The sequence below is a fragment of the Mauremys mutica genome, chromosome 11 (assembly GCF_020497125.1).
Source record: "Mauremys mutica isolate MM-2020 ecotype Southern chromosome 11, ASM2049712v1, whole genome shotgun sequence".
NCBI lineage: Eukaryota > Metazoa > Chordata > Testudines > Geoemydidae > Mauremys > Mauremys mutica.
Genome location: NC_059082.1, coordinates 20,437,259 through 21,013,974, shown reverse-complemented (window position 1 = coordinate 21,013,974; position 576,716 = coordinate 20,437,259). Strand labels below are relative to the sequence as shown.

The 576,716-nt window shown below is 41.9% G+C and overlaps 3 protein-coding genes and 3 long non-coding RNA genes across 13 annotated transcripts; 3 read left to right on the top strand and 3 right to left on the bottom strand.

The window, feature by feature from the left end:
- Positions 1-124,948: 124,948 nt before the first annotated feature.
- On the bottom strand, positions 124,949-133,136 carry LOC123344203. The gene is made up of 3 exons (XR_006572487.1): positions 133,004-133,136; positions 130,451-130,641; positions 124,949-125,112 (listed from the first exon to the last, which is right to left on the bottom strand). It is a non-coding gene; the product is annotated as an uncharacterized LOC123344203 (long non-coding RNA).
- An 87,495-nt stretch (positions 133,137-220,631) lies between these two features.
- On the top strand, positions 220,632-340,746 carry SEMA6D (semaphorin 6D). Its single transcript, XM_044980111.1, has 21 exons — positions 220,632-220,937; positions 244,959-245,009; positions 246,413-246,445; positions 325,057-325,212; positions 325,561-325,672; positions 326,242-326,302; positions 326,386-326,448; positions 326,536-326,637; positions 326,871-326,961; positions 327,216-327,335; positions 327,834-327,922; positions 328,634-328,851; positions 328,965-329,096; positions 329,315-329,470; positions 329,560-329,733; positions 330,546-330,686; positions 330,784-330,861; positions 331,796-331,887; positions 332,233-332,289; positions 334,452-334,619; positions 337,097-340,746. Exons 4-21 carry the CDS (start codon positions 325,104-325,106, stop codon positions 338,398-338,400), a joined length of 3,267 nt encoding a protein of 1,088 aa, XP_044836046.1. The 5' UTR covers positions 220,632-220,937; positions 244,959-245,009; positions 246,413-246,445; positions 325,057-325,103; the 3' UTR covers positions 338,401-340,746.
- LOC123344201 lies at positions 303,001-524,491 on the bottom strand. 3 transcript variants are annotated; one of them, XR_006572483.1, is made up of 5 exons: positions 524,286-524,491; positions 471,520-471,643; positions 423,940-424,010; positions 306,802-306,916; positions 303,001-304,822 (listed from the first exon to the last, which is right to left on the bottom strand). It is a non-coding gene; the product is annotated as an uncharacterized LOC123344201 (long non-coding RNA). The 3 variants fall into 3 exon arrangements; XR_006572485.1 differs by lacking the exon at positions 471,520-471,643; XR_006572484.1 differs by lacking the exons at positions 306,802-306,916; positions 471,520-471,643.
- On the top strand, positions 377,672-390,837 carry LOC123344202. Its single transcript, XR_006572486.1, has 3 exons — positions 377,672-377,734; positions 390,453-390,535; positions 390,630-390,837. It is a non-coding gene; the product is annotated as an uncharacterized LOC123344202 (long non-coding RNA).
- SLC24A5 (solute carrier family 24 member 5) lies at positions 524,391-536,540 on the top strand. 3 transcript variants are annotated; one of them, XM_044980117.1, is made up of 9 exons: positions 524,391-524,527; positions 526,328-526,507; positions 528,554-528,637; positions 528,742-528,845; positions 529,164-529,264; positions 530,442-530,725; positions 531,481-531,687; positions 535,662-535,763; positions 536,218-536,540. In XM_044980117.1, the coding sequence occupies exons 1-9, from the start codon at positions 524,479-524,481 to the stop codon at positions 536,538-536,540; spliced, it is 1,434 nt and encodes a 477-aa protein (XP_044836052.1). In that variant the 5' UTR covers positions 524,391-524,478. The 3 variants fall into 3 exon arrangements, with proteins under 3 accessions (XP_044836052.1, XP_044836051.1, XP_044836053.1); XM_044980116.1 differs by lacking the exon at positions 524,391-524,527 and adding an exon at positions 525,040-525,394; XM_044980118.1 differs by lacking the exon at positions 524,391-524,527 and adding an exon at positions 525,456-525,895.
- A 41-nt stretch (positions 536,541-536,581) lies between these two features.
- MYEF2 (myelin expression factor 2) lies at positions 536,582-572,122 on the bottom strand. 4 transcript variants are annotated; one of them, XM_044980115.1, is made up of 19 exons: positions 572,015-572,113; positions 571,808-571,878; positions 567,604-567,833; positions 566,361-566,413; positions 565,115-565,122; positions 564,905-564,998; positions 563,820-564,011; positions 562,821-562,974; positions 562,001-562,050; positions 561,848-561,911; positions 561,578-561,679; positions 560,300-560,350; positions 560,151-560,222; positions 559,980-560,075; positions 559,718-559,819; positions 542,992-543,063; positions 540,628-540,833; positions 540,496-540,547; positions 536,582-537,388 (listed from the first exon to the last, which is right to left on the bottom strand). In XM_044980115.1, the coding sequence occupies exons 1-19, from the start codon at positions 572,096-572,098 to the stop codon at positions 537,225-537,227; spliced, it is 1,917 nt and encodes a 638-aa protein (XP_044836050.1). In that variant the 5' UTR covers positions 572,099-572,113; the 3' UTR covers positions 536,582-537,224. The 4 variants fall into 4 exon arrangements, with proteins under 4 accessions (XP_044836050.1, XP_044836047.1, XP_044836048.1 ...); XM_044980112.1 differs by having other exon boundaries at positions 571,808-572,122; XM_044980113.1 differs by having other exon boundaries at positions 559,718-559,816; positions 571,808-572,122.
- Between the last annotated feature and the right edge of the window lie 4,594 nt (positions 572,123-576,716).

The following is a 576,716-nucleotide window of genomic DNA, read 5'->3' as shown; positions in this document are numbered from 1 at the left end:
AGAGGCAAAAGGCAGCCCTTTGATCTTCTGGACTACATGGATCAGAGCTTGGGGGGAGGAGAGCAGACATGTGTAGCAGCTTCATTCTATACTCACCCAACCAACATGGTTCCATCAAAGCTAAACAAGTGCAGAGGGGAAGTACTCAATCTAGGGGAAGTAAGTAGCAGAGTATTTCTTCTTGAGCAAAGGGGGAAACCAGAATGTGACTCTCAAAGTCACAGATTGTGTCCTGCCCTGTTCCTGTGGTCCCCTCATAATGTTATAATCTAGCCCTCCATCATTAGCTGTAGGGAGTATTTGCATTTTTCTTCATATCTGAGAATATGCAAGGATAGCGTCTTTTCTCTCCCCCATCCTCCATAAACCTTTAAGCTTTGTTAGAGTACATACCTTATTTACCATGATTCTAAATATTTGACAAGTAATCATCTCTGGAAGGAAAATGATTTACTGCTGCAGGGGTGTCCATCAATAACAATAATAATAATGCTTGGCACTGTTGTATCCAGATGAAGGAGGATTTAGTTAATTGACATCCAGGACAGAATTCCAAAAATCTAGCTGTGTGAGTATGTGCTGCTTCCATGTGCTGCTGAGAAGGTTTTCCAGGAACCAAGCCTGTTGGGATTCAAAGGACAAGGAAAAACATGAATGGAGACTTTATACAAGCTTGTAATTATGTTTAAGAATGGATTACTGGTCATGACTGGTTTTCTCCTACTTTACTTCACCCAAGTAGGATTCATTATGTGACTTTGAGCCACATAACAGAATTGCGTGGAGGGATTTAATTTTTTAGATAGGAGAAGGAGCAATATGAGCATGATTCTCTCTAGGCCTGGTGGAAAGTTTCCCATTGAATTTTTTTTCCAGTGAAAATTGTGGGTTCAGTGAAACAACTTTCACAGAAGTATCGGCTTTTGTCAAAATAAGTTTTTTGTTTTGTTTTTTAAATGAAAACCCCAAAACTGGAAAAAAATCAGTTTTTGGCTGAAGAATGTGTTTGGGTTTTGGTTGCCCAAAAAAAAATAAAAATCTGTTTGGTTTTCTCAGTTTTTCAATTAAAAACTAAAATGTTGTGGGGAAAAAAACAAAACCATTTTCTAACCAGGTCTAAATTGGTCATTACTTGGTCAAACTTCCTGTTTCTGCACCTGGTATAATGAGAAGCAATGGGGCTTCCTCTGTAACCCAGATACAGCGGTTTCAGACACTTGTATGAACTGTCTATTCATTGGCTGTGCATTGGCACAGTGGATTTTTTTATGGGTGATTGCTTAAATAGTGCAGCTGAGAGTTGTGGGGCCTGGTGGTGGAACATGGTAGGTCTCACAGGCACAGCAAAAGCCATGTGCCATTTGAATTACTTCATTCTGCATGTGATCTCTAGCTGAAGTGTTCAAGTTGAAGCCTAATACCTTCCCAAAACCCTTCTGGAATCTGTGTTGTCAATCACACAGTGGTCTCCAACAATTTATCTCCAACCTTTCATTCAATTACTTACACCTTTTATTGTCTTCTTTCCAGGTATACCTATTTGGAATGGAAATATGAGGGGGTTTTTTAATGCACTTGAGTGGTTTTCATTTAGTGTGTGTATTGTAACTGAGCTTCCTTTTTTCTCTTTTCTATTGTAAACTTTATTGTGTTTGATAGATTTTATTACATACTCTCCCTGGTTTCACACCGTTTACTTCATTAGTCATAAAAGAATCAGGCGCTCCCATCATTCAATCTACTTTGTTTATTACCCTTTTTTCTTTTCTTTTTTTCCCAATGAGTTCTTTAAAAACACACTAGCCTAAAATTAAAGAACCTTTAATCTCAATAATAGCCATCTTGTGTGTAGAAACTCTTTTGCACATGAGAATACAAAGAGATCTTTACTGACCACCTGGGTCCAGAAGCAGAAGCTTTGCCCATGGAAAGCTGCCAGCATTATTACCTTGCCTTTCTTTTAAAAAAAACAACAAAAAAACCCTTTTTATTAAAAAAAAAAATCTCAACGTGCACAGCCACAATGGTTTACTAGCATGATGGTTTATTAGACTGATTGAGGATGCTGATTCAATCAAGCTGCTTCTAATGACACTAGAAATACTGTAATGGATGGAACATTCCTTGCCTGACCTAAATTGGATTAGATGGTTTACTAATGTGATGTAGGCAAGCCAAATCAGTCTCTGATGCCATGAGGATTAATCTATGGGGACTATTTGATCTCTAATGTCCATGTTTGTGCTGAAGCACAGTTGTATCTTTTGATTTAATAAACCATATTTTAGACTTCCCAGCGGTATGCTCATTTGAGAAGAATGAGCTAATTAGTAGAATCATCCTTTTTAAAGGAAGTTTCATAACTTGTTGCTAAATTGAAGAACACTAAGTACTTCAATCTTAGATGATTTGGGTGCTCACAAAAATTCTCTTTGATAGTTTAAATGCTGAGGACAACACAAGAATCTGGTGTTCTCTGTTAGGAGACCAAACTTAATGAGTTACTGTATCCCATTAAAAACTCGTTGTTATTGAACTGAGAAGCCATAAAAGGCATACGTCCTTATAAGTCCTAATATATTAGATTCATCAGAGTTTATTCCATTCATAACAGAACTTCATTAAAAATTAAGCCTTATAACCCTTATAACGTGAGAAATGTGCAGCTAAATAAATGCTTAGGAAGGTGTGGGTATATGTGAGAGAGAGAGAGGGAAAGAGTGTTTGCACAACAGAGTGCTTTTTGTTGTTGTCTAGAAATTTTTTTTATAGAGCCCAGATGTGTGTCAGGCACTTCTCAGAAGACATGGAAAGACATGCTTTCTGTCCCAAAGATCTAAAATTATAGCTGAGACATAGCAAGTGAGGGTGGCAAAGAGATGAGGAAGGATGAGGGTTACAGATATGTGAATCTGAGGTTACATGGTTTAGGCATGTGCACATCTGGGTACATCTGTCATAGTATAAAGGTTTTATTGATATGAATGTAAATGACTGCATTACTCAAAAGTAGCATAGTCACTAAAGGGTGGCCTTGCACCCACTGAAGTCAGTAGCAGTTTTGTCATTGACTTGAATAGCAGCAGCAGAAGTGTCCTTTATCAGGTTAGGATATCCATAGTATAATTTTCCTTTCTTTTTCTACAGCCATGACATGGAATAAACTATGGACTCATGGAGTAAACTATATTTATTCTGTACCCTTCACCCTCCCAACTGCACTCTGCCTTCTACTCTCAGCTGGAACTACTGATAATATTCCAAACTTCTGGACTGGTGAAATGGTTATGAAGCAGAACCTACCAAAATTTTGTTTTCTTCCTTCCACAAATAGGGAATTTCCCCACCCAATTATACTGGCCTCAAATCCAAGACTGACATTTTTTCAATCCTAGAATGGTGACAGTTTTTGGATCTAATATCCTGACTAACACCAGCAAAACATGTGTTTCTAACCTTAGGCATTCACAACATATTAGATCATAAAATCATGCTATTCTGATATATAGAAAAACTATTTTAGATCTTTTTCAGGGTTTTAAAAAATGTATTAGTAATATTAAGTCTGTCACTCCAAGGTCTGTTCATATAACTAAAGTAAATCTACCTTTAGAGAAGAAAGTATATGAAAAATAGTAACAATAAAAAGGTAGAACTCTTAAAAATGTTCCCCATACCTTCTGTAAACTGTAACATAACCAAAAAAAAATTATGGTGTTTGGTGGTCTAATGATGTTAATGACAATCATTTGAGATGACCTGTGGAACCTACTCACGGTTTTGCCCACTTGGTCATCCAAAATTAATGTCAGTAAAACTATTATACCACCAAGCACTGTCATGTATTAGGGCCTAATTTTTCTCCCAATAAATTCAATGAAAGTCTTTCCATTGATTTATTGGTGATTGGAGTGGGCCTTTTGGGTAGTTAGCTCCAAACTGAAACCTGTCATACATATCAATCAAAACATAACTACACGTGTGTTTAGCTTCCTGCCTTCTTTCAGGTGGTAAAATGTGTGATTCATTGGCCACAAGACTGACTTTTCCCCTCCCCACCAAAACCCCAAATATCCCTAGAGTGGAAATTACATGGTGTTTTGTGTTACATACAAAGAGTTCCATTTGCTGTAGTGTTGTTTTACATTTCCATGGAATTCTCATCTTCAGCTGAGATTTTTCAAAGGAGTTGAAGAGCTATGGGATCCAGCTTCCTTACACTTCACCATAGTATCTGACGGTTTGAGTCTATAAGGAGACATTGTTTTAAGAAAATAGACCTAGAAAGTATTTCCTTCAGACAGTTGTTCAACCATGACATTTTTTCCCATTGGGAAAATGTTGATATCTGATAAGCTGTAGCATCTTTCAAGTTAGGCCACTGGCTGTAGATCTTGATAACTGACTTGTGATATCTCAGTCACGTCTGGAGGTCCCTGGAGGTCTTGCACATATTGTTTCTAGTATTTCTGTTTGTTACTGATGCTGAGCGCCAGCTTTACAAATACATGTGCTTGAATTATACATACAAGTACACCGGTGCATGTACATAAGTTGAATATTGCATTTATGCTGAGCAATTGTGTGTGTTTGTGTCTGTGAATATACAAATGCCAATTTGTTTTTGTACCTTGATGCAATTATACACTTGGGTTGCCTACATGTTTGGAAATTTAACTCTGAGGGATATAAATCATATCATGTGGTTCTGCATACGAACTATTGCTAAAATTTACCTATAGTGTCACTAGTGAATTCAGAAGTTGGATGCAGGTGGTAATAAGATTCACAGCTCTGAATCGCAGTAGTCCATTTTTAATGTGAAATTCCTAACACCTGTGCAAAGCTAGTGTAAAAGGCATTTTGGGATGAGGGGGATGGAATTTATCACCCCAATTTTAGGACGGGACACAGAGTAACAACATATGTTGTGTACTGGTTACAGTCTACTGTCCCTATTGTAAATGGGGTTTGAGACCAGTGAACTCGGGCAACTGATGAATCCATTGGCATGTCCCCATCACTCTACCAACCCATCCTGCCATGGAAGTAGTGCTCATTGATTTACAGAGTTTCAGAGCTTGCTGGATGGCTGTCCTGTGGTTAGGGACAGACACTGCTGAAGCTGGAAAGTTTGTGGGAGGAGGGATAATTATTCTCACCCATAGGGAGAACAATTCTGGGTATTAATTCTTCTCTGACAATGAGTTTCTCCAAACGAGGAGGCTCGTATGAGGCAGGGAATGGAGGATGTGCCCTTTTGTAACTTAACTGAATATATCAAATGGTAAGTGTCTGATTATTTCTCTCTATTTAAGAGCTGCTGGATGAATATATTGATATTTATTTATACCATATGAAATGGTAATATCCATGTGGCAAAACCCTTTTTTGCTACCATATAATAATAATTAATAATAAATACCCACATGAGCTTTATTTACTTTGAATTTGTGACTTGCTCCCTGCACTCTGTCCACTAAGACTCCAAACCTCTGAACTGCTTTGAAAGAGTTTTAAAGAGGGTGCCACAAACATGTCCCTTTCTTTCCCCACATGTGGCAGGTCGTAATAAGTCAGACTTTGAAATCATGACTCACTGGTATAAGGAGATGCTATTTTAAATAATCTAGTCTAACTTTCCTCTCTGTCCGAGACTCATACCTGGTTACAAAAGTACCTGGCTTTACAGATGTAGGGCTGCAATATTAAATAGTCCCAACAAAAAGTTTTCTGATAGATTCCATTTATCAGAGCAATTTGAAGACAGTGTCAGTAAAGTATCATTTGTGTTTTGTTAATGCACTGTTATATCACCACCAAACTGTGTGCACCATTCCTCAGACTATTACAATATACAGTACGAAGACCAGGTCTCATGCAGAGCATAGGAATAACTGTAGGGTGATGACCTGGAACAGCACACGAATAATACTCTGATTTTTGTATTTCACCTCTTTGTACTCCTTGACTTTCAGAAGCAACCATTTCATAAAAGTCGTATTTGCTTTCCTTTGATTTACAATTATTGAAATTTTAATAAGGATTGTGCAGCGACTCCAGACATCACATACTGTCAGTGAGGAATTATAACTTTATTGCAGCACACACTGACAGCCAAATCATAAAAATGAATGACATTCTATATCATAACATCTCGTAGGCTGTTCGGCATGTTAATAGCTCACTTCATCTTTCTTTAGCATAATGAGGCAGACAGTGTACCAATATTCAACGTGAAAATGAAGATTAAGAAAATTTGAATTGAAGCAAGAAAGTAACATTTAACAGAGGATCAGACAACATTCGGATAAAAAGTTTCAATTAAAGTACTGTTAGCAAACATTTTATCACTGGAGCAAAGCTTTGTTACCAAAGACCGACAATTATTACAAGAAATGACTGTTTCCAGCTGCACTTGGCTTTTGAAACTGCTTCTAATAGGGTCTATAGTCTTTTCTTGCTGCTTCTGCTAATATTTCCCTTCTAGGTTCAGTTGGATAAAATAGTTAGATCATCCTGTAAAAAGCTTTTTTTTTTCTGATAGATCAAATTAAAAACTGGAGAAACATTGACACGAGAGGATTTTGTGGCTCAGCCACATTTCTAGTGTACTTTTCTGCAGTCTAGAAACAAAATATTTTCATCTGTTCATGGAATAATCTATAAAATGTTGTCGTCTATACCATTGATTGGCGTATTTGAACATATCTGAAGGTATATTCATCAATGTATTTGAACCCCAAAACATGCAGTTAGAACAAGAACTGCATTGTACAGAAGCAATAACTTGTAAATGACTGTTAACTGATCATCTGTACTGCAGAATCCAAGTTTTCTACATCTACCACTGGCAAACCACAAAACGCTGTCCTAGACATAACTGTTCATGGTGCCCAAACTCCTGTAGTCATGTTGTTCAACAAATCTATCATTGTACAGAGCCCTTGTTAATGGAGAGAGATGCTCATGAATTCACTAAAGTAGGGCATGGGCTTTTCCATACTAAGGCCCTGATCCTAAAGTACATTCCATTCAATTAAATGGAATCATTGACATGAGTAAAGTTTGCACCTGCACAGGTCTTTGCAAGATCAGGACTATAAGTTGCAACTGGATTTTTGCTCCCACTACCTTTGCTAAGTGCTATGAGATAAAAAGATGAAAAGCAGTAGCTATGTGCAAAGCATATTATTAGCCATAATTTAGACGAGGTAACTAACCAATCCTGGCTGAGACACACTATGGTGTATGAGAGTGTATCATCTGCTGTGGAACCCAGCAATATGAGTTCTAGTTTTGGGTATGACACTTGGCTAAGAATTTCTAGCACATTTTTTTCCAACATTTGGCTGTGCATGGCTAAAATAACTATGCAGAGAATACGCATATCTTTTCTGGTGCTCTTTGGAGCAGGCAGGCTCTGCAGCAATTATTACCAGGTTAGCCAGCATCCTTCACCTCTTTAATGTGTCTCAACCTTACTCTATACTGGTGCTACCACCCCCGTGTAATAAACTGGTGATATGCCCCATCCCATTTATTATTATTTTTAATATTGTCTTCATTTAGCTATGAAAAAGCAAAAAGGGGGAGAAAGTACCAAAAAAAAATACCCTGGGCAATCCCAGAAACAAAAGATCCATTCTTGCCAATCTCTGCAACAGAGGTTTTTTGGATTTGGAATAACTAATAAAAATAATTTAGAGGATTGCTATTGCAATTAAATAATGTATCTGTCACAGTTCTTGGACCAGATTAGTCTCTGCTGATGCATGGAGGTGCACTGTGCCTGGGTTAGAGGGGTGTTTATCTTCTCTGACTGGGACAGTAGGTGGCCTGTTTCCACTGATCCCCTTCACAGTGGGTTCCTCCAGAATAATGACCGCTAAACCCTCTCTGGGAAAGATTTATTCTGTCCTAGTGACACTTATTGCCCAGACAGTTATTTCCTGTGAATTGAAATTCCAAAAAATTTCACTTCAAAAATATTTTTCCATGGCCCATTTTGGGGTCTGCACTAACTAGTTTGGGTCCTTCAGCATAGGGGAAGTTGCATGTGCTGTGCAGTACTGCAGTCCCTCACCAGATAGACTTTCTGCCACAGAGGGCCCTCTGTTGCTAGACGGGGGCACTAGAGCTGGTTGAAACTTGGAATTTCCATTGCATGGGAAACTTCAATGATTTGAAGTTTGTTTTTGTTACGAATCAAAACAAAACCAGATATTTTTGAAATTTCCTGTGAATTGAAATTCCAAAAAAATTTCACTTCAAAAATATTTTTCCATGGGCCATTTCATTGAAATTGAGACATTTTCATGAAAAAAAAATCAGTTTTCGATGAGGCATTTTCCAACAGAAAATTGTTTTCTGGCCAGCTTTGAAAAGAGGCTTTTTTCTGACCATGTCTGTATTGTTGTCAGCAGAGGGCTAAGAGACACAAGGTAACACTGAGGGTACGTCTACACTACGGGACTATTCCGAATTTGCATAAACCGGTTTTGTAAAACAGATTTTATAAAATCAAGTGCGCGCGGCCACACTAAACACATTAAATCGGTGGTGTGCGTCCATGATCCGAGGCTAGCGTCGATTTCTGGAGCGTTGCACTGTGGGTAGCTATCCCGTAGCTATCCCATAGTTCCCGCAGCCTCCCCCGCCCCTTGGCATTTCCGGGTTGAGATCCCAGTGCCTGATGGGGCAAAAATCATTGTCGCGGGTGGTTCTGGGTACAGCCTCACCCCTCCCTCCCTGAGCAGCAGACAACCGTTTCGCGCCTTTTTTGCTTGGTGAACTGTGCAGACGCCATAGCACAGCAAGCATGGACCCTGCTCAGCTCAATACCGCAATCGTGAATGTTTTAAACACCTCGCGCACTCTCGTGCAGTCTATGGTGAACCAGGACCTTCAAACCGAGGCGAGGAGGAGGCGGATACGGCAGCGCGGCAATGACAGTGATGAGGACGTAGACACAGAATTCTCTCAAACCGTGGGCCCCTGCGCTTTGGAGATCCTGATGGTAATGGGGCAGATTCTATCCATTGAACGCCGATTTTGGGCCCGGGAAATAAGCACTGACTGGTGGGACCGCATTGTGTTGCAGGTGTGGGACGATTCCCAGTGGCTGCGAAACTTTCGCATGCATAAGGGCACTTTCATGGAACTTTGTGACTTGCTTGCCCCTGCCCTGAAACGCCATAATACCAAGATGAGAGCAGCCCTCACAGTAGAGAAGCGAGTGGCGATAGCCCTGTGGAAGCTTGCAACGCCAGACAGCTACCGGTCAGTCGGGAATCAATTTGGAGTTGGAAAATCTACTGTGGGGGCTGCTGTGATGCAAGTAGCCAAAGCAATCACTAAGCTGCTGCTACGAAAGGTTGTGACTCTGGGAAACGTGCAGGTCATAGTGGATGGCTTTGCTGGACTGGGATTCCCTAACTGTGGGGGGGCGATAGATGGAACCCATATCCCTATCTTGGCACCGCAGCGCCAGGGCACCCAGTATGTAAACCGCAAGGGGTACTTTTCAATGGTGCTGCAAGCACTGGTAGATCACAAGGGACGTTTCACAAACATCCACGTGGGATGGCCAGGGAGGGTTCATGACGCTCGCGTCTTCAGAAGCACTACTCTGTTTAAACAGCTGCAGCAAGGGAATTACTTCCCAGACCAGAAAATAACAGTTGGGGATGTTGAAATGCCTGTCGTTATCCTGGGGGACCCAGCCTACCCCTTGATGCAATGGCTCATGAAGCCATACACAGGCAGCCTGGACAGTGGTCAGGATCTGTTCAATTACAGGCTGAGCAAGTGCAGAATGGTGGTGGAATGTGCATGTGGCCATTTAAAGGCGCGCTGGCGGACATTACTGACTCGCTCAGACCTCAGCCAAACCAATGTCCCCTATGTTATTACTGCTTGCTGTATTCTCCACAATCTCTGTGAGAGTAAGGGGGAGACCTTTATGGCGGGGTGGGAGGCTGAGGCAAATCACCTGGCCGCTGATTACGCGCAGCCAGACACCAGGGAGATTAGAAGAGCACACCAGGAAGCGGTGCGCATCAGAGAAGCTTTGAAAACGAGCTTCATCAATGGCCAGGGTACAGTGTGACTGCTGTGTTTGTTGATGAACACCCAACCCCCTTGATTGACTCAGTCCCTGTAAGCAACTCCCCCTCCCCCTTCGAGTACAGCTTACTTATGCAAATAAAGTCACTCTCATTTAAAAAGCATGAATTCTTTATTAATTCATTATAAAAAGAGGGAGAGAAGTAAGGGTGTGGTTTGGGAGGAGGATAGGAGGGATGGAGAAGGCCATTAAAAAAAATTCACAGTAACGACAGCCTTCTGGTTGGGCTGTCCACGGGGGGTGGAGTGGGCGGGTGCACGGAGCCTCCCCCCACGCGTTCTTACACGTCTGGGTGAGGAGGATGTGGAACATGGTGAGGGTTGAGAGTGGTTATACAGGGGCTGCAGCGGCACTCTGTGATCCTGCTGCCGTTCCTGAAGCTCCACCAGACGCCGGAGCATGTCAGTTTGATCACGCAGCAGCCCCAGAGTTGCATCCCGCCACCACTGATCTTCCTGCCGCCACCGCTGATTTTCCTGCCGGTCTTCCTGCCGCCACCTCTCATCTCGGTTGTCCCTCCTATCCTCACGTTCATCCCTCCTGTCCTCACGTTCACTGGCCTCTTTCCTGTAATTTGATACCACGCCCTTCCACTCATTCAGATGAGCTCTTTCATTGCGTGTAACTTCCATAATATCCGAGAACATCTCATCTCGTGTCTTCTTTTTCCTCCGCCTTATCTGTGCTAGCCTTTGGGATGGAGGAGGGATGGTTGAAAAATTTGCAGCTGCATGAGGGAGATAAATATTTAGAAAGATACATTTTACAGAACAATGGTTATACTCTTTCACAGTGAACAGCACTATTCACCTAGCACATGTGATTTCTCTACAAGGTCGCATTTTTCATCTTAATAGTGAGTGCTTGCAGCTCTGGAGTTACAGATCTCACAGACACAGGTCCAGGCATCAGAATTCAGCTTGCATGCGGCCATGGTAAGCCACTGTCTTTTGGCTTCTGTAGTGATTTACCCCTCCCCCCCAACGCATGGCTAATACCACGCTAGCTCCCTGCTAATCAACAACCTTCCCACCCCCACCCACCCACTGCATGGCTGGTAGCTTGGGGAAGATCGCCGGTGACCAAACACAAAAAAGATCATCGGCATTTCACTCCTCCCCTCCCCCCGCTTCGCTACGTGCAGGAAAGGTTTTTTTTTTAAGCTGCTGCAGTCCACGAACCCAGTAGAAAAATGGCCACCCCCCTTACTTAAATTCCTGATTTTTAACCAGGTTATCCTGAACGATATCACTTTGCTGAGGATAACACAACAAGATAAAGAGCAGATGCTTCTTGAATGCCAGCAGTCACCGGGACCATACGCTGCTATGCTTTGCCACGCAATGATACCTGATTACTTGCTACATGCATGGCGTGGTAAAGTGTCCTACCATGGTGGGCGGAACAAGGCTGCCTTGCCCAGAAACCTTCTGCAAAGGCTTCTGGAGTACCTACAGGAGCACTTCATCGAGATGTCCCTGGAGGATTTCCTCTCAATCCCCGGACATGTTAACAAACTTTTCTAAGTAACTATACTGTCTGCGAATGCATCCCAAGTCCTCAGGGCAAATCAATCATTAAAAAAGGCTTGCTTAAAAAACAATGTTTGCTATTTGCAAAGGTACACTCACCAGAGCTCCCTTCCATGGCGTCATTGTCTGGGATAGTGGCTTGTGAGGGTTGGGAGGAGGGTAATTCCGTCAGGGTGATAAAAAGCTCCTGGCTGCTGGGGCTCACGGAGTGCTGTGTGCTCTCTGCTAGGTCTTCCTCCTCTTCTTCATCTTCATCTTCCCCGTCTGCATAATCCTCAGCCATGGCAGAGATTACAACCCCCACCTCGGAATCCACGATCAGGGGTGGGGTACTTGTGGCGCAGCCCCCTAAAATTGCATGCAGCTCAGCATAGAAGCGGCATGTTTTTCGACCTGCCCCGGACCTTCCGTTTGCTTCTTTGGTTTTCTGGTAGGCTTGTCTGAGCTCCTTAACTTTCACTCTGCACTTCACTGAGTCCCTGCTGTGGCCTTTATCCGTCATAGCCTTAGAAATTCTTTCAAATACTTTTTCATTTCGTCTTTTGGAACGCAGTTCTATTAGCACTGAATCCTCTCCCCATATAGCGATCAGATCCAGTACCTCCCGTGCAGTCCATGCTGGGGCTCTTTTTCGATTCTCAGGAGACTGCATTGTTACCTGTGCTGATGAGCTGTGCGTGGTCACTTGTGCTGATGAGCTCTCCACGCTGGGGAAGCAGGAAATGAATTTCAAAAGTTCGCGGGGCTTTTCCTGTCTACCTGGCCAGTGCATCCGAGTTCAGAATGCTGTCCAGAGCGGTCACTGGTGCACTGTGGGATACCGCCCGGAGGCCAATACCGTCGATCAGCGGCCACACTAACCCTAATCCGATATGGTAATACCGATACTAGCGTTACTCCTCTCGTTAGGGAGGAGTACAGAAACCGGTTTAAAGAGCCATTAAAATCGATATAAGGTGCCTCCTAGTGTGGACGGTTGTGGCGTTAAATCGGTTTTACGCTCCTAAAACCGATTTAAACGCCTAGTGTAGACCAGGCTTGACATGCTAAAAGAGCGACTAATGTCCAAACTTCAGCCAGCTCTCCCTTCTCCAAATATTAAGAATGTTGCTAAAGTTTATTTGTGGAAATCTGTGTGTGTCTATGTGTGTGTGTATTTAGTTATTTTTCCTTTACCTGATCTATTTACTTTTAAATGGTCATTAATTCTGCTTATTGTTTACTTGGTACAATTTTGGGTCTCTATCGCCAACCATTCATTTTGATTTGTTAACTAATTGTCTAAGCTTGCTCCTGATTGATTCTTCACTCTTTCCGGCTTTTTATTATGGGTGATTTTGAAATTTATGCTGATGCTTCAGAACATCCACTTCTACAATGGATTAATGATTTGTCGAATCTCCTTAGTTTATCACATTATGTTAATTTTCTTTCTTGTAAAATGGGCCATATATTAGATTTGGGTATGTTACTTAATCTTCATCTCAGCCATTTAACACACTTTATCCTTCTCATTCATTTCCCCATTATTGACTGACTAAAGGTTTCTCTCCCTTTCCTTTCTTATCCTGTGATATTTGCTAGCCATTCTGGGCCCAATCCTGTCCAGGGACCAGACAAGTGGTTCCTTATACCCAGGCACAGTCCTGTTGAAGTCAATGTACCTCCACACAGGCAAAACTCTTTACAGGACCAGAGCCTATAATGCTGTCACCCATTATGGACTTGTGGCTTCGTCCTTTTTCTTCCTTTTTATTTTGCATAACTGATGAGCTATTATAGCTTATCCTGTGCCAGTTTAGCTAATGACATTGCCCTTTGAGGGCCAAAAAGTGATACCTGTCACTGATTGTTGAGTGTGTGTTACTTATCTCAGGTGATTAGGGCTGCCCACAAGGAAAACAAGGGGGAGGACATTGATCTGCTTGTGGGAGCACAGGGCAAGATCAGAGACTTGTATATTAGATTCTCAGCTCTGCTATTGATTCGCTGTTTAGCCTTGGGCAAGTCGCAGATAAAATAAATACAATACTTTGGCTATATCGTATGGCAGGATACGTTTATTGGTGTGGGATTCTCATTTTCAGATCTGAATCAGTGTGTCTAAATTTTTGGGGACCCCACAAGGCCCCACCTCTTCTTAGAGTTGGTTTGTATAACTGGAAACAGCCATGATGAGCACCAGTGAGGGCAGCACAGACTGCCTGAAGAGAGGACACCACATGGACCTGGCTGCCTTTGGCAGGAGCATTTCTCAATTGCGGCCACCGCAGCTGCATGTGGCCACCAGGGGCTTCTCTTGTGGTCACAGCCTCCGGGGCAGTAATGGGGCGGGGGGGCGAGCAGAAACGAGCAGCAGCCCCTCCCCTGGGGCTGCCCCTTTCTGGAGCCACAAATGCTAGAGGAGCAGGCAGCAGTCGTGAGTTCCCCTCCTTCCTGGGGGCAGGGCCTCTGGCTTCAGCCCTAGTGTAGTGAGTGGCAGGGTCCAGCTGCATGGCAGCATGCTCTGTCCCCCGGCTACAGGTTCTGCCCCTCCATTATCCCTGGCCCCAGCTGCCTCCCTACCTACCTCCCCATCTAGGACTTAATTTGTCCCCTGGCTTGCCAGGGCTGAATAAATCTACTGTGAAAAGTGATATTTGTATATTTGCTAATATCACTTTTCGCTGTCTGCCAGATAGCTAGCAAGTCTGCTGTGAAAAGTGATATTAACAAACATACAAATGTCACTTTTCACAGAAGCAGACTTACTAGCTAGCAAGTCTAAAGAAAAAAGCAACCAAAAAACCAAAAGAAACAACAACAAAAGATAATATGCAAAGCACCTTATTTATGTTTCTATTCTATATAGGTCCAGTAAAGAATAGAGACAACTACACAAATAAATTACAATGATTTGGACATGTATCGGTGCATATTTTTGTTTTTCCTAAAGTTAATTATTTTAGGAAAAATTGTCAGAGCAGCCACCAAAAAATTTGTTGTGAGAACCTTCTAGCATGCCCTCTGCAAGGAATTTGACAGCCAGAGAAAAGTCCCCTCCTAGAAATCTGGTAGCCAATGGGGTATAGAGAGAAGGGCCCACTTCTGATATGTAGAAAGTTTTCCTGGGAGGGAAAGGGGAGTATGACTGACCATCCCTGGTCTCTTCTAGTGGGGGGATTTAGCATCACACCCAAGCCCAAAAGACTAGAGGCTGGGGTGGGAAATACTCACAGGTAGATTTGCAGCTGGTGAGAGTTCAAAGACCCAGTGAAAGAAAGGCAGGGGTGGCCGGAGGGATCTCTGCTGTCCACTCACAGCACCCCATTCTGACTGAAAGTCTGTAAGAAAATGCTGTTTTGCCACATTAAAAGTTTCTGCAGGAACGGGTCCCTTGGCGTGAAATTTAATTTAAAAACCCCCAGAAAAAACAGCATTTCAATAAGGTCAAGACCTTCAATTTTGACCTTATTCAAATGAAATATTTTAATTCTTCTTTGTTATTTTATGTTACATCATAATTTGTAATATAAAATAAGAAAAGTCAAAATTATAACCAAAATTTGTATGAAACAGATTGTTTTGATTATCCCAAAATGAATTATTTTTGTTAAGAAAATTTTGTTTCATGGGAAATTTAAGAAGACTACTGGGGGAGAGGGGTTTCAGCAACCTCCAGTGCAAATTTGGTCCTAAGCTCTTTTGAAAATTTGGCCTATAGTTTCCAATCCTGCCAACATGTAAATATGTGCTTAGCTTTTGACTTAGGTGGGAGCACTCATATTAAGCACCTGGAGAGATGTTGGCATGACTGAGGCCATAGAGAATCCCCAAGTCTCAAAAGTGATATAATATTTAAGAAATCCACAGTTTGGTGGTTTTTATTGATTCTTTTTCTGAAAAGTGTTAGTAATTATTTTCAAAGGTATATCTGTTTAGATTTCTTATGCCCTACCCCAATTCTACCACAGCATGTGAGCTTCACATACCTGTACCAAAGAATGTCCCCTGGCAACACCCCATTGAGGCCTGGAAGTGTTGCTGTCCCCACATTTCAGAGTGGGTGACTTGCCAAAAGTCATGCTGAAAGTATGTGGCAGAAGCAAAACCAGGAACTGAACCCAGCTCTCCTGAATTCCAGACCAATATTTTGACCACAAGATCATCCTTCCTCCTTTCAGCAAACAAAAAAGCACATTTTTGCCAAACTTCCTATTTTCAACACAATAAGCTTTAGAAATTCAGGGCAGTGAGCCTCCAAAATTCAGAAAACACCATATCTGACACATCCCTATGCATTAGTTTGCTTCCCATTCCTGCCCTGTGAGTAGAGCTGTGAGAACAGCTGGTTGTTTGTTTTTTATTTGGTGGCCAAACTGAAAAATAGACTTATGTCAAACAAAACAAAACATTTCATTCAATCAGAAATGAAACTTTTTGTTTCATTTTTGGGTTTTTAAGCCTTTATATATAATATAAATTGCAGTGAAATTCAAAACAAAAAGGTGTTTTGAACTGTAAAATCAAAACAGTTTGTCCAGATAAACCTTTCAATTTTTTTGAAACTTTTTTCTGTTTTTTTCCCCTTCCCCTGGCTGAAACAATTGGCAGATTCAAGCTGAAGTCACAAATAGGTTTGATAAACCCAAATCTACATTTTTGCACCCCCCTGCCCAGATCTTGTGTGAAAAATTTCACCCAGCTCTACAGGTGGGAAGCTACCAGTCTCCCGCTACATACCTCTGATTATGTATCTTTACACACCTCTCTACATCTGCATCCGCTTTCTCCCCTGCAACTTCTCCTCCTGCTATCCCTTTTTCCCTTTCACCCACTACCCTTCCTCTATTGCTTTCTCCTCCCATCTTATGTCTCTCTCCCCCACCCTCCTCTCCTTTCAGCCACTTACCTTCTATCTCTGCTATCTCCCCTGCCCTAACTGTCTCCTTCCTAGTTATAATTCACTTCCTCTAATTCACCTGGTTCAATAAGCTTCCTACTCCCTAGCAACAATGTTGATGACCATCCCATTTTCACAAAACTCTGGGGTTTTTGTGAAGAAAGATCAGATAAACTCCCTGTCACGGGGTGGCACTGGCCTTTTAAGGGTACGTCTATCCAGCGCATGGCAGCAAGCTTCCCAGCCCAGGTCAACAGACTTGGGTTCACAGGCTCATGCTATCAGGCTACAAATTGCTGTGTAGAAGTTGAGGTTTGGGCTGGAGCTTGGGCGCTGAAGCCTAGGCGGGAAGCTGGCCTTGCTGCAGCTTAAAAGTGTTGTCTTTGCAGCTATTTTAGTACAGTAGTGTGAGCCTCAATCGGTTGGCCCAGGCTCAGTGGCTCATTGCCGCTGGCCGTGTAGATATACCAGAGGAGGAAAGAGGCTTGTGCACCTGTGACTGGTCATTTGATACCCAATTAGGTTTAAGAGAGGACACCTGGCCCCTAGAATGAAGCAGGCCTGGTGAGAGACAGCCTTGGAGAGTCAGGAAGGGCAGATGAATGCTGCCTGAATCAAAGAGCTGAAGGAGAACAGTAAGTGTGAGCCGCCAGTAAGGAGCTTGGAGGAAGCTGTTGGTGAGCACTGACTAAATCTTTGGACCCCTAATAAATGGGAAGCTTGGACAGTAGCCACTAGGAAAAGGGAAAGATCCAGTTTGGTCAAGGAAGCCAAGTTCAGAAGCAAGATGGTTGTTGCAGGAGGGTAGGTCCCCTATGCAGGGATAGAACTCCAGGTAGGGAAGCTTGGAGGAGTGGAGCACTTGCAGGATGGGGAGCACTTGGGGTGAAGACTTGAGTGAAGTGTTGTAGGAAGACTGGTCACTTTCAAGCGGGGGGACCTGACGAGTGGAGACCTAGATCAGGGGCTATAAAGGAACTGAAAACATAGTGCTGCTATCGACTTTTTTGGGTGGGTGACTTGGAAATGATGTCCCCAGAGAGGGCAATGGAAAACCCCTAATATCTTTATATGTTTACTGTGGAAATTAGAGAGTGGTTTTACTACAAGATTTCTGGGGAACTATGAATAAATTATAACCGGGGTGGACTTTGTATCACACACTGAGTGACTGTTTCTTTCATGGGCAGATAAAGGGAAACTGAGGCAGATACAGCCTGCCACAGGTCACTGCAGGTGTGGGTTGCAATAGGACATTCATCCTCCATTTGTAGTTTTCTCAGTAGTTTTGATGGTTAGTTTTTCTTTGTTGCCATTATCAACTTGTTTCCCTACATGTATCCACTTCATTAATGATGAGACTGCATTTATTATTCAAAAAAATACCTCAAATCAGTGGATTCATTCATCCTTGGTTGCCTTGCTTTAAATAGGCCATATCCCTTCCTAGGGCTCTTCACCAGTCTAGTTAATATTCCTGCTTACTCAAGGTCAGCTTCCAGCTCATTAGAACATGGCTGCAATTACTGTTCTAATTAAAAAGCTCAATTAATCTGACTAGATTCAGTTAGTTTTCATCCAGTCTCTAACCTTCTGTTTATTTCAGTGGCAGGTAAGAAGGTGGTAGTGAAATAGCTTTTGCAGCAGTGGCATATATTTGATTTTATCATTAAGTCTTAGTTCTCAGATCTCATCTCATATTGGTGAAACTCAGGAGTAACTCCAATCAAGTGGTGGGGCCAATTTATCCCTGTGTCATAAGTGAGTTCAGCACAGGGCTTGAAGGCCTGATGCAGAAATCCCATTCTAACTCTTATGTGGCTGCCAGTGGCTCATAGAAACTATTGCAGCAGCCAGGAATAATCAGTATGCAACGGCAATCTGGCCAGACCTCCTGCACCAGGGTCTCCTGTGGAGGAAGTCATAGAGTCTGCTAACCTGGCTCTACAACAGGCAAGGATGTCCCCTGTGTTGGTGGAAAGAGCCAGCTTGATGGTTCCGTCACCATCACCAGAGCCAGCACAAATGAATTGGGGCTCAGTAGATTTATGCTGATGTGAAGCCAGTGTTAGTGGGCAGGTTTAGTTACAACCTCACATACGTAGGTGTAAATTGTGGATAATTCTGTTGAAGTCATAGGTGTTACAATGGTGTAAATCTGCGATGGGAGGTGAATTAGGCCTTTAGTCTGGCTTTGCACCAGCTCGTAGAGTTGAAACTGCTCAGTTGCAAACATGCAGACATGCCCTTCCTGCATCTGGTTACCACAGAGTATAATGCCATTTACCTGGTCATGAATTTTTTGTGGCTTATAATGCTACTAACCACAGTCCTTTCCTTTTCACCTGAGATTTTGGTCTGGTTCATCAAGCTTCGTTTATCTGTTTTCTGTTGTTTGTCTCATGCCATTTATCTGGGGAATTATTATTGCAAACTACCGACTGACATTTGTGGTCCCTTTTTATTTTTCATTTACAGTCTTCCCTTGGGTAAAATTATTCAGTCTCATTGTTTGTGGTGTCATTGGTATGCAGAAAATACTCAAATATACTTTCCAGTCCCTACAGATCTTGTGAAGCAGTTGATGTTTTGCATAATTTTCTGTGTGATATTCAATCATAGATGTCTTCAAATTCCCTTAAACCTAGTAGGTAAAATATATAATCAAGCTCTTATTGAATGCCTGGGTTTCTATTCAAAGATTTCTAGTGTTGCACCTCAGAAGTAGACCATCCAGAAAAGAAATATCAGCTTTTTGCTTTTTTTGTTGTTACAGATTTTGCTTAACTGTTTTGGCACTGTGGTTATCTTAGTTTATTTTGGCTTTTTAGCCTTATGTTTGACCATGCAAGAATTTTTTTTAAATAGTCTGACTTTTTTACAAAAAAAAAAGCTCATGGTTTTAACCTTTATCAACAAGGAAAATGGCCTTCTTATATGATCAGTGCAGTCTCTTCAGTACCACCTAGGTTTAGCTGTGTATAGTTTGAAGGTTATGTGCAAATCATCTCAAAAACTTTTGTTAATGCATGATTCTCATCCCACTTGTACTGCTTTTATACCAGGATTCCACTGACTTATCAGGGTTACTCCAGAGTTACACTTGTGTAAGAGGGGAATCAGGCCCTATATGTCCCTAACTTTTTAAGGATGAAGACAGCCTTGTTCATGTTGTTATAAGCAGCAAACCTTGGGGCGGTGGAAATGGAAAAAGAGATCCCTGGAGATGCAACTACTTTCCCCTGTTCCTGTTGCACCCTATTTCTAGCTCTTCTCAAACATTCCATTCTCCATGGATCACCCAGAGCCAGATGCACAGAATGAGACTGATCTGGTGTCAAGGGTCATTGTCAGTATATTTTAACTGACCTACACACACACACACTAACTGACCTATCTCAGTAGTCAACTCCTTGCTGGACTTTTTGTGGGGACCTTCACAGCTGGTATCTAGTCTCCCAATAGTTTTGGGGTAAACTAATACAGAGCTGGAATATGACTCTTATAATGCAAGTATGAAATATGTGCTCAGTAAAATATGTAACTGACTTTAACACTTTCAGAAGAAAAGATTTCTAGCTGTTAGGAAGAATACTATAATTACATGTAAGGAGGTACCTCTTAATCCAAAATCTATAGATACGCTGCCAGGTATCTTGTAAAATCTGCTTTTGTGTCTGTGTGCTCATATATTGTAAGAGGTTTTTCAGGCTATGCAGAGAGCCATATGGGAGCATCTCAAATTAGCCAAGCCCTTACATTCTAATTATTTTTAGAAAGCTGCAAGATAATTGCATTCATGGTTGAAGTATGTGTAAGGACAGTGAATGATTTACACTAGTCAGAGTAATAGCGCTGAAATATTAGCAAGGATAACGTATGATGCCATAGTTCATTTACTACTTATTTTAAATCTTTTTTTTAAAGAAAATCTTCTACCTAGCTCACCAACACCTTTCCATAATGTCTGTTTCCTCCCTCCTCCACCCAGTTGTTCGATGCTACACCCAGGCTCTTCTTTTATATATTTCATTTAATATTAATATGAGTATTATTAAAAATTATTAGTCTGCAGAAGAGAAGAATGAGGGGGGATTTGATAGCTGCTTTCAACTACCTGAAAGGGGGTTCCAAAGAGGATGGATCTAGACTGTTCTCAGTGGTAGAAGATGACAGAACAAGGAGTAATGGTCTCAAGTTGCAGAGGGGGAGGTTTAGGCTGGATATTAGGAAAAACTTTTTCACTAGTAGGGTGGTGAAGAACTGGAATGGGTTACCTAGGGAGGTAGTGGAATCTCCTTCCTTAGAGGTTTTTAAGGTCAGGCTTGACAAAGCCCTGGCTGGGATGATTTAGTTGGGTTTGGTCCTGCTTTGAGCAGGGGGTTGGACTAGATGACCTTCTGAGGTCCCTTCCAACCCTGAGATTCTATGAAAAATCTTGTGTAACAACCCACCATTGTTAACCTTATCACCATCCTATCTGCTGCTTGCTTCTGTTCTATGAGTTTGCAGTTGTTCACGTACTATCCAAAGGAGCAATCTTTGTTTTGGTCAAGTACTGAACAGTTTCTTCATTTTGCTTTACAAAATGACTTTTTCTATAAATTGTCATCTCAGAGTTGGAACTGGGTAGCTGGGAGATGGAGGGATGGAGTTAAAAATGGCATGGGCTTCACCTTCAATAAAATACATCTAATGAGACCCAGAAGGAAGAACAGAATGTACATAAGAAAGCCGTGATATTGGCCGAAACCAAACTTATCAGTTGGGAAAACACAGGACTTTGTGGGATAAAACTGTAGAGTCTTATGCTTGCATTTATAAGAGAAACAAACATGTTTGTTGAATCTATAAGGACCATGAATTTATTGGTATTAAGTCTGCAGTTTCTAGTGCTGCTATGAATCTATTATGGTAAACTGTGGGGTTCTTTGTATTCATGGCACATATCCAGTCTTTTGGGGGGGGAGGAGTTATACTATTGCCCTAATTTGGTCTAAATTGCTATTATTTGACTGAAATATGTCCTATAAACTAGAACACATTGGATATTAAATATTGACTTTTCCCTTGGAAAGACCAATTCATTATCTAGAAGGAATTACACTATAGTAAATGGCCACAAGAAAACAGACTCTTTAGTATTGTATAATTCCTGTTGAAAACTGAGGTTTACAATAGCAGTTATGCCTTTCATACCTTGCCTTCTGTAAACTCTGATACCTTCAATTACTTGGTGCTAGATGCTCCCTCTCAGGCATTGTTGTTTAAATAATGTCTGTAATCTAATTTAAACTAGCTGAGTGGTAAACCATCTGAACAATCACTGCTACTAGTTTGCTGAAAGTGGCATCACATTTTCTAATTTTCTGATGCCAAGTGCAGCAATCAAACAAGTGGTGGAAATTGACCTTGGAAACTTTGTTGGGGGTGTTAAGAGCTCTAACAAAAATATATAGAACTGACAACTTCAGGAATGAAAATGTTGTAGCCTTTTACTTTATCTATCTATCAAAAATCAAAACTAATGGGATTGGATCCTCATCTGTGCTCTGTTCACAGTTGGTATAATGGAGCAGGACAGGAAAGATGGCTCTAAATCATTGGTATGCCTCCCCAGATCCTGGGCTTTCTGGGGTCTGAATTAGCCCCTGGTATAAGCTAGAGCAACTCTGTGTTCACTCCAATTTATGGTAACAGAAATACTCCAGTAGCCCAGACTGCTAGAGGGCAGGACTCTCTGGCCCTTGCCACAACCCAGTCTTCCGAGAATGCCACTAAGCAAAGAGCAGAGGGATCAGGTGACATAAATCAAGTTAAAAGCCACCAGGTGGTTTCCTTACATCAGAGCAATCTCATGTGGTGCAATGCAAAGGAGATTTAACAAGGGCCAAGTGTGTGTGTGTGTGTGTGTGTGTGTGTGTGTATACACACACATGCAATGTCTAGGTTTGGGCACAAAAATTAAAACAAACAAGACGGCCATAAAATCAACCAAATTATTGGGAGGCAATTTTGGAGACAACCTCTAAAGCTCAGGACCATTCTATCATCAGCTTCCTGAACCACATCCAGGAGAATATAGGAAGGTAATACAGTGATGTTCATATCAGCCTGTTCCACTTTACAGCTGGGCAGCCACCACATTCAACACGGCTTGTAGCCTCAGAAAGATCTTCGAGAAGCCCCAAGTACAGTGCACAGCAGCAGTCCAGCCTAGAAATGACAAAAGCATGGTTAATCATAGAATCTTAGGACTGGAAGGGACCTTGAGAGGCCTTCTAGACTAGTCCCCTGCATTCAAAGCAGGGCTAAGTATTATCTAGACCATCCTCGACAGGTAAAAATCTCCGGTAACAGAGATTCCACAGCCTCCATAGGCAATTTATTCCAGTGCTTAACTACCCTGATACTTAGGATTTTTTTTCCTAAAGTCCATCCTAAACCACCCATGCTACAATTTAAGTCCATTGCTTCTTGTCATATCCTCAGAGGTTAAAGAGAACAATTTTTCTCCTTCCTCCTTGTTAACAACTTTTTATGTACTTGAAAACTGTTGTCATGTTCCCCCTTCCATCTAGCTCTACTTCAGCTCTACTCTAGACCTACCAGCCTTATTAATGCATGAGAAAAGACAGGAAAAGGGTGATTTAAATCATGAATATAGGATCCCATTATTTACATTACTGCAGAAACATATTTGTGGCACTGAACCATATGTCTTCTGCAGTTTAACCACCAAAGAGAAACCAATTTGGTGAACCACAAAAAATACTTATTCCAGTTTTCGTCCAGTTACATTATTATCTCTCCTGTATGACAGAATTTTAAAAAAGATTCTACAACAAACCCAAAATTGTGAATTAGAGTACCAGCCTTTTCTTGAAATCACAATGGTATTAATCACCATTTCAATAGCATTCTTCTTGAGTGTGGGTCTCAATAAACTGACATTATGAGGATGATAAATAGAGGCTTTTCTAACATGCAAAATCCTTATCAAATGTGCCTCTAAAGACAATACAGCATCCAGAGGTTTTAAATTTAAAGAAGCATGAATGCAGATCCAACCAATCTCCCATGTTAACTCTTAGTAATATTGTTTTATTGATTATCTTAAAACTCCATTCAATCCAAGCCTCATGCAAACAGATCAATCATAGCTGTAACAGATCTAAGGTAGAAGGAAGCATGAAATCTTTGTATTATCCATATAAACTTGAAATCCTAAATACATAGGCAGCAGCCTGCACTTTATTGTATATGCTAAAGATCAAGGGCCAAAATTTCAAATGTGATTAGTAATTGTGGGTGCCTTTTTTTGGTTCAACTTGACACAGTAAAGAGAGCTGAATTTTAGAGGCTGGGTCTTCAGCACTTTAAAAAACTCAGACCCTTTTAAGTCTTTCAAGTGGGGCACCAAAGAATCACTACTTACTTTTGGCCAAACATCCTAATATTAGAACTTGTGGTACATCTTAAGGAGAAGCAGAAGTAAAGGCCTCTAATGATGTCACTACTGATCACTAAGGGCTGGTCTACACTTGGGGAGGGGGCGGGGATCGATCTAAGATACGCAACTTCAGCTACGCTATTTGCGTAGCTGAAGTCGAAGTATCTTAGTTCGACTTACCTGTCCGTCCTCACGGCAGCAAGTCAACTGCCGCAGCTCCCCCATGGACTCCGCTTACTCCTTCTGCTGAGGTGGAGTACGGCGGTGATTCGGGGGTTGATTTATCGTGTCTAGATGAGACTTGATAAATCAATTCCTGATAGATCAATTACTACACGCCGATCCGGTGGGTAGTGTAGGTGTGGCCTAAGAGGAAGTGAGCCTGTCCTTATTCCAGACAGTACCATAATAGACAGGAAGTAAACTAAAATAACATTGTAATCAGCAGTATCAAAGGCTACCAAAAGTCTAAAAGGGATATCATGTCTGGTGCAACTCCAAAAGAAATCATTAAACTTAAATACCGTGAAACTTTTAAAGAGATGTTCTCTTTTTCCCTACATATGTTATTTGGACCAAAAATGTTGTTATGAACTGGAAAATCATCCAGATGTGTTTCTAAGTTTATATCCACCTGCTTGTCATCAAGAAATTAAAACAATATTTGACACTCACAAAAATTTGACTTCCTTTTTAGAGACTCACAGCAAGGATCACTTGAAGAGCTGGTTAGAAAATGTTTGGGTTTTTTTAGTGTTTGGTGTTTTTTGTTTTGTTCTCCTGCAGACTTTCAACAAAAATGATCATTTGCATTGACATATTTCTTCAGAAGTTAAGGTTTGTCATAAAATTGAAAAACCCCAGACAGAATGTTTTGGCTATCAGTTACTGAAAATAGTAGTAGTAAAAAAAAATATTTTTAGGGAGCGAGGTTCAGTTTCCTAACAACACTAACAAAAAATTTTTGTTGACATTGGACACTTCCTGCAGAAATTTCCATTCTGACTAAAAGGCCATCATTTTAAAAATAAAACTTTAACCAGTTGCTTTTATAATATGCTCCCTCTGCTGATTCTGCAACATCGCTTACCAGGTTAACAATAGCCTCTGGCTTGGGTCTACATCAGTAATACTGGTGCATAAAGCAAAGATGAAAACAAAAAATAGCCATTTTAATATCACCTCCCTTTTAAACACAGGAACAAAATCAGGGCCAAATCTACAACTAGCCTCCAGTAGACGGCTTGCAACATTTTTATTTGCCCATGTTTCTTCATGCACGCACTCATACTAGTACGTGAACGTCCGATAGTTGTATGCCTCACTACCTAATTTATGCAAGGAAATGTGAGCTCTGCAGAATGCACACAAAGGTCACTTGAAAATGTGACTATCTGGTGGAAATGCATTTCCCTACCAACTATGCTTTCTATTTCAAAACTTCTAAAAGGCAATTAAGCCCTGTATTTTAAAAAAGATAATTTATATATATTCTTCACTTCATCCTAACTTGACTGTTTCTGTTTTTTTATTAGTGAGTATTCCAGCAACTTCCCTTGAATGTTGCTTTTTAAGTACAGAATTCATAAGGTGCTGAAAATAGCTTCCCAGACTAGGTGAGTCTTTCCATTGTATTACCCCTATTTGAAAAGAACCTAATTGGCCTATAGTAATAATACATTAGATTTTAAAGTCCTGATACCAACTTACAAGGCTTTGCATGTCTTGGTTCTGTCTTCTGGAGACTTAATCAAGGGGCTTTGTTCCGCTTCTTAAATAGCTTTTATCTATTCTACTTGTACAGACAATCTAATGGGTCATATCCATTTACTCACTGTACTCCACAGCAATGAAATGCGATTCCTTTATGTTTTACAACTCCAAAATGCTGTCTATTTTTAGGTCAAAATGAAAAATCCATTTGTCTTATTTAGCTTTTTAAATATTTATTTTACTGTATTTTACAATCTTTGTGCATTTGCCCTAGGGCATTTGTACAAAACGTGCTGTTGAAATGTGCATATGATTGATTTGATTTTTAAGGCTGACACAACAGGACTCAGGTTTCACTCTCTGCAAAACTACAGGAAAATGATCTGGACATAGTAGAGAAAAGGGAATATTGCGTTTGCAGTGCAGGAAGAATTAGCATTCCATTAAAAAGGAGAACATGATTAAACATTAAAAAAAAATGGGCCAGATTCTCAGCTGGAGCTATGCCAATTTATGCTAGCTGAGAATCTGTCCCAGTATTTTTTACTGCAGTCTGTAAACCGGGGAGTGAGCAGTATAAAGACAAACCAGCAGCTTTTTATTTCCTTTTCAGCTGAACTCCTACATGGATAAAAATGATGATTATTATAACTGAGATGCAACAATAGACTCCCTAGCTGAAGCCTTCCTAAGACATCCCCTCAATAGGCCAGTAGTAAACTAACATAGTATTAGGGATGGAAAAATTGGTCTCCAGGACCAGGCTAATTGAACACTGTAATCCTGATTCTGCAGTCCTTATTTAGGTGGAATAATACTTACTCATATAAGTAGTCCCATTGATGCCTTTATAACCTTTATATGCCTTTGTAGTGGGTCAGATCTTAAAGTCATGACTCAGTTTTTACTCAGTCAGAATTCTCACTATAACCTACCTTGTCTCTTTCCTAGTCTGGGACCAACACTGCAAAGCTTGCAATCAAGGGAGTTTTGCTTGAATAAGGATTTAGTAAAAACAGAGGGCAGCAGGATTTGAGCCTGTGACAGTAGCTTTGGAGAAGGCTATGCTTCCTGCCCTCTCAGCTAGAAGTTGGGTATTGTGAGGGAGCCAGTTATTCCAAGGAAGTTGGCAAGCAAGCACAACAAAAATAATAGAATTAGAAGGGGGAAGGACTTTTTGTAATTAAAATGGCAAGTACTGGCATTTCTAGTATGTGGCAGAGATCCTGCACATTTTACTCCTGAGTAACAAAGAAAAGAGCTGTGTATGTCACCATGGAAATGTGAATGGAGCTCCTTTTACAAACAGAAATGTATGCCATCCCTTTCTACTCACGCTGTTTTGTAGTGGGGTAGAAGAGAAATGGGGTATGTCTGTAATAGAAAAGATACGAAAATGTTATTGTATTACTTTGATGCCATAATATTTTATTATGTTATACATTAATATTCAGTTTGTGTAATGCAGGACAAAAATTCTAATTGTGTGCACTTTTAAACTCTTCAGTGAAAAAATACAGTATTAGTAATCAACAACATAAAATGGCAGAGATCTAAGTTGGAGCAAACAGCATAGAATGAAATACAAAAAAGGTAAAATGTGTTATATCAATAGGGTGTCCCCCCCCTTACCCCAAAAAACTACATTTCAGATTTCCAAAAGTCTTTTATTTTATATAATCTATTTATTTTGTCACATTTTAAAAGGTTTAACTACAGTAAGTATAGAAATGTATTACTTATACAATGCACCATTAAAGTAGGAAAGTGAATAGATAACAGTTCATAAATGCAGTTTCCCATACATTATTATCAGCTATTTTATAATAGTGATCCTAAGGAAATGGAATAATTATCTTACTTTTCCTCTGTCTTCTCCATTGAAGAAGAGGAAGGGTTATTTACTTGTTTCTGCTGTCTCTGGAGAGGAAGTTGTATGGTGTGCAAAGACGGGACAGAGAGGCTATCCTGTTCTTCTTTATAGCAGTTCTGTGATGTAGTTGCAGGGAGAGACTAGCTAGGAAGCTACCAAGTCAATGGAACTCCTGTGCAGTTGGAATTACAAGGTTATCAAGTGGGGAAATGGGTCCAGAAAGAGAACCGGTATTTTGGGGAGTGGGGAAGAGACTGCTAGAACAGCATATTTTATCCTGTCCTCCCATCCCCACTCTCAAACCTCAGGAAATCACAGTCAACATTTTAAAAAGTACAGCATGGTGCTGAGGTGGAGAACCTGCCAAAAGGAGCAGATTCTGATTTCATTACTTGCTTCAATATCTAAGTTCTAGTGAAATGCCATGGTGTTTTGCCATTGTTAAGGTAACTTAATAAGACTGTTGTCATCAGATTTAGTGGATGTCATGGATTTGTAGGCCAGGCCACCTGCCTTGGACAGACTGTAGGGAAAATGCAAGACTGGTAAGGACACTTCTGTACAGCATGTAAGCAAATCTAACTCTGAAACTTTTCATTGTTTCTCCCTGAACTGGCTTCTCTCTTTACTTAAAAGACAGCAGAATCTTCACTGTGGTTGTACATGTTCTTCCCAGAGAAGGTAATAAACAGCAATATTAATCATCAGCTCAAAAACTCTTGGCTAACTTCACACTTTTAGAAGAGCTATTGTAACAGGTGGGTCCGGGGCTCAACCCTCTGAGGGGAGGAGGGGAGCCACACCGGCCCGCTTGTCTCACAGGGGTTCTGTCCTGTCTCTTTAAGGCTAGGACAGGCCCAGGCCCCCTGGTGCAGGGGCTGGGCGACAAACAGTCTAAATAGGTCTCAGGCCTTTGGTAGCAGGCTGAGCCAGTAACAAACCGTACAGGGGCTCAGGCCTTGGGCAGCAGGCTGAGCCAGTAGCAAACAGTACAGGGGCTCAGGCCTCTTGTGGCAGGCTGAGCCAGTAGCAAGCAGTACAGGGGCTCAGGCCTCTTGTGGCAGGCTGAGCCAGTAGCAAGCAGTACAGGGGCTCAGGCCTCTTGTGGCAGGCTGAGCCAGTAGCAAACAGTACAGGGGCTCAGGCCTTTTGCGGCAGGCTGAGCCAGTAGGTAGAGGGGGACGACTGCCACCCGTGAGTGGGGTGGCAGGGGGGGACACAGGCCCACCCACTCCACTGTGTCCCGGCCCGGGGCCCTAGGCAGCGGTCCTCACCGCTGCCGGTCAGTGGGGATCCTGACCGCAACACACTGACATGGGTTCAGTCTGGTCAGCAGCCTGACTGAGGTCAGCTGCCCCCGGGCCACTTCCACTATCCCCCTCTTGGCCTACCTGGTCCACGGCGTCTCGCCCCGGGAAGTCCCACTGCATGGGCTCGTCCCAACCCGGGCTGGGGGGTAGGTCTGGTAGGTCCTTAGGGAAGTCCAGCCAATCCTGCCCCGGGGGCTCCTCGGGGTAACAGCATGGCAGCTGGGGCGTTCCCCCGGGCTCCTCGTCGTAGGTGGCGCGGGGGAGTTCCGGCTGGTCTTCCCAGGAGCGAGGTAGGGTGCTCTCCGTCCAGTCCAGGCAGTCGCTCGGGGCTCCAGTGGTTCCTCCGGTAGGAGCTCCCTCAGGCAGGTCTGCTCTCCCCGGTGGCTGAGAACTGACTGAGCTGGGAGGCCCGGCTTTTATTCTTCCGGGTCGCCGCCTGACCCTCTGAGGGGCGGGCTCACCCTGCTGTAGCCCCGCCCCTTCCTGTGTCCGGGGCTCAACCCTCTCCGGGGAGGAGGGGAGCCACACCGGCCCGCTACAGCTATGTAGGTTTTATAGTACTCCTTTCTGGACTGCAGAGCCAGATGAATATCATAAGATATTTTCCATAAGCAGTTACTTGAATTTAAAAAAGCATTCACATTGGTTATTCTTACACAAATGATGTGGGAAGTGCACTTCTAGCTCATAAGCTTGACGATTTGAATCAAAAGTAGAATATTTAATTGTAGATGAGCAAAAGGGATGAGGTTTGCAAAACCCCTTGCCAGACTCATAGTAGAGAGGCAATTAAACCAAACAAGGGTCTGACCACAAACTTCACAACTATGACCATATTTACACAGACTTAAATTTTGTGACTGATATGAGAACATTAAGTTTAAATTGTACCTCAAGCAAATAAATGTTACAGTAGCCCATTTTTTTTTCTAGGAATGAGGTTTAGAGAAAGTACTGTGGCTCAGAATGGAAAATTTTAATATTTCTTAATCCTGCTTATTTTCTACCTTTCCCAAACACATAAGAGCCCAGTAGCTTCTTCAAAGCATGCTCCTGATTTATTTTCATACACTCAGAGAACAGAAATAGAACAAGATGATTTACAGATCAATAACACCTCACCCACACCACTCAAATTTTGAAAATGAGGTTTAAAACATTTTCGGGGAACAGTTTTTTTGATCAATGCACAGTGTAATTTATTTTAAAAGTTGCAAAAACAATTGAGTAATTTTGATTAACAAAGAAATTAATAGAAATCGTGAGCTGCTTGAGGAACTTCCATTATCAGAAAAAAATCACTAAATGAGTAATTACCTCTCAAGGATAATTATTAAGATTGCCTAGCACCTATATTGGCTTATTAAAACTCATTCAGGAGTGACCATTACCATATTTATTATGCATGTTCATAAGTCTCACATTTTTGATTTGGGCAAAATTCAGATTAGGAAGGATTACGAAAAAGGCAGAATACTAAAAGACAATAATAACCACTTATATTTTATATAATTATTTTTGCCACAATGGCGACAAGGTAATGTTCTATGTTTTAACCCATTATTGAAATGCAGCCAGCTTTGAAATGAAACAGGGCTGCTCTTCAATACCATGTAACAATACTACACAATAGTAAATAGAAAGCATTTACTTTATCTAGTTGAAAATATAGGATCATTTTAGGTAGGCAGAATGTTGGAAATTGACTAGGACACAACTACTCTTATGAAAAATTCCATGGGAGCTTTAATGATCATGTTAGCAGAGACCTCTATTTTTATGTCTCTGCTAAAAGTTGGCACCTCAAGCATAGTAATAACCCTTTAGCATTATAATAGGGTATTTGTTCAGTCAATATCTACTCAGAGTACAGTACTACCTCCTGCATTTGGAATAGTACACTTTCTACAGAACCTAGATTTTCATTGACTTCTCCTAGTCAAATAAGAAGACTGGTATTGCTTAGTTTATGAAATTGTTATAAGTACATGGACATCACTTACTGTACTGAATTTTCCCTGATACACAGATGGGCCAAATAGTGGACTATTTTGTAGAAACTTTGCAGTGAATAATGTGCCCAACATCTTTGCGTGACACTAAAAATCCCAGGATTTTGCTAGGACAAAAAAATGACTCTTGGATGAAACATTCTTTTGAATTTACAAAATAGGATGTGCCATAAAAACTGGTGGCTGTTATCCATATGTAAAGGTTTGATAGCCAGTTGATACACAAGTAATTTTCCAATGAATCTGTTCTTAGTGGGAGTTACCCACATAAATCTTTTGCTCATCAGTGGGAGGATAGACCACATATGGCACATGGCTCATTTCTTAAACTTATTATTCTTTTGTAGTGTAATAATGGTATGGGTGGAAATGCAGGTGTGGGCACATCTGTGAATGGCAACTGCAGCTACTTTGGCGAGGCTAGAAAACTCTCAATGAACTATACAGCTAGAGAGTTTGTCACCGGAATAATTGCATCAAGAAGTTCCAACTCATTGAATCTGTTCTCTCCATATGCTTGAACATCTGGAATATGAAGCAGTTCTATATATGTGTACATATGTTGATAGGAAAAACAGTTGTACTGACTTCCACCTACTACAAACTAGTATCCCATTAACTTACCATTTTCTTTGTTTAAATGCCCAGGGGATACATCAGAGCCAAAAAACTGACAAATCAGTGGTCTAAAAAGATTTATGGAGGAAACTAAAATGAAGTCTTTGAAAATAATGTAAAAAAGAGCATGAAGTTTTTCTAAGGACTGCTTTTCAACAGTTCAATTGTTCAGATGAAGTGAGTTGAAAGATGTTGAATATTCATATGTGTAACATTTCTTTCAGTCACATAGAGACAATCATTGACACCCGTGTAAGTATGAAGTAGGTCTATTGCAGTCAATGGAATTACTCCAGATTTATGTTGGTGTAATTGAGATCAGAATCTGCCACACTTAAAGTCCTAAACCGTTCTTACCTCCACTATTAAAAAAAAAATCTATAGGATTTTTGTAGTAGTATTCACAAATAAAAGAAGCTAAGCTCTGTATTCATTCACACAGTTTATTTCTGATTTAAATCTACAAAGATTAGCATAGTGATTTATAGTAAATTAATAGAAAACCTAGTGTCATTGTACCACATTGTCAGAAAAAGTCTCATTCATTTTGTCGGCACCAGAAATGCTCACAGCACACTTCACAAGAAGGTATTCTCATCTGAGATATTGCATAACTAAATTCATTCATAAAGTGAACATAAAATAGTCCCTTTACATCTCTTCTTCTTTCTCTAAGGTGGATGGTGACAGCACTAAGAAAGGGTAAGTAGACTGAAGCAGGCTTTGTAGCATAACTGAGATCTCAAATATGTGTTGTTTATAGGAGAAAACATTGTAGCATCTACCACATCATGTGTCATGTCAACTGAGAAAAAAATCAAATCCAGTTCTCAAATGTAATTACTATAAGTACAATTAGGGAAGAAAAAAGAATCCTATTAGGTTTGAAGACTTGGTTTGTAACTATCTTTTTCTCTCCTTCTAGTTTGTTTGTTTTTGGCTTTATTTCCTACACCACTTTTTAAAATAAAATTATATTGATTTCTATATTGAAGTAATTATTGAAATTGAAGCTACAAGTACATGTGGCAGAGGCACAAGATAGTCTTTGGTACTGCATAGAATCATAGAATCTCAGGGTTGGAAGGGACCTCAGGAGGTCATCTAGTCCAACCCCCTGCTCAGAGCAGGACCAATCCCCAACTAAATCATCCCAGCCAGGGCTTTGTCAAGCCTGACCTTAAAAACCTCTAAGGAAGGAGATTCCACCACCTCCCTAGGTAACCCATTCCAGTGCTTCACCACCTTCCTAGTGAAAAAGTTTTTCCTAATATCCAACCTCAACCTTCCCCACTGCAACTTGAGACCATTACTCCTTGTTCTGTAATGGCTATGCATGGGGAGGAGACAGTGCAAGGAGCTTCCCTTTGCTGTGCACAGGATCCAGGTTTAGAGAGGGAGGCCATCCCAAGAGATGGGCAGTAGATGTTCAGGGGAACAAGACTGAGACAGAGGAATTTGTTGAGGGAGTCTGAAAAAGTTAGGCTTGCTTAATTACCATGGGAAGACTTTAGGTAAAATATACATGTAAACCATTGTTTTAAAAACTTTTCTGTCTTATGCTTTACTCCTACTGCTAAATGAACAAACTTTGGCTTAAGAAGCTACCTAATCGTTGTATACCCCGGTCACAGACTCCCAAAGGACAGAACAGCAGGTGCCAGAACTCAGACTCACTGGGTAAGCAGGGTGGATACACAAGGTACTGTAGCCCAGGGACAGATCTCAGAGTGGGACAATTGTGAAATTCCACCCTGAGGTAGGTAAAGTCATGAGATTTGACACCTAAGGAAATGTGCTTAGTGAGCCCAGAAAGGGGACTGAGGAGTAGTTAGCCCTATAACCATGACACAGATGCCTGTAGAGTCTGAGCTATCCCTGGGATGAAGGCCCATCCATCCAGTCCATCCTCAAGCACCTCCCACCCACAATGGGCAGTGGCGTAACTAGTTAAGTTCCACTTCACTCTTAAGATTAAAGACCAGTATTCTTCCTATCTGTTTTCTGCTAAGCAGTAACCCTAGAAGCAGTGAATCCACCCTTGTGAGGTTATGGCTGCTCTCTACCCCCATTCACTAATGGAAACACAGGGTGCTCCCCATCTCATGGGATTAAGTCCATTATACCAAGGATGATATGATATAAAGTGCTCCAGGAAGTGTAGAGATGCCACACTTCCTGTATACTCTAGATATAGTCTTTGGTGTAGCCGGTGATACTTCCTTCTGGAGCCAAAACAAAGAAGCCCAGGACAGGGACATCACCAGCTGCAGCTACACAGAGCAGTGGGAAGTTTAGTTGCCTCTTTTCTGTAAATAGCTCCTGTTCATAATAAAGGGTTTATCTTGACAGTGGTCATCAGTAAGATACTCTGTGGTACTGGGATGGGAGGCACAGTGTTCTGAGAGACCCAGTGGGAGGGTAACATTGAAATGGCTGCTACAGACCCTGTGCCACTGCAAGTAAGTCCTCCCACCAGCCCTGAGACTCATGGGAAATGCTAACTATGCCTGGCATTGGTTCAGACAGCAATTTGAACTCTCTCTAAAAGCCACTATGAATGTTATAGACCCTAAGGAGCTGTGTATGGAACATAAAGCGAATAGTCCCGCTTGTCCACAAGAAGTGAACTATTGCCTGAAATGGCAGGAATGAAATTCTTCCTGCTGATGCATCTAATTTGCTGATTTTTGGCAGTTCCCCTTAGACACTAGGAGCTACAAGATCAGCACCCTCAATGCACCATTTGGCAGATACTGCTTCCTAAGACAGCATTTAGGAATATGTTTGGCTCCAGAAGTATTTCACTGTACAGTAATCCAGATGCTAGCGGGATGAGCAGGCATGACAGTGTACACTGATGACATAATTTGGGGCAGCACTGCCATTGAGGAGCATACTGGAAGTTGAGAGAGCTAATAACCTTAAACTGAATAAGGCCAAATGTCAATTTCAAACAACGGAAATAACACACTTGAGAGAGAGAGAGGGAGAGAGACTGACCTCAAAAGGTATCTTGCCTGATGAATCAAAGATTCAGGCAATACTGAATACTAGGGAGTAGAGCGAACCCACAACTGGGCATCTTTATTTTTGAAAAAAGATGATTGAGAGTGGTGCAACCTGATAAATCTTCTAATATGTTAAGGGGTCTTATAAAGAGGATGGTGATTGACTGTTCTACATGTCCATTGAAGGTAGGACAAGAAGTAATTGGCTTAATCTACAGCAAGGGATATTAGAAAAAGCTTCTGAACTATAAGGATAGTTAAACACTGGAACAGACTTCCAAAGGAGGTTGTAGAATCCCTGTCACTGAAGGTTTTTAAGAACAAGTTAGACAAACATCTGATAAGGCCTACGTGCACTTGGTCCCGCCTCTGTGCAGAGGGATGAACTAGATGCCCTCTGGAGGTATCTTCCAGCCCTACATTTCTATGATTCTATGAACATGCCAAGACCTGAAGATGATAAAGGAATTCAAAGGCTGGTAGGCAGTTGAATTATATCAGCAAATTCATACTTAACTATACCGCTCATGCAACTCACCTAAGACATCTCCTCCACAAGGTCACCAATTGGGCATGGATTCCAGAACATGAAAAGGAGTTCAATGATTTAAAGCACATTCTGACATCCGCTCCAGTGCTGCAATTTTTTGACCTCTTAAACACCAAACTCTCCACAGACATCTCGAAAGGAGGGTTGGGAGCAATACTATTAGTGTCATGGAGCTGATTGGTTGCCGGCCTCACATAAATCTAGGGCTATAATAGATGCAGAGAAATTGTAACTATGAACTGAATAAGAAACATACATTACATACACCAGATGTAAATATTTCATGACTTTCTATATGGTCATAGCTTCAAAATAGATTACAAACTACTGACTGCAGGACACACAAAGGAATGCAGTGACTACTTTTGAAAATACAGAAGTATGTTGTGAACCCGAGAGTTCCAGTTGGGACACCACATAGCAGACACATTCCCAAGAGCATATGTTCCATCTGACAGTATTCAGCCTGGTGGTCTGGAACAAGCAGTAAACATACAGCACATGACACTTTTATGTTCACATGTATCTCCAGATATATGGGATAAATGGAAGCAGAAACAGCTAAAGATGGAATTCTTCAAGCAATGAGTAAAGGAGGAGGAAAAAAATCAACATTTCCAACCTTCTTAGTCCCACTATAAAAATGAGCTCTCAGTGATCTCAAGCATGCTCTTCAAGGAGACAAAGACTGTGATTACCACAGTGATGAGAGGAAATATTGGAATGAATATACAAAGGGCACCTGGGAATGACCAAATCAAAAAGGAGTGCTCAAAGTTGTATTTTGGCCACAGATGAACAGTGACAGCGAAGAAATGGTGAGAACACATCAGAAGTACAGCAACTCCCAGCAGAAAGAACCAATGATACTGTGCAGTTCCATGAGACAGAATTAGAAATGACACATTCAGCCTGGGAAGATGTCATCACCTGGTTACAATGGTCTACTTCACCCCTCTCCCAGAAGCAGTCACACTTGAAGATACTGAAGCAGCAACAGTTGGCAGGTACATTAAATCTGTATTTGCATGTCATGAATTCCAACAGTAATAACTGACAAGGGACCATAGTTCAAGAATAAGGAATTCCTGGACTTTTTCTAAAATGTATAATTTTCACCATGAGACATCCAGTCTCAAATATCCTCAAATGAATGAATTTGTTGCATGTGGAATACCTATGGAGAAGAATTTGCTCAAAAAAGCCCTGGATGCAAGAGAAGATCCATATTTAGCATTACTCAGTTACAGAGCTACACTGCTGCAATGTGGAATATCACCTGTTGAATTCCTCTACAAGAAATACCTATAAATACTTGACAACAACAGGATGACTAAGGAGTCTGTAATAGTGAGGAAAAGTCTAGGAAAGCAGTCAGTCAAAATATTACACTGAAGGAGCAAGACCTCTTCCGCAGTTTTAAAAAAATATGAATAAGGCAAAAATATGAAAAAATGAAGAATATGGCAGGATGGGCACTGCCCAGGGAAAGCTACAGTGATCAGAGAAGTCACCTCACTCATACTCAGCATTCACAGATGAAGGCAAAATCTTACAAAAGAACAGTAAGCATCTGCTCAAGATACCTGACCAATTGGCTGAGACAAATGAAATGAGAGTAGACACACAAGGTGAAACAAGTCACAGTCTGACCCTGTTATTGATCATGAGACTGAACGGTCTGTTGCAGACAAGGATTTGCCTTGAGGGTTTGCAATACAGCAGATCAGGAAGATTGCTGAATAGGCTGATCGAAATATGTTGTGTTTAGGTAACTTGAAGGGATGTTAAGTTAATTGTGTCTGGTATAGTTTGTTTAATAGTGTTTTAGTTCAGTAAAGAGATCTTAAAAAAATGGAAAATGTGCTATAGGCTAAGTCATCCAGGAAGTGCAGAGATACCAAACTTCCTGTACACTCTTTATGTAGTCTTTGGTAGCCCATGACACTTGCTGCTGGGGCAGAAATGAAGAAGCCTGCAGAAGGTCAGTTGCAGACTGCAGCTACACAGAGTATTAGGAAGTTTGGATTCCTCATTTCTGTACACAGTTCCTGTTCATAATGAAGGGTTTATCTGCACACAGTAAGATACTACAGATGACACCCTTTGAAACCAAACTGTGTGTCCTTGCTTGTGATTTTGCATTTGCTAATCAGAGTATTATTTAAAAAGAAAAATCCTAGTATACTCTTGGGAAAACGATGCCATTATTAAAAGTGACCAAATGTGTTCCAAGAGAGTGGGCCAATTTTTCTATTAATTGAAGTACCAATGTATTAGAATGGAATCTTTTGCCAAGGCTTTGAAGTCTCTGGCACACACAGCCACTCAGACAAATCTAATAAAGGCTGCATTATTTGCATAATTACTTTCTATAGAGAACAGGACTATTGTAGAGCAGTAGGTGTTTTCATAGTTTACAGGAGAAAAGCAGAAAAAGGTCAAGAATTTGCTGTATGCTATGAGCTCGTGCTTGCGCACTCGCGCTCTCTCTCTCATATATGTATTGTGAAATGACACTCCTGCTTCCAACACCTAAGGGACCTAGCACCCTGGTGATCTGTTTCAAAGTTCAGTGTTCCTAATATGAATTCTGACCCCTTACACCTCACTTTCTCTTGCACTGATTGAAAACAGTGGAACAGCAGAGCTGTGGTTCTGCTGCATGGGGAAAGAGAAACTACAGAGGCCATGCAGACTGTAAACCCTCTAAGCTGCAAACCACTGCAGTTAAGTGGCTTTCTTCACAGCAGTGCAGCCACTTTGGTGAGGCTGGTTGGGCCAGTGTTGAAGTAGGAGCAAGACTGTAGTCTGCGGGGCTGTGAACTTGTATGTAGAAGCCATGGAGCAGCTACGTGGTTGTTTTCTTCCTGGTCACAGGTTGGAAGGAGAGGACAGGACTTGTAAGTTCTATACAAAACCTGGTGCCTTATGCTTTGCATGAAGGATTTGTGGTCTATACATACTGATGTCCTTAAAGTTCACCTTAATTTTTTATTTACATAAATCTTAGTACACCGTCTTAAACTGTAGGCACATTACACACAAACCCTAAAGATAATTCCTGCGCGTCCTAGATCTTTAAAAACAAAAATATGTTTTCCTTCTGATAACCAACAAAATCTCCCTCATGGACTCCTTTATACTTCTTATTTACCTCTCTTTCCAGGAAAAGGTTGGTAGTACTAGTGAATAGAGCTGGCTGGAGGATGACAATTCCATTCTTACAACAACTTTTGAGGGTTTGAAATTGGTTTTCATTTGGCATTGAAACAAAAGCAGAGCCTTTCAAACATTTTTCTGAAACAAAATTGTATCAAAACATCCATTTTTTGATCCAAAAGGTCATGGGTTTTAATTCAACTCAAATGGCCAGAGAGCCTTGGACCTCAGAAAATATCCCCCCAAACTTTGATGAAATCAGGATAATTCTGTGAAATGTTGTAGCTTCCACAAGACAGCATATTTCAACAGAAGCATATTTTGTCAAAAATGTTCCAATCAGCTCTACTAGTGAGTCCGAGAGTAAAATTTTCAAAAGCATCTAAGTGACATCAGAAATTGTCTCATTTTCAAAACAAATTTAGACATTTTGGAGCCCAAGTCCCCTTGACTTTCAATGGGATATTGGGACCTAAGCATTCTTGAAAATCCTACTAAGCACCTATCTGGATCTTTAGGGCCCTAAATACCTTTTAAAAATCTGGCCCTAAGTGGTTTAAGATTCTTATTCCCATTTTCAAAAGTTCTTTTCATAAAAATTACATCAGTCCTTCTCTTTGGTTGTACTTTTAGTTGCATAAGACCCACCAAAGAAATCTTTCTAAGAAAATTCACGGAGACAGTTCACTGTGTATTAATATTCCTCATATCACTTTGTTTATATAATCAATTATTGTAAGGACAAATCCTGAAGCCCTCACTCAGTCAAAACTCTCACTGAAGTCATTAGACATTTGCCTGTGTATGAAATTAGTAATGCCTTCATTATTTGTCCCATTGTGTGGTTTGAATTCTGAGGGTCATAGGACACTGTGGTGAAGTCCTGCCAAATATAATCACTGTTCAAGTGACATTACTGTTTCATCATTATGTACAAACGGCCTTAAATTCGTCTCTTACCGCTGAAATATCTCCTTGCCATCTCATGTGTTGAGTTGTTTTGATATGTTTTCTAAGTGATGAGTGTGTGTTTGTTCCTATCATCCATGTGTGCTTCATTACTGGGCAGGAATGCTTAGGGTCTTTATGTGCATGTGCTCCACAGAATTCAGAGCTTGACATATGCTGCCCTAGCACCTCTCATGGAATGTCCTCTATTTCTGCCTCTGCAGATGTCAGTGGAATCATTTGTACTGTACTTGAAGGCTTGTGGACCATTTTTCAAACCTTGGAATGTTCGTTCTTCCCATTCCCAGTGGGGCACAAAATGTCAAAGAAGAAACTTGCCTCTCCTTTCCCCCTGACCCCCCATAAATATGTTACAATCACTTTGTGCAGTGTTTCAAGGAATGATTTATGGTTGTGAGAGCAGCCAGCAGATATGTAAGTGACCTGTGCCACAGACACCATTTTTACTGCTCTGATTCTTTCCCATATGAGGTGTCAAGATAAATGCGTTCCTAGTGTTGCTCCATTAAGTTGAATAGACCAACAGGGATGGATTTCATCCCAACTATGTTTTAAAAAAATCCTACAACGAAACATATATAATGATCCAATAGAAACTGATAAGTCATTCTAAAAATGTCAAGGAACATAGGCTGCATTAGTTGGCAAAGAACATGTGCAAGAATTAACTTGTGCGATGGTAGGAACCTTAAGTAAGACATCTGATGGACTTGTGAATGCTGACCAGAGGGAGCTGCAGCAATACATCGCCAGACATTCTAAAGTCAACTTTGAATATAGTTAGACCGATCCTCCAAATGGTGTAAATTATCATAGGACCATTGACGTAAAGGGAGCTATGACAATTTGCACCAGCTGAGGTTCTGCCCCAACATCTTTAGCAATCTTAGACCTATATCCTTCCATCATATGGATAGGATTGTAACAAATCTACTATGCTCAATGCAGAGGAAGATCAGCTAAACTTGTGTAATGCTTCTAGGGCTCAATCCAGCACTTTGCAAGATTGAGCCTTCAGTATATTTATTTTAGTTTATTACAATGACATTTACAAATTTCAGACCTTCTCCTCTGTGTTAGATGATGGGTTTTGCCTTTCGATCTTTCTTTCAGTGCTTCATCAGGTGCATTAGGGTGCCCAGTATCGTGTCATTTATGCTAATAAAATGCATAGTCATGAATCTGCCTTGAGGAGGTTTTAAATAAGCCCTTGCACATTTATGAATTCAGATGAATATATCATTCTTAACGTCCTCTTTAGTTACATGTTAAATAATTGTCATTTAATGCAGTCGTTTCAATTTCAAGAAGAAAAAACTTGTTGCTAAAACAATAGAAAGAATTGTAAAGGCACTGTAGAATAGAGGTGACTTTCTCTTTTTAAAAAAAAATCTTTATTGGCTATGGCATATACTTTTTACATTCTCTATAACAGCAGTTCCTCCTGGAATATTTAAGGCTAGAATAAATGATCATTGTATAGCATATGGAGCACAATTATACCTCCTGCTGAGGGAGTGGGATGCTGGGGATGTGGACTAGGTATACTGACCAAACAGCGTTGACTGAAGAAACATACTGAAAAGCAGGATATTATTGTACAGCTGTAGGCATAATCTCCCAAGAGCGGCCCTGCTTGGGTTCAGAAGGCACAACGCTATGGATTGCCCAGAAAAACCTCAGTAGTTTCTACTACTTCCAGCAGTGCAAGCAAAATTATGGATGAGAGGGGAGAGCCATTATGGATGAGAGGGGAGGGGATTTAGAGATAGTGGGGCCCTGTATGCAGATTCATTTCAGGACCCAGCCAAGAAAAAGAACATTCTTTTATCTCTCCCTCCACCCCCCAACTTTTCATTCTTTTTTTTCTTCATCCTCCTCCTATATTATAAGTAATAGGAAGTAAATGAAAATATAGTGAGGAACTTTGATTGGGGCAGTGGGTTGGGGTGCAGGAGGAGGTGCGGGCTCTGGGCTGGGGCAGGGGGTTGGGGGTATGGGAGGGGTCAGGGAGGCGGGACTAACCTGGGGTGGCGTGGCTCTTAAAGCGACCAGCACACGCCTCTAGCAGTATCTCCTAGGTAGTGGGGAGAGCCAGAGGGGTCTCTGTGCACTGCTGCCTGCCGGTGCCGCCCCCACAGCTCCCACTGGGCGCAGTTCTCGGCCAATGGGAGCTGCAGAGTCAGCACTCAGGGCGGGGGCAATGCATGGGGGCCGCAGGAACACGCTGGCCACTTCCAGGAGTGGCATGGCAGGGAGACAGCGCAGTCAGGGAGCTGCTTAAGCCCTGCTGCTGGCACATCTCTGCATGCCCCTTGGAAGAAAGGGGCAGTGGGTCTTCATGCGCTGCTTGGTGTGGGGGCAGTGCGCAGATCCACCTCCCCCTGCCAGGGGCATGCAGAGACGTGCCAGCAGCCGGATGCTTCTGGGAGTGGCATGGGGCCACTGGCCACAGAGTGCAGGCAGCCTGCCTGCCTGAGCCCTGCTGCACTGCCTACCAGAACTCGGGGGCAGGTTGGCAGATGAGATTTGTCCCGCATTTTGGGGGCCGCACTGTTTGTTTCATGGTAAATCCACCTCTGCTCTCTCATCTAGGGCCTGATACAGCAAGGTACTGAGAATCTCCTGAATAGTGCTGACTGCTTTCAGCTTCTGTTGACTTCCATATAAACTGAGGTGCTCTGCACCTTTCAGAGCTAAACCCTGAGGACCATTTGCACTGGAATGTCCATAATGTGGCCCACAATTAGTATGGTACATAAAAAATGGGAGGAAGGAGATTATTCAAAGTCACTTTTTTTATCTTTAAAGGCTAGACATACATTTAGTCACTATTATTGGCTATGTACTGGCTGTAGGCCTTATCCAAAGCCAGTGGGAGCCTTTCCATTGATTATAATGGACTTTGGATGAGGCCCTGTTTGACTGCTAGAACTGTCTGGGGAAAAAAAATTCTACAGAAAATGTTGACCTTTTTGTTGAAAAGAGAAGACTGAAATGTTTTTTCCCCAAACCTGCCAAACACTTAAATACTCTCAGATTTAAAACTGCAAAAACTGGAAAGTTTCGAGGTGGTTTTTGTTGGGTTTTTTTTTTTTCAAACAAAAAATATAAAAATTCCAAGAGAGCTGATACCTTCTGCAAAAATTCTCATGTGGTCAAACACAATTTTCTGTTGAAAGAGTTCAATTAACAAAATGTAATTAGCCCTAGTGACTGTCTATAATGTAACTATTCTGATGATGATTCTTTTTATTTTGAGTTTTGAGGTGTTAAGTTGTAATTGATGGGTAGATGAAAACTACTGAGTCTAGTGGCTGCTTTGCAAGGGGGAAATAAGGACAGCTTGCTTGCTGTGGCAATTTTCTTCTGTTTTCATTAATCTTTACCTATTCAAATGACTTGTAATTTTACAGTTGAGCTTCAATGGCCCAATTGTGTGAGGATTCAGCTAGCTCCTCTGAGATGCCAAGTGCCTTCAGCATCCAATGGAGTGAATGAATGATTTTATTTTTTTTATGCAATGGTAGCCCTATGGGCCCCAACTAAGAATAGGGCCTTATTTGATACACAGAAAATCTTGCCCCAAATAGCTTTCAGTCTAAATAAACAAGCCAAATGAAGGGTGGGAGGGGAAACTGAGGCACAGGGCAATGAAGTGACTGATCTAAGGTCACACAGCAGGTTAGCAGCAGAGTCACCACAAGAACTGCAGTTTCCTGAGTTTCAGTCCAGTATCCTAACCACTAAACCATACTGTCTCCCTTCTAGAACTGATAAGGACCGTGAAAAATTGATGCCCCAATTTTCCAACAACAGGATGCCAAGTATTGTATCTGAGAGTCATCATGTGGTATGGAACTCCCCTAAAGTAATTCCAATAGGGTAACTGGTTAATTATGTATTTCTAACTAAATACTCATGTAATTTTAAAGGTGTAGTTTTCCCTAGGTGGACATAAATTTGAATGATAGATTGCATTAGGCAATTACCATTTTGAAGAATAGATGTTGTCACCATTCCAAGTGGGTACTTAGGACATATAATAGCAGTGTCACATTTGTCACAGCATCTAAGAGACAGGATGCTTAAATGCAGCGGAAAGGCTATTAATGCAGAAAGGTTTTAAAACTGCCATCAGATCTCTTATAGTCAATACGAGTACTTTACATAAAAATTGCCTGCACTGATGATAAGGTAAGTTGTCTGAGCTCAAATCATTGAAGAACAATCAGATATGATAAATGATTGCCAGGCGCTACCACTTTCAAAGCACAGACACAAATTTATAATAATGGAGGGAAGACAGAAACTTTAAGGGGGAGACCCCTTGAAGTATTGTGTGATTCCTGGCAATTAGGTAATGTAAAAGGGAGCCCCACCTTTAGGGATAATACTGGGAATGTTCTCAGCTGTGGGTCTCAACAATATAGTCAGAAATCTATCTACCTACAGCGGGCACAATTTACACAGAAAAGCAATACAGTTCCCCTACTTTATTTCTGCTGGTTATTTGAATTCACTGCATTGTCTTTACTGAGGTTCACCGAATGTTATCAAACCATGTTAGAAGATTTTCAAAGGTGCTGAGCACCTCCATTTCTCGCTGGTTTCACTTGGAATTGTGGATATATCTAAAAATTAGGCCTAAATGGAGCCCAAATTCAACGTGTCAGCATGTTGAGCGAGTTTTAGGCTGAAATTGTTATAAATACTGTATCCTCATTTTGTGTGTTATGCTTAGCAGAATTCTTTAGAATCTCATACTTTAAGCACAGGCTGAAAATGTATCTAATTTGCGGGGGAGGGAGGAGAGAGAAGAAAAAACACCTGTTTTGGACCAATTATGAACTGCAGAGAATTATTAGTCCTAATTACAAAATAGCTACAGGATTCTCATTTAAGCAAAATCAACTATACTTGAAAACTAAACTTAGAATGTAAATGATGCAATCATTCTTAATTCATTCTGCTACAGTGGAGCCCTAGTCAAGGCTGAACCAGTGGTAGGATTTGCACTTTTTAAATTTCTGAGTGTGCTTTAACACAACTTACACTAGATTTCAAAAGATGTCAAGGAGAAACCTAACTTTTATGGGCATGCTTTCTTATCCATATTTTGAAAACTGATCAACTGATTAAGATCATTCTCATACCTCTGCTGTTCTTCAAAAAGAAAGGGGTATCTCTAAATTCTCCCTCAGAAAGGAAATATAAATAGTCTATCTTTGAGGAAAAAGATCAATTTCTGCTGCTTAACACAAATACGAGCTGCTCATTAAGGAATTTCTGTTTTACTACTATTTGCATGACAGGTGCCTACTTGTAACTGCTAAGTCAGTTCTTATATCCTGCAGCAGATATTATCTACTACCCATATATTAGTAGAATCAATGATCCAAGGATAATTTCTCAGGCAAAATAACTGAGGGCAAGACCTTAAGATCTGATATACAGCTACAGTTCTCTTGGGAAAAGCAAAAGACTCTCAGTATTAATCCTTGATTTGCAGGTTTCAGCCTATTTTCATCCTAGAACTACTGTACCATGCTCATGCTGGGTTGATTGCTATTATCCTTACCAATGGCAACTCATTATAGCAACTGGATATTAATTTGTTAAACTTCATTTTTATGTCTTTTTTTTTTTTTGGTCCAAAAGTAGCACCCTCTACACACACACAAACACAATCCTGTGGATAGTTGATTGCTAGTACAATAAATTCAAAAGCAAGTAACTAACTAGTCCATGGTCTGTAGTGATACTCTTATCAATTGCAAAGATTAGCTTTGAGTTCAACAGCTTTATCTATACGGCATTTCTGTGCACTGTTACAAAAAACTAAGTAGGCCATTGTTAATTATTTCAAATACTTTCCCAGCTTTTTCACAGGAACAATTTGTTCAGAAAATTTAGGCGTTTTTTTTCTATTTGCAAATTGGTTGAACAGATTGTGAGATCCATTTATTTGTTTGCTATTAGCATTTGTTCGCCAAATATTTTGGTGAACAAATTTCAGCCTATTGAATGATCATAAATTGTTTGCTACTGTAACTATTCCTTTAAATATTCTTGATTCTTGATTCAGCATTCAAGCTCTGTGATTGGTCACTGTGAAAGAGTGTACTACTACCTCTTCAAAGGACAGGCTGGAGCCTGCAGATAATCAAGAAGGCCTTGGCCCAGCCTGGAGTTGAGCTATTTAAACAGGGACAGAAAACTGAACATAGAGCTCCAGTATGGATATCATAGAGGGGAATACAGTAATTGAGGTGCTAGAAAATCATTATATAGCTTCTGGAGCTATCCTTTAAAGACTATACAATAGACAAAGGGTATGTCTATACTGCAGCTGGAAGCGTGCTTCCCAGCTCGGGTAGATAGACACAACATGCTTGCTTTGTTTAAGCTAGCATGCTAAAAATAGCAGAATAGTCAGAGGTAGAATGGGTGGCAGTTCAGGCTAGCCACCTGAGGAGAAAGCTACCAGGGGGGTATGTGCTGGGGTAGGTAGCCCGGGCAGCCACCTGTGCTATGCTGTGATTTTTAGCACACGAGCTCAAACAGAGTTTGTGTGTCTGTCTACCTAGGCTGGGAAGCATGCTTCCAGCTGCAATGTAGATATACCCAAAGAAAGAAGGATGGTTGATTTTGTCCAATAGAACTACTGCAAAACTATGTCCTTAAATGGGCTACACATAACTCTATAGTAAGTAAAATTAGTTAAAACCTACTACTTTTAACATATCAAGAATAAAAATAACCTAATAGGATAAATCACTTACTGTCATCCATTAATGTGTTAGTGAACCCTACAGTGATTATCATGTATGTGCAAAAGGTTTTGCAATGTGTTGCTGGTGTTTCTCATAAAAACTCAGTATTCTATGGATGTCAGTTACTTCCATTTGGTATCTGAGTGTAATTCAACTTTTTGTTTTTAACCTGTAAAGTCCTATAGGGTTTGGGTCCTGATTGTTAGGCACTGCCTTATCTTCTTGCTCTGCTCCAGAAGCTGAGATCATTTGGGGTATTCTTGCACACTGTCCCTATATTAGTACCTCTAGGGATGGAGATAGGGAGCTGAGAGTGGAGGAGACGAGGACCTTTGACTCTGAGATTTGCTTCCATAATTGGTCTGACAGACCATGAGTTCCTGACCTTAAGGCCATGTTGCAAGATCTATTTATTCACTCAAGCCTTAGCCTCAATTGGAGTTTGGGATGAGCTGAATTTCTGTGATGGTTTGGCAATTTTTTTGAGTTTGACATTGGGTCATTCTAGGTAAAATTAAAGTATGCATATTTATATTTTATATGCACAGAGAGGTGCAGAAATTGACACTTTAAAAAATTTCATAACTTGAAAATCTGTAAATGATTTGAATTCTGCTATTAATCACTTTACATTTCAATGGGAAAGAAGGGTGAGAAAATAATAGTCATAATATTGTTTCAGAGTTTGAAAACATAGCCTTACATATAAGCCAATATAAATGTCCACAGGTGATGGAGTAGTATTATTACACAATAATTAATGTAACTAAAGTGAAAACCCTACTGTCCACTTAGTGGGGTTAAAGGTGTGAAGTGGGAATATAAAGCAGGCTAAGCAATATAACTCTTGACATAATTGCATTTGCTATTGTGGATCCCATTCTTAAGAGCAAAAGGGACATGAGTGTGTATTTTAAGTGTAGGTTTTACTTTAAATCAATCTTTCTACTCATGTATTAGAAAATGTAAAAAGGAAACCTAAAGTTCCACCGCTCAATATGTTTAACCATTTATGAGTTATTTTATTAATATTTTATTAACTAACACTTAAGAGAACAGGAAAAATGCTCTTCACCAATTTAGAGGAAGCAAATGATCATTAGCTTAATGATCTAACATATAAGTATTATGAAATGTGCCTGTTGCTATGGTTTACACGCATTTTTCTAACAGAACATAGAGAACTAGCACATAGTCAAAGCCCTGCAATTAGGTTACTGCTATCCATGGGGCTGCATGCTTTTTTCCCCAAAAACCTTATTTTCTATCTTATTACACACATTTTTTGTTTGAAATCAGAATGTCACCTTGATTGACTTTGCCTCCTTTTTGAAAGTGCACATGCTCATGATGCACATTTTAAAAGTAGTTGAAGCGCATAGAGTACTCAAACCTAAGTTTTGAAAGATTCCGTCAGTTTGAAGATATATCCTATACTTGAAATGAGGCATATTGTTGTTATAGCTCTTAAAAAAGAAACAACTTTACAAGTCTAAACACTGTACGCAAAAGGAAACAGGGTTCAAATTGGGGTGGTACGTGTTAATAAGACACACTGAACCTTTCCTATGGTGCTATCCTGTGCTCCAGATTCTCTTTTTTTAAGTGTTTCTCACTATTGTGGTTGTGAAGAAAATTCTGTGAAGCAAGTGTAACTGATGTAGTGATGTTGGCCTGAGTTTGCAGAGAGCCTGAAATAGTAACTCAGAGGAATGACCAATGCCATTCATCTCAGAGGTGAAAACTCAGATGCCCAACGATGATTCTTTGTCAGTGTAGTGGGGCAGTTGCCCCACTTTGGCAGACAAAGAGTTAATAGCAGCCCTTGGAGCGGCCATGCAGAACCCAGCCAATCAGATAAGGGCAGAAAGTCAGCCAATCAGGGCCAGCCTAGGACCTATATAAAGGCTGCAAAGCAGAAGAGAAATCAGTCTCTCCCTGACAAGCAAGGGAGGAGGACTGGCTCCCAGGGATAGCACCTTTAGCTAGAGCAGTGCTGGGAAGGCTCAGGGGAGCGGAGGGAAAGCTCCAGCCTGATACCTGCCAGGCTGAGGCCCCTGCAAGAAAGGGCTGCAAAGATGCAAGGGCCAAAGGGGAAGTGGCCCAGGGAGCACAAGCAGTAGAGGGGAGAGGAGGAGGGCAGGACATAGCTGCCGCCAGAGGGTTCCTGGGTCAGGCCCGTAGAGTAGTGGGCGGGCCTGGGTCCCCCCACCCCGCTTGCACTGTACCTGGCTGTGGAGGAAAGTAGCCCAATGCAGACTGTGGCTTGCCCTGAGGGAAGGGACTAGACTTTGGGGCTGCAGTTGACCATGAGAGCAGGTGAAGACTGAGGACTGTGGATACCTCCAGAAGGGGAGAGAACCAAATGGGGAACAGAAGAGGACGCCGCAAGCCAGGGAGCAATGCGGGTCCCAGACAGCAGAGCAGGCAACAGGCGGACACCACCCACAGAGGGTGCTCCATGGCTAGGACAGAGCTAATTCCCAGAGCAACCAGCAGGCGGCGCCACCGTGGTGAGTCTGCAACCCGTTACAGTCAGTATTACTAACTACTCACTGCTGGTCAAAGCATATAAGAAAGAAGAGGGAGGATAATATTAAGAACATCTATATAATCTATTGCGTCTCTCATAAACCAGTCTCTTATAACTGACCAAACCAGGCAAGTACTCAGCTTTGATTTGCTATGGCACTCATGGGCCCTTCTGAAACTAATTCAAACAGGCCAGGATCTGTTTGCCTTCACAACTAGGGCCAATAAGAGGATCCCACATGTGGTTGTGGCCAAAGACAGATTATGTCACACAACTGCCTTCTGACCAGATATGATGGTGGACTGAAGGCTCTGCACTTCACCATTGAGGCTGTTGTAAATTGGCTTGGCAAGTGCCGCATCTGATAAGAAGAATAATCTGTTGTGTGTGGGTCTCATTTTGTTGCTTCAAGTGCATAGAGGTTGGACTGGTATCAATTAGAGCTGGATGGGAATTTTTTTGATGGAAATGCTAATTTGTCAAACCCAAAAGATTGTTTTGGAAACACATCCAGTCCAATGAACTTCTGATGAACCACAGGCAGGGTAACAAGAGAAGACTTCCTGCCAGGTAAGGTTCTGCCCAGTTTCCTGCCAGCTCCTCTGGTGGGCTGCTGTGGACTCTTGGCTTCCAAGGTCCATAGTACCAAGGCAGTTCCCTCTCTTCCCCCCCCCCCCCCAACTAAGGATCCCAGGGCTTGCAAATTCCCAGGCAGCCTAGCTCCCTGAGCTGCCAGATACCTGTAGCATGGTGAGGCAGATACCTTGAAAGTCAGGCAGCAAAGTGAGCCAGCTGGCCTGGGAGTCGGGAAGCCCTGGGGCAGTCCACATGCAGTCCACATGCCCCAGAGCTGTAGATGCTGGAAGACCCATCAGCTGCTGCCTGAAATTGACTATTCTTGTCAGTTTCATGACTGCCAACCACTGAATAGCAATGGTGAAACAGTTTCACCACTGCTAGTCAGCAGGGGAGCTTTGAAACTGACAATCTTGTCAATTTCAGGAATCAGCTGCTAGGTCCTGGGGAGCATATCTTGTTTCAGAAACAACATGTCATTGTTTCTGAAATGAAAACTTTCCAGAGTTTCTGGTTTACAGGTGCCTGTATTAAAAAATGTAGGGTTCACAGACCCATGACAGTTCTCTTGGTACTGGGAGACAAAGGACACAGAGTTGGGATGCATGTCTCCCAGCAACATTAATTTTGTCCTAAGTCTGCATCTCTCATGCTAACCCAAAGACTTTCAGATGCTGTACTCCAGGTGACTAATACATTTTTTTACTGTTATGAAAAGGCTGTCTGGTGTCATTGCAGATACTTAATGAGAGCATTGAGTCCTGAAGTGAGGAGGAGGGGAAAGTCTAGCTTGGCTGGACTCACTGCAGTGAGCCACTGCAAGAAACAGGGATTGCTGGAACCTGAAGGCCCAGTTTTGGAATTGTGGAGGCCTGCCTCTGTGGAACAATGAGGATTCTTGGGGTCCAGCAAAGTAGAGGGGTACTCCCAAGACACTGGTTAAGGGCTGGGGCATAGACCAGACCCTGTGCATCTATGACACAAACATGTTTTTGGTTAACTGTGTCATCACAATTAAAAATGTGATTTTTAAATGACCTAATTAAACGTTTATATATTCAAAGGGCTTACGTTTTATTTTGCCCGCTGCTTTTCCCATGTGTGTAAGACTGCCTACCAATTCCTCCAAAATATTTCTAAAGCTGTCTTTTCTCCAATTACTCTACATTCTCTCTAAGGCTTCACTCTGATTTTTTTTATTTTGTTTTGTTAAATATATAGTTGCAGCATTGTGAATCCCAATCATTCAAAAAGCATGAATCATGCATCCAGAATTATAAGATTGGGTTAATCATGAGATTTTAATTTGTTTTCTGATTTTTAAGCATGGAGTGTTCATGTTCTCAAACTCTCTTTTCAAATGTGGGCTAAATGACAGTTGAGAATCTCCATAATCACATGACTCTAGGAGCTAGGGCTTTAACACCAAATATGAGACTTGTGATAAAGTCATAAGAGTTAGCAACACTGTAGTTGCTCATCTCCTTCTTCATACATGGAAATATAAATATATCATTTCCATCCTCAGAAATCTTCAGTAGCTTTCTGCCCATTTCAGAATTTAGTACAAAATTATCCCTCTAAATATTCTAGGTTCTCTGTGTATTTGCTGTCCCTTTCACTGTGTCCTCATCTTTGTTAAACATATAAATCTTGACTCTAATGGCACTCTGTCCGGGTCCAGGGGCACTGATTAGAGTAACTTGTAGGATTGTGGCCTAAAGCATTTATTATGATTTCTGAACCTTATGTCCCAATCTCTGAAACTCTGGGTAATATTATTCTTTAGTATATATATTGAGAGTATAATAACTAAAGGCATTAATTTAAAGTTTTAACACCTAAATGGTACATTTATTGAGTCACTAATTTTGAGCTTGATTCATCTAACTTTAGTTGTCAGAGTACAGCTCCTGCATTTAATATTGAGAATATCTTTGCTTCTGAGATCATAGCTACCACTTCTTTAATGGTTTTCATCAGAGAATGTTAATGTTTTATGGCATTATTTAAAATCACATGGATCAATGCATATCCATACTTTATTTGCCTTTTCAATTACAACCCTAAAACTAAACCATTCTGTAAGCTGTTCTACCCTTTAAATATATCCCAGGTTTCCATATTATCAAATTCATTTTTTACTTTATCTGTTAAGGAAAATTGAATTTTTCTTAGGCCTTGTCTACACTACAGGACTATTTCGAATCTACTTAATTCGAATTTGTGGATTCGACCTTATGAAGTCGAATTTGTGTATCCATACTAAATACACTAATTCGAACTTCTGAGTCCACATTAACGGGGCCGGCGTCGACTTTCGAAGCGGTGCACTGTGGGAAGCTATCCCACAGTTCCCGCAGTCCCCGCTGCCCATTGGAATGCTGGGTAGAGCCCCCAATGCCTGCTGGGGGAAAAAATGTGTCGAGGGTGGTTTTGGGTAACTGTCGTCATTGAACCGTCAATCACGCCCTCACTCCCTCCCTCCCTGAAAGCGCCTGCGGGCAATCTGTTCGTGCACTTTTCTGGTCAGTGACAGCGTGGACGCCACAGCACTGCAAGCATGGAGCCCGCTGCGATCCTCGCCGTTTTCTCCTCCTCGCACTTTATCGTCCACCTCTTCCACATTCAGCTGCTGAGAAATTGGGCTACTTTTCAATGGTTCTGCAAGCACTGGGGGACCATAGGGGACGTTTTACCAACATGAACGTCGTATGGCCGGGCAAGGTTCCTGATGCGTGTGTTCTCAGGAACTGTGGGCTGCTCAGACGCCTGCTGGAAGGTAGTTTCTTCCCGTACCACGAAATAACTGTTGTGGATGTGCATTTGCCTATAGTGATCCTCGATGACCCAGCCTGCCCGCTAATGCACTTGCTCATGAAGCCCTATACAGGCGCCTGGGACAGCGACAAGGAACTCTTTAAATACCAGCGAGCAGCGTGACCTGTGACTGTTCAGTTTCTTTACAGAGAAGCTGAACCTGCCCCTGTTTCTTTACCCAGTTACTGTTGACTCTCCTCTTCGGTTAAATACCCCGTTCTCCCCGTTTCCTCCACTTCCAAGACACGTGTAAAAATAAAATACATCTCACACTGTTACTGAGGAGAGGTTTCTTTATTCATGACTTTTCGTTAAAGGGTCGAAACTGGAACGCAGACTGCGGTGGGTAGGGTGTGCGCTGATGTAAAGACCGCCTCTAAACTCAAGGAATGACAGGCTCCTGCTCCTACAGCGGTCCGCATTGCCGGACTGCTTGTTTCAACGGAGCCTGCCATCCCTCCTTTTTGGGATTCTGTGTGCGGGGGGCTATGTGGCCTTGTGGCGGAGGAGGACGGATACAGATTCCTCTGCTGCGTGACTCAGCGGTCCACGACAAGGACCGCTGTATAAGATCTGTACCTGCCCTCCCCCGCTAAAAAGTCACATCCCCACCGCCCACACAGAACCTGGAAACCACCTCCCATACCGACCACGGTGCCTGCTGACTGCACTGTGTGTGTTACCCACTGCTGATCCGGCCCCCGTGTCTGTACCCTGCGAAAGGTGCCTGTCCTATGCAATTAGCAACGCACTTCCCCACGCACCCCATTCAAACACAGTCTTCAGTGAAGAAACATGACGGAAACAGTACTTAACAGCAAAGTATTTTTATTACTTAAGTACACAGTTATGGGATGGGACTGGGATTGGGACTTGTTTGAGTCCGGAAGGGAAGGACTTATGCAAATGTAGGGTAGGAGAGCTTTTGGTTACTTGAGCACTCTGCTGGGGTGCAGTGACAGTATTCACGGCCCAGGGCGGGCATCCTCCTGGTTATTTGAGGTGAGGGGGGAATGTGACTTTGTGGCGGGGGAGGGCAGTTGCAGAGATACTGCCGGGGGCTCTGTCCTGCAGCGGTCCTGCAGAACATACACAAGTCGCCGGAGCGTGTCCGTTTGCTCCCTCAGTAGTACAAGCATTGCTTGAGTCGCCTGCTTGTGTTCCTCACGCCACCTCTCCTCCCATTCGCTGTGTGAGCGCTGGTACAGAGAGACTTTCTCCCTCCACTGCCTCTGCTGGTCCGCCTCGGCTAGGTAGCAGCCCACACATTCATCGAAAATCGTGTCCCTTGTCTTTTTCTTTCGCCGCCTAATCTTCGCCAGCCTCTGCGAGGTGGATGCTGTGGCAGGTCTGGAGACAGTGGAAGCTGTGAGATGGGAAACAGTTAGTTAATTCCTTGCAATGATACTTTTTTGCGAACAATTAACTGAGTCTAGGCTGTCTCTGTGAATTTTTTGTTGAGACCCCTGTGCCTGCTGTTGCACAAATCATTTGCGCGGTGGATTCTGGGTACATGTCGCCAGTCATTCCTTCCTCCGGGAAAGCAATGGCAGACAATCATTTCGAGCACGTTTTCCATGAAATGCCCTGGCACACGCCATAGCGTGGCAACAATGGACCCTATTTTGCCTTTTGTATATGTCACCGTATGTGTACTGGATGCCGCTGACAGAGGCGGACCAGCAGCGCTACACAGCAGCATGCTTATGCTTTTGCATGACAGCAGCGATGGTTACCAGGCATACTGCACTGTCTACCATACCATGAACTGGTAAGAAGATGGTAATAAGATGGTCATGGTTACCTGTCCTTTTGCACTGCGCCATTTGGTGCTGTCATAAGTGCCCCTGGTCGATCAGCCAGGGGCGCAAAAGCAAAATTTGGGAATGACTCCCCGAGTCAATCCCTCCTTTTTGGGTATCTAAAAATAGAATCAGTCCTGCCTAGATTATGGGCAAGTGTACTAGAGAACCACTGTATCATACAACCAGAGACCACAGCTGCTCTCTGTCCAATCCTGCATAAATTTTGAGCTGAACGCTATTCACAGGGTGTGCTCCTGAAACAACCCCAGCTGTTCATTCCGTTCTTCCCCCAGCCTTCCTGGGTTCCAATACCATTGTCCCCCCACTTGTGTGATGAAGTAATATAGAATGCATGAATAAGACACAGATAGTCGTTTGTGAGAAATGAGTGGAAGGAAGCCTCCAGCTGCAATGATAGTCCAGAGATGACATTAAGGGGTGTGGAGGAGGGAGCCACTCATCCCTCTGCTAGTCCAGGGGCAATTGAATCTTTTCTTTACAATGAAGGGTGGGGGCTGATGGAGCTCAGCCCCCTGTTGCAATGATGAGGACGGTTACCAGCCATACTGCACCATCTACCATGAAAAATTAGCAACAGGCGGCCTTGACCGACCTGTTCCAAGCAAGTTGGTACGGTCGTTATGGTTACCAGTCCTTTTGCACTGCCCCATGTGCCAATAGGCTGATGATGAGGATGGATTTCCATCTTATTGTACCATCAGCCATCCATAGCGTGGGGGGAGCAAGGATGTTGGTGTTGAGTGCTGCACCATCGCGTCTATCTGCAGCATTCAGTACAGATACGGTGACATGTAAAAGAGTCAACAGAGGATTGTTTTCCCTTTAACTTCTGGGGGTCGGGGGGCTGCGTAAATTGCCGAGCTATGCCCCGACCCACCGCGGACACTGTGTTTGACCCTAGAAGCATTTGGAGATCAGCCAAGAATGCAAATGCTTTTCGGAGACAGCAGGAACTGTGGGATACCTTGCGTCCTCGTTCCCCCCTCCCTCCATGAGCGTCCATTTGATTCTTTGGCTTTCCGTTACGCTCGTCACGCAGCTGCGTGCTGAGTCTGTGCTATGCCGTCTGTCCGTTTATTTATTAAAAATACTTTGGACCAGGCGTAACGTAACATTTCTTCCCCTACTTAGATGCAGGAGTCTCCGAGCGAGATCACCGTGAGGACGGGCACTGAAGGAGATAGAGAGCGCATGCTGCGTGAAATCTAGCACGAACCACGGACCTATGCAGCCGTGCTCTGGGAGGCAGTGCTCCCTGAATACCGCGTGAAAGCCTCGCGCGGAAAAGTGTGCTACCACGGAGCACCCAATAAGGCAGCTCTCCCCAGGAACCTCCTGCTGATGCTTATCGATTAACGGCAGGAGAGCTTCGTGGCATTCTCCCAGGAGGATTTCTGTTCTATCACCATATATACAGAGACCTCCTTTTCACACACTTCAGATTCCTGTTATATTAAGAATAAAAGTTAACATGGTTAAAGCACTTACCGACAGATCCTACCCCTGATTCAGGATCCGGGTTCCTGGCCGGGGAGGGTTGGTAGGGGATCTCCGTGACGGTGATGAATAGATCCTGGCTGTCGGGAAACCAGCGTTGTAAGCGCTATCGCCTGCCTCGTCCTCCACAAACCCTTCCTCATCTTCCCCGTCCGTGAACATCGTCGAGGAACTGTCCGTCGACACTGTCCCATCATCAGAGTCCATGGTCACTGGTGGGGCAGTGGTGGCAGGCTCCGTAGCGTCCGTTGGCCGCTTTGATTTTTTGGTAGGCTTGTCTGGGGTCCTTGATTTTCACGCGGCGCTGCGTTGCATCCCGGCTGTATCCTCTGTCTGGATCATGGCTTTGGAGACCTTCTCGTAGGTCTTTGCATTCCGTTCGTTGGAGCGCAGCTCCGAAAGCACAGACTCCTCGCCCCACACACCGATCAGATCGAAGAGTTCCCGGTCAGTCTATGCCGGGTCCCTCTTTCTATTCAGAGATTACATGAACTCCTCTGCTGGAGAGCTCTGCATTGCTGCCGGTGCTGCGGAGCTCGCCCCGATGTGCAACCAGAACGTCAGATTCAAACCGCCCAGACAGGAAAATGAATTCAAATTTTCGCGGGTCATTTCCTCTGTGGCTGGGCAGAGAATCCAAGCTCGGGCTGCTGTCCAGAGCGTCAACAGAGTGGTGCACTGTGGGATAGCTCCCGGAGCTACTAAGTTCGATTTCCATCCACACCTAGCCTAATTCAAACTAGCCATGTCGAATTTAGCGTTACTCCACCTGCCGGGGTGGAGTACCAAATTCGAACTAAAGAGCCCTCTAGTTCGAATTAAATGGCTTCCTGGTGTGGACGGTTGAGCGGTTAGTTCGAATTAACGCTGCTAAATTCGAATTAAAGTCCTAGTGTAGACCAGGCCTAAGTGTCTTCTTCACTAGCGTTACTGATTTGCCTAACTTATTGTAGTATTCTCTTTTTCAGACATCTTAAGCTTTGGAAAACATCTGAAAATTCTCACATTATGTCTGTTCTTTGTGCTATCTGGTGGCATTTGCAGCAAACATCTATTTTTTTTTAAACTAACTTCATGTCTAGGCAGTGTTTTAAGATTAAAACAAGTGCTACATCAACATTTGCTATGTGGAAAGTTATCAAGTGATATTGAATTTTAAAATAAGATACAGTTTCTTGCCCTTTTACTGCTATTTTCAGTCTTGAATGTGAAACAAGTTCTGCTTTACACCTCTGTCCTTTTTTCTTATCTGAAGACATATATTGGAATAACATTTCATTTTATGCCATTATCCATGTTAAAGGATAGAGTTTTGCTACTGGTGTTTAGCTGTATTTACCAATCTGCAGTCATTGGACCTGATTCTCAAGCTCTAGCAGCTTGTGTAATCATTTACCCCATTTGTATGTGAACACTAACTAAGCATAATAGTAGCATTTTTACATCAACTTTGCACAGGGGTAAATGAAAAAATAAGATGAAAGTCAGTAAAAAAATCAGGCCTATTGAGCCTACAGTTTTCTTTGCAAGGACTTTTTAAAGCTTTTTACAAACTCAGCTGGGCATCATTTTACAATTTCTTCACATGTTAAAGGTTATCTTTGCAACCATAGGAACTAGAAACTTGATTTTTTTTTAAAAAGTGAGATTCTGAAGCATGATTCTGCAATGATGGGTGAATTTGGCAGCAAATTTCAGAACTACAGATTGCACTGGTTTCCTGATGAGATGGTGTTCACTCTGAACTGAGACACTTAGGACACAGATTCTGCAAATGGCAATGTCTCAGGCTGAAGTTAAATCACTTCTCCACAGTGGTCTGTGCCCCTCTTGGTTATTCTGTATTCCACAAAGGAGTCTTGTTTGTTTTTTGTTTTTTGTTTTAAATGCAGTCACATCATTCCCTAAATCATGTTTCAGCTTTAGTCTTTATTTTAGTCACATATTCATCAACTGGTTCATACTGCAAGGATAAAACAAATGTCTCATAAATACCATTTTTATGGGGTTACAGTACCTAACAAATCGATCTATAATCCCTGTAATTGTTTTCTTTCTTCTCCCATGTCAAAACCACAAGTACCTGTAACATAGCCAAACCTGATGTGAAAAAAGTCAGTCTCTCTGCTGCATCAATGGCATTTAGAAAAAAGCCAAACTATTGTTTAAGCAGGTGCAATTTTTCTACTAACTTCCTTTGCAAACCCAATACACTTGAAGGAAGTAACTGGTTCATTATTTCTTTGAGATTCTTTAAGATGTGATGTAAAGAGCTGTACATTAGAAGCCAGTTGCCGTACACAACAAATTTTTATTGTTGTGGCCTAGAGGATAAAGCACTGGAGGTGAACTCATGTTGTATTCCTGGCCCTGCCTGCTCAGTGACTTTAAGCAAGTTACTTACCCTCTCTGTGCTTCAGTTTCTCCATCTGTAAAACAGGGATAAATGATACATGGCCTTGTAAATCGCTTTGAGATCTACTGATAAAAAGTGCTAAGAGCTAGACAATATTATAAAATTCAGGAACTATATTACATATTTTAGAGTGCCATCCTCTGGTGCTATCTATATAGATATAAGACATAGAGCACTATCATAACACTAACTCCAGATACAATATAACATGATTCTTGTCAGTTTGAACCAGCAACCAGCTCAGACTGACATTGCTTATGCTTCTGGAAAACATTTAGTGTATACTGGACATGCTCGATGGCTTAACACATATCAAAATCATTCTAACATTACTGTTATTTCTCCTTGGCAATAACCGCTCCCATCTTTATAATTATAAAAAATAACTGGGCATGTTTAGTTTTGAGAAAAGACTGATGTGGGACCTGATAATGGTCTTCAGATGTTAAGGGCTTTTAAAAAAGAAAATGGTGATCAATTATTCTCCATGTCCGCTGGAGGTAGGACAAGAAATAATGGGTTTAACCTGCAGCAAGAGATGTAGGTTAGATATTAGGGAAAACTTTCTAATTATAAAGTAGTTAAGCACTGGAATAGGCTTCCAACAGAGGTTGTAGAATCCCCATCATTAGAGGTTTTTAAGAACAGGCTGGACAAATACCTGTCACATGGTCTAGACATACTTCATCCTTCCTCAGCATAGGAGGCTGATCTTGATGTCTTCTCAAGGTCCCTACCACCTCTAAATTTCTATTGTTCCTATCCTACAGAAGCATTCTGTAATTTGTTTAAAGAAATTATAAATTATGCTATACCAAATAGATTATCTAGTAATCTACTTCTGCCTCTATTTATTCACAAAAGCAATTGATCTGAACTCAAATACATACCAAACATATAAATATCTTTCTAAAAAAATTCAGAAACAGAATTAAAACAAAGAAATTTACAAAGCAACTGCAGACACATAATTCTTTATAAAAATTATTAAAATATAGTTAAGAGTCCAAGAACAAGCTCACCTTTTTGTTGCTTTAGCCAGTTACCCTCTCTCTGAAATATAACTGAGTTATTTACTGTGCATAACTGCCACTACAAAACTGGTAATGATGCCAAAAATTCAGAACTCAGCCTATGTTTGTGAACCCACAATGATTTATATGCATGAGAAAATACATTTTCAATATGCAACCATATGACATTCACCAGTTTGCTCAAACCCTGACCTCTATTGCATGGATAGAAAAGAAAACATCCACACAAACTGGAATAATTTATTTGGCCTAAATCTAGTATTCTTTACTGTTTAGGGTAAATCAAGAGAAGAACTTTGTGTTTAAATTTAAACAGGAAACTTCACCAGGAAGTAAAGTAAAACAATACATTTTGAAAAGAAAAATCTCTGTTTGATATCTTTCCTCACAGCTAAACCAACTCAGTGCTTTATTGATTACTGAAGAGCATTTGTGTGTCAGCTGGGGATGGGGGTGGGGAGCTGGTTCAGTCAGCCAGGCTGTTGAATTCCCTGAGATGTAGGCAATGCAGGCAGTCAATGCACCCTCATTATGGATAGTGTCCCTAACCCTCGGAAGAATTTTTAAAAAAGCCCAGTGAATTGGATTGCATTACAGGGAGGGCAGTAGAGACACAGGGGACTAAGAAAGACGAGGACAGCAGAAGAAACTGGGGAACTGCAGGGGCTGGGTGGGGGAGAAAAGAAAAGGGCACAGAAAAAAAAACTGGGAGAGGGACAGAGTAAATGGAGAGGCCAAAACCAAGAAAGAATGGCAGACAGGAAGGAGAGGTAGAAGGACAAGGAGGAAGATGGTGGGATGAAGGAAGGACAGGCACTGAGAGGTGGAAGAGAGGAGGCCTCTGAGGTACAGCCTTGCCACTGTGGCGCACCATGAAGAGTGAATAGGTTCCAATAGCCCTAAGAGGGGGCTTGTGGAGGCACTACCTGTGAGACTGCAACTGAGGTGTAGGGGAGGGGTCTGTGTGTCTGAGGCAACACACAGGTGTGGGATCTACATGGGCGGAGGAGACATTGGGTATGAGAAGCTGCAAGACGGGGGGGGTGTCTCTGAGATGGGGGCTGCTTTGGGGACAAGGGAGAGGGTGTAAAAGTGATGCATGGCTGATGGAGACGCGGGGAGGACTGGGCTGTAAGGGGGTCTCCAGGAAATACTGGGATGAGGGGGAGAAGGCCATACTGAGACACCCAGCGAGGAGAGGAGGATGGAAGCAGGCAGAGGCGCTGGGGTGCGGTTGGGTCGGAGGAGGCACAGGCTGGAGGGGGTGGCCCTGGGAGAAGGGGACGCTGGGCGCGGCGTTGGGTGGAAGAAGGAGGCTCTGGGGTTCGCTTCAGGCTGGGGGCTGCGGCCGGAACCCGCGTGGGGTGCTGGGGGTGGGGGGCGCTCAGCGGCAGGGAGGTCGCTACGCGACGCGCGTGGGGCGCTGAGGCAATGGCCGCGGAGGGGCGTTAGGCGCGGGGAGTGGCGGGAGGCGGGGGGTGGGCGTGGGGTTTGAAGTGGAGTCACCCGGGGCTGGGAGGGAGCCGGACCGGGAGTTTGCCGTGCCGGGAGCTGAGCCTGCACCGCCTGCCTGTCGCCGCTGTCAGAGCCCGGAGCAGGTGCTTTCCTGAGCGAGCCGCAGCCCCAAGTAAGTCTGTGCTCCTCGCTAGCAGGCTGCCAGGCCGGGGACAGCGCGGCCCGCTCGGCTGCAGCGCTCCCGCGCTCCCCGGGCGCCCTGACCGAGCCGGGGGGAACCGGAGCTCGCAGCCCAGACGCGGCGTCCCCTGGGTGGCGGTGAGCGTCGCTCCCACGCGGAGCTGCTGCACCTCGGGATTTGGGGGAGAGGGAAGGAAAGCGAGTGAGTTGGCCCGTGTCTTATTTTTTTTTCCTCTTATTTTTCAATCTTTATTTCCAAAGAGTAGCTCTATGCAGACTGTCTGGAGGTGAGACACCCCTACACACACACGCACGCACACAGTCCTCCTGCGGTTACGTAGGTGCTGGATCATAATGTCAGTGAGTAGAAAGATTTGCTACATTTAAAAAAAAAGGGGGGGGGGAATCGGTGCGTGGGAAAAGTCCTGTGTGTGAGAGAGAGAAGGAGTGTGTGTGTGTGGTTTTTGTTGGAGAGGGGTCCTTTCTTTCTCAGGGTTTGGTCGGTTTCGTTGCATTTCTCTGGGTGGGTCTCTTTTTTTCTCTTGGCTCATTGTTTTGCAGTGTTATTTCCATCCGTGCCAGTGGCCGGGAGACAGGGACGCTGCTGATGGTCTCTAAGCGTGAGGAGATGTCAGGGTTCTGTACTTTGCTGAGAAGGATTGGTCTGGGGGTAAAACTGACTTCCTCACCACAATCTCAGGATAGATGAGGGATTATGATAATAGTTGTCTCAATAAAGCAGACAGCTCCTGGCTTTGAGCGTAAAACTTAGAGCCTGTTCCCACCGTAAAGGAAGCACACGCTTGGAGATGAATGAAAGCCTCTCTGTAAAGCCAGTGAACGCATTTTAGGGGGACGCAGTTTAATAATGGATTTTTTAAATTTTAAAATATTGGTATAAGAGATTCAGTGTATATAGGCTCAGTACAAATATGTACAATACGGTATGTGCTTTTCTTTCTATGCGCTGTGTATGTGTTTGCATCTATATACCTTCAATGGTTTTTCTCTTGGTTTAATTCGTTCAGGATGTTTCCACTTTCCAATTATTGTCTCAGCTGGAGTGCTCAGCAGTTTCTATTTGATGGGCTGAGGAATTCTAATTTTTTTAATGATGTTATCCACTTCTCAGATCTTACCGTATATCATAGACATGCTATTAAAGATTCCTCTCCCCCCTCCACAGTGTCCACGTGAACTCCTCCTAACACTAATGCAGGTGCACCCAGAGCAGAATAGATCAATACAGTATTGATGCACATATATCACACACACATGCCTTTCAAATAATGTGTGTAACTGTATACACGCATACAGTTTCCCCTTCCTGTTTATTTAATTCCATCTCCCGGTCACTTTGTTTACTTCTCCCACAAAGGGGGTTTGATTTTAGCTGAACAAGCTGCTAGTGATTTTTTTTTAATTCTTTTGGTAACAACTGGTACAACTCTTAACACTAAATTGTTCATGTGCATCAAGTGGTGCTGGGTGTAAATCCCAATGGACTCTAACATATCTAATGCCCTGAATGTATTTTGGTTTGACAGTTCTTGACGGACTTGCTAAGTGCTCCAGTCTGCTGAAGCTTCGTTTCTAGCCCCCAGGAGAAACATGTTAGTTATATGAAAACCTCTGTCTAACTCAGAGCTTGATTTCAAAGGGAAAATCCATGACATAGAACTGGTGTTATGATTATGGAAAGTGATGTATAATTTATTTGAAGAAATAGGAAATTCAGAAGTGACTTATAAAATTAAATATAAGTATTTTACCAGCGCTAGATGTCTGTTTTATCTATCATCAATGTACCCATTTATTATTTCTCTTCTTTAGTAGCAATCTGTTTTAATTTTTCAATTTATTGTCCTTTTCACATTGATTTTTATTGATTAAATGCTTTTGTTTGCCTGTCATCATAGCTGTCTGTCCCTAATTCAACCTTTAACAGTATTTCTAACTACTGTTCAGTTTGTCTCCACTTTGTCCTCTTCATTTTAGAGCACTGAATTTATATTATTGCGCACAGCATTGATCTTTCTATTGTACATTTGTTGTTGTTCTTTTCAAATGTTAGAATAACATGGACCATTTCAAGCAGATTTTGATTGAGATAAAGTGAAATATAAATTTGACTACCCTTAATGGCCCTTTTAGCCCCTTGCATACTACTTGCATTCTCTGTTCCCCAGACTCCAAATTATAATGCAATGTGAATGGTAAGTCAGTACATCTATCTTTGTTAATGAATTTATTCATTAATAGTCTTGATCATACTTTTGTCAACAAAATGTGTGTCTAGCAATCAGCAGATTCATGTTTTGCAAAATTCATATTTGATTAAATGCAGCATTAAAATATGTACATCTTGTATGAATGATTTAAAAATCATGTAGAAGTTCAGAAGTAAATAAGAAAAGGTTTAATAGATTGTTGGAGACCCAGGATTTTCTTTCTTTTGCAAAAGAGTCTTTACCGATGTTTATTGAATTTGCTTGTCTGCATGAAGAAAAGAACTGTTGTTTTGTTATGTAGCAGCTGTAAGAAGATTGACAGCTATAAACTGAAAATCTATGAAGGATCTGTCCATGATAATTTTGAGTTTATTTAGATGGCCTACATGTCTTATCATTTGCAAAATTATATAAACAGATACATTTGTGGAGAAGATATAATATGTAGATAGTATACTATAAAGATTCTGAAGCTTACTGGGATAATTGGCAGAGCGCGGTCTTGTCTGGGATGTGACAATTAATTTAAATCTTATTAAAATATGAATACACAATTTAAAATTAGAATAAATACAAGAAATACTTATTTTAACCATGCTGGCTTAACTGGAAGTATATTAAGTGTAATAGCCTATTTATTGAGATAAAGAGAACATCATTGATGTCATGGCGTGCTTTGCATGTTTAAACAGAATCTAATGAATTACAAACATTCATTACACTACAAGCAATTGCTGAAACTTCTCAGGACCCCAAAATAGAGAGTTATTTGTATACTGATGCTCACATGTTTTCTGATTTTGGATTCACTGTAAAAAACAGAAATAAATAAAAAAGCCATTGTTTTGAAATGAATTCTCTGCTAGCTCTAAATCTTTTGTTGGTCTACTCCTGTCTCATAAATTTATGTTTAAATACCTCTAACGTCTTCAGGTTATAGAACTTTCTGTTGAGAAGTGTGGGAAAGCTGCATGGACGGAGCAGCCTTTATTAAATCTTGTAAGAGTAGAGGACATATAACACACTAGGGAAGGTCAGGTTTTACTAAATGTCTGAGAATAGAATGAAGATTGTTCCTTTGACCTTTCTAAATTCAAGCTATGTACTAATTTTAAAGGGCATCTTATATAAATATTGGTAATCCACTGCCTAGCTGCACAGATCAAGATGCAAAAGAAAGATTAGGTCAGTACTTCTTGGACTGTTGTACATAAATATTTATTTTACTTTAACAATTGACTTCTACTTAGGCGTGAGTATTATTAAAACAGTTATTGTCATACTGTGATTTTTGTTCTGTATGGGCTTGATTGAAAGCCCACTGTAGTCAATGGAAGCAGGCCATATTTTTAGGCCAAGATTTTTAACAATGACTTGGGATTTTTGGGTGCCTCAATCTGTAGGTACAATGGGGTCTGAAGAAGAATTGTCTACAGAGCAAGTTAGTGCATAGCAAGGTAGGGTGTGAATCTTCAGCACACTAAGTTGCCAAGCAGTAATTTGCTGTAGAGAAATATCCAGAATATGGGTTATCGGTACTTTCTAAAAATTAGGCACCCTTAATAAGTCTCAAATTTGGCACCCAAAAATAGAGCCGCCTCCTCCCTCCCCCCCCCCGCCCGCCAAAGTAACAAGCCACTTTTGAAGATCTTGACCTGCAGAAATTGGAGGAGAGAGTAAGTAGGATAAGAAGAACCTGCTAGAACTGTCCATTATAAGGATTTTTATTTTGATATTGTCAACAGTAAAGATTTTGTAATGTCAGTTCAGATTTTGGCCAGCAACACTATATACCTACTTTTGTGTATATATGTGAGAGACAGCATGATGGTGTTCTGGAGTTACAAGATATTTTATTGGCATCAATTTATAATGGCCACATTAATTATAAGTAATAAGTCATGTGTGACGTATGCAGGTTATCCCTAACAAGTGCCAATAAAAACCTCATACCATCCTATCATCCAGAGTATTCTGCATATGCCTTGTATTTTAAAGAAAATCTATTTTTGAAATGTCTTAGACAGATTTACAAAAATGTCTATTTTTCATATCCCCTTTTGTAAAGCTGGATAGACTTCATTGCCATTAGTTCACTGCACAGAAGGAAAAAAAAAGTTATAACTAATACCTATCCTCTGAATGCCTGTCCTTCCTGCATGATAAAGGGTAATAAGGAAGTATGGGGTCAATTTTTGGTGGGGATTGTCAACATTTCCCTTCAGGCGGTCTCTTAAGGAGGCAACTCTGAAACATTTGCTTCCCAACCAACCCTTGATGCTATCCATCTGATTAATTATTGGCCAGTATGACATCTTCTATTATGGGTTAAGATCATAGAGAAGTTTGTGGTGGTGAGACAACTATTTACGTACTTAGATTCCTCAGACCTCCTTGATGTTTTGGGTACAGATCTGGGTATATGGGTAGAAATTGTGCTGGTGGCATTAGTAAATGATCTGGGAATGAACAAAGACTGGATGTCTATGCTGATATTGTCAGGTGTATCAGCAGCCATTGACATTGATGACCAGAGGGGGTATTGATTTGTTTGCAGACTGTAGTGGGAGTAAATGGAGATGCTCTTGAGTGACTTCATTATTTTCTTAAGTGTTCCCCTAAGGTGTGACAATTGCTCTTCCTCCATAGGGTGCTATGGTGTGGAGTTCCACCAGGTTGCATCTTGTTTCCAATCTTGTTCAATCTGTATATGGTGCTGATCGAAGAATTAGCACCACAGTCTATAGTTACTCGCTTTCAATATGCTGACAACACCTCAACTCAATAGTACTGTCTCACCTGAACTGTACCATAACTGTGGGAACACTGCCCTAGTGTTTGGAAGTGGCTGGATCTTGAATAAGAGTTGGCTGAAGCTCTATCCAGATAAAACCAAAGTGATGTTTCCTGCAGGAAACAGCCAAATGCTGTGATGCAGATGATCTATTGAGTGAGTGCACTGGCCATTTGTTACTCAAGTTTGCAGTCTGTGAGTACCTGCAACCATTTATCTTGGGTGTGGGTCTGACTGCAGTGGTTTATGTGTTTATTATGTTGAGGCTAGATTCTTGCAATGGGGCTACACTTCAGGTTAACTTGGAAACTTGAGTTGATTTGGAATACAGCAGCCCACTTAGTAAATGGCATACTTTAATGAGGGCACAGAACACAAGTATTCCATGATGTGCACTGCCTGCCTGTTGGTTTCTGGGTGGATTTTAAGATGTTGGCTTTAATCTGTGAAGCCCCAACTGGCTTGGGGCCTTCCTACATGAGAGACTGCTGCCATACTTTGCTCAGCAGAGACATATGAGCTGGATTCTTTTTTATCTGACATAGAGGGGATTGAGGATAGAGCTTCCTCCATGAGGAGCCTTCAGTTGTGGTAGAAGTACTATCTTTGGTCTGAAAAGTCTGGGATTCTTCATTGGGAGGCCACTATGCAAGCCCCGTCCTTTCCCCTCATGTCTGAGTAGGGTGAGTTTGATAGTGGAAATTTGGTTTATGGGTGGTTGAGTTTTAGTGAGGAAAGCCCTACCTTTTGAATTGTCATGGATGGGATTTTGCTGGAGTTTTTGCTGCTGATTTGGCTTTGGTTTATTGTTCAAATAATGTAAACTGCCTTTAGAGAAGCAGAAGGGATGAGAAACTTTTTATTACATTTATAAATAAAAGGGAAGAAAGATGTTATAATTTTGAAGTCTGATATCTTGGGAAGTTCCAAGACTTACAAGCTAGTTGCTATCACATTGGAACACTAGGAATCTCCTCTTTCTGATGGTGTAAAGCTCTTGTTTATTACTTTGTGGGGTGGAAAGATACTAGATTTCAAACACAAACTTTGGTTGCTAAGGCCAAGCTTCCCTTGACAGGAAGAGCGTTATTGCTTTCTCAGTATGTTGTATTCCACTTAAGTGCCTGGTCAACATAAAGGATAAATGCCTACTAAAGCTATTAACTAGTACAGTTACTCCTTTAGCTCAAATAGCACAGGAGTCTTTCTTGAAGCTGAAGATTCTAAGTTTTATCCACAAAGACAAATTGGCACAGAGGTTGTTGCATCAGTTTTGTGGTACCAGTTAATAATCTGCTTCAATCTTATTCCCTCTTCTCTAGTTTATTAATTCTGTCTTTACTCTGTCTATTGAGTTTGCCTCCCCTTTCACTCAATCAAATGTTCATTGTCATTCCCAGTCTATTATATTCTCAGTTCCCCTTCCCCAATTCATCAAATCAGTTACAGCCTCACCCAGTCTATCAGTTCCATTCTCAGTTTCCCTCATCCTCTGCAGTTCTCAGACCCATTCCAAATTTATCAGTTCTCAGCCTCACCAGCTAATAAGTCTTTCCCCCAGTACATCCAATATAATTCTAATACCCGTTCCTTTAATTCAACAGTTCACCTACCTGCTGCCCCCAAGTCCCCTCCTACCTACTGTTCCTTCCCCCTACTCACTCACTCACTAACCCCAAAGAGTGTTACTATGAGAAGACTAACATTTTCTTTCCCTAACTTTACAGCATTAAAGTTTTTTAATTTAATATTATATGAAGACAAGGTTTTGCATTTTAAATTCCATGGCCCAGTTTGTGACATCTAGTCCTACATGTGGATGGGTCTCTCCAGGGACATATCTCACTTCTCTTATACAGAATATTTGGGAAGGAGTCAGCACTATTCTCACAACCCAACAAACAGTGCTCCAAGGTGTTAGATTCTGCATAGGGGAGAAGGAGGAGATTGGGCCCACCAGCCACACAGGTTATCTGGGAACTGTAATACAATACCAGGCTTTTAGGCTTGTGAAGTTTACTTACAACCTTTGTTCATGGAGCTTGTTAATTTCTTGAACAGAAATTATGGGCTTTCTCAAGGTGACAGCCTCTACTCCTTTGCTAGCAGATCTTCTGCGGCTAACAATTCTCTCTTGTAGTGATAAATTTTGCAGAAGAAAGTTTCCCTTTTGCAGGGTTTATGAGCTCCACAGGAGCATAAAGATTTCTGTACAGAATCCTCCTGCTTTCTTGATTTTCCTACAGAGAAAGATGTTGAAAACTTACAACCATGGTTGTTAACTACAGTGCTAATTCAGCAGTGCAGATGATGATGTAGTTCCCAACATTAGCAAAAATTGCTACCGTGCATGCACAAAACCAATTTTAAAAAAATGCTTATATCTGTTGTTTGGGTGTTCTTTTTTTGACCCTTTGCAAGTAATGAAAGTGCCCGGTACCGAGTCAGAGCTAGCCAACCTGAAAATGTCAGTTCGTAAAGATCAGCCATTTTCAAATTCTGTATGTTTTTTTTTTAAAAATCACTTAACATTTACTTGAAATGGGAAAAGTATACTTTTTTCACCTTTCCATAATTCAAAAACAGGTGAATGGATTTCTCTCAAACTTGTGTAAAAAAATAAAAATAATCTCTGGGTGAGGGGAAGTCAAGTATGGAACAAAGCAAAAGATTGATATGGAACATCTCATCTCAACTAGAAATGAGAAAAATCCAAAAATGATAAGCTTTAGCTTTTGATATTGTAATATATACTACATACAAAAACTATGAAAAGAACATTAAGGTTGCGAAATCAAGCACTCTAAAGTTAGGAAATGCCGGAATGAAGGTACAACCTTAATTTAATCTCTTGTGCATATGCATCACAACACAGTCTTGTATTACATTATCACATACTATTCCCCCCCGCCCCTTATTCAGTGCACAGGATAGATGGTGCTCACAATAGCTATTCAGTATTTTGTTTTATCACCACTGTTCAGTGTGTTGCCCCATACCTTCCCCTCCCCCCCACACACACGCTGTTCAAAGCTTCTCTGAAGACAGAATTATTTCCTTATGGGCTTTTCTCTGGTGCTCATCACTATAGTATCTGAGTGCTTCACAAATATTAATTATTTTATTTTCAAATATTTTGAAATGCCTATGACCTGATTTTTAGAGCACTTAGCATTATATGTTCAAATCAGGGCTCCCGTTAACTTCACTTGCAGCTATGAGTGCTTAGCAGCTCTGGAGATTCTAGGGTCTCAAGTTGGTCACCCCAAAAATGAACATACAGATAGTGACCAATTGTGAAAAATTTGGTTTAAATGTCTTGCCTGGCATCCCACAGGAACTCTGTGGCAGTGGAAGGGATAATATCCCGTACTTCAGGGCAGCATTCCACTGCTTTAACCAACCTTTCTTTTCCTGCAATCTGCCTTTTTCACTACACACCTTTCAACTGCTGCGACAAATGAAGCACAGATACTATAGACAACAACCTCTTTCATTACACAACTCGGATTCATCCCCAGCTCATTGTCTATCCTTTTGTTCTGAAAGAGGCAAGGATCCTGTTTGGAAAAAACAGTATGTGTTCATGTAATTAAAAACTGTATCATAATTCCACCTTTTGAGTTCTTTTTAGCATTCTTTTAATGTTGATTTTTATGTGTAATTTCCTATGGTTTTAGAAAAGCAAAGTGAAAAAAATAGAAATTTCACCATATTAGGTCATCAGCAAGAACCTTTACATCTGCTTCATAGACCTCTGCCATTTGTTCTAATGCTCTTACCGTTAACAGTAGTAGATTGTTATCTACTATGTGGACCAGCACAAGAGGGGAATGAGACATATGCTTTGTCAATGGGTTTCACAGATATTTGCTTACAGCAGAGGAATGATCAAACTTGGAAATCTTGGGTTCCATTTGGGGTCTGGAAGGGAATGTTCTATAGTGGGCACAGACCCTTCTGCCCCTGTTTCTGCCCACTGCTCTCCCTGGTTTCTCATCCCAGTCTTCCTCTCACATCCTGGCAACTAGTCTCAACCTCCCTCCCCAGGCTCCTCCTCCCAGACCCAGTCTCTTTTTCCCAAACAATCCCAGTCTTTTTCTATTCCCCACCTCCTCCCCCGCTATTTCAAGTTGTCCCCTGCCTCCTTGTATGACTTTCCCCTCCCTGACCATGCTGACTTTCAATACCAGTCTCCTCTTCTTCCAATCCCACTCCACAATGCCATTCCAGTTTCAGCTTCTTTCCCCTTTGTATATGAGTCAGGCTGCCTTCTCCTCCATGTTGCCCGGCCCCAGGAGGAGACGCTAAGGATATGTCTACACTGCATTTAGAGATCTACGGCTTGCCTGTGCCAGCTGACGCTGGCTCACGGGGCTCAAGATAGGGCACTGTTTAATTGCAGGGTAGACATTCGGGTTTGGGCTGTGACCTGGTCTTTAGGACCCTGTGATGTAGGCGGGTCCTAGAGCTCGGGCTAGAGCCTGAGCCCAGACATCTACACCACAATTAAACAGCTCCTTAACCCAATCCCCATGAGCCTGAGTCAACTGGCATGGGCCAACCCCGGGTGTCTAATTGCAGTGTAGGCATACCCTAAGAGTACAGAAGAGACAGTCTCCTTGCTCTTTGTTCTGGTACCTGGTGGCACAGTGGCTCCAGCAACTGGCAGCAGCAACTGAAAATAAAGTCCTGCTCAGCAACTGAAAATAAAGTCCTGGGATGGAACATGGTCCATGCAGGCAAATCTTCGCAGAATGTATCTGCCAAACACTAACAAGTCTCTACTAAGCATGTGCAAATGGAGATTAAAACCTTATAACGTAGCCAAACGTGGGAGGTTTTTCACAGGAATGCAAAAGGCACATCCTCGACACCAGGGCGACACCCTCCCTGTACTAAATTCCAAGGCCATGCTTCTAGCATAGGAGTACTACAGCTTCTCAATGAAACAGTTGTAATCATTTTTAATATAGGTATAAGTGTATTTTCCCTAATCTTGTTCTCCAAAACATCTAAACTGTTTTAGTTGATAATACCTAGGTACAGTGCTGCAAGTTACTCTGTGCCTTCAGACTCCTGAGCCCATTCGGAGTGTCTTGGAGGTTTGGTCTCATACATCGAAAAGCAATTTTTTATGTGTGCATCTGTGTGTGTATATATAGATATAGACAGTATGTGAGAGAGAATATATTAAATAAAATGAGAATACAAGATAGGATGGGTGGCATAAAGATTTCAGCAGCAATCCAACAAGAGTTTGAGTTGACTGCATTACTCAGAATTGGGAGATGTGTTAATAGATAGATATGGGAAGAGAAAGATATTGAATACCTACATACAAACCATCTGCTTGAGAGTGAAACAGCATGAGGATAAAATGCAGTTGAATTCTATAAACCGGTATAGTTTGGAAAATAACATTGTTATGGGGAGTTATAATCAATTTACCTCATCTAACTTCACATACATGGTTCATCACTTTTAACAGACATCAAGGAGTTTCTGAAGATTGCAGTTCATTACTAAATTAGGATTTACCTTGCTGGTGTTTAGAATTTTAAAAATTTCTTTCCAATTAGACTCTTTAGTTTTGTATGTGACAGGAGAAAGTACACATTTCATGTTTTTGTTTTATTTTAATTGAAATGGTGGATTTCTTTTTATCCTGTGCATTAATTTAATGTGCTGCGAGTCTTTTTAACAGATGTGTATTCACTAGGAGATTGCTGAATGTGTTGTCACTGCTTTACTGGCTGGCAGACAGTTCAACTCTCTAAGCCTGTTTTTGTCAAATGAATTTTCTTGATTGTGCATGTGCAAAGCTTCAAAATGTCATAATTACCTTTTTTTAAAGGGGGAAAAAAAAGAAAAGAAAATAAAGCTAAAATTCAGCCTCCCATTCTCATTTAATATACAAAGAAAATGGTATGATTTAAAGGAACCGCAGAAGACAGAGCAGAAATGTTATAACATGAGCAATCAAGATTTTGAAAATGCTGAATAGGTGTTGTCGCTGAAAAATCAGACTGCAATTTAAGACTTTGAATATGTACAAATAAATGTAAGAGAAATCTAACCTTAAACTTTCACACAAACTTGCTATCAATTATCAACATAATCTGAATGTTTGATGGACCAGTCTTGCAAGAGCTTTGGCAATGGCGTTCTCATTAAAGTCAATGGGCATCCCTCTCCTCATGGAACATGTGCAGGATGAGGCCCACAGTAAGTTTTAGTATTAGAAATAGTTAATTTCATTTCAGCACTGTTTTATTTATCTAAATATTATCCCTAATCTATCCATTTAATCTACCTAAAAGTGTTTTAGTTTTGTATATCAGAGCATTAGCACGTTATAGAGAAGTCATTAGTTTTTATAAAGTGATGGGGGGGAGCTTTTGATATATCTTGTGCTTTCTGAGACACATTTCATTTTACAATATTGTTATCTATGAATTCCTATTGTAATTTAATCCCTCCCCAAAATAGTTGCCAGCTCTATTAGTCAAGAATCCATAGAGGGTACAGATGTAAGATCTTGGTAAATAGACAATATTTCATAGAGAATTGTGAAACACACTTTGAAAGATTCATGGCATGAATTAAGGTGCTAGTTGATTAAATTTTGCAGCTATCTTTTCAAATACCCAAAGAAAGCAAATCCTTGGTAAGATAAATCTAGAGACCTTCTTAAAGAATGATACTGGAGTATTTTAAACTCAACTCATGAGATTCTGAAGTGCCAATACTACTTATAAATCAAAACCTTTTTCCTAGTATTCAAGACAATGTGCTTATGATGCCAAGGTTGAGGACTTCATGGTTGCCTTTTTGCCAAAAAATGCATGAATGCCTTGCAAAGTAAGTTCTCTAGCACAAGCTGCAAAAGATCTTCAGTCTCTTACCAGGAGGTGTCACTGCCGTTCAATATGAACTATTGAAGTACATCTGTAGGGACAAAATAGATTCAAGGTCTCTTCAGATATGAATGCTCATGTCATCAGATTCAGCGATGTGCTGCCAGTGTTTTAGAAAAGGAGTGCCATAATTTCCTCCTCCTACCTCTTTTAAACCTTGTGTACCACGTGCCTGCAGAAGGGAGAGTGAGCGACTATGGAATTTTTTTCCATTTAAACAAAAGTGCTTTCTGCTAACCAAGGAAAAAGGCAACATCACTTCGCGAAGAAATGTATATTAAGTGCACTTGCTAGATTGACACTTTGTTCCTCAAAAATATACTTAGTGCAGTGATTGTATAGTGCAACTTTCGAGGTAATATGAAGTGTGTGTGAGAAGACCTTGTAGAGGTAGAATCTTGGTGTATCCTCTCATGGGATACATGGGATCCTGTTATATACCTGACACTTGTTGTAATCTGATCCATTCTCTTGGCCCTGTTCATTCTTTCAGAATAGTGGCAGACTTTAATACAGGGCTGCTATGAATCCCCGAAGCAATTCCCAAAGGTTATGTTAGGAGTTACTTTATAAGAAATTCATTGTAGACCTTGGGTGAAATCCCCATGTGCAAAGGGAGTGGAGCGAGGGCCAAATTCAGGCACTGATTCATCTTGTTTCTCAGAACAGTTCTCACAATCAGTTTTACTCTGAGTTTAATGTATATTTCATATAGCCTGCTAATGAGGTGAAGATTTATTAATTATACCGGTCTGTAGAGTTATGTTTATGGCTCTTATTTTTCTATTCTCTGTTTGTGGCACACAATAGTTCAGTCTCCTTTGCAGTTGTAATATTTTAGTGTAATCTGGTTATTGGGCTTAGTACAGGGCAACTGGGTGGGATGAAGTGGCCTGTGATGTGCAGGAAGTTAGACTACATGATCTAGTGGTCCCTTCTTTCCTTAAACTCTCTGTGTGCAAAAAATAATAATCAGCCTGGCTGGGTTCAAGCAGGTGATCTTCAGGTAAAAGGCAAGATTTTTTCCTCTGTCAGTTGAATATATGTGATTATACAAACAATAATTATGGAAATAGTTTAGAGACATTTTAAAGTCTTACGTTCAAGATAACCAGTTTTGGAGTTTTTTAACCTACTTGTTTCATAAAGGGCTGAATCCTCTCTGGCTGAGTCAGTGCACGGGGCAGACTAAATGGACCAAGTGGACTGCCCCTTGACTGCCTCCACTTGGCTGCCACGTTTGGAAAAGGGAAAGAGGAAAGTGGCCTATTGTGGGAAAAGCGAAGATGAGCAAGTCTCCCATGCTATCTCCCTAAGGCATCTCAGAGAACTCTAATTTTTAACAAAATACATCTGAGGTTCCCTGGATGAAGATTCTCTCCTCTCCCTGTTGCTGCTCCACATGATTTGCTTCTGCCCTGGAGACGCACTAACAATCTGGGAGAGAGGAGCTGCCCAAGATTTCTGGATGACTGGGAGAGGGGGGCTTAATTTTCACAAAATCCTTGTCCAACCACCTCCAAACAGCTCTGTGTCTTGCTGCAGTGGAGGAGGGTTAGCATGTATGTGTGCCTCTTCTTCACAAAGTCTTATTGTCCTTACAGCTAGTCAAGATAATGCAGACACAATGGGAAGTAGGAACTAATTAGCGTTAAACATCTGTGCAACTCAGTTTGACGATTTGGCCCAAAGTAAAGGGAACTGCTGGACCCATGGGAGCTCCACCTGTGAATTGCATGACAGATTTCAGCTTGTTTCTTGGAAACAAATTACTTGTATTCAATGGCCATTTGTAGCACTAAATGTATACGTGAAGGGTCTCAATAGATTCCTGGAGCTATCTATAGAATATTCTCATAGGTGTTAATCTGCAAACTATTATAAAACTAACAAAGAAAATGCAAAGTTAACATTATGTAATTACTCTTAAGAGTCAAGAGGTTTCAATTAACAATTGTTTTGGTGATCAATATTTCATTACACCCCTGAACTAGTCTGCAATGTTTTTGGAAACAATTAGTATTAATTGCTCATAACGAACTTTCATTAATTAACTGATCATACTTATTTACTGACTTAATACAAATTCATGTGACAGAAATTGTCTAGCATATTCAGCAATCATTTTTATTATCATAAGTGTTAAAATACTTTTTTTTACAGTCTTCCTTTGATTGTTTGCGAGTACAAATATAAAATAGGGTGATAGAATCAGTCTCTTCAGCAGGTATCCTTATTAAAATCATATATATGACTAACCAGGAATTTCTTAAAATTAATTTTTTTTTAAACTTAGATCCAGCTTAGAAAGTGACATGCATGTCCCTTGATCAGCAAATTCAGGAGCACAAATAGGCACTGCCTTAATAAATTCTTGCTAGAATTAGCCATATTTGTGTGTTGTGGGGGGAACCCTATAAACCAGGGGTGGCCAAACTTACTGACCTGCTGAGCCACATACTACAATCTTCAGAAGTTCAAGAGCTGCGCCTGATGGGGCTTGGGGCTTCAGCCCCACTCCTGCTGAAGCTCTGAAACCCGGCAGGTGTGCCCCGTTGGGCTGAAGCCCCGAGACCCTCTTCCTTGCTGGGCAGAAGCCCCTACCCCACTGCAAAGCAGAGGTCCTGAGCTCTTCCCCCAGTCTGGCAGGTGGAGAATGGGGGGTGGGAATGGGGGGTCCGCAAGCCACACTTTAACGGTAGAAGAGCCGCATCTGGCTTGCAAGCCACAGTTAGGCCACCCCTGCTATAAACTGATGTGAAATCTGCACTCAAGGTGGCTCCACCTATGTGCAGCTAAAATAATTCCTATCTTGCCCATCTCTTATGTGGAAAAGTTATGTGACTTTGCATTTCATGAATGCTCATTTGTTCTAATTTATGTCCTGACTGTTTGTTTCTACATTATAGCTTTGTTTGTTTAGAAGAATATTTCAAGAACCAGAATTGAAAACAAGTACACTCTATAAAGTAAATTTCAAAGTACAAACCATTAAGGATGTATGACATGGATTGTATAAATCTCCACTATATGCCTGAAGTGTGTATGTTGCAGTGAGGTTATTTATTTTATTCTTATAGACTAATTTGTCTAGTAAAAAGGGTTATAATATTTGCCAGGCTGAGGGGGGAAAAAAACAGAATGAGAATGTACATCCAGGGCCAGTATGTTTGCAGACTTCACTATGACCTTGGTTTCAATGCTTCCTCATGGATTATCCAGACAAAGGTGTCACTCAGGAGTTATATCACAGAGACAGCCAATATTTAAGAAACACAGGAGAAATGTCCTTTGTTTTTCATGCTGTGCCACAAATACACTGCAAGCAGAAAGAACAGGAGAATGATTCCTTTAGACTCATACAGACTAAGGGGGTGAGGGGTCATATCCCCTTGCTACCCCCAGTGGAAGAAATGCTTCTGCAACCAAGTTACTGTTTACCCGTGTAGGGGGCCTGAACAAACTGTTGATGTTGCAGTGGGTTTAACTGATACTAACATTTGCCCAGTGCACCATTATACACTTTGTCAGAGATGGATCTGTTGAAAGTAGAGTGGAGGTGTACATTGGCAAGATGGTGTAGGCCAGTGCTTCTCAAAGCCGGTCCCCCGCTTGTTCAGGGAAAGCCCCTGGTGGTCCAGGCCGGTTTGTTTACCTACCGTGTCCATAGGTTCTGCCGATTGCAGCTCCCACTGGCTGCGGTTTGCCGCTCCAGGCCAAAGGAGACTGCGGGAAGGGTGGCCAGCACAGGGTTCCCACAGCCCCCATTGGCCCCCTTTCCATTGGCTGTCCCAAGCACCTGCTTCTTTCGCTGGTGCCTGGAGCCGTCCCTGCAGGGGCTTTCCCTGAACAAGCGGCAGCCCGACTTTGAGAAGCACTGGTGTAGGCAACATGCACTGCCACTGCTTCTGTAGTGCCTGTGTTGTAGATAAATGCAGATTTCAGGGCCTGTCTCCCCTCTCCCTTGGCCTGATCTGCACACAGACGCACTGATTTAATTAAACACATTTTTTAAAAAGTTAAACTGGTGCAAACCCCTGTGTCGATTCTCTTATATGGGTTTGAAATGTGTCTTATTGGTTTAGCTTATACCATTAAATTTACTAACAGGATTTTGCACCAGTTTAAACACATCAGTTTAAGAATGCACATTTTAGCCTGGCCTATGCACAGAGTTGTGTGTGTGCTTGTTCATTTTTGTTACAGGTGCAAAACCCTGTGCGGTCATATTGGTTTAAACGTGGCTTCTATGGGTTTAGCTTGTACCAGTAAACTTACAGGTGCAAGCAAAACTGATGTAGCCTCTCTCAACCCAATATAAGTGTGTCCACATGGGTTTCTACCAGTTTAGCTAAATTGGTTTGAACTGATTTTGGTTAAACCAGTGCAGTTTTTGTGTTGAGACAAACTCTTAGTTTATATTGATACCATTTTATGTATAGGCAAGCCCTTATGTTGGTTTTACATCAGAGTAATTCCATTGACTGTAATGGGATTACTCCTGCTTTACAGTGGAAGGACTTTCACATATCCATGCTATCGCTCAACTTTCACAATCACTCAGTTTACTTCTGCCACCCCCTCAAAATGCATTTACAATTCCTGAAGGAGAATTATTGCTGCATTTTCTCTTTTTGTGTACGCAGGTTCTTTGCTACTCATCTGCCATCTCAAAGGCTATGCCCTGGACACACCACAAATTTAGTACTGCTGCTAGAGTTTCTTATTTTGAGTGAGTCAGTAGTCAAACAATAAAGATACTTAAAAAGGTTTTAACAAATGCTAAATAAGGGTGTTTCAGAAGTAGTAGTTATCCATTGGGAACCATGATCAGAAAAAAAAAAACTTTGGGCATTTTAATATCATTATGCAGTTTGTGTTTTCTGTAGCCAATGTATATTTAAACAATAAAGCATGACAGGGAGTATATTTCAGAGGCATGAATGTACACCTCAGGCATATTGTGGCTGAAGGGAGAGAGAGTTTAACTACCTGAATAGTGCAATAATCGTTTTAGAAATGCATTACCTGATATCTTATTGCTATTACTAAACAGTAATTTTAAAAAAATCCTAAAAGAGCTATACTCTGGGATTTACTTGAGATTTTGATATGTTTGGTATCAATGGCAGCTCATAAGAAAAGATACATTTACATGCTGAATTCTAAAGCTATTTGCTTATTCATATTTTCACTAGCATGCTAACAGAAGCATCAAACCACAAAATGCATATGCAACCGTAGTCAGTATTCCCAGTGCATTTTTCCTATATACAGCATACATAAATGACTTCTTCGTTTAGCTTTGCTTAGAGTAAATTATATGTTTGAAGTTGAAAGCCGGCAGAAACCATAATGCACTACAAGCCCAATTTGTTTTTAGCATGACTAAAAAAAGCTTCACTAACAATGTACAAAGAATTTTTTTAAATGTACCTGATTTTTTTTCAGTATGAAACATCACATCAAACAATACATTAATGTGATATTTAGTGAAATTTTTGGGTATACAAAAAGTGCAGAATCAGTCTGATTGCATCAGAAAAAAAAGTAATAAACCATGTTTTATAGGAGAGTGTTTTTAACTAAAAAAAAAACAAACCCAAACGATCTATAATCAGAGGTTTTAACATCTGTTCTTCTCCAATTGTTTTCTTACAGGCTACTGTAAAAATTACAGAAGAACTCAAAGGCTTATTAAACTTCTAGTAAGAAGGTGTGGTGGTTTTTTTTCCTTCATTTTTTCTCAGGGAATGCAAAAAGCTGCCTTTAAATAAATGTTAGCAAATTACATTCAAAGGAAAGGTATAATAGCTTATAATTAATCTGTGTCATAAAGGAAACCTTCTTAAGATTATTGAGTCTTCTCAAATTTCTTTGGATGAAGTCTAACCTCCTTCTCAAAAATAGACAAATAGGAAAGAACAGTGAGCATTAGTCATACTGGTTTTTGTGTGAAAGAGAAGTTTGTTTACTTGATATAATGTTTTTGTTGTTCTCTCTTTTTGGTGACAACCATAGGGGGGACAGAAAACCTTGACAGTGTAGAAGGGTTAAAGAATGTACAAAATTGGTGGTTACTGTATGTAAACAATTCTCAATTACACTTAATGCAAACATACTTTAGCTCTTTAACAAACTAATACAGGAGTAATAGAAGCAAATTAGTGTCTGGTACTGGTGCTGTCGTATGTGTGTATATATATGTATAAAAAAAGTAAGTGTGTGTGTAATATATAAACTTTTTTATACCTGTATCTGTGATCATACGAATTACTGTAGATCAGACTAGTATCCAGTCTCTGATTGTGGCCATTACCAGAGGCTTCTGGGTAAGTTTTTTAAGGAAACCCATAGTGGGCAATAATAAAATAACCTGTTCTAAGGGAAAGTTTTATCCTAATCCCCATCACTTAGTGGTTAGTTTAGGTCCTGGAACATGAGGGAATACATACCTTCATATATTAAATATATATATTTTTAAGCCAGATCTGTGTATTTGTAGGTACACTCCTTTATTTATTTAAATGTCTAATGCATTTCTGAATCTGTGATTGTAGGCACCCCGTATTCACACCCTACACACTATTGCAATAATATTCGTACATATTATGCCTTGTGAGTTATTGTATGTAAGCTAATAACATGCTGGTTATTAATATTGCAAAATGTGTGTGTGTGTGTGTGTGTTAATGGTATATGTAAAGTGCTGAATTTCCTCTAGACGTTACTAGAACATGTTTGACTAGACAGCCTAGCCGAGGTAAAGGTGATAAATAGGTCTGTCCTAGACCTAAGGAATGTGGGTTTACATATTAGCAGAAAACAAAGCTATCAAGCTAAACCAGTAGGGGTGATCCTGCTCCTGAACTTGAGAGACCGAGAACTAACATGGCTCCTGCATCTCAAAGAGATGCAGGAGACTGTGTCCCTAGGAGGCCTTCCTGATTTGTAAGACAAAGACATCACTTTGGGAATATGTGGAACAGAGGGAGAGACCTTGTGAGACAAAGATACCAAACGATTTGATCTTTGTGATGGGCCCTGGCCAGGCTGGCCAGTAAAAAACCTGGAAAACAGACTGTGGGTAAAAGAAACTATCTTGAACAAAGACTGTATCTTGCTAGATTAAGTTTTAGACTTTTAGATGCTTCTTTTCAGTTTTATTTGCTTGTAACACTCTCTACCTTTTATCTCTTTCACATGGTATCACTTAATCCATGCTCTCATTAATAAACTTGTTTTATGTTTCCAATTCAGTGCTGTGTTTGAAGGGAAGGGTGGAAAGTGAAATTAATAACCTGTGATGTACTGAATCTTTAACAGAGTGGCAAACTTAATTTCTTCTGAGACTGTGCATTGCAGAGAAACATCTAAGAGGCTGGAGTTGAGTGACTGTTACCTGCTAGGTGAGGTTTGGACAGGGAGAGCTTCAGGAGTTTGCTGGTGAGGAAGACAGATTGATATGGTAGGGAATTGACACACAATCCAATTGTCAGCAAAACTCACACTTGCTGAGGCGCAGAGGTAAGAGAGTCACTCACAGCTCCGGATATCTTGGCCTCAGTTATGTCTTGTGATGATATGTTCCACAAGTTAGTTATGTACCGTGCAAAAAATGCATTTCCTTATATCTGTGTTAACTTTTTTGCCTTCCAATTTAGTTGAATCTCCCCTTTTTTCTTGTATTATAAATAGGAATACCTGATTTGCCTTCTCTATTCAATTCATTATTCTGTATAATTTTATCGTGTCCCCTTTTATTCAGCTCTCCACCTCCTCATATTCCCAGTCTTTTAAATATTTCTTACAGGCCTCTAGGGATAGGTGATAAAAGTGATCGGAACTCATTTCTACTTTTTTATATTGTTGACTTGTGTAATGACATTATAGTATGTTAAATATTGATTTTAATCTCATTCATTTTACATCCTAATATTTTATTTGCTTAATTTTTTTTCCCCCTAAACACTGAGCAAAGGCTTTCATTGAGCTGTCCACAATGATACTCAGGGTCTTTTTCCTGTGTGGCTGCAGTTCAGTTAGAACACCGGAAATATGTATTAGTCATCCATTTTATTCCTTCCAGAGAGAATTACCTTGCATTTATCTACTCTGAAGTATTTTTTTTCATATTATCTTGTGCTCTGATTCCATCATATCTTCTAATCTAAGCAGGGCTAGATCAGCATTTGGATAGGAGACCGCTGAAGAACATCTAAATACTGCAAAAGTGGTACAGATGATTCAAGATATGATTCAGTCTTCACTGTCTCTGTTGAATCAATGCCTTCACATAAAGTTAAGGAGCACTGTGCTGCCAAAGGTGCTCTGTTTTGGATATGTAAAAATAAGGTCCTGACCACCTGTAGCCATTAAAGATCTTGTGGCAACCTTAGCAAGTAGGGGGATATTCAGACCAGTGACCTGGCCAAATATTAGTTTGGGTTCTCTGCCTACATTTCCCTCTAAAGTTTCAATTGGATTCAATATTCTTTATCCTTTTTCCAAACAGCTGTATAATGTGTGTCCTGCTTCCTTTATGTAATTTGGGTCTTTCATCTCTCTGTGCTGCATACGCACAGGGGAGTATATAGGTCTATGTTTGTAAAACATTTCAGGATCTTTGGGGATGAAAGTCAGCATATAAATGGAGGAATATTATTATATACTCTGAGACCCGATTAAAGCCAGCAGAAATCTGTGGCTGCAGAAATTCTCTTTCAAAGAGGGTTAAACAATCAAATCAGCTCCATATGAATCCTATAAACTATATTTTGGTAAAAATATTAAATCAGAATGCTTTTTTGTACTCTATGTGAAGTCTGAGCAGAATTTAATTACTAAAATGAGGCTACTATAGCAAATATACGGATGCATATCAAATTCATTCTTCAAACTGGGTGAGGACTATTAAAATTGTTCTACAATTTCAAAATCAGATCTTCCTTTTGGAAAAAAAATCATAAACAGTTGAAATTTATCAAATGTAATTAGCTGTAGCCTGGAGTGTTGATTATTTGCTTCTCTTTGGCCAGCTGTAATTCATTTACTGAACACCTGATGATATTACAGTTGCTGAAGGAGCTTATGAGGAACTCGCATATTGTTAAGCACTTGAGTGCTAAGAGATTTTTGGAGCATTTAAAATAAAAGGAGTGGAAGAGAAAAATAAGTCCCTGGGAATTATGACAAAATTGTGGGCACAGGCATCCCACATAATCCATCCTAAAATGCTTCTATATTGTACTTTTATCTAGGGAATTAATATTTTGGCATTTCTCCCAAAGGCCATTAGTTTGTCTGTAAGAGGCAATTCTTCTTATGGCATGATGCTGCCCCTGCTAAAATTAGTTGTAATGTTTTCAATACTATACACACACATTAATTATTCTGTACATCTATACATATATACATAATTAATCAAGTCTTTCTCTCTCACACACGCACGCATGCATGCATGCATAATTATATATAAAAGAAAAATACAACCTTAGGTAATAATTCTCAATGTAGATTCATAGATTCCAAAGCCAGAAGAGACCATTATGATCATCTAGTCTACCCATCTAAATAACATAGGCAGTAGAGCTTCCCCAAAATAATTCCTAAAGCAGATCTTTTAGAATAATATACAGTCTTGATTTTAAAATTGTCAGTGATGTAGAATCCACCACCACCCTTGGTAAATTGTTCCAATGGTTAATTACCCTCACTGTTAAACATGTATGACTTATTTCCAGTCTATATATCAAGTGTAGGTTTTCTCAAGTGTAGGTCATTGTAAAGTCTAAGCAGAGGATATACAATTGACAGCTGAAAGCATTTGTGTAACTTTGAATATTTCAAATTTCAGACCTGTCCCCCATGTGGCTAGTTGGGGTTTACTTTGTATATGCATCCTAGGGTGACCAGATGAGAGGGAGAAAATATCGGGAACAGGCGGGGGGGGGGGGGCGGATTGGGGGGGGGGAGGGGTCTGCCAGCGGAGCAAAAAAGCCAAGTGATCGGTCAGGACGCAGGACAAAAACCTGATTTTATCGTGACGTCTGGTCACCCTAATGCATCCTGTATGCATACACATATATTTGAGGTTGAAGGAACCTGGCCCATTTCTTTCACATTGCTGGAGTTGCACCGGTGTAAATCCATCCCACAGGAAGGAGAGGGAGGACTGAGGTACATAGGGGGCTGCTGAGCAGAAAGGGAGTAGGCATCTGTGTTGTAGAGATGAGGCTCCTTTTCTTCCATATCTGCACATTTATTGAAACTTCCTCAAGATTTGTCAGCCCAGTACACAACCAATTTATGTAGTCTTATGGGGCTTACATGACCATACTTTGTGGTAACCTGGGATCAAGATTGGTACCATGGATTGTTTAGCAATACACGAGTCATTTTTATATGTGCGAGTCTTTTGAATTTTTGATAAGGTTGTCACAGTATTTATTGATTTATAAAAGAGCTAATAAGAATTTAGCTCACAGACTATAATATTAAAATTATAGTCATATACTTTACATGTAATAAATAGGTGCCTTTTAACATTTTGTCCACTGCTGAGACCCAGTGAGCAAAACAGAGTTCTAACTTCTCTGTTTAGAGATTGTTTGAAATGAGCTAGCAAGGAAGCACATTTATAGAAGAAGGGAGGTGAATATAAAGAGGTTACAGTTGCTGTTATAAAGCCAATAATTATCAGTGCAAGGTGCTATATCTCAGCTAGTGTATAACGCATTTCATGGCCTACTAGGAAGGAAATTATACAACAAATATTTAAGTAATTCCCAAAGGAAGTAGGTGCAAGTCCATAAGTAGGTGTAAGTCCATTGACAGGAGTTAGTGGAGGTGCACATGCTGACACCAGTGCTTAGTGTTGTCTGTGAAAGGGTTTATTATTATTATTATTATTTATTATTATTATTTAGGGCTTGTGACATTATGATCTACTCAGTATAAAAGGATTGGTGCATTGCTGTGGTAGGGAAATTGTGACTTGGGGGACTACAGTCTCTCCCCCAGCTACTCCAGAGAAGTAAAGTGCTCTGGGTCTATAACAACACAGCATATGCATACACGAGGAGCTGGCATAAGGAGGTGCTAACTGGGCTGCAATTCATCCCCTAATATGTTGCTTTAATTTGGCTTTACAATAATGTGGTTCTGAGTGAAAGAAATATAAATTCAATTGATAATAAATTAAATAAATAAATTGATTGTTGACAAATGCACCCTGGAAGGAACTATTTGAAATTCTCCTACTTATTGCCTATTTATCTGCAGCCACCTGGAGCAAAGTCTTACACCTCAGAACTCTTCCAGAGAGCAGATAATTTTTGGTCCTCACTCAGCTGGAATAGTATCTTGCTCCACAAGAAATCCTTTTGAAAGTCAATGGAGGAAGGTGGTTGTAAAGAGTGTCAAAATCTGTCCTTAGTAAACTAGTCTTATTTAATTCAACCACAAGAAAGAGTGTCTCTCTCTCTCACTGTAAGGAATCATCTCTTCTTTGTCCCAAAAAGATCACCTGCATCCAAGACAACCCTATGAATTCCCAGAAACAATAAACCAAACCCACATTTGGAAATATAGTGCCCCATTGCAAGAATTTGGCCCCTTTACACAAGAAGAAGTGATATATGCTCTCAAGCATACTATTTGTGAATCTGATTCTTGACCTTTCTTGCTGTGAAAATGAGTAGGGAACAATGTCTAGGCCTTTGATTAACTAAGACGGTTAGTACTTCCTTGGATGAATGAAATCTAATTCTAAAGAAGTCATCAGTACATATAGTGAGTTTCCTGCAATTCATAATTGTTGCAAAAACAACATACCATACCGTTCAATAACTTAACCAAGAGCGGCTTGTCTGGCATCATAACAATGCTTCTGACACTATGTAAAATGCTCCAAATATTTGCCCACATTTGATGAGGTTAACAGATCTGATGTTTGCATTATTTAATACTTTCTATAGCTTTAGATACTCTGAAGGACATAATAAGCACAAGGAGTTGCAAATATTCTTTTGTGCTTTGAAGGATACAAAATTTACCATCTCTCTCAATATTCTTGAAGCATTTTTACCTGAAATAATGTGTCATCAGTGACTATACTGTATTGCATGTGGCTTGCTGGTAGCTAGTTGCCATACTGAAATGGTGCAATGGTGCTTCCAGAACTGGCATCAAAATGAGGCCCAGACTGGAAGAAAAGCTCTATGTAGCTCATAATCTTCTATCTATTACCAGCACAAGTTGGTCCAATAAAAGATATTACCTCACCCACTTTGTCTCATCAAAATGAGGGTGAATTCAACAAACTGTGAAAAAGCAAAACAAATGGAAAGTGGTGGTGGCTTAGAATACTTAGTACTTTGCATTGTCAAGGAACAACAACATCCATAATAGTCTATAAAGCAATATTATAGACTTCACTATTTCTTCCTATTTACGGACACTTTATTCGCACAGCTAAATGACAGATTTGTAGCTTTGTTTCCCAGCAAATACAACTACAGTGAACTTGCACAATCCATTCAGTGCTACTTTCCAAATTTACTGAAGTTAAGCATTAGTTGTGAAATCCTGGCTGAAGTGAAGTGAATGGCAAAAGTCTGACATCAGTGGGGCTGGTATTTCACCCCAGGTCTCTGTTGAGTCTGAGGCATAGAGTTCAATACTGGCAAGGAAAGAAGCCTGTACCACACAATATCATCCTGAAACTGACTGAACATGACCTGGTATTCTTTTGCCATTTCTAAAGATATTTGATATTTTTCATGTTACTACATCTACCGGAAGATGTGGGTTTTTCCCCCCACTTCTGTTCACCTTTAGAACTATCGATGGACTGCTGGAATTGTGTAACTTCAATGCTTGTTTATTGAAACCCAAGTCACTAAAAATCTGAGATAAAATACAGTTTACTAATTTACAACGCATCCAGCATCTTCAAGATTATTGCTTGTATAGGGCATTGATGGCATACCTTTTACTTTCTTTCATCAAGATGTCGCCAATACTGGTTTGTTTGTTTTTTAGTGTCATTTATCTGCATGCTAGCTCCACCCACCCTCAGCTGCATAATTCTAAACCGACTTCTCATAAAGCAGAGTATTGTATTTATAAGACAAACCAAACCAGTTATTATTGTCAAAACATTTATCAACCTTTCACCTATTAGTCAAGTGTAAATTAGCAGAAATGTTTTTACTAACCACAGCTACTATCAGGAACTCTATTAATAATAAAAGATAATTTAACAGTACAATTGTGTGAATACAACAGCTCTTTCAAACAGCCTATGCTCATGACTTTAACTGAACCATTCTATTAGTTCCTTACACATTTCCACTCTTATTTAAAACATAATCAAAATAATGAAATAATAAGCCTTTATAATAGAGAAGATCCTATATGTTTGTAACATCATTACATTTATATGCTGGTCTATTAAAACTCAAAGCTCCCTTTCTACATGGGATGTTTTTTGTAGCTCAGAAAAAACCTATAATGGGTTACATTTTCCACATGGGACGTTATGTACAAAGCTCCCATTAGTAATGACGTGTGTTGTGTGAATTACTCCATGTGCATCATGCTGAAAATGTGGTTTAACAAATCAGTGTAAGCAATTAAAAATGGAGCAACAGCAAGGCCCAGGCCGCTTCCTTTTTCATGTTCAATGAAGAAAGAAAATGCAGAAAAAGAAAGTTTAGTGCTCTAGTACAGTTTTTCTTCCCTTTTGGTTGGTAAAACTGTTTTTGCATGCCTTTAAATGAGCAAATATAACATTTGAAGGAGTAACTATAGCAGATATGCACATAGATGCTACTGTGGCATGTTGAGAAATATTTGTTTTAAAACTCCATATAAATAAGTACTGTATTTATCCAGTAGACCAGAAGAGCTCCTAATGGTGCACGTTATTTAAAAATACAGGAACTGCCTAAATCCTTGAGGCTAGATTCTCCAAGAGAAAAGGGGATTACAGGGAGCCAGCTGTACCGCTTCCTGATCTTCACTGCCCATCTGCATGAGAGGCATTGTGGAGCTCTGCTCTGCCATTTCCTCTCACCCCTACCGCACCCCATTACAATGGTGGTTTGGGAAGCATCTGGCACAGAAGGTGACTATGGCATTTCCATTCTCTTTTTAGCAGCTGAGTTCATCTATGCAAGTGAAATTCTCCACTGGCCTTCCTCAGCAAGAATATGACCATTCTATGGTGACTGAATGTTCCAAAGCAGCTATATGCTACCAAAGAATCCAGTTTTCCAATTTTTTTTCAAAGTTGCCTGAGTGCTCAGTGGACATGAATAAATTTGGGCTGACAGACAAATATGAGGCAAGAAAATGTAGGATGAAGGGAAAGGCCTACGTTGAGAGGAGAAGTGAAGATGGAGAATGTAAGGGAAGAAGGAGGAAAAGAAGTGAAAAGGTTAAGGATGGGAAAGAGAAAGTTGTGGAGTGGGGAAGAATGTGAAGATCAGAAAGGAGGAGAGGTAAAGGAAAGACTTTGAAATAAAACCCGTGAAAAAGAGAACAAAGAGCAAAAGAGGAAATTGAAGGGGAATGGTTATTTCAATCTCTTGAGTTAATAATTCCTTATTCGTTATTTTTTCCTTGGAAGCTTCCTTTTTTTTAAATCAAGGAAATTGAACTGAAAATGTATCTAAAAGATTTAGCGCTGTTAAAGTGGCCAATAAAAATCAGGAAATTCAGAGTTAACACTGACACTGTCACCTTTACATATGCTATTGTTGGTGGTGATTTTTGCATTATTTTCCTTATCAGTATAACCGAGTTTGTGTCTCATATCAAAAATAGGACATGGTTCCCAAACTGATACAGCAATTACTTCCTTTATCACTCTCTGTGTTAGACTTTGCTTCAGGTACTTTTAAATGAGAATTCCTGAAATCTTGAAATTAAACCACTGGTTATTAGACATGATATTTCAAATCTCACACCGGGAGCAACTCCTTTTCATATTACATTTATGATAGGCAGTTCCTTGCATGAATAATAGAATGGCCTTGAATGAATTCATAGAGGCTTTTGCCTCGGGGAGAAACACTAGGTAGATGACTTCGAGTATGATCCTTTGTCTGTTGACATTACTTTTAAACTTTTCTTCCACCGTCTGTGGCAATGTGTATTAAATAAATGATAAACACTGATTCTCACAAAGAGCTTGCTAACCATTTGAGCCACAAAGGACACTTTCCAGGTAGTTGAGAGGTTAATATCTATGAATTATTTATTTGTTCTGGGTGGTAATTTTCTCCCCTCTTCCCCCCTCCCTATTTTCTCCAATGACTGGTATTCTGTGGAGGAAATAGATAGAATCCAGCATCTTTGTTAACTCAAACACATCAGAAATATTACACTGACTAACTGGTTTGTGTGTAAACCATTCAGCCATTGGCTCAATCCAAGGGTGGGAGAAATTGCCATTGCAGTGCTATCCTATGAAGTTCAAACATTGGTAATGGAAAAAGTAAAAATACCAGGACAGGTTGTTTCTTTGATATAAATAATATATTTACTAATTGTTCTAACTCCTCACAGTGACTTGCAAACTACTGTAACATTTTACTGACTGTGCAACTTTGATAAGCCTATCAAGGAATTTATAGGAACAAAAACACATGCAACAAATGACCTCTTCCTAAAAAAACATTTCCATACTCAACTTATATTTTAGTATAAGTAAATATATTATATCCTTTTACTGAGGATGTGCCTTTTTACAGGTGAAACATTAATTCAGATGAAACACCAACAGCAGTGTTGTCATCATTTTGAGATTGATCCTTTGCTTGTCTCTTGGAGTTTCAAGTTAATCAGAAAGATCACTTGGAGAATATGTGTATTGACCTTTCTATGCTGATGTCAATGGGAATTTTGCACATGTAGGCAGAGCAGAATATCAGCTGAGATCACCCATCTGGATCTAAGAGAACAATTTTTATCTGTAGATTCCTGCTGCTATTTTTGAAATTTTCCATGTTAAATATTTTTCTTTTAATCTGCTGTTTCTAAAGCTGTTGTTTGCTAAATAAAAAGCGAGTACACATTTTGTGTCCCGTGCAATGTAGTTACCTGTATTTACAGTGAGAGTTAGGTTGACCTATATCAACGGAAGAAGTCTTCCATTGACCTAACTAAAACATCAGAGAGGTGGATTACCTACATCGATGGAGAAACCCCTTCTGTCGATTGTGGGAAGCATCTGCACTACGCCACTACAGTGGCGCTAGCTGTAGCGCAGTGGTAGTAGTAGTTTAGCCACTGTGGTGTAGATGTACCCTGACACACCATCAAAGAGAGGTAGGATAGCATCAAAATGGAAAAGAAAATGAATGGGTGAGGCATTGATTTCCTTAGTAACATTCCTGCAGATCGTAAATAGGCTGAAATGCAAAGTTTAAAGGCCAGGGAACTAACCCAGGACTCTAGAAAAATGCTGTGGTAATTAGTTATATATTTTCTTCTGTGCAGTAATAGAAGCAAATTTCCTAGATATGTAGTTGTGCCAATGCATCTGGGATTGGAAGATTTACACAAATAAAATCAGAGGTTTTGACTTTATAAGATGCGTAGATCTGGCCCCAAAAGGACAGGGAAATAGTGTTTTTGCAGAATAAATGTTTAGATTATTACAGAAATTTTGGAATGAAAGTGAATGCTTGTCTTCTACTTGCATTACTTTTATATAATGAAATTAACTCCAAAGTATTTGTAGAACTTCAAAATTGCAATTCTATCACTGAACCAATAGAATTTTTTAATTGGTTTACTGTTTTTAGTGTTTTGAGAGATGCGAGTAACTGCCAGCCCTCTGTTTATTCACAGAATACATACAGTAGAGAAGCAGTTTTCTGCACAGTGCCCCACTGCTAGGTGATGGTGGTGTGTATGTATGTGTGTGTGTTTGTAAATTAGGAGACTGACCAGAACATGGTAACAAAGAGTGCATCTGCAAACATAGATTTTCATTACTTGCATTATAGTTTTTATGTCCAGCTATTTTACTTACATATATATAAATGTCAAACAACAGCAATGATTTTCAGCCAAATAGAAAAGATTGGTAATCCAAGGGTGTTGCCTACGTGCATTTTGAAGGGACATGGGAATGACATCTGAGATATACTGGGCACTAGCCAATTAACTATTGCAAGTGAGGGATCTGTCTTGCCACTGTACGTGATACTACAGCAGACTTTGGGATCTAGTCCTCTCTTGTTGTGTGTGTAAAATTCCCATTAACATTAATCAGAACTACATGTGCACATCACAAGGTGACTAGATAGCAGCTTTCACCTCTGATAATCAGAGATAATTTCCAGATCTTGCATGCTTCCTAAAATAAAGGCAGCCAAAAATGTCACTAGAAATAGCTCTTGTTTAAAAGAAAAATAAAAAAAAGTGTATATAGTCTTATGGAATTTGTGATCTGAATTTTTCTGGCTTTTCTATTTTTTTTTCTATTCGAGTAGCCCCCATAACAGACCAGGACCACATAGTGCTAGGTGCTGTACAAACACAGATAAAAAAGATGGTCCTTAGATTGTAAACTTTTTGGGGCAAATACAAAGTAGGAGACAACGGATGTATAGCTGGTGGGTTGCGAGACAGTTTGTTTACATTGACCATCCACAGACACGGCTGCCTTCAGCTCCCAGTGGCTGCGGTTCACCATTCCCGGCCAATGGGAGCTGCGGGAAGTGGCACGGGCCACAGGGACATGCTGTCCGCCGCTTCCCGCAGCTCTCATTGGCTGGAAATGGTGAGCCACAGCCACTGGGAGCTGTGGGCGGCCATGTCTATGGATGGTCAATGTAAACAAACTGTCTCATGACCTGCCAGTAAATTACCCTGACAGGCCACAAGTTGCCCACCACTGCTCTAGAGCAGCGGTCCCCAACCTTTTTGGCACCAGGGACCGGTTTCGTAGAAAAAAAAAATTCCGCGGACCTGTGGGATGGTTTTGGGACGATTCAAGCGCATTACATTTATTTTTGTACTTTTATTTCTATTATTATTGTAATATATAATGAAATAATTATACAACTGACCATAATGCAGAATTAGTGGGAGCCCTGAGCTTGTTTTCCTGCAACTAGACGGTCCCATCTGGGGGTGATGGGAGACAGTGACACCCGAAGTGTGTTGCTTATGTCCAGTCTACTCCGTAATCTCGTTTTGGTTGCTGTCACTGCAGAAAACCCTGCTTCACAAAGATAGGATGTTGAAAATGTTTATCAGGGGACAGGTAGGGGGTGGGGTCCTGGGGGAAAGCTGGGGGGGGTCTCAGGAGGGGGCAGTTGAGGACAAGGAGAAGGGAGGCTTAGATAGGGGCTGGGGTCCCAAGGGACAGTTGGAGCAGGGGTCTTGGGACGGAGCAATTGGGGGACAAGGAGCAGCGGCATTTAGATAGGGGGTGGGATCCTGGGGGGCAGTTAGGGGCAGGAGTCCCAGGAGAGGGGTATCAGGGGACAAGGACCAGCGGTGTTAGATAGGGGGTGGGAGTCCTGGGGGGAAGTTGGGGCAGAGGTCTGGGGAGGGGGCAAACAGCGGCTGCGGGCCAGGATTCAAACGGCTCTGGGCTACCCGCAGCCGTGGGGAGCTCTGAGCCTTTTAAATCCCAGCCGCGGCTGGGAATCTCTGTGGGCAACCCAGAGCCCTCTGACTCCCGGCTGCAGCTGAGATTTAAAGGGCTGTGGGCTCCCCGCCGCTGCGGGCAACCCAGAGCCTTTTGATTCCCGGCCGCGGCTGGGATTTAAAGGGCTCTGGGCTCCCCGCCGCTGCCGGCAGCCCAGAGCCCTCTGACTCCCGGCGGCAGCTGAGATTCAAAGGGCTCCCCGCGGCTGCGGGTAGCCCAGAGCTCTTTGCTTCCTGGCTGCCGCTGGGATTCAAAGGGCTCTGGGCTGCCCGCAAGAGCTCCGTGTGCTCTCGGTTCGCGGCCCGGACCCCTGCTCTAGAGAGAGTTAAAAATGGTGTCCACGTTACGGGCTTGAGTGACACACAGGGTGGTGGTATTATCCACAGTGATTGAGAGACTCTAGTCCACAGAGACACAAGCAGCTGAAGAAAACACTGTCACACTGGGAGAAGGGGTAAAGTAGGGCCCAGTTGCGACCCTCCCTCCCCGAAGCACCCAGAACTGTACAGGGTAGACTGCCCTACGCTGGGTCATTAGGACTCAGGAGTTGCCTCTTCTCCCTGCTATGTGGCCTTGGAGGAAAGCTGCAGAGAGGAGTAGCCAAAGACTCTAGCCAGTAGGAGCAGAAGCAGCCAGAGGACTGTCCAGGGACCTCTGGACAGTCAGACAATTTTTTAAAGTTTTGACTGGACTCCCTCTGCCCTGTACTGACTGGCTGGTTGCTCCAACCCTCTCCCTCCCTCAACTTCAGTCTCTTCACTTCAGTTTCATTCCACTCCTATCTCCCTTTCCACTCTTGTATCCTGCCGAGTCCCCCTTGCTCCCTTCCCTTCCCTTTTTTTCCATTTAGTTTATCTCCCTCCTAACTAACCCCCATCACCCTCCAAAAAATTGTGGAACTAATATGATGATTGCCACCATCACATTGTTTGCTCTACTTGTGTGTTCTAGCCCTTCCCCCACCCAGTGTCTGTATAGTCCAGTGGTTCTCAAACTTTTGTACTGGTGACTCCTTTCACATAGCAAGCCTCTGAGTGTGACCCCCCCCCACTTATAAATTAAAAACACTTTTTTATATATTTAACACCATTATAAATGCTGGCGGCAAAGCAGGGTTTGGGGTGGAGGCTGACAGCTCGCAACCCCCCATGTAATAACCTCGTGACCCCCTGAGGGGTCCCGACTCCCAGTTTGAGAACCTCGGGTCTAGTCTATTTAAATTGTAAGCTCTTCAGGGCAGCGACCATCTATTCTGTGTTTGTACAGTGCATAGTGCAATGAGGACCAATTCTTGGTTGGCCAGTAGACACCAGTGTAATAATTAGACACTACTATAATAATGGTAACATGATGATTAAGAATAATAATAATAAAGAAGGGATGGGAGAGGGCTTGTCGAGGGGTAAGTAGAGGTTCTGTTTTGTCTGTGTTGAGCTTAAACTGGTAGCTGGACATACGCTCTATGCAATGTTGTAACCATGTTGGTCCTAGAATATTAGAGAGACAAGGTGGATAAGATAATATGTATTATTGGACCAACTTCCATTGGTGAGAGAGACAAGCTTTTGAGCTACACAGAAAGTTTGTCTCTCTCACCAGCAGCAGTTGGTCCAATAAAAGATATTACCTTACACCCCACTCCATCTCTGTCACTTTGTGTCAAAGGCAGGTGACGATTTTAATTTGGACAGGAGGAGATGGGTCTAGAATAGAGAGGTAGACCTGTGAGTCATCAGCATAGGAATGATAGGTAAATTTGTGTTTGCAGGTGAGCTTATCAAGTGACAAGGTGTAGAGGGAGAAGAGAACTATGACTATAGACAGAGCCCTGCAGAACCCCAAAGAATGTTGGAGGGAGAATGAGGAGGAGCCTCTGAAAGACATGCTGAGGATGTGGTTAGAGAGTTAGGAGGAGAGCTGGGAGAGGATAGAGTCATGGAAGCCACGGGGCAGTAGTTGGTAAGTGAGGTAAATGGTGGAGGGAGGATTACATGTGAGAGACTAATGCAAGCTTGTATTGTGAGTGGAAAGCCCAAGAGGAGAATAAGAGATTAATGGTATGACTAAAGGAGGGCATGAGGGAGGTCAAGAGACAGAATGGGGTCACTGGAGCAAGAGGAGGGGTTAGAGGAGAAGAGCAGATGAAAAAAGTCTGTCTCTATAACATGGAGAAGAGGGAGAGAGTTGTAGGAGGGAAGGGAAGGTTATATTTTGGCAATTTTCTCTTTGAAGAAATCGTTGAGATCCTGTACACAGAGAGAAGTGGAAGCAAGAAGAGGTGAGGGTTTGAGGAAGGAGTCAAAGGTAACAAAAAGTTGGTGGGGATTGCAGACATGCGATTCAATTAGAGTGGAAAGTTGCATAGCTTGGAAGATGGCAAAACTGAAGGAGGAAAGAACAAATCTGAAGTGGAAGAAGTCAGCCTGGTCCATGGGATTTCCACCAGGGATGCTTCACAGTGCAGGAGCAGGAGTAGATGAAGCAGATGCTGGAAGTGAACCAGGACTGGTTGGCCTTGAAAAGGGACAGAGGGGCAAAACTATGAAGGGTGAAGAAAAGTGAAGCATGGAGAAAATAAATACGTCAGTAGAAGAAAGGGAAAGGAAAGCAGGGAGGAGAGGGCTAAGAGTGGAAGAAAAATCATCAGTGCAGGTAGGCTGGAAGTCACAAAAGAGCTGGGTGAAGATGAGATGGAGGGGACAGAAAGGTGATCCTGACAGAAACCAGATGATGGTTATACAGGTGGAACTCCACATCAGAGAAACCAGAGACTACCTAGCTAAGGGAAACATTGCACATTACCAGAGAAAATACAGTATATAGTTTCTACCAACAGGAGAAAATTTAAGGTGCGATTATTGGAGTCTACTTCTATGATACCAAAATTGTAAATGTAGATTATTGTGGGGGTATCTTTTATTTAGTACCTATTGGCTATATACAATTTCTTTTTGGACTGTTTTTATGATTCTTCATGAAACAAAGACTTATTAAATTTAGTTGGCAGCTGTAAGGCAAGGTAGGAAAAAAAAAAGCTGTGCTTGTTTTTCTTAAAGCAGCCTTTGGCAGTTCTCCATCTTTTATTTTAAGCTGATGAGACTCAGAAACAATTATTACATTTACTGCCTTTGGAAACTTTTTAACTTCATTTTTAGATACCATTTATTTTAATGAGAAATGTCGTGAAGTCCAGTTTGTGACCTAATTCAATAGAGGTTTAGTGAATTAAGTCTGCTTTCATGAAGTATAGTAATAGTGAACAACCAACCTTCTGCCGATGAGCCTAGCAAACTATAATAAATAAATATTACACTAAATAAAGATTGGCACATTTAGTCTATACCAGATGGGCCCCCTGTACAAATAATTCAGTGGTGGATGACTCCTTTTATAGGGTGAAAATATCATCAGTGTTTTTTATTGGAAGGGGTTTTTTGAGTCTTGGGTGTCCAATCCAAATATTTTTTTTTGTTCATTTCAAGTTACTTTTACTTTTGTAACCTCTGTTTCCTTTACTCAAAGTAGTTAACGACCTTAAACCATAGTTTATGCACAAAAAACTTGCAACGATATATTTTTCTTAATAAAGAAATTGATTTCCTTTCATTTGTTTCAGAGGTTACTAGCCAAAAGAATGTAACAGATTAACTCACTGAAAAATGTCTTTGCTCCATCTCAGCTGGTTTATTGAGGTGAACTTCTACATTATATCCATGTCAGTAGTCACGGTTGATAGTCGCCATCTTGGTGGCAGAGCTAGCAAGAACAGGTGAAGCTACCTCCTTTGCCAGCATATGTGGCACTGCTATCATATGAGTACAGCCAGTCTCCTACACTACCTGTTCACTTTTTTCTCTTTTGTCCTTCCTTTGCTGCTTTCCTTTTCTTCTCTTCTCTTTCCTGCAGGGAACTACAATGCAAGCTAACTCTTCTGTTGCCTTTCCACTCATCATAAGTCCTTATATTAAGAATTTGTTTGACTGCCATATAATTTCTCCCCTTTACACATTATTGTCCAAATCTATCCTCTTTGTAGTAGATTAGATAGAGTATCATCTTCATACCAATACCAGGCATATGTTTTGTCCTGTAATACGTGGCATTAAGGGAAATGCAATGGAGGGTTATTTTGTTGAACTGTCTAGACAAATAGCATCATTTTAATGAAGAAGATATAACGAGATTTGTGTCCATTGTAACTGACTGTTACAGGAATATCTAGTTTTTACTACTGTAATTAAAGTACACTCCAATGTTCAATACATTTATGCCCTAAAGAATGACAAACCAATGCAATGAACTACCACCCATGTTAAGGATGATGCTCAAATATTGCATAAAGCAGACATTGTAAGAAAAAAATCGACTTCCTTCTTGGCATGGGCCAATATATATTCTATGTCATGTCAGTAATGCTAGTAGGCAAAATGGAAAGCTATGAGTACAACATATTTTGTTACCATTTCAGCATTCTTAACAGCTGTTTGTCTTAAAGTACGTACTGTATTAGAGAGATTTGGAGAAATTGAACCAGCAAACACTTTGGTTTGAGAATCACTGGTCTCTCATCACAATGAGAGGTTTGGTTTCATTTTTCTGTTAATGTATAAATCATAATTGACTAAAGTCTCTCTGAATAATATTGAATTTTGTCTTCAGCCTCTGCAATTTAATTGATGATAAATTGTGACACTTTGGGCAGAATGAATGGAGCAGCAGCTGCCTACCGGAGAAGAAAACTGATGATTTGGCACTCAGCAAATATCTTGTGGTCATCATGACTTTTATCTGCAAAATCATCAATTTCCTTCAAGGTCTGTTCCATTTGTTTGGCAGGCAGGCCTATTTCCAAGCAGTCTTGAGGATGAGTTCTTTATTATATTTCTCAATGCTTGAATTTCCCGCTCATCAACTGCTTACCTGTCAAAGCAGAGACAACCTGTAATTCTTGATTGGGGGGGCACAATTTGAAGGTTTGGGGGGCACATGACTGACCCTCGCATTGCCTCTGGTCTCTTTCCCATCCTCCCTGTGCCTTCCATACCCGCTGCAAGCCGGCACCATTCCCCTCATAGCTCCTTTCCCACTTACTTCTCCCATTGCCTCGCTGATGTGAGCACAGCACGTGCCAGAGCAGACAGCTATTGCTGAGCAGGTAATTACGGCTATGGGCAAGGAAGGGATGGGACTCAACTCAGAGGGCTTTACCATGTCCTCTCTGGCAGAGCTGTGCTACCAGCCCCATCTATCTTCCCTGCTCTGGGCATCTCCTAGTGAGAGCACTAGGTGCCAGGGCCTTTCCCAGGCACGTCCCCCTCAGCATGCTCAGCCCGACTCCCACCCTGGTAGAAATCTGGTGGGGGGGGGCAAAAATTGCCTCTGTTTCAATGGTAAACTGGGAGTTGAAAAGCAATTCTTTGTTGCCATAAGCTGAATATGTTTGAGTCTCTGAATATGTGCCAGCATCTAGAGAAGATGCTATAAAGTTCCGGCTTATATGCATTTCTAGTAAAATCCATAGCAAGCATTGTTTGCAGTGGCACAACAGTTGATGGAAATTCCAAGCCATTGGAGACTGCACTTCATTTTTCTCCACGGGTGACTCTATATAATTTTATATTTTCCTTCATATCTATTGTTAAGGGTCTATATATTGACCATAACACTGCTGTATGGTTTATTATTCTACTTTCAATCACTCTTTAATAATTATTTAGTTATTACAATAGAGTTGGGTTTATTCACAGATTTGTTATTCTTACCTTACATAATTATCGGAATTTACTACCTGGGCATGAGAATCTATTCTTCTGCCTTTTTATCATGATAAAGAAAAAACTAACAATATGTTGCTACACTGTCAAAATATACTTGTCCCAGGTAAATAGGCAACTGGAATTTTTAGAATGATTGTCTAAATTTAAAAAGTAACAATAACTTCTTATATACTGCTTTTCATCTTAGAAATACTCTGATACCAGGTGCAGACAACTCAGAAATTGGTTGCAGAGGAAATTCTATAAAGGTTTGACCAGCACAGAATTTTGAAATATTCAAGATGTTATTCTCTCTATATTTTATTTTCATTCTTTACTCCTGGGGAATTCTGTGCCAAAAAAAAAATAAAAATTCTGTGCACAATGTTTTAAAATTATGCAACATTCGGCATATTTTATTTGTCAAAATAACACCATATAATCAAACCAGTTTCAATTATTTTTGGTCATTTATTTCAAAATGCCCGTCAGCAAGTATGCCCTGTAACTCCACTCCCATTCAGCCCCTGCCCTAGTCTGTCCTTCCCCACTAACCCTTATGATCCCCTGTCTGCTGCCCCAGCACCCACACTGTCTATCTCCACATAGCCCCTATCTGCTGACCGGGCCTGACAGGCACTGCGAAGAAGGCAGGCTCTTTCTCTTCCCTAGCTGCCTGGGAGCTGCTGCTGTGTTCTATCACCACAGCATCCTCTGTGGGCAAAAGAGAGAACCACAGAAGTTATTTTCTGCTGGAAGCTGCTGCTGTTCTTGCTCCACAGCGCCCTCTGGTGGGCAAAAGTCAGAACTGCAGCAACATTTCAGCGGAAGCTTTTTTCTGCACAAAAATTTTAAAATATGTGTGGCTCTTTAATTATGCATGCACACAGAAGTGCAGAATTTTCCCCAGAGTAATTCCTTAGGGCATGCTCCTGCGCACACTTATTCCGAGCAATTTTCTTCATTTGAGTAGCCCTACTGAGTTCATGGGAATGATGTTACTCCTGTGCACATGTGTTGGTAGGATCAGGCCTTTAAACATTACAAGAACTTTACAGAAATTATCATGCAGGTACCAGTAGCTCATAGTTCATAAAAATGTTTGTTAATAGAGAACTAAAAGTTATAGATACGTTAAAGCATAACATGTGGGCCATGGCCTGACTTAGCAGAAAACGTGCTAATTCAATGTCTTTTATTTTTGATAGTTCATCTCTTCCATTTATGACAGAGTGCCACTCATAGTGAAAACAATGTCAACAGGCAACAATGTGCCCAAAGTTTAGTAAGCTGAATTCTCTCTCTCTTCAATTTGTCTGTATCATTCCTGTCATAATGGACATAAGGCCCAAATATACAGGCTGCCTCACTGAATGATGATCTCCAGATCCTGGAGGAAATAATTTTGCAGGTTAACTAACTTAAAACAAAAATTGGGCTTTAGGACAAGATGGAGTGAAAGAACTCTCATACTAACAGTACTGAATCCAGAATAGATACCTTTGGTGATCTATAGATGGGGAAAGAATAGCTGTCACAAAATAGATACAGAAAGAAGGGTGACAAAGTACTAAATTACAACTGAAATGTTCAGGAATAAAGCCATATCTGTAGTTTATGATGATAACATCTCTATATGTATGCAGTATTCATACCATATATTATGGATCACCCATTAGAAATGAAAGAGCATATAGAGTGCCCGGCAGAAATCCATCTAGAAATTCAGGCGGTGTAGAAACTATCTTCTGTAAATTGCCTGTTAGAGAGAAATATTTTCTCAAAGAAGTGAGTTTTTTCTGAGCATGGACCTATTATGCAGGCAAAAAGGCAAGAATTAATCCCAATAAAGAACAATTTCCAAGGGTGTGTGCATGCACACTCATAGACACAGAGAGACAGACAGAGATACACAATCCACCTAATTAAAACCAATAAATTTATGGAATGACAGACAACAAATACCATATTGTGCTAGGACTGTGAACAGGGCTGGCTCCAGGGTTTTTGCCGCCCCAAGAGGGACCCACCGCCAAATTGCTGCCCCTTCCCCTTGGCTGCCCCAAGCACCTGGAGCCGGCCCTGACTGTGAACATGCAGAACAATTATTAGACACCGTTATTAAAGATGTGGAAAAGAAAATGTAAAAATTCCATTTGACTTTACTAGTATCTCAATCATTTCTGATCCTTACTATTAAAAGAATGAATTGTAAATAGTTAGGTAGCACCATATTAGAAGCGTGAAGGTCTGAAGTTTTGTAAAGCAAGACTGTTAGCTGTGTGACTGAATACATCTTTCTGTTATGTTATAATTAAACAGAAAGAGCTATGTTAATGTGGCATTAAAATGCAGTTCTGTTCTGAAAGGTGACTGTGAAAACAACACCTCTTTACTCAGCAGATCTGCTCCCTGCCTCTATTCAGAGAGACACATGTTTACTTTGGAGGACAGGGAGTTGGGATGATTTTCACTGTTTTCAGGCCATACAGCTCTGGGTGAGAAAACTGGAATAACTTCTGTCTCGTATAACTGGGTAGCATTTTTTAGGACTACCTGTACAGTCCTTTCTCTTCAACTAATGCCTTCAATGACCATGAAATCACCAAGTTGGTAGTTATGTCATTGAGAACAGATTTTGAGGCTGGTGTGGTTGTCCAGGTATAAATGAGGGCAGCTGTAGGTGATGCACGAGCAAGAAAGAACCTAGTTTGACTTTCAGATCCCAGACTTAGTCTGCAGGCCTGGCAGTTAGAAAAACATTGTTTCCTTGTAAGCTAATTAGATCTGGACATTTAATGGGGGGGAGAGTAATCATGGAATCACACAAGGCTGTGTTTACAAAGGCATTCTTAAAATAGAACCTGCATGTTAAAGTTGCATGGTTAAAATTAGTTCAGAAATGCAAAATCTGAAATTCCAACAGGAATAGGTAATACAGTGTATGGCAATGTGGCCAAGTTGGTATTGATGCTGGAACTTGCATCTTGTGACTTTTTGTTGCTTTAAATGTTCAGCCTTATCATTACATTAACATAGGTTCTCTACGTTTAATCTCCCTGTTTGAAAAAGAATAGGAAAAATACATTTTCTTTGCATAATATTAACATTTAAATTGTCCCAATATAATGAAAACGATTTGCAAATTTAAATATAGCAGGTGTTACCAAACTCTGACTATACTTTTCCATGGGTCGGAAAGTATTATTGGTTGATATCAAAGGGGATTTCTGGTTAAGAAATAATGGTATTATTTGGTTGTGTATAATTATAAAGTTAACTAATGTGTGTTTTGTATGCTTATCCTCCTACAACATCTCTGGAAACAAATAGTAACAATTTTATTTTTCCCCCTTCTCCAAGAAAGCTATTCATCCAGGGCCAAACCTACACTCTTTGCTCACCCCAAACTCCCACTCATGTCTGTGAACATTTGGAGTTCATGTAGTATGGGGAGAGTCAGGCTCCGTTTTTTGTAATTCTCAAAACAAAAAGTAGTAGTAATGGCCTTACAATAAATTGTTACAGAAAATGTGGTTGAATGTATAATATATTAGGAGTTTTTGAATATTTTTATTTAATTAAATAAAGTAATCATACTGACACATCCTTTGACATTGTTGCTGAATTTTGAAAAATATACAGAAGCAGCCCAGATTCTGATCTCACTTGCACCACTGTAAATCAAGTGTGACTCCTAGACCTGGTGTCAGATCAGAATGGGTCCCCCACTTTTAAAAAGGAGCATTTTCTGGCCAATATTCTAAAAGCAGGGGGGAGTGGGGCAGGAGAGGAGGGGTTAGGCAGGCTTGTCAACAATTAAACTTGGGCCTGAGAAAACATTGCCCTTCGTACCACAGAAGGACCACTAGTCATATAACCAGCTGGTATTTATGCAAATTCTTATTCATTGAAGCTTGAGTAGATGAAACAGAAAATAAACTGGGAGAAAATGTTAACTGAAAAACAATTTATGTGCTCTTACATAGTTTACAGCAATGTAAAAACTACGGAACTGCATATATTAGTTTAATGAGTATGTTCTTTAAAAAAGGCACAATAGATGACTATGATAGTATTTTATCAAAATACAGGACTTGAAACAAGAAATACTCCTGTTTTTCTTTAACAAATGAGTAAATAGTCCAATAAATATCCACACAAATGATCACCAGGTGTAGTTAATAAACATGTTGCAGAACAGTTTCTGTATGATTTTTTTTTAACACCTGCATTTTTCTTTCCAGTTAACGCAACACAGTAGGGTATAGTAGATTTTAAAAAAGTGGTTGTTGAGCTGAGAGCTAGGAAAGAGTGGGAAAATATTAATAATGCCTAATAACTCTATATTTTTGTAGTATGCTTCTTGGAAAATCTAATAAATAGTAATATATGATATTATGGAGAGACACTACGCTCTCCATAGTTTAGTTTCTCAACTAGTGAGTAATGTGATCACCCTAAACTCAGACTAATTAAGACCTTTATTCTACAACATACTGTACTCCAAAAGTGGCATAGCACAATCACTCTAAAATTGTCTTAATATGTTAGGTCTAGATTGTATTTTGGACTACATGCCTGTGCAGGGTGTTTAGAAAGGGGGAGTTAGACACCCCTTTCCCCCAATCCTCACATGTGGGTTACTCAGATCTTGGGTCTGATCAGACAGATTTGGGTGAGTGAAGATAGATACAAAAGGGTGAGGAACCCTGCATTGGGGGAATTTCCCTGGGGGGCTATTCCATCCTCTCTACTGCTCCTATATGTCACAGGTCAGAATCTGGCTCATGGTGTAATGGGTGCCCAGGGTTGACGATAAGTTTGGGACAGGAGCTGACTTATGATCTTTCAGATGATCATAACTAAAATTTCCATACCTTATTTTTAGGTGCAGACTTAAGTTTGAATTTAGTTTTGCCTGAAAACTTGTACTGGTAATAACAATTCACATTCTTACCCTTGTACGAGGGGGCAAAGTGGGTATATCCATGCCAAATTAAGGTGCCCATTCAAAATAACTGTTGCAAACACAGTGGGAATTATTTCAGCAACCACTTTGATTGAGCTATGGATAGTGAAACTAGAGCCAATACCTTGAACCATGAGAGGTGAAACTGTGTGGAAGTGGTCCCTTTGGCCCTTAGCTCTTGAGCTGAATTTAAGCACTTCCCGCAAGGTATCTTTGATTTTTCAACGTAATTATTTTATTTACTTCCAGGGCACACATTTCTAAACACAGCTGAATTTAGACAAAATTATTTTTCCTAGCTGTGGAAGCAGAGCTATATTTTAATCTCCAAGAAAGGAAAAGAAATATACTGGTATTGTGGAAACTTAAACGATACTTTTATAAAGCTGACTACCACTAACAGATGAGTATGTGACCTTTGAAGGCTACATTTACCCAAATTAAAGAGCAAATGATGCACATCCAGATTTTCGTGCAGTGTAATTTTGGATTGCTCTGGGATATTTAACTTTGGCAATAAGACTAAAGTTGATCAGCACAGCCAAGAAACAACAGTTCTTTCAGTTTTATCAGCAGGAGTGCTTTGTTGTGGGCAAATAATTTAAAAAAATATCTGTGGAGATGGGATTAATTTGGGGAGATGAAACCAGGTAAGGTGATGTCTAGTAAATCAAAGAGAGAGAAGTATTTCAGTCTTGTAGATAAAGTAATGTTTTTTTCCTGTTGAAATACACAAACTAGATATGAATGTATTGCCCTAGGTTTGAAGAACCTGTATTCTCTAAAAAGATCTATTTTCATATTATGAGGTATTATTTAACATAAGCAATCATGAAAAAATAGAATATGTTAATGCTAGCCATATAACTCTCCATTGTGTGCAGCTGCACTGGAAGCTAATATGTTAATGTTTAGATTTATCAGAGATATTTTCCATTAGCTCGGTATTTAACAAATGATCAGTAATTGTGTATAATAGCCAATCTCCTCCAGTCTTAATGATCATGGATATACACAGTAAGAGATTAACATAAAATTAACACTGATGCAGCTATTTAAGAATCTCAAAAGAGTTTGAGACTCTAAATCAAGTAGGTTCCAACATGTATTGGAGCCTTGTCAGAACCTTCAGGCTGCTTGTGCTCAGACATGTTCCCCACACTGCACATCAATCTTTGTCCCTCCCCTTCCCCTTTGTCTACTGCTTTGTACTAATATTCTAACTCCACAGAATAATTTATAAAGCTGTAGGGGGCACGTTCGCTGCTGAAATCTCTTGCACCCTCTTTGAGGCTTGTATCCTGAAAGGTGCTGAGTCCTTCCTGAGAAGTGCTGAGCATTTTCTTATCCCATTGACATTCATAGATAGTGCTTGGTCTTTATTTCTTTTAAAACCTGAGTGTCATAAAAGACACACAAAATTTGCTATTATAATTTGTTAGGCCTTTCATCCTGTAGGTCTGATACTGCTTTACATTACCTGGTGCTTATTGTGTCTGGGTATCTTTCAATTAAAAAATAAATTAAACATTTTCTGACTGGTTCATGATTCTAGTGCTTCACCTTGCCATTCTCTTGTCACAGCAGTATGCTAAATCATAACACTATCCTAAAGCCTTCACTCTGGCTTTATTGTTGACAATCCATCCAACTCTACTATAGTTCCAACTTTTTTGGGACCCTTAACAGGACTTACCCATGAGCTCAGTAAAGAAAAGGAGGAAATCATCAGCAACTCTGTGAGCAAACGTATTCGCAAAACAAAACATTACCAAGCTAATGCAAATCCTTCAAATGGTTCTGAATGAATTCTGAATGTTTTCAGAACCAGAGTTTGTGCTGTTATGTTTTCTCTCAACCTGCCCTTCCCTGCTTTAAACTGGCTTATCTATCCCTACTGGGTAAAATTTACTGCGACTTGCAAAGCAGCAATTATCCTAATTACACTTCACCATTTAAAGCCATCTTCTGGAAGATGATTTACAAGAATTGCATAAAAGAGATCTATATACAATGACACACTTGCTTGTTTGGCCTGAAGCATTTTGTTTTCCAGCTTAATCGGAATGCTTATGATGAGTAGAGAAGTTCTAATGAGTTTCTGCACGACTCTTGCGCCTGAAGATGTATTCAGAAATATACTTGGCTATTTTTTTCTCTCCAGTACAGCTGAAGGGGGTCAAACAATCCTTATTACTCTGACATACTATGAGGCATTTGTTATGGTATTCCTGAGATCACAATTGATACCAGTGTGTTTGTTCATTTCCAGAAGCTGAGAAAGTTAAAATGGACAAATACTTAATAGTCTAAAATATCATCAAGAGGAGCAGACACTTTTGCCAGTGTGTACCAATGTTTGAATGTTCTTAGAATCATAGACTTTAAGGCCAGAAGGGACCATTATGATCGTCTAGTCCAGTGGTTCTCAAACTTTTGTATTGGTGACCCCTTTCACATAGCAAGCCTCTGAGTGCAATCCTTCTTATAAATTAAAAACACTTTTTAATATATTTAACACCATTATAAATGCTGGAGGCAAAGCGGGGTTAAGTTGGAGGCTGACAACTCACAACCCCCTATGTAATAACCTCGTGACCCCCTGAGGGGTCCCAACCCCCAGTTTGAGAACCCCGGGTCTAGTCTGACCTGCACAACGCAGGCCACAGAATCTCACCCACCCACTCCTGTATCAAACCCCTAACCTATGTCTGAGCTATTGAAGGTGAAGGAATCCATCAGCTATCGCATCCAGGAAACTCTGAGCCCTATTATTATTACTAGCACTTGTCCTCCAGTCTATATCTAGGAAGTTAAAGTCTCCCTGATCACACAATTCCCATTAGTATTTACTTCATTAAAAACGTTAAAGAGGTCTCTATCCATATCCAAATCAGATCCCGGTGGTCTATAGCACACCCCAAGCACTATCCCAGGGGAGGCTCTAATAGCTTTCTTCCCCATGTGATTTTTGTCCAGACAGACTCTGTCTTATCCATTTCATCACTTCTTATTTCTTTACAGGTTTCAGAGTGGTAGTTGTGTTAGTCTGTATCGGCAAAAAGAACGAGAAGTACTTGTGGCACCTTAAAGACTAACAAATTCATTTGGGTTTTTGAATGTTATAATTCTTGACGTCTGTGCAGTTTCTCATTGGAGTCTGTTTTTGAAGTTTTTTTTGGTTGGAGAATTGCAACTTTTAGGTCTGTAATTGAATTATAACATTAAAAAACCAGTCGGAGAACAGTTCAGCCTCCCTGGTCACTCAATTACAGACCTAAAAGTGCAATTCTCCAACAAAAAAACTTTAAAAACAGACTCCAATGAGAAACTGCAGAACTGGAATTAATTTGCAAACTGGACACCATTAAATTAGGCTTGACTAAAGAATGGGAATGGATTGGTCATTACACAAGGTAAAAACTATTTCCTCATGCTAATTTCCCCTCTACTGTTACTCACACCTTCTTGTCAACTGTTTGAAAAGGGCCATCCTGATTATCACTACAAAAGTTTTTTTCTCCTGCTGATAATAGCCCACCTTAATTGATTAGTCTCGTTAGAGTTGGTATGGCAACACCCATTTTTTCATGTTCTCTGTGTGTATATAGCTTCCTACTGTATTTTCCACTGCATGCATCAGATGAAGTGGGTTTTAGCCCACGAAAGCTTATGCCCAAATAAATTTGTTAGTCTCTAAGGTGCCATAAGTACTCCTTGTTCTTTTTATTTCTTTACAGTCTACCTCATCATTGAATACAATGCTACTCCACCACCTTTGCCTTTATTTCTCAGTACCTGTACTTCCCATAGCAGAATTGGCAAAATTATGGAAATGAAAGTGCTGGAGGTTCCCCTACTCCTTCATAAACACAATCAAATTTTATTTTGTTTATGAAGGGTTGAAATTTGGGGACTAAATAAAAACAGCTGTTCAACTCTGGTGTTGAAGCCACCAAAACTGAATTTGGGCCACAGCTGTATCTGTTCATCAGAACAGTTGCTAATGCATGATGGGCAAGATATGGCAGTAATTTGATGTATGCTTCTTTGAAGTTTTGTAATAATTTATTAGGTCTCAATTTTGCCCTTCGTGAATATTTTGGAAAGATGCCTGCTGATGCTTTTGTACATGCATGCTCAGTAAACCGATATTCAAAAATAGCACAGTAATGAGAGCCATGAATCAGAGGGCTGAATCAAACCCCAAAAGTCCATATGATTGTGACAATATACCAGAAGATTTAGGTTAGAAACCCATTTTGAAAGACACTAATCATAGCTAGACTGGTTTTACTGTGAAATAAACTTGGCTGTGAGTTTCAGCTTCTTTCCTGAAGCAATTTACTACAAAGTTCCCAAGGTGCAGTTGTTACTAATATATTTCTGGAGTACTGCACTTGCTATAGTGAGACACTGAAATAAAAGAGCTAACCTTAAATGATTAATACCGACTCCAGAAATCTGATATCAAATAATTTAATATGGAATTCTCCCTATTGCATCATTTTTGTTTCCTATTTTATTATTACCATAAGCCATTAGTGTGGCATGTTAATATTGTTAGTATATTTGCTGATTGTACAGTGTACTTAACACTGATTATAGAACCATTCAGGAGCTATGCTTTTGAACATTTTAAGGAGGTGCTGCTACAAGAATGATTGTAATGGGGTTCAATATACTTGGGAATGTAGAAACTACTGCAGCTTATATTGGTTAGACCATTATAATAGAAAGCTTTGTAATGAAGGAGAAGAATAATTGAATCATCTACCATAATATTTTCTGCTTTCAAAATGTTCAGGGTATGATGATATGCAATTTAGTTTTACAAAACAGTTGAACACTCTTCTTATTTTAGATGTAACTGGATATACCAAGCTGTTCTGTTAGGCAAAACACCTTCCTCAAAGGCCTTAATGTATGTTACTGCTAGCACTGGGGAATAACAGAAAATAAAAGAATGGCTGATGTTTTCTTAAAATACAGTTTTCTTTCAAGCACATAGTAATCCCAGTTTTCCCTTTTTCCCTTCAATAGTAAAAAGGTATTACATCATCACATAGTGCTTATCAGGTTGTAAACATTTCATACTGGGCAGATTTCTGAACAGACATTTAAATAAATGTATGTACTGTATTAGAATCTATCTGCTGACATTGATCTATAGGTGAAAGGCTCCATATACACTGAGTCAAATCCAGTTCAGGCTGATAGTGACCTGAAGTTATTGTATAATGGCTCTTCAGTGGCCTACGTGAAATGTAGTTGTAGTCTCGCTCCAATTCCTGGTGGGGAGGTGTCCTCATCACCAAAGTTACCATCACAGTTCAGACTACTTGGTGTCTATGATAGCAATTGCTATAGAGATGAGAAGGTTTGAATGGGCCTGCAGAATACAAATGGTCTCTTCAGGTTATGTTTGGGAAACTGTTGGCAGGGCAAAGTATAGACAAGATTGTTATTTAGATAAACAGAGGACATCAGTTTCCAGGGCTATCAGTGCTGTAGCTATCATGAACGCTAAACTGATCCAGAAAAGCTGTATGAAAAGTATGGGGTCAATCCTGCAAAGCCTTATTCACAAGTAGTCTCATTGTTCTTACTGGGACTATTTGCTTAAGGACTGTTCATGTAACAGAGTGCAGGATTGGGACCTAAATTATTAATATTCAGTGTTGTTCAAGTCAAAGCTTGCTCTCAGAGACATAACAATCAACTTGTTTTCCAATTTCATGCTCTGTAGTCCAGTTTTGATGGTCAGACATAACCTCTGATTAGCAGCTGATGGGAATTATCTGTGCTCAACAGGTCAAACACTTCCCTGTTTTGGAAAAATGGATGAACAGTGAGGTGATGAAATTTGCAGAGAACTCAGAATTATTTAGTGAAGTCAAAACGAAAGAAGACTGTGGGGAACTTCAGCTAGGTGAATGGACAGCACAATGGCAGGTGAAATGCAATTTTGGCTAATGCAAAATAATGCACATTTGGAAGGAATCGGTTAAACCACACATTACAATCTTCTAAACTATAATGACCAAGAAAAATGGCCTGAATGTATTTACAGAAAGTTCATTTTAAGGATCTTTACAATGGGCAGTGGTGGTCATAAAAGTTAACAAAATGAGTAAGTATAAAAAACAATTTTAAAAATAGTCTGAAAAAATGTGTCAGTATTTGAAAAAGCGATAAACTGGATGACCCTGGTAACTATAGTCCTTTCAGCTTGACATTGATCCCAGGCAAAATAATGCAATGGCTGATACAGACTTGATTAATCAAGAATTAAAGGAGGCTAATATAATTAATGCCTATTAACATGTGTTATGGAAAATAGGTCCTGTCACAATAATTTGATATTTTTGACTAGATTACAAGTTTGGTTAATAGAGGTAATAATGTTGAGGTAATATACTTCGACTTGGCACCACACAACATTTGATTCAGAAAATAGAACAATACAGAATCAACATGTCTGTCACAGTAAATGGATTAAGAATGGCCCTAAACTCTGCCCCTCAAAGGGACTGAGGTGTCTTAATCTGGTTGGAGGAAGGCATCTTCCTCTGCTAAGGATTCACAGCCATGATGTCTCTCCTGGAATTAAGTGCCTAAAATCTTTCTGGCAAAGAACAAAGAGGAGTGATTGTGGTGATTCCCCCATTGTAACTTTTAGTCTAGTGGTTAGTGCATTTACCCAGGAACCTGGGTTTCTCCTTCTGTCTGATGTGGAGCAGGGATTTGAACTTTGGGGGTACCTTTCCCAGGAGAGTGCACTCACCACTTGGCAATGAGGTATTCTGATGTAGTTTTCTGTCTCTCCTTTTGTTTCTGCTCCACTGTGTATAAACAGTAAAATATCGAGTAGGAGTAGAGAGGTTATATTACTTCTGTATTTAGCTATTGGGATATGGTGTCTAGTCTTTGTGTCCTCACATCAAGAAGGATGCTGAAAAAATGGAGTGGGTTCAGATGACAGCCATGAGAAAGATTAAAGGATTGGAAAACATGCCTGCTAGAGGAAGACTCAGAAAGATCAATCCTTTAGCTCATCAAAGAGAAGGTAAAGGGGTTACTTAATCGCTGTCTGTAAGTACTGTACCTACATAGGGAACAGATATTTGATAATAGAAGGCTCTTCAGTTTTGCAGACGAGGTATAACAGGAACCAATGGCTGGAAGTTGAAGCTAGACAAATTCAAACTAAAAATAAGGCACAATTTTTTAACAGTGAGGGTAATTAATCATTGAAATAACTTATCAAGGGTTGTGGTGGAGTCTCCATCACTGGAAAATTTGTACTTTGAGATTTTTTTTTCTCTTAAAAGAAGTGCTTTAGTTCAGGCACAGTTTTTGAACTTAAAGCAGGAATTAATACAGGAGTGTTATAAGGCTTGTGGTATGCTGAAGGTCAAACTAGATCAGGGGTCGGCAACCTTTGGCACGTGGCTCACCAGGGTAAGCACCCTGGTGGGCCAGGCTGGTTTGTTTACCTGCCGCGTCCACAGGTTTGGCCGATCACAGTTCCCACTGTCTGCGGTTTGCTGCTCCAGGCCAATGGGGGCTGCGAGAAGCCCTGGCTAGCACATCCCTCGGCCTGCGCTGCTTCCCGCAGCCCCCATTGGCCTCGAGCGGTGAACCGCGTCCAGTGGGAGCTGCGATTGGCCAAACCTGCGGACACGGCAGGTAAACAAACCGGCCCGCCAGGGTGCTTATCCTGGTGAGCCGCGTGCCAAAGGTAGCCGACCCCTGGACTAGATGATCATAATGGTTCCTTCTGGCCTTAAAATCTATTTATTACAATGCTATTATTCAAAATTGATGGTATGCCCTCACTGGAATGCTGTGTTCAGCTCTGATCACCCTTTCTAAAAAAGTATAGCAGAATAACAAGAATTTCTGGGAGAGAGTTCATGGCCACAAGTTGCCATTGTAGCAAAAAGCTTAGTAGGATTCAAAAATGGATTAGATATTTCTTTGTAAAATGAAAACACCCGTGTTTACAATAAACAGGATAAAACATTTTTATACTAAATATAAACTCTATAGCTTTAGGGCATAAGCCAACCACTAACTGAAGGTGGTTAGAAAGAAACTTCTGTATAGGCCAGTTATTCCATTATGGGTTTCTCTCTCCTTCTCTGAGATGTCTGGAATTGGCCTCTGAAGTAAGTAGTGTAACAGAGAGATGAAACACTGCTCTCAGTTGCTGTTTGTAAAACTCTCCTTCTACTCTATAGGAGACATTGGTGCAATCGTGTTTACTCTGATGAAAAACACATTCTGTTTGGTGCAAATATTAATTATAAGTTTATGCTTTTAGAAATAAAAATTCTGGAGAAAAAAAAGTCAACTATAAGCCTGTATTATTCAGTATAGGAATTATCAACACAACCAAAGATACACCTAAGGCAACTCACATTTCCACTGGATTGTAAGCTCTCTTGCTGTGGGGTTTAGTGTTTCTGTTACTGATCATTGTAGAGACGCCGTAGCAAAAAAAAAACTTCATTTGCAAATAAAATACTTTCACTGTGAAGTTGAGGGAGCCAGCTAGTCTGGATCTTATGAAGAAGAAAATCCCCTCCCCCCACAATTGTTCTGAAAAATTCCACAATAAAACATTCTCCTTGTTCCTGGACTTTGCCATCCAGTTTTATATATTAAATATTTTTTGAAAAAACAACAAAATCTCTCAGGAGACAAATGTGCACAGTAGAAACCTTGTTTAAACTTCTAACTTTAGAAATATTATTTATCAGCTAGGATGGGGAAAAGGTTTAAAGCTTTGCTGTATTCCCCCTCGTTCCAAACTATCCCCAGTTTTCAGAACAGTCAGTCACACTGAATAAGTTTGGTTAGTGTTTAAAATATATATATATTCTCTGGTGATCTGGCTTCTTTGCCTGGCCTGAACAGTAGAAAGGGACTAGAATCTAACTGCAGCTGTGAAGCTGCAAATTCCACGGGCCAAGAGGAACTCTCAGCTGGCACCTATGCCCACCACTTCCCCATATTCCCCCACCCTGGCATATGAGGCATGTCTGGTGAGAAGAGATGGGGCATAACTCCTTACTGCCAGTTCACTGCTGACATTGGGTCCCTTGTGGGCCATAGCCTGATGTCTTATATCAGACTAGCCATGTGGCCAGAGCCTCCTGAGAATCAAACAGCAGCAAGTGACTCCCTGACAGACCCCCCCCCCTTCCTGCACCTTTTCAGTCTTGGTGCAGGAAGAATTCTAATCTGATAGCTGTAACATAGTGGGTTTCCATCTCCTCAGCGAGCTTTTCTTCCCTCTTGAAGACTAGGTAATTTTGTACTTCATCAAGTAGTGGGCAATTGCAGCAGCAAACAGGCTGGACTGCCAACAGCCATGGGCTGTGGGGACAAGTTAATAAATGTCCATGCCTTCAAGAAGCCAAACTTTAAGTTCTGTCACCCCACCTCCATCCTTTCTGAAGTCTCTCCATTTTCATACCTATAGTTTGTCACAGATTTCATCTCATAGAATATCAGGGTTGGAAGGGACCTCAGGAGGTCATCTAGTCCAACCCCCTGCTCAAAGCAGGGCCAATCACTAGACTGATTTTTGCCCTAGATCCCTAAATGGTCCCCTCACGAACTGAAATCAAAACCCTGGGTTTAGTAGGCCAATGCTCAAACACTGAGCTATCCCTCCCCCCAAAAAGCCTGACAACTGGCTGTCAGGAGCGGGATCTCTTAGTACTGCATGTTCGTAGAAGCACAGTACCTAACTTCTTTAAAACAATCATTTATAGCATTTATATTTATCATAGTCACTGCTCGTCTGCCAGATCCCACTCTGCTGAATTAGCACTTCTGGAAGCAATACCTCCTGTCAATCAATTGACAGGAGGTATTGCTTCCAGGAGTGCTGATTAAGCAACATAAGGCACCCACAGCCTATAGGCTCAGCTGAATAAAATTGCAGTACAAGAATATTTCTTTTAAAAGAACAGGGTTTTTATTCTTTAAATGAGGGACAGAAGAGAGGGAGAGAAGGGCACCAAAAGGAATGGAAAAGTACAAGACACAATGAGAGTAAGATAGAAAAGGTGGAGGAGAGTTGATCCATTTTTTCTCTCCCTTTTTTCCCTATTCTGGCACTGCCCCTTTGTTTAAGAGGCAGCATCTTCTCCTTTTCCTCAGAACTGTCTCATTAATTAGTATTGCCTCTTCTTCCACACCAGTGTCACTCCTCAGTCGTGTATGTGGTAGCAGAGTTCTGAGACCTTGTAGCTTGGCTTCCCAGAGAAATGGAAATCAGTGATGTGGAATCTAGGTATATTCTAAGTGTAACTTGCTTTATTTACACATCACTCCTGGCAGAGAGGGAGTCACAATAATCCCCCAAGCACTCCCCTCGTCCAGAAATCTCCGCCCACACACCAATGCCTGGTTCCCAGGAAGCTACTTTGTCTCTAGAATTGCCTGAAAAATATCGAGAATAAGGCAGAGAACAAACTGTTATATGCCTCAGCTTCTCTCAGAAGACCACTGCATAACACAGCTAACAATAACACAGCATTTCTTCAAAGACTAAAAACTTGCTTGTGCTATAAGAGCATTTGTAAGTCTGTGTGTTACAGCACCATATGGCGACTCTTGCCATAACTGTATTATTCATTTTTATTTCTTGAATGCTCACAGGGTGCTTAGTGCTATGCAAAACACAGACAAAATTATGGCCTCTGCTAAGGAAATTGTAATTGAAATCACTCAATATTAGGGTGGAACCGCCACTCCCAATCTATGTAGCTTCACACAGGCAGCTATGTAATTTGTGCATTAATGGCCTGATCCCATGAAGAGCACTCTGCTTCGTGCAAGGTGTTGAGCACCATAAATGTATACCTGACAACTAATCCACATTGTTTAATGCCATCCACAAATTATGCTCCTCATACCCATGTTTATAGAAAGCATTTTATCACCCACATTTTGGCTGCAAGCCATAGGTGCTCAAAGACTTTGAAGTGCTGTTCAGTATTAGCACTGGCCTGCAACCAGGAAAGCCCTCAGAGAGGAGAGCAGGACAGGAATTCCCAGTAAGGAAGGGAAGTGGGGCTGTGCAAGCAAAAGAGACAGGGCCTGCACCCTGAGAGGGTGTTGCTGTTGAGCTCCAAGTGTGAATCAGATAAACATACCAGAGTTCTCATCAGGTAAAGACTGGGGGATGCAACAACCAGGAGAACATGCCTGTTCTCAGCCCCGTATATTTTCAGTATTTATATAGGTTTAGCCCCTTATGAGCCAGACAGTGAGAAGTGGTGGGGGCACTTTTTCTGAAGTACAGTGGGGTGGGTAGATTAGAGGTGACCATAATCTGGCCCCTGGTTGTCTCTGTGGAATGCATGGGGTATAAGGGACTTTTGCAGTCCATTTCATTTCAAGATATGGGGTACATGGTTTGTCTTTGGGACAGTGTTGAGGTGGAAGGAGGGCTATTGTGCAGAAAAAGAGGGAGATGACCAGGTCTGTCCTGATTGATTTTTGAAGGTCTAGTGAGGACATCCAACACTTCTATTAAATTGAGAGTTTAAAAGCCAAGAGCTTCAGTTCTTTGGAGATTCTAAACTCTGTGGAACTCAAGCCTGAAAGTAAACTGCAGAGCTGCAGCAAAGCTGCATACCTGTTGAATTTAGAAGATCCTGTCCTGCAGAGTTCAGTAGCTCTACAAGACTGAAGTGGTGAAGCTCCTGTCTTGCAGAGCTTTAGTCAATGTGAACACAAAGGCCGTAACGACCACCTTTAGTTGAGTTAATGTGAGTTTGGAAAACCAGAGTTGTATTGTGCTTCAAGATGCAGCATGAGCAAGTGAGGAATGCCTCCTCCCTGAATGAAGGCTGAAAATATTTCAAATGGTCTTATTTCCATTTTTATTAAGGTAGCACCATTTCCATTTATATTTGCAATACCAGTAATCTGGACCCAGAGTGGAAAAAAAGTATATACCTCCCTCCTCTAACAATTACAAGTGACCCCTTTTTTCATAACACTCTGTATTATTACTACAGTATTTTTCCATGGCATAGAGTTTACTTATTCTTGTAAATTTAAAATCTCTCTTCAGATATAGGTCCCTGAACAGTATTTCTGCCTAAAAATATCAGAGATGTTTCTCAGCCTTTGGATAAGAAAGAAGTGATACCAACTTCCTGATTCCCACCCATTAAGGACAATATGTTTCACCCTTACTTTCCAGCCAGGAGCGCTCAGGATCAAGCCCCCAAACCAGGCGGTGATATTGAATGGATCAAAGTGAAAAGCCTGAGGCCGCCTCATTCTTTCCCTGCGCCATGTCAGCTAGAGGGGAAACATTAATTTTCATTGTGTACTGCTGCAAATCTGACTAATACTATTCTTAAATGTTCCAATAAAACCCTTTGTCTTTCAGGTGTCTCCCATAATCCCATATCACTGATGAGTTTAGACAGTGACAAACAGCAAACTGTATCTGACTGCCATTTTCTCTCTCTTTCTCTATCTCCTCCTCCTCTCTTTACCTCACCGATATGCATAATGCAGCAGTTCCTGGTTAAGCATCCTGTACAAATGGTGTTTCCTTTTCAAATAAAAAGGGGAGCTGGTGGTTGGTCAGATTTGGTTTATATCGCCCAGCCTATGCGTCTTGGCCACTGATGTTCCAAAACTGGAATCTGTCATTCAAGAGCCCTAACCCAAGGCACTGAATTTTGGTGATCATGATCAAGTGGAACGTGGGTCTGAGGGTCTGAACTCCCCCTCCCCCCGTTATTTTTTTTTTTTTGCTTTACAACATGAAAAAACAACCAGTATCATTTTGCAAAACTAAACTTTTATTTCTTCACACAACCTAAGCTGGGCTAGTTGATTTGTCTTCTTTCTGTTCTGCCTACTCGTGTTGAATATCTTTAATAAATGTGCCATTTCCCCCAACAAGCATTACTTCTAGGAAAACTAACCTAACACCTGCTTCTCCATCTTTTGTTCCCCGTCCACATACTGTTCCAATATCTTGGTGGTGTCTTTCTGCTTCTCAGTCCGCTCATTAGAGTTTATTTCCCTTATGGCCCCGGTCCTGAAATGTTAGTAATAACCCAGGTGCATTACATGGCCTCCTGTAGTTCCAAGCTTTCCGTGTTGCTGCAAAGTTGACACCTTCTTCCTTCCCTTGTGTAGATGTTCTCTTCCCTATTTTGCCTCCCTTTTGTTCAACCTTTGCAGTTGGCAGTATATGAATGGCAAAGGAGCAGGATTTCATTAAGACATTTCAGTATACAGTTGTTCTTGTATTTTTCTGCTTCCCTGCTGGAGAAAAATGCTTGAAAGTGACATGGATTTGTTGCTTTAAGCAGTGTCCCAGGTACCAAGAAAACACTTGTGTAGTCACTGATTAGTTCCTACTAGGGTAATTGAATTTGGATTTGTAGAAAATTTAGAAGGCTTTCAAGAATGGTAGTTGGTATTAAATTACTTTGAACATTAGGAATCCAAACTAGTGCAGCTGTCCATTCTTCATTATGAAAAACCTCCATAAGCAGTACAGCATCTGAGAGGAGCTATTTTGTGAAAAACCATTAGAGGAAACTGATTTTCTAATGCAATCTCCACTAATTTCTTAGCTGCTGGGCAGAAGAATAACTGGAACTAAATTTGTGTACAATCATACTTAGAATCTGAAGTCTGCAGCTACTGCAAGCAAGTAACTTAAGAACATTTATTAAAAAATGCTATTTTGTTTTATGCCCAACAAAATAAATGCTTTACAAATGCTCTTAACAAAGAGAGGGGTTCAGTTCAGATTGTGTGTGCATGCGTGTGTGAGAGAGAGATACTGTTTAGTTTGAAACAAAGAATTATTGGCTTGTGAAGGCTCACTGGCTTCCTTTAATTATTAAAATGGTTCTTCTGCTGTTCTGTAATATTCCCAGGATCTTTGTATGTACAGGACACGCTGTCTACAGCTTCATTCTTTCCCCCAATCTTTTAGGCTTTCAGCCATAAGGGGGAGGATTAAGTGAATATGCAAAAGTACACAAGAAATAAAGAGATTATGATAATTCCCCTCTTTCTTCACAGTAAAGTGCATGTGTACACATTCTGTCCACCTCTTCAGTTTGTGCTCTACCTTATTTACATGAAGGGAGAGGTGAGGACATGGAAAGTATATCAAAAAATGGGCCAAGTCCTTTATTGTGTTTCACAGTACAGAGGAGATAAATGTGTGTGACTCGTGAAATTTGTCTAGGGAGTTATAGCTACATTGTCCTTCCTCTTTCTGAGCCCAAACCTCCCCTGTGATAATGTGCATTTGGGGCTCTGTGAGAGTTTGGGCACGTGACCAACAGTATTAAGGGGCCTGGCAGACAGAGGGAACAAATGCCAGTAGGCAAAACATTCTCCTGAGAATACAGCACATTTCCCTGCCTAAGTTAATACTAGGCTTTGCAGCACAAATTTCCCTTATACTTTCTCTCTAATGAACAAGTGTATAGGCAAGACACAAGGGACCAAGAGCAGCCAGGCCACCAAAGCAGCTGTGCTGCCAGAAAAGAGTACATGTACCTTGGCCAAACCGGACAATCTCTACACAAAAGAATAAATGGACACAAATCAGACGTCAAGAATTATAACATTCAAAAACCAGTCCGAGAACACTTCAACCTCTCTGGTCACTCAATTACAGACCTAAAAGTTGAAATTCTTCAACAAAATAATTTCAGAAACAGATTCCAACGAGAAACTGCAAAACTGGAATTAATTTGCAAACTCGACACCATTAAATTAGGCTTGACTAAAGACCGGGAGTGGATGGGTCATTACACAAAGTAAAAACTATTTTCCCATGCCAATTTTCCCCCTACTGTTACTCACACCTTCTTGTCAACTGTTTGAAATGGGCCATCCTGATTATCACTACAACAGTTTTTTTTCTCCTGCTGCTAATAGCCCACCTTAATTGACTAGTCTCGTTAGTTAGTACGGCAGTACCCATTTTTTCATGTTCTCTGTGTATTTATATCTTCCTACTGTATTTTCCACTGCATGCATCCGATGAAGTGGGTTTTAGCCCACGAAAGCTTATGCCCAAATAAATATGTTAGTCTCTAAGGTGCCACAAGTACTCCTCGCTCTTTTTGCTGATACAGACTAACACAGCTACCACTCTGAAACCTGTCAGAAAAGAGGAGGGAGCCCAAGGCAGTACACTGAGGGCCAGGCTAAGCTCTGTAGGGCCAAGATTGGGATTCATGACAGTAAAAAGTCACATCATGCCTTCTGTGAAGGGCAATATTTTTCTATTAATTTTTCCTCTTCCACACACTTCTTGGGCAGAATGTCATTCACCCCTCCAATATTGCTAAGATAGTGGATTTGAAAGGGAATGTGGGAGCTGTCAAGCATAGGTCGAGGAGCATGATCAGCACAGAGAGATGTCACATGCTGCTTTGCAGTATAAAATGGTTCATCACTAGATGTTCAGTGAAGAATCATGTCCATAGATTAAACAAAGCTAACTGATGACAGCATGTTAGAACTTAATTGTCTTGATATTGTCCTGTAGGTTAGTATCCTAAGGTAACTTTCCCAAGCATTGCAAAGGACTTAACTGCACATACCATTTAAATCAATGGGAGCCACAGAGCTAAAACCCCATGCAATGCTTTGAAAATGTTTCTCTTGGGTGTTAATTCCATCATCTAAAATATATAGGATAATGGAAAGTTACTGTATGAATACAAAGTTTTAAGTCCCTCTAGGGACTCTGCCAACAGCATAAACTCTGGGAGTATATATCAAGTTGTTTATGAACAGAAGCAGAGTCCCAAGAGTGATATACAGCTATAAATTCACTCCAGTCTATGGCTATTTATTGTTGTTTGTAATAAAGAGAGAGTGAGAGCAAGAGCAGTTTTCACTTAATATTACCTCCTTGAAGAGTTTTAACTGAGGAGCTCCACCTGAAAATCAGTGCTGATAGATTAGCGGCTTTGACAGAGGAAGGATTCCATTTTCTGTTATGTGTTATATGTATGTATCTATTTTTCCGTGAGTTCAATAAACAAGTGAGCCATGTGAATGTATCAGGTGTTTGTGTGTAATTTTTAAAATAATATGCATTTTATTTACTTACTAGACCTATTATCAGATAAGTTATTCTGGTCATAAACATTATTGTTTTCATTATATTATATGTGCTTGTGAATATGTACAGATAGATACTGAATATATTCACTGGATGATAATACACGCTTGTGCACACACAAATATGTGTGCTAAAGCTCATAACAGTTGCTTGTCAGCTAATATATCTGTTGCTGGTTTGTGTACAGAAAGCTACAATCTGAGTGGGAGTGTAATATGGAAAAATAGCCTAGAAGTGTTAGTGGACTAAGCAGTCAGCTGTACAAGACATCTGGTTAATAAAACAAGGAGTCTAAGCAAGGCAAGCTTATAGTGCTCACCGGTATCTTGAGTCTCTTAGAGATACAAATAAAACATGTTATGTGTTGTTTCTGTATTTATTTAGGAAGAGGTTCCTGATCTTTGTTCTCATGATGCCGTGGTTTTGGCTGCTCCCTGAATGAATTTACCACTACATCTTGTATTTTATAATGTCTCGGAGGGTGTTAGCTTTCCAAATGTCAGGGTAAATTTTGCTTAAGTTGCACATATGTGTCAGAGAACACACTGTGGCTGAGGGCATTAATTTTGGAAGTTAACACACTCCAGGTGTTAGTATGTAAGAGTTCTCTCAATACTTTAACAATAGGAGGGAGAATGCAGTACAAATAAATCTGATCATTACGTGAGATTTTTTTTTACTTGCTCTTTTTTAGGAGCCATTGTTCCCACTTCATTTTTTGTGCTGTTCTACTGTAAACATGTTCACTTAAAGGGAATGCTTGAGTGTGTCTGTGCATGTATGCACTGTGACCTCCCATTTCAGAGAACAAACACAGAATATCACTAGTGGTGACTCTTCCATTTGTTAATGGTTAAGCCCAAAAGTATGTTATTTTAGTGTGATTTATATTTAATATAAGGTTAAAATTCTAGGTTATATCATGGCTTTTATAGCCCAGCTTAGGGAGCAATATGACAAAGCACTGTTCCAAGGAGAGGAGCACCAGGGTAATCAGCCCTTAGGCAAGCAGAATTTCTCCTTGGACTTCTCCATGTGCATGGGGATAAAGAGGGTAAGTGAGGGGTGTGCAATCTGCTCCAGCCATTTAAGTCCGTTTTGCACATCTCTAGTCTTGGAACCATTGTGTACTGGTCAAAGACTGACATAGGTTAGAACCCAGGTCATCTGACTTCCAGTCCGTTGCTTTATTCGCTAGTCCTTGCTATTTTCAGAGCTGGAGGTGAGGGCAAAAAAGACCTACTTCTCGTCCCCCCCTCCACCCCACCTAAGCCAGTCATTCCTGTTCTCTTTCCTTGTCAATCTCCCCACTTTAAAAATCAAAAGTAGGACATAAATGCTGGTATTTTCTTCCTGGTACCTGTACCTCCAGCTTGTTTCATTTTAAAATTGCCCTTGCTCCAATTCTTGCCTTATTGTGCTCCCCCTCTCTCTACTCTTCTGCTCCCCCCCCCGCCTTGAACATTTCATTTACAACCTCTTCCTCTTCCCTTTACTTCTTAGCTCACTCTCACTGCCACATGAATTCATGCTCTCATCTCATTTAGTCTCAAATTGTCTCCCCACACACCCTTTCCCCATGCCTGCCCCCCCTCCCCGCACGCACAGATAGAAACAATGCTCTGCCACAAACCACGGCCCATTTCTAGGGTGGGGGAGATGGGAAGGAACATGCCCAGGCTAGATCTGTGGTTGCTTGTACAAACTAACCATGTGGCTGGATTGCCTGAAGTAGCAGTGGCTGGAGTCAGAGGAGAGTCCTGTCTGTATGCAGATTTGACACTGCATGAGGGAGGAGGAATGGCTCAATGTTTCATGTGCGAGGGATGTATAGTTCGTGGGGGTTGGGGTTGCACAGTTGGGGTACGTCCACACTGGAATAAAAGACCAGTGTCTAGAAATTGATGTGTATGCATTCGGGCTTGGGCTGGAGCCTGAGCGGTGGGACTGTTCCCCCTTGTGGGGTCCTAGGTCTCAGGCTCCAGCCCAAGCCCGGGAGTCAGACCCGGGCCAGCCACAGGTGTTTAATTGCTGCATAGACTTGAGAGGGCTGGGCGGCAACTTGCAATGGGCCTGATTGTGGAAGGTCTTTGAGACACACATGCACCCTGTATGCAGGGGTGTTGTCCCAGGATATTGGAGAGATAACATGGGTGAGGTAATATCTTGTATTGGAGTAACTGTTGTTGGTGAGAGAGGCAAGATTTCGAGCTTATACAGAGCTCTTCTTCCGGTGCACTTTGACAACTTCCTGTCAGTTTCACCAATTCATCTGCCTGGGGTCTCTCTAAGGTGACCAACCTGCAGGGGTAGCATTAAGAAACACGGCAAAACATTTTTTGGGGGGGAGGCTATAGTGGAGATACTGAAAACAGGTAGATTCCTCGTTAATAGAGACACATAATCACTGAGTTCCTACCCTGTGTACCGCCTATAAGGGGAGCAAGTCAAAGTTTGACCCCAAATTAAATTTCATGGTCAGATTACATATAATATGTATGATTATAGCAGAACTTTTATTCCAGAAATGCTAGTGAGTGTTTTCTTTCTCTGCAATAGATGCCAATCTTTATTTATGCTACACCTCCTGTGATCCACCTTAAATGTCTGAGTTTTGTGAAGATGGCAGTTGTCTAAACAAATCAGTATTGTTTGTGTGAAGCTGGAGGGTAGGAAGCAGTTGGTAAACACTCCACTTACTCCATTTTAGCTGTAAACTTAGTTTGACTGCCAGTTTTGAAAACTAACTAGAATGGGCTCCATGATGCCAGGTATCCCTGCTGTTTCTTTAAAAAAGTATTGTTCCACTGAAATAAGCACTCAGACCTAAAATGTAAACTTTTTCAGTACCTTGTGTTGGACCACTGTGTTTGTTTTGATGGAATTATGCTTTCTTAAAGAGGATTTGGTGATAGCTGCATAGTGGAGTTTTATGTATAGGAAGAAACATTTTTAAAATGAACATTTGTATTGTGTGCATAGCAGTGCTGTTCTTTCTAGTAAGTACAGACATCAATTGTAAAGGGCATGTTGGGATAACACACTGCAACAAAAAATGACATACAACTGTTTCAAGTCCCTCCTGCCATTAAGATCAGAATTGATAAGGTGACAAATCTGATATTTTCCTTAGTTTATGTAGACCTCAATAGTATTCTGAAAATTCAAAGCACAAGTGATAAGGGAACAGGCATAGGAGTTGGTATGTCAGCTTTGACATGACTAGAACATCCTACATTTTAACAATCCATTTATTCAAGGATAAAGGGTTGGATAATAGCCACATGAGCAGCCAGCCTAAAAAGCAATAACAAACTGGGGGTTCTATTCAGGATCCCTTATAGTCAATGGGAAGCCTTTTATCAGAGGTGAAAGTAATATTAAACTCTTACTGGTGTGGGGGCCTAGCTCCGGGCCCCCGGAAGGGGCAGGGCCTCGGGCAGAAGCAATGGGGGGGTTAGCCTCCCCCAGCCAGCCCATCCACGCTGCCTGGCCCCCACTGCCCCTCAGGTTCCGGTGGCTATTTAAAAGGGCCCAGGGCTCCGGCTGCTGCTGCGGTAGCAGTGGCGGTGGCGCTGGGACCCCCGGGCCCTTTTAAATTGTCAGCCCCAGGGCAGCAGCAGTGCTTTAACGTCGGCTGCATATGGGCTGGTACCGGCTTCATACCAGTATGCCATACCAGCCTACTTTCAGCCCTGCCTTTTATTGACTTCAGTTGCGTATACATATATATATGCTACTGCTTGTTTACACTGAGTATTTGTATTAAATACCCTTTTAACAATATAAGATTGAGGAAATTAATAATTATCTCTAAGAAAAAAATTTGCATTGATATAGCACACACTGTACAGTTGTTCTGCTCAAATCTATGTTAGAGTTTTTGGGCTACAAGATGGTTCTAGAGATGCAAGGGTCTCTTTCAATTAACATAAATATGTATCTTAAAATAGCCACTTATTACTTCATGTGACTTAATTAATATCTTTATTAATAACCTGGAAAAAGGAATAAACAGCATATTAAATCTGCAGATGGTATAGATTATGAGGAGTTGTGAATATCTGTTAGAGAAATAAAATAAAGGAGATTATGAATGTGGATAGAAAATAACAAGAATTCAGCTTTATAAAATTGCAAGTGAACACATCTTTGGAAACTGTTTGTGCGTATATAGGTGTCTGTATATTTATTTATTTGATCAAAGTTCAAAGATTGCCCCCTATGCTATCAGACACTGATCTGACTGGGGTGATTATTGCAACCTGTTATATCTAGGTATTAAACTACACGCCCTGAAAAAGCTTTTCAGCCTGCTGTCCGGACTGGTGCCCCTTTGAAAACAGAGCCCTGTCTAACCTTCAGTGTGATCACTGCTAGCTACCAGGGAGATTCTCTCCCTCTGTGTTTGACCTCCTGTGGCAACTGCATTCCACCGGCACAATGCAGCAGTTGACCAATAATGAGAAACTCAGTGCAGGAGACAAAACTTTCATGAGACCTAGATCTGAACCTGCAGGAGACAGAACTTTCATGGAAACCTGGCTGCAGAAAGAGAAGTATCATTGCGGAGCTAACTACTTTCAGAACTAATTGCAAAACTCTTTTCTTCAACTTAGCTTTTTCCTCAATAACTTCTTCTCTGTTGTACGCACAGCCCACACATGAACATAAACCAGCCAAAAATTAAAAATATTGAAATTATTCAAGCTATTTCTCTAACAGATTAAGAAGAAAGAGAGTACTATTGGTTTCATTTTAAATACTTGAGAGGCATTTAGATTCTCCAGTGATAGTGGCCAAATGTCACAATCTGTATGTGTTCATAGTTATAAGTTCTCTGAATATTCTTGAGTAAAATAATTGTAAAAATGTATTTTGAACATAGTAGTATAGTTTACCTACAGTATTAATGTGGGAAAATACATGTATGCAAGAAGGTTAAAGATATAGCTGATCTACTCATAGTGAAATATATATGTGGGGGTTAAAACTCAGACAGTAAGTTCATTTATTATTTACTAGAAGTTTCTTCGTTTGTTAATTCTAACTGTGAAATTAGGGGCTAGATTCTCATGTGATTTACACAGATGTAAGTTAGAGGAGAATCTGGCTCTAGTAAGTAGATAACAGTCTAGCTAGAGATCAGTGTTGGGAAAAGGTGGGGGATTATTTTTAACTCCACAGTGTTAGGCCCAGTAAAATATGGGGAAGCAATACAGAAACAGGACGATCAGTGCTTTAAATTGTCTGTTCTCATTTTCTTCTCATTCAGTAAGGACCTGATTCTGCAATTTTTACTCATGATGAGTAGCTCTAATGTGACTAGACCCCATAAAAATCCATGCTACCCTGTATGAGAAAAGATTGCAGAATTTGTTTTATTGAAACTTACTGTAACAATGACAATTTTTGTTTTCTCCTCAGGAGACATGCTGGTTCTCAGCATCTTCTGGAAACAGAAAGGATCTGAGCTCGGCTCCTATGAGATCTTGCTAACTCTGGGAACTGAGCAAAACAAATAAATTGGATCCTGGAGTAGTTGAATAGACGTCCCAATGAAGCCAAAGCCGTACAACTAATGTGTGACATTGTGAGAGTTCATCTCTAGACTATTGCATTCAGATTTACTCCTCTTAATTTAGGCCATTAGCATAGTGAGAAAGGTTAAGCTGACTATTATGAATAGCAGATCTCAAGAACATGTGCTCCAAAGGGCTGGTTGAAAGTCTACAAAATGTGGATTAAAGGAGCCGATTCATAAAATATTATTTGGTCTGTTTCCATGGGATTCTTGAAGTATTTCTCACTGATAACTGTTCTTTGTGTACAGTTTCTAAGACAGTTTTCACTGTCTTGGAGCTCTTCCACAACCCCTTTGTGCTCTTATTTTCAAATAAGCCTTTTATAAGGAAAACTTTTTTAGAAAATCTAACAGGGAGAGGACTTTAAAATGTTTGCATCTCTCTGCATATATTACATTTTTTTCAACCTTAACAAAAGCATGTTTGTTTATCATTATTGTTTTTAATTATGTTTTTCCAAACTATGCTGGATATTGCATGATGATCTCTTTTTTTTTTTCAAAACAGTTTACTGTTGAGTTTGTTAATGAAAGCTTCCAGCAGTGTTTGGTATAGTAACAGTACAGTGATTGGTGTGAAGCAGGAAATGAGATTGTACAGCAGAACTAAAAAGTGGCATGGCATTTGCCAATATCCAATCTTGTAGCTCATCGGACTTGGAAAAAATATAATTCAGCTCCACTACTCCCTTCTGTTACTTCTTTCAAGGTTTTAGTGTAGTCTGAAACACTTTTCATGCTTCTTTGTTTTGCTTTGAACAAGACAGTGGAATATACCAACAATAAAGCTGATAAAGCCAGAATCTAGTTGGTTGCAAAAACAAAATTAAATGGACTGCAGGTTTTTTTGAGAAGTGAAGCTAAACGACATTGTGGAAACTCACTTTGGCACTAGGAGCTTGTCTATTATCTTTTATAAATAACTGAATAAAAAGATTATGATTTGAAAAAATTATGAGTTTTGCCCATCATTATGTAAATAACATGACTCAGAGCACTCTGATCTGTACCATATGATTTCATCTTGATTTATACTGATTTTGTTGGATTTAATACAAAGTATTTAATGTACAATTATACTTTTAAATTCTTTTTTAATTTGGTAATTTTCTAGTAAAAAGACACAAACAAGTTTACCCCAAATATGTTGTTTCCTGCTTAAGTATTTATCCATTAAAACTTGACATTATTTGCAGGGGAAACTAGTTGTATGGTTGTCATCAGAGATAAAAGCAGATAGTAGTTATGGTTAGAAATGGCTGCTTGCCATTCTGTTTAAAAGAAAACTTTTGTGGTTTTCAAAAGGGCTTAAAATCCACATTGTGCCTCAATTGCTGGCAGCATCAGTATAGAAAAGAGAGATGAAGTGGGTTTATTTAACAGTCTAATCTGCCTAAAATGTGTGTGTCTAGTTGTCCATCCACATGGAATAAAAACGCACAGAGAAAAGGTTCTGAATTCATTCTAAGTTTATCGTCAGAGATTTTGAACATCCCTTAAAACCTATTTAGAAAAGAAATAGGCAGGAAAGCAAAGTTTGAATATCTGATTAAAGATGGCAAAGGTTTAGATTTTCCCATGAAAGGCACCAAAACATCGTCCGACTTGCCAGCCAAGGTTCCACGTTCTCATCTATTCTTCTGAGATGATCTTGCATCTAGCATGCTGGAGAGGTGATAATGAGTAAATTTGTCTATAGGGTAGCAGATAAGAGTATGAAGATTAGCATCTAATTCTAATAGTTTTATGCAGAACTAAATCTCGAATTAGAATTTCTATCAGTCTTAGATTTGCTGCAACATTTATCCTGTTTTGCTGCTCCTAGAGCACAAGGAAAAGCATCATATGTGTGTGTGATGTCTTCACTTTTTTTAATTGTGAGTAATCCCATCAAAACCAGAAATTGACCCTAAAATATATGTAGTGAAAACAAGCCTGGCAAAATCCACATTTATATATTTTAAAAGCATGAAAAGTGTGCCTATCATCTATAGGCATCAAAATGGCAATCTCACTAGCAAATAAAAAAAGAGGTCAGCACTTTGAAAATGTTCTCACCTCTTGAGCCACTTTTTGGGATGTATCAGTGCTTTCAGTGGAACTGGATGAATACTGAAAATATATTGTCACAAATGAGTTTTAATTCATAAATGCCATAGCGGTGCCTAATTGATGTTATAAATTGGGCGCCTCATGCCCACTATTTATGGCCAGACTACATCTCCTATGAGGCACCATGAGCTCCCCTCTTAGAGTTTCTGCAGTGAATCAGGGGAGTCCCATGGGCCTGGTGCATCATGGGATATGCAGCCTGACTGGGGAACCCAGTCTATAGAAGAGAATGGGTCATGAGGCACTGCAACAACATTTCCAAATTGAAAGTTTTTAGGTTTTGGGTGTTGGTTTTTATAGGGAAAAAAATCACAAGTATTAAGATGTCCAAATGCCATTATTTATACGCACCCATAATTAATTGCTGGTGCAAAAGTGAAAGTGCTGCAGATATTCCTTTTAAAAATCTATCCCTCAGTTGGTTACCTGCACAAATAGTCCTGAACTTAACAATATTGCTATCAGAAATGCTGTGTATCTGGTTGCATTGTTTCCTATTACAGACCAGTGTATGTCAGACCACCAGAGGTGGAAATGTAAATATGAAGGTCATTGATCACCATGACACAAACTTTCAGCAGGCCTCTGCACATACACCTTAAATGCCTTGCCGTTATTTGCTAATAGTATATCTATGCGCACATATGAAAATATGATTGTCATGGACTTGTATCTGACACATTTAGATATTTTGGAGTACACCAACATCTATTAAAAACGTTAGGCTGAAATCCTGGCCCCAGTGAAGTCAATAAGAGTTTTGTCATTGATTTTAGTTGGGTCAGGATTAGAGCTGGGCAAATAATGGATTTTCTGGTTTGCTAGCAATTCTGAAAAATTCAAAAACATTTAGTTTCGGGTCGAATTCATAACAGTCATTGGCCAGGGAAATAGAGTGAGAATAACTCTATAGTCTCATGGTTAGGACATTCACCTAGAATGGACACCCAAATTCACTTTCCTGTTTCAATGACTATTTAATTATTTTATACACAGTGGAACAGCTTCACCAGAAAAAATTGAGACAGACCCCCCAGAAAATATATATATATACACACACACACACACACACACACACATCCCGCAGCCTCGTGATTAGGGCATGCTCCTGGACTGTGGGAGACCCAAATTCAAATCCCTTCTCCACATCAGGCAGAGAGGGTAATTAAACCTGGATTTCCCATAGTGCGGGGGGAAAAATTGCCCAGTTCTAGTCAGGATTTCACCCTTAGACTATGTAAACAAATAAACTCTTACACTTCAATACTATAAAAGCTGAAGTTGAGACTTCAGTTTGCCCACTCAACTGGGGTGAGTTTATTTCAACACCGGTAATAGTGAGCCGCATTCCTCAACATGTTAGTGCGGGGAGAAGTCTAGAAGTTATGCAGACAAATTAGGATCTCCTGATTGATTAGAAATCCAATTTTTTCTCTCTAGAGACTGACAGCTCTATCAACCTGTATTTTCTGAGACATTTTTAATTTGTTTATAAAACATTACGAGTGCAACCTCGAGTACATTAAATAAAAGATTAATTTAAAAGATTTTTAATGAGAAGTGCCAGCTGTTTGACATGACATAAAGCAGCAGTTAAAATTTAACCTGCTTAGTAGTATAGTCATGCTATATGTTCTTATACAGTTCAAGGTGTTTTTAAATTGCTCGCAGCTGTTTTACTTTTCACAGACAAGACAAGATTTATGTTAATATCTCTATAACAAACTATCCTAAGTCTACTTTTATATAGAATTTCCACTGTAATGAATTACAAAGAATATTATAGTGTGTAATTCTTATAGTGTGTTCAGATGAGGACTGCAAACTATTTTACAAACATCACTTAATTACACCACACAACACCAGTGTTGCTCACTCTTGCAATATTTGGTGTTCTTTTGAAAGCCCCAGGTCCTGGAGGCTAGTGATTACATAAGAACCGCAGCTTTCATTTAAAAATAATAGTAAGATTCTAGTTATTGTGGTTGTGCAGAAATGCTTGAAAACATGGTCAAAGTGTGACCTACAGACTTAGGAACCAGAAGGCAAAAACTCACCAAAACTCAAAATAGGTTATTGTTTTTAGGACAAGCTCATTATTTTAAAGCAAATCTCATGCTATTTGGAGCTTGACTCATGATTTTTGTGTGCTTGGGGTTGGCACTGATGTGATTATGTGTTTTATCCCCATTTTCCCAGGCAAGTAAATTTTGGTTACAGAAATATTCAATGATTTGCCTTAATTTGCTCAGTGAGTCACTGGGATGGCCAGAACTAGAATTGAGATGATTTCAAAAATGTATTTACATAATGGTAAAAGAGAGTCATTTCTTTTTTTAAGTGAATAAATAGAGCTTTTCATTGATTTGTTTAATGTTTATGTGAAAATAAATTCTTTGTGTGGTCCAGACAAGGGAGGACAATACAGTTTCTATTATTGTATGGTTGTTAGTTATTTATATTACAGTAACTCCTAGAGGTCCCAGAGAGATCTGAGCCCCCTATATACAAAAACAGAGCATGAGACACCCCCAAAAAGTTTACAGTCTGTTTAAGACCAAACACAACAGATGGATATAACAAATGAAGTGGAGGTGGAAGGGAGGACAGCATAACAATAATACAGATAGTCTATGCAAAAATATGTTTGCATGGACAATTTTTGGGTATAAATATTCTTATTGTTGGGGAAGAAGGTGGGATTATATAAATCATCAGTAGCATAAAGCCCAGATCTCCCCCTTTTCTAGCCATGGTCAGATGGAAGTGTTCTGTAAGCATTCAGATAGAAGTGGGACATGAAGAGAAATTTGAAGGAACATCTGTGTTGCCAACCCCAGGCATTCAAAAACTATGAAATTTAAAAAATAATGGGGATTTTTTTTCTTGCTTTCTGGTTTTAAACCTCTAGGGTGCACTCAGGCCATGAATTCAAGCTTTTCTCCACAACCATGAGAGCTAGAAACTTACTCTTTTTGTTTGTTGTTTGTTTGTTTGTTTCCATAAAAACTAAGGATCTCATGTAATCACATAACTGCATGGGGCTTTCAGAAGATCACCAAACATCATGAGCTTGCAATAAAAATTGTATGAGTTAGCAACACTGAGGAAGATAAGGTAGTAGACACTTATCGGGCAGTCAGGAAGGAGCATTAAGAATGAGGGAGAGAAGTTTATAACAAAGCAAACATCCTTAATGAAAAAATCTTGGGGAAGAAAGTAAGGTTCACAGATGAGACTAACCCCTGAGTAAATGTAATGTCCAAGACTTGCAATAAAACTATAGCTAAACTGGCATTGCACATTACATAAGAATGGCCATGCTGGGTCAGACCAATGGTCCATCCAGCCCCATACCCTGTTTCTGACAGTGGCCAGTTCCAGATGCTTCAGAGGGAATGAACAGAATACCGTAACTTTGAGTGATACATCCCACATTGTCCAGTCCCACCTTCTGACAGTCAGAGGTTTAGAGACACACAAAGCCTGGGATTGCACCTGACCATTTTAGCCAATAGTCATATATGTACCTGCCCTCCATGAACTTATCTAAGTCTTTTTTTAAACCAGTTATACATTTTGCCTTCACAACATCCTCTGGCAATGAGTTCCACAGGTTGACTGTGCGTTGTGTGAAGAAGTACTTCCTTTCGTTTGTTTTAAATCCTGTTGCCTGTCAGTTTCATTGGGTGATCCCCGGTTCTTGTGTTATGTGAAAGGGTAAATAACACTTACTTTTTCCACACCATTCATGATTTTATAGGCCTTTATCATATTCTCCCATAGTAATTTCTGTTCTAAAATGAACAGACCTAGTCTTTTTAATCTCTCCTCATATGGAAGCTGTTCCATTTCCCCAATTATTTTTGTTGCCCTTCTCTGCACCTTTTCCAATTCTAATGTCTTTTGAGATGAGGCAATCAGAACTGCACACTGTATTCAAAGTGTGGGCATACCTGCTGAATAATTGTGTATTCTGTTTTATTATCTATTCTTTTCCTAATGGTTCCTAACATTCTGTTTTTTGACTGCCACTGCACATTTAGCTTTTTTCAGAGGACTATCCACAATGATTCCAAAGATCTCTATCTTGAGATCAACAGCTAATTCATTTTGTATGTGTAGTTGGGAATATGTTTCCCAATACATTACTTTGTACTTATCAACATTGAATTTCATCTGCCATTTAGTGTCCAGTCACCCAGTTTTGGGAGATCCCTTTCTAATTCTCCGCAGTCAACTTTGGATTTAACTATCTTGAGTAATTTTGTATCATCTGCAAATTTTGCCACCTATTTGCCCCCTTTTCCAAGTCATTTATGAATATGTTGAACAGCACTGGTCCCAGTACAGATTCTTGAGGACCCTGCTATTTACCTTTCTCCACTGTGAAAATTGACCATTTATTCCTAACCTTTGTTCCTATCTTTTAATCAGTTACTGATCCATGAGAGGATCTTCCCTCTTGTCCAACAACTGCTTACTTTGCTTAAGAGCCATTGGTGTGGGACCTTATCAAAGGCTTTGTTGATCTACATAGTTTACAGTGTGCCTCTTATCCACTCTTTTAATTCACTGATTTTTGCAGCTAATTCAGCCATTGAAAATTCAATTTGCCATTCTGCTGGGGTGAGTAATTTTTTTTATGGGTGAGTAAAATACCATTAGCTTTCATTATCAGTCATGATCATGGTAAGGGTGGGTGAGATTTTATGCTGGGGCTGGTAATGTTTCATGACCCTGTTGCATGACTGTGCTGAGTGGAATTTCACATGCACACTAAGAGAGAAATTATCCCTAGAGGTATAAATAGTTTTACTAGGATTGACTTATCTTGAACATTTTTCCCAACATGTTGGATACAAAAATGGAGCTCAATTCAGTCTCTCTGATGCAAGGAATTTCATATTGCAAACTACCTTCCTAGAGTAGTGGGAGCTGCTGAACCCCTGAAAGCCAGTTTTAAGTTGAATACAGGTCTCCTCTGCAGCTCCACAAGTAAAGGCCACCCAGTGATGCATTGATGAGTCAGGACATACATTGGTCTCACACTTCCCAGCCAGAGCCAGTCTGAGGCAGTATTGCATAGCCATGCCCCCGCCCCACTTCCCTGCGGAGGAAAGATTACAAACAGAAGTTAGTATAACCCGGAGCTGAATCTAGCCAATGAATTTCATCATCTTCAGACATGCATGGACTCTCACCTATTTTTGTCATGCTCAAATCTTTTTTTAATAAATAAGAACCCACTGTCCACTTGTGTATGAGATCCTTTTGTTTCTTTCACACTCTATGCCAAAGCAGGAAGAAGATTTTGTCCAAAACCCATGTCTCTTTTTAAGACTTTGAAACCATAGTGCCATATAGCAGCTGTTTAATGTTTAACTGCAGTAGTAGTTCAGCCTTGAGGGTAGAGCCCTGTGTGGGACTATTTTTTTTTAATCGTGCTCCCATCCTGCAATACCTGCTCCCACATTGTAATTTTTACCACTAAATTAATAAAACAAATTTTGCTTAAACCATGTAAAAAATATTTTAACTCCTGTTATAATAGACATCAAATCTCGTTTTATCCCTCACTTAAATGTAAGTATTAAAACCTTTATTTTAAAAATAAACTTGCTTTGCACTACTGACGTTCTATTTATAACAAACTGGTGAGAGATTTAGTGTTTGCCTGCAAATTACTGCAGTCTGGGGTTTTTTTGCCCACCCAATTCCACCCACAACAAAGTACATTTTACCCTCTCCTGCTATTATGGTCCCGCAGGATCCCATAATAGCTCTTTTTTAGGGTCTTCCTATTGATTTTCCTCTTGGGAAATTTAACTCTATCATTCTAAAGTAAACAGTGGCATCAGGAGCTATAATGTGAAGGAGGAACATTTAGGTCATCATAAGTAGCTCTGTGTTCTGACTGGCCTTCTTCTACAAACCTGACCTATTCCTACTCTCCACAAGCTGAAGGAGGCTGTTTCTTGAGTGGGGGATTGGGAATAAAGTGTTCAGTTCACAGTAATATGTGCAGTTATGACACAGTATGTGGTCAAAGGAAAAGTGTTTCTTCCCTCGTTTGAGATTCATACTCAGTTGAGTGACTGATCCAATTCACTACTGTATAGTTCTTTATTTTTGTGGTGACTAGTATACAGTGAATTCAACTCCCCGGTCATGTAGAGAATTCACTTACTAATGAATGTACTGCATAAAGGCTTTCATTCTCTGCTGTACGTGAGACCTGAGTTCTATTCCCAGTCCCAGTGCTTTGCTCACTTGGTTGTCAAGGGTTGAGCATGCTGCAGAAAGGAATTTTTTGTCATTCAGAAGTGACCCCTCCTGCTGCTTAGAGCGTGGCATTGATCGGCTCTGAAGGGAGTCCTGTCCACTCCTCCTCAGTCAGAAGGATGATGGTCACATTGAGGACCTCAATAATACAGAAGTATAAAACAATAGGGAAATACATGTCTCTTCAATGCTGTGATATAAACATGGAGGATCCACCAAACATAAAAAAATGAAGATGTAGTTATATGTACACAATACACTGATAAATAGAATCCTAAGGGTACGATTTTAAAAGCATTCAGCGTTGGCCTAACTCTGTTTCCACTTTGTTGACTTCACTGGGATCACATTTGGGCCAGTGCTGAGTAACTCTGAAAAATCTCACCTTAAATGTAATATACTGATGCATCAATATGTTTACAGATTGTGATGATAAATTACTGTATTATTGCAGCTTAGCAAGTGAGAAGATCTAATGTATAGCAAATCCATGAGCATATTCTGCATATATATGAAAGTGCTGGGGTAATATACTGATACTGAGAATTGCCCAAAATAATAAAAATATCCTGAATTTTTTACTTGGGCAGAATTCCCATTGAAGTCAGTGGCAGCTGCAAGTGCTCAGCACCTCTGTAAATCAGGTTACTCTTCTTCTTTAGGTGTATGTAAGTTTAGGTGCCTAATTTTAAAAATATTTGTCTTTTATTTATATCTTTTGATGCATGCCTAGCTTTTAATAGGCTTAATTTGTTTTCTATACCAATGCACTACAAATCTGTGCTCTGTTCTTTTGATTAAAAAAATAGTTTATTTACATGTGGACGATACTAGCAGTTAATTTTTGTTTTAGCAAAAGCATATTTCCTTTCTGCCTTAAACTCTTATCTGTTCTTTCAGTCCAAATATACCTATCATTCAAGATGTCACGGAACAGCCATTACCTGGGATTTGTGTCCTTTGGACTGTGTAAAAATAGGATTAACAGAACATCTGGCTGCACAGTAGGAATATTTCACTCTAAAGTACAAAAATAAAACCACAAAAGATCAAGAGGAAAAAGCATTGCAGGCAAGAAATTACCCTTTCTTTATGTCCCCATTGTCCATCAAGTACTAGCGTCTTAGAGAAAGAAAGCAAGGAGATAATGAAAGAAAAACAGGGAGAGAATTAAAAAGTAGCCTTACCTCATTATCACTTTTGCAGCTTTGATAGCCTTAAGTAGCACTCACAGTTGCTGCCATTAGGATCTATAGGAAGTCAGTGGGAATGCAGCAAATTGTCTGTGGCTCTCAGGAACAAGCCCTCAGTTAGCAGCAAGTTTCCAGAAAACGGTCATCCTACACTTCCACCGTGGCAGGTAAAATGAAATGAGAGATTAGGCTGTTCAAAATATGATTGGAAAATAATCCCCAAAATGTCATATTTCTCTTAAACCATGAACAGCCACAAATCTCAAATGCTCTGAGTGATGTTTGTTTTTAAAAGGCATAATTTGCAAACTGCAGTTTACGTGCAGAATTCACCTGTTCACATCTTCAATAAAAAATTTTTCTTTACATGGTTAAATGCGCAAGAGGATCTTTATCAGTTTGTATCTTTCACTTTTCCTTAGGATATCTGAGACGCTTATGACCCACTGTATTTTCACTTTCAGTTTGTCAACTGAAGACTGAACTGGCACTGACCATCATAAAGGAAGTAAAATAGTAACTAATAAAATAGTAACTAGATATTGATTGTATTGCCAGGGAGCAATTACACATTACATGTCATAATAATTTTAAATACTGGAATTAAAAACACTATAAAAAGGTGAAACACTTTACAAACATTAATTAAGCTTCAAAACACCCCTCTAAGTTAGGTAGGTGGTATTATCCCCACTTTAAAAATGAGGAAATTGGGCAAATCATGTAACCTCTCTTGTGCCGCAAAGTCACATAGAAGGTGGGTCAGGAATGGCAAATTGTATCTGAAAAGACCACACTCAAGAGAGATACCTATGTGATACAGTAGAATACTACCACATAACCGAAAATATGTGCAATGTATTCAATATGCAATAGAAAGATATTGGGGATGCGCGGTGTGGTATGTGGTATGTGGAAAGTGGGAAGAGCAGAGTAAATGAAATATTGCACTTATGCAAGTAGTATAAAGTCTGACAGTGACATTGCCCTTCATGGCACAAATTTGCAAACAATCATTGGTGCATGTCAGCCATGCAGCCAACCAATGCTGCAGAATCTTGGGAGTAATTTAGGGTCTTTCTGCCCTTTGTGTGCTTGTTTTCAGACATCAGGACTTTGTTGTGATGAAATTCACCATCTTCAGCAGATACAATCAGCATGTTTTTGTGCTGCATCCACTGTACATTTTGTATATGTATGTAAGAAAAAGATATGCCATAATTTAGTAGGACAGCTCATTGAAACACTTTTTCTTGTAGAAATCAGTAATTTCCATGTTAAGATCTACAAAAGATCAGCAGCATGTGTCCCTTTGATCTAATGAGTTTTCTACTGTTCCAGAGACTGAGATCATTATTACGTCTATTCTAAAACAAATGTCTTGGATGCAGATCTTATCAATGTTTTTATCCCCATACATTTCTGTCTAATCTTAATGAGTCATATTTTACTTTGAATGGATGGAGATTAGATCACTGGACACACAGGTGATCTTCTTCAGTGCTTTCTTTCTTAGCAGCTTCAGAATTTTCAATTGGAAATGTGTCAGGCTGTAGACTGAAAGCTGTACCTACTAATCCAGGAGTCTGTCATGGTCCCTGTGTTATTAAATATGCCTGCTACCTTAGGCAAGTAATGGTGCATTTTCCAGTGTTTATGGTGACAACACTGACATCTATTTAACATTTCAATTAAATAATGTTGGAGAAATCTCTGTACAGTCTCTCTTTTATGGTTGATGACAAGGCTTGGCTCACAGTCAACAGCTTCCAGTTTAGCTTTGACAAGATGAGACCCACTTCTTCTGAGAGCAAGTGTTTCCTGTAGCTTAATGCTCAGTTTTTTTCCTCACACGGCTACGTTCACCATCTGACTAGAACATCGTTTGGGCATAATGGAGCCTAATAGGAATAAAGACATTTTACCAACTTTGCAAATCTTCCTCTGCAGATACACTCACTGGTATTTCTCTGCTTCTGGTATTGTTCTGGCAGTGCAAAGTGAATATTAAATGAAATGTGATCTGTTGGTAGGAGATTTGCATCATTGTTGTTACTTAATAAGTTGGATCTTCTACAGAGTTTGATGTAACTTCTTCCAAATTGTTTGACACCTTCACAGTGCATTAAACATTTACTGAGAGAGACAATAATAGTTAATAACAGCTGTAATGTCATCTTAGAAAATAGCCCTGCCATATATTTTCTCTGCTGTTTCACGCACTGTACAGGATTTCACTGAAGGAGCTGAAGCCAAATCTGCTATTGTGGCTTTAAATACTTCAGTTGAAATTGCAAAGGCACAATTCTTTTTTTTCTATACTAAAATATAACAATTATATTGAAATGAGGTTCATTCTGAACCTTGCTGATCATTATAATAATCACTTACTGTATTTTAGCAGAAACATACCTTTTGGATTTTACATCTCTGCTGAAGCACATTTTATAAATATCAGGAAAAAGGAAAGTGTCATATTTTTAAGAAGATTTATTTTAATTGCAAAGCCTTCCAGTGATAAATTATGGAAATCTTACATATTCAGGTGTGTGTGCATGTGAAAAACACATACGTTTTCATACTATATAAACACTGAGATATAAAAATACTTCAGTGTGCCTTTCCTTCATTCCATCTAAATTCAACCCCATTATAATCACCTTGTTCTAACATTATGTTGCTTTTATTATTTATGTCACAGAGGACCCCACTTTGGATTCTTGCCCTGTTGTGCTAAGTGCTGTACAAACACATAGTAAGAAACAGTCCACACATAAGAACTTACAATCTAAATGGACAAGGCAGAGGGTGGGAGAAAGTAAGTGCTGTTATTCCCCTTTTGCAGATAAACAGCTGAGATACAAAGATATTAAATGACTTGTCCAAGGTTACACAGGACCATCTGTGCAAAGCTGGGAACTGAACTCTGATCTCCTGAGTAGAGCTGATGAAAACTCAGAATTTCTATTCTGCAGGAAATTCTGACTTTTTTAAAAAAGGGTTTTGTTCTGATTCAGAACAAAACCTCGACATTTTAAAATTTCCCACAGAAAGGAAATTCTAAAAAAAAAATTCATTTTGGAAAAATCAAAATGTTTCTGTTTGAATTCTCTGAAACAAAATGGAGCAGCCAGGAATCAAGGGAGCTCCCACCACATAGTGGGGAGCCCACAAGACCTGAGAACCCCAGTTCCATCCGGAGCATCCAGTTCCCAGCTGCATAAGAGAGGCTGAAACCCTTGGGGTCCCTGACTCTGAGGCAGTCAGCATGATGGGCTGCCCTGGAGACATGGACCCTGGAGGTCTGGGCTCCCCAGTAAAGCTGCCAAGTGAGGTGGCAGGAAGCCAGACAGGTTTCCTGGCTGGCCGGGGTCCATCAGAACACTGCCTGTGTTTTTGCGGAAGTTCTTTGAAAAAGATACTTTCCGCAAATCATTTTGGTTTTGACTAATCGGTATTTTCTGATGAAAATTGTTTTGTCAGAAAATTCCTAACTAGCTCTATTCCAAGCCTTGGTCCACTGTCTGAACCACACGACCATTCTACCTCTCGAGTTGAAAAGCTCACAATATTTGGCTTACAATGATGACATTACAATAAAGGTAGTTTGATCAACCCAAGATAATCTACTGCACACTGTGTGTTTCTTGTTAGCAAAGCTCGTTTAAAATAAGTCCTTCCAAATGGACCAAAGTATGTAAAATTTAACAGCTGCCTTCTGGCTTTTTGTTAGTTTCTTACTTCATGTTTATTATTGAAACATTAATAAAATTATAGATTAATCCTGACAAACTTTAAAAAAAAAGAGTGAGAAACTGGTACACATACACTATACCCAGACTGAGCCAGGTCCTGGTGCATGTGCACCAGGAGGAACTTGCAACATGGAGTATCATCTCCCTTGTGCAGCCTGTGTAAAGGCCTATTGATGTGGTCCCAGCTTCCATCCACAGGGCCAGATGCACTGTGTGAGGAGCAGGCTGCGCCATTCTAATTACTCAGTGGCCCTGTACATCGGGAACTCTGGGAAGGATTGTGCCTCTCTCAGTTCCCATTGAGCTGTTTGTTCATGGACATCCCAAAGAGACAAACATTGCATGTAAAAAATATATGTACCATGGACTGCAAGGGAAAATGCTCATACGGCATGTTGACCTATAACATCTTAAAATACCAAAGAGCCATGCCCTCCCACCCTTAATAGCCAATAATCAAAGCTCCCCATAAGCCTTATGTATACACAACCTAGTAAAGCAAAGCCATTATTTCATGTTCCTATTAGTAGAAATAGCTCCCAAGATGAAGAGACTATATGAAGCAAGTGATCAGTACTGTCCCTGAAATTACACTGGGCCAGATTCTCTGCTGGGATATATCAGCACGGCTACACTGAAATCCAATGTTGCTACACCAACTCTTTACAGCAAATGATCTGGCCTATTATTTAAATGAATATTAATTGAGACTGCTCATTGAAATAACCCAGGGACACAGCCATTGGCCAAATTATGTTAGTGTATGCTCTATTTTTTTCAATTTACATATTAAATACAGCTCACTATCCAAAAAAGAACTGTTTTCTACCTCTTTATAGGAATTATACTAACAGGTATATGGTTCGCAATTAATCATAAAGTGGAAGTATAGACTCCTTCATTGGAACCATTTAAATTTATTAATAGCTACCTCACCATTCCTATTTTTAAAAGTTCATTGAGAGAGGTTTTAGCACTACATTATATTTTTTTAACTTCTGCTGTGATTTGCAGTTTAGCAGCAAGGAGAACAAGCATATTAATATGGCTGGCCAAAGTCATTTCCATTTCACACACAAAAAAAATAAGGTTTCAGGATTTGTGTTTGTTTTAAACTAGAATGAAATGGAAACCTTCTAATTTTTTTTTGCAACAAAAAAAGAGAGAATTCCTAACCCCCCAGTGGGTTCAGTGGGTAGGGTACTCATATCAGAGACCCACATACAGGTCCCATTTTCATCAAAACTGATACATGTCCCAACTGTGTCAGTTTTGACAAATCTGCATTTTCTGACAAAAAAATTTTTTTAACAAATTCCTGAGAAGCTCTATGTATTACAGCTGAGCTGTAATTTGAGCCTTTTTGTGGTAATTAGATAGCCCTAACCAAATCTAGGAAAATATAAACTTTTATTATGTTTCAGAATACCCTTTCAATTCCATGCAATACTTCTTGCATGACTCTATCCTTATCCTTTATAAGTGTAACAAGTTCTACTACAACTAATGAGTTTAGCACAGTAGAAGAGGAAATGTTGTCAATAGAATTCAAAAATATTCAAAAATGTTCAAAGGAGATGTTAAATACATCATCCAATGTTGATAGATTTTCATTAATATTTTTCCCATTTCCAATCAGCTCTAAACTGAAAAAAAATTGAAGGGCATTTTGTTTGAGTTTCTGGGATTGTTTTAGATATTTTATTCTTTTCCAACCCTCAGTTATATAAATTACATAACTGTTATAAATTACATAACAGTCACTTCCCCATATGTTTTTTCTGAATAGCTTCAGGGTGAAATTGACCATTTTAGCTATTTAAATAAATTCACTCATCTATTACAGTACAATACAGCTCACTTGTACCAAAGGGAAACTGAATTGCTCACTCCTGATGTTGTCCCAAAGACGGAAAAACCCCATCAGACTTCAGCTCCACAATTTCTAATCTGTATGCTGATACCACTAGTTGAGGCTCTGGTAGATGATGTGTCAAAATCCTATGCTGCTTATTCTGACAGATAGTTACAGGCCATCTAGGGACATTCCCAAGCTTCTCTTAAGATATGAAGAGAAAATCAAATGTACTGCCAAAAATGAGAGCACAAGGAACATCTCTGTGCAGTGAAGGAAACTAGAAGATGACCAGCCCTTGCACTTGACCTCACTCCATACAAGGAGAGAGAAAAAGAAGCAGCAGCCACTCTATCCACACAAGGCAAAGATACAAAGTGGCGTCATGTAGACTTTTTGTCTTTACTAGGCCATGATTCTAAACTGGGTACAAAGAACATTCAGCACAGCTTAAAGAGGGAATATAACTATTGGCAGACCTTGGACTGATCTGCATTGGGCCAGCCCTCAGCACAGATTGGGAGAAGCATGAGTTGCTTTAATGTGTACCAGCTGGCAATGCCCCCATGGGCTTGTTACTCCTGCGGGGGGTTGCTGGGGCATGTACATGCTCCAGCCATGTTTCCTTTTCCCCTTTCTCTACCACCCACAGTTAGAGACATGGGGGAGGAACCTCAGACAGCTCTGCCACTCAAAGGTCCTATACATTGGAAGTTTCTTCCTTTGGGTACTTACGTCAGCTGTGCTCACCTGTTCAGAGCAGGGGTAGACAGCAGGATGGTAAAAATGCTGCAACCCTGTCAACGCCAGCACTACTTCTGTTGCTAGCACAAATAGAGCTGCAGTAGTGCTAGATAAATGGTACAAAATGCCCTAGTGCTGACACAATCTGAGTTGACAGGAGAGCTCAGTATGATGGCAATTTATTATAGCCACAAATATGTATCATTTTAGACTCTCATTACTCACAATAATATTTAAAAATAATAAAAGTTCTGAGAATATGCATATGCACCGACAGGCCCTAAACTGAAGCTGAACAAAACTAAGTTGCAAGCCAAATACTTTTTGTAAATAGGCTGTTCAGAGATGAAGTATTGTTTCTGCAATGATGCCAGATCCCTTGATAATGTCTGTTTGTATGAAGCAGTAGGGGATGAATCTGGGTGGAATATCTACAAAGTGTACCAGAGATAAAGAATTGACATGGTCTGAAACAGGTATCCAGTATTGTTTTCCAAAAATGTAGATAGCATTGCTTCAAAATGAACACAAAAGATGTGTTTAACACCTGGTCAATTCACTACAGTACTAAGAATTAATCGTAGACCATTAGAAGGATGAATTAAGTCGTGGATGGCTAACTCATGCTCTTTTTGCTGCGGTTTTCTCATTCAGATATTCATTTTGCATTGACACATTTTTACTTCTATAGTTCTCATTTGTGGCTCCTTTGTTCATCGCTACCTTTATTTCAATAGCACTAATTCAGTTTGATCCTGAATGTAGTAGGAAGCAAACGGCTGTAATCTCTATTACAAATTGATTTGTCCTTTTGAAAAAAAGAGTCAAACTTGTTTTACAACAGAAATGCTGAACATAAGCGTTGGCTCCGACACAGGGTCCACCCAGTGGTTATATGAATGTTTATAGTTTGTGCTTAGCTTTCCAGCCAATTCCTAGTGTCTCCTGAAATTACTACTGTAGGAAACAAAAATGTTAATCTGCAAAACCAAACTCTTCATTTGAGTGGTATACAGCTATTATTCTACTTTATTCATAGTTTGCTAAAGGACAATAAACAAATGTGCCTAGACAATGCAGAAATAAGGAACTCGTGCTCAAGAATCAAAAGCAAATTCAGCAATGACTCAAATAGTTATTTCAATAACACATTGGGGTTGATTCTCCATTGCCTTGGATCTTGTGTAGTCATTTGCACCAATATAAAGTGGGTGTCAAGTATAACCAAATCATAATGGCAACATTGTACCTATACTTCTCATAAGTGTAAATTATTCCCCAAGGTACAAGTTGGTAGCGATTCAGGCCCTTTGTGTAAATTGGCTTGAAAATGCAAGTATTAAAGACGTGTCTACACTTGAAATACTACAGTGGCAGAGCTGTAGCACTTCAGTGTAGACTCTACCTACACTGACAGGAGGGGTTCTCCTGTTGGTGTACATAATCCACCTCCCCAAGAGTCAGTAGCTAGGTCAATAGAAGAATTATTCAGTTGACACAGCACTTAGATAATTTTTTCACTTCTTAGCTCATAGAGCCAAGAAGTGATCTACACTGGGGGTTAGGTTGATTTAACTATGTCACTCGGAGGTGTGGATTTTTTCACGCCACTGAGCAATGTATCTGGATTGACCTAACTTTTTAGTGTAGGCCAGGCCTAAGTAATGTAACTTGCTCTGAATAGGCATGTGAAAAGGATCTGGGGGTTATAGTGGATCACAAATTTAATACAAGTCTGCAATGTGGTACAGTTGTGAAAAAGGTTAATATCATCCTGGAGTATATTAACAGGAGTGTTGTAAGATGCACACGGTAATTGTCCCACTCTTCTCAGTGCTGATGAGGCATCAGCTTGAGTACTGTGTCCAGCTCTGGGTGCACACTTCAGAAGAGATGTGGACAAATTGGAAAGAGTCCAGAGTAAAACAACAAAAAACGATAAAAGGTTTAGAAAACGTGACCTATGAGGAAAGGTTAAAAAAAACTGGGCATGTTTACTTCTGAGAAAAGAAGACTGAGAGGCAACCTGATAGTCTTTAATAATTTAATTTTAAGGGTTGTTATAGAGAGGACAGTGATCAATTGTTCTCCTTGTCCACTGAAGGTAAAACAAGAAGTAATGGTCTTTATCTACAGGAAGGGAGATGTAGGTTAAATATTAGGAAAAGCTTCCTAACTGTAAGGTAGTTGAGCTCTGAAATAGGCTTCCAAGGGATGTTGTGAATCCCCATCACTGGAGGTTTTTAAGAACAGGTTGGACAAACACCTATCAGAGGTGGTCTATGTTTACTTGGTTCTGCCTTAGCACAGGGGGCTGGACTTGATGACCTCTCGAGATCCCTTCCAGTCCTACATTTCTATGATTCTATGTGATGGGGGAGCAAAATGGGTGTGACTTGCACATGGATTTGGGGTGAACTGCAGAGGAGACCCTGCTGTTACTTTGCCTGCTCCACACCCATCTCCCCATCATTGTGTGTTACATTTTCTTGCACACCTACTGAATGCCTAAAGCAAGTTATGCACCCTAATTTGGATGAACTGAGTACAAATTTCAGGAGTGAGCCTGCTGAATTTCTACATTTAAAATAGGGTTCAGTTGTGCCCTATAGGCACTGGTGTGTATCAAGATCAGCTTGGCACTACAATTCCCTAGGGAGAGCTTTGGGAGGATTCTGTGCTGCATTTCATTGGTACAAATGGCTCCTTTGAAGTCAACTTCAGATGTGCAGCATATTCCCTGGCATGCCTGTGCAGTTGTGCAGGACTGGAGTGGGTGCACAAAGTCACGATGCCACCCGCTCCCTTTTCCAGTTGAGTGGCTTACACCCTAGAAATGGAGCTGGAAAAAAACAGGGATGGCACAGAAATAATAAACTCTCAAGTTTTTTGAAAAACACTTTTTTTCTCCTTTTGAAAATGTTCTGGAATGTTTTTGCTGAAAATTTTTGTTTTCTTACACACACACACACACACACACACACACACACACACTCTTGCCATTGGAATGGGGGGGAATAGAAAATTACAAATGAAAATTAACAAGAAAAATTCAAAAAACTAATTGTTTTCCAAAATTTTCATTTAGTAAAAAGGCAATTTCACAGTGAGAAACAAAAGTTGCTAGAAAAATGTAGAACAGGAGGGTGTGCAAGGTCTGTGACTGTACCCATCTGCTGTGCAGGGACACACAACAAGGAAAGTCCTTGAGCCTGCTACAACCCTTGAGCAACAAGGTACAATCTGGGGCCCTTAGTTATTTTAAATGACTGATATCAGTAACCATCTAATGAACATATTGATATGTATGTCTGTTTCAGACTAGAATGTATATTCTAATCTTCCACTCACTCAACATTTAGAATTATAAAATCAAACTCTTTAATAACACCATCATTAAATAGTGCACAGGCAAAGTAGATTTAAAAACTTTAAAATATAAGTTATAGAGCATGGGATTGTTCTACAATACTACTCTACCACTTTTTCTGAATGGGATACTTCATATCCTGACTCATAGTTAAGGCTGCAAGTCTGTCACGGAGGTCATGGATTCCATGACTTTCCGGAACCTCCATGACTTCTGCAGCTGGCAGGTGCGACTGACCCCAGGGCAGCCCGAGCGGCGGTCCTGGGCCACCCCCGCAAGCAGCGGCTGCCTTGGTCCCAGGCTGTCCCCTGCTAGCAGCAGCAGCAATGGTCCCAGGATGCTTTCTGCCAGCAGTGGCTGCTGTGGTCTCAGGCCACCCCCCACCAGCAGCGTCGGTGATGGTCCTGGGCCCGTGGGGCTATCCCCTGCCAGCAGCGGCTATGGCGGTCCTGTGCCATCCCCACCCTGGGTACCAGTGGGTACCCTGGAGCCCCCACCCCAGGTACCAGTGGGCTCCCCAAAGTCCCCACCCCAGTACCAGCAGGTGCCATGGACCGCCCCCCCCCCCAGCATCAGCAGGTGCCCCAGAGCCCTACTCCAGAGCAGCAGCTGCACTTCCGGAGGTGCCCAGAACACCAAAGATTTAGTCAGGGGTATATAGTAAAAGTCATGGACAGGTCACAGGGCCGTGAATTTTTATTTATTACCCATGACCTGTCCATGACTTTTTTAAAAATGCCCATGACTAAATCTTTGCCTTATTCATAGTATGTTCATTAAAATGAAAAACCCTCTCTGAAAAAAATTGCATATCACCTGCTGCCATGTGAATTGGATAACTACAGGGAAGTACATGTGTTAAATTACTCTGATAGGAGGAAGAAAAATTAGAAGGTCAATGTTACTTTGTATTTCAGTATTTTTAAATAAATTGTGTTCAATTTGAAATATAAAGGCAGCATTCAGTATAATATTTTATTACTGACATTTAAAGTTTGAACTCTCACATGCATTGGTTCTAAAATTTAGGCAAATAATAACAGTCACTAGGGTGTACTCTTAGAATGTATAAACAGATTAGATTAAAGATTATATCTTGAGAACATGAAGCATGATTCTGAAAGCTACTTCAGTACTTGAGAAGTGTGGTGGCGGGGAGATGTGTGTGTCTATAATATGACATACACACAGACTCAGCCAGATCTTCAAAAGCTGACTCTACAATGTTGTCTGATAAAATGTATTTGTGGATGACAAAGATTCATTGTGGATTGCTTGGTAACCTGGGTCCATTCAAATAAAATGCATTTTAACAAAACTGAATTCAAAGTTCTGCATCCTGGAATGAGGAATACAGGCCATACCTACTGAATGGGGAACTGTAACCTGAAAACAATGACTCTGAAAATAATTTAGAAGCATTCAAGGTGAGCAATTAGTGTGATGCTGTGATAAAAGGGCTTATGCTGTCCTTGGATATATAAATGGGTGTAGTGAATAGGAGAACGACAATGATTTTACCTCTATATACAGCATTAGTGATACTGATACTGGAACATTGTGTACAGTTCTGGGACTCACATTTTAAAAAGGATGTTGAAAAAATTGGAAAGGGTGCGGAAAAGAGCCACAAATGTGATTTGAGGACTGGAGGAACTGTCTTACTGTTAGAGATTTTAAAAGTTTAATCTGCTTAGTTCATCAAAAAGAAGATTAAGCGGTGATTTGATTAATGTACAAGTACCTTCACGGGGAGAAAATATTGGATGCTAAAGGGCTCTTTAATCTAGTGGAGAAAGACATGACAAGAACCAATGGCTGGAAGCTAAAGCCAGACAAATTCAAATTAGAAATTAGACACAAATTTTTAATAGTGAGGGTGATTAGCCATTGGAACAAACTGCCAAGCAAAGTGATTTTGAATTCTCCATCTCTTGATGTCTTCACGTCACGACTGCATGCCTTTCTGGAAGACAAGCTTTGGTCAAACACAAGTTACTGGGTTCGATACAGGGGGACTTAATTAAATGTAATGGACTGTGATATACAGGAGGTCAAAGTAGATAATACAGTGGTCCATTTTGACCTTAAACACTTTTGAGTCTATCTTGCATGGGCATGGAGAGGGTTGTGAGTCTGTAGCACAGAGTCATTGGTATAGCTGCTGAGCTCAGTGCTTTGTTATTCACTAACGAGGAAAGGTAACCTGAGGAGAACTGGCTCAGTGAGAACACTATCCCCAGTGTAAGCCATGAGGCACTAAGCAGCTGGTTTTATGAGATAATGTTTAATGGAACCTTTGGAAGTGTTTCTGTCAGTGGCTGTCCGTCATGGCTGCTCAGTCTCCCACCTTCTCTGCATAGCTCTTTTGCACGCTTAAGTGAGCTATTGCTTTTACTGAGAGTAGGAGTAACTGAAAATCCTAAAAAACAAAGACTGCTGGGAACATCATTTCCGAGCAGCATGGTGAGGAGTGGGGGGTGGGGGGTTGCATAAGGGGCAAGGGCTTCTGGGAGGCAGTCAGGGGACAGGGAGCAGGGGGCGGTTGGATGGGGAGCAGGGGTGGTTGGATAGGCATGGGATTGGGGGGAGGCCATCAGGGGGCAGGGGTGTGGATAGGAGTTCGGGCAGTCGAAGGACAGGGAGCGGGGGGTTTGGATAGGGGGTGGTGTCCCAGGGGGCAATTAGGGGTGGGGGTGTGGATAGGGGTCAGGGCAGTCAGGGGACAGGGAGCAGGGGAAGGTTGGATGGGGCTGAGGTTCTGTGCAGATGTCAGGGCAGGGCTGGCTCTACCATTTTTGCCACCCAAACTGCCGAAGCAAAAAAAAAAAAAAGCCAAACGGACTGTGCTGCCCCAAGAATGGATGGAATGCTGCCCCTTACCATGTGCTGCCCCAGGCACTTGCTTCCTCTGCTGGTGCCTGGAGCCGGCCCGGGTCAGGGGATGGGAATGGGCGGGGCCTGTCTGGGGGCAGGGGTGTGGATAGGGGTCGGAGTCCCGGGGGGGCCTGTCTGGGGGCAGGGGTGTGGATAGGGGTTGGGGCAGCCAGGGGACAGGGAGCAGGGGAGGTTGGATAGGAGGTGGGGTCCCGGGCGGCAGTTAGGGGCGCGGGTCCCGGGACAGGACAATCAGGGGACAAGGAGCAGGGGGGGTTGGATGGGTCGGGGGTTTTGAGGGGGGCAGTCAGGGGGCGGGAAGTGAGAGAGGGCAGATAGGGGGTGGGGGCCAGGCTGCGTGGGGAGGCATAGCCTTCCTTACCTGGCCCGCCGTACAGTTTCGCAACCCCGATGTGTCCCTCGGGCCAAAAAGTTTGGCCACCCCTGATCTACATGCACATTCCCTTCCGAGGTGCTGTAATTTATGCTAAAGGACTGGTTCGCTCCCTCTCCCCATCTTGTGCCAAGCACAGCTTGTCCAAACAAGAGGATCTGGCTGTCTCTGTGTCCATACAGAGACAGTTGGGTTCCAAATAAGCCTGTTTGCTAACTATGTTGTAAATATACAATGCCAAGTTACATATATATGCTGCAGCTCTCTTATGGCCTCTGCAATAGAAGACCGAGAGGCCCACTAAAGTGGGAGACCCCCAAACTATTTAAAGGGCTATTACCTAATTCCTGTACACTAGAAATAGTAACAGGAGAATTTTCTTTGGAAAATGACAACAACAAAAAATCCAATCTCATGGAACCTTATAGCCATGTAGGTATTTGCCCATGAGATGCAAAAGTGGGCTGGAGGGGAGGGAACATGTGATTTTGAGAATGCTGTGCTCTCTCAAGAAACTGATCCTTCTCTATCAGAAAGCACAAGGGTTGTTCAATAAAGGCCAAGAAATGAGAAATATTTAAAAGAATGGATGGTAGGTAGGATGGATGATAGACAAGCAGAAGTACCAAAAATAATAATACTAAACTCCTATCTTGGGGAGGCAGGAAAGCAACTTATAACATTGAGAGAACAAATAAATGAACCTGAAATCCTGACTAGTGAAGTTACGTAGGGAGTAATATTTTTTTTTCAGGAAAAGTAAGACATTTTTATGAATCACCCCGAGCTCAATGTTAATCCATTGGGGCACCTGGAGGGTACCAAAAGTTATTAAAGTTGAAGATTTTATTGAAAAGATGATGAATTTTTTACCTCCAACAGAATTTCTGTATTTCTTTTACTTTAATGGCATGAGCTAGTCAGTCCTTGCCATCACAATACCCAGCCCAGGAGGGGTCCACTCTGCATGTTAATTTTTTAGTACGGTAATGATCTAGACTGAGATACCAGTTCATATTTAGCATGTACTAATTCTGATTTAATTTACAGCTCAGCTAGACTATAATTATTTTCTGATTATATTTTAGGTGTTTATACTAGAAGGAAAGGTGATTTTTGAAGTTAAGGGGAAGTTGAGAAATCCGTAAGTTTAAATAGTCAATGCTTATCTTCAGCAAACTTGCATATGAAGGGCAAGACGGAAGTTTCCACTAATGCAGAATAGCCAATGAGTTTTGCTGAGTGTTACTTAGCACAGAATAAGAATAAATCAGCAGTGCATCTACAGCTCAAGATTAGTAAAGGTTAGCAGGTTTTTTTATTACACATTTTATGAGACCTAATTAATGAGTGCACAGAAGACTTTGCTAATTTAAATCAGTGACTGAGAGACCCTTTGCAAATAAGTGAATATTGCAAATTAGCTAGTAAGTAAGCAAACAAAATTAGTAAAAAGTAAGGCTATGCATCACAACATGTATTTGTTCATTAATTTTGACAACTGCTATTTAGGTTTTGATTATCTGTTATAATGTTTCATAATGTACTTGTAAACATGTGGGAAATAATGAAGGCTTAGTAGTGTGGGACCTCACTGTAGTACTCTGCTTTTAAATCTTTGCTGAGAAGCAAGGAAGAGAGATGTCCAGTTTTTCGCATGAGTCAGAAAAATGCAGGTTCCTGCAATTCCGCTGTACATGGGGCAATCAAATGAAGCAATCAACTCTGATATTTCTTTTTAAAACATTTTGTGTGGAGAACTGGTCACAATGAGGTATCCTTTGTTTTCCTAGTGGTGTTACAGGGGACATTATTTATGAATAACTGCTTCATTCAAAGCAGTTCTGGGGTGGATGATTATGACAGGAAAAATGTTCAATTGAAATGTACAATTTGAAGTCATTTCAACTGGGAATACAAGATTTATATTGTGCCACAGATACACATTCAGGTATCAGCCTTGTCTTGCCAAATAGAAAGGGGGTCAAACACCGCCACATCTATACTCCCCTTTCCTCTAGACCCTACAGAGTGGTCTTGTTGGATCCAGGGATCTGTGCAGAGAGGTAGGGGGAAGCAGGGGGCAGGTCAGTGCTTATGAGTTTCACATCATTCCTCACTGCCGGTCCAACAGGGATCAGGATAGACGTAAGGTTCAGCTTCTGGATTTAGTATTTTTCTGCAGTCTTCTTTCCGGGTGTGGTGAGGAACCTCTTTGTGGGTATCACAAGGTAGCTGCTGACTGGGTAAAACTGATAGTGCAGCTCCAGAGGAACCAGACTACCAAGGAACAAGGGGCCTGGAGACCCACAGTTAGCATAGTCATGTAGCCACTGTACAGATTCCTGCTCTCCTGAGGCATCCACTTGGTTCGGGTGCACAGCCTCTGTTGTATGAGGACAAACCCCATGGAATGCCCATGAAGGGGCATCAAACAGGGTTGAAAAGAAGGAAAGTCAAGCTTATAGAGCCAGCACGTTCTCTTTTCGGGTTCACTGGGTTCTACAACTTGCCATTCATGGAAACGGAGGCTAACACTGTGCCAGAAAGATTAAATTCACACCAGTGGAGGGCATGAGTGGACCTTAAGGCCTTCTGAGGCCCCTCTGCTTTGAGGTGAGTTCCACACTAAATGAATAACAGCTTTATAGATAACATCAATGTCCTTGAAACAATCTCTTTACTTTCTGCACAATAGAAAATTACATTTAAACAGTGAAATAAAATAGTTATTATCTTTGGAATAGAAGCAGCAAACTATTGGTATGGCTATTGTATAAATAAGTAGTTAATAGAATTGCTGTATACACAAGATCCAATTTTCTGATGGCTCTATAACATATAATCCCATACTTACTTAATAAATGATTTAAAGAGTATTACAATAACTTTTATTGCTTACAGCCATGTAATAACTCTCTTGATATAGGAGAGTTAATTAGATAAGCAGATCTTGCTCAATTAGGCCTAACCTTGCAGGGATTGGAGGAGTACCTCTTGTAGAGAGAGAGATTTGATTTTTTTAATTGTTAACAAAAGCTTCTAAAATCTCTGAATTTCTCTATTCTGAGTATAACATTAAAAATGGAACCAAGGACTTTGTGAGTCATGTAAACCTATTGCTTTATTAAGCGCATTAAGCAAATGTTTTAGCAAAATTAATTGCAGCGGGTATTAAAATGTTAATAATTTAATTGCTCGAGACCAGTCTGGCAATATGTCAGGTCAACAGAATGCTGACAATTTATGATACTTACTATCTTTAACTTCTAAAACAAGAGGGAGTGAGGGCAAGGGGATGGCGGGGAAATAATAGATACTATTAGAATTTTGTAATAGAAGTAAAAAAACCACTATTGATTCAGTTGTATTTGGCTGTTTCTGTTCAAGTATTTAAAATGGTTGGAATGAGATTAAATCATTATGTAATGTCCCAGAAAGGATATTTGTACTAATCAGGAAATATTTGAAAAAGGGTCCCAAGAGGACCAGGCACGGATGTCCCAAAATAGCTAGAGCTTCTAGAAGCAGTAATGAGAAAAGATAATGGAAATGTGAGCATTAAGGGTCAAAACCTGAAAGAGGTGAAGCCCCTAACACAAGAGTCCATTAAGAAACATTTCCTACATACATTTTTTCCCTTAAAAAACTTAACACATATAAAAATGTCTATACAATGTTAAGGGAGTCTCATTTAGTTGTCAAATAATTAGGGACCAATCCAGAGCCCTGGAGAATCCACAGCACAAAGCCATCAATAGTGTGATAGATTCCTAGGTATTAAGGTCAGATGGGACTTGTTGATCATCTAGGCTGACCTCTTTTATATCACAGGCCATTAAATTTCACCCAGTATTGAGCCCTATAACTTGTGTTTAATAACTAAAGCATATCTTCCAGAAAGGCATCCAGTCTTGATTTGAGGACATCAAGAGATGAACAATACACCACTTCCCTTGATAGTTTTGTTACAATGGTCAGTCACTTACACTGTTAAAAGTGTGTGTCTGATTTCTAATTTGAATGTGTCTGGTTTCAGCTTCCAGCCATCAGTTTTGGTTATGTCTTCCTCTGTTAAATTAAAAAACCCTTTAGTACCTGGTATTTTCTCCACATGAAGATACATGCACACTGTAATCAAGTCACCTCTCTGTCTTCTTTTTGATAAATTAAATATTGAGTTCTTTACATTTTTGAGTCTGTCACTGTAAGGCATTTTCTCCAGCTCTCGAATTTTTTGTGGTTCTCTTCTGCACTTTGCAATGTTACTGGTCTGCAGCTGTGAAGGTTTCCTCTACCCATCAGGAGGAAGCACCCCACTCTGAGATGGCTGAATTAAGTTTGTGCTTATCAAACTCCTCCCACTCTCTGTCCAGGATTGAGTCGCAGACTGCACCAACATGATAGCCACATATAGCAACTGGACATAAGGTGATTACCAGAGAAATACTAAATGTGCCCATAGGCCCTGTCTACACTACACGATTTTGTCAACAAAAGTCAAGTTCCGTCGACAAAACAGTGGAGGTGTATACACTACAATGCTTCTGCCGACAAAAGTCTCCTGCTTTGCTGACAAAATAAAACCACCTCGATGAGAGGTGTAGAGCTTTTTGCGGCAAAGTTATATTGACAAAGTGTCAGGGTAGACCCCATGCTTGGTTATGTCACTGTAAATTGCCTCCAGGAGGTGTTTCACAATGCCCATCCTGACTGCTCTGTTCAGCAGTTCAAACTCCACTGTCCTGCACCAAGGTACACAGGCATCTGCTCCTCACCCTTTAAAGGCATGGGGATTTTTGAAATATCACTTCCTCTTTGCTTGGTGTGGACAGCTCACATCGCATCTTTCCAGCTGACCATGGCGGCTCCATGCAGCAAACGCTGAGTTGTTGAATCTGCTGGCACTGAGTGGAGAGGAGGTTGTACAGTCCCAGCTCTGCTCCAGCTGTAGGAACTTAGATACCTATGGGCAGACTTCTTGTGGCTTGTTGGATAAGAGCTACAAACAGGATGGACAGCAGTGCCATGCAAAGATAAAGGAGCTGTGGGAAGCATACCAGAAGGCAAGGGAGGCAAACTATCACTCTGGTGCTGCGTCAAAGACCTGCCACTTGTATAAGGAGCTGGACAGCTGCCCACTGCCCCTTTCAGGCCTCTCCCAGCTCCTGCCCATGTGCCCTGCTTCTGCCCTTCCACTTGTTCCAGTTTTCCCCTATCTTCTGCCTGGGGAGCATTGAATTTACAGGGGAGACTGTCTCCCTGGTCTCAGTTCCAGTTCCATAGCATTCCCAGGCAGATGTGAGAATCACTTTCAGGGAAGATCCCTCTCCATCCCAGGGATGTTAGAATCATAGAATCATAGAATATCAGGGTTGGAAGGGACCTCAGGAGGTCATCTAGTCCAACCCCCTGCTCAAAGCAGGACCAATTCACAACTAAATGATCCCAGTCAGGGCTTTGTCAAGCCTGACCTTAAAAACCTCTAAGGAAGGAGATTCCACCACCTCCCTAGGTAACCCATTCCAGTGCTTCACCACTCTCTGAGTGAAAAAGTTTTTCTTAATATCCAACCTAAACCTCCCCCACTGCAACTTGAGACCATTACTCCTTGTTCTGTCATCAGGTACCACTGAGAACACGGTGCAGCCAGATTCTTCTGAGAATTTAGCTACCAAACTCTAAGTCTAAGTCTCCACTGAGATGTGTCAACTGAGATTTTTCAGAGGCTTATGACGTGTCCAAATTTGGGTAGATTTTTCACAAGGACAGCAAAAGGCACATCCTTAATACCAGGGCAATTTCCACTGCAAACTTAAGACCCTGCTTCAAAGCGTGGAGCTGCTAGGCTTCTCAACAAAGTAGCTGTAAGAATGTTTTTTCCCCATCTTAAAAAAAAATGTACTTCTCCCTAATTCCATTCTGAGATTAAACTGAATTATTTTAGCTGAAACTTTCCAAAATAGTTCAGCCTTAGGCAGACACCTGGGATAGAAAATGGTTTAATTTTGTGAAAATTATAAGCAACTGAAAACAAGATCTTATAATGGAAAGTGTTGGGCAACTTTAACTATAGACAACATTACCTGCACCATTTATAATACCAATGTAGATGTATTGATATCTCATAGTGAGAGCCTAATTTTTATAGGAGCTGGTCACCTGCAGCACCCCTTCACTGTAGCTGGAACGGCTGGCATTCATTATTTCTGAAAATCAGACTCCAAGTGAGTAAGAGATTGATCTGGGGAGGTGGTGAGCTGTCTCAGCTCCCATTGAGGTGAATGGGAGTTGAAGGCACCAAGCATTTTGAAGAAGTTCTCAGCACCTCACAGAATCAGCTCCTTACGTAATTCCTAACTGATCTGCAGATGTTCAAAACTTTTACAAAGCACTCAGATTCACATTGCTCCTTCATTCATTGTTGTTTTATATAATTGAGTAAGGATATTCTTCAAAAGGAAACAGCTGAAGAAGTCCAACATTAAATACATAATTAAAATGCTGGTAATATATACACTAGGTTGCTCTTTTCCCGTTTATCTACTTCAAAATTATGGTTGCTTAGTAAAATTATTTTCATTTTTAAATGTTTCTTGCATTCTTTGGAAGATAATTTGTTCTTTCTCTGTTTCGTTATTGTATATTTCTGGAATGCTTCAAGACTGATTATAGCATAAAATATATCATTGCTTTTTCAAGCCATAATAGTGATCAGTCAGTTTTGGTAGCTGAACAATTATATTCATAGAACCAGACTGCGGCAATGTCCAGACTCATATATAGTAATTTTCAGAAATCATGCAAATATTTCGCCAAGCTTTTAGATAGATGTGTATTTTTCTATCTTCCCACTAATATCATTTGCATTACCAACAGGGCTTTAAATAAGGTATTCAAAAATGAATAAGAGGAAAGAAGTCAGGAGCTCACAAGTCTGGAGGGAGTTTCAGCCAATTGAGTCCCTACAGACTAGGGACCGAATGGCTGGGCAGCAGTTCTGCAGAAAAGGACCTAGGGGTTACGGTGGACGAAAAGCTGAATATGAGTCAACAGTGTGCCCTTGTTGCCAAGAAGGCTAATGGCATTTTGGGTTGTATAAGTAGGGGCATTTCCAGCAGATCGAGGGATGTGATCATTCCCCTCTACTCAGCACTGGTGAGGCCTCATTTGGAGTACTGTGTCCAGTTTTGGGCCCCACACTACAAGAAGGATGTGGATAAATTGGAGAGAGTCCAGCGGAGGGCAACAAAAATGATTAGGGGGCTGGAACACATGACTTATGAGGAGAGGCTGAGGGAACTGGGATTGTTTAGTCTGCAGAAGAGAAGAATGAGGGGGGATTTGATAGCTGCTTTCAACTACCTGAAAGGGGGTTCCAAAGAGGATGGATCTAGACTGTTCTCAGTGGTAGAAGATGACAGAACAAGGAGTAATGGTCTCAAGTTGCAGAGGGGGAGGTTTAGGTTGGACATTAGGAAAAACTTTTTCACTAGTAGGGTGGTGAAGAACTGGAATGGGTTACCTAGGGAGGTAGTGGAATCTCCTTCCTTAGAGGTTTTTAAGGTCAGGCTTGACAAAGCCCTGGCTGGGCTGATTTAGTTGGGTTTGGTCCTGCTTTGAGCAGGGGGTTGGACTAGATGACCTCCTGAGGTCCCTTCCAACCCTGAGATTCTATGATTCTATGATTCAATGGGAAGTGCCAGCTGGACATGAAAGGCCTGATTCTCTGCTACCCTGCACCTGGTGTAATCATTTACAGCAGAGTAAAGGAAATGCAAAGTGGGTGTACAATGCTACCATTCTGATTTAGTAGTATTTACACCCTCTTTAATGTAAAATCCTACATAAGGTGCAGGGCACTGGAGAATTAGGCCTGAAGGCTTTTTGATGATGGCATAGCGAATAAATAGGGGATCTGATCCCAGAGATCCCTCCCCTGAAACTCCCTTCAATACTCAGTTGTTATCATCAACAGCACACTAAATGTGACTAACATATGATTATGTGTCATATTTCTTTGAAACAAGCAAATAGAAAGTAGACTAGTGGAATTCCTTACTGGTGACTACACTAATGGAATGACTTATTATGACTTCTTTCCTCGTATTCATTTTTGAATACTTTATTTAAAGCCCTGTTTGTAATGCAAATGATATTAGTGGGAAGATAGAAAAATACACATCTATCTAAAAGCTTGGCGAAATATTTGCATGATTTCTGAAAATTACTATATATGAGTCTGGACATTGCCGCATGAATTTGGAGGTAAAATATTGCAGTCTCTTTCACCTTATAAATATCCTCCCTTTAATCCAAACAATAAGGTATTTTAGCAGCAAAAATAAGTGAAGGCTGGCACTGTTGTTATGAAGGTGTGTTTGTTATAACACCTAACCTGTTTTAGTGAAAATTTCATTTGTCATGATAGCCGACTTGTATATAATATAAAATTTGTGCAACTTTTTTGCACTCATTCCCTATCCATTTTTGAACAGGGTTGAAAAAAACTCATGTGGCATTTGCATGCTATGACCACTTAATCGGACATTTTGAGTCAGAAGCAATGGAAGTGGTGCATTTCCAGTTTGCAGAACACACCCATTGCATTTGCAGCCCTCTGCATACAGCTTCTCAGATGGACTGTAGGGGTGGTGGAAGTGGGGGTATTGGAGGTAAACCCATGCATGCTGCCTCCTGCCCACAGCTATCAGCTGGCTTATGGCATTCAGGAGGGAGGGGAAGGAGCAAGGACTCGGCGCGCAGGCTCCCCCTCCCTCCCCTGCCTCCTGAATGCCGCAAACCAGTTGATTGCTGCGGGAGGGAGGAAGGGGGGAGGAGCGAGGACGCGGTGTGCGGAGTAAAGGGGGAAGAGGGGAGAGGGGAAGAAGAGGCAGGTTACGGGTGGGAGCTTGGGGAAAGGGGGAAGTGGGCAGGCCGAGGGTTGAGCCCCCCCCACCCCGGGTGTTTGCAGAGTAGGGGAAGCTGCTGCTGTGCAATCTGCTTCTCCTACTTTACACCACCTTCAGCCTCCTTACCTGCCTTACTTGTCTCCAGTGCCAGTGGGCTGTGCCTGTGTGGGGTAAGGCAGGGGCACCTCCCAACTATAGTACAGTACTGTATGGCAAAAACAATTTCCGTGGAACCTAACCTCCACCACACACACACATTTACATCCATTCTTATGGAGAAATTGGATTCCCTTAACACTGTTTCCCTTAAAGTCGCATTTTTCAGGAACATAACTACAACGTTACGTGAGGAGTTACTGTACACTGAAATGGCTCAGAGAAGAATTTGGCCCATTATATGTAAAGATTGTCTACTTTACTTCTAGTACAGAGTTACCATATAGTATTCAGCTTCAATTTATATTACAGATAAAACCCACAGGATTTTTAGTAAGAAAACCTTGAAAATGCACAAAGTTCAAGTGAGGTGAAAGTTTTTACTTTTGGCAAAAATTATTAGTTTCAACAGGGTTTTTTTTTTAAATCTATGTATTTTCCCTTCTAATTTCTCTTAAGGTTGACCTCCTTCCATACAGTTGCCACTGAACTGTGGTTTCTTTTGATAAGTGGCTAGCTTAAGCAACTGGAGTAATACAAATGGGGTGAAATTTAGTAGCGCAAAATGCAAGGTCATGCACTTAGGGACTAACAAGAAGAATTTTTGGTATTAGCTAGGGATTTATAAGTTGGAAATGACACAGCGGGAAAGAGACCTGGGAATACTGGTTGTTTACAGGATGATTATGAACCACCAGTGTAGAGGGACTTAGTGTGGGTGGAATCCAGGTATGGGTTGAGAGGATTCTGTGTGGGACAATCTGGATGTGGGGGGCTCAGTGGGGGCTCCACGTGGCGGAGGGGGTCTGGATGCACAGGGGCTTGTTGGGGGTGGGGGTTCTGGGTGCAATGGTAATGAGACAATGCGGGGGGGAGGGATCCAGGTGAAAGTGGTTGGGGCTTAGCGGGAGGGTCTGAGTGTAGGGGGGGAATAGAGCTCAGCAGGGTGGTATGGGTGTGGGAGACTCAGTGGGGGGTCCATATGCTGGGGGAATGGGGCTCAGTGGGGTTGGTATCCAGGTGCAGCTGGTTGGGGCTCATTGGGGGGGAGCTGAGTGTGGGTGGCTTGTTGGGGTGGTCCAGGTGCAAAGGGGAGTAGGGCTTGTCAGGGGGGGTCTCGGTGTGTGGAGGGGGTGAAGCTCAATGGGAGGGTCTGATTATGAGGGGGTCTGGATATACAGGGGTTGGACAGTTGGGGGAGCAGCTTCCTGTAAAGTGATCCCTCCCACTTCAGCTGAGGAGCGATGGGTGCAGTAAGCATGAGGTTGGGGGTGGGGTTTCAGAGCTTCCGACAGCCGGGGAGAAATCTGGGGGTCTGACCCAGCCCCGGATGCCATGCAAGGAAAGAGGAAGCTCCATCCTCCCCAGCCTAGCCAGGACTAGCAGCTGAGCCCAGCACAGAGTAGGAGCCACCAGCTGTGTTTTCCTCCCTCCTGCCCCCACCCCACAGTGATTTACCTCTCTGCTGATTGCCCTGGGCACCCAAAACATACTGCTGGGGAGGGTCGCATGACCGCTTTTGTGGTTTCCCTTTGCTTCCCCATCAGAAAGTCTTTTTTTTTTGCGGGGAAACAAAGAAATCTGCGGGGGACATAAATTCTGTGCATATCCAGTGGTGCAGAATTCCCTCAGGAATAACACTTAAACCACTACAGCAGCACAGCTGCAGCACTGCAGCTGCACCACTTTAGCGCCTCACTTGTAGACACTGTTTATGCTGACAGGAAGGTTCTCCCATCGTGGAGGTAATCCACCTCCCCAGGAGGCTGTAGCTAGGTCAACAGAAGAATTCTTTCCTCAGTCTAGCACTGTCTATACTGGGATTTAGATTGGCATAGCTACATCTCTTAGGGGCATGGATTTTTCACACCCCTGAGAGATGTAGCTATGCCAATGTAGGTTCCCAGTGTAGACTAGCCCTAGGATACATGCATGCACATTGTATATTAAAGGCTTGGAGGGCATCCTCTGTGTGCCTCGGCACTTCCCACATGGGGGGGGGGGATTAACCAAGTCCACAACACTGTCCCTATATGTGCCCCCACCCCAAGACTCCTACAAAAAGACAGGAGAAAGTTAATACATCCTGTGACTATACTAACTCGTATGGTTCCGTCTGCATAAGGGAACCCACCTCTCTTTGGAAGGGATTACAGAGAGAGCAGTGTATGGGGGGGAGCCTTGACAGGTTTGTGCAGAGCATGGGGGTGAGAGAACTGCCATGACATACACAGACCTGCTCCAGTGGGTATTTCCATGGGAGGTGGTGATCCAAGCTAATCAAATCCTTCCCAAAAGCCCATTTCACCTGAAAAGTACATCTGAAAGTAAATATAACACAATGGTTGTATCTGGGGTTGCCTGTACATTTGTGTGTTTATGTGTGTGTAGCTATATAGTTATGTAAAATGTCATTAAGCCTTTGTTATTGAGACATGGCCATAACCATTCCACCACTTGTCTGCTGTCCTTGTCTGTTGTCTCTTTTCCCTTTCTCTCCATCTGTCTGTTACTTTATTTTGTCCTTTTCGGGTGTGAACTTTTGAGGATGGAGACCATGCCTTCTTTAGTGTTCAGAAAGCACCCATCACACTGTGGGCATTATCAAAAACAAATAATGAATGATGAGGATGATAATAATAATCACCAGTACTATGACTGACATGCTAATAAATGTTGAGTCTGTAGATTTTCTGGTTCTTCAAAGACTGTCAGTTATCTTTAATCTTTAAATAAAAGATGTGAATTGAAAAGAACTTTATGACTGAGATTTTCAAAGCTGCAAAAGGGATTTGGATGCCAACTTCCTATTAAAATTAATGGGAGTTGAGTATCCAAATCCCTTTGGTGGCTTGGAAAATCTGAGACACTGTTTTCAAGTTTATTTTACTATGGCTCTACTATTCTCACACTTGGGGCCATTTTACTAGTATTCCTTGCATCAGAAGACAAGCAGGACTAGGTCTGAACTATTACTTTACTAATAATTACTGTTTTGTGTTACCTTCTAAATTATATACACCCCTTCAGTTAATTCAGTGTGCAGAGAGAGATATCTCTCTGAAAAACTTGGAATGGTATCAAAGAAATAAACACATTGTGAGTTCAGCCTTTAGCTTTATATGAAAAACATTGGATTAAACACAGTAGGTATTGTAGGTCAACTATATTCACTAATCACTACCACAACAAAAGAGATGGACTTTGTTGCATGCTGACTTCAATGAGAATTGTAAATCACTCCATAGACTCTCTGCTTATTCAGTTCACAGCATGATCACTATTGTTTCACCTTTCCTTTGAAATACAGTAGCACTCTCCACTTGGTCCCCATACATGAAAGTCACACTCCAAGTCTAGTTATCTGTTTTAAATGAGCTGACAAATACAGCCTGTGCCCACTGATCCCAAAATAAAACAGATTTCCTAACTTAACAATGTCGATAATTAAGTGTGATATTAAACTATTGAAGAATGGTGGCTACATGCAATTTTTAGCTTGAAGAAAGAAAAAAATCTATACTGTATTTTTTTACAGCTGGCTATGACAGATGATTGTGCCTGCTTTGTGAGTTAGAGTTCTCTATAAGTTAGCAGTGACTATGAAGTCTGTTGTAATATAACTTTGCAGGTAGAGCTGTGAGCAGGCATCCTGTGCAGAAAGAGCCCCCTGGGGTAGAGATTGAATTACCATGCTAAACAAAATTGCTTGAACAAAAATGTTTACCCAAACATCCATAGAGACAGGCGGAAGTCTTCCAAGTGCATTTTTAAAAGAATATTCTACACTGGAGGAAAGGTCTTTTCAAATACAACATGCAGAGGAGAGTTGAAAGACTGAATATTTGTGGGGATCCGATGTTACTTTAGAAATTTAATTTTAAAACGTAGAGTTCTATTTTTATTAAGGATGAAGTGATTGAAGTGATACTCTAAACACTTCTGAAAACATTGACGTGTCTCTGCCAAAAGCAAAAGAATATATATATATTCTGTATAAATATCTATAATATTCAGATTATAAAAGATGGATTTGGGGTGTTAATTGACTAGACTGGCACACTGCCACACTGGAGCTGGGATTTGGGAACAGGCAACTTCAGGGGTCTAAGGGCCTAATTCTACTCCTATTAAAGTAAATGTCAAAATTTCCATTGATTTCATTGGTACAGGTTCATGCTCTAGGAAACAAAGATTCCTTCAAGTGTGTTAGCTACCAAGTTCAAAGGTTTATAACTATAAACCTAAGTTTTATAGTCTTCTAATGCAAGTTTTTGTAGCCCATGACTAGATGAAATTAAGTTTAAATGTTTTGCTTGGTTTTTATGTGTTTTCTTCTCTAGTTCTTAACTAGACAGCATTTTTTAAGTGTTGCTATAATTTGGATATGACTGTCAACATGTGGGTACATTGGCTGAGTGGGCAGAGTAAGGGTGTACATCTCTGCTTTGGGGAAGGGAGAGAAAGTGGGTAGGGTTGACTGACTTCAAGGTATTCAAGTTCATTTAAAGGGATCTCGGAAGGTGCTGATGTTTTTTTCCATATAGATATTTCAGATGATATGAATGGTAAATGCCATTAATTGACTGACTGGCACACTGCCACACTGGAGCTGGGATTTGGGAACAGGCAACTTCAGGGGTCTAAGGGCCAGTTACGGTGTCATTCTAAATAACGGAATCAGGCTAGACCACTGTAAATTGGTAGTGACAAAAACATCTCAATGACAGAGTACAGAAAACATGCCATCAAAGACCATGAGGATGTGTACAGCCACACAATTCCATATGCAAAGATGTACATCCTATGTTTGTGACTGAGTACACGAATTATGTGTATGCACTTTTACACACATGCAATTCTGAAAATTTGGTCCTTATTGCTTTTAGGCTGTTTTCTTAAAACAGAGAAAAAGGTTATGATTGTAACTCTGGGCAGACTATGCCTCTGTATATATGTAGGCCCACTCCTTCCAAATGCAGGACCACTAATTTTGATGTAGACAGACTATTGTGAGTTCCTCTTCACAACAGTGTCCCCCTTGATGTCTTCAGGGTATTCTCAGGATTATGAGCAAATGGCCACTAGCACATTAGTTACATTAACTTTCAAGCACTAGTTACAGGCAGAAGAACTCGCCAATGCAACCCTATTGGGGTAGACTGCTAGAGATGAAAGCTAAATCAGCTACATATGGGAAAGGATTCATTCCTGAGATGTGGTCATGTTGTGGAATAAATCACTGGATATGGAAGGAACACCTGGAAAAGTTTGGTACCAAGTGACTAAACTCAGTTTTGCTACTCTTCAGAAATATCCCTGAAATGTGTAAAAAAATCACTGATACTTGAATTAATCTGGCAGAAGAAACGGGAGACCCAGGACATTCATTAAAGACAAGTGTAAAGTACTTCCCTTAGGAAGGAAAAATCAAATGTGCAACTACAAAATGGGGACTATCTGGCTAGGTGGTAGTACTGTAGGAAAGAACTGGGGTTTATAGTGGATCACAAATTGAATATGAGTCAACAATGTGATGCAGTTGTGGAAAAGGTTCATATCATTCTGGGGTATATTAACAGAAGTACCATATGTAAGACACAGAAGGTAATTGTCCCCTTACTTGGCACTGGTGAAACCCCAGCTAAAGTAATATGTTCTGGGCATGACACTTTAGGAAAGCTGTGGACAAATTGAAGAGAGTCCAGAGGACAGCAACAAAAATGATAAAAGGTTTAGAAAACCTGACCTTTGAGGAAAAGCTAAAAAAAACTGGCATGTTTAGTCTAGAGAAATGAAAACTGAGGGGAGGCCTGATAAGTCTTCAAATATGTAAAGGACTGTTATAAAGAGGACAGTGATCAATTGTTCTCCATGTCCACTGAAGGTAGGACAAGAAATAATGGGCTTAATCTGCAGCAAAGGAGATTTAGGTTAGATATTAGGAAAAGCTTCCTAACTTTAAGGGTAGTTAAACTGTGAAATAGGCTTCAAAGGGAGGTTGTAGAATCCCCATCACTGAAGGTTTCTAAGAACAGGTTGGACAAACACCTGTCAGGGATGGTCTAAGTTTACTTGTTCCTGTCACAGCGCAAAGGGCTGGACTTGTTGATCTCTTGAGATCCTGTCCAGCCTTACGTTTCTATGATTCTATGTTAAAATTAAATATTTTTCTTCTCTTTCCCATATTCCCTTGCTCACAGTATGTAACTGGATATCTAACCCTCATACATACTGTGGGTACACAATGGTCCCACACCTGCAGTTCATGGGTTGCCAGCCCAAGAGGTAGAGGATGAAATGATATTGTAATATTTGCCCACACACACTCCAGTGGCACCGGGCATGAATTGGGTACTAACTGCTTTATGCCTACTGAGAGCTGTTCGGGAATATCTTAGCCCCTTCCTCTCCATGCACTTTAGTTCTGGTCACAAAGAAGAACATTTATATGCAAAAATGGTTGTCTTCAGAAGTGAATATTTTTTTTAATTTGTTTGTATTTTGGCTAATTGCATCTATCCCCTCAGAAATAGGGTGGGACCGCTAATTGCATTGTGTGTTTACAATAGGCTCAGAATATTGTGTGAGAGATTCTTGCCTGTCTTTCCAGAGTGTGGAAGGTCCTGCCTGTAAAAGTTCCCAACAGAACTTGGTTTAATAAACTTATTTCAAAAAGCAAGCCTCATTTATGGCTCATTCAAAATGCTACCCTCCCAGACCAGGGACAGTTTTAAAACTGAAGGTTTATTAAACTTGGTATAAAAAAAAACCAAATACAGCTTGTGAAAGCCCCATTGCTGCTCAGTCCTCTTAGAACACACACATTTCTACTGCTGCAAGCAGAGCTATCCCCTTTGATCCCATAAACAGACCTTCAATCTTTAAAGGAACAGGACACAGGTAAATCTAACCTTGACATTAATTTATAAGTGCTACAAAAACATATTCCTTACTAGCCTCTTACCTGTAGCTCTATAACTTTCCCCATCTGGCATGGCAGAGATGTCTAAAGTAGCATGAGGAGAAAAAGATTGTACACTTAATATTGGGCCTTTCAGATGGGAAAATAGATGAGTCGCTTTTCAAGGAGGCCCAGATATGTGTGGCCCAGCTCCAGTTGTGACAACCACTTCTTTTTTTCCCTAGAAGTTGATAGTCTTAACCACTGAATACCAATTTTGTCCTACGGGGGATTTTCTTCCTTCTTGGGTGGGAGACAAAATAATCTTTGAAATGTTTCCATGGTGGTGGAGGTCTCCTGTATCTGTGCCAAGGCTTAGTGATATGCCAGCTGGCTAATACCTATTACATGCTTTTACTCATTCATTTCTTTAGCTGATATTCATTGAAAGTTTTCACTATCCCATCAGGCTAAGTAGAGATTTACACACCATATTTATTCTTAGTACAGGTTGAGCATATTTTTATATTATTTCGGTTTTTCAATTAACCTCGCTTCTGTGTATTTTATAGCAATGTTGAACATGATTCATTTTTCCCCACGTAAAACTTCAAAATGTAACATTTCCTTGATGTATGCAAACTTGCAATATTTTGTAATATCAGGGTTTTGAAATACTTTCAGTATCAGATTTCCATTATTTGTAGGGAGTTACACCAACAACTTCCTGCAGAGTTTTACATTACTGTTGGTTATGTTAGTAGTGGCCTATGCTGAATTGTATTGCTGCTCTATAGTTAAGTTGGGTTAGCAATGTTGTGATATACTGAGGCCCTTGATATAACTTAGAGTGTATGGATAGATGTAGGATTACCAGATAGCAATTGTGAAAAAACGGGACAGGGGGTTAGGGGGTAATAGAAAAATAATATAAGTAATATAAGAAAAAGTCCCAAAAAATGGGACTGTCCCTTTAAAAATGGGACATCTGGTCACCCTAGATAGATGCACCTTTTTAGCATATATGTATATACATAAATATTTTGGAAACTTCTATGGTATTCAAAGCATTCAATCTAATGAAGGAAAAATGAAACACAAATGCATGAAAGGGAACAAAAATAGTTATAGATCTCACTCCAAATGATCCATTATGTTTTGAACTGCTGCATTTTCACTCCTATTATGTAGCACAACTGAACTGGGGAATAGTCTACACCAAATTAATGGTTGTATGTGTGAACCAATGGATTAAACTATGATGGTTGACTAGGATAAGATATATTAAAATTAAGAATTATTATGAATCATTCCTCTCTTAGCAAAAATTTGGAAAAAGGTACCTTTTCTCATCTATTAGACCATCCACTGCTGTTTCTAATCTGGCTGTGCCACTTTCAGATTTCTGAAAATGCCCTTTAACATGTGACTAATAATATTCTCTCTCTTTTTAAAACCTCATCCATCCTTTCCCTCCTTGCACTTGGTTCTAGAGACCATGACACAAAACTGTCACAGGGTAACTGCCTCTGTAAGGGCAGATAGGTCCAGCCCCACCTGTTACACAATCATCTTGCCACCCCAGATGGAGAAAATAAGCAAAGTGACATGACAGACAGGTCATGCATCTAAAATCATCCCACTGTGGTGAAGATGATTTAAAAAAAAAAGCCTCTGGAGAGATAAAGGGACAGAGAAGAGAGGCCCTATGAAGCAGAGCTGGAATCCTACTAGTAAATCTGGGAAGCCAGCTTGAGCCATTGCACTGCCCCGCGAAAGAGGCCTGTGGAATCCCTTAACCAGGGGGAAGGATTTGGTCTGTGAACAAGTTATTTGGGAGAAGCAAGAGGAAACTGAAGCTGGCATGCCTGCCTGGCCATGCTGTGCCTTGAAGAGGTGTGCTCTGAGACAGCACCCTGCCACAACAACTTAACCAGCTAAGGTCACAGGTACTTTGCTGTCCTGGATTTGCCTCAATGTATCCAGCTTCTCCTTTTTGTGATTTGGAATGTAAATTCCTCTGCTAATGGATTCCTCCACTAAGGGCCCCTCTGGATTCTATGCTTGGGCCCCTTTACTCTTTTAGTTCCCTTATTCCCCTTAGCCACTTCCTTTCTGAATTCACATTTGGATGTCAGTTGTGGAAAGATGATACTTAAATCTCTGTTCCCTTCATAATTTTGGTCTCTTCTTTACTCTCTCTGCTTCTGTGTCATTAATCTCTGGTTCTGCTAAAACTGTGTTAAACTCCATTACTTTCTCATTAATAAGAATAGTTTCAACCAAAACTTCATTCTCTCCATTTCTCATACTGGTTTACCTTCACCCCTACTTTCAGGAACATTAGTGTTCGAATTCTCCCCAAACTCTCCTTTTATTTCATATCTCCCAGGCCTTTGAGTTTGCCTTCTATCAGCTCCATAACATCATCCACATCAGGCACTATATCAACCACTCTTCTGTCAAAGCTTTTAGCATTTCTTCCTCTCTCCTCCTCTTGACAAGTGTAGTCTCCTTCTTGTGGTCTCTATAAGGTCTCCCTTTGTTTATAAATTATCCAGACTATGATGGTTCATCTTATCATCAATCTTTGGAATGGTGTCTTCTCCATTCCATTTTCCAGTAGAGAAAATTTCCCAAACCTTTAAGATCCTTCACTGGCTTGCAAATTCCATTACATTCTGTGCCCATCTCTATTGAAGCTTTTTTTCCCTGTCACTTGGTCATTGCACCCTTTTTCATGCTTATCCTACCACATCTACACATGCCCTGTCTTTGATACATTGTAACCTCCTGTACATAGCTTATTGATGCAAAGTTTATGTCCGACTTCAATGTGTTCTATAATACTTTTGCATGAGCAATGTTATACAAAAAATAATAATTGCATTTGAAGTGAAAAGTCTTCTAGGCCTGTTGTACTTATTCAGTGATAGTATTAAAATACCAACTTTTCTTAATTTCCAGAATCAGCTAGAAAATGTGTTTGGAAGTGTCAGAAACAACAATGAAATTTGGAGTAAAGCAACTGAAAAATAAAATAAATGTAACATAAAAAGTTGATCTACTCTCCATTACCTGTCTCAAAGATCTATGATCAACAAAGGTACAACATCTGTACAATGGATCTCCAAGATCTGGGAACTGGGATGACTTTCTCTTTAATGGCTGAAGATGGAACCTTTGGCCACACAGCCCTAAATCAGCCCTCCGAGTTACCAGCTATGAACACTGGTGTGATTTGGGAGATAGGTTGTGGCCACTGAGCCAAATATTCCATTCAGGATAATTAAGGAAGACCCAATATCTGACCCCTCACTCTTAATCATCAACATTCTCGAAAAATAGGGATCCTCTCTCCCACATCTCGAGTGCTGTGCAGGGGTTACTGCAGCCCCACAGCAGAACTGAACAGGGAGAGAATGGGACTAAGATCCACTGAGCACTTTGGGTGGTATGGGGGAGGGGGCAGTTTGGAGGAAAAGATTGCCTACCTTAACTCCTTGCCCCAACCCTTAGATGACTACACTTGGTTCCCACATTGTAGAGTGTCTCCACTTCTCTTGGCACATCAGCCCAATCTGACTATGGATAGGCTGGCATGGCAAGGAGACATTTTAATAAGTGATGCTGTGTTTCCATGCCCCTTGCGTCCACTTTGATCACTCTGTGGATTTGGCTGAGAGAGAGAGAGGTTTCATCTGGCTTGGCTTTTAAGATTTCATGCAGTCTGGCTTTTGAGTACATTGGTTCTTGAGTTCATTTTTATGTATCAAGTCATGCTTTACATTCTGCAATATAGATACCAATTTTCTCTCAGCTCCAATACCAAGTACTTTATTCTAAACTGAAACTTGTACATCTGTTGCCCCTTAAACCAATATAACTCATGTGTTTCTGCAGCAAGCTTCAGCTTCTGTTCAAAACTGTATTAAATGCACTGAAAATCCCTTTGTGCTCCCAAAACTGCAGTGGATTGCTAACACACCCAGGTCTGCATATCCCTACATTTAAGCATGGTCATGAAAAAAGTGGAAGGTTTCAACCCAGTGATTCAGTTGTTCATGTACTTCCACCTAGGTATGGCTATGACCACATTTCAAGAAAAAACAACTCATGGGAGCCTCCTAAGATGAGAAGTAAACAGGATGTTCTCTTCCTACTTGTGATTTTACACATCTTTTAGCCAGCTCAGAGATCTAAATATACAATCCAGCACTGAGAGACATGGTGTGGATTTGTAATAGTTGCTAGAGGACTGTAATTCCATGGCTAGATTAAATTAATCAGTTCACCTTGTTCTTTTCATCTGTGACCTATATAAAGATATGTTTTCATTTAGGGTCATACTGTGGTTTGCATTAATATGGGGGGGAGGGGAAGGGTATGTACAAGGAGCTTCCGTTCCGTCCTCCCTTGGGCCCCATGCATAAAAGCCATACACAACTGCAGTTCTTGAATTCAAGGAGTGAAGGGACTTCTACCTCAGTGTGGCCCTGGGATGTGCATCACCCCAAAGGGGTGATGAGGGGCTGGAAGATGGTAGGAACATTGCCAAATACCTGAACAATTGGCCTGGAACATTGGGGGTGGGGAGGTACGTTGTACCACTGGAAAGGATGGCCAGCATAGCAAATTGCTCAGGGAAGAAATGTTCCTTCCTGATTCACAACTCTTCCCAGCGGTACTCTGGAGGCAGCACAACTCTGCTGTCCTTAGTCCAGGTCTGCGTGCGTGCAGTTTGCACAATTTCATCCTTTATACGTCATCCAAGTAGAATTCAATTCACGTTACTAACAGGAGTTCAAAATGTTCTTCATTTTAGTGAACTCTTTCATAGCACTTTGTGCAAGAGAACATAGCTGGATGGAAATTGCTTTTGACAATGTGAGAGGAGAATGCAGCATTTATGTGTGCGTGTGAGAATGAGTGAGTTGTGGCAGCCTCTTGGCATATCACACTTTTGGTTTGTATACCTAAGATATGCCATGATCTATATAACTGGGTATAAACATAGCTATATAACTATATATAACAGTTTGTGTACTATGAATTTGACACCACATACTGATTTAACAATCAGTATTTTCGGCTGAAACATATATATATTGAAACCACAACCACAGCCAAATGTGCACACAGATGCTGCAAAAACAAAGAGCAGTATACAATGTAAGAGATTATTTGCCTTAATAGAATGTGCAGAGATACTGCTCTTTATCTACCTTGGGAAATGTGAGGGCTGAATGAACTCTGCTGGGATCTGAAGCTATGGTTCTAGGGTCACTGAGGTATTCCAAAACTGATGCTTAAATTACTAAACCATCACTTCCGGCACCCTTTTGATGGAATGCTCTACCAAAGGTATTAAAAGTCCAGACACCTTTGTCATGTTAAAGTTGATCTATTTTACAAAGAATTCTCTGAGTATTAGAAGCTGAGAACACTTTAATTGTAATTTTTAAAAAAATGCATTAACTATACAGTAAATTATCAGAATAAACCTTTGATCAAAGACTACTGTGTGAAAATTTAAAGATTTAAGTGTGTAGATTAATGTGAAGGGCATTGGGAAATTGTTTGGTACATAAGGAACTATCTAATGCATTAATGGTGGGATTTTCAAAAACATTTGAGAGAATTAGACACCCAGTTCTCTTAGGTGCCCTGGAAAAATCTCACCCGAAAGGACTTGTTACGAAGTAAAAAATGATAATATTTTCACAGGGAGCCTGAACAATAGAGAAAGAAAGAACTGTGGAGTTCTGCTATACAAGTCTAAAGATCAACTATAGCGCTTTGTAGTTTTTTAATTTCAAATATACTACGTATATTTCAGAGTCCTTTCCTGATTGCCTATTATTGTATATTACAACTTGAATTTGGTGCCCACTATGAAAATTAATAATTATCCTGATGTGAGAATAGACAAGGGTCAGATGATCCAACGGTCTCTTTCTTGTCAAGTCCATTTCTTCTTTGTTGCATTTTGTCAAGAAATTCAGCATCCTAAACAGAAGTTATTTTGAATAAGTCGACAAATTAGTTATGTAAAATATATTTTTCAATATATCTTTTTGCTAGAGATTTTAGTTTTCTTTTTGTGTGTGTGTGTGTGTGTGTAGAAACTTAAATAGTATTATTAAAAATGTTCCGCATATGGTAAAAATTACAAGTTTGCTTGCTCCTAAAGTGCTTTTGTACAAGTCCGCTCTTAAATGCCATCTCTGAATATTATTTTTCTGATGTCAAGAGAGATAATCCCATATTAGAATTACTAGGAGGCACATTTCCATGAACTTCAAAGCATCTTAGATCTAGAATTAACAACTGTGTTTGATACTACACTTCATTAATCTTAGATTGGCCACTGGCTTTTTTTTCTTTTCTTTCCCCCCGGCCCCATGCCATTGACCATCTTTCTAATACAGTTTATTAAAACTAACCATGCAGAGCACTGTTATTCTTTCCTGGTAGGATTGTTTTGTTGCATTCATGAAAGGACAATTTCTCTATAGAAAATGCCCTTTGGGAATCAGTATTCATGTTCACAGTTCCTGAAAAAGTCAACAAGTTGGTGTGTTGCATTCAGATCTGTCTTAATGGTCTTATCATTAAACCTGCAGCAGGCATATATAAACACGCTTTCTGTGGATACTGGGAAGGCATGAGTAAAATAAATCATCTGTCCGATGAATATTTTTCTCTGACTTTTGGCAGGATCACCCACCTGAGCTCATGCCAGCCTGTATGGGAACACTGATGCCAGCAGTTTAAAGATCTTCACATTTGCTCTCAGTGGTAAGATCTAAAGATAAAACAGTAAATAACATTATAATATTACTGTCAGATGTTAAAGTGCACTAAAAGCAAACTCGTATAAGATTAATATTTCTCTTTGACCATCACAAGGCGATAAGGCAGCTTATTACTGGATAGGACAACAGTTGATGGTAAAGTCTGAACAACAGAAGTAATGAGCAGTTTTCATCATAGTAATAATAATCGATAGTTTACAAAGGAAAATTGGAAGTCTTTATTTATGCTCAGGGCAGAATCAGGCCATTTTCATTGTCCACTGTATTAGAGTAGTTGCTCTCAAAAGGCATTGCTATTGAACTGGAATGGTGTGCATTTTGGAGAGCGCATCCATTTTCCACAAGCTTGGTGATCACCTGCAATAAAATGACCTTCAACATTTCTCCTCTTGGAGGGGAAACAGCAAATGTGACAAGACCTACCAATACCTTCCCAGTCTAATGCTGTCATTATAACTATAACCTGACTTTCCAGACACAACCATATTCTCAGTTCTTGTTCCACACCCTCTGTGCTCCTGAGAACTAAAAAGCAGACTTTTTCTGGCTATATGGTGAAAGCCAAGACCTATCCTGGTGAAGGGAAATTCCAACTGATAGCAGAGAGGGGTCAGAGCAATTCTGAGCTGTCATATTGCCTCTTATAACCATACCTAGGTCTCATAAATTAGAGCAGCCCCCAAGCTCCCACTCTGACTGACACACACATTCCTTCCACTCCTCAAATACCCTTGGTGCAGGAGTATGTAGGGGTTGCCTGGTCTATAGATTATAATATTGGACTTGATGACATTTAGATGGGGATGGAGATGTTTAGTCCCATCATGCTGTCAGTCTGCATTTAACATTTCCATTTTCATGAATGGATGTACTGTATGTAAAATGATTGCAGAACCGGACCCAATATTTATTGTTGTATGTATTTTTTTTTAAATATGTGGGCTAGGTATCCCATTATGATACCAGTTCACAGGTTACCTTACAGTACTCATGACAAATGCAACCAATATCTGTTACCGGCATGTTTGTATACACAGAACAACAGAGAGAAGGTTAGGAGTAGCTATAAAACTAGTATAGATGCCATAACATTTTAATGAAAATATATATAAAACATGTAGCGCTGTTGTTCTTCCTTTATTAGTTAAATTTTACATCATTCTTAACCTAAATAAGACCAAGAAATAGCAACATTTAGCCTAACACTGAAAATCACTAACAAATTCTTTTAAATTTGTTTGTACTGGGCCTAGTTCTGTGAGATGCTGCGCCTCAACCCCCTCAAATGTACCAGTTTTCCCCTGGCAAGCAGTGTGTATTTGCAATGATGCATGGAACTAGGAGTAACAACCTTGGTACTGCTGGTCCTTGTGTTGTTGGGAGCAGAGAGTACAAGATTGTGCTCTGGTGCAAATTTGAGCAGTCTAGATGACCATGCAAGGTCTCAGTGCTCCACAAGGAGGCAAAATTAGTCTTCAGCATGTTTGCTGCTTTACTCTCAAGAGCAGATGTGAAGAAAGGGGGGGCTGGGTGGACGGCAAATGGATGCCCATAATCCTTAATATGCAAATAAGACACTTGGCAAAGTACTTCCCAATTTGGCCTGACTCCTGCTACTAGACAGGATTAACTTGGTGGCTGTGTAGCAGCTCTCTCCTTAATGAAGGGGAATAATTGACTTGCTCTCCAGTTTTTACTTGATGTTTTTATGTGCAGCACATAACACCTGTGTTGTGCAGGATACAGCCCAATGAAGTCATGCACCTGAATTTGCTCTTCCAACCAGTGAAGTCATTTTGTATCAGACTATATACAAAGTTAGCACTAAGGGGGAAACACAACCAAACTTTTCATACTTAACATTATTGTGTATTCCAAGAAATGACAGAATATAGCCCAAATGACTTCTAGTTTGGATTTGCAACTGTTTTCCAGCATTTCCTTTACACAGTTTCCTGTCATTAATCTTGCAGCTTAATCATAACTACCGATTTATTAAAAAGGGGATAGAAAATAAGACTGAGAATATATTATTGCCCTTATATAAATCCATGGTACGCCCACTTCTCGAATACTGTGTACAGATGTGGTCGCCTCACCTCAAAAAAGATATTCTAGCACTAGAAAAGGTTCAGAAACGGGCAACTAAAATGATTAGGGGTTTAGAGAGGGTCCCATACGAGGAAAGATTAAAGAGGCTAGGACTCTTCAGCTTGGAAAAGAGAAGACTAAGGGGGGATATGATAGAGGTATATAAAATCATGAGTGATGTTGAGAAAGTGGATAAGGAAAAGTTATTTACTTATTCCCATAATACAAGAACTAGGGGTCACCAAATGAAATTAATAGGCAGCATGTTTAAAACAAATAAAAGGAAGTTCTTCTTCACGCAGCGCACAGTCAACTTGTGGAACTCCTTACCTGAGGAGGTTGTGAAGGCTAGGACTATAACAATGTTTAAAAGGGGACTGGATAAATTCATGGTGGCTAAGTCCATAAATGGCTATTAGCCAGGATGGGTAAGAATGGTGTCCCTAGCCTCTGTTCGTCAGAGGATGGAGATGGATGGCAGGAGAGAGATCACTTGATCATTGCCTGTTAGGTTCACTCCCTCTGGGGCACCTGGCATTGGCCACTGTCGGTAGACAGATACTGGGCTAGATGGACCTTTGGTCTGACCCGATACAGCCTTTCTTATGTTCTTATGTTCTTATGATTATTAAGAAGAGGTATCCTACAACAGCCATGTCTGCCACATTCCCATCCATCACATACAGGTTTCTATATAATAAAGTAAACATGATATCATTTTATATTATGAAGCCTCACTGCAGATGAAATTTCATTATTGTTGAGTGACTTTGTAAAACTGGAACATGTTGAGTGTCCCTAGAGAAAAACAATATCTACATCAGGGCCCAGGCGACCAGTATACTTCTTTATTAGAAACAAAAAGATACAGTTTTAATAGTGCCTTGCCTCATCAAGTAGCCATGAAAAATCTAATTAAGTGCTGAACAGCAAATTGTAAAGGCTATTGTGTAGGCAAACATCATGATCCTAGTAACAATTTTAGAAGCTTTCCAAACTGTTCTGTATCACTCTTTGATTTCTTGATGTACTGTAACCTGGGGACCTGCAAGTCAGTGCTGCTGCTGAGAGGTGGAGAACCTGTGAGAACCAAAGGCCAGGTGGTGCTGAACGACAAGACCTTTTACCCATGGAAAAAGAGAGCTCTAATGATTCAGTAAAAGAAAGCAAAGGAGCCTCATTTGTTATTTCTGAATTAAAGCAAATGAAAATCCATCACAGGGCATGTAAGGCCCAGTCCTGTGGTAATACTCCCATTGACTGAAATGGAAGTAAGCCAAGTACTACTTAAGGACAAGAAAACAACATTTTAAACACTTCAAGATGTAATTGCTATTAGGTAAAGTTAGAGAATGAGTCTCTGGGCCAAATCTGCCCTCAGATTTGCTTGTGCAACTCCCATTGCTATTAGATAAAATTCAATATACCTTTGTGTACATGCTAAAACTACATATAAAACTTCCATGCTTACATTTTCAATATATGTACCATGTATAGCAGGAGCTATAAGAATAGTGACCTTTAGAACATCTACAGTTACCAGTTTAATTCCCTTATTATTACTAATTTTTAAAAAAATAGCTAATCTGTGCTATCAAAGTAAGTGTCTGTCTGTCTGTCTGTATGCATGTATGTAAAGGGGGTGAGAGATTTCCTTGTTATTGAATTTCTTTATTTGATCATCCTTTCACACTTCATTTCAGCCTTTATACAGCTTTTGTATTCAAACTTTATTATATTCTTGAGGCAAGAAAGGATTTCAATGAGAATGTGATGAATGTCCATATTAAATTGGATCCTCTTTTTAATTAAGTTCATCTAAATTTAATTTTGTAATTTTACTTCAGTAAACTCATCTGACTCCAGATGTTTAATGTGCCTTTCCTATTGCTGTTCTCACATAATTGTACCTGTAAAAGATTTATGACTTAGAGAAGCATTACTAAACCCTTTAGAGTGTTTTCAGCATATGCTTCATGGATGGCTAGTAACATGAGCAATTAGCATCCTAAAATGCTGTTCTGCTTCCAGGATTTCTTTTAATAGGGTAAGTTACTTTTATTAGCTTGAACTTTACACAAATAATAAGTTTAAAAGAAACATTGTTATCAAAGTATCTCAATTGAAACTGTGAGATTACCCCCTAAAGAAACTTTAACCATGCAAGTTAACACCTTGGAAACTAAAAAAATACTATAACAAAAATATAATAAAATAAAGAGGAATAGCTCTTTAATAGAATGAAAAAGAGTCTATGCAATTCACTTTCAATTAGCAACCTTCCTTTCAGTCAAATACTGTGGGATAAAAGTATTTGTTTCTGAGTGCAACAGTGATGTTTCTTGTTACTTTGTAACGTGGTAAACTCACTTCCATGGATGTCTTGATTTTTATATGTTTCAAAATGTTCTTGCTAACTTTGGTAATAGTTAGCATTGACATTGAGAATTAATTAACATCATTTCCCTTATCCAATTCTGTCATGACTTCTTGACCACACAAATTGCTGGCAAATTGCCTGTCTTATTACAAGAATTACTTGGAAAACTATAATTATTCTGGTTCTGCCTCTATGCTTCTTTAGTCAAAGCATATCTAATATAATACTCAATATTACATGTGGGATCTGGTATAATGAAGCCCTTGGTCCTCATCAAAGAATCATATACCACAATTAAACCTTTAGGCTATTATAAAGAGAAAAAGGCAACTGCAAACCAAAAAGATAACTGAATCTTTTTTCTCAAGTGAAATTCAAATTTCTTAGGTTTTTTATGCTATTATAATTTGTCTTGATGTGTTAGTCTGAAATATTCATCAGTGCAGTAAATAGATCAGTTTATGGATTTTGCCCAGAATTTAAGGTTCTCATTACTAATCACACTCTGGAACAGATTCACCATGACATTATTCCAGGTTTATGCTGGTATTTCTCCATTGAAATCAGGACTTACAACAGTGTAAAACTTTAGTAATGGTAGTGTTTCAGGTGAGAATCAGGTCCTATGTTTTTATTCTTCTAAACCCTCCGTAATAATGCTTTGCACTTACTATTTAATTCTGTGAGATAGTCTTATTCCCACAGTGCACATGCAGGGAAGTAAGGCAGAGAAATTATTAGATCCTGCAGCCTCTACTTTGAGTAGTCTCAAATTGACTGATATGAATGAAGGCTACAAGGTTGGGTCTTAAGCAACTTTCTATAAGCCACAGAAAATCAGCTTCTGAGCCAGTATGAGCTTCTGACCCAGGAATCCTGGCTCATTGTGTTCTGCTCAGACCACTAGGTCACACCTATCTAGTGGCAACTATATGCAATATTAGACAAAACCTCTTTCTCACAATCATTTTTTCTTTTTCTTTATTCCAGTTTATTTTTGGCTTCTAACAAGCTTTTTTAGTATGGCAATAGAGAAAGTGTTGTTCTTTCCCAGACTTCTGAACAATGCTGGATTAAATTAACTGCAATACATAAGGCGAGCAAGTGTACACTTATAAAAGTTTCAGCAAAGTCACTCAAGTAGCTCATTTAATTTCCAACAAAAAAAGAAGAAACATAACAATCATCAGACTGATGAAATGCTTCTGAGTTTTAAAAACTTGATGTGGGAGTCTGGATGAGACCCAAAGGAGGAAACACTTCAAAATTACAAAATGACAGTTATGTTTTTTTGTGAAATTGTCAAGATTCATTATTTATTTGTAGAGAAGGTACCCATACAAGGGGTTTTTAAAAGATACTAACTAGAGGAGGATATGTTAAACCTCCAAAGCCTTAAGAATGCCTAATGACTGCCTGCCAGTACAGCTGAATCCTGCTGGGTAATGGGGGAATGCCTACCATGTAAATATAAAGGGGGTTATTTAGGAGACCCAGTGAGCTGTGAATTATTGCCTAGGTTGTCACAAAAAAAGGGAAAATGAGTTGTGAAGAGGAAGAAACGTGCACTGGGTTCTGAATAGCTTTCTGAGACTTTTTTGTGATAGATGGGAAAACTTATATATTCTCTCTGCAAAATGAAATATTTGTTTTGTCAGATTGTGAATCTCCCAACCCACCTAGATTGCATTGAAAAACCCATTATGGAAACAAAAGTAGGCTATTTTTATACCTGACATAATGCAGATTCAGAGGAAAATAAATTGGAAGCCCCATTGAATTATCTAACTTTTCAATATTTGCCCAGTAGTTGAAGTTAACAACTGTATTGATCCAGCTCTCGCTGAAGTCAATGGAAGCTGGATTGGACTCTTGGGGAGGTAAAGAGTTAATAGCAGGATTGAAAGGGGTGGTTGTAGGCAACAGAAGCTTCTAAAAACCCATTTTTTATTGTGCATCGTTAGCACGAGCCAGTTGAAATAGAGAATTTTAAAATAACTTGGAAACACTTCAGAATGATTTTCTGTCACTTGCCATGCCAGAGTTCATAAACCGAGTCCTAAAAGAATGGAGTGAAAATCTACAGTTTTTATTTCCATAAGAGTATGACTGCTAATGAAGGTTTTTGTAAGTTTTCATATAAATTACAAAGCTCATTCTTTTCAGCTTGCTTCATAAATGTAATTCATTTCCAAGTAAAATCTACCAAAGGGAAACTTTTGGATTTCTTGAGTTAGAACTTCCTCAAAACTGCTTTGTTTTATTATCTTGATGATCCATGCTCATTCCACACTGTTTCTATCATAATAAATTAATACAATGTACGTATTTTCTGCCATGTGATGCACTTCTAGAAACTCATCAATCTAAATTATTCCCATCCTTAACTAAAAATAGCATACTAAGTATTTTTACTTTTAAATGGGAGACATTATTGTGTGTCAGTTTAAAAAATATATTAACAACCATAGGAAATGGAAGTTTCTTATGTCACTTACCTATAAATTGTTAATTTTGAAAGGTCCAGCATGGTCAATTCCAACACGAGCTAGTTAGAAATTTTCCACTGAAACCTTTTTTTAATGGAAAAGATTTTCAAGTGATAAGATTTTTTTGTTTTGTTTCAAAACATGAGTAAGATTTCTCTAGCAATCAACTTACATAAATACAATGAGAAGCTTTGCACAGCCTTCATGCAAATACTCTGAAGTGCATCCTGCTATATCAAAAGTTTACAGTCTGTACAGTAACTGGCCATATAGTAATGGTGGTGGACGTGTTAGGTCATTACAGAACTGTGGGATGAGATATGGGAGACCTTAAGTGAGTGCTTGGAGAATATAAGTGCTTGGAGAATATAAGTGTACTCAGCCATATTTTCCAGAATACATATATTTTATTAATCTTGTAGTGCGATAATTTCTTTTTCTTTCTTTCTTTCTTTCTTTCTTTCTTTCTTTCTTTCTTTCTTTCTTTCTTTCTTTCTTTCTTTCTTTCTTTCTAACTGAAATGCCAAGAAATATGTTAGGAACCTCAGTAAACTAGTGAAGAAACAATCTGTCTCAAAGAGCATAGAAGGTAAATTTAATATGACAAAACTGGTTAGGATCCTAATGGACAAGCCAGGGGAAAGGGGAAAAGGACAAGAATGACAAAATAAGATGCCATTGTTACTCAGTTAGACACGTACTTATAAATGTGGTTTAGTTCTTGTTATTTATCATTTTTGTTGGTTATTTATTCTGCCTCTCTACTTGGCTTTTCAGCAGGAGGAGGAGTCAAATATGACCCCATGATTATGGGATCTGGTCTCAGAAAGGAGGGGGATGTTGTCAGCTCTGATGGAGAACAGAGGTGGGAGAGCAGGTGTTCTTATAGAGCTTGGGATGATAGTGAGATGACAGTGAGAGATCTGAGACTGGAACACAAGAGATTGCTCCTGGTGTCTTTTACACATTCCAGTTGTGTTTGAACTGTAAATTAATTTTTGTAGTGAAAGGATATGTTGGCTAAAATATCAAAAATCCTATCTGGGAGAAAATGAAATGTATGATATAGCATTAAGAAATCTTAAGGTGTGTCTCAGTGTTTCATTAATATACAAATGGTGTAGAAGACACTCTGTCTGTGGCTTTACGGCTCACCAAGGCATACCTTAATGGATCACTGGAACACTCACAATTGAATGCTCTAATAAAAATAGGATACTTCTGAGTCTTGAAAAATACCTGCAAATTCGCTAGTACTAGTGATGTATACTGCAGTATAGTAGTTAACAAACTTATTATTATATTACTATTTTTTATTCTTCACTGGGTTTTTTTTCCTAGTAAATGTTCATAGCCAGTCGAAATGTAAATAGCAAATAGTTAAAAAGAAGAGTAATGGCCCTTCAAGTGTATGTGTTACGTTGTTGCAGAGAATTCCTAATGAGAACATATTTGTGTATAAATAAATCTTTTATCCCCTTCATAACTCCTCTGTGTTCGTACAATGAAGTCATCCACCCGGACCTCCTTGTAATGAGTTGAAAGCCTCAATAGGCCCTTTTATTTATAATAAATATTGCATGCTAATGTTACCAACGTAATTGTATGATGTCTCAATAGAGGATTATGACTTCATGTAATAAGTTATCTTCTGATAGTGGAGTCTATTTTTTTTCTTATGAAGAAGAAACCCATTTATTCCCACATCTTTTAATGAATATTCTGTGCAAAAACTATGTTAATTCAATATTAAGACTGCACAGTTAAGCACAAGTCAAAAAATATAGAGAGTTAAAGTCATGTTTAACGTTAGCGTTTTTATGTGTGTATGCACTAAAGCAGTGGTTCCCAAACTTTTTCAGCCCACGACCCCCTTTGGGCTCATCTAGGTTAACATGACCCCCAATTCAGGTATTTCTTGTGACAGCAAATGTTTCAGCCCTGCTCCGCACCTCAACCTCCTCCCCGCATCCCAGCCCTGCTCCCATCACCCCCCTTCCTCCCTCCCAGGAGGGAGTTGCCATTGCAGCTCAGAGCGGGCAGAAGGGCATGGACTGGGCATCCCTGCCCCAGCAACAGCAGCTAGCTGCATGCATCTCTACTCGCCGCCCTGGGATGAGACCATGAGCAGCCTTCCTGACTTCTCCTGCCCTATCTACATGGTGCCCTTACCCTCTGCTTTCCCCAGCCCTCCCCGTCCACCCCCAACTCCTTACTGCTGTCTTGAGGCTTCCGGCAGCAACAAAGGAAGCTGCTGCAGGTTCCAGCAGGAGGACCAGGAAAGCAGAGCGGGACCTGGGTGCTGACCATGCTCCCGCCAGAACCCTTGCCTCCCCTATCCTGCTCCTTACCCCTCCTTACTGCTGGCTCAATGCCTCACAACCCCAGTAGTACTCTTTCAAGACCACCCTTGGGGATTGCGACCCACGTTTTGGGAAATGCAGCACTAAAGTATGTATTATAATTACACAACGCACAATATTTCCCAAATAACATGATCAAAATTATGATTAATTCATTTTCACGTACAGTGTTACATATGCTATATGACATGTTACTAAAATGTGTATGGATGCAAGAATAATACAATGTCTTATCACATATATAGTGTAAGTAGAAGACACACCGTGTTTATATTAATAAGTAGACAGGAAAACAGACTATCATCATGTGCTAGAGATGAACTATATGGAATAGGGCCTCAAATCAGAAAAGCTCTTAAAGCACATGCTTAATGTTGAGCATTGACTTCAGTGGGACTTGAGAACAAGCTTAAATGTAAACACTAGAAGAAGACTAACAGGTTAGCATGAGGATTCATATTTATATAACAATGCAAAATATTAAGAAAACTATAGTGTAGTTTTGTGATCTGTTAATGTAAATATCCAGTAGTACAACTAGATACTTAGCTCTTAGATATATAAAAAAGAATTTATCTGAAAGCTTATGAGAAAAATTCAATTTCAGATGAAAAGCAAAATTACATTTCATTTTAATAGTGTGTAACAAGTACAGGAGCTATATAACATAGCTATATAGCTAGATAACAGTTATCTAAAGGCAAGTGTAAAATACAAGGTTTTAACATAATTCAAGAGTCAAATATCCCATCCTGTGTGAAAGTAATACTTAAAGTTTTTATTAATAAAATTTTCAACCTACATGAAAAAAAGAAATTAAATAGCTATGTAAGAGAGGAGTTTTGGTAAAAACAAAACAGAAATGGAAAATATAAACTGTTAATAAAACAGCATAAAAGGACTCCTGTAAGAAGCAGTTTCAAAATTAATACCATAAGCCTATCCTAGTCCTATCCTATTCTAGATGGTGGGGGGAGAGAGTGTAGCAGTGTATATGTGCAAGACCAAGAGAGATTCTTAAATATACAAAGTGACCTTTTATGGGGAAGAGAATATATAATATCTGAAAAAGAATCTTCTATCACTTACGAGTGTAACTAGCTCCCTGGTGGCCAAGATGGAGTTCACTCAGCCGGAGCACCAGCCAAGAAAAGGCATGGGCAGAAACTCAGCTGGAAAACTCCCTTCCACCTCAGGGGCACCTCTTCCAAACCCCCCAGAGTAAACACACTAGAATAGTACAATTAATATAGGAAAGGGAAATATTTATTTACAGAGGAATGAATGGAGAAAAACAACAGGGGGGGAGACAGGAGAAGTGGTAAAACAGGGTTACATCCATAGGTCCAGTGGTACCACAATAAAAAAGGGCAGATGCCAAGCAGTGTATTTACATTCAGGGTTCAGGAGTCCTGGGCAGAATTCCAGTCCAGCAGTGAGTCTTGGGTGCTCCAGGTCATCTTTGGTGCCAGTAAATTTCCCCCAACAAACCCCTCCAGTGCCCTCTTCTGCCGCTCTCTGCAAACCCATACAGAGCAACAACCTTCCCACTTAGCTAGCTACAGCCTCCCTCCTTATTCCCAATGCAAGGTCACAAGACCCAATATACATGGTCCCATACAGCTCTGGGCAACCATGATACTGGGTCCAGCTCCGGTTTGTCCTTCCTGGGTGATTTCTCCCTCGCTCCTGTCCTGGGCATCTCTGGTTGGCCCTGCCAGGCTTCAGACTCATTCTCAGCTGCTTCACTACATGAGGGCCTGCTCGCTATAGCCCTCTTGTCTGGAGCTACAGACATTCACACCCTGTTGCTGTCCCTCTCTCTACTCCCCTCGAACAACTAACGCTTCCTCTTCCTGGTACCATCAGTGCTTCCTCTGGCTCAGGACAAGGTTTTAAAGGAGCCATGCTCTCTAAACCCCAAGAGGGTTACACAAGTATAACCAAAAGTATATCCCATCAGTATGAAAACAGTGTGACTATTACACATTTGAATATAGGGACTAAATAACAACAGTAGAAATTCCATGTCTGGAGTGACTGAAGGATATATGTATCTAATGCAGAAAATATGTATTATTCAAGAAGCATTATCTAATCCAGTAATTAAAGACTCTGAGCCAGATTCTGCTCTCAATTATACATACCAGTGTAAATCCAAAGAAATGCCATTGATGTCTATAGAGTTATTCCAGTTTTACACCAACATAAATGTATGGCACTGACTTGTAATACATACAGCCAATAGTTAAGGTTGAACATTGGCCTTTAATTGCACTTCCTGACTCTTCTATTTCTTAATTTAACTGTACAACACTAACAGTACAACACTAACACTTCACTAGTATCATTTTTGCACAGAATTTCCTTTATTTAAAAAATAGGAACAATTTCAAAAAGTGGTGGCTGTATGTAGGAATGGACAAATCTCTGTGTACTTTTTACATGATGTCCACTGACTGAAAAAGCATATGAATGGATTAATCTTTGTGCAGTTATAACTGAGCAGGAATGGTCACCCAGGTGGCATAGCTGCATAGGATGCAATTGGATATGGAATCTGTGGGCTCTATGCTGTCCTCAGCGTTGCTTGTGCAATGACCATTGACTGTGTTGTGAACTGCATTAGTAGTATATCTGAGGGAAGAATTTTGCCCTGTATGTTTGCAGCGTGTGGATGAATCTGCAGAACTGTGTTTTACTAGGTGACTGGGGGCATACAGGGTAGATATACTTTAGCACGGAGAGAAGGGTGCATATAAAACATGCCAAATTCTGCTTAGCCTTAAACACTTTGTGATCTCCATGTGCAATATTGTGCTCTTGCTTACTCCAGTGTAAATCCAGAGTAACTCTGTTTAACTCTGTTTAACTCAGTGTCACAGCAAAATTCAGAACCGAAGGTTTAGTCGGATCTCACGGAGGTGTAGATTTGAATAGAAATTAGTATAGTAACTTCTATGTGCCCTATGGGTGTGTGTAGCAGGGTGGTTACCCCACTCCTGCCCTGAAGGGCTTAAAACAGCTCAGGAGAGGGCTGTGGCTGGGGCAAGGAGCCTGGGCTGATTGGGGCATGGCCACAGCTGAGCCAACTTTCTCCAATCAGGCCCAGCTGGCCCCTATAAGAGGCTGTGAGCCAGAAGCCCAGGCAGTCTCTCTCTAGCTGTAAAGGGAGAGGGACCTGGCTGCAGGGACCTAACCAGGTATCTGGAGTGGAGCAGGGCTGGGGAAAGGCCAAGGGAGCCGGGGAGCTCCGGCTAGGAAATCCCCGGGCTGCAGGCCTGGTAAGACCTATTAGATACTGGGTTGCAGGGGCAGCCCACGGGTAGCCAGAGGCAGCAGGTCCAAACCCCTTTGCCTGTGATGAGAAGGGCTGCCCAGAGGATTCAGGGGGCCTGGGGCAAAGCAATTTTGGGGGGCCCTTCCATAAAAAAAGTTGCAATACTTTAGTATTATGTATTTGAAAATGTAAAAAATAACCATTCAAAATACATTCAAAAATTTAATTTTTAATAATTTGAAAATACACCTCTACCTCGATATAACGCTGTCCTCGGGAGCCAAAAAGTCTTACCACGTTATAGGTGAAACTGCGTTATATTGAACTTGCTTTGATCCACTAGAGTGCGCAGCCCCACCCCCCCGGAGCACTGCTTTACCGCGTTATATTCGAATTTGTGTTATATTGGGTTGCGTTATATCGGGGTGGAGGTGTACATGAAATACATGATTTAAAAACATTAAATGCTTTAATGGTATGTATACCTTTCCGATTACACAATGGGCTGTTGCTGGGTGATGGTTGCTGCCAATAGGCTGTTGCTGCCTGGGGATGGCACTGCTGTTGCCCAGGGCTGGGTGGGGAGCTGGGCTCTGGATCGGGGAAAGCCTGGTTCACAGGGGCTGGACTCAGAGCTGTGGGGGGAAGGGGCCAGGGGGTGCCCGGCTCAGAGGGGCTGGGCTCAGAGCTGGGGGTCAGGGCTATGGGGGGATGGGATCAGAGGGTGCCCGGCTCAGAGGGGCTGGGCTCAGAGCTGGGGGTCAGGGCTGTGGGCGGAGGACGGGGGGTGCCCAGCTCAGAGGGGCTGTGCTTAGAGCTGGAGGTCAGCGCTGCAGGGAGATGGGGTCGGGGGGTGTTCGGCTCAGAGGGGCTGGGCTCAGAGCTGGGGGTCGGGGCTGCAGGGAGATGGGGTGGGGGGTGCCCAGCTAAGTGGGGCTGGGCTCAAAGCTGGGGGTCAGGGCTGCAGGGGTATAGGATCGGGGGGTGCCCGGCTCAGTGGGGCTGGGCTCAGAGCTGGGGATCAGGGCTGCAGGGAGATGGGGTTGGGGGGTGCCCAGCTCAGAGGGGCTGGGCTCGGAGCTGGTGGTCAGGGCTGGGGGGGGATCTGGGGGGTGTCTGGCTCAGAGGGGCTTACCATGCTGCTTACTCCCGCCTCCCCCCTCTCCTGGAGCCTCAGTGCGCTGCGTCCAGGAGCTGCTCTGGCCCCTGGACAGCACTGCAGCAGCCTGGCTCCATCGGGTCCTGAGCTTGCAGCCCCGCACTCTTACCATGTGGCTCTGAGCAGGAGGTGCTCAGGCCCTGCCCCCTTACCATGCGGCTCTGAGCGGGAGGCGCTCAGGCCTCGCCCCCTTACCATGCGGCTCTGAGCGGGAGGCGCTCAGGCCTCGCCCCCTTACCATGCGGCTCTGAGCGGGAGGCGCTCAGGCCCCGCCCCCTTCCCATGCGGCTCTGAGCGGGAAGAGCTCAGGCCTCGCCCCCTTACCATGCGGCTCTGAGCGGGAGGTGCTCAGGCCCCGCCCCCTTACCATGCGGCTCTGAGCGGGAGGCGCTCAGGCCCCGCCCCCTTACCATGCGGCTCCGAGCAGGAGGCACTCAGGCCCCGCCCCCTTACCATGCGGCTCCGAGCGGGAGGCGCTCAGGCCCCGCCCCCTTACCATGCGGCTCTGAGCGGGAGGCGCTCAGGCCCCGCCCCCTTACCATGCGGCTCTGAGCAGGAGACGCTCACCCCACCTGAGCCACACCGCTTTAGCTCTGTCCAGGGCTGCTCCTGGACGCAGCACGCTGAGGCACCAGGGGATGGGGGAAGGCGGAGGTGGGGGGGGAGCCTCCGACATTCTCTCGTTGGGGCCCCTGCGGGGCCCGGGGCCTGGGGCAAATTACCCCACTTGCCCCCCCTCTGGGCGGCCCTGGTGATGAGTGGTTTATACTGCAGTCTGCCCCAGTGAACAGGAGCTAGATGGAGACAGGGCAGTAGCCAAGACTGAGGCAAAGTGGGGATAGTGGGTGGGGGTTCCCCTGGGAGGGGGAGACCCAGAACTGTGGGGGTACTGCCAGGGGGCAGCACCCAGTTAAAGGGGCATGGGGGTCCTGGGAGGGACACAGGGGCCAAGCTGTGGCAGATCACCGGCCTGCAGAGGGCGCACTGGGCAGGACATCGGGCTAATTCCCTGAGAGACCAGCAGGAGGCGCCACAAGGGTGAGTCCGCCCCCTTACAGTGTGCAAGGATCTGATGTGTGTGTGAATGTAAACTGGTGAGGGGAGACTGTGTGTACATGGGATTCAGCTTGCAGTTGGCAAGGTAAGTGTGTATGCAAATATCATCTGAGCATCAATATTAGATACTGGATGCCTGGGGGCACTCAATGTACACATACTTACATATGGACTTTGTTTCTTTGTGGTAACCATATGACTAAAAACTAAGTCTTCCATCCTCCAAAGATCCTCATGTGAGCAGGCTACCTGAGCTTGTGCAAAGCCCACTGCAGGATTCAGGGGGTCTTAGAAAATTTATAATGATGAATGGAAGCAAATTTTCCATTATTGTTAACTTAGTTAATTTTACTTTGCTTGACTTCTGTGGCATATGCTCACAGTTCAGCCCATTATAAGTGTTGGCAGGATCAGTGTATTAAATTGTAGCTGTTTGGGGTACAGTAGGCCACAATAGTAGGCTGGAGCCTTTAGGTGCTATTGCAATATACTGTAAGTACTAGTAATGTGAAATTGTAAAGTTCAGCCATTTTTAGTTATTCATGCCCAACAACACAAACGTATTTTTAAAGCAGAAAAAGGAGGATTATTTTGATCCCATTTTGATAAAGCAAAAATGTCTAAAGGGATTTTTCTTCAAACTTAAAAAAAATCAGCCAATATCATGAAATAGTTCAGTTGAATTTTGTGGACATTGTAAATGAATTAATACAGAAATGTCAAATGGAACACGAGTTTCCACTTTACGGGCTGTTTTTCTCTAATCAGATCTGGCTTGTCTGCACCACTCAATGAAAAAAAGGTCTGGAAACTGGGCAAAAGCTGTCAACCAAAAATTCCCCTAACATCGTGGAACACATTGCTGGTAAAAGTATGCCACTACCCTTCCCAAACCTGCCATCCCCAACATCTCAGCAGAGGGGGCATGTGAAGTTGTGCAAATGGCTGGAAAGCGGACATGCTATGACTATCCTCTGTTGGCATATGGTCCACTAAGGATCCTAAATCAGTAAGAGAATTTACAGATCTCTGGTAGCATCTTTAACTAGCATCCATGCTAGGAATGTGCCCAAGAATCAAGGAATAGGCCCTTTTAGCATTTGCTGCTGTGAAAGTTCAATAATAAAAAAGACCTAAATGATATAGTCAAAAAATAGACTGAACTCAATTTTCATTAAAAAAATTAAAGTTTAAAATTTCTTAGGTTTTGCCATCACATGTATTAGTAATATGCTCCAAGAAATTATTACTTGAATAAACAGGCCTCCATAGAGACAAATGAAAAAGGAAGTGATACTTGAACTCTGATTATGTTCTGGAGAAAATTAGGTTTCATCTAATTTTTCTGATTAATTTGTACTATTAATATACATTAATATGTACTATTAGAATAAGGTCAGTGAAAAAGTTAAAGTACTTTGATTTTTGTATGACAAAAAAGAAAAGCTGGAATAGACCAAAAAGATTGTAAAATATCTTCCATGGCTAGACCTGTGATAAGGGAAAAAGCTACCAAATTAATATGAGATGTGAAGAAATAATCTTTTGTTTTTAACCCTGAATGAAAAGGTGTGTTCAGAAGATCAGTTTTAGGATTTGAGAAATATTATATCAATATATTTTATAGGTTTAGCAATGTAACAAAGAATCTTATCATAAAAATTTTTATTGCAAACAGTGAATGATATCTCAGCATGCAGAACAAATTACAGGGATCTAAACTGCTTTCACCTTGACAAAAAACCCAGAACACTTCTGTAGTTAACAGTAAGTTTTGATTTTGCCAAAATAAAGGAACATTAGAGTTTGGACTCTGATAAAACTGGTCTGAGGGTAGGGAAGTGTGTCTTTCAACTCCATTTCATGTGCCCTTCAGTTCATGTTGCCAAAAAATTTTATGCCAAGTATTGCTATTAAATCTTTTTATGTTTCTGAGATTTTTGTCAACACACACGGGGATTGGGTTTTAAGTGGAGTTAATAATTGAACTTGGAAAAGAGAAACACTGTGGGTGTACTTGACTTAAACAAACAAACCACCACACAAGCTTCAGCCATTTCTATAATTATTACCCTGTTTCCAAGGTATGGCAGGTTAAGCATAAAATCTGTTTTACCATACCATATTTATTCATTTTTAAGTCTTGTAGAACAGATTACAAGAAGCACATATTTAAGATGGTGAGAGCTATATATTTGCCAGCAGCCACCTTGCGTCGCATTGAAACGGAATCTTTTGAAGTCAGCTTTAAGCAATTATATCTGAGTGCTTGTTTTGGAAGCCTTAAGAAATAATACAGAACTTTCTAAAGTATCATTGTTTTATAAACCTTTTTGTCCAGTAAGTATTATTTATCACATTAATGATAGATTAAAAATTAATTCATTCTGTCAGTAAAAACAGACCTTGAAATAAAATAGTATCCATAAAAACTATCCATAGAAGAAAGTAGTGTCCTTGGTTTATTCCCCATGCTCAAGCAAAAATGTTCATAAAAAAACCAGCATATTTTGTGAAAATGCACTTAGTAGCTAAAAATGTACAGTATATCGAATTGCACACTTAATGGTAAAGCATATTTTCTACACTGAAGGATAAACATATATTTAGAAGGTGTGGTTAAATGATCTTACTATTACTGTGTGCCACATATATGCAATCAATAAATATAGGTTAACTCTGCAATGGGAGATGCTAATAATTTTAGTAATTTAGAATGTGATATAAGAACATAAGAACGGCCGTACCGGGGTCAGACCAAAGGTCCATCTAGCCCAGTATCTGTCTACTGACAGTGGCCAATGCCAGGTGCCCCAGAGGGAGTGAACCTAACAGGCAATGATCAAGTGATCTCTCTCCCGCCATCCATCTCCATCCTCTGATGAACAGAGGCTAGGGACACCATTCTTACCCATCCTAGCTAATAGCCATTTATGGACTTAGCCACCATGAATTTATCCAGTCCCCTTTTAAACATTGTTATAGTCCTAGCCTTCACAACCTCCTCAGGTAAGGAGTTGACTGTGCGCTGCGTGAAGAAAAACTTCCTTTTATTTGTTTTAAACCTGCTGCCTATTCATTTCATTTCATTAATTTCATTAATTTCATCTCAGGACCAGAGAATATTGCCAAGAGCATGCTCAATTTAGGAGAATACAGAATGAACTTTGGCAAAACTAAGCTGCATTTTTATTAAGAACACAATAATTCCTGAGGAAAAACCCACCCTTCTACACGGTGCACCCATCCTGAATAGCCAGTAAGACGAATGGGCGGCAGTCCACAAGCGTGAGATGAAATCTTCCCCATAGGTTATAAACTGGCAATAGGGCTGCTGTTACTTTCTGTTGCTGCAGTGGCCTCTACCATTCCTGCACTCCCACTCTGTAAGGGTCAATGGCTTGTGGATTTATGTGACCCTGGACTGCTTTCTCCCATACTGAGCCCAGATCCTACAGTAAGGGAGGGGCATTCACATAATTATGGGAAGGTGGGGGGATGACAGCCATAAAGTTATCCCCTCACTCTTTCCCACCCCAGATTCTTCAGCAAAACACCATAATCTCCCCCTAAGTTTATCTATAATAATCACCACCCCATGCACATGTGTCCTACAGCACCTGATAGTGAAAGTGACACCCTCTGTAATGAACATGTTTGGAGTGGCAGCAGATTAGATGGCAACCATGGCAGAGTATCATTCCTGATCAATTTGCAGCACTCAGTCCCAGATGGGGACTAAAAGTGGCGGCACAGAACAGAAGGTCAACACACTCAAAGATAGCACATCAGTATGTTCATCAGCAGGCTGGCTGCTCTCTGTATTTTGTATCAAACAGAGGTCAACATGAGTGCCCTTTGTTAACGTCTCTATCAGTGCAGAAGCAATAACGATGTTAGGAGAAACATGTTGTAATCCAGGGATATTGTTTGGGAGGCAATGGCTGCAAACAACAAAAGGTACGATATCACTTTTGGTATGCCACATGAAAATGGTCATTCCTATTAATATTTGGGTAATGAAGTGGTTGATATGGATGGCAGATGTTAAGATAGATGGCTCAGCAGTAACATGCAGAAAATAGGTGTGGTTCCAAACTCAATCTTTATTAGCAGGCTGGCTGGTTCTGTTCTGTTACAGAAGCAGAGCAGTCAATCCAGGCAGCAGTATTATTATTCATTATTCTTATTATTTATTTGCTGTTACACCCACTGTGTGCCAGGTGCTTTCCAAGGAGGACGAACCCTGCTCCAAAGACCTCACTAGCACAGACAAGTAAACAGAGGTCGGAGGAAGGGGAAGCACAATAGGCAATTTATATAGAAATCCCTCGTGTCACTCTGGTAATGCCCAATAGATCCTAAAGGGAGCAGGGCTGACCCTTTCTGGTGAAGCTGCATCCATTACTCCTTATTCAGAGAAAGAGTGCTGTACCATAAGATTTTTAACGGAGGGGAATTTAAAGGCTGTAATGTCTTTATCGGTTGAGCTGATTAAAAAAAACTTCCAACAAAAAATTGTGTTCAGAAGATGTGATTTTGTCAAAATCAATCTTTCTTGCAGGAAAATGCCCACTTCAGCAAAATATATATTTTCTAAAAGTGACATTTCAAGATGGAGCAGAACATTTTGTTTCAACATAAGAAAAATTCAGCAATTTTTGTTCCGTGAAAATTTTGCCTAATTTGTCTTTTTGCCCAGATTTGGGATGAAAACAAATGTCGACATACTGGAATTTCTTGCAAAATGGAAATTCTGTTTTCCGACCAGCTTTATTTATGTGTAAATAGTTAATAGAATATGTGACAGTTGATGATGGTCAAGAATATGCAGCAGTAAAATGTGTTCTTGAGCTGCACAAAGGAAGCCATTTGCAGTATACTTTACCTGACCTCTTAACAGGGGAAAGTTAGAAGCAGGGATAATTCGTTTAACTCTGAGAGGATCTTGGAGGGAGATCTCTGGAGAAAAAAATGATATTTATCATGCAGAATAAGGTTAGAATAAGCCTTCAGGCTCAGCCCCTGTGTACAGAATGGTGTGTAACTTCTCCATCCCAGCAGCAACTCCAGCAAAGAATTGTCACTCAGAATTTCCCTTGCTTCCCCTCTTGCTCCCAGGGAAGTAAATTACTGTAGATCCAGGAAGAATGCTGGAGATAGATATATATATATATTCTTCCCCATATATATAGTCAGCTACTCTGACCAGCAAGTGAGGGATTGGAGCCAAAGCTCTGCCTCTTCGCCACCCTCTCTGACCCTACTTGCTCACACAGGGAGCAGGAGCAATTCTGTGCACCAGACCATGATTCAAGGTCGGGGGGGGGGGGACGGGGGGGGACAAGGACAGGGGAGGAGTGTGCCTTCTTCTCGATTACACCTTTGTTAAATAAGGGCACAATGTAGCCCAAAGACAGGCTACATTTCAAACTGGCAGGGTTCCATTATTTGCATTTTTGTTCTTTTTTTTAAAAAACCCTCTTTTTTCCAGTCTAGTTCTCTAGCAGGTACAGCAGAAGCTGCTCTGGCAGGTATTTTTTAGTAAGGAATATTTTTCTAGAAGGAGGGGAAGCAAATGGATAGTAATAGCTCTGTGTTGCTTTGATCAAGAGCCAGAGAAATTGCACCCCTGTCCACTGCTTCTAAGCCTCAGAGCTTCCCTCCTTTATCTTTTATGCACATCATAAGGTATTGCCCTCCAAAAACGTCAGTAAAAAGGAGAAAAGATGCTCTTTGATACATTTGCTTCGAGCCCAATATTTTTCTACACTGAGTAGCAGCTGTGGCAATGCCCTGCTTAATGCAGGGAACATCTGGGCTGCATTCCGTGACAGCAAGAGAAGTGGCAGAAGTGTCATAGACATCCTTGAGCAAGGAGGGATCTTTACTTTTATAACACAGAAGTGTCAAAAACAGTATTACTGAACATCAGGTTCCAATTTGGCATGAAACATACAACTCTGAATAGATGTGACAGTTAAATTCCCTCTTAGGATTCTGCCACCTAACATTATTTTTGCATGGTTTCAAGTTAACTTAGGGAAAAGGGGGGGGGGACCAAAACAGGGGTAGCTGGATAGCTCAGCTGATGAAAGGCATGATCTCTCATCTTGTGGTACTTACTTCCCAACCTCACTGACTGTCCACTAAGTGAAATGAGATTGATTAATTCATAGTCATCCTCAGTGGAGCACATTGCATTGATCCAGCCTGAATCACAAAACCAGCACATGTGATTCAACTAACTTGACATAATTGAAAGTTCTGACCCTGGAAGGTCACCGAAATGAGCTCTCAGATATCCTTTTCTCCTCAAAAAAGGGTCATCCCGTCAGATCAAATATGATGGCTTTTGCTTTCACATTGTTAATTGCCCTTTCTGTGCTTAGTCTGAGGGCAAACGGAGACTTTTTTATTTTTGGGGGGGGAGAAAAGGGGGTTACGTTAGCCACCTTTTTTATTCTTTTGCAAGCAATGTTGTAAACCCTAAAATGTTACCCTGAACCTTTAGTACTGAATCAAGCAAAATTCGAAGGGAAGTCAATGGGTATGTTCCCATATAGGGATCAGAGGACCAGACATGTATGTATGTTTTTAATTATTATAAAAAAATACTAACTGGTCCCAGTTAAAAATTCATATCTGTAGGAATGGTAACATCGGAGAAAGCAGTCCCTTCCCCTTCTCTCTCTCTTTCTTTTCATCTCTTCTTCCTCTCCTATCTTTTTTCCCCCTCCTCTTTTCTATCTTGCCTCTCTTCCATTCACCTGCTGCTGTTTTCCCATGAATACCTCATTCTATACATCCGAAGAAGTGAGCTGTAGCCCACGAAAGCTTATGCTGAAATAAATTTGTTAGTCTCAAAGGTGCCGCAAGTACTCCTGTTCTTTTTGCGGATACAGACTAACACGGCTGCTACTCTGAAACCTGTCATTTTTGAGTGGTGAGACAGTGACATCAGAGAAGGGTCAACCTTAAAGAGCAGGCTGTTTAGTGCTAACTTTGTGACATCAAAAGTAAGTGGGTGATGTAACCAGGGGGCATAAGCGTCACAGGCAGACATACAGGCACACAGCTAAAATTGTGACCAAGATTTTTAAAGTGAGTAGTGATTTGGGGTGTTTTCAGTTAAGGCCAACCTTAAAGGGGTCTGGTTTTCTGAAGAAAGATGATTGGTACTTTTTGAAAATCAGGCCTTTTTAAGGTGTTTCAAATTGGGCACCCAAAAGTCACTTTTGAAAATCTTTGTCTATAGAAATAACAGTGTATAATTTGCAGTATATAATTTGTAATGTGTGTTACAAATGGACACATACAAACCACTCAAGTTTGCTGTGATGTGTTTATATTGGTACTAGAAACTAATCGCAAATTTTGTCTGAACCTATACAGTGCAATGTGGAGAAAGCCAATGTCTTAAGAGGTGTATAGGCTTTGTGCTAGACCATTACACGGGGTGAATTTCAACTGTATTTTTATTTCCCTCTCTGTGATTGCCATTAAAAAGTCAACAATTACCAGCAGTTACCCCACGGAGACATTTCCATTGTGTCCCATTCTAAGTAGAGGGCAGTAAAGATATTGCAAAATGTTGACTTCTTAACAGTGATCACTGTGTATAATTTATCCCATAAAGAGCAGATTACAATATCTCCGCAATACTTTTTTTGTCTAGCTTTGTTATTTAATTAAGTTGTTTTTCTAGGAAGTGTTCCCTCTATCAGCTACACAGATAAAACCTGCAAAAAGAAAAAAGCTAAAATGTTACGTTCTTGTAATTAAGATAAAGGACAGCTGTTGAACTCTTGTGGGACACTAACTTGACATCTCTTTTTAAAAATAGATTAACATACCCTCATGTTTGAATCAATCAAAAAGTAATTTGTGGGGAAGGATTTTCAGAAAGTTAGCCGTATGCAACCATCAGTTTAACCATACAACAAAGCTTCCTGATAATAAAAAATACCACTGGGCTAAATCTGTTGGCTTATTAGAAGAGTGCATTTTGTATACAGAAAGCAAATAACTCATTTAGAGTGTTTGATACGAGTATCATGTTATGCATATTCAAATATATAGGTCTTTTTCTAAAATAAGCCTTCAGTTCCAAGCAGAAGGGAAATGGAAAGACACAAAGCAATAGTTTTATTGTATATTTTGTAACTCTTCTGAAAGCTAAATCCTGAATGTTTTTCACATTAAAATGAAACTAGCAATTGATAATTCTGCTGGATTCTTATCTATAGTATCATCATTTTAAAAGGAGGCAAATCAGACACCAGTATTTAGCATGAATAATATTGCTCCCAGCACTCTCCCTGCAGCCCACACATTGTGTTTTTTGGCATTGATCATGGCAATTTTTAAAAAATAAACATTTCATCTTAATTTTTTTGTCCATGAGCTATTGCAATCGACATTGACACAGCTGGCAAAGACGCTCAGTGAAAGGTAAACATGGTTCTTAAAATGTAATATAACATATTGCTGTGTTTGTTTGTAGAAATGTAATCCTCCACAAAGAATATTTTAAAACTGTTTATTTTGTTTACTTCTTTATGGAATATCAAACATAGTGATACTTGATCATAAAACTAGCCTTTTTAAACCAATGGCATTTGCAAAATTGTATATCCTAGCAGACAAATTATTTTTTAATTTCTTTTTATTCTTACAAAAAAAACCCAGGAAAGTAAATGAGATACAATGTTATATTGTTCAGCAAAGCACAATAAGCAGAGTTACTAAAATCAATTTCTGTTAATAAAATCATGGAAAAAGAGGGAGATTCAATAACAAATGAGTTGGTCCATTTTTTCAAGGAAGAAACTTCTAACGGGATTAGGATCAATTTATGAGACTTGATTCAGCAACAAAAATTGTCTCATTCCATGACAGAATTGCTATGATGGCATGTAGGTGGGGCTGTGGTAAAATAGTCCATACATAGGAAAAACGAATTACAGTTGTAGAAACAGTTAGATGGCAACTCGTGGGTAAGGCCGGGCTGTTGTCATGTGTGTTCTGGATTCCGTGAGCTGCATATGAGTCTGTTTTTTTAAATCCATGAATTTGCATTATTGCTTATGATGGAGGTGAGAGTGATGGTATCATGGTGACATTTTTTTTCCTACAGAGGGGCCAAATTCTAGTCTCTGACTTTTAGACAGCACAGAGTCAGCCACAGCTTCATGACCCAGTAGAGCTCATGGGTAGCTGTGTGGTGCTTATATGGACACCAAATCCTGCCCCCTCCTTAAGAGTTCATCTGCAGTTAGTTTTCTGGCACAAGGGAAATGGATTTAAAGTAACAAACATGAAATACTTGGGCTCAAGGGCACCCATGACAAGTGTGGCAGAAATCCAGGCCATATATATAGCTATATTCACACTTTATCACATGACACCCAAATGGCTATTGAAAATCCTGATTGATGTTTGCCAGTCTACATACTAGAACACTGGATGTGTTGTTTTGCAGTAGCTGGGCAATGCACTAGCTTTCTGACCCTGGCCATCTCAGAGATCCCCACAAACAGTGTTCCTGTCAACTTGCCTGTCATGCTTTCATTAAATTTAAAATGAGTTCTTGAAAAGATCCGACTGTTCCTTTTGCTGATTAGAGTACTTCCCAGGCATTTGAGTTTCCAGCTCCCACTTATTTCTTCTTTAAGGCTTAATTATAAAAAGAATAAATGTGCTGCAAAATGGATATCTGCCCTTTTATTATCTAGGAAGTAGATCTCTAAGTACAGTCCATGTGTTTAAAAAAAAGTGTAGATTCATTTTTAATTTATAATTTAATGTCATATGATAATACCAGATTAAAAGAAATGTTTGATATTTAAAATTTAGCCCAGCATTTAATAGTGAAGTAAGATGATTCTTATAGAATCTAATACAAGTTTTCAAAAGCAATTTAGATGTTTGGTGGAGGCTCTAATGATCTCATCGTTAATGATATCCTGCGTAAATCAGGAGTAACTCCACTGAGGTCAGGGTAGTTATATCAGTATAAAACCAACATAAAGGGTGGGAGGGGGGAGGGAATTACCTCCATTCTGGTGACTAGGGAGTCACATAGGGTGAGTTTGGTGCAAGGTCTCAGGCATCCCAGGCCTGGCTAGTTATCTGAGGGAAAGCTAGGAGGCCTTGCGAATTCTCTGGTGATCAGAGGCAGTACAGTCTGTAGAACCCAGCCAGCTGCAGGAAACACAGACTGGAACTTCCCAAGACACAGTTCCCATGGGATCATTTGACTTTGAGAACGTGGTCCATGTCTCACAAAATCCAAGCAGAACAGCATAATGAACAGGCTGGAGGGTGAAGGTTTCATGCTGTGGGCAGGGTCCTGTATTGTAGCTGAGTTCAGAAAGCAAGCTCTTCACCAAATGGCAGGACCCAGATGAGGTGATGAGGAGAGTAGACAAGGTCCATTATACCATATGTACCAATTATATCATAGGACTAGAAGGGAGCAGTGAGAACATTACTTTCTCCCTCCCCCATCCTTGCAGGTGGCTGGGGACTGAGCAGGTATGACAGGGGAGCATGTACTTGGCTGCACTCTCCAGTGTGCTGGGCAGCAGATCTGAGCTAGCACAGAGGAGAGGTAATCTGTGGCTATTATAACCAATTACTCTGCAGTATAGACTGTCTCCGTTGGAACATGAGGGAACCAGAGTCAGAGAGTAATTGTAACTCTCGGAGTCCCAGTCCATTCTTTGTTGTGCTCAGTGGATGGCACAGCTGCAGGCTGCCCCTTACTTGGGACGGACTGTAAACTTTCAGTGTAGCTCAAAGGTAGGATGGAAAAGACTATATAATGAAAATGTTCAAGACTTCTACAATCTTCTTCAACAATAAGGGTGGTTATTAGAGAACCTGCAGTAGTTCTATTTAAAAGGGAGTTGTTGATGTTAAATACAAAATATACAAGATAATTTTATCTCTATTCAGAACACAGGAAAAAATAATCGATGTTTGCTTAATAGAAAAAAGCAGAATCAGTGGGGAGAAAAATATATTTCCAAGCTTCTAAGCCAGTATTACAAGGGATTTAGAGTAAAAAAAATAGTAGTAGTAAATAAATAAGTAAATAAAAACTATAAAAAATTAATTCACAGTGTGCTTTTTTTTTAAATCTATTACATTTCAGCGAACACTCTAATAGAATTTTAAATGCAAGTGAAAATGGGGAAGGCCTTTTTCCATTTCAGGGCTCTGTATTTTCATCTATAGATTTAAGCAAAAATGTTAATAGAGAAAAAGATTTTTTTTTTCCTTTATGCTCGGGTTCAGCATTTTTTCAGTCCAAATCAATAATTAAAATGTGTATTAGTTATTCTAGGGAACAAATATACTACATGAATAAAAATATCTATATATTGAGCATAAGTGAAATATTTATGTCTAGAATTTGTTTTGGGTCATAAGCAGAACTTCTGGGAAAAGACAGTATCATATTTGGTGGATACTATGTTCACTTACTGACAATTTGGCACATTTTCAGTCTGTTAGAAGACAGAAAGTAAAAGTCTGTATCTTCAAGAAGAAGCAGAATCAAACAGATTTATTTTAAAAGAGGTATTAAAGCAAGCATGGGTTTTGATGTAAAAAATTCTAAAAGATCACAGAGGAAATGTATCAAGTGATTATAGAAAATAAAACTCCTGGTGTATCCCGAATTTCAAACACTGAATGAATTAAAAATGTTGGTTTAATCAAAATATACTTACCACTAACTAACCACTTCTTGTGGTTATATAAGACCACACAGACATACATATACATATATAGACAAATAATATAGATATCTAGGGAAAACAGTGTTGATCATGTGGAGGACTTAATGTTAAAAAAGCATTTTTTTGTGGATGATGCCTTTATTTTTTGCTATCACTTGGCAGGACCTTCAGAATATCGCAAACTGTCCCAAATAAGGGCTAGTCTTGGTCACTGCTACTTATCATTATTAAGTTGTGTTTTAGAAGATGTTGTGTATTTGGTTGTCATGGGTTTTGTTACTATGGCAACTGAGTTAGATTATTAAGGGATAGCTCAGCCGGTTTCAACCGGCTGAGGGAGCTCTCTGTATATCTGTAAATAAAATGGAGGTTTTGGTTAGCTGCCTGCTCTCTGGCCTCAAGTGATTGCTTCCTACACCGGCTGCCCCAAGGATATAACACTGGCGACGAGGGTGAGACTCCGGTGCGGCTGCCCCAAGGATATAACAGAAGACTCATGTGTAAGTGGGTAGGATGTAATGTACGTGCCAATACCTAATGCATCTTGTGCCATAGGTGCGGAGATTTGACACAGCAGCACTTCTACAATATGTTGGCACTGTTCTGGTTAGAATGCTTTCCTTGCTAAGAGATAAAGATATATTTCTTGCTTCTTAGGTACCTGGGACTGTAGCACTGAAGATAATTAAGATGGGGTAGAGGGTTATTGTGTTAAAAATCCTCTTAACAATTCCAAAATGTCCATTACTCTTCTTAGATTAACTAAATTCAATTTCCTCTCTTTTTTCCTCATACTCCTCTCCAGCACTGAAGTAGAAGGAGAGATCAAACCTGCCCATCTAGCCAGCAAGGTGCTAATAGGGAGTGCCACTTCACTCAAATTTAAACCCATGGGGCAAACCAGTTCAAAGTATTGTTTCCCCCTTGTCCCACTCATTACAACAATGATTCGAGCCTGGAAAGCCCTACTGCCACAAATGTGCGCGTTTTCCCCTCCCAGATGGCCCTTACGCGTGGACTGCTTTCCTTTAATGAGTCTGTAAAGCCACCACACTCCTCTTCCAAATCTCTCTAGAAAGCCAGCTTCTCCTGCAACACTTATGAGAAATTATCTATCCAGTGATGGCTAAATTGTATGCCAGCTAGAATAAACTGAGCTAATTTAACCTTGTTTAAACCTGGTTCAGGTGCTTTGCATCCACCAAGTTGTAAAATAGCTACTTACGTAACCAATTTGATCTTATACCCATAACACTTGTTCCCCTTTCCTCCTGTCACAGCTATTTGTTGCATCTTGTTTCAAATAGAATTGTAAGCTCTGGGGCAGGGATCGTGTCTACTTGTGTACAGCACCTAGCACCACCACCACCAGCATACTAAATACAACCAACCCCATCAGAAAAAAACTAGGTAAGCAGATGTGTTTTCAGTATGCTCTCAACACATTTTATCTATAGGTATAGCACATATTGTAATGCAGTATATTTCTTAGCAGTGATATTCTCTGGGCTGTAGTATAAGTAGGTTTTATTCTAAAACAGGCCACATCATCCTGTGGGACAAATTAATACAACTGAGTTTTAAATGGAAACTGTCTTTTTTTGTGAGAGAAGAGCAAATTGAGTCTAATAGCAAACTCATGACTACAAAATCAATATAATAAACAGTAACTAGCATATTTTGAAAAGGATGTCCATAATATGCAATAATCTGTGCCATATTCTGCTCTTGCACCAAAGACAATCCATTAAAGTTATACTGGATTAACACCAATGTAACTGAGAGCAGGATATGGCCTTTTGACACACCAACTAACTCTCTCTAAGAACATTGATTAATGAGAATATCCTTCCTCCTGGCTTCATGAAAGGTTTGAGGATTGAAAGGCTGCTGTACTTGAGAGTAAAAGAAACAAGCATGGTGAAGGAAATGCTCTTTTTCTGTAGGGAAGGAGCTATTAGCTCGAAGTGTAGTATCCCTAATTGGCTTCTAGTTAGATCTTTGGAAGCCTCCGGAAGAACAGTGTTCTGGGGTTCCATCTCTGTGGTATTTGAGAGCATCTTTGAAAAATTTGCCAATGATTATATTTCACTTCTCTTTGCTTCCATTTCCTGAAAATGTAAAGCACTTTGAGATCCTTGGATAAAAAGCTCTCGAAACGAGCTAGTTTATTGTTCTTTTCTGGTGACTGTAAATAATTGTTTAAAAAAACCTTCCCAAACCGAAAATCCTGAATCTATCAAAAGGCCAATCCCAGACAGTAGAGGCATCAGCAGTGCTTAATTTGTGCCAGGGCTTGCCAAGTTCATAGCTCCGACACCTCTGGACTTGCCGCATCAGTAATAAAAGTAAAAAAATTGCTTGAGGTCCGGCACCTCCTTCCTTACAAATTAAACACTGGGCATCAGTCAGGTGTGGAAGTCAACCACCAGATGGACACCATTTTAAACACTTGTGCTTTTCTTTAGCAGAACCTTCCATTGCTCAGAATTGAGATAGATTTAAACAGTATGGTGAGGTGAAACCTACCCAAATTATACTGTACCAAGAGTCACAAATGCAATGTAGCTGGAAATACAAAGACTCAAATACCACCAAAACCTTTGCAAAAATAAGTAACGAACAATTTTAACACTGTTGAAAGAGTGGGGGATGAAACAATGATGTAGAAGATTTTGACCTCCCTCCTCAGCTCAACTGGAGAGAGCTGATCGGTCTTGGAGCTGTAGCTGCTTATATCACCTTGCTTGGAACATTCAGTGTTGTGAGGAAGCATGCCCCTCCAACCGTCAGAACTTTCTGGAGGGTTCCAGCTCCAGGGTCTATACCAACAGTACTTGAAGGGGAAAGGTAAGCTTTAAAAAAATCAGGCTAATGAGAGGGGCCCGGCCTAGAGAATGTGGTCACAGGCAGCTCCCAAAATCCTAATAACCGGTTCCCTACTGGGTCCTCGGCGGCATTTCAGTGGCGGGGGAGGGGTCTTCACTTGCTCCGGGTTTTCTGTGGCATTTCAGTGGCGGGTCCTTCACCCGGAGCAAGTAAAGACACTCCGCCCCGCCACCGCCACCGAAGACCCAGTAAGGAACCGCGTGTTGAGTGCCTGTCTTCCCTCCTATCCGACCCCAACCCAACCCATGTCCTGCCTCAGAACCCGCAACCCATCAACCTCCCTCACTCCTTGTCCCCTGACCACCCCCTCCTGAGACCAAGGGTGAAAGTAAGTCCAGTGACTTACCGGTATGCTGGGGCCAGCCCTTTAGATTGCCCCCCGGGGAAGCCGGGCTGCCCCGGTACAGCAAACCAGCTCTTCACCTCTGCCCGAGACCCCCCCACCCTAACTGCCCCCCAGCACCCCACCCCCTACCCAACTCGCCCCGCTCCTTGTCCCCTGACTGCCCTGACCCCATCCACCACTACCCTGAAAGACCCCCGGAACTCCCACGCCTACCCAACCTCCACGTCCCCTGACCGCCCCCCCAGAACCTCCTCCCCCTTCAACCGCTCCCTGCTCCTTATCCAACCTCTCCTCCCAGCCCCGGCCCAGCAGGAGCTGCAGAGCTGCCCAGAGCACTGGCGCTGGCGGCATGGCCCGCTGGGGCTCTGCAAGGGGGAGGGGCTGGGCGGAGCCTCCTCAGCTGGGAGCTCAGGGGCCACACAGGACGGTCCCACAGGTCGGATGTGGCCCGCGGACCGGAGTTTGCCCACCCGCTGGCCTCTTTAATAACCGGTTCTACACCGGCTTCTAAATTTAACCACCGGTTCTTGCGAACCGGCTCGAGCTCACTACTGGTCACAGGCTTGTGTCAAATCCCATTATATTGTAATATAGTTCTATAGTATAGGTAAGTATACAGAAATGTAAGCTCTTTGGGGCAGAGACTGTCTTTTTGTTCTGTGTTTGTACAGCACCTAGCACAATGAGATCCTGGTCCAAGACTGGGAGCACTACTGCAATGCACCATAATAAATAAAGTGTACAGGAAGAGAAGTCTTTGATTGCACTGACCAAGGGATCATATTGGTAAGCTGTTTGATGTACCTCCAAAGTAACAGGCAGAAGGAGAGTAACTGGGCTGAAATGACAGGAACTGACTGCACTAGAGCTGTGCAAAACTCAGCAGTTTCATTTCGGAGCAGGTTCGCTTCTTGTAAATAGTTCCTTCGCTTTCAGTTTCATGGGCTCAGACTCACAGATTTTGCTTTGATGTTTGAATGAACAAAGTGTCCAAGTGAAACTCAGTCAAAACTAGAGCTGGGTGAATACCGGAGAGGGTGGGGTCTGCATCTTTGAGTATTTGCGTTGATAAAACTAGTGAATGTGATCCACGTGGCCCTCGTCTATTTGCTGTTGTGAATATTCAGATAGACACATTTTGTTCATAGGAATGTTCGGGCAATCGATGTCATACAGATAGACTTGTTCGCATGAGATTCTGCATGTTCACCAATACATACACGCGTGAGCAGCAGCAATGTAAAACTATGATAATTATGGTCATCCAAGCACGAACCAGAAACAATCTCATCTGCCTTTGCTATTCAAACTGCAATTGTGTGAACAGTGAATGAATAGTCACAACAAGCAGTTTGTGAGCAATCCATAGGCTGAACTGGTCACATGAAGTGTTTAACAAGCAATTGAAAATAATGACTAAATCAGGTGGGGGGAAATAGTGGGGGAAAAGTTGGTTTTGGATAATTTGCAACAGACAGAAAAATGGGCCGAAGGGTAGATTGTGTCTTTAGGCACGGCCCTGAGTAAGGGAGTGCCTACCTATGTCACTCTAGGAGACACTAAAGAGGCACAATTCTTTCCTCCCTGCTTGCTCTTGGGGTAGAAGTAAACTTCTTTTGGCCTTTACCAGTAGCAGATTACTACACCCTACGTTTAATGGAAGGAGGATCTTGAAAGATGAAGCTGAGACTCTATTTCCCACCTTTCCCTGGCCTAGTCCACTTGCAGAAGGGTGGGGAGCCATGGCCCCATATGACTTGCTTCCCTACACTATGCCTCGTTCTAAAGTCTAGGAAGGCCACATAGCACTGTATGTGTGTGGGGAGGAGGCTATGGGGTGGTCTTACTCTGTCTTGTGCCTCTGCACAGCCTTATAGGGCCAGGCTATAACTGCCCCTCACTTCGTCTAACAAAGTTGTGAACTATAAATGGATTGACCAGCTGGTCCTGGAACCACGCACCTTGGGGAACCTTTCTAGAAATCTGGCTTGAGTTTCAAGTTGCAGTGAAATATGAAAGTAGCTGGGTTTTATTGGTTGTAAGGTTTTGTTGAAAACCTTTCACACAGCTCTAGTCAGTTACTGTTGCTTTTTGCATTTCTCTGTAAAAAATGGTTAGAAAAATGGAATTCAGAAAGGGAGGGGCACCCATTTTTTCTTGTTTTCTTCCTGTTTTTAGTTCCCCTTCTAGTGGAGCTTCCCTGAATATTTTCCTATGGAGATGTCTGAGCCATTTAACTAACTTTGACAATAGAATTGTAGCCCCATTCTTCACTGGCTTAGGCAAATGGAAAAAAGAACAGGAGTATTAGTGGCACAAGTACTCCTGTTCTTTTTGCAGATACAGACTAACACAGCTGCTACTCTGAAACCTGTCATTATGCAAATGGAAAAGAAGTTCTGCAGACTCTGGCAAGTAGACAAGAAACCTGGAAAGGTGGTCCAATTCCCAACTGGCCAGTGGTGTTAGAAGTCTGGAAAGGCAGGCTACCCAGTGACTGGCACATGAGACGGGAGGGCCCAGGAGGTGGTTAAGTTCCCAGCTGGCAAGAGGAATGGGAGGCCTGGAGAAGTGGGCTGCTTTCCGTTTGGCTTCATAGGTTGAACAAGAGGCCAAGAAATGAGGTTCAGTTCCCATTAGCCTGTCTGGTTCTTGATTTGCTTCCTTAGTTAAGAGAGGCAGAGAATACTGATGTTGTTCTGCCAGGGACAGGATTGAAATTGAGCAGCATGGAAGAATACAGACTTAAATAAGCACAGCTCACTGTCTCCACTTGCTTTTGTCAGTTGTTCAACAACTCTGCTGCCAGCAACCTTACTTACTAAAAGGCAGAGAGGGGAAGGGAAACAGGGGTCATGGGGAGGTTTTGTGTGCAGTTCTGTGTTTGGTTTTTAGCTTTTTTGTTTGTTTATTACAGAACAGCTTATGACACAACAAACCACTTGTTAGACCCTCCAGTGTCCTGATGATCTGAATATTTAGAATCAAATTAGTATTTACTGAGAGCTTTTCAGGTGTTTTATGTACTGTACTTTATGGTCTAATTATTAGATTTGTCAAAGATATTTTACACACTAGACAACAGTGGCTTTATCAGCTGTATTAGGTGTATGTGTTTTTTAAAAAGGTGTATTATTTACCTGCAAAACTAAATGGCTCCTTTTTAAAAACTGGATTTTTGGATTTTTGCTCCCATTGACTGTAATTGTTCTCTTGGAACTCGTTGGGCTATTGTTTAAATCATTCTCAAATTCTATACCAGGCTTGCTGGTTTTGTGATAGTATATTGTAGTTCAGTGAATAGGACACCTGTATCGTACCTACCCCTTATAACTTTCACTCAAAAAATTCCTTTTGGACTTAAATTCTCGTCATCAAAGGCTTTAGACTGAAGATTATATTTTAACACACATACAGAGTTTCGATAAAATCTTCAAAGGCACCTAAGTCCAAATTTCAAACTTGACTTAGACACTTAAGAAACTGAGGGTATGTCTACACTACCTGCCGGGTCAGCAGGCAGCGATCGATCCAGTGGGTGTCGATTTATCGCGTCTAGTCTAGGCGCACAGGTGTAGTCGACGGGAGTGGCAACAGTCAATTTATGGTAAGTTGGTAAATCAATCTAAGTACATCGACTTCAGCTACGTCATCCCCTCCTCCTCCCTCCCAGTGTGGACCAGGCCTAAGTCTCAGTGAAAGTCAATGGAACTTAAGTTTCTAATTTCTTTTGAAAACTTTGACCTTTATCATAAACTTTTTAGCAGATAACTCTGAAATGGTTTGGTTACTGCATCATCTCTGTTATTTACCTTTGGGCACACCCAGTCCCCTCCGCATGGCTGCAGAAGGCCCCTTGACAGTGAAACCAATCATCCAGCCATACCACCCCAGGGCCAGCCTCAGATCCAGTGACTGTGGATGAATCTGTGAGTGCACTGCTTTATGAACGTGCTCCTTGGTGCATCTACTCATCTCAGTACCTCAGAAAGGTGCACTGAAGCTTGACACAGTGAGAGGTTTCTAAGGGCACTGAGTGTGCTGGGGTACATGGAGAGGATGAGCCAATGGCTTGAGGCTCCCACCAATCCCAATCCCAAGACCTCAAAGAAGTACATCAACCAATGCAGCCCTACTATAGAAGAAGGTTCTGAAGCACATTAGTGCTCAGGGAATCTTCAGCACATAGCTCACCCTATGTGGCCTAGCAGAAACAAAGGGAAGGTAATGTACTCAGAGCTAAGTTACAAACAAAGAGCTCAACTGTGATTTTTTTTAACCACAGTTGGAAGTAGGCGTCACTGATCCTTAGCAGGTGTTAGGAACATAGGACTGGAAGGACTTCCTCAGTCATCATGTCCAATCCCCTGTTGTAGACAATCCCATAATAAAATCCTACTCATGAACTTATCAAGCTCCATTTTAAAAGTAGTTAGGTTGTTTGCCCCCACTGCTCCTACTGGGTGGCTGTTCCAGAACCTCATTCCTCTGATGGTTAGAAACCTTCTTCTAATTTCTGGCATACATTTATTCATGATTGGTTTTACCCATTTGTGCTTGTACCAACATGGTCTTAAATAGCTCTTCACCCTCCCAAATCTTTACACCCCCCCACCAAATGTCTTTGTAGAGCGTAATTATATCTCCTCTCAGCCTTCATTTTGCTAGGCTAAACAAACCAAGCTCTTTTAGTCTCCTCTCATAAGATAGGCCTCCATTCCCCTGATGATCCTAGTAGCCCTTCTCTGCATTTGTTCCAGTCTGAATTAATCTTTCTTGAAATATGGGTGTACACAGTATTCCAAATGAGGTCTTACCAGTGCCTTGTACAATGGCATTAATACTTCCCTGTCTCTACTGGAAATACCTCATTTGATACCATAAGATCCTTAGGATATATTTCTACACTGCAATGTAAGCCCAGGGTCAGTAGAACTCGAGTTAGCAGACCCTGAGTTTGTTTACCTTAGGCTTGAGACTGTACATTCATTTGCTGCTTCACAACTTCAGGAGTAGGATCCCTTTTCCTGGAACTCAGAGCATGCTCAGAGGACAGCACAGCTACTCAGGCTGTAGAAGAACATGGGTTTGGTCCTGCACTTGCCCGCTACAGAATCCTACAGAGATTTTTGTTGAAGTTTCTGAGTATCTTCCATAATCACACTTTAAATCTCAATATACCTGTAATTCCACCCCTTTTTACTTTCTTGTTTAAATACAAGCTGATTACTAAATTTTTATTGCTGAGTTACTCAAGCAGCAGTGCGTTTAAACCAGCAAATTGGGGATTTTATACTCCTAAAAGCTTAAAATAGAAAACAAATTTCTTTTTTTATTAAATGGTTAAAAAAACCTCTGTCTGAGACTTTGTATGCCACCTTTCATCCTGGAGCATTTTTTTTCAGTTGAGTTCTAAACCCCTCATAAATGGGTTTTAAAGGAGATGTGCTGACACAGCCTTAACTATGGAATCTTGAATGGCAAACTGCAATAAAAGATCAGGCTTGTCATGCTGGAATAGGGAGAAAGAAATACGGTATGCAAAAAAGGAAAATGTTCACAGAAGTACTGGACCTCAATCCATTTAACCAAGGCCCTATATTTTCTTTTGCTGAATAAAGTGTTGTTTTTTTTAATGTCAACAGTATTTTAGCTTTTTCCTATTGATCACTAAGATAGATCAGGCTGGAAAAGAGTAACATTGCTGGAAACAGAAATTGCTTCCAGGCAAATTCTTAAACCAATTCTTCAAACACTAGACGTTCAGATTTCAAATCAAAAGGGGCTGCTGCCCAAGAGGAACTGAGTTGTTGGTATAAGAATTGAACACCAGGTCCACTAAACTTCCACTGAAGCTTAACTCACTGTAGCAGGTTACTGTCAGTCACATTTGGTATGGTGCAAAGGGAAGGCCTAGCTGACAGAGCTGGTGAACAGTAGCCCATTTGCAGAGCACTATGCAAGTAAAAATAAAATATGTTCCTGACATGAACGTGCTTCTGTACGGACCTGTTAGCCAAACAAATCCATTGTGAGACATTTCAGCAGTGGTGTAGAGTAGCCACTGTCAGTGCAGCTTTTTGACAATGGTAAAAGCATCCTCTGGGTCCAGGGTTGGTGCTTTGTGTTAAGCTAAAATATCATGCAAGAAAGGTTCATAAGAATCCTTATGGGATTCTGTTTTCCCAATAACTATGTTTACTGCTTACACTCTTCAGGTTAAAGGATGGTTTGTATTAGCAGAGATCATGAGGAAAATCACCAGTCCAGCAGAAGAAAGAGATGATGGCTATTGTGCTTTTATAACTAAAAAGGCTGGGAAGCCTCTTGTGGAAGCAATCTGAACATGTCACTCCCTTTGGTATTGCTGAGCCTTGATGTACCTGTAATGTAGTGTACCTCGTGCAACTGAAAATCAGTTTGTTTTTTCCATTCAAAACCAGTTCTTAAATTAAGCTTTCTAAAACATTTCCAATAGAACAAAGAAAGCTGGCTGAGATAATATTTCATCTTCTGAAATAAGAATTCTTCAAAGCCAGTCATATTACACTGGGCAGAAGAGGACACTGCTCACTTGAGAGTCTATTGAGAATCAATGAGTACTCATAAGTTCAAGTCCATCTACTGCAGACTTCATGCACTACTAGCTATTACACTAGCTTGACAGTAATCTTGGCATCATCTTTTATTCCAGTCACAAATGGCTGTCAAAAAGCAAATAGCAAAAATTACTATAAACAGCAATGATTCAGTTTCAATGTCTATGGCTTTCGATAGTCTAGCAATGTAATCTTGTACTCTACCCTTAAATTGGATATAGCATATGAAGTCCATCAGCCATGCAGAAAAGGAAAATGTATATTGTTGAGGCCTTTGCTGTCTGGAAAACAGCTGATGAAGAGTCACAAAAGGAGTTTTAAATGCACTAGAAGAAATTCCAAGTAGCATTAAAGTCACAAATAGCAAATTTAATAACTCCCGCTGGACTAACAGACCTCTTTCAAAAGTTTTTTTTATTAGCTTCATGCATCATTGTTATAATTTATTAATATACAAGCTGAGGTTTTTTCACTCTCTATGACTGGAGAAGAGTTACTGTAACTTCTTTTTCATGATAAACAGCTGTTGAAAAATTTGCCAGTATTCTCTCCTCTTATAATTCAAAAATACCTGCAGTGCTATTCATATTTCTACTGTCCCCAAAAGCATAATAAGATACTATATTTATGATTTAATCAATGACACTTATCCTCTATAGATATTATTACATTGTTTAGATTGCTAATATATATATTTTCACCTAATCTCTTAAAAAAATAAGATCTCAGAATTGTAATGTTGTATCCACTGGTTGAAAGTTAGCTTCAGCGCTTTGCCTTTTTCAGTGTTCAGTAATTCTCTGACCATTCCAAATCTTCTTAGATTACAGTCTCAGGAATTAAAAAGAAAGAGACAAAACTTGGATGTAAAAGTACAGGCTTTTGAAGAGGTCATCTACTGCAGGGATTAAAAGTTTGATTCCACCTGCTCATTATAAGGAATGTACCAAACAGGAAATGGCATAACTTTAATCTGTTTTTCCAACAATGATTGTTATGGGGGTAGGAAATGCTGTACATAATTCTTACTGCAGTCCTGACACAGTAAACCTATAGCTCTCCTTGTGTGCTGTAAAGTGTACCATCCTTGGATACCTGTGCTTCTGTTAAAGAGGAAATTTCAGACTTTCCCAATGCCTAGAGCTGCTGTAGTTTACAATGCAAGTCTATTCTCTATACAGCATCAAAACAAAACAAAACAAAAACCCCAGTGCTGTGAGAGTTGTGCATTGTGATTTGTTTGAATTATGAACTCCAAAACTAATTTTAATCATAAACTTGCATAATAAATCCTTATAAACATGAAGCATTTACCAGGTGTCCTTCATTAAGTATTAAAACATCATTCAATTTGATATAGGTTAAAGACCCAACTAATGTGCTTTAAAAGGTTAATCAAGTTTAATGAGCTTGTTAAAGTAATCAATATTTGTTTTATAGACACATTTTTCATTTGGTCCCAAACATGCCAAGTCTCAAAGGAGGCCAAAACAAGGCTCAAGTGAGATGGGAGGGAAATGAATCACTAGGGAATAAACTGCAGTTTTCCATTAATGCCACTGTTGGCTTTCCAACTACATCACTACCTCAATATAATGCCATCCGATATAACACAAATTTGGATATAATGCAGTAAAGCAGTGCTCCAGGGCGGGGGGCTGTGCACTCTGGTGGATCAAAGCAAGTTCAATATAACACGGTTTCACCTATAACGCGGTAAGATTTTTTGGCTCCCACGCACAGCGTTATATTGAGGTAGAGGTGTAGTATACTCATATTTCTTGCTGCAAAATCTGGGTAACATAAGTCTCACAACTACTCCCATTGAAGTCAATGGCAAAATTCCCATTATTATTATAGCTTCTGTGCCTCATAATTAGAATTAAGTACAATATATTTGTTCTGGAAATGGTATGCTAAACCTGACGACAAAAGATCCATGGTATAATATTATTCACATACCTACATAAAAATATAACAATATTCTGATTCTCTGCATCACCACACGTACTTCCCACATTCTGTGCTACCTCCCTATGGGGATGGATTCCAATGGCCTCTTTGCCTTCTCCCATACAGGACAGTAGTTGTATATAAACTCTGTTGCCACCTTAAGTAAGGAGCAAATAAAACTAGATGTAGGAGGTGTTGAAGGAGATGGTTCCAGAAGATGAATGCAGGACAAAGTCAGAGAGTAGAAGGAATGGGAATGTGGAATATGTGGAGGATGATTAATATTTTCACCAGCTATGTGCATATACTTAAATAACCACCACTATGTGCATATACTTAAATAACCACCACTATGTGCATATACTTAAATAACCACCACAGAATTTTTAAAAGAGGGGGAGAAAAAAGTAATACAATCTCCACTCCATTGGTTTGATACTAACTCATTGTCTATCACAGCGGTTATTTTAACATTCTATTCCTCAGGCTATTCCAGCACACATCACTGCAATGATACTAAGGCACAAAGAGAAAAAGTCATTTTGGCTTCTGCTCCATTACAAATGAAACAAACCAAAATGTTTCACAAATGTTTGCACTGTACTTTAGATCAACATCGTAACAGCAACTATTTTAATCATTACCCAGGGATTGATAAAGTAATGGTACTAGCAAATGTTTGCTGTGCATGCATTTTGCAATGGATCTAATAATATACAATATGATAAAGCAATATTATATTCCGCATGTTTGGCGCCAGAATGGCCAGAGTAATCTTTGCACCCTCTCCTCCTCCCCTCTTTAGCTGCACCAAAAACTCTTCAGCAGTCCAGGATCTAGCCATGTGTCAATTCTACCCATTTTACATAGAAAGCCAGATTGGTCCTGGTTACACTAGTTAATCACTTACACCTAGGGCTAAATTTTGTTCCCCTTTACTCCATTGCAAATCCAAAATAACTGCATCAATTTCACTGGAACTGCTCTGCATTTATATCAGTGTAACAGGCAGCATTTAGTCCTTGAAATTTAACATTAGATCATGGATTATGCCACTGCTGAAAAAGGCCCGTAGATTTACATGGGTATTGAATCCACTTAAACTACATCTGAATTTGGCCCTGCATATTTTGATTTTATTAAAGAAATTAAAATGTCTTAAACTGAATGTGTGGGTGGAGGGAGGAGGGCATCCTTTCAATTTCAGCCAACTTCTTAGTGGAAGGTACTTCCAAATCTCAACAGATTCGTGTCAGACTAGAGGTCAGAAAAGGTTTTAATTCCATCTTTAACAAACATCTCACCCAGAAATGCAATACCTTTAACAATATTTAAAAATAAACATTTTCATTTTCTTGAGGATAGAGTTAAACCATAGGGAAGAGAATGTAGACAATACAAATTAATTTGGACGGGTTTGCATTTTGTTTTCCATATGTGCTGGCTGTGTATTGGCTTGCACTTCATCTCCTTGCTAGCACATGTTATAACTTCAGCTTGAGAGGCAGGAAGTGCACAGTTTGCTTTGATATGAGCATATTCTGTCTTTATTTTCCCACTCGGAAATTGCCATATCATTACTTGATAAATAAATGAGGACCATACTCTGCTCTCAGTGACCCTTATGAAGAATGTACAATGTTCAAGAGAGGAAGTTCTTGCTAGCCCCTCCTGGAAGGGTGTATCACATTTTGGCCTGGTATATTACCCTTGTAGTGCAATAGCAGATAGGATAATTAATGTAAGCATTTTTATAACACTTCCTATTTAAACATTTGAAAATAAGTCTAACAACACAGGTAAAAAGCATCATCTTCCAGTTATAGCCTCCCAGTTCACCTCCCATTGCCAATGTGTTTCTGTTCCCCTTGCTGTTCCTCTTCGCCTCCTCCCCAGCATCGCTTTTTTCAACCTCTCTGCAATTTTCTCTCACTCACCCCCACCTCTCCCACCTCACCTCCATTTTCCTTCTTCTAAGTCTACACGGAAACAGGACCCCTACAGCCCCACTGGTGACTGGTGTTCCCATTGCCAGCCTCCATTCTGTCTGTGTAACATCTCAAGTAGCAGGGCATACCAGGGCATTGGCAGCTGTATCTTCTTCAGCCTCCCATGGAGGGCTTTGACTATCAGTACACAGAGCTTGAACTGGAGTCTGCATTCAGTGAGGGCTCAGGGCCATGAGCAGGGCACTGGAGTGATGATCCCACATGTGTTGCTAAGCAGATAGGCTGTTTCCTTTTGTACTAGTGAGTTACAACAGTCAAGCATGGTGCTCATGAAGACCTGGGTCACTGGCCAAGGCTGTCTGATAGGTTGGAGCACAGTCTTCTGGTCAGTTGCAGATGGAACTGGGTGCCGTTTGCCCCCATGTTTATATGAGAGTCTACTAGCACTGAGTCTAAAGGACCCCAAGGCAGAGGAGGGATGTGACAATCTATGAACAGGGTGACTTAGGGGAGGAGCGTTCTCTCAAGCACTTCCCTCTGCCTACCAGCATCTCCTCATTCTTACCTGGGCTGAAGTCTAGCAACCCATCTGTGGTGAAGGAGACACTGAGTTGGGAGCAGACTGCACACAGCTGGCAGTTCAGCCCCAGTGCATAAAGTGCACCTGGGGCAAGGGGTCACCGACCCTAGCAAATAAAACATTTACCTCTCCAGCCAGGTGGCTGAGGGTCACACATTACAGTCCTGCCTGGCTGCCTTTAGATTGGCTGCCCACCCTACTTCCCCACCTCCTGGGATGTAAGCAGCCAAGCAGAGATGCTGCAGAAAACAGTCAGAGCTCTATGCCCTCCCTTAGGAGCTGATGCCACTCACACAGCCAAGGGAGGGAGCCCAGACACCCTTGTTCAGATCACTTTAAGAACTGTTTAACTCATGTTGTTTTACTAGTTCTCCCAACAGCTTTTTAATATTTATGTTGACTAATATGGTGGGAGAGGCTTGAATCTTATAGGGCTCTCCTCAGGTACAGGCTCAACAGGTGCAGGAACAGATGTCCATAGCAACTCTCTGGATTTAGCCAAAGATGAACCATCATCAATCTGGTGCAGAGGGGAGCAAAACCATTGGATGGGTGGAAGGAACCCATACGGAGAGGAATGACAGCAACATGAGATGTCACTTATACATCCTCTACTTTTCCTTTCATAACATAAGTGTGCAGCCAATTGGCTGCTTGGAAAAAGAGGAGAAGTGGCGAGGTTGGAAAGAAGCTGAAGAAAAGTTAGTCTGTTTAATGTGTCCTGTTGCTTACATGAACTAAAGCCTACACAAATGGTGGGGATTAGTTAATGGTGCTTGAAACATCAGTCACTACTCCTTTGCACTTGTGACACAGAGTGCAGTGCCTGCATCCAATAGCACCTGGGACTTCCCATGAATCCAGCCAGGATTCAGCAAGAAACCAGCCAGGATTCAGTAAGAAACCTTAAGCCCAGTTCATTCCTGCCTAGCCTCACAGATCTTAACAGAGCATTTCTCCCTCTCTTCCAGCATGACTGAGGAGTCAGCCACCTCCTCGACACCATCCTCTTTTACTAGCTCCAGTATCTCTGGTAGGGATGGGGCAAAGACTGGCCATGCCAGGGGCAGGGCTACATAGGACCCACATCATTCCCTGTCTAATCTGGGACCATATTTTTCTTCACTGAGTTCTCCTCTCCCCATCCATACCAGTCCCTACGTGTCACCATGTCCAGAGATGTTTCCAGTAGAGCAGCTCCAGGGCAGGCTGGTCCATTGGGGGGGCGAAAGCCAGTGTAGAGATATATGATCTCCATGCCAACACCTGGGAATCCACCAAGTTTAGGGGTGGCCCCACATAAGAGCAATCTCTCTCTCTCTCTTTCTTTCTTATACACATACACACACACGTACAGAGGAATGACAGTGTCAGATGAGGAGATCATCACTGGGATTTCCTTCCCAAGAGCCATCGCCTGTGGAAGGAAATGATCACATCCCTGTTCTTAACTATGTGGTCTCCATGGTCACATCTCTCAGTAGCTCTACATTTCTGATGGTTCTTCACAGAGTGTGTGTTTGGGGAGGAGGTGGGGGAAGAGCATGACCCCTGAGGCACACTGAAATAGTTGGAGTGTTTTGTTGCTCTCCCTACATTTTTACTCCAGGAGGACACATGTGGGCAATTATGATTAGTGGGATGATGTTCCCACAGATAACTGGTATCAATAGTATTTTTAGTTGTATCAATGTAATAGCTTTATGACCGCTGTTAGTGTGACTATAGGTATAAGAGATACAAAAATCATCTAATTCAAATAAAAGCAGTCCTTTCAAGTTAGGCTTTAGTCATTTCTGCAGCTGTATATCATTCTCCAGTGCTCTAATCTTTAAAAGAAGAGGGAGTATCGACTGAAATGTCAGCATTAGTCATTTACAGACTAAAATATATTTATTTGTTCAGTTTGCAGTTTGGTCTCAATCTGTATTATTTTCTGAAGGTGTCTGCTGTATACAACTGAAATGTTGTTTTCTGTGGGTCGGAGTCACAGACAGGACTAGCAACTTGTAGAATTGGGCCTGTCAGCAATGCCATCATCTCAGCCATGCCTAGGGAGGAATATTTATCACAGGCAACACAACAGCTAAAACCTTTAATGATCTTTTCTCGACTCACTGTGAATAATGCCCAGATTTATATCACTTATTATTATTATTATTATTTCCAGTTGTTTTACACAAGGCTGTTGTATTTAAGGCCCAAATATGTGTAGCATATGTTTGGCTATTTATAGCTTTACAATTACCTCAACAGCCAGAGTAAGACAGATGGTAAACATTACTACTAAGCATAAGTACATTTAGAATTAGACATTTAAATAAATTCAGGTCTGTCTCAAGCTTATTTAAGGGATTTTATCTCTTAAGCCATTTTAGGTGTCTGGTTCTGCTGAACGTCTGTATTGCATGCAGACATGGTCTATATGGCCTTTACTCTATAGATAGTTGTAGAAGGCAGATGACATTAGTGCCTGTACTTTGAACCTGGTTCATGCAATTAAGCTAATAAGACTAATTAATTTGAAAATAAAGAGAGATTAAAACTTTTAGATTGTAAATGACAATGGCTAACTTCTTTCATGCTACTGGAAGAATATACATGCTTCAGGGAACATCGGTTGGTCTCTCTTAAAAGCCAGAAGACTTCATACAGAGATTAGAAAACTGACAAAAGTACATGCCAGAGGGCCAAAGCATAATCTCCCAACTTCCAAACCTCAGGCTATGGTGGCTTTTCACATGAATATCACAAAGCAGCAAAAATAAAGGTTAGAACTACAGCTGAGGATTGGGTGAGCTATATAGCTGAAATATGTTTAAAGATTCTTAGGACTGCTTAAAAAATCTTTGGACTCTTAAGAGTTATTACTAGACAATTTCAAAATAAAAATAGAGTCAAATTGTGTTGCAGAGTGAAACTAAACAAGGTTATAAAACAGATTTTGAAATTGGAATTGTTAACTTGATAATTTTTTTATACTGTTAAGATGTATTTACTGTATATCTTTGGACTTCTTCATCCAATATACATAAAAACCTCTAAATCTGTTTTTTCTATAGATAGCAGGAAAAGGATGCTCTGATCCAAATTCTGCTCTGTTACAATGGTGTAAATCTTAAGTAAATCCACTGAAGTTGATTATGTACCATGTAGCTGAGAACAGAATTTGGCACTATGTTTCTTCCAGACACAGGAGGCCAAATGGTCTCATGAAGTACAAAGGAGAGCAGAAAATGAAAATGTGCATACAAACACACTAGCTTAGAGAAATACTGTGTTTACTCTATCATGCTCCATACAATCCATATCCTGGCCCTTGCTTAGAGGCTGCAGGGGATGTATTCACATTCTCCATGTCTGAGATGCTGTGAAATCCTCACCTGTACAGCAGGTCTTACGACAACAGAGTGTGGCTTTCAGACCTGTCTCTACACTGTCAATATTGGGAATTTGGGAGCTGTTGTGAATCATCTCCAATTACTTGGCACGTCCATGAAACAGCATCTAATACGTCTCTGTTTCCTGTGTATGTTGTCCAATTCCTTTTGCCCTGAATGGCTTGTTTCCCTGCTTGGAGATGGGGATGTGTGAGTTTGCCCATTGCTAGAGGCATACTTCAAACACATGTTCAAATCTCTCAGCCAAATGAGGCACATACCAAGATGGATATACTTCACTGCTATCCTTGAGTGTTGAGTAGAGTTGTGGGGAGTTATTAAGCAACTAATATTTTCTATTCCTGAGATGGCTGCATTTCAGTGGCAATTCCGATAAATGCCTTACCTCCCTCCAAGAGGTTTGTGAGGCTTCATTAGTTACTGTTTGAAAGGCACTACATATCTATATTCAAAATTATTATGTATTTCCCTAGAAGAAAAAAAATACTTGTTTCTGATTTAAATTGGCTATGTTCAAGTCCCTATATATAATGTGATTATGCAGGCATGTGAATTGCCACATAATCACCATTCTTTTTCAGTTTTCCATGTAACTGTGTTCCAGAATCAAAGCTTTCATTTAAAAAATCAAGTCCCTAGCCCTTACGATTGAGAAGAAAGCCTTAAAATTATTGAAAACCTTCTAGAATCTGCAGAAAATAATAACTCTGAGAAAAGTGTGAATTGTCCTTATTACTCTCAACAGACTATTAGCACTGAACCCTAATGATTTTTAAACAGCAGCATTGTCAACTAGTTCAATTCTGATCCATTCCAGGAGAAACATCAATCTCACGTAGTTGTCCATCCTTGTTGGATGTGGTGGAAAACAGTGCAAGGGCATGTAGTGAAGGAGCTAGTTGTTAGTTCGCTTTGTTGGAGTGGGGAATGACAAAATCTGCCCATACTTAATTTCTGTTCCTGTCCCAGCGGAGCCAAAAAGAAATAAAATTAAATATCAAATAACAAGAGAAACGGTATTGATTGTAGTGGGATTGGTTGGGGAAGGGCACTGAGAAAGAGAGGACATGGGGGCAATACTGCATAATTCCAAGGTTTCTGCCACATGATCAAGTTGTATATGCCGTCTAGCACACAGGGTCTTTGCTGTAACCCCTGTTAACTTTATATATATGTGAAATAGCAGTGGTTATACATCTATATCTGCAAATTATGAGATGGCAAACAAAACATCTTTATTTGCTCCATGTGCAGGGCCAGCTCCAGGCACCAGCGCAGGAAGCAGGTGCTTGGAGCAGCCAATGAAAAGGGTGGCAAGTCCGGGTCTTTAGCAGCAATTTGGTGGCGGGTCCCTCAGTCCCTCTCCAGGGGAGGACCGGCCGCCGAATTGCCGCTGAAGAATGAAGCGGAGCGGTAGAGCTGCCACCGAAGTGCCGGCGATCACGGCTTTATCTTTTTTTTTTCCCTTCGCCGCTTGGGGCAGCCAAAAATCTGGAGCCGGCCCTGTCCATGTGTATGTTAAACCCTAGACTTATTGAGGGAAGGGGAATAAATAAAATCCACTGCTAAAAATACAAACTGGAGTTGGTGTGTAATTCACTAACATTTTGCAATTGACAAGGATTCTGCACAGAGCTTGCAGCACTTTCTGTATATACGGCATTATGTGAAGGCTTTAAACCATTTTATGCCATACTAAATTAACATGCTAAACCTAATCCCTGCTACCCTTGGAGACGAAGAATGAACATAACTCTCTTATTGCAGGTAGCTCAATCCACATTTCTAGTTGCCTGCATTCACTCCACTCTTGTATAGCTGCATATTGAAACTTCTCCTTCTCCTTGCATTGCCTTTGTAATAAATGAAGTCAGATCGGGGGAGGAGGGGAATTGATGAGCCTTCTACAGATTAAAAAAAAATATAATAATAGGCTTACCTTCAAAGTGCTGCCTCACACCAAGGATAAATCATGGACAAACAGAAAACCATTTGTAGTTTGACTAATTATAAATGGCTTAATATAGCATATAGTCATCCCCTAAATATTTAGTGTTGTGATCATTGTGAAATGTAATTACTTCTATGGTGGTTTAGTATTACAGAATCAATATGATCACTATGCTAATGTACTGCGGGTTTGTAGGGTTTCAGTTTATGCAGCCCTGGCTAGTGATGTCCAAATTATAGTACTTCATATAAGAATGTTTCTTATTCTTTGTGATTGGTAAGTAAGACCCAGCTAAATAAATATGCCATCAGTTGCATTCCATGTAAAATCTAATAAGCTTTAATTCTGAAAGATCCAGTTGACTATGTATACTGTCACTTCAAGAAGATATTAATGTAATTAGTATGTATAGGCCGGTCATTTAGGTCCCTGATATTGTGTGCTTGGCCTGTTTCATAAAGGTTTCCATATTTTACCTTTATGAAATTAAGAGCAGATTATTTTGATCTGTGTTCTGTTCAGCATCTCTAGATTCTAATGAGTGAAACTTTATTGATAAAAATTATACAAAAGCAAAGTATTGTATCTGAGTTTTTATAAGTCAATGAGGGAACAGAGGAAGTAAACTATGTCTGAAGAGAGCTATTTTTTGTTTTCCTACTACTTTTCTGGAAGAGAAAAAAGTTGGGGGTCGAGGGGAAGCTCCAACTGTCAATGAACCAGCAGTGAGTGTCTTGATTTCAGTCCTCTTTAAGTACGAACCCTGAAGAGTGCAGATGGGAAACTGTCTATTTATAGGTTTACAAGTTCTTATCTGAGAAATGTAGAAAAATACAAAGTGATGATTTTAAGAGTGTACCAAATGGCTATTGGAAGCATTAGAAATATTGTGATATCTGGCCTATTTTCTGTACATTATGGTCAGAATTTTCAGAAGGGCTCAGCACCTACAACTATTTTCAGAACAGTTCATCTCCCACATAGGCCCCTAAATGAATGGATATTTTGAAAATCTAGTCAACAGTGCCACTGTGAGAGCTTCAGTGTGCCAAACTTTTGAAACTCTGCCCCTAATTTAGGTGCCAAATGGGAACTGACCTCCTGAGAAAACTTGGCCCCAATTTATATGAGTACTAAACATTTGAAAATCTGGGCCCCAAACACTTTTGAAAATTTGACCTTGTAACAATTTGTGTAAGTTTGTTGCATATCCAGTTGCAGTGGTGGGGTGGGAAATCTCTCCCAAGTTTCCGGTTAAAAACTAGTGGTTTGGGGGGGGAAGGTGCATTTCTCCTCTATTCCTCCAGTGGGAATTGGACTGTTGGACTGGGTGCAGTATTAAAATTCTGGGGAATCATTTTAAATCACTGTAACTGGTTTCTGAACTTCATCACAACCTTCTTTTTTCACCATTCCAGTGGGTCCCTGCAGGCCATAAAAATAATTCAGAAAAGATTTTTCACATTTCACTTGTCAGCCATAGACATGTGCAAGATCAATTTACAGAAATTCTGGAATGTGGAGTCTGCAAAGATACCTCTTCCCTCCAGCAAAAGTGTTTGATATTTGATTAAAATTGGTGCAAAGTGATAAAGAGACAAAAGAGCTGCTAGCTATTTGTTCGCATTGTATCAACCACAGTAGATAGAAACATTCCCCATAGATTTCAAAAGATATTGCATGTCTGTGCACTAATGTACGGTTTTTTTGTTGCTGTTGAAAGCCCTGGCTCTCTGTAATATTTAACCAAAAAAAAGTTGTTATACAGTCCAAATGAATAATTGCTCTCCTGCTCACCCAAGGTAATATTACTTTACATTGGTGGTAGGAAGCGGGTGCTTTGCCATACGGGTGCTTCACAATATTAATTCACTTAGATTGCATTGTATGGATGTGATGCACTGAGATGACATAACACAAGCGCTCCGTTCAAAAGCCTAACATGGTATATACATTAGTTTTCCGCAAAGAAAGCCTGATATCATTTCTTTCTCAGCTGCAATAACTCATTGTGCAGGTGCAAACTAAATGTTCTCACTGATAAGCAAACTAACTCCGAGTTTTCAGTGTTGAATGATAATTGGAACAGAAACTGACAAGCTTATCTCCAAAATATATATATGTTTATCTTGATGTTTAGTCCATGATATCAAAGCCATCGAAATAGGAAAATAGTCATTCTGCTGTAAGGAAAAATATGTGACAGGAATAAGTCTGAAAACTGTGAGAGAGAGATTTTGTAGTTGAAAAAAGTTCAGCACAGCTCCAAATGGCATGACTACCTTTGAACTGCCTATGGACTCCAAGGATAGTACTTTGTGTCTTGGCAAGTTGCACACACAGCAACAAACCCAGCCACAGGATGTGTGACTGTATTAAGTGGGATTGGCGGGCACATCAGGGCTATCATTACAATCACATTAAAATGATGCATACTGACATGACTGAGAATTATTTAAAAAAAAAACAATAACCCCCCGGTGACACCCGTTTTTTTAAGGATGCTCAAGGGGACACAGGCAAATGTACTCACATTTCCCTCACAAATACGAAATAAGCTAATTAGCTATATCAAAAATAGACTCTCTTATAATTAGTTATCAGCCCCCCAAAATAATTACTTTAATACAAGCTGTTATAATGTAAAATATATCCAGTTAACAGATATTTCACAAAATCCTTAACTACAGTATAATATAATTAAATTTGATAGATAGCTGATTAGCTGATATAATTAAAATTGACATCAAGAAAGATAATGTATTGTGCTGGAATGGATTTTGGATGTACATTATGGAATGGAGAAGAATGCTACTTTTCCTAAGTTCAGAATAAAAGAAAATAGAAATCCAGGCTTTATACTAATATATCATGGTAGGAAAAGTATGTCTGGCAGACCTAAGAACACTTAAAAGAAACAATAAATTATCTGAAATGTGATGTAAAAATAGAATTTTTTGCAATGTCTCTCAGTATCCATGGAAATATTATTCCAGTGATCACGTTAAAGTTATATACAATAAAACTATACTAAAGGGTTTGGGATTTTTTAGAAAATGGTAATTTTATCTTTAATGTGAAAAAAGTAACATAAATGCAGATTATGATTTGATGCATGCAAGAAATCTGGAAATTCAGTTAAGGTTCCCAGAGCAATACTAAATTTTGCCTCCTTGTGAATATGTATTACAATAGGCTTTTTAATTCATTACTATATAGCAGTGGGCAATATGCCATATTAAGCAAACTATACATGTTATTTAATGGAAGGGAGCTAACCTTTCTATAATAATCACAAACATTTTATATGACTACTTATGCAGAATTGTAATATTATTCCTGCAGTAAGACTGTGTAAGTAAGTTGGCTGTTATACTATTGATTTTTTGTTGAAACAGCACTTTTTCCTACAACCTTATTAGATGTGTGTCTGTTTCATTTTATATTTCTGCATCTGTGCTGTGATCCTATAATGAAAGATCTGCATGTGTATAAGAAGCAGAATCAAGGCTGTTATGAGAACCTTGAAACAGAATTTCTTAATTTTGTTCAGTCTAAATCTCAAACTTTGTTACATTCATGAACTTTTTACATATTCTTTTACCTTATTTTATTATTATTATTTTGTATTTATAGAATTCCAATTCTTTGGAAAGATAAACACATGGTCCCAATGTCAGAGTGCTTACAAACCAAAACAAAGATAATGTATAGGATGACATTCAGACTGGGAGGTAAGGGGACCGTCTAGAGCTGGTTAGAGATGTTTTGATAGAACCGCATTCTGTTGGAATATGCAGTTCCATTGAAACGGACCAACAAAATCTTGTTGATCTTGTCAGAATTCTGTTTAGGAAGAAAACTGGAGAAAGAGATTTCCAGCACTGTCACATGACTGTGATACTCTACTGAGGCCAGGGAGCTCAGCCCATAGGGAAGAATGAGGACATGAGGCACCTGAACTACAACTCCCATGAGGCAACATGGCACCTTAGGCAGATTCAGTTTGATGACAAATTGATTCAAAACCAAATATTTGATCATTTCCGAATCTAAAATTTCTCTAACTTTTCATTCCACAAAAATGTCAATATTTCAGCATTTCATCCACATTTGTGATGAAAACAAGTGGAAAGTGTTGGAATTTCTTACAGGACAGAAATTCCAGTTTTCACTCAGATCTAATTTTCAAGCATATTCATCTGCTGTTTCTTAAGTTTGCAATTTACTATGGCTCCATCAAGCAACAATCTGTGCATAGGAAGGCCCCTGTGTTCTAACAGAGCCCCATTGGACAGAACAGGGCTCTGTGTGGGCTCTGGGGTTCTGCAATTTTCAAAGAGCTCTCAGCAGGCCCTAATAGGGACGAAAATTTTAAAGGTATTTAGGGGTCTAATTCCCATTAATAGCGATGGGAGTTAGGCACACCTAAATGCCAACATGAATTTAATACCAGGATGGACTTAGACTTCTATAACATAATATGAATGCGCTAAAGTTAGTTTTAAATTTGTGTTTGAGCCACAACATACGTAACAAGTTGAGAAGTTTGGTCTCAATCCAGCAAGGTACTTAAGCACATGCCTAACTTTAAGTACACGAGTAGTACCACTAAGGCTTAAGTGCCTTGGTGAATCAGGGCCTTAAAGAGGTTTGTTCTGCAGAGAGAGGATGTTTTAGTTTTGTCAATTATAAACTGCCTCCTAATCCTCATTTCTGCTGTAAAGTCAACTAAGTTCACTGATGGTCAAGAGAATATAGCACTTTCTTTGGCTTATTTCAATTCAGGAAAGCAGTGTAATATCCACACTCATAACATGATCTTTAGGTAGCAAAATGATTATTTCAATGGCTGAAAAACATCATCTCTCCAGATCTCCCCCACCCACCAAAGAGAACTCAAAAAGGCTGAAAGGTTTTCTTCCACTTTCCAAAACAATTCACTTTGAGGCTACGGGCAAGCATGAGCAGCTGTAGCACTGAAGGTTTTTGGAGGTTTTTCTGGAACATTGAAAGTGAAAATAAGATAGAAGAATGGAAACATTGTATCAGCATTAACTCTAGAGCCGCTAACTGTATAATTCCTGGGTTATGTTTTAATTTCTGTTAACTTTAAATTGTCAATTTTGGAGTTTGACTATAAATAAAATGTTTGGTTGAACATACCTAATAAGAGCCTGTCTGAGCTGATAATAGTTACCATAGCAACTTCACAATTTTGCTCTCTATCATTATTCGCCACCTTTGGTCACATTGTTTTAAAGCTTTGGTTGCTGGAATAGCACAGTGCACATGTAAATGCATTCTCATCATTCTGTTTTTAAAGGACATTCACTACTTATTTCTGTCCCTTTGCAGAAGCTCTTAGTAGCAACATTATCAGTAACCAAAAATACAATTGATGTTTACTCTGCCAGTCTGAAAGCATCATAGAAGGATGGTCTTGTGATTAAGATATTGGACTGGGACTAAGAAGACCTGAGTGTAGTTTCTGGCTCTGCCGTGGACTGCTGTGTGACCTATAGAAGTCTCCCATTGACTTCAATGGACATTGGATTAAGTCTTTAATCACTCTCTTCCTCAGTTGTCCATCTGTAAAAATGTGGATTACAGTATTTTCTTTCTCCCACTGTCATGGGATGTACAGAGCCCATGATCTCCCAACTACTGAAGACTAGCTGCCTTCTCAGCTGTGTCTGATTGGTGGCCCTGCAACAGCTGTGGAGATAAAAAGGCTGCAGGTCTGAAGGGCGAAGTAGTTGCCAGGGAAGCTGAAGAATCACTGAGAAAAGGGACTTTCAGCAAGAGCCTGGTGAGAAGCTGCCCTTGTAGCTGGACCTCCTGAGGAAGAGGATCACAGAAAGTGAACCAGGGAAACAGCCTACAAGAGAGGCATGGTAGAAAACAGTAAGAAATAGGGAGAAATTGATTCCAACTGTTTCATACAGAGTCACTAGATTGGAAACCAGAGGAGTGGGCAGGCCTGGATATGCCTACCAATCCCAGCAGAAGGGTTTTTTTTTGGTTTGGTTGTTTTTTGTTTGTTTATTTGTTTGTTTAGTGTTTACTTCAGTCTAGTTTTAAAAGCCTTGAGCAATGGGGCTACCACCACTTCCCTAGACAGGCTATTCTACATCTCTCAATAATCTGAATCCTGGCTGTATATGACACTGTTGTTCTCTTTGTGTGGTATCATGACAATTGAGATCAGCTCTGACACTCAAAATAATAATCCCCAGAGCAAAGGGAGGGAAATATATTTTTAAGTATTGTAACTGAGCTGCTTGTCTCTTCTTCATCTGACAGATCCCCAGTCTGTTGACCCTCATGGTGTGTAGAAAGGCTTATCAGGTCTCCCATGCTTTTTGAGAAAGGAGTGGAATAGGAGGGTAGATGTGAGTTTTGTGGGGATTAAAGCTAATGGAAAATTTTCCAAAATGCTGATTATCAAACCCAAATTTTCTCATCAAAACAAGTTGGATTCAACCAAACTTTCACTGAAAGGACCCCAGGAACCCAAAGCTTCAGGGGTCTGTGGCTCCAACATGTGGACTGCCCACATGACTCGTAGGGTCCACAGCTTTAGGGTAGCTCCACCATGCAATCTGTCCCAGGGCCAGGAGCCCACAGCTTACAAGCTGAGTCTCACAGGGCTTTCAGGGTCCCTGCAGTAGGCCTAGAGCCCTGTAAACCCCAGCTCAAGCCATGGCTGCCAGCGTCTAGACTCCCAGCTCTTCAGCAAAGCATCTGGAAACCCTGGGAGCTGGAGTTCTCAGGATTTCCAGGCTCCTTGCTGCTTTGGAATCTCTGGGAGATTTGGCTCAAATTGTGGCTCTCAGGGTCTAGGTTCCTGATACTTCAGCAGGGAGCCTGAGAGCACCAGCTACATTTGGAGAAACCTGAAAGCCCTGAGAGCCATGGCTTCACTTGGGGCTTTCAGGCTCCCAGCCACAGAATCAAACTATCTGGCCAGCTGGCTTCCTGGGCGGCCCAACTCTCGGGGCAGCTAGCTCAGAGCTAGCTGTAGCTGGGCAGCCCAGTAGGGCAGCTGCCCCAGGATCCCTGACAGCTGCCAGGGATCTGGGAAGCTGTTTCAGATACACTGTGGTTTGGTTTTTCTGAAATTAAAATTCCAGTTTGCAGGAATTCCCCTTTTTGGACAGTTCTAATGGCGAAGTTATTGACAGTCCTGATGCATTGATTGGGCGAGGAGGAGTTTATAATTTCTTGTTAATTTGTGATACTGTAGGTGTAATTTCATTGGACACGTACCTCAAGTGACTAGGTGGATACATTTGAAGCATCTGAATATATAAACTAAAATAGGCATTCTGGCCTGGAAGCTTTTATTGGTATTACACCTAAAATGACCCTATCTTAGTTACACTCTTACTAAATAATTACTCTCTCTCCTTGGTTTTTGTACCCTTCAAATACTCGTACAGTTATTGTTGCCCTTAAGTCTTTACATAGCAAAGGTCTATATGTTTAGCACTTTCAGTATTTTCTCACAAATCTGTCCCAATGTATCTGCTCTTACTGTGTGGACTTTCCCCTATATCCTGCATTCCTTCAGTGACTACGACCTCAACCTCCCATTTATCCAACTTCTTTCATAAATATCTTTGTGCTTCCTTGCTGCTCCTAACACACTGAATGACCTTTCTGAACTGATTCACAGGGCCTCAAAACCCAGCTCTTCCATGATGCTTACAAGAAATTGGCCAACTAACAGTGAATAGGTAAAGGGGCAGTGAGGTACAGGTGATGAGTGTTTATCAGGAAAAAAAATTATAGGCAGTGCAAGAAGCAGTGCTTATAGATCAGGTTGCCCAATTCTTTCCATTCTAGGATCCTGTTTTCAGTTGCTTATAACTTTGCTCAACTTAAACTTTTGTTCAATGCCAAGTGTCTAGCTACGGCTGAATAAGGCAGAGGGCTGCAGGAATAGAAAGGGCAGTCTCCCAGTTAAGTCAGCTGCACTGGAGTCTATCCCTGCCTCCTCCACAGAATTCCTCTATGACACTGGGCAAATCATATAAACCAAAAAGTTCATAGGTGGCCACTGTGTGGTCCTCATTTTCTGGGTTCCCAACTTGAGACACCTGGAGTCTGATTTGCAGAAGTGCTGAGCACTCATAGCTGAAGCTAAGATCAATGGTAGCTGTGCTTTGAACATATAAAGTACTATGCAATATTAAGTTTTCTGAAAAAATCAAGTCCTAGGCATCTCAGATTGGATACCCAAAATTAGTGAATACTTTTGACCTTAATCTTTTGTGCCTCAGTTCCACATCCAGTAAATGGGGAAAATAATATCACCTCATCTCACGGGGGAGTTGTGAAAATAAATTCATTAATATTTATGAAGCACTCAGATACTAGAGTGAAAGGCACCATAGAGAAGCCTATGAGGAAATTAATAATTCTGTCTTCAGAGTGGGGTTTGGATAACATGCAGAATAGAAGGCCTGGGGCCCTCCACGCACTGAATGATGATCAAAAGAAGTATTGAATAGCTGCACTTTCAGTGCACAGCTCCCATCCTGTGCACTGAATGAGGGAGGGATTCCATGGTAAAAATGGCATGCGATCATATAATTAAAGACTGCATCATCATGAATACACACAAGGGGGCTGAATTAAGGTTGCACAGGTGGCCTCAGTTCTGGCATTTCCTAATTTTGGAGAGCTTGATTTTGCAACCTTAATGTTTTTAACATGTTTTACATAATGATGTATAAAATCTATAAATATATCTACATCTATATATAAATATCATACATATTTTGACTATATCCCTGCCCATTTGTATGGAGCTTGTCTTATATTGGGAGCTCTTCAGGTAGGGACTGTGGCTTCTTGGTATGTGGATAGTGCCTTGCCCCTGGAGTCACAAATAACTAAATAGTTTTAAATGAGCCAGTAGTAAGGCATCCCAAAGACATATTCAGACCAATATCATCTTGTTTAATATTTTTACAGCTTTTACAATAGCAATAAAACCCAAGTAAAATGTCTGAACACTTAAGAACATCTGAAGGCAACTCAAATGTCCTGTATTAAATACATTACCTGCAGCTACAGGGTATAGTTAACCCACATTGCTTAGCTCTCTTTTATTGGTCTCTCACTGATGTATTAGAAAAAACAGAATTAATCCATGCATTATCAGGATTACCAGGACTTGAGAGAGCGCAGAGAGATATGCTGAAGGGGAAAAAAGTAGAATGACCTTGAACTCTGTTCCCCATACATCACTGATTCTATTACCTCCACTGGCACAATTCCATTGCAGCAACATTGCAGTCTACCATAGCGATGATGCTATGGACACCAGCAGGAAAGAGCCAAATGTGAGGTAGAGAAAAGGCAAGGAAAACAAAAAGGGGGAAACACTCAACTAAAAAAAAAATGCTATGGGTACTAATGGAGCAACGCTACAATTCCAGCTTAGGTCCTGGCACAAACAAGATTTTTCAGCTATTCCAAGAGCGGTGACAAAAAAAATCTGTCTTTAAATAGCTAAATTGTACATCTGCAGTTCATCTGTGGTAATAAACCAACTATATTTTAAAGAGAACCAGTATTATTCTGATATATTTCGAGTGCTGGATTTTTAAAACTGTTTAATGCTACAGCTGTATACTGTTAATCCTCCAAGAGAGCTGCCAAGAGTAAAATGAGAAGATTTAACTTATGGTTGGTTTTCACATATACTGTACAGTGCTATTCCGACTAGGGACACCGTAGTGTCTGAATATTTTAACAGATCTGAACTCTTTCCTGAATATCTTCACTTATGCAGCTGCTTTCCCTTTAAAACTCCATATAGGAAATACTTTTCATATCCCTTGAAATTTACGTCTCTCTCTACACACAGACATACATATGTGGGGGGGGGTGCATGCACACACACCATTTAAGTTATTTACTTATTAGAAGACTAAGGAATATTTACTTGTGATGCTAAAATACAGTGATAGATGAGTGAAGATGGCTCCCACAAGTATTCACCACAGAACAGCACCATTCATATTTGAGGACATTTTTGAAAACTGTTTTCAAAGAAAATCCCACAGAGACCATATTTCAGAGCCTGTAATTACATGTCTTAAAACAACTTTGACAAAAATATTTGACTTAGATCAGGTAGCCAACACCGTACAGGATGATGGCATCAACAGGTTCTACTCTATCCTATTCCTACATAATAATACACTGAAGAGGAGACATTAGCAGGAAACATCTAAGGCTTTGAGGTTGCTACTGTTGTGTAACCTTGGACCTTATGACCAGTGGAAGTGTGGAATGAGCAGGGGCAACAGATATATAAACGACCCTACGCTAGAGATCCATGGGAACACACTACACACTCCCTGCAAATGTCACTGGGCTCATATGGAACCATTGTGTATCCGTACTGCTGCTTCCAGCCCTCATAGTGATAGAACTGGAAGGCAAATGCACCTAGCTTTGGATAAAATATCAGCTCAGACAGTAGACATCTGATCTCAGTTTAAGGCAGATGGTTAAGATTCTGTTATCTGCTAAAAGTGAGTAATTTTGTTCAGCCTTGAACCATACACAGAAACTAGAACATCTGTTCTATATCTTTCTAGTAGGCACACTGTAGATATGGCCAAATTTTTATTATTTTTTTCTGAAAAAAAGATAAAGGAAAAGGTAGTTACTGTGTAACAAATAATTCAAACTCCTGACCTCAACCTCAGAAAAGAGGTGAGTATGTAGACAACACTACTCTGGGAATGTAAATGACAATCTGGTCCTTTGTGTTAACAACAGGGCAAGAAGTTGGCCACAGTAGTTATAAATACACCTCTACCCCAATATAATGCTGTCCTCAGGAGCCAAAAAATCTTACCACATTATAGGTGAAACTGCGTTATATCAAACTTGCTTTGATCCACCGGAGCGCGCAGCCCCGCCCCCCTGGAGCGCAGCTTTATCGCGTTATATCCGAATTCGTGTTATATTGGGTTGCGTTATATTGGGGTAGAGGTGTATATGCTGATGATAGAAAATACAGTTTGCAATGATATTTAAAGCATTAGGCCTTATTCAGGAGTAATCTACGAAAGTTAAAATCATTTTGGAAGATTGCTAACTTTATGTTTGTGCCTTACATGCATGTTAGCGAGAACTCCTAATGTGTTCCCGTCCCCCAATCCCTGAGTTTGCTATAGCTAGAATTTGAAATAATTCTAACACGCCTGATAAGTAGATGGTTATTACCATACCTTTCCCCTAAAAATAAATACCGGATACTTCTTTTTTTCTTGAAGGACTTTCCACATGGAGTGGGTGAACTCCAAAAAAATGTTTGGTTCCAGAAAACATTTAGAAGTTTTTGAGAAGTTCTAAAAGCTTCAAAGAACAGTTTTTCATCCTTTTGGGGGGAAAACAGCATGTTTACAGGCGCTCACGCTCTCTCTCTCTCTCTCTCTTTCTCTCTCTCTTTGTGTGTTTAAACATATTGATTTTTTTCCTAAGAGTATGAAAAACTGTTGTGTATGCATGTGCCTCCTTGATTCTATACTGAACAAAGCCCCATGAGAAGAACAAGTTGAGGGTGGAAGGAACATATGATCTTCTCTGTTGTTAATGACACTTAGAACCCAGCTCTCCCCTTTGGCATCCTACTGCTCTGATAGGGTAATGCACAGGAGTTTGGCGAGATAGAAATGTACAAGAGTTTGGGGAGAAAGAGAAATGATAATGAAAGGATTCTGAAATCTAGCAAGAATACTCCTATTCCCTCCTCGTCATTCTGAAACTGCTGTACACAGTACTTCATAGGAACAACATGGACAGGGAACATTGTTGTTAGATAGGCTTGATGGTCACCTATGTTCTCTCCATCCTTCCTTGATATCTGACTTTTTTTTCCCCCTTTGAACTGAAAATAAACCTTGAAGGCCAGTTTTGTGGATGAATATTAGCCAGCTGTCCAGAAAAAAATCTTAAGATGCACTCCTGTATAAATGGAGATTAATTTGTAAAAGGGAAATGTGAACAGAAAGAAGACTGCATTCTGACATTAGAAATATCCCCCAGAAAACACTATCCAAAGATCCAAAAAGGAACAAAGATAAGTACAGCAAATATCCTCTGGTAAATCAAAAATAAATAAACAAACAAAGACTGTAGAAGAAAACATCCCAAAGGCACTTAAACAAAATCACTTCCAAGGTGCAAAAAAGATAGGAGGGTCAATAGTCAACAACAAAATGACATTTCAGCTTCAAAGAGCCTTAATCATACCTTGATCCGGTATCATGTGAGGGATGATAAGTGCCCATTTCAGACAAAATGGTATTTCTTTTTTTTCTTTTTTTTTGGTACCTCATTTAAGTGCCTTTTAGCTGTGACTCGTTTGAAATATTTTTTGAGTTATCAGTAGAAGTTTCCCTGACTTGACTTTGTCTTTTTTGCTGAATTGTGATCCTACAATGTCCCAATAGGTTTGAATTGTAATGAAAAGAATCCTCCCATCGCTGTTCCGCTTTTGCATTAATCTATATTATTTCATAGTACCTTATTGTGATGCTAGAGCAGCAGATCAAATATGGAAATATATACAATCCTTACATACAATAATAATAAAACCGATAACGAGGAAAGAAGAAATGTTACATATGTGCTCAAAATAACACATACTGGGACATCTTGATTTTACTGGCAACATCAACAGTAGATAAACACTTTTTTCTAAGGAAATAAAATGTAAATATAGATTAACACATGACAGTTGAGACTTTACACGTACATTTTTCAAAGTTGTGATTACAACAGCAACTGTAATTTGAACTTCTGTGCTGTTTCAGAAAGGCATTAGAATTAACACCATGCTGTGTACAGTAGAACTATGAAGTATTGTAGCAGGGTATATTATAGCTGATGTAACAGGACTTTAGATCCTGACTCAGTAAAGCACTTCAGCCAGTGCCTAACTGTAAGCATTAATAATACTGAAGTCAGTGGGATTTAAGCTTGTACTTAAGATCCCATCAAGGCACTTGCATACGTGTGTAACTTTAGGCATGAGTGGTCTCTTGACTTCAGTGGTCAAAATTACCACTTAAAATTACGTGCATGCCTAAATACCTTGCCAGAAGCAAGGTCATAGTGAAGACTGCCTACTCTTCTCCATTCAGAGAGTCTTTGGTCAGTTGCTCCTATCTTTTTGAACCCTTCACTTTTTAGGTTAAAATTTTCCATGCTTGGTCTCTGCCTGCAGGTGACTTTGTTTTTAATAAAACTTCAGCAAAAATGGTTCATCATTTTTAAGAATAAGAAGAGTGCACATTTCTCACTATACAAATTGCATGCGACTATTATTGAACAACTCTAAACCCTCAGTGAGTGAGGACAGGAAACTGAATTTTGGAAGGAAGGCAGGTATTTGGGGGAAGAGATGCGCCTTTTAATGTTCCAGTGAAGATTGATTTTGATTTGCTGAGTGACAACTTGAAAACCATCATTCATTCCCATCTGGTAGTCTTTTCACAATAGCACTTTTTTATCCACCAACATTCTAAAGGGAAACTAGTCACAATGTAAATGTTCACTTAGTTGATTAACTGCTTAGTCTTCGGGGAAAATGTGGTGAACTTGTGCACTGAAAGAAGCAGGGGTCACATTGTTAAACTCACTTGTTGTTATTCCTTTAACTCTCTCCCAGACTCTTAATTTACTATTGCACTAAACAAGGTGCTGATGCTGAATTTATACAATGTTTACATACCTAACATTTCATTCATGCTTCCAAAAGTTTTTTAAAATATGTACAGCGAATATATCATGAGATTTAAGCCTCCACAGCTCTACCAGCCTGAGATTAAAAGGTTGGTCCTTATCAGACAAAGACACCGACTTAAGGTCAGGGACTTATTGTCCAATTTAAATAAAATAGGTGATAACTCAGAACTGCAGATATCATTCTAAGCAGTTTGTGGATCAAATGGTTAGCAATTCTGCAGTTGATTCAGATGATCATGGAAGTTGGGAGGTTTTCAGAGCAGGGTTTATTACTGCAGAGCTAGCTGGGGCTCAGAGGAGGGGGACGCTGTCTTCTGCAACTTTTATTATCATAAACTACTCACTAGAAATAAATAGCTCTCTTTGGAATAGCTTATTCACTTTTTGGCCTCTGCATCCAGGAACTGCATGCATACAACAGGGAACATGCACATGGCAGCTGAGAAAGGCTCTACATGTGAAGAACACTAAGCTATTCGTCACATTGTTTCAGGTGTTACTGCTATTGAGTGACTCACATAAAATCAGTATAAAAGATTCATACAGTCATTAAATACTGTAAAGCGTTTTCCATTTTGGGTTAGCCTGCCCCTTTAGGCACAGCCTAACAGAAGGTGGCAGTGCAGTGGAACATAGCTCCCAGGGTCATAGCGTCCAAGGCAGGCTCCATGGTTCTGGATCAGTACAGCCTCTGCTGCAGACTTAATAAGGGGACAGTATGCAATTCTAATCCCACATGGGGCCTGTTCTGCTGGCTGGGAATTGGGAGTGACATAGCTCCAGCCCTAAGCCCCAGGGGAGATTCTTGCCTCCATAGACTCCAGCCTCCAATGATCGTTTGAACTCTGAGTGCAAGAACTGGAATGGTTTGGTCCCCATAGAGAGGCACAAAGCAGAGAAGACTCCTTGCACCCTCCCTGATCCTCATACTTGCACATGGCCAGATGCAAGCTGTCTCTTAATGATCAACAGGAAACAAATGATTGAACTCTTCTTAATGTGATGTTTGGGAAAGTAGACAGAACATTTAATATTAAAATAGCAAAGTAAAGCATGAAAAGTGTTTCGCATCAGTTTTCCATTAGATTTCTGTGCAAAGATAAGGAGGGATAAATAAATGGTTACTGCAATATTGTTATTTCCCTGGTGAAACTGGAGTGGTTGGGTTTCTGGAATAGATGAATAAATAGGGAATTTCCAGAGAGTATTTTACAATTCTTGAAATTTACAAGAAAATGTTAATTCATTTTCAGTTAAAAATGTGTCGGTACTCTACTGGATGGGTATAATAAATCCACAAGAGGAGAAGATGCAGTTGTTGCAGGAAAGGCTGAAGGATCATTTTTTAAGGGGAACTGGTTTGCTCAGAAGATTGGTAGTTTGCCTGTAGAGACTTTTGTGTCCAAGTTCTCAGAGACCATATTGACAACCATAGTGATGAGCATTATATGGTGGAATGGATGCAAGTTTGAATCCAACCAAGGTTGGTAAGGTACTAAAGTCATTTTCATCAGGTGGCCATTCAGTGAAATGAGGAGTTGATTTTAGTCATATCCCTAGTCAGCAGGTATCAGAATTACTCAAAGATTTGTTAGGCTAAGTATTCAAGGGATATGGAGATTCCCATCTCTAGACTTGTTCCTTCCAGGGCAGAACTGAAGCATATGGGTGGATGGGCCAGTGTTCAGGAGCTTCCGTAGATCAGATGTCACACAGATAGAATCAGTGACAAAACAGCAGACTTCAGTCACCTTCCAGAAGGACAAAAACCGAAGGGAAGATTATAGTGGAGCAGTCGTATTACTGTACTTAAGGCTGCAACTAGATTACTCTTTAATAATCAATTTTTCTAACTGCTCTAAAATTCATTTGCATACTTGGACTGTCTGAAAACTACTCTAAAATTCGCTTGCATACTTGGACTGTATGTGCCTCATGGGGGTCCAAGGCAAGGTTACTGATTCAGATTTGAGGTGGTTTGAGCAAGGTACCTTAGATACAGCCCAACTTTATAAAAAAGCAAATAATATCAAAATGTCATGGTTTGTATGTATTTTTGCACACAGCTGGGGCTCAGTCTGTGGTTCTGATCCTATGCAAATTGATATTGCTGGGTCAGGATGCATTGGTATCTAGAACCCACTGGCCCTTTGATAAAGCAATACTTTAAAGTTATTTGGGTTAAGGCTGGATCTGCAGTGTGTCACAAGCCAGGGAGTACAAAAAGAACAGGAGTACTTGTGGCACCTTAGAGACTTACAAATTTATTTGAGCATAAGCTTTCGTGGGCTACAGCCCACTTCATCAGATGCATAGAATGGAACATATAGTCAGAAGATATATATGCATACAGAGAACATGAACAAGTAGAAGTAGCTGTACCAACTGTAAGAGGCTAATTAATTAAGATGAGCTATTATCATCAGGAGAAAAAAACTTTTGTAGTGATAATCAAGATGGCCCATTTTAGACACTTGACAAGGAGGTGTGAGAATACTTAACACGGGGAAATAGATTCAATATGTGTAATGACCCAGCCACTCCGTCTCTATTCAAACCCAAGTTAATGGTATCTAGTTTGCATATTAATTCAAGCTCAGCAGTTTCTTGTTGGAGTCTGTTTTTGAAGCTTTTCTGTTGCAAAATTGCCACTTTTAAGTCTGTTGCTGAGTGACCAGAGAGATTGAAGTGTTGTCCTACTGGTTTTTGAATGTTATGATTCCTGATGTCAGATTTGTGTCCATTTATTCTTTTGCATAGAGACTGGCCAAACTGGACAATGTACATGGCAGAGCAGCATTGCTGAAGCCAGAGAATGTCCTTTGCAGATGTGCAGCAGGACAAGGGCTCTGTTGCAAGCCAAGGTTTGCAGGCAGGCTGATGTTAGAGTAGCTTGTGGTAGTGTGCGGTGGTCGTTGAATCTAAGCTGTACCTATGGCTGTGAGGTTGAGTCCTCCTTTTGGCAGTTATGTGAGAATGTGTGGTGCATATTCGCTGTTTTCTTTTTGCATTCTGCAGGGACAACTTTTTCCCTGACAGCAAAGTTTCTGGTTTGAAATTTATTTCAAATTGATCTAAAATCCATATGCATACACAGAGGGTTTTGAAAATTGCTATTCCTCATCAGTGACAGAGGTAGAGTTAGGAGAGCAAGTAGGGGGTCACTTGGTCCAAGACTTCCTCAGGTACAGACCCCCAAATAAGGAGCTTAACTCTTCAGTGCATAAACATTGTTTTATGGCACATCTGTACCCAAAGACCTCTTCAAAACACCCTATTTGTGTTTAAACTATTTGTGTAATGCACAATGTGTGTAATGCAGTCCACTCTGCTCCTCATCAGTTAGTCTTAGCTGAATTGGCAAAGAATTGCCCACTAACAGCCCTCACAAGCTGACACACTAATCAGAATTTACAGGGAAAATGAGACGATAAGAGAGTAATGGAGGGAACATACAAGTAGGAAAATATGTGATCACAGAACACTCTTGGTTGCTAAACATTTAATAAAATGACACTGTCAGTGTTAACTGCCTAAAAACTTTGTTAATGCTGAGTTCAGGTTATGCAGTGGTGCCTCACAGAATGTGGAGAGCGGCTACCCTTAAACCTCAGAAAATCAGGAACCACCCAGGAACATACTGTGCCCTCAACAGAACCTTATATCCTCCCCTCTCCCCTCCCGAGCTGGTAGTGGCCACTGGGAATGGTTCAATAAGGGTAGTGCCATAATGACTAGACACGACAAAATAAATGAGTGTTCCATTGTTTGTGTTGACACAGATCTGAATTCCAGTGTTAATCCGCATGCACTGCTGCATTCACGGTGTTAGGTGCAGCAGTACTAAGGGATGGAGAGATTAGTTGGAGCAGATGGAAGAGCTGTGATTGTGATACGCAGAAAGATGCAAGTATATCTTAAAGGATCAAGTGTGCCTCATTTCAGTACTAAATTCTGTAGAAATGCACCAGGGTATCTTCTTGCCATGGAGATTGTCAGCAGTCTGGCGGCATACATGGCACTGGTCTCCAGGGCTTAGTGAGGGATAGGTGCAAGCATTGTCTCTGAAGGAATCTTCAAGGTAAGGGTGGTGTGTGTGGAAGAGCTTTCAGGATTAAGTGTAGGCAGCTCTTATTTGTTACACCTCACCTTAGCAAATGGAAGGTGTGAGACTTTGTTTTACAGTGCTCATGTGCTCCGTTCCCCAAATGTTCAGTAGTACCTGTAAGGGTAGGGTTCTAATATGTGTGTTAGCATGTTGGTGCATTGCTCAAAGAAGGCAGAATTAAGGCCATGACTACACTTACTGCTGATCGATGCTACTGCGATAGATGCAGCAGGGGTCAAGTTAGCAGGTCTAAGACCCGCTAAATCGGGGGGAGGGACTTTTGGCCTGAGGGCCACATCGGGGTTCCGAAACTGTATGGAGGTCCCGGTAGGAAAGGCTGTGCCTCCTCAAACAGCCTGGCCCCCACCCCCTCCTACTTCCTGCCCCCTGACTGCCCCCCTCAGAACCTCCAACCCATCCAACCCCCCCTGTTCCTTGTCCCCTGACCACCCCCTCCTGGGCCCCTAACTGCCCCCCCGGGACCCTACCTCCTATCCAACCCACCATGCTCCCTGTCCCCTTACTGCCCCGACCCCTATCCACACCCCTGCCCCCTGATAGGCCCCCTGGGACTCCCATGCCTATCCAACCACCCCCTGCTCCCTGTCCCCTGACTGCCGCCCGGGACCCCGGGACCCATATCAACTTCCCTGCCCCCTTACCATGCTGCTCAGAGCACCAGGACTGGCAGCCACGCCACCGCGCAGTCTAGAGCACAGGGGCAGGCCAGCGGCTCTCGTAGCCACGCTGCCTGGCAGGAGCTCGCAGCCCCGTGGCCCAGAGCATTGGCAGCTCAGTGAGCTGAGGCTGCAGGGGTGGAGGGACAGCAGGAGAGGGGCCGGGGTCTAGACTTCCTGGCTTGGGAGCTCAAGGCCAGGCAGGACAGTCCCGTGGGCCACATCCAGTCCGCGGGCCTTAGTTTGCCCACCTCTGCGCTAAATCGACAACAGAGCGCTGTTTGGTCGACTCCGATACTCCACCATAATGAGAAGAGTAAGGTAAATCAACAGAAGTGCATCTCCCATTGCCGCAGCATGTTGACCTAAGCTACGTCAACTCCAGCTATGTTATTCACGTAACTGGAGGAGCATAACTTAGGTCAACTTCCCGCGGTAGTGTAGACAAGGCCTAAGGTTGCATTGTAGGGATGTTAACTTAAACCTCTGGAAACTAGGCAATACATAGTCAAGTCTATGTTACCTTAAATCTCCATTTCCTGGTTTTCAGGGGTTTAAGTACTGAAGCATTCGACATTCTAGAAGGGCACAAGCCACTATGGGCCAACCTTACATCTGTGTGAATGGAGTTTTGAGGCAGTGAATATAAGAGAAAGATGGAATTTTTATTTCAAACATGTAAATCATGCATAATTTTAATCATAAACCTAATGCTTCAGAAGTTGTAAGTGAAATTATTTATAAATTTGTCATGCTTCAGATGATACTTGTGGAGCTTTCATTTATGATTTTAAGAATGCAAATATTTGTGTTACCGTAGCATTTCACTGCTGAAAACTACCAATTGATTTGTTTGACTCTCTGCTTGTAAAAATATATTCTAAAGCAATAATAGCTCAGTGGGACAATATGAACTATCAATGCATTTGGTACAAGCTCACATCTAGTTACCTTTCATTATTATTTTGTATATAATGACCCTGTTCATGATATATTTATAGATATGATTGTTTTGTAAAGAAATTCTCAGTTTGTCTGTCTGTATGATTTAGAACTTAAACCTGGGTCTCTTACATCCCAGGTAAATGCTCTAACCACTGGACTGTTGTCTGTGTACTAGCTCTCTATGGATTTTCACCAAAACATGTCAGAAGGTTTTGGTATTGTCCCATTACAGAATGGGAAAGTTTTTTTGAAATCTCAGAAAGATTTCATGGGACAGAAAAAATGTTTCCCACTTAGCTGTAGATACATATATTAACTGAAAGGAAGGAGAGAGATATTGATTATTGAACTACTGGAGCACTAAAATGGTGAATATCACTTGAAAATCAGTATTAAAGAATGTGGACAGTACATACAGCTTTTCTATAAATCAATTTTAAGGTGCAATGGGGAAAGGTCTTGCTTCAGTCAACACATTCAACAATTAATGTGTATCCATTTTTAAATATTTTTAAAGTGTCATCATTGGATTAAGATGCTAATTTTTCCCAGTGGGCGCTATTACCACCAATGATTTCATAAAAATACCATACTAAAAACCAGATGACCTATTAAGTTCTGTCATGAAAAATAAATGTAAATATATTGTCGTATGGCAGCCCCTCACCAGTATTCTTGTCCAGCAGAAGAGAATAAATAACTGTGTTTAAATATCAGTTTATATGCAAATAAGTAAATTTAAAAAAATTAAAATACCATTTGGGAAGTCTTTTGGATAAAAGAGAGAATGCAGTTTGGATTGGATACTGACCTTGATAAGCATATCCATCTTCCATCAAAGCCCCAGCTCATCTTTGCTCTGACCTTGTATTCTTAGGCCTGGTCTACACTAGGACTTTAATTCGAATTTAGCAGCGTTAATTCGAATTAACCGTGCACCCGTCCACACCAGGAAGCCATTTAGTTCGACCTAGAGGGCTCTTTAGTTCGAATTCGGTACTCCACCCCGACGAGTCAGTACGCACCCTGGTCGGTATGGGAGGTGGTTTGCAGGTTCTGTGTGGGTGGGGGGGTACGTGACTTTGTAGCGGGGGGGGGGTTACAGATCTCATGCAACGGTCCCTGTCCTGGACCACAGAGCCACGCAGCAGAGGAATCTGTATCCATCCTCCCCCGCCAAAAGGCCACATAGCCCCCGCACACAGAGTCCCAAAAAGGAGGGATGGCAGGCTCCGTTGAAACATCCAGTCCGGCACTGCAGACCGCTCTGGGAGCAGGAGCCTGTCATTCCTCGAGTTTACAGGCGGTCTTTACATCACTGCACACCCTACCCAGCACAGTCCGTGTCCCAGTTTCAACCCTGTAACGCAAAGTCATCAATAAAGAAACCTTTGTAAAGTTACAGTGGAACATGTATTTTATTTTTAAACGTGTGTTGGAAGTTGGGGAAGCGGGGTGGGCGGGGTATGTAACTGCAGATGCTAGTCAACAGTCAATTGGTAAAGAAACAGGGGCAGCTTCAGCTTCTCTGTAAAGAAACTGAACAGTCACAGGTCTTGCTGCTCGCTGGTACTTGAAGAGTTCCTTGTCGCTGTGAAAGGCGCCTGCACAGAGCTTCACGAGCCAGGGCATTAGCGGGTAGGCTGGGTCCCCGACGATCACTATAGGCATCTGCACATCCCCAAGACTTATTTTGTGGTCCGGGAAGAAACTACCTTCCTGCAGGCGTCTAAACAGACCAGAGTTCCTGAAAACACGCACGTCATGAACTTTGCCTGGCCACCCGACGTTGATGTTGGTAAAACGTCCCCCATGGTCCACCAGTGCTCGCAGCACCATTGAAAAGTAGCCCTATTTCTCAGCAGCTGACTGTGGAAGAGGTGGACGATAAGGTGCGAGGAGTTGACAACGGCCATAACTGCAGCTGGATCCGTGCTCAAAGTGCTGTGGCGCCCGCGCTGTCACTGAGCAGAAAAGTGCACGAACAGATTGCCCGCAGGCGCTTTCAGGGAGGGAGGGAGGGAGGGCGTGATTGACGGTTCAATGATGACAGTTACCCAAAACCACCCTCGACACATTTTTCCCCCCAGCATGCATTGGGGGGGAAATCCCAGGATTCCAATGGGCAGCGGGGAGTGCGGGAACTGTGGGATAGCTTCCCACAGTGCACCGCTTCCAAAGTCGACACTGGCCCCGTTACTGTCGACTCACACAGTCGAACTAGTGTATTTAGTGTGGATACACAACTTCGACTTCATAAGGTCGATTCCACAAATTCGAATTAAGTTGATTCGAAATAGTCTTGTAGTGTAGACGTACCCTTAGTAACATGAGTGCAAATCGCTGCCATTCTGATCAGGTACCCTTTTACACTGCCTTTGCACTGCTGTAAAAAACTGCACACTACGTGGATGGGAGCAGGATAAGACCGTTATTATTAATTAGCTCCAAAGACTACTATCTATTTTACCAGAATATTTTTTTTGTACTTTAAAGTGTTTCTAGACAAAAACTATTGCTTAATGGGTTAATTAGCATTAGTTTCCTCCACTTTAGCCGGTGAAACCCTGTGTGTTTAATGGGGAAAAAAGCCACTACATAACATGTATGCAAAACATCTAAAGCACAGCATCATTCCATTTATTGGAGGTTGCAATATTTTAAGACATTAGAATGAAAGCAAACAGTCTGAGGAGCTGCCATCTAGCTTACAAAATCAGGTATAGATATTCAGATAAGCTTTTGCTTAAAAATGAATGCATGCATGCTGCCTTCATTAAGTACAGCTAGCATAAGCACAGCATTAACTAACTAATGCACAGCAGAATGCCAAATACAGTCCAATCATAGAGATTACAATGTACAGAATAGATGAACCAGTGACTTGATGTCATCTTCAAACTGTGCTGATATTGTTGTTAAAATTTATTTATTCCTCATTCCCTATATTACAGTCTGAGCTGGGTCACTTTCCTTTGGATTTGTGAAGGGATCATATATGGTTCAAATTCACGTTCCAGTTTTAAATCTGCTTCCTTGTTCAGGACTGTGTATATTGACATATTATCATAAAGGAAAGAACAGAACTAGCTAGCATATCTTTTTTAACTGCACAACTAATGCATTATGCTGCAATTAACACAAGGCCGTATCTACATTTTTAAGGGTATGAATGAAAAGGAAATGAATATATGGGGAACACTAGATAAGGCAAAAAATGTTGACACCCTTCCGAGACTTTCTTTTTGCTATGGTGTAACATTACTGCACAGCCAAATCTGTCATCTTAAAGTCTTGTTTAATCTCTCTTTTTTTCATTGCACATTGTTTGCATTAGCTTGAGCAGCTGTTTTTATTGCCCTCTTGAGCTATTACTCAACAATATATTTAATGAGTTCTTTATGCAAATTAATACAAGTTCAGCTTTACCTTTCATTGAAAAGGTCAGAAGTTCATTTCCCAGTGAGAATGACTTTCCAACCCACTTATTTGAAATTATTGTTTCCATTTTTAGCTTTACTGCTATGTTCATTCCACTGTACAGAAAAACATCTTGGAAAAGCACTTAAAAAATAAAACAAACAGCTGATCTTATCATATTCTCCTGGGTAAGTGCTCACCTGGAATCTGTGAAAATGGTCCCCGCAGCCATAGATACTGAGAGCACCAAATACCTTCTAATGGATCACAACAGGCTGTGAGTTTTCCAGTAGGATACTAATTCATTATTCAGTTTTCAAGCTCAGATATTTTCATCTAAGCCCTAGTGTTCTGCCCTTTACAACAAGAAATTTGTCAGCCATACGGTATTATTTGTTTCAATTTTAGTCATAAAATGCCATAAGTGACAGGGGAGGGGGGATTTTTTAAATGTACCATTGAGCCAAAGGGCTTGTCTACACTGCGATGTTGTCAACAAAACTTATGTCTTTCACGGGTACTTAAAAAAGCCCCCCTACAAAAGACAAAAGTTTTGCCGACGCAAGTGGCAGTTTGAACGCGGCTTTGTCGGCAGGAGCGCTCTCCTGCCAACAAAGCTAATGCCGCTCGCGGGCTGGAAGTATTTTGTTGGCAAAAGTGCCAACAAAATACCAACAGAGAGCTTTCACACACACTGACTTTTAGCGACAAGGCTGTGTTGACACAGCCTTGTCGCTAAAAGCTGCATAGTGTAGACAAGCCCTAAGATATTCCATTTTTATAACCTGATGCTTTGGAATTAGTTATAGGGGTGTGGGTTCCATTCCTTTCCTCTACACATGCAACTACCTCATTGATGACATCATGGTCTAGGGAATAGGGTACATGACAGGAAGGAGTTTTGCCATTGACTTCAGTGAGGACAGTACTGGGCCCTGAGTATTCTGTCATTGATGGGAGCAGTATAAGGCTGTTGTATTAATTACATTTCTACTTCTGCTACTGCCACACTGGTTAAACTTAAGCAGTCACTTCACTTCCGGGCTTCCATTTTCCCAACTGTACAATGGGCATAATGATACATACCCACCATTGTACACGGTGTTGAGGTTGATAGATTAGTGTTTGAAAATACTAACTTGTCATTACTCATGTGAGCAAGATGATCAGGATTTGATGCATTACCTGGAATAAAGTTACAGAGGATACTGTATTAACTGAATAGTTGTTTCTTCGTGGCTATGAAGTGTACGCAATCCCTAGCCATGATATAATGAGCAAAAGCTGCACATTAAGTACACACAAGCAGCATCATTCAGAGTCACAATTATCCAAATCAAATATGCCTATTTCTTTCAGAATTTCTTTTGGGGGATTTTTATTTTCTCCAAAAAACCAAGTTCATCTTTAATGGAAACAGGCACAAACATGGCAAAGGCCTGAAAAGCTAGAGTCTGCAGGCTTCCATAGGGTGTAAGCTGAGTATATTGTTTGTTAAATTGGGCCCTGAAAATGACACAACTTCCATTAAAAAATCTTATGAAATTTGTTATTTCAGCATCATGCCAGAGTTTGGAATCAATCAACAGTGTTTTCTTTTAAAAAGGAGTCCAGGTATACTGGAAAAGATTTGCTTTCAAGCAGTGACTAATCAAGCAATTCTGCATAAAACTCAGTTAGGGAGAGAGACAATGTTTTGGGTATATAATTTTGAATATAACTGAGTGCAAATAGAAAGGCCCGGGTTCTCTGGACAAACTCTGCTTCCTCCACACTGCTCCTGTGGTACAAAGGGAACAGAAAATCCCTGTGTCTCCCCAGCTTAAGGGAATCATCAGTGGTTATACAGACAGCCCTCCTTAGCCCCTAGCAAAGGGAGCCTGTCAGAGGGGGTAGCCATAGCACACCACACTCCAACAATCCCCAGTTGACACATGGTTTGTTGGTGACTGTAACCAGTTGGCACATCTTAAAGCAACCACTTAACTGCTCTAACCTACTCTATGGCCAGGGCTGGAGCAGGTTGGCCCAGAGAATTAAGGAGCTGTAACTAGCTCTCAGATGACCATCCCACCACCAGATTTTGGACCAGAAGCTTTCCATGGCTAACATGTTATGTAAGTATAATGAGATTCCTATAAAATCAAACACTAGATTGGTTAACTGAGTATATCTTCCATGCACCAGACTAAAATATATACAGAAATGCAGTGCAGTACCTCATGATGAATTCACAATAGAGAACTATAATAAAACCTGAACAACAAGTCACATGGTAACTCTCAGAATCCACGTTGCTAAATGTTTTGCGCTTTGTGTTTTTGCAACAGTTTGTCAGATCTGATCCTTTGCCAATGCTCAGATGAAATCTAATCTGACCTGGCACAATGCCATGCTCAAGTCATCTTCCAACATACTGTACTTTGAAAGGGGCTCTGATTTTTTTAATGTGCTGTAGTGGGAGATTATTAATTACAGTGCTTCGCTGTTGTGTTATTTTGCTGCTGTTCACAGCTATAAAAGAAGCATCTGAAATTTCGCTGTTGGCACATCTCACGCTTAAATATATAGTTTCTATTAATAGTACCACACTGTTATTTTAATCCATAAATCAGATTTGGCAGGGCCAATTCAATAAAAAGGGGCTCCTGTGCCTAATATAATTCCTGGCAGCCCCAATTTTGGTGGATAAGTGTTGATTTTCAAAGGACTGTTATGCCCTGAGCACATCATACTCCTGCTTGCCTCAGACCAGCCATCCTATGAAAGATCAAGGGGGGAAAGCGTGTCTGTTAGTAAAATGGTTAGTCTCCTCAGGCACTGAAACACAGATGGATTTTCAATCCAGCCATCCCCCAGAACACAGACTGTTTTTCAACAGACAACTGTTGAAACAGGGATGAGTGGTGTGAGTAGATAGGTAATTCTCTACTTTCCTAGGAGACATCAAACTTCCAAAAGCAACGATGAGCACCAGAATGCCTCTGCCATGACTTCCTTTTCTTTTGTATGAAAGCTCAAATTCTGGTGCACGACTGAGATGTGTGGGCCGAGCAGTAAGATGTTAATGAACAACAAACTGTGTACTTTATGTGGCACGCACAAAAACAAAATGAGTAACAAATAGCTGGTGAGCACTAGCTGAGAGAGGTATAGCAAATAGGATGTTGTTTTTGACTCATTCTAGATTGTGCAATACAACCTATACAATAATACATGCAGCATTCTCATACTAAAAAGGCAGTGCCCAGTGCAAGAAAAAATACGTGAGCATTTGGAGTGAGCTTAGGGGACAGGGAATCATACCTATGGCCACATTTGGTGAGTAACTTCCTCCAGCAGGGCTCTTGAGGACCCCAAATTGGGGTTGGAAATCTGTCTTCCAGAAGGAAGTGTGGTTACAGTATTGCTGCTTGCCTTCCTCTCGTATGCATTCCCATATCTATACAAAAGCTTCCACTGGTGAAACAGCACTAGTGGTGGATTACATGTCTAGTGAAGACAAGGTTCAAGTCCTAAGAAATCTAAAATTGGTGTAACAGTCACGGAGTGGCTGAAAGAGAGGCGTGTAGAAAGAAAAGCAATTAACAGGAGGGTGAAGAATGTATAGGTGATAGTAGGTCACTTATATATTGACTTATACTTTCTATTGGCTTTGCAGTGGGCATATTGTGTCCACTTACACTCCCATAGCCTCTGACTCCCTTACTAATGTATAACCAATACCACCTTACACATCACCTTTGTTTGATTTGGGTACACACCTATCTGAAGGCTAACATGCCTAATTTGCATTTACATGAAGGCTTTGCACTCTACTTTGGCAATATAAAAGGGCCTCCCCACAAGTGAGAATCAGATGCTAGTATGGAAGGGAACTATGAGATGTATCTGGGCTACTGAGAATCAGGCAGCTTTACTGGGGCTCATTCAGCAGCAATTTCACTGACCTCTGCTGCCAGAGCCCAGAGCAGAGCTACTGGCAGACCATCCAATTTGGAGTTCCTCTGTTGCACAAGAGTTAGAATTCTTTAAGAACCCTCATTTCCTTGTGTTGCCCATGTGATTATTTTAAGAAGCAAGTGAAGTGTTTCTGCATTTTACATGTTTATATACAAAAAAGGTTAGAAATGAAAAGTAAAACAGGTGGATGCCCAATGTGCTAAGCGGAATTGGGATAAGAACTCTTGCTTCCACAGATCTGAGCTGATCTTTTCCTTCTAGGGCACCAAAGAGTCAGTGACTCCATGGCACCTTCTAGTCTCACTTCCTCTGGCCTGATACCCAGGCCTCCCTTTCTGTCTTGTCACTGAATGGATGCATTTGGAGCAACAGTTTTGCCATTCTGGCTTTGTATGTTGTTTTTTAAACTTCTCTAGTGCTTTCTGTCTGAGGAGCTCAAAACACTTTACCGATACTAGACTTAAGCCTCACGGCACCTCTTCATATGGATACGTTTTGCAAAGGGAGAAACTGTGACCCAGATATTAATGTGATTTGACCATAGTTACCCCGTTTCAGAGCTGAGGGGTAGGTGGCCAGCTTTAGTGGTCAGAGCTGAAGTTAGAGTCAAGGAGTTGAGTCAAGGGTCGGAGTCAGGTTCAGAGATCAGGGCGCAAGGTTCAGGAACAGGTGAGGAAAGCATGGTTCAATGCAGCAGCCACGTAGAGTTCAGCTGTGCAGACAACTTCCTGTGCCTCTCTTTGGATTTAAATAGGAAGCCTTGACCCATCAGAGTTCATGGTGTTCCTCCAGTTAGGCCCAGAGAAGACCTCCCTGATGTAACCTCATGTTTCATGGTCTTTCCTGATCAGCTGGTTAGTAGCAAGCTGCTGGGTGGAAGGAGGGTAACAACAGTAAACTGAGCGGTCATGACATGCAGTCAGTCTGTTGCTTTAACTAGCAGGGCAACCTTTCTCTCATTATGAAGACTTTCATTTCCTTTTTAAAAAGAAAGATGCTTTGTAACCACTGATTATTGTTGTGTCTGTCTCTACTCAATATATCAGGACACCAGGTGTTTGGGGGTTGAAGCCAGGATTAAGCGCTGTTCAAGATGAAGGCCCTTTCTTCAACTGACTTGAAGCAAGAATCAGCAGGCCTTGATTCTGATCTCAGTTACACAATCATAAGTCAGGAGTAACTCCAATGAAGTGAACTAATGCTGGTGTAACAGCTCGAACGAGATCAGAATCTGGCCTTCACACTTCCTACAGTAATAGTTTAGAACTGGTAGGCATGGAAAGCTCTTCCTCTCTGCCATCTTCATTGGCTATGCTCCAACTAGGCACAAGTTAAATTTCCTAAACCAGACAGAGATTTATTCTTAGTACCCACTTTGGGTAACATTTCAGCAGCATCCTGAGACAGACAAAGGCTCAGCTCAGCACAGATCCTGCAACTTAGGATGTCCTCTACCTTAGGCTATGTTTACGCTAGAGACCTTGCAGTGGCTTAGTTGCACCAATGCAGCTGCACCAATGCAGCTGCGCCGCTGTATGATTTCTTGTGTAGCCACTGTATGCTGACAGGAGAGAGCTCTCCCATCGATATCATTACCTTCTCCAATGAGCGGCGGTAGCTATGTCAGTGGGAGAGGTTCACTACCACTTATGCTGGTGAAACTTATGTCGCTCAGGGGGCTGTTTTTTCACACGCTCAGCAACATAAGTTTTGCCATCATAAGTGATAGTGTGGACATGGCCTAAGAAGTAAATGAAACATTTGCCAGCAGGAGAAAAGTTATATGTCTTAAAGTAGAAGACAGCCTCTGGTATCTCTTTAAAACTTATGGCAAACAATGGAAATCTAAGCAGCTACAGTAGCCTGCATATTAAAAAGGTTCCAATACTAACATGCAAAGATAATAAAATCAGATTGTCCTCCGTACGCACCCAGCTCTTGAATTGCCATATGATTTCATGCTCTCTTCTGATGCCAAAATTTCTCTACCTAAATATCTTCCTGCTCTGTACAGAGTACATAGAAGGCTCCAAGAAATGTGGAACTCTCCTGGGTAGATCTACCAGCAGCTCTGTTTGAACAGAGATCCCACCTAGATCCTGATTGTCTGAATCACAAATCTCTAGGTCTGTTATGTGGCTCAGACTGTGAATAACTTTGCACGGTCACAAGATATTTGCCCAGAGAAGTTAACATGAAAGTGCATAAGTGCCAGAAATCAGGCATGTATATTGGTCATGCTGGCTGTCAGTTTGAGGAGAATGCACATAATAACATCCAGTAATCTGAAGTGTAACTATGGGGAGCAAATTTTGCCCCCGTTATTCACATTAATAGCCCCCATTTACTTAAATATGACTCGGGAATAGGATTTGGCCTATGAGTTTTATAAACCCATGTTTCCAGCTCTTTTTAAAAACCCTCTCGTGTCCGCATTTGTAAATATTTTCCACTGTCAATTTTAAAACTGTATATTTCCCTCTCTGTGTTAATGGAGGATATATCTGACAGCCCTTTAATTACACAGTATTTAGATACTAATTACAACATAGGACTCGCTGTAAATCAACCAGTTAGAATAGTAATTCTTAATCTAAACAGATTTTTTTTATACAATGCATGAGTATAAATTCAGTAAAAGGAGGGATAATTCTATGAAAACATACATAGATTTTTGTCTGTCAGGTTTTACATTTTGCGTATACCTATAGATGTGGGATACTGCCTTCTATGCTGGCTATAAGGGGTCTGATTCTCCTCCCATTGGCTTTAGTGATGTTATTCCTGGTTTATACTGGTGTAAGTGAGAGGGAAATCAGATGGACATTATGTAAAAATCTTACATTCCATTATTATTGAGTGTAACCATATGGCATGTCATAATTTTGTGTGTGTGTGCTTTAAGAGAATAGCATTAGCTGTGGCAATAAATTTTGTTTAGACAATTTTGTGACAAGTTACGGTGATGAGTACTAATCTCCCAAGATATATCTATGTAATGAATAATTGAAACTTGGACTCTTCATCTTACAGCTCATGGAAAGGTTGGTGTGTCCTTCTGATTACACTACACTAAGCTCTTGGGTAGGTAACCTGGTAGATGGACTGGTTCTTTGTATAGTCTGGATTCAAAGTACATCAACTTATCTGTGTTCCAGGACTATGCAGGCAAAATTTAATCTATAAGCAAAGAATTTTACTTGTGTCTTTCAGTTTTGATTTTTAAAAAGGGAGACTTTTCAAATGTTCAGACTAAAAGTATCAAAGGTATTGGGGGTTAGGACATTTTATCATACATACATAAAAGTTAAACTATAAAGGTGATTCAGCCTCAGTGCAGATAATGCCAGAGGGAATTGTCCTCATTGAATACAAGGTTAATTCTAAAAGCTATCACCTGAAAATTGAGAGAAGATTACTTTAAAGTTCAAACTGCAAAAAGAAACATTTTTTCCTGTTTCTGGTACATGTTGCTGTTTTATTAAGAGATAACTGTAGTTCATTAGCATTCATGGAAACTCCCCTAATTTGCACAAAGAAGTTGATCTATATGTACATGATGATAAAAGATTTGGTCACTTTAATGCTCTGATTATATTTAATATATTTTATCTGAAAGCTTTGTGTTTTCAGTAGCAGAACATAAAATACAAAGCACAGAGCTAACAAAAACAGAGTAATTCTTAGTAACTTAAAACTCATTCTTTATTTTTAAGTAAAAGGATTTTAACACACTTCCATGCTTTTCAGTAGTTTTTGAGGTAAATTATCCTGTGATTGCTAATTCATATTGAATTTGAAACAATAATATCTACAGAGGAATCACTATTGCCATGTAGGAGAAGATATTCTGAATAAAATGTATCAACTTTATAACTTTAAAAGACTCCAAACTATTTTAATACTTTCTGGTATATCCAATGTTAAAATAGTTTTGACTGCAACATGTTTTTTAAGTCACATTGTGTTGTTTTCTATAAAGGAATATCTTTTTTTAATTGTGCAAAAACACTTCTTCGTTGGGTAAAGAAAGAAGGAAAGAAAGTCTTCAAGCCAAAAACAGGATCTCAGGAAAATGTGTACACATTTTGACAGTAACTAAGGCTCCTCAGTGTTATTTCTAAACTAAATGTTTCTATACCAATTCCAAAAGTTTAGTAAGAATGTCTATATATACATTTAATTGCATCAAAATAGCCCATCCATCTGTGTGCTTTGTTCTAAGCTTGCTGAGTGAGTTGAAAATAAGGAATGTGCTCTGCAAACTCAGCAAGTTACTAACAGCAAGCTCTTTGGGGTGTTTTTGAACAAATACTTTAAAAAGTAGCTGAGGAAAACTAACCACTGAATTAGTTGGAAAAATTTAACAGATTAATTCAATTGTAACTAAGCTAAAAGTTTCATGGCAAAGTCAACACAAATGCATTTTCACAACAAATATACTTATGTGAACTGACCTGTTTCCCTCTTTTGTTTTTCCCCACTAGTTTTATTACTGAAGAGACAGCCCCCTGAGAAAGGTAAGCATTGCTTTAATATTCATTAGCTTGGATCAGTGTGGTCAAGACACTTGTATCAGCTGTGTATGTATTTCTGCTGTGACAAACAAGGTCTCTTCTCAGTGCATTAGTGTGAGTGTTCTCGAGTCCCCAAAAGTTACTTTTTTCTGTTTGTGTTTGTGAACTAGGAAGACCCTACATAAAATGAAATGTAGTGGCTGAATACTCAGATCTTTAACAAGAGAGAGACAGTTTTTGTCTTTGGTTTTCCAGTCTGATTAATCCTTTAATAAAACTGAGAGTTGCTAATCTGGGTAGCTAGATCACATGACAATGGTTGGGGTTTTTTATGTCTCTGTAGTACAGCATTGCACCTTCAAGAAAGTCTATTCTTGAGACTTAAAAAAAAAAAGTAGGTTGCCTCCACATACCACTGTATTGTCATATTTTAATTATGGTTTGCAATGCATTTCAGACACTGCTCCAGTAGGATTGCCCAGTTAACAAAGTGGTTCAGCCTTGGCATATGAGATCAAGACATTTTCAGCAACTATTTGATTGTCACTATGTGAAAGCTGAAGTATGAACAAAGGACACTTTACTCAGTTGTTATTAAATAAAAGGTTGTCCAAAATGGGCAGCATCTGGTCTGCAAATATAATATTAAAATCTCTGGAAATGTCTGAGGCTTCTGACTAGCAAGGCAGTCAGCACATGCTTAACTTTAAACATGTAGTTCTATTGACCTCGAAGGCAATCCTCACATGAGTAAAATTAAGCATGTGCTTAAGTAATTTCCTTGATCAGGGCCTGATAGGCCTCATTTTCAAATGCAAAACTAATTTTTTCTAAAAAGAGTAATAATAATAATAATAATAATAATCTCATTTTAACCTGATGAAAAGAACTACATATTGTAGCAATTAGTACTTGCACTAGAGTTTTAATATCTTATTGGATATTGAAAATCAAGGCATGCATTTCAGATAAAATTCAATAACAATATCATAGAAAATAAAATCATTTGGAGCCTTGAAATTAGATAGACCACCAAAATCTTTGAGATTACATTGAGACTGTTGGAAGGAAAAGGTGAGATATGTACTGTGCTGGAGAAGGTAAGAGAGAAAGAAAACTAGTATAACTGGGAAAAATTCTAGAATTTAACAAAACAAACATTTCATTTTTAATGTCAATTTAAAACTTAAAAAAAAGACAAATTATGGTGAGAATTGTTGTCATAAATCTTGATAGTATTGTAAATGTATTCGGGTGAAAATTAAGGTTCCAGTGAGGTGCAGTTATCTTCACTCCCTAATTTGCTATTTTCTGTAGAAGTCAATTGACTAGAAAAATCACCAAAATGAAAAAAAAATTATTTCCTCCCCATCTTAAGGGTAAGTTGTGGATTTACCACTAGCCTCAAAGAAGGGACAGTGCATAGTTGCAGTGCCCCAGCAGCAGACCAGGGGCCAAAAGCTTATATAAGGAGTAAAATTCAGTCCCTGAGTCCCTCCTCCCTCCAGCTAAGAAGCAATGTGCACCAGCCCATTATGTGGCACAGATTACTTTTCTCTCCACTCAGGACACACACAGGGTGGAGTCAAGAGTCTGCCTACTCCTGTCCTCTTCCCACTACTCCCCATCTCTGTGCAGGGAGAGAGGTGGCAGTCCTGCAAAGTTTGCTCCTTCTCCCCACATTATAACCCAGGATGTAGATAGCCCACTCAGTGACAAAGGGAGATGCCTTACACCCCCATACTTCCTTGTGCAGATTTATAGGGCAAGACCTGTCTTGCACTTACTGTGGTGAATGTGATCTCTGTATGGAAACAAAACTCAAGCTTTAAAAACTAAAGACAAGAACTTTCCTCATAAGGGAAAAATTCACCTGGTGTAGAGATCTATGCACCACTTAAATCCTGTTTTGTGTTCCATTGTATTCATGCAATTTAAAGGGTGCACAGGGGTATATTTCATTGAGGCTTTTTAGTCTTTGGTATATCAGAAAATAGATTAACATTTTAGGTCCAGAAAAGATATTCCACCTCTCTCTCTCTTTTTTTTTTCTTTTTCCCCAAATAAGATTAATTATTTTTTCTCAATCAGTAGACTGAAAAACAAGCAATAATTGTGCATGTGCCAGGCCTTTCAGAAAGAGCACATATAATACCCTTATTGGGAACTGAAATACGTTGTGATATATGTAGGGGTGGGTTGAAGTCGGCAATAGAACTCTAAAAAATGAATCATAGAAATATATAATTCCTCCCCCTCAGAAAACCCAGAAATACTTGTAACTGATTGTAGTGTGTTTCAATTTTCCTGTGAAATAGCACTGTATATTGTCTTTAGTAGTTGCAGTCCGGGCCAGCGCTTCCATTTAGGCGACCTAGGCAGTCGCCTAGGGCGCCAGGATTTGGGGAGGGGGGCGGCATTTTGCCGGGAGGGCGTCAGGCGGCTCTGGTGAACCTCCCACAGACGTTCCTGTGGAGGGTACGCTGGTCCCGCGGCTCCGGTGGAGCATCCGCAGGCACGCCTGCGGCAGGTCCACCGGAGCCGTGGGACCGGGTAGAGTCGGCTCTGCGCCTAGGGCACCAAAAACCCTGGCGCCGCTCCTGGTTGCAGTAGTTTTGATAACAAATATGTAAACCATCCAGTTGTAGGAAAGCATACGTCACTTCAAGCTTTTGAAATGCACTCTTTATACTTTAAATTATATTAATGGTTAATGTCTTGCAAACCTAGAGCAAATGTCAAACCCTAATGCTTTTCATATTCCTTTTGCTTGTTTTTTGAGCAAGGTTTCACACAGTAGCATAAGCTTTAATATGATGGACCTAAAAAAATTAAAGTCAATCAAATTAGTCCTATATTTAATGTGTGTTTTTAAAAGGAGATGTTCTTTATTCTATAAACACTGATATGTTATAATGCTATATCCAAGAATATCAGTGCAAACACTGGGAGTTGCAATGTGCTGAATAGCTAGCAACTATTTAGGTGAAAAACTTCAGTTCCTCTGTACTACGGTTATCTTCAGAAACCACGTAGCAGTAAAGCTTTGTGGATTAATGCCTTTGAATCAGCAAAGCTGCTTCAGATTAACAATTCTTTTAGCTGCTGCCATATATTTTTATTCTATACAATAAAAACATGATTATCACAGAAATACCATACTCTCCTTAACCTGTTTCTAATTGGGAGAATCTATAGTATGTATTCTACAGTCCAGCTGACACTGAAGATTGAAGTGTAATTACAGTACAGGCAATCTCATCTCTGGTAATTACAGCTGTCACCATCGATCCAATTAACCAGGATAACTAACTCTGCTGAGCCAGAGTCGACAAAGCTTTCTTGCTAAATCCAGATTGCTTTATAAGGGGTTTTGTTGGGTTTTTGAGACTTTTCAATTGCCAAAATACTGTTGCTTAAAGAAACAGATAAATGTGGATTTCAGATTAGGGGCTAGAAAGGGAAATCTCATTTCATTACATTTTAATAAGTGAAACTTTTAAATGTGCTTGCAAACCAAGTTTTCAAAATGAGAAATAGGCTTTTGGGAAAATAAAATGGGTGGGAGAGAGAGAGACCTAAAGGGCTACAAGTTAGGGTAGAATTTGGCCTAATGCTTCTAGTAAATGGTCAACACAGCACATAACAGCCAGCTTGCTTCTATCTCTTTCTGTCCTAGTTCTGCACCCTTTAATGGAGTTCCTCAAGATTTACACTTGTGTAACGGAGAGCAGATTCTACCCCAATTGATTGACGTATCCTCCCTCCCCCTTACCTGCCTCCCCACCCCCAGTAACTGGAATTGGTTTTAGATATACCCATTTGAAATATACTGTCTGTAATGACATCTAGAGGTGAAGGTCTGATTCATTGTGTACATAATACTTGAGCCCAGATTTGAAATACAAGCAGGAAGAAACCCTGATTCCAACAAGAAAAGGGAATTAGGTGCACCTCAACACACAATGAATATTTTACACAAGATTCAGCACAAAGACACACTTCTGTCAGACATACTGCACTGGAACTGGAACTGGAACAAGGGCAGGAGAACCTCCTTACCCACAACCTGCCCATGCTACAGCTGCAACTTCTGATGCATTAGAAACTGTTGCCTTTCCATCCTCTTGGTTGCTGACACTGTCTGCATTTAGGACCAGACTGTGATACCTTATTCTCATTAAGTAGCCCCGATGACATCACTGGGACTATTCAAGGGGTAAAGTACTATTCTGTGTAGATAAGAGTGTCACAATCTGGCTTGTAGGGCATAGAGAGGGCTCTCAATTTCTTCATGTCAGTCATATTTCACAATGCAATCTGCAATTGTTCTAGAGCATTTGAGTCTTGAAGACATAAGTGGAACGATAAGATCCTTTTGGAAGACCTCAAAGTGTTTATAGGTACAGGTTGGGTTAGTTGTGTCACTGGTGTAATATTGTGCTGTTCACTTCACTGGAGTTGACTCTGGTCCACTATATCAAGTACTACATTAGAGCTAGTCAGAAAATGTTGAAATTTAGTTGAAGAATGGAAAGAATTTGTGATTTACCCTCTGTTCCTAGTTTTCTGTCCAACAGTGTATTGTCTAGATTTTATTTGACCTCAAGACTACAAAAAATGAAATATGCCTGTTGTGACAACATTAGTGAGGCTGCAATGTATGGAATGAGCATAAACTCATGAAATTGCGAAGTCCAAGCTGGTCCACATGCATGCCCACGAGATTTAGGGACACCATTTGTTTTAACATACCATGAGCTTTGATGGGAGTATGCAGAGAGGAAGTCAGAGGAAAGTTGTCACTGCCATTACAATTCCTCCTAATTGCAACTCAGACTGTAGCATAGTGGAAAAGTCTATAGATCCCTCTCCATAACCAGATGGTTCACAAAACTACCATATGGGAAATTTTCCCATGAAGGAATTGCCCTATCTGAAGAAAGAAAAACACAATGGACTATTTCAAAATATAACCTCCCTTTGTTCAACATGCTATAAAAAAGAATGAATCGAGACAACTAAAATCTGTAGCATTATTCACTCCTTGCTAAAATGACATAGTTACTTTATGTGCAGTACTTTGCTTGTAGCTGTATTTATGGCACTACTGAAGGGAAAAGAATACTAGATGTACTCCCTGTGGGACCATAAGCACAGCTGCATCTGACTAGTGTATAAAAATCAACCTGAGAATACAGTGAATGACTGTGCACTGGACATTGCTCTCACTATAATGTTATATATTGTATAGTCAAAATATACAATAAAAATTGTGAATCTATGTCCCATAGATTATAGGGATATAAAATGGAAAAATAAGATTTTTTTTGTATTAGGTATGTGAATGGGTATGTCCAAGAAAAATATAGATGTAACAAGATAAAAATTCATGTTTGATGTTATGGCTGAATCAATATTTGAGGGGGTGTTAGAGAAATATCCCAACCTTACCCTGAGCAGCAGAATTGTCAGCTAGACTTAATCAACTAGAATTTCATCACCTTTTAAAACTATTACTTTTGTTTCCTTAACACATTTGTGAGTAACAGTATTTTTAATAAAGGGGTAATTGTAGAGGAGCGCACCATACTGACTCACTGTTTCAACAGTGAGAGTAATTAATCACTGGAATAATTTACCAAGGGTCATAGTGGATTCTCCATCACTGACCGTTTTTAAATGAGGATTGAGTGTTTTTTTTCTAAAAGTTCTGCTCTAGGAATTATTTGTGGAAAGTTCTATGGCCTGGGTTGTACAGGAGATCAGACCAGATGATTACAATGGTCCCTTCCAGCCTTGGAATCTTTGAATCTATGACTAAGAACTGATGCATCTTTTATCTATTGCCAAACCCTTTGCAGCATCGATCAGTGGTGTTACTGAAATCTCTAGCCTAGTGCATCCTGGGAAATGTTAATAGATCAAGAAGATGGCAATTGTTGAGGTCTAGGAGCTATGTCATAGGAGCCATTAAAGAAAATGAGGGAAAGGGAATACAGTACAATTAGTTGTGTGTTCAGCCTGCTAAGCATGTATATTTTTAAATTTTCATTCTCTCTCCAAGCAGCCTGCTGTATACTGTTTACTCAGACAAAACTTCCGTTAATTGGACTAGGACTTTTGCCTGTGAAAGGAGTGCAGAGAGAAGACTTTTTTTACTTTAAAATATTATTCAGTTAGTACATTAGTTATGTAGCAATTAAGTCCTGTTAAGACCAGTGAATCCTGGCATTTTTTGCCCTATACGTTTGACTAATTTGTAACATGTGCAGGTGTCTCCTTAGAAATATTGTAGATGTTTTCTGTTTATGAACTTGTGTTAATTGTTCAGGACCAATTCTCCGCCCTTCTCTGTTAATCTCTCCCTGCTTTGGCCTTGTGCATTCTTACAATATCTGCCAAAAGGCTGTCCCATTGCATAATGAATATCGTTGCTCACACATATCGGTGTCATCCAAGCTAGATGGGAGATTTGCCTGTGTAAGTAACCCCTCTAACCTGTAGATTTAGGGCAGGTTCTCTCCACATTAGCGATCTGCTTGGTTCTACCTGTTTCTGAAGGCCAATACTGGCCCCAACATGACTCAGAGCTGCTGCTAGGCAGCTCTAAGTAAACCTCTACTACAGGATCCTTAATAATAAAGAGGCAAACATATATCCCCTACAAAGCATACACACATTATTGATTCATTATAATCCAGCAGGTATGCAGCCTACTGTGACAGAAGACGTGGTCCTATATAGCCTCCCCATATAGTATTACTTAGTGTTTGCATTACAACAGTGCCTAGAGACCCCATTTGAGATCTGGGCCCCATTGTGCTAGGTGCTGTACATTCACCTAGTAAAGACAGCCCCTGCCCCAAAGAGCTTACTGTATACGGATGGAATTTTCAAAAGTGATCAGCACTCCTCTAACTCTGCTCCCATTGAAGTCAATGGTAAAACTCTACTGACTTCAATAGAAGCAGAAGTAAACAAATGTAGCATGCTTTTGAAAACCCAGCTCCAAATAGACAACACACACACACACACGCTTTTTACTAATGGGGGTCTGAGGCACAAAGAGATGATGACTTGGCTGCAATCAGAATGTGGTAGAACAGGGAATTGAACCATGCTTTCCTGAGTGCCAGACTAGTGCCTTAACCAGGGGCAGACAAACTTTTTGGCCTGAGGGCCGCATCGGGTTTCAGAAATTGTATGGAGGGCCAGTTAGGGGAGGGGGTCATGGCCCGACTCTCATCCCCTATCCACCCCCCCTGGGACTCCTGCCCCATCCAACCCCTCGTGTTCCCTGATGCCCCCCCCCCCGCTCTCTGTCCCCTGACCAACCCTGGAACCCCCACCCCTGACTGCCCCCCGCCGCCTCATCCAACTCCTCCTCTCGTTCCTGATGGCCCCCCTAGCACCCTTGCCCCATCCAACCACCCTTTCTCCCTGTCCCCTGACTGTCTCCAGAACCCCTGCCTCTGACTGCCACCCACTGCCCCATCCAACCCCTCTTCTCATTCCTGATGGGCCCCCAGGACCCCTGCCCCCATTCAACTCTCCTGTTCCCCGCTGTCTGACCGCCCCGACCCCTATCCACACCCCAGCCCTCTGACCATCACCCCGAACTCCCCTGCCCTCTATCCAACCCCCCCCTGCTCCCTGCCCCCTTACCATGTTGCTTGGAGCACCAGTGGCTGGCGGCACTACAGCTGCGTCGCCCGGTGGGAGCCAGGCCACGCTGCTGCCACCGCCATCGCCACTGCGCAGCACAGAGCACTGGGTCAGGCCAGGCTGTGCAGCTGTGCTGCCCCAGGAGCTCGCAGCCCCACCGCCCAGAGCATTACGCTGACAGCGGAGTGAGCTGAGGCTGCACTGCGGGGCAGAGAGAACTGCAGGGGAGGGGTCAGGGCTGGCCTCCCTGGCCGGGAGCTCAGGGGCCGGGCAGGAGAGTCCCGCGGGCTGTAGTTTGCCCACTTCTGGCCTTAACCATCATCTCCATCATTAATTTCAACAGCAGTTCTGTATGTGTTGGCATTGTAGGAGCTGGCACAGGATTTCTTCCTTTTCGTATAACCTTTAGGCCACTTCTGTTCAATGATTTGTCTTTGCCATATGTGTTTTCACAAGTAGGTGGGTGTGCTCTGTATTTTATTGTCTAACATTGTCCATTATTGGCTGCACTGATTCATATAACAGTGTAAGCAGAACACAAACAATTTATGAATTGTTTGCACAATTCCATGTGCTGCCATGGCTCTGGGTGACATCTTTTCTGATTGAATAATACAGTGTGCATGTTTTATTAATGTACGGTATCAGATCTTTAAATATCTTAACAAACACTGAAACGAATTATGATTCAATATTTCTTTGTTCATATTTTCTCTAGAGAAAAATTCTAATTCTAATCTGATTTTTTTTCCTTCCAAAATGTAGATCCACAATTTCTCTGAAATAGTACAATCTTTCCCACTTCTACACCACATTTGCACTTGTCTCCATATGTTTATTGCTTGTGCAATTTGTTTCTTCTGATATCATATTATGCAAATATCATGCACAGCCTTGCAGTATAAATAAGGAGCCTTTCTCAACATTAATTTCTTTTTTTTTTTCAAGCTTTGCAAAGCACATTTCACAAACATAGTTGTTTAAAAACAATTGGTTGAATTGGATAATAAATGAAACAAGATGCAATAGAGGAAATTCCCCAAACTGCTAATCTTAAAGGTCACAGACTAAAGTAGTTTAACTTCATAAAATGGGACCCTGTGTTCTGCAGGCTGGCTAGGAGAACCTCAGAACATCTTGATCTAAAGAGAGGTGAAAATCTTTGAGTGTCTAATGCCCGATTTATGGCTCTGAGGAGATCTGTGGTTGTTTTTGTAATCCCAAACACAGCTGTTTGGTTAATTGGAAAGACCTTTAAATAAAGCTGAATGGTGGATGCTTTTCAAGTAATGCAATTCAACAACTGAAGCCTTACCTCAGAGCTGACACAATGACACTGCTTTGCCCTAACAGCATTGTTCATTTTAGAAACAAATGTTCTTCTTTGAGTGCTTGCTCATGTCCATTCCAATAGGTGTGCACGCGCCGTGTGCACGATCTTCGGAAGGTTTCACCCTAGCCGGGTACCCGTTGGGTCGGCTCTGGAGCCCCCTGGAGTGCTACCTTCAAGGCGGTGTATATAGTCCCCTGCCAACCCGCCATCTGCTCAGTTCCTTCTTACCACCAGTAACAGTCATTGGAGCAACTTGTCTCTTGCTTTAGCAAGTACTTTCCTAGTGTTTTTTTTCCTGCACATAGTTGTTAATTGTTATCATAGTAGTTAGTAAGTTTCTTAGTTAGTTAGTGAGTAAGTTTAAGTTTTTCCCCGTCTAGGGCATGCCGGGGATTGGCCCCAGGGATTCAAGCCATGTGATAGGTGCAGTAAGCCTATGCCCAGAAGGGATCTGCCCGCTGCTTGTCTGAAGTGCCTGGAAAGGGACATTTGCAGGACAAGTGTAATATTTGCAGACGCTTCAAGCCTAGAACCAAGAGAGAGAGAGACTATCGGCCAAAACTCCTTTTAACGGAGTCTGCTTTCCAGCCTCAACTGGCATACAAAGCAGCACCGGCAGCCTCAGTGCAGAGCGCACCGGCCTTGGTGCATGACACCTCGGCAACGAGGAAGGACTCGCATAAGGAGCATGGGCACCGCTCTCCGGCATGGAAGGCCGGCTCATCGGAGCGACACTGATCACAATCCCTGGTGCTACATAAGAAGAAAAAGGCAGAGGGGGGCTGTTCCCCCGTCAAGAAGAGCACACAGGACACCAGTGTGGTGCGTCCCACGCCAAGACACCAGAAGGCTGGTCCATCGGCAGGGGCAGCTCCAGGCACCAGCGCTCCAAGCACGTGCCTGGGGCGGCAAGCCGCAGGGGGCGCTCTGCCGGTCACCGCTAGGGCGGCAGGCAGGGTGCCTTCGGCGGCTTGCCTGTGGAGGGTCCACTGGTCCCACGGTGCCTGCGGGAGGTCCGCCGAAGCCACGGGACCAGCGGACCCTCCGTGCTTGGGGCGGCAAAATGTCTAGAGCCGCCCCGTCCATCAGTCCCAACACGGTTGACTCCAGCCTCGAGGGGAGGTCCGTCAAGTCTGGTGTCGATGAACTCCCCGGTCCTGGAGATGTTGGAGGAGGACCCAGACCTTCCCTCCACACCAGATACTTTCAAGGCCATGCGGGACTTGATTGACATGATGGCACAGTCCCCCGCCTCACATTCCTAGGCAGCGGTTCAGGTGCAGACACCACTTCAAGCATGGACGGTGGCACTGATGGCAGTACCACCTATCTGGCACCAGGGCAAGCCCACCATGATTCGGGGCCGTTCCCCATGGCCTTGGTACCACTCCCTGGCACCTTAAGGGTCTGCCTCTCCCTGGTCAGGCTCGGGGACCCTGGTGGTGGATGCAGCAAACCGCAGGGAGCGGCAGGGGAACTGGGGCCTGCCCCACAAAACAAGGACGCCAAGAAGTTGGACCTCTTCAGTCAAAAGGTATACTTGACCAGGGACTCCAGCTTTGAATTTCCAACCAGCAGATGGTACTTAGCCGCTACGCATACAATTCTTGGAACACCCTCTCCAAGTTTCAGGAACTGCTCCCTTCGGAGTCACAACAGGTATTTACTGCAGTCCTAGAGGAGGGCAGAGTGGTGGCTAGAACCTCCCTCCAAGCTGCTTTGGACTCCACCGAGTCAGTGAAGCAGACTATGGCTATGGCCATTACAAAGAGGTGTAGCTCATGGCTACCAGTCTCGGGACTCCCAGCAGAGGTCCAGAATACAATACAGGACCTTCCATTTGCTGCAGGACTGTTCACTGACAAGATGGACTCGAGACTGCACAGTCTCAAGATCTCACGAGCAACCCTCAAATCTCTGGGAATTCAAATGCCAGCACCTCAGAGAAAGCCCTTCAAACCCCAGTCCCCCTTACGCTTCTATCCAGGACCCCTTAGGCAGGACTATAGTCGATGGAGGGGCAGAAACAACAGGAGGCGACCTCCACAGTTCTCCTCCTGCCATGGCCAGGGCACCTCCAAGTAGCCCACTTGGCTCGAAAGCAAACTTTTGTACATGCCCCCAAGGACGGCACACCAGCCCAAGTCTCAGATCCTTTCCCTCCCTTTCTGAATTGTCTATCCAACTTCTACCATGCCTGGGCCCAGATTACTTCAGATCACTGGATCCTGAGCACAGTGGGGATGGGATATTCTATCCAATTCTGTGCCTTCCCACCCACCTTCCCCGTCCCTCTTCAGGGACCCTTCTCATGAGCAGCTCCTTCTACAGAAGGTGCAATCGCTCCTCGCTCTAGGGGTGATAGAGGAGGTTCCTCAGGATTTCAAGGGTAAGGGATTCTGCTCCCAATATTTCCTCATCCCCCAAGGCCAAATGGGGGCTCAGGTCTAGCCTGGATCTGTGAAGTCTCAACACGTTTATAAGAAAACTCAAGTTTTGTATGGTCTTTCTGGCCACCATCATTCCTTCCCTGGATCCAGGGGACCAGTACGCCGCCCTCGAACTGAAGGACGTGTACTTCCATATATTGATTATTCTGGCGTGCAGACGATTCTTGAGATTCGTGGTCAGCAGCCGACACTATCAGTTCACTGTACTCCCATTCGGGCTTTCAGTGGCCCCTCGCATGGTCACAAAGTGCATGGCAGTTGTGGCAGCCTTCCTTTGCAAACGCAGGGTACAGGTTTTCCCATACCTGGATGACTGGTTCATCAAGGGTGACTCTTGAGTACAAATGCAAGAGCATGTGGCATTGGCACACGCCACTTTCAGCAGGCTGGGGCTCATTCTGAATGGGCCCAAGTCTACCCTAGCCCCAACCCAAAAATAGAATGTATTGGGGTTCTCCTGGACTCTACTCGAGCCAGAGCTTCCCTGCCTGAGCCCCGGTTCCAAAGCATAAGGGGCATCATCGAGAGACTCTGCCGGTTTCCTACAACTATGGCCAGAAACTGCATGAAACTTCTAGGGCATATGGCAGCCTGCACTTACGTAGACAACACGCCATATTGTGCCTTCACCCGCTCCAGGCTTGGTTGGTGAAGGTATACAGACCCAGCTGGGACTCTCTGGACAGACTTTTTACCGTCCCACCCTGATTCTCAAGTCCCTCAGGTGGTCTGTGTGGGAGTGCCCTTTGCCAAGCCTCAGCCCTCACTGTTGCTGGTCACAGATACATTGGAGATGGACTGGGGAGCGCACCTGGGCAGTATCAGAACTCAAGGCCTGTGGTCACAACTAGAACTATTGCTGCATATCAATGTCAGAGAGCTGAGAGCCGTTCGCCTGGCTTGCCAGACATTCAAGACCCATCTTCAGGGCAAGTGTGTCTCAGTGATGATGGACAACACCACGGTGATGTTCTATATAAACAAATGGTGGTGCTTGCTCCTCTCCCCTGTGCCAGGAAGCTCTCTGACTGTGGGACTTCTGCATCACACACTCCATCCAGCTACAGGCCTCATATCTGCCAGGAGCACAGAACGAACTAGTGGACCATCTCAGCCGCTCATTTAACACTCACGTGTGGTCACTCAGAGAAGACATTACCCTTTCCGTCTTCCAGAGGTGGGGCTTATCCCCACATGGATCTGTTTGCGATGCAAAGCAAGAGAAAGAGTCAGCTGTTCTGCTCCTTTCAGAACCACAACCAAGGCTCCATAGTGGACACCTTTCACCTATCATGGACAACTCACCTGCTATATGCATTCCCGCCCTTCTCTCTCATACACAAGGTCCTCCTCAAGGTCCCGCAGGACAGAGCTTCAGTGATCCTCATAGCACCAGCGTGGCTCCACCAGCACTAGTTCAGCACATTGCTGAACCTATCAGTGGACAGGCCAGTAGCCCTTCCTGTGCTCCCAGATCTCATCACGCAGGACCACGGTCAACTACAGCATTCCAACCTGGAGTCCCTCCATCTCATGGCATGGAAACTCCATGGCTGAACCTGATTCAATTACAGTGTTTGGGACCTGTTAGAGAAGACCTCTTGGGGAGCAGGAAACCCTCTACTCACACAACGTACCTGGTGAAGTGGAGGCGTTTCTCCATTTGGTCCATACAGAAAGATACCTCCCTGCAGCAAGCCCCTATTCCTCTTGTCCTAGACTACCTTCTGTACCTGAAACAACAGGGGTTGGCAATATCATCTATTAAGGTGCACCTGGCTGCCATCTTGGCATTCCACCCAGCCGTGGTGGGTAGGTTGGTCCTTGGACATCCCATGGTTGTTCGGTTTCTCAAGGGCTTGGACAGGCTTTTTCCTCAGGTGTGGCAGCCTGTTCCCCAGTGGGATCTCAACCTGGTTCTCTCCAGACTTATGGGGCCCCCATGGCAACCTGCCCTCTATCCTACCTGTCCTGGAAAGTGGTTTTTCTGGTGGCCATAACCTCAGCCAGAAGGGTCTCTGAACTCAGAACACTGACTTCTGAGGCCCCCCTACACAATTTTTTATAAAGATAAGGTGCAGCTACGCCCACACCTAGTGTTCCTACCCAAGGTAATCTCACACTTTCATGTAAACCAGGAAATAGTTCTACCAGTATTCTTTCCTAAACCTCATGCCAGCAACAGACAGCGAGTACTCCATTCTCTGGACATCAGGCATGCCCTAGCCTTCTACATTAAGTACACAAAGCCATTTCGTAAGTCACCACAGCTCTTTATTGCAATCGCTGAAATGATGAAAGGGCTTCCCATCTCATTTCAGCGCATTTCGTCATGGATCACGTCCTGCATCAGAACGTGCTATGACCTGGCTAAGATTCTAGCCCAAGCATTAATAGCACTCTCCACAAGAGCACAGGCTTCTTCCACTGCATTCCTCGCACAAGTCCCTATTCAGGACATATGCAAGGCAGCAACATGGTCTTCCACCCACAGCTTCACGTCGCACTATGCCATGACTCAGCAGGTGAGAGATGATGCAGCCTTCGGCAGGGCAGTACTTCAGTCTGCAGCTCAGAGAACTCTGACCCCTCCTCCGTGGAAACTGCTTGGGAGTCACCTATTGGAATGGACATGAGCAAGCATTCGAAGAAGAAAAAACGGTTACTTACTATCTCATAACTGTTGTTCTTTGAGATGAGTTGCTCGTGTCCGTTTCAAATCCTGCCCGCCTCCCCTCTGTCGGAGTATTCTGGCAAGAAGGAACTGAGCAGGCAATGGGTCAGCAGGGGACAATATACACCACCATGAAGGTGCCACTCCAGGGGGCTCCACAGCCGAACCGACAGGTACCACTAGGGTAAAACCTTCAAACAATCGTACACGTGGTGCATGCACACACCTATTGGAATGGACATGAGCAACACATCTCAAAGAACAACAGTTACAAGATGGTTTCAGAGTAGCCATTTTTTTTTCAGCTTTATACTTTTTCCTAGGGATGTCAAGATGCAGGTACTGGTAAAAATAACATTCATTTTAATATCATTGAGATCACTGTCAACATACCTAGTTTTAAATGATGTGTCAAGCAGTTTATGCTAAAGTGGAGCCTAGCAGCATCTCCCACTAGGCCCACCCAGGTGAGGATTGCTGAGGCAGTACAAAAGTGCAGGGTTAACCCTAGGTCAGAATAGCTTTCTTTCATAATGCATGTGCCAGCTCGCTCTATGACTATAATCCTGTTATCTCCAGCCAAAGATTTGTTTTCACTCATATCCACACATATCTAAAGTCCAACCCTGCAAATACTTGCTCACACAAGTAACTTTTATTGATGTGAGAAGTCCCTTTCAAAGCAGTGGGACTACTTTCACTACACCCAGCAGTGTGTGATCTGTTCTGCATTCTGTAAACAAACGCTCTACATTCAGTCACTTTATTTGTATATGTTAATCTTTTCCAATATTAAGAATGTTCTGGTAGAAAAGTTTTTCCACCTCAAAGATTGTCAGCCTTAATACCTAAGAAGCAAGAACAAAGTCAACATGAAGGCTAATGTATTCTAACACATGGCCCTAGGACCTGTTATTACTATATCAATCAGATAAAGAAGTATGAAAGAAGCACTACAGCACAGAAAAAGCAATATTAACCCAGCAAAAGGACCCTTTTTTATTTTAAAGAAATACACTGTACATGTATTGAGTTTTCCAAAGTATTCCAGATAGTTTTTTGAGAAAATGTTCAGGATAATTTTAAACTAAAATATTATTATTATTATTATTTAAACTGTATTTTAATGTCATTGAAAGCTTTTTCCATAATAAATCTAACTTTAGAGGAAAGAATCTGTTTTGACAGGAATACTCTGTAGTATACAGGTTGAGTGAGATAACAGTGAGTAGAGATGTGTGATTCAGGGCAGTTTCAATTTACAAAGAATTGGTGTACTTTTTTTAAAAAGTGGTTCAGCATATGTAGGCTCTCATCTCCAAAATTTTGTTGTGAATCTTGTACATACCCAAAAACTCAAAGCAAAACTTAGTTGATGCCATCAAGCTTTTGCCTGGTGACAAAACCATGTGAAAGAAGTCAGTTGCCTATAGTTCCACCAGGGAACCATAAATTAATACAGATATATAGGCAGAGAAGACCATTCTGCATTCTAGACCATCTTAGTCCAATTGATGTGGCATCTGTTACTGATGGATTTTAGAACCAATACTAGCCATACAAATTTTGGAAACAAGGACACAAGGCTTTGTAAACTCATACATGATTTGATAGCAATAGTGCAGTATGTGGTCAGCCTAGATGCCATTTGAATGGGAATTACCCAGGTTAGTGAGGGTTTCATTTATATAGATGGTTTGTGAAGAGTGGTTAGTGGTGTCTTGCCGTGCCCTGCTATTCGCATGCACCAAAGCATACTGAAGCATCTAGATTGTGATCATTTAAAGATTCTGCTTAAATCCTAGTAGAATGTTTCCAGAATTTTACATTAAATCTTTATCAATCTTTCTGTTAGTTTTACAGCTGGGCATATACTGAAAAATGCAGAGAAAAATTTTAAATGATTAAATTGACTTCAGTCAGCTTTTAAAACTGAATTTGCTTTTACTGTATCCAAGCCTCTTTTGTGTTAATTTTCCACAGACATACAAGCAAATGGGAATACTTGAGGTGGGCGAGGTGAGCCCTGGGTGAAATTCACACCCGTACAGAGGATCCTCAACAGGTCTATGCACACTTACATCCCAAGTGCACCCTCAAAATACACCTAAATAGTGTTTAAATGAGACGGGAGTTGTGCACAGGCTTTGAGCTGGCACTTTGCATGTGGAAATTTCACCCAGGCTGAGGTATGAGAACCAGCTTGGTATTCTTTATTTGCTTAGAAACAGTGAGGATGAGATTCTCATCCCCTTTCTGGCACTTTTATACAAGGTGAAAGGGCTAGAGCAGCATAATCAGGTTCTAAAATCCCCAGATCCAGCTGGAGGAGAATTCACCTGGCGCAGGAGCTGAGGTAGACCGATGCAGGCTGTCTTCCAAGGACCCTTTTGCAAGCCCTGGTGTAGGAGGCTCCAGAGTGGGACGGGAGTGTCATGGACAAAAGCCGGAACTAGGTGGCAGTACATAGTGGTTCAGATTGTGGACAGCACTTTTGCTGTAAATTAAGCAGCTCCATAGTGCTGTCTGTGTTACTTCAGCCCCAAGAGCAGCCCACAATCAGTAGGGTGCAGAGATTATTTAACCTTAGTCTCTCTTCACCCAGGGCTGTGAGTTCTGAGCTGTTCCTGAGCTGTGCCTCTTAAAGGATTTCACCCTGAGTGACCAATGACTACCTGGATAGTGTAGTAGAGATACATGGGACAGGAAATACAAGTCACTACATGTATGTGGGAGGTGCGGGGGGGAGAGGCCTGAAACAAGCACTCTAGCCCTTAAAGAGAGAGCATAATGGGGAAAGAGGATATTTAAAAGGCCTGTACCTCCAAGGTAAATTTTGAATATACGTATTAATAATTTCTCAGGGAAAGTTAATGCATAAGAGGCAAATTGTTATATTGTGCAAACCAGAGAGGGGCAGCAAACTATAAGAACATAAGAGCTGCCATACTGGATCAGTCTTGCCCAATAGCCTGTCTCCAACACTGGCCCATACCAGAGCTGGTACAGAACAGGGCAATTATGGAGATCCACCCCTGTCTTCCACTCCTGGCCTCTGGTAGTCAGAGGTTTAGGATCACCCTGAGCATGCAGATGTATCTCTGACCATCTTGTCTAATAGCTGCAGTCTATCCTCTATGCATTTATCTAGTCCTTTTTTTAACTTTTGGAAATCACAACATACCATGGCAATGAGTTCCACAATGAGTTGTGTGAAAAAGTATTTCCTCTTGTGTGTGTTAAACCCATTGTCTGCTAATTTCATTTGGTGACCCTGGTTTTTGTATTGTGGGAAAGGGTAAATAACACTTCTCTATTCACTTTTTCCACACCATTCATGATTTTATAGACTTCCGTTATATTCCCCCCTTAGTTGTCTTTCTTCTAAGCTGAACGGCCCTAATCTTTTTAGTCTCTCCTCATATGAAAGCTGTTTGATACTCTTGATCATCTTTGTTGCCCTTCTCTGAACATTTTCCAGATCCACTATATCCTTTTTGAGACGGGGGCAACCAGAACTGCACACAGTATTCAAGGTGTAGGCACAACCATGGATTTATATAGTGACATTATGATATTTTCGGTCTCATTTTTTATCCCTTTCCTAATAGTTCCTAACATATTGTTAAGTCTTTTTGACCGCTACTACACATTGAGCTTAAGCAGGGCCGGCTCCAGGCCCCAGCACGCCAAGTGTGTGCCTGGGGCGGCAAGCCGTGGGGGGCGCTCCGCCGGTTGCCGGGAGGGCGGCAGGCGGCTCCAGTGGACCTCCCACAGGCGTGCCTGCGGAGGGTCCGCTGGTCCCGCGGCTCCGGTGGCCCTCCCACAGGCGTGCCTGCGGAGGGTCCGCTGGTCCCGCGGCTCCGGAGGAGCATCCGCAGGCATGCCTGTGGGAGGTCCACCGGAGCCGCGGGAATCGGCGACTGCCAGAGCACCCTCCGCGGCGTGCCGCCGTGCTTGGGGCGGAGAAATTGCTAGAGCTAGGGCTAGGATACAGAGGGACCTAGACAAATTAGAGGATTGGGCCAAAAGAAATATGATGAGGTTCAACAAGGACAAGTGCAGAGTCCTGCACTTAGGACGGAAGAATCCCATGCACTGCTACAGACTAGGGACCGAATGGCAGGGCAGCAGTTCTGCAGAAAAGGACCTAGGGGTTACGGTGGACGAAAAGCTGAATATGAGTCAACAGTGTGCCCTTGTTGCCAAGAAGGCTAATGGCATTTTGGGTTGTATAAGTAGGGGCATTTCCAGCAGATCGAGGGATGTGATCATTCCCCTCTACTCAGCACTGGTGAGGCCTCATTTGGAGTACTGTGTCCAGTTTTGGGCCCCACACTACAAGAAGGATGTGGATAAATTGGAGAGAGTCCAGCGGAGGGCAACAAAAATGATTAGGGGGCTGGAGCACATGACTTATGAGGAGAGGCTGAGGGAACTGGGATTGTTTAGTCTGCAGAAGAGAAGAATGAGGGGGGATTTGATAGCTGCTTTCAACTACCTGAAAGGGGGTTCCAAAGAGGATGGATCTAGACTGTTCTCAGTGGTAGAAGATGACAGAACAAGGAGTAATGGTCTCAAGTTGCAGAGGGGGAGGTTTAGGCTGGATATTAGGAAAAACTTTTTCACTAGTAGGGTGGTGAAGAACTGGAATGGGTTACCTAGAGAGGTAGTGGAATCTCCTTCCTTAGAGGTTTTTAAGGTCAGGCTTGACAAAGCCCTGGCTTGGCTGATTTAGTTGGGTTTGGTCCTGCTTTGAGCAGGGGGTTGGACTAGATGACCTCCTGAGGTCCCTTCCAACCCTGAGATTCTATGATTCTATGAGCTTAAGTTTTTAGAGAACTATTCATGGTGACTCCAAGATCTCTTTCTTGTGTAGTAATAGCTAATTTAGAATCCATTATTTCATATGTATAGTTGGGATTGTTTTTTCCAATGTATATTAATTTGCACTTATCAGCATTGAATTTCATCTGCCTTTTTGTTGCCCAATCACCCAGCTTTATAAGATCATAGAATCATAGAATATCAGGGTTGGAAGGGACCTCAGGAGGTCATCTCCTGCTCAAAGCAGGACCAGTCCCCAATGAAATCATCTGTAGTGCCTCACAGTCTGCTTTGGACTTAACTGTCTTGAATAATTTTGTATTGTCTGCAAACTTTGCCACTTCCCTAATCACCCCCTTTGCCATATCATGAATGAATATGTTGAATGCCACAGGTCTTAGCGCAGATCTTTTGGGGATCCCACTGTTCACCTCTCTTCACTGTGAAAATCGACCATTTATTCTTATCCTTTATTTCCTATCTTTCAACCAGTTACTGATCAATGAGACAACATTCCCTCTTAGCCCATGGCTACTGAGTTTCCTTAAAAAACTTTAGGTGAGGGACCTTGGCAAAGGCTTTCTACAAATCCATGTGTTCTGTGTTGAGTTTATTATATCATTTGTGGAACATTGATGTTTTAGCTTATGCACACAGGGTGGTGAGTAAAAGCTGGAGAACTCTTCCAATACTATGGGCTATTTCCTGCTATAGGAAGAACCTCTCTATTCCAGCACTCTCTGGTCTGGCAACATCCGTGGGCTGGCATGATTTTAGTTAGCCGGATGTCCGTTTATCATGGGTGGAGCCAAGTTTCCTACGGTCTGGCAAAGTTTGTTTACAGCCACCAGTCCTGGCTCTCAGTGTTCTGTGCTGTTAGTTAGCTCTAATTTACCCCTAAATATGTCTCTAAGAGACCAGCAAGCAGTGGAAGTGTTGGTAATGCTGCTAAGCGTAAGCATGTATCAATATCGATACAGCAAAAGGTAGAATTGTTGCAGAAATTGGAAAAGGGCACATTGGTACATTGTTCCGTTTATTCGCCTTGGCGAAATAAAAATAAAAAGAGACCCGCTCGCTACAATACTGTATTGACCTCCCGTGGATTGGCAAATTCTCTGGTTCGGCGCCAGTCAGGTCCCGAGGGTGCTGGGCTAGAGAGGTTCGACCTGTATAAAGAGGATTGAGCTGAACAGCCAAGAGGCCCTTCTCTCCTTAGGGTTTAGGCACTGGGGGAGATAGCCAGTGCTTAATTTGTGCCAAGGTTTGCCAGGGCTGAGCCTTGGCATCTCTAGTCTTGACAGTTCATAGCCTTGGCAGCTCTGTATCAGTAATGAATGTAAAAAAATGCTTGAGTCCTGGCACCTAATTGCTTGAGCCCCGGCACCTCTTTATTTACTAATTAAGCCCTAGAGGTAGTATCACAGCAGACAGAAGACTGGCTCCAGGAATGAGCTTTAGGCTACAAGCTTACCTGCTTGTTTGTGATGCAGTTTAGCAGATAACTGTTTGCGTAATAGTTATTTTTGGTGGTTGGAGGTTTCTATTGTTTTGTACTTTTCTATTTGTCTCTCCTTAATTTTTAGGGGAAGTTTTTATTCCTTTATAAGACATCAGGCAGAAATGTTCATGGAAACAGCAAATGTTAAGAATATCATGGAGTGTATGTGCAAAAGGTGAATTTTAAACACATACAAAACATGTGTCTGCATCAGAAATCTGATTCTTAAGAGTGATACTCACCCAATCATGAAAGTGAAATGAAGCCATGTGACCTACATGGCACTCAGAGCCCACCAACACATCTTGAATATCACAAAGAACTGCTCACAGTCTACCTAACTAAAATTATTTGCTGGAATTATTTGGCAAATAACTTGGAATAATGATTGAAGCAAACCAAACTGTAAACTGCTCATAGGCAGATCATGAACAGAACAAGAGGCTACATTTGTGCACTACATTATTCACTGTAAATGGTTTACTCAGTTCCAGCTAGTTTATAGGCTGTGTTAGAATTACACCAGATCCCGCGGGGGCTGAGTCTAAGTAATCCAACAAGAAGAAACCTTGTTACCGCTTATGATAGGATGTTCTCAGTAATCCTCATGATGGAAAGTCAAATGAAATGAAAATAGTCCTCACTGTATCTGATATGGAATTCCAATACTGCTTGTAGGCATGAATCAAGTCACTTGAATACTTCCGCCAGTGCTGCCTGAAAATAAGGCTGAAGATTAAATGGCAGGATTATATCTCAAACATTAAGGTCCCTGAAAGAACCGATATTGCTGAAAATGAAGCTATGGAAGTCAGTTCAGATGATAGGTCATGTCATGGGATGTTCAAGATTACTATTTGGTCAAATGACTGAAGAAAATTGCAGGCATGGAATGCTTTAAAGAGTCTCTTAATACCCTTAAAGCATGCTCCATTTCTACATACACTGCAGAGCAGATTATAGATAACAGGATAGAGGGCAGCAATGGAAAACAGCAGTGTGAGTCTCAACAATCAATGTACTTTGCATACCAATGATAAACTTGCATGGGGAAAACAAATCCTAACAAGACCTGTAATAACAAAACATGCAAGCAGTGGAGAAACTCAGGAAATGTCAGTGGAGATTCCACTGTTTCTTCGGCCTTGTCTACTCTTGCAAGTTTCTGCGCAGTAAAGGAGCTTTCTGCAATGTAACTCCCAAGGTTTACACATTGCCAAGCCACTTAGTGCGCAGAAACTGCGCAAATGCAACACTGTAAAAAAACCACCCTGAAAAGAGGCATACAGCTTTCTACACCGGGGCTACAGCACTGCGGTGTCAGTGTAGACACTGTGGTCGATTACAGAGCTGTGATTGGCCTCCGGGAGGTGTGCCACAATGCCTGTTCTCGCCTCTCTGCTTATTGGTTTGAACTGTACTGCCCTGCCCTCAGATGACCAACCATGAGCCCCACCCCTTAAATTCCTTGGGAATTTTGGAGGTCCCCTTGCTGTTTGCTCAATGACGCATGCAGTGGTCTCAGTGCATCTTTCCAGGTGACCAGGCCTGCTCCATGACCAGGCAGTCCCCACCTTGGAGCAATGCCAAGCTGCTGGACCTCATCAGCATTTGGGGAGAGGGGACTGTCCAATCCCAGCTGCGCTCCACCCGTAGGAATTATGACACCTATGGACAGATTTCATGATGCATGACAGAAAGGGGCCATGACTAGGACACACTGCAATGCAGGGTCAAAGTGAAGGAGCTGCGGAACGCCTATCACAAGGTGTGGGAGGCAAACCACTGCTCTGGTGCTGCACCCACAAGCTGCCAGTTCTACAAAGACGCAATACTCTTTGGTGACCCCACCTCCACTGCAAAGCCCACTGTGGATACTTCAGTGGTTCACATGCCAGTCGAGAGTGGACTGAGCCAGGAGAAGGACATCTTGGAGGAGGATGTAGAGGGGGAGAGGGACCCAGAGGCAGAGGACGACTCGGAGGTCAGAGATGCATGCAGCCAGAAGACCTTGTCTACCCTGGAAGAGGCTAGCCAGTCACAGCTTGGGGAAGCGCAAACAGGAGAGGAGGCCCCTGGTAAGTGGCTTTGATTTGGGGAATTGCTGAAGTGAGTTGTTGGGGGCAGGAGGGTTGCAGAAAGCAGGCTTGTGTCTGTATGATGCGCGTACCACCACATGCCTAGTCTGAGTGACGGAACAGGGTGTTGATTGACTCCCTCACTTCACGGGAATCTGCCTCAGAGATCTCCACGAAACTCTCATGGAGATACTGGGCAATCTGCTGCTGCAGGTGCTTTGGCAGAGCCACTTTGCTTCCTGCCCCATTAAGGGTAACTTTCCCACGCCACTCTGCCGTCCCTGGGGGGGGAGGGGGGCATTGCTGCACACAGACGAGCTGCATAAGGGCCAGGGAGGAAGCCACAGTCTTGGAGAAGACCCTCCCTTGATTTCCTGCTCACCATCAGCAGTGAGATATCTTCCATGATGAACACAGCCTGTGGAAAATGTGGGGACAGGAATGATAAGGCCCCCCTACAATGCTGGCTCTCCCCAAGAGCCATGTGCCCAGTGTACAGTACGGTCCTGGAACACTGATTTCCCCTGCCCCTGCAGTTACTCACCATTTTCGGGGTCTTGTGGCTCATGTGTGCTTGCCTGGGGTTAGCCAGTTAGTGACGGGTATGTGAGTAGTGGCTGGGTTTTAAATCCCTGAATCAGTGGTCTGTGCATTGCAAACAATACTGCTTCTGTAAAATGTTGTGTTTTGGTTTCACAGATATGACTTTGGGAGCCCAGGCTCCCTGTCTGTTATTGACGGCTGAATGGCTGGGCAGAATTAGAAAGTGGCCACGAAGAGCTAAAGAGGACTTTCTGTAGACGTCATGATGCACTCCATGGCCAAAAAACAAGAATTGAAGGAGTGGCGGGACAGCGAGAAAAGGGACTGAAAGGAGAATGCAGCATGCCATAATGAAGCCACAGAGCAGCTTTTAAAGGTTATGGAGTGCCAAGAGGACACACTCCAGGCGCTACTAGCACTGCAAACCGAACAGCTCCGCGGCCGCCCTTCCCTGCAGCCACTGTCGCAAAAGTCTTTCTCATGCACCCCCCAGACACTGCCAACACACTCTTAGGCCTGGTCTACACTAGGGGGGGGTGTCGAACTAAGGTACGCAAGTTCAGCTACGCGAATAGCGTAGCTGAACTTGAACTACCTTAGTTCGAACTACTCACCCGTCCAGACGCCGCGGGATCGAAGTCCGTGGCTCCCCCGTCGACTCCACCACCGCCGTTCGCGGTGGTGGAGTTCCGGAGTCGACGGGAGCGCGTTCGGAGTTCGAACTATCGCGTCTAGATTAGACGCGATAGTTCGAACTCCGAGAAGTCGAACTCTACGCGTCGACCCGGCAGGTAAGTGTAGACCTACCCTTAGCAACATCCTGGCTTCAGTCTCTACTCGCTGCACTCAACTCCTGCCCTGTCACAGTCCAGTCCTATGGACTCCCAGTACCCAGTGCACTCAACACCCATCCCTCTGCAGTTTAGCCCTGCTGAAGTACAGTACCTGCTGCACTGTACTCCAAAGGACAAAGTTGCATATGATACCTGAACATACATAAATCTTTAACCGTCCCGGGACCCCACCTCTTCCTTGGATCCTACCTTCCCCACAGTGCTGATGTGTTATTTTGTTTGTCTCTCTCCTCCGGTTGTTGTTTTTTTAATAAAAGAATTGTTTTGGTTTGAAAGCAATCTTTATTCCATTAATTGAAAGCAAACAGAGCCCTGCAAAGCAACAGGCAACTTTCTTAAACCTTCATAGTGCATCATCTGCACCAATCACAATCACCTCCTAGCATTACAAGCACTGCACTTCCGAGCATAGCAACAAATATTAATGGATTTCAGCTTCAAATTGCTGCCTCAAGGCATCCCTGATCCTAATGGCCCCGTGCTGTGCCCCTCTAATAGCCCTAGTCTCTGGCTGTTCAAATTCAGCCTCCAGGCACTGAGCCTCAGCGGTCCAGCCCTGGGTGAAGTTTTCGCCCTTCCCTTCACAAATATTATGGAGCTTACAGCACATGGCTATAAGAGAGGCATACTGTCATTGGCCAAGTCCAGCCTCCCATGTAGGCAGCACCAGCAGGCCTTTAAACAGCCAAAAGCACACTCAACAATCATTCTGCACTTGCTCAGCCTGTTGTTGAATCGCTCCTTGCTGCTGTCAAGGTACCCCGTGTATGGCTTCATAAGCTGTGGCATTAAGGCAACTCTCTTTCTTGTGTCATTGCACTGCATGGCTGGGGTGAGCTCATCACACAGTCCCGTGAATGTGGCTTTCATCATCCAAAAGTTATGTAGACATTGCTCATCATCCCAGATGTGCATGATGATGTTATCCCACTACTCAGTGCTTGTTACCTGAGCCCAAAAGTGGCATTCCACTGTGGTCAGCACCTCTGTGAATGCCACAAGCAATCTCGTGTCATAGCTACTACGCGTGGTGAGATCAATGTCAAACTCCTCTTGCCTTTGTAGTTTAAGGAATAACTCCACTGCCACTCATGACATGTTAGTGAGAGCAAGCTGCGTATTGGTCAACAGTGCAGGATCCATTCCTGCAGACCTAAGGAGCAGAATGTGCAGTTCACAATCTGTTGGAAGATGGCACCAAATGCAGACGGAAGCCTTTAAACAGCCAAAAGCACACTCAACAGTCATTCTGCACTTGCTTAGCCTGTTGTTGAACCGCTCCTTCCTATAAGCCTATAAACATTTGGGCCAGACTCTCCGCTGGAGTACATTGCCTTAGCTTCATTGATTTCAGTGGCGCTGTGCTGATGTACACCTGCTGAGAAGCTGCCCATATATAATAATAATGTCTTTAAACTCCATTATTTTTAATCCAAGAGTGTCTCTGTAACTAATTAAAATAAATTAGGTTAATTCTTAAAACATAATCTAATGTCCTTTACTGTTATGAAAATGGCCCTTTGTCTAAAAACCTGCTTCATTTTTAGAGTTAAACAATTTACTACTGCTAGAATCAGAGCTCTTGGTAATGGATATTTTCCAAATGTAGATTATATGCACTTTAAATATATGAGCATTAGAAAATTAAGTTGAAATAACTGACTTGTGAACTATAGCCAAAACAGAAGAATACTAGCTGGTGCAAACTATGAAACTTGAGTGAGAGAGAGACTCATTGGAAAGGTTTAATTCTGAAATGGTACGTGTGCATGAGAGACACGTGAACACAGAATTATTACCATGTCCAAGCTTTTCATGCCCAGTAGAAGCAAAGAAGGTAATTTGTATCCATTTTCATTTACCAGTCATGCATTCTGAAGTGATGGAGTTTGGCAAGAATATGAATTAACAATTATTAAATGAGCCTTACTGTAAAAAAATAAAATAAAACCCATGTTGAAATAAACTCGCTTATCTTTCTGATTATATGAGACTAAAAGATACTTTGAGACCAATGCAGAACTGTCATTTACAATATTAACATTTATTGAATGAGCAAAGATTATGCTGACCTGAAAAACAATACACAAAAAACCCTAGGTGATTATACAGATAAATGTACCAGTCTTTGATTTGGAGAGCTGTGATCTGACATGTTGTGGCAATTTTCAATTGCCTCCCAAGTGTTCTTTTGGAGATATTTACTGGACCTCCAACTGTAATTGCTGAAACTGAAATTTTAAGGCTTCATGTAATGTGATTTGAAATCGGTATGATAACCCCAGTGCTTCTCTTTAAAGATGAAGCTTTACAAATTTTAAAGAGAAAGTCACTCACTCTGCAGATTTTGCACAAGTAATATGTCCTCGGTTTTTATTTTCATTGGATGGCAACATGTTAGCATCAGTATTTGCCTACCCATATGTTCCATAACCCTATGAATGATAAAAGAAAATGATGTTTGTTAACTGTATGTATTGATATTTTACCTTCTGCTGCTAATTAAGGCAATCTTAATTTAAAAATCACCTTAGCTTTCAAATGTGGCAGTTGTTTTTTATTTTTATTTTTTTATTTTTTTAAAAAGCTTTCCTCCGTATATTTAGATTTCTGTACAGTGTTACATGTGGACAACTGTATTCTGTATTTAAGGCTGCTAAAATAAAATGTATATTGAGTTAGCATACTGAAGTCAGTACGTTAAAAAATCATCTTTACAATATAAAAATGTGTGAATCATTTATATAGTTTTTGGTGTCAAATTATGTTTGACAATAATCATATGATAATGAAATGTATAACTAATAATAAAAATGACAACATCTGTTAGCCTGTTAATACAGGCTGATTTTGAGTGTAGTGTTTGGAATGTGTTGTTGTTAACCTAATTTTTATTAAAATTCCTCAAATACAATCTGCTTTCATTAGTTGCTAATTTAGGCTGGCACATGGCATACAGAAGAGGTTCTATTTTTTTTTCTTTGTCTATAACCAAATTTCACAAATGTTTTCAAACCTGCTAAAATAACCCAAATGTCCTATCAGCAGATGGATCAGATTTGCCGGCTGGGTTACTCTCAGCTGTGATTGATCGGCCACCTAAGCCTGAGTTGGTATCACTCATACGTTGGAACAGTGCCTCTCTCCATGAACACTGTCTGTCTCCTGATGCCCTTCCATGCACTAACCTGTTTGTTTGCTCTATCTGTGTCCTCGTTGCCAAAGTACAATGCATTCAGAGCCCAGTGCAGTTCACAGCTGCACCACAAATTTCCTTGAATGTACAAGGCTAATTTACACAGTCATACAATGGATGTTCATAAACCTGAGACATAGCTCTACTCCTCAGTAAGGGGAAATGCACAGTCCTGGTCTTAAAAGTCAGATTTCCATAAAGGCTTGACCAATAACCAGATGTCTTTACTAAATGAAAAACTTTTTTTAAAACATTTAACAAGAGAAATATTGGACACCAGGGATAGTTTGTTGTGTGGCAAACAAATAGAGGCTGTGGCAGAGGAGAAATTCCCATGCACACGCTATCATACCATCTGCAGGGAAAATCCTACATATGGGGCTAACTATGAGGAATTGCAGAAAAGAAACCTATAAAGCAAGTCTGCCTGTCTTTTAACATGCAAATTAAAGGCATTCTGTAGTAGTCTGAAAACTCTCTGGGGAGTTGCAGTGGCCATCTGAAAGCTGCTAAGCTTCACAATAACGTGACCGGGTGAAAACATCTGGTTCTGGATGAAGATCTCACAGAAATATCCCATTCTCTCAGCCTGAGCTGAATTAGGAAGCATTTTGTCACTTTTGTGTTTGGAGTCTGTTGGTGGCATGTGTACCTATAGTCCTTCACTGAAAAGCCATTCAGTTCTACTGAAAACAGCAGGCTCGGCGACTCAGCACAGAGCTTCACCCCATTAAGCTTTCAGAAATCCAATATTTAAACATTTAGTATAAATGCTAATTGGTTATTTTTAAATAATACATAAATTGTGGATCTTGGACTGTTTATTAACAGTGTATATAGCAGAGAGTTTTTCTTCTTTGCCATATATTAAAGCTGTCCATAAAAAGAGCCTGATCCTCTCCTGATTCTATTGGTGGAGCTTGAGCTGTAGTAAAAGCTGCAGGATGAGACCTGACAATCTTCTACCTCTTTTTTGTTTTCTTTAAATTTTATTTAAACACATGAATATGCACTCTGCCAAGCAAACACAAGCAGCTCTGTTTCAGTGAATGCAGTGGGGAACAGCTCTTGGTGTATTTTTGTTGGTTTATATATAATTCACAAGTCACAACTAACAGGTCATAAAAATGTGCTAATTACTTGAAGAAATAAAGGGAATCCAAGATTAATGCTAACCACAGCACTAAGCCATCTTTCTTCAGCTTACAATGACATTGTTATATAAATGAAAAAAACCACCAATCTTTGTATTTAATTAAAAGCAAACGGCAATGCCATTTTAAAACACGATGATATATAATCATTCATATCATGTGGGCTTAGCATCTACAATGGTTTCTTTTTTGTATTGACTTCCTCATACTGTACCATTGGCTAAAAGGGAATAACATCTATTGACCTCAGGAATTATATGCACCAAGCCAAGAGAAGACCGTGACCCAAATAAGATTCTAAAGGCTTTTGTAAACCTAAAAACCCAGAAAGTGATGCAATAAAGAAAGCCCTTCAAAGGCTTTGTTTTTACATGAACTGCTTCTTTGTTTCATAATTTGTTTGTGGTAATAGCTTGGGATAACTTTTTCAGGCAGGCTATATTATATTATTAGGAGGTAGGGTAGAGTTTCAGAGGTGGGTGCAATTCCAATTTTAAAATGGTCTAAATTTGCTATTGTTTTGTTTTATTTGTCAATACCAGTGATTCAGTTCTGTTTACAAACACCTAAAGGCCTGATCCAATGGCCTCTGAAGTCACTGGAAAAACTGCAATTGACTTTGGTGAGCTTTAGAGCAGGCCCTATATCAAGCAAACATAGCGCAAAAAACGTATTTTTCACTCTCTAAACTTAGTGGATAGACAATGGGCATGATGCTGGGGGACTATACCATGCTTACTCTATGAAACATGCTGTTATTGTGTGTTACCTCACCCTCCATTTGTTAGATTGTTAGCTCCCTGGGGCACAGACTGTCTTTTTTTTATTATAAGTGCATACCTGGTTGGGGTCTGTTAGTGCTATCTCAATACAAATAATTAATGAATTAGTCAGTGTGAGGGGTCCTAGCAGGCCTTGTGAGCATGTGACACTCAACCCCCTAAAAATATAAGCTCCTGAGATGATTGCTTAGCCTAGAGAGTTCACAGTCATAGCGCAAACAAACCAGGGGATTTTCTGCTCCCAAAGCAGAGGCCCCTATCCCAATCTCCCTTAGCACCTGTAGGTCAGCCTCCAGAGGGCGGTGGAGATGCAAATGCTTTAGCAGATCTCACACTGTATGCTGTAGAAAGCGGTAGTGCACATCCACACAAAGAATTACCAAACATGTACGCACTAGCATATAGGCAGAGCATGGCCAATACTTTATCTGGGCCATATCTTGAACCCATTGAAATTGGTGGCAAAACACCTATTTGCTTTAATAGCAATAGGAATTGGCCCTTTGAAAGCAGAAATAAGGACAAAGTAAAATTCTTCAGAAACAACGAATAATATTACATAATACACATATGTAATATTCCTACCAGGACTGTATCAGATTCTAAGATGAATGGAATAGGGCAGCACAAATACAACATTCCCATTGGTTCCTGTGTGTGCATTAGCTCACATAGGTAAGAACTGCTCATATTTAAAAAATATATTATTTTCCCCATAGCACAGGGACGCTGCGGATGGCCCAAGATCTGGCTTACTTCTTTCAGCTGGTGGAGAGTCCAGCCATTATATTTCTGATATCAAGTTACATCAGCTGTGCACTGGGTCCCAAGAGTTAAAGAAAACACAGACCAAAGTGTCTGTCCTGAATTTTATTTTTCATTTGATAGCTATACTGCAAGCCCTCCTCTGCCATCTCCCTATGTCAGTCCTATGAAGACTGATATAGTGGATATTATTCTGTAATCGGTGACTGAAATGTGCATGTAGCACATTAGCACATTTTTCTCTGTGCTGTTAATGTTTATAATAATGTAGCTTTGAGGGATGTAATTGCACCTTTGTTGAGAGTTTTAGCACTTTGAATCCCTATGAATAGTGTCCATGAAGAAGACAAAGTATATCCTTTTGAGGCCATATCTTAAAACATCCAGGGACTTTTGAACACAATGGAATCTATTTTGCTAAAGCTATTTTTTCCATCAGCTGAACGCCCATCATATGTGAGGGTGTAATGAATATGTCATACACCAAGTCAAACTTTAGATTTCAGTGTCCTGTCTGTTACAGTGTTCATGTGATTACCTTGTTGCACCTTTCCACCTCCTCTCTGCTGATTTAAGATTTGTTATTCTCAGCTCACATCTGTTTCTGACAAAAGAAAAAAAAAGATAAGTGTTTTAAGGGAATCAACTGAAAACTTACATTCACTAAATACGGCTTCCATCACCTAAGGTTTTGCTAAGGAAATTGGTGCTCAGGTGAGCTGTGCAAAGTAAAGTGCCCTCCAGGTAAGAAAACTGGGTGACCTATCAGACATTACAACTGATTGCTATGTAACTGATTTAAACGTGCAAAGCCACTTCTGAACTGTATAGTTCTTGATTTGCATATGGCAATTCCAGACCAGTTCAATGGGATAAAAGGTTATCAATGGACAACCTGACAAATAAGAATTTAATTATAAGGATGGCTTTGCCCTCAGAACCTTCATGAGGTTTTTCAAACCCAGGTGATCCTGTTTCTCCTATTAAAAGCTACACAACATTAAACCCAGTGCTTCCCACTCCTCTAGCATAACACAGAGCATCATGCCACATTATCCCCTCTTCTCTCCATTCATCCCGAAAGAGAGTGTGGTTCAAATGCTGAATGTATTCAACTGACTAAGCTCTGAGAGTACATTGTTGCCATCATCTCTGGAACCAGAGCACAGGCTTATGTGCCAAGGGTTCAACTTTCTTGAGAAATGGCACCAAGTCCTACAGACATGAATGCAAGCAGGGCAAAGAGTAGGTATGTCAATGAAGTAGTCTTGCCCTAGGCATAATCCCCAAGTAGAAACTATGTCTGCTTCTCCTGCTATAGAGGACTTAATACAACTCTCAGATAAATTTGCTTTTAATTTTAAAAGTCTCCTGTGGTCACATTTTGGAACCCACAATAAAATGGAAGCACCATTATCTTTGTGTGAAGGGGAGAGGTTGGAGAGACATTAAAATAATGTTTTAGTTTTTTTTAATTATTTCATAATAGGCAAAAAATGGAAAGAATCATATCAAACTTATATAGCTGCACACATTTAAAACGTCAGAAGAAAAGATCTAGGCACAAAAAGGCCATAAAGGCTAGTAAGATGAGATCCCAATGGGCTTAGTTCATTCTGGACTTCAAGGGCTGTCATGAGTTGCAGGAAGCTGGTCAATCTTCATAAGCAGGCACATAATACGAATATTTTGTGCATGTATGAATTACAGTGGCAGCTGGGAGCTGAAAGTTGAGGCAGGCACTAATAGCAAAGATTGCCTGCATTCATCATTGTGGATTTACTTAAATGTGTTGCAAATGAAACAGGCACCCTTCAAATAAATACGGCATTATCTGGAGTAAGTATTCATCATCTAATTTGTTTGACATAAGATATGGATATAGCAAAAAGACTGCTTAAAGACAATTATTTTTGCAGACAACAAATTTTTGGTTTAGTTTTTATCAGGGCTGCAGTTATGGCCACAAAAACTAAGCGGAATACCATTTAATTGGGGAGCAACTGATAACATAGTATGTTTTCCTAAACTCTGAGGCACTAGCTTGTCTAGTCACTGCTGATTCAATCACAAGCATATATCTAGATTTTCTTTGGCTATCAAAAAAACAGATAAAGTGATTTGCTTTACTATATTTTTATTAGTCTAAACTTTGAAATTACAGTTTTCCTAAGAGAGTAATATTTTGTATATAAAGCGTACTTTACAATGTATTGCATTTTAACTACAAAGATATACACCTTCATAAGTAGAGGCTATTAAAACAATTTAATAGTGTGTCAACATGCACCGATATGTACATAAAAACAGAATCATTGGGTTTGTTTTAATGCACTGAACCAATTCAGCTCTGCACTGTCAAGTGCTATTGAGAATCACTTTGCACTAACAGGATTACATGACTGGAATTGTTTTCAGTTTAAGTCTTAATTCTCTTGAATGACACATAGAGTTTAACTGAATGACTGACATTTTGTGAACACATGAACCAAGGAACTGTGTCACAAATACTGCACTGAAGGTTGAAAATTTACTTCCATTATATATTGTATACAGAGTGACTATATAAGAGTTCATTAAAGTAGGTGGAGGAGTGGAGCTGAGTAAATAATTCACAATGAATCATTTATCAGACAAATTTAGCCTGTTCTTCTGCTTGTAGAAAACCCGCGAGCAGATCACAACTTTCTCAAATCTAATTGCTATTCAGAGTTATTTTGGGATTGTTTTTTCAATTTCCAAAACCATCGGTTGATTGCAGATAGTTTCCAAAAGAGTAAGATGTTTGTTACTCATGTGCTGGTTAGTTGTGATTGGACAGTTGTGATTGAAATCACGTGGTATTGTTTCTGTCTCCTGGTTGGGTGAGTTTGCAAGCACTTCCTACGCAAATATTAGTAGTGCATGTGCAAATATAAAATTTGCTTTCCATCAATATCTCCACATATGACATTGTGAAATTCACTTTCCATGTATGTTGGTGCCACTAAACATAGACTGCATAATATCTGTGAAAATTAAACATAAAAGGTGTGTCTTAAACAATCAATTAGAAAATATAAATGAATATTTGTAAAACATTTTTCAGTATTTGTTTTTTTAGTAGGTGGGCTAGGTGAATATGTAAGTTCAATAGAAGGTAGGTAGTCAACGGTAACTATCTGTATACTGCTGCAAGATGTGCAGCAAATATCCATCATGTGCATTACACTACCTAATGCATTGCTGCAGAAAGGACACTTCAGATACAGCTGCACTGAGGATATCTTTAATGGTATCACTCCTATGGATAAGAGGTGAAATCCTGATCCCACTGAAATTAGTGGGAGTGTTGCCATTGACTTCAATGGAGCCAGGATTTCACCCAGCCATGGCTGTCCTCTGTGAAGCTGGTGGCACAATGTACGGACTTCTGCTGCTTTTTTCCTTTAAGAGTTAGGATCCTTTATACCACAGATTTTGTTTTTCCCCCTCTACCCCCCCCCCAGTAGTCAGTGCCACTATCTGCTTTGAGATCTGTGGATTAAAAGCTTTATATAAGTGCTAAGAATTATCATTATTACCATTTTCAGAAGTATTTCCCAGGAGAGCAGAAATTCTAGGAATCAAGATCATAGAGTCGGACAGTGTTGAGTGGCTGACAATATAATAGCAAAAGAACTATTTCAGATGGCAAGGTGGCTGATCCCCTATTCGTTCTGATAACTCATGAGTGCGGAGGATATTTGGAGGATGCCTGTGGGTAGAGTTCCAGCTCTAATCAGAAGGGAACAGTCAAAAAGTCAATAAAATCAAATTCCCATTGAGAGCTGTTAGAAGAAAAGATGCACTTACAGTAATATTCAGACACTGAATCCCATTAGCAAAACCAACGAGCACTTGATATTTAAAGACATATAAAAGATTTCTGTGGATGCCTTTTTAGAACTCTCATGTGTTGCCAAAGGTTATGCCCTACCTCTTTTTCTTTTTATTTGACAAACATGCCTGTACACCTGGAAAGCAGCAAGCTGTGTTCTTAGGCACAGAGGGTGGATTAGGTTACAGGAGGAGGGGAAGATGATGGGAAATCCTCAGGAGGCATGTCTGAATTATTTTGAAGACGAAAAGCTTCAAATGGCACTGTAACTTGATGCTTTTTAAATGTGTAAGCATGTTTAAAGAGCAACACTATTTGGTTTCTCTCTACTTAAGAGAAATTTAAAGCCTCAGTAAATAACTCCTCTTCAAGTGCCATACAAACTAAAACCGCATGATCAAAATGCAGACAAGCTCCTACTCTTGGTGCACCTTCCAGATCATTCAAGGAGGGGAAGGATGGGGAATTATTCTTATTTCCTAAGACAGAGCAGGTTCAGCTTCTCACAACAGAAATTACAAAGGACCAAATTCTGCCTTTGGGTTACATGCACAACCATCCTACAGTCAACAGGATTGCATGGATGTAATCTGAGGGTAGATTCGGAAGTCTATGGAGGAGGATGGCATGCTGAGTGCACCTCTCTCTTATTAGTCACTTTGCTGGCATTAGTTTCAGAATAAGAGTCCGCCTCACCTTGAAACAAACACAGAGGCACACCCACAGACTGGGCAATAATAGACAAGAGAGAGAAGGCAACTGGGAAAATAAAGAGCCAGTGAAGATTTTGAAAGGTACCTAACAAATTAGGAAATTCCCCTCACTTTCTTCTAAGGGTCTTCAGTCACAGGTGCTAATGTGAATACACTCCTCAAAGCTAAGGCTGCAGGAACAGGGGAAAAAGTAAAAATAAACTATCAAAATGATGACACACCCTTCCATAAGGTCACTGCTGGCTGGGCAATGTGGTTATACTAGTTTGAGAGTATAATTAGTGGTCAGCATGGGAGTGAAGTGGGGCATGAGTGCCAATGTACTTTAACACACAGATCAGTGTGCAGGGAGGGAGGGAGGGTGTACAAATCAAATGCAGGGGCCTCAGTCTCTCCTATTGAATTTGTTCCATTGTGGATAATGAAAGAGTCATTGGGCCAGAGAAAGCATGAGAATGACTCTGTAGCCTGATGGTTAGAGCACTCGGGTGGTAGGTGACCCAGGATCCAGCTTCTCTGCTCCAATGACTTTTTAAATTGTTTATCCACAGTGAACAGCTTCAGCAGAGACTGAGGGAGCCTTGCATCAGAATAGCCCATATCCTAGTGATTAGGGCACTCACCTGAGAGGTGGCAAATCCTTGTTCAAATCTCTTCTCCCCCTCGGGTGTAAGAAGGACTTGAACCAAGGGTCTGCTGCATCTGACTACCTAGTCCCTTACCACTGGGTTAAAAGTTGAGAGGGAGGTTGTCCTTCTCCCTGGCCTCTTACAAAAATGGCACTTAACGACAAGAGAGGGTTTGCAGCTGAGAATCCCAAGCAGAGATCGGTGCCTCCCTGTAGCTGGATTTAGGCACCTCTCTCTCTGAGACAGGTGGGGCTGAGGACGCACCCCTTGTATTGACATCTCCCATTGGATAGCTTAGATGAGGAGCTACCCAGCTGGTTGGCTTTTGTGAATCCCATTGCAAGGCACCTCTCCCACTTCTGGTATAGGGAGCCCAGGTGCCTCACCCAAGCTTTATGAATCCCAATGATTTTCTAGGTGGCCAGACATTAGGCATGGTGATGCTCAGTGTTGCCATACCTAAGTTCATTTGTGAATCTAGCCCTCAGTACTCTGCAACTAATTGCCTGCTGCTCCAAGAGGGACTCAGGGGAAAGTTGAGGCGGTATCCCCAGAGCAAATGGCTGTTGGCATAGTCCTTGCAGTTCTCTCAGTGATCATTCAGAAGGAATAAAGAGTGACAAAGGGCATGTAGAACCCTGCTTGTATGTGCCCTAAGGTAAAATAATAACCAGCTGATGGAAATGCCTCAGCAGCAACGAGTGTCAAATCAGAAAAGTAGAGTTTGTTGCCCAATAACATAGATGATTTATAATGAATCTAAACAATTGTGCTGCTGACCAAACTGCAGATACACTTTCACCAAGAGAATATACTGAATACAGTTCTTGGCACCGCTCTTCTAAATATTTGCTGTGCACTAAGAACATTCACAGAATAAGATTCAATCCAGCAAGCTATGATAATGGAACATTTTGGCTGAGATTTAAACCTACAAAACTCAGAAATTCAGAGGGAAGGCTAGCTTACTCTTTGTTCCCATCCCCCCTATTCGGTGACTAAAGTTGAGAATGTTTTAAACCTTCATTGTAAGAAGCAGAATGCCCAAACACCCATATTTTAAAGAAGAACCTTGCCGTGTACACCTGAATTATTAAGATACCATGTTGGGAAATGTATTACAATGTTAACACAAACAATCTGAAAGAAAAGACCCATAAATCATTTTTTTCAACTTAAAACTGTGCCTTCATCTCAGCAGTTTCATTAAGCAGAATAACCTTATTTTCTTACTTCAAGATGTACTAGAGTTTTCTCTGTAACAAATGATTCTTTTGTTTCAATGCTAGTTTGCAATATCACTGACATCGCTGAAAAAAGCCATACTTGTGAAATGTTGCCTAGAAGTGGGTAAATTGAGGAATGATGGAGATGTTGCCACACTTATTGAGACATTCCAGGTGGCATCAAAGGAATGTGGTATGCAGGTTGAAGACGAGTTATGCCAATGATTAATGGACTCAAAAACAAACTATATGCATATCAGTCTGGAGCTCAACTTCTAACAGCTACTTACAGATTTCATTACTATAGTTATCTTGTCACACTGGGGTGCTGACTGGTAGGTGTGTTACAGACGTGTTGATTGCGTTGCTTTGATAGCGTGAGGTTACTGATTCAATGTAAATTTACTTAAATAGTATTTCTTGTATAAGGACATTCTAACCCCTTTGAGCTCATCTGCCTATTACCACATTGGTTTTACATACAATGAAAAATCTAATGTTTCTCAGTTGTAATAACTACAATACAGTCTAGTTAGCTTTATTCTATTGAGGGCTTATAGTGAGCCCACATGTAAGATCACAGTTTGTGATTGATCTAGTAACATACCTTATCTTCCTGGATTTTATTGGATTCTGAGTCTTGTTCTAAATATTTACCAAAATTAGTGTGTCACCTTAAGGCCCAGTTCTTCCCTGAGATATGCATGCACATCTCCCATCCACGTCAATGTCAAATAAATGGAGGTATCAGTAGGAATGATTGTGAACTAAGGCTATATCTACACTAGCATCTTTCTAAAAGCTTCTTCTGATGCAGTACTCCACCCTCCACAGTAGGAATGGAGGAAGTGTTACTATGGACATGACACTAATATTTTAACTGCCGTATAATCTAACCTTGTTTATAACATTCTCCCATTTTAAAAAGCTCAAGATTTTCTGGTTTTCAGTTTTGCAGACCTTGAGCCCAATTATGCACTTATCAAAGTTGATGGAAAAACTCCCATTGACTTCAACAGGAACAGGATTGGGTCTTTTGCTATGATTAAAGTTTAAAGCGAGGTCATAAACTGTGTAAATAACAATGAACTGTCATACAATATTAAGTGCTAGCAAATCAGTCGAGTCATTTTCTTAGGCTTACTATAAAAAGTGATAAGGCCTTGGGCATAGTAAACATTAAAACTAATGATAAAGTATGAGACATTCTGGCCTGGCCTTGAAAGTTTGGAGCTACTGCAGCTGCTGGTGCTTTATATCACTGCACATCCTGTTTATAAACAGCTGGCAGAAATATGTAATTTTCTCTGATTTTTAGCTGTTTGCTCTGGGTAAATATGTATGATAGTGCATTGAATTATCTCAGCCAATCAGAATACATTTTTCCTTCAGCTATACAATTCTCAGATCACTAATTGATTGTGGTCATCTGCTGTGTACAAACACTATGCACTTATTTCTCAATAATCATGCTAGGAATATGCAAATATCTCTATTCTAACTGGTTCCCATTATAAGACTTTTCAAGCTGTTTGTCTGACAAGCCTGCAGCTTATCACTCTTTGCAAGCAGGCAGATAACTCAAAAGTGTACACAAAAAGAAAAAATAGCACGCGAAAAAGCAAAGAAAGTTGGGCTGTCAAGCTTCTGGAAGAGAAAAGCTATCAAGAAAAAAAGTTTAAAAAAGAAAATGTAACTTAGTTACTTTCTTCTAAGGGACTATACCCATTTGTGAGTATTATGCCCAGCAATAAGTACTGCTCATGGCAATAAACTGGGCAGTGCGTGTTTGCAGGCTTGGGTCCATGGATGAGCCACTCTCCCAGAAGTCTTAAAGTTTATGCAGTGTAGACACTCAGCACCACTTTCCAGTTCAATATTCAGTATTCATCTATACTGACTGTACCAAGTGAAAGTGTTTAGGAAGGGCTTTTTAAAGGGTGGTGCTGTCAAATAGTTTTCAGCCTAAAATATAGATTTTGTTTTTAAAGGGAGTGTTACCGCATCTTTGTGTGAGTTTGTGCATGTATGGATAAATGTGTGTCCTCGCTTCTGCATGTTTTCCATCTCTAAGTACTGATCCTGCAAAGGCCTATGCACTTGTATAACTGTACACATTGTTAGTAGTCATTCAGAGGTCAGTGGGCCTTGGGTCCTGATCCTGCAATGAGATGAGTATCAGCAGAGCCTTATGCCTATATGTAGCTCCATTCAAGTGAGTGGGGCTCTGTGCTGGCACACGTGTCTCCTGACACACATCTCATTACAGAATGGGAGCCACAGGCCTCAGTTAAGCAAAGCACATAAGCATATGATCAGGGGCGGCTCTACGAATTCCGCCGCCACCAAGCAGGGCGGCGCGCTGCGCCGCTCGTGCTGCCGGGCGCCGGTCCCGCACCTCCACGGGACCTCCCGCAGACGTGCCGCTGGTCCCGCGCCTACGGTGGAGCTTCCGCAGTCATGCCTGCGGGAGGTCCACACGAGCCGCGGGACCAGCGCACCCACCGCAGTCATGCCTGTGGGAGGTCCGGTCGTCCCGCGGCTCCATTGGACCTCCCGCAGGCATGACTGCGGAAGGTCCGCCGAACCCGCCTGCCGCCCTCCAGTTAAAATGCCGCCCTACGCGCGCGCTTGGCGCGCTGGGGTCTGGAGCCGGCCCTGCATATGATTAAGCCAAAACTACTAAATGGGACTTAAAGACATGCTGAACATTAATCATGTGCCTAAGCGCTATGTTGAACGAGGTCCTCAAAGGGCAAGTTTGATCTGAGCAAGGACTTCAGAACTGGTCCCAGTGTGAATGGGCAGAAATGTGCACATGATTTCTTTAAAAATTCAGTTAAAGTAACATAAAAATATATGTAAATATTTCCCCTGCAATGTTGGAAACAAATATAATTGCATTGTGCTAGGGTGGGAACCAGAAAAAAAAGGTGAAACTGACCAATCTAATCTAATTTCTCAAACTCAAACTAGATTGGACAAAGTAAACAAACAATACAAATGGAGAAAAGTTAGATATTTAAATGTCTTTCCCTTTTACTAATCTAAGGTACTGTGGGTCACATAAATAAGGAGCCTTTTAAATATAACTTTAGAACTGGATGAATCATAAAAACAATCAAAATATGTTTTAAACTTTGCAAAACTTCTCTAATTATTTGGCAGCTATGTTCAGATTTGCAAGCTACATGAGTTTTGAAAAACAATTGCCTCATCATTGCTTCAAAAATATCATGAAGTTCATGGAAGAAGTTATATGGGGCTATACTGAACCTTTAGGCTCAGCCTCATGGGAGATGCCTGGCTATCCCAACCCAAGGGTCACAGTTCCTCCTCTGCTCTTTTGCGCCTGTGAGAAATAAGTACTAACACCCCTTCAGAATGGCTCCGCTAATTTTCCCCCTTGCATTGGTTTAGTTCTGCTTGTAGGCTCTTAGAGGAGTGGGGAGGGGGAAAGTAACACGACTGTGCAGAGAAATGTGTTGGAGGAGGTAGTTTTACTCTCTCCCTGACCCCTGACTCCTATATGGTCACATTAGGGCCAGTCATGATCTAGCGCTTGACAAACATTGTTTGACTAGCTCTAGTCCTATTAATGTTTTAAATGATAAGAGCACAGTGATATTTGTATATGCAACCCTAGGTTGTGTCTACACTAAATCTGACTGGGAAATCTTCTACCATTGGTGCCACCACACTGGTGGGAGAATGGTGGAAGCCCTAGTGTAGGCAGGGTAGAGGCAATTTTACCCTCGTATAATGTAGACCAGGCTTCTCCAAGCTGTGGGTTCAGGAATGCTGCTTTTGCATTGGATTTGTATAGAAAATACAAATGGCTATGTGGAGTGTTCTGTAAGATTCTCCAAATGCCTGTGCCAGCTACAGTATAATAACTAAAGTCTCTCTGCAGTGACTTCTTGGAACCAGGGGCTGCTGGTGGGGCTCCTTCACCAAGGGCAGGTTAACTATCTCCTCCTCTCTCAATGCTCCCCCTGCTGCTGCTCAGACAGCTGGGAATTGCTGGGTAGGAAGCAGCAAAGTGGCTACTAGCACAGTCTCCTTAGACACCCAGTGTGAAAGAGAGAGAGAGAGGTCAGGAGAGGTCACGCTACCTTGCACTTATACAGACAGCAGCTTCAGGCTCAGGTCCTCAGGCACCCCCTACAGCCTCTTCACTCAGAAAACCCACCATCTACCCCCAGTCAAACCCAGCTGCACCCAGTTCAAAGCAGAACAAAAGCCTTCCCTGCTATCCAGTTCCACAACCTCTGCCGTCATCCCATTCTGCAGATTCTCTATTGCTAATGGCTCCGGATTGTCACAAATAAACAGGGCAGTTAAACTCCTCAAAGGTTAGAAGAACTTTTTAAAAATGTTCACTTTGTGTAATTATTTTCCTGCATAATAGCACTAATATGTGGCTGCGAGTAGTATTCTCACAGTTAATGGCTTTCAGGTCTGGTAGACACTTCATCTGGCAACCATTAGACTAGTCACGACCGCACATTATCACTTAATTATGCTGAAATGATATAGGCTTATCTAGTCAGAGTGCAGAGATGCTACAGAATTACTGAATCACAACTGTATAACAGATTTCAGTAACCACTCAGCATGCATTGCCCTGCACAGCGATTGGATACAAACTGCATGCTTGTTTTAGTAACCATACAGTGTGTGTAACCCTGACCTCCGACTGCTTACTCTACAAGCCTATATCCATCATGGTCACTTCCAACTTCTCAATATGCCCAGCTGGCAGGAGAGTTAAATCTTCAAATACAGTCACTTATTGGGATTTCCAGGCAACATTTAGTTGATGGTGCTTCCTGTTTATAACAATACTTATCTCTCATATAGCACATCCTCCATAGATCTCAAAGCGCTTTACAAAATAGGGTAAGTATCATTACCTGTATTTCACAGATGGAGAAAGTGAGGTCAGAGCAGGGAACATAATCCAAGTGTTCTGACTGAAGCCAGTGCCCTCTCTACTGAACTATATTGCTTTCCTTCTTTGTGAACATATCAAAAACTACATAATGTACTCATAAACACCTTGGCCTCAGAGTTTATTTAGCCCAGGATTCAGTTATGGCTTCATAAACAAGAAACACCCACCAGCAGGGCCAGCTCCAGGCACCAGCAAAGGAAGCAGGTGCCTGGGGTGATCTGTTACTGGGGCGGCACATCAGGATCTGCGGCAGCAATTTGGCGGCGGATCCTTCAATCTCTCTCTTCCTCTTCGGCAGCACTTCGGCAGCAGCTCAATTATTTGGGTTTTTGTTTGGTTTTTTTTGCTTGAGGCGGCAAAAAATCTGGAACCGGCCTTGCCCACCAGTTATCATCTGTCATTTACTCCATCATAAAAATGATTGAAGCAACATAAAAAATATTTCACCATTACTGGCCCAAATTCTGCTCCAAGTAACACCATACGTTAAAGATCTCCAGGCAATTTTCTTAAGAGGAAGGATTTTTTTCTGGTGTCCTTGGCTAAAATGTTCTGCTCTCCATGCTGTTATGTAATGCACTAGCCAGACAGTGGCTGTCCTGCACTTCACAGGTGGCAGTGTTTCAGTGGTGCTTTCAGAATTTAGTTTTTAAAGAGCTTGGGATTTTCTAGATGAAAGTGGCTGTCTTCACGTAAAATGATATTATTACATGAGCAGGGCCTTTGTCTGTAAGTAATATGTTAGGAAATGCTGAACCAATTTAAATAGCAGTGAAGTTTTTATTGTTTGAGCTTTAGAAAGGGAGCAGGCTAGATTCTGGGCTGACCTGCATCCTGTGTAAACTCACTCTTTACGAGCATAGCTTGAGGTATAAATCAATGCAGAATTAACCCAGTATCTTTTCCAGGTTATGACTCAATAACTGAGTTTTTACATTAGTTCGATTACAATTTCATTGCATGGAGGACTTTCCTGCATCTATTTCACAGATATCAACCTTTTAAATTTTATTTAATTTGTATTGATTTTTGCTGCACTTTTATAAGCAGACATCACACATCTGAGCACACACAAAAATGATTACTTAAGTGATAATTTAAAAATAATGGATGTACATTAGCACATGAATGATTAATTCCTTTGTGAGTACAAGCATCCAGGCTATGGCTGAGTAAAATATTGATGGTACAGAGGAAATGAGCTGTTTCTTAATTTAGTTTTGTTCTGGTAATGTGTAACTAATGTTGTTTCCTTCTAGCAATATGCATTTAGTGACCCTTTTAAATTTTAATACCTAGTGATAGCTAAACTAATAGCTGCACAAGGATATACAGGGTGAATTTTTAAAAAGTATGGATATGTTTTACATACATTAATTTGGGGCCCCTCTCTAGCAGATAGAATACATGAAAGCTGTAGAAAGACCCAGATAAAGCCTCAACACTTGAGCTGGTTTTCAGTAGGACGCCAAGACCAACCTGTAGGCATTTTGCCAAGATATATAGCTATAGGAGAACTGCTGAAGGGTGGAGACTTCATGATATCACTCCCTTGCCCTCATGGCACACAAATCCTAGCTCACCAAGGCCTAAACAGTTACCTTAAACATCTGTGAAAGTAGCTTTATCTATACCATTAGTAGAAATAGCAGAGCTCTATACTCCAAACCACAAGCATGGATGTACTTCATCACCTGACATTTTGATGTTCTTGGATGGGAATCCAGCTCCTTTTACACAAGGCTAATACACAGACTGGTTCTCTGGCAGGCCTAGCCTCTTGCAGGGCCGGCTCTAGACCCCCAGCACGCCAAGCGCGCGCTTGAGGCGGCACGCCGCGGGGGGCGCTCTGCCTGTCGCCGGGAGGGCGGCAGGTGGCTCGGGTGGACCTCCTGCAGGCGTGCCTGCGGAGGGTCCGCGGGACCGGCGACCGCCAGCATGCCCCCTGCGGCGTGCCGCCGTGCTTGGGGCGGCGGAATTGCTAGAGCCGCCCCTGGCCTCTTGGTCATCTGTTAGAGTGTAATTTGCCCACTGATGTGGTGATATGCTAGTTTTCATTTGGAGTATGGGCCTTCTAACAATGGGTTTAGAAAAGCAGCCTCTTCAAGACAGCAACTGAGACTTCTTCCTTCAATAGGCTATTTTTGGAATGGGAACACTGGTAGCAAGCAACAGAAAAGACCCAACCCTGCTTCTATTGAATCAATAGCAAAAATCCCATTGACTACAATAAGGGCAAGTTTGGCCCAAAAATTAGAGCCATTAAGATCGCCTCCTTTTGCACTTGTTAGGGTCTTCAGGTTAGCTATTAGGAACAGCTTTCTAACCAGATAGTTAAGTACTGCAACAAGTTACCAGGGGAGGTTGTGGAATCCCCATCACTGGAGGTTTTAAGATCAGATTAGTGAAACACCTGTCAGGGATGGTCTAGGTCAGGGGTCAGCAACCAGCGGCACATCCCTCGGCCCGCGCCACTGCCCCCATTGGCCTGGGACGGCGAACCACTGCCAGTGGGAGCCGCAATCGGCCAAACCTGCGGATGCGGCAGGTAAACAAACTAGCCCAGCCCGCCAGGGTGCTTACCCTGGTGAGCCACGTGCCAAAGGTTGCCGACCTGGTCTAGGTATACTTGGGCCTGCCTCAGCACAGGGGGATGGACTAGATGGCCTCTCAGGATCTCTTTCAGCCCTACATTTCTATGACATTGAGTGATGACAGGAGAGAAGGAGCTGCAGAAGGTGAAGCGAACTTGTGCAATTAAAGGAGCAGGAGTCTGGCAGTGCCAAAAATCAAGGTTACCTGTGTGTTTGCCTCCTAGATGATACACTGGCAGTATAATACTGATGCCAAGGCTTAAGTGTGTGGTTTATATTGTGTGTGTTAATTCACCTTCTGTAAGTGGAAATTTTTATCCTGGACTCTCATTAACTTGAAGAGCACAGAATAGAGAAAATTAAATCTTTCATGGATAGTTCCACTGTGGCTATTCAATGGAAAGATTTTTGCAGACGAATATTGAAATACACCAAAGAGAACACTGATGTTCACTCAAAACCAGAAATATTTTTTCAAGCAAAGTGGCATGTCAGATAAGACCAGCAGTGTTGAAAACTAATTAAGGGGATCCACCTATAGCTCCAAAATAAAATGCTATAGGCTAAGGTCTGATATTGACATGTTAAGGGGCATAATACTAAATGTGAACCCAAGAGAATATTGCCAAAGGCAAAATCTCATGTCATTACTGAGTACATGTGTGCTATGAACCTTATTATGTGTTGCGGGGATAAGAATAAATATCATCTTGATCATCTATGTCCAAAGCTACACCTAGACAGATAGGTTTAGCTAAGTAAGTGTCTAAACTCAGTTGGTCAGGAATATCTGTGAGGAACATGGAAAAGCCTTTTCTTAGAGTTTAAACAGATATAAACTAACACACAGTTTATTCTTCTGTCTTTAGTCAGCAATTTTCTAGGTATTGTGGTATTTACTGCCCTTGATGCATAGAGAGTTATATAAGGTTCGCACACATATAAAAAACTCGACTCTTTTTAATGTAATGCTAAAAAAAGCCCTCCAAATATTATACAATACTATCAGCTGTTGTCAGTGGATTCTCCTTTGTATGGGATTTGAAAATTGTTATATGAAGCCAAGCTGATTCATGTTGGATTTTGTGGACTCTGGCATGAGTAAAATGATACTATTCCACAGATACACTGAGCAACCAGTGAACAGTTGCCTCATCCATTATCTACAGGTTTCAATATGCAGTAGTTACATAGAAGGTAGTTTTACTACAACATTGTTGAGTTGTTTAGTGCTATCTATGAAACTTGTGTTATTGCTAAAGTTCTAAGAGAATATTTGATCTACCTTAAAGAAAAATCAACACTATAAATATCAATATAGTAAATATCTCACCTTTGAACATTTTTACTGATAGGTAGCAATGTATCTTTTGAGACAATATATAAAGCATTGAAGTGTGTGTTAGGATATAGATATTCAAGCCTGTCTGGCCTGTGTATTCTTATCACTTAGCTAGTTATAGAGGTATAAAAGAAAGAATCAAAATAATTGTCTAGCTGTGTAAGGGCCTTCTCTCACTGTGACAGTCTGAGGCCCTGTTTAGTCATATTGAAATAAAGCAATCTGGGCCTTAAGGAAGGTGATCCGATCTATCACCTCCAGAGAAAGGAAAGAGCCTAAAACATATAAAAGGAAATTTAGTTTGATAGTTTTCTGTCTGGTAAGAACTCACTTATCAATAGACACAACTGGAGAACCCCTTATGTCTGTATAGATGTAGTTGTGAAATCCTCACTTCTGTACTGTTTTGTGTGTTTATTTGCATGGTCTCTGTCTGGTTCTGTAATTGTTTCTGTCTGCTGTATAATTAATTTTGCTGGGTGTGAACTAATTAAGGTGGTCGAATATAATTGGTTAGCTAATCATGTTACAATATGTTAGGATTGGTTAGGTAAATTTTCGTAGAATGCTTGGTTAAGGTATAGCTAAAAATATTACTATATAAATTAGGGGCAAACAGGAAGTAAGTTGGGATTCGAAAATAAGGAAAAAGGAACTTGGATTTAAGTTTGCTGGAAGTTCACCCCAATAAACATCGACTTGTTTGCACCTTCGGACTTCGGGTATTGTTACTCTCTGATCATGCGAGAAGGACCAGGGAAGTGAGAGGGTGAAGGAATAAGCTCTCTAACAGTGTGATGCTGATGAAGTCAAAAAATTGAAAAAATATAGTTCATCCCCATGTTTTATTTTCTTTTAATTTAACCATAAACAAAAAGGAATAATGAAATGTTTTCAGTGCCAATCCTTCCATTGGAGTTGGCAGGGGGGCCGGCCACACAGAATCAGTTGCAGGATCAGGGCTTTTGGAGAGAAAAGTCATTTTGTGTAATGCAGATGTTGCTACATGTAATTAAATGTATCCTGTTATACTCCTTGTAATTTTGTTTGCAGCTACACACAACAAATATAAATCTAGTACAAAGATTTCTTTTCATCCAACTATGTCCGATTTTACTACCAACGTGGGAAACTGTAGGCGGATGTTGGTGACTTCAAGTGTGTACTGTATATCTGTATGACAAATGAAAATCAGAAAATTAAAATTGCAGATGTTGCTGAAGACCTTCCATTAGTCTTGGAAACATGCCATTAAATTTAATTAATGTAGTCCACTGTTTTTGCCCTAAATGTCTGAAACAAACTCTCTCTGTCCAATGATAGGCAATGTTATGTACCAAACTAAGAAGCTAATAACTATAAAATAAAATAGATTTTCCGCTTTATTTTCATGTTTCTTGTAGACACAGCATAATAGTGAGCCTTGTGAAGTCTGCCACTAACAGTGCAGCTAAAACATTCAGAAACACCGATCATAGTCAGTGCATTAGATTTAATCATTCTCTTAGTTATTTCCATTTATTTCAAAAACAAAAAAAAAGATGAATTGGACACTAACACCCTCTGAGACAGGTCATGTGAGCTACAGTCAGAGGTTAACTCAGGTCTTACAAAGACCTGTCAAAAGAAGCAAACAATAAAGGCTTCCCCTACCCATGTACTTAAACTGAGAGTTCAAAAGAGGCTTTTAGTGGCCCAGATCTCTTTAAAAATTAATAAATGATTGCTCTGTTGCAGCCAAAGTTCAGGATCTTAACAGAGTGGATTTCTTCCCACCTCGTCTGCCCATACCATATTCTGTTCTGTTTAGGTTCTCTTACTACATCTATCTCCATTGTTGCTGAGCCTGACCCGCAAAGGTGTGGCTACTTCAAAGCCCTTGGAGCTGCTTCTTACAGGGCCTGATTCTGCTCATTCAAATAAATGGGAGCTTCAACGTTGACTTCAAGGGCTGTTCTTGGAGCATGAAGAGAATGATATAATTCACCACAGCTGGAGCTGGCCTCACTTCATTCAGCTGGGTCCCTGACAGTGCCTGCACTGAGAGCATGCAGCTGGACTTCTTTCCTCATGGAGAGAGTAAACCCTCTCTCTGCCAGCCACTGGATGGGGCCTATACAGCCTGTCACACTTGGTTTATTTACAGGGTGGTTCTTTTTAAATGATTAGGAATTATGTAGTTTTTACCACTGCAGCTTTCTTTGCAAGGGAACGCCAAAGCAGAAAATTTCTTGAAATAATGTTTGCTTTGCACTTCATTTAAAATAAAAAAGTTCAAGGGGAAAAGGTGTTTGTAAAAGCTATTTTGCCAGCTTCTACAGACTTTTTAAAAAAGGCTCAATGTTGTGACTAGTGCTGGGGTATGCTAGGGCCTTGCTATGTTCACTCTTTGAATTGATTTTATTCTCTTTGACTTCTAAGCACCCAGACTTCACTTTAGGTGTTTGGCAATAATTAAAATATACAATACAAAGAATTTACAAACAACAGACCAGTGCCTTACTCCATCTTTACTGAGGCAATCTTTACTCTGCAGCCAGCTATGAGGGTCCTAGAAATTCCTTGCCCTGCACCACCTGGCAAGTAGCAGAATCCTTCTTGTTAGTCACTAGCTGAGCAGGGGAGTAGGACAGAAAATAGGCCAGGTGCAACACCAAATATTTGTGGGTCTCTTTTATTATATTAATTGTTACTACCACATTGCATCTGCCTCCACTGAGTGGATTGGGGGTGTAGAGACAGACGCGAGGCTGAGCAATCGAATACCCAGCAGAGGAGCCCAGAGACAGCAAGCCTGTCGTCCTGTCCCAGGACATCCTGGCCACCGAGGGCTCTGTGTCCTGCCGCATCTCCCCAGTGGCAGCATCGGCTTCAGTCTGGATCTGACACTTACTACTACATTACATCTGCCTGCATCGAGTGGATTGGGGATGTAGAGACAGATTGAAGGCTGAGAGTGGATTTCAAGCTTATCACTTTAAAATCCCAATAGATGGCTCTCCTGCCTGCAGCACACACCCCAAGCTTTCAGTGGCTGTTTTGTCTAAGGAATGCAAGCTTGGACCCCCTGTTCATATTTTAAATGAAGTGCAAAGCAAACATTCTTTCAAGAAATTTTCTGCTTTGGTAAAAACTACATAATTCCTAATTATTTAAAAAGAAAAAAATGTAAATAAACCAAATGTGACAGGCTGTATAAGCCCCAGTCCATGTTAGCAGAAAATTATCCCCATGTCTCTGAGATGACAGGTATGTCACCTAAGGCTGCCACACATCTGGAGACACAAGGTAGGCTAGAAAAATAGAAAACAGGAGAACAATGATTTTAAAGTGAGAGTTTGACAGTCAGAAGCATTTTAAGAAAAACTTTCAACTCAACCATCATGAAGGTGCTAAAAATGTTACATGTCTATTAGGCATATTTTAGAAAACTGTAATTGCTTAAAAAATCTCTCCCATATTTTTTCTTGAGGAGCAGTACACTGGGAGTTATTACAGAAAACTGAGGAAATACCATTTTTAATGTTGTGGAGAACGCTGGTAATGTACAATGTGGACTGGATACTATTTAGCGATAAAACTGTGATCTCTACCTTTATGCTTGCCGTTGGTCGGTGCTGTACTTGTTATAAATACGTGTTTCCCAGCATCCATACAACCCAGCAGTCTTATAATAGCAATTTGTGTGTCTAGTTTATTGCTGTAAATCACAGGCGGAAGTAGTCCTCTTATGACTTACATTATTGGAAATCCGGGACTCAAGGAACAAAAGTGGCTGGCCAACTTGTAATGCTCTGCCTGTCAAGCAGAGGAATTTGAATCCTAGTCTTATATTCCCCAATCCAGCAGGAGCTGGGAGCACTGAATACGCAGCACACTCAAGTCTGAGCATAGAGCAGCTCCACTCTGGCAGATTAAAGCCTGGTGTTAATGTGTTCTAAAGGGAGGTCTGAACAGTCAGCCACTAACGGGATTTGGTGGCTGTGATGTGGATTCATAGGGGCAGGAGGCTAAAGCCAGGGAACCGAAAGGTTCCTCAGGTATCCATCAGGCATATTAAACCCCTTTAAATTTTTTATAAGGAAATGGTAGGATTTGAACACCTGGTAATTAGCAGCTACAGGCTGTAGGGCCATATCCCTGTACCAATGATGAGAGAAGAAATATTACCGTTTGGTCTTCCTATTTTCAGCATGTAGGCTTTTAAAAATCCAGAGAAAGGCATCAAGAAGCGGGTTCTTTAATAATCAGTGCCGATGAAAAGCCCATTTTTCCTTGAAGAGCTCTGCATGTATTCACGTGGTGCTCAATATACATGTCTGTGACTATCAGCCCTGCCCCCTAGTACCGCTCCTCAGTGTGATATTGACTGGGGCTAATGCTGCATGAAACCAAAAGCTGCATGAAAATAATATTTTGTGCATATCGGTATAAACTAATATCAGTACAAATTATTATTTACTGCTGCTTTGGGGGTTTGGGAATTAGTCACTAAATAGCACCTTAAATCTAAAATTGTCAGCCCTAATTACAAGCAGCCATAATAACTACAATCTAGTTCATTTTTTATCTTTGTTTATTACAATAGTGTAAGTCATAATGTATCTGTTCATTTTGCAAGGCTGAGTCAAAGGCAGTTAATACAATAAGAACTGTGCACATCTTCACAGCAATTAATTACATATCTAATAGTTCTGTACAGTAGGGAGATGCCTTTTAACTCCATTGAAATGCATTGGATTAGGAGTGTTTATTGAAGGAAAATAATAGAAAAACTGGTAAATATTTTTGTTAAAATATAGTGGCTGTGATGATTTAACCATTATCAAATCCTAACATTATTGTGATTTGACCATGGCACCATAAGTGACACCCCTATTCTTACAGAAAGCGTAATTGGTCCTTAAATGAAAGCACAAGACATCAAACACCACTTTTACGACTTATCCAAAGGACATCATCTTGATGTCATGTGTTAAACTGAAACCGCTTTTAAAATTATATGCGCATTCTCTGATTGGTCTCCCAGTCTGATATCTGGAATGTTAAGGGCCAGATTGTGAGTGGGGAAACAGATCACAGGGAGTCTTCCTCCCCCTTTGCTCACCTGAGCTGGAAAGCATGCAGACAGCACAAGGCGAGTGCTGTTGGGTGTTCTAGACTTCCCATGGAACCTATGCTGTGGTAATCCTAAATTTAAGTGCTAGGTAAATTTTTAAGGATCAATTACAAAACCCTTGAAGAATGAGGTTCAGTATGAAAATACTGGTATGCCCTCATGGACTGCAGTTTTCCTAGTAAGAACTGCTGTAGGACATGCAGAGAACAGGGAGACTCACCCCATGCCCAGGTTTAATTTTTTGGCATGGGCAGCCTGCATACATGAGTCTGAAAGTTCTGTAAAATGAGAGAAAAGAGGCTCTGTGCAGCGTATATGCTTCTGAGTATAAAGACTGCAGAGATATTTAGTGAACTGAATCCTTCTCCGTGATGCTGTCACACTGCACACTATAAGCTTTCTCTGCCCTCAGGTTTGCATCTTGATTCCTAATCAAGCCAATAGTCACCATCCCAGCACTTTCAGTCAGTGTGAAAATTTTAATGCCTGCAGCATAGAGTTGTTCCCTCAAAGCAGAAAGTAAAGAATGTCCTTACACCTCTAAAGAGGCAAAAGCTTCTGGGTCACAAAATAGCTATGCTGGATGTCTGCTGTACAGAAGCCTGCAATGATGTAGCTTTCAGCCTGTGGCCACCAGAGAACATCAGAGTGAAACAGACAAAGGACTGATGTGCCAGAAATGTCCTATTCCCATGACTGAGAGTTTTTTGGAACAGTCACTGAAGAGAATTTACTGTGGGCCAAATCCTGCAGTCTTTACTTAGTTTACTTGGCTCTCAACATGCAAAACTCCCACTGTGGAGGCAATGTGAGTTTTGGCTGAGTACAGACTTGCAGGATCAGCCCAGCATATTTCTTCAGTGTAAGTAGCACCTACTCACAAGTTCTGTGAGGGAAAAAAAATTAGGGGAAGGACAGTTCAGCAACAACCTGCAGGGTATTTACTGTTGTTCAGTTTCACAAGTTTAGGTGAAACAGTTGGGGTATGGATTTCAGAGGGGTAGCCTTGTTAGCCCGTATCAGCAAAAACAATGGCATAAGCTTTCGTGGGCTAGAACCCACTTCATCAGATGCATAAAGTGAAAAATACAGGCGCCGGACCTAAAGCTTGAGTAATTCGAATGCTTTCCCAGTGACAAGCTGTGCATTATTTTAAAGATGAAATTCTGTTTATGATAAAGTTTGGTGAACAATCATTTTTTTTCTTTTCTTTTTTCCCCAAGGAGCCTCCAAAGTCTTTCATGCCATTTTAAGCTTTAAGTGATTCATAGTCCAGCTGAAAATTAATAAATAATAGCGGGCTCATGGAATTAATTTCTAAGATTAAAACCTTTGTTTCTGAATATATGACTTTTTTTTCTGCTGATGATGGGCTACTTCAAATGATGTCACTTCAAGGACATCTTTTTTTTCCCCCTTTCTCCTCCTCTTTCACTGTAAAACTGACTTTCATTAGTGTGCAAAATTATACTGGACTGAATGGCTTTCCTTCAAAGTGGACATAAGAGTGCCTGTGTGTACTCCACACAAAGATAAAATGCTGTTTGATTGCCTCGTCCCAACTGTTTCCCTTAGAGGTGCTAAAGTGGTGGTGTGATGGGGAGGCAAGAAATTGCCTGACCGAGAAAAACTAAGGCTGAACTTTGCTGAAAGACTGTGCATGCAGCTCCTTTTGGCAGCAGTTGTTTGTCCTCAGGATGTCTGAAATAAGCCCTGCATAAGAAAGGCGGGGGAAGCGGGAGAGAGCAGGCTCCTTCATGACCGCTGCCAGTGTGGCTGAGGTGCTTGGAGCTGGTGTAGCAGCTCCTGGGCGGTGGGGGCTGAGGAGGAGGAGAGGCCACTGAAGGGTCACCCAGCGCTGGGGGCCTCAGCTACAGCAGCCAGTGAGGGCGAGCGGCCCAAGCCTGCCTCTGCGAGCCTAGGGGGGTGGGACCCTGGGCTCCAGCCGCTCTTGACGGATTGACTGGAGCGGGATCGAATTACACCATTTGCTGTGCGCGCGTTTGTTTTGCTCCCGGTTTGTCCCGGCGCTGGCGGGGTTCAGGATTACGCCGGAGCATCCCGACGCTCGCCTCCGGCTTTGGGTTTTGCCGTAGCGCTCGCCTTCCCTTATGAGGTAAGCGCTTCATTTGCAGCCCTGGGCGCTGGCAGGGCTGAGGCTGAGCCGCGGCAGCCGCCGCATCTCTCGCCGTCGCTGGCTGCACAGTGCCCAGGCGAGGGTTGCAGTGCGCATTGCCAGGCTGGCGGGTGAGGGACAAAAATAGGCTGAGCAAAGGTTATTTTTACTTGCTTGTTGCCGACTCTGCGTGCCTGGGGCGGGGGGCGGGGGGCGAGGAGGAGACGGGAGAGAGGGTAAAAACTTCCCAGCGTCTGCAGGGACGGTGCCGAGCCCGTCCCCGTTTGCGCGGAGATTGCCTCGGCGTTAGAGGCTGCGTCCCCGGGCTGCGACGCGCAAGTTGGTCTCGGGAGCCTAGTGGTGTTTATTTTGGGCAAAGGTAGGTGGGTCCGAGGCCGGCGGGGAGGTGCCGCCTAGAGGCCATTGGCACTGAGCGGGGCTGGGCTGGGGAGGGCTTGTTTTGAACGCCTCCCCCCGGCTGTGCCAGCCCGCGCTGCCCGGAGTGGGTTGGGGACGCCTGGCAGGAGGCACCGGCCAGAGAGCGCCCTTAGCAGCCAGCCTGCCGTGGGGACCCTGGGGCGCCCCGGCTCCAGCCGCCCGCTGCACAGCCGCGGGGGGAGCAGCGCGCCGGGACGGGGGCAGCAATAGGCACTACCTGTTACTCCTGCCGCGGTGCTGGCAGCCGCCTGCGGTGCCCCGCTGCATGGCTCCCCCGCCGCTCCCCAGCACTGCCTCGCGTGCGCTGCTCGAGCCAGTCCTGCCAGTGCCAGGCGCCGCCGCTCCCCCAAAGCAGCCGCCCCTGCCCCCAAGGCGCCCGCTCCTGCGCCCCTCCCTGGGCACGTTAAGTGGCTTTGAGGTTGCATGTGAGTTAACCAGCCGCTCGTGAAGTCAGGAGAGCACGGGGTGCTGAACAGTGTGTGTGTGTGTGTGTGGCGGGGGTGGGGGGGCTGAGAGCCACTGAACCAACCTGTAAACCCCGGAGATAATGGCACCCACGTCAAGCCAGGGGGTGCAGGAGCACCCACCACCCCTAGTTCCAGCACCTACGGGAGAGCGCTTGCCACGCCTGGGCTAGCAGGCTGCGAGCTTCCTGATGGCGGGGGCATGCAGCGCCCGTGCCCAGCGAGCCCTGGTGCTGCCTGCCTGGGAAATTCCTCTGCGTGGCAGCTCCAGTCTGCTGCTCCCGTCGGAGCCGGATCAGGCCCCTCTGTCCCCCGTTAGAAATGATTTATTGGATAATCTTGGCCGAACCTTCGTGGTTCCTCCAGTAGTCGGTACTAGTCACGCGTTGGGAGCCAGAGGGAGCTATATTTCAAGCTACCATCAATTATGGATGGAAACAAATAAGAGTCAATTCTGCATTATCCCTTTGCAATGGCAAGAATATCTTAACCCTTTCACCCTGCTCGCCTGATGACAGCAACGTTTTGTTTAAGTGTAAAGTGGCGAAACTTTGTTTCGGCTCTGCAGCAACTGGTACAGCAGCTTAAACAGAGTAATTAGCAATGGGTTGCAGCTGCCTTTATTATTTATAAAACCTGGATAGAAATGAAAGGGTGCACAGTTATTTCTAGGTGGAGATTAAGCCTGTGTTTTAAAAGGGATCTTTTTCAAATGCCCTGTCATTGTGTTTTGTATTTGATGTCTCTTCTACATAAACATATTGTATGGCTGGAAAATGCAATTAAATGCTTTAAGCTTCTGAATTTCATTAATTCAAAACACTATAGTTCCAAGTGTGTAGCATGAATATAGTACTCCAGTAAGGTAGAGGACATAGAGGTTCTCTGGTCTCCAAATTGTTTAATAGTGTTGGTGAAATTCTGCTAGTTTTAGGTCTATGAGAAAACCTCCGAGCAAAATTTGGCCCTCAGTGTATAAAATAGCTACATACACACACACATCTATGCAGACGGATGTACTTACTCAGGCATGTGTCAGCAGTAATGTGACTGTTGGTAATGTATACAGATGTAGTACTTACTATGCAATCAGTACTGTAGTTTATATGTACGCCCCACACAGTCCCAGCGAACAATATAGAGAATTTGCAGCAAAGAACTGTAACTGAAAAATTAATCATCCTTGACTTATGTAAAATCCATGACATTTTGCTTAGTTATTTTCAGGGGGGAAACATGTCTGTACTAGAATAACTTTAGCTCTGCATTAAGTTATTAGTGTTCCAAAGAAGCATAAAAGTCTTTTAGTAATGGCATTAATTCTTCCTTCTTTTAAGTGTTGTCGTCTTGGTGGAATTTCTTCCTAATTCTTCAGAGGCTTTTTAATACTTGTGTATCACTCTCATGAAAATCCTTTTATTGAGGATTTTTCCAAGATTCCTTCTTTATATTCTTGAGATGTCTGGAAGCTCACTATGAGGCTGTACTAGCTCTGTAGTGGCAAAAGGCTTTTATTCGGCTTTATTCACGCTATAAAAATTATCCACCTCAAATGTGTATGTATCTAATTCAGTAAATTAAGCTGTATACAATCATGTTTAATGTAGTGAGTGACAGGCATATTCTGTTATGTTGGCAGATATTGTATAAACATTTACTCTGGCTTGGACAAATAGAAATTGCCAGATGAGCCCTGTGATTTTTTTTCTCTATATAATCATAAACTTTAACACTTTTTATAGGAACTAATATACTTGGCTGTTTTAAAAACGGAAAGAAAGAGTTTGCATTAGGAATTTACTCTCATTTTTAAATTAAGTATATTGAATTTGTTTTCAAAGGATAGCCAAAACTGTAACCCAGAGGCTTTAAATTGGGTTATTTAACAGGCTGCTCACTTTCATCTGCATCTTTAGTTACATTGAACTACCATTCTCCTTCATATCCTGCAGTCTGTCACTACCTCTTCATTTCTGCTAGGGATGCAACAAAGATATCATCATCTAAACATGCTTTGTGTGATGCAGGAGGGTGTGCTAGGAATACAGTGACCAGCTTTGTCACAGCTCCACAAGCCAGCTGTGTGGCTGCATTTGTTTCAATCACTGATGCCCTTTTAGCTGAACCATCTAACATTTCTGCCTCTTTTGTATGGCTGATTTGTTATGAGTGTGGCAGCAAACACCTTAGCCCTTGGAACTGCTAGAACTTTGATCTAGTCTTATGAAGTTCACACATTTAGAGAGAATGCTTAATTGTGTCCAATTCACTGTGTCTAAATAGGTTCTAGATCAGATATGTACCATCAAATGAGATATAGGATGGTAATGAAGTAGTAGTAAAAATCACTTAAAAAATCTTAAACTACAAGGCTCTATGTAGATATGACTAATTGTCACAACTGCTGGTCTGATTACATACATGTTTTAAATTACTGCACTTAACACAGGAATGGGTCTTGCTCACATTGAAGGCAATAGGAGTTTTGCCATGGCCCTCTTTTATATACATATTGAAAATGGCTTGGTTACTACTCTTCTTTCTGAAAAAGAAACAAAACATTTCCAGCAAGAAATCACATGAAGAGCATATGTGGATATGGCCAGTTCTTACCTGCATGTTATAGTGAGTAAAATTATAAAAAGTAGCTTTGCTTCAATTTTTGTCTTTGCCTTGTAAGACCAAGGAAATACTTGCATTGTTTGTTTATTGCTCAGTTGGTCCCTAATATTTTCCAACAAACATTTTTGTTTTTTTGCTTTGATTAATAAATACAGGAGATGGAGGGAGGCTGCCCTATTTCTTGCTTAGCAACTAAATAAGAAAATAAGAAGGTGATCACATACTATAATTCCAGTAAGAAATGTAAACATATATCCTGCTATTGGAGAAATTAAAAATTTGTCCCAGGAACAGTTAAGGAAAAGATGGAAGGCATAATATTTGCATTGGGTAATACAAGCAGTCCTATATGTAATTAAAATGGTGCAAATGTTGATCGAATCAAAACTGCTGTTAGAACGGATTATCTCTTTTTATGCATCAGATAAGCTTGCTGCCGTTACAGTTAAAATCCGTCTAAGCCATTTTATTAAGTTGTTACTTGTTCTGTGAATAGCTGCCAGCTTCAAGTTCAAGTTCTCATGTCACATGAAAGAAATGTTCAGTGAAAGTCATATTGCTAGCCTTATGATGCTGTTTTCAGTAGCTGTGTGTATTGTCTGCCTTAGTCCACTTTCCCTTGTCATGCCTTGACAGTAATTATAGTACAGCTAATAACAAAAGTTGATTCAGTTTATTCAAACAAGAAAACTGTTAAATTGTCTAACTTCCAAAGGCAAATGTTTGTCTAACTAGAGAGATCAAATCTGGAGTGTACATATGTAACATATGAGGTGTGTTTATTTCCCCTAACTTTTCTGTTCCATTAGGCTTTTGTTAACTAACCTAGATTAGCATTTTAACAACCCTGAAGTGAACTTCTGCCATTCTTTCTACTTGGGCACTGTGTGTAGATCATCCATCATTCTGTCCTTGGCCACAACAGGCTACTGGCTTCATAACCATTTGGAGCTACACAGAAACCATCCGACTGTGAACAGCACAGCTGGCTACAGCAATTTTGTCTTCCATACCACTGGCAGCATTGTCTGGCTATGGTAACTAAAGTTAACATCCACAACATGAAGTTTCTTTTGTTTGGCAGGTTTGGCCTTGCCCTGAGGCAGCTCAGTGGCCACACCTGCAGAAAAGTCACAAAATGGTCGCTAGAAATAAAAGGCACCAATGGACAATTTTAAAAAACCAGGCTTCAGGATCACAATCTGTTGCTTAGAGTGTGATTATTAATTCAATTATTACTTGAATGAGAACATTTTATTCAAATCCTACTCGGTTTCAGTTTGGAGATTATGGCATATTTTGAAAAAAAGATAAAGGAACAGAACTTGCTTTGACTCAGCCAGTCAAACTGCCAAAGAGCACAGAAAGAAAGAGAAGACTTATTCCATGTATTCTACATGTTATTGCAAAAGCTCTTTTCCTTCCACAACGGGAAACATGTGATTTAGCAGAATCAGTGCCCAGAATCTAATAGTTTCAACAGATGCTTTTCGCAGATTTAGGTACTTAATATAAAAGAACTACATACATTCCAGTACTTATTGCTTTACTCTTGAACTGTGCTAAGAAAGCCAGGTAACCAGCAAGTGAATACAGTCACGGCTCTATTGTAATCTTTCTTGTTGGGGTGTTAGGATAATTCAAACAAGTTGGCCTAACTGGCTGTCTCTTGGTGGAAATCCCTGGCTTTCAAGAAGTAGAAGGTCAAGAAGTGTTATCAAAAATGGAGGGAGGGAGAAAGTGGAAAAAGGGGAGGAGCACAGGACTTAAGCAAGCGAGTGACATTTGTTTTGTCCAGAATGTTGAAGAACATCGTTAATTAAATCATCAGTCCCTAGACAGCTTTGATTTATACACTTACACAGCCGATTGCCCTTGGTCTGTCTGACCCTGGTAATATTACAGAGGTCATATTTACAAACAGATATTCTTCTTGACTAATGGGTAATTACTGAATAATGTTATTTGCTGCCATTTCTGTACAGGTTTTTCTTAAACAAAAGCCATACAGTTCATCTCTTTTCTTCAGCTGAAATAACTGTGACAACAACCCTCTTGTAGTATCTTGAGTAGTAGTAATGTGCAAGATCATGTCCCAGGCCCTCCCAGTGGTAGGATTCCCCTCAGAGTTTACAGTGCCATAAAACAAATGGTACTTATCTCACTTTTGTAAAAGCATCTCTGCATTAGAGCCTTATTGAGAGTCACCTCCCCCACATGGGCATGCGAAGATCCATAGTGTGCTCTGGTCCCTTTTCCCAAGGATGTTTATTGGCACTGCAGTTAATCAGGCCCTAGGAATATCACCACATGGACAGATGGTGTTGCTGCTACTCCACTATGTACTGTGACATACACTAGTCATAGAGTCAGAAGAAAATTCTTGTACTCATGCTTGAAATCCTCCTTCAATCCTTCAGTCAAACATTACGCAGGCACCAGTGTGCCTGTGTGTGCTTTGGGTTGTTCTGAGAGGCTGCAGAGGAGAAAAAAGTATATATGTATTTAAATTTCAAATGCCAGAATAAGATCCTAAGCATACATATAAGAGGTAAATTTCAGGGTGGTATAAAACCTTAGCTGATGTTTTGAAAACATTAAAGTGTTAGTAAAGTAGCCATTACTCTGCCCATTATTGTAGGCTGTATTTTAAAAAAAAATTTAAGGGACACATCTGCAGTGCACGTCTCCACAGTTGAATAGCACACAATTAAATGGATGGGCATAAGATCTTGCTACCACCCTGGCTAGAGCAGGCTTGGTAATTTACAGAAGTGATGCATTCAGTGTCTAGGATCAGATAATCAGCAACCCAGTACAGAATCACTCTCCAGTCCCGGCAGTTGGCTAAGAGCCAGCTTTTTTGCAACTATAGCTATTCTGTGTACTACCACCTGGAGAAAGGGCGCTGAGGTGAGAGGGGTAGGGATAAGAGTGTGAAAGTTGTCAACAGTGAGAGAACAATGTCCCCAGGCGCCTCATGGAAGGAGTAATAAGAAAAAAATCATCTTACAGAGTTGAATGGTTTAGTTCAGTTTGCAAAGATCTGCTTCTCCATGACAGCTCCTTAAATCCAACACATGTGTATCAAAGATTAAGACACTTGAAAGGCTAGTCATTTGTTTTTGCTGACTAAATCATATACTTTCATGATGTAAATGCTGTGCAGATATTTTTAGGAATAAATTTTTTGATTTAATGATAACCTAGGACAAGGATAATCAAATCACATGCTTCGGGGATTAATCTGATTCCCTGCAGAGGGTAGGATAGAAAGTTTTGCTCTTTATACACAACTATTACAAGTTTTTTCAAGGTGTGCAGTGGATGGTGTTTTCCTTTCCCTGAAGCATCAGGCTTTGCTCCCTGCCAAAGACAGGATACTGGACTTGATAGAGCAGTGGCCTGGAATGGAAAAACTACGACCATATATTTATTTCATATTTTGCAGCATACATATAGTTGTTTCATGCAGTTGTAGAGATAGATATATACACATGCACACGTGTATTTTGTTTGGGTCATATGTACTTGTTCATTCACACAGGCCCAAATTCATCTCTGTGCTGGTGCTATTTGTAACACAACGGCTGAGGCCAGTGCTCTGTGCCCCCCTGTTCACGGTCCGCTGGGAGCAATTATGGGAGGAAGGATGGTATAGTGGTCAGGGTGCTAGCTGGGAACTTAGAATACCTAGATTCAATTCCCTTTTCTGCTACAGGCTTCCAGTGTGACCTTGCGCTAATCAATTATCCTCTCTGCACCTCAGTTTCCCAATGGGTATAAGTTTCTCCTTACCGCATGTAGATGGGCCAGCGCCTCCTACTGGTTATCCTGGGAATTAGCTCATTCCAGCCCAGAGCGCCCTCTGCAGGCCAGTGATCCGCCTTCCAGCTACTGGGCCCCCCCATGTCCCTCCCAGGATCCCAGTGCCCCTTTAACTGGATCTCCCCTTCCCAGGGGAACCCCCACCCCACTATCCCCCCCTTTTGCCTCAATATTGGCTACTGCCCAGTCTCCCTCTAGCCCCTGTTCACTGGGGCAGACTGCAGTATCAGCCACTCATCATAGGCAAAGGGGTTTGGACGTGCTGCCTTTGCCTACCCCTGGGCTGCCCCCTGCAACACCCAGTACCTCTTGGCCTCATGCTAGGCCATAGCCTGGGGCTTTCCAGGCTGGAGCTCCCCAGCTCCTCTGCCTTTCCCCAGCCCTGCTCCACTCTAGGTCTCTTGTCTAGCTCCCTGCAGTCAGGCCCTTCTCCCTCTGGCTCCCAGCCTCTTTATAGGGCCAGCTGGGCTCTGATTGGGGCGTGGCCCAGCTGCAGCTGCTTCCCCCAATCAACCCAGCTCTTTCCTTCCACAGCCCCAGCCCTCTGCAGGGCTGGCTCTAACCCTTCCCAGGCAGGAGCGGGTGACCACCCTGCTACACCGCACAATATGTTGTGAGGATACATACCTTTAAGATTTGGAGATGCTCAGATACTACAATGATGTGGGCGATAGATATAAGAACCTGGCAGCTGGTGCACGCTGGCCCCATGTACAGGCTACAGCTGTCCTAAATTGTGCCCCTGTTGCAAAGAGACATGACAGTGGTGCAAGAACATCTACCATTCCTCCTTCAGTCTCCGAAACCCCACCCACTCCCACTGCAGGTGCCGCCTATTAGGGTGGGGAGTAGAGCCAGCTTTGCAGCTCCCGCAGATGGCCTTTTGCACCAGGAATATCATATCACCCCTCCCCCCCCCCGTGGGTCACAGCACAATAATGAATTCCCCTCTCTCGCAGAGTGTGTGCATGTGCATGTATATGATACATTTGCAAATATACACTCACAAACAACAAAAGTAGCAAACGTAATAATGTGATCCAAGTGTTCAGTGTTAGGCTAAAAAGAAATATCTGCCATTATGTGAAAATCTAGCGTGACTGGAACAGAGTCTGCATTTGATTAGACAATTTAAAAAATGTAAGAGACTTTACACTTGAGGGCAATGCTGCAAAACAGTTGCACAGTACATGTTATAAAATTGGTTTGCCTTCACCAGATTTCGATGCACTGTGTCTCAAATGCTAAATATGAAATGTCACATGGTAAATTAATACTTTTTGATGTCATAGAGTAAATAAAAGCAACAGGGTAAACAATTACACAAAAGTTTAAATAACCCATGAGAGAGAAGAATATAATTCACAGTGCATTCTCTTCTCTAGCACAAGAGAAACATTCCGTACAACATTCTTTCCCTGTTGTAGTTAATCTTTAACACTCAACAAGATAATATTAAGAGTTAAGTTTGAGCTCCAGCTTTGTATACTTTTTCACGCCTGCATTTGCACATGCAGTTGATTGGTCTGACAAAAGTGGCAGAGCACATGTTTTGCATATCCCAGTGGGTCAGTTTAGTGACCAACTACTAGATTAGTCCATAGAGGAGGCCAACATATATTCAAAACAGTTGTTCACCCATTTTTACAGGCTAAATCAAGTGTGTGGGCAAAATTTGAGGCTGGCTAAAAATTCAGCCTTCAATGTGTATACTAAGTATCAGAGGGGTAGCCGTGTTAGTCTGGTTCTGTAGAGGCAGCAAAGAATCCTGTGGCACCTTATAGACTATAAGGTGCCACAGGATTCTTTAATGTGTATACTAGTAACCCTGCTCCCAAGGTGCTTAGGAGGCTGTGATCTGTTTGTTGCCATATGTGACTCTTCTCTTTCCCTTCACCTTTTCTACCAGCCATTTACTTCCTCTTTGAAGTGCTGGCACTCCTGTGAGCCCTCTCTCCCCCACAAAGCAGCATTCCCGACCTGCACCCTTCTAGCCAGCAGCCACACCACGACCTTGCACTGACATCCAGCAGCTGCAGTATCTTCCATCAGCACCACCCCGCAACCAGGGTCAACAATACAAGGCAAGAGGTTTGGGATGGGGAGGAGGTGTGGAGGAGGATATTCTTCATGAAGCAAGATTCAGCACTACATTGTCTGGGCCAGTGGCTGTTAGACAACAGATATGCCCCCTCCACAGTGCAATTCTCTCACTCCTCAGCATCCTGCTCTCGAGGGCACTAAGGGCCTCTTCAAATACCCTCCTTTCCATTTCAGAACATCTCAGCCCCCTTCTCCTGCAGGCATACCCAACCCTCACTCTCTCGTCCCTCATGTGCTGGCCCGAGGTGCTAGTGGACAGTGCTGATGCTTTGGGTAGGAGTCCTAGGGAGGGGCCATTTTCTCCATCGTTGAAAGATGGTAGTGCTCACGAAAGAGAGAAACTGATGCTTATGTAGCTGAATAAATTGCACCTTAGATCTACATTATATCCTCACTTGCACGCACTGGTTTATAGTGTCCCATAGCTCTCCCTATCAAGGACTACTAACCATGCTGAAATGAGTGGTGGTGTTGCAATATAAAATCAAGCACTATAGGTCTTGTATAAAAACAGTTATTTATTTCACTTGTGACTCCCATCCACATTTGAAAGTTAAGTCTCCAGCCATGAAAGGCATCAGTTCACTTTGGCTTCAGTCTTTTTGTTTGTTTCTAAGTCTATATTAAAGCCTATATCTAATCATATAAATATTTGCATCATTATTAGAGAGCATGGAAACTCTTTAGATTTCAGTCTCAAAGAAACTGCACACCCAAAGGCAGGCACCCATGGAACACACTGGGCAACTTTGACATCCATTTAAAAATCACAGGAACATGGAAGTTAACTCTTAATGGGTCTCATGAAACACAGGTTCATGAGCTGAGAAAAAAACAGAAAAAAGAAAAATACCTGAGTATTGATGGACCCTAAACTATTATCTTGCTGGTAGGATTGGTCCCTGCAGGACTGGACCAGAGCACTAAGTAAAAACTTTCATTATTGCTGTCTGTGCTGCACCTGTTCTGGGAATAAATGGAAGACCTACATCTCCAGGGCTGGCAAAACAAAGCAGCTACACACCAAAATCCGCTCTTCACTTTCATACCATACTGCTTGAGTGCTGTAACCAATACATTCATCATATCATAGAGCAGTCCCAGTCCAAGGCAAGCAGTTTGCATTAGTAAAATGTAGGTCTGTTAAGATGGTTAATCAGAATACTGCATAAGCAAGTGTACCTTGCACTTTGTCACCAAGCTCAGGGTCTGGCAAACTGTCAAAGGGAGTAAGTCCCACAGGAGCTATATAACATAGAGAACAGCTCTGGCAGCAGATACAGCTTCAAAACAAAGTTTGCTTTCAACTGTAGAACATGTGTAATGCCCTGGCAAAGGACAGAAAATGGAGTAACAAATCAAAAACCAGCATAAAGAACGATAATTGAAGGGATCACGTATGTGTTGGTCTAATCTTATTTCATTTTGTGCTGAAACTGCCTTGTTTGAGTAAATTTTTGATCACAAGAGAGTTCAGTCCTCAGTGTGTCTAATCAACCACTGAACTTTTGCATAACTATAAGTCACCCTAGCCCAGTGGCTCTCAACCTTTCCAGACTACTGTACCCCTTTCAGGAATCAGATGTGTCTTTTGTACCCCACGTTTCACCTCGCTTAAAAACTACTTGCTTACAAAATCGGACATAAAAAGACAAAAGAGTCACAGCACTGAAAATTATTACTGAATATATTACTGAAAAACTGCTCTCTCATTTTTACCATATAATTACAAAATAAATCAATTGGAATATAAATATTGTACTTACATTTCAGTGTATACTGTATACAGCAGTATAAACAAGTCCTTGTCTGTATGAAATTTTAGTTCTGACCTTGCCAAACAGGCTTTTTACGTAGTCTGTTGCAAAAGTAGGCAAATATCCGGATGAGTTGAGTACTCCCTGAAAGACTTCTGTATTCCCCAAGGGGTATGCGTATCCTTGGTTGAGAACCACTGCCCTAGCCATTTAGCAAGCATTCTGTCATTTCTTCTAGAGGGAGGTGTGCTCTCTCTGTAATGTTACTGAAGTGTAACTAACAGTACTATAAGCCAATTAAGATCAAACTTGTGATATTCAGTACATGGTTTCATCACTTTAATATTAAACAATTTTTTACTTTGACATAGCTCAAGAAGATTTGATGCAGCCATCTTTAAACAAGTCAGGCAATATCTTAAAGAGACAGATCTTCTATTTGCTGTTTCAGAATCAGTTAGTATCATGGCTCCAAATACTAAATTTCTCCAGAAATTTTATAAAAATTGTCCCCATAAAAAAGTATGAATGTGTGTATATTGCAGGATAAAATGGAGGAGCCATCATATCAAAAGTGTGCATTTATATGATCCATAAACACATTTTCTTCAGTTCATTTTATGACTGATGTGTTTAATTCTACGCAGTCTTCAAGTAAGCTCAAGGGCCGCAAGAATAGTGTAAGTATGTGACTTCGTATTGTAAGGCCAGAATATTCTCCTTCTCTACTCTTTATTTGATAATTAGCCAAAATGGGCTAACGTTATCAAGCTTTTAAATATGGATTTACCATGGCACAGCCAACGTGTGAGACTTAAATGTAGAATAAACACCCTGTGCCAAATGTTGCCCTCAGTAACATGCATGCAGAATCACTGAAGTCAATCCATGTTAAAAGGAACATACATGAGAGAAATTCCGTGAAAGAAACCAACTTTTGTCTACCTTCAGTAACTATACCAGTATATTTAAATCAGTACAACTCCCCGCCCTTTGTGTGGGCAAACTTATACTAGTAAAAAGATGCCTTATATTGGTATCACTGATTCCCCTTCCTGTATGACAACTTGGTGCCTTGAATGAGATTTCTTTGTACTGGTATAACTTTATTGGGGAGGGGAAATCACCCCGCCCACCTCCCCAGGAGACATAGTCATTCCAGTACACAAATCTGTGTTCAGACTAGGCCTAAGATCAAAATTTGGCCCCTTGATTGTAAAATATGTGTACATTTAAAGAGCCTTGCATAAAAACTACTGAATATTTACACTGCTCCTGTGGTATGGGAAGTAAACATTATCACCTCCATTTCACAAAACAGGAAATAGAGACTGTGAGAGATTAACCAAGGCCACAACAACACAGTATCACACCCAGGATTAGAACTCAGGAATTCCTGCCCCCTAGTCCTGTGCTCAGGCCACTAGACTATACTGTTTTTGTCTTTTAACTTGGAATATAGAGAATACAGTATTTTCAAAGTTCATCTACCGATATGTTGGGCCTGATTCACCATTAGCCTGGACCTTGTTAGACATTTACACTTGCCACAGGGGGTATAAAACGCTACTATTCTGATTTAGTAACACGGAATACCCACTTCACCCAGGTATAGATAACTACTGCACAAGGTGCTGAGCAACATAGAATCAGGTTTAACTTTAGCATGTTTGGCTTTATCTGTTAGGACCTGGATCTAGTAAAAAGTTTCCAAAGTCCCTGAGAAGGATGGCCTGCCATAGACGGCAACAAAAAAACCCAACAACCCCAAACAAAAAACCCACCTTACTCCTTGGGAGTGAGCTGCACCGCTTCTCCCCTGCATCCTGCTACTTTGGCTTTTCAAGCCCTTCTGCCATCTCACCAGGGGCCATTTATCACCCATAGACAGAATATATAGTGAGAAATCCTGGCCCCACTGAAATCTGGCAAAAGTACCATTGACTTCACTGGGGCCAGGATTTCACTCATTGTCTTCCACACAAAAACTCATCCCCAAAAGGCCATCCAGGAATATGTTCAGCACGTCCCCTCAATACCATTGTCAAGAGCATGAGTACCATACTAAAGTGCCACAGAAGTGGCTGCAGAATGCTGCGTCAGGCATACTCAGACTTCTAGAAAGAGTGTCCATTCTTCTTTGGAATGGGGAGCAGCATTCACAGTTGTGGAGCTCAGGAAACTTGGTGAGCATGCGTGAGCCAGCAGCGACAGAGGAGAATTGGACCTGGAGCAGACCTTTATATTTGCACTGTTATTGGAATGAACAAGTTTAAAGCTCTTTTCAAAAGGTGCACCCTCAAAAGCATACTAGCATGCATCAGGACTGCAGAAAAGCACCTCTGCACTCAATGGCATGCACATACCTATTTTTACTCACAGGTATAGTCATATGTTCGTGTTAGTTTCTCAGGGCACCCTTATTTTCAAATCTTGGTGCTTCTCAAACTTTGAACCAGCAGGCAAATTCCAGATTTATACAGAAGTGAGTCTCCAAACCTCAGGGGATAGTAAAAAAAAACCAAACAAAAAAAACCCCTGATGACTTTGCCAAACTAGAATCTAGTATTGAAGTGGCAGTAATCTGGTAATATGGTGCCCCACTTCAAAGACACACCATTTCTCCCAAAGAAATCCCTTTGCTGCCCTCATAACACCTGGCTTTGTTCTGTGCTAAGTGCAGAAAGAAAATGGCAAAGTTTGACAAAGCCTTATTTAATATTTTTCATTACGGTAGCTTTTTTAACCCCCAAGTTTAATTTATTACTCAGTTTCATTTTTCCCTCCTAGAGGACATTTCTGATTAGTAGCTAGGTTTGTTTCTTTCTAACCTGGCCCGAAGTGCTCTTTGCATTTCCCTGCCCCCCGCCCCCCGATATCCCAGTCTGTGCTTGGTAATTTATGAAATATTGGTAGTATAAAGTAATTTGGCTATGATTTTTAGAGGGGAAAAACTGTCAGTTTGGTTTTAATCTATTTTATTTAATTATTGCTTCTCTGCAGCTGGCTCATTTTCCCTTCCCTCATTTCCTTTTACATGGCAGAAACATGCAACAGTGATTAATGGAATGTCACACATAAATTGACAAAGTTTTGGGTAGATGAATGAATAAGGAACACTGATCTTTTCCCTATTAAGTGTGATTGTTTGAAGCCAGGCTCATGTTTTAAGGGAAATGGTATTGGATTCCACCAATCAAGAATTGAAAGGTGGCATTCTCATTGAAGAATGACAGGAATTCGCCACAAATAGGCAGCTAAAGATTTGGGGCAACTTCTTGCTTTTTGCAGAGCCAGCCCTTTATTTGCTGTGAACTAGCCAGTGAGGATTTTCACCCAGGCCAGCTTCCTTTTTACAGGTGAAAGTTTGTACCAACAGACAACTATCCTTGTATTTTAGTACCTGCACATTCGAGTTAAGGCACTGAACTGGAGTCCAGAAGATTTAGATTCAATTCCCATCTCCTCCACAGCCTTTATGTATGTATGACCTTGGACAAGTCACCTGACCTCTTTGGAAAATCTGACCGTAAAACCTAGTAGCTCCCATTGTTCTCAGAGGGGCTTACTGGCTGCTGAGCTCTTTGAAAAATCTGCCTCTAGTTGTAGCTGCTGAGCCTGCCTGAACATTCTGGCTTTCATCTGTCACTTCTTCAACTCCCCCTCTGTGAAATGGGGCTAGTAATACTTTTGCTGCCAGTATTTGCACCTACAATAGCAAAAAAGTTGGTGCTGCATTTTGTAGGCAAAATTCATCAAAGACCAGTTTGAAGCCTGGCTGAAAAGAATCAGACCCAGGGAGCGTAATTGAGCTCTAAATTTTCTTCTGGGCAGATATTTCCAATAATTCATAATCAGGTGATTCTAGTGAAATAAATACCTCAGCGTTTCTATTTGCATAGTCCCCTGCAGACCTCCATTAACAGGGTTGAATGAGGTAAGAATTATGTATGTGTTTCACAATAGCATATCTCTGTGCGACAGAAGTATTTACCTGGCTGGCAAAGCCAGTGTTCTAGTGGCCAGGTTGAGTAAATTTTCTGTTCATCACAGGAACAGTCTATCTTCAGGTTTTATTCCTTCCTGGCAGTCTTGATCTCAATCTGCCAAAGGTCTGATAGTAGATCCAAATACCTTCACAAAGTGGCTGCCCTTTCCCTCCTACACATACTGGCAGTGCGAGTTGATACTCATTTTCTTTCAATGCTTTTAATATACTAAATAATAAAGAAACCTTTACCTCTACAATCACAGGTGACTGAGTCTAGCTTTCCCTGTTGGATCTCCTCCCTCTTCATGACACAGACCTTCACATAGAAGTAGATGTAGGGGACTACCTGCTCTTTTCATTTCCTCTGAAGCACCTGACAATGGCCACTGTCGGAAAACAGGTTATTGGGCTAGATGGATCTTTGGTTTGACTGAGTATGGCCATTCTTACCTTCCTCTGATAAGGGTCTGTGAGCGGCGAAGTTGGGTTAGAAGGTTAGGTTAGGAGAGGTTGGGTTAGATTATCAAATTTAACAATTCCCAGTTTTTTACATTTGCATAAAGTTTCCATCTTTGGATCAATACGCTCTGCTCAAGGAAGATTTAAATGTGGGTTTGTCCATGTTTGTCCTGGAAAATTTCTCTGTGGGGACTCGTCCACCAGTATTACACTGCACTTTAACTCCTGGATTTTAATGTGTTACTGAGAAGACTGATTCTTACTTTGTTCGCTCTTTATTTTGGGGGGAAAAGGGGGGGGGGGGCTCTTCCTTTTAGCAAAGTTATTTTTTTATGTCACTGTAATTTTTGACCAGCACACATGTAGCTACCCTTTGTTCTTGACTGCCATTTTGTTTTTGTTTTTTAAATTTTGCTCAAGTAAAAAAAAGGCCCTGCTCAAGTACTCTTCTTTGTGTCAGAGTTTACATCAAGATTTCATGTGACCTTTGTTCAGATGTTTTCCCTGATCGTTTTGGGTTGGGGGATGGGAGGAGGAAATCCTTCCTGTGTCTAAAATACCCACAATCTCAGAAATGTCTTCATGGTAGATTGGGAATTGAAATCTCAGAATGTGTTTATTTTGTGGAAGGGGCAAGGGCTCCAAAAAATCATGGTGTGAGGCACATGGAATTGATGCATCTACTGATTCATCCAGCTCATGTATTTCTACCAAACCAAAAGAGCTCTTTGGTCAGTTAGGCCTGGTCCACACTAGGACTTTAATTCGAACTTAGCAGCGTTAATTCGAATTAACCGTGCACCCGTCCACACCAGGAATCCATTTAATTCGACCTAGAGGGCTCTTTAGTTCGAATTCGGTACTCCACCCCGACGAGGGGAGTAGCGCTAAATTCGACATGGCTATGTCGAATTAGGCTAGGTGTGGATGCAAATCGAACTTACTAGCTCCGGGAGCTATCCCACAGTGCACCACTGTGTTGACGCTCTGGACAGCAGTCCGAGCTCGGATGTTCTGATCAGCCATACAGGAAAAGCCCCGGGAAAATTTGAATTCCTTTTCCTGTCTGGCCAGTTTGAATCTCATTTCCTGTGTGGACGTCGTGGCGAGCTCAGCAGCACTGGCAGCGATGCAGAGCTCTCCAGCAGAGGAGTCCATGCAATCTCAGAGTAGAAAGAGGGCCCCAGCATGGACTGACCGGGAAGTCTTGGATCTGATCGCTGTGTGGGGCGATGAGTCTGTGCTTTCGGAGCTGCGCTCCAAAAAACGGAATGCAAAGACCTACGAGAAGGTCTCCAAAGCCATGGCACTCAGAGGATACAGCCGGGATGCAACGCAGTGCCGCGTGAAAATCAAGGACCTGAGACAAGGCTACCAAAAAATCAAAGCGGCAAACGGACGCTCCGGAGCCCAGCCCCAGACATGCCGCTTCTACGAGGCACTGCATGCCATTCTCGGTGGGTCTGCCACCACTGCCCCACCAGTGACCGTGGACTCTGAGGATGGGATAGTGTCGAGGGGCAGTTTCTCGGCGATGTTCGCCGATGGGGAAGATGAGGAAGGGTTTGTGGAGGACGAGGCAGGCGACAGCGGTTACAATACTGCTTTCCCCGACTGCCAGGATCTCTTAATCACCCTCACAGAGATCCCCTACCAACCCTCCCCGGCCGTTAACCCGGACTCCGAATCAGGGGAAGGATCAGTCGGTAAGTGCTATAAACATGTAAACATTTATTTCTTAACAAAACAGGAATAAAAACTATATAAAAAGAAGGTCAATGCATATAGGTATCGAACAAAAATCCTCTTGGGACAGTTCAACGAAGCTCTCTGAGAGGTACTCGAAAAGCCTCCTTAGGAGGTTCCTGGGGAGAGGTGCCTTGTTGGGTGCTCCGTGGAAGCACACTCTTCCGCGCCAGGCCATCAGGAGGTATAATGGGAGCATTGCCTCGACCAGCATGGCAGCATAGGGCCCTGGTCTGTGCAGGGATTCACGCAGCATTCGCTCTCTGTTTGTCCTGGAGACCCGCCTCAGGGTGATCTCGCTCGGCGACTGCTGCATCTAATTAGGGGAATTACTTTAATGTTACTATTGTGAATGCTTGACTTTTCCTTTGCATAACAATGACCGTCGTTTAACAGCCACGTGTTGTAGGCTGCAGAGGAAAAGCATACAGGGATCTTTCCCGGGGACAGCCGCGAGGGGCTGGAACAGGGTCAGACTTTATGCTTTCCAGATTGTCTGCAGCAGGAGGGCCCTGCTATCCATTAACTGTTAAGCAGCCTAAAGTTTACGGCTTACCAGGCCTGGCTGCTACACGGATTCTGCTGTCCTGCCCCGCTTGTCCGATCTCCAGTGCAAGACCCCAGGCAATGAAAGCGAATGCCGAAAATTTGAACTTGTCCTGAGAGCACATGAGATTAGGTGCCCTGTATGGTCTTGTTCACAGAAACTGAGTAGACTGTGTTCAGTGTTCGCAAACATGTATCTTTGGAAGGAAATCACTTCCTTTTTCCCATCACACAGCTGCGGCTCTTTCCCGAACTGCCCCGGCATCCCCCTCACAGAGGCTGGCGCAGATTAGGCGGCGAAAGAAAAAGACTCGGGACGAGATGTTCTCTGAACTGATGGCCATCTCCAGAGCCGAGGCGGCACAGCAGAGCCAGTGGAGGGAGACCCTCTCTCAGCAGCAGCGCTCACACAGCGAACGGGAGGACAGGTGGTGGCAGGAAGACCAGCAGGCGACTCAAACGCTGCTTGGACTAATGAGGGAGCAAACGGACACGCTCCGGCGCCTTGTGGATGTTCTGCAGGACCGCAGGCAGGAGCAGAGAGCCCCCCTGAACTGTATCTGCAACCGCCCTCCCCCGCCACAAAGTCCTGTCCCCCCCTCACCCAAAATCACAAGAAGGAGGGGCGCTAGGGGCCGTGAAAACTGTCACTCCACCCCAGCAGAGCACTCATGTACCAAACAGCTCTCATTCCCTAAAGTATGAGAATTGCTTGCCTTCCTGGCTCATCTGATCCCAAATCCCAGTTTCATCCCCCAACTGTGTAGTTGAGTATTAAAAATAGTTTGTTCATTACTGTTTCCGTCATGTTTCTTTGCAGAAGACTTTGTGTGAAGGGTGGGGGAGGGGTTTGTTAATTGCATAGGCCAGCCACCATTAACAGGGTACAGACATGGGGGCAGGATCAACAGCAGGTCACACACAGAGTGCAGTCACTAGGCACCCGGGTCACTGTGCGAGGTGTCTGCTGCCCCAGGTCAGTCTGGGAGGTGTATGTTGCCCCAGGGTCCGAGCACCTGGCATCCACAAATGGCAAGGCAGGCTGCCCTTACCATGCCCTTCCACCCTAGCCATGAACCACTCCGATGCCCTGAGCCCCAGCCAGAGCCATCATCCACCCACACCTACTCACCCTTCTCACACACCCCTCACCCCTTCCTGCAAACCCACCCCTTCCTGCACACCCTCCGGTAACCGTCCTCCCCCCAGAGACCGCTGTAGGAGCAGGAGCCTGTCAGTCCTCGAGTGTAGAAGCGGTATGTACATCACTGCACACCGTACCCACCACAGTCTGCGTCCCTGTTGTAACCCTTGAACGAGAATTCGTTAGTAAAGAAAAGTTAATTAAAAATGTTAATTAAAAAGTTAATTAAAAATGTTCCAATAACTTTATTTTTAAACGTCTGTTGGAAGGGGGGAAACCTGGTGAACGGGGTATGTAACCGCTGAAAAAAGACAATAGTAACTGAAACGGGCAGGTTCAGCTTCTCTGTAAAGAGACTGGACAGTCATAGGTTACCCTGCTCTCTGAGGAACCTAGCTTTCAAAGCCTCCCGGATGCACAGCGCTTCCCGCTGGGCTCTTCTAATCGCATGGGTGTCTGGCTGAGCGTAATCAGCAGCCATGCGATTTGCCTCAACCTCCCATCCCGCCATAAAGGGCTCCCCCTTGCTCTCACAGAGATTGTGGAGCACACAGCAAGCTGCAATAACAATGGGGATATTGGTTTCGCTGAGATCCGAGCGAGTGAGTAAGCTCCTCCATCTCCCCTTGAGACGTCCGAAAGCACACTCCACCACCATTCTGCACTTGCTCAGCCGGTAGTTGAAGAGCTCCTTGTCACTGTCCAGGGCGCCTGTATAGGGCTTCATGAGCCAGGGCATTAGCGGGTAGGCTGGGTCCCCGAGGATCACTGTAGGCATCTCCACATCCCCAACACTTACTTTGTGGTCCGGGAAGAAACTACCTTCCTGCAGGCGTCTAAACAGACCAGAGTTCCTGAACACACGCGCGTCATGAACCTTGCCCGGCCACCCGACGTAGATGTTGGTAAAATGTCCCCTATGGTCCACCAGTGCTTGCAGCACCATTGAAAAGTAGCCCTTTCGGTTAATATACTGGCTGGCCTGGTGGGCCGGTCCCAGGATAGGGATGTGAGTGCCATCTATAGCCCCACCGCAGTTTGGGAATCCCATCGCGGCGAAGCCATCTATGACGACCTGGACGTTTCCCAGGGTCACCACCTTTGAGAGCAGTAGGTCAACGATTGCGTGGGCTACTTGCATCACAGCAACCTCCACGGTAGATTTGCCCATGCCAAAGTGGTTCGCTACTGACCGGTAGCTGTCTGGCGTTGCAAGTTTCCAGAGGGCTATGGCCACTCGCTTCTGCACACTCAGGGCTGCTCGCATACGGGTGTCCTGGCGCTTCAGGGCAGGGGCCAGCAAGTCACACAGTTCAAGGAAAGTGCCCTTACGCATCCTGAAGTTTCGCAGCCACTGTGATTCATCCCAGACCTGCAGCACTATGCGGTCCCACCAGTCCGTGCTTGTTTCCCGGGCCCAGAATCGCCGTCCCATAGCATGAACGTGACCCATTGCCACCATGATCTCCACGGCGCGGCGTACCGTGCTTTGTGAGAGGTCTCTGCCACTCTGACACTTCACGTCCTCACCGCGCTGCCGGAGCCTCCTCGCCCGATTTCTCAGCAGCTGACTGTGGAAGAGGTGTTCGATAAGGTGCGAGGAGTTGACAACGGCCATAAGTGCAGCGATGATCGTAGCGGGCTCCATGCTCGCAGTGCTGTGGCGTCCGCACTGTCACTGACCAGAAAAGTGCGCGAACAGAGTTCCCGCCGGCGCTTTCAAGGAGAGAGGGCGGGAGTGACGGTTGAATGATGACAGTTACCCAAAACCACCCTCGACACATTTTTCCCCCAGAAGGCATTGGGGGCTCTACCCAGCATTCCAATGGGAAGCGGGGACTGCGGGAACTGTGGGATAGCTGCCCAGAATGCACCGCTTCCAATGTCAACGCTTGCCCCGTTAGTGTGGACTCACAAATTCGAATTAGTGTCCTTGGTGTGAATACACAAATTCGAATTCATCAGGTCGAATCCACAAATTCGACCCAAGTTAAATCGAACTACTCCTGTAGTGTAGACATACCCTTAGAATTGATGGCCCTTCCACTAACCCTAGGCCTCCTCCTGACTTGATGGAGGTTTCAGGAGAGGAATGCTACAAGGTTCTTTACCAGCCATTTTGCCTTTGTATCAATTGTGTTTGACCTACTACATCTTGAGGTCTTTGATGCCTCACTTCATTCTTTTCCTAGTCTTGAGACTGGGATTGGTATTCAAAGCTTGTAAGAGCCAGAGTTCTGTTTGCAGAAAGAAGAATGTATCTCGGAGCCACCAAGCTGCAGTATCCCACTCTGATGTGTACTTGAACAAGAAGGAACTAACTTGACTAACATTATTTATTCCATTCTGTTTAAGTGCATTCACTAGCAATTTAATGCTAGATGCATTATCTGAGGAGGCTGTGTCAAGCCAAGGATGGTGTCAGGAATCGTTAATGTTTATTAGTCACTGCTGCTTATCAGTCTTGCCTAAAAGTGCGACCCATCCGTTCTTGGCTGGTGGACTTGAGATGCAGAAGCATCATTAACAGTTAAAAATGCATCTTTTTCAGGTCAGTCTGTAATGGATAGGACCTCATATATACTTTCCATTGCCAAATACCTATGCTGGTCTCACCTACTCCAGCATGAGCTCACTCAAGTCAGCTGCCATAGGAACTTGGACAATCCTTGCACAGAACCAACCCTGGGAGTGAGACCAACTTTTTCATCCTAAGCATCCTAACTTTCAGTCGCACTTAAGCACATTTTAACTGGGTCTCAGAAATATTAGGAATCAGGAGATCTGTTTTATTTTCCTAAAACAAATAATTTACTAGAATTAGTGATTTCAACAACTGCAGAACATAGTGTTTATGATTAAATCAATAGAGATTTGTACCTGCAACTCAAAACTGAACTAATGCTTTGGAAAGTTGCTATGAGGTATGGTACTGCAGTTGCCATGTTTCTAATGTGAAATAAAACCTATGCCCAGACTACGTGTGCTCATTAAAAATCCTTGAGACATGTTTTCTTGCATCTTGCCCAAATTGCATTTCACTTGCCCCCTAAAAGCATTGTTGTATAGTGCTACTACTGCATTTCCATGGCGTATGTCGTGATCTCAACACATAGTGTACAATCTTTTGGGTGCCTCAGACTAAACAAGGTGCTGCGTAATTAGACTTGGAAAAATTAGATTTTTAATCGGTAAATATTAGTAAAGATCAGTTTTGTTGGACACAACAAACCAATGAAAAAATATTCCCAGGGATGATAATCAAAATTTACAGAGAGACAAAGTAAGGAAAATGCTTCTTGAGAACTTGTAGAGTTTGATTTAAATAATTTACTTTGTGTATTTTGACGTTCACATTTTGGGTTTTAATGGTTATAAAGCTTTAAACTTTTTGAATCTTAGCATCTACTGTCATTAAATAATTATTGTCTGAAACCCCCCCTCCGAATTTCCCACAGCTGTGAAAACTTAAATTTAAAAAAATGAAAAAAATGCTTAAAACCCATAATTTTGCACAATTTAACATTTAAATTGATAAAAATAAAAAATGATATTATACATGGGCCTTATAAAAATAAAAGTTGAATGCTGCCAAGTCTGTACCTACTTATCTGCATTATTTAGTTAGTTATAGCATTGGATGGGGGAAATACATTCTCAGGGACTGATTCTCTCCATTGCTCTGCATTTTGCACACCAATGCGAAGGAAGTGCTGTGCAGAGTGGGTTACAAACACTACCAAAACAGAATGTAGCATTTTATGCTCACCTTGCACACGTGTAAATCACTGTACAAGGGAATAGAGTGTCAGGCATTGAGGGCTAGAGTCACAAAGAAACGTAGGTGTGGTCACTATGTAGTCAGCGTCATGCCTTTTAGGTGCCTAGAAAACCACTGGAGTCACAAAGCCTGAATTAGGCTTCCAATACAATGCATGGGGAGAGAGAGATGCCTGAGCACGGGATTCACAAAAACCCACGTGCTAGCAGGGGCGGCTCTAGCATTTCCGCCGCCCCAAGCAGGGCGGCACGCCGCGGGAGGCGCTCTAGCGGTCGCCGTCCCGCGGCTGCGGTGGACCTCCCGCAGACGAGCCTGTGGAGGGTCCGCTGGCCCTGCGGCTCCGATGGACCTCCCGCAGGCATGCCTGCGGATGCTCCACCGGAGCCGCGGGACCAGCGGACCCTCCGCAGGCATGCCTGCGGGAGGTCCACCGGAGCCGCCTGCCGCCCTCCCGCTGGGACGCCGCCCCAAGCGCGCGCTTGGCGCGCTGGGGTCTGGAGCCGGCCCTGCGTGCTAGGCAGCTCCTCACCAACGGAAGGTGCCAAAGCGAGGGGTGTATGCTAAACCCCACCCCTCTCTCGCAGATAGGCACCTAAGTCCAGACTGCAGGGAAGTGCTTCCTGACACTTGGGAGTCTCAGCAGCAAACCCTCCTTTGCTGTTAGGTACCTATGCCATTTCTGCAAAAAGCCAGGCAATGGGAGGAGGCACTCCCTCATAACTTTTAGCTATGTGGTTAGGCTGCTCCCATGGGCTAGGTGAGGACCTCCACTGGTTCAAATCCCCCCTCAACTGTGGGTAGAAGAGATTTGAATTGAGATCTGCCACCTTTCACATGAGTGCTCCAGCCATGGAGCTATGCAATATTCTGATATGGGACTCTCTCAGTGAAGCTGTTCCACTGTGGATAAATAATGAAAGAATCGCTGGGGCCAGAGAGAGTGCATGAGAATTATTCTATAGCATGGTGGTCACAGCACTCACGTAGGACACCCAGGGTCCAGTCTCCCTTGATGTATGCACCCTGACTTGATTTAGGCACAGTAGAACTGTTTTAACTGGAGACAGTGAGAACACTCCACATTAGACTATCCCATAGCTACTCCTGGAGGAATTCTGCACCACTGCATGTGTGCAGAATTCATGTCCCCCACAGATTTCATTGCTTCTCCACAGAAAAACAACTTTCTGACAGGGAAGCAAAGAGAAGCTGCAAGAGCAGTCATGCACCCACTCCCTAGCTGTGCATCATTTCAGGAACTCAGAGCAGCAGGTGGAAGACACCCCAGCCAGTGGCTCCTACCTGAGCCAGGATGAGCTGCTAGCCCCGTCTGGGCTGGAGGCAGGAGAGGATGGGACTTCCTCTTCCTGTATCAGACCCTCCCTCCCCCCCCCACAAAAAAAACCTCCCCCAGCTGCAGGAAGCTCAGCATCCTCCCCTGCTTCCTGCCCCATCGCTCCTCAGCTGTGGGGGGAGAGATCACTGTATGGGGAGCGGCTTCCCCATTTACCCAACCCCCATGCATCCGGACCTCCCATACCCAAACACCCCTGACAAGCCTCACTTCGTACACCCAGAACACCCCTATCCCTCCATGCCTGAACCCCACCCCATTGAACCTCAAATCCTGCACCCAGATCCCCTGCCTCCAGGCATCCACCCAGACCACTGTCCACTGAGATCCCTGCACTCAAACCCCCACCCTGATGCCCCACCTCAAGCCCCTACATCCAGACCCCCACACCACTGACCCCAACTAGCTGCACCCAGCCCCCCATCCTACCAAGCCCCACTCCCCCAGCACCCAGCCCCCCCCCCCGCTGAAACCCTCCCACACACCTATACTCCTCTGCTGAGCCCCAACCACCTGCACCTGGAGAGTCCCATTGCCCCTGCATCTGGAACCCCACCCCCCAACAAGCCTCTGTGCATCCAGATCCCCCCACACCTAGACACCCCCCCCCACTGAGCTGTCTGCACCCAGATTGTCCCACACATAATCCTCTCACCCCTGGATCCCCCATATTGAGCCCTTCCACACTTGGATCCTGCCTGGTTGAACCAGCCTGCCTCATACCTGGTGCAGAGGGGCAGGGCCCTAGGGTGTTTCTGGGACAGGTCCAGGCCTTGTGCTGTATCAGGATTGGGTAAAGCCGCACCACTGAGTCTGTGTCCCGGGAGGGAGGGCTGCAGGATGATCTCCGACCTGTATGCAGCCAGTAGCCTGTGCTCCCCGCTGCCATGCTGGAGCCTCTGCATTTATCTATTGACAAATAAAACTGGCAGAATTTTAAAATATTGTGTGAAGAATGTTTAATTTTTAGGTGCAGAATGCCCTCAGGAGTACATAGCCCAGTGAGAGCACTCCACATTAGACTATCCCATAGCACAGAGGGTAGGGCACTCACCTGAGAGATGGCAAATCCCAGTTCAAATTACTTCTCCCCCTCAGGCGGACTTGAACCAGGGGTCTCCCGCATCCCGGGTAAGTACCTAATTATTGGACTCAATGTTATGAGGGATCGTCTCCTCCAGACTTCCATAGGGCCCAATCCACTGGCAGGGTCTGAGCACGCTTACTGGATCAGGCCCACAAGTGAGTTAGGTGTTCCTCTGCTTATCTTCCCCTGGTTCGTGCTCTGGGGCTTATGCGTCTGGACACCTGGTGTGGAGCTGCTGTGCACATACTCAGAGGAAGAAACATAAAGGGCCTAGGGAGCTTTTATTGCAAAATTTTAGGTGCCGACAGAGTTTAGGTGCCTACAGGGGTTGAGTGGGGGTTTTGTGAATCTCAGTGGAGCCTGATTCTGGGATTTAAGTGCCTAAAGTGGTAATTAGGCACCTGAGACCTAAGAACATTAGACTTGGATTTAAAACAAGCTTCAATCTAAACGCTGACTTGAGGCATACACAAACAATGTGTGTCTTGATGTTAGTAGAGAAGATTTAGGTAGTTTGTGGGATAGGATTTTGTTGGCTGACATTTGGTAATGGAGGAAGGGAAAGAGTTAGCAGTTTAATTAAAATTCTAATCTCAACTTTAACAATGTTCTCACCAAGTCAGCAGCCTACACGTATCTTTGTGATTTAGCTAGGATAACATTCATTGGCTGCCTCTAAAATACCTCTAAATGCAACTAAAAATTAGCAAACATCAATACGGTTCAGAAAAGCTTTAGTCAGCATTGTCACATAGTAGTTTTCCGTCAACATACACAAAGGGGCCTTTCATAAATGCTAGTTTACTCCACCACTGCTAACATTAAAATAAAATAAAAAAACCCTCTCTGCAATAAGAAGTCACTTTTATTGTCTTGTAGTATTGAAACCTCATTGCCACATTTCTGTTTTACAGGTAGTTAAACAGTATTGCCAAGAAGCTGGTGCTATTTTTCACCAGCCATGAGGCTGTGTCTGCTTTGTGTTTGTGTGATGCTATTGACTGTGTCGAGGTGCCTAGCTGTCAGCTTTCCTGAAGACGATGACCCTATTAATGTTGTTGACTACCATTGTAAGTAATCTGCAAATTGCTTGCCTTTAAAACACTAGACGATTGTTTTGGTTAATTGAAATTTTAATTAATATGTAGACAAGTAAAAATGTTTATTCTTTTGCAGTTCACCACATTTATTTACTTGCTTGTACTCGTTTAAAAAAAGCAATCAGAAATACTGTGATAATTTGAGTAAAAAGAACATTTGCTGACATTGGCTAGCTTTTATTCATTCATATTCAAGACATTACTTGAGGAATTTAGTTTAAACCCTTCTACACCTAGTATATACAGCTAATCAATGCTGTATATTGATTCTTTAGCTCTATAATCCTGAGTGATGGTGTAGCCCATTTTTACTTGCAGATTCAAGGCAATATCCAGTATTTAAAGGACGCCCTTCAGGCAATGAATCTCAACACAGGCTGGACTTTCAACTGATGCTGAAAATTCGAGACACACTTTATATCGCTGGCAGGTAATTTTCCTGTAGTCAGTTTATTAGATTTAAATTCTTTTTTCTCCTAGGTATGCGTTAATGTGGGCAATTTATTAAAAAAATAATCTGCAGAATTAGAATTGGGGGGGGGAAAGCCTCCCAGAGAAATAAACAGTATCTATGCCTCATGTATAAAAATTGGATTTGAAGGCCAAAAGCAGCAATATGCTGCTGCGTTATGCTAAACCGTTTTCCTTCATTTACATTACAGCTCTAATTAAAACATATCCTGATCACTTTAAACGTGGAATGACACTTCAGGGATATAGGAAAAGAGTCTAAAACTTTCGCATGTTGACACACTGAGCTGGGCTTGGACAATATGTGAGATAAAAGCTGAATAGCTGAAAAACACAGATGCTATCTAAAACCGTTACTGTATTGGGAACCAAAAATGTTTAGTGTTGACTCAGAAAATCCATAAAGGCTTCAAAATATATTCTTTGTCTATCAAGTCTCCTAAAAAGTAGATCTATAATAAAAACCATCCATACATCCAACATATTCATGCATTCACGTGATGTGTCTTATGCCCTTGTTTCCAATAGGGATCAAGTTTATACTGTAAACTTAAATGAAGTTCCCAAGGCAGAAGTTACTCCAAGCAAAGTGAGTAGATGTGAGGAAATTGATTTGATTTTTTAAAGGAATTTTCAGGTCAAGAAGTAAACTTTTTTATTTGATTTAAACAGAAATTAACCTGGAGATCGAGACAGCAGGACAGAGAGAACTGTGCCATGAAAGGCAAACACAAAGTATGTTTATCATATACAGAGCAGCAAAATACTACTACTAAGTGCAGGCGTGAAATCTGTTCTTAATACAAGTTTTTCTTCTTTCAGGACGAATGTCATAACTTTATTAAAGTCTTTGTTCCCAGAAATGATGAGATGGTGTTTGTTTGTGGTACAAATGCATTTAACCCCATGTGCAGATACTACTGGGTAAGCACATTAAATAAGTCATTAATCTGTTGTTTTATAGGTTTGCAAAATAATTGTGTTGTGATAGTTAAGCTTTTTGGTACAACTGCAGAATGCTTCTTTTCTGAAGTGTCAGGGAATATTAGATAAAAAAAGGACAGAAACCATCATTTAGAGTTAAGGTATATGTAAAAGTAGTGCCGGCATGTAGAACAGAAAGGACCACCACCACCAAATTTATTTTTCTCCTCTAGCTGAATACCTTAGAGTATGACGGAGAGGAAATTAGCGGATTGGCAAGATGCCCATTTGATGCCAGACAAACCAACGTTGCCCTCTTTGCTGGTAAGAACTTTTGATTAATGATGCAGAAGGTGCCAGAGGGCTTTAAAAGAAAGCACAGAGAAGCTGCAGGTGTCACGATGCCTCAGATTCTAAGATTGTGCTAAAGGGTCTCAAAAGGATTAGAAGCGAAATTGTTAAAATATAGGTTAGAGTAATTTTGGGGAGAGTGGCAGTACAAAGAGAGATTACAGACTAGTAAGAGTTCTATGTATTATTAATGGCCCATTAATACCACATTTTGACTATTGTTTTAGATGGGAAATTGTATTCAGCAACAGTAGCAGATTTTCTGGCAAGCGATGCTGTTATTTACCGCAGCATGGGAGATGGATCTGCCCTAAGAACAATAAAATACGATTCCAAATGGATAAAAGGTAATTTTGAAAAAATTACTTTCCTGTGTAAGTGACAGATATAATTTTATTGACCTTGAGGATTAAGTGTGTCATAGTCAGTATGTTTTTATATAAACACTATGTTAACATACATGCAATGTTTAGTATAGCAAGATCAAATTGATAAGAAAGCAACTTTGTGCTGATAAAGCACAATCTTTGTTTAAAATGTAAGGGTTCTCCCCCCACTCACAGTTAAATAGGTTAATGAATGAATCTGTAGTAACAAAGAACTTCACTGTAATACAATTCCTTTGAGGCCTTTTTACAGTCCATTAGCTGACATTAAAGACTACAAGTTCATTTAAGCTTGAATGCACCCATATTTGGACTTCCTAAAGTGTCTTGAATATTGGAGTTCCCTTTAGTTGGTATGTAACCAAGGGAAAGCCTTTAAGTCATGCAGAGCAGGCAGTGTCTTATACTTATTGAATGGTTCTTTTAGGTAAACAGCTTTCTCTTCATTCTTTCTTACAGAACCACATTTCCTCCATGCCATAGAATATGGCAACTATGTTTATTTCTTCTTTCGAGAAATTGCTGTAGAGCATAATAATTTAGGCAAGGTAGGTATATAAAGTCAGTGTGTCACAGTCGGCTGTGAAGTATCAAAAATCTTATCAGGGTGAGATATGGTTGTTATGGAAAATAGCCTCAGCAACAAATATAGTTTACATCATATTGTATTAATGGTATAAAGTTGATATAGTTTTTTCATCCTTATAATTGTCAGGTATCTTGAGCCTTAAAGCTTTTTGCATTCGCCCTGTCTTGTTAACAAAGTTCTCCACAGGTATCTTTTAGCTTTGCCATTTCCTTAACTCAGGAAATAAACAGAGTATCTGTTTTTGACTACTGTTAAAAAAAAAAGAAACGGGGGGGGGGGGTTCAAAAGGTGGCTCCCTAATGCCTCTCGCTAATGAACATCTATCATACTAATGCAGAATATGATACTTCTGCTTCACCATGGAAGGATATTCTATAGTAAATTACTAAACCATTTACACATGGTTAATTAAAGACTTTAAATCTTACTAACAATATGATTTTGAAAAAAGGTGGAGGCAAGGCTTGGGAGTATTGTGTTGGCTCAATGATGCATTAAAATGCTTATGCATTAGCAGCTAAACGTTGTTTGCTTTCTTCCTTTCTATACAGACTCAGAAAAGCAGCTATAGAGCCGCAATGTTCCTGTTAACAAAATTATCCTGGGAAAATGGGGGTATTTTTCATAGCATTTCATAAGCCAATCTCTTTGCCTTTTGTCCCCTGTACAGGCTGTGTATTCCCGTGTGGCACGCATATGCAAAAATGACATGGGTGGCTCCCAGAGAGTGCTGGAAAAACACTGGACTTCATTCCTAAAAGCTCGGCTCAACTGTTCTGTTCCTGGGGATTCATTTTTCTACTTTGATGTTCTGCAGTCGATCACAGACATAATAGAAATCAATGGAGTCCCTACTGTTGTCGGTGTATTCACCACACAGCTTAACAGGTGAGAGATGAGCAACCTAACATCAAAAGAAGCTCTCCAGTTCCTTGTTACAACTAAGATTGTTGCAAGAATTCAGACTACAATAGCACCAGGTTTTTTTTTTTATTTTACAGCATCCCTGGTTCAGCCGTTTGTGCTTTCAGCATGGATGACATTGAGAAAGTATTCAAAGGAAGATTTAAAGAACAAAAGACTCCAGATTCTGTTTGGACAGCTGTACCCGAAGACAAAGTACCAAAGCCAAGGTAAAAGATTCTTGCTCATGACACAATAATATTATTCCTGTAAACTGCTACCTTTAAATCAATGACACATTGGTGATTCTAGTCATGTAAAACTGAAGTACTGGCTTTCACTTGGACCATAAGTATTCTCATCTGCAGCCTGCCATGCTCTTTCAGGATGCTTACCCTGTCTCATTAACTAAAATATTGAGAAAGAAAAAATGTTGCTTTCCTTTCAGACCCGGTTGCTGTGCAAAACATGGTCTAGCAGAGGTTTACAAAACCTCCATTGATTTCCCGGATGAAACCTTATCTTTCATCAAATCCCATCCACTGATGGATTCTGCCATTCCATCAGTCATCGAGGAGCCCTGGTTCACAAAGACACGGGTCAGGTATGGCATCTTTGTGAAGTAAGTCACATCTGTACATCAAAAAAAGAAATATTCTTCTGAATAACTATGTGCGTTTTGGTTTTTGGTAGATATAGGTTGACTGCAGTTGCTGTAGACCATTCCGCTGGACCCTACCAAAACTACACAGTCATATTTGTTGGCTCTGAAGCAGGAGTGGTACTTAAGATCTTGGCAAAGACCAGACCCTTTTCTTTGAATGACAGCGTATTACTGGAAGAGATTGATGCTTATAATCATGCAAAGTAGGTATTATTTTACAAGAACTGCTCTCCAGGAGACCAAAAATATTCCAGTGTGTTTCTCGCCTAGTCATTTTCTTCTTGTGGCCTAACAAGTGTGTTTTTTCTTTTTTTTGTAAACACTTTCTCTCCAAGATCCTCATTCTTTGTCATTTCCCACTGTTTATGGAGGAGATATGCTGCTGAATAACCTGAAAATATTTTAGTACATACATTTTTGGGGTAGCAGAGATGTTAAGTCATTGATGCAATCTCTTCTAGCTACCAAGCACCAGTACTTATACACTATTACCTTAGCTAAAGAATTCCTTTAAAGAATTTCAAAGTGTTCAATGATAAATAAAATAATCACTGATGAAATAAAGATTGTTTGTTCTGTAAGCAAAGAATTTGGGTAGGGCTATGTGAAGTGTTCCATTTAAAATCCAAATGGACCCAGCGCAGATTTTGAGATTCTGCTCTATGACAGGTGTATGAGACACAGTGAGATCACAAAGCTAATGGGTTTGGAGTTTTCCTACCTGGATCACAGAACTTGTCACCCAGCTGCAGATCTGGGGCCAAAAAAACAGCTCTGGTAATCCTTAGGGTGTATGGGGAATCACCCTAAAAGTAGATTAAGTTACACTGATGTGTAAGCATTTCTACAGCATTCATCATTGCAATGTCCAAGCAATAGTAATTGTTGAGCATACAGTTTTCAGTTCCTACACAGCTGTAATTGACTGACAAATCAAAAACGTTGCCAGTGTAAGCTTTACACAAGATTCTCTGGTTTATATCAATAACTGTTTCAAATGACTTTTACCAAACAGGTGTAATGCAGAGAGTGAAGAGGACAGAAAAGTAATTTCCCTTCAGTTGGATAAAGAACACCATGCTGTATTTGTGGCATTCTCCAGTTGTGTTGTTAGAATTCCCCTCAGTCGCTGTGAGCGTCATGGATCATGTAAAAAGTAAGCCTACATTCCTCAACTCTCCCATAAAATAAAGGCACAGAAATCTCTGGTGATGGATGAAAGACATTATTTTCTCTGGTTTGATCTTGCACAGGTCTTGTATTGCTTCACGAGACCCCTATTGTGGCTGGCTAGACCAGGGGGCGTGTGGAAGGGTGAAACCTGACATGTTGTAAGTGTTATTTTTTAAATCAGCCCAGTGTATCTACAGTAGGTTATGTATGTGCATGGACTCATTCACTAAATCTCCTTTTTTAAGGCTCTAAAAATACTACGTTTCTCTTAGTATATGTAAAAAACTAGAATGCTAAATTCTGGTCCAATTCTATAGTCTTTACTTAGGGAAGACTTTGATTTCAATGTGTGTTTTACCTGCGTAAGGACAATCAGACCTATAGGGAGGGCTACCTGGAGCACGATGCAGACAAATTACTGACCATAAGCATCATCAGTTTAGCAAAGAGATTACAATATTCTAGTTACTCACTCCCAGGAGACCACAACACTCAAGAATGAGTTTTAGACTTGGATTATTTCCTTTCTCATTTTCACTGGCTCATAACTACATGGGGAAAAGTCTCCTACAGCCTAAATTTTCTCTTTGTCTCAACTTTTTGGACTGTTTAAGTGAAATTTGCTCACTTGATGTTTACAAAAGTGAAAAAATACATTTTATAGCAGAAAACATGTAAGACTTTTCCACAGCCAATCTGTACGTTTCCAAAGGCATTTTGCAGAAGCAGGCTCATGGAGCACATTGCATTAGTAATTGTGATGTTAAATGTGATATTTATAATGGGTCCAATATTACCCTTAGATAGGCATGCACAACGCCAGTTGATGTAGTTGGTGCTGCATGGATATACCAGCAAACAAGAATGGTTGCACGATACATAAATTGATTAGTGTGAGAACTTGATTTATTTCTTGGTGTAAGGGCTTAAAAATTTAAAGCCTTTACATAATTTTTATATTTAATATACAGTCTTTCTGCTGTCCTATACTGTACAACTCCCCTTTCCCATAAGTTTGCTGAACAAATGTGTGTCTGGTTTATGCTTTCAGAAGAAAATCATTTGTTTCCCTATTAATGCTATTAATTGCAGGATCTCTTTATTTGTTTCATACAACCACAGCACTGGAGGATATGAGCAAGATGTAGAATACGGCAATACAGGACAGCTTGGGGACTGCCATGGTAAGACACAGTCACTGCTGCTAATTTATAATGTGTCAACAGTAGTTTGTGGATGTTAAATTTATGGTGAGCCGTTCAGTGACACCCTGCAGGCACCACCTAGTGTTACCACGAACAGTCACAAAGCTGAGCTACTCCGGCGGGGGGTGGCAGAGATGTTTTACGTCTCCCCCTCTCCTTCCCTCACTTTGCTATTGACTCCAGAGAGCTGTAAGGTATTGAACAATTTCCCTTTTTTGGTAACAGATCGTATTTTCTTTTTTATTTTCAGTTACTCAGGTCTTAAAATCTTTTGCTTTCTTTTGGTTACTTTTCACTGATTACTTGTTCCTTTAATTCTTTTAGAAATTTTGCCTACTACAACTACACCAGATTACAAAATATTTGGCGACCCAACATCTGGTTAGTTTTTTTTAATTTTTTTGAATTAATGACCTTTTCTTTCCTTCAGTTCAGCATTTTCAGCCCTTTTTTCCCTTCCTTTTGCGCAGGTGGCAAGCCTTCATTTTTGTGCTTTTACTCATGTTCCCACTGATAGTAAAGCTAGCTGGACTCTTGTTGCCCAGCTCTTCACCCTGTGTAGCTGCATGTTAACAGCTCATTATTTATTGAGACACATCCTTTATTAAAGAGCCTGATTAACATAGATGACATCTTCACTGCACGGAAGTCCACTCAGCTGCGCCCCCATGCATTTGTGAATGCCCTTCTTAGTCATCTCTAATAGATAGATGGCAAAAATCTCATCATCTTCCTTTTTTTTCTCCTTCCTCTCCCCCTCACCACCGATCTTATTAAGCAAATACACATTTTCTAAAATGTGTATTTCTACGTTTTGGAAATGTTTCAATAGTTATGCTAATGTTAATCATTTAATCTTACCCACGGTATAGCAGAACACGGGCTATAGCAAACTGATGCTGGACTAGAGACCTTTGGTGCAGTGTTGTCCTAGGGCCTTCATACCCTTTACTCCGTTCAACATTTTTTCACAGCATTTTCATTGCAAATCCCTATTTTCCAGGAATATAGGCACCAGTGTTGCTCTGTTGAACTCAATAGTAAAACCTTTATCGAGTTCAACAGGAGCACGATCAAGCCCTTATTTTCCAGAGTTCAGTCCAGACTGAAACTTGGTCTCTGGGTTTCAGCCCTTGGGGACATTCCTGTTTGCCAAATCTGAAGGAAATCTGTTGGCCTGTTTAAATCAGTGGTTCCCAAACTTGTTCCACTGCTTGTGCAGGAAAAGCCCCTGGCGGGGCGGGCTGGTTTGTGTACCTGCCACGTCTGCAGGTTCAGCCGATCATGGCTCCCAGTGGCCGCGGTTCGCTGCTCCAGGCCAATGGGAGCTGCTGGAAGCAGCGCGGGCCAAGGGACATACTGCGGCGCGGGCTGAGGGATGTACTGGCCACCGCTTCCAGCAGCTCCCATTGGCCTGGAGCAGCAAACCGCAGCCACTGGGAGCCATGATTGGCTGAACCTGTGGACGCGGCAGGTACACAAAGCGGCCCGGCCCGCCAGGGCTTTCCCTGCACAAGCGGTGGAACAAGTTTGGGAACCACTGGTTTAATTGTGGGGCTGGTATTTGCACTTCTGTATCTCAACAAGGGGGCTGTGTTTGATACACAAACAAATACTTTGCAGATTTATTTGCCCAGAATATAATTTAGAGCGTAAATTTAGGGGGGAAATGACAGCCATATTACTTGAAAGTGCTGCCTTACATGCATTAACGTTCACTTCATCGATTCAACTTTCAGTCTGATTTTTTTTATATACATAATGAACCTGATTTTTGAGCCCTGAATTAACACATATTTGAGTGCTTACTTTACTCAGGCAAATCCCCAGTTGCAGGCACACATGGCTATAAATCTGTCTGGTCCTGTGCAAACAAATCAGGGATTTGCACCTGAAAAGTAGGCTCAGTGTAGACTATTAGGTTCAATAGGTTTGCTGCTCATGGGCATTACCACATAGGCCATAATGACTTTATACACTCAATTCATTACTAAGAAGGATCTAGCAGCATAGTTCCTTAGGAACCATTACAATATAAGGGGTAAAAATGTGTCTTGTCTCTCAACGGTGCCTAACTACATCAGTTCCTGGAGATTGTAACAGTTCTAACAGAGCTGAGCTGGTCTCTCAGGGATATTTAGTATTTTGGTCTCTTACAAGGTCACTAATAAACATCTTTTTAGAGATTTTTAAAAGACAGTGAAATGCGCTGAAACAGCTTGTATAAAAGTAAACAATACAGCAATAAAGTAGAATAAGTCGTGCTTTCCCCCTCCTTCAGTTGCTTACGATAACTTCCACACTGCCTTCCATTTGACTTTCCTGGTTTTTGAATAATAGCTGTAATGTTATTTAATGTATAATTTGTACTTTTAATCTGATTTTTGGCAGCCCTGTGTACTTCTGTGAAGTGTAGGTCATATATTGCCCTGACATGTAACTCCCATTAAATGCGTTCTCCAGCTATAATTTAGAAATACCACAAAACAGTGAGGAAAGCCTGTTTGTAATACACATTAATAAAAATCTGTTTGCCACCACAGACATGGAGTTATCCTCAGCTTCCATTACCACAATGGCAAGTATCCCAGTTATATCACCTAAAGTGATTGGTTCCTGGAAACCTAAAGTGACTGGCTCTCGGAAATTTGTAGTTCAAGATGACCCAAACACTTCTGATTATTCTGATCCATTATCAGGTGTCCCAAAGGGTAAGGCCTTACCAGGGAATACATTACAGCTGAATGGAAACCTGATAGGTACAATTAGAATTTTGAAAATGCTGGGACTGTTATGTTTATACTATTTCCTGAATATACAGAAGGTGCAATCATGGTTCTCTTGCCCATTTGGCACGTGTGTGTAAAGTGATATTCATAGTTTGCGAAACTTCAGCTGATTTCAGCAGGATGCATAGCAAATGTAAATTCAAGCCTTACAATCCTCACCTGCCCTTCATGCAGTTGGTTATTAGAGCCGGGTGAAATTTTTCAGCTGAAACTTTTGCTAAAAGAAGCAGATTCAGGTCACCTGAAATATTTTACAAATACACATTGTTTTCACTGAATTATTCTGGTTAAATAAAAAAAAATCTGAATAAAGCAAAACTTTTGTTTCAACATTTTTGAAATGAAACATTTTGATTTTTCAGTTTGAAACAACTTTTTGCTGCAAAATTTACTTCAAGTGTATTTTTAAAATGATTAAAAGTGTTTTAAAATGCTCAGACTAAACAGAACTTTTTGATCAACCCAAAACAGCACAGTTTTTTCTTTTACCTTTTGGTTTTCCAAACATGTTGACAAACATTCTCAAAACATTTTTTTAGAATGGCCAGTGAACCGGAAAATCTATTTGCCCCTCTCTATAGGTTACAGAACAGCAGTAGTTCTAGAGCTTGAATGAGATTGCTGGTCCTCTCAGCCAAACAGATAGTGCCTTGGCGTATTGGCTAATGTTTAAAGACAAATTCTAAAGTGCAAAGTAACAGCCCATGGGTATGTGGACAAAACCGCTCAGATGAGGTCCAGTGTTGTACTCATTGAGCACCCAAAACTCCCATTCAGTTCAATGGGTTTGCAAGGAACTGCAGGGTCAGGTTTGAGATTCAATCCACTGAAATGATACTTTGGAGAGAGGAGCATGGGTCCTTGCATTCAGACAGCTGTGTAGAGTCTCCCAATACACACTCCCGGCTTATCTGAAAACTAAAAAAATGTGAAGTCTGATTTTATAGATTACATACAATTCATCTTCTGTTGCCTTTCCTCCTTTCAGTCAAGTGAAACATTGCACAGGCTGTTACAGAAACAAAGATTTCAGATTGGCAAAACAATATTACAATCAACAACAGCCAAAACTTCCTGAGAGACTTTTATTAGTACATATATTATCTCGGTGACAGACATGTTTGCACAATTCTGTATTTAATGAAAGTCACAAGCCAAGGGAAGAGCCTCAGTTCTACAAGTCACCAAAATATATCAGGTTTCCTATCAGCCATTATAGCAGTGCATTGATCATTTTAATTTGTTTCAGTTTTTTCAGTTTTTTATTTGTTTAAGTCAATATGTTTTTGTCCTAATTTGCTCTTATTTCTTATTTACATTCTGTGACATTTCTATTAGTGAACCTTTACTCCTCTTTCCTTTCCTCTTCTACACAACACCCATTAAAACCTATAACCCTGAACATTAACAATGTTCAAAGGCCTTGCCTCTAACAAAAATCAGTATATTCCTTTAATTGCAACTCTTCTTTATTTTGACTTCTCCTGGTATAGTTAACAGAATTACTTTTAAAAACTAACATTGTCTTAATTGCAAGATGTCTGTGGTTGCTTTAAAAACAAAAACCCAAAAAACTAAGAGACACTGTGATAATATGTGAATTACAAACTAATCCAATATTCATTCTTCTAGATTTTAACAAACTCTAATACTTTTTATTAACCATGTATTTTAAATGATGCGCAGTCTGGAATGCTCATTACTGAGTAAATAAGAAAAAAAGGAAAATACCTGTATAAAATAGTGTAATCTTGAATTGTAAAAAATATGTAAATAATCATGCAGAGTATGGTATTCTAAGGATAGCAGAGTATGAATGTATTAGTTCATGTGTTTTGCACAGTATTAACATGTTTATAACACCACAATATGTACATTATTTAGTTTTACATAACATTTGCATAATCCTGTCTCTCTTTTGATTTATGAGTTGGGCAGGAAATTGAGAGAAAAATTCCTCCATGAGTTATTAATTGCAGTCTGGCAGAGTAGCACCTTTTAACCCCAATTTTCCAGCAGAAATTGTTAATATTAATAACATACAAACCACTATTTGTGAGCCTTAAAAGATATTTGGGGACAAGGCTAGACACTAGACCAGGACAGTATATAACTAAATGTAATTTGGGTAATGGAACACTAGCAAGCTTTTCTCATTCGCACATGAAACGCCTAGTCTACATTTGTGCTGCTCAGTACTAGCAGTGTAATTTTTATTTTAAAAATTTACACTCTGCAATGTGATGGAGGATACAATCCAGACAAATTACATTAACACTAGTCTATCTTAAACACTCATCTAATTATATATCCTTGTCCTTCACCAAGGCAGGCAGCCTTGGTTTTGGACTGTGTCTGTGACCTTTGTTATTTTAATGTATCACATATGTTTGTTGCAGGTGTAAGGTGGGAAGTACAGTCAGGAGATTCCAACCAAATGGTACACATGAACGTCCTGATCACTTGTGTCTTTGCTGCTTTCGTCCTGGGAGCCTTCCTTGCAGGAGTGGCCGTTTACTGTTACCGAGATATATTTGTACGGAAATCCAGAAAAATACACAAAGATGCAGAATCGGCTCAGTCCTGTACAGACTCCAGTGGAAGTTTTGCTAAACTGAATGGGTTATTTGATAGTCCCGTCAAGGAATATCAGCAAAACATTGATTCGCCTAAACTGTACACAAATCTGTTGAGTAGCAGAAAAGAACTGCCACCGAATGGTGATACAAAATCCATGATAATGGACCACAGAGGCCAGCCTCCAGAATTAGCTGCACTTCCTACTCCTGAATCCACGCCAGTACTGCAGCAAAAGACACTGCAGGTGATGAAGAGTCAGTCAGACAAGGCACATAGCAACCTCAATGCTTCAAGAAAAGAAACCCCTCTAAAAAGCCCACAATTTTTTCCTTCTAGTCCCCCACCCCATTCTCCGTTAAGTCATGGACATATTCCCAGTGCTATTGTTCTTCCCAACGCTACCCATGACTACAACACATCTTTCTCAAATTCTAACACACATAAAGCAGACAAAAAGATGCAAAATATTGATCACCCACTTACAAAACCATCAAGCAAAAGAGACCACAGGCGATCTGTTGATTCCAGGAACACCCTGAATGATTTTCTGAAACATTTAAATGAAACTCCTAATAATCCCAAATCAATTATGGGAGACATTCAAGTGGCTCACCAGACTTTAATGCTGGATCCAATGGGAAATATGTCTGAGATTCCACCTAAAGTTCCTAACAGGGAGGCATCTTTATACTCTCCTCCATCTACACTTCCAAGAAATAGTCCAACAAAACGAGTGGACGTCCCTACTACCCCAGCAGTACCAATGACTTCTTTAGACAGACAAAGGGGCTATCACAAAAATTCTTCACAAAGGCATTCAATATCTGCCCTGCCTAAAAACTTAAACTCACCAAATGGTGTTTTGTTATCCAGACAGCCTAGTATTACCCGCGGGGGATACATGCCTCCTGCTACAGGCACAAAGATGGACTACATGCAAGGGACGCCAGTCAGCGTTCACCTACAGCCTTCTTTATCCAGACAAAGCAGTTACACAAGCAATGGAACCCTTCCTCGTACAGGGATAAAGAGGACACCATCCATAAAACCTGACGTGCCACCAAAACCCTCATTCGTTCCTCAAACAACTTCAGTCAGACCACTGAACAAATACAGCTACTAGGACTTGTATATTCTATTAGAGTGTGGTATGGACCAGTACAGGTTGTGGGAGGATGTTGTGGGAGAGACATAAGACAGAGACTTGCTTGTAATTAAAGAGAACAAAGTGGCCAAAGAAACTGTCTTTACTTCAGCAACATCTATGTCTTGCCACACATTGCTACAGCAAGACTTGCTAAAATAAACAAAGGAAGGTGCTGGTCATTACATTTCTTTTGTTTGGAGCTAAGGAGACATGTAGCACAATGGGAATGGGGGCTACTTTACTGTTCTAACTAGCTGATAAAGTACTTGGAAAAATCTGTAAGCAATTACTTGAAAATGGGTTCCATTTTAGACTGCCGATATGTGTGGTCTTCCCATTAAATGTGAACATTTTAGTATGTATGCATTCACCTTGCCTCTTGCACAAATGTCAGAAAATGGTAATGTCTCAATGAATATCTGGGTTAATAAGCAATTTGCTGAAATTCAGTCTCTGGCCCAACAGTAGCATTGTTTGTTTCCATGTTTGGCATTTTGTTTATGCCACAGATAAAGATAAAGTGTGTAAGTGTGTGTGCGTGCGCGTGTGTATTGTACACACTAGGTTGTACGTAGATTGCCATCGCATCTTTTCTGCTGTGGAATTGTTTACATTGATCATGACTGAACAAACAAATGACTCTCTTCCTTCTGCAGTCCATTGGGTTCAGTTTGGAGACAGCTAGAGAGGAACTGTGCATCTCAGTCAGCGTTCCAGATTATATACATTGCTGAATTAGTAATCCAATGAAAAAGTACAAGTGTGTTAATTCTAAAATAACTTTATTATGCTGCTATCGATTCAGATCTGTACATTTCAAATCTAGTGTTTTGGGGTGGGATGTGGGGAATCTCACTGTGCTTCCACAGTTCCTCCATTCAATACCTGGCGACTGTGAATTTGATCCCCTGTAGTTTTCACTGAGAGCAGCTAATAATCTAGAACACACTAGGCAATGCCTGTGTAATAAAGTTACCTTTTTGTTGCATTTCATAACATCCTACACTCTGATAGACCTTTGTCAATATCAAGGAGGAACCGCTAATTGGCCTGGCAGAAGCAGTCTGTGAAAAGTCAACTGTAGTGCAATCAGTTTGTTTATGTTGTGTAATGTAAGTATTTTCTCCAAAGTCATGCAGGTAATGACGATATTCTGTAAATATTATGTGTGAGTTTACCTGAATCTGTGCATTTTGTGCCTTATTCATGCGAATGATAAAAGTACTAAGAATCTGTCAGTTGTCCTCCATATAGCACATATTTCCTCAGTGCCAGTTGTAATTCTTTTAACAAGCACCCAAAAAAAGATAAAAAGCAAGAGTAATTAGTGGTAAATAAAGGCAGCCTGCAATTCAAGAAGACAGCAATATTAAATCACCTTGCCATGATAAACATTCCACTGATCAGTTATAATGTGAAATCAAATAAGGTTTCTAGGGTAATGGAACACCTGCTAAAGTTGTGTAAGCCATTTAGTAGGTTTTACAGTATCCACTTGCAGCTGATGTTCAACACAGATGGCTGTTTTAGCTTGCAAACTACACACTACCACATTGTTTATTGAACATAACCATAGAAATAACCATGGCAGAGGAATACTCAATTAGTAGGACAAATAACTTTAGTCGGTTTCTGAGACAATGAAGATTTATATTACATATCGGAGGAGGAGAAAAGATTAGTCTGAAAACTAGATCACTGTTACAGAACATAGAATAAAGGATAGAAATGATTCCTTTTTTATTTTCCTCTTCGCTTTAAGGCTGTTTTTGGTAAGGAACTTTTGTTTCCTGAGACCTCTGGATCCAAAATCCTGTGATCTCTTTTCTTAAATGTTTCAGTCTTGCAACTAAAACACTACAGATTAATAACAATTAAAAAACAAAATCTACTCAGTCAGCAAATGACAAAAACTGATTTGAATTCACTTCACAAATATTAATTAATACAGACTTGTGTGAAACCAAAACATAAATGTATGTGAACCCTGATATGAACCCTGATAACGTTCTGTAACATTGTGCTGCCTTGTAGATGGTAATGTGAGTTCTATCAGTATTTATGTTGAAATTTCTAACATTCAACCTAGTCATTCTGTTAATTTAATAATACAAAAGATGCTTTATCCATTTGTGCAAAGGTAAACGCAGATTGTATCTTTTTTAATGGTACGGCATAAAAAGTAACCCTAAAAATGAAGCTGCTCTATACCACAGAGTACTTTAACATGTATAGATATCTTGTAAACTTGTATTGTGGATGTGTAAATAATACGTTCTTTGGGTTTTTAACACCGCATGTAAAGTCAAAATAAAATATTCAAATCTACTGAATGTCTGACTTTTTTGTTATTGACTGTATTTATAAAATGTATTGTCCTATGGATTAAAAAGAAGGAAAAACTCTGCTTGCTTTTAATAGCTGCATTAAGAAACCACAGACACATCCCCTCATCAGCAGTATTGGGTGTCATGCAGATTGCAAAAGACCAATAGCATGGCACACAAGTGTACTTCCGTTTTCATAACAGTCTAATGCTGACACGAAGGCTCTTGAGAGCCTTGTGCAGACAACTGTTAGACTCCTGAGTTAAAAATAAAACATCAAAATAACTGGCATAGAGGGAAAATGTAACACCGTGTCAGATTAGTCCATATGATTCATTACACAGATGCATTTTAATTTAAAAAACATGCAACACTCCCCTCTGAAATCTGTACTGTAACTTGATTTCAGGCTTACAGTTGGTAGATTTGCTTCCTGGAAATCTCTCTAGTGTCTAGTAACCCTTCTCTGTTCCATCCCTTATGCAAATACAGCACACTATTAAGGTGGACAGTTTTCCCCTCCATAATATAGATAATTAATGTTCACAATTTCCAGCAAAGCTATTTTTAAACTTAAACTAAATCAAGTATTGGCACTTCCCTAAGTAAATGATGCTTAAAAAGTACAGGTTTTGCTGCTGTTTGGATTTGGGACTGGTAAAAAAAACATAGCAGAACCATATACAGCGCACATACTTTAAACCATACAATTGAGTATAGTTAATACAGTATGTGCCAACATCATGGTTAACTTTTAAATAAGCAGGGCAATTTTGTAAAGCAAATGTTCAGCATTCTTTTAATAAGATTTGCTTTTAAGTGATAAAAATGGTTTACTATAATTTTCTTTTTCAAATAATTAACCTGAAATTACTTTACAAGTTATACCAAGAGAGTGGCACCTAAAAGTGGTTTACTAAAAGCATTTTTAAAAATGTTAAACACATTGGCTAAAAAAAAAAAAAAATTAGATTTGTGGACTGTTTTAGCTGATACACATTTCAAATCTGTATTTAATATATAACTTCATTTTCTTCATTTGCTCAAAGTAATTACATTTTTCCATTGTAAAAATAACTACACTCGACAAAAATGACAGTAAATATATTCAAACTTGTTCCTTATACGTAAGCATAACACCTTTTGAAATTGAATAATTCTCAGACAATAATGGTATAAGATTACAAAAAATTATTGATTCAGCACATAAAATACAGTTAGTTCACCACAGTGGGATGCTTTTGTTCCCAAAATAGTTGTTTATTCTAGCCCCAAGCCTTCCATCACCATATTCCACATTTTTTTTTATATTGAACCTTTCCATGTTTCCCAGAGTACTATGTCATTTGGTACTATATTATACAGTATTTCATCAGTATGGACACTCTGTCCTAGATGCCATAACTGATGCAACCCACCATACAAGCCTGTGAAAATGCTTTAATTCAGCACTGAAATTAGAAAATTGGGATACAAGAAAAAGATCCTTTCAAAACTTCATCATTAAAGGAAAAAGTTCCACTCTCAAAAGAGAATCCAGCACATCAAAGTATACTGTTGCTGCAACTGCAGATTCAGATTCAGTTACTTTAGCAGCGAAGACAAAGCAGTTGTAGATAGGTTCTCTATCCTGGAAGGGAATTGAATAACCAGGAGGGGTTATCTTGACCTTGAATGTTTGGGGTTTTTTGGGGGGGGAGGCGCTTAAGTGTCTAGAGTACAATTTGAACTTGAAATAAAAATTATACATGTAGGTATTGAAGCTGAAAGGCAAAAGATGTTTTGCTCAGAAAGTGAACTAGGTGGATTTAGCACTGACTGAGGGAAGCGTGTGTCCAAGTATTAAAAGTTTAATCTGGGGGCTCAGTGCAAAGGAGAGGCCCAGCAAGTTTATCCATCTTCCTTCATATGGGAGCAATAGGGAAAGAAAAAAGGTCCTGCTCTCTTTTATGTCCCTCTTTCCAAGCTTTCAGAATAAAAGAAAAACGTAGGTTAAAAAAAAAAAAATCAAACGCAGAAGAATAAGGCTGCGTTCACATGACAATGGTATGGTTGGAAGGGAGAGACAATTTGTGAAAATACTAAGCAACTACGTTCAGCAAAATTCAGTGCAATTTTAAGGCTGTCAGAAAATTACGTCTTATTAAGAAACATTTGTATAATGTGGTTTAGAGTTAGGGTAGGTGATGGGGAGTCAGGACTCGTCTGTCCTAATCCCATATTTGTCACTGATTCACTTTGCGACCTTGGGCAAGTGGGTGGAATCAGTTTACTGTTTACATCATGCTTTGAGATCCTCAGGTCAAAGTATTATATTGAGTATGTCAAGTTTCTGTATTTGAATCAAGTTTTCCCTTTATGGAATTTTACTTTTTCCTCCACCTTCCATTGTGGGCCCTGCGGGCCTTATTTACTTCTTGCAAGTATATAAAGGGAAAAGGAAATCCCACTGAAGGGCACTTTCCCTGAGAAGGTTAGGAGGACCTGGGAGGTAGACGTGGTAGTTTCCCAAGTATATACAAATTACATGGGATGGAAAAATATTTTTAAATTAATCAAGACCCACTAGCCTCATAAACACAGCATTTGGTGTTCAACTGGCATGTGAGCTGTAAGTATAAGAGGTATTGCCAGAAGAGCAACTGAGTTTGTTTGCGCAGTTCAAAATTCATATTAAAAAAAGGAAGCAACCAAAAAAAGTCTAAAAACCCTTGAACTGCTTTTTTGTTGGCTTGCACTTCACTAGGTGGATTTTTACTCTAAAAAATCATGAACACCGGCCAGCCTGGGGGGAGGGGGGACAGAGTCTATTTTCACTGTCTGCCACACATTGCTGCCTGCATGCAAACGCCTTTGTGAATTTTTTGAGACATACTGCATTGTGCTTCTACACATCTGAAATTATAATCTGTCCTGAACCATATACTGATGGATGTTTCTACTCTGCCTGAAATGAAATGTATTGGAAGCTCTGATTTTACTAGTGCTTTCTGAATTCATACAATGACCTGATTTATGGCCTGATCGCTTGCTTTTTCCTACAGTCAGACATGCTTTGGGAACTCTTTCTTGAAATGGAAAGTGGATCCAGATAATTGTGCTATCCAGCTAATGTAGCTCAACAAAATATACATGCTACTGTATGAGGCCCTCCAGGCGTAGTCAGAGAAACTCCTATGCTCCTAGGGCGGTACTGAATTTTTCCCAACAGATTGGCACATCTGCTCCTGACGTCAGCCACGGAGAGCTGTATATACTTTGTTGCTCTCTCTTGTGTAATACTTTGAGGAAGAGAAGGAGAAGAAAAAAATCTTCCTGGCTATTGTCAGAAATGGCCCTATCACTCAGCAAGGAGAGAGGTTTACTGGGGGGGAGTAATTTAAACAGCAAGAATACTGCACACTCTTACAGTCCCAATCCTGCAAAAGTAACTGCTAGCACAGACCCTTATGCCAGGGCTGAGACCCACTGACATCAATAGACTGTGCAAAGGTATAAAGGGTCACACCAGTGGATTGTTTTGTAGGATCAGGCTTAAAAGCATTAAAGGGTTTTAAACCACCTCCAGAATTTCAGTTTAACCATGGTCAGAAACAGGACACCAAACTAAATTGATCATTGTTCTGTTCCTGTACCTGCATGACAGTTCTTAGAGTGTATACAGCCTCTGATAGAAATGGAACAGTTACCTAACAAGACAAGTAGGGATGGGCTTTGTTTTTAAGTGGGTCACTTGGACCACACTCATTTCCCGACTGTAACTCACATTACTGATCACATATGGTAAAATTATTGAGAGTAAAGCTGAGTGCGTGAGCCACAACAACCAATATATTAGAAATGAATGTAACTTCCCTTTCTGTTCATGAAATAGCCAGGAGATCATGATTTCCTCAAAAGTACTTGTTGGTCAAATGTAGCCAAGGAATATCTTCACATTTTTTTGTTAAGGCTTGACTGACTATTTGAAATTCAAGCTATGTTGTGTAATAATGAACAGTCAAATTAGTCACATGGAACAGTTGCTGTTTCATGATTGGGTGAATTTACAAGCACTTCCATCTGTGAGAATTGTTTTTGTGAGAGCTGTGCATTCACAGAGAATATGGCTGTAAGTTTCCATAGCTTTTACATTCACTATGAAAGCACATACTATGAGAAACAAGATAAATTGAATTGACAGCTTGGGCCCCAATCCCACATGCACGTAACTTTATACACATGAACTCAGTGAGATTACTCAGGCAAGTAAAGTTAAACATACAAAGAAATATTTGTGGAATCAGGGTCATCTTTAGTACAATATTTTGCAGCGGACTTCAGTTCTACTAACTACAACTTCATATATTATATTACTGCTCTTAACCTTTAAAACCTTTCAAAATTTCCTCTTTGCAAAAATGAATAGTTTAAGAACTTTGAAGGCTTTTTGGAAAATATCAAAAATCCTTGAGCATTCATGAAATTTTCATTTTTGAACTTTAATTGGAATAAAGTTTAATGTAATCATCAGTTAGCTTTACCAATTTTTATGAGAGACCTTTTATATTGAATAGTTCTTTTTTTCTCATAAAAGTTTAAGTCTTCATCTTCAGGACTTACTTTGAACCATTCTTCCCCAGGCTGAGGGAAGTTTGGAAATAGACTATTAGTTTTACAACAATAGGCAATAATTCTCTTTAACATGCATGAAGTGTGCATCCATAAGAGAACTACATTGTTCAGTTCCCAGAGGGCATAAGCCAATCTTAAAATGCAACTCCATGTGAGTCCTGCACATAAAATGACACGATCAAAATCTAGGTTATGTAAAGTACAACAAGCTGTGAAGAAGTCACATGTAATTTCAGAGCTGCTCCATAATTGGGGCTGATAGTCTGGAAAGATCTAAAAAATTACATTTCCACTATCCCGAGTGTCTGCTCTGTGTTACGACACCTTCAGGTTCCTGATTATGTATATGCATAGCTGGAATGTTTAGTCGAAGGTGGATTTTCTCCTTCCTAGGAACAAAAAACTCCTTTTAATTCCATTGAGATTTATGCGTATACAGCAAGGAGGAGAATGCACTTCAAAAGTCCTTATCTGTGCCCACCGTGAACAGTCTCAGTTATAAGAGTCAGAATTACATAAGCCACAAAGTACAATCAATTGCCAAAAATATATTGTTTGTCACATTCCAGAATAAAACCACTTAGAAACCACTCATGTGAGTTGGGGGGGGGGGAATTGTTTGATCTGAAATTGGCTGACAGAGTAGACAGCTTCACGATGTTGGCTTCTAAAGAAATCTCGCCGCACATGCCACACAGGCGAACAAGGTCAGCAGTTTATACTGAAATCCAGCATATTACTAGCTTTTATATAGACTTTCCCATCTACTCTAAACCACAGTTCAGCATGCGCTGGTCAAAACTAACACCCTTTTTGTGGTTTGACTTTATTAACAAGCAAATGAACAAGATAAAGTCCAGTCCAAGCCTTCTCCTCTGCATGACTGCTCCTAAGGCCAATAGCTTGCGGCAGCTCAGTCTACACCCTGTCCTCTTTGCCTCAGACCAAAGGTCCCTCTCTCAGGGCAGCCTCCCTTAGAAGCCTGATTTCTCCATTTTAATACCCTCCTTCCAAGTTTGATATTTCTGGTAACTGTTGCAAGGTGGAGCGGGTCTGAGCCCTGCCTACAGGATAGACTGTTAAATCTTTCCTTCCTTGGTCCAGTGTGGGGCTGCCCATCCCATCAATAGGAGCTGGGCACCTAACTGCCATTTGTGGGTCTGAAAATCCCCTCAGTCATTCGGCCAGTTAACCCTTGGCCTTTCCATTGAGACCATCAATCAGGGTGCCAGTTGTGGTGAGAACCACCAATCCACCAGCAACAAGAAAGAACTATGCCACCTACGGAAAGCTGACTGAACCACCCCTCATCCAGAGAAAATCACAGAGGCCAAACAGCCATTGCATAGAGATAAGGGATGGCTTTGAACCAACAACCTACAAAATTTTGTGCGTTTAAAAAATGTTTGAATTTTTCAAAGCTGTGGATCGTTTTGAGACTTTTTAGTTTATTCTGGTTGTGCAGGGTGGGGTTTTTGGAAGGGGTGAGATTTTAAAATATTAATAAGTTTATGCAGATTGTTGTTGCTGTGGTTGTTCGAACCTAAACATGTTTCAAAAACTGGCACTGAGAACTCTGGCCTGAACTCTGATTTTTTCAGATTTCTTAAGTTTGTGTGAGGCCCAAAGCATTAATTTTATACAATGAATGTTAAACCTTGGAAGTTCAATGGAAGTTCATGAAAGTTAAAGTATTTTTAATGTGTAATTTCTCAGTCTTTTTCAAGATGTACATATTTTTGCTCCAATAAACAGCAAAGCTGCAAAGGGATCATTAAGGTCTTTTGACTCAGTGAGTAATGAAGGACTCATTGGCATGGAGCTAGGCTTTGGCTACACTTGCACTTCAAAGCGCTGCCACGGCAGCGCTTTGAAGCGCTAAGTGTAGTCAAAGCGCCAGCGCTGGGAGAGAGCTCTCCCAGCGTTGTCCGTACTCCACCTCCCTGTGGGGAATAACGTACAGCGCTGGGAGCCGCGCTCCCAGCGCTGGGGCTTTGACCACACTGGCACTTTGCAGCACCGCAATTTGCAGCGCTGGAGAGGGTGTGTTTTCACACCCTGCTGCAGCGCTGCAAATTTGCAAGTGTAGCCAAGGTCTTAACACTATCTACTAAAAATTCTTGAGAAAAGGTTACTGCCCACACAGTCATTTTTCCAAATGCACTCAATTGTTAGTTTTCTGGAGGGACAATTTATTGGCCACAAAGACCAATCACCTGCTAACTCCCATTTTAAAGAACAAAGACCTTTTACTTCTGAACCCCCTAAAACAGCTTTTGAAACCAGCCATTTCTCCCGCATCCCACCCTACAAATGACAGTGGCCAAGCCTGTTTTTATTGTATGTATAATAAAACCGGTAGAAGAGATTACCCCTATAAAGGAAAATCCTAGTCTAAGAGACCACCCCAAAATATTCCCAAACATACTCCATACAATTATTCTCCACCTTTATTATAAAGCTCTCTCTGCTTAGCAGCCAATTGTTGTTGGCCACATAAAACAGGTTTCACTGAATACATACACACTGGGGTTATGCTTGTGGACTGAGACTGAATTCAAGATGATTAAGTAGAACTCTCCCTACATCACTGGTAAAATGGTCTCCTGGATACATACATGGAAGTCTATAAACCCCTGATATCTCCACTTTTTGCCTTTAACTGTAGTCATTGTTTAAGGTCATTAAATACATCCAGCATCACATTCCTAACAGTCACTTAAACCAAATGTGCAGAATCATGATGGAGCGGGGAAGGGACAAACTATTTAAAAGACTCAAACTAAAACAAGAACTTAAAAGTAAAATATTCAAAGCATCGCAAAGGGTTTAGCTACAGAGCTCCATCCCAGTGGAGCACCAAGTGTTTTTATATCCACTGTGCCTGCAAGAAGCAGAGCTAATGTGCTAGAAAGAGAATTTCATGCTGCAGAATCCTTTCTGTGAGTTTAAATCCTCAGGCACAAATATCTTGGTTTATTCCCCAGATATTTAAACAGCCTAGAACTAACCTGGCAAATTGTTCCTGATCATGTTAGGCAGGGATTTATTAACACCGCCTGAGTTCTCATCATGATAGCCACCTTATCCTTAGTGGCCACATTTTGTTCTTGTTAAGTAAACAAGACTAGCACGCTGAAAAGTACCCTGAGCACTTTATATTAGGTACTGGACTCAGATGAGCATTTCAATTAGATTCATTAAGGAAGTTATTACTTGTTAATTGAATAGCAACAGACTGCTAAGGATCACTTATTGAGGTCTACTAAGTATGTAAGAGAGAAATCTACTCCTCATGTAATTCCATCAGCAATAAACTAGTGTAATTAGATTCTTACTAACAAACTCAAATTGCCAGGAATGTTGAAGCAGATAATTGGCACTTACTACAGGTATCTTCCTCAGTTAGTGCAATATCAATTAACATACTTACTAAATGTCAGTTTAAACTCTTAACAAATAATTAATACCAATGGACTCTGGGTCACCTGGTTAAATATTTAAACTTTCATATTCAGAAAAAAAGTAAAATACAAGTCCACTAATTGCTCTTTATACCATTTTGGATTTTAACAGCAACTTCTATCACAGGATCTCGGATCCCTTGGCAATATGAACGAATTAAGACCCCTGTATACCTGGGAAGTCTCCTTAACCCCACTTTACAGATGGAGAAACTGAGGCAGAGAGCGATTAAGATTCAGCAGGATTGTGGCAGCCCTAGTGTAAAGTCCAGTAGATACAGGGTATGCCTGCACAATAAATTAAACTGTGATTGTAGCATCAGTAGGCATACCCATACTGGCTTTAATCTCACTAGCCAAGGTAACAACAGTAGTGAAGATGTGGCCGCATGGAGTTCACCACAAGCAAGCCTACCCGCGCTACAATCATATCTTCATTTGCTATGTACCCTCTGTTAGAATCTTTCAAATAGTTTCTGTTGCTTTCTACTAGTTTCACTTGCCTGAGGAACCAGTAGACCAAATAAATATTCTGATTGATTCCATAATCTAGTTGGGCTATTGGAACAAGTTGGACATTTTCAACTGGAATTTCTGCTCAGGATAGGCAGGAACAGAACCCTACACCCTTTAACTACACAACCATCCTCTCTCCTAGTGTGCTAACTCCTTGTCTGAAATGGGAACACCTCTGCTTTCTGTTTAAGCTCACCCCCAGTTTGGCCACAGGAATGGCCCATTTGGACAATGTACACGGCCCTGTACTCTTGGAGGCCCCACCTCTATCAATGTCCCATTACAGCATGAAACCACCTGCACACACAATACACACACACACCGACTGCTGGTCCACTATGATTAACTGTTTAGGCTTGGTCTACACTAAAATGTTTTGCCAGCATAGCTTTGTCCGTGGCAGGGAGTGGGCTAGCGTGTGATTTTTTTAATTTTATTTTTTGGTGACATAGCTATGCTGGTAAAACTCCTAGGGTAGACTGGCAAAAAAGTTCTTTTGGCAGCATGGCTTACTTTGCTTGGGGATGTGGTATAAGATATACCAGATTTTTTTTTTCTGATATAAACTGTATCTACACTTGAAGGCAGGGAGTGTAGACAAGGTCTTAGACAATAAGCTTTGTAGGGCAGGACCATCTCTTTGTTTTGTGTTTGTATATTGCCTAGCACAACGGCGTCCTGATGCATGAGTAGGTATCCTAGATGCTGCGGCAACAATAATAAATAAATAATAATAGTAATAATAATAATAATGAATCTTAGGTCCAAACCTTCTGAGTCTCATAGTGACAGTGCCCTGATTGCCCTCACAGAACTCTCCCACATTCTTCTACTAACACATTTCTAAAACCAGTTCAGCTGTCAAAACTCCCCTCCGGCCCAATGTGTCTTTGCGGGTATCAGTGTCTGCCTGGGGCCCAGCATATCTCATTTCACACAAAGACCCCACAAAACCTAGGGCTGTCTCTGTTTCCCTCTAATTCCTGAAGAACCTTGAAGTGTCTGAAGGATGGTTGACTTCCATATGAACTATACAGAATCTAAGTATTTGGGGAAAAGGCAATCTCCAATAATAAACAACACAGAAACTCTAACAATGAGGAGTCCTTGTGGCACCTTAGAGACTAACAAATGTATTTGGGTATAAGCTTTCGTGGGCTAGAACCAAACTCTAACATACTTTTTAAAGTTAAAGCTTCAGTCCCCTTATAATTTAATGTTTGAGATGCTACTCTAGTCCTCTGGAAGCCTTTTCTCTCTCCACTGGCAATGATGGTCTGTCTTCCAAGACATTTGAATAATGTCTCTGTTCCTCTTGTAACATCTTCCTTGCCTGCTCCTCATGCATAATAAAGCTAATAATCTTGCAGCTTTCCGTGACATTTTTCTTCCCTTAAGTGAATGCCTAGTTTTATGCAGGGCTGTTTTGTTCAATGCCTTGTCTTCTGCATGTGTATTTTTATGAAATGGTGTACCTACGCACACACTAGAGTCTGTTTATTATTTTCTATTATGAGTTGCTTGTGTTCCACTTAATAGTATACAGGTGAAACAGATTAAGTGATTATTTATATTATGCAAATTGCAGCAATGCTTAAAGGGCCCAATCAAGATTAGGGCACCACTGTATTATGTACTGTATAAATGCATATGAAGGCATGATCCACGTCCTGAAGGCCTTACACTATATAGTCAACCAGGGGCCTTTTGTATGTGAAATGAACTTGATCCCCTGTAAATTATATGTTACAAAGTGTTATGTGCAGCAGTGTAGCAGAACTGTATGTTTTATATGACACCCTCAGCATGGATTTCCACAGCTCCTTTCCTCAGAGATTAACTCAGCTTCACAACACTCCCATAATGTAGGCAAACACTCTCCCCATTTTTCAGATGGGGTAACTGGGGCACAGAGAGGTTGAGTGAGTGAGTGATAGAGCTGGGAATGGAACCAAGAACTCAATTCCTAGTTCTGTGCTCTAGTCACTAGACAACAATGCTTCCTACCTCAGGTAATAAGTTAATGTTCCTTATGTTTGTAAGCTATCTTTAAATACCTTCTTAGTAATCACTAACTCCTAGAAGTAGCTTTTGTCTCATGTAAAGAGTTTTGTTAAAGAGTCTCACTGTTTCTAAAGTTTCTCCATAATCCAAATCCCCACATATCAATGTCAATGCAAGTGCATTTTATATGAATAGTATTAACAGTTTTGACTTAACTTTAGTGGAGTTACACCAGGGTTGAATTTGGCTTAGGGACTTCAACTTATTACAAAGATTATCCCTGTTAACCTGACCACTGTTTAGAATTCAGGCGATGAGACAATGGTCCACAAATCATCCATCTCAGGGCCACGTATGTTTTTTAGCATTCCTCCCATTGTTTCTTATGAGTAGCTGTAAAACCCTTTCTAGATAAAAACCAAGAGGTGCCATTTACACCCACAGAGAATCTGGCCCTTTTAAAAAATAAATCATGAAACAATATTGCGTGCTATGTTCTCAAAACCAGAGTCAGAGTTACGTGCCATTAAACATAAGAAACATCTTATAAAAAGGTCTTAGAAAAAGTGACAAAAACACAGACATGTTCAGAACTGCTAACATGATTACAGCAAGTGCTGTAATAGTCATTGCTTTTCTTTGGAACTGATGATAACAAGTAAAACATTTTACTTGTCTTTGTTTACTGGGGTAATGTAAATACTGCATGAACTGCATTTCCTTGCCATCTAAGCATTGTGTACATGACGGCAGCTTGTTCTAACAGTGTTTATAATTTCAAAAGAGTTGAAAAGCTCAGTGGTTGAGTGGGAGAGTTTGGGGTCTTATTTACATGCGAAATGTGCTGTTCCTTATATAGCTGAAAAAACCGCCAGTACTTCAGACCTAATTCTTCCTGAGATCTGCAGTGCAGATCACTAGTACGTGCCTTAAACACAATGGGTAGCATTTTTAAAAGCACCTCGATGACTTGGGAGTCTACCGTTTTGAAAGTGACATAGGCATTTAGGGCTGGATTCACAAGGGTGATTTAGGAATCTAACTGCTATCTTAGGCACCTAGGTCCAACATTTAGTTGCCAGCTTGCCACCAGCACTCACACAACCCCTGCAGCCATCTAAAGTTCCTAGGCATGTACGTTCCGCTATTAAGGTCCACAAGCCACTTAAATGTCTGCTGCCGGGCATGCTGATAGCATCATGAGAGAGGCCCAGCAGCCACTAAATTTCAAAGAAAATAGCTTGATTGGTCTAAAAAAGCCATCCAATCATGCAGGGTGGGGTTTGCATCCCAGCACCATCGCACTTGTCATGGGGGGCAAGGTCTGGTCCAAGAAAAAAAAAAGCACCGAGATAAGCAAAAAGCCTGAGGTAGGTACAAGTAGGTAAAAATCCCACCCCATCTTTAAAAGATAGCCCAAACCTTGCTTACAATCAGCTACTTGGTAGCCAGGCCAAACCTGCCACCCCAGGCCTATGAGGACAGGGCAGCAGATTGTCTAGAGCAGCCTCGGGTTTTGAGCACACCTAGAACAGCTGGAGAAGTACCCCCCTGTTATAACCATTAATGCAGTGCTTAGAGAATTCACCCAGGATGTGGGAGACAGGTTCAGTTCCCCCTTATGCCTGATATGGAGCAGGGATTTGAACTTGAGTCACTTACCACCCAGGAGAGCAGCCTAACCACTGGGATATATAGTCATTCTAATTCTCTCACTGGCCCAAATTTAATAAGCTTTGGATCAGGCCCCTAGAGAACATCTAAAGAACAATACAAAATAAACTGACTAATATAAAGATTAAACAGACATATCCTCCAAATTAAGCCATAAATATAACAAATATGCCACGGCAGCAAGCAAACAGCTGAGCACAGAGATGGGCTTTGCAATATGATTGGCGGAGGTGATACCAGACACCTCTGTGTTCTTGGGGAACCAGGGTGCAGTATCCAGCCTGACTCATGGAAGACTCTCCCCCACCCCCCAGCCTCTGCTTAAACCAAAACCCATCAGAGGAAAAAACTTGCAGAGAGCAGTGAAGGGTGTTGGGAGATACACCTAGACCCCTCATGACAAGGGTGACAAGATTAAGACATCTCCATTAGCATACAGAACGGAGAGCAGAGACAACTCCCCTAGCCTCATCTGCATGAAAGATGGGGCAGGAAGACATCTCAATTTGTATACAGAATGGAGAACCAAGAACCACACTGAATTCTGGGCCCAGAAAAAGCAGGGAAGCACTGCATCATGGGAATCTCTGCTCCAGATGCTAATGAACCTATGTCTGCACACACCCAGCTCAGCAATTATCAGACCAATTCTAGTAATGAATCCTTAATTGATATCCAAATACTGAAGCAGCCTAGTTGCATTGTGTGCTCCCTGGAAGAAAACACCACCCATAGCCAAGAGTGATCAACTCCTTTTGTCTAGTCTAAAGAAAACCCTTGAGTTATCAGCCTTACCTATAAACAAATCTATTGTTCTCCCTTGAACTATTGTATTTTCTCTACAAAAATCCCTACTCACCCTCCAGTCAGGGTTCTGATGCTTAGATCCAAACTCTGCATCAGTTCCACTAGGACTCCATACTCTCCTGACTGATCGTGCTGGGGACTCTGCCTGCCTCCTGCCCTCAGGACCCTCAGCTACCAGCATCATCTGGGAACCCCGACCAGTTCAAGCTTCAGGGATTGGTGAGATCCCCTTCTCTCTCTTTTCATTTTTCCTTTCTACCTTAGGTATTAACCTTTAATAATGTATGTTATGTTGGTTTAGCCCTCCTTGTGTAGTTATCACCAGTATTCAATAAATAACTTGTATGGTTAAGCTGGTTGCTTCTCTCTCTCTTGCTGAACCTTATTCTTTTGTGTTTTTAGCTTCCCCCATTTACTCTGCAGCAACGCTTCTTTTACCTAAGCTAAAGATCCCTGCAGTGCCCAAAATACTGTGGGGTTTGCTCATCAAGTAGGTTACTGCCAGTACAATTGTGTTGTGAAGGTGGGAATAGGGACGTGCTGAATCCGGGACGCATAAGGGTAACAGCTTGAAAGTGCTGCTTCATCCAGCCCAGTGAGTCCAGGGACATATAAGGGGTCAGCTTGACAGTGCTGATTGACCCGGTCCGCTCAGACTTGCTCTGTTAATGTATGTGTGGGTGGGTGTGTGTTCATCCGGTTCTTGGGCTGGAGAAACCCAGCCCTAGGGAACCTAGGTCCTGCAGGATAGCTCCATTGGGAGGGGACTTGCAGAAGGGAGAAGTAGAGCTCCGTATGAACACACAAGGGACACAAGCAGCACATTGACAGAATTACAGAATCCCCTTCCCCAGAAAAGTAACCCGAATAAATGAGCATACCCCAAAGTAATGGGCAAATCTGGTAACAGAGGGTGGGTGGGAGAGGAGTGAAAATGCCCTTTCATCAATCCCCCTATATCCAAATGTAGGGACTTTTGCCAAGACAGTGAAAGCTTATTTCAACTTAACTGCTCCAATATGTGCATGATGGACAAGTCCAGTTCTGCCTGCAAAAGCTGCACACAGGCTGGAGACACATTGTTAGGATATCTGGGGCCAAAGGAAAATGAAATGATTTCAATATTTTTGTTCAATGGCTGAGCCAGGCCAGTGAAATATATTTCCATATGATCTCGTTATCTCTCTCTTAATCAGGCCAAAGAGGACATGTCCTGCGTGCAGTTCTGGGCACCACACTTGTGGACAAATTGGAGAAAGTCCAGAGGAGAGCAACAAAAATGATTCAAGGTCTAGAAAACATGATCTATGAGGAAAGATTGAAAAAAACTGGGTTTGTTTCATCTGGAGAGGAGAAAAGTGAAGGGGGGACACGATAACAGTTTTCAAGTAAATAAAAGGTTGTTATAAAGAGGAGGATGATAAATTTCTCTCCTTAGGACAAGAAGCAATGGGCTTAAATTGCAGCAAGGGAGATTTAGGTTAGACATAGGGAAAACTTCCAAACTGTAAGGGCAGTTAAGCACTGAAACAAGTTAACTAAGGAGGTTGTAGAATCTCTGTCATTGGAGATTCTTAAGAACAGGTTAGACAAACACCTGTCAGAGATGGTCTAAATAATACTTAGTCCTGCCTCAGTGCAGGGGACTGACTAAATGAACTATCAAGGTCCCTTCCAGTCCTACATTTCTATGATTCTATGATTCTGCTATCTTGCTGGAACACACCAGTTCTGACTTTCCGTTTCATATGAGAAGCAAAACAAGAAAATGAAATGCACAAGTGTTGTTGTTTAATTTGGCTAACATAAACAGGGCTGTGCTCTGTAGATTAGTGGATGAAACATTAGCATCAAGGACCACCAAGCAAAGAGCAGCAGCTGGCAAAAATATCTATTATAAAGCAAATTTCATGATGTTTACAGAGGAACAGGAAATTGCAAATGGAAGAGCGTAGAAAAGGGAATTCTAACAGGTTATACGTTCTCAGTGCTTCTCTTTCCAGCCGCAGTGAACCTACTAATGTAAAGCAAAGGACCATAGTCCAAACACCAGCAGAAGTAAGACAGCCCCTAAGGAGGATGTCTCTGGATGATATAAGTTTAATATGGTGGATTTAAATGGCGATTAGCTAGTCTATATATATTAGAGAAAGTACTGGAATAGTGGAAAATGAAGTGTAAAGCATCAAGATCTAGCCCTGTGTTTGGTGTTGCATGTCAAAAAAGTAATGAAAAGGCTCAAGTTAAGGAGCTTTAGGGGAAAAGAGCCAGATTTATAAAAGGAACAGATGAGTAACCTTGATAAGCATATATAAATAGGATAATAAAGCTATGATGGTTAGAAAGCAAGAACAAGAAATGAGCCAAGGAGTCCTGGAGATGAAATGTTCTTGACTAGATATGGAAGAGAAATAAACCAAAAAGCAGCTAAACTGCAGCCTATGCTATTTGCAAACATGTAACAAGAGGCTGAGAATAGATACAATGACAGCTGCAGCCTAATTGATGGGAGACTTGCCCAACAGGTTGTCAGACTGCTGTGTGGCTTCAGTCCAGGCCACGTTGCTGGAGGCACAATGTTAGAAATACTGACAAGCGTTTACTAAAAATAAATAAAAGTTTTCCAGGACAAAGGGAAATATAGCTCCAAGTAACTAGTCACAGTATTGTGTTAGATCTCTAGAAAAGAAGAAAGTGTGCAGCAGAGAGTGTGATAGTTCCCCAAGGCCCACAGAAGAGACACAGGCAGCCTGCTAAGTAATTTTATAATGGTGCTGTCTTGCCACGGGCATTGGCTCTGGGTGTGTTGAGAGCATAACATTGCAGGGGCGAAGAAAATAACTACCAAATTAGCAAAGAGGGTTGACTGACGAGGGGAAAAAGTGAGCTATGATATAGAAATACTCAATGGGCGGAGGAAAAAAATCACAAGTGAGTCTCTCAAGAAAGTAGAACAGAGGAAATGGACTCGGTTTTCCTTGTGGTTAACAGGAAATGTGAGAGTGATTATCTGGCCACTTGTAGATGGGATTTACTGGGAGGTGTAAGACGGTAGAGGTCAGAGAGGGGTTTGGGCACAGTACTGAGCAAATCAGCAAATCCCAAAGAACTACTCACAGCGGAGGGTGATGCTGGATAAAGTTTAGGCTAGTGTTTTTTAATGTTAGCAGAAACATGCTCAGGAGATATACGGGCAGGGGAGGGTTAAGACAGAACCTTTGGACCAAGGCCCTGAGGTCAGCAGCAAGTGCAAGGCAGCCACCTACCTCATTCTGGCGAGCCACCAGCCTCATTTGGGGCCAGCGTAAAAAAACTCTGCCGTGGGAGGAAGGCCACAAGCCATTCAGGAGGGTGTCCTTCCAAGCTAGGAGAAATGCTCTGTCTAAAGGGTCCAAGTTTGGCCCTGGTTCTGGACCCTGTTTTCAGGAGAAACCCCCTCAACTTTCTGAGCTAATCTGACATACAAACTAGAGAGTTTTCAGAGTAGCAGCCGTGTTAGTCTGTATCCGCAAAAAAAAACAAAACAGGAGTACTTGTGGCACCTTAAAGACTAACAAATTTATTTCAGCATGAGCTTTCGTGAGCTAAAGCTCACTTCTTCGGATGCATAGAATGGAACACACAGACAGGAGATATTTATACATACAGAGAACATGAAAAGGTGGAAGTATGCATACCAACAGGCAGAGTCTAATCAATTGAGATGAGCTATCGTTAGCAGGAGGAAAAAAAACTTTTTGAAGTGATAATTAAGATGGCCCATAGAAGGTGTGAGGAGAACTTAACATAGGGAAATAGATTCAATTGGTGTAATGACCCAACCATTCCCAGTCTTTGTTTAGACCACAGTTTCAGAAACTGCTGAACTTGAATTAATATGCAAACTAGATACTATTAACTGTGGTCTAAACAAAGACTGGGAATGGTTGGGCCATCTTAATTATCACTTCAAAAAGTTTTTTTTCCTCCTGCTAACGATAGCTCATCTCAATTGATTAGACTCTGCCTGTTGGTATGCATACTTCCACCTTTTCATGTTCTCTGTATGTATAAATATCTCCTGTCTGTGTGTTCCATTCTATGCATCCGAAGAAGTGAGCTTTAGCTCACGAAAGCTCATGCTAAAATAAATTTGTTAGTCTTTAAGGTGCCACAAGTACTCCTGTGTTTTTTGGTTTTTTTTTTAACTAGAGAGTTGTGTCACATACTACATTGTAAGCTCCTTAGGCAGGGGCTGTCATTTTGTTATGCGTGTGCACAGTGGGGCCTTGAACCACGAGTGGGTGCTACCATAACATTTCTCTTACGACCAAGACTTTAAACAAACACTTAATAATAATAATAATAATAAATCTAGTGCCTGAATTTAATGCTGACACAACCACCAAGAGAGCAGAGAGGAAATAAGCTCCACTAGTTAACGATAGTCACACTCCATTCATATACCTCTTCAATCCTTGCCATATTTACTTGTGGTTACTATGCATCGTTACTCAGGACAAATCAAACTCACATTAATAAGAAGTTTGGTGTAAATGCTCTGCTGATTAACCATTCCTGATTTTACTCCTAAAATACCTAATTATATAACAAACATGAGAATGAATGTTAGGATTAATGCTGTATTGACTCATTGGGAGTCTCCAAAGAGTTTATGAGGAATCCATCAGCTAAAATATGTTTGCAAGAAATAATCAAGTAATTTCAAATAACAAATAAATTCATAAAAATCAAAGTCTCTGCAAAATGAAAAAGGGTAACATTAATAGAACGAAGAATTAGTTAGGAACAGTTCTCTCCTCTCTATGCAGAAATGACTAAATGAGGTCTTAAGCACCTATCTGAGCCCTGAATCAATCTCTACAGATATTTTTTTCAAAGTAATATATGGGGATCTGGTCCTGGGGCTCCCATTAAAATCAATGGGACAATCAGATGGCTAAAACTCCCTGAAGCACTTTGAAGATGTGCATCTCAGCATTTAGCAGGATGTATGGCTCATCAAGAGAAGTACAAGACAGCTAGTCAGAGCTAGAGGAGTCTGGATGACAGGAGTTCACGGCAGCCAAGAGCGCTGTATTTAACTGAGATACTGTCAGAACTAGGTTTGAGAGCTAGGTTTTCATGGTGGTTGTTTTTAAATCCTCATGTGCAGATCAGAATCTCTCTCTGAAGAATGAATGTGAGGAGAGTTTGCCCCATGATTACTCCATTTATTTTTCATCAACACAGTTCCCAGTGCCTTTTAGAATTTAAAATAACAAAGCACAAATTCAGCATAAGGGAGACTTATAGCTCATAAAACAAAGGTAACTAACCAGAATTTGAGTCAAATTCTCGAGATTTCTGATTGGCCAGTGCATTTGTGAGGAGTTAGACAGGCAGTTACCTTTTAGTCCATATGCAAATGCCATTTTATGTAATCAGGCAAAGAAGAAGCCTTTTGAATAATTGCAATTAGAGGTGAGCCTATATCAAATCTGTGTACCCAAGCAGCCCTGAACTGTGCATGTTTTGAGAGTATTGTATTAAATCTGGGCACTGAACAAACCAGACAAGACTAGGCAGCTCATTTCCAACCCCCGGTCTGGCTCCAAATGTCAATTAACCCTATATTTATAATGAGGCTTAACCAAACCCCAGATCTGGACTTTGAGGAGTTTAACATTCTGATTCAGGTCTGATTTCTGCAGCTCTGGCCAATTTCACAATGTACTTTAATGTACTGCAATGAGAGAGTAAGGCCATTATGAGAAACGTACTGGCTTTTTGCTTACATTTCTAAGTCTCTGCCATTCATTCTCTCTCCTCATGCATCTATCCTTGCATCAGAAATTAGAGACCTCTTAACTTTTCACAAACAAAAAATATGATTTAAAAAAAAACAACCCACGAATGGGTGACATTTATCAACCTGATCCTGCTCCCATTAAAGTCAATGGTAAAACTCCGACTGACTTGAAAGGAATCAGGATTGAGCCCTATAATGATTTTCCCCCCCTTTCTAAGTCAGACATATATTCCGACTTTTTTTGTGTGACTTCAATAGACATTAAAAAGCATTCACACTTCTTTCAATTCACGACACTCCCCCCTGAACAGCAGCTTCATGCACTTCTGAGGCTCCGGATACCGAATAACTGACCTCTTCCATCAAGCAGTTTTAATCATGAGTTTGCATCTCAGAACTACAGGTCAGGTTTAGATCTCAGCTCAATGTATGAGCACATAGTGGGAGTGAGGAGTTATTTTCTAGGGCATACGAGTCAAATGCTCCATGCTGATAGAGAAAATGGCATGGTTACAGAATGTAAAGGAATTACTGCTTCTTTACAGCCACACCAGTTCAGCAGAAATCTCTGTCAGAAATAGTGTAGAATCACTTTCTGACTGAGCAAATCACTCAGGAAAGATCTTGCTTATTGACAGGGAATGAAAGATGGGAAGGGGGAACAATATGGGAATATTAAATGCATGTGTATGTTTTATTATCATTATCCACTTTTTACATTTAAATTTTAAAAGTAGCAGTTAAGCCATTATGCAAGGGAGCAAATTCAGAGGTGGGGTAATCCAAAATTAACAGCATACCATACCTCTTGCACCAGGTTTGAATTTGAACCAAGAAGTCCACATAGTCAAGTAGATCATAAAATACTGTTGCCCCTTTTGCCCCTAGTGGTTAGCCAATATTCAGGGCCTTGCCAGGCATTGATGGAGTCGGGTATTTCTTGGGTGCCATCCTGTCAGTTTACAAAGAATGAACATAAAAGACCTATTTCCCTGAACTTAGTAAGAATCAAACACTAGGCAGTTTCCTTTTTCAGAAATCCAAGTCTGCTGCCAGCTAGCACCGTACACCAAAGAAGCTCTGACCCTGTGCTTCCTTCAAGGCCATGCTACCAATGCTTCTCTGGCTTTTTCCTGCTATATCTCTGCTTCTCCACACACAGAGCTATAATCCAATCAATCCCCAGACCCTGCATTTGCAATCGGATCAGAGCCTGCATGGCTCAGTGGTTGTCTACACGTGGGGTTGTTCCATAATAGCTATTCTGGAAATACTCCATGGTGGACATTCTTATTCTGGAGAAAGTCTGTCCACATATGGAGTTATTCAGGAATAGCTATCATGCTTTAAATTCACCCCCTAATATAATCCAAATTAACTTTCAAGTGTAGACAAGATCTCAGCTTCTGCTCCAGTCTTGCCATGCAGCTCTGTGATTTGTCTTGTCTTGTATCAGCTGTCACTAAACAAAGAGTTTTAATTGTTCCCTCATTTGGGCTGAATGAAACATGGCTACCATATATCCAAGACACGCTTACTGGCTGCTGTTACCAACATAACAGCATAACAATACCATCACTAAACTACTGCCTAAAACTCTGGGATGAGGACCATAGTCGACAACACCGCTCTTTTGGCACAATGGAATTCTGTACCTAAAAGGTAAAGATCATCTGTGTAAGAGACAGAGTTTTCTCTGGCATCGGTCCAAGACTGTTGAATAAACTTCCACAAAAACGAAGGATCATCACAAACATCACCCCCTTCCGCTCCACATGCCAGGCGCACTTCTAGCATTAACAAATAGCAGCATGTACATTAAAAAACCAAACCCCAAACCAAGTCAAAACACTTTACTGCACACACAATTCCCCTTGGGAGAGAATGAAAGAGAAAATGAGCCACATGTGGCAGAGGTTACACATGTCACTTAATGACCTACTAGAAAGCACTCAGATACCTTGGTGATGAAGAACCAGTGTAAGAATCCACATAGAACAGAATGGAGTGTTAACATACTTTAATCATGGCCGTACCTTTGTACCTTAGCATTATTTCAGGGCCACATCCTGCAGCCCTTATTCAGGCAAGAGTCCAAAATGACTCCAGAAATAAACACTCTCCACCAAATACACGCACCCACACCCCTGCATCTACCTGCAGTATATACAAAGTACATTGATCCTGGAGGCCAATTCACCATTGACTTGCATCTAAATTGGGTACATTAGAATGCTATCATTTCACACTGACTTTACACTGTCTTTACACTATTGCAAGTGAGCACACAAGGTGCAGTACAATGATAAATCAGCTCCTCTTCATTCTGCTATGGATGTAAACTGATCTGTGGAATGAATGGATCCATTTTGTAGTGCTGTAGTTTAATGATTCTTATCTAGGGGTTATTTATTAAATTCCATTATTTTATTTAGCCAATTTAAATAATAGTTGTCCTGTCAAGGAAAGTTATTTTACACATGCTGCTGAAAATATAGACATGCTAACATACAAAGCTATGCAAAACAGAGGTGAAATTCATTTCTGGTTAGCACTTTGGGAAGGAATGCTTTACCTACCTTAACTTGCACTGGACTTGTTAATACACAGAATGTTCAGCTAAGACGTATATAACTCAGAACTGCTATAAGAACAGAGATTATAGTTTGCCTGTAAGACTTCAAGCACTGCTTGTAAAGATTTATATTAAACACAGATGCTCAATGATTAGCGCTTAATATCATATGATTTACATATTAATAGATGCAACTAATAGCCAGTTAGTGAACAACTACTATGATTTATTGAGCGCCAATAATGTGCTAGGTGCTGCAGAGAAAGACACAGACACACTGTCTTTGCCCCAGTGAGCTTCCAATACAAAGATTTGATCCTTAGGCGCCTACTGCAGTCTTCAGTGGGACTACTTATATGAATAAGGTGAACAGGACTTGGCTGAGACCAAGCATGGCAAAATGCAGCCCAAAAGAAGAATCTCAGAAATTTGGGCATTACAATGAACATTCTGATGTAACCTTAACACACAGCAATCACAACTAACGCTGGGATAACACTGGACTTCACTTGATGGGAAATACGGGGCATTGCCTTAACAACAAGCACTGAAAACTTTTGAACTGAGCTGATTACTCCATTTCACATACTACCAATCACAATGAGGCAGATGGTCTAGAGATTAGAGCACAGGAGTAAGGAGTTCTAGTCCTTTCTGTGCCACAGATGCTCTGTAACCTTTGCCAACTCACTTAACCTCTCTGTGTTTCAGTTTCCCCATCTATAACACAGGGTCAGCAATACTTATCCCTCTTCAGAAAGTTCTTTGTGGCCAGCAGACGGAGAGCACGATCTAAAATGTGAATCATTGTTAAGCTGCACAAAAATCATTTTCACAGCTGCTGTATGGATGGAGAATTGATCCAAATGTACCAAAAATTATTTTTTTTCCTTTTCAGAATTCTTAAGTTTTGTTTCAGATACTTGAGTTTTTTGAGAGCCTGGCATAACTACATGATTATGTATTATTATTCTAATAAATAAACAAGTTCTAGATATTCTAATTTACAACAGTAACTTATTATGTATGGTATGATGATTCAATCATAAATCTCTAAATATAATTACCAGATTTCCTAAAAAACCCCTCTCTTGCTTATTCAAACTCAAGGTGATTTTCTCTAGATTTGTCAGTTCACTTAACCCTGTGCATCTTACTGCAAGCTTTAATCCTTTTGCACATTTCCATTTCAGCAGTATCATCCTTTTAGCAATTGCATTTGCTCTTAATAGAAAATTTCTTTTGTGGTTCATTTATATTCCAGAGACTATTCAGGTCACCTAGTGCAAATATTTTCAGATCACTGGGGATGTCACTGTCCGGAATCACATTCACTCTATTTCTTACCACTTCCCAAAATGAACACACTATGTATGAGGTGTTGAGAAAATCCTGGTTGTCATTCACCTCATTTTTAACTACGGAAGCAAAACACACAGTAGATGAAGTCTGATTTGCATGAAATTGTGCATGCCCGCATATCTTGGTAATAATCTAGGGAACAGACATTCTCTGAGCTCTGCTGCGCATATTTTCTATTTTTAATTCAGTTTTTTGTGTCATTTTCTACATATTTCTTTGTTGAATTCAGGAAACAACACAGGAGGGGTTCCTTTAAGTCAGTGTTTCCCATATTTGGGAGGCCGCTTGTTTAGGGAAAGCCCCTGGCAGGCCAGGCTGCTTTGTTTACCTGCTGTGTCCGCCGCAGATCCAGCCGATCGCGGCTCCCACTGGCAGCGGATCGCTGCTCCAGGCCAATGGGAGCTGCTGGAAGTGGCGGCCAGCACATCCCTCGGCCCACGCCTCTTCCCGCAGCCCCCATTGGCCTGGAGTGGCGAACCGCAGCCAGTGGGAGCCGCGATCAGCCAGACCTGCGGACAGGGCAGGTAAACAAACCGGCCCAGCCCACCAGGGGCTTTCCCTAAACAAGTGGCGTCCTAAGTTTGGGAAACACTGCTTTAAGTTAACACCCACCAGTTCACGTGGCTTCTAACCCAAAATTGTACAGATCAGTAGCCACAGCACCTCTCTTATATTTTTAATGTAGTGAGTTCATAGTGTATGGAGCTGATATTTTAATTAACACATGCATCTAGCACAACCTGTTTTAAAACCATGAGGAGGGAAAGATATGCAGCTGAAACCTCATGGAGTGATGCATCCACATTAGAGCTGGGTGAAATTTCTCCAAAAAAACCCCACCTTTTTTTGCCGACAAATACTGACTGGAATCAACTGAAACATTTTTCAAATTTGTGCAAAATTCACCAAATTGGTTTGGCTAAAAAAGGCCTTTAACAAATAAAAATGTAAAAAAATGGAAATGTTTAATTGACATTTTTTAAATTCAACATTTCAGTTTTTCAACTTGAAATGGCTTTTTATTTTGAAATCTGCTTCCATTTTATTAAAAAATAAGTTAATGAAATGAAATATTTTGAAATCTTTCAAACATGCAAATGTTTCAAAAATGAAACAAAACATTTAATTCACCCTAAAACAAAAATTGTTTTTGACTTTCCAATTTGCCAGAAAATTTTCATCTCAAATTGTCTTGAAACCATTTTGATTCTATTTTTTTAGACTGGAAAGCAAACTGAAAAATCACTTCTTCACACAGCTCTCTATCCCTTATAGCATGTTTTCATTCTGTGAGCATGACAGCACATGCTTGAACTTTATTCTAAAGTTCAGGCCTTTTTTCTAAACTGGGAGTGTTGTGATGATTTGTTACTCTTTTGTAGACTTGGATTTAGATGATCAGCAACACAGCCACCTTGAAGACTGTCCTATGGTAGGAGCCAGCTGCCAGTAAGATGGCCTTCAGGAGTCAACCAAGCAGTAGATGGAAGCAGAAAAAAAAATTGCCATTGTTTCTAACATTATCTTAATCTCCTGGCTACCAGTGCCACTGACTCAGCAGACACAGGCTGAACGCTAATGGTTTCAAGTCTTGAAAGATTTAAGATCTTAAGAATTAGAGGGCATTCAATATTTCCTTATTTCCAATTATTTAATCCTGAAAATGCTATTTTATTTCCAGTTCCCAATGTATAAGGCAGCGATACTCAGTCTGAGGCTCACGAGCCGCAAGTGGCTTTTTAATGCGTCTCCTGCGGCTGTTTGCAACACATGATATTCAAACAGTGTGTGATTTAATTATTAACCAGTCGGGATGCTTTTACTATGTTATTAACCAATTGTCGTTGATAAAATAATAATACTTGGTCAGTCATTTTGCTGAGAGAATAAGATATTATTTATATTATATAACACTAAATATTTCCCTATCATGCTGTTTAAACATGAATATATAGTACTATAGTAAATGGAAAAATGAATTCCCACTGCTGTGGCTCTTGTGAGTAATAGGGAATCGCTAATTTCACTCCTGAACCCCTGAGGTCTGAATAGCACTGGTATAAGGATTGCTTAATGGTCTCAGCTGTGGGTTTGGAACACATACATTCTTAGAACCACAGATTTTAATCTCAGCCCTGCCTCTCTCTGAGGCAGGCAAGTTGAATATCATATAGTTTACCATCTGGGGGCCGTTCAAACAGGTTCTTAAAATTTTCATGGCATGTTTGTCAGGGTAGTGAATTGCCCCAGGGTCCTGTGATAAAACTTCCCCTTTTCTCCACACTTTTGCAGCATGCTGGGTGCTAGCTGGCTGGTGCCTCTACCATGTGAGACCTTTATGGATGGGAAGAGCTCTATGAAGGTAAAATGCCAGATTACTAGAGGTGCCTGCAGTGTCCAGATAAACGTAATGTGTCAAACAAGTGGAAGTAGGTGCTTGCATCTTTTCATCTGACATCACTTTTCAAATTAATAAATTTTATCCAGAGCCAGTCCCATTTGTGTGTGTTTTAATTAAAAAAATTCTCCTTGGCTTGCTAGTCCCAGTTGCACAGTTCCTGCCTTGCTTTCTGGATTGATGCAGAGGTTGCTGGTTCTGCTCTCACACCAGCATGAGCTGGAGTCCAAAACAGCACCAGAGTAGGGAGGTAGACTAGTTGCAGGAATTCTGCCTAACACTTTTTCTCTAAGGTTATGTCTACACTGCAGCAAGGAGCTGACCTTCCAGTCTGGACAGACAGACCTGCGGGAGTGGGACTCAAGCTAGTCACTAAAAATAACAGTGTGGACATTGCAGCTCTGGCAGAGACTAAGGCTAGCCACCCAAACTCAGACCCAAGGGAGAGCCCAAGCTGCTACACAAGCCACAGCCTGAGCCACCACAAAGCCATCGCATCCATAGTGCTATTTTTAGCATGCTAGCTCGAGCCCTGCTACCACACGTCTGTCTACCCACGCTGGAAGGCTGGCTCCTGGCTGCAGTGTAGATACATCCTTAGGTCTTCCCTACAGTTGCAACATTGGGAGCCCTAGTGTACATGGGATTTAGGCCACAGATGTGGCTTTCAGCACCATGTGGATTAGGCTTATCCCCAGCAGAATTTGAAGATATGGTGCTGTAAACTGTGCCAGCAGCACAAGCCTCACCGGCACTAGGGTGCCCCGTGTTGCTAACGCCAATGACACCAAACTAGTGTTAGCAATAGTGAGAAACTTTACTAACATTTCCCTAATGTAGCCTGGGCCTAAGAAGAGAAATATTTTCTGCATCACATCCGTGTCTTGGGAGCAGGGTTTGGAGTAGGGTTGCCACCCCTCCAGGTTTTACCTGGGACAGTCTGGTTTTTGGCTTCTGTGTCTGGGTGCCATTTAAGGTTGCCAGGTGCCCTTTTTTGGGGGACCTGGCAACCCTAAATGGCACCCAAACCAAAAGTCCGGTTACCTCAGGGCAGGAAGAGGTGCTGGGTCATTAACCCGCGCCAGCCCCTACTCAGCTGGGGCCGCCTCCTATCTGCAGGAAGGCTCCTTGAGATGATCCAGCAACTAATTGGGGGAGGAAGGGAGAGAAGTGAGTGATGGGGCGGAGCCTTGGGAAAGAGGAGGAGGGGGTGGGACCTCCGGGAAGGATGTGGGCTGTCCGGGAAAAGGCGGGGTAGAAGCGAGGCCTCAGGGGTCCAGTTACCAGCAATTAGAAAGGTGGCAACCATAGTTTGGAGAACCCTGCATCTTACTCCTGCTACTGTGGGTGGAAACTATAAAGCTGCTGGCAGCAGGGGCAAAGGCTGGAATGGCCAGAGATAGAGCAAGCAAAGCCAGGGCAGGAGAAGGGGTGATGCCTTACTCTATGCAAGTTCTGGACTTTTTGCCCACCAGTCAGTAAATAGAACTTGGAGCTGCAAGAGTTAATTAAAAAGGGGAATAAACATGGGCGATGGGCATCACAGGCTGGGGGAGGCTGTGCCCCTGCCCCCGCTCCGCCCCCAGGCTTCCTCCTGCCTGCTTCCCTTCCTGCTCTTCCATGGTCGAGAGGGTGGGGCAGGCAGGCTGGGCTCAGGGGGCTGGGGCCATGCTGCTCAGCCCAGGGAGGAGAGCGCATGAAGGGGCTGGTGGCTGCGGGTGTGTGTGCACATGCACTGTGGCCTCCAGTGGAGGACGGGTAGCAGAGGGGGAGGGGTGGGGCCTCAGGCAGAGGCTCGTTCACCCGCCACCCATAGAAATAAATTATTTAAAATATTAAGTTGTGTTCCCTCGAACCACAGAAAGTCCTAAATGGATTTCTCCTTTCATAAGCGATATTATTCCCAGACCCTGAGTGAAACAAGATCTGCTTGATACAGCATGTAAGCAAAGAGATCAGAAGAAACTAAACAGAGCTAAAGGGAGAAAAAATGAGAGGTGAGAAGTGGGACTTTAATTTCTTGCAATACTACATTGTGTTCTGCTGGGTCATAGCAAGCCTCTGAAAGCACTTTATGCTCATCTTTTCCATATTTTCCCAGTTGGATAGAACACAGCCTGATTCTAGAACTACATCTATCCATTTTATATACATGGTCCACATCACCAATACAAGATGTGCCTTTCAACAAAGAAATGTCTCACTATAGGTAATAACAAAAGAACAGGACCCCCCTTCCCCTCTATATTTGAGATCAGTCACTGACTCAAAAACAGAAAACATCAGGAATTCCCAGGGATCGATGGAGAAAGGTATATTCCTATGGTTTCAGGCATATATACCGTATTCTGCTCTTAATCCTTTCATACGCAGCTTGATTTATTAGTCTTACTTGCATTCTATCTTGTAGACCTGCCAGAAAAGCACAGTGGGATGAAACAGCTGGTAAATTTGCTCGAATTCTATTATGAAATATCTTCAGTTCAAGTTTCAGTGAAAAGTAAACAAGTCATTGTCTCTAAAAAGTGATTCACTTCGCTGTCAGAAACACTGGCAATCTGCACCAGACGTTAGATCTTTGTTAGAGCTGTCAAGTGAGAATACTTCCTACTGTGGATCTCTATGGTGGACAGAAGGTCATGTGATTCTTTGCTGCTTCAATGGAACACACATTCACAAAAGGTGTATTATTTATACTTTCTCACTTCTTTGCAATGACATTTGTTTAGGTGCATATTTGAACACTATAAATAGGGCTGTAGGAAGAGAAAATTGGAAAACTCTCACTCCAGGGCAGGAAAGTGCTAAGTATGCTGTTAAATATGTAGAGACTGTCCATTCTCAGCCAGGAACATGTGGCAGTTATATGGAGTGCACAGTATGGATCTGCAAATAAGTAAACCTCACCTGAGCACAGAGATGGCCTAAATCATTTACATAATCCCTCTATGGCTGAGAGCAGGGAAAGGAGAGAAGAAGCCACTATTCCAATCCACACATTGGAATAGCATCCATACAGAGTTGTTCTTCTATTCTGATAGCTATCAATCAGGGAAGAATGAATTTCAACCCCAATCAATCACTCACGCTCTGTGTGGGGAAAGAGCTGAATTTCCCCCAACATGGATTCTTTAGCTATTGCCTAATTTCTGCAGGAAGACATTTTTTCAGCCAACAGTGGCTTTGAAAAAAGGGATATACTGGAAAAGAATCTATTGGTGGGATAAACTGCAGCTCTTTACTGTATGCCTCCACAGTGAACTTTTTTTTTTTTAATTGGCGGAGAGTCTCTAGAGGCTGTTTGACTTTCACACATTCCTGTGCTGTGTGAGAAATGTGAGAAAAATATGGGCAGAAAACGAGACTGGATAATGAACACATTATGGATTGTCCCTAGTAGAAAGATAACTATAATAAAGGGTTTACTCTCCTGTAAAGAGGCAGGTGGCATTCGTTTAGGTATACTATGCGTAGGATTATGGTATCGCACAGAATATATATTTCCTTGCATGCACCACATATACACACTGTATAAAATTCGCACCTTACAGAGAAAATGATAGTGACTGCATAGTTAAGGTTGCCATGAAGTTAACACAAAGCAGGACTAAAAGTCCCTCAGTTTCACACTTTGAAGACTGAATTTAGTCTCGTGAGGACAAATTGATTTTCCATATCATTTTCGCAAAGAAATGTGTACTAACTTTTGTTTTAAAAACGTGCCACATTTGAAAATTTGCCCTGATAATCTCATGGGGGTAGATGCCAGGGGGTGGTGGGTGGGAATAGTTGCTCTAGCTGAATCGCCATAGTCCCAACATCTCAACTATAGGCCTCTTTTAAAATGTTACAATTAAACAAAGTTATTTCCCATACTCAAGATAACCTAATGCATCTTTGTCAGAACAGGACAGCTCAGACCTGTTAGCGACATCCTTTTCTGATGTTACAGGGGACATCTGTAAGCTCACAGACCTTGACAAGTTAGAGGTCAATTCTCTCTCCCTGCCTCCTCCCACACCATCCTTAATAACAAGGGGCCATGAAAGAAGCCAGGAGAGGGGAGCGGGTGTTGAAAAACAGATCATCAGAGACCTGCAGCTTGCGGCTCCTGTGGTTTGTAGTAGTCTACAGGTATGTCTACACTTTAGCTGGGAGATGAGTGTCCCAGCACAGGCAGACAGACTTGTGCTAGCCCTGCTCAAGCTAGCATGCTAAAAACAGCACTAGGACATTACGGTACAGGTGATGGCTCTGGCTAGCTACTTGAACTCGGACCCAGGGGGCCAGATGGGATTGGATTTGGGTGGCTAACGTGAGCCACCACCCGTGAAGCAACGTCCACACTGCAGTTTTTAACACGTTAGCTTGAGCAGAGCTAGGGTGTGTCTACCCATGCTGGAATCACACCTCCCAGAAGCAGTGTAGACAAACCCTAACAAACTTGAGGAAGTTGTCACCACTTGCATCCGAAGAAGTGGGTATTCACCCACGAAAGCTCATGCTGCAAAACATCTGTTAGTCTATAAGGTTCCACAGGATTCTTTGCTGCTTCAAACTTGAGGAAGTCTAAGTGAGTCTGCTTCCAGGCTTACCAACTGGGGAGAGCAGCAGGAAGGACAGGGGAGCACAGATACAGGGAAAAGCATGAATAAATGGCACAGAAGTTGACAGTGGGGCTGGGAAACAGAGCTTCCAGCTGACTTACTGGCTTCCACTACTCATCAGTCTCCAGCCCCACTGCAGGGCCCAAGATACCTGGCCTCAGTGGCAGGGCTGGCTCCAGGGTTTTTGCCGCCCCAAGCAGAAGAAGAAGAAAAAAGCCGCGATCGCGATCAGCTCTACAGCCGCCGCTTCAGTCTTTGGCAGCAATTCGGTGGCTGGTCTTTCGCTCCGAGAGGGCGAATTGTCACCGAAGAGCCGGATGTGCTGCCCCTCTCCGTTGGCCGCCCCAAGCATCTGCTTGCTGGGCTGGTGCCTGGAGCTAGCCCTGCTCAGTGGGCAGCCTGACTTTCTAGCTCCATGGGCCCCTCTGTGCCCCATCCCTCATGCCTCTAACTCCCATTCATTGTAGTGCTCATTTACTCTGATCAACAAAATAAACAACTAGAACCAACAATTGGGAGGGAAATCATTTTCTACTCAGAATGGGGGTTAGGGGAGTAAGGAGCCCTTAGGACTAGCAGGCCAGGCTGCCCATTGCCCCCACCCTCCACCCCCTTACTTATTCCTCTATATCTAGAGCCCTGAACCCTTGCAGTTAAGCCTATGGAAACGAAGCCCTGAGTGAGACAAACTTCTGCAGGTCTCTCAGTCCAAAGCTCCCAGTGGGGAACTACAGGAGGCCTTCCAGAGAGAGAAGCTACCGCTGAGATAAAGCTGTGGGTGCCCTCCTCCCACCATGTCCCAGGCCCTGTTACTAATGGGCAGGAGATGGGGACACTTGGAGGCAAGCTAAGAGCATCCCTCTGGCAGCTGATTTTCCTCTGGAGAACCTCTTATGCTTTGCCAAAGCAGAACCCTGGTCTGATGGAGCTGGGCTGGTCCTTTGAACTTGAACTCCTGATGGGGAATGACCTCTCAGGGAGCAGGGATGGTGCCTCATGCTGTCTCACTCTCCCTCACTTCCACCCCTCACAGGCCACAAGGAGGACGAATTCCCTAATAGCCAGTTAAGCCATTATAACAACCCTTTGCACTGCCAGAGCTGCACAAAGGGTTCATATTGCAACTGAGAACCAGATCCCTAGTTGCCAAACTGCATATTGCCCCAACTCAAATCATACAAAGCAAGCATATCAATCATTCAATACCTCATCTATGCTCTGCTCTTCAGTTCCTCTCAGCATCAGTTGCCTCCCTTGCACTCTACTCAACCGTGGTCCCGAGGCCCGCCGGGGATATCAGTTGGCGGCTCCTCCATGGGGCCGTGAGCATGGGCGTGTACTTGGCGCGGTTTACCCCCATCCCAGACACCTGCCCCTTCTGCGGCGTGAGGGAGACCCTGGTGCATGTTTACTTAGCGTGCGCCAGGTTGCAGCCCCTATACCAGCTCCTCACCAATATCCTGTTACATTTCTGGCTGCACTTTTCCCCTAATCTCCTCTATGCACTCCCTATCCGTGGCCTCACAAAGTCACGGGACCTCCTGGTCAACCTCCTCCTTGCCCTGGCTAAAATGGCCATCTACGCGACCAGGGAGAGGAGGTTGGCCAATGCAACTGTGGGGCTTGGTTCCGATCGTCTGTCCGTTCACGCATCCGGGCAGAGTTCCTCTGGGCGGCGTCCACTGGCTCCCTTGATGCCTTCGAGGAGCAGTGGGCGCTTTCCGGGGTTCTCTGCTCGGTGTCCCCGTCAGGCTCCCTTCTTATGACCCTCTGACCGCACTCCTGTCCCTGTTCTTTTATTAGTTGTCCCCCGAAATTAGTGGGTTTCCTGAGGTCCTGTAGATCCTCCCCTTAGGCTGGGGGGGGGGATCCTTTAGCATTGGGCGGGCTTCCGCCCGCCCAGTTCCCAGAAACCCAATAGATACACCCAACCAAAAAAAAACAAAAACAACAGAGTAAGTGAGGCGTGGTGTCAGATTGCCAGTGGGAGCTTGGAGACAAGTTTATCTGTCAGAGTCCACTGCAGGCTCAAGAACAGAGAGGAGTAAGATGTATGTACTCCAATCCCCTTTCTGTAAGTATAGGATCCATTGGAACCATTTCCCCTACTCCTTTGCCCTCTCCCCAATGCACAGGGTACAGAAGGTTTGAACAAGAGGAAAAATGTCTTTAAAAAATGCTTTGGGGACATAATCCATGTAGCAAAACAATGGATTCTTTCCCTTAGCAAAGCACAGGCTCCACTCTTCCTTCTGTCTTGTCGCACAGCTTCAGACTTTTTGTTCTGTAGCAAAAGCTCTCCATTCAAGCGCATGGCATTTTCTGGGCACTATATCTTCAGTATATTCTTTTCAGCAGGGTAAATTTTTTTTATATAGTCACTTGAATAATCAGCAGGCAGTGTTAAAATACACCATTGTACACTGACATTGCTAAACCACAGGAAGCAGCAGAGGATGAAGGGGAAAGGCTGCATTTCTTACTGGCCTTGTTTTTCTCTCTTTTCTTTGAGAGCTAACTCTTTATTTCCTGCATACAAGTATCTCATACAGTTAAAGCCAGCCCTGGTTGTCTATAGCCAGCTCTTGTTCCTGCCCCTAACAGTACAGAACCACAGCATGGGGGTTGTGAAGCCTAGTAGCAATCTAGCACTGGGTTTTTAAGAACATCCCAACAGGGAGTTGTTTGCACAACAACCCTCTGTGCCCCAAACCTGGATGAAAAGTGCTTTGGTATATTTTTGGGTACAGAGTCAGACCCTTGATGCTTTGCAATTGCCAACACACAAAAACACGCTACATGGCTTACCAGGCAATTAGCCTGCATGGTAGCTTCAGGTCCTGAGCTTTCAGATTTGGTATGTATTCTATAAATAATTTAATGAGCCATCAGAAATATGGGAGGGAGAGACAGAGCCATGTTTGAAGGAAGGGAGTTCTCTAGTCACAGCTGTAACCATTTACTTTTGTTACACATAGCTGTATTCTTTTTTAAGTGCTCAGCCTTTTTAATGCTAATCCAAGATTATTGTCTCTCTCTGCCAGCCAGCCATATGTGACCCCTGTTCTTTATAAACATTACAAACTGTGCAAGAAGATTATGTGGATACAGGCAACATCTTTGCCTTCCTGTAAAGCTAAATTTTACTAGTAAGCCAATACCAATGGCTTCAGTATTTTCCTGTCTCCTTTCTGCCTTTACAAGCTCAGCGAGGTAATATCTTTCACTGGACCAACTTCTCTTGGGCCTGGTCTTTACTACACGGTTAGGCTGATGCAAGGCAGCTTTCCAGCTGTGAATGTGTCTACAGTTAAATTTTGTTCCCACCGATGTAACTGCCCTGCTATATCAACTTAATAACACCACCTCCCAGAGCGACGTAGAGTCAGGGCCAATGAAGTCAGGTCGACAGTGTGTCAGTTTAGACACTGCGTTACTTACCTCAACTCTTATTGGCCTCCAGTCCTACAGTGCCCCACACAGACCGCTCTGGTCACCATTATGAACTCCACTGCCCAGGGGTCAGGTGGACAGCCGCCCCTCCCCTTTAAAGCCCTGCAAATTCCTGCTTGCCCCGCTTGGTGAGCACACCTCGCAGATCTCCACTGTTGCATGCAACCTCCCAGCCGACCATGCTGCAGACGCACTCCTGCCTAGAGCACAGGATATATTGGATCTCCTGGGTCTGTGGGGAGAAGAGGCTGTGCAGGCATAGCTCTGATCCAGCCGTAGAAATGTCAATATCTATGAGCAAACTGCTGGGAACATGGAGGAGGAGGGCTACAACAGGGACCTCCAGCAGTGCGATGTGAAAGCCAATGAGCTGTGGTGTACCAGAATGCAAGGGAGGCCAACAATCCATCTGGTGTGGAGTCACAGACCTGCCGCTTTTACAAAGAGCTGCATTATGTCATCCTCGATCCCCAAAAGCCCTGTGGATACTTTGAAGGAGCATGAGTCACAGGCCCCCACCGTGAATAGTGAGGAGCTGGATGAGGAAAAGGAGGAGGAAACGGGGAACAGGTGATGGGGGGATCCAGCAGTGCAACGAACCAGGACCTGTTTTTGATTCCACCACAGTCCAGCCAGTCCTGACAGCTGAGTCTGATGCAGGGGAAGAAACCTCTGGTCAGTTTGCATTTTGCTTTGAAATTACAGGGATGGAACCCCCAAAGTAGTGGACACATCTGTTGATTTACTCTTTTTTACCTGGCCTAGAAGAGATAGTGAAACAACCAAGAGAGACCAAGAGATCTGCTTCTCATTCCCCCTGTAGAGTTAGGCGGGGGGTGGGGGTGTCACATGGAGCAGTTTGTTTACGTGGGATGTCCAATAGAGATTACAATGAAACTTTCCTGGAGGTATCTGCAATCCTCTCCCAAAGATTTCTTATTTCTTCTGCTATGGTAGGACACTTTCACACACCACTTAATGATTACTTCAGCAGGCACCATTTCAGTGTACACAGGCTAGCAGCATACTGGCCCGGGCGACATCAGGATGCCAGCAGCAGCTGTGCTTTCTCTGCCTCTGTTGCCCTCAGGAATGAGATATCAGCTAAAATCACCACTGCCTGTGGAAAACCATGCCAGTATTCAGTTCCATTGCCCTACACAAATATACTCAGGCCTGTGAGTTATTTCCCCCTTATTTCCCCAATCCTCCCCCCCCCCCCCCCGAGGGCCATACTCATCATGGCCGGTGCTGTGATTGAAATAATGCTATATCAATCCCTAGGAGCAGTGCGAATGTAGGGCTTGCAACTCTTGGGAATCAAGGGGAGTGAGTTCAGTTTCCTAAGTTTTGACTTACATCATGATTACCCTGACAATGGTACCTCTGTGTGTTGTATCTGCAGCTGCTGGTATTGTGGCCTTCAGGGTCTCCCCCTCCGCACTTACAGAATGCTTGAGCCAGATGATGAGGAGAAAGAAGAGGACTCAGGATGACATGTTCCAGGAAATAGTGCAAGCTTGTGCTGCATCAGAGAACAAGACCAGGGCCTGGAGGATAATCCTTGCAGACAGCATGGAGAAGGAAAGAGTGGATAAGAGAAAGACTGGGGAGTACAAGCAGGAAAAGGAGAGGGAGATGCACTAGGACATAATGGAGCTTCTCAGGCAGCAAACAGAGATGCGGTGGACTTAGACTTGCAGGTTCACAATCCCGTGCTCACTTCCCTCTGCAACCCATAGACAGACAACTCAGTGTCAGGATCTCCCTATACCCCCCCCGACTCAACATTCCACATGGCAGCAATGATCACTGCACTACCCCTACCACTCCACCCCAGAGGACATTAAAGACAATCACAGCTGCACATACACTGACCTGTGAAACACACAGCTGGTGTATGTGTACCTGAAATGGAAATGACTGTTCTTTCCCCTTCATAAGTTCTGTTCCCTTAATTTATTAAGTTCCATTTTTTTTGTCTAGTTCATGTTACAGAATAATTTTTTTTTGGAACATAATTCATCTTTATTAGTTCACAGCATATGCTCACTGGTGATGAGCAGATTTGACAGCGATCAATTTCTTGTTGCTGCACTGTGTCACAGAATCCATAACATCATCCACAAACAATACTAATAGATGCATTGACAATGTTAGATTCCTACATATACAGCTACTACAAGAATCATACCAGGCTGCAAATGTCAGCATTTCAACATTCCCAATGGTAATCCGTGTCAGGAAAGAAAGTCTCTTCTTGCAGCTTTCTGAACAGTCCTATATTCTTAAACATGTGCACGTCATGCACCTTCCCTGATGTTGGTAAAGTGTCCTGGATGATCCACCAGTGCTTGCATTACTATAGAAAAACAGCCCTTTCTGTTGATGTACTCTGCGGCAAGATGGTATGGTGCTAATATAGGGATATGTGTGCCATCTATCGCCCTAATGGAGTTTGAGAATCCTATTATTGCAAAACCATCCACAATGTCCTGCACATTGCCCAGAATGACAGTCCTGCTTATCAGGAGGCAATTAATGGCCTTGCAGACTTGCGTGACAATGGCTCCTGCGGTGCATTTCCCAACTCCAAATTGATTCCCAGCTGACCAGCACAAATCTGGCATTGCAAGTTTCCACAGTGCCCATTCCCACTCACGTCTCAACTGTCAGTGCGACTCTCATTTTGATGTTGCTGTGCTGGAGGACTGGGGCGAGCTCAGCGCGCAAATCCAGGAATGTGGCCTTGTGCATCCGAAAGTTCTGCAGCCACTGCTTGTCATCCCAAACCTGCATGACAATGCAATCCCACCGGTTAGTGCTTGTTTCTCAGGCCTAGAACTGGTGCGCCACCATCTTTAGCTGCACCGTGAATGCCGTCAACCACCTTGAATTGTTTCTGTGTCCCCCAGCAATCTAACCACCAAGGAACCATCATGTTCCCCACAGCTCCTCTTGCAGCTCTGCAAATACTGCAGGATCAGGCACTCCATGCTCGCGACACTCATCACAATAGTGCAGAGCCAAGCAGGATCCATGGTTCTGTCAGAGATGCTAGACAGCAAGGACGAATGTGCAGGTTTACAGGGAATTCAAAAAGAGATGTGAAATATTATGGGATGCAGATGGAATTATGGGACGGAGAACATGGCATAATGGGAAGTTGAACCCATGCTCCCAGTCACCCCTGTGCAACCTTTTTGGCCCCCTCAGGCATTGCAAAAACTTCCCAAAACACCCTGTGCTGTATGGTGGTGAGTTGCACAGTGGGATACCTACTCATGGCGCACTTCACTCTGCATCAGTATAAGCTCGCCGAGTGAGGATGCGCACCACTGACACAAGGAGTGTACTGTGCACATGCACATGTGATGTAATAACTATGGCAGTTGTATGCCAATGTAACTTAGGTCAACATAATTTTGTAAAGTAGATATGGCCTTGGTGACAGAGACAAGCTTTCAAGCTGCTACACTGAGCTCTTCCTCAGTTCCAGAAAAGGTACTCAAAGTGTCACTAAATCAAACAGATAGTTTAGCATAAGCTGTTAGACACATTCTAAGGGACCATTCAAGGTGAAGTGGCCCATTAACACCCCTGCAGTTTTAGAACAAAAAGGGGGGCTAGTGGGTTACAGATTGTTGTAATAAATCCAGTGTTGTCTGCTTTTACAGTAAAGCCCAGGCTTTGAGCTCCACACAGCAGAAGTTTAGAAGTAAGAGCCTCTTCAAGCAACAGCGGGTCTAGTGGAGGGGGTTCCAACCAACCCTTAATTTCAGGTTTCCTCTTCCTCCCATGTTATTTCTTCCCCTCCTCACATTAGTTACAGCTGCTCCAAGTTAATGCAACCACCAAGAGGCGTGGTAACTTAGCTTGAGGCCACTTGACCACTCCTCACAGGCCTAGTGAAAGTATAGTACAACCTTCACCCTCCCTCGTTCCTGCCCCTCTTGTAAGAAGATGCCCTCATGTTGTCCTTGAGCTATCTTGATTTGCTACATTGCTGATAAGAGCATTATGGTCCATTGCGGCACCACTAGGCTGCTATTATGAAAATAAAGTTACGGGTGACCAAAGGAAGCCATGGTGACATTCCTAGTCCAGACAGAGTTAGGAGTTTTCAATGTTCCTATAAAGCAAACTGGTCTAGAAAAATACTAGACCTGGATGCATGTGCGCACACAAGGGCCTGCTTGCATGAAGCGTATGGGGGAGGGATAGCTCAGTGGTTTGAGCATTGGCCTGCTAAACCCAGGGTTGTGAGTTCAATCCTTGAGGGGGCCACTTAGGAACCTGGGGCAAAAATTGGTCCTGCTAGTGAAGACAGGGGGCTGGACTTGATGACCTTTCAAGGTCCCTTCCAGTTCTAGGAGATTGGTATATCTCCAATTATTACCTATTACCTAAGTGCTGAACACAATCAGCATTTTATTACAGCAGTGGGAGTTGAGGATGCTCAGCATTTCAAGGGAGGCACTTGGCAGCAAGCGGAATCCATCCCAATGACAATGTGGTACCAAAACGTAGTGGAGAAATGAGAGCCAATGGGGAGCTCCATGTTAACCCAGTGATGCCTTCAACCAGTTCCTGAATTACACTAAATCCATACAGGCATTACATTGAAATCCAAACAAGACACTCCACATGGGGAGTTTAATATTCTGATGTAGGCAAGGCCTTGACAGACTTTTGGCAAACACCGGGAAATGGAAGATATGGAATTAAGCAACCACACTGATCCTACTCCTGCAGTAGTTCAGAGCTGGCTACCAATTAACAACAAATTAACGTTAATCTCCATGGCCCTGATTCAACACAAACCTTAATATTATGCTTAACTTTAAGCATGCCAATAGTCCTATTGAAGTTAAATCACATGCTTAAGTGCTTTGCTGAATCACTGTCTATTTGGTTATTTGATAGAATGCCCCAATCATACCCCCACATGGTACTTCTGGTGCTGGCATCTGTATTCCTCTTACAAACACTGTACCAAATGGCAACCCCTTTCTAGTTCCCAGGTGGTGACAATAACATTAGTAGATTTGTAATCCAAACTGGGTGAAGATCAAAAACAAGAAGAAGAAAAAAGATGACATTTTGGAAAAATGAGGGAAGTCCAGTGAGATAATTCAGTGGGAGAAAGGACACAAAAGGGAAATGAACAATGGTAACAGAGAAATTACTGCATTCCCAGAGTTGCATGTCACCTAGTAATAAATACAGTAGGAGGAGATAAAGGCCACTGTCAAACAGGGAATTACAGGAAATAATCAAAAAGGCATGAGACAGAAGAGTAGCATGGGAAGTAGAGCGAATAAAGCTATGAGAAAGCACAATGGGCATAAGGCAGGCTGAGGTAAAGGATGAACGAAAGATTGTACAAGGAGTAAAGACACAAGAATTTTTCAAGTATATAAGAAGCAAAAGGTCAGCAGGGCATCTAGAGATCACCAGGATTATTTAGTGACAGAAGAAAAAGAAGAAAATTGAAATGAATTCTTTGCTGGAGTGTTCACAAGAAAGAATGAAGGAGTGCGACTGGAGACAGAATGACATTTTCTATGAGAAGGGGACTCAGGAACTCAGGGTCATAGCAGAGCAGGGAATAAAGAAATTACAGTGACTGAAGCTGGAAAAGGCACAAATAGGTGCCCTCGCAGAATAATAAAGGAGGCAATGGGGACTTCTAAACAGTGATATTTAAAATGTTCTGTTAGAAACTGGAGCAGGAGAGAAGTTAGTTCCTATACCTTCATCCATTGCATTCTTGTTTGCTCAGCATGGGCAGAAGACTTTACACCCTTCCAGTTTGGGGCACTCTGGAGACTGAAATAGCCCCAGAGAGACTTAGCTTGGGGGCTGCTCTGTGTTACATCAACATCCCTGATTCTGCAAAAAAGACTCAGACCATAAGCCAGAACACGCATGTCCACTACAGTTCCCAACTCTGACTCCACCTCCAAATGACAAAACTTGCTGGGGACTAAATTAAGCAGCAGAATTTCTCCCCACATTCACAAGTCAGGAAGGGATTTCTGGAAGATCTAAGGTACATTAAAACACCTGTAAGTTTATTTGGAGTAACAGGAAATATGGTGCATTGGAAAAACTGACGAAAGGACACTAAGGCCTGGTCTACACTAGGACTTTAATTCGAATTTAGCAGCGTTAATTCGAACTAACCGCTCAACCGTCTACACTAGGAAGCCATTTAATTCGAACTAGAGGGCTCTTTAGTTCGAATTTGGTACTCCACCCCGACAGGTGGAGTAACGCTAAATTCGACATGGCTAGCTCGAATTAGGCTAGGTGTGGATGCAAATCGAACTTAGTAGCTCCGGGAGCTATCCCACACTGCACCACTCTGTTGACGCTCTGGACAGCAGTCCGAGGTTCGATGCTCTGAGCAGCCACACAGGAAACGACCCGGGAAAATTTGAATTCCTTTTCCTGTCTGGACAGTTAGAATCTCATTTCGCGGTTGGACATCGGGGCGAGCTCAGCAGCACCGGCAGCGATGCAGTGCTCTCCAGCAGAGGAGTTCATGTAATCTCTGAATAGAAAGAGGGACCCGGCATAGACTGACCGGGAACTCTTGGATCTGATCGGTGTGTGGGGCGAGGAGTCTGTGCTTTCGGAGCTGCGCTCCAACAAACGGAATGCAAAGACCTACGAGAAGGTCTCCAAAGCCATGATCCAGACAGATGATACAGCCGTCATGCAACGGACCCCAGACAAGGCTGGTGAAAACCAAGGACCCCAGACAAGGCTACCAAAAAATCAAAGCGGCAAACAGACGCTACGGAGCCTGCCACCACTGCCCCACCAGTGACCGTGGACTCTGACGATGGGACAGTGTCGACGGCCAGTTCCTCGGTGATGTTCGCGTACGGGGAAGATGAGGAAGGGTTTGTGGAGGACGAGGCAGGCGAGAGCGCTTACAACGCTGGTTTCCCCGACAGCCAGGATCTATTCATCACCGTCACGGAGATCCCCCAACAACCCTCCCCGGCCATTAACCCGGACCCTGAATCAGGGGAAGGAGCAGTCGGTAAGTGCTTTAACCATGTTAACTTTTATTCTTAATATAACAGGAATCTTAACTGTGTGAAAAGGAGGACTCTCTAGATATGGGGATAGAACAGAAATCATCCTTGGAGATCTCCACGAAGCTCTCCTTGCATTAATCGAAAAGCATCAGCAGGAGGTTCCTGAGGAGAGCTGCCTTATTGGGTGCTCCGTGGTAGCACACTTTTCCGCGCGAGGCTTTCATGAGGTACTCAGGGAGCACTGCCTCCCCGAGCACGGCTGCATCGGGCCCTGGTTCGTGCTAGCTTTCACGCAGCATGCGCTCTCTATCTCCTTCAGTGACCCTCCTCAGGGTGATTTCGCTCGGAGAATCCTGCATCTAATTAGATTAATTACTGTAATTTTACGCCTGGTCCAAAGTATTTTTAAAAAATCTACGGACAGACGGCATAGCACAGACTCAGCACGCAGCTGCGTGACGAGCGTAATGGAAAGCCAAAGAATATAATGGACGCTCATGGAGGGAGGGGGGACTGAGGACGCAAGGTATCCCACAGTTCCTGCTGTCTCTGAAAAGTATTTGCATTCTTGGATGAGCTCCAAATGCTTCTAGGGTCAAACACAGTGTCTGCGGTGGGTCAGGGCATAGTTCAGCAATTTGCGCACACACCCCACACACCACTAGAAGTGAAAACAATCCTCTGTTGACTCTTTTACATGTCACCTTATCTTTACTGAATGCTGCAGATAGACGCGATGGTGCAGCACTCAACACCAACATCCTTGCTCCCCCCACGCTATGGATGGCTGATGGTACAAAATGATGGAAATCCATCCTCATCATCAGCCTATTGGCACATGGGGCAGTGCAAAAGGGCTGGTAACCATGCCGACTAGCATCAGTAAGGTCGATCAAGGGCGCCTGTCCCTAATTTTTGATGGCAGATGGTGCAATATGGCTGGTAACCGTCCTCATCATTGCAACAGGGGGCTGAGCTCCATCAGCCCCCACCCTTCATTGTAAATAAAAGATTCAATTGCCCCTGGACTAGCAGAGGGATGATGGGCTCCTTCATCCACACTCCTTAATGTCCTGCCTGGACTATCATTGCAGCTGGAGGCTTCCTTCCACTCATTTCTCACAAACAAGTCACTGTGTCTTATTCCTGCATTCTTTATTACTTCATCACACAAGTGTTGGGACAATGGTATGGTAGCCCAGGAAGGCTGGGGTAAGAACGGAATGAACAGGTGGTGTTGTTGCAGGAGCACCCCCTGTGAATAGCATACAGATCATAATTTCTGCAGGATCTGACACAGAGCAGCTGTGCTCTCTGGTTCTATGATACAGTGGTTATCTAAGCCCTAGACGCTGAAACAGGGCTAGGACTGTGGCCATGTGGGACGCCACCAGTTGGCGGGATGGTCCTCGGATTAGCCAGTCGTCGAGATAGGGGTAGACATGTATCCGACGACGGCGGATGGCCGCGGCCACCACTGCCATGCACTTGGTGAATACCCTCGGCGCTGTAGAGAGGCCGAAGGGCAGCACTGCGAACTGGTAGTGTACATTGTTGACAACGAAGCGCAGGTAGCGCCGATGCGGAGGGTAAATGGAGACATGAAAATACGCGTCCTTCATGTCGAGGGCGGCAAACCAGTCTCCCGGATCCAGGGAGGGAATGATAGTCCCCAGGGTCACCATGCGAAACTTGAGCTTGACCAGGTATTTGTTGAGCTCTCGGAGGTCTAGTATGGGTCGTAGGCCTCCCTTCGCCTTGGGGATTAAGAAATATCGGGAGTAAAATCCTCTGCCTCGCATGTCGCTCGGCACCTCCTCTATAGCACCCAATCTCAGTAGAGACTCGACCTCTTGCAGGAGGACTTGCTCGTGAGAGGGGTCCCTGAAGAGGGACGGGGTGGGAGGGTGGGAGGGAGGGGGCGAAACAAACTGGAGATGGTAACCAGACTCTACCGTGCGTAGCACCCAGCTGTCTGATGTAATCTGGGACCACGCCGGGAGGAAGTGGGAAAGACGATTGAAAAAGAACGGGGAAGGATCCGGAGGAGAGACTGATGGGCCGTCCTCGGGCGTCCCATCAAAACGCCTGCTTCGGGCCTTGGGGGCCCTTGGAAGGCGCCTGGGATTGGTTACGGCGATTGCCCGATGGGCGACGACGATTCAGTCTGCCCTTGCGTGCATTGTCCTGCCGAGACCTGGCCTGGTTGAACGGCCGAAAGGGCTGCTGCCTGAAGGGCCTCCGTTGTGTCGCAGGCGTATGCATGCCTAGCGTACGGATGGCAATGTGCCCATCCTTAAGGGTCTGTATCCTGGAGTCCGTTTTCTCCGAGAATAAGCCCTTCGTATCAAAAGGCAAGTCTTGCAGAGTATACTGGACCTCTGGCGGCAAGGTGGACGATTGTAGCCAGGAGATCCTTCTCATTGTCACCCCCGATGCTAAGGTCCTGGCTCCGGAGTCAGCAGAGTCCAGTGAGCCCTGAATAGAGGACCTGGTAGCTTTCTTGCCCTCTTCCAGCAAAGCTGAGAATTCCTGCCTGGAGGATGTTGGAACCAACTCCGTAAATTTAGAGAGGGCTACAAAGTTATCGTACGCATAGCGGGCCAGAAGAACCAACTGGTTCGCTATGCGTAATTGGAGGCCGCCAGCCGAATATATCTTCCGGCCCAACAGGTCCATCCTGCGTGCGTCTTTAGATTTAGGAGCAGGCGCAGGTTGTCCATTCCGCTCCCTGTCATTCACAGACTGCACCACTAGGGAGTCCGGGGCCGGGTGGGTGTATAGGTACTCGTACCCAGTCGGGGGTACCGAGTACTTCCGCTCCACCCCACGGGCAGTGGGAGGGATGGACGCTGGGGACTGCCAGAGCGTGGTGGCATTTCTCTGGATGGTCCTAACAAATGGTAGGGCCACTCGCATGGGGGCCTCCGTTCCGACCACATTCGTGATCGGGTCCTCGTCCTCAATGACCTCCGCTACCGGGAGGTTAACAGCTTGTGCTACCCTGCGCAGGAGGTCCTAATGGGCACGCAAGTCAATGGGTGGTGGATCGGATGACGAGGATCCTGCCACCGCCTCGTCTGGCGAGGAGGACGAGGAATGGGCCTGACCAAGGGGAAGTGACTGAGGCTCGTCCATGGGGTGCGCAGCCGTCGCCTCCCCGGGATGCTCCGTCTGCACCGGCGGCGGTGGAACCTCAACCGGAGGTGATGGAGGGGGCCTGCTGACAGTGGCTTCCGGCACCCCTTGGACCGAAGTCCCCTGTCGCGGGAGGAAGGGGGCACCCTGAGTCTCGTGGGCGGCCCAGGGGGTCCAGAAACCCCATTGCTGGGGACCCGGGTCTTGACCTTGCGGGTCCGCGCGGTAGTCTGCGCCGGCGTCGTCGTGAGAAGCGACCGACGGCTGCCGGGAAGGCCACGGGGGGGCAGAGGCGCTCAAAGACTGCGCCGTCGATGCCACTAGTCTGTCCGTGGACGGTGCCGGGTACCGGTGCCGATCGTCGCGGTGCCGGGAGCGGGAGCGGGACCTGCGACCGCGAGAGTAGCGGGAGGTTGACCGCGATCTCGATCGTCTTCGATGGGAGCGGCTTCGAGACCGGCGTCGGGAGTGGTGCCGGGAGCCGGACCTCCCTCGGTGCCGACGGTCCGGAGAGCGGGACCGGGACCTGGAACGCCTCCGGGAGTACGACCGGTACCGCGATGGCGAGCGGTACCGGGACTGCGACCGGCGCCGAGAAGGAGAGCGGTACCGGGATGGTGACCGGTGCCGTGACCTAGAACGGCGGGAAGGTGACCGTCTCCGGGATCGGGACCGGGAGCGGGACCTGGATCGCCTTCTATCCCGTGAGTCAGGGGTGGCCGGTCGTACCATGGCCGGTTTGCCCACTGACAGAACGGCCCGCACCGGCGGTGCCGGGGGCCGGAGGCTCGGTGCCTCTGTGAGCTCTATGAGCTCCCTCGCCGTCAAGAACGTCTCGGGCGTGGACGGGAGAGGCAGCTCTACCACGGCTTGCACCGGGGAGCGCGGAGGTACCGGACTCGACGGCCCAGCCGGTGCCGGAGTCGACGGTACCGCGCACGGTCTGTGCGCTGTCTTGGACGGTGCCGAAGGCGCCGCTGCTGGCTGCTGGACCACTGGTCTCGCTGGAGCAGTCTCTACAGCCTTGGGCTTAGGCTTCCGTTTCCCCGATGGTGAATGGGAACGGTGCCGGGGCTTCGGTGCCTGCTGCTTCTTAACAGTCTCGGTACCGGACCGGCCGGGGACCGCTGGCGCACTCCGCACCGAGGACGACGCCGGAGCCGGAGGAGTCGGCACCGCAGGGGTAAGCGCCGACTCCATAAGGAGCTGCCGCAACCTAATGTCCCGCTCCTTTTTAGTCCACGGCTTGAAGGACCTGCAAATGAGGCACTTGTCAGGTCGATGTCCCTCGCCGAGACACCGAAGGCAGGCGTCGCGGGGGTCCCCAACGGGCATAGGCCGCTGGCAAGCCGCACAGGGCTTGAATCCCGGTGTCTTGGGCATACGCCCGCACCGGACGGGAAAAGAGGGGCTAAGCCCCCCTAATTCCCCTTAATCTAACTACTAACTACTGAATTAACTCAATTTAACAACTAACTATATACACTAAATACAAACTAGAACCAAGGTGAGCTAGGTACGTGGAGGACTACAAGCACTCCACAGTTCCAACTGCCGTCACGGGCGGGAAGAAGGAACTGAGGAGCGGACGGGCCGGCTGGGGTATATAACTAGTGCTATAGCGGCGCCACTCCAGGGGGCGCCCAGCCTGCCCGCCGGTGTTGCTAGGCTAAAAATGTTCCGAAGAGCCGTGCACGCGCGGCGCGCACACCTACATGGAATGCATAGGAGCAATCACTCGAAGAAGAAACAGTGGTTATCTAGTACACTTGCCTATATTCTAGGCAGGACTGATTCTATTTTTAGATACCAAAAAGGAGGGATTGACTCAGGGAGTCATTCCCAATTTTTGCTTTTGCGCCCCTGGCTGCTCGGCCAGGGGCACTTATGACAGCACCAAATGGGGCAGTGCAAAAGGACAGGTAACCATGCCCATCTTATTACCACCTTATTACCAATTTATGGTATGGTAGATGGTACAATATGGCTGGTAACCATCTCTGCTGTCATGCAAAAGCAAAAGCATGCTGCTGTGTAGCGCTGCTGGCCCGCCTCTGTCAGCGGCATCTAGTACACATACGGTGACATACACAAAAGGCAAAACAGTGTCCATGGTTGCCACGCTATGGCGTATGCCAGGGCAATTCTGGGAAAATGGGCTTGAAATGATTGTCTGCCGTTGCTTTCCCGGAGGAAGGAATGACTGGCGACATTTACCCAGAATCCACCGCGAAAATGATTTCTGCCCCAGCAGGCACAGGGGTCTCAACCCAGAATTCACAGAGACAGCCTAGACTCAGTTAATTGCTCGCAAAAATGTATCTTTGCAAGGAATTCACTCCCTGTTTCCCATCTCACAGCTTCCACTGTCTCCAGACCTGCCACAGCATCCCCCTCGCAGAGGCTGGCGAAGATTAGGCGGCGAAAGAAAAAGACAAGGGACAAGATGTTTGAGGAACGTATGGGCTGCTACCTAGCAGAGGCGGACCAGCAGAGCCAGTGGAGGGAGACCGTCTCTCTGTGCCAGCGCTCGCACAGCGAACGGGAGGAGAGGTGGCGTGAGGAAGACAAGCAGGCGACTGAAACAATGCTTGGACTAGTGAGGGAGCAAACGGACACGCTCAGGCGCCTTGTGGATGTTCTGCAGGACCGCAGGAGGACAGAGCCCCCCTGCAGTGTATCTGCAACCGCCGTCCCCCGCCACAAAGTCCCATACCCCCCTCACCGAAAATAATCAGGAGGAGGGGCGGCCGGGGACATGAATACTGTCACTGCACCACAGCACAGTGCTCAAGTACCCAAAAGCTCTCATACCCTACAGTTGCCGAAGTCCTTCACTTCCAGACTCACAGTAGTCCCAATCCCAGTCCCATCCCCTAACTGTCTACTTAATTAATAAAAATGATTTGCTGTTAATTACTGTTTCCGTTATGTTTTTTCAAAGAAGACTGTGTTCGAATGGGGGGCGTGGGGAAGGGGGTGGTTAATTGCATAGGACAGTCACCTTTCCCAGGGTACAGACACGGGGGCAGGATCAGCAGCGGGTCACACACACGGTGCAGTCAGTAGGCAACCTGGTCGGTTTTTGGAGGTGGTTTCCAGGATCTGTGTGGGCGGGGGAGATGTGACTTTGCAGCGGGGGAGGGCGGTTACAGATCTTATACAGCGGTCCTTGTCCTGGACCGCTGAGTCACGCAGCTGAGGAATCTGTATCTGTCCTCCTCCACCACAAGGTCACATATCCGCCCGCACACAGAATTCCATAAAGAGGGATGGCAGGCTCCGTTGAAAGAAGCCTTCCGGCACTGCGGACCACTCTAGGAGCAGGAGCCTGTCATTCCTTGAGTTTAGAGGCGGTCTTTACATCACCGCACACCCTAGCCAGCACAGCCTGCGTCCCAGTTTCAACCCTTTCACGAAAAGTCATGAATAAAGAAACCTTTGTTAAGTAATAATGGGACATGTATTTTATTTTTACACGTGTGCTGGAAGTGGGGGTAACGGGGTGAACGGGGTATGTAACCGAAGAGGAGAGTCAACGGTAACTGGGTAAAGAAACAGGGGCAGGTTCAGCTTCTCTGTAAAGAAACTGAACAGTCACAGGTCACGCTGCTCGCTGCTCGCTGGTATTTGAAGAGTTCCTTGTCGCTGTCCCAGGCGCCTGTATAGGGCTTCATGAGCAAGTGCATTAGCGGGCAGGCTGGGTCCCCGAGGATGACTATAGGCATCTGCACATCCACAACAGTTATTTCGTGGTCCGGGAAGAAACTACCTTCCTGCAGGCGTCTGAGCAGCCCACAGTTCCTGAAAACACACGCATCATGAACCTTGCCCGGCCACCCGACGTTGATGTTTGTAAAACGTCCCCTATGGTCCCCCAGTGCTTGCAGCACCATTGAAAAGTAGCCCAATTTCTCAGCAGCTGACTGTGGAAGACGTGGACGATAAAGTGCGAGGAGGAGAAAACGGCGATGATCGCAGCGGGCTCCGTGCTTGCAGTGCTGTGGCGTCCGCGCTGTCACTGACCAGAAAAGTGCACGAACAGATTGCCCGCAGGCGCTTTCACGGAGGGAGGGAGGGAGGTTGTGATTGACGGTTCAATGACGACACTTACCCAAAACCACCCTCGACACATTTCTCCCCCCAGCAGGCATTGGGGGCTCTACCCAGCATTCCAATGGGCAGTGGGGAGTGCGGGAACTGTGGGATAGCTTCCCACAGTGCACCGCTTCAAAAGTCGACGCTGGCCCCGTGAATGTGGACTCAGAAATTCGAATTAGTGTATTTAGTATGGATACACAAATTCGACTTCATAAGGTCGAATCCACAAATTCGAACTAAGTTGATTCGAAATAGTCTTGTAGTGTAGACAAGGCCTTAGAGTTTGTCTACCTTGCAACTAGGACAGTATGTGTAGGCATATCCAAATGAGCCTTGACTGAGCTAGCTCACTAAAGACAGCACTGTAGCCATGGTGGCATGGGCAGCAACATAGGCGAACCACCTGAATATTTAACTAGGATCCTGGCGGGATTGTACTCAGGCAGCTAGCCCATGCCACCAGCCAGTGTGGCCATGGTTATACTGCTCTTTAGTTGAGCCAGCTCAAACAAAGCTAACTCAGATATGCTTACACGTACTGCAACTGCACCTCTTGATTGCAGTATAGACATACCCTTACAGCATGTCTACACTACAAAATTAAGTTGACTTAACTTACGTTGGCATACAGCCGCTACAGTAATTACATTACTTGTGCGTGTCTATACTTTGCTCCTTATATCGGCAGTACACATCCTCAACAGGAGTGCTTGTACTGACTGTACTGTCAGTGTGGGGCATTGTTTTGTGGGGTGGCTTCTGAAAGCTAGCAACAATCGATATAAGCAATGCAGTGTCAACACTGACACTGTGTTGACCTAACTACATCAACATTGACTCTTCGCCTCTCCTAGAGGTAGAGTTATTAAGTCAGTATAGCAGGGCAGTTACGTGGTGGGGAACAACATTTTGGTGTAGACAACAACATAGTCAGGTCGACATAAGCTGCCTTGCATTGACCTAATTCTGCAATGTAGACCAGGCCTTAGTAGCAGAGGCTGCTCAAGACAATCTGCTGCCCTAGGAAAAACGTTAGTGTGCTACCCCTTTCCTGTCCTCTAGAATGGAGGCTACCAACTGGGAGGTCAGGAGGTGGGGGGTGCGCTTCAGACTTTCTGGGGGAGGGGTGCATTAAGTTTCTGATAGTTTGGTGGTTATGGTACAAATGGGGGGCCAAGAGCCAGGTTGCAGCGCTACTCACTTGTGTTTGGCCCGGCTGCCCCTTCATCACGATGAGGGGAGCAGAAGGACCAAATCTGAGAGAGTGACATTGCAACCTGGTGTGCAGTCACAGAGCCACTCAGGTTTGTCCCAGCCTCCCCTGTCGCACTAGGCAGCTTCCTGGTTTGACCATAATTAAGGAGTTACAAAAAGAAAGTCACGGCTAGCAAGCTAGAGAAAAGAAATAAAATCGTCTATAGGGAAATGCTGTGGGTAGAGGTTTCCTGAACTTTATAAGCAAACTTCCCCCATCACTACACCCCCTTTTAAAAAGGAAAATCCCTCACTTTAGGAGCTGGATATTCTAAATTTTAAGGGTGCACAACCCAAAAGTGTGGAAAACAAATATATACAAATGGTCAGCTCCTGCCTCCTCCCACCACAGTGCTTATGAAATGACATGCCTTCGGAATGGCTATTAGCAAAGAGTGTGCTTGTAATGGATTACACCTGCACCCGCTTTCTAGACAACAAACAGTGTCAACAATATGCGTTTTCTGGGCTGCAAACTGCTCTGAACTAAGCAAGGAATGTGCTTGGTGGAATAGGAGAATTAGGGGGAGGGGGGAATGTCAGCGTTTTGCCTCTGCTAAATGTCGTACTTCATTCAGATGTAGAAAACAACACACATGGAGCAAAGGTAAAGATCAATATATTCCAGCAGCTCGCAGCATACTGAAGAATTAAAAGAAAAAAAAAAGAGTAAAAATGCCAATGTTTTCCCCTCCAATTGTTTTTATTTAATGGGGTATCTTTCTCTCAGTCGTTTCTCCATGTTTGCTATTAGAATACAAGGTGACCTTTCTATGCTTAATTAACCGAACAAAACACACGGAACATTAATGCCATAAATGCCCCTTGTGCATTCTACTGCATTTGCAGATGTTTGAAATAATCCATCCTAATTTCTTTTTTCCTCAGTTTAGGGTGAATGTGGTCCGATACAAAAAAGGGAACCGAAACAGAAGAGTGAGAGAATTAATATACGTTGACAAATGTACAGTGTAAGTATGTGCATGCCGCAGAATGTTTCCTAATGGGCTTTTGCTGATGAGTCCAGAATGGGCGCTTGATATTAATGCTTTCCTTCTATCGCAGTTTTCTTGCAAGGAACTCAAAAACACTTTACAAACGTTAATTCATGTTCTACATACCTTAGAGCTAAAGAGGAATTATACCAATTTTACAGAAGAATAAACTGAGATTCAGAGGAGTTGGATGACTTGTTCAAGGCCACACAACTCAATGAAAGAGGCAAAAATAGAACACAAGAATATTAACTCCCAATGTCCTGTTACAACTTCCAATCCACACACTTCAACCCTGGACCTTGCCTACAGAAGACTCTTAGAATTGCCCACCACTCTAACTCCATCAGCTGTAGCAATGACTGGAGCTGTCATGCTGACTGACTGCTGGCATTTTAATCACCATGTCATCCAGCTCTATTCAGACTACGTGTAGATGACACAGTGGTTGAAATGCTGCTGGTCTGTCTACATTAGCAATCCCGCAGCTACTACCACAGGTAACGAATACTAATGTATCAATGGCACATTAAAGAAAAATCTAGTCTAGAAGAGCACAAGAGATAAAGCAACTATAATAAACATCTACTCTTTGGACAAACTAAACTGTGGCAAACAAAATGTTAAAATCAGCTGTGTTCATGAGGAGGCATGAGCCAATTAGACTGCTTGATTGTCTGACATTCCTAACACTATAATTTTGCACACAAGGTGCCTCATGCATGAATGAAGATGGTGTTTTGAGGCTTTGCTATTTATCAGAATTTTGCATATTTCTGGTTGAAACAAACAAGCAATGTTAATTTCACTAACATTGTTTTATTTCTATCATATATGCTCAGGGCACCTAATAAATTAAATTACTGTTTCTTTATCTAGTTATTCTTTGATCATTTAATTGTTTTATAATAAACATATGTTGTGACCTGAATGAATTTCTATTTGAATTCCAAGATTTCTCATTTGCAGTTTAGGTACCAAAAGAGAACAGTTCAGCTTCATTTCACAGTCCTCTAGCCTGATGCCCAAATGGACATGGAGGCAATTCAGATCATTCAAATGGAGACACCCCAGGGTGCCGTATACATTTAGAGAGAGGAACAATTGAGAAATAAGAGGAATATTTAATACAGCAGAAAAATGTCCCTTAGGCAAGGAGAGTTCACCAGCCACTAGAGAGGTTCCTGGGATCTATACTTTATACCACAGCCAGTCCATGCAAATGGGCAAAATATAGTTATTTTTCTGCTTTTTACTGTGCAGGTGGACTTCCTTATGCACACTGCTTAATCAGTTAAGATTGTAGTATCTAGGGGCTGTGATTATACATGTAATTAAGATACATATAGCTTATCCTGACTTTCACTAAAATAATACTTTGCATTCACTTAGCATCCCCTGTTGAAATGTCTGACACTTCTGGAAGGTATGCGGATATTGTTAACTTATTTTACAGATAGGGCAATCTAGGTTATGGCTAAGATTTTAAAATTTCTGGTGCCCAACTCCAGATACCATGGGCCCAATTAAGAGGTGCTCAGCACCAATTCCAAACATAGACAAGGGGACCCATGCTTACTTAAAAGACATTGGACACTCCATAATTAATGGGGATTTTTGAAACTCTTGGCCCTAGTGACTTACCCAAGGTCACAGAGGTGTTGAGGTCACAGCTGAGAATGGAACCCACTTCACTTGAATCCCAGCCATTGGGCCTGATATTATTGCCATCAAAGTCAATGATCCTTGCATGAAATACAATGATCAATTATTCAGGACTGACTAGAATATCATGCCCAGTATGGACACTTGCCTCTTCCAAGCATGATCCTCGTATTATGTATGGGTTACCCTCACACTTTTACAGATATGTGGTGATAGCCCTTTAGCCTTTCATCATAATTAAAAATTAAGGCTTAGTATTCTTTGTTATCCTATGTTGCACCCACTCTAAGGCAAAAATCCTTTCTTCAGCACTATTAGTAGTACTGGTCCCTTTCCCAAAGGGCATACATTTTTTCTTAAACATAGTAAGGATTTTACCGGGGTGGGGTAGTGGTTTCATTTCAACAGGTTCCTTTTTTTCGTCTCTTCTATTTTCTATCATTTCCTAGTGTGGGGTTCAATTTGTATGAATTGATACAATAGACCCAATCCAGAAGTTCATTTCTTAGCATCACTGACTTCAACGGGTTTTTGAAGGATTGCATGATTTGGTTCATAATTAATCAATAAATATTATATAGTCTTTTTATAGTATCATTTAAACATGAGGGCTGCTGCATTTTCTTTGTGCCATACTTTTCTCCACAATAGATGTGTCACCAAGAGGGTAATGGAGAAAAGTTACACATATAAGGTGTGAACCTCTGAAAATATAATCCACATATGTTCCTGCTAATGGCATAGTTTATTTCTTTAACTGAAACAACATTCTAGAAACAGTAATTTCATTAAAACAAACCCACAACTATTAATTTAGGCGTATATTAAATTGAGCTGTGCAATTCTTGAAAGCGTATTTTAATAAATATCCATCATATTTGCAGATTTCAAAATATCTACTAAATATTTAGGCATAACAACAGGCCTGGACTCACCAATGAGTTGCTGCATTTTATGCTGATGTAACACCATTGAGTTTAATGGACTTACATCAGTGCAAAGCTGGAGCAAAACAGTTTTTTATATCAGCATAAAATTGGAGAAATGCAGTGGGTTTTTTTTTGTTTTGTTTTTGTTTTTTTTGGGGAGGGGCTGATGGGGGAAATCCTAGTTCCACTGATGTAAGGGGAAAAAATCCTATTAGCTTCAACGGGGGCAGGATTTCATCCCCTTGTCATTAGTTTTGTTCCTGTATACCTTAAAGAGCCAAATTCTAAGTTGGTGTAAATCAGTGGAGTCAGGAAGCCAATGGAGGATCTACCCCTGGACTTTACCCAATCCCTGATGTAAATATTAGAAAGATCAGATATGTTCCTGTATATACTGAGATGCCAAAGAAATTAAAGGCTGGATGGATTTTTCATATCAGACTGTTGAAGACTAATTATAACAATGCTTTCCTGCATACCAGTGATTGTAGGCTAATTTTCTGTTATGAAAACAGAAACCAAGGTTAATGAGGCTAATTGTGTTTACCAGTGTTTCGAACAAAAATGAAGCCAACTCAATTTTGAAGTGAGTTCTTTGTCAGGAACAAATTGTGGAAAATTGCTACAGCTGTATCAGCATTTCCTAAAATTGCTTAGTATCATGCTTGGGAAACTAACACTCTAGAACATGAGCTAGCGGTACAGAAAATTAAGCTTATTAGAAACTAACTATATCAAGTTCCAAGTGCACTGCTGTGTAACTTAAAGTGATGGTTGAGATGTTGAAAATAATGCAATTGGGAGTCATTAATAAAGTATCTGACCCTCAGTCTAGCTCTGCTGCGTTAGTAAAAGAGAAAAATGAAGAAATCCAGGTATGCAGCAATTTTTGTCAGGCAAATAATAGCTCTGAGTTTCACATCTTGTGCCAAGACTGATTAATTAATTACACATGCTGGAACAGTCAATAAATGAATTTATTCTAACAAATCAAAATTTACAATCAGACAAAAAGGGTTTTAGAAAAAATTCATTTGTGTTTTCCTCTTTTAAACTAAAATTCAAACTATTTCTCAAAACCAGTGGGTTTCAACCTTTTTTCATTTACACACCCCTAAAAGATTTTGAATGGAGATGTGGACCCTTCTGGAAATCTTAGAAATAGTCTGCAGGCCCCCAGGGGTCCGCAGACCACAGGTTGAAAACCTCTGTGCTATGGTAACAAAAATCTTTTGTGGTCCCCTTAGACGTAGTCTTAGGGTATGTCTACACTACCTGCCGAATCGGCGGGTAGTGATCAATCTATTGGGGATCGATTTATCGTGTCTAGTGTAGACGCAATAAAATCGATCCCCAATCGCTCTGCCATCGACTCCAGAACTCCACCGCACGCAAGAGGCAGAAGCGAAGTCGACGGGGGAGCGGAAGCGATCGACTTGCCGCCGTCCTCATGGCCAGGTAAATTGACCTAAGATACGCCAACTTCAGCTACGCTATTCGTGTAGCTGAAGTTGCATATCTTAGATTGACTCCCCCCCACAATGTAGACCTAGCCTGAGGCTGAAAACTACTGCCCAAAACAATTGAGTGGCTTTAGTATCAACAAAGTGAGCAGGAGAATAATAATAGCTTCGCATCATAGTGAGAGTAGCTGCTGTAGGAGGTATAACTCTGCCAATTGCGCCTCAATTTTGACCTTTAGCACCCCATGCCACTCCATTCCTGGGTTCTCCTCTTGGTCAGAAAATTCCCAGTCATGCCAAACAATGATGCAACGTGGTTTTGTGGTATGAATAACTGGAACTAAAATGAAACCAAGTTAATTTTTACTTCAGAATGGTGCTCAAATTAAGCTGTTATGAACTGGTTAACCACACCAGTGCATTCAGCAACAAGATATAGAGACATACTGGCTGACATTTTACCTTTCTGCAAATTCCATAACTTCTCTTGCTCTTTGCACCAGAGCAGAAGAACCTTGGAATTTGCAGGAAGATCCGACTGTGCCAGAGACATTGGGAGAGTTGATGTGGGGCTATTCCTAAAGAAATCCACCATGCCCATACATAGGGGAGCCCAAAAATACCCACTTGGGAGGAGAAGGAAAAAAGAACAGACGAGGAGATGGAGAGTCACAGGGGAGGAAAAAGAGATGTGTTTGGCTTGGTAGAGGACAGCAACCAGGACAGAGACAGTAGAAAAGGTCCTGTGGGAAAAAATAAGAAGCACAATAAGCAGATACAAACGGAGAGGAAGGAGGAAACACAGGAATGAGGAAGAAGAAGGGGGGGGGGATATAGAGATAAGAAAATGAAACTGAGGTGGAAAAGAAATAAATGGAATAAAAGAAAAGAAACTAAACAAGGAGACAATGTGCAATGCTGAGGTCAATAAAGGTTACATAATGTTTGTCCCACATTTCCTGTCAGAAAAGGGTTTGTGGGAGGGGACTGGGTTGGGTGAGAGACTAGCTAGGATGAAGAGAGCCTGGTGGTTGGTGTGAGGAGCACACCAGCACCTGTGTTTGACCCCATCTAAGATCTGAACTCGGGTAGTGACAGGCTCATTTGATCTCTTTTGGTTTGAAATAAAAGCCAGCGGCTATCCAATTCCACTGGCTCCACAGATTGGAGCATTTTGCAGTCTTTACTGTGCTTGCTAGAAATCTACGCTTCCCTTTAGAAAAAAAAATGAAGTCTGCAGTCCTTCTGGTTTGCCAAGATATAGCCTTCACTATGTAAATCAATGTGCTGCTGTCTTGTTGAATCTACAGCCTGAGGTATGAACATCTCCCATTCATCTTAATGGGATGTTAACCTCAAAGCCTCATTGTGACTATCTGAATGCTAATACTATTCTAAACAAGTTGTCTAACAGACAAAGGCTGGGCTTGAGTCACTGACATTTCAAAGGGAGAGCTGGATCTGGGTTTGATTTTGTACCTGAAGACCTGAAGAAGAAAAAAAAAGCACCAAAAGAAAAAACAGAATCTTCAGACTATCCCCAGCCACCTCCACAAACTACTTCTGTTTTGTGTTTGAAAGTATCTGGGTTTATGGGGCTTGGGTTTTTTTGGGCGGGGGGCAGGGGAAATGGGATGTTTAACTGGCAAGAACTCTCTCTTTTGAGTGTTTCTTGTGTTCTCTTTTCCCTCTCCCAGATTTTAACTACTCCAGTCCCCTTTGGGTTTATTTCTAAGGACCTGATGCTGATACACTTACTCACATCTTGCACTCCATGAGCAACCCCCACAGGGCTCAGTGCCGGCTGTGCACCTGCAGAGGATTAGAGCGGGTAAAGAGCCCCTTTACTCTACTGCGTGGGCTACCTGCCTCACTGGATGTTCAGGTTGGGGAGTGGAAGAGAGCAGGCACTATAGACAAGAATGCACAGAGCTGTGCCTACACTCCCCAAGGCTCCAGCCTGTGCACTGGAGTCAGCACAGAGGGGGAAATAAACTGAGCCAGCAAAAGAACTGGCACCAATTGCTACCTCCTGGAGCATGGAACTAAACAGAGACTCAGAATCAAAATCTAATTCCCTGCCCCACTCCTAGGACAATACAGCTACATGCAGCCCCTTACTCATGGTGCACTGCGAAGCAACAGTCCTGCCATGAGTAAGGCATTACACAGTGTGAATAGAGGTATCACAGAATGCAGCCCTAATCCTGTAGGCCAAGTGACCGGTGATTATTGGTGCCTCCATTTTTTGGCTCTCAACTTGAAACACCTTAAAGGTGTCAGATTTTCAGAAAGCATTAACATTCTCCCTGCAAATCAGCCCCCTTTCAAGGTGTCTCAGCTTGGACCACCACATTTTAGCCACCCCAAAGCCACTAGTCACTTTTGGAAATCTTGGCTGTAGTCTTTACTCAATCAGAAGTCCCATTTAAGTCCATGACACCAAGATTTGGCCCTGAATTAGGATTTCAGTACTGGGCCTATCATCATAGGCATTTACATAGCCATTCAAAAAACTATATCACAAGAAAAACAAGAAACTATTCAAATGAAACAGCCACCATCCCAGATAAAATCCTAATTAAATGTATGAGGAAAATAAAGATCTAAAAGAATATCTGCAGGAAGATTAAATAAGCATGATAGTGTACAAAGAAAGTGAGCAATGAAACACAATCCAGTTCAGATGGATCAAGTGTAAGAGAACCTCATTATTACAATAAAGATCACTTGCCTACATGTATAATTACAAATTCATATACACAAAAAGATAAAAGTGACCAGCTAATCCCACTGTAACCAGCTATAATACAGCACTGTCTATGTTTTAGAAAATCCTAACACTCTCCAAAAATAGGCATAACAGGGTTCATTAATGAAGTCTTCATTTGAACTAAACAAGTTCCCTTTATCTACTTCTTAGTTTTTCTTAGAGTGCCAACAAAAACCCTCATGAGACATGTCATCTTAGTCCAACTTTTCCACCCAGACATCTGTGACTAGATGGAATTTAGCTTGAGACAGAACAGTAACAATGATATCCAAAGAAGCCAGCTCAGATTTCAAAGTCTAGTTTTCTTCTCATAGCTTTTGCTGCTCAGGCTATAATTGGAGAAAACAGTATCTTGGATTCACCCCCTCCCCCTGCTCTGAAAAGTAATGCCTCATAATACGTCTCAACCTGACTGAGAATACAGTTCATATCTTAGACTGAAATGTTCTGTAACAAACTGCAATGAAGAATCCGCAGTGGGAGGCATAAACATTTCAGTTAAATTTGGAAGTCTTCAAACATCTGTGCAGGAAGATTTCTTTTTTTTCCTGAAAAAAGTCACTAAGAGGCAACATTTTACAAGGATCTCCTCTCTTTACTCCTTGCATAGGATTAATTATTACTTACTATTTTAATGCCAGTAATTTGAACAGCAAAATCAAACAAATCATTTCACTGGGACAGGCAAAAGGCTAGAAGACATTCAATTTTACCTACTCCAAAACAGGAAGAAGAAAAATGTGTACATTCTTCAGGCTAGAAAAGAGACATTTTTGACAGATTTCTAATAGTTTTAAATTAACATTTTGTTTGCTATCACAGTACATCATGTTGAAGCATCTCCCTGCACTTTTTGCACATATGCATACAAGTTCTAATTGGCATTTGATCAATTACCAAAGATGTCAAGTGCATTAACATGGCTAGTCAAGTCTGAAATACTATGGACAAAAAAATGTTCCAAAGCAAATATCAACTGACCTAGTTTCACAGCCCATTGTTCCACATTATCAGGATTTCACTAACGATTTATATTTGTTTCATCTTGTCAGAATGACTTGTAGTTTATGAAATCCATTGATCTACAGGCAAGAATTAATTGTAGAATTCAGCGACTTCTGTCAAAGTAATATTTAAGTTGAAACCCTGTATCTTTCTGTGGTAGATCTTTGTTGATGTCTCCCAAATTAAAATTCAAAACTTAAAGGCAGAACTCCCTAGGAATCTCAAAGCGTCAAGTGGAACTTTAACAATTCTCTCTCATTTTGTATTCCACACTGAGCTCAAGGTCAGTTAGCAAAATATATTCTGTGAATAAAGGAATAATTATTGATGTAACTGAAAGAAAATCATTACTGTTTACTGTTTAATTAACAGTACATATGTCAAGAATGCAGTAAGAAAAAAAAAGCTTGGAAATAAAATAATTTTTAGAACATAGAAGTTTTTTATCTCCTGTTCTGAACAGAAGCCACAAGCACTGTAAATTGCATAATTTCTTTTTATAAATAATTCTTTTTTATAAATAATTCACTCTACGTTTTGGACATTTCTTCTAGTACACATTTAAATCTCAGGAAGCTTAGTGTGCTAAGAGAAGCTTAATTAATCATTCTCTATTCCTTGAAGCATATTTTTAACTATGGTTTCTTGATGAAGAAAAAATAATTTTTACTTTAAAGTTTCACATCAGAACTTTTACTAACATCCCCTCTAGGATGTCAGATGTTTTCAGTTGCTTGTAGATTTTTAAAAAAAAATCTGGATTTTAAAAAAAATTTGTATATTTCCTAAAGTTAGGAATACAAAACCTGATCGCATTAGCGTCACTGGGATCATAATGGGAGGCGCATTGGCCCCATAGGGCTCAGCTGTAAAGTTCTTACTCTGTTTAAAAATTCCCATTGATACCAATAGGTGCTTTGGAGTACAGATCAGGCACCAGTTCAATCGCATCAAAAGTAGCATGGCTTTTGAGAGCGAAACACGAGACAGCTTGGGCTCGATTTGATGAGTCACTGATCACCCAAAGTCCACCTGAGACCTCCCCTGAAAACCAGGTTCAAAGTGGCTTATTATTAACATTATCGTCATACGTTTATTTGTACTGTAATAGGATCCCTAGGTGCCACAATCATGGAGCAGAGCCTCTTTGTGTTATGCAGTGTATAAACACATAACAAAGACATATTGTGCTCCCCAAAATTGAGACATCCAAAATCAGTGACTATTTATGAAAAATTGCCTGTGAACCAATGGCGCGAAAGGGAAGGTGTGCATATATGATCCCAATCCTGTCACTTCTTGAGTGTGGAAATATGCACTTTTGGTAACAGTCCCTTTGTCTTGGACAGGACTATTTACTAAGCACCAAGCTTGAGGGTTTGCAACCACCTTAAAAGTGTCATATACTTCAATTATTAAATATTGTTTCTAAATACAGGGAAATAGCTAAGGTGAGATCTTCCCAATGGTGGATTTGTAAAAATATTTTTCATTAGAAGTTCATATTGTGAATATCGCAATACAAGTGTTTAGAGATGTGTAACTTTGAAAGAATCATAGATACATTGCCAGCCAACATACAGCTTTCCAGTAAGCTGATTCAGTGAAAGTCACTTTGCAGAGAATTACCACAATGGTTACTATTTTCACTGACAAATTTAAAAGTAGTTTTATTATTTTCCATGTTCTATTAATCTAACCCTCCCCTTTTCAAATGAAACAAAAATCAACTGGTGTAAATGAAACATTATGTGCCAAATGTTTAACACAGAGAGGCAGCCTGCATGCTAGAAATGTGAATGTACTCATCACATTTGCACATGTAAAAGTCACTTTTAAATGTTTAAACTGGAATTTGTGCATATGAAGTACCCAATTTGCATGCATAAATCCAGGTGTATTCTTTCAAGCAGGGCTCAGTGCTTTAAAATTTGGGCTGTGAAAATAAGACTTCATGGCTACCTTGAGGGAACACACTGCAAGGCCAAATTTTATCAACACTGGGTTTTATAAGAACAAGCTTTTACAGAACCTTTAGACCCAGCAAATCTTTAATTATTTTTATTGTAAAGCAATCAAAGTGGAAACAGTTTGTTCCTTTTTATGGATTTATTTATTTTCCCAGAGATTTTTGTTTCTTTGTTGGAAGGGAGGGGATTGTTTTGTTTTTAAACAAACAAGAAAACAAATTTTTCAACCCAAACATTGTAGTGTTGTACTAGTACATAAAAACCAAGAAATGAAACTAATGAATCTATCTTCCTCTTCCAAGCTCTAAGAAATGCAAACAGTAAGGAAGCAGAAGAAATAGCACAAGTAAATGAGATTTTTAAAGTTCTTTTGGTTTTAATGATTTAAGAGATTATTTGTACTCTTGGTAAGAAAGTTTGTGGGGGTTTTAGAATGATTTATTTTAACCTGATTCTGTGTAAGCTCAAAAGCTTCTCTTTCTCACCAACAAAAGTTGGTCCAATAAAAGATATTACCTCACCAACCTTATGTCTCTAATATTTTCCCCAGTTTATGCTGAACATGGAATACTGTATCATTAATAACCAATTCCAGTGCAAAAGATGGTATGATTCATTGAGTTACAGAATAAGTATCGGTGAACAGTGAGACTGAAAATAATCTAACCCTACCAAGTTAATGGTCAGAGGCTGATTTTTCCTATCATATGAGCTAAGGTTCCTATAGTAGGCAAGCATTTGGGATCTTGTCCAGCCCTTTGCTTGGGTATATCACAATTGTTCATCTCTGGAACTCTGCCCTGGAAACCCATAAAAGACAATATTCCTTTTTACGCTGCCCCACTCAACACAGTCGAAAGCTCGCTGTACAGATAGATTTTTAATAAAGAGGGACAATGCAACCATCAGTTTTTCAACAAAACAAAGCAAATTTAAACCCACCCACTGAACTCTACCATAACAGATGTGACATTCCACAATGCAGGGGGTAGAGGGCAGATTGAGAGTCAGCTTATTAAAGACTGGCCTGAAGAGAGTACATTCACTGGGTGAAACCACAGGGGTGTCTCTGGATTGTTAAACCTTTGTTTAGAGACATTGAACTCCACAGAGGACTGACACAGTATCAGGAATAATTAACTGCATTATAATTCGCTACAGTGCCAAGCATTGTTCTTGCCGAAGTAAAATGAATTTTGTGTTTTTCCTTGCTTAGCAGCTACAATCAAGGAAAACAAGCCTGAACACTGAAAGAAATTCACAGACAGTTTTCATGGCTGATGAGAGGGCATTGTTTTTTTCTTTAGCACAAGCACTGTATTATCCTTCACTTGCACAGAAAAAGATGTCAGTATGAGGCACACTATATGTGACAATTTAAATTTGTGCCGTAGGGCTTGAAGCAATGCAGTGCCACAGTCTAGTGATACTAGCAACCACAGACAAGCTGACCTCAGCTGCAAGCCTCAAAAAATAGGCTATGTTGCCTAAATTCTAAAAGGAACAAAGCCTCTTTTAAAAAAGACACTGTCCAGTATCTGATTTTTTAAATTTACATATTTTGGCAATAGCTTTTCAGAAGCTTGGAAACATAAAAAAGTTCCTTCCCTGCAGTTTCTGTTTTTCACTTATTAAAAAAATCTTATTTAATGATTTTTATAAAAAATGAACTATGTTCAAACATGTAAAATATGCACAAAGAGAATAAAATGATTATATGCATAGCTATCAATGGGCAAAGCAAGCACAGCAAGTTAAGTAAATTTCTAACTCATCCGACCTTCTCAAAAGCACGTTAGAGATGTGTCCAGACAAAAATGAAAAAGTGAAATAGGGCAAAGGGATGATAAATACAGCTAATAGGGAGGAAGAAATTTGAGTGCATATGATATACAAAGGATGAAATCCTCACCCCACTAAAGTGAATGCCAAAACTCCTATCAACTGCAATGGGGCAAGGATTTCACTCAAAAGTATTGAGCAACCACAACACTGCAGTCAAGTGCAGATATTGGTGCTTACCATTGTTTTAAATGTACCTTAATTAGTTGCTTTGTCTGCACACCATTTTTGTACCAGTACAATTAGTGTTGATTTTTTTACTGAAATAGATATACCAGCTCAACGCCTAGCATGAATGCAGTTACAACAAGATAAAGGTGTCTTCTACCAGTATAGCTTATCCCCATCTCATACAAGAATAGCTATAGCATATTTATATGGGCATAACTGTGTCCACACTAGGAGGATTGTATCACTTTAACTAGACTGGTATAGTGGTACAATCCCCCTAGTGTGGGCACAGTTACACCCATATAAATATACTTTAGCTATTCTCGTACAAGATATCAGTCTAGTTAAAGTGGTACAACTTTTATGTATAACCAAGGCCAAAACCTCGGTGTTACCTTTTCCAAGTGAAGCTGTTCTGGCTAAGGCAGCCATCCATTTTCACACTGTTGGACACCTATTATCAAACATTGTGTTTCTTGTTTTGCATTTTGAATGGAGCACACATTAACCCCACTCCATTTTTTATTTACTTCTGTGTTTGCACAGCACAATCATCACTGGCAGAGGCACAGCTGGGGGAGAAACTGATCCCCATCATCTAGTCCACACACCAATACAACTCCCATGAATTTCTATGTGAATTTTGCCAGTGTAAGAACTGAAGGTTCGCTTTCTGTGTTAGATAACTGCTGCAAATCCACAGAGCTAACAAAAAAGAATTTTTTTTAAATTAGGTAGGCTATGCAATGTTTTCTAAGTTCCTTGGTGGCCAAGAGATGGATTTAAAAAATAAAATATAACAGCTACAATATTTAGAGACAAGAGCCTTTCCCCCAATTTAATTCCTACCATTTTAGATCAAGTCACATATTTGGGTAGTACTATTGCATGCAGCAATATCACTTTAGGCTGCTCAAGGAATAGATGACTCAATTATTCCCTGACATTATACCGCATTATAAAACAAACAAAAACTTGTGTACTTCATTCTCACTATAAGACTGTCTAATAACTAACAAGCTACTGTTGCTGCAAAGCTTTAAATGAAGCTTCCTAACATTACTGTAATCTACTGCAAATCCACCCAGATACCTGGATTTCTCTGTGCAGTCATATTGATTTACAACATGGAATGTAGTAATTACACTATAGGAAAAGAAGCTGTTTTAGGGCAAAGTCTGACCCCCTCCCATCCCATCTCACTCCAGTTGTGTACCTAATGCATAGGGATGGGAACAGAATGCTAGGATGCTCACAGGGTGTCTGCACCCATTGTATGCCACACATCTCTGTTCAGCAGGGGATCATTGCACCCCAGCATGCAAGGGAGTTTGTTGCTAATTTGCTGATACCCAATCCTGCAGCCATAGCTGCAAGGCTGTCACAAAGTGATTATTCATGTTATGATTTGAGGCCATTGAAATCAGAGGGGAAGAAAACTTCCTAGATATTTATGTTCTTCTCATAATAAATCTGTGATTGTAAATTCCCCAGCAACGTAACAACATGCAGTGCGCTGTAGCATGTGGTATCCAGGCCTTGTAGGGGAGAAGAGCTTCTTGCTTTTTCTTATGATGACGGGTACAAAAACCAGGCAAGTGTTTCTGCATTTTGTTCAATACAAAACAGGAAGAAAATCATTTTCAAAGAAACTACTGTATGAAAATGCAGCCTCCAGTATACAACTGGATCAGACAATCTGGGCTCAACAACTGGATCTTTCTGAATAGATGCCAATTCCAGTAATATCCAGGAAAAAAATCAGATCTGTTTTTCATTTGTATATGTAAATTTCCTTTCATAACATCAGCAAGAGACTCGAGACAATGCTCCCCAGCATGTTCACTGCACTTCTTAAATTACATTCACTCAGACTTTGCCTTGCAACACCAATCATGCTCTAATCTTCCAGATATGTATACTGCATGTTGTCTTAGGATTCAATCCTACATGGCACTGAACACCTCCTTCTCCCACTGAAGTCAGCAGAAGTTGAGGTTGCTCAGCACCTTCAGGATTGAGGCCTTATTATTTTAATATTTTAACATGATGAGCGCTAATAGTTTTGACCACTGCTGTGGACGTGCCTAAACAATTCAGAGAAAATAGGCAAGCTTCATTGCTTTAATTTCTGTCTCTGGCCTCGGTCTGCCATTTTCCAGCTCACTCCTTCACTTCTTATTCTTTAAATGGTATTTGTAGGTCTGAAAAGCATCCGTCAGTCTCCTCAAGCTGGAAGCCATGTCGCCTTCATTGCTGCGCCAGTGCACAGGCCAGTGGCAGTCCACCGAACAGCAGAACATCTTGAGAGGCTTTTAAAAAAAATCTCTATATCCTGATATGAGATTTTATTATTTTTAATCATGTTTATATGGTAGTGTCTAAGGGCCAACCAAGAATGGGACCCCATTGTGCTAGGCATCATTCCAACACCGAGTAGCAGCCAGGCTCTGCCCCAAACAGCCTACAATCTAAAGTCTGACTGGCTCTTCTCTGCAGTTTTCCACCACATGAGAGAGGGTTGGGGAAGAGGCATCATCTAGGTCCTAGTGCACCCAGAGTAAGGGAGTTCTCCAGTGCAGTTCCGAGTGCAGGAGTGGCCCCGGCTGGGCATCATTTTACCCATTCCCACACCAGTGCTGCAGTCCCTGCAGGCACAGCTGTGAAGTGTGTTCAGAGCTACCCCACAATAACAGATAACTTCAGCATGCATATTGCTACTGCTGAAGGTTTCAAAGATAAACAATTACTCAGGGCTTCTCTGCACATAGAATTGCACAGTTTAATTTAAGGTGTGATTTTAAACTGATTAAGGCCTGGTGTACACTTAAAAATTAGGTCGAACCAGCTACATTGCTCAAGGCTGTGAAAAATTTTGTGCCTTGAGTGCTGTAGTTAGGTTGACCTAACCCCTGGTGAAGATGCAGCTATGTCGATGGAAGAATTCTTCCATCATCCTAGCTACCATCTCTGAGAGCGGTGGATTAACTACATCAACAGGAAAAAACATTTCTGTCGACGTAGAAAGCCTCTGCTCTACGGTGCTACAGTGGCACCATAGTTGCAGCTGCTGTAGTGGCTATAGCGTAGATGTGGCCTTAGTTAAACTGGTGCAAGCCACTGTGTGGCTTCTTTTATTTTGGTTTGGTCAATTAGGAACACATTTAAGCAAAACCAAAATAAACTTCACTTAAACCAGAATAAGAGTAACCACATAAAGTTTGGTAGTGCTTTAATTAAACTAGAGCAAGTTTGTGTATATATAACCTTTCAGACACGTATTGGGACAAAAAGCATACAAAGGAACACAATAAGTATTAACTTGGACTGTGAAGCAGAACACTAATCCTTCACCCTTTTGACCCTGCACCATATTGCCAATAAGTCAAACATCTTCAATTTGCTTAGCCAATATAAATTACGTGCACTATGCTCTTTGTCAATAAGCCTTCAAATGTTTCTCTTACCATTAAAAGACATTTTCTTGCCCCCTCAAGCATCAGCAGAGTTTCTTAGCTGTTCATGAAAATTCAAATTAAAAATATCGACAAGCAGTTCATTGCTTTTAGGCAAAACACAGCTTCATTTACTTTTACTTTCCCTTGCAAAGGGAGGACAATGCCCATGGAGCTTAGAATTCCACCTTTTCAAAAAGTAGTACATATCAGTTGTTTGTAGGCATTAAGGGTGCAATTTTCAATGCTCCCAGGGGATTTAGATGCCTGGTTTTAATGGGATTTTGGCATTCAAATTCCATAGGTGACTGTGAAAAAAAATCTCACCCTAAAGATCCTGTGGCATCTTTCATAAAAGTGAGGATTTGCCATTGTGTCCTTAACCAAAATTTCCCATTTTCTACTACTCATGCTCCTAGAGGCTGAATTTCTATGGTCCTGTATGTGTATCATCTGTGACGAGCTCTGGGATCCTTCAGCATGAAAGGTGCTATTTAGAGGTAAAATAGTTATCATTGCCATACAATAAAGGCAAAAGAGATCTCTGTATTCACATGGGCACAGTCTGCTTAAAACTCAGAGCTTCCCTTGGAACAAAACCTACCTACTCAGTTAGTACCCGCTGTGTCACTCTGCTAATTTATGGAGTGCCAGAAGCTAATCAGAGAATGGTCTTTCTGACAAAGGAATTCTGTCACTTTGCTCAGCAAAAATTAAAGACTGGGGACAATCAGGGGTGGTTCTGCCTTTACGTATGAGGAGAAGGAGATCACTCATACAGCACAACCCTATAAAGCAACAAAATATCATTGAGACCCCCAATGTGATCAGAAATGGGCAAGTGTCCCCAAAGCTGCTCTGCGAGATATCGCTTGCATTGCATGTTTGTGTACATTTGAGGTAGTAGAATAATACCAATTACTGTTAGTTAAACATTGAGAAAGACAAAGGGAGGGTGGAAATGGGGGAGTGTAACCAGAATAGGATTTGTTTGACCACTTAGACGTGTGCTATAAAAGGCATCATCCAGCCACCACAGTACTGCCCCCCGACATCAGGGTGGGACAGAGTACAGGAGCTTTACAAAGTTTGTTTCCCAAGTAGGGTCCCAAAATATTGCTCAAACATTCTTCCTGGAAATATTCCATTGTTACTATTCTAGGCCCCCAGTCCCGCAACAGACGCTCTAGAGTGGACCCCCCATAAAGTCCCATTGACTTCAGTTGAGCACCGCAAGCATGCAGGGCTCTGCACTAGCAGATCACACTGCAAGATCAAGGCTCCAGTGAGTTATTTGCCCTACTGATGAAAACCAAAACCTGGGACATCAAACCCACAAATGAATTCACTGCCGGGACCTTTAACACTCCTTTAAGAGGATTTTCCCAATGAACTCTCTCATGACTTAGTACTCCTGGTCTTACTGAAAACTAAAGGCCAAATTATCACTAGCTCTGTACAACTGCATTGGAGGAAACAGGGCACAAGTTGCCTTCCCTGAACCCCTTTACATTTTCAGTTAAGTCCCTTTGACTCTGGCAACTGTACCTCATTTCTTTAAGGAAACTGCACCGTGTCTTTTTTACAGTTTCCCCAAATAAAAAACAAATCACATCAAATTCTATGTCTCTGCCTTGACTCAGCCTTGGGTTACCAGCCCTGGAGTAACTTGTGACTAGCTATGATTTATCTGACTGGTCAGAGGTTACTGTACACAGAAATGCAATTTCTTCCTCATACTTGGCTCTGTCCTTCTTGGACAACTCCAACTGTTGCCAACAATCTAAAGCATGCTGTCATGTAGCCTGTTTTCAAGTATTGTATTCACCTGGTGCATCTTCTGGTGCACTGTGCTCCTCTACATAGTAGCATAATTATTAATTGATTATCAATAGAGGTTTACATTCATTCAGTATAGTTCTGGTCTTTTGTTGCTATTCATGTGCTACATTCATTGGATACGACATGATAATGTCTTTGTAGTACACACTTGCATACATGTTTGGAATGCTGCCTCTTTGGAAATTATTCTTCAAAATGACCTGTTTTCTCCTAGGTTCATTCTTGCAGGTTAGTTTCAATGCCTCTTTTAAGGTATTTATTTGTAGCCTTTTTGAGTTTAGCACTTTGATGACTCATTTCAACATCACAGCACTCGGAAGAATACAAAGATTTGCCTGCATCCCTGATTAATACTGTTTTAAATGAAAAAAAATCATCCAAATCGCAGAATGTAATAAACCTCAATTTGCTTTGCAACAGTCTCATATTTATTGTTTCATACAATCTCCTGTCTGACATAATGAGTACAAATTGTGAGCAGCCTCTCTCCCTTTCATGTATATCTACAAGCTTTCGTAGCTTTTGGTTTTCCTCTGTTTTTTGATTAAGGGCCCAGAATAACCTACAGTAAACCATTCAAATCACCAGACCCATTTTCCACTTTAGCTGTTAGCTAAGTTAAACCTGCTTGGAGGCGATGCTGCTTGCAACACAGCTGAGTCTGGCCCACTCAAGTTCAGAAGCCACATGCAGCTTTGTTTTATCATCACTACAGAGGTTAGGATATTAGGAGCAACAGGAAACAAATTATTTTTTTCTTCCTCGTACTTCTGTTAGTTAACTCCTGTGTTGTCTCTTCTGCTATTTCATTCTGAAAATACTTCTAATATCAGGCACAAGAAAGAAAAGGCAGCTGAAGTGTCAACACTATTGTGCCCAGGAGACTTATGAAATCAAATAATTTAAGGAGTTTGGGGAACTTATGGATGATACAAGTACAGGAGGATCCATCAAAAAACAACCAATCACCCACCCACCCAACAACTCTGTCATGTCATAATGGATCCAATCCCACACTTTAGTTAATGGTTTGGTTTTTTTTACTGACCTCAGTGGGAGCATGATTGGGCTCAAAATAAGCAAGAACGTAACAACCATCCATGATTAAAAAGATATTACTGTAGTGAACAAAGGTTGTCTCTCTGATGCGGAAGAAGAGAGGTTCCAATTTTCCTTACTAGATGTCCCAACAGTTCCTATTAATGTTTATGGCATGGAAAAATCCTACACACACAGACTGCTTTTTAAAAGTAGGAGACTTTTTTCATTTTTATCACACCAAAAAAAAAAGTGTGATTGTTATCTGAAGACAAAATTTACAATCCAGGATATTATATAATATGAGGTCCCCAGATCCATAGTTAGCTATAATCAGATACTGTAGTCTGCTTTTCAAAGCTGTTTGGAGCTTGGATTGCCCAGCACGTCTGCAAAATCAGGTGCCTAGTTATGGCTTTTGGAGGTTAATTCTAGGTTCCGAGATTTTAAAATTTTGGTTTAATGACAACTCAAGATTAATATTCTCTGTCACTTAGAATTAGCAAAATGAAAGTGAAGATGGCATATAGTAGTAAGTCAGCCAGTGAATATACTAGAGAACATTATTCTGTTAGAGGAGTGCACTAAAGGGAAACCAGAATTGGTCTGTAAACACTGTAACCTTGTCATACAGCCAAAGAAAACAACTATGTGCAACAAGAGTACAGCACATTACTTTAAAAAGCCTTAAAATTCAAGCAATTTGTTTTGCAATTTTTTTAACTTAATGTCCACTTTTTAAATGCAAAAATCCTCCAAGAAAAACTGAATTCTCTCTAAACCACGACCTTATCTCCCTACCAAAAAAAACCCAAAAAACCCCCAATCAGTTTCTGTAAGCCTTAATTAGGATTTAACCGCATAGCATTATGCACAATTTCATAACAGGTCAAAAGATCAAGCGAGCATATGGGCAAAGGAGACATGTTGCAATAATGATTCACTCACTAGAGTCTAACATTAAAATTAAAAATTTAATTAGAGTAATACAGTCATCAATCAATAAAATATTCAGAAACGTAAGTTAGCAACTTTATTACAAAAACTCCAAACCACTGAACAAATCAAAAGTCCACATTATGTAAAGATACCAATATCCTGGCTCTTAGGATGCTAAGGCAGATTGAGTCTGAGCGTCTCATTTAGTAAACTAGTTTCAGGTTCCTATCAAGCTGAATTATTAGCTAGCTAACTAACTCCCACACAGCCACATGCCTGGCTTTTTCACTTTTTCTTTCTTTCTTGTTGCTCGTTGGTTAGTTTTAACCCACATATTCCAGACTGCTCAGGGGTGGAAATCCATGCAGCAGACTATCCAAACTCATTGCTACAGTCAGGGATAATCATTTACCGGATTAACATTAAATGCATGATATGCTGTATCAGGTTTCATTACTTAGGCTGTAGCATGTCACGTCATGTCACATCACCCAAGGTCAACATTTAACGTGACACAGAGTAATCTAACGTGATGCAATGTTACTGCATCCTATATAGAAATCTCAGGTTTTTTAAAAAGCAGATGCATATTAAGGAACAGTTTGTAATAATTCTGGGAAACTGAGTAATTAATAAATATATTGCAGCATATGCCCAAATCCCTTGTCTACCAAAGAAGCTGTTCCTGTTAAATGATGCTTCCTGTTAACTCAACCTATGGTTGCAAGTCATGAAAAACAATCTTTTAACAGAACCCTAAGAATGGCAAGTTGGTCACATTGCTGTTGGGTCTAAAATACAGGAGAGAAATTTAGAACACAACTCAATGGACATCACATCCTCTGAACACTCTACCAATACTACTTTCTCTTACCTAGGTTTCACTGAACTGTACTCTAGAATAAACATATGCGGTGCTAGCATAGCCGGCTCCATTGCCCCAAGCAGCCAAAAAAAAAAAAAAAAAGAAAAAAAAAAAGCCTTGATTGGGATCAGCTCTACTGCTGCCACTTCAGTCTTCGGCGGCAATTCGGCGGCTGATCCTTCCCTCGGACAGGGAGTGAGGGACCCGCCGCCAAATGGCTGCTAAAGAGCCGGACGTGCCGCCCCTCTCTGTTGGCCTCCCCAAGCAGCTGCTTGCTGGGCTGGTGCCTGGAGCTGGCCCTGGATGCTAGTAGAATGAAGGAGCCAGGGGACACAAGCTGAGTGATGTTTTTTGGCCTAGACACTGGCAAATCACAGGAAAGACATGTTTAGCTGTTGTACCAGGCTGAGAACAGGTTCCAGGAGAAAGCAAAATGTTAAAAGGTTCTGTAAGTTGGGAGGGGAGAGGGGGCTGCTTCAGGTTGCTTTTTGTAGCATCACCCTTCCACTTCACACATGATATAGCCTTAAAATAACAGACCCAATTTTGACCTCAATTATACAGGTGCAGATTCAATGGCTTAATCTGCAGCAAAGGATATTTAAATTAGATATTAGGAAAAACTTTAACTATAACGATAGTTAAGTACTGGAATAGGTTACCAGTGGAGGTTGTGGAATCCCCATCACTGGAGGTTTTTAAGACCAGGTTAGACAAACATCTGTCAGAGACGGTCTAGATATACTTGGTCCTACATCAGCATGGGGGCAGGTGGGAGACTAGATGACCTCTCAAGGTCCCTTCCAGTCCTACAATTCTATGATTCTAGAAGTAGGAATTGCATATGTATGGTGAGGACAAAACTGGACCAGTGACTGTAGTTTACTAAAGTAAAGTTAAACTGAATGGGCCAAATTCTTCCTTCAGTTACAGCCACACAACCCCACTGTATGGGTGTAAACGCTGATTACCCTAGGGTTGCCTGGGTGTTAAATAGGTATGAATTTAGCCCACTATGATAAATGTAACTGATTAGTGAAATATATGAATGAAGATATACACAAAAATGGCGTTGCTTATAAGCTCAGCAAATAGAGACAGAGAAAAAGTTTGCATTTTATGTTTATTAAAAAAAAAATTAAAAGTGATAATGTGACATTAACCACAATGCAGTTTTATTGGCCAAAGAGATCATCTAACTTTTATGTTCCCCAAAACAAAGCCTCGAGAGTCACTGTCTTGTTACTGATAAAATATAAGTGTGTATCAGTTTTAGAATGAAGGCCAGTCTAATAACAGCTGACTTCACATCTCAGTCTGTTCTGTTTGCCTGTGTAAACAGAAAGGTAATGTTTTCTTTTTTTTAATATTCCATGAAAACAGAAACATGGTGGGTTGTTTTGTTTTAACCTTTAATTTTATTGATTTATTTATTTATTTGGTTGCGCTCTTTCCATTTCAGCTCTGGAGCTCTGATGTTCGAGTGACATTGGATACACCTTAAGGGCTCAAAAAAAATTCAAATAGGCTTCATAGCCTAAGCTTGAAATAAAGGCTACAGAGTAAAAAATACTCCCTTCTTCTGTGACTTTGAAAGCCACAGCTGTCATTTGGTTCCCCTCTCTTTCCTCAGGGTAAAGAGGCACTGAGCTATTACAGTGATGAACATGGTAAAAATGCTTAGATAGATTTGACAGAGGAAGCAGATACCTCTATCTAGTCAACTGGCAATTAGTGGTATTCAGGGGGGCAGAGGATTGGGGGGAGGTGAGGTGGACTTCATTAGCCCCAGGGCAGCTCCACTAAGCATGCAGGATCCCTATCATATCTTTCTACCTGGATGAGCTCTCTCAGGAGGGCTGTAATGACTGCTTTAGGTAGTCAGTCAAGTAAAGATAGAAATATCTATTTCATTGCTCAACTGATACACCCTGCAAATGCCTGTCCATGCTTTTGAACAGCATCAGTAGCTTCTGTTGCGCTTTCCATACTGAGGCTATGAAGATGCCCCTTGGATCTTACTATAGGTAAGAGAGTAGTTTTGTTTGGGTTCCTGATATTCACAATTGACCTAAGATTAGGAAATATTAGAAAATCTGAGATGTTCACACCAGAGACTTTCTGCAGCAAGAGTGTGAATAAAAACATGGAATTATCCCTGACAATGGTAAAGCTCATGGAGTTATCACCCAGACTTCATTCTCATACACTGCACCCCATAGTTATTAGGAAAAAAGGCTGGCAGCAACCACCCCACGTAATGGAGAGCTTTCTGCTGGCCCTCCATGTTTCTAAAATAGGAACAGCAGAGAATGAAAAAACAAAGCTGACATGATATAGTGAGTGCATGGAAACCCCCCTGACAGTGCTTGTCACAGCATCAGTGAAATCTCACCTATATTCTCCCTCTGTGGTCCACCAAGGATACCCACTTTAGGTTTCTGGTTCCTAGATGTCATCTCTCTTGGGCATAGACTCTTATCTCACTGTCTCCTGACAGGGATTTTAACACTGCAGAACTCCCTGCTTTACACTGTGATATTTCCAGCAGGCCAGACTAAACATAAGAATAGCCATACTGGGTCAGATCAATGGTCTATCCTGTCCACCCAACATCCTGTCTTCCGACAATGGCCAGATTCTTCAGATGGAATGAACAGAACAAGAAAATTATTGATTGATCCATTCCCTGTTGTTCAGTCCCAGTTTCTGGGAGTCGGAGGTTCAGGGACACCCAGATGATGGGATTGCCTCCCTGACCATCTTGGCTAATAACCACTGATGAACATATCTTCCAGGAATTTACAGAATTTTATTCTGAACCCAGTTATACCTTTGCCCTTCACAACATACCCTAGCAACAAGTTCCATAGGTTGGTGTGTGTTGACTGAAGAAGTACTTCCTTATGTTTGTTTTAAATATGCTGTCTCTTAATTTCATTCGGTAACCTCTGGTTCTTATGTTATGTGAAGAGGTAAATAACACTTCCTTATTTACTTTCTCCAAAGCATTCATGATTTTATAAATCTCTATCCTATCCCCCTTTAGTTGTCTCTAAAAAGGCCCGGGTGTGTTCTTTGCTTTCTCCCTGAGGGCTAGGACCAGTGTATTGCCTGCAATTTACAAACGTTACCTAACAACTTCTACGCAAGCACCTTTACCCTTAATGTAAAAGTGTTACTGAGAAAACATTAAAATAATAGAAGAACTTACACAAATGCTAAAAAGCTTACCAGAGGTCACCTTAACTCCAATGAATGGCTCTAATAGGGTTTAGTTATTCAAAATCCACAACTGGGTTTTCCCCATGATTACAAGTTCATCCATCCTAGATCCAAAACTAGAACCACCAAGTGGACAGTTCAACTCTTTCTTTATATAGCTTGGGTCTTTGATCTTAGCTTTCTGTAGTAAGTAATCAGCAGACAATGGCCCTCTCCTCAGGCGTAGCTTCAAAAGTCTGGGGTTTTGCATTATTAGAAATGTGGAATTTGCAGTAGCCAATCTCCAGCGATTTCACCTAGAAATCGACTTAAAATTTATTGTCTCAAAAAGCCCACACTGATTTGTCATAATTCAATATTGTCTTAGCACTTCCAAGATCTCACACTGGTCATATTTTCCCCCCTTTAGGGGGAGTTATGCCTTAATACAATAAGGTCTCCCAAGGACATTGCAGGAAATTGCAATATCTGTCATAGTATTGAGCTAGAGTGGCATAAAGCTCATAATATGAGCCCATCAAATATTTTCAACAGAATAATAAAATTGCAATTAAGTAGATATTTTCACTAAAAAAAATTCAGTTTTCACCAAAAAAAAATCATAATAATGAGATTTTAATCTCAAACAACAGAACCTGGAAACCACCAAAAGATTTGTTTTCAAGTTTTTTGTTTCTTGATGAAAATCCAAACAATTTTGAAGAGAATTTCTTCACACAACACATAGTCAACCTGTGGAACTCTTTGCCAGAGGATGTTGTAAAGGCCAAGACTAACAGGGTTCAAAAAGAACTAGTTAAATTTATGGAGGATAGGTCCCTCAATGGCTACGAGCTAGGACGGGCAGGGATGGTGTCCCTAGCCTCTGTTTGCCAGAAGCTGGGAATGGGCAACACAGGATGGATCACCTGATGATTACCTGTTCTGTTCATTCCCTCTGGGGCACCAGGCGTTGACCACTGTCAGAAGACAGGATACTGGGGTAGATGGACGTTTGGTCTGACCCAGTATGGCTGTTCTTATATAAAATTTTCTACCAAAATGAGAACAGTTTTATTTTCGTCAAAAAATTGTGTGTGAGAAAAATTCATTTCTTGATGAGCTTTACAAATTCAGAAAGGGCATTACATGGAGGGAAGGGGCTTAGCATGGGGGGCTTTCCAGCTGCTGGGTGCTGTATGCATGGGCCTCTGAGAACTGCACTCCTGGACTGCTCCCTTCATGGGGCCCCAGGAATAGTCCAGGATTGGCCCTGTTTGCCATGTCACACTGGCCCCATGGAACAAAGCCAGCTCATTGGGGGTATTATGCACCCCATGAAAGACTGTAGTAAAGGGCATTCTTCTCTAGCACACCTCTCCAAATCAGAATCCTCCCAAAGCTGCCCCAGGGATGCATAGGATAGAGACATAATAGCTTATCACTAGTACCATACAGTCTGGCTACTCTGCACCACCCGTAAACTCTTGTCTGCATGCAGTTAACAATCTAGCTCTAGGGCAACAATACACTATCTTTGAACAATGGCACAAGAGCAAATTCAGAACATTTAAGTCACAACTCAGCAACACGGTTCTAAATATATATAACAGCAGTCACAATGGGAAATGCTACCAATAGTGAAATATTGGGTCCTGGTGGTAATTTCTACTCCAAAGAGCAGGATAATTTGAGTCAGAAACTAAGGCCTTGTCTACACTGCCACTTACAGCACTGAAGCTTTCTTCGCTCAGGAGTGTGAAAAAACACCCCCCTGAGTGATGCAAGTTTCAGCGCTGTAAAGTGGCAGTGTACAGTGCTGGGAGCTGTGCTCCCAGCACTGGTAGTGGTAGCTATTCCCCTCACGGAGGTGGTTTTATTACAGCGCTGGGAGAGCTTTCTCCCAGTGCCGGAGCCGTGACTGCACAGCCACATCAAAGTGCTGCGCTTTAATGTTGGCTGTGTAGACACACCCTAAGAGGTAAGGTGATCACTGATCCTGTAGAGCAGGGGTCAGCAACCTTTGGCATGCAGTTCACCAGGGTAAACACCCTGGCGGGCCGGGCCAGTTTGTTTACCTGCCGCGTTTGCAGGTTCAGCCTATTGCAGCTCCCACTGGCCATGGTTCACCACTTCAGGCAAATGGGGGGGCAGGAAGCGGCGGCCAGCACATCGCTAGGCCCACGCCGCTTTTTGCAGCCCCCATTGGCCTGGAGTGGCAAACTGCGGTCAGTGGGAGTTGCGATTGGCCGAACCTGCAGACGCGGCAGGTAAACACACTGGCCCAGCCCACCAGGGTGCTTACCCTGGCGAGCTACATGCCAAAGGTTGCCAACCTCTGCTGTAGAGAAAAGTGTGGCAAGTATGCCTCTGTATTCAAACGAGAGATGGATTCAATTAAATGAATTAAGGAAAAGCTTTATGTTTCAGAAAGCAACTGCTAAATTACATAAAGCCAGACCTGCATATAATGCACTGGGAAACACTGTAGATCAGCAACTCAAGGAGCTAAATAATCATGCCTGCTGTTCATAACGAGTGGCCCACATTCATTGTGTGCACATCTAAAACAGATGACGGGGTATACATTTTTATGAGCTACGAAACAACAGTCAGTTGTTGCTTAGATTCATATTAAGACCCCATCACTAACATTCAGGATTTGTTTTAAATGTTGGCAAGAGTTAAGAAATTCAGCGGTTTAGGGTTTGACGTAGTCTTTAATGCAGCTGGCACAAGATGTAAAGAGTAAGTTGTCATGGCCCTGCCTCTTTAGCTTGAGCTCTAAAGACTCATGCTTTCAGCTTTGCAATGCTCCGTATGGGCCAAGATGGTGGCAGTCATATTTTACCTAGAGACATGGTAGAGTCTCCATCACTTGCAGTCCAAGTGAAAACTGGATACCTTCCTAAAAGACAGGTTATAGCTCAAAACAGAAGTTATGGGTTTGATGAAGAAATTATTGCATGAGGATGTCTGGCTTGTCGTATGCAGGAGATCAGACTAGACAATCATATCAGTCCCTTCTGGCCTTAAAAATCTAGGAATCATCTTCACTCCATTAAAAAAAAATTCAATTATATCCTACTGGAACCAAGGCAAGTAGATCAAAGTTATATATTGCTTCTATTACTCTGTTATTTACCAGGGAGCAAGTGCAGCTGGTAGAGCACCATAGTGATGTATTCCTGTGTTGCCAAGCACTGGAGCTTTTTCAGGGAGTCTGGCTTCATTCCCAGATATCAATGACAATAATTAAGCACAGAGGTAAAGAAGCTGAAGGGACACCCTCTTCTCACTTGTCACAGGTAAAGTTAGGCATTTTTTGCTACCATGGCTATTTGGGCATAATATACCACTGAGAAATACTTAATCTAAGGGCTGAATCCCCCCACAGAGGGGATAAACTGACAGGCAATAACTGAAATGAACTGGTTGTATGTACTGACCGTTTTTTAAAACGGATTATGCAGGGAATGGACACTTAAATTTGCTACAATGCTGCTAGTGGTGGGCTCTCTATTAGAAACAAGTTCCTCCCTTCCTATCACACATACCCAACCCTCCATACAGTCAGTGCTAAGGAAAGTTTCAAGCAGGCCAGCAATGTATTTTTCTTGTCTCCGTGAGTGTTAACGAGTGTATTGAGCCTCCAGAAATAAATTTCTTATCTAGACTGCAACGTCCCAGGGCTACAGCACTCAGCCAAACTAAGGTGCAAATAGCAGAAAGTTGAGTTGAAAGAAGTACAGCAAAGAGGCAACAAATAGGCAAAGGGGCTGGCAGACAGAATCTTACAGAGGAGCGGAGAAAAAACAATGTCGCTATCTCTGCTGCTGTCCGTTTGGTAGGACAACGCTAAAACAGAAGTGAGCAGGAAAGCCTTCTGCTGCTACCTGCATAATTGAGCATAAATGTGTGTATTTCACTTTCTAATGCTGGGATAAATTAAGAATATATTTTACCTTGTAGACTGTTAAAAGAGACAGTGAATCCTCATAGAAAACTTTGTTTGCAAATAAAATCTTTTTCAACCAAGCTCCACATAGTCCAGAGGCGGGCAAACTACAGCCCGTGGGCCACATCCGGCCCATGGGACCATCCTGCCCAGCCCCTAAGCTTCTGGCCGGGCAGGTAGCCCCCAGCCCCTCCCCCACAGCCATGCCACCCCGCGGGCAGCGCTCTAGGTGGTGGGGCTGTGCGCTCATGCAGGGCAGCGTGGCAGTGTGTTTGGCTCTGGCCAGGAGGCGCGGCTTCAGACATGCTGCTCTGAGCGGCATGGTAAGGGGGCCGGGGCTGGAGGTTGAATAAGGGGCAGGGGAGTCCTGGGAGGCAGTCAGGGGACAGGGAGCAGGGGGGGTTGGATAGGGAGTGGAGTCCCAGGGGCAGTTGGGGCAGGGGTCCTGGGAGGAGGTGGTCAGAGGACAAGGAGCGGGAGAGGGGGAGGGAGTTGGATGGGGGGGGGATTCTGAGGGGGCCAGTCAGGGAGTGAGAAGTGGGAGGGGCAGATAGGGGGCAGGGACCAGGCTGTTTGGGGAGGCACAGCTTTCCTTACCCATCCCTCCATACAGTTTTACACCCCGATGTGGCCCTCGGGCCAAAAAGTTTGCCCACCCCAATATAGTCTACAGTCTCTGTATTTTCTTTTCCCTCAGTCTTTATTATAAATGTACCTATTCAAGCAGAACTATTGTTTTGAGATTTCAGCTGCTCGTGGCAATTATTCCCCACTTGAAGTCAGTCCTCTGTTGGAGATGTCATAATCGTTTGCACAGCAACCAATTGTGATGTCACATGCAGAGAAGATTGTAACTTTACGTAGGAGACTGGCAGTAGGAGCAGATGAGCTCTTAAGGAATAAAGAGTCTGTTTCCATATCCTTAGTTAATAGACAGTAAGAGGAGAGAGAGGCAGAAGATATAGGCTGGTGCAAAAAGAATTATTTCTAAATGGATTGTTTTTCAAAAATTACCATGGGGAAACTAGCAGTCCTTTAATGAACTGCTTGACAACATCTCACTGAAAGTGATATTTACAGTCAGATTATTAGGTTATAGGGAGAGGAAAATACAAGGAAAATAAGAGATTATGTACGGGTCACATGAAGTTATTCTTCAGGTCAATTTGGATGAAGATGTTGGCAAATGTATAAAGATATTTTTAATCCCATGCAAGTTGGGATCCTGCACTGTCTTTCTGATCCTTCGCTGAGCTAGTGAATTTGATACTCGTTTGACTGATATTTGATATAATGATCCTTGGAGCACGAAAAGCAATCTTTAAACAAGCATGCATAAATAAAGGCAGCATTGTCAGAGGATATGCTGCAACATAACGACAACCTCTGGCTTACTTCATCTAATGAGGTCTATCCTGTAACAGTAACTAGTCTGCAAAAGAAGGGTTGCAGTGTTTCGATATGTCAAGAAAGTCATCTTGCTGGCCTTTAAGTGGAGAAACCCGAGCAGTGCTGTGAACAAGCCTTAGATTTGGGGGGGAGGGAGGGGATTCCTAGAACCAGATTAGCTTTTACTGGAATCTTCTCCTCTCACTGGGGTGTACATATTAGTGGAAAGATAGAAATTGGGTAAACTCTGCCAAAAAAAAAAAATCTTTCCCGACTAGCGAGCTGCACAGTAAACTCAATGTTCCCTCCGCATCATACATCTTCCAATTCCACTGGCATCAAATAGTAATTGTTCTGCTCCGCTACTTGTTTTGAACAATGCTGCATTTTGTTTTTCCTTCACAACAGCCTCTTAAGTCATTTGAGTTTTAAAATAAGTGTTAAATTACTCTCACAATGAATGGATATGAACGGAGTTCTTGCTGAAGTTTATATATTTATTTCAGGATTTAGAGGGTACAATAATTTTTATTAATTCCTAGCCTTTGCTAGGGCATTCATAATCATAGCATCTGAACACCTCACAACATCGCTGTGAAGTAGGGAAGTATTATCCCCATATTAAACAAAAGGATCTGAGGCAAAAGACAGATTAAGGGACAGATTTTCACACACAGCAGCACCTATTGTTCCCAAAGGGTGATGAGCACTATTGAAAATCTGACCATTCATTTATGTCCCTAAATGGCAGAGGAACTCTTTTGAAAATCTGTCCCAGAAACCCAGATTTGTAAAGGTATTTAGGAGTTGCTGTGCATCCCCTAATTGACTCAGGAGCCAAAATTTCATATTTAAAAGGGATTTATGCTCCTAAGTGCCTAAATTGCTTTTAAAAATTAGATTTAGGCTCCTAAATTAGTGAGGCATTGCAATGCTGAGCATAGCCACACCCGAGTACCTTTAAATATCTGGGCCTAAATGATCTGCCCAAGATTGCAAAAGAAGTCTGCGGCAGAGCTGGGAATAGATTCCAGTGCATCTAAATTCTATTCAAGTACGTCAAACACAAGACTGTACATCCAAACTAGTGAAAAGAGCCCCATAACCTTTCATTTGTGTGAATTTGGCAATAGCAATAACATTTCATAGCAACCAAGTATTTATCCTTTGCAGATGATGTGGCAGTTGCCCAGTATATAGACTGACCATTCCAGTTCAAGAACAGAAAGTGCAAATACACACATGCTGTAATGGATAATGTTTTCGTTTACACAAAACAAACAAACAAAAAAGACAGATTATAGTCAGCATAGTTGGGTGACAGAAGGAAGGTGGTGAGCGGATGATACACGGAGAGAAAGATTCAAAAGGGAACTACTAATATAAATAGGCAATTTGTGAAAGCTACTTTGAAATTCAAATGTGTGTAAATTTTAAATACATATATGTGTTATGGAGCTATAAAAAGGACAGAGTGATCTACGGAACATACATATAATCACTGGGCACTTCTTTTTGGACTACTGAACTCCTCCACTCATATGGAGACATTTTTTAAAATCTCCATTGTCTGAAACTAGATTTTGGATGAATGCAACACAGCAGAAAGAAAACAAAGAATCAGCACTAGTGGCAGGAGGAGAAAAACAGCAGTAGCTGCAGTATATGCCCCCAATTGCTCAGCCAGTGATTCAATAACTGTAATCCCATTCAGCAGGTTTATATCCACTTTCTGGATACATGCTTTCCCCAAATATCTACACTTTGTAGTTTACTTTTGCAAACTGGGTAATGCATGTATGTCAAAGCCATACGTCTATAGCGAAGGAGAGACCTTCAGGCCATTCAGAACAAGCCCTGTGCCTACTGACAGATGTACTACTGACCTTGCCAGTGGCTAGAGCTCCCAGGCCCAGGTTCAATAAAGTCAAGTGGACTCAATACCAAGAGAAACTCCTTAACCCAATACAACAGGAACATTTGATTGCTGGACTAAGCGCCCTCATTTGTCAGGCACGTTGTCCTGCTTCACTCCAGTTTTCTCAGTTTCTGGTTTGCCCCTCTGCAGCATCAGAATCCAAAGGGTGTTATAAACGCATGCAGTTTGAAAGCCTCTCTGAGCTCCCTGTTGAGAGCTCTTGCTCTCAGTATGTCACCAGTACTCTGAGGTGCGAAGGATTTCACAAGGTGTCCCCCTGAAGGAGGACTGGCAGCCAGGATGGGGAGGAAGAAGTGGGCATCTATTTGAAAAACATCTGTGGCCAGAGAGAGGCATAGGCACCAAATCATCTTGTGAACCAATTCAAATTTCACAGGGCAAAAATAATAATCCAGGCCTTTATCTCCTACACAAAATGAAATAAAGATGAATTCTAATAATTAATTCCTACAGAGAATATGGACAGAGGGAACCTTAAAACTGAGATCCTGTTGGTGAATGGGCCTTCTTGTACTGGGCTGATGAAAAACTTGTGGGAAGGAGGGAAATCACAAAAGGTCATGGGATGGGGCTCCCAAATGGCTCAGGGACTGGATAAGCATCCAAAAGCTAGGACCAGTCTTCAGCATGAAATCTGCTGACACTGAATTATCTTCTGCTCTGTGGTGTTGTTCTTAGAAACCTTCTGTAACATTAAGGGCTAGACTATTTACCCTTTATGCACATTGACATCAATGGGAAAGTGCTCACCAAGACGGGTAAAGGCTGCACAGCAAAGCCTCAGGACAAAACCCTCTCTAAAGAAGAAAAGGAAAAAGAAAAGGAAAATTCTCCAAAGCCATGGCACTTTGTTATTGTAAGCAACTTTCCACCCGTCAGCCAATCAAGCCAATCAACAGTTTTTCTCCTTTCGCAGTAGCTTTGCAATACCGTTTATAGCTAACTGTTCGCCAATAGGTATTTCAGAAGACATTTATGAAGACTGGATTCTCCCAAAAGATGGATATTGCACTCTGCATTATGTGATGACCAAATACTTAATAACTATGTTAATCAGCTGTTTTTGAAACCTATCTCCATTGTCAGTGACCAAGTAATTTCATTGGAAACATTCAAAACACAAGGTGGGTGAGGTAAACACTTATTGGACCAACTTCTGTTAGTGAGAGAGACATGCTTTCAAACTTACAGAGCTCTTCTTCGGGTCAACATTCTTCAAGGAAAAAGAACAGGAGTACTTGTGGCACCTTAGAGACTAACAAATTTATTTGGGCATAACATTTCGTGGGCTACCGGGAAACATTTAAGTTATTCGGAGGTAGGGGGAGAGAACACCATAATCTTCGCAGAAACATGAAATTAAATCAACAGTTATCTTCAGAAAACAAAACTAGATGAGTGGCATTACAGCACACATATGCTGCATCCCATGACCTCCCAGAGCAAACAAAACAAATTTAAAGCTCAAATGAAATTTAAGGAACATTCAGGTAGAGAGAGGAGTCAACAAAAATATGATGAGAGGAAAAATGGTGCAAAGCAGCACCTGCATTGGATGTTAAAGGAGTTAAGAAGAGTGTTAAATGTTCATTTCAGAAATAATGGGTATCAGTTGGAGCCCACCTAGATTTATGCACCAAAATAATTGTGTGTACCGATTCAACTCCTCCAGAAATTCATTATAATGCAAAACTAGTAATCTAGAATTTGCCTCTAACACAAAAGAAATATCATTGAAATCTAATATTTAGGATAGTGGTGCAATTGCACTGAAGTCATTTGAGTTATGCCACCAGAGAATTTGGCCCTTAATTCCTACATGCTGACCTACAGATAATATAGGGTCACCACCCGTAGCAAAAGCTTTCTTTAGCTCCCTGCTTTACTAACCCACTGTCCTATTATCACAGTGAATAATTTCTTGTTCCTAAATAGCCTTGTTAGGTCTAATTGCTAATGCCATATCCTCACACTACTAAACCCTAGCTCAATTCAAAGCTGTTTTAAATACGGCCTCAAACTCGGTCATTACGAAACAAAGCACACTGAGGCATCCTCTTGATTAGCGTCTTCACTATCAAAGATATTTACTAAAAGTGTCCCTGCAAATGGTCAAAGGAACTCCATGTAAAGTAACAAAGCACATTTCAATGGATATTTTCCTCCATTCTATAGAAAGGGAATTTTAAAGCCTTGTTTAAAGGAACATCCAGGGTGTTAACAGTGCTGTTTTTGTTAGGCAAACAAGTACATGCTTTGCCTCTTGGAAAGTGTGCAACCCTTGTGTTACACAGCTAGCCATTAAATCATGCAATACATAACACATATTGGTCAAAAATATTTTAGTGCTTTTGTGCTTACAGTCTGTTGTAGATAGGACAGTGCTAATAGTGCATGTACTTTTTTGATTCTTGTCAATATATTTGCCAGGAATGCATATTTTGTTCTTTGATCCTGTCTCTGTATTTTGAGCTAGTCTTATCAGTGGTCAGGGGAGGCCTGTGTGGACAAAGGAGATTTGAGGAATCTAGGAATAAGGTAATTTATGTTTGAAGATGCATTTTGTGTTTTTTTCTTCTAAGTTATGCAAATTTATTAACATAACATGCTGATTCTTTTCTTGTTGAACAGGGCCCTTAGACATTAGAGAACCCTCTACTGCCCCAGAATATTAAACCAAGCTTTTCTTAACAGCATGCTAAATGTGACCGGGGGAATGGGGGGGATACAAAGCACTGGATAATCCCTTTTGCAAGTTTTTTAAGAACTTGTCCCCTCTGCATAAAATATTAGTACAATGTTTAAACAACATTAAGGATTTGAAGAACAGACAGGAATTTCAAAGTAAAGGCAAATGCTCCTTCTTTAACTCACACCATTGTGATTATGATGAATTGCAGCATATGTGGTACTGGTGTTTGTACAGTACTCACCACAACGGAATCATCCCAGGCTCAGCTGGAGACATGAGGTGCTACAAACACCAACAGGTATTGCAGGGGTCCTGGATCATCAAATACAATGAAAGAAGTTACACAAGGATTGTAGACTTCATCTTATTTAAATCTACACAACCATACTGTTACAGTATTTAAAACTTTTTAGTCATTATAAAAAGGCAACACAAACTTCAGACCTGCACAAGACTTGGCATAAAAGCAGCCTGTTGAAAAGATTTAGATGTGATGTACAACATGCTACTACCTACCTGCAAGGCATCTTCCTAGAAATACTTATTCTTATAAGATCATTTTTACTAGAGTCTCCTTCCATTTCAAATAAAGCTCCCAAAATAGTTCTTTGGTGGAATGAAAGTTCTCTGTGTGTTTGATATCCGACTACAGGCTACGTCAGGCTTAGGGTATGTCTGCACTGCAGTCAGAGGTGTTACTGCAGCACATGTAGACCTACCCGAGTTAGTTTTAATCTATCAGTGAAGACGCAGCAGCACAGTCTTCAGTGCAAGTTAGCTGTGCAGTGCAAGTACATACCCAGGGTTCCAGGTGGGCTTGTACAGCCTGTGCTGCCTCGGCTTCACTGCTATTGGTACCCAAGCTAGCTAAATTAAAGCTAGCTTGGGTAGGTCTACACGTGCTGCAATCACACTCCCTGATTGCTGGGTATATATAGCCTTAGAAATCCTGGAAATAGTCCTATCCAAGCAAGCTAAGGGTCTGATCTTGCAAAAATCTTACTCCTTTATGTAATCTTACTCATGCTCATGAGTCACATTTACTCACAAATATCCCATTCAAGTCAAAGGACACACCTTCACTGGAGGTTTTCAAGTAGTGACTGGATACCCATCTGTCTTGGACGGTTTAGTAGCACAACAAATCCTGTATCTTGGCAGGGGGTTAGACTAGATGACCCTTGGGGTCTCTTCTAACCTTATGGTTCAATGATTCCATGATATGTGTAAAGGCTTGCAAGAGTGGATCCTATACTTGGTAATGGATCAACTCATACATTCACATCAAGTGGAATAAATTTGGAATGGCACATTTTTGTACAATATTAGACAAATAATTCTTAATACAGTAGATTGACAATCACAGCATATCTATATTAGGTATCAAGATGCTTTTGGAAGGCATTCAGTAACTGTAGAAATTCTGTACTTGGGCAGACTGGATCCTGTCAGGGTGCTTTTTGCTTTTTCCTTGCCTAGATCAACCAGCTACATACTATGCCTCTAGCACAGAGGTAGCCATTGAACTGATCTCTCCTTAAATTTCATTCCCCAGTCACTCTTAATAAATGTCTACCCCACGAAGCCCTGCTAGGGATAGTATAGTTCCACAGTGATACAGAGCTCATGTCATTTTCTATGACACTAATTTAGGTATTGTTGGCATTAGAAACTCTACTCTTGGAGAGTAGAGCCTAAAAACCTGGAATATAGTTTAGAGAATATAAGATTAATTAAGAGAAATCTAGGAAATTGGAACTCTGTCTCTGTTCAGGCTTTTTTTTTGGGGGGGGGGGGAGGGGAGGCTGACTTCACATACCTCAGATATCGGAAAGAGAGAGTTCATGAGAAGCCTACAGTGGGGAAGATTTGTTAAATTAACAATGCTTTTAGCTAAATTATACCAGAAAAGTCTATCAACCTCAGTTTGATTAAACTAACAAAAAAGGTAAAATAATTTATAGGATTAACTCAGCCAAAAGCAAGGAAATCTAGTATTGCAGCCTCCACTGGGTTTTTTTTAATGTACCCTATAGAGTCTGGATATTAAGAAGAGTGAGTGAGCTTCCATAACATAGGCACTGCTGTTACCAACAATGGGATATAGTGGGGATACAGTAGTGGCCTGAACTGAATTTCCTTTCTAATGCCTTAAATCAAATCATGTTTTAATTGCTTAAAAATGTCTATCTATAATATTTTAATTAAAAATTCTAATATTCTAAAGTTGCCCTGCTGGAGGGGAGGGGGAAGCAATGTGATGTCAGTCCAAGTATGCTGAGTGCATAATGGATTGTCTTCAAACCCAAGCTTATTGACAGCTTAATGGCACCATGACATTACTTTGCCAATGTAACTATATTAGACATTTATGTTAACACAGAGTGTATCTTAGCAGGGGGAAAGCTCTTTCATTTCCACTGAAACAGCACTTCAGTGTCTAACTCTCAAGAGGCATTGAAGCTACTAAGTGATTCAAACTAGGCATTCAGACCCCTTCTCAGGATCGTGCCTCCAACTGCTGTGACAGTGAAAATGAACCTTATGGAACTGATGCCATATGCATGTAAGCTATCCCTAGAAACACAATACAATTATGGGCCTCATTTTCAAACAGCATCATCCAATTTTGCAGGTCCAGGTTTTCTTCCACAATTAATCATTAGCTCAGTCACTAGAATTTAGCAGTCTGTTATGCTACTGCACATGTACATAGCATGTACTGTACTTGCAGGAAATTAGATATCCAGAGTGGGATTTTAAAAAGTACTCAGCATGGACTTAACTCTCCTCCCAGGGAAATCAATGGGTGTTCTACCTTTGCCTCACTGACTCCATTGATGTCACTGGGATGAGAGAGAGAGAGAGGTAAAGACTGAGCACTTTTGACAAATGCTAACATCCCTAAATGCTAACATCACTGGGGATGGGGGAGATTTTCAAAGGCACAAAGTGGTAGTTAGGTGCCTAAAATCTCACCGAAGGTCAATGATATTGGTTGATAGCCAATGGAAATTAGATGCCTGACTGCTATTTGTGCCTTTGAAAACCTCCCATGTGCCCAGGATTACGTCGGTTTGTATCTATAAAACAGAAGACCACTTTAAACACCTACACACACACACACAATTAGAGTGATGCAAAAGTGGCCTTTGTAGAGCAGCAGCTACTGAGGCTTTTTACTACTGAAACAAACACTGCCTCTTTGGTATAATCAGGTTTGCAGTACTAATTTAAATATATATTCAACAACATTTAAGAATGCAACATTATTTAGCTTCCATAACATTTTAAAGGCTTCGATATTTAGGGCATGTCTACACTACAAAATTAAGTTGACCTAACATATGTCGGCATACAGCCACCTCAGTAATCATGTCACTTGTGCGTGTCTACACTTTGCTCCTTGTGTCGGTGTTATGCATCCTCACTAAGAGCGCTTGCATCAATTGTACTGTCAGTGTGGAGCGCTGTAGGACAGCTCCCGAAAACCAGTAACAGTCAATGTAAGCAATACAGTGTCTACACTGACTCTGCATCAACCTAACTACATTGATCTTGACTCTACACAACTTGTGGCATAGCAAGGCAGTTGTGTTGGCAGGAGTGAAATTTTAGTGTAGATGCTTTCATAGTTAGGTCAAGTAAGCTGTCTTGTGTCAACCTAAGGACATGTTTACACTTGCCATTTAAAGCGGGAAAAGTCCCTTTTTTGCGCAAAAACCGTGGGAGTGTCTACACATGCCAATGACTTTTTGTGGTGAAACTCAGAAGTTTCACTGCAAAAAGAAAACCACCTCCACGAAAGGCGTACAGCTCTTACCGGTGATGCTTTTGCAGTGATGTGCAAGTGAAGACACGTTCTTCCTGTTTACACAGCTTTTAGCCTCCTGAGGATATCCCACAGTACCTAGGTGACCACTCTGTCCAGCAGCTCTGCTACTTTGCTACCAGTTAAACAGACATTCACCCATCCCCCTGTAAAGCCCTGGGAACTTTGAAACTCCTCTTCTTGTTTTCTTGGCAAGTGCTCACTTATCATCTGGCCAGGTGATAATGCCTGCTCCACGGAGCAAACAATTCTCTGCTTAGAGCAATGCTGAGCTACTGGAGCTGCTCAGTGTTTGGAGAGAGGAGGATGTGCAAGGACCCAGGATGCCCTGCGATCACCTCCCCCCCTTTCCCACAAGACCCATCTTCAAAATGGAGAGAGCTGTACTGTGGAATAGCTGCCCTAGAGCGCTGCTCTCATCAGTCATGGAAGTGCTACTAATGTAAACACACTCTGACACCTGAGGAATTAAGTGAGTACACAAACCAGTGCTTTACTTTCACCGGTTCCCTATCACCAGTGAAACTTACAGCGCAAAAACGCTATGAACTCTATAGCATGTTTAAGGTGACAATTCTCTTATTTATAGAGATAGTTCTTCTGGACATAAGGGTGTTTCTTCTGTATGTACAGGTACTACAACACACACACGCACGCACTTCCATTTGAGCCCAACAGGTTGCAAATGTAACAGTCACGACTCATGTATTTCAACATCAGTGGAGCTGCTATGGTTTCACTAATGTGTCATACACTGAACGTAGTCTAAGGCATTACCTTCTACTTAGTCATAGGTCCTTTGGGCATCAGGGTGTCAGTATGAGTAAGTGGGATCACATCAGCACATTATAGGGTCTGTCAACCCCTCCGGCAGACTTCAATATCACCAGAGCTGCTATGATAATGTCCAAAGTTCTTGCATAAAATTATTTAAATAATTAATTTTAAGGCATTATTAAAAAAAATGTCAACCTCCTACTAGAACTGCTCAAAAGACAGAGGAAGAATTGGATGAGACACTGGACTAGGACTTGGGAGACCCAGGTCCTATGCCCAACTCTGCTGTTGATTGGCGTGTCACCTTGGGCAAGTTACTTTGCCTTGATTTGCCCTCCCAACCTGTGTCTTTCTTCACTATTTAAACTGTAAGTTCTTTGCGGTGGGGACTGTCTCGTACTATGTATTTGTACAGTACCCAGCACAATGGGGCCCTGATCTCAGCAGAAGCTTGTGTGAGCTAAAATAATGCAAACAATAAAATGATAATAGTATCAGAGGGGTAGCCGTGTTAGTCTGGATCCGTAAAAGCAGATGCATCCGACGAAGTGGGTATTCACCCACGAAAGCTCACGCTCCAAAACGTCTGTTAGTCTATAAGGAGCCACAGGACTCTTTGCTGCTTTTACAAAATGATAATAGTAGCCCTACAATAACAGCACATAGCCCCAATTGTGTGATTTAAACAATGCTTTGTTCCCGTTGCGTTAAGCAGCTAAGGTGACAAGAGGGCCCTATAAACATATGGATAATTTAAAGAGGAAATCAGTTTATCTTACTGTACTGTTAATTTTGTATATATATTTTAATGTTTGTATTTATTTATAAATAAAAGTGTACTTTGGGATAAAGGATAGACAGCCTCACTAGTTAAAAAGTTGGTACTTGCACAAAATATATGCCACAATTCCTATTTTAGTCTAAACAGTTTCCCTTTTTTAATACGATATTGATGTTTTATTATTCTTACTATTACACTGTCATAGTCTATCCTTTCAAGTGCCTCTATGAGCTACACGTGCAGTCAAGCCAGCTCAGTTAGGAAAGCACCTTCCTAAAATGCTGAGGGGGAAAAAAAAAGATATTCTTAAAAGATAAAGACATGTCGTCTTTGTTTTAATGATGGCCTCATAAGAGTGTGAGCACCATTTTAAAAAAAAATTACCTTATATATAGAAGGAAGCTTTGATTTTCCAGACACAGAATATCTGCCTTTATGTAATAATATTCAGGTGTTTCAGAGCTTTAATAAGGAGTCTATAGTGTAGTTGACAATAGAAGATGGCAATAAAGCTATTTGTATAAAGAGATACTTAATTTAGATCAAGCACACTCAGGTTTTGACTGTTGTACAAAGGGATTTCAAGATTTGGTGAGAGAATGGAAATTGCACTAATTAGTATCCCTTTAATCTCAGGCACTTTGTATATAATACAAAATGCAGTTATCATTTACTCAGCCCACATTTTCAGAAGCACACGCACAAGTTTTCTGCCCACCTGAACCACATGCCCTAAATGCTCGGGGTGCACCCTAACCACAGTTTGGCTTCTACTTTCAACTTCTTCTTGAAAGTGAAATTTAACAGAGTGGCAGCAAACAGCATTTTCGCAAAAGGTGCTATTAGTTAACATTTTAACACTCTAGATTACCCTCTAGGGCAGTGGTCTCCAAACTTTTTGATCACGCACCCCTATCAGTAAAAAAATTTTGAGCATGCGTCCCCTGCCGCACTGCAGGGCCGGCTCTACCATTTTTGCTGCCCCAAGCACAAAAAAAGAGCCGCTTGGTGGCGCTCCTCCTGCCGCGCACCCTGAAGGATCCTCTTGTGCACCCCACTTTGGAGACCACTGCTCTAGGGAATACTACCCATCTAGTAAAAACAGATGTACTTCAAACCCATGATTACAGGATCTGACCCAAAGCTCATCGAAGTTGGTGGAGAAACTCCCATGAACTTCAGTGGGTTTTGGATCAGGTTGATAGTGTATCCCTAATCTATTAAAATATTGATAAATAACCATTTATTCTTTAAAAGTCCATCTTTAGCAGCCAAACAGGAATATTAAAACATTTTGCCTAATGAGATTTTTTTTATATTATTGGATACAAAAAAGGACAGTGAATCCAGTAAGCACAGATGATATGAACTCTCTGTGCATCACCCTAGCAATTTGAGATATGCCAGGACCTAAGCATAAACATATTTTCAAACATCTAACCAACCACTTTTCCTGCTGTCTTCTAACAAAAATAATTCCAGTATGGTTTATGTATGCCACTGTTGTTGCTTGCTTTTATGGTTCAAAATAGAATCTATATAAAGAATTCACAGATTTTTTTTTAAAAAGCTCTTGTAGTAGTTATTCAATGTGCTATACCACAAGTACTACAAAAGCTGCTATACAACTCTCAGTAAAGGACCAAACATTTAAGCATCTATGGTTTGTACAAACAGACACCATTTTATATTTTGTCTGCCTCAGAATGGATTTTATGTGTATTTCATATTTCAAACCTGGATTCCATCATATCCTAAGATATTCAGTGCCTAGATTGGTAGTATACAAACACCTAAAATAGACCCTTTTAAAAAAAATATAAACCAATCACTGTCCTTGCAGTTTTAATCTCAAGAGACTTGCTACTTGACAATGATTAGGCATCTGATATGTTGAAACTACTGCCTATCATGACAACAGATACTGTCTCCTTGTCCTCCCACATCTGTTCGCAGTAACCCAGTGTCTCTCATCTTATATTTAGATTGTAAACTCCTTGGGGCAGAGATCATCTTTTAAGTTTTGTGTTTGCACAGCAGGTAGTACAATGGAATCCTTGTCTACAAATGGGACTTTTAATACTTGACTTCAGCTGAATATGCCAAATGCTTTGATGTGATATTATCGAAAAAAGGGGGGGGGTTGTCCTGGCAAAAATCTTTGCAAACTAGCAAAATATTTTTGGGGAACAACCGTTACATTAAATGCTGAATCAGTTACTCATTAAAAGCCACAGCATGGAATAATAGTTTATTTGTATCCGTAAAAGGGGAGAACAGAAGTGGTCCTTTTAATCTTACCCAGGGGAGAAGCTGCCATCCCTTGAACTGTAGCCAAATGACATTTGTAAGATACACAATAAAGCTCATGTTCAGAATGAATAAATATTCCACTGGATTAAAAATTACTATTTTTCTGAATACTTAAGTCTGACAACCATTGAAAACATGAAAGCAGAACATGCAGCTACAAGATTACTACAAAGAAAACTTTACTCATTGCAGGTACAGCTGATCAAATAAATGTGCTGCTAGCTATGATACAGTATGCCAGGAAAAAAACACTATGCAAAGATTATGGTTTGTTAGAAGGAAAAACAGCTACTAATCTTCCATAACTGTTATTCTTAGAGATGTGCTGCTCATGTCCATTCCATGCTAGGTGACTCACAAGAAATATCCCTGGAGATGGGCTCGGAGTTCATGAATGTGCTGATTGCAACACTGCTCTCCAGAAACTGGCATCATCATGGACCTCTTGGGTGATGGCATAGTGGGACACGAACAACCGCATTACAGCCCTGCAGATGTCCTGGATTGGTAGCTGTGTTAGGAACGCTGCTGGTGAAGTGTGTGTTCTTGTGGGATGAGCTGTACCAATGGCCAGCAGCGGAACCTTTGCCTTGCTTGTAGCAAGCTCAGAAGCAGGTGGTTATCCAGGACAACAGTAGTCCTTTCATCCTGTCTGCCACAGCTACAGAAAGCTGCGTAGAGTTGCAGAAGGGCTTAGTCCTTTTGATATAGAAGGCCAGGGCCCACCTAATGTCTAATGTGTGTAGCCGACGTTCCTCATCGGTGCTGTGAGACTTTGAAAAGAAGACAGAAAAATGTCCTGGTTGATATGGAACTTCAACCACACCTTGGGTAGGAAGGCTGGTTGGGGGCGCAGCTGGACCTTGTCCTTGAAGAACACCGTATATGTCAGGGCTTTGATCTCGGAGACCCTTCCGGACGAAGTAATCGCCACCAGAAAGGTGACCTTCCACGAGAGGAGCAGTAAGGAACAAGATGCCAGTGGCTCAAAGTGGGGGCCCCATGAGACTCGACAGGACAAGGTTTAAGTCCCAGGGGGGAACTGGGTCACGAACCTGCGGGTAGAGTCTTTCCAAACCCTTGAGGAACCTGATTGTCATCTCGTGGGAGAAGACTGATCTGCCCTAGACTGGAGGATGGAAAGTCAAGATGGCTGCCAAGTGAACTTTGACCAAGGTGGAGCAAACAGTCCAAGATAGACTGCAAGGAAGACAGAGATGGAGGAAGTAGCCCTGGTGGAAGGTTTCCTACCACTTAGCAAGACTTGTGGGACCTGATCTGAGCAGGCCAGCTCCTCAGGGTTCTGCCAACAGGTGTAGGGAGGCGAGGTTCGGGTGGAGCAACCAAGTCGTGGTCTTGTGAAATCTAGTCCAGATGGGGTGGGAGCTCTAGTGGAGTTGCTACCGAGAGGTCCAGAAGCGTGCTGAACCAGTGCTGGCATGGCCATGCTGGAGTTATCATGATAACTTTCGCCTTGTACATCTGGATTTTTGGGAGCACTTTGTAAACCAAGGGGATGGGTGGGAAGGCATACAGCTGTCCATCTGCCCATGAGAGCAGGAAGCCATCGGACAGGGAGCCCTTGCTGAGCCCGCGCATTGAACAGAACCGGTGGCATTTCCTGTTCTGTCTGGTGATGAACAGGTCCACCTGGGGAGTCCCATCGCTTCTGGAAGATAACACTGGCAAACTCTGGGTGAAGAGACCTCTTGTGTGGCGAGAGGAAAAGAACCCACTCAGGAGATCTGCCAACACATTCCAGTGTCCTGGGAGGTGTGCCACCTCGAGCTGAATGGCATGGCTCACACAGAAGTCCCACAGTCAGAGGGTCTCTTGACACAGGGCTGAGGAGCAAGTTCCTTCTTGCTTGTTGATGTAAAACTTTGAGGCTGTGTTGTCCGTCAAGACCTGCATGGCCTGGCCTGAGAGCTGGAGAAGAAACAGTTGGCAGGCTAAGCTTATCGCCCTGAGTTCCCTGACATTTATGTGCAGGAAGAGTTCTTCCTGGGACCAGAGATGCTGGGTTCTAAGTCTGCCACGGTGGGGCTCCCCACTCCATGTCTGATGCTTCTGAAACCAACATTGCTGTTGTGTACAGGGCAGTGAAAGGCACCCTTTTCATCACCAAAGGTGGGTCTGTCCACCAAATCAGAGAAGCTAAGACAGTTGGCAGATCTTGAAAACCGAGTCCAAGTGGTGTCTGCCCAGGGAGTAGACTAATGCCAGCAACATCTGTAGGAGCTTGAGGCAAAGCCGCACGTACTGCGCCACATAGGTGCAGTCTGCTGTGTGACCTAACAGCTTGAGACACTTGAGACAATTGAGGCAATTGTAAGCAGGTGATCTGTGATGTGGGTTATTAGATCTGATATAGTTTGGAACCGGGCCTCCGGCAGGTAGGCCTTGACCTGAGTTGAGTGGCGCACTGCCTCTATAAACTCTCTTCTCTGCACTGGGACTGGTATTGATTTCTGTTCATTTATTAACAGGCCCAGTGCCCGACAGGTGGCCAGTACTATGCCAATGCTGTGCTGAACCTGAGCCCGCGAGCGGCCTTTGATCAGCCAATCATCAAGGTATGGGTAGATTTGTACGCCTCTGTCTCAGGTAAGCTGAAACCACCTCCATTCACTTTGTAAGAATCCCTGGGGCTGCTGACAGGAAAGGAAAGGAAAGGAAGCACAGTGAACTGGTAATGGCACTGGCCCACCACAAACTGGAGGAATCTCTGGGGTCCACGGAAGACAGGGATGTGGAAATAAGTGTCCTTAAATCGAGGTTGGCGTACCAGTCTCCTGGATCCAGGGAGGGAATGGTGGAGGCCAGGGAGACCATGCGGAACCTCAATTTAATGAGATATTTTGTTGAGGCAACGCAACCCTCCTTTGGCCTTCGGGATTAGGCAATATCAGGAATAAAACCCCTTCCCTCTCAAGACTTGAGGAACTTCCTCTATGGCCCCCACACGTAGGGGGGTGCAGCTCCTGGATGAGAAGTTGCTCATGAGAAGGGTCCCTGAAGAGTGATGGGGTTAGCGGGTGGAAGGGAGGGGTGGATGAAAACTGCAGGATGTCTCCAACTGTCAGTACTGAGCATCCAACAGTCCAATGTTATGCAGGACCATGCAGTGTGGAAGGGTGATAGCCGGTCCAAAAATAAATGGGGGGGATGGATGCTGAACTGAGTCTGGTATGCTGTCCTCAGGCGTACCCTCAAAAGGCCTGTCTGGACCCACCAGGGCACAACTGGGAGGCTGATAAAGACCATAGAGGCTGATGGCACTTATAGCCCTTTCCTTTCCTCTTATAGGATTCCTGCCTGGGAAGCCCCAGAAACCTGGGAGGCTGTTGAGGCCTGAAATGCTTCCAGGAGGCCAGGGGCATGTACAGGCCTAGAGAGCGGAGTGTGACTCTTGAGTCTTTGAGGCTGTGCAATTTGGAGTCTGTCTGCTCGGAAAATAGAGAGCTACCCTTGAAGGGGAGATCCTGGACTCACTATTGCACCTCATGCGAGAGGCCTGATGACTGGAGCCACAAACAGCGTCTCATGGTGACCACCGATGCCATCTTTCTGGCCACAGTCAGCCGCATCCAGAGCTGCCTGGAGGGAGACCCTGGCCACCATCTTGCCTTCCTCCAGCATGGCCATGAACTCTTGCCTCGACTCCTGCAGCAGGGAGTCCTTGAACTTGTCCACTGAGTCCCACAGATTAAAATCGGACCTTCCCAGCAACACCTGCTGGTTAGAGATATGGAGCTGGAGGCTGCCTGTGGAATAAACCTTTCTCTCAAATAGATCTAGTCTCTTAGCCTCTTCATTCTTTGGTGTGGCGCTGGACTGTCCTTGTCAGTCCTTCTAGTTCATGGCTGACACCACCAGAGACCCTGGTGTGTGTGTGCGAGAATAGAAGTACTCGAAATCACTGGCCTGTACATAACACTTCTTTTCTACCCTTTCTGAGGTGAGGAAGGGGTCTGCCATAGAGCCCTGACTGGTCCCAACACCACCTCATTGACTGGGAGGGCCACTCTGGAGGGAGCTGCTGCAGCCAGGATATCAATCAGGCTGTGCGGACTCCTTTAGCTCCTCCACTTCCAGCTCCAAGTTTGTAGTGGTCCATTTCAGGAGCTCCTGATGGGCCATGAAATCGTCCCAAAGGAACAGGATAGAAGGACCTACTAACACCTCATTCAGGGACGAGGAGCAGGAGGCTGATAGTGTCATGGGAGGGGCTGCTCCTTTCTCCTCCCTTTGTTCCTCCTCCAATGGGGCCACTTCAGTCACCTCAGTGCCAGGGTTGGTGCCAGAGTGGGGGTCTGGTTCTGGTCGGGACAGCGCCTTGGCTCGTCTTTCAGAATCGACTGAGTAGGACCACTGGGAAGGGGGTACCGGTGCTGGGGGAAAACCACACAGGTTCTAATACTGCCAATGCATGGGAAAATGTCCCGGTAGCCAAGCAGTGGCTGCAGGGCCGGAACTGAAGTCCAGTGCATAAGTCGGGTACCGGTACTGTAATTCTTTGGTGGAGCGAAGGATTCCACTTCGGACTCTTCTCTCAGACAACATAGAAAAGCTGTACTTGGTTCTGCCTCCAGGCAGTGCCAGGGGATTGGTGACTGACGTCACAGCGGAGACCACTGAGGCAGTGCCATGGAGGGCTTTCCTCTGGAAGGTGCCACTACAGCCAGTGCCGCAAAGGAGCTCCCCACACCTTGCGCCCTTCTGTCCCTGTAGCACTGACAGGCATGGGACCCTGGGGAGTGGGTGGGTATCAGGAGGGACATTAAGTCCTTTGCAGCATGGAACGCCTCCAGAGTCGAGGGGACCCACAGGCATGAGGTACCATGATCACTCCCCAGAGTCAGAGGTGGGTCCCAGACTGGGCTTGGTGCCCTAGGCGGAGTCACTGGAGCCGACCATCGCTCTGGGGAGGACAAGTGGCCTGGCATAGGTCTCACTAGGTTGGTTGCTCCCTTCTTGTTCCTCCTCAGCACTGAAGCGCACCCTCTCTCAGCATGCAGAATGGTGCCGGTGGAGCACTTTGCACGGAGGACAGTCTGAGGGCTGTCTCCATTAGCAGAGCATTGAGGCAAATGTCTCTGTCTTTCTGAGTCCGCGGTCTGAAGCCCCTGCAGATCTTACATTTCTCCTTAACATGAGCTTTCCCATGCACTTTAGACAGGCTGAATGTGGGTCGCACACAGGCATGTGATTTGCCACAGGCGTCTTTCTGAGTCCACGGTCTGAAGCCCCTGGAACAACGTCCCTCTATGACTGGGACCGCTATCCACATTATGTATACTAAGACTAACTGGTAACTAAATTCGCTAACTACAAAAACTAGATACAACACAGATCAGAGTCCAAACCCCTGTTAGGGAAGCTTTGCAAGAGCAAGAAGATTGTTCCAATCAACCGTCACTGGTGATAAGAAGGAACAGAGAGGATGCACAGCTGTTGGCGCCCCTTATACTGGTGCATCTGCACAGGACTCCAGAGGGCACTAGAGCCGGCCCTGCGGATACCACGAAGGGAAAATCTCTGGCAACTGTGCATGTTGTGCCTGCACACCTAACATGGAATCGACATGAGCAAGCACTCGAAGAAGAATTAAGTTAATGATTTTGAGATCTATATAGCAGCATAGGTCATGCAGTTCCTTCCAAAGAATTCAGTCACTGGAAAATTTGATCCTCCATTTAATTTGATCAAATGCTCTGGAACCAAACGGTTTGTATGTGTAGCAATCTCAGCCCTTTATTTCGATCAGATTTTAGCACTTGATTCAACAATACCTGCTTCACGATTGCAATTCAATTACTGACTAAAGAAAGCAGCCATTTAATTAAAAAATGCCAATATAGAAGAGTCCAAGGAAGGTCCATCTGATGATTAATTGAAAGTTGTGTTATTCAGGTCATTGTTAACATTATAAGCAAAAAAAATAATTAAGAAAACAAAATCAAAGTAACAAGAATAGGTATGGTTCAAAGCAAGAAGAAAAAACACTACAGCATACATGTGAAATAAGTTACTCCTCTTCTAACTTATTAGTGTCAGTATGCACTGGGCAATACCTATCCCACTGCTGCATTACACGGAGCCGAGTTTCAGATTGGGAATTTGACAGCTGCTGTACAATTATTTCTAGGACACAACAGGAAAATGCACTGATTATTGCCTTAATCTTGTTTTGTGAGATAAGACAGTTACCTTTCCGTAACTGGTGTTCTTCAAGATGTGTTGCTCATGTCTATTTCACAATAGGTGTGTGTGCTTGCCACGTGCACCGGTGCCGAAAGTTTTTCCCCTAGCAGTACCTGTAGTGGGGGAGGACCCCCGCGACCCTGGAGTGGCACCCGGCTGGTTCAGTATAAGGGGCACTGCGCGCTCCCCCCACCCTCAGTTCCTTCTTACCAGACAACTCTGACAGAGGGGAAGGAGGGCGGGATGTGGAATGGAACACATCTCGAAGAACACCAGTTATGGAAAAGGTAACTGTCTTTTCTTCTTCGAGTGATTGTTCATATGTATTCCACAATAGGTGATTCCAAGCTATATCTGTTGGAGGTGGGTAGGAGTTCACAAGTCCCCAAATGGAGGCCAGCCCTGCCGAACCCGGCGTCATCCCTGGGCTGGGGGACGATCGCATAGTGCGAGGTGAACGTGTGAACCGAAGACCACGTGGCGGCCCTACAAACGTTCTGGATGGGGACATGGGCCACAAAGGCAGCCAACGAGGCCTGCGCCTGAGTCAAGTGTGCCCTCACAATGGGTGGCAGGGGGACACCCACCAGTTCATAACAGGAACAGATGCACGAAGTGATCCAATTGGAAAGCTGCTGAGTGGAAATCGGCTGGCCCCTCATGTGCTCAGCCAAGGCGATGAACAGTTGTGAGGACTTTCTGAATGGCTTAGTCTGCTCGAGGTAGAAAGCCAGAGCCCGCCACACATCGAGCGTGTGGAGACAGCACTCCTCGCTGGACCCGTGAGGCTTGGGGCAGAGGACCGGTAGAAAAATGTCCTGACCCATGTGGTAGGCGGAGACCACCTTTCGGAGCCCGAATCGGAGGAACGCGGGGTGTGGGCGGAGCTGGACCTTGTCCTTATGAAAGACCGTGTATGGCGGCCCTGAGCTCCGAGACTTGCCTGGCCGACATGATTGCAACCAGGAAGGCCACCTTCCGTGAGAGGTGAGACCAGGAGCACATGGCCAGTGGTTCAAATGGGGGCCCCCATGAGAGAAGCCAACACCAGGTTTAGGTCCCACGGCAGGACCAGGGGTCTAGAATATGGAAAAAGAAAGATGGTCCAAACCCTTAAGGAACCGGCCAGTCATAGCATGGGAAAATACCGTGTGCCTTTGCACTGGTGGATGGAAGGCCTATATGGCTGCCAGGTGCACCTTGACTGATGAGGGCACCAGGCCCTCAGGTGGTGGAGGTAATCAAGGATAAGCTGGATCAGCGTGGTCACGAGATGGGGACCAACGAGGTTGGTGTTTGCCACAGGGCATATGAAATCTCAGCCACCCCTTCATGGAGAGGCAAGGCCACCCTATCCTGTGCCGATGGGGACAATACGTTAAACAGAGAGTCCGAGGGACCCTCCATTTCCTCTGCCTGGAGGTGTAGGCTTGCCACAACCCTCTTTAAGAGTTCCTGGTGGGCCCTGAAGTCCTCCTGCGGGACGGAGAGGGGCGGGGTGGCAATCGCCTCCTCCAGAGGGCGAAGAGACTGTTGCAGTTCTCTGGATGTTGGCCGGCACCGGAGGGTCCACCACCTGGTCGGACTCCGGGCACGGTGCCGAGGATGTACGACCCACCAACTCCTTTCTCGGGGGTCTGGAGAGAGGGGCTGACAGTGCTTCCGAAGGTCCAGCTACCGAGCGAGTTCCCACCGGGGGCTGCGCTGGAGGCCATGGTGCCCACTGGTACCATTGGGCTGGCCATGATGCTCAGTGCCACTGCACCTGCTGTGGCACTGTCAGGGCCGGCTGTCAGGGTTGGCTGGCCTGGCCCGGCCCATTGAAGGACTGTTACGAATGGAGACCGGGCTGATGTAAGATCTGCTGCTGTTTCTGGACTGGGAGGAGCAGTGGTGCCAGGATCTACGATGGCCACGGGACCACAATCTCGATGTGGAGGACTGGTACCAATGCCAATAGCTGCTCCACAAACGGCCTCAACAGGTGGACCTGCGACAGCGAGACATCAGCGATTGACGCCCAGGGCTGCGATGTCTTGGCAGAGACTTGGAGCGGGAGTCCGAGCGGGAACGGTGTCGATGATTGTGCCGTGACCGACTGCTGTACCCTCTCCGAGATGAGGACCGACAGCGACGCCCACCGCGGTCCCATCAATATTCACTCCTTGAGGACGAGCGGTGCCGCAAGTCCCAGCCAGACAGTCTGCTCAGTGTTGAGGGCGATCCACCTGGACTCTGCCCCGAGCGGTCGCTGGGCAGTGATCAGCATCGGGAACGTTCCCTCGACTGAGACCATTACCGGGCCAGAGGCGACTGTGGAGATCCCAGTGACGGCTTGCCTCTGGAGCGCGGGGCCGACATCAGCGGCGCTCTGGGCACCGGCATGGACATGACTTCAGGCATGGACGGCATCCGGACATCTGGAGAGGCCTGTCCCAAAGGGGCCGGGCTACTCCACTCAACTTGAGTCGGAGGCCTGGGGCCCAGTGGGGATCGAGGACTGCCCTATATGGGCCTAGCCTCTGTCCCAGACTTCCCTCAGTGCCGCTGCGAAGAGGGAGTCTTTCTGGCCCTCTTGGAGTACCCCGTGGACGGGGAGCGGTGCAGGCAGGTCGATGGCACCGGAGGGTCGCCACATACTGACGCCGCGGTGCTGGGTACCAGTTCAGAGCGGCGTGCCGGGGTCGGGGTCAGCGCCGACTCCATCAGGATGGCCCACAGCCTGTTGTCTCTTTCTCTTTTCGTCCCAGGCTTAACCGACTTGCAAATTTTGCACCTTTCGCTGATATGGGTTTCTCCCAAGCAACGCAAACAGTCTGCATGTGGGTCACTTCTTGGCACAGAACACTTACAAGAGCCGCACGACTTAAACCCCGGGGTGCAGGGCATGCCCTGACCTCGACTCACTTACTAATTAAACTAACTAAACAGCTAACTAACTACAGGTACTAACACTGAATGAACAAACAGTTCTGGGGATGAGCTACAGCAAAGCTGGAGCAGAGCAGTTCCGACACACCTTGACTGGCAGCAAGAAGGAACTGAAGGAGAGCATGCAGCACCCCTTATTTCATGCCTGGTAGGGGCCACTCCCCCCCATGGGTACTGCTAGGGGAAAAACTTCCGGCACCGGTGCATGTGGTGAACACGCACACCTATTGTCACTTGAAGAAGAATCATTCTTGAGATTATGCAACATAGCTGCCATCAGCTACTTAATAGAACTGAAATTTGGCAGAGGAAGCATCAAAATGGATTAGTTTTAGGTTAAAAGTAAGTTTTTAAAAAATCTTATCAATTAGTCTGAAAACCTGGCTTTTCCACAGGCTCATGGTGAGCTGCTTTCCCAGAAAATGCTGCAACCCCGATCTGATAGCCTTCTGACCATTCTCCTATCAGTCTGGTAATTCAGATTAACAATAAACGGTTAGGAATTGTCAAATCAGAGTCCCATCGAGACCATTCAATCAGTGAATGCCTCCCGCCCATTCCCCATGAGTCCTTGGACCAAGCATTACTGGCACAGTTGCTGTAGTCTCTCTCTAACACACACACACACGCAGGGAAGACCCTGAGTTCCACTTTATTCATATTGGTGCTGATCTTTGCCCATGTGACTTTCCCTGTCAGTATGATTCCTCTCCCCAGCTCCCAAAGCCCCCAGACTAATAATAAAGAACAACTTTGTCCTCATACAGTAGTTTTCATCCCTAGGGGCATCCCGCGGCAGCACTTTGAAGTGTGAGTGTGGTTGCGGCGCCAGCGCTGGGAGAGAGCTCTCCCAGTGCTGCAGGTACTCCACCTCCCCATGGGAATTAGCTTACAGTGCTGGGAGCTGCGCTCCCAGCGCTGGGGCACTGTTTACACTGGAGTTTTATAGCGCTGTAACTTGCTGCGCTCAGGGGGGGGTGTTTTTTCACACCCCTGAGCAAGAAAGTTGCAGCGCTGTAAAGTGCCAGTGTAGCCAAGGCCCAGATCTCAAAGCACTTTCAAAAGGAGGGTAAGTATTCTCACCTTTTCATACATGTAAAAAACAGTCACAGAAAGGTTAAGTGATTTGCTCAAATCCCAGACCTTCTGACTCTCAGTCCCATTAGACCGCAATGCCTCAGGAGGGCCCACCCCAGAGATAGAGAACAAAACAATACAAGGCTTTTCTCCTAATGATAGCTTGAACAAAGCTTCCTTAGAATTATAAGAAGGCTGGAACCCTAGCCCCCGTCACATGTCTTTCTGTAAGATTATGACCAGGTAAACACAAGTAGGTTTCACCACCTGTATTTGGGTGGAGAGGGGGATGCCTTCAGAAGGGATTATTTCGGATCAACCACCAATTTACTACCTGCCTATATCTGTCTTTAACGGCATAGGATTGCTTTGTTTAATTTTGCTGCCTGTTTTGTTTACAGGTCTTTTTGTGCCAGCCTTTGTGTGTCCATTAAGTAAACACTCTCTCCATGCTCATAGAAGCATGTTTGGGTTCAGCAAGATGTCTATCACTTAATAACCAAATGAAAAGTTTAATCACCAAAAAGCTAGCTTTCAACCTGCAGGGCTACAGTAAACAAAACAGAAAAACTAAGGGTATTTCATATGCATTTTCTCTCTACTGCTTCTGTTACTGGGTTTGCTAGTCCAAACAAGTTTGGCACTTAGTATTTAGTCCTGTAAATATCAGCTCAGCATGTGGAAACAGGCAGCATTTACTTTTGCTTCAGAGTTCTCAGAATCAGTCCAACAACGGGCATCAATTACTCATTCCAATGCCCGAAGAATGATTGTTTTTGTTACTTATTACTGAGGACATATGATACAGAAAGAACACATACTAACAGCTTGCTGACTCACCAATACTGAGCAAAACATGACATGGAAACCAAAGAGGAAAAAATATGAGTCATGCCAAGGTGTCATTTTCACAAAGTGACTTTTTTTTCTTTTAAACCAAAGAGACAAGATAATATCCCAAGATGGGACAATAAAGCAGTGTTAAAAACACTTGCCATTAACAGCCATCTGCTGTCAGCAATAATGGGGGTAAATTTTATGCACAGCTGACAGCTTTGCATTGTTCCTCCCCCTTCATGATAAAATCTCTCACTTCAGTGTGCAAAGCCTTTAAGAAGCAGGATCTATCCAATGCATTTACAGCTTATTATAGACTGGGGCTTGTACTAAACATTTGACATTCTGTTGTGGATTTCCAAAACAGAAAGCATACACATGATTTGGAAAAATAGTATGCTAATAATATTCCAGTTCCCTCTAATAATATTCTGTTCATGACAGCATTGCCTGTAAAAATCAAGAGGTAAAGTGTGCTCACTGCCCTTGACATACTCAGGTGTTAAGAAAAATCAAGAATACTTTTACTGTTCTCTGAGAAATAAAGATTCAGCTCTGCTACAGCCTATCCTTCTTGATCAGAATCTCTCTGGTGTCCTGATGCTGTTTCTCCTGTTTGAACTTGTCTCTTCAAAATATTTAGTAAATACATTTCATGTTCACACCAAAAGTTAAAGTTACCTTCCTTTTATTTCACTGGATGTTAGAAATCTTAAAATACATAAGCACGACAAATGGCAGGGTCACACTCCCCTCATTTGCAATCTCACAAAGAACATTTATGCAGGAAAAAAATGCATAGAAAACTAAGATTCCATTAACATTCAGAATGTACTGTGACTACCATTTTCCATCCCTCAGATCTGATATAATCCTAATACGTATTAGGAAAAGGGCCAGAAAAGGAAAGTGAAGCAGCTAAAAAAAGATTTGCCTATTGCTTTAGAGCACTATGTTCATATCTTTCAACTCACAGGAGTTTGTGGTCAAGTCTGTATATTTGGAACCCATGTTGAGAAAATTAACCCTCTGTCTATGTGCCCTATGTCAAATGCTATATTCCTTTAAAGAGACAAGGTGGGTGAGATAGTATTTTTTATTGGAGCAACTTCTGATGGTGAGAAAGACAAGCTTTCCGGCTCATACAGAGCTCTTCTTCAGGTCAGCCCAGACCTCACCCACCTTCTCTCTCTCTAATAATAAAACATCAGTGCATACAACATATTCCCTTACGTCAGTAAAGAATTTGGCCCTGTTTGCTGAGTTGATGGTTCCTCCCTGGTTTCTCTCAGATTTTCTAAGGAACCAGAAACAAGTTCAATCTGGAAAAAAAAATGTAATCTGTCTTTTGAACACTGCAAATATCAAGAGGTATTTTTATGTTTGATGCATTTGCAAAAATCAGATTCAGGTTCAATTTGCAAGCATTCAGATTAGGCCCCAAATTCTGGTTCAGCCACATCTTATTTAGAACATAAAGAGCCCCCTGGGTTTTTGTTTTTTCCTTTCAAAGCAACCGTACAAACCTAACTGGCCTTTAAGTAACAATCACAATTGGGAACGTGTAAATTTCTCAGCTAAATCTACATTTGGATTTTCTTTATTTTTCATGTAAAGAGAGACTTACAGCGGGTTCAAGATCTCCGGCATTATAAAAGTAATTCATTTCATTCCCTTCCCCACCACTGGGTGTCTGATACAACACCCTGGTTATGTCAATGGAAAGATGCTCCATTGACTTCAGTGGGCTCCAGATTGGGCCGTTAAGGCCTAATGTCTGAAGCTTTGCACAAATGATTTAAGGGAAGGTTGCAAGAAAGAATCCTGCATATGAACTAGAAGCTTGGTTCTGAACAACTGTACCATTGCCACATTGTTACAGCCTATGCAATGGTGCATCACATGACTTGCAGCTAACCCCTTCATTATTGTGGAGGCAGGAATGGGTTAGACCTATGGATCCAGAGGGGTAGCCATTCCCATTTTAGGATTCAACATGCTCTTTTTTGCTAAATTGTAACTTGCTGCCATTGTGACAACTTTTGACTCCTAGCAAAAGGGACTAGTATTTGCTATCTCCTATGTAGATTTTACCCTTCTAAACTGGCATTCTGCTTACGAGACTCATCCCACCAAATCTGAGTCATGCCCGCTAAATCCATCTCCATCCTTTACCAACAATTCTGCTGTGGCTCTTCTTGTTACAGTGAGAATCATGTCCAAACAGCTGCCTCTCATCACAGTACTCTCTGAATCCAAAACCATCCTAGCTGCCCAACTGGTACATTCATTGGTTGGTCTCCAGTATCAATGTTATCCTTTCTTCACTCATGGTTGGCGCCCTGAGATCACTTGTTCCCACAGGCCCTTGAACCCATTCTTGAGTCTATCAGATTTTGGTACCCTAGCATTTAGTCCCACATGAATTATAAATCAGTGATAATTTCCCACCATTCTTCGAGGTACCTGGCACCATTATTGCAATAGTCTTTGTTCTTGTACCTACCTGGCACCACACTATCTTGTTTTCCTTATCTGAGCTACAGATGTTTTGGACCACATTCCTCTCTGTAGAGTCAGTCAGAATGATTAGCCTCTTTTCTGCACTCTTTCAGTGCTCACCTCCTTATCAGTGGGCGGCCTACTGCCAATTACCTTGGGCTTTTCTGAATCTGAGCTCTATCTTGTTGCAATTGGAATATCTGTCACAGGTACTAAAGATTAAATAGCTCCATCCGCATTTTCTTTCTGCTCTTTCTACAGCTTCTAGTCTTCCCTGAAACCACGTTCCTCCACCTCCATCAGCTCTGAGATCTCTGCTTGTCCAGCCTTGCCTAATTACTGTTCTCTTTGGTCCCTATGAAATTTGGTTGCCTTTGATTTCATCATTGACTTCTACTGACCCCTCGCCATTTTGCTTCAAAATGGAAAGAAATTTGCACTTTAGACATGTGTAGGCCACATGCTTTTTCATTCAAAAATAGGAACATGATATAGGTTTCACATCAGATTATTTTGGATAATTCAGTAGCCACCCTTGATAACAATCACTGCTGCTCACTTCATGATGCCTCTTCTCTAGTGGGAATCCCTGTTAGCAAAAGACTAACTTCTTACAAGTTTCCTGCTCTTTGGTGGGCTACTTTTAAAATGGAGCAAAGAGTCCTGTGGCACCTTATAGACTAACAGAAGTTTTGGAGCATGAACTTTCGTGGGTGAATACCCACTTCGTTGGATGCATGACATGGGTTTATAGCTAATCTACCTCTGATAGGTGCCAAGTGGTAAAATGCCTTCCACACAAATCAAAACATCATTTTTTACTGGATTTGCTTTGTGGCTGGTTCCCCATCTCAGAGCCAAAGGCTAGGAATGGTGCACACAAAGCATTTGGATTTTGCAAAACTTTGTTAGTCAGACTGTGATTGCAAAATGAAACTGAGGCATTTTGGATCTGGAATCCATTGCATCCAAACCGAAGTTCAGGTGTTTCAAATAAAGAGCTCTGATTTGGCCCATTTCTAAGTAGGATCATATCAGTAGGGATGGGCAAATTGGTTTTAGAACTGACCCATACTTCCTCTAAAACAAAGTGAACTGTAATGAACAGGGCAGCAGCATGTCTACCAATAGGTGATGATGTATCTTTATCTTAGTGATAAATTATTATCTGTTTTGCTATTACGTCATTGTACCTGACGGGGTGGGAAGTGGAAGGGTGTTGTATGAAATTTCACTCCTGCCTGGTGTACTAGAGTTATCTGCGGTGTCCCAATAAAGTCTTTGGTTTCTGTAAGTGAGTATTATAGAACCTTAACTAAACTCTGAAATGTAAAATAGTTTTGATGACTGATCTTCCTCTGCTGATCTCTCTCCCCACCCTGTCTCATTTTCAGGGGCCTTTTCCTGTGGGTACTGAAATATTCCAAGAAATTCTGTCGGGATATAAGAGGAATCTCATGAGAAAGTCTGTTCTCAGATGATTTCTAGCCAAATTCTTAGCAGGTTTAGATTTAGACTCAGGAGGTTTAGGTAAGTTTCCCGAAGTCTGGGTGTTGATACCTTTGATTTCCCCAACACCAGGAACAATCACCTCCTGAAAGTTACTCTTAATAGTCTCATTTGTCAGTCTCTGGTTGGATGTGAAAGCGCCATTTCCAATACGTACAGCACAAGTGTAACTGAAACAATCTAAAATAATGAATTAGTTTCGACTTCTATTGCTGGTTGTGATGAGATAGCCTGCATTAAAAAAAAAATGTGCAGAGGCAGAAAGGCCTTCAGTATACCTGACATTTCTTTTTCTTGACTGTAGGATAGCCAGATATTCACAGATCTAGTAGAAAGTGATTCTGTCTTCCTATACACCAAAAGAAAAATTTGCATGTGCAGGTTTATTTTGTTGTTGATAAATAGAGAATGAAAGAGGATGGGCCAATGGGATTACATTGAACCAAGTAAAAATCATAAACAGGATAAATTAAGTATGAATCTTTTAAATTATGAAATCTTTGGGGCACAGCCCATACTCATGGGTGCTTGAAAGCCTAGCACAGCATAGTAGGTACTATCGTAAGTAATAATAATAAGAAATCTGAATCTGAGTTCTTGATACCTGTGCTGGACTGTTGTCACCTTCTTTCCTGAGAAAATAAAGCTAAACTAGAACTTGCATCCGACATTGTCAATTGAGTACTTGGGCAATTTTTCAGTTTCCCATCATCTCCATTCCCTATAGCCCCTTGGGCTTCTCAGACGCCAGTATGGGGCTTTCCAATATCATTTTTCAGAACAATATAATTTCACTAAAAGAAGTTAACCTGCCCTCCTGATATCTCCTAGGTGTAAAATATGCAGCAACCTGCAGTACACACTTCATCCTGAAGCGTCTGTTCTAAGATTTACTTTAACATTTATCATTCTAAATTGTGAGGCTGCCTGTCTTAGGAGGTTTTTAATACAGGCTAAATCCTATTCCTGCAGGATATACACACAGACACAATAATAAGATTGGGCTGGGTGAAAAGGGAAGGTTTCCTGGTCAGTGCCTTTAAAACTTGTGTGTGAAAGGCAGGAGCAGCGTTATCCATTCTGTCAGCCAGAGCAGAAAATATGTTCAGCTGACCCTGCCTCTCCCCCTTGACCGAGCCCCCTACGCCCCCAAAAAGCCGAGAACTGAGCAGCACTGCATAACTGTTCACTTTGGAAGTTGGCGCCCATGGCAACCATCATTTTTGTCCACCCCTAGAACTGGCCTAGTGAAAACTAGGCATGCCACTGGGCTGCTGAACACATTTGAGAATAGCTAGAAATGAGACTCAGCCCAGACAAATACAACAGGCCTAGTTTTGATCAAGTCTTCTACGCTTTTCAGTACCTTTATTTAAGAGAGTGATTTTTCACTTCCCAGACAGGTACTAATCTTCAGGAGCACACCCTCACCCTTCTGGAGTCCTCTGTACACAATTAGTCAACCAACCTCAATTTCTCCAGCTCTGAAACCATCGTCCCTGCCTTTGCTTGGTGGTATGAAACTTATTTCTTATTGTAATGCATTATTTTATTTTTAATGACTAGACCACACATACTTCCCAATAGTGGCATGATTAGGGTCTGACAGAAAGACAATCATTGACTTCAGTGGGTTTTAGATCAGGCATGTAGGAAAGAGCTGGCTATTTAGAAAGATTCATCTCTTGACATAATCAAGTGACAGCAGCAAATTCAGACCAACTAAATGATTTATGAGCTGGAAAGTATTATACTTAAAAAGCTTGCAGAATAAAGGTAAAAAAAGTCAACATTTTAAAACTCTCCTTGACCTTTATGCAGTTTAAGAAGGATCATTTTTTCATCCTAAGGTAACTGTTGAGGGCACCCGGTCAAGGAACTATATCAGGTCACTAATTGAACCCAAACTAATGTGACCCAAGATCAAAATTTTACTGTTTCAGGAATTGAAAACAGTCTGTATTCACCTCCCGACAAGAAATTCATTGCTTGTTTCCTGTGCCACTTGCCATTTGTAACCTGCATCTTTGCAAGCCACACCAAAACACATTGCAGCAGTAAAACTTTTAGCGATAATTTGATTTTACAGTCAGTCAGCACTTGAGTATTAATAATACTTTTGAAGAATTACATACGTGTCTGAAAACATTAGCACTCAGGTAATTAACTCTTCCGTTGGGTATCCAGTTTATCCTATTGAGTGAAAACAGATTGCTCCCACAGCGACATGTGCTGCATGTAAACAAGTCTAATTCCTGAATCTCTACCACAGTCAGCAAATACAAATCTAGGACGTAACAGTTAAATGATTTGGGGGTGTGGTGTGGAAGGGCATTTCTTAGCAAAACAACACACACACCAGCATTGAACAACAGGAAACCAGACAAATACAACAGAGCCTGTGCTCTGCATGGCTCTAGTCAAATCGAATAGGTGAATTATTGTGACATTAGTAAACAGGTAATTAATTTCACATGTCATTGTTAACCACCTCAACCTCATTACCAAAGTCTTACAAGAGTCTTTTTACAAAATTCTGTCCTGTTTGACCTGCTACCAGCTATAGTGCATTTTGAGCACCCATGAATAAAATGTAATCTTGACAAACTGAACACACCTGCTCCCAGCAGGAACACCGCTTATGAGTTGCCAAGTCTGTTGTTACAGAACTTGAGATGCAGAGTTTTTTTCCATCTGGGTATACCAGCATTAGCTTGGCTGCAGCCGCTGTAAAGCTATCTGAGTATATGTATTACCACATGCAGCACAAACAGGTAGGAGCAGGATGTGCATAAATGGGACAAAAATACTCTAATTTTCACTATTTGTAAGGTAGGTTTTTGAAACCAGTGTTTATGGGAAAGCTTCTGTCTGTTATGCACTGTACTTTGTGACTGCCACTCCACAATTGTGCATCTAGAGCACTCAGTATTTTACTCCTCTTGCTGGGTGAAATTCAGCACTTTAGCATCAGCAAACAGAGGTAAGGAAATACATTATTTTATTTCCATCATAATATTTGGATTTATTTTTAATGTTTTATTAGCCTCCAATTTTATTTTCCGTAGTGGGTGGGCGTGGCATGGGGGTCTGTTTAGAATCTCAGTGTTCCCATTCAGACATTAGTGGCCAGCTAATTTTAGCCACTCATTTCTTGCTATCATTTCTGCCCTCCAGAGACCGCAATCAGTAAAATCTGCTCTACATCACTTTATCATATATATGCAAATGTTACATTTACAATTGTGAGCATCTTTTCTTAGGCCAATATTTTAAGTTGTGCTTTAAATCCATTTTGCAATAAACATGGGGTATGTTTCAGTAACAAATGATTTTCTCCTGATTAGTAAACTGCTGTTGTCTCCAGTGTTTCATTCTAATTACAGCTTGTTTAGAGTCACAAGAAAACAGATTACTTAGTCAATAAAACCATCCCTTTATTTCCATCTCCACAAAGCAAGGTCTAGCCTGGGGAAACAGTTTTCAGGTGAAAGTGAAAAATGTTGCATAATAACAAACATATAATATGGGAAGGAAGGTTTAACCAGAAGGGTTACCACTCTCCATTGTAACTAGTTTAAAAGTTTTAAGACTTTCTGGTCAGAACAAGCTACTGTATTTGCAGCACTTACATATTTTCTATTGGTTGCCTGTATAAAAAAAATTATGAAAATTCTGCCAGTGTGGTTCTTTAATACAGATTAAATTAGATTACAAGAAGAAAATACCGAACCTTTGGTATTTTGTTATAGAGCAAACCGACACTAGAATTTTGAAATAAATCAGTTTTAAAAGGTAAAGTTTTCTTGGACAATTGACAGCCTCTCTCAGAGCCATGCATTTCATTGGGGGGGGGGTACATAACTTTATATGCATCAGTACATGATGCTGTAATAACTTGGATGGCCATTTATATGGGATACAGAAGAGATGAGTGCATCATGCATTCCATCCTAAGCAAGGACCAATATAGTCTTTAGTACCACATTCTGCATATTGCATTTCATATTTAAAAAAGCATTTAAAAAGAAAATGCTTTTTAAAAATGTATTGGTACTATTTATTCCCCACCTCCCGCCCCCACATAAAGTTGTGCTCTCTCAATACTATACTCTATCATTCCTACTGTACAAGATGAAAAGCATAACTAATGAAATTTTAAAAGGTCCAAAAGTTACCCAAAAACCATTCTACATAGAATGATTTTGTAATTTTCAGGTCAAAATATAAGTGTTGTCCCATTAGAAATCTGAGAGTCTCCTCTTTCTAACAGTAACCAGCCCCCATCTATAGGCCTGATAGGTAAACAGAAATTGCACATCTACTATACATGCAGGACTGAATATTCTCTGCTGCACCTTAGACCATTAATGTGGGGAGTGAGGGGAAGAGAGATAAGTTTCTCTTTTGCTTATTTAAATAGCAGCTGCTTGAAGCTGCTCTAGAGTCTATTAAAAGCAGCCCCAAGAGAGGTTAGTGAACAGAGTATGGGTGAGGTGGGCCAAAGTAAAAAATAAAAGCAGTTTAACACTTGGCTAACACCATCACATTTATATACCTGTGATTTATGTAAAGTCTAGATGTACACATATGAAACTCTAGCTCTGCCTGCTGTATTTACAGGGATCCTATTTTATTTAAATTAACGACATGTAAACTAGGCATAACAGTAATTAAGCCCCTTGCCTCTTAAAGCACTTTTTTGGGAAAAATTAAAAAAAGAGCGCCCACCAATGGGGAACTATATGGCTCATTCTACGGTCACAACAAAGATTTTATATAGGAAGCCTTAAAAACGTGAGAAACAACACCATTTAACCCCAGAAGTGCTTCTTATGCGACCAAGAAAACTTCCACTTATTCACAAATGGCTAACAGTATGCTCCTTTCCTAGAATTACAGACGAGTCACTAAAAAATAGCAAATTTGACAAAATTGTCCAACAGCCCATTAACTGTACAACTGTGCTAAATAGTCAGAGTAGTCTAAATCTGCCAGAACCAGTGTCTCTTGAGTCTGCCAAGGGTATAGATATTTCAGCTGGATAAATATGCATTTGCAGCTTGCCACCTTCTGGACCCTGCCACCAAACCAGCACCCAAATGTAGGGCTGGTGTGGGACAACAGAGTAAGTGGCACCACAGTTCTCATCTCGCTCCTGGAAAAACCTTTATTTCTGAATGGATATGGTTGTGGGGGAAGCGGGATTTTTTGACTGTTTGGAGAACTTTGGTGCAGATTTGATGGAGCCCCTTGAAGCTCTATGTCAAGTTGAGTATGAGCAAAGCGGGTCACAAAAAAGTCACTGCAACTTTTTTAGAAATTTTGAAGAGGTATAAAAATATCATTGGCATTTAAAAAAAATTTAGATGTCAAAAAAACCCAAAAGCTTTCTTTGAGTATTTATTTGAGGGAAAACAGAAGTGGGTCATCGAAAACAGAATTTTTTATAAAAGATTTCATCACAAACTTGAACTTCAGGAAAATTTCTACCTGCTTTGAATCTGAGTAGTATATGGAACCAACTCAGTAGAACTCAATCGCAATAGACTAGACTAAGCAATATTACTGCATTAATACATTCCAAATAAAAAAACCAAACATGCTAGGGTAGGTCTGTAATGAATTAATCTGCATTTTACAGGCAAGAATTATGAAGCCAGGGTTTATTTCCCACCCATTATTGGTTGAATAAAAGTACTGCTAGTTCGACCAAAGTTCAACTTTTCAAATGTGGAAGAGTTCCCTTAAGTTTGACCCTCTCAACAAATCTATGGATGGAGCACATAATATTATTTTGTATTTATGTCTCTTCGTAGGAGACCCCTCTTCAGAACTCCAGAACCACGGAGGAAATGGTAATGTTCAGTGATCCTGTGCTGTTAAAGTGCACGTTGATTTTATGGATCTTAACACTGGATGATTCATAGCAAATTGTGACACCAATCACAATGGTTCGCTGCAATTTTCAAACCATCAGAGCAGCAGAAACCTCATTAGGTGCAAGCTTTCTATGGAACCACCCTATTTCTGTCCATTCCCTACCAAAGGAGACTCGTGTTCAACCCAACTGGAGTCTCATACATGACCCTACTAGCAATGGACAAGAGGAAGTTTCTCTGATCACAGCCCTTCTGTCCTCAAGCCATCAGATAAGCCCCACCCAGTCTCTCATGGGTTGAATATCACACAACCAAATCATCCATCCCTGCTGGAGAGAGTACACGTATAAAAAATGAAGAGCCATACATGTAATCATTTTTTTGTTTTAGGAATATTATCTAAATGCTTATGACATTAGGCAAAACATGACCTGGAACTTCCTGGCTGAGTTCTAAGAATGGTTCTGTCTTTGCACACATTGACCATCAGACTGACACTGCTGAGCTTTCTTTCATCAAAACTGATAGAAAACTATGGTTATCATTAGAGCCCCATGTGGATACAAAAATTTGGATCTGCATCCAATCTGCAAAGATGGTAAACAATACAACCGCATCTGCAGATGCAGATATCCAGGGATTTGCCGGGCCCTAGTTATCATCTTCATATAAAATACATCCCTAGAAAGAGAGCTAACTCACAAAGATCAGAACCCTGAGAGGTGCTAAGTGCCCTCAACCAAATAGGAGTTAAGGGCACTCAGAATTTCACAGGATTGTTCCATATCAAATTAATCCCATTCCTCACTGGAAGAAGAGGTTATTCATTGGCCCAAAAAACAAAACAAAAAAACCAGATTGCTTGAAAGGGATAGAGATTTCTTTTGGAGGATGCAGCAAGACTGTCTGTCCCTTAAGGGATATCATAGAATTAAAGAAATTGATCAACATGACTGGAAAACTTTGCGAATATTTTAAAAATAAAGAGAAGTTTCATGTTTAGGTTGAATCAGGTCATTCAAGAAGACCACCAGACATTCCTTTCTTTATATATTTGAATGCCAAAAACAAACTGAGGAATGACAGGATGTTTAAATAAGATCAGTAGAACTACTAAAAGGAAACTGGGAACAATATTTTGGTTGACTCAGCACAAATTGCACTGATCAGTTTCTAAATTACTACTATAATGAGTTTTAGCAACTGTGCAGTGTATATCATTAGCCCATCAAGTGCCCAGTATATCATGATGCAAATAGGCTGGTGATAGCCTGAATATGATTATTAGGTGAAAGCAACATTGCTACTTGTAATCTAACACAGTACCTCTATCTCTTTCATTATTATGGGTGGCTCCATTATTTATATGGTACGGTACACTGGAAATTTATTTTGTATATTAAGATTTACATCTGTCATAGTTGAGCACTATCAGGTTTCTATAGTGCAGAAAACATAATTTCTCAAGCAAGCTTCATATTTTTTGTTTGGGGGAGGGGGGGAAAGAAGAGGTGGAAAATGAGAAAATTAGCAGCAACACCCTGGTTCGATTTTGCTCCTGAAAGGCAACAAAGCAGGATGAGAAAAGGTTCCTGCTGGATGATAGTGATCTCCATGAATTCTCTACTGTAGAAAGCAAAGTAGAAGATTAATACAGACCCAGGGACAAGCGATCAAAAATACAAGGAGCAACTTCTAACTATCAAAAATGAAGGCTTTTTTCTAGGTCTGAATTTTTTTTTAAAGACATTTTAAAATATCGTATCCAAGTATTTTTTAAAATGCAAACCATGAAAACCTCGTACTGTGATCTCAGATCTTTCAAGATACAACAGGTACAGGCTGTCAAGGAAACCTTCAAAATAGGCTGCTGTTTTAAGTGCTTGCGATGGTTTGATATTTTGTGCTCTTCCATCAGCTATGCTGATTTGTGTGTTCGTGGTGCTGGTTGTTCTTCCCTCTGAGGCTGCAATTTCCCAATATGAAGTTACAAGATTGTGTTGTGGGAGGTGCCATTTTCCACACAAGATATTAAAGCAGCTCTGATCTTTTGAGGACACGGAAGATCCCAATTTACATGGAACTCTGTGTAAGAAGAGGGCCAATAATCCCCAGATAATGACCAAATTCCAATTGATGGTTACATTGTCTCCCTATATTCTCCCTGTGGTTTTTAAACAGACTGTTTTTCATTTCCTCCCCAAAATTGTGTAGCGTTGTGCATTTTCAAGCAGAAGCAGTTTACCACCCTAGCAGTGGCTGTTATAATCTGTGTATGGTTTGTCTTACTTATGCAAAACAATCTGTTCCATCTTGTATTTAGCTGTGACACTCTGAAAATTGTTTCCAGCTCTGAAGAAGAATTCTGTGTAGCTTGAAAACATGTCTCTTTGGTCCAATTGAAAACTATTACCTTACCCACCTTGTCTCTATAGTTTGTAGGTCAATTTGTAAAGTGCTTTGGGATCCTTCAGAAAGCAAGCTCTCTCATATCTCATCTAGGTTTATGGTGACCCTCTAAGACACAGAAGCTCTGGTCCAGACATTTATCCAAACCATTTGAATCTCTGATGTCTGGAAATCTAAGGAACAGGCATTTGAAAGATTTCTAGTACTTCTCAGGTCCATTCAGAAAAACTATTAGAAGAGCCAGTCACTATAATTATCTGGGACACCAACAAACAATTACTTCTTCTGTAGGACTTTACAAAGATAAATCCTCACAAGGCAACCTTTTGCAGTAGGTATTATCCCCATTGTACTGATGAGAAAACAAGACATCTGGTCACTGCTTTTATACATGAGTGCTATGCTACCTCAAAGGACAGTGATAGAAAGTGTTTCAACCAGAGCTATTAATTTCCTGGCTTTTGTGTGTTCGGTTCAGACACTTAATACTATTTAAAAAGATTTATGTCCTTCAAATTCCTTTATCATGGTACAAACTGTTTTTTTTTAAAGCATGCAATTCTGAATATTCAAAATGATTGTTTTGAACGGTGCCTTAATACTAGATCCCCTTCCAAGGAGCTTGCAAGAAGGGTCAGAACAAGGACAGGAAAAGCAGGAGGGTGGACACTAAGACCCAGTGGTGCCCCAAATTTTCAGGTGTCCTACCCAGCTGCCTATGCCTAATGATGGCCCTGGGTGCCCACAACCACTTGGCGCCCTAGGCGACCGCCTAGTTTGCCTAACGGTTGCACTGGCCCTGCTTAATAGCAGTAATTCAATTGATTGTCTCTTACTATAAATTACAATGGAGACTGATGAGTAGCCATACACAGAGACAAAAAACACACATCTTTGTCTGATTTCCGGAATGTGAGGCCTTATGACTTAAGTAGAACCATCAACTTCTTGAAATCTGAAAAGTAATGATGTTTGGAAAGTCTTTGTATGTCTGTGCCACAGTTTATAACAAAATTCTCATTTAAACTATGGAAATAGTTTCCCTAACAATCCCATTAAACTTTGCATCTCATTCTATTATTAATTGTCTCTTGTTACAAAAGATAGGTTTTAGAATACAAAAGATAGGTTTTAAGTAATTCAGACTGGGATCTTCTAAAAAGTCTGATAGAGTAAAACACTTATGTTTCACTTTAAGTCAACCAGAGTTGGGCACCTAATTTCTTCAGGGTCTTTGAAAGTCCCAAGCTTAGTAGTTAACATAAAGGAACTTTTTGGGTGTGGGGGGGAAGTTAGTAATTTGAAAAATATTCCTCTGGATATTAAGGACCCAATTCTAAGAGGTGCTGAGCTACCTTTTCACCCCCACAGAAGTCAATGGGAGCAGACAGGTGATAAGCACAATGTAGGACTGACTCCAAACATGTCTGTGTGGATACATTAAACATAATTGTACATCATGAAATAATAATTTCTTTTATGAAACCAGCCTTTTTATTGACAAGAAGAAAAGTCAATTACTAATTTGAATCCAGCCTAGATTGATAGGGACAGACAGTTGTTACTACAACTGGCCAAAACCATGGCATTTCCAAAATTTTGTTTCATTCCAAAACTGGACAAGAAGATCTGGGAATTTTAAGTGAAATAAAATTATTTCAAAATATTTTGTTTTGACTTGTAAGTCAAAACATTTAGACCTTATCAAAATGAAACAAACATTCTCATAATATTCTGTTAAAAATTGGTGAAATCAGTATGTTCCCATGAAACATCTGGATTTACTCAAATCCGCATTTTCCAATGGAAAACTGTGCCATCAAAAGGTTTTCAACCAGCTCTAGCTGTTACCATGAGTGGCTGTTTGGCTTATGGGAAAATGGACTTGATAGTTTCAGTTCCTGTCCTTAGCGACACCACCACAAATTACTAGCTTGGAAGATGAATGATTGAAAGGACCACAGAGACCAAGTTCCCCTTTTGCTCCTAAGGATGGGCCCTTCCCGGTCAAGTTTGAGGCACACTTGAAAAGCAGTGAACGAGAAGCTTGTATTGCCTTAGCTTGCGCTGTTCATGTTCTGTGGATGAACAGAGGACTTCATCTCACATCTATAAAAACATGCACTAAGAGGTAAATGGGAGAGGGAAGGCCATGTCCATATAAATTTTAACTTGCAATCAGAATTAATTCAAATGACAGGTGATCGATAAAATAAACCCCACACTGCTCCACCGCATTTGAAAAGGCATTAAACATAATTAGCAAAGAAGCCAATTATACAAGAGCTGTTTAATTTTTCAGTGATTTTATGTTTGTTTTCTTAGTGGCACCTGCAGGGGCAAAAGGCAAGAGCAGTTTCTCCTATCTTTAATGAGACAGCCTGGCACATACCCAAATCTGACCAGATAACCACAGTAGACCATCACCCTTTAACTTCATCTCATGGGGAAGCAGCTTTACCAAAATCCTTATTCCCTCATTAAGAGTGGTGCAAAACTCAGCATTTTTTTCCTACAGGTTGTTTAGATCCATGTAGGTTTATATCCAAAATAGACACATATAAGGCATTACTATACTTGAATTCATTCAGTGATCCAATCCTAGAGATCAAATAGGGAGCAGACTGGTCAGAGGCGACAGACTGGAGATAGGGAAGAGATGCTGAGAACACTGGACCAGTGCTAGGACAAGCTGTAGAAAGAATCACAAAGGACAAGAAAAGGTGCATGGGAGGAGGAGACTATCACCTCCCCAAGCCATAGCAAAAGGCCATACCCCTGCCACCTGGAGTATAACCTGGCAGGAGTTAATAGCCACTGGAGTCAATGGAAACCATCACACTAAATTATTCTACCCATGGTAATAAAGGAATTAGGGGCCCTGGAGTAAGGGTATTGCACACTGAGTTATGTTTGTGGCAACAATCGTTACATGTTTCCAGAAGGACCCCTGGGGTGAGTTATTGCTTTTAGAGGTTAGAACAAAATTCGCCACACTTTCCAAGTAGAAAGTAACTGCATTATTTGCCCATCCAATACACAACTGTAGTGTACTTTTAAACGATGTGTGCGCAAAAGCCCATTCATTCATCACGTCATCATATACTTTAGCCAGCACTGGATAATTTTTAGTTTTGCATTGTACCATGCCAATTGTCACTGGCAGTGTTTCAGATTGTGCCATATAGAACATATCGTCTGTCTTTGGCTTCTCTTCAGTAGCCTTACCTGTCACTTCCAAAGGCAAGCAATCTGCTCCCATCATAGTCAGTAAAACTGCCACTTTTCTCTCATTGGTTCTATGATTATACACTGTTCCAGTCTCTTGGTACAGGAGGGCCAGTTTTCTACAGAGCTGTCAACCAAGCCCATTTTCCCCGAACAGCCAGACACTTAACCCTTATTTTTATTTCTCTCTACATCAGCGGTTTATCCACAGTCCAAGTGGCTGCATTCTGCAGTTTCCTTTTCAGTTTCACGAGGCACCTGCAAGTCACTATTTTACTGTATTCCTGGATCAGGCTCCCATCCTTGTTGCCTGTTGTTCTATTTGCTCTGTACACAGCATACATAATATGAAGGAACTACACAGGCACAGGGTGTCATAGTTCAGTTACACTATCTCAGGCCTAGTAGGAACTCACACAGACACAATCAGTCTCTGCTGCGTTTCTATGGGACTATGGGAAAAGACACCCACACTCAGTTAATATACCGGAAGTAATGCATACCAATCTCAAAGCAGAGATATACAGAAAGTGTGTTGTCCATGCTGGATGAGCTGCAAGTGTTGCTGTGTTACAGTTTATCACAATTCCATGCAGAAGGGTACATTTCTGTGGATCATGGAGTTGCCTGGAATGACCTTAAGATTTGTCAGGAGCATTATTTCAATTATTGGAGGAGGTGGCTGATGTAGAATAATATCAATGTTGGTGGCAGAGGAGACAGTGGTGCTGACTAGATCATATAGCAAATGTGTATGGACTTGTGCAGTGCATTGCTATTCACTATATAGAACAGTATCATCCAAGTACTCTCGCATGGTAGTGGTAGTGCTGGGCTAGGTGACATTAACTGAACTGGAAATAGGAAGCAGTACCTCAGCATTGCAAGTTTGAAGACATTTTATAGCAAGTGGCTTTAAAGAGCTGGAAGATGAAGGAGTTCCTATTTTAAACATTAGCCTGGAGATTCACCAGCTTAAGGCTGTATCTGGTCAGCTACGTCAATATTTTAGAGAACGTAGTTGAGATGCTGGTGACTAGCATTGCTGAAGTTTCTGCTCTCTCACCTTGTGATGCAGCCATCCTCTAAAACACAGGGGTCTCAAACTCAAATGACCACGAGGGCCACATGAGGGCTAGTTCACTGGCCCGAGGGCCGCATCACTGACAACCCCCCCTCACTGCCCCCGGCTCTGCCACCACTCCACCCCTTCCATGAGGCCCTGCCTCTTCCCACCCCTTCCCTGCCCCCATTCCCACCCCTTTCCTGAAGTCTGGAGGTAGGCCTGGAGGGTGGGGGCGGGCGCGGGCCACTTGGCAGGTCGCAGGAAATAGCCCCACAGGCCGCGTGTTTGAGACCCCTGCTCTAACATAATGCCCTTACCCAAGAGGGGCAGAATACCCTTTCAAACTTCATAAACCAAATGCAATATAGAGCCAAAATCCCAGATCCAAACACCCCACGGCCCATGATGGTACATGGAACCTGATGGTATTTAAGTTCTGCAGTTTGGGCCCATCTTACCAGAGTAAACATACACTGTCTGAGCCATCAAGAAATGGCAGTGTTGCAAATGGTAACTCTTCACGTTATTATGAAAAGGGAAAACAAGGCTTCTGAATCCTCACTATTTATAAAGGTGATAGAATATAATAGTTTGTCATCCATTCAAGCAAAGGAAGATGTTATAGTGGAGTATTTTAAGTCCTTTGACATGAAAAGCAGAGACTGCATACATTCCATCTGAGAAAATGGTCATTATGGGGATCCAGTTACCAACCCAGGAACCCCTTGATATGATCCCAAAACAGGTATGGTAAACTTAGATGTGTCTCACTTCCATACGTGAAGGGAAAATCTGGAGTAGCAGTGTGATAATACCAGAGGCGGCTCCAGGCCCCAGCACGCCAAGCGCGTGCTAGGGGCGGCATGCCGCGGGGGGCGCTCTGCCAGTCGCTGGGAGGGTGGCAGGTGGCTCCGGTGGACCTCCCGGCGAAATGTCTAGAGCTGCCCCTGGATAACACTGCTCAGATAAGCAGTAGTTGTTGGAAGACAGCTAGGCAGTGTCAATGAAGCAGATAAACCTACATTATCAGAAGCCTTATTGGTGGTGGTAATGACCTTCTGGACTTTAACTACCACCAGTTAAAACAGTCAGCTAGATCCTCAGCACACCAAGCCAGCTGCTTCACTCACTGAAGATGGCCTAACTGAATCAGAAGTCTGTCCGTGGTCAGAATACAGCTAGTGCCAGTGTAGCAGGGTATATGACACCTTCTCCTGTCTCCTTCCAACCAGAGGTGACATGCTGAGGGTGGCCCTTTGTGGCTGGAGCTCACTATGCTCCAGCAATCCCGAGCCAATTTAACAGCCGCAGGGGACCTTTCCAGCTGGTATAATTAAGAACAGGCCTTTGGCTGCTCTAAGTTACACTGGGGCACCAAAATGGCTCATAGCCAGCCCAAGTTATATAAGTGTCCAAGGGGCAGTCTCTATATTTTGCCTGCTTGCAGCACCTGATTGGTGCACACTGAAGTAGGTCTGGGCTTAGGTTGCCTCTCCTATCTCTGCTGGAGGAAGAACAGGATCTTATGTGAGAAAACTCTTATGAAAGAGCACGGAGCCCCATGGACCGTCCCTCCATACAGGGCAGAGATCTATTTTTATACTTTTAATGGGAGAGAGGTCTGGGCTTATTAACTATTAGCAAGGCAGGAATTGATAACACATTTTAAAAAAATTGTAATTACTCCTATTATCTGTCCCCGCCTTTTGTATGTTTCTTTTGTCTTTTTAGAATCACCCTCTTTGGGGCCAGGCTGCTCTCTTTTTATGCATGTGCAGTGTCTAGTGCATTGAGGCACTACTGCAATACAAATAATTTTTAGGACTGACAGCAAAGTTTCTCCTCCTTTTTTTAATGGCCCTTATAAAGTAAAAGCCCACCTGTGCTAAACAAATGAAGAGGGGTACTATGGAAATCAGAATGACTTTTGTCAAAAATAAGCGTTTTGATTCATGCAATTTTTGACCTTTCTGGGATGCAATAATAAAATAAATCTAAATGACAGGAACAAAAAGATGCATAGGCTTCCCAATGCCCATTCATTGAAAACTGCAAATTTCCAGTATTTCAATAGACCCAGTTCTCTAAGTCTCTGATCTCTAGCTTCCCACAGCTCTTAAATCTTGGAAGCCTGAGCAGAGAACAAAATGAAAGTAACAAACTAGAGGAAAAAACAGACAAAAACAAAAAGGAGGAGCCATGTTTAGAATGAAAATGCAGAAGAAGCACAGCTAGTACCGAACAGGTGTTAAGCTTTTCAGTTCACTAAAGACTCACCCAAAGACAGCAATAACCTTAGCAAGGGATTGGATGGCCTCACCTCTAATCTTTAGTTTCCTAATCAACTCAGAAGAGTGAAAACTGGCCATTCGGCTGCAGATAGAGCAGGAAGATGCTGCCACCTACAGGTACAAAGATCATGAAGACACTAAATCATAACTTCTAGGGTCCCCAGCATGAACTGTAAAAAATATAGGGAAAAGTCAGGAAGCTCATAGTTATGTTACCCACACCAACCAGATCTTGGCCATATTGCACAAATGCATATGCTGAGGTATTACAGTTATTCCTTCTATACACAGCACCATGCACACATGCATAACATATAATAACATGCTTTACATATAGAAATCAAAGTCTCCGTCTGACAGCACTTAAAATGTAAGGATCAATCCTGCAGAATACTGAGTTTCATTAGAAGTGGAGGGTTCTATGCACCTAATCATAAACTGCGGTGATTTATTTAAAAGGGCACGGGAGTGGTAGGGTGACAGTTGTGTAATTTGGACTATTTGGCTTACACATTCTTCTCTTTGGTTTGGGGGCATTTTTTAAAAGTATCATATCTTACCATGGGGGCAAGAGGAAGGCTAAGCCGAGAGGAGTTTTTAAGAGTGGTGCAAGAAGCTTGGCACAGTGGAGAAGGGTGACATTCCAGGCATGTGGGGAAGCATAGCAACAGGAGGCAGAAAGGTTTGGTGCCATGATTACCATATACCGTTAATAGTAAATATTTTTCAAGGGTTCTAATTTGACAGCTCCCTCAAAAGCAGAACTCTAAATTCCTTAATGTCTGTGCATGTAAAAAACTCTCAGCTACATTAGATCCTCAGAGTTATGAACAGCAGAGTTATGAACTGACCAGTCAACCACACACACCTCATTTGGAACCGGAAGTGCGCAATCAGGCAGCCGCAGAGACCCAAAAAAGCAAATACAGTACAGTACTGTGTTAAACATAAACTGCTAAAAAAAATAAGGGGGAAAGTTTAAACAAAGATTTGACAAGGTCAGGAAACTGTTTCTGTGCTTGTTTCATTTAAATTAAGATGATTAAAAGCATTTTTTCTGCATAGTAAAATTTTAAAGCTGTATTAAGTCAATGTTCAGTTGTAAACTTTTGAAAGACCCACCATAACATTTGGTTTAGAGTTATGAACATTTCAGAGTTACAAACAATCTCCATTCCTGAGATGTTTGTAACTCTGAGGTTCTACTGTATAAAATTAGATCAAGGTAGCTCTTAAATGTGTGATCACTGACCACAGTGCTGGTAAATGTACACACAGAATAGGAACACACGCAATTCAAAAAACCTGGCCCTTCACTTGCTTGCTGCTTTTTCTTGTTAGCTTTGTTTGGGTTTTTTAAAGGAGGGGGGAATAGCAAATACAGCTATTTTACTGTACAAACATTTAAATATGCCAGCCAGTGATAGCACTTTGAAGTTATGAATGATATAGCAAAAGTCCCCTCCCTCAGAAACTTTAAGGATCAGATTTTAAAAAATGGACTGTGGACTGAACTACTCCAATTTTGTTTTGTTTTTGTAAAATCAAAAACCTGACTAATGAAGTTTTACAAAACCCAAATGACCATTCCTCAACTGAAACAAACCTAAACCAAAAATCTACATACCATGGATAGTTAGGTCCAGAGTAGGTGAAATCTGACCAGTGTGGCCAGACCACTCTGCAGTCTATAAACAGTGACTGAACTGGGCCAGCTCATTGTGGCTTGGTAAGACCTCATCTTGTGTTTTGCAATCTAAGCTTTCATTTTAAAAGAAAAATTTCTCACTAGTATTTAAGGTGGTGAAGATAGCTTTTTAGAGGTCAACCAGATGTAAACAAAAGCATCCCATACTTCATAAGTCTACAGACAGCTTAAAACAATAGCACCAATACAGGAGCAAACAGCTCTTCTCAATGGAATGTTGATTCTGAAGCCTAACAAAGAACATGTTAACTCTCAGGTTACGATCTGTTTCATTGCCAATAAAAGCAACAATGGACGTTCCACTGTAGAAAGCTCAGAGTAGGGTTAGGTGACATGGTGGTGTCAGTTGTTTGTTTCTAGTACAGTCATCACTGGTGGGGAATTAGGGGGGTTGAATTATCCCAGGTAGATTCACCCTCAGACACCTCCAATGTTTTCAGTAGAAAATCACCTCTGCATGAGTTTTTTTGGGCCTGATTCTCCACTGCCCTGCTCATTGTGTAGCCACTTATACCTGTGCAAAGTGAGTGCAAGGTGGGTGTACAACACTATCCAACCAGAATGGCAGTGGCTTTTCACCAGTGCAGTAAATGACTGCACAATGTGCAAGACATCTGAGAATCAGGCTCTTCTTTCTTCATAAACATTGGCCTTGATTCACTTCTGCCAGTGGGACCCAGACTGAGGGCCCTCAGAGGCAGAAAGTCTGTCCCAGGATGAACAGAAGTCATGGCACAAAACTCCTGCAACCCCGACTCCTCTGGGGAGCATGGAGCCAGCTAATGTAGACTGGAAACTGGTCAGGGAGACCAGGAGAGAAGATCTGGCCAAGACACCTACGTGATGATACTGTGCATCCGCTGAGCCTCCTGTGCCTGGAGAACTTATATGAGCCCTTCTCCGTTCTGCTGGATTTCTGAGGTGAATTTCCTTCTTCAGTGCCGCTGCCCACAGAGCTGCAGCAATGTGTTCAAACTCCACTCTACTATACTCACACTAGTGGATTAAGCCCACACTAGGTGCAATTTCATCTCATTTCTCTACACTGTATTAATATTCTGTCTCCTCACTACATTTATCAAGAACAATGCAAAGCATTGATCGAGTTTGTCACATTGGATGGATGTTGTTGCTAGTCAACAGGACATATGCACTGGAGGAAAAATAGATTTGCTGTGACACCTTCTCCTCCCACTTTACATTGGGGGACCCCCACTGACTTCAGTAGAATTGCTCCAAGCTTTACTGGTGTAAAGGGAGATGAGAATCAGGCTCATGTATAGAAATTAAGCACAGTACATTAAATTTCAGGCTAATAATTCACAGTCTTAAAAATTCAGTGGTAATTTCTTTGAATTAAACTCACCTAACCTCTGTTGGGAGAAGCAGCAGCAGCTTGTGCATCAACACCAGTAAGAACAGATGCTAAACATTGGCAGGAAAATTCCCACTTGGACGCCATTCTCCTCATCTTACCTAGCTGAACAGAGCTGAAAACTGACTCTGAAAATGAACAAGACATGCAACTTTCCATCTAGAGGATTTCATATTACGGAAACAAGCAAAAAATATAGTCCCGGATACTGCAAGGAGCTTTACATGGGCTAAGCCTGTAATGGGAGAAGGCTTCTTGCAGGACTGAGACCACAAAAATCAGAGAGGAAGAACAAGAATTCAGTCACTCTCCTCTGCAACATTCTGCATTTAAACTGTAGAACCAAGAAGGTAGCTGCTTCATACCTGCCCCAGAAGTAAAGAGACGATAGACTGAATTCCTCCTTGCATTCATCCCTACATATACCACAGATCATATCTGGAATCAACATAGGCTTTTCATACTGGCTCAGTCCAATGATGCATTTCAGTGCCTTCATTGCTGATGCCCAATAGGTCATAGGAAGGCAGACACCTTTACCCTAAGGCAGGGGTGGCCTAATGCAGCCACGTGCAGCTCTTCAGAAGTTAATATGCGGCTCCTTGTACAGGCACTGACTCCGGGGCTGGAGCTACAGGTGTCAACTTTCCAATGTGCCACGGCGTGTTCACTGCTCAACCCCTGGTTCTGCCACAGGCCCTGCCCACATTCCACCCCTTCCCGCCCCCTCCCCTGAGGCTGCCATGTCCTCACTCCCCACACCCAGAGCCTCCTGCATGCCACGAAACAGCTGAAGGAGGGAGGGGAAGGCGCTGATCGGCGGGGCTGCCGGTGGGTGGAAGACGCTGGGAGGGAGCTGATGGGGAGCTGCTGACCTATTACAATGGCCCTTTGGCAATGTACATTGGTAAATTCTGGCTCCTTCTCAGGCTCAGGTTGGCCACCCCTGCCCTAAGCCAGCTGAGAAAACAATTCCTTTGGAGCCCAGCCAGCACTCAGCTTACGCTCTAGAGCACTTTGTTTGATTACCCTTAACTCTCACACCTACCAATGCCCATAAGAGTATCATGATTATCAAGCCCTTTTATTCCAACTACAGTAATTGTTCGTGTTTAAGTGTTACAGCTATAAAGCATGAGTATATGGTTATGTCAATACACTGACTCTTAAAAAGAGTTTGTGTCACCTGCATGCAACGTAGTGGTAACTATGTGGGTCCCAAGATATTAGAGAGACAAGGTGGGTGAGACAATATCTTTGGACCAACTTCTGTTGGTGATAGACACAAGCTTTTGAGCCACACAGCGCTCTTCTTCAGGTCTGGGAAAGGTACTCCCAAAATGCAAGGCAGAACAGACAGTTTATCATAAGCAGTTTGCGCATATTGTAAGGGACCATTCTAGATAGAGTGGCCCGTTAACACATCTGCAGTCAGAGGACAAAAAGAGGAGGTTAGTGGGTTATAGATTGTGGAACTAAGCCATAAATCCAGTGTCTCTGTTCAGGCCAGGACTTTTAGTGTCTAGCAGAGTAATGAATTTAAGATCCCAGGCTCATCTTTCGAAAGTGTTGTACAGGCTTCCTTTGAGGATGAAGACTGATAGGTCAAATACACAATGATCGCTGTGTGAAAAGTGTTTCCCAGCTGGTAATAGGGCATTTTTGTCTTTTATCATTTTCCTGCATAAGTGTATTAGAGAACATGGTGATTGTGTGGTTTGACCCACATAGTTGTCATTGGGTCATTTAATGCACTGGATGAGGTATACCACATGTTGTGATAAACATGTGTATGATCCATGGATCTCAGAAGGTGTGTTGTGGGGGGTGTTGATCACTGTACCAGACATAACTGCAGGTTTTGCATGTGTTGTTCTGGCAGGGTTTGGTGCTCCTTTGATTGGTGTGTCCCGGTTTGTGGGAAGCTTACATCCAATGAGCTTGTGGGTGGGGGGGGGGTTGTTTGAATGCCAGAATTGGGGGTTCAGGAAAGATTTCTTTCACGATGGGGTCCCCATCCAGTATGTAGCTGTTAGCCTGTACAGGTTCCAGTGTGAGGTGGTAGGTGACAACTGGGGTGTACAGTCAGGGGGGGTTATTTCTGTATTGAAGCAGCTTCTCTCAGAGTATTTGGGTGGCCCACTCCACGATGCAATCTACTTCTCTGGAGGAGATTTGTTTGGGAAAGGTGGTTTTGAGTGTTTTAAGGTGCATATACTGGACTTTCCTTGGAGCATATTTTATGGAGCATATTCTGAGTGCCTGTCTGTAGATAACAGATTTCTTGGTGTGTCTGAGGTTGGCTACTGAATCTGTGAAGGTAGGTGTGGTGGTCCTTGGATTTCTTGTATATAGTTGTCTGTAGGGTTCCATTGTTGAAGTTGATTGTGGTGTCCAGGAAGTTGATGCTAGTGTGAGCATGTTCCAGAGAGAATTTAATGGACAGCAGGTGGCTGTTGAAGTTGTGGTGAAAATCTATGAAGGCATTTAAGCAGTCTGTCCAGAGGATGAAAATATCACCAGTATACCATTGGTTTCATGGTGCATTGGTTCAGAAATTCTTCTTCAAGGTGGCCCATGAAGATGTCAGCATATTGGGGAGCCATCCTAGCAACCATGGCTGTTCCCATGATTTGGGCAAAGTGTTTGCTGTTGAATGTAAAATTGTTATGGGTGAGGATGAAATGGATGAGTTTGGTGATTGGTGTTTGGGGTGGATTTCTGGGGTGGATCCATTGTTTTATAAATATTGGAGACAGGCAGCAATGCCGTCATTATGAGGGGTATTGGTGTACTGGGACGTGACATCCATGGTGGCAAGGATGGTGTTCTGAAGGAGGTTTTTAATATTGGAGAATTTGTGGAAGAAGTTAGTTGTGCCCTGGAGGAAGCTGATCCTTTGTGTGATGAGGGGTTTGACGATGATTTCTATGAGTCCCGATATTCCTTCTCTCTATGTCCTTCTCTCTCTCTCTCTCCCTCCATATCTCTTTATGTCACCTGCAGACATTTTGGTAAAAAGAACAAGAATGCCTGTAATGATAGAAGCTTATGTCATAGGAACTAGGGATTTGCAGAAGTCGAGATAGAAAGCTAAACCAAAAGAGCAGTATGATTTGGGGTCCCAGGAGTTGCCACCACTTCTTGAATATGACAATGCACTTATATGATAGAAATCAGTGATCACAAACAGCCCGGGTGTTGCATGAAGTTGCCTCATGGTCTTATGAGGTTGTCATGGACACACTGAGGAGGAATAGGTGATGCCTTCAACTTCTAGACGGGAGGGACTTACGGGGCACTGAGTTTGCTATTTTGCCATAGGAGGTCTCAGTTAGACAACAACCATAATGGATAAGACAACCAAGCCCTAGGATGTAACACTGCCAGAACAAATGGACTCACCTCAGAGGTTAATCAAACATTGTCAATAAGTTTATTTAGTAGGTTGGTAAGAAGAAGACTGGGGCAGAGGAGCTGCAAGAGCCCATGTTCCATTATGCAGAAGCAGCGGATACTGGTCACTGCATAAAAAGGATCTCTTCCAAGCACACTGGAACTCACAGTGGTTACTGCAGGGGTAGACAACCTATGGCATGCGTGCCGAAGGCAGCACGTGAGCTGATTTTCAGTGGCACTCACACTGCCCGGGTCCTGGCCACCGGTCCAAGGGGCTCTGCATTTTAATTTAATTTTAAATGAAGCTCCTTAAACATTTTAAAAACCTTATTTACTTTACATACAACAATAGTTTAGTTATATATTATAGACTTGTAGAAAGAGACCTTCCAAAAACGTTACGATGTATTACTGGCACGCAAAGTGCAAGTGCATTAGATGAAGACTCGGCACACCACTTCTGAAAGGTTGCCGACCCCTGGGTTACTGAACACCACAGAGCACCCATGAAATCTGGCACTCACTCCTTGACGTCTGCACACATGAAGGAGAAGGGCATGCTGAATATCCGAGGACTGCCTTGGCCAATCCCTGCTGCACAGCTGGGTCAACAATTGTTTATATAGGGGTTGCAACAGTGATGATAGATTTGTGACTGTTGTGACTGTTTTGAGTGCATTTTGTAACATGGCTCAGGTTTCTACATGTTTGTCTTTTCTTCCCACATCACATGGGAAATTAGTGACTTTTGAGGGGGCCCACAGATTGAGTAAATCTAGGTAATATTTTGTCTTCGGGCTTGTCTACATTTGAAAGTTTTACTACTTCAAGTATACTGGTATAGTTAAAGAAATACAACCCCATCTAGCATGTTTGCAGTTAATGCACCAATATATCACTAGATAAAAAGACATGGAAAATGAGAAAAAGATAAGGCACTGGCAACAACAAGGAAAGAAAACCAGCTGGCAGAAGAAAAAGTGACCATCTCCAAAAAGTTGGTAATCTCTCCACTCACTAATCTTGGCAGCCCAATAATCTCTGGTTAAGGATTTTTGAAGTTTCAGATTTCAGAAACCAGGCACACGTTTTGCCATCAGCATTTTTATATTGAGGAAAATAAATCTAATCTGGCCAGTGAAAGGAAAATTCTGCTTACTGATTACAATTTTTATCGCCCCCACTCTTCACACATATATTTTCCTGTGGAATAAAATGAGTCCAGAATCTTACCTTACAGGCATTTCTCTTTTCATACAATTTCCTCTTCAATACTCCAGTGACACATCATTTGGACTATCCTTCTGCATCAGTAGCTCTATCTTTTGAGTTAACCAAACTAAGTTTCTTGCTGGGTGAAGATCTAGAATATGTCCCTTGACCCCTTGCTCAAGAGTGTCATACAAGATTTTTTTTAAAAGTGGAACCTAAATTTAGGCTCCTCAGTAGCCTGATTTTCAGTATTTCAAGCACCCAGATGAAGCCGATTTCAGATGAAATGCCTGATTTAAGTCAAGATTACTGCTAGTTGTTCAGTACTTTTGAAATCAGACTACTCTTTAGATGAACTTGAAATATGAACTTATAAGTCTTGGCACCTATTTTAAAACTGGAGACATAGTGTATCCAAAAAGCAAAAGCTGTGGAGGTAGCAGCAATTTTGAGACAGCTGCAGTGGCATGTTAAAAATGCATTGAGACTATTCTGTCCTTTACTATGACACAGAACACTTTGGCACAGGATGTCCTAATGGAGACCACTACTTTGTTGATAAATAAATCAGAGTATACAATCTCTGTTAAGATTTGCTCATTTCTTTCACATTGTTGAAAGAAGGAAAATCATTTCTGATGCATATGAATGAGGAGCAAGATAGAATTATTCAACACTGTCAACAAATACACACCTTGAGAAATGGCTTCCTAATTTGCAACAGATTTATAGTCCTTATCTCAAATTTTCAAAGTTAATCTGAATCTCCAATAGAAGGCATTTCAATTCATCAGCAAATCTTTCATGTCATGAAGAAAACTCAAAGAATCAGTGTCCCTTAACAGTAAAAGAAATGATAAATCTGATAATTATATAATTCATGACAACACATATCAAGACATTACACCAAATGCTTACACAAGACCTATTTATGCTACTGTTTTGCTAGAGATATTCCCTACAGAACCATCTACTCTCCTTTTCTGATCCAAACACTTGCTCTGGAGAAAGCTTTTTTGCCCTGCTCTGAAGAGATGCACAAATTTCATTCAGCAACCATTTCTCGTGATGGAAAACTAGTGGCCCTCAACCAGCAACATATAAAAGTAAATGAAAATTTACGTGCAGATCAGAAAGAAATGCGATACAGTACGGCTACTTAAAAAAAATTATGATCTCAGACATCAAGTCACCCCTTATCTATACCACGTTGATATGAATGTTCAATTGCCCTTGGCTGGGGAACAAAAGTTTTAGCTTGGTTACTGCCAAACAACTTCCCCAGTCTTCATGTTTTAGTATATACAGGGCTATGCAAGCTGGGAAGCAAATAAGATCTTTCCTTTGCTCAAACCTTTCTAACACTCCCAAATCCAATGAGTAAACCATCATAAACAGTAGTGGTAGGATAGATTAACACTGATACTTTGCACTTAAATAGGGCTGAGAATCTCAAAACGCTTTACAAATATTAGTTAAGTCTCTTAACACCCTTTACAGCTAAGTCACCACTACACACATTTTAGGAGTGGATAAATAGTCGTTCCGAGAGATTAAATGATTAGCATAAGGTCCTGCTCTATAAAGTCAATGTAAGGTTGGAGAAAAGCCCACAACCATATACATACAAAAAGGTTTCCTTCCCAGGAAACCCAATTTGAAAGGAAGGAAGGAAGGAAAAGTTACATCTCTCTGCAATTGGTTCAGATGGCCATCAGGTGTCTGCCTCAAAAGACATTACAGAGCAAAAAGATTACACAAATCAAACAGAGTACGTTTACTTGCTCATAACTTTCAGGGTAACCCAGCAGCAGCACAGCTTGCTTCCTTTCAGAATACACTCCACCTGTGGAAAAGAGTACGGTTTATATATTCCCCTTGTTAGCCTGGGGCAAGGCCTCCTGAGAAATATCTACCAACATGAGCAGGCAAGTCAGGGTTATACTTAGAAAGCCACAAATCTCCACATGTATATTGAATGTAAAGTTCACAATACACCACCCAGTTACCCATCATTCTCACTGGGATGGTTTTTAGTCAGTGGTATGGAGGGGGAGAAAGTTGCAAGTTTTAAATATTTATATCTTCAAAACATGTTAGAGAAATTAATTCTTAAAGAGGATTCAGTTTTATCCTAGCAGCACTGTGCTCAGGACCTGGTAAATAATGGCAGATGTATGCTAGTGCAGGAAGCCCAACAGTCTGCAAGATACGAGGACTATTAGAACAGATGGAGCCTGTACAGGTTGAATAGGCTATATTTTAAAAATGTGGGCACCAAAATATTTCCTAAAAGGACTGCCAAAAAGTTCGGATGGGTGTTCACGTACCCCAGTATAGAAGTGTTTATAAGTGTAGCCTACCAGCATAAATCACCTTTATAGCAGTATAACTGCAATCCACACTAGGACTTTTACTAGTGAGAAGAGGGAAAAAAGACATTCCTAATAGACATAATTATCTCAGTACAACCCAGTAGACCAACCTGGTGTGTAGACCAGCCTCTAATTTGCCTTTGCTTAGCAGGTGGGGGAAAGAGCCTGTCTAGGGCTCCAGCTGGTCTTAACAGGTCCCTCGAGAAAGTCGCTTGAGCCTCTCTGTCAGCTGAACTGTAAAACAGGATAAAGCTAGACCTGAATCAAAAATGGATTCCCTATTTGAGCTATTCTTTACGTCTCAGTAGAAGTTTTCAATAGGAATTAATGTATCAATATTTCACAAGATAAAAGGAGATGGAAATGAGGAAAAGATAAGAAACTGGCAACAACAAGGAAAGGAAACCAATGGGCCAATGAAAAAGTAAACCCTCTCCAAAAAGTTGATAGCCTTCACAGTCAGGAATATCAGCAGATCAAAAATTGCTGGTTAAGGAATGTTGAACAGTTTAAGAATTCAGAAACCAAGCACACATGCGTTTTGCCATCAGTGTTTTTACATTGAGGAAAATAAATACAACATGGCCAGTGGAAGGAAAATTCTGCTTACTGGTTACAATTTTTTGATCCCCTCCCCGTGTCTTCTTCTGGAATAAATGGAATTCAGGATGTTACCCGACATGCACCGCATATCTAAAAAATATTGCTCTCATGAGTCCGACTAGCTGACTGAGTCAGATATATCTACATATTTAAGTACATTAGCTTTACTCAAGTAAGGGACTAATGTAACCCCGCTGGGGTTTAGAGAGCATGGCCCCTTTAAAACCTTGTCCTGAGCCAGAGGAAGTTCTCATGGTGCCAGGAAGAGGAAGTGTTAGTTGTTAAAGGGGAGTGGAGAGAGGGAGAGCACAGAGTGTGTGTGTCTGTAGCTCCAGACAAGAGGGATACAGTGAGCAGGCCCTCATATAGTAAAGCAGCCGAGAATGAGCCCAAAGTCTGGGAAGGACGAGTGGCCGATCAGGGACACCCCAGGACAGGAGCCAAGAGGAGTACTCTGTCAGGGAGCAATCACCCAAGAAGGGCAAACCAGAGCTGGACTGAGTATCACTGCTGCTCAGAGCTGTATGGGGCCGTGAATCCTGGGGCTTGTGACCGTGCATTGGGAACAAGGAGGGAGGCTGTAACTAGCTAAGGGTGGAGGTTGTCGCTCTGTGTGGCTTTGCAGAGAGCAGCAGAAGAGGGCACTGGAGGGATTTGGTGTTGAAAGTTTACTGGCGCCGAAGACTACCAGAAGCACCCAAGACTCACTGCTGGACTGGAACTTGGCCCAGGACTCCTAAATTCTGAGTGCAGACACATTGCTTGGTGTCTGCCCTTTCTTATTGTAGTACCACTGGACCAGTGGGACCTTTTATTGGATGTAACCCTGTTTTACCGCTCCTCCTACCTTTGTTTTTCTCCATTCGTCCCTCTGTAAATAAATATTTCCCTTTCCTATATTCATTGTACTATTCTGGTGCATGTGTTTACTCCAGGGGGTGTGAAACCAGCATGCCCTTGGGGTGGAAGGGAGTTTCCCTGCTGTGTTCTTGCACACGCTTTTTCTTGGCCAGAGATGCCTGCAGAACGGACTCCATCTTGGCCAGGAGGGCACTACAATTACACTAATTTGAAGATATTTATAAACTGTCTGCTACATCTCACCAAGGATGTTGGCCTAATGATATTTTACACTTATATAGCCCTTCCATCCAAAGATCATGACAGTAGCATAGGGAACTATAAGTGACTAGCCCAAGATCTCAACAGAAGTCTGTGGAAGAATTAAGAAAAACAAATTCAGGTTTATTGACGCCCAGTGATATGCTTTCGACTACAAGATCTGTCAAGCAGTAATGGCTTGTTTTTCATGTCCATTTGAAGAAATGTTGGCCACTAATATTTAAAAAAAAAAAGAAAGCGGCAGATGAATTTTGATAGTGGAGTAATATTGGCTGCATTTCAAACGGAATGTTTTAGGACTTGAAGTCAAGAAACTGCAGAACCCAGCTCTTTTCCAAAGTGATTTTTTAAGGACTGCCGTATTTAGATTATGAAAGCAGACAAAAGCACTGTTGTTTTGAACAAAAGCGACTATCCATTAAAGTGAAGGAACATTGCCATTGAAATCTTTATGACTAATCTGAAATATAATGCTTTAAACCAACTTAATTTTCAGCAAACGTTGTCCAGTTGCTATACACATGACATATTTCTTATCCACGATAAAAATGATGAAGGGCCCACAATGAAGGTATTCAAACAAACAACCAGAGATCACCTTCACTGGAGAGAGACTGTTCCTTTGCTAGATATCAGAGTTCTTTTCACTCAAAGCAATGAACTCATAACTACCTAGTCTGAAACAGCGTTTTTGAGATGGTGGCCATTAAAGAGACTTCAGTAGTTAAGTTTTGAGAAGTATGGTATTAAAAGATGGAAAAATGTTCATGCCTTTTCCTACAGCTTTGCTAATGTGGGATGTCTCTCTTTTTCCTATTGACTTGCCTGTCTATGTAATACAGCAGAACCACACTGGAAGGCCTGTTACAAATTACCAGAACTAACCAAAACACGATTAAAGAACCCAGTCAAAGATTCCATGGCACAACTTACTGTGTTCATTTATTTTTCAGGAGTGTAGTTTAGTCTTATGTTTACACTGCAATTAAACACCCGCAGCTTGCCCATGCCAGCTGACTTGGGTTTGTGGGACTAGAGTGATAGGGCTGTTTAACTGCAGTGCATACGTTGTGGACCCTCTGAGCCCAAACATCTACACCACAATTAAACTGTCCAGTAACCTAAGCCTGAACCAATTAACATGGGCCTGCTGCAGGTGTTTAGCTGCAGTGTAGACATACCCATAGTTCACCAGTAAACAGATTTGGGTAAACTCAGAGAGAGAGAGAGAGAGAGAGAGAGAGAGAGAGCGCGCATGCTCATGAGCACTGATTTGAATAAAAGCTGTGAAGTCACTTGGTTGGTATCCTGTCTGAACATTTAAGTTTTTGCTCACAAAAACCATTTGTGGAAAGAGGAATGCCATGAGCTCACCATAGTGAGAGTGCATATTTGCACAAGTATTCACACCAGAAGTGTTTGTGGGGCCACCTTGAAAGATCTCCAGGGGTTCAAGAGTTATCCAGTCAATGAGTAGACCCATCCTGTGTACTAGGTGATTAATAATACATTGCATATTTGCTAACGAGGCAACAGCCTGCCATCCTTTGATCCCTAACCTCTTTAGGCTCCCTTAACAAGGGGACAGGGCTAACTCAGGGAGAATAGGGGTTTAAAAAGCCAGCTCGCAAGCAACCAGAGGAGCTAGTGAAGAGAAGCAGCAAACAGGAGAGAGTATTGTGAGGGAGTGTGACAGCCAGAAACCCCTAATAACTCACTCCCCAAAGCACACACACAAAGAACAAAACAAACCATCCAACCTGCTGCAAGAATAAAAATGATGCAAGCAGAAGTCCAGCAGCAGAGTGAGGGCTAACCAGTTTATTGCACTGAATGCGGCATGTAGGGTGACCAGACAGCAAGTGTGAAAAATCAGGACGGGGTGGGGGGTAATAGGAGCCTATATAAGAAAAAGACCCCAAAATCGGGACTGTCCCTATAAAATCAGGACATCTGGTCACCCTAGCGGCATGTATGATTACCTGCCTGGTGTGCAGGTGGCATGTGTGTGTGCATTCCGTGCAAGCAGCTCATGGCCCCCAGACACTGAGTATGGTCTCTTGAAACCTGGGTGGCTGAACTAGAGGAACCTAACGGAGATGGACAGGTACATAGATGAGCAGTCCCATCCCCAGTCTGACAGCCTCTGTGCTGTGAAGGAGGAGGAAAGTTTCAGGGAAGGAGAGCACCAAGCTAGAGCGAAGGACAACAATCCCATAATTAGGAGCCTCCTTCCAGATGATGTCCTGGTACCCTCTCATATTGAGGATACCTCTCCATGGGAAGGGATCTCTTTTATTAGGAAGAGACAGGTAATAACAATGGGAGATTTGATTATTAGAAATATAGTTGGGTTTGTGATGACCGGGAGAACCACATGGTGAATTGCCTGCCAGGTGTGACAATTGCAGACCTCTCGAGACATCTACACAAACATGTACAGTGCTAGGGAGGAGCCAGTGGCCATGGTAGATCTAGGTACCAATGACGTAGGGAAAGGCAGGAGAGAGGTCCTGGAGGCCAAATTTAGGTTGCTAAGTGTAGTGGGGCAGCTGCCCCACTCCTGGAGAATTTAGGCTGCAGCAGGCCAGTGGGCCTGCTCAGACAGGCAGCGAATAAGAAAAGGGCTTATAAGGAGCCAATCGGGGCCCAGACTGGAGGGAGTCAATCAGGGCCAGGCTCAGCCCTATAAAAAGGCTGCTCAGGAAGGGAGCAGTCAGTCTGTCCCAGGCCTTCTAGAAGAGAAGGTATGTCTCCAGAGCTGGGAGACTAGCACCAGGGACAGCGCAGTGCTGGGCAGGCCCGGGGGAGCAGAAGGGAACTCCAGACCGTGTCTGCCAGGCTGTAGGCCCTGAGGGGAAAGGCCTAGCCAGTGCAAGGGGCCAAAGGGGAGGCGGCCCAGGGACGTGGACAGATGGAGGGAGAGAAGGAAGGCAGGATGGCTGCCACTAGAGGGTCCCTGGGTTGGAACCCAGAGTAGTGGGCGGGCCTGGAACCCCCACCTTCCCCCCTTGCAGTACATCCAGCCATTGGCCATAGGGAGCAGCCATTATAGACTACGCCAGATCCCTGACAAGAGGGATTAGACTTTGGGGTATGTGGTTGTACATGGTGGCTGGGGTGCGGAGAGACTGCTGATCAACCCCCCCCCGGAAGGGGGTGGGGATGGACTAAGGGGCACTGCCGGAGGGCAGTGGCCTCAAAGAGGACGCAGCCGAGCAGGGAGCAACACGGGTCCAGAGACGCCAACCAAGGGCGAGACAACGGACGGGACACCAGCAGGAGGGGGCGCTCCACTGGGCTGAGCTAATTCCCAGAGTCACCAGCGGGAGGCGCTACGGTGGTGAGTCCCAACCTTGTTACACTAGGCAAGAGATTAAAAACCAGGATCTTCATGGTAGCATTCCCTGAAATGATTCCAACTCCAAATGCAGGGACAGTCAGACTTGCAGAACAGCAGGGTCTCAATGTGTGGATGAGATAATGGTGTTCGGAGAAGTGGTTTAGGTTTATTAGGAACTGAGGAACCTTTTGGGAAAGGAGGAGCCTATACAGGAGCGATGGGATCCACCTAAACCAAATTGTTGGCATGTAAAATTAAAGAGGTTGTAGAGCAATTTTTAAACTAAGGGCTAGGAACAAGCCCATGGCTGTGGAACACCACATGGTTCACACAGACATATTGCCTAGGAGAGGATTTATTAAAGGGAATACTCTATATGTTAGTAAAGAGGAGAGACTAGAAGTTGATAAAGTACAGCTACGAATTGAAGAGAAACAGTCAAACAAAATAGTCCCATTCAATTACATCACATGAAGGCAGACAACTAAATATTAATACATTTTATAAGTGCTTGTATACAAATGCAAGAAGTCTAAATACTAAGACAGGTGAACTTGAGTGCTTGCTATTGAATGAGGATATTGTTATAATAGGCATCACAGAACCTTTGTGGAACAATGATAATCAATGGGACATGGTAATACCATGGTACAATATATATAGGAATGACAGAGTAGGTTGCACTGGTGGGGGAGTGGGACTATATGTGAAAGAAAGCATTGAGTCAAATGTAGTAAAAATCTTAAATATTTTAAATCAAACAGTACCACAGAATCTCTATTAATAGAAATTCCATGTTTGAATAATAAGAGTATAAATTAGCTGTTACCACTCAAGAAACATCTTGGAGTCATTGTGGATAGTCCCCTGAAAATATCTGCTCAACGTGCAGCAGCAGTCAAAAAGCTAACAGAATGTTAGGAACCATTATGAAAGGGACAGATAATAAGACAAAAAAAATCATAATCCCACCATATAAATACAAGGTACACCCACACCTTGAATACTGCATGCAGTTCTAGTCACCCCATCTCAAAAAAGATATTAAAATTGGAAAAAGTACAGGAAAGGGCAACAAAAATTATTAGGGGTATGGAACAGCTTCCATATGAGGAGAGATTACAAAGACTGGCACTATTCAGCTTGGAAAAGAAACGACCAAAGGGGAGATATGATAGAGATCTATACAACCATGAATGGTGTGGACAAAGTGACTAAGGAAATATTGTTTACTGCTTCACATAACACAAGAACCAGGGGTCACCCAATGAAATTAAATTAATTAAATTAAACCTATCATAAAGGAAGTACTTCTTCACAAAATACAGTAAACCTGTGGAACTCATTGCCCAGGGATATTGTTTACAACTGGGTTTAAAAAAAACCTAGATAAGTTCATTGAGGATAGGTCCATCAATGGCTATTAGCCAAGATGGTCAAATGCAACCCCATGCTCTGTGTGCCCCTAAACCTCTGACAGAAGAAGGGACTGAACAAACAGGAGATGGCTCACTCAATAAATTGTCCTGTTCTGTTCATCCCCTTTGAAGCATCTGGCACCAGCCACTGTCAGAAGATAGGATACTTGGCTAGAAGGACTATTGGTCTGACCATTCTTATGTAGTCCTGAGGCACTATTTGTACAGCAGTAGTCACCATGGAGAGTTTGTGAACAATCCACAGGATGAAACATTTGCAGAAACTGGTTAAGGAACCAATCTGTGAAAATCAAGGCCACTTGCAAAGGGCTAAATTCATAACATCAGTTGTTGGCTGTGAATAGCTCCCCCTGCTCTGCTAGTTATATGCTACCATACATTTACTAAGCGTAACAAGAGAGCACTACAGCACTCATCTTATTACAGCTCTACTGAGAAGTGGGGGCAAGATGACAAGGGGTTTTGTGAGAGCTCTCATGTTTGTGAAGGGAGATCTGGAGACATTTTATATAATACGTGTTTTGACTCAAAGACTTAAACTCTGCTTTTAATTTGGGTAGTTTTCTTCCTTTCAATAAAGGAAGCAGCATATTATTCTTCCTAGCTCATCGCTGAATTCCTCTTACAGTCAGAATCTATGGCATACAGTGACATTTCCTGAAGGTATTGGTATTGACTGTCTGAGATTGTCAGGCCAGTGTTCACAGGAGAAGCAGTCACAGGCAGTGGGCTAAAACCTCAGCTGCATTAAGGCAATTTTGTACATACCACCAGCACAAAACTGTCCCAAAGCTTCCTTAACCATCCCTGGCAGGATCTTTCCTATGTATGGGGATCCACTTCAGAAGTACAGTACTTATACAAGTTCTACTTTAGCAGAACATCTATCACCACTTCTCATTATTCAAGTACTTCAGCAACAATTCAATGGCTCACCTCTCTTCTATCATGCCAAAAGCACCATCCTGAATTTTCTATCTACTGCACTGATTTTTCAGCCCCTCACTTCAGATTCTGGTATAACCTCTGAACATGCCTTAGTATACACATTTTAAAAAATTTAATTCACTCTGATAAATGCTGTCTTCACATTCCCTGCTTTCTCACCTTCCTCCTCCATTAGGAGCCAATAGCTCCAAGAAAGAGAGTACAACTCAAAGCATTTTGTTAAGACTGAAATGTTTACATTAACGTATTTCAGATAAGAGTGGCCAAGAACCCATTACCTGGGTCACAGAGCAAAAACATCTGGGGTTTATAGGACTCTTAGATCCAGCTTTGAAAGAAATATTAGAAACTTATCCTGGGGATGTTTAGACCTTACCTGAAATATTTTTTGATATATTATATATCCAAACCCTCAGTGAAGTAAGATACCTCCATGCCTTCCAAGCTGATAGCTCCATCTCAGACACACTGACTGGTTTACACATTAGAACTCCCATCCACCACCACTCCAAGAGGAGTTATTTTAACTATTCTCTTTTGGACCCTGGCCTACTTTGACTTTTCTGTTGAATTGGAGAGGGCTGTTTGGAGTTGGAAAAGCAGTTTCTTAATCTCATTATCCATGAAATCTGACCACTTCTCTACTGTGAAATAACTCAAACCATTGCAGAACTGGACAAATGCCAAAAATGTTAGTTTTGCTTCGGATGAGGGAAAAAAAGCCTCTGTCTAGTGAATCCAGAACTCCGGTATGTCCCTTGTAAGGGAGCCTGGAGTAATTCCTCATCTTTTACTCTCCTGAAACAGACTTCTTATTGTTTAGCTCAAAAAGGAATCTTACATACCTAGATCACCTCCAATATTTCTCTTCCCTTTCCCAGGATTTGCAAATTAACATCAAATAACTGCCTGAAGAAAATCCTGCCCCTCCTGCAGCAGGTAGAATCCATGCACTTCCATGGCTCAGGGTGGGGAGAAAAAGCCAAAACTGGGACCTCATGCAGGCCTTCTACATGCTCTCTGCACTGCAGAGTTCAACTCATGAGAGGCACATGGGCACTCAAGCATCTTCTGTTACAGAGATTCACCATCCTTCTCTCACCCCTCTGTGGAATGAGCACATATTGGTTGTGGACACAACTATCTCCAAGGCAGCTGTAACAGCCAGAACAGCCCTGTTGTCATTCTGTAGCCTGGGGATGAGTGAGGGGATTCCATTGCTCACCAAACCCTCTCCCTCTCATTGTCCTCTGACATCCACCCACTTAGCCTTAGCATATGGGATGTAGGAAGGTTTTGCCCCAAATAATTCCAATGTGCAAATCAGCTAAGTCCCTCCCACCCCATTCCCCCTGTGCAATGGCATTTTGTTAAACAAGCGCATGTACATGTTTGCAGGGGCAAAAATTGCACCTTCTTTGAAAGTTTGCTCCCTTACATTTGTCACTGAAAATCCAATATACTTTAAAAATAAACGTCTGTAGGGGATAACACCCTAGGAGTGGGCAACTATAGCAATGAAAGTCTCCTGTTCCCTTTCTTCTGTTTCTGTTTCCTTCCGTTCCAAGATTTTCAGCCTTTTCCCCTCTTCCATTGCATTTTACTGTGTGAAATCAGAAGTACTGCAATGTATCAAAGTTGAATCAGATTTTAAATGTGAGCATGTTCCTCTGTCTGTTTCCTATTAGTTTCTATTTCGGTCAACTTACAAAAAAGCCAACAGAAGTCCTCTCTTTCCCCTCCTCTTCGATGACTCAGTCACACTGCAGAAAGTCACATGGGAAGCTTTCAGAATGAGATCAATAGGTCACATTGCAATTTCATTCTCTGTGATTTCAGGTGGGATGTGAAGTTCATTATTCATGTTCCTTGAGCTTTTAAACCTGTAAGCTTCTAGGTTTCATTCCCCTCTCATAAGCCCACCATGAGCCCAAGAGATGAACAGCAGCTTTCCTCTCATACTGTACACCCAAAGAATCTAACTGGCAGCAAGGAACTTACTAAAAAAGTAGTGTGGAACTACACTTCCTATCTCATCTTAGCTCCTCTGAACTATTACTGCTACTTTACTGTAACTATAAGACAAGTGGGCCATCGGGCACTACCATACTGTACATTTGTCATCCATGAATTGTTCATGAAGACACTCTGCTTATGTGTTTTGGCACGGGGGGAGGGTCAAAAGGGATTTAAACAGGGATTCTAATATAACAAATGACATCGGGAACTCTATTTTTGTATTTAAGAGTATATGCCTACACGTCAAGCAGGAGGTGTAGCTTTGATCAAGCTAGTGCACTAAAGAGAGAATGTAACTGCAGCAGTGCGAAGGGCTAGCTGCCCCGAGTATAAACCCACTGCCTCTAAGCCAGCTCCTCCCACCATCATGGCTACACTCTACTTTTAGCACACACCAGCTCAATCTCTGCTTGCGTTATGTCTCCTCAAGATAGGAATTACACCCTCAGCTTGAAGTGTAGACATACCCTAAAATTATAGGCAGTAGATTAATTTAGCAAATACAAAGAGCAAAACACGTATTACCAGGAACAAAAGGTAAAAATCATTTGTCTAAGACTGAAGATTTTCAAATATACTTGTGACTAAATGAATTTAATAAACTACATATTTTGTTTAGTTTAGTTTGATTTTATTTAACATAGGCACATAGGGCCAGATCCTCAGCTGGTGTAAATTGGTGTGCACCTCTCTTGATTTTAGTGGAGCTGTGCTGATTTTCATAGATTAAGTTAATTTTAAGGCCAGAAGGGGACATCATGGTACAGTAAAATCTGCATAACACAGACCATAGAATGACACCTATTAATTCCTCAATTGAGCCCAATACCACTGACCATTTCCACCAGCCTAGGATCTGGCTCCCAGTTTAAGAGATCTTTGTACAAGTATATGACAACACTAATAGGCTGACACACTTCCCCATCTCTTGGAAACTCACGTGGAGGCCAGAAAGGTCAGCGGGAGCTGAGGTTCCTTTGCCATTCTGCTCTTCTCTCTATTGTAACTGAAATCTCATGGCCTCCCCCCAGGGTCTGAAAATGGATTCCACCAGCCAACACAGGAGGGGAAAGGAAACACATTCCACTGCTTTTAGCAACTGCCCTGCAAAGGGAGCACCGACTGAATAAGTCATGACTTCATTTTACCCAGCAAGCTGCCCAGCAGCAGTTTAACTGTTGTGCGATTGTCTGGAATGCTGCTTAGGGGATGCCTTTAATAGATATCATGTTTAGTCATTTGTGCAGAAATGCCAGGCTTTGTTACTTTGTTGGATTTGCTTTGCATGCTGGGTATTGATTTTCCTTTTGGAGAAGCCATGCTGTGAAGAAAGGGTTTTGGCGGTGCAGTTCCCCCTTTTCCTCCCCCACTACTGCAAACTGAGGCCAACTGGAGGGCATAATGAGTGATTTCTTATCTTTCAGATTAGATGATAAATTGAGTCTGACGTTTTTGTTACTGTTGTGGACAGACGTGGTGATGCTAGCATAGGTCTGTCTGCGTGTTGAGGTCTGAACTATTGATCTAACTTTGCAGCAGTATATATTCATCCAATGTGATAATGGTGCTGAAGTCATATGAGGAAAGTTTTTTTTTAAAAATACATATTGCTTTTCTGATCTCCTCGAGGAAATTATTTTGACCTTATATTGCTGAGAGTTCCCCCAGAGTTATACTGCCAGAGCTCCTTTGTGGCAGACGAGTTTATTAAAAAAAATGTCTGTTGCAGATTTTCAGATCAGAACCTAGAAATGCAAGTCAGAGGCTCCTGTTCAGCTGATTCAGTGATAGCTCTCTTAGCAGGGAGAAATTACGTTTGTGTAAGAAGCAATACCCAACTTATTTCAAAACTCAGCCTCTGGCAAATCCATCATAGAAGGAAACATTCCCCGTTTCTTTGACAGATTGGCCTTTGGCTGAAAGTTAATCTAACGTCAGAAAAGTATATAGTAGGTAAAGAGAAAAGAGACATAGCTAATCCGCTCTCAGCATTTTACATTAGGTCATATCGGGGGGTGGGAGGGACACATTCGCTTATAGACAGTATAAGTAATGCCACAATAAATCTTCAAATTAAAACAAAAAGGGGGCATAAAGATATGCTATCAATTAAAAAAAAAAGTAAATGTGCAGAATCAGTGGACTGGAAACCATAAGCTACACTGGTGCTTTAAAAACTACTGCCACCAGCTACTATCACTAGCTAAGATCTAAGACCATTCATTTTCTCCATTACAGATCAATTTTCTTTTCCCTTAATCCCTCTGAAAAAGAGAAAATAATAACTGGGTTCTCCTACTTTAATAGCATAAATCCATGCTCGCATGCATTATAACACTTTACCAAATACAACAGATGCCAATATTATCAATATTGGATTTTGTTGTTCCATGTCTCACCTCCTCTACCAGCAAGGATTTGTTTCGGGGTTTTTTTTCTTGATAAGGCCCCTGAAGTTGTATAAACTATCACTGCTCAAGGTATGGCTACACTTGAGTGTTGCAGCGCTGGGAGTTACAGCGCTGGTCGTACAGCTGTGTAGGGAAAGCGCTGGTGTGTGGCCACACTCACAGCTACCAGCGCTGCAGTGTGGCCACATTTGCAGCATTTGCAGCGCTGTTGGGAGTGATGCATTATGGGCAGCTATCCCAGCGATCAAGTGGCAGCAATGTGCTTTTCAAAAGATGGGTGTGGGGTGCAGTGTGACAGGGACCGGGGGAGAGAGAAAAAGTGGATTTTTGGAGCCGACACTGTGTATCAGCTCCCTGCCTTGCAAAATCAGAAAATTTTCCTGACCCCTTACTCTTAATTGCAAACAGCCTGCAGACCAGATAAGCAGCTGCTCCAACGGACTCCCTTTCTCCCCCTCCCCCCACTGTTTCTCTCATCAAGCAAACACTCTTCCCCGTGCCTGCCTCATTCACAGCAAGGTAGTGGGTTTATCTCATTTGATTGTTCAGTCAGTTACAGATTGATCACGGCAAACAGCAGCTGTGTTTGTTTTTTAGATAAGCAGCTCCCGGAGCCCCGAGTTCACAACAAAACAAAAAGAGGCAGCATAACAAAACAAAGGGAGTAATTTAGTTAAAAGCATTCTGGGATATATCCTTATACCCTGGAGGCCAATAACAGCGCTGGTGTGTGGCCACACTTTACGACCAGCGCTGCAATGTTTATACACCAAGCAGACCCAGGTGTACGGCCAGCGCTGCAGCCAGGGAGTTGCAGCACTGGATGTGCCCTGCAGGTGTGGACAGTTACTAATTGCAGCGCTGGAAAGCCTCCACCAGCGCTGCAAATCTCAAGTGTAGCCATACCCTTAGAATGAAACATACAGGCATACTGTAGTTTCTACTATAAACTCTGAGCCAGATCCTGACCTCTGTCTACTTGAAAGCAGTGGAGTTATTCCAGGTTTACAGCTTTGTGACACAGCATTATCTGGCGCAGACCTAGAGATCAATGCAAAACTGTCAAATTTTTCAACAAAAAATGCAATTTTGTTGAAACCCAACTGTTTTGCAGGAAAGTATTGATTGATGAAATTAGACAGAAAAGTGTCAAAACATTTCAGCTTAATAGCTGAATTTTGTTTTGTTTTAACATTGTATTAGATATAAATCCACAATATTGAAATGATTTGGCAGGCTCAAAATGATTCTATGTTTCCAAATTAAAAATTTTTGGAATTTCTGTTCCAATAGAAAAATCTCAAAATTTCAGCACAGATTTTGAAGTGTCAGAATTTCTCAGGTGACAGAAATTCTGTGTTCTGACCCAAAGGATTTAAAGAGGATGAAACACTGCACATTTATTACTGTCTAAATGCACAATTACACTTTTATCAAAGTTTTCATGTTGACAAGTTTCTTGTGAAACATCAATACTCCTGACTTATCTGCAAAGCGTTTATTAAAAGAAGGCTGAGAAATTGTGAGAAAGGAGTGTAATTACTAATCTCTGCATCATTTATGAATTAAAAGAACACAACAATTGAAAACAAACTGATACACATTTGTTAAACCTAGAAGTTCTATTAGACTCCCGAATGCCTTACAATGTGTCATCTGAAATACCATTTTTAATACTTAAATATTTTACTCCCCATTCTTAAACACTGACTTTTTTCTTCTAATGCACTAAAGGCAAAATAGCCATTGTCAAAACAAAGGGATTTTTGTAATGCACGCTAACTTAATTCAGTGCAGGTTTGGGGGTCTTTTTTGGTGGTCCTTTTGCTGACATCCACAGTTTCCAGCCAGGTCAATCCAACTGCAGTCCCATCAATCTCTGCTGAATTGCAGTTATTTATTATGTTATTAAAATGTTCACTAATGCTTAACCAAGTACAAGTCAAAAAGTGAGTTTTACTTAGCATGAGGCATCAGACCTAGACCCACCAAGTAAAATTTTCAAAAGTGCTTAATTGACTTCAGAGCCTAAATTCCACTGACATTCAATGGGATTTACCCTTTGACACTTAAGGGCCTATGTCTACAGTGCAGCTGAAGGTGTAATTTCTGTCTCAAGTAGATGTACATGCTAACTTTGATCAAGCTAGCATGCAATAAATAGCATAGCCACACCCGTACAGGTGGTAGCACAGGCTAGCCACCCAAGTACTTATCTAGGGTATCAGATAGGATTATACTTAGCCTGTCCCATTGCCCCCACTGCCATGGCGACATTACTTTATTTGCATGCTAGCTCAATCAGTTGGAGAAAGTCCAGAGAACAGCAAAAAAAAAAATTATTAAAGGTCTAGAAAACTTGACCTATGAGGAAAGATTGGGAAAACTGAGTTTGTTTCATCTGGAGAAGAGAAGACAGAAGGGGGACACAACAGTTTTCAAGTACATAAAAGGTTGTTACAAGGAGGAAGAAGAAAAAAAATTCTGAGGATAGAACAAGAAGCAATGGGCTTAAACTTCAGCAAAAGAGGTTTAGGTTGGACATTAGGAAAAACTTCCTCTCAGAGCAGTTAAACACTGAAACAAATTGCCTAGGGAGTTTGCGGAATTTCTGTCATTGTCTAACCTGTTCTTAAAAACCTCCAAACACCTGACAGTGCTACACCGTTAGCCTCATGTAATGGAATAGAGGTGAAAACATAACTATGGATCTTCTATATTTAATATGACCAAGATATGCTATGAATTTAACTGGACATATAAGGTATCTAATACGTCTTTCACATCTCATAGGGATACTTTGAGGATTATTTCATGAGTGTTTATAAAACACCTTGAAAATGTAAAGTCCTAAGTATTATCATTACTATAATACAGGTTTTTAAAAATGGCCACGCTCATGTTAATCCAGCACATGCCACCCATCCAACCTGATAGCTTCCAAATGTATACTTTGGCCTTCCAAGATTCTTTAACCCACAGAGAATATTTTTTTAATTGAATGTGAAGTATAAATGCTCCAGAAGACAGGGGATTCCAAGTTAATCTGTTTGCACCAAAGGCCATCTTAGCCTACTACACTGTTTTTATGGTAATTGTAAGTCAGACTTGTCACCCTCCCTTTCTACTTTTCCCATGGAGTAGTTATAGCAGCATATGTAGGGGATCATGGTAGAATTTGCTTCCATACAAAGTCATTCCGCTCCTAGGCAGTTGGGAGAACCTGCAGTACTTAAAAAACAAAACATAAATAAAAATAACTTTGGAGTCTGTTCCTCCAATTCCAAAAGAGAAATGTAAATGTTTTTTATATCTGTTAACATAATTGCCATAATAGTAGCGGACTCAGAACTGCACTCATTATGACATGGCACCACTTTAAAATGATCAAAAAAAAAATACTGTGGGTTAAATCCTGGCCCCATTATGGATATACTTCCGTTGATTTCAGTGACACCAAGATTTCATCCTTTCCTTCTTCTTTAGGCAAGCTCTAATGAAGTACCACTAGCAATACTGCACTAGAATATGGGCTGAATGAGCCTATAACTGCAAATATTAGCAAGTTTTCCAGTTATATTCTGCATGGCCAATCACAGAGGCCTTCCAAATACCTGATATGCCATGTCAGGAGCTGTGGTTACCATGCTGTTTTCACTCCTGCTGAAAAGCAATGGCATCACAAGATCGGCCAATCAACATTGCCAGACATCAGGAGTACAGGAGCATGAGCATATCTATACTATGCTCAGAGTAGCTTGCCACACTAAGGCTATATCTACACTTAAAATGCTGCTGCAGCGCTTAGTATAGACATTTATTACAGCAACGGGAGGGGTTCTCCCAGCACTGTGGTAAATCCACCTCTACGAGAGGGAGTAGTTAGTTAAACAGAAGAATTCTTCTGTCGACTTAATGCTGTGTACATGGGGACTTCAATCAACTTCACTACATCACTCAGGGTGTGGATTTTTCACATCCCGAATGGCATAGCTCTGTAAATCAAATATTCTAGTACAGACCATCCCTGAGAAGGTGGTTAGCTGCACTCCTCAGTACAGCACACTGCAGGACTTTACCAGAAATGACAAAGAGACTAGAGGCCAGAGCTGTGGGAGGACAGAAGTTCCATTTCACGAAGGATTTCGAGATTTTAAAATCCAATTTTGTTCTAAATCAGAATGAAAACTGACAATGTTGAAATTTTCCACAAAAGAAAATTCTGAAAAAAATTCTTTTCAAATCAAAGTGTTTCAACTGCACCTTTTCATTTTGTGTTAAAATAAAATTATTATATAACAATACAAACAGACATTTTGAAATTAAAATAACTTCAAAATGAAAAATCAAAACATTTTATTCCCAAAACATCAAAATGGGTGGTTTCAACATTGTGGGAACTTGTTTGGGTTTTCTTCTGAAACTAAATTGTGGCAAAAAACCCACAAACATCGTGACTTCAATAAAAGAGCATATTCCGATGGCATATGGTTCTACTGAAACTTGTCCAGCCAGCTACAATAGAGGTACCACTTTCAGGGTGTAAAAATGGGAGGCTGACCCCTGAAAAGGTTTTTTTTCTTTCAAAAGGATCCATCAGAAGTTAGTGTAAACAAACAAAGGGTAACAGAAAGCTCTTGTCGGTCTGCAGTTCAATCTAGCCCTCACTAAGAGGAATGATCCCTGGAACACCAAACTGTCCGTCGCTAAATCTTGAGCGACTCATCAATATACGAGTGATAGCTTTCCACTCTCTACAAGCTAGCCAGATAGCACCACTTTGCCCATCTGGCACCCAAGAGGCATGATCTAGTTATCAATTCCTGTTACAGAACAGGCCATACTGAACTGATGCATCACAAGACTCCAGTATCTGAACTTATTAGAAGCAACATCCTAGTAATCTTTAATCAAAGATGGATGTAGCCTCCTGATTAAATAGGCACTCTGTTGCCTCCTCCTCCTCACCCTGACATGGGAGCACCAACCAACCATAGCAACGCCCTCCACTCTGGCACTGCAGCCCTAATCCTGGCCCAGTGAAGAAGGGAGGTCCAGGAGGAACAGTCTGGGAAGATCCCCTCCCTCAGCCGCAGCGTCCAACTCCTCACTTTGGGCATTGCACATAGTGTCTCAGTGCCACTCAGGATGGCTGAGGGGTGAACAGGAAAAATCTGAGTTGTGTGGGTGGTTGGTGGACCCCGGTCGCCACACCCAGCCCCACAGGACAGGAGCCACTGCTGTGGGATTTCTGTGGGTGCAATTGCTCCCATGAACCCCTGCTAAAGCAGCCACTGTTGCATCAACAGCCAATTATGAAATCATGGCAGATTGGCATAATCAAAAGAAAAGTATGCACCCTCAGGATACTATTCTTGAGGGGCTCCCCCCAAAAGCCCTTCTTCAAAGGATTTCCTCTTGGGATGAAAGTGAATCTGGTGTTTATTCCTCTGTGCGCTGGCATTTGCAGCATGACCACAGGAGCCCCTCTGAGAAGCTCTTTCATTTCAAGAAAACAGTTGCACTGCTGTCAGTGCAGCACTCATGACAGTGTGTGCGTTTGAAGCAAAAAGGGAATAACAGATTTGATCAGATCACTGCAAAGGGAAAGTAACCTGCCAACATCCCAAATACAAAGAGAGGGTGCTGTCTACACTCTGCCTCGGCACCTGTTATATTTCAGGACTAAAAGCTCAGCCTAAATTAATTGTACCCTTCTAGACCATGAGATGGAATGAAACCTTAAGAAAAATGTCTGTAATTACATTACTTCCCCGCAACACCAGATGTGTCCACCAGGGACACAGTTTGTCAAGTATTATGAAGAGGATAACGGGTTTAATGAAATGGTTTTCCCATGCTCCCTTAAACCCTCCTGGATGTTACTATCCCAGACTAGGGTTCACAATCTCAAGCTCTTTTCCACAACCATGAAAACTAAAACCTTAACTTAAAAAAAAACCCACATATAACACCAAGATATTCTCCTATAGTCACATGAATCCAGGAACTGGACCCTACAGGAAAACACCAAATCTTGTTCTCACTGTTCATCAGTTTTTATTACTATTTAGACTGTTTTCAAGTGCCTAAAACTTGCTGGACATATTCCAAGCACCAAGGAAAATAGTCCCTAGCCCAAAGAGTCAGACCTTCCCCCTACTAGTTTCATTCATTTCATTTCCTATTTTGTTTTATCTTTTCCTTTGTTGTTTCCCCTCTCTTTTGTATCCTACCACCTCTTATATTCTCTCTTTCCCTGTATTCTCTACCTCCGTCTTTCCTCTTTTCTTCTCCCCTCAAACTCTTTCAGTACTCTTTCGCACACTGAACTTCTCTTTTGCATCCTATCAATCTTACCCCATTACTCTTATCCTGACTCTGCCCCCAGCCCATTCACTCACCCCAACACATATAGGTAACAGGTAAAATATCTAAGTCCTAACATCCAGAGGACTGACCTACTTACTATATAAAGATAGGGGAACCACTGTCAAGAGGCAATACACAAATGAGAAATCACCTCAAACTGCTAGAATAACGGGAGGCTACCAGGATTCCTACCAATGTGCTGTTCTTGGATCCTGTCCAGGGTCCTCATCTTTCTTATCATCCTCCCTAGGCTGGATTAAAGAATTTTGGGGCCCTGTGTACTGTGGAAATTGGGGGCCCCAACCTTTTCCTTACACTAGACAGTGTGTGATATGCAGTCTGTGAATGGGAACATCTCCATTTATTAATTATTTGTGTAACTGCATAATATGTAATCAGTTAACCGGCCTTTGTACCAATATTCTAGTGATTATAAGTGAAAATGAGTACAGAGAGAAAGAGAGACAGACACCTGAGATTCAGAGAGAACACCCTGTATCACAGTCATTTCCCTCTTCCACCTGTTGATTTCAGTGTAGGACAATGGATTTGATTTCTAGGCTAGGAGTGGAATTTTGCAGCTCACTTGTTTCACATGTGCACAAGCTTGAGCTCAGTTCCCTAGTACTAAAATGAATGCCTGTGCCAGCCAATCCCATATAACATGGTAGGTCTGAAATAAGATGTGGTTGCTTCCTTTTACGGCTGACAATAAAATACCCTTCAGAACCTCAGATCTCCATAGGATCTAGCACTTTTTCTCTCCACTCAGCTGGACGTCAGGCATATACTACTGTAATGAGTAATGGCAACTACAAAAATACCCAATTTTTGGACACCTACATAAAACTCAATTGTTAAAAATAACCCCCAAAATAATATTAATAAACCCTGGAAAATAGAAGGCCTAATATTATAGTATCAGTATATCACTATGGGAAAAGATATTGGCCTTCAACATGAGTTACAAAAAACTTACCACATCCCAGCCTATAGGCTAGGCAATTTCCAGAACACTGTTTGTTGTAACCACACTCCATCCACACACTTCCTGCCATCACTACAATCTCCCTGCCAGCTTGGTTTTTGTGAAGGAGCATGATATTGAAACTGACAAGAGTCCTGCTCTCAGAAGCTCTGGCAGGGCAGCATTCTTTTCCATCACTAAACCATGTCAGACCACAAGCAAAGAGCAGGCAAGGGAAGCAAAGGGACCAGACAACACATACAGTCCGGTGTGTAGCTGGGTTGCAATGAACTCAAGAAGTTCCTGAGAAGCCAGGATCGGGTCAGTGCTGCACAGTTCAATGTAAAGCTCTGGAAATGTCCATAGGAATTTCGTGCAAAGAGGAGTGTTCTTGTTCGGTTACAATATGGTATAATGCTTTTCCTAGATGGCTGTTCTAAAACCCACACCATAAATCCTGATTCATAATGAACCTGATGGATCTACCCATGGTCTGATGGGACCAGGTGCAGAAGGGAGCACAAGGCTGTTGGAGAGCAGGAACAGCAGCCTGAGAGCTGGCTGTAGAAGGAAGGCCAGGGTGGAACTGGAGGGCCTGAGAGCAGTAACTGGAAGCCTTCAGAGCTGGACAGCCAGACACACCATGCAGCTGGCAGCAGCTGCAGCACAAGAACAAAGGGCTGCACCCAGACAGGACAGCACAGAGGGGTTACATTGGGATTAATGAGAGTGTGCTGAGGGCATTTGCACCTTTTATTTCTGGCAGCCCTAATAAAGGAATCCTATTTAATCCAAACATACAGGTGTTCAGGGGCACCCACCACGAACTAGGGCCTGAAGTGCCCAGTGCTTGGAGTGCCTACAACGCTCATCTCCAAGCCCAGCATTCTACCAAGACATCCAGGGGACTGGGGCAGTGTGGCACTCACAATGACACCCTGCAGTGGAGTGGATTACAGCATGGAAAGCTGCAAAGTGAGATTATCAGTGGGATTTGGATGCCCAGTTCTAATCGGAAGATCTCAGATGTAACATACTGTACTGATTATGTAGCAATTAGTATTGCTCCCTTAAATGGTATTTCTACCCTCATAGGAAGCTACAGGACGTTCTTCCTACTTGTTGCTTAATAAAGTTAACCCAACATCAGGTGCATGCTTCTCATACAGAAGCTTCTCTCCAAGACAGACTAAGGAGATCATGAGAATCCTGTATGTACTCTTTCCCCACACATAAGCAACCTTCTCTCCTGCTATGCCCTTCTAAGGCAGTTGCATTCACCTAAGACAAGTTGCCATTGTCTTCCATCCTGAGGTTCAAACTAATTCAGACTGGGGACAAGGCCTTCTTTATTTCAGGGACCCATCTTCAAGACAACCAGCTCAAGCATGCCCTTTGGTGGCTCTCTTCTGGACTCTCTGCAAGGCTTTGTTGTTCACATCATTTGGATAATTTCTTTTCCCTTCCTTTTTCAACAGCTTCCTTGGAATTTATTTACTCATCTGGTTATGTTTTACGACAGCAGCTGACAGCCTAGCCACACTAGGACATGCTTTGTTTGACCAGTGCTAATTATACAACAGCCCAGATGCCAGCAATACACATTATAGAAATCAAATAAATCCAGCAAGGAATTAATAAAATAAGTGACTGTCTGCAGCAAACCTACAGATGGAGACTTCACTCAATGCTCCTAGCAATCTCTCAAAAGTGGCAAACTTATTATCAATAGCTTTGTGAAAACTCTTTTGTGGCAAGTCAAGAGAAAGAAACTGCTAAAACAGAGGACCTAAAAACATGAGGGAGGAAACAAAAATAGGTTATAATAATGTATCAAAAATATTAATAAAATACCACTGTGACACAAGGCAGGACTGGCACAATAGGACAAAAACACAGCCCCACAGCTTGCAGTTCCTAGGAAAAATATTTTACCTTTTATTATGCAATTTCAGAAATATTAAAATTAGAGCTATCGGAAGATACGCTACTAAGGGTGAGAAAATATGAAGCGTTCTTAGGCAAGATGGCTCAGCTAGAGACATCCTTGACAAAAATCAGAAAGTACAATCACTACTTTACAATCTTTGCAGTCAAACAGATACATTAGTGGGTCACAGCACCACTCAGGCGGCCACTTTGACTCACCCAAAATAGAAGTTGCACAAGCACCAAAAAAGAGCTATAAAAGCACATAAAAATCCCGCAAAGATATGATATGATACTTGAACCTCCAGCCATTGAAGGACAAAAGATCTGACTGGCATATCAGGGTTGGGGGAGAACAATAAGACCCCCAAATGGAAAGACAGCAGTTCTCTTAAAAGCTGAAACTGATTCAACATCTTCCATTAAGGCTCGGGACTCCAAATTCTTCATGAAATAGGGAGGCCAACCCAGTATATGCAGAAAAGGGAATCTTATATTCAAAAGCTGCCATCACAGGGAGACTGAAATAAGCAAATCTTTCTCAAGAATTATGAGAGGGAGAGGCAGAGAAGTGTGCACAACTCATATTGGAAATGTGCATTTAGAACAGTTAATACATAAAATATGGTCCTGATTCTGCAAACAGGGGCATACAGATTCTCCATTAGGGCCTGCATATGTACATCCACCTGCACTCTACACACTGCAGGATCAGGGCCTATATTTTTAGTTCTCTGATTTAGTTCCTAACCAGAACAAGATTTCAACCGGAGAGGGGCCAGAACCAAATCCAGGCTTGAACATACTCAATAGTTGCCAAATGGATGGGATGGTGAGAGGGAGACAGGATTCAGAACCTGAACCCAGATACAAATTTCTACAGCCAGACCCTGTCTTTAATGGGCTGAAATTAAAAATTATGGTGTGAACAAGCTCCAAAAACCTTGAGAGTTTGAAAGCCAGAAATTTTTGCAGTTTGAGTCTATCTCCAGTTACAAACAACTTGACAAGAGTTTGCCTGTTGGTGGGCAAAGACCACAGCCCATCATGCTGACCAATATTATTGCATTGTTCACTTGTACTCCCCCATCTGTCTCTATCTATATGTTGCCTCTTGTCTTATACAGTACTTAGATTGTAAGCGCCTTGGGCCGGAACAGTCTTTTTTGTTCTGTGTTTGTACTGCACCTAGCACAACGGGGGTCCCAGTCCATGACTAGAGCTCTTAGGTGATGTGCTAATACAAACAATAATAACAACTTTAAAATGAAGTCTCAGGGAAAACAGTATTTAATAGATACCAGGGTAAAAAAAACAAAAAAAAGGAGGGGGGAGACAGAGGGAGCTACTGAATAATATGGAAGCCATAGATAGCAAGGCTGCACATCCTCTATTCCTTTCTCTAAATGAACATTTCCTCTGTCCCCTTCTTCCCAATCTGGAGAACTCCAAAGGACACAAAGACTTTTAAAGGACTTCTGTGTCATCATTTCTGCATCAGCTTAAAATATTAGTGTGTTAAAAACTGAAACTTGTGTACTGCAAAAAAAGATGTTCCTGTTATCTTGCTACCTCTTATTTTGTAATATGAGAAATGGGAGATGGAAAAAATAACGATTGGGTCATCTTTCTCTCCCCAGCCAGTGTAGGATTATTCCCTACAGCTTATTTTCTTGTGCTTTACCCATCACATTATCTTTCAAGAGCCATAAATAAGTTTTTAAAATATAGTAATTTGAACTGGGGGCTCAAGATACTGCAACATGCTTGCAAATAAATTACCATGTGATCATAGTACTCAGTATGGAGCACTTCTCAGGGACAATTTCAAATATGTAAGAGAAAACAGGGACCTCCATTTGTATTGGATGTTGTTGAGACGGCTCTGTGCAATGCAGGCAAGGATTTTCCATTATAAAAACATGAAGACCTTAAAACTAACTTCCTCTACCTGCACACTCAATCCTCCCTGACTACAAAGTGGCTTTAAAAAAAAATTAGCTAAGACCTTGTAACAGAGCCAGACCATTTCCCAGCTATGCACAGCTACTATATATGAATAACTAAATGCTTTAGAACACTTTCACTCGTTGTGCAAGTTGAACAAAAGGAAAGAGTTGTCCTGGCGTCTGATGTAAATACTTACATAAACAGCACATTCTGCAAGTAATAGAAACAAAAAGCGCAACAAGATAATTCTATGATATACAACTTAAAGAGCCTATATCTGTTTTCTACACAGGATGCTATGGATCATACAACGTTTTTGCTAGATCTGAAGAAGCCAACAGCTACTCATCTATTACAATTCATATTACAAAAGGAAATAAGATCATTAAAGAAAGAGAATTACTCACCAGTGCTACTGGTTGTTTCTGCCTTGAGGATGAATGACCTTTATGTCCAGAGAGGCTGTCGGGCAAGTTCAGACATGTATGCCAAGCACTGCATTGACCTATAGGGAATAGCTCCACTAGTCATCATCAAAAGCTGTAGCTTTTTAGCTAGAAAAGGGCTCAGTTCATTAATGAGGCATAGTCATATTTTTTAGGTAGCAATATTCCTGCTAAGATTCCTGCCAGGGGTTTTGTTTATCAGTTCACAGCTACCTACATCCATAGGCGATAACAAGCTATTCTCTCCTGAGTGTGTAATTAACAGAATCCTGGTGTCTGTCTAAGTTGTGAAAACAGATCTAGGAACAAAAGAGACAAAGAAAAAACAAGACTGACTTGTTATGAGTTCACCTTCTCTGGCTACAATACAAGCCGCACATGTGGACAGAACAGTATATGGCCCAGAGTGGGTAAGTTCTCACTAAACTGCATTTTGCTAATAATTCACACTTGTAGCCAACAAAATATGCTGGCCAAATAGCTCCTGTCCAGGTAGCTGCACTGACGGTGTTAAATATCAGTTTAACAGCTACAGCTTGTTTTTGCTTAATATGGTTTGTCTTGTAATTTGACAGCTGGATGAACGCTCTAGTAGTTTTTAGCCAAATTATTGCAAGGTTTCAATTTCCATCTTAAACCCTGCAGATAGATATGTAATCGTATTATGCTAATAACTAATCAGTGCTTCCAAGGTCAACAGTGGAACGTGATCCCAGAAAGTGTACAAGGCAAAAATACAAAAATCCTTAAGCATACTCTAGTTCTAGTTTGTTTATTTTCCACTGATGCCTGATGCTCTATTAGCCCACGAAATTGTGTTTTGATTTTATCTCTGCCATTTATTTTAGTATCCAGTGTATTAGTTTCAGCTGGACCAGGATATTTGACTTGATGGACCAATGATTTTACTGAAAGTTTTGAGTTCCAATAACATATTTTACTGGCTGTATGGTGGGTATATACTGACAGGGAACAAAAAGAAACCTCATCAAAACAATTGTTTTACATGCACAGTTTGCTAAATATTTATTCAGAAGTGCAGATATTCTGGAAGTGCAGTGTTCACATCTAGCGGTGATTAATTCTCATCCCAAGTTAACTATCAAGATAATAAGCAAGAACCACCTACATGGTGGAGATACGATTTAGACATTCCAAGAGGCCGTTTTTACTGTGCTGTATATTATGGCCACTCGGAACTTCCTGGCAACCCTGGGGCCAGAACTTAGATCCTCCTTGTCCTCCAGAAGTATACATCTACCCACCTGAGCAAAGGATAAGTATACTCTTAACTGTTAGCATTATAGATGGTGTCTGACACAGATGGGCAGTTCTCAATCCATCCAGTAGAGGGCAGTGATACACACTAACAAGCTCATTACAATATTTTTAGATAATGTTTTCACCTCTTAGCTGTTTGATACTAGCCAAGTACACATAAGATATTTCAATACTCTTATTAACCCAGCTGTAGGAGAGACACTCAGCAGACACACCCTCTCCTGGCTGAGCATGGCAAAGCAGGTTCTCCTCCTCTGGCACCACCTGTTAACAACTGTTCCTGGCCCTTCTGTTGGTCTGCTTCCTCTCATGACTCAGCCCTCTGGCCAGGTCACATTCTGTCCCACCTCTTCTAAGGTAACAGAGTCCCACAAAACAATAAGTCCAATAACCTTGGGTCAGCTCTTGGGCCTGACTCTGGGCCCAATAGTTCTTACACCCCTTATATGAGGGAACTATCATACCAACCTTGACTTTCCTAACTGAGACTATAGGGGAACCCAGACCTTCCCTCTACTCTTGAGTTCCAATCCAGGGACCCTGTAACAAGTAGCTATGGTCTGGTTCCTCAGACTCCTTGCTGTATCCCTGCACTACTTCCTATCAGGGCCTGTTTCTAGGCCCTTTCCCCAGCCCCTTTCTGGGCTCACTCCTCCACAGGCTCTTTGATCCTTCATGGGCTCTGCAGAGTTCTTCTCAGCTACTATACTCAGCAACACCACCCCGGGCTTTCTCCCTGGAGGTCCAGCGCCTCTGCCTCCTCAAGACATGTTCGTGTCTCAGACTGCCTCCCTAAAGATCTGCTCTTTTGTCAAGGCTCACCAGAACTTATTCAACCCCAAAGCTTCACAGTCTTTTCCTCCCGGCCCTTTGCCATAGCTTTTGGAGAGAATCCTCTCCTCCCAGATCTCCTGCCTTCCTTCTCCTGCCCTGAAGTGCTTTCTTTATCAGTCACTCACTCCTCTCAGCGGGACTCATCTTAACTTGAGCCTGGCTCACTGTGCAGGCGCACTAATTTCTCTCTGACTCCAGTGAACGCTCTCTGCCACTGTGGTTATGCAACCCATCACATAAGCATAGTCATGTAACTGTTGTTTGCTTACCTATTTGCACTGACTAATCAAAAATGGAATATCTACAAATACTCATGACACCACTGCTGTTTAACAGCCATTCTGTTGGCAGCTGAGATTTCTGTCCAAGCATCCAAACCTATCTTGGCAGGCTCTCAAAGCAGGAATGTATCAAGCAAGATTTGCCATAGCTCAGGATTTGACCAGTGAAACGTTCTCTCTTACACGGTACTATTGGCTATGCAGTCAGATACCAGGGTAGCTAATTTTAATGCTGGAGAAAATAACCAAAGTACAGTTCTTGACTACTTGCTGACAATTAAATTATTTTCTAGACTCACATCCCATCAATACCAGTCAATACCATCCCAAGGTATTATCCTGGGATGTCTTGATTTATGGATGACTTCATAAGAATTCTTAATCTTATACTTTTGCAAATTATTTCAGGCAGTTAAATGTACAAGCCAGGAATCCTTATTTGTGAATATAATGCTCACTCATGCAAGTAGCCCTTAGGTGAAAGTCGATGGGACTACTGGTATGAGTGAAAGTTGTAGGTTCAAACCTAAAATTGGAAAAATGTAAGAAGCGAAAAAAATTGATATAAACATCTATATGTAACCAAGAACTAATTTATAACAGTTGAAATTGATAACACTGAAAATACCTATGTAGAGTATGTACGTGTTCACACATACATACACACACGGGAAATACAGGATTGTGTGAGGTGGCACAGCATAAAGGTTATCATGAGTTTGAGAAGACAGAATTACTTCTAAGTAGCAAAGCCACCGGAGAGTTATTCAGGTCATCCCAAACAAGTACTGATAAAACCTTTAGAAAACAACTTATCATAATGTATACTTTTGATGCCACATAATACCTAACTCTTATACATTGCACTTTTCACCTTCAGATTTCAAAGCACTGTACTAAAGGTCAGTATCATTATGCCCATTTTACAGATGGGGAAATGGAAGTACAGAGAAAGAAGTGACTTGCCAAGGTCTCCCTGTAGGCCAGTGGCAGAGCCAGGAATTGACCCAGGTATTCTGATTCCCAGTCAAGTGACCTATCTACAAGGCTGCCCCATCTCACATTACAGTAAAGCCAGTGTAGAAAGTTTTAAGGCTGCGGGGGGTCGGGGGGAGGTGTATTTTGTTTTAAATAGGGAGTACTTTTTGAATCCTTCTACCTGTAAAGCTAGGTGCCTTATAACTAAGGCTACATTTTAGTCATGGGTATTTTTAGTAAAAAGTCAGGAACAGGTCACGGGCAGTAAAGAAAAATTCACAGCCCATGACCTGTCCATTACTTTTACTAAAAATACCCATAACTAAAACTTGAGGGTGGGGACAACACCGGGGCGGGGGGGTGCACCATGGATGCTAAGGGGGAGGGTTGGCAGGGTTGGGGCAGGCTCCTTACCTGGCTCCTGAGCTCCATGTGCTGCCTCTGCTCCACCTCAAGCCCTGGTTCTGCAGCTCCCATTGGCTGTCAGCAGAGGCAGCATGTGGAGCTAGGAGCTGAGGGAGGGGAGTTCCTGTGGCCCTTCTGGGGAGCCCGTCCTAGGTAAGCACCTCCCCACACCCCAATCTCCAGCCCTGAGGCCCCCCCACACACAAACTCCTGCTGCTGGGAGGTGAGTGGGGGCGCAAAACTGCCCCAGCAGCAGCCGGTGCAACTGGCCCAGGGGCAGGCCAGGCACACCAGCCGCTGCAGAAGTCATGGAGGTCATGGAAAGTCACCTCTGTGACAAACACGGAGCCTTACTTATAACCAAGGGTCTAACCAAAGAAGGGTCAGAGAAGAAGCCATAAAAGCATCTAAAATGACTTAAAACAATTATCCTATGCCAGAAATGTAATGACTTTAAAGACTGATATCCTTCATAGATTCCAAGGCCAGAAAGAACCACTGTGATCACCTCATCTGACCTCCTGTGTAACAAAGGCCATAGATCTCCCCCAAAATAATCCCTAGAGCATATCTTTTAGAAAAACATTAAATCTTGATTTAAAAATTGCCAGTGACGGGAATCAACCAAGATCCTTGGTAAATTGTTCCAATGGTACATCGTTCTAATTACCCCCTAGCTTCAGCTTCCAGCCTCTGCTACACTGAAGAGCCCATTATCAAATATTTGTTCCCTTGAGTCTATAACTATAAGGCTGGTTTTCTAATCCTTTAATCATTCTCATGACTCTTCTCTGAACCCTCTCCAATTATTCAACATCCTCCTTGATGTATGGACACCAAAACGGGACATAGTATTCCAGCAGTGGTCACTCCAGTGCCAAATAACATCTCTGTTCCCAACTGAGATTCCCCTGTTTATGCATCCAAGGATCACATTAGCTCTTTTGGCTATAGAGTCACCCTGGGAGCTCATGTTCAACTGATTATCCACCACAGCCTCCAAATCTTTTTCAGAATCCCCCATCCTGTAAGCATGGCCTACATTCTTTGTTCCTAGATGTATACATTTAGCCTTATTAAAACACATTTTTTGCTTGCAACTAGTTTACCTAATGATCCAAATCACTATCAGTGACCTGACCTCTTCGTTATTTACCATTCCCCCTCATTTTGGGAGCATCTGCAAATATTATCAGTGATGGTTTTATGCTTTCTTCCAGGTCATTGATAAAAAATATTAAATAGCATAGAGCCAAGAACTGATCTCTGCAGTACCCTACTAAAACACCCCTGCTCAATGATGATCCCTCATTTACAATTACATTTTGAGACCTACCCATTAGCCACCTTTTAATCCATTTAATGTGTGCCATGTTAACTTTATATTCTAGTTTTTTAATCAAAATGTTAAGTGATATCACATCAAATGCCTCACAGAAGTCCAGGTATATTACAGCAACACTATTACCTTTATCAACCAAACTTGTAATCTCATCAAAAATATATAAATCAAGTTAATTTGACTGGATCTATTTTCCATAATGCCATGATGATTGGCATTAATTCCATTATCCTCTTAATTCTTTGTTCATCAAGGCCCATATCAGCTATTTCATTATCTTGCCCAGGATCAACATCAGACTGATTAGGCCTATAATTACCTTTTAAATATTGGCACATTGGCTTTCTTCTGGTTTATGGAACTTTCCCAGCATTCCAAGACTTATTGAAAAATCAACATTAATGATCCAGAGGGCTCCTCAGCCAGCTCTTTTAAAACTCCTGAATGCAAGTTATCTGGACCTGCCGATTTAAACACATCTAACTTTTATAGCTGCTATTTAATATCCTCCTGAGATACTACTGGAAGGGAAAGAGCGTAATACGATGAGACCATCTCATCCGTTTTCCCCTCAAATACAGAACAGAAATATTTATTGACCACTTCTGCCTTCTCTGCGTTATTATTGATAATTCTTCCATTTCCATCTAGTAATGGAGCAATACCATTGCCAGGATTCTTTTTGTTCCTAATAAATTCTTTCTTATTGTCCTTAACTCTGGTGTCCATAGATTTCTCCTTGTGTCCCTTTGCTTCCCATATCAATTTTCTGCAATTCCTAACTTCTGATTTATATTCTTTACTATCTTCCCTTTTCTTTTTCTTCTTCCTTTTTTTTTTTTAAATAGCTGCCTTCAGATCCCTGCTAAACCAGGTTGGTTTGTTAACCAATATGTCTTTTTTCCTCAATTGAGGCTTTCTGGGCATCTAGTAAAGTGTTAAACAATTCCCAATTATCATTCACATTTCTTATTAAATTCTTACTTCCAGTTGATATGGCTCATAATTATTTTCAGCTTTGTGAAATCGGCCTTTTTAAATTGGCATTTTTTGGTCTGGACTTTATTCTATTTGTACATGATCAAGTCATGATCTCTTGTACCTAAGCTACCATTAATTTTTAGTTCTGTGATATGATCCTCTTCATCTGTCAAGACAAAACATTTTTCTGAGTTAGGAAATTGTCTTCTATAATATTTTCGCATTCCAATGATCTTTTAGTACTGGCAGCATGAGCATATGCCACTCAAATTGAAGTCCCCCATAATCATGCAGCTTTGTTTCTTGCACATTACAAATAGATGCATAAAGAGCCAGTCATCCTGTTCCCTAGTGTGATTTGGTGATCTGTAGCAGACACTACCTAATACCCCATCATGTGCTTTATCTTTTAGGACATTGATCCATAAGTATTCAAGATCATTTTCTTCTGTGTTATCAGTGACTCGGAAACAGGTAACACCATTTTTGACAGAGTGCCATTCCCCCTCACCTTTTGTCCACTAAATTCTTCTTATGTACGTTATAGCCATTAATTTCAACATTCCAACCATATGAATCATCCCACCAGGTTTCAGTAATACCAACTAGATCAAATTTATGCTCATAAATGAGCTATTCCAATTCTTCTTGTTTGTTGCCCCATCTCCTAGCATTGGTGTATAGGCAATTAAAGAATTTTTTCTCTTCATGTCCTTTGGTTCCTTAATTAATTTTCTTCCCAGGATCTCAATTTTGTACTAAATGAGTGCTCATCTCTTTCCTCTTTTTACCTTTCTGGAACCCTAAAGGGCTGAGAGAGGGCAGGTCTACACTAAGGGCGGGGGTCGAATTAGGGTACGCAAATTCAGCTACGTGAATAGCATAGCTGAATTCGAAGTACCCTAATTCGAACAACTCACCCGTCCAGACGCGGCGGGGTCGAACTCCGCGGCTCCCCCGTCGACTCCGCCAACTCCTTTTGCCGAGGTGGAGTACCGGAGTCGACCGCGGCGCTTCCGGAGTTCGAACTATCGCGTCTAGATCAGACGCGATAGTTCGAACTCCGAAAAGTCGAACTCTCCGCGTCGAACCGGCAGGTAAGTGTAGACGTACCCAGAGTGTGCTATTATCCTTTGCACCACAGCATAAACCGCTCATTTCTAGCCTTGCATGACCACAAAATAATGTTAATCAAAACCACAACCTACTTGTAGAAAATCCAGCAACAGCTCAGGTCTAAACATTACCCATCCTGGACCTCAGGCTAAGGTCCCCTTTAAAACAAAAACTCCACACATAACAGAGCCGCACTTAAATATTCAGGGTGCCCTTTTTGGGTCTTTGCCAGCCTGGTTCTGAGTCACATGCTCCCACCTTTCTGGACCCCTAAAGGGCTGAGAGAGTGTGCTATTATCCTTTACTCCTGTACTCATTCCCTTCACCTGGGGAGGAAGGCAACCCCATGACACAAATGAGGCTGAGGCCAACTCGTGCCATAGCACAACAGTTTAGGGAAGAAGGAGGAAACATTTTTCTGGCAGTTAGACTTTAAAAAAAAATGCACCCATTTGAAATGTTGCATTAAGGCTTGGAGTAGAGGCAGCATTTAGGATTGATTACCAGGCAGAGAACAGGTGATGTGAGCAATGATGCATAAATTACTTTATCACATTGCTTTGCAGTTCATCACATGGTTAGTATCTTCACATATATGTGCCACATAGACACACATGTGCTTTTTAATTATATATTATTTATATTAAACAAATCAATGCAGGTGGGCATATGTTTACTGGGAGATCAGCTGTGTGATTTGTTCAAGAGCACATCATAGGGAGATTGGTTCAGGAACAGATAGTTCTAAGATAGTAAGGATATTATAGAGGTATCTATAATAATGTCAGAAGTCAACTTGACATCCTCTCCAACCATTAAGATGCTGAATGTAGGACTAGCACCTAAAATGCTGCTCTCTGTAACTGCACCATGGCTGGAAGAACTGTAAGTAGCAGTAGTAGCATATGTTTCTCAGAAGTGCTTACTGAAACTTCCATACAGGAAACATCTTCCCTTGTATAAAGCTTGTAGGGCTGTTACAACAGTACGCTTTGTTGCTTTCCTGTTTTAAGACACTGTTCTCAACACAATGTTTTAAAGATATTCCCATCACGGTTTCCCACAAGATCAGGCTATAGCTCTTAATGCATTTATATTGCATGAATACCAATTGAAAAAATTGCAGCCACAGCAGTCAGCAGGGCATAGTCTTACAGATCAGACTGAGTGCTTGCTGGGTTGAACAAAAAAGGAGATTACAATAACCTTGTGCCTTTAAGACAACAAATACTAAATTAACAGCTGACACTACCAAAGCACTTTCATTTTCTTCATCTGTGTCATCTGCTGCCAGTTCATCCCTATCATGGTTTTTAATTACTTCATATTCTGCAATGGTGGCACCCAGGACATTTATCTTAAACTTGTAAATCATTGGTGCTGTTACACAATAATACCAGAAAGAGTAATTTTTAACCAAGGCTAAAAATTGTCTACTGTATGTCTTTCACATAGAAAAATAATTTAAAATCTTGACATGAAGCAGGAACACACTTTTTGAGAAGAGAAAAATGTTGCACTGTATTGATTTCATAATCATTTAAATGATCATATTCTCTCTTCTGTGTGCCTGCATCCACGCTGTCTATAAACATTAGTGGGAGTTACATGAGAATCAATGGGAAAACACAACCCTAATTTCCCAACATGCTTTTAATAGATGTCCTTTGCAATTGTTTTGGATTATCTGTGTTGGCCATAAAATATTTTAAAATGTCTATGGATTTTAAACCATAAAAATGTAGATAGGTACATATTTGCTGTTTGCAGCAGATATTTCTTAATCACTACAAAATTATGCTGCTTAAATCAATTTGATTTTAAACTTAACAAGCAACATACCAGCAGCTATGACCTTGGTTTACTTATTTGACTAGCTTTCAAATAAAGATCACCAGCAGATGTTGATACTTCAGACACTGCAAAGAGGGTAGATGAAGCAACAACTAACAGTTACAAGACAGGATATAAGTGGGTGTTAGGGAGTCACTTTAAAATGCATGTAAAGTACAAGCACTGAGATCTCAGAAACTATATCTGTATGATGGAGAGTTTGCAGTATTCCGCCCCTAATTGTGACCACCTACATAAGAGATTTTTTCAGTCCTGTAAAAAAGGAAGGACAAACGAAAGAAACACAAGACAACTGTTTTGCATATGTATTAAACTCAGCTTGACTTGCTTTATCTAGAGGCACCAGCTGGAGGTGGCAGCAGAACCATGTGAAAATGAGGCCAGAAAAGGAAGAAGTTGGTTGGACTGTGTCACATGCATGCATGAGATATCAGATGCTCCCTACAAGAGATGAAACAAACACAGGACTCCATCCACTTCGAAAGAGCAGAACATTCAGCTCACAAATCACACATTAAAGGCATCGAGACCAGAGGGAGAATTACTGCTCATTGTGTACTGTTTCAGATTGGCAACACACACAGCTATAAGCCCTGCTCAAAACCAGATTTATAGTGTTTTCGTTTTTATTTTTTTTCTTTTGTTTTTCGTCTCCATTCCAGTACAAAATAAGAATTACATAGTTTTCAAACACTGTGGCTGTTGTGCATTTCACATTGTTCTGAAATGTTATAGGAGTGACCACCACAAAACTGTTTCAGTTAATTTACTTCAATTGTATTGCTACCCCTTTTGTGTTCACTTTCTGAAAATATTCTAGCAACTGAGCTGGCTTTTAGGACCATTTGTCAAAAACAGCTACAAGTGTTGTAGAAAGCTCACAGAAAACTGCTTTTCAAATTTGTAGTGGTGAGTATTTGCACTGGATGCTTGATTCTAAATCACACTCATACAATCAACCATCATAAATACCGTATACCACAGGAACAGTGTCTAATTAAAGCAACTTGGATTTTGCATACTTGCAACAAAAGCTACAGATCAAGAATTACACCTCTACCTCTATATAACAGTGTCCTTGGGAGCCAAAATATCTTACCATGTTATAGGTGAAACCGTGTTATATTGAACTTGCTTTGATCCGCTGGAGTGGGCAGCCCCCCCCCCCGGAGCACTACTTTACCGCGTTATAACCAAATTTGTGTTATATCGGGTGGTGTTATATCGAGGTAGCAGTGTATTTGCAGACATGTTCAGGCCGATAATTTTGTATAATACATACATGTTATTTTCTCAAAAACTATAAACAATTCACACCTAGAGAGGTGAAATTCCTATAAGTAGAGTTGGCAGTATCATTTGTAATAGCACTCAGTGCTTTTAATGTAATATTTTAACACCACCTCCCCCAAGAGTGCCGACTGATTCTGTTGGTTCAAAAGTGGGCCAGTTGAACAGCAGACCTAATAGTTGTTAGTATAATATCTTCCCATTTTCTTCTCCCTACCCTCCCACTGTTTTCTTGTGCTCTGAATTTCAAGGTATGATCCTGCAAGATCTCAGCAGGCAGAAACCAGTAGGTGTTATGCTCTCTGGGTTTATGGTGCTGGGCCGTCAGCAGGTCCCCTCTCTCATTGGCATCCTGTAATCTGCCCCAAGCAAGGGGCTGGGCAAAGCTGTGCTGCCCCAGGAGCAGAGCAGGAACCAGATTGAGATTCAGAGCCACAGCTTAGAAGCTGTTTCCCCCTCCACACCAGCTGGAACGTTGTGCGGGTAGAGCCAATGTTCTGCCCACTTATGCAGGCAGATGAGTTATGGTCAGGCGTAGACAGCAAATGTGAAATATCGGGATAGGGTGGAGGGTAATAGGAATCAATATAAGAAAAAGACCCCAAAATCGGGACTGTCCCTATAAAATCGGGACATCTGGTCACCCTACTCAGGCGGCAACTACCCCCTCCCCTTCACACTCCCCTCCCATGATGCAAGTAGCAGGAAGGCTCTTTTTGCCCCCTTACTCCTCTTTGGAAAGCTTTACCGTGATTGGGATCTATTCATATGTCTGTCAGATATATCACACTAACCCCACGTTCATGTTCCACTGCAACATGGCGTATCTCCTCCGATACGTGTAACGAATGCTTGGACCGCTTGCATAACTATTTCTCTCCTGACATATGTTTGCATGATGAAATTAAGTGGGTTTTTATACATATCTACATAAAATCCACACATTTTGAAAATAAAATAATGAAGACCATCACAGAGGGTTTGTTGGAAGCACAACAGCCCAGATCCACAAGGTACTTAGTTGCTTAAATCCCAGTTTGGGGCACCACCATGATTTTCATAACTTCTGCTTGGCTGCTGCCTAACTCTGTAGTCACCTAATCACACTTGGTGCCTAAACTTTTGCTGTAAAAGTTCCCTAGGCATGTATTTTCCTGCCTGAGGGTGTGCACTCTGCTTCCTCTCTCTAGATCAGTGGTTCTCAAACTTTTGTACAGGTGACCCCTTTCACATAGCAAGCTTTGAGTGCAACCCCCCCTTATAAATTAAAAACACTTTTTAAAAATATATTTAACACCATTAAGGTGGAGGCAAAGCGGGGTTTGGGGTGGAGGCTGACAACTCATGTAATAACCTTGCAACCCCCTGAGGTATCCTGACCCCCAGTTTGAGAACCCCTGCTCTAGGTGTCTGCACTGCTATCTCCCATCTATGCCTTGTTGCAATCCATGAACCAGAGGAAGACAGGTGGAGGAGCACCATCTCACCTGAGGGGCCCTGTCTGGGAAGCTTACTCAGAGGCCACCTACCCTTCAAAATCTGGGGCGTGTCCACCTTATAACTTTTACCCCAATGGTTATAGCACTCACCTGGGATGTAGGGGATGCAAATTCAACTTCCCCTTCTGCTTGATGGGGAGAAAGGATCTGAATAGGGGTCCCCTACCCCTCAGGAGAGTGCTCTAACCACTGGGCTATGGGATACGCTGATGTGGTGCTCCAACAAACTCTCCTCTTGAAGCTGCTCCATCATTATCACTCCTCTCATCAACATCTCTCCTTGGCTAGCTTAGGCAGCTCCCCACCTAGCATGCTGGCTTTTGTGGATCATGTTTTTAGGCACCTGTCTCTTCCCATTCATTGTATAGGTGCCTAACTTGGGCTTTGTGGATTTCTTTGTTGTGATTTTCCTGGCGCCTAAAAGTTAGGCACTGGAATATCTAAGTCTCTATGGATCCAGGCCAACGTTACTAGCCAGAAGTCGTAGGTCCAGGCATCCCTCTTCTCAAACTGTTAGCAGCTGGGAGTGCCACAGAAATTATACTCCAGTCCAGGTTCCAACCTCAGTTTGCACTAGTGTAATCACCGGTTAATTCCACTAAAGTAAGTGGAGTCGCCCTGTCTTTAGGAGAGGTGAAAGGCATGACACTATATGGCAGCTAGGCAGTAGCAGCAGGGGCCTTGTGTCATATTCTACTGTGTGGCTAAAGATTTCAGTTTAAATGCCATATGTTCATGGGTTTGTGTCTTGCAAGCACCATCCTGGTGACACAGTGAACAACAACTGCTGTTCCTCTGGGTTATATTTTGAAAGACTTTTTCTCTGAGCAGGTGGAGGAACATCAAGAGGCCAGTCCTCAGACAGGTCTTAAATACAAGCAGCACTACTGACAGCATAACAAAGGCTCTGTTGCGCTACTACACAATAGAGCCAAGCGCTTAGAAACCATTTTTGGTTTCATGTAGCAGTCAGATTTTACAACCTCATCTTATTAAATGCAATAAAAGGGAGGGAGAGTTTTAATGATAAGTATCAAAATATAAAATTCAGCCACATTTAGTACTGTGAAAATGAAGCCACCTCTTGTAGTCTAGAAATGACAGCCTTGCATTAAAAAGTGGCCCCAGACATGCAAAGACTCCAGGAAAACCTAGAGTAAAGGCACCAAAAAAACCAAAGTGCAGCTGCTCTTTTTACTGTTTAAATCATTATATATTAGCAACAAATCTTCTTGTTGGCCAACACTCAAAAATGGCATACGGCCAATAAAAGGTTCAGTGGAGTTTTCCATCTGTCGCTAAAATCAGCCATGGCTCCAGCTCATGCAGTCAGTTCACTGCCATAATTGTTTGTGTTCTGGATTTCTATCATTCACTCTAACATAATCATTTGACCATACAATCTGCTAAGTATACGGGCTGTGCAAAAGTACTACATAATAGCATTTGTAAAAAACGTGGGGAGAGTTTATAATACATAGAGCAAGACAGCGTTATCAGCTAACAGTAGATGGAGCAAAGGAACAGAATGAATGGACTCTTGCCACATTAGATTATGCAAATGAAGGCATCCTAAAGAGTCCTTTAGAGATGTAACAAACACACAGTAAGAAAAAACTTTGCACTGTGCTTTTGTTAAAATCAAAGTTAAATATATAACAGCTGGCAAAAGGCAATGTGGGTCTGCAGAGATTTCTTTTACCCATTTATTTATTACAGATAATGGGTAGAGATTTATTTTTTGGCTTTACTGTTTCACCGCCTTCAAAAGTAGGCAGATAACTGTTTGAAAGATTGTTTGATTCCACTTGGTAACGTTTGGTAATTTATTTTATTTAACTTCTTAACACAGCAGTTCTCAATAGTTATCAGACAACTAAAGCAACAGAGAACTAAGGAGATGGATTCTTTTCCCCTTTACCCACACTAATGTGCAAACACACATGTGTCATAAAGGGCAATGCTATGCTAGATTTGGATGTGGATTTTAAAGACACCATAATTCAAGGTGTTGAGAGTCAAGTCTGGATTCATATCATTAATAAGATAAGGATCATTTGTAAAATTTAGATGCAGATTAGGATTCAGATTTCAAACAGCCCAGAATTATAAGGTGTTTGGGCCCAGGGCTAGGTAGGGGAATGGGCACATTTTTGTTTTCTCAACCGGCAGGAACAGGAGATGCCTTTTTTAAATACAGTGCTTTATTTAAAAAACAAATAAATAAAAAGATTTTTAAACCATGCTGGCACAGAAAGCAGAAGGGAAATTCTGTGTTGTGTGAGACCATGATGTTACCATTTCTCTTCCTAGATTCTGACTGCTCTGCACCTGTCATAAGTGCACTGCCAGAGGCTGAGGCTTAGAGGTGCTGAGCCAGACTCATGGCTGGTTCCTAATATTTAGAATTTGTGAGAGTAAGCAAGAGTGGGAAAGGAATGGAGAGTTGACAAAAGCATTTTCTCAACCTTCACCAAATCCTTTGTGAATTGGTCCAAAGCTGGCACAAATTGACATCAATGAGCTGATTTGCATAGAAATTGGCTCATGACTCCAACAGATGACAACAGTTTACAAGAACAGATTTCTACTAAAAATGGGTCCTGTGCATAGTCTCCTTTTGCTCACTAACAGGGAAAGGGTGGGGGGGAACCTTAGCATATTTTTAAACTTAAGATCCTGTCTGAATTTCAAACTCTAAAAGCAGGCACTCAATTAAAAAGATAGAATGTTCACTACCTCAGTGACAGAATTAGACTGAAAACTTTTCCAGGCAGGGACCTCATTCTCACACCTGCCCAAAGTTCCCAGCAGGCTCCTGTGATGTGCAAATAATCATCTATTTATCCCCAAAGGAAGAATGTAGAGCCCATGGAATGAACAGCCTTAATTTTCAAAGTATCAAAATTAAAGTGTTCAGACATCCATTTAAGGTTCAGTTTTTTTAAGAGTATCTAGAGATTTGAAAGAACTTTTACGAATCAGCAGGCCTGCTCTGTGCAGAAAGATCAATCATATGTAAGCAGGACCTTGTTTCTGTTATTCATAGTTGGCTGTGGTACACACTGCTTCATGTGGTAGTATATTAGAGACTGGTTTCCATTTTGCCTACAAAAGGATTTCCAAAGGCATAAATGCCAAGCATCTCAATAGGAATGAAAGCCACTCTGCACCTCCCAATACTCTGCACCTCCCAATACTCATTTAACAACATGGCTATGCAGACCCATACTTGTGACTAGTCCCATGTTGGATTTGGGACTGCCCCAAGTCCTCCTGCTGCTAGTGCACACAGGAGTTTGACACAAGCAAAGGGCCATGCAATGAGCCAGATTTTTTCCTGCACTGCAACCAGTGGCAAGGCAGCTTCCACCTCTCCTATTCAGAGCTGATGCGGCCCCTGGCACAGGTTAGAGGAATCCAGAGGGCTACCCTAAGTTGCACCCCTGCTGTAATAAAACATTATGAACCACTTCAGGAGAACAGAATTGGCCATCCACGCCAGCCTGCTTCCCACCCCAAGTCACCCTACCCCAGAACAGCCCCTGTCCCAGGGCTCCTGTGGAGATAGCTCATAGCAGCCGGATCCTGCTCTACACCAGGCCAAGGGCTCCCTGTACAGGGTGGTATTCTTTAGCCTAGTTGACACAAAGGGACCACAGACCACAGTTGGGCTCAGCGTCAGCTTCCTGCCATAAGGGCATATACTGAGGGAAGAAGTGGGGGAGAGACTGAGCTTCCTTTCTTGCTTTTTAAACCCTGGAGCTCAATGTTCTCGGGCAGCGAGAGAGGGTGGGAAGAGCATGCAGCCAGCCAGCCTGGTCAGCACCAAGCAGCAATGAAGGCCTCCACTCCCCCTATGACGCTATCAGTGGCAAACACTTCAAATCAGTTATAGGAACACATGGGTGGAGACAAAGGGCAGACACAAGAATGGGGCAAATAGGGCAGACAAGGGAAACATAGGATGATGTGGGGAAGCAAGGGAGGGAGGCAGAAGAGGGAGCCACTGAGGCAGGAGAAGATAAGAGGAGCCAGGGAGGTAAAAGGGAGAGCAGCATAGCTAGGGGCAAGCAGGAGAGAGCTGTTAGGATGAGGAAACAGGAGGAGAAAAGTGGAGCATGTTTTTTCATACTAGCTGGGAGCCTGGGGCCGTTGGAGGCTTTATGTACACCCAGCTGACTTTTAGGGTTTAATACCCTTTTCCCCTGTTGCCCTTCTAGCAAGAAAATATTCTCAATCCCACCAGAATGTGCACAGAACGGTCCAGCAGCTGGAGACTTGGCTGCCATCAGATCCCCTGCTTATCAGGAGAACTGCCTCTGGCAAACATTTTCACATGCTGGCACCCGTGCAGGCCCTCTTAGTGTGCACTGATGGTTTTTATTAGTGTGAAGTTCACTGATAACCAGGGAGCATAGCTCCCAACCTGCCAGGGAATAAAGGTGCAGTCAATAGCCTTTAAATTAGAAAGATACTGAATTTTCTGAAAAAAGAATTGAAAAAGTTTTAAGTTATGTTGGCTTCAGCTTCAAATTTGTACCCACCTGCCACTGAGCTGGATATCTCCCCAGCTCCAACACATGCATTGACATGCCCAGTCTCTTGCAAGGAGGTTTATTTTCTTAAGAGAGGTTAGCAAACAGAGAAACACAGTCCTTTTAACTAATTCCTTAGCCTCCAGCTTCAGGGCCACCCAGTCCAGGGGTCTCTGCCACTCCTGTTCCTGGCAGCTTCTCAGTTCCAGTCAGCTCTGCTCCCTTCCTGGAGCTGCAGCCCCAGGGCTGCTTCTCTGAGCCCCTTACTCCACAGATCCACCACAGGAACTAGCTCCAGTCGAGTGTGGTTTTTCCATCCCAGGGTACAGCTGGTCTCACTCAATCTCTCCCAGCTGCCCACTAGCATCCCTTTATAGGCCCAGCTGTAGTCCAACCCTCTTTAATTGGCTGGACTAAGCTTCCCTGCTCTGCTCCAGGGGAGCTGGGCTGGCTTAGTTTATCCACAGTGACAAGCTATCCTGTAACACCAGCCTATCACCTCAGCCCCACTGTAATCATGATCACCCAAAACAGACATACTGTTACATGCTCTTATGTGAGGTACATGGTGTAATCACTGACACAAGGTGTAGATAGATCTAGCAATGCATTCATGAAAGGCCTGATAAAACATGAAATGTTGCTCTAGGAAATTCAAGTGGTATGTTCTAGCACAGTGGTTCTCAACCAGGGGTGCACATACCCCCGGAGGTACACAGAGGTCTTGCAGGGGGTACATCAACTTATCTAGATATTTGCCTAGTTTTACAACAGGCTACATAAAAAGCACTAGTGAAGTCAGTACAACCTAAAATGTCATATATAGACAATGACTTGTTTATACTGCTCTATATACTATACACTGAAACGTAAGTACACTATTTATATTGCAATTGATTTATTTTGTAATTATATGGTAAAAATGAGAAAGTCAGCAATTTTTCAGTAATAGTGACACTTTCGTATTTTTATGTCTGATTTTGTAAGCAAGTAGTTTTTAAGTGAGGTGAAACTTGTGGGCACGCAAGACAAATCAGACTCCTGAAAGGGGTTCGGTAGTCTGAAAAGATTAAGAGCGACTGTTCTAGCATAAGTCTACCTATCCTCCAATGACATTAGTTGCTTTAACATATACTTTTATAACCCCAATTTCACAAAGAATCATTTCAATGTTAACATTTAGAAGTAATAAACAGCAAGAAATGACTACCAGTTTGCGGGAGCTACAGGGAAATTTGAGCCTCAGATAAGGAATGGATCAAATGATACGATATATTAGAGGGAAGAGGAAAGGGCTTGCAGCAAACTAACAAAGCTCCACAGGGTTTACAAACATTATATATGCTCATGACATTTGCACTACCCAGTTTGTACAGTAATGGTTTATCATTGTTTCCTTGTTAAAAGCCAAGAACTGACTTTGGAAGACATACGTAGGCCCTTCATTCTCACGGTGCCTCATCGTTTCCAGAGGAAAAGCAGGCAGCTGCACTTGTGTTTATCCTGGGCATTATTTTGGATTTTATTTATACCAGCTCCTGTCCATGGTGCAAACTGGGTGAAGTCATTTGTCAGGAAGGGTATTTTGTCAAGTTCCAACCTATTTTCATAAATCCCAAATGAAAAGAAATCCAGTCAAAAGGCATTTTTTGGCACACAGCCAGTTCGCTATAGTTTGCCAGAGGGTTCATCTCTTCAATTTGGCTTAAAACAATGGGCAAGGAATTGCAATGTCTATTTCTAGTCTAATCTTAGGTAGCTGCATAGCCCTCATTGCTCACTATCTTTAATGTAGTTACCCTCACAACACCCTGGCCTCACAGAGAAGTACTATTCATCCCATTGTACAGATGGGGACCTGAGGCACAGAGAGACTTAGGCCCATGTTTTTAAAGGTATTTCTGCGTTGCTGTGCTCAGTGTGCAGTGCCTAGCCAATTTAGGAGTCAAAAAGGACATAGGAGTCAAAATCCTGTTGATGGGATTTTGGCTAAGTGCCTAGGTCTCTTCCAAAACTGTGAGTTAGGTTCCTAAAACAGGCACTGCAACACTCAGTGCAGCACGACATACATACCTTTAAAAACATGGGCCTAAGTGATTTATCCAAGATTACACAGAAAGTCTGCGGTAGAGCTAGGTACTGAACTTGAGTCTCCCAATGTCCATGCTAGCACCCTAAGGCCGTGTCTACACTCAGGAGACTGTAGCAGCACAGTCATAGCACAGTATAAATCCTGTGCTGCAGATGCAGTCTATGGTGACAGGAGGAGGAGTTTTTCCATTGCTGTAGGAACACCAAGCAGTGGCGGATTAGCCACTGGGCCACCAGGGCCGTGCCCAGAGGCCCTGGCCAATTTGGGGGCTCTGGAAAAATGGGCACCCCCACACCCTGACCTGCTCCACCCGGCACGCCTGCCAGGGAGTGGGGTCAGGGCACAGGGGCTTGCCCCATTCTGCCCGGTGTTCCTGCCTCTCCCCACCCCTTTTGCTTGCAGTTCCCCCCAACCCCACCATGCTCCTGCTGGCAGCGGGGAGGGGGAGACTGCAGGCAGAAGGGGTGGGGAGGGGCCCCCACTTGCTCTGGCCCACGGCCCCACAAAACCCTAATCTGCCCCTGTTGCCAAGTGACGGTAGCTAGGCTGACAGAAGCATTCTTCTGTCAACCTTGTTGCACCTACACCAGGGGTCAGGTCAGTATAGCTACGGATTCTTCACACCCTTGAGCATTCTAGCTATGTCAACCTACATTTTAAGTGTGGACCAGGCCTAGCTGATCTCATGTAAAATAAGTAAGTTTCCAAAGACATAACTGGGAGCTGAGCATTTTACTGCCATGTGTGCCTTTGAAACATTTCCCCGCCCCCAATATTTCTTTTGTTTCAATTTTTAATCACAAAATGAAAGTTCATTGTGGATAGTTTGAGTTCACTTTACACAAACCTTCTCTCTTATATCCCAAGGAAAGGGACGCTTACACCTCTTCAAATAATTTAAATCTAGAGATTATATTATCAATAAGACTAACAATCAATTAAGATACTTGCACTTAAGAAATTATCTTCAGCAATGTTCACTTCACACATAATCACAAACCAAGTTTGCTTTTGTCCCAGACACCACTGAAAGAAAAATGTGGTTTAATTAGGCTGCAAATGTATTCAGTAGCACATCTGGGAACTATCCCAAAAGAACTCGTCCAGTGCACATCAGCTTTCCTTGGTAATCCATTTCACCATTCCAGCTGCTAACCCAGTACTTTCAATGTGAACCCCACAGCCCTCCCCTTATACAAGAGTTAAGGGGGTGGGGAAGAAGGGGTTGTCTCCTTACCCCCACCCACCTCACTGTACCAGACATTAGGATCCTCACACCATTCCCCACCTCCATTATGAGCTGTCCTCTCCTAATCCAAGGTCAGGGAACTGGACCACTATGGAACCATCACCTGAACTGGGCACCTGCCAAGCTGTGACAAAAACCTAATCTACCCACCAGGTCCCTGGGCTGCTGAGAGGAAGGTGAAAAAACCCACAATGCCCAGGCCAGTCTGGCAGAGGGAAAAATTCCTTCTCAGCCTCAAAAAGGAAACCAACATGATGACCCCAGCAAGGCCCCATGTCCCCCTCACTCTAATGCCAACGGGGAGGTGGAGGGTGGGGCAGGGTTGTCTTCCAGTCGCAGAATGGTGCCTGCAGGTGCCACAGAGCCCCCTTCTCCCCTCCTCAAATCCAAGAGGAGGCCCACCAGGAGAGGAGCAAAGGGTGCAAACCTTAGACGGGCCATAGGTTTTTCTTCCGCTTCTGGCCAGAGAAAGCCTCCCCACTTCTGAGACCGTGAGGGGGAAATTTCCATGAGCTTGTCCCAATGCACACAGTGAACATAACAATTAAGATCAGCATTATTGATAGAGACTAGAACTATTGCACTGAAAGCTCAAGGCATGTAGAAATGCAAGGGCGCTTTTCCAGATTGAGGCAGAGTGACAAAACCCAAAGTACACAGATGGTATTGCTGCAATGCACCGTATTTTATCAATCGATTTCTAAAACAGAAAGACTCCCCAAACCAACAGAACCTATTACACTGTACACTTTGTTTCACTGGATAACATCAGCACGTACTGGGTACTTGGTAACCTATTAGAGGGATAAAACTATCAGTGAGTTTTCTCCAGAGATCCCTGTCAATAATTATTGTTATTCTAATGCTAATTCATAATTGTATGAAAACATGAAGAGATTAAAACATTGGCGAACAAACAACTGGTGTTATTTACATATAGATGTTTTTGTACTATGAGTTTAGATGATTTTATCTCGAACTATCACAACACACATTGCAGATTATAAGCAATGGTTATTCTGCACTTTATCTATCTGGAATAGAAGTCTCAGTGCACTTGCAAAGTCAAGGTCAATTGAAAGTTACAGACAAACTTGGCTACCTTGTACTGGGCTAACCTTCAGATAGAAAAATTCATACCAATAAACCTAGCAAGCTCATAACAGATGCAGTGGCTCCCAGCTGGTGCTACCACAGGCTTCTCACATCAGTGATGACACTAGAGTAATACAAGGAAATGCTGCCTGATTGTGGATAAAGTCAGAGCACAGACAGGACATGATCTTCAAGATGGAAGGGGAAAAAAAAAGAAGAGAAAGTAAAGAAGAGAGAGTGGGGAGGACTGCAGAAGAGAGAAAAAAATTAAAGGAGCAGGCTTGATCATCTTGTGGTTAAAGCACTGGGCTGGGACTCATGCAATCTAGGTTCCATTCCTGACTCTGTCACAGACTCTCTTTGGACCAGACACGATCTCACTGTGATTTCAGCGTGCCATATGTAAAACAAAACTCCTACACCTCATATAGTTGCTCAGGTGCGGTACTGATGGATTGATGTCATCATGCTTATTATTCACTAACTCATAAACTGGTAATATGAAATGGGTCTTCCACTGAACTAGCCAAGTTCCACTACTCAGAACTCATGGCACGTTCTATGAAAACAGTTGAATGAGATCCATCTATACCTCCTGACATCCATGGATCCTAATGTTATTGAGAAAGGATAAGTAGGAAGTCACAATTTACCTTCTCTATTTCATTCCATTTCCCCACTACTAACATCTCTATCAAATCCTCTTTTATACTACAAACTTCAGCAGGCATAGTTATGTCAGTCAGAGATGCGATGAGGTGAGATCCCTGACTGCAAAAAGCACAGTTTTGCTGGTATAGCTTGTTTCATTCGGGGTGGGCAGACAGAGAAGGTATAAGCTATCCTGGCGAAAAACACAGTTAGGAGCACTTTGCAGTACAGTATGCCAGTTACAGCTTTACTGGTAAAGCACTACTAGTGAACACCTGGCCCTAAACTGTCCCAGTCTTTTCAATCTCTCCTACAGAAATCATGCCACGTGTTATGCTAGAAGGTATTAATGGCTACCATCTAGCAGGTCCTAGATCTACAGAGAACCAGAGACCTTCTAAGGTTGATGGGTGTGTTAACAACCCCTTTTTCAGGCTAAATGAAAGGAGTCCCTTTAGGGAGTGAAATAACTGGAGACAATAGAAGCTACTGTTCAAGATATGGGCCTCATGGCAAAGCCTGAGCAGGGCCAAAGCATGTGCGTTGAAAAGTTTCCCTGGGATTGGATGCAAATGCAGGACCTAGGTGATTGTTTGGCAAACTGTGTGTATTGGAGGAAAAGTCCAGAAAGCCAGCAGATAGTGAGAAGAGCCATCTTGAGCACAGCCCTGAGAAATGGTTGCCAACCCTCCAGGATCGCCCTGGAGTCTCCAGGAATTAAAGATTAATCTTTAATTTAAGAGTATGTCAAGTGATGAAACCTCCCGGAATACATGCAACCAAAACTGGCAACCCCACCCTGAGAGAGATCAGAGAGTCAGAGCTCCTTGAGTCACAGGACCGGCTGGAAAGTCAGGCTTAGAAATTGTCAGCAAGGAAAAGGCCTGGTGTTTGTTTCTACTGCATTGAGAGAAACAGAACTTTATGCATATTATTTGTAAAATAAACAGGAGATAGATAGAAAGAAAAGGATTACCAGAACTGAACACAGAATTCCAGGAGAGGGCATACCATTGACTTATGTAATGGTGTTATAATAGTCTCACTATTTTCTGCTCCATTCCTTTATACATCCTAAGATTTTGTTTGCTTTTTTGACCACCACACATGCACATGCCTGATTTGGACATTCACGTGCCTGTCCAGAATACTTGGGGAAACTATAGTATTTAGCGTCAGAACAGCAAGAAGGGGTTAGAATCACACAGGCTTGATACCCTTCCTTCAGCTCCATAGCTTTCCCTCTTGTTGTCTGGCACTTCATTTTGTATAGTTTTCTCTGCCAGAGCCTTTCAGAGCTATTTGTTTCAGAAAAATATTCAACCACTGTGCATTCTGGGGAGAAATCCAGTAATGCCAACCCCAGAAGTTCTCAAATTATGAATCAGGCCCTCCAAAATCATAAGATTGGCTTAAAAACATGAGGTTTTTTTTTTTTAATAATTAATTTTGCATCTTTGTATTTGCCTCTTGGTGCTGGAGCCTTTAGGGTTCATGTTCTCAAACTTTTCTCCACAACCTCATTCTTTTGCTTGCAAAAACAACTGTGAAATTGTAAACTGAAAGAGAAACATTTATGATTATCAGAGCCTGCAGCCCTCAAGCAGCACTTCGTTTGGACAGAGAAAACTTGCTGTGATGGAGCAGCAGCCTGGTCAGATGCTATTAACCACTAGGCAAGCCCACAGTCTATGCTAGTGAACTAACAAGTCTAGAGGATTTTCCTAGGCAAGTTTTCATAAGTACTTGATAAAGAACAGTTACTCACCTTCTTGTAACTGGTGTTTTTCGAGATGTGTCGCTCACATCCATATCCATTAGGTGTGTGTGCGCCGCATGCACAGTCGTTGGAAAGTTTTTCCCCTAGCAGCACCCGTCAGGTTGGCTGTGGAGTCCCCTGGAGTGGCACCTCCCTAGGTGTCTATATATGATCCTGCCAACCCAGCGCCTCCTCAGTTCCTTCTTGCCGGCTACTCCAACCAAGGGGAAGCTGGGTGGGTTTGGAATGGATATGAGCAACACATCTCAAAGAACAGTTATGAGAAGGTGAGTAACCGTTCTTTCTTCTTTGAGTGATTGCTCATATTGATTCCAATTAGGTGACTCCCAAGCCTTACCTAGGCGGTAGAGTCGGAGTTATGGAAGTGCTGACTGAAGCACTGCTCTGCCAAAAGCTGCATCATCTCTAGCATGCTGAAGAATGGGGTAATGAGAGGTGAATGTATGTATATATGTCACTGCCCTGCAGATTTCTTGGATCGGGACTTGGGCCAGGAATGCCACCGATGAGGCCTGTCCCCTTGTGGAGTGTGCTGTAAGTGTCGGAGCTGGGATCTCATCTGACCAACTCGTAGCATGTGCGGATGCAGGACATGATCCAGGAAGATATTCTTTGTGATGATACCAGGAGTCCTTTCATCCGGTCTGCCACTGCTACAAATAGCTGGTTCAACTTTCTAAATGGCTTAGTATGTTCGATATAGAAGGCTAGCGCCTGCCGAACATCCAGAGAGTGCAGCCTCTGCTCGCGGTTACTGGCATGAGGCTTAGGATAGAAAACAGGCAGGAATATGTCTTGACTCATATGAAAATGTGACACAACCTTAGGAAGAAAGGCCGAGTGAGGCCTAAATTGCACCTTATCCTTGTGAAAGACCATGTAAGGTGGGTCAGAAGTGATGACCTTTAACTCAGACACCCTCCTTGCTGAGGTAATGGCGGCCAGAAAAGCTACCTTGCACGATAGATAGAGAAGGGAACAAGTTGCTAGCGGTTCAAATGGTGGCCCTATTAGTTTGGAGAGGACCAAGTTAAGGTCCCACGTAGGAACTGGCTGTCTAATCTGTGGATGTAGCTGTAGGCCCTTGAAAAAACATCCCACCATGGGATTGGCAAATACAGAGCATCCAGATACACTTGGGTGGAAGTCCGAGAGAGCAGCGAGGTATACCTTGATGGATGATACTGCCAGGCATTGTTGTTTTAGGTGTAGGAGGTACTCTAGGATGAGTGGTATAGGCACTTGGAATGGAGGTGTGTGACGCTGGGCACACTAGCAAGTGAACCTTTTCCACTTAGCTAGATAAGTGGCCCTGGTGGATGATTTCCTGCTGCCAAGTAGGACTTCCCTTACAGGTTCCGAGCACAAAAGTTCCATGAGGTTTAACCATGAAGCTTCCAAATCATGAACTGGAGGGACTTGAGGTCTGGGTGGAGCAGGCAACCGTGGTCTTGAGTGATCAGGTCTGCCTTGCTGTAGTGGTCGGGAATCGCCCGAGGCCTTGAATGATGTTTGACATGGTTTGGAATCGTGTGTCCGTCAAAAACGCTCTTGCCTGCACCGAGTCCAGCACTGCTCCTATGAACTCTATTTTCTGGGTTGGAGACAAGATTGACTTGTTCACATTGAGGAGGAGGCCCAGTCTCTCAAAAGCGAATCAGAAGAACCAGACCTGAGACTCCACCTGCTCCCTGGTGTGACCCCCGGAGCAGCCAGTCATCAAGGTAAGGGTATACCTGCACCTGTCTCATGCAGAGAAAGGCTGCTACGACTGACATGCACTTGGTGAACACTTGGGGGCCGCTGAGAGACCAAATGGGAGAATAGTGTTTGTGGTTGACCACAAACCTTAGCCTTTCAGCCTGTGCACAGGCGATTTCTATGTGAAAGTACACGTCTAATGTCGAGGGCAGCATTCCAGTTTCCCAGATCCAGGGAAGGGATAATCGTGCTCAGGGAACTTCAGCTTCACCATGAATTCATTGAGTCCTCACAGGTCTAGAATGGGTCGGAGACCCCCCTTTGCCTTGAGGATTAGGAAATAGCGGGAGTAGAATCCCTTGCCCCTTAGCTACTGAGGAATCTCCTCCACTGCTCCTATGGCGAGGAGCGCCTGCACCTCCTGGATAAGGAGCTGCTTGTGAAAGGGGTCCCTGAAAAGGGATAGGGAAGAGGGGTGGGAGGGAAGGGAGGACCAGAATTGGAGAGAATATCCCACTCCTACTGTGCGAAGAACCCAGCGGTCCCATGTTTTTTGGGACCAAGCACGGTAGAAGTGGGATAGACGGTTCAGAAAACACGGGGAAGGATCCGGTGCTAAGACTGGTGCTCCGTCCTGGGGCGCACCTTCAAAATGACTGCTTTGAGCCCAACAAAGGTTTAGTCGGGCCCTGGCCCTGTCCAGGTGGGAGGGTTTGCACCTACCATTTCTGCCCGTGCGTCTGTAGGGATCCTGCCTGGGCTGAGGATATGACCGTTGTTGCTGTGGTTGGGGCTTAAAGGGCTCTCTTTGGGTTGCCAGGGTGTGCATACCCAAGGATTTCAGTGTAGCCCTGGAATCTACTGATAGGCAATCCTGAGTTGTAAGCCCCATTGTAAACTTTGTGTCCGAATAAATCCAGGTGCTTGGCATCCTTGGACTTAGGTGCTGGGGCTTGCTGTCCCTGCCTCTCCTTCTCATTCACTGTAGCCACCACTAGGGAACAGGGCTGCGGGTGTGTGAAGAGTTATTTGTACTTCTTTGAGGGGACGAAATATTTCTTCTCCACCCCCTTGGCAGCGGGAGAGATGGAGGCCGGGGTCTGAGAAATGGTCTTTGCATTGGCCTGGATAGTTTTGATGAGTGGTAGAGCCACCCTACATGGTCCCTTCGGTGCCAGAATATCCACCATAGGGTCCTTCGACTCTATCACCTCCTCAGCCTGCAGGTTCGTATTTCGTGCCACCCCACGTAGGAGTTCCTGGTGGGCATGGCTATCTATTGGGGAGGCCCGGAGGTGCCCACCACAGCCTCGTCCAGGGAGGAAGACGAGAAGGCTAGAGGAGAAACTGGGTCCTCCTGACCTTCCTGGTCCTCTGGTACCTCCTGTCCTGCCTCTAATCCAGGGTCAGCAACCCCAGGGTCATGCTCAGGAACAGGGGTGGGTTCTGGAGGAGGTGGTAGGACTTGTAACTTCTCCGCACCCTTTGGGGTGGGACGACTGGCCGCTCCATCCGGGACCCTCGTCTCGGATGCCACCAAACAGGAATCCTTGGACTTGGTGCCCTTGGCCTGGTGGTACACCCAAGGGGTTCAAAATGGCCACCGCGCTGGCCCTTGCCACTGTGCGGGCCATAGTGCCACACCCAGGTCTGGTCTGCTCTGTGTCAACTTGTATCGGACCCCCCCCCCCCCCGAATATTTAGACCCCGTCTCTGAGCCCGAAGACAGCGACCTAGACCATGAGAGCCTGGGCAGTGCCGAGCATTGTTGGGCCGGGGAGCAATGTTGCGAGGTTGGAGAGCGGTGCCACGAGCAGGGTCTGCATGATGACATGGAATGGTGCCAACACGGACTGTGCCAGGACCAGGACCTGCTGCGCGACGGTGATTGACACTGCCAATGGAAGTGCTGGCGGGACCTGGAGCAGTGCCGCAAGTCAGACCGGTGCCACAAGTACGACTGGTGCTGTGAGTGTGATCGGCACCGGGACTCCGAGCAGCACTGGGACTCCGAGTAGTATCCTGCCTCTGGTGGTAGTGCCGAGGGGCGGAGCATTGCCGGTTTTCCGCGGGACGGTGTCGAACGCTGTGGCATTGGAGGCTTGGCACGAAGGGCCAGGAACCGCGGTGCCATCATATCTATGAGGTCTCTCGGAGCCTCACACGTGTCTGGAATGGAAGGCAGCTGTACCTCCTCCACCACCTGACATGGTGAGTCCAATTGCACCAGACTCAACGGCCCTCCTTGCGGGACCAAAGTCAATGGTGCTGGCTCCAAAGTTTCCGGCACTGGGGGCTCCTCCCTGGGACACGTCCCACTGGCCAGTTCAAAGGGGGTGGGACCCGAAGTCGAGGTTTCCAGTACCTTGTTTCCAGTGCCACTTCTACCCCCAGAGAATGGTAACGGTGCCGAGTCGTCTCCGGCTGTTTCTGCACCGGACAGCGGCAGTGCCACGGGTCTCGTCCAGAGTCCTTCTGCGATGCTGCCTCTGTTACGGCTGCCAGGGCACTACGCACCGATGCACTCGGTCCCGGGTCCTGCTGTGCCGATGCTGGCTGCGGTCTAAGTGCTGCCTCCATAAGGAGCTGCTTCAGTCTAAAGTCCCACTCCTTTTTCATTCTTGGGCGAAGCCCTTTGCAAATCCTGCACTTATCCACCTGATGCGTTTCCCCCAGACACTTTAAGCAAGCGTCATGGCAGTCGCCCGTTGGCATAGGCTTGTCACAAAACTTGCAGGGTTTGAACCCCTAGGACTTTGGCATGCCCTGAGTCCCCAGGAAGAGCACAATCAGCTTGGAGGGGAACCCCCAACTCCCAACAGCGAACTATTAACACTACACTAACTAATAACTAACTAAACTTACTATGGAAGACAAACACTAACGTAAATAGAAGCTAGGGAAACGTGGAGAGCTGTGCTGAGCAAGACGCCACAATTCCAACGACCATCACTGGCGGCAAGAAGGAACTGAGGAGGCACCGGGTCGGCAGGGTCATATATAGAGCACTCTGGAGTCGCCATTCCAGGGGGCTCCACAGCCAACCCGACGGGTGCTGCTAGGGGAAAAACTTTCCGACGACTGTGCATGCGGCGCACACGCACCTAATTGGAATCAATATGAGCAATCACTCTAAGAAGAATTGCTGTTCTGTTCCAGTTAGAACACACATTTCAATCAGAGCTGCAAATGTCATTTCAACCAAGAAAAGACAGATACCATAAAAAAATGAATTGAAAAGATCCTCTTTAAACACACTGGATACTAGAAAGCTGTATTACAGTATTCATTTAGTAATGGGTGGGCAATCAGTTTACCTTTATGGAAGAGATCCAGGGGATGGTGCTAGAGACCTTTTATAGGAAGACCCCCTTTATTGACCTACATACATTAGATCATTTAAACAGTGACTAGAAAGAGTTCCAGTTCCAGAAAGTCCTCCTCTGTTTGTCTCTAGTAAAAGTGCACCCATAGTGAAAAACAGGAATCAGAAAAATATGGATTTAAGTTTCCTTATAGATAAATCTGTCTGGGCCAAGATGAAGAGAGAAAACCAGGGGGTGGAGATAGAAATCATGTCAGAGAAACAGGAGAAACTGTGTAAAGCTTTTGCCAAAATTTTCAAAAGTAGCTAGTAATTTTGGGTTCCCAACTTGACACACCTTAGAGTGGCTGATTTTCAGAAGGCACTGCGCACCCATCCTTTAAAATGTCTCAGGTTAAGCACCCAAACTCACAAGCCACTTTTGAAATCTTGGCCCTTATACTATTCTGGGAGAGAACAATCACACTGTTTATAATATTGAGACAAAGAGGTGCTGGAGATTGATATACCTATTATGTCTGACTGGGCTGATTCAGAATATTTTTTTTTAATTGCCAGTCTCCACCCATCCTAATGATGTTTTGTAGACACAATCTCTTTTATTATAAAAAGGAAAAAAATTCACCCTACCACACTTTTGCAGTGGAGTTATGCTATCACATCTTATGCATACTATACAGTGGTCAATCATGCATTATCTAAAACAGCATGGGAATAAGGAGCAGTACACTTAAAGGATTAGGATGCAGTGAAGCAAAATAATGTTTTTCAATCTGCGAGAGAAATAAACCCAAATATCTAAATGTGAGTGAGCATTAGCCCTGCTCCTAAGAAAAGGCTAGTTACAATATTGGCACTTTACAATGTCATTTCACATAATTGGACAGTAAACATTTATGGAAACTAAATTTAGAAATTGATTTGAAAGAAACCTAACTCAGCTTTTCCTTCAGAGCAGCCAGTGATAGTTTTGTGGGACCTATTAAAATACATTTTTAAGCAAGAAAGCTTTGTATTTAATCTTCAATTACACACCTGACTTCAATGTTGAAAGGTCATCAGACAAAGGGATGGAAACAAGTTTGGGTTGCAGGCTCTGAAGCAGGGGCCTGTGTGCTTGGTCTCACTGTGACTCTTGCTGAATAATTCATCTGATGGGTATGGAAGTCATCTTCCCCCACAAACTTGGTATTGGCATCACCCCGCATGGGAACTCTGGCACGACCCAATGGGACTAGCTGAGGCTGTAAAGTGGTGCAAGGAAGACAGTCATATTGGTATGAGAGCAGCTTATATTAAATCTCCTTCCCATCCCAACATTTGCACAGTCTCAGCAGCTTGCACCAGCGCAACACGGGTGGTGGCCAACATGTTGCATGCTTTGTCCACAGTTGCAGAAACTAGGGGCAGTTAGTAATAATAACTGAAGCCTCCAGTCTGCAACCGGACAGACCTTTGTCTGTGCCTAAGCACAGGGGCCGGAACCCACTGCGAGACCCGGGCCTGCCCCAGAACTTCAGGGCTCTTTGGGTGCTGCACTTGGGGCCTGGCGCCCTTCAGTGGGCGGGCTGGGCCCAGCGCCTCTGGGGGCAATTCCTGGGCGAAGCGGGGGGGAGCTGCCCTAGCTATGGCTTGAGTCTCCCGCTGGCAGTGGTAGCCTCGGCTAAGGCCCGAGGCCTGGCTCGTTGCCGAACCGGGGGGAGGGGAGCAGCCACCCCGCGGGACCCGCGAGGGCCCGAAACTCAGCCCCACCTGCCAGCAGCACCCCGGCGTGGTGCGCCTCCCGCTCGGGCCAGGGCAGGCAGAGCCGCGGTCCGGGCCGCCGGGAGAACGAGCCTGGCTCTGGCGGCATCGAGCCTGGGCTGCAGCAGGAGGCGAGCTCCCCGCTCCCCGCCCCCCGCCGCCTCCTCGGGCCCGGGGGAAGCGGCCAAAACCGCCCCTCACATGATCCCGCCGGCCCCTAATCCCCTCTGCGCCTCCCCCGGCCGCTCAGTGCGAGGCTGAGGCCGGCGCGATGAAGGGAGGCTGGAGGAAGCGGGCAAGAGGCGGCCGGGTAGCCTCCGTCCTGCTGCTCCTGGGGGCTCTGGCCGCCTTCCAGCTGCCTCGCAGGGGCGCTGCCGCCCAGCGGCTCCGCGGGGACACAGGTAGGCTGCGGGCGCGGAGTGTCAGGCGGCTGCGTTCACACCTCGGGGGCGGCTCCGCTCCGAGCGCCAGGGCGCGGGTGGGGAAGGCGCAGCAGCTGCAGGACCAGCCATCGCGTGGGCCGCTCGGTGTACTGGGGCTTTTCAGCTAATCAATCCGCGATGCCCAGGGGGAAGCGTTGGGAAGAACTGGGACCTGCCTTGTCGCACTAGCGGAGTTGCTAAGAAAGGCAAATTTATTCAACTGTTTCAGTGTGGTCCTGAGTTTTCTCCCCTTCCTTCGCTGGCTGTTTTCCTCCGCGGCGGTTGGAAGGGAGCCGTTTATTTCTTTTGCCAGGATAACTCGAGCATGACCTGTCTATGATTGGAAAATGTCTACGTTTAAGCAAACCTTCTGTGGCCATACAGGGCACGCACCCTAGTTTTTTTTGCCTCTCTGGAGTCTTAACTGGGAGTCAAACAGAGTGGGACTGGAAACCTTAACATTGGCTGCTCTAGAAAGAGGTGTGTGTCAGAGGCTCATTAGACAAAGGGTTGGAAACAAGTTTGGGGTGCTGGCTTTCCTTAGTGTAGGTTTCACAGTATTATGTGCAGGTAGGGTGACCAGATAGCAAAGGTGAAAAATCGGGACAGGGGTGGGGGGATAATGGGAGCCTATATAAGAAAAAGACCCCAAAATTGGGACTGTCCCTATAAAATCAGGATATCTGGTCACCCTAGGTGCAGGAATGAAACATTAGCAATATCCCTATCCCCTTATGTGTATTGCGACAGTTCTCTGGGACTTCCAACAATTAAGAACAAATCATTTAAAATAGGTTCATATGTTTCACTTAGCCAGAATTCCATTGAAAACATCCTCAAAAGTTTTGTAGCTGGGGTGGAGGGAAGACAGTATTTGAAAATATGCACAAGACCTTTGTATTCTCTTTTCAGAAAATAAAACCAAATGCATCCCCCCTCCCTCATCGGAATTTCCTGACGCATTTTTTACACAACAGGAGAGAGAAGATGGGGGGATCATTATCTATTTCATAATTATCCTTTACATGTTTATGGCTGTATCCATTGTGTGTGATGATTACTTCCTTCCTTCTCTAGAGATCATTAGTGAATGTAAGTTATTTTTTAAGTCCTAGTAATCATTTCTGTAAAACTGAACCGCTATTGGCAAGATTATTCTCTTGGCAGAGTTTCACAATATGAGTACAACTTAGAAATAAGGGCAGAAAGTTCAACACTCAATATTTAGCTTAGCTGGGAAACAGTGTACAGGCAAAATGGGCTTACGGCTGGTAAACTACAGCAGTGTAGGAGATGGAATACTGACATCCAGGCTTAACACTAAAAAAAAATATTGTAAATAAAGTGATTAACTTTAAAGTGATTTAAAAAAGGAAAGTACCAGATGTCCTAGACTAAGGCACATAGCTTTTCCCAGGACACTGGTTCCTGTAGAAAAATTTAACAAAACACACACTAGTACCAATGGGATTCCTCTTGTATGCATCATGTTGATAAATTGGAGTGTTCAGAAAACAGCCACAGAATGATTAAAGGATTAGAAAACATACCTTATAGTGAGATTCAAATTCAATATATTTAGTTTTATCAAACAGATGGTTACGGGGTGATTTACTAACAATCCAAGTATCTACACAGGGAACAATAATTTATAATAGTGCTCTTCAATGTAACAAGCAAAGTGTAACAATATGTAAAGGCTGGAAGCTGAAACCAGACAAATTCAGACTCTACATAAAGGCATACATTGTAATAGAGTAATCAACCATTGGAACAATTTACCCAGGGCTGTAGGGGAATCTCCATCACTAGAAGTTTTTAAATCTAGATTGGATTTTTTTCAAAAAGGTTTGCTCTAGGTCAAACAGGAATTAATTCCGGGAAGTCCTAAGGCTAGTGTTAGGCAGCTCAGGCTAGATGATCAACACTCCCTGCTGGCTTTATCATCCCACATGCAGCAGGACAGAAGGGCAACGTGCACACATTTGCTTTCTATCTACAGTAGATATCTCCTAGCTAAGTGCCTATATTTTAAGATGCTGGATGCATTAGCAATATCTTCCTTAAAATCAGCTTAAGCGTGGGGGGCGGAGACACAAAGGTGTTAACTTGTTAGAATAATCAATAGTTTACCTAATAAATAACCTGACAATTTCCCAGAGCATAAGGACACAATGGTAAGAAGAGTGGTGCCCTCTTCTACCAAACATATGTGCTAGTGGAAACAAGGGAGTTGTTCCATAAAAGCTAGTGTAAACTTAGCCCTAAAGTTTCCTTCATCCCAATACAATGTGGTTTAAAACCAAAACACGTTCATCTTTAAGAAAGACAATTGCTGGGTAAAATGCCTAGTCCTGAGCGGGCTGGTAACTTCATGTTTTATTATGCTTCAAGGGATCTTAAGCTGCTTAATTAAGGGCATGTCTACACTACCACTTATGTCAGCAAAATATATGTCATTCGGGGATGTGAAACCACCCCCCCACCTCCTCCAGGATGTAAGTTTCACTCGCATAAGTGATAGTGTGTACAACACTATGTTGGCGGAACAGCTGTGCCATTGTAAGCTTAATAGTGTAGACATGGCCTAAGCCTTACACAATATATCCATGAAGCAAGTAGTACTATATCCATTTTACAAATGGATTCAGCAAGTGAGTGAAGTAGGAACTACTTGTCAGTTGTTTTATGCTTCACTGAGTCACTGATGCTTGACTTGACTGTATTTTCCTCACAATAGTAGATACATCTAGAACATCAATGAACTTGGATTTAAATCTGAGTTTAAATTTTTCAACCACAAATAAAGGTCCCAATCCTACAAGTTTATAAATCTTGTGCACTTATATTAGAGCAAAAACTATTTCCACACTTAAACCTATACACCCATCTTTAGAAAAGTTTATAAATGAAGTTCTTGATCAATTGTCTTACTGACATTCAAACAACGGTCTCCAAGCATCTGTGTTATAGCTTATTCTGTAACCAATAAATTCATTTTCTTCTGCTAAGAATGTTGATTTTGTGGTTCCCATAATGTAAGGAGCTACCATACTTTTTACACATTAGTTGCAAGTAGTGTGTGTAGACTAGAGGTGTAACTTTTGTTTAATTGTAATTATTTTATTCCATCTTCAGCCCTTGGCCTCTCTCAGGATGTTGCTGGAGCAACTTTTATGGCAGCTGGTAGCTCTGCTCCTGAATTGGTCACTGCTTTTCTAGGTAAAATGAACAATTGTTTAACAATTCAGAATATATAATCGCCCCTCCTCCCAAAAAAACTGAACAGTGGAAATTAACTATGTTGAACACTATTTTGCTTACAGGGGTATTCGTGACAAAGGGAGACATTGGAGTTAGCACCATCCTTGGATCTGCAATCTATAACCTTCTTGGTATCTGTGCAGCTTGTGGGTTGTTATCTAGCGTGGTACGTAAAACACTGATCTAATTCGCCTCTCTTTAGAGCCAAATGATTGTAACTTTCTATGGTTTACTGACAAAGGCCACAAAGCAAGTTTAGTATGATAATAGTTCAATTTATTACTCAGTAGCAAAACAGCATGTAATCAATCAGAAGATAACCAATAAGATTTAAAAACAAAAAACTAATTACTTTTGAGTTACATTTAAATAATTTCCTAAAAACCAAGTTAGTCACATATCAATACAGAAACATTAAGGCAGCATGTTTAGTACTTGGTGAAAGAACTACAACAGATTTGAAAAAGTAATTTGTGTCCTGCAGGTTTCGAGGCTGTCTTGTTGGCCACTGTTTCGAGATTGTTTTGCATATGCAATTAGTGCAGCAGCAGTCCTTGCAATGATATTTGACAGCAGAATTTACTGGTAAGTGCACAATTTGTGTTAAGTTCATGTTGGCTGGAAATTAGTGTGTGTAAAAAAAAAAAATTTATTTTGTCACTTTTTCATCAAGTATTAACCTCAAGTGTCCCAATCTGAAGTTAGTGGTATTATACATTGACAAATATGAATATCTTGTTGGCTTTAAGAACTGTATATTGAATTCAGTGTTCATGAAGGCTGTTAATTAACCATACTGTGGATTCCTGCTTATAAATCTCAACTAGCATAGGCTTCCTTGCACTGCACTTCAGACCTGTTCTGGTGTCCCCTCCCTTGCACAACCATTAGTCTTTATAGTCTAGTCCTTTGCTAACCTCTTTTGTGCACCTGACTGGAGACAGTTGTCCACTATCAAATGGACAGAGTAACTCTCATGAACTGCTGAACTATCCAATGCTAACTATTTTCAGTCAATATTGACCTCGATTGGATTTGAACCTATGAGGAGAGGCTTTAGTCTTTAATTACCAATTTCCTGAACCATTCAGCCTCCACTTTTCTTCTTTCCCACAGAAGTTAGCCTGCAATATGGATGAGAACTTTAACTGGGTAATGGAAGCACCTACCAACTGTCATTATTCCATGTTCCTTATTAAATACATTGCACTCATTTGGTATTTTTATCTTCAAAGACAATTAAAATCCTCAACATCCTTGTGAGCAGAGTTTACAAATAGTGGGCTCAGTTCTAATATAAAGGGACAACTCTACTTAAGTCAATGGAGTTGCACCCGTTTGTACCAGAAGATATTTGGACTAGTTTATTTTCTTTACAAATAAGTTCCTCTGTGTAGCCTTTAGCAAATTAGCTGAACCCAGGAACAGAACTCTGAAGTTCCTGGCTTCTGAGCAGAACTCAGACCATGCCTTCTCTTAATACTTTCACAGTAAGTGTTTGTGGGACTGGGGCTGTAGTCTATTAATCATATTGCTGTAAAATAAGGAGAAACATTAGTCTCCATTATGGTATCTATACATATGTCCCCTTGTAAATTAGAAATCTTTGATAATCTGCATTGGGGAAATATAGTTATCTAATGAGTGGGCAGTCACTTAAGTATTACTAAGCAAAACCAACTTTTTTAAAATCAATTTCTTTAAAAATAAATGAAGATAAAAATGAGTTGGATTTTTATGTAAAATCCAATTTTTATTCTAGGTATGAAGGTGCTTCCCTGCTGCTGATTTATGGGTTATATATTCTGGTGCTGTGTTTTGATATTAAAATCAATCAATATATTATGAAGAAGTTTAGTCCCTGCTGTACTTGTTTTGCAAAAGCTATGGAAGAAAACACTGAACAGCAGCCATTAATTGGCTGGAAAGAAGAATGTGAACCACTAATTTGTCGACAATCAAGAACCGATAGTGGAATTTTTCATGATGAATCAGACTACTCACAGCTTTCTATAAGTTTACATGGGCTTGATGAAATTTCTGAAGGTATTAATACAGCCTCTACCAATCTATGTGTCTCTAATTATGGGAGCAGGGGTTGAGTAAATTGTAAGACTAATTTCAAATGATTTAGACCAAGAAAGAACTCTAGTTGAGTTTTAATACACTACTATTCCTTCTTGGAATCTGACCTTTAGCAAAATCAAAACACAGAGTTGGTTATATAAAGTTATCCACTGGAGGAATGCCAAAGCAGTCATTCATTTGAGCCACAGCAGAAGAACTATGAATGATGGGTAGAGTAACTTTCCTTGAGATTCTTTGAAGTGCATATTTGAAACTTCTCAATGGCTCAGCTGATAAGTCTTTCATTTGATATAACTGCCTCCTGCACTAACTGTGTGATACTGGTGTTCTGTGAAACCTGCAGTTTTATAGCCCCAAAAGATGTGCTATAGTATGGATTTCACTAATGCTTCTGAGACAGGAATTTAAAAAAGAAAGTAACAGCCTGATGTGACTAATCATCTGGTACCTATGGAAAAACTTCACTTATGGACCTAGTTACTCAGTAAGAAAGCACCAAACAAACCTATTACAAAGCTCAGGTTACTCAAGTAAGCAAAATAACTCAGGGGGCTTTTCCTAGTGATGAAAGAAAGGGAAAACTTGTTTGAGACTGTATTTTTGTATGCTTTTGCCCATCATTCTTACAAGTAGAGTCAGGTTATCAGATTATACACCAACATAGCCTCATTACAGGGATAGTTTAAAATGGTTTACCTTTTAATCTCCAACAGATCCTCCAAGTGTCTTCACCATCCCTGAAGCAGATTTTAAAAGAATTCTCTGGGTGTTATCTCTTCCTATTATTACACTACTCTATTTGACCACACCAGACTGCAGAAGACACTTTTGGAAAAACTGGTTCATGGTGACATTTTTCATGTCAGCTGTGTGGATTTCTGCATTTACATATGTTCTTGTATGGATGGTAACAATAGTGGGTATGTACTTGCTGCTATATCATGTCAACTGACTCAATCACTGAGGAATGAATTATTTTTCCTATCTAGTTTCCTTTTCCACCACTGGGGAGGGTTAGATCTTAATTCTGTACTCTTCTGAGAAAGCTTAGCCTCAGATTGCATGTTCATAGCTCAAGTTCCTCCCCTACCCATTGCCCCAAAAAAGTGGTTGACAAGATAATTCAGCTATTACTGTTTTGAAAAGGGCTACTTCAGAACTACCTAAAGACTGTATTGAGAAGTTTTCATAGTTAACTTTTTTTCTCCATCTTATTTCCCTAGAAGAATATATTTTGGAAATTGAGCTTGGCTGTACCATTGTGCTCTACCCAGGGCCGGCTCCAGACCCCAGCGCGCCAAGCGCGCACTTGGGGCGGCATTTTGCCGGCAGGGCGGCAGCCGGCTCCGGCGGACCTTCCGCAGTCATGCCTGCGGGAGGTCCACCGGAGCCGCGGGACCAGTGGACCTCCCGCAGGCATGACTGCGGAGGGTTCGCTGGTCCCGCGGCTCGGGTGGACCTCCCACAGGCATGCTAGCGGATGCTCCACCGGAGCCGCGGGACCAGCGGAACCTCCGCAGGCATGTCTGCAAGAGATCCCCCGGAGCCGCGGGACCGGCGACCGCCAGAGCGTGCGCCGCCCTGCTTGGGGAGGCGGGATTCCTAGAGCCGCCCCTGGCTCTACCATCAGCCTTCCCAATCTAGGTGATGGGCATCTGCTCATGTGGCTATGTAACAATTAATGCATTTGAGAAAAATATTTACAACTTCATTACTCAAGTTGTTCAGAAAATTACGGATTTGTTCTACCTAACATTAAGATTTTAAACAGCATTACAGGTATAGCATTATTTTAAACTGATTTACCAAGCAGGTATCAAAATTACCAAATTTATCTGCCAAGACTGGAGATAAAGGTTCAGTTCCTCTCATACAAGAGCAGTTATCACTTAACTTTACACATTTCCTTGCAAGCATCAATTAGGAGATGAAGATCAATAATGGTCATTTAAAGAAATGAACAGATTTTAGTACCTTTAGTGACAAGTAAAGAGTTTTAACAAGTTTGCGGTTTGCCTTTTTTGCTGCTCTGATGGGGAGGCTTGAATTGTGTGTGTGTGGTAGTGTGAAAGTGATTTAAACCTTTAAAATCATGTGTGTCTAGGAAACTCAGGGAAAACTAGAGTACTTTCTGGCAGTCTCAGGAACTCACATCTTAAGTGAAGGGGCAGAAGTGTTAAGTCTCTAATGAAGTCATCCTGTCTCCTCAATGTTTTAGCAACTAGAGTTAAATAGGTGTAAAAGCAAAAAAAAATGTTTCTGAATGCTGACTAAACTGTTTTCCTCCTTTCAGTTGCTCAACTTTCAGTCACATGGCATAACTTGACTAGTTCTCCAGTCATAGCTTTCAGGGTAGACATGAAATTTCAGCATGTTCTTAAAATTTGAAAACTGACAAGCCTTTCAAGCTTTCTCTCTCAAAAAGCAAGGGCAAGGGAGTACAACCCTTGCGTTTCTCCTTTGTAGCTTATTTTAAGTCTGCCTATGTAGTCTCCTAATTCACCTCTAAATTTGTTTTGAATTAATTCTAATTGAATGTCTTAAATAAGGAAAAACAAATCCTGCCAACAGAGGCTTGTGTAGTTTTATGCAACCAAAATTAAAGAACTAGCTGTCAAGTGGTCTAGTGTAGTGATGGAGGTAATTCAGCCCCTACTACATTCATTCATTGTTTATAAAACACATCCTACTCATAACTAGGTAAAAGCAGGTAAGTTAGTGTAGTGAGCTAGGAATCTTTAACAATCTTTCCCATATTGCGGGCAAGAGAGATTGTCATGGCTCTAACTAGCAGATCAGCAATGTGAAAGTGGGTATTGCCAAAGTTTCAAACAGAGCGAGTGCTGGTCTACTTTGAAAAGTGATTAAAAGTGGTATTGGGAGGGGGTCTGTCTCTCGCAGACTTCAAACTATGTTTGTTCTGTCTACAATATAAAGCTTTGATAACCCTGCATATTCAACCTGGGTTCTCTTCTTTTCATAAATCAGTTTTTGTTAAAGTTAATGCACTAACACTTATCCTGCCCCTGGACTTCATAGGGTTTGTACAGGTTTAACATACTGGAACTTAATTCTGGTGCATATGAAGAATAGAATCTAGCAACAACAACAATTGATAAATTCATGGAGGATAGGTTTATCAATGGCTATTGGCAGGGATGGTGTCCCTAGCCTGTTTGCCAGAAGCTGGGAAATAGGTAACGGAATGGATCACTTGATTACCTGTTCTGTTCATTCCCTCTGGGGCACCTGGTATCGGAAGACAGGATGCTGGGCTAGATGGACCTTTGGTCTGACCCAGTATGGCCGTTCTTATGTTCACATTCCCTATTAGTACATTAGTCCCATCTTTACATAGTCACTTACCAGGCTAGATCTGCACTTTTAACTATGAAGCTGATAAAACTATGTAGTGAGGAAAGATCAGACTCACTTCCATTTAGGTTCCAATCTTACCGTCTAGGGCTAGAAGCTAGCACTCTGTGCCATAGGCTAAAAGATTCATGCTTCAGCTCTCCCTTGTCATGCCCATTACTTTTTAGCCTTCTTGGTTTACAAGCTGACTTTCTTCCTACGCTGATTTCTTAATCTGGGGAGGGAGGGTTTGGACCATTACAAGTTCCAGATCAGAATCACTTTCAATCCCTTCCAACAGAGAAGCAGCAGTTTTAGATTCCCTATTTTTAGGTTTTGCCTCTAACTGACTTAAGCTGGTATCTGGCATGCAACTACAGTGCACCTAAGTTTACAGACAATCCACTGCATAATTCAGTCAAACAAAACTGCTTATTACTGTTTGTCAAAACCCTTACTATTATGGATGAAAGGCCCACAACAAAAAAATTTAGAGGTAGACAATACACTTTTCAGTAAAGTGAATTGAATTATCCATTAAAAAACAAGAGTTTAAATAGAGATCAAATCCTTCAAACGTTCTCCCAAGTTTTATGAATTTCTGCATTAGGAGAAACAAATGGAGACTTTGCTTGACAGTAAAATCAAAACTAAAGGCTGCTCAAGGTTAGCCCAAAAAGATAGAACTGCTTAACTTGGATTTGAATCTCTCTTTAAATTTTAGTTAAGCAACTGAAGCACAAAGATGAAGAGTAGGAGTTAATCCATTTTCAATGTATAAATGGCTACTAGTGGGGAAGAAAGTAGTGTACTGCTACTGAAGTTAATGTGAGAAAACTAGTATTTACCTGCGGGAAACATAGGCTTCTAAATAAGTAGAAGTGTTGCAATTATATTTTACTTAGCATTTTGCTATGTATGACTACTAAGACTTGGAAAGTTGCATTTTTTGACGGAAGTGAAGTTTCACAGCAATTAATTTGGACAGTACAGTAGTAAGGACTAAAAATCTTTTCATATGTCTCCCCAGGGAGTTCATGTGCTTTTTTCAAGAGTGAATGATTAAAGGGGTTACTGCTTCATGTGACTTCCAGAACTCATGTGATAAAATGCCCAAAGAACACAAGGGATTAGTCTATTTTCAGCAGTGCAAAAAAGTGTCACAATTGTCAGAAACCTCTAACTTTTACTGTATCTGCAGGAAGTCAGTAATAGCCTCCTACCTCTAGCTGAGTGGGCATATTTATTTTCAAACTGAAAACAAATTCTACATCATGTTACTGATAGGTGCTTGTTCCATTAGTAAATAACCACTGACTAGTAAAAAAGTTAACAAAATCAGTGTCAAGCCTGTAAGATTTCAGTAAATAAAGTTAAGCTATTCTGAATTCTTACTGGCTTGCATGGATTCCTTTTGGAATTAGCATACAAATACCAATCCTTTCTTTCTCTGGTAAAAACAGATATGTAGCAGTTTCCTCTGACCAGACATCACCTATGAAATGTGTTGTTACTCAGTATCCTTATTTATCCACTACAGGCGATACGCTGGCAGTTCCAGAGACAGTAATGGGTCTTACATTACTAGCAGCAGGGACAAGCATACCAGACACAGTTGCAAGCGTACTGGTGGCTAGGAAAGGTAAGAATTTCAGCATTCATGCTCACTCCATTAAGAACTTGTTTTAGGAGCTAGGGCAGAGAGGTCTCAACACCGATATTTCACTATATCTGAAAGGTTCACAGAGCAAGTCATAAAGCTGCTACTGTTTGAGTGTCTAAACCAAAATTCATTAGTATTAAATACTGAAGTTCACCTAAAGTCAATTGTAGCTTAGCCTTCTAAAATTTAAAGTTTGATATATATATTTTAAAACATTTTAGGAGCAGTCTGATTGCTGTTGGACAAGAATTATGACTACTATAAAACTGCAAGTTTAATTGTGCTCCAACATGACTGATTTTAGCCCAGTGGTATATAGCTTACTTTATCAAGTGATCTCAATGTAGATGCTCATAGTTTAGGAAGATGCTTAGAAAATTCTTTCTACAGTACAATAAAAGTAAATGAACACTTGGTGTTTTTTGTTTTGCAGGAAAAGGAGATATGGCTATGTCTAACATTGTAGGATCCAATGTATTCGATATGCTGTGTTTGGGATTACCTTGGTTTATAAAAACTGCCTTCATAGATATATCAGCACCCGTGGAAGTGAATAGCAGTGGTTTGACTTACACAGCTGTTTCTCTTATTTGTTCCATTATTTTTATTTTTCTGGCAGTTCACCTGAATGGCTGGAAGTTAGATAAAAAACTAGGAGCAATCTGTCTAGTAATGTACTTAGCATTTGTTATAGTGTCAATTTTATATGAACTTGGGATCATAGGGAACAATCCTGTAAAGGTCTGTGGTGGCTAGTTTTAGCCAGTGACTGTACTGAGGAAGACACAAAACAAAGAGAGGATCAATTTCTTCATTTAGTCAAATAAAAAAATCCAAAACTCCCTTTGGGCTCTAAAACTTATTTACAGAAGTTCTAAATCATGGCATAAAAGTAATCTTAAAAATAAAACAACATCACAGCCTAATTGGAGCCCTTTCTTTTAGAGTCAAGAATTACAGTGTGACTACAATGCATATATAAAACCAAAATTCTGGAAGGGACATCTAATTTTTTTACATTACAATGTTGATACGAGCTGGGGGAAATCTGAAACACTAAACAAATCCCACTATGCAATCTTGAGAACAGAGAAAATGGCTTATTTTATTAAAAACAGTATAACCATTCATTTAAACTGAATGACTAGAGACACTTGGCCTAATTTTCCAGAGGTGCCAAGCATCCACAGCTTCTACTGTCTTTAAGGGGACTGCAGGTGTTCAGTACCTCTGAAAATCGGGCAAACTGTCCTTAAAAACCAAACATAGTAAGATTTAGTTAACAAGAATCACAGTATATTAAACACTATACTGTTAAAGGCTGGTGGGATTTAAAAGTTTGTTTTTACTGCTTTTGTAAGCATACAATGTTACTAAAAATGACTTACTAGGATATAGAAGCTAAACAGACATAGGAATGTTCCTGAACACAGTTTTAAATTATGCATTGCGATCCAAGCGTACATCAATTTCTCTGCCATTGATTTTTATGCCGTTCATTATTCTACAGGCTTTTTCAGCAGATTCTGGTGAGTCAAACCTGACTGTTCCACAGCCTTTTGATTTTCCATTCTCCATTTTTATTTCAGCAAACATTACATGACCTGAATAAATAAGTTAAACAGCAGTTACTATAAAGGCTACATTGCACTACCAAGTTAGAGATCCAATGGCAGATTGAGGTAGAAAGGCATTAAAAAAAACACAAAGATTTTAGGAAGCATCTAAGCTTAGATGTTAAAATACAATTTAAAAACATGCTACTATCAAATGGGCTAACCAAGTGTAAGGCTTGCATCCATCTTACAGCAGATTGAATCTTTGGGTCACTCTGAGGTGTTAATTACATTTTCATTAAAATAAATAAATAAAACAAGGAGTTGCTATTCCAATACATTCAGGTAGTGTTTACTTCTTGAAAGGAAACATAAGTGTCAATACAGCGGATAAGAATCAGAGTATAAAAACTCCCTGGTCTACACAAATAGCAACAGTCCTTGTCTCATACCAGTATAGAATTAAACATGCCATTGCCTGAATTAATTGAGCTCAGTTGCACCACCAGAAGAATCCTATTAGACCAGTTTTGAGGCCCTTTCAGCCACAATTTGAGCTATCAGGCAGTTTAAAGATGCTAGCATTCACATAGTGATTACTTAAGAGGTGCATGTTACAGTAAAACAATCATAGTACAGATCAAATGGAGTGGAAGTTCTGTTACTGGAGTGATTACTGAAATAAGAATTAGATGACTTTTCATGGATGGACATTCCTTTATCCTCAATACACTTCTTTAGAAGACGTAAGATTTCAAAAAGCACTCAAGACAGAAAACTAGTCATTAACTGGGTGTTTTAAGAAAGACATTCCATAATGAGCTATCCTTTTAGCTGCACCATGCTAATACAGTCAAACCTCGCAATAACGCGCCCCACCATAATGCGAAATCGCATATAACGCCATCATAAGTTGGCTCCCGTTTAAGGCCTAATACCAGTGATCCCCAACGCCATGGCACCCTCCGGGACATTGATGTGCCCCCGCCTAGTGCCCAGCAGGGGAGAGAAGCTGCGGCCCTGCGCCTGCCGGGAACAGAGAGCACCAGCACCTGCAGCCTCGGAGTTCTCTGTCCCCAGCAGGCGCGGGGCCACGGCTTCTCTCCCCTGCTGGGCACTGGGCGGCATACATCAATGCACCATGTTGGGGACCACTGACTTAAACTGACCGGCTTGAAACCCCGCTATACCACAACCCCGCATTTGGAATTTTTTGGACCCCAAACATCACATTATAGCGGGGTTTCACTGTACAGCCAAGCCCCCAGAAGTAGGCAAGCCTCTCTAAAATATAGGCCTCATTTTTAAGAGACTCATAATACAAGACTCACTTTTCTCAGAACGATGAAACATTTAGAGACAGATATTCTCTGTAGTCCCTTAATGATATTTGCATGTACAGATTTTTCTGATTTGTACTAATCATTCTTTTCTTAAAATCATTCAACAATTACTACATTAGCTGCTGTGAAGATTGTCAAAGAAAAGCAGATGCATTTCTAGGGCTCATCTAGTTAAACATGAACAGAAATTGCGTTGTTTAGAAACAGGGATACTGTGGGCACAGGCTAAAATGCTTTTCAGTATAGCTTATTTCTGTAAATTTATGGATAAAAACTATTCTGATAAAAGCACCTTTATAACTGTATAACTACATCTACACTACCAGTATTATTGGTTTAGAAACTGATATAGCTAAAGCAGTACAAAAAACTGTATTTGGACAACCCTTAAACAGAGATTCTGTTTTCATACTTCTCCTTAGTTCCCCTCCCTACTTCTCCTTTATACTAAACCTGCAGAATGGCTTGTAAAGATTTTTCCACATTTTAATTCCACATTCTTCTAATGTTCACAAAATTCTTTTAATTTTAAGATGCAACATTATCAAGGTTACACATGAAAAGGAGGCAACTATTAAGATTAGCGCAAATGCAAAAAATGGTTACTACTGTTTGGGGCAGGCACCATCTTTTGTTTTGTGTCTGTACAATGCCAAATACAATGGAGCTCTTATCCATAACTATGGGTTCTAGGCACAACAGTAAAACTTGAAGATAGCCAAGAGGAAGAAAGTTTAGGTACAAAAATAGCCACAAGAGACTGGAAAATAGTTTACTATCTTATGCACTCCTGCCAAGTAGCATAAACACAGGGAGGGGAAAAAACCCACACATCCCCTGTAGCAGCAAGTCTCAAAATCTGGGTCAACTGACTCGGGCTTGCACTACAGGGCTAAAAACAGCAGTGTAGATGTTTCCACTCAAGCTGGACCCCAGACCCTGAGGTTCCCATACCCCTCCTAGGTTTCAGGGCCCAAGCGGGAGTGTCTACTCTGCTATTTTTAGCCCTGTAGTGCCAGCCCAAGTCAGTTGACCTGGGCTCTGAGATTCACTGCCGCAGGTTTTTCGTGTTGTTTTTTGCTGTGTAGATGTACCCATAACATCCCAGCAATGAACATCTTTGCATTAAGTCAAAAGCAGGAATACCTGCAACTTCATTTGCTTGGACAAAACCTATGTACATTTGCTATCAAATTTGTAGAGCACAAATGTTTGACTGTCTATTCAACATCTCAGCATAGCACTGCCATCTGATAATTATTTCTTCCTCCCCTCTCCCCCCGCAAAGTAAAAAAAAGCCAATTAGGTTCTGAGTTCAGAAAGTGAGTTTTCAAAGGGGGAAACAAGTTGTTTGTTCTTACATCTAAGCCCCATGATTCATGCATTTTTAGCAATAGGGCCATAAAGGCTTTCTGAATTACCTGCATAAATCAATGCTATGTTGAATATCCACAGCAATCCTGCACGTCTTCCATACACAAAGCCAAACAATATAGCAAGAATGCTTTTATTCCTTTTAATAAGCCACAGCCCTCAGATAATACACAGACCAGGCCCATCTAGCTGAACAAAAACAATCTGCCTCCAGCTGTAAGACACATCTAAAGTCGCAAGAGTAAATTTAGTGCGGTAGTTTTCCTAGAAATTAAAGTATGTGTGCAGGATAAGGCTGGCCAGACTACTCTTCAGGCTATTTAACATTTTGTCTAGGCAATAACTACATCCCACTGTCCCTGTAGACTGAACATTTGTTAAGCTCTTACTTTATGGCTTATGCAGGACAACAACATTTGCAACCTTCCATATACTTACCACATTGACTGAATTTCTCTTTTAGCTTCTGCCAGGTCAAGTCAAATGGAAGCTAGAATGAAAACAGGTATTAATAATATATACAGACACCAAGTGGAAAAAATAGGTGGCTGTTTGAATTCACATGCTTACATTTCTGACAAATATCTGGTTGCCTTTAGAACCTCTCTCTCTCACACCACTTCCCATCGGGCCAGCCACAAATCCTCGGTCCATATCAATGTTCCTGTCAAGGCCAGCTCCCATAGCTGGTCCCATTCGATCAAAACTGGAGCTCATCCGATCCATCCCCATCCCCATTCCTCCAGTCATACTATTCATACCACCCATTCCACCACCTAGGCAGAGAGAGGAAGAAAAGATGTTCAGGAAATAAAAATAAGTTTACTTCATGATATTAAATTAAATGCAAGTTATAGCTGTATTGTAAGTGAACTTAACTAATTAGTATCAGAGGGGTAGCCGTGTTAGTCTGGATCTGTAAAAGCAACAGAGTGTCCTGTGGCACCTTATAGACTAACAGACATATTGGAGCATGTACATGCATCCGACGAAATGAGTATTCACCCACGAAAGCTCATGCTCCAGTACGTCTGTTAGTCTATAAGGTGCCACAGGACTCCTTGCTGCTTTAATTAGATCTCTTATGTAAGGAAAATGCAATCATTTTAGGTAAGAAAACTGGTCTAGTACAGAGCATAATGAAGTCTGTCATATTTCATATAAGCTCCTAGCAGATTCAAATATTAGCATGTTAGCCTGATCACAGTTGCTACATTCTTTGCAAGTTACTAAAATTGATGTTTTTATTTGAACATTTCTGAATTATCAAAATATCAGTACTGTACAATAAGATACCAAGTAGCAGATACAGAAGTGTTGATGGACTAGTACTGTATCTATAAAAAACATTCCAATGAGTAACATCACAAACCTCACAGGAATTGAAAGTTCAATGATTTTCAAATTTCACTAAGTCATACAGTGGACCAAAAAGATTAAATGAAAATTTTGTAGACATTTTAGAACATGGATACTTCGAGCATTATAATCCAGGAAGGCAAAATAAAAATACATCAGTTTTCCTGAATGCAGATACACACACTTTTACCTACCTGATGGCATCATCTTCTAAAGGAAGGGTTCTTTGGATATTAAACTGGATTGGCATTAATAGCCACTACTTGATATCAGAAGCCTGGACTTTCCAACATTAAATGCTATTTTAAAGCACATTAGTTTGTGTCATGCGTGTGAAACTACTGGCACTCAGATAAATATCCTATTGAATATTTTATGAATCCACAATTAAAATTCAGGTAAGGCAGGAGCTTCAACTTCATCCACATGTCTTGAGTATCAAGGAAGTGGATTTCCTAATATGCCACCCAAAATAGCCAATGTCTTTCAATTATCCCAATGTGAAGGTGTCATGCCTACTGACTATGAATGTTGCCTTTACACAAAAAGTTAACTGTATTATATCTGAAATTCTAGACCACAAACGATGGTTTCTAGCATGCTTTACTTACTGCAAAAATTACAGTATTGAAAAATCAGAGTTGTAGGATTCCTACAAATAAATCACCCTACCTTTCTTCTAGCAAAAAGCTTACCTGAATGCTGCTCCTTTCGTCAAAAATACTTAGCATACTAAGAAGTTTGACAAATTCCAACACCAGATTAAGAGTTAGAAAGGATGTAGTGAATGAGGAGGAAACTCCATGTTTATATATAAATAGGGCCCTACTAAATTCTTGGTCCATTTTGGTAAGTTTCACAGCCAGAGGGTTTTTTTAATTGGTCAATTTCACATTTTCAGATGTTTGCATCTGGAATTTCAATGTGTTGTAACTGTGGGGGACCCAACCCAAAAGGGCATCATGGTGGGGTGTAAGGTCACAGGATTGCCATAGAGCTTCCTGCAGCCAGGGGAGGTTCCTGGAGGTGGGTCTGATCTCCCCCGTAATGCTGGGAGTGCCCCAGCCGGAGGCTCCTAGCTACTAGTCAGGGCTAGGCTGTGGAGGGACAGGACTTTCTCTTCCACTGCATGGCCAGGGGGAGGAGAGATATCAGACCCACCTCCGGGTACCCCAGAGATGGGTCTGATCTCCCCTCAGAGTGGTCATGCAGGGGAAGACGAAGCCCCATCCCTCCCCAGCCCAGCAGACCAGCAGCTGGAGATCAGTGAACAGTAGGAGCCCCCAGTTGGAGTGCTCTCAGCTCTGCTGCTCCCCTCCAATAGCTAGATTTCACGGGGGGAGGCCTGATTTCACAGTCTCTGAATTTAGTAAGGCCCTATATATAAGGAAAGCATCTCTAGCAAAAGAGCTCCTCCAAAAACAATTAGAATTACAATCACAACCTGGGACTGATACATGAATATTTTCCTGCCACTGAAAGTATTGCACTAGAACAAGTTAATTATTTTCAAAAAAATCTTCTGCTACATCTATACATTGATCATTTACATTCTATTGAAACCAATCAACCTACTCATTCCAGATCCTACTGGGCCCATGCTAGAAGCACCCATTCCTCCTGCAAAACCACCAACCATTGCACCACCTAAACAAGGATAGAAAAAAAATCAAGTTAACAAAGCCAGACATATTAGCAAGTACACTAGTTAACATTTAAAACTACACAAGACATTCTTACCTTATGGTTCTTCTCTGTGGACTGGTTTCACTTGTGTATATTAGATGGGTTGGTACTTTATTATGCAAGCTGGATGGGAAGCCTCTAAATTAGTGACTTTGATGGCCCCTAGTCCTGAGCTCTTTTTACAAGTTTTAAGATGCTTTCCAAAGCCTCTTTCTAGGAAAAAATTCTTTTGTACAGACAAATTGCCATTACGGCAAGATAGATGGAATAAAGAAAAATGATCCTGCAAGAACACCAAAGCAAGGCTAACAGGACCACCTTATTGTGAAAAATATAGAGTGGAAAGGTCTTCTGTCATTCCCACTCCCAACTGATGTACCAATACCAGGAGAATTACTTGAAGCTTTTGCTTCTCTTCCAAAAGATGCAAAACAATTCAAAGGAGCTGCTTATTAAACACTCAAGTAAAGATTCCACTGGGAAGGCTATGTGGGTCAGAGGAGAGAACATGCTTTTAGGAACAGTGCTAGGGATGTGGAAGAAAAGACACACCAAATTAATTAAACTCCTAAGAGCTGCAAGACTGAGGCAGCAAGGGAAAAGTACTTTAATCCCACCATTCTAGAACTCTCTCATGATGGCTTTGGTAGAGGTTACCATAGCACTACCCCTACTGTCCCTGTCCAGATTCTGTTGTAAGCAGCTAAATTGCCCTTTTCTGGAGTAAATCTCAGTACCAGGCGAAGTGGTTGAAACTATAATAGTAAAGAACTGAATTATCAGACACAGATGAGCACGATATATTGGGGAAGAGTCACTGAGGCTTTTGTTGAGAGAAATAATACCTCACCATTCTATTAGAATTCTTTGAGGATGTCAAAATAAGCATGTGGACAAGGGTGATCCAGTGGAAATAGTGTACTTGGACTTTCAGAAAGCCTTTGATAAGGTCCTTCACCAAAGGCTCTTAAGCAAAGTAAGGAGTCATGGGATAAAAGGGAAGGTCCTGTCATGGATCACTAACTGATTAAAATCTAGGAAACAACGGGTAAGAATAAAGAGTCAATTTTCACAATGGACAGAGGTAAATAGTGGGGTCCCACAAGGATCCATACCGGGACCAGTTCTGTTCAACATATTCATAAATAATCTGGAACAAGGGGTAAAGAGTGAGAATAGTGAAGTGGCAAAATTTGCAGATGATACAAACTTACTCAGGATAGTTAAGTCCAAGGCTGCAAAGCGCTACAAAGGGATCTCACAAAAACTAGGTGACTGAGCAACAAAATGGCAGATGAAATTCAGTGTTGATAAATGCAAAGTAATGCACACTGGAAAACAATCCCAACTATACATACAAAATGATGGGTTCTAAATTAGCTGTTACCACTCAAGAAAGATCTTGGAGTCATCGTGGGCAGATTTCTGAAAACATCTGCTCAATGTGAAGCAGCACTCAAAAAAGCTAATAGTGTGAGGAATCATTAGAAAAGGGATAAACAAGAAACAGAAAATATCATATTGCCACTATATAAATCCATGGAATGCCCACACCTTGAATACTGCATGCAGTTCTGGTCACCCACCTCAAAAAAGAAAAAAAAATTTTTTTTTTAATTGGAAAAAGCACAGAGAAGGGCAACAAAAATGATTAGGGATATGGAACAGCTTCAATATGAGGAGAGATTAAAAAGACGGCGACTAGTCATCTTGGAAAAAGAGATGACGGAACAGGAATATGATAGAGGTCTATAAAATCATGAATGGTTTGGAGAAAGTGAAGAAGAAAGTGTTATTTACCCCTTCACATAATACATGAACCTGTGGCAAATGAAATTAAGAGGCAGCAAGTTTAAAACTAACTTAAGGAAGTACTTCATACAACCCACAGTCAATCTGTAGAACTTGTTGCCAGAGGGTGCTGTAAAGGCCAAAGATATAAATGGGTTCAAAAAGAATCAGATAAATTCATGGAGAATAGGTCCGTCAACGGCTATTAGCCAAGATGATCAAGGATGCAACCCCATGCTCTGAATGTCCCTAAACCTCTGACTGACAATAGCTGGGACTAGACCATAGGGCACAGATCACTCAAACTGCCCTATTCATTCCCTCTGAAGCACCCTGCACCAGCCACTGTTGGAAGACAGGAAACTGAGCTAAGTGGACCATTGGTCTGACCCAGTATGGTCATTTTCATGGAGAAGAGAATAGACAGAACTCTGATAAACCTAGATCTGCTAGACTGTGACAAAGGCAGCGTCACTGTGACAATAGATCCTGATATGAGAAGACAAATGAGTGTGGTTCTAATACCATCCAATGTATGTCCACAAACTGATGACTTGCTCACCCCAGAACTATCAGCACAATCTTGGCTCTGTCTTGCTTGATTTTATTACCCTTCACATGAAAGAAAACAAGAGTGTGCATGGTATGGGCTAGAAGGAAGAACACTGAAAACTTCATGTTGCCCATGCTACTTTATCTGCTGGAGAACCTTTCACATTCTGGGTTTTTTTGTTTATCTGGTCTGGTGTTTTTTGCCACAGAAAGTCAGTGACTGACTTGCCCAGACTGCACACACTCTGAATACCCAATTTCTGAAACTGTTCCCCAGGGTGGATATATTTTCTGCATAATGAACCTGATGACAGACTGGTTAGCTCAGCAGTTCAAACGGAAAGATGATTATTCTGAGGTCAGGTAACACTGGTGTGGCAAAGGGGGAAACACTGTTCCTCTGAGAGACCATCCTTCTACTCAGGTTTGCAGAGAATAATGTGCTGATTCTGGCTAGAATACTGAGCTTGTTCAATGCAAGCTGAGCTTTTCAGTGCTCCAGCGGGTGGGCATCAAAAGCTCTCTCTCTGAAGTACAATATTTCCTTGGGTCAGATGGATGCTTAGACCGGATCCCCAAACCCAAAAAGCTTGTGTTCGGGTCCTGCAGGGGCATCCTTTTCATTGTTGCATCACAATGCAACACATTTTGTGACCTATAGGGGAAAGACTATTTCATACTTATTGCTTTGATTGAAAGTGTCCTCCATGATAAGGAACTGTTTGCAGCAGAGTTTGAAACCAGGGTACTAAATCCCAGCAGGATACAGTAAGGTCACACAACATCAGCAGAGCTCAGATTGCTGGAGAAATCTACCATGCTAATTGGGCAATCAGATTTTATCCTCAAAGTGATTCTGAAGGGAATACTAGTCTCCAAGCATTTGTTAGGAGCAAGAAAGCTTCTGCCAAGCGTGTCTCATTAATGAAGAGGCCTAGACTCAAGAACATCTCCACTCTGGCCACAGCCATTAATACACAAACTTATAAATAAGCTAGCCATCTAGGTAGATGATTTCATAGATCTTGTTCTAGATTCATAAGTTTCCTTGATATTGTAGGCAAGGAAGAAGGGAGAGCCTTTTACTTCAAACAATGCCCCTTAAAATGGCCAATACAGTCTCTTGGGTGCATTAAAGCTTTGAAGACCCTCTTCGATGCACCAGTGGCCCATTTTCCTTAAGTAAGAAGGCATCAGCCTAGATATTGGGATAGGAGGACAGTAGAGTCTTCCTCAGCTAAACACAGCATAAACCAATAGTTATGATGTAAAGTCATAATAGTTTAGCTAGCAAAAGGAAAAAAGTTATAGGTCCTCTGGGATTCTGTCAAGTTCTCACTAAATACAAAGGCAATGCCAAAATGCAATTAAGAGAAGCAGATATCTGGTATCTTCCAATTACTTCCATTCTTGACACTGCTATCCTGCTCAGTGATCCCTAAGCAGTAATGACCACAGGAAGCAGGGATATAGACTTTGTAGATACAAATCAACCCAGGACATTTTCACCTTTAAGTATGTACTGTCTTGTTCTGTTACAGCAGCACCACAGAATGCAAGTATATGGCAGAGCCCTGCTGTTTTGCACTCGACTTGGCTGAAACCTGCTCCCAACTATTGCATGCAGAACTCCCACATCCAATTCCTCACAACAGTATTAAAATGCACAGACTTAATACCAGCCTCTGCAAGACCAATATGCATCATCAATACACAGGAAAAAAAAAATCTGATATTCGTATAAAACAGGGGTCTGCAACCTTTCGGAAGTGGTGTGCCGAGTCTTCATTTATTCACTCTAATTTAAGGTTTCGTGTGCCAGTAATACATTTTAATGTTTTTAGAAGGTCTCTTTCTATAAGTCTATAATATATAACTAAACTATTGTTGTATGTAAAGTACATAAGATTTTTTTAAATGTTTAAGAAGCTTCATTTAAAATTAAATTAAAATGCAGAGTCCTCTGGACTGGTGGTCAGGACATCTGCAGTCAGAGCTAAGTTTGTACTTTCAACTGTGAAATTTGGTCTACAAATACATAGAATATATTTAGGTTGATAGTGGCTGCTATTTTGAAATGTCTTTGTTGGTGTCACTAGGCATAACCCTAGGTAACTCAGGAGGGTGGAAAGCCATAAGTGTCAATAAAGCCTTCTGTAGTAGGCCTGAATGAACTAAAGTCACTCCATGTCTGACCAAAGCGCTTCCATGTTTATGTTTGAACTTTAATTAACCTAACAGGCCAGTAACCGAGAATGGAATGTACAACAGCTAGCTCAACTGTGGTACTGCCAGGAGATAATGATGAAGCCTGCTTACACCTGGCTAAGGGGGGGGGGGCGGGAGGGGGCAGAATAACGGATCCAGGAAAGTAAAACAAGATAACTGTTCACAGAAGAGTTACTAACGAGCTAAAGTGGTTTTTGCCAAGTATGACTTAACTGCTTCATGTAATTGCTATTGCAAAGTGTATTTGCTGCATGGGAACGAAAGGTGGGGGGAGGAGGAGGAGTGTGGGGGTGATGGGAATGCTTAGCTGAAGTTATGTATAAAGAGAGAAAAACCGCTTGTGTGTGTGTGCAGGATTTGAGAATGCTTTTTCTCCCTGGCACCTATTTGGGCTCAAATAAACCTGGTTTTGCTTCTCCACCCTGGTGTGTTAATTAGTGCAGCGCACACCGGGCAACGAACCCCCACTGTTGCTGTCCTCGGCCCTCTGTGCCAGCAACAGTTTTGGCGTCCCTGGGTGGGCTCGAGGCAAAATTGTGCCTTGCCCGGACTCCTCCAATGGCCAGCGGACGATGGTCACAGCTGACGCCCAGCGCGCACCGGTGCCTTTACCGGGGGCCTCGGCAGAGACGCGTCAGGCTGACCTTGGAGGACACAACGGTGCAACGCACTCAGATAGTGGAGAAGCAGCTGCGGGCGATGGTGAGGAACCGGTCCCATGGATAAGGTAGGAACAGTCCAGTGGTGTGGACTTTTGCCTGAGGCTGGGGACGCCCAGCCGTTGTAATTCCCACTAGACAAGAGAGTGTCCTATAGTGGGTCAAGGGCAAGCCCGTGGTATGGGGCAGGGACAGAGTATAGGCAGGGCACGGTGTACACCCTTAGAATGCATTCTGATTAATTGGAAAGTGTTTGAATCAGATCCATTGACTAAAAGCAAACTGAAGAGGTTCTGTACAGTTGACTGGCCTCAATATCAGCTAGAGCAGGGGTCTGCAACCCGCGGCTCCGGAGCCGCATGCGGCTCTTCAGCCTCCTTGTTGTGGCTCCCTTCGGCCTTAACAAAAGAAAAAAAAGGATAACGGTTATTTATTAATTTAATTTTTATTTATATATTTTATTTTTGTTTATTTTGTTGCACAGTTATCTTGGAGTTCGAGGTGATACTTTAACATCGAATTTTTTTAAAAGTTTTTATAATTTGTCAATTAAAATATGTGTCACATCCATGTCTATAGCCCTCGCCTTTACCTGCAGGCGGATTCTTGAGTGTGCGACCCCCGCGGTAAGCTAACCATGAATACATCCCAAAAAAGAAAAATCTCAGAAGAAAATAGAGAGTTTAATTCTGCATGGACAGATTCCTTTGCCTTCACTGCCAACGACGCTGGCTTTCCTGTGTGCTTGATATGTGGCGAGAAATTAGCAAACAACAAAAAATGTAACGTTGAAAGACATTTTCAAAACAAGCACTCAGCATTTTCTGAAAAGTACCCAACTGAAGATGTTCCGAAATCGCTCTCTTTCGCCCTACTACGGAAAGTTGAGCAGAGCAAACATACTTTCAAGAAGTGGATCAACTCTCCAAACTCAGCTACAGCTGCTAGTTTTGTGGCAGCTCATGAGATCGTAAGGAGGGGGGAAGCCGTTCACAGACGGAGAATACATGAAAGAATCGTTCATAAAAATATCAGAGCATCTATTCTCCGAATTCAAAAACAAACAGGAAATTATTCAGAAAATTAAAGAAATGCCTCTCTCTGCAAAGACCGTTAAGGACAGAACCATTAAAATGGCAACAAACATCACCAGTAAGCAAATTGATGACATCAATTCAGCTCAAGCATATTCAATTGCCTGTGATGAGTCAAGTGATGTAAACGATATTGAGCAGACAGCACTGTTATGCAGATATGTGAACTCTGATGGGCCGCAGGAAGAACTGATTGAACTCATACCGCTAAAGGGCCAAACGCGGGGACAGGACATTTGTGAGGCTGTTTTGAGTTGTCTAAAAGCCAAAGGAATAAACACCACTCACCTGGTGTCAGTGTCTACTGATGGTGCACCCAGTATGAGAGGAGCACAGAAGGGCTTTGTGAATTTACTTCAAAAGTCGCTGGATCGAGAGCTGATGACGTTTCACTGCATCTTGCACCAAGAAGCACTGTGCGCTCAAACATTCCCCCCTGAATGTGTGGAAGTGATGAGCCTCGTTATTAAGATAGTGAACAAAATAATTGCAAACGGGTTAAACCACCGACAGTTTTGTTCATGGTTAGATGAAGTCGAGAGCGCATATTTGGATCTCCTGCTGCACAACAGAGTTCGGTGGCTGTCAAGGGGAGACGTGCTGAAATGCTTCGCTGCTTGTCTGGAACATGTGAAAACCTTCTTGGAAAGCAAATGCCTCAGCTATCCCGAACTGGGAGACCTCGATTGGCTGGAAAAGTTTTATTTCATGGTGGATATGACAAGTCACTTAAACACGCTGAATAAAAATCTCCAGGGAAAGGGAAGCACGGCCCTGCAGTTGCTGGAGGATGTTCTGGCGTTTGAGCGCAAGATGACAGTGTTTGCCAGAGATGTACAGAGAGGTACGCTCTCTCACTTCCCCTCCCTGAGAGAGTTCAAAGAAGAGAACAATCACATAAATTGTGATTATTTACACCGTGCAATTATGGCAATGCAAGCTGCATTAAGAGAAAGATTCAGCGAGTTCAGAAAGGAAAAAAACACTCTGTCCTTCCCTGTCACACCGCTGGACATCGACCCATCCCTGCTGAACATATCCGCATTCACAGGGATAAGTCAGCCCGATCTTGAAATTGAACTGGCCGACATAGCGGATAAAGACTTATGGGTGTCCAAGTTCAAAAGCCTGACAGCGGATCTCGAAGAAGTCGCCCGTCAGAAGGCCACTCTCGCTAAAGAGAACAAATGGAATGATATTGAAAACCTCCCCAAACCCGACAAACTTGTTTTTGAAACATGGAGTGCCATTCCCGACACGTATCTGAACATGAAAAAGTATGCATTTGGAGTCCTGGCCATCTTTGGCTCAACATACTTATGCGAGCAAGTTTTCTCGAGCATGAACTTCATAAAGTCCAACTATCGCTCCCGCCTCACAAATGAGAGCCTACAGTCCTGTGTGAAGATCAAAGTCACATCTTACAGCCCAGACATAGGGAAGATCAGCATCAAGCTTCAGAAGTCACATTAAACAGGTGAGAACATTAGCATTTAATAGGCTATTATTATTCAGAAAAAAACATTTATTTCAGACCCGGAGCTGATGTAGTTTTTTATTGTATGTTCAGGTGCTTCGGTTGATTGCTGGCTGAGAAAGAAACCCGAAGAGGATGAGAGCACACTGAAATGGACTTGTCAAAAAACGTTCCTAATTTTATGTTTACTTTTTTAAAACTGCTAGGCTGCAACTATATGTTTTTTTATATTAAAGTGGGCTACGTTTTATTTTAATTTTACACAAATACGGGAAGGACTCAAAAAGGCCTGCATAGTTCAGTGTTTAATTTATTTCAAAGTAGGCCTACACATGCACACTGCACTTCTGTTTGTTGTATTCTGTTGTTGTAACAGGTAAAATTAAAAAAAGATTAAAACTTTTAAAAGTTTATAAGCAGTGTTATGTTTTGCGGCTCCAGACTATTTTTCTTTAGTGGAAGAGGGGGCAAAATGGCTCTTTTGATAGTAAAGGTTGCCGACCCCTGAGCTAGAGAGCCAGGAAAGGTGGCCACCGGAAGGATCACTTAATTACAACACGATCCTTCAATTACTCCTGTTTTGTCAGCGAACAGGTAGCTTCTGAAGCTGTTTGTATGGAGAGCTCTTGTAAAAATCCCCCATCATATGCCCCAGAGCTGCACTGGGAGGAGAACTGTCCGTGCGGACGTCTGTCTCTGTTGGGCTCACGCAATCTGATCTTATTGACTGTGCAGCAAGATAAGATGCATCGTGGTAATAGGAAATAATGGTCTTGGTGTGTGTGTGTGTATACCAGTGTGAGTGATCATTACCGGAAGACGCCCAGAGTACCTTGTGAAGCGAAGGCTCATGATCAGGAGTACTCTAACGCAAGCCCGGTAACTAGTGGATCTTTAGGAGATCCGACCCACGGTGGGCTGACTCGGCCTGGCATCGTCCGGCGAGGAAGCTTCCTGGGTCTAGGAGTGTGTGAACCCATCTTCCCTCCCCTCTCCTTTCTGTGTGGGCTACTGACAGTCTGATCATCTCACTGGACGCAATCAGAGTAAGCGGCGCCGTCTCCCAGAGACTAGCCAACACTCTTTGCTGAAGGGAGGTGTAGGAGAGTCGCGGTCATCTTCGTTAGTCTCTCCTGTGTGAGTGCCCTGTAGGGAGAGATCCTTAGTTTATGTGCCGCTAGCGCGGACAGGGCACCCTCTCTGTGTGTGTGTAAGTGGAAAATGGGGGAGGGACAGTCTAAACATTCCACCTCACCCCCTAAGGGTACCCCAGCATGTTACATGTACGTACATTATGGTCCTAAAACCTGTAGGTATTTAGAGAATTGGAACCTTTATACGCGTGAAAATCCATCTAAACAATGTCCATTAGAAGGTACCTTCAATCTAGATAAGATCATATATCTCAGAGGAGCTTTTAATCACCAAAGAAAAGCCTCTGACACAGTGTGAGCAATTTGTCTAGGAACGGGTTAATTTGAAATTCAGCTTAGCCCAGAGATAAAGGGAAAGCTGCTCTGTGTACAAGGTCAAGAATCAGTGCAGACTATGCTAAGTACAAAGAAAAACTGCTTTCAGCCCCAGCTGGTTGTGGAAAAATAGAGACAGAGGCAAACCAAAGGCAATACAAGTTACAGAACTGAGATTGCATTTGCAAAGCTTAACGGTTCAGTGAGATCCAACAATTTTTGCAACCCCGAAGCCGGACAGGCAGCTGACCTGAACTGGAATCTCTGAAAGAGACGCCGCAGGAGAGTCCAGGGTGTAAAAGAACAGCCCTCCCAAAAGCGGAATATGTTGGAAATTCTGGACAGGCTGTATACAGGATAATCTCCCGTCCACCTATTCCCCTTCTCTGAATGTTATATACAGACGTGAACAGTCTGGATATGTGTGAGTATTAAAGTGGCTTAAGGCTTGGGGCATTCATGTTCTTCCTGAGTGATGTGGGAGCGTTCCCAACACTCTCCATTGTTGTTTTATTATTTTTAATGAAGCTTTAAAATGTGGTTATATGGTGTGTTTTCTCTATCCTCCCCCCCACCGTCCTGCAGTGTCAGTTTGATCACCTGACATGAGGGATTGATTGGTAACAGAAATCTGTCACAGTTTGGTGAGCAATAGAGAATGGGGGAGCCCTGCAGAATTTACACCATCTATCTGTTTTTCCCTTGTTATTTTATGTTTGCTTTGTTTGGTACTGTTGGTGTTATATGTTGAGGATTGTATGATTAAAGGTGTGCCCACTCTCAGCCGCAGTAAGTCTGAGAACTGGAGGGGGGTTTAGCATTCCTCTCTCCACCCTGGTTGACCGGGAAGGATGGCATGTGGATCTACCCCCAGTTGTAGCAGGACTGGGCAATAAAGTGGTTGGAGAAAAGGGAGGACTCGAATAGTCTTGTGAGTAAAAATGTTTTAGGGAAACGACCAGAAGGGTGGGGGCTAGTTCAAAAGCCCACCCTCCTAGCTAAACTGGTAGTGGAATAAGTTGGTACCCATGGAAGCGACGGTTCAGCGAGAAAAGAAAGATCGGGCCCAGGCAGGCAGGCAACAGAGAGAGAGACTGGAAAACAGGTTGAAACAAGCAAGTGATTTAAAACAGAGTGGAAAGTTAACTCTGTAGTTGCTGGAGGAAACAGCAGTTGAACCTTGTAAAAATGCTAAAGAGAAAAGTTCTTGGTGTCTTTGAAATGTTTGTAAATAAATTCAGGCAAAGAAATTATTAGATTGCAATCATTTGGCTATGAACAATTTTGTTGAATTAGCTGAAGAATGTATATAGTGTTATGTAATTAAAATTGTATTAGGCTCTAAGGGCACTGTAAGTGGTGATGTTTTCTTTCAGTGTTTAAAAGCAGGAGTTGGGGGTGGAAGGGCAAGCCAGAAAGCATCTGTGTTAATGCAAATTAACTAACTGATAAGGTAGAGGCCGCTGAGACCAGGGCTGTCTAAGAAACTCATATGAGAAATATGGGGTAATTCCCCTGTTTTGCCTGAAATCAACAAGGGTATTTGTATATTTTAAGCAATGATTGACTGCCCAGAAGGGGTAGACCTCTATTTTTGTCTTTCAGATAATCAGAGAAAACTAATGCCAGCTGAACAGCATTCAACGTACCATGATTTGCTGGCACAGTAAAAATTATGTTTGGTGTTCTATGTTCTGTCTTGTGGTGTTTGTCTCGTGGCCAGAATTGTTGTGTTTAATATTTTCATGGGATGGTCTGGCTTAAAATCAAGTGAAAGGGTTGGATTGAAATGCAGATACTTGTTTTGTTCAACTTAAAATACAAAGTGTTTGGATACATCAGGAAAAATGTGATATACTAAAGTCTAGTACATTTCCTTAAGAGAAAGAGAAACTTTATTGGCCAAATCTGTTAATTGAAAGTTTTTAAATTGATTGTTTAATTGAAGTTATTAAAATTTGCATATTAACAGTCTTTGGAAGCAAGGACATGAAGAGTTAACCCACTCCCCATATTGTGCATGGGATCCTTCTGGCTACCTCAGACTTCTAGCCAGCGGGCTAGGGATGGTGGGAAGCTATTGGACTAGAGGTTGTATTGAAGAAACTCAAAGTGGGTGTGCTTATCCTGGCTTGTTGTTCCAAACTCTATAATAAGGTTAATTTAGTGAAAGGGTATATGTGGCATACATTAAATAATAAGACTAATGTACTGTATAATGGCAATGTGTACGTGTTCATTGTTAACAAAAGGTGTATAAGTAAAAAGTAAAAGTTTCCTTTTAACCTACAAAGAAGCCAAAAAGGGGAAAAGGAAAAAGAACAAGTTAACTAAGAAACAAAAAAATAGTTAACATGCTCAGTTTCAAGATAAAACACTGACTCTGTTCAAGGACACTGCTCACAGCTAAGACTTGGCTAACAACCAAGAAAAGGGGGGGGAGGGGCTTGAATATACCCAAGCAGATGTAAAATCTGCAAAGACACTAATGCAATGTGTTAGGTTTCTTTTCTCACAGGTAAAGAAGCACTATCTGAAGACCCTAGCAGCCCCGCTACTCCTTGGAACCAGAAAACCGGATCAATGTAAAAGTCCACCAGCGAAAGACTGCTTTGACTCCATGCTGGAAAGGCCCTTATTAAGTCCTGCTGACTACCGACACCGCTGTGAAGTGCCAAAGACTGACTGCCTGGACCCAGGATTCTCACTGCAAAAAGACCCCTCCACCTCAGAAGAATTCTCCTACTGATGATTAGCCTATTCCTTTTTCTAGTTTTACTGTGCCTTCTGGACAGCAGGGAAAAAGGACAAGGTGACGTGCTGGTTAAACCTCTCCCTTGTCCACGAACAAATCTGCTGTGCCTTTGAATTTTTCTAAAAGAAGCAAAACCATTACAGGGTGATGTACTCGTAATCCCTCCCTTGTAGAATGCTGAACTACAACTGTTTCGGGAAAGGAGAAGAAACACTCATTTCACTGACATTGCCAAAGTCCAGGAATTCCTGACCAGAAAGGACACTGAGAACTGACCCTGGTGGAAAAGAATAAAAAAAAATAAAAAATTATACACTGGCAGGAAGAAACTTGTGGGACCCATGTTTGGGAATGTGGTATTAATTGGATTTTGGGGTTTATTCTACAGGCTGCGCCCTGTGTTTTGGATAAATCCTTCAGTATGTATTGCCCTCCCTAATTGGATTTTAAATGACATTGCCTTTATCCAGTTTTCAGATCACTTTTACATACCCAGATTGCTCACAAGGGGTTGCCATTAGATTAGTATAACAGAGAGCCTGGGCTATTTCCTCTGGAAAAAAGAGGGACCTGAAAGCCAAGAAAATGATGAGAAATTGGGCCAACTAGAAAAGGCCACTAGACTTATTTTTGAAGCTCAGCTATCTTAAGTACAGGCTGGAGTTGGTGAGTTACATGTCATTTTCACCATTAGTCCTATGACCCAGAAGTTACTGACAGAGATGGTATTGAATATCACTGAGGCTGGGAAGGCATTGCAGTGGGATCTAGTATGTTTAGAAATTCAGGATTTCCTAAATGACCAGCTGATGGCCATTCAGAGTGATCTTAAGCACCAGACTTGACCCACTCCCCTTACAGACATATCAGGAGTACCATCCGATCTGTGGTCATGAAGACATACTTGGACACTTTCTGGGTGGAAGTGTGTACATTTACAGTGCTCCTTCCAAGCATTTGGACCGGTTAGGGTGGGTGTGGGCTCCCACATACCGAATCCTGCTGGGTCCATGGGGAGGATGAATGTGGAACTGAATACCCTCATTACTAACCCCAGCTCCCTAGAGCTTAATTGCTTTTTGGCCTCAAAGTTTGAGAAAACTCAGCCAAAAGTTTGTTGAGTATTCTCAAAGGGGGGAGTTGTTGGTGTCACTAGGCATAATCCTAGGTAACTCAGGAGGGTGGAAAGCCATAAGTGTCAATAAAGCCTTCTGTAGTAGGCCTGAATGAACTAAAGTCACTCCATGTCTGACCAAAGCGCTTCCATGTTTATGTTTGAACTTTAATTAACCTAACAGGCCAGTAACCGAGAATGGAATGTACAACAGCTAGCTCAGCTGTGGTATTGCCAGGAGATAATGATGAAGCCTGCTTATACCTGGCTAAGGGGGGGGGGGGGGGGGGCAGAATAACGGATCCAGGAAAGTAAAACAAGATAACTGTTCACAGAAGAGTTACTAACGAGCTAAAGTGGTTTTTGCCAAGTATGACTTAACTGCTTCATGTAATTGCTATTGCAAAGTGTATTTGCTGCATGGGAATGAAAGGTGGGGGGAGAGGAGGAGTGTGGGGGGTGATGGGAATGCTTAGCTGAAGTTATGTATAAAGAGAGAAAAACCGCTTGTATGTGTGTGCAGGATTTGAGAATGCTTTTTCTCCCTGGCACCTATTTGGGCTCAAATAAACCTGGTTTTGCTTCTCCACCCTGGTGTGTTAATTAGTGCAGCGCACACCGGGCAATGAACTCCCACTGTTGCTGTCCTCGGCCCTCTGTGTCGGCAACATCTTCACTTCCAAGGAACTGTTCAGCCACTTTAAATCCAAGATGGGGCAAAGATTTCCTGTCATCTTAAAAGATGGGAAATAGTCTAAAACAGATACCAGAAAATCTGATGTCTTTTGGAAAGGGGCAAATTAACCCGATTGTGCAAAGAATGATTTGCGAAGAATCTTCTTTTCTGCCCCTGAAGAAAAGATTGAATCATCTTGTGAGACAGGGAGGCAACTCAGAAATTCAAGATAGTCAAGAGGACCCACTGATCTTCTGTGATGTGGACCCAATCCTTGAAGATGCCCCACCCCAAACAGAGAATGTATGAAGAGTAGAAGCCATTCAGAGGCCGGAAAAAGCAGCGCTTCCAGACTGACTTGTGTAAATAATGGTTCGCTAATTTGACTTAAGCACCTGTCTAAATGGGGATTTTCTAATTAAAATTGGTAATCATGCCTGAATCTCCTTCAGGGAAAAACTGTTTTACAAGCAGACTTTGGGTATGGCTACACTTACAAATCTGCAGCGCTGGTAGTTGCAGCGCTGGTCATCCAGCTGTGCAGGGCCAGCGCTGGTGTGTGGCCACACTCACAGCTACCAGCACTGGTGTGTGGCCACATTTGCAGCGCTGTTGGGAGTGATGCATTATGGGCAGCTATCCCAGCGTTCAAGTGGCAGCAACGTGCTTTTCAAAAGAGGGGGGTGGGGTGGGGCGTAGTGTGACAGGGAGTGGGCGAGAGAGAGTGGATTTTTGGAGCCAACACTGTGTATCGGCTTCCTGCCTTGAAAAATCAGAACATGTTCCCGATCCCTTACCCTTAACTGCAAACAGCCTGCAGCCAACGGACTCCCTCTCTCCCCCGTTTCTGTCAAGCAAACACTTACTCCCTGCCTGCCTCATTATCTCATTTGATTGTTCACAGATTGATCACAGCAAACAGGAGCTGTGTTTGTAGATAAGCAGCTCAGGGATCAACTGAACGGAGCTACGGAGCTCGGAGTTCACAACAAAACAAAGAGAGGCTGCATAACAAAACAAAGAGAGTAATTTATAAAAGCATTCTGGGATATCTGCTAATACCCTGGAGGCCAATAACAGCGCTGGTGTGTGGCCACATTTGATGACCAGCGCTGCAGCACCAGCGCTGCAATCTTTATTCCCCATGCTGAGCCAGGTGTACGGCCAGCGCTGCAGCCAGGGAGTTGCAGCGCTGGATGTGCCCTGCAGGTGTGGACACTTACTAATTGCAGCGCTGGAAAGCCTCCACCAGCGCTGCAACTCGCAAGTGTAGCCATACCCTTTATGGTGGCAACTTAAACTAGTCCCCTCTGCCTCTTCCACTGAGGCATCCATATATCATGAAGGATTTTATGAGTCAACCTCATGCTATTCTTCACCTTTGCAGAGTGGAGTTACCAGAAAGGAAAGTCAATCTCTTTAGCATGTCCACCATAAAAGGAAGGCAGTAAATAGCTACATTTAGGCAGAATCCAGGCTCATCCTTGAACTTCTGGTCAACCTAGACTCTACTTCTGCAGAATACTTTTTGTCCTAAATGAGCAAGTGAAGCCAAGAGAGTAGTGAAACCTACTCAGTCAAAAAAGTGCAACATCCTTGCACAGGACATGGTGACCTAAAAGTTGAGAAAAATATCAGCACAACCTCCTGAGCTATCTTTACTCCTGGGGACGTTCTACGCCACTGTGCAATGCTGAATTTTTCAGAAATTAACATGCACGCAGAATTTCCTTGCCCCACAGAAATGGACTGCAGTGCTGAGGGCCACAACTAGTGGTTGCTGGACCCAGCAGAGCCCAGCTCACACCTAGAAGACAATGCCGAGGGGTGGGGGAGGGAGCTAGAGGATTCCTGGCAGCTACAGTTCCCAGCATGCCCTGGGGGAGGGAGAGGCAGGAGCTTGGCTGGGCTCTGGGGGTGGGGGGTATGGGATGGGGGAAAGGGGGTTGGGGTATACTGGCTGGGGGAGCACAGTGGCTGGCTTGGGGGGGGGAGGGGGAAGGGGTTGTGGGTGTCTGCTCCCCCCAGCTGGGCTCTGGGGGAGGGGGAAAGGGGCGGAGAAACAGCAACTGGGTTGTCATGGGGGTTTCTTTAACTCTCTACTCCTGGGGGAATTTGTGTGTGTCTCTGTATTGTTACAGACATACTTGCTGACAGGTATTTTGAAATAAATTACCAAAATAACAAACTGCTGTGATTATGTAGTGTGATTTTGACAAATAAAATTCAGAATTTTAAAATACTGTGCTCAGAATTTTTATTTTTTTGGTGCAGAATTCCCCCAGGAGTATGACTTGCATCAAAAAAAGAAAGGAAGCAGACTGGGCCTGTACAAGGAAGGGGAGGAGACAAAGATGGTAAAATTTCACTGTTTCTATTGGATGCCTCCTATCCAATTTACATAAACAGGAAGGACAACCTGTCTAGTGTGCACTAATGAGACAAGGCCACAGAAATTGCAAGACAAATATTTGAACAGCTGGTATGTAGTTTCCAGAAAGGTGTCCTAGAATTTCAGTTCTTCAAATACTCAAAGTTACTAGCTGTGTTAACTTAAAATATTCTCTTTAAACACTCTCTCATTTAAAAAAATAATTTTTTTTGGACAGGGCCACCATACTTCCATCTATGTAAAGATCTAAATTTTATCCTCATTGCAGCACCAAAACACTCCAAATGCTTTTTGGAGACTGAGGTTGAAGATGAAGAGCATATCGATTTACTAGTTGGTTTACTTGTCAAAAGAAATAAGAAATGTGATTGCTCAGGAAGAACTCAAGTTTGACAGAGTTACCATACCCATTCTTCCAAATGAATCTCCAAAGCCCCGGTTCATTGCCATGTCACTCCGACCAAAATCTCTGTCCATACTTCCTCCCATTCCACCACGAAACATTTCTGCTGAGAATATACCAACAAACAAGCAGAAGTTATAATAGATTTTCTGTTACATTTTCAACATAAGATGTACATAAATTACGTATTTCATGTTTTCTCATGTAAAGGGAAAGTAGTTTAAAGCACAAATCTGAAGAGCTCACATTTAAGTTTGCTAACTTACCTCCCATGCCAGTTGCCATGCCTCCCATGCCGGTTCCTATGCCCCCACTCATTCCACTGCCCATATTTCCTCTGAAGTCATCTACACTCCCCATCCCTATGTAAAGAAAAGAGTTTTAATAACAATAATTGATTAAAAGGAGAGAGAGAGAGAGAGAGAGAGTTCACTCACCTCCCATTCTGCTGACTCCACCAAATCCTCCCATGTTAGTCATTCCTTCCATTCCACCAAATCCACCGATACCTATGCAATAAGGAAAAATGTTTTCTATACGATATTTTAAAGACATTAACAGAAAAGAAATAAAAAAATACATATACCTCCTCCCATTCTGTTCATTCCTCCAAAGCCTGGGCCATCCATTCCCATACCTTCAACCAAAAGTTATACATATAGTTTAGAACACAGAAAAAGCTCTCTCTCTATTTCTATATTATTACTCCTGTGGGAATTCTGCACCAAAGAGTTAAATATTCTGTGCACAATATTTTAAAATTCTGCATATTTTATCAAAACACCACTATATAATCTCACCAATTTCAATTATTTGGGTAATTAATTTCAAAATACTGTCAGCAATTATGTCTGTAACAATACAGACAAAAAAAATTCCCCCAGGAGTAGAGAGTTAAAGAAACCCTTACAACAACCCAGTTGTGTTTCTCTGCCCCTCTCCCCGAGCCCTGCCTCAGGGCCAGACACCCCCACACTCCCTCCAGGGCCCAGATCCACCTCAGACACTCATGTCCCCTATCCTCCCAGAGCCCAGGGATCCAGAGGGAGAAACAGCTTGATGCTGGGTCCTGGGCTTGTACAGAGTTTCTTGCATGCCGCCTCCTTCCTCCAGAGCAGAGGTGACCAACCTGTGGCTCCAGAGCCACATGCGGCTCTTCAGAAGGTAATATGCTGCTCCTTGTATAGGCACTGACTCCAGGGCTGGAGCTATAGGCAACAACTTCTAATGTGCCGGGAGGTGCTCACTGCTCAACCCCTGGCTCTGCCACAGGCCCTGCCCCCACTCCACCCCTTCTCGGCCCCTCCCCTGAGCCTGCTGTGCCCTCCACCCCCAGAGCTTCCTGCACACCACGAAACAGGTGATCGGGAGGAAGAGGGAGGTGCTGATTGGCAGAGCTGCCAGTGGGTGGGAGGCGTTGGGAGCGGGGGAGGGAGCTGCTGACATATTACTGTAGCTCTTTGGCAATGTATATTGCTAAATTCTGGCTCCTTCTCAGGCTCAAGTTGGCCACCCCTGCTCCAGGGCATGCCGGGAACTGCAGCTGCCAGAAACCCTTCAACTCCCTCCCACTCCCCCTTGGAGTGTCTTCTATTTGCAAGCTGGGCTCTGCTGGGTCCAGTGGCCCCAAGTGGCCATCAGCACCTCTGCAGCCTATTTCCGTGGGGTTAAAAGGAAATTCTGCACAGAACATTAATTTTGCGCAAATACTGTATTGTGCAGAATTCCCCTAGGAGTAATTTATGTAAGTCAATTAATCAAATTCACACTATTCAAGGTTTACTTTGTTAGAGCAGACAATTTTTCCTGAGGCAAGACCAAGAACCATTAACATTATAGAGAAAAGAAATAAAAGTATCCTCACCTCCTGGACCCATACTCCCCATTCCACCACCCATGCTCAATTGGGTTGCACTGATGGGCTGTCCTCCTGGTCCAAGTCCCATCCCAATACCTCCAAGGCCACCTTTGAAAACCACAGTAAGTATCACCATCAGGAGTCAGGATTTCTGTTGCCACAATGAGACCCTACAAACGTCATTCATGCCTCCTGGTGCAGACATCACACAGTTCCAGACTGCAGATCATAATATATGAAGTTCAAGGAGTAAGAAAGATTATAGCCCATACTCACGAGGTAACTGTGGCGTCTTGTTCTCCACCACACGGAAGTCTTCATGAGGAATTGATTTGTCATCCTGTTGTGAAATGAGTATTATTAGGAGGGATTTCACTACATTTTAGCTTAGTTAAAAGTAAGGTACAAGGGGACGGGCAGACAACTCACCATTTTTACATGCATGGGTCTATCGAACAGGAACTGTCCATTGAACATAGCTGAAGACCAAGTCAAAGAAGTTTGATCTGACTACTGAAGGCAGTCTAACTAGTTTTAAAGACTCATTTTTATGATTTAGCTTACCCACCTCCCTCACCTTTCTTAGTGGTTTCCTCCCCCCTTCTCCTATCAAGGAGATCAGCTAGTTAGAAGTTGAGGAAGCCCCACATCAGAATATCCCATAGCTCAGGGGTTAGAGCACTTTCTGTTCAAACTCTCTCTCCCAAAGGGGTGGTGGGAGAGATGAGAATTGTACCTGCAATTGCACATCCCAGCAGAGTGCTCTAACCACTGAGCTAACAGTTATAAGGTAGGCACCACCACCACCACCAGGATTTTGAATTGGACCCAATCTGGTGCGTGCACCCGGAAGCTCCCACAAGCCACACAAACCAACGAATTCCTATCTTCCCCTGGTTCATGAATTGCTCTGGGACTTAGGCACCTGGACACCTAGAGTAGAATTGGACATGCCCCAAGGTCTAAAACCTAGAAGGAGTTGCGTGGACTTCAGTGGCGCCACGCATAGGGATTTACGTGCCTCATTCTGGAGTTTAGGTGCCTAAGCTGTTTTGTGAAGTGCATTCAAGGTCTTCATGTACACAGAAACTGAAGTTTAGCAAGCACATAAACCAGCTACAATGCAAATGGATATAGTGTAGCTTTAAAAATCAATCACATACACTCATATCCATTCAACACAAACTGAATCCACATTTAACAAATTGCTCCTTTAACCAGATAACTAATTCTCAAAAAATAAGGATACATATTGCCTGAACTGCTTCAATTGCTTGTTCAAAAGTGACTGTTCCCATTCCTCGACTCTTGCCATCCTTGTCTTCTTTGATATCTGCACGTTTTACAGTTCCAGCAATGCTGAACACCTCCTTTAGTTTTTTCCAGCCAACTTTAAAGTCAAGCTGAATATACAAAATTACACAATTCCAATACATTTATCTCTTCTCATTAAATAATTTAGAAGACATTTTACAGCATAGTAACTTTTTAAACTCCTAAAAACAATATATTTTTATAGCACATGTCCACCACAATGAGTCTAACAAGTCAAATCTCTTTAAATGTGATGAATTTATGTCACTTCTGTATGCTTCCCTCCACCTCCTCAACTTTTAACATGCTGATTAGGAAGGGAAATTTTTTGCAGCACCTGCATTCTCTTAAGTGCCAGTTTGCATTTAAAGAGAAACAGGAAACTAGTTCCAGTATTTCTTAAATTTGTGCAAATTCTGAGCTAGTAAGAGAATCAGAATAAATGATCGCATTGAAACAATACTGTAAAATAGAGTTTGTATTAATGCAAAGTAACTGGCAAGATTCTCTGCACAAGGTGGATACACATGACAACAAATATACTTGCCAACTAACAAGTACACACAGTTGTAAAGAAAAGCCAAAGTTATTTACTGGAAATAAACCTATCTGTAAATACTATTTTAAAAAATTGCAAGAAAGGACTACAGCAGAGTGAAGACCTTCAAAGAGAAATGCTGGTAGTAGTCTGCTGCTCCTTAAAATTCATTTAACTTATTTCATTTTTACACCCCAATCTGGACACATGCATGCGCTCTCTCTTCAGTTTCAGGAAAGAAATACCAGACCTTAAAATTAATTCATATGCATTTCCTTTTAAAGTGAAGAGAGTAAGTGGATGCTCTTGTGTAATTCACAGAGATTGGTACTACTGAACATAAGGATTTTTTAAGGTAGACGACATTAAAATTTTTAAATATGTGTTTAAACTTACATTAGCAACAAAAATAGTGGACCCAAGCCTGCCAGCCTGCAAATTACTAATAATCTCAGGAGGAATGTTTGGATTATTGAGAATTGAAGGGGGTAAATTCATCAATCCAGGTGCCATATCAGGTCCATGTCCTCCTGGGAATGGTCCTCCCACACGCTGCAATGCCCTGCGAGCATGTTCACCATCAGGATCCTAGAACACATTTAAAAGTAAAGCTAACACATTCATCAACAGCAGGATTGACAGTTGAACAAAAAGAGTACTATTTTAAAATTCCGTAAAAATCCATCAAAATCAACTAATATCCTTGTCAGCATCAGCAGAGGGATCAAGCACTTAATTAGCATGGAGACCTAATTCCCTCACCTCTAGAGGTGGGTCCTTTCAGATGAGGGTTGAGGCATATTGGCAAAGCACTTGTGGAGGAAGCGTGCACTGCCACTTCACATGCTGTACCTAGCCTATGGACAAGTAGAAAAGATTTCAATCTAATGGGCTGTCAGTCTAGTACCTTCTTCCAACTGAGTTAATAAAATAAAGTTCATTGAATTATTTGTTAATTCCATGATTACAAATGTAACAGAACATTCCAAAGAACTATTATAGGACCCAAGACTATATATTACATTGAGAATTTTGATACTTATTTGAGATCTCAATTTGCACAAATCACACTATTTCCACCCCCGTCCCACTACAAAATAGTCAGAACAATCTGACTGGCAGACTAGAGTTAAAAGTCATATTTTGATAAAAGTATAAAAACTGAAAGTAATAGCCTGGGATAAAAGAGGGAAGTGGTAGGAAGTTAGGAGGTATCTACCATTTAAAAAAGGCATTTGTTTATTTTGGCATACTACAGTCTTTAGGACACATCATGATTTTGTCACATTAGCTCACAGAAGACACAATGCCAAGGGACCAAACAGACCCCTGGCTGGCTAAGGAAACATAAGAGGCCTCTCCACTATCGAAAGTAGAAGATATGTATAACTAATAGACCACCTAATGTTAGTGTAAAGCCACTTCAAGTGTTCCTAGAAAAGATTTAATCAATTCAAGCTAAAACAAAGTAACATTCATACCTCTTTAATGTTCAGGGGTCTTCCACTAAGGTCATATTTGTTCATAGTTTCTAATGCTTTCTTTACGAATTCTTCATCTTTGAATTCAACCACACTTAAGAAGGAACAAAATATTTAGAGTATTAAAGTAAAGTTAATTTAAAAAACCTAGCAGAATATTTGTACAGTAGTGTCTTTACACATGCACAAAGAAACAAACAAACAACTTACCCACATCCCTACATCCATGATGATTTGTGAACACGTTGAGGAAAAGAAAAAAAAAAAGGAGTGAGTCAATAAACATAACTAATAAAGTATTTTAATATTCCATATTACTGTTAAATAACTGTTAGTTAAATTTCAACTCCAGAATTTATAAACACATGCTTTTTACTGATAGGTGAAATTTAATTTCACCTAGGGTCTTTTGAACAAACATACTACAGTGGATATTACAATTAAAAAGCAAAAGACAATATTCTAAACTCTATTTTATTCTCTTTGAGCCAAACCAGAATTGGACTATAGAAAAATGCCACACAGATCAATGTAAGGACAGTTAAAAGAATGTGATCAGCACACTCAGTACAAAATTTGAGTACAAAATTAAATTCCACATACGTATAGTATACACAGATTGTGTACCTTTCTGAATTACGTTTAAAAAAGTTAAATTACTTTTCATGAAAGTAAATTATCGACTGCACCAAAACCCATTTAATAAAGCAACTAGTTTAGGACTGCTTTAAGTGAGCAGTAATATAGAGACTAAACTGAAAAACACACCATTTTGTTTTACAAATGTTAGGGAAATCATTTATAACAATTATTCTTGCTTAGTTAGAATCAAACCTGCATTTCTCAGTTCATACAGCAGGTTCAGATCTATTATAGTTCAAACTTTTGACTGAAAAAAGACAAAGGAGCTTTAACATTCTTCACTAAGTGCCTCATTGCTGGCATTCTCTTGGCTGCCAACCACCTCCTTCCATTCAGTTTAAAAAAACAGGCAAATTCAGTAATCCAAAGTGTTCAGAGCACTAGTCCTGTAAACTCTCAAATTAGATTCTTCAAACAGTATAGTCTATACATTTTTATACTTACTGGTCTCAAATAAAAATATTACACTTGCAAAATTTGTCAATTCAGTAGTTTTGTTTTTTTTTAAAGTCCTTTACATAAAACAGATCTAGAACACAACAAAAATCCTAAATTGAAGTGTTGGCTGAAAAGTATTACCTTAGGAGAATTAAGTAAATGCCATTTGTTGACTTTATAAAATAACTCGTCCCTTACAGCCAGCTAGTTTGATTTACATGAAAGTGTCAGACTGATTCTAATACAGAAGCCTCAAATCTATCATAATAAAATAAAAATGAAACTTACTTTCCAAAAACTGGTACAGGTATTATACAAAAATAAAACTGCTGAGGAACTTTTAAACCTCTAGCAGATTGTTGCCCACGGCACTTACCCTTGATTTTCCTTCAGCATCCTTAAACAGCTCCACGTATGTAACCTCACCAACTACATAAGACATACAAAGGGAAAATACCAAGAGACAATGCATTTAAACACCGATATCTTGCTTTACTGTGCCCCTGTGCACAACTCTACAGAGAAGCACCTATTATTCACCAACAATCAAAACCAGACCAACATACCTCCTGTCAATGGCTATATAATTTAGCTAATTTTCAGAAATATGCAGCAGCCACATTCTCAAGAGCTATACAAACAACTATATTTAACCTAATTCATACTACAGATCATATTTTGGCCAGTATGATATAGTTGGTGAACAAATTCAGATACACACTTGGTCCCTTAACCTATCAGATTAGAACATCAACATTAGCACTTTTCAGTGACATTTGTCATCCTACTCACAACAGCTGTTTTAAGGTGACTTTCTACCTGAATGTCTTCAATCATAAGAGTTTGCCTTCAATATAATAACCAAATTTACAAGTCAAATATTTCACAGCAAGCCACACACTTTCTAAAGTTTCGGTGAATAAAACCAATCAAATAGTCATGTCACCTTACAACAGATACACCAAGCAAAGTTACAAAAAGTTTTTGGCATTATTTAACAGCCTAGAAGCCAAGTGTGCTTTGCATTACTTTTAAAGAATCGATAGTTTCAAGAAAAATAACAGATCTAACTTTTTACAGAATTCTTATTAGAGTTATTTTCCCCCAAAACTGTCCAGAGTAAAACATTTGGGGTATCCAGATTACTCTATCAAAACTGCAACAGCAGTAACACACTTTTAATATAGATCTCCAGTCAGTCAGTCATGGCAGTAATGACAATGCAGACAAAGTTAATTCCACAGCCAGATTCCACCAAGGAAATACAAAACATCTTTTGAAATACACACTAAGTGTATTGCTTAAATACAATAGCCCTTTAAAAATCTACAAAGACTTCAACTAGACAAAACACAATCTCTTTAAAAAGTCATGAGGGCATGCATATGCTGTTGGCTCTCTACTGTCACACTAAAATGGCAAGATTGTAAACACTTCATTTTCCCATACTACCCTGCGATGCAGTTGTCTCAAATGAAAGAGTGGGGGTAAGATAGATGTATCAAGTAAAGGCCAAAAAAAAAAAAAAAAATGCAAGTCAAATCTGTGTGGCTCAAAGGACAAAAATATTTTAAGTTCCTCCCCTTCCTATATGAAGTGGGTTATCAGGAGTGAGTTACCTTTTTCTCTCATAAGATCTTTAATAGCTTGCCATTTCATGTCATATGGGATGTTGCTAATGAAAACTCTGTTACGGTTAATAGTCTTCTTTTCTCCAGTGCCTGAATTCTTGTCCTTTGAATAGGGATGGAATCTATTCTTGTTTCCAAGAGATGGAATTGCCTTCGGTTTTGGAACATACTTTTCCTTCACAGGTGCTTTCTCTTCCTTTGCTGCCTCATCATTATCCCTATATTTTCAAGAGAGAGACAGATTAGTTTTGCCTTGAAATAATGGTACAATTCTACATTAATAGGGCAAATCCCACATTTTGCATGCTATCAGCTTTGCAACTACCATTCAGAACTCCCTAGTTCCCAAGATATTTTAAGAATTATTTCATTTTAAACAGTCTCATTTCATGAACACACTCTTATTTGGCAACAAGAAGAAGTTAAAGTTTGCAAAGAAAGGCCACACTGTTCCATTGTAATCACAGTAAGGAAGTCTAGTTAAGTTGTACTTCTGTACTATGCCTGTCAAGTTCCAGCAAGGTGGTGTTATAAAGAAATTGATTTTTAAAAACATGTGTAATTGAGATATATCATCCTAGTTATTACAAGCCTTGAGACTTAGGAGTTTTAAATAGTGTACTGAAAGGTCTTTGCATAAGACATCAGTTGCGATTACGCAATATTCCTCTCATATTTAAGTGTTACAAGATTGCAGAAAAGGATTTGGAACCCTCTTGCTTAACTTATTACATGAGCAAAACAGTATCTTCAGAATGCCTTACAAGCTGTATTTGTTTCAACAGGCTTGCAGGACCTAAAATTTTACACAAAATTCTGACACTTTCAGTGTGTAGCTGAAATGACCTAAAATACATATTTCAGTTCTATAAATACAGTACATCACTGGACTGTTTGGTTTGTGTTTATTGAAGAATTATGAAATTAAGAACTAAGATTCTCTTCATGAAAACTACACCTTCAAATGTAATCAACCTGCATATCCTGAGCGTGCAATAGTCAATTTATTACTGTTGCGCTAAGTAAATGAAAAGTTCTACAGTGTGGTCCCATTTATTATCCACCCACAACGCCAAACTCCATTTTAGGAATTCAGAGCATGAATCTGAAGCAATTTCTAATTCTAAGAAAAGTAAGCACTGGTGTGAAATGGGCTTTGTAGCCAAAATATGTAATAAATCAAGTTAGTTGAGAGATTATTGCAAAGTTTATATCCAAAAAAGCTATTATATCCAAAGGGATTATATAAAAAAAAATAAGTATATGTAGGTATTTTCATATTTTATATGTAGCAAAACAATCTCTTTGAAATAATCTCATCACCTGAGCATTCATAAGGAATACAGAAATCCACAGATGCAGAACTTCTGTGCATTCTGGAAGGAGAGGCAATGTTTTCTGTAAAATATGAGCTATCACTTTAAATAGTTTCTTCCCTGACTACAAAGAAAACCACCTAAACGGGATTCAGAGCAGCATTACCTTTGTGGTCTGGAGACCAACTGAAATGACAACTTTAAGAGCTATGAACTTCCCTATCTCACTTTAGTGAGGAGTCTATTCAGTCAGAAAAAGTCAATCAGTACAGAATTCCCATGGAAGTAATGAAATTAAGCAATACAGGGACATCAGTTATAAATTAGCTAATAAAGGCCAGGGATTTTTTTCTTCATACTTGTCTGTAGAGCAGCTAACACATTTTTATTGTTATATTTGACTTCTTGACCCAGATCCCCAAAACAGCAAGAATTTTCATTATTAATCAATTTTATGTAAAGGGATTTTTTTTGTTTGTTCATTCTGTGGTCAATCACTTGATAGTTAGATGGACCCAATGTAGTATGCATCGACATGTGCTGGGGCCAAAGCTGAGTAGGAACAATAATATGATTCTAAACTTTGATTACAATCAACAGCATTTATTGTTAGCATTTACTGCATAATGCTTAAATAAGACCAAGAAACAATAATTAAACTGATTTTTATTTTCTGATTCCAGATATTACTAGTAATTAAATTTTAACTAGAAGACTGCATCTGTAGGAAACAAACTGAGGCAAACATTTAAATCCAAAATTGTGCAGAAAATAAACCTTAAAAACAAAATAAATAAAAAGATAAATCTTTCAAGCTTATGTATAAAGAACCCATAGAAAAAAAAATGATTACAAATTGTAATATGCACATGATTTCTCATGATATGAAAGTTAACAAAATACTTACAGCTCAGAATTCTAGTTATTCAATGTACTGTGTTGAAAAAGTTATTCTAGGAACTTCTATTGGTTCTGTTCATAAGCATCCCTACAAACCAGTAGGTGGGTAAAAGTGGCAGTGTAGGATGTTCCACAACTAAGTGCCTGATCCTGCAAACACATGCAAATTTTTAACTTTACTATCTTGAGTAGTCCTATTACTCAACATAGTAAGGTTAAGTAGGTGCATAAGTAATTGCAGGATTGGAGTCCACTTTCACATAAGCACTATCTGGTTACAGGAGAATTTAAACAGACTGAAATTTGTCTTTTGACACACATTAAAATTAACACAATGCTTTCTGTACATGATTACAGGGGGAACAGAGGCGGGGATTATGTGTACATGAAATCCTGATACCCAGGATCATATCTTGCATTGCTTTCTAAATAAACCAACTCCACCAAAAAAATACATGGTAACAGGTTTTTTGTTAAGTCACTGCCACAGTTGTTACATTCCCAGAAGAAAATGAAAAACTGTGTTGCATTTTGATGTTTGCACAGCAGTTTGAAAATGCAAGGCCCTACATATGGCCTTAAACCAAGAATAATACAAACCACAAAAATCAGGAGTGTGAGCATTTAGAGCCAGGTGAACACAAAGGAAAACCTGGCAAAGGTTACCCCAAGATATGTAAAATATAATCTACACAAATATCATATATGGTCAAGAATACCTTCATTCTTCACCCCTTTTATGTTTTTATTTTGAATCTGACCTCAAGTGTGTGTGTTTACCACAATCCATACTTTTAAAATTTCAAATGTCAACACAGCTTTCAAACAGCCACCATGTATTAAAAGAAGTCAGTAACAAATTACTTTCCTCCCAGGTGTGAATTGGGTAAAATGAGAAGCTGAAAGTTGTACTGATTTGAGATAAAAAACTTCCTATGTTCAATCATTGCCTAGTAACAGTTTGAAGGTCTGATGTCAAGAACCATCAGCCCTAGAAAATCCATTTGCTTTATTACATTGGAAAGCTGAAATTCCAAGCTTCCTAATAATATTCCTTATCTGTCCCTGACAGGTCATGGTTTACTGGATCTTAAAATAGCACCACTGTAATTTATAGGAAAGCTGATAATTTTTAAAACCTTTTCAAAATGTGTTACAAGTACAGATTTTTCTCTATCCACCTGCACAAGAGGACTCATGGGTCTAAGACAACCTGGCCTTACAGATAGAGGGACAAAAAAAAAAAGCATCAATGTAAAGTTACAATACGTCTCCAGAAAAGCGTTGTATAAATAGAATAGGTTATGGTATCTGAAGGCATAAAGGTTCACTACTCAAAAGCGACCTGTGGCTTGCCATGGAGTAATGATCAACTCCCACCCATATAATCCTCACATACTTACTGTCTGTGTTACACGCACAGGCTTGGATTCAGCGAGCAGACACACCACCATGCAAGGAAGCGCACTGCTCCCAGTGATCACACCGAGAAACCTCGCCATCGTCAATATAATGCAACTGCCTTGCCGCAGGGCCACGCTCTCCATGTTCCCAAGAAGAGGCTAATGGGATGGGGGAAGCAACCCTCCCCTAGCGCAGCACCCCACCGCAGGGCAGCCCTCCTGAGCCTCCCCTCCCCCTGCTCTTAGCCCCCTCCTCCGACCTCCTCGTTATCCCCTCCTCCACACACCGCCCCCAAGCTACACCACAAGGGCTAACACTAACGGGGGTGGGGGGGGTGGGGGCTCTACTTCCCCTCCCAGGTGATGGGGGCTCCCCCGGACGGGGTAGCCCCATCCCCTCCACTCCTGGATGGGGGAGGAGCCTTGCGGGGGGAGGTGGGAAGGAGAGGACGCGCTGCCTCTCACGGCCTAGGCGGCCCGCTGAATCCCCGCGCTCAGGTAGCCCCGTTGCCTGGCCCCCTCCCGCTTGTCCCCCGGCTCGGAGCCCAGGCCCAGGCCCAGCCCCGCACACACATTTTGACGCCATTGGCGCTGCCGCCGCTCTCGGTCGCTGTTGCCGCCGCCTCCTCATCCTGCTGCTGAGGCTGGTTGTCGGGGGCGGCTAAGGCCTCCTCCGCTCCCCCCGGGGGCGCCGCGGCCTCCGGCTTATCGTTCTCCGCCATTTCCTTGCCTGCCTCCTGTGCCGCCGCAGCCGCTGGGTTTGAAAGGGCCCCTGAGCGCCCTGGCCTCTCCGCGCCGGCCCGGCCAGCTCTCGCGAGAACGAGTCCGGAAGGGGGGGAGCGAAGAGGGCTGTTGGGTTACCATAGTGACACCATTGTGCCGGAGAGGCCTGTCGTCTCCATCCTCCCCTCTCCTAGGCGGGGACGTCTTACAGGCGGCGGTCGAAGGACTCCCCTTAATTAGCTACTTCCAGCTCGAAGTGTAACCCCCCCACAAAGACATTACCCAGCGCTCTGTGTGCATCCACCCTCCCCAGAGAACCTACTGCCAATTCTGTCTGCCCTGAGACCCCTTCCCCCCACAAAAATACCTACTCCCACTTCTGAATGTTCAACACCCCGAGCCTCGCTTAGCCCCCCCAACATAAACACTCCCACCTCTAAATAGTCAATAACCCCCATTCCTCCCAGCATACCCCCAAAACTCCCACTGCTACATTTCAATCACTCCCCACCCCTGCTACTCACCCCCAACATAATCCGCTTTCACCATTCATTGTTCCATAAATGCACCTAAGATTACACCAAAACTGTCTGCACCCAGCACTAACTTCAGTAGTCACCCACTCAGTCCCAAAGGTCTCCCTCAAAAATTACCCATCTAGCTTTGAACACAAAAAGTCCATAATCTGGATACAAATGGGTGATTTTATACCACAAATAACATCCTGCAGGCCAGGGCATAGCCTCTTAAAAACAAACTTTGTCCTGTACTTTTCATATGCATGGCCATTATTTCTTTGAAATCCAGATCATCACACCAATCTTTCCCCCAGTGACATTCTACTCTTTGCCACTAACTTACTTCCAGCCTTAGGGAGGTCCCACGTATCTGTGCAAACTTTTGGCTTCCCAACTCTGGACCAAATTCATCCATGCACTAGTGAAGAGCACAGCACAGGGGCAACATGCCTCTCCAATCACAGGGCTGCCAGGAGCTGCTTTTGACCCACTCCACACACCGCAGCACACCCCAACACAGGTCACAGCATCCCCAAGGGCTCTCCTAGTTTTAGCCCCAGTGGCAACTATTTCCCTATGAGCACTTCTAACAGTTAGGAATAGCCCTGGCATAGGAACACCCTGGACACTTTCCTGGCACACCTCTTGAGGTGAAGACTCCTGATGAGGATAGTAAAGAACCAGCTATACTGACTGTGTTGTTGAAGTTGTGGGACCCTCCGTTTCAGGTGTATTCTCTAGAGGGGCTTACGGTGGCCTCAGTGCAGGAATGAATTCCTGCATGTCCAATTGTGACACTACCACCAAACTATCTGCTCCTAGCTCATAAAAAACAGAAAGTGTATTTTTCTTCAGGCTCTTCTCTACATTTTTCTATGGTTTGCATTATCACTTGCTACACATTAAGATACAGTGCTGTTTATCTCATTCCACAGCTTCAAGACATTTCTGTGTATCCTCTCATATCCCACTCCCCCTGCCAATGTTGTGACATGGTGTTATTTAGCTTGATCTGCAATTTTGATATGTCTGAGTCACTTTCCATCCCCTGTATCTCAATATTAATGCAGTACCATGAAGCATTATTATTTGATTATTCAGTGCTGCAGATAATGTATTTGTTTGTTAGTATTTAATGCTGCTGGGTGGTTCTTATTGTTATTGTAAGTTTAATTATTGTTAGGATATTCAGAGCTTATGCATGGGCATTAATTTTATTATTAAATCTAAATAATAAAAGTCTGCACAGCACTTTACAGATATATAAGAAGATACAATCAATACCCCAAAGATCTATAACCAAAGGACCTGATCCTGTCTCACACTGGCAATGAGTACCTAGGAGCCTGCAAATGGAAACAAAAAAGCCTGAGATATTCCTTTCAGCATAGATTGTCTCCCTCTGCCCATCCATTTCATCCTATTTTCTCCATATCATTTGAAAAAAATATTAACGTTAAATGATTTGGGATTTAACTTAGAAATTTATAAAGCAGTCACCAGTCTGGTATCTCAGCATCTTTTAAATGAGGAAGAATATTATATGCCCTATGGTGAATCTAGACCATTCTAGAGCTCAGGGTCTATCTTCTATGTGGGACTCTCTTTTGCCCTATATTTTCATGTTATGACACCACCAGCCTTGACAATACTACGGAGATTTTGGAGGAAATCCTGAGATTTTAAGTACTCTCCTTAAAGTCTAGTCTCAGGCTATGTCTACACTATAGGGACTACAGCAGCATAGCTATGGCGCTGTAGCTATGCCAGCATAACCCAATGGTGTAAACGGGCTACAGCGACAGAAGGGGTTTGCTGTGGGAACACAACCTCCTTAAGCAATGGTAGCTAGCTCAATAGAAGCATTCTGCATCCGTCTAGCTCAGTGGTCCCCAACTTTTTTCGTCTGGCGACGAGCCACGGAGGACCTTGGCAGCGGATGAGCATCCCCCGAAATTCCGCTGACAAGTGGCAACGTCAATAGGCGTCAATCGGCCCCATTTCAGCGGCGACACCTCTGGACGCTGCAGCTTGTTGGTGGCATTTTGGCGGATGCTTGTCTGCCGGTCAGTACGTGGGCGCACTTAGACGCCCCGGCAGGTGCAATGGTGCCTGTGGGCACCACTTTGGGGACCCCTGGTCTAGCTGGTTCTACCCCAGGGGTTAGTTCGGCGTAACTATGGTGCTCAGGTTGTGGATTTTCATGCCCCTGAGCGCAGTAGCTATGTTGACCTAAATTTTAAGTGTACACCAGGCACATCAAAAGCTAAGGGCTTGTCTACATTACCCACTGGATCGATGGGCAGCGATTGATCCAGCGGGGATTGATTTGTGTCTAGTCTAGTCTAGACGCAATAAATCTACTGCCAAGCACTCTCCCGTCAAATCCGGTACTCCACCAGGCAGGGCCAGCTTTAGGAAGTGCGGGGCCCAATTCGAACATTTTCGGCGGGGCCCTGGCAGGGATGACTAAAAAAAAAAGTGTAAAAAAAAGCCTTTCATTTCTTCCATGTATTATTTTCTTTCCATAACTATATAAATAATAAAATTATATATTATGTACGTTGCATCATATATGCTGTTGATTGATTATTAATGGCTGCTGTTTCACATGTGTGGGTCCCAGCTGCTCCCTGCCCCCCTCATTGAAGCAGGTGTGCAGGGTTACTGCCCTGGGAACTGCAGGGCACCAGTGGACATGGGGCTGGTTGGAGGCAGGGCAGGGGCTGACTGGATGTAGGGTCTGGCTGCAGGCAGGGCAGGGGTGCGGGGCTGGCTGGAGACAGGGGAGTGTGGGGCAGGCTGGCTTCAGGCAGGGCCGCAGGGGGGTGCAGCAGGGGTTGGCAGGGCTGGAGACAGAGGAGTGCGGGACTGGCTGGCTTCAGGCAGGGGGGGTGCAGCAAGGGTTGGCTAGAGACAGGGCAGGGAGTGCGGGACTGGGTGCGGGCAGGGCGGGCAGTGCAGGGCTGGTACGGGCAGGGGTGTGTGGGGGGCTGGCTGGCTTTGGGCAGGGCTGCAGGGGTGTGTGGCAGGGGTTGGCTGGAGACAGGCCAGGGGGGTTGGCAGGGGCTGGCTGCGGGCAGGGGGGGCGGGGCTGGTGCGGGCAGGGCAGAGGGTGCAGCAGAGGCAGCTGGAGCCCCGGCCCTTTAAATAGCCCCCAAGCCCCTCACTATTCCAGGGCTCTGGGGGCTATTTAAAGGGCCCGGGGCTCCCCTGCTTCTACCCTGCCCCGGACCTTTTAAATAGCCATGGGAGCCCTGGGGAATGCATGAGGGCGGCAGGGCTTCGGCGGCTATTTAAAGGACCGGGGTGGCAGAGGCAGCTGGAGCCCCAGCCCTTTAAATAGCCCCCGGAGCCCCCCGCTACCCCAGGGCTCTGGGGGCTATTTAAAGGGCACGGAGCTCCAGCCGGGAGAGCGGGGCTGTAGGGTAGGGCTTGCCGCGCTCCAGCCAGAGCTCCAGCCAGGAAAGCGGGGCTGCGGGGCTTGCCGCGCTTCGGCCGGAGCTCCAGCCGGGTGAGCGGGGCCACGGGGCTTGCCGCGCTCCGGCCGGAGCTCCAGCCGGGGCTGCGGGGCTTGCCGCACTCCAGCCAGAGCTCCAGCTGGGGCCGCGGGGCTTGCCACGCTCCGGCCAGAGCTCCAGCTGGGAGAGCGGGGCTGTGGGGCAGCCGCGCTCCCGCCGGCGCTTTGGTCAGGGGAGCGGGGCCATGGAAGACCCGGAGCAGACCGCAGCCGGGGTAAGTAAAAAAAATTAAAAAGGCGCCTAAGGCGTGGGGCCCTCTTAGGCGTGCGGCCCGATTCCCGGGAATCGGGCGAATCGGCCTAAAGCCGGCCCTGCCACCAGGGTGAGAGGTGCAGGCGGAGTTGACAGGAGAGCGTCAACCATCAATTTACCGCAGTGAAGACACCATGGTAAGTAGATCTAAGCACGCAGATCTAGCTTATTCACATAGCTGAAGTTGCGTAACTTAGATTGATCCCCCCTCCCCAGTATAGACCAGGCCTAAGATTAGGCAGGTAGGGCTAAGTGCATTCTGCCCAGGGGTTAAATGGAAGGAATGATAACATTCTATTCAAGCTTTACCTACAGCTGCATAATAGCTGGATGTTTCTGCTGTAATGAACTAGTTAATATTGTCTGTAAATTGTTGTCAATATGTTTTAGAGCTATCACTCTACTGAGATGAAAGGGAGTAATTCATACCTTTATATTATTGGACCAAGTACGGAAACCTCTGCATAA

What these genes read in the sequence shown, in the direction of transcription:
- SEMA6D (XM_044980111.1), top strand. Translation starts at nt 325,104, where the DNA reads ATGAGGCTGTGTCTGCTTTGTGTTTGTGTGATGCTATTGACTGTGTCG. An exon ending in AGCATAATAATTTAGGCAAG is followed by an intron (nt 327,923 to 328,633) that starts GTAGGTATATAA and finishes TCCCCTGTACAG; the next exon opens with GCTGTGTATTCCCGTGTGGC. An exon ending in ATTATCAGGTGTCCCAAAGG is followed by an intron (nt 334,620 to 337,096) that starts GTAAGGCCTTAC and finishes TGTTTGTTGCAG; the next exon opens with GTGTAAGGTGGGAAGTACAG.
- SLC24A5 (XM_044980116.1), top strand. Translation starts at nt 525,265, where the DNA reads ATGAAGGGAGGCTGGAGGAAGCGGGCAAGAGGCGGCCGGGTAGCCTCC. An exon ending in GCGGCTCCGCGGGGACACAG is followed by an intron (nt 525,395 to 526,327) that starts GTAGGCTGCGGG and finishes TTCTCTTTTCAG; the next exon opens with AAAATAAAACCAAATGCATC. An exon ending in GTGGGTTGTTATCTAGCGTG is followed by an intron (nt 528,846 to 529,163) that starts GTACGTAAAACA and finishes TGTGTCCTGCAG; the next exon opens with GTTTCGAGGCTGTCTTGTTG.
- MYEF2 (XM_044980115.1), bottom strand. Translation starts at nt 572,098, where the DNA reads ATGGTAACCCAACAGCCCTCTTCGCTCCCCCCCTTCCGGACTCGTTCT. An exon ending in AATGAACAGAATGGGAGGAG is followed by an intron (nt 560,223 to 560,299) that starts GTATATGTATTT and finishes CTTATTGCATAG; the next exon opens with GTATCGGTGGATTTGGTGGA. An exon ending in AGAGAAATTCAGTCAATGTG is followed by an intron (nt 537,389 to 540,495) that starts GTAAGTATATGG and finishes TTATTTATTCAG; the next exon opens with GTCATGTAATGTTTGCTGAA.